Raw genomic sequence first — 563,157 nt, forward strand, 5'->3', positions numbered from 1 at the left:
CCCTCCTGGGAGCTGCTGCTCTGCTGGTTGTCAACCCTTTTTCCCGCAAACCTGCACAACACCCCACTGTGCTCACAAGGGCCTCCTGAGAGTGTGCTGTTGGGGATTTTGAAAAGAGGGGTCACTGTGCAGTGAAAGGGCAACGGCTAAAGGCAGAGGGGACCGGGGGGGGACAGCCTTCCCTCCCCATCTGCCCCCCAGCCTGAATCTCCACACCATGGACTTGATGCAGGGTGGGAACGGTCGAAGGAGCGCAACCATTCACCATCTGCACCAAAATCTCAAGGCCAGGAAGACGGAAGTGGACAGTGGGGTGCACCTGCCGTCCCCGGCTAGCTGAGCTGGGCTCGCCACTCTGATGCACCCAAAAGACCCATTTAAGGTTCATCCCTCCTCCTGAACTGCCAAGGAGCACACGCCCTGGCTTCCCGGCAGCAGGTCAAAGGCTATGCTGTCTTCTCTTTCTGCGCAGTTCACCACCTAACACTGTCCAGTCCTCTATTCTGGGCTCTCAGAGGAGGTCATTTGGGGAAATGGAGGTCATCTTTCCTTTGCACTCATAACTTTTTTCAAGGAGGAATTATATATTGCAAACAAGTTATAATGATGGCTATAGAAGGCTCAACAAAGCAGAAAATGGAATCAGCTATTCAGGGGCATTTTGAACATATTCCAAAATATAATTTTAGGCCATTTTGAAATCTGTGAAACTCATCTAGAGATGCTTCTTGTCCTTACATTCAACTTGCTATAAAACAGATTTCAAGCCTTTTTTTTTTTTTTTTAAGTTTCGATGCTTCTCTGCTTTCGCGTTGTGTAGAAGTATACTAGTTTTTGGAAAACTATCAAACTAACTTATCCCAGTTGCCAACCAAGGTATTTGTGCGGGTTTGAAACCGTGTGTATCCGGAAAGCCATGCTCTTCTGATCCAGTCTTGTGGGTGCAGACTCACGGCGGGGGGAGCATTTGATAGATCTTTTCTATGGGGATGTGACCCGACCCACTCACTGTGAGTCTTACTTAGTTTACTGGGGTCCTTAAACGAGCACATGGAGAGAGCTCAGAGCCGACAGAGAGAGCAGAGGCCTGGACACAGGTGTTTGGGGATGCAAAAGGAGGGCGCCCCAGGGAGTGCTGGAAAGACCCACTGGAGCTGAGAGAGAACAGCAGAGGTTGCCACGTGCCTCCCCACGTGTCAGGGGAATGCCGGACACCACCGGCCTTTCTTGAGTGAAGTTACCCTCTTGTTGGTGCCTTAATGTGGACATTTGCACGGCCTTAGGACTGTAAATCTGCAACCTAATAAGCCTCCTTTGTAAAAGCCAACCCATTTCTGATAGATTGCATTCCACCAATTCTGGCAAACTGAAACGGTATTAAAGGAAAAACCAAAAGAGAGCTAAAGCCTTTTACTTCCTTTATTTGAAAAATACTTCTCCTTGACAAGAGCACTGTGAGTTCATGCTACCCGGGAGTCTCTGTCCTGGGAAGTAAAGGCTCTGAAAGTGCCCACGAGGAGAGAGGGACAGCCAGAAGTGGGCCTGGGATGGGATTCCTGCCTCTGGGAAAGGAGGCTGGAAAAGAAAACACAAGTGCTACAGAAGTTAGCGGGGTCGGGATAGCTCCAGGGTATGACACTCTCAGCAGCCTGGCCCAGCAGGTGCCTCAAGCATGTCAGGAAGCAGGACGGCTGCCTCAGCACCCCAAAGGCTGGACGGAGCATCTGCAAGACCACAGCACAGGGATGAGGGAAAGCATCTTAAGTGCATCATTCCCAATCCCCAAAAGATGGAAACAACCCAGGTGCCCATCAGCCGACGATGGACACACAAGATGCATGTGATAGTGGGCTCAGGTGTCCACGAGGAAGGGGCCCAGTTGTCTGGTTGGGCAGGCAGTGGCCGGCCCGCTGCTGCAGGGTATTTCGAGGCTGGTTAGTAGAACAGAGGGCTGGTGTATTAAACTGTCACTCCGTTGATTACATCTGTGTCTGATTAGAGCTACGCTCCTCTAAGGAAGTGTCTTCGACAATGAGAATCCAATCAGCTGGATTTAATCCTATCAGTTGAAGACTTCTAAGGGAGGAGGGAGAATTTCCATTTCTTCTTCAGCCAGCCAGCCTCTCCCGCGGGCTTCGCCAAGGACCTTCATTGGAGCCGCCAGCCTCGCGGCCTGCCCTACGGAGTTTGGACTTTCGCATCCCCAGCTGTGTGAGACGCTTTTATAAATCTCATATTTACGGGTATCTTCTGCTGGTTCTGTTTCTCCAGGGAACCGTGACTGATGCGATGTGGTATACACATACGATGGAACATTAGTCAGCATTAAAAAGGGATGAAATTCAGGTTCAGGTGACAACATGGATGAAACTTTGAAGACATTATGTCGAGTGAAATTAGCCAAACACAAAAGGACAAATATCATATGATCTCACTGACATGAAATAATTAGAATTACGCAGATTCAGATAGAGTTAGAATCTAGAATATAGGTTACTGGGGGCTGGTAGGAGGCTAGGGAAGGGAAGGTAATGCTTCATTTGTACACAATTTCTGCTCGGGCTGCTGTAAAGTTTTGGTAATGGATGGTGACGGTAGTTCAACATCGTGAGTGTAATCAATGGCAATGAATTATATATGTGAATATGGTTAAAATGGGAAATTTTAGGTCGTATATGTTATTAGAATAAAACTTAAAAGATAAAACATAAGATTGTACAACACTGTGAGCCTCTTGTAAATGATGGTCTAGAGATAATAGTAGTTATTAAAACGTTCTTTCATGAATTGAAACAATGCATCACATTAATGCAAGGTGTCAATAATAGGGTGGCATACTGGAGAGAGAACATGGCGTAATGCAAATGAAGAACTGGAGTCTACGATGGTAAAACTCTTCATCTGTGTAACAAAGGTACCCCACTGAGTGCCAATAATGGGAACATTATAGGGAAATCTGCATTTTTCAGATGATTTTTCTGTAAACCTATGCCTTCTCTAACTTAGAAAATTATAGAAAAAGAAGAAGAGCTCACAAGCCTAAATTCCACAACACGTGATCCTAAGGAGGATAACAAGAGCATCAGCAGGGCAGGAATTCAGCCCAGATGAAGTGAAAACAATAAAGCAGTCTGAAAACTAAAACAATAAAGCAGGCTTTAAAATAAATATATCAATGATTCCCATGGTGGAAAAAGGAAGGAAAAACCTCCAAAGAATTGAAAAAAGGGCTTATAAAACAAAATGCAGAAGAAATGGAATAAGAACAAGTGAAATTAAAAAAAAGAAAATTAGAGGGCGGTGCACTGGTGGCTCAATGGCAGAATTCTCTCCTGCCATGCCGGGGACCTAGGTTCGATTCCAGACCTGGGTTCAATTCCCAGTGCCTGCTCATTCGTAAAAGAAAAAAAAATTAGAAACGAAAAATGAGGTCTTTGACAAAACACCACAGACAAGTTTCCAGTGGCGACATCCCATCCATGCCACTCTTTCCTCACCAGGCATTTCTGCACTTGACCCGGCCTTGCTCGCTGGAACTCTGGAAGGCGGAGGCTGCAGCTGCTTCTCCTACACTGCCTGTCTCTGGCTTTCCTACATGTCTACGGAGAGGCCATCTTCCAGTTCACTCAGTCCGTCCCCAGCGGTCCAACTGGAGACCTGTGAGAAGCCACGCTTCCGGAGTGGAGAGAAGGCAGGCAGGGAGGCCACCAGCAGCTCTGCCCCCCACCCCGCACTGGATGCTCCCACAGCCCCAGGCCACTCCCCAGACCCACATCCTCTCCCCATATGTGACCAGCTCTTTCGTCTGTCTTCACAAGATACATCTTCTAGTAAGTCTCCCTTCTTCCTGACCCTCCCTGGCCTCAGGGGCGGGACTGGGACACCAGGCCCTGCCAGTCGGATGCCCCCATCTTCCAAACCACAATTAGTTTATGGAGGAAGTTGTGAACTAGCTCCACGGGTCCCCCACCGGCTTCACTGGGTCCAACGAGGCTTGAAGGCTGTAAAGCTGGATGTGTTTTGGCCGGCCGCATCTCCACTCAGCCACGCATGCGATGTGGCCGGCCTGACCTACGAAGGCACTCGGCGAAGCTGCTGACACAGGCCCCATCACCCACACAATGCAAATCCGTGACTGTGCTGGCTTGAAATGATGTATGGCCATCACTGCTGACTCACACAATGCCCAGCTCTCAACCGGGCATTTCAATGTGATGCCCCATAGGTCCTCTGACCTAATTGTTCTCTCTCTCTCAGATTAGGCTCTTACTCAGAAACCCCCACAACAGCAAACGGCACCTCCATCCACCCCACAGATGAGGAGATGCCTGGAAGCCAAACAGGATGAGCTCAGATGATCTGCACACACAGAACACAGTCTCACAGCCACCACACGGCTCACGGCAGAGCTCACTACCAGCACTGCAGGCGCCTTCCTTTGCCTACTTGCATCCCCAGCTCCTCCTCCTTCTCCAAACTGGAACACATTCTTGACTTTACCACCTAAGATTTGTTTTTCAAATTGTATAAAACTAACTTTATCATCTTGTGTTTGGCTTCTTTTCTCTGTTATTTTGGTGATATTCAACCATGCTGCTGCAGGTAGCCTCAGTTTATTTTTCATTGCTGTATAATACTACATTTAATGAACATACCACAAATTATCTCTCTCCTCTTTTGCAGGTGGAAATTTGGATTGCTTCCAGCTTGTGCCATTACAAGCAAGCGTCTATGAATATTATTGTCACTGTACAAGTCTCCTGGAGCACTGCATGAGTTTTGAGTATGTACCTAGGAGTGCAATTTCTGGATCGCAGGGTGTGTTAGTTAGATTCAGTTGTCAACTTGGCCAGGTGAGCATACCTAGTCTTGTTGCTGCGGACATACGCCAACGGTACGTGAACCTCATCTGTTGCCAATTACATCTGCAGTCAGCTAGGAGGCATGTCTGCTGCAATGAGTGATGTTTGACTTAATTGGCTGGTGCTTAAATGAGAGATTGCAGCGCAGTACTGCTAAGCAGCTCGGCATTCCTCATCTCAGCACTAGCAGCTCAGCCCCGGCCTTTGGAGATGCAGAAAGAAGTCACCCCGGGGAAAGTTGTTGGAACCCAGGGGCCTGGAGAGAAGACCAGCAGAGACCATCTTGTGCCTTCCACGTAAGAAAGAACCTCAGTGGAAAGTTAGCTGCCTTTCCTCTGAAGAACCAACAAAATAAATCCCCTTTTATTAAAAGCCAATCCGTCTCGTGTGTTGCATTCTGGCAGCTAGCAAACTAGAACACAGGGAATTCACCCCTCAAACTGGAAGATACTGCCCATATCTTTAAGATGAAATATTTCTTAAAAGGTTACACCAGTTCATACCAGTTGTGTTTGAGAATTCCAGTTGCTCAACATCCTCTCCAACATTTGGTATTGTTTGCCTTTAATTATTTGGCATTCTGGTGGGCGTATAGCTGTATCTAATTGAGTTTTAACTATCTGCCATTCTGCTGGTGTGTAGCTATACCACATTAAGTTTTAATTTGCATGATCCTGATGACTCACGAGGTGAAGAGCACTTTCAGATATTTATTGTTCATTTGCAGAACCTCTTTTGTTTTGTGTCTCTTCAAATCTCTTGCACATATTTTTACTGGGTAGTCTGTTTTTTCCTTATTGATTTGTAGGAGTTCTTTACATATTGTAGATAGGAATCCTTTCTCAGATATATGTTTCGCCAATCTTTTTTCCTACTCTAAGCCTTGCTTTATCAGTCTGCAGTAGGCAGACCCTGAGAAGGCCCCATCTCCACGTGTCTGCCTTGTGGGAGTCCCTCCTTCTAGGTGTGAGCTGGACTTACTCACTGGATTCTGATGAGGTGAGAATCACTTTTGGGATCAGGTTACAGAAAGGCTATGGTTTCTCTCCCACGTGCCCGCTCTTGCTTGCTTGTCCTGAGGGAGACCAGCTTCCATGATGTGAGCAGCCTGTCCCATGGAAAGGCCCACATGGCCAGAAACTGACGAGTCCTGCAAACAGCAAGCAAGAAGCTCAGCCTGTCAACAGTCACACAAACGAGCTTGGAATAGAGCCCCTCCCGGCCAAAATGACACAGCCCTTGCCGGTTCCTCGTAAGAGAACAGGGACACACAACGAAACTGAGCTTGGACTCCTGACCAACAGTGTGACTTACAAGTTTATTTTTTAAGGCCGCTGAGTTTTGGGGGCTATGGGGATTGAATCACGCCCCCACAAAGGTCAGGTTCCAGGTCTAGTCCATGTCCTGTGGATGGGAACCCATTTATAAACAGGCCCTTTGAACATGCTGTCGGTCCATGAGCAGCCAAACTGAATCAGAGCAGAACTTAATCCCTATGTACAGTCACTGTACATCTACAATGAATACAGATGTACACACGCACCACCTTTCATGAGAAAGCAAAGATGATTCAGGGAGGAGCCACAGAGAATTAACCAAAGGCCTTGAAATCTAATAAAAAATCTTCCCAGGTTTGCCAGTCTGGATTTCAGCGTTCATGCCTTCGCTTCTCTTCCTTTGACCAGGAAAAGCTTAGTGCCTATACTGTGCCTCCCACCTGTTCATCACTTGGAAGCTGCCCAAGCCTCTCATTTCCTCTTGTCTGCATGGGTCTGCAGAAATTAACTGCCTGTCCTTTTCTTCTGGCTCCAAATCACACACAGCTGCATCTCAGTAGACAACTCCAACTGGCCTGGAACGGTATAGGAAAGTATTCAGGGAAGCAGAGGCCCCAACTTGTCTGCAAAGCAGATGAGATTTTTGGAAGTGCTGGTGGTCTGGGCTGGCCAGAGCCATCCGCGACACAGGTCAGACTGTTCAGTGGCTCCCCTACGTCCATTATACTCTTCTCTGAGTTTTCTCACCTTTGATCTCGGCTTGTTTGTACATATTTTCTTCTGTCCTAGTTTCCAATTCACCAATTCTTTCTTCTGCTCTAAGTAAACTGCTACCAACCAAATCCAATGAATTTTTAATTGCGGTTATGGTGTACTCCAGTTTCAGATTCCCCAGTTTTTATAATTTCTAGAGAGCCTGCTGGCTTAGATCCCAAGTCTGTGGTGTTGTTTTCAGACACTGACCTCCAGGACCTGGAACTGCTTTTAACTCCCAACCCGTGATTAGATGCCCTGAGCACTTTCTAGTGATTTAAGCTCCGCATCAAGCCACTCTGCCTACATGGGCCACCACTCCCGCGCCCAACTCACCTCCTTCATGCCAGGTCACCTTCTCCACCCTAGGCCACCTCCCCCACGCCAGCCACCTCCTCCACTCCTGGTGATGTCCCCCACGCCCGGTCACTTCCTCCACGCCTGGTGACGTCCCCCACGCCAGGTCACCTCCTCCACGCCAGCCACCTCCTCCACGCCTGGTGACGTCCCCCACGCCCAGGTCAACTCCTCCACGCCAGGTCACCTCCTCCACACCTGGTGACGTCCCCCACGCCCAGGTCACCTCCTCCACGCCTGGTCACGTCCCCCACGCCCGGTCATGTCCTCCACGCCCAGGTCACCTCCCCCACGCCGGCCACCTCCTCGACCCGCCGCTGCCGTCCAGCCAGCTGTCCTCATGCGCGCTGGAGACCATTCCTCGCCTCCATTCCGCGCCTTGGGGAGATCGCCCCCAACCACAGCTCCCGCTCCACCCGCCTGGCCCTCGGTCTGCCGCATCGACCACAGGAAGGACCCGGACCCCCAAAGACTTCGGGGTCCGGCTCCGCGCCACGCACTGCCGCCAGGGCGGAGTCCACCGCGCGCAAGCGCTCTAAGACCGCGTCGTCGCCTGCTGCGCGCAAGCGCTCTAAGACCTCTTCGGCGCCCTCTGCGCGCAAGCGCCCCGTCATCTCTTCGCTGCCCGCCGCGCCTTTGGCTGGCTTGGTGCCTGCGGGCCCCCGTACAGCCGGGCGTCTCCATGGCGACCGCTTGGGTCCCGCGGCCTCCATTGTGGGCAGCCGCACCGCTTCCCGCCGCGGCTTGCCGGCGCGCTGGTGGGACGCGAGCGCTGCAGGTGAGGCGGGGGGCGGTGGGACGTGGACACCGCGGCGGGGCGAGCGGACTGGCGGTCCCGAGGCCGCCCCCGCGCCCCGCGCGCGCCAGCAGCGCGCGGCCCGTTTCTAGGCTTGGACGCTAACCCTGGTTTTGAGAGGTTTTCCCCGAGAGCGTTGCCGTTGGCGATCCCCCACCCCCTTCAAGTCCCGTGATTCACGAAGAGGAGCTGTGGAAAGGCGCGCGGTCCCGGCAGCGGGGGCCGAGTCCTGTTCCCCTCCGAGGGGCCCGCCTGCTGCGTGGACGGCCCCGCGCCGGCCTCGGCCGCCCCCCTCCGAGGCGGGAGACGCGCGTGTCACCGGGTTGTGTGTGGGGGCTGTGCACACACGCACGTGACTAGTTAGAGACGCAGCGGGGGGGGTTATCCGAGCAGTTGGGGTTCCTGGATCGGGCCGTGGAAAGGGCGAGCTGATGTAGGGCGAACCGGGAGGCGAGGTGGGAGATGTGGTGATGGACCTGAAGTTTCCATGGTACCGTGGGCGGGGGCGGATGCGCGCCCGTTAGTGTGGGTGCCCGTCTGCTCCGGGGCGGATGTGCGCCCGTTAGTGTGGGTGCCCGTCTGCTCGGAGCCAGGCTGCTTGGCCTCCAGCTCGCCCGCAGTCCTGTAGGGCGGGTCCACTCTCCATTTTCTGGGACAGCCCCTGCAAGTCAGTTGTCCTTGTCTTTCTCGGGAAGGGGTCTCTCCCAGCAGTGCCCAGTGCAGGTTGCCATTTTATTTTACTTAACAATATTAAAAAAAATCATTGGACTGGGGTTTATATTAAATGAAGGAAAGCACATGAAACTCAGTAAGCTTTCAAATGTTGATTATTATGGCTGGGTAAATTGTTTGGAAACCACAAGTGAAAGTGAGGATGTCTCACCGAATGAGGTTTTGGTGGTCAACAATTCTCAAACTTTGTGTTGATTAGAATTATTGTAAAACAACTAAAATTCACAATTGTAGTTTAATACATATTTCTCAAGCATCTCACTGTGTGCCAAACCCAGTGCTGACTAGTGGGACAAAGTGATAGCAAAGCAGCCAAGATTCCTGGCCTCAAGGAATAAAAGCAGGTGACAGAGCCAGGGCAGAAATAAGAAACAGCACAGCCTCGGGGACCCCCGTCCCCAATTTATTTATGAAAGGGTTACAGTTGGGTTACAGACTTTAAAGTGTTCTCATTTATTTTCAACCCTAAATAACAATTCCTGTTTTACATTTTTACATTTTCCAGGAGTTTAACATGAAATCCTGGGAAGCCATAGTACAAAGTGAGGAGCAGAGAATTTTTATCTGAACCTTCTTGTCGTGCAGTTTTTCATAGATTTAAGATGCAAATGCATGATCCTGTTTATTAAAAATAATGACCTGGTAAGCAAGTTAAGTCGTGCTGATCTGAATTCTTTCTGTGTTCTTGTACTAGGAGAACTAACCCCTGTCCCTGTTCTCAGGTGACTGCAGACTCGAGGATGAGTGTTTGCTGCCGGCCTCCTCCCACCTCACGGTCGACAGATGGAAGGAAGCTGCTCACACAAACCTTCGCACGAGGCCGCGGACCCCTTGGAGAGGGGTGCTGGCAGAGCTAGGCGCGTAGCTGCCTCGCCCTCCAAAGACGTGCCCGTGGGTGTGGAGGGCGTCATCTCTTCTGCCTCCCCAGTTTTAGACTTGAGTCAAAGTGGGCTTTATCATTTGGGGAGGATCTTTAGAATTCCCTGTCTCAGAGTAAGTGGGGCTGCTCCTCGCATCTCATGTGCCTCACAGACCTCAAATGAAAGCTTGAGTCCAAGGCTTGTACTTGTAGAGTTCTCTCTAGGAAGGATAAGCTCGGGAATGGCATAGGTGAAGAGTTAACCGGTTTTTTCTGTATTGATCAAGGTAGAGCTAGATTTTGAGTAGGAGCAGCCTGTGGAAGAAGTATGCATATTTGCTCAATGGTCAGATGCTAATAACTGTGTTGTCCTTGGCAAAGCCCTAAACACAAAATACTTTGCTAGAAACCGCTGTGGAAAACACTATGTCATGGATTTAAAACACAAAATTCTTAAAAAAAAAGTCTGCATTAAACAGCGATAAATGGTTTCCTCACCCACGATCTGGCTGGTGTCATGCACTGACTTTAACTTCCCCAGGTCAGTCTCTGTGCTTGGCCTTCGTCACACTGGATGCTATCTGTCCCGCAGTCTTACGGTACAGCTTTCCTCAGAGCATGGCTCTGCTTTGGACAGAGGTTGCCAGTCCCAGCAGTACCTCCCATTGCTTCTAGTCACACCTTTTCTTTAAAGCTCATTTTGCTCTCATCCAGAAATGGGGGTGATGATATTTTCATGGTTATTGTAAAAATTAAATAGTAATGTCACAAAGCACAGTGTCCAGAACATAATCAACACTCGACACACTGTGTCATTAAGATGCTGATTGGCATTTTTGAGTGCTCCTACAACAGCTCTACACTTACATTTAAAATGGCTGCCTGCTTTACTAAACCCTAATACTGTGTATTTACATACCCCTGTTTATAGCCTCCAGGGCTAGCATCAGTCTTTTGGTTTCTTCCCTTCACCCAGCCCTATGGGAGTGAAACACTGAGTCGTGGGACTGTACCTGGGGCCCCTTATTACATGCATGCTGCTTTTACTCTCACAAAGACCCTCAGCTCTTTGAATAAGGGGCCCAACTTTGTGAGGTTCATGTTACCTTTATGCATAAGGGGAGAAGGAGATTCCAAAGCCATTCTTCAGACTTAATAAAAGAATCTCGTTAAGTATTTATTCCTTTCAGGAAACAGAGACATCAGTATAAATTGTATTACCATGGCAACAAATCATGAGCGGGAAGGCTCAGAGTTGTGGACTTCTTTGGGTTACAGGTTGCAGTTTACCATTGTGGCAGCAACCCCCAGAGTCACAAATAGTACTTTCAAAGACACTTAGAGTCGTGGGGTATGGAAAAGAGCCCCCATTTTCAGATGAGTCTCATGAGAGCAATGCAGGGGATGGAACCTTGGAATCAGTTCACCGCTTGGCCCTAGCTGGCTTACTGGCATGAGATAGCGCTGCTTTCCGGAGGTGCTGAGGAAGAATTTCTTCTTACCCAGGTTGAGGGATCTGTGGATTCAAAGCTGGGTGCTAGGATTAGTTTGCAGAAAGAGAAGTAGCAGGCTGAGAAGCTTGAGGCCACCCGGAGAAGGGAAGCAGAGGATCGTGCATCCTCTGCCTGCAGCTGTCACATGGTTTCCCTGGACCACAGCTGTCGCTTTAGACTTGAAGATGTTAGCCTCAGTCTGTTCGTGGAGCATTGCTTTCTAGTCAGGCTTCGCAAATTGGAATCTGGAAGTGAGCTTCTGCCATCACTTGTGCAGGGAAGTGGAAGGTGGCATTGGGAGCAGGACAGTGACAGGAGAGACGCAGCATGGTGGTGCTGTGTTATGCTCATTAGTTTTTAGAATAGAAAAAGCCATTTAATCACAGAGGCTAATACTTCCTGTTCCAAGCCCTGCTCATATAGCCTACAGCGCCCTGTGAGGGAGCTCTGTTATCCCTGTTTTGCATCAGCGGACACTGGAGCACCGAGAAATGTAGTGAGTTGCTGGTAGGATTTGCAGCCTAGGCTTAAGTCCAGGCAGTTGGACTTCAAGGTTGGTGTGCTTAGCCTCTGTACTCTGCCACCTCCGCAGTGGGTAAAGGAATCAGTAAATAGGCGCACACACGTTCCAGTGGGAGAAAAATGATTTGTCATCCTACCGTACTATGATTGTCTGTCATAGGCATGTATACATGTTTTTCAACCTGGTTAAAACCAGTGAATATTCAGCTTACCTCCTACCTTCCCTTACCACTGTGTCTTATGTAGGGTGGTGACTTGAAGTGCCGCAGAGTTGACTTAGCGACCTGTGTGGCGGTTTATCAGGGCAGTGCCTCCGCGGGTCCCCAGGAGCATCTGTCTCCATTGCTCTTTCTGCTCCTTTGCTGAGCAGCGAGGCTGCGCTGCCGAGGGCCAGGGTGGGCTCTGGGGGCATCTGTGAGCACACCCGCGTCCTGGGGGCGGGGTGCAGAGTCTTGGGAACGGTGGAGGTGAACACATGAAAGTTAGGGCCTAGGAGGAGAAAAAGGTTTTTCAAAAGCCTTTGGTATCAAAGGGATATTTGGTGGGGCGAGGATGAGGGGCTAAGTGTAAGCCTTGGAGGGAGGAAAGACTGTGTCTCCTATTTCAGCCTCAAAACCAGCATAAGGGCTTGTGGCTCTTTCCGATTCTCAGGTCCACTGCTGAAGCTCTAGAGATACAGTGTTACATGTTGTATTTTAACTTGACGTGTATACTTGCCATTACTAGAAGTTCTCGTGGGAATGCATTTTGGCTAGGTCATGTTTTGAGTCTACTGTTCCATTTTGGTTAACAGAACGTTCTCTGATTCTCTGTTCTTTTCTCTGGAAGCAATTGTATCTTCAAAGAAATGCCCTCTCCGTGATTCCTAAAGATTTCTTTCAGTTACTGCCAAATCTGATTTGGCTAGATCTCCGGTATAATAGAATTAAAGCTCTTCCTTCTGGGATTGGATCTCACAAGTAAGTGTTCTGTTTCTATTTCCAGATGATTTAGAGGGTACTGAATGCTGTTCTTTTGCTGCTTAGCTTTACCCTTGGTTGAACTTTGGCTTCAGAATAGAAACAGTTCATAGTCATTTTAAAGCCAGCTCGGAGATGTGATGGCTGAATGCACCAAATGCAGAGAAACGTGATCATCACAGGATATTTTGTATACAGAGAATGCAGATGGATGCAGCGCCCTGGTAGGGCAGTCCCTGCAGATTCTGGCAACCAGGTGGCCTCTGCCTCTGTATTAAACTCTTCTCCATGTCTCAGGTGCTGCTGCCCAGAGGCTCAGAAAGTCATCTGATGAACTTAAAACCATGTCCTTTGCGTTCCTTTGCGCTGAGGACCTGAGCATATCTGTAGCATTTCTTGCTGACCCCATTTTGGAAAATCTGAAACCCCCAAAGCAAGCCCAGATTTATGCTGCTCCAACCCCAGTGTTTTCTAGCGCCTGCACCTCCAGAAGCAGTCCCTGACCCTGCCACAGAAATGCCTTTCCTCCCTTCCTCATCCTCCATGGGCCCCTCCGGTAGCTGTGGGGGGCGGCACCCTGTCCTTTCTGAGACCCTCTCCGTGGGGTTGTCCGCTCCCATCTCCCTTCCTTTCAGGCCCATCCCCTTCTCATTCAGCGCTGCTTAAATTTTTGAAACGACTGTGTCCTTACCTCCTTTGCCAAACATTTCGGTCCCTCCTTTAATGTTAGTAAGGTAAATGGAGTGGGTGGGAACAGGTGAGAGCAGTGGGTCAGCTTTGGGCTGTGAGGCTGCACCACCCGGAGCGTGGCCATGGGCTCAGGCCAGCAGCCTCTGGGTGGTGTCTACTGCTGCTGCTCAGCACCGGCGTGTGTGTGTGTGTCACTGCCTGGGGACCAGAGGGCCTGCCATCTCCTGCTGTTCCATCTTGCTGGTGCTCCCATCCCCCAGCTCTGCCCCGGCCTCTACGTGCCTGTGCTGGCGCTGGGCTCCGCAATGCTTGACGTGTTATAGAGGCTCAGAAGATTAGTCACTCGGCTCACGTTTACTGCACCTACTGTGCGTCATTGCTGAACTGGCGCTGGGTCTGTGGAGGGGAAGTTCTTGTGTCCTGGAGCTGATTTGGGTGGGCTGCAGATTGTAATGCAGTGGGCGGCATAGCAGGCGGTGACATGTGTTGGGAGCAACAGCAGGCTGTCAGGACAGAGGGGTTGCGGCCTTAGATTGGGGGTCACGAAAGGCCCCTCTGGGGAGCTGCGTGTGGCCAGGCCCAGCCAGCAGGAGGGGTCTCTGCAGCTTCTGGGGATGGGGGTGGCCGTGAGGCAGGAGGAGGACATCACGCCCAGGCCCTGCGGGGGGAGTGGGCTTGGTAGGTGCGAGGGCCTGCAAGGTGGCCACTGGGGCTGAAGGGGGCACAGAGAGGCCGCACAGGGCTTGCAGCCATGGACGCAGTTTGGGGTTTTATTTTGAAGGATGGGGAGCCACAGAAGGGTTTTAAGCGATGCGTGGTGGAACTTGGCCTGGCTTTAGAGAGTCCCTCCATCAGGAGACGAGGCTGCCTGCGCGAGGGTTGGGGCAGCGGCCCCCCAGGAGAGCAGTGGCCTGTAGAGCTGCTGCTGCGGAGTGGGTGCAGGGCATGTGCGGCAAGCGCCCCAAGGCAGCCCCCAGTGCTTGGGCCAGTCATCATGTCCTCAGAGACCATGGTCATGAGACTGCAGGACGGAAGCTTCTAGAATGCCCTGCACTGTGCTCCTAGTGCTGTTGTGAGAAGCACCGTTAAGAAGTGCGTTGTTGGGGGAGCGAGGGTAGCTCAGTGGTAGAGTTGTCGCTTCCATGCAGGAGACCCAGGTTCAATTCCCGGCTCATGCACTTCCCCAAAATAAGCAAAGAAAGAAAGAAAAAACTAACAAACAAAAAATTCAACGAATGCTGCTGCAATAACAGGATATGCACATGGAAAAAGAATGAAATGTGACCCCTGCCATACAGCATGCAAAAAAAGGTGAATTGTTACCATAAGAGAACATCCCCATGAATCTTGCTCTGCCCCTCTCCAGGTGCTGCAGGGAAGCAGCTTGTTTCTCGTGATCAGCGGGTGTCTGGGAGGGGAGGGGGCAGTGACCAGGCACCCGAAGCAGCCACTTGAGCTCGGGGGACTCTGGACTCTGCGGGGGCCGGCAGAGGGGTCCGCTGTGCATTTGCTGAGTTTGCTCGGCCAGCTGGGGGTGACGAGGCTGAGTGGCTCCGGGCCTGTGTCCACCCCATCACAGTGACCCACAGCCTTACAGCTAGAGCCAGGTGGCCTTGGCCCTTGGGTGCGTGGTTCAGGGCGCTGTGGGAAGGCTTTGTTCTCAGGATCATTTGTATTTAGAATACTTCAGCACTTTTTGTCCATAGATTGTTTTAGCTTCAGCACTCAATTCTGGAGAGTAATTGCTTCTCGAAGGGTAAAAATAAACTACAGCTGATTCCTATAAGTACTGTGCTTTTTTCTAACATAAGCACACAGTTGTCAAATTTTGGAATTCTTTGTGACTTTGTCGGTCAAAGCCAGCTGCTTAATGGTGTTTAAGATATAATTTTGCTTGTAATTTATAACCTATTATATCATTAAAATTAGATCAGCTTGCTTGAAGAGCTGAAACACATTAATTAGAAATTTTAAGTAATTATGGCCTTATTAAAAGCCTTAAACTTTCAAAAAGCATGATTAAAAAGAAGACCGTATTTCGCTGTGTAACCCTCTCCCCCTTCTCGGTGTGTGCACAGCAGAAGGGAGAGTAAAACGTAAAGCAAGCGGGCAAGCAGACCCGCCGCAGCGAGAAATGTACATGTCCAGGGGAAAATCAGTGAAATGTGACAGTAAATTGGGCATTACTGATAAACATTTGGAGCATTGGTGATTGATAAACTTATCGTGAAAGTGTGTGCAAGAATATCATCTGTTATTACATTGGTGGGAAAGCCCTCCCATCCACGGTCAGCTTAATAGGTGGTCATTGCCCCCCCAGAACAGAAAAGAAAAAGCGCTGCAGTGGGTCAGCCATGCTTTGCTGCCCTCTGGTGCCGTCTCTGGAGCCTGGGGACTGTCTTCTGAGAGCAAATGCTGCCTTCCTTGTCTGTTCTGCGTTAAATTAAAGGGGCTGAGCCACAAACAATGGTTTGAAGTAACAAAACTGGAATAATTCACCTTTGTGTACTTTGAGAAAAGTTTGATTCATAAAGTTTATTCCTTAAAAACGTCAAATAATAAGGAAGATGCGAAGAGATAAATGGAAAGAAAATTGCCTGATTAAGTGACTTGATTGACCTTTGGGGTTGCCAACCAAAATGTCCAACTTAATTTAAAGGAACTCCTTACTGAATTCTCAGTTTTATACCTGTGAAATTATAGTTTTTCTACTTTGGAACTTTCGGGAGACTTGTTTTGTCTGTGTTGGATTTTAGTGTTTCCGCATGCCTGGACAGAGCAAGCCTTGACTGATGCCCTCCTCCAGTCAAAGCCTTGAGAGGATTAGGAATTTGTAGTTGGCTCCAGTTGTCTCATGCGTGCTCCGGAGCTCAGGCTTGTATTCTTAGAAACCCTCCTGGGAAAGGAAATCTGAGGACACAGATTGGTTTATGCCCTGGGCCTCTCTGGTGTCCTGGGACTAATAGTGCCTTACTGACCAGTGCTGGTACCACACGGTTCTGCTTACACCGCGGAGGAGGAGAAGGTAGGCTGTCCCCCAGGTCTGTCCACTGGGCCTGTCCTCGGGCCTGTCGTCAGGCCTGTCCTTGGGCCTGTCCTCGGGCCTGTCCTCTGGGCCTGGCCTCGGGCCTGTCCTCGGGCCTCTCCTCTGGGCCTCTCCTCTGGGCCTGTCCACTGGGCCTCTCCTCTGGGCCTGTCCACTGGGCCTCTCCTCTGGGCCTGTCCTCTGGGCCTGTCTTCAGGCCTGTCCGCTGGGGGACCTGAGGCCTGTCTGGGACAGGGACAGTTACAGGTGACCCAAGCCCAGGTCCAGTCCGCAGGCTGGGAAGGCCCAGAATCCCCCAGTGCCCGCATCAGATGCCACCTGGTCACAGCTGAGTGTCCCTGCTGGGCCTTGGCAGAGCAGTCCAAGTGTCTGTGGGAGCCCCGAGGACTGGGTTCCGGCTGCCATGGGATGGAGGCCTGCCCTTCCCGAAGGCCCTGGGCGGAGGACGTGCTGGCCCAGGCCAGGCGCTTGGCTGTCTCTGCGCTGCCTTTCAGCTGCGGATCTCTAAAAGGGACAGGGGAAAGCAGCGTGGTCATTAAGGGCTCATATCTACCCAAGAATGAAGTTAGACAAAAGGAGCATAATGCAGTATATGAGTTTTAATATAAAATAGATTTTCTCCTAGTCATTCAGTTAGTCAAATTTTATTGGATCTTTCCCTTTCTCCTTCCCTCCTTCCCTCCCTTTGTCTCACATTCTTTCTTTCACCTAGTAATCATTTACCCATGACATATTTTGTGCTAAATTTTATTTGGAATAAATTAAAGGATGCAGAAGCCTGATTTTGAGGACCTTACATTCTTCATTGAAGAGTGAGGACATTTTCTTCTGGACACTTGTGACTAGAGGAGACAATTCCCTCCGAGCATCTGTGAACCGTTAAGGTTCTCCGAGCACACGGGGCGAGAGCTGGCACCAGCCAGGCCCCCTGGAGGGTCAGAAGCCCAGGGCGGGTGGTCTCTGGCAGGAGCTGACTCATGCCCAGGAGGCCTGTGGCCGTGTCTGCAGACACTGAGGCGGTCACCCCTGGGGTTCAGTGTGTGCAGGCCAGGGGGGCTGCTCAGCTCTTCCAGGGTCCGCCCCATAGCCCCACAGCAGAGCCTCAGCCTGTCCCCCATGCTGGGGAAAACCTGGCCTAGAGGGTCAGACTCTGATTTGTGTGTCTGACTGTGTGTGTGTGTGTGTGTGTGTGTGGTCTCTATTAAAGTTTCCTCTTTGAGGCAAAATGAAGAAATTTGATGGTGTATTTTAAGCATGGTCATTTAATTTTCTGCTTTTTAAATTATATTTTCTGTTTTGTTTTAAAGGCATTTGAAAGCTTTGCTTTTAGAAAGAAATCCTATCAAAGCGTTACCTGTGGAGCTGGGTAAGTGCTAAAACGGTGAAATGAGAGGAGTTTGAAGTGCTGTCTTTCGAAGGTCTTGGAACCTGTGATGGATATGGAGGGTGCACAGGAGGGAAGGCTGATGCTTTGAAGACCCCTTCTGCTCTGTTCTTCCAGGGTTTTAAGATAGAGCTCCTCAAACACTGTTAATATTTTGTTACATATGATACCCATAAAACATCGGCATAATTGAAGGAGTAATGAAAATGAAACGTTTTGAGGAAAAGGCCCACTCCCCACACGTGTGTAGGACCTGACTGCTTCCTGACTGCTTCTCCCTGCCCACAGTCAGGCCGCTGGAGTCCACCATTCTCTTGCTTTTCTTTAAAGCAACCCTAAACGATGCATTGCTTGAGCTTCCCTCCTTTTGCACTGTTTATAAATTGAATCATACCATATATTCTTGGTGATTTGCTTTTTTTGCTCAATGCTTTTATGGGAATGTATTGATGTTGACATGTAACTGTGAAGTTCATCATCTTTGTCCCTTTTCCCTGCTATGAATAAGGAGGAGAGAGGGAGGGAAAGAGGAAGGTGCTGGATTTCCCCTTTTATACATTTGCTTTGTCCATTGATTTCTGCTCTTATTTTTATTAATTTTGTCTATTTCCTTTAGGTTTGATTTGCTGTTCTTTCTTCTAGCTTATTTAATTAGAAGCTTAGATTATTAATTTTAGTTTTTTAGGTTTTTTTTATATTACTGATTTTAAACCTTTCTCTTCTAATGTATTAATAACTGTAATTTCCCTCTAAGCACTGCTTTGGCTGCAGTCCAGAAAATTTGGCATGTAGTATGTTTTTATTATCATTTATCTCAAAATATTTTCTAATTTCCAGTGACCCCTGGGTGATTTAGAAGTGTACTGTTTAATTTCCAAACAAATGGAGATCTTCTTGAGTTCTACCTCAATACTCCAGGGGGCAAGAGAACATATACAATGGGATTTCAGTTATTCGAAGTTTGTTAAGACTTGCTTTTTGGCCCAGGATATGTTGTTTTGGTAGTTTCCTCTGTGTACTTGAGAAGAATGCAGTATTTGGTGTAAAGTTCTGTGTATTCAATTAGGTCAGATTGTTTAATTACGTTCAAATTATCTACATCGTTACTGGTTTTCTGGTCTGCCTATTCTGTCAGAACTTAAAGACTGTGTGACCATCTTCAACTCTGCTTGTGGATTTGTCTGCCTTTCCTATTAATTTTAGATCTGTCAACCTTTTCTCCCCATATTTTGATATTGTGCTGTCTATTGAATAAAATTTAGGATTCTTGTGCTTTCTTGTTTGATTTACCCTTGTGTTTTAGTTTGCTAAATGCTGCCCAAATGCAATATACCAGAAATTGAATGACTGTTTTTTTTTCTTTTACCTGGGCAGAAATCAAACCTGGGTCTCCGGCATTGCAGGTGAGAACTCTGCCACTGAGCCACCATTGTCCACCTTGGAATGGCTTTTAAAAAGGGGAATTTATTAAGTTACAAGTTTACAGTTCTAAGGCCATAAAAATATTCAAACTAAGGCATCCCGAGAAAGAGACCTTGACTCAAGAAAGGCTGATGTCCGTCACATGGGAAGGCACCTGACTGGCATTTGCTGGTCCTTGTTCCTAGTTGCTTTGCTTCCAGATTCTGATGCCAGTGGTTTCCTCTCTCAGCATCTGTGGGCCTTCACTTGGCTCCGCCAGGACACAGCTCTGGATTCTGGCTGGCCAACATCTCATGGGAAAGCACGTGGCAACGTCTGCTGGACTCTGCCCATATCTAGGCATCTGCTGTCCCTGCCGGTACTCCAGGCTTCTCCAAAGTCTGCATCTCTTTGTCAGCTCGCAAGCAGTATCCGGGGACTTCTGCATTCGCAGTTTCTCCCAAACATTCCCCCTTTAAAAGGGCTCCAGTAAACTCCACCTGGAATGGGCGGAGTCACATCTACATCTAATCAAAAGTTCAGACCCACAATTGAGTGGGTCAGTCTCCATGGAAACAATTCTGATCAGAGTTTCCACCCTACAGTGTTGAATCAGGATTAAAGGGCAAGGCTTTTCTGGGGTACACAACACTTTCAAACTATCACGCCTTGTTATTAGCTAATGCTTTTTCTCATTCATAACACTATCTTTTGGTTAGTGTTTGCACACCAGAGCCTTTCTGTCTTTTTACTTTCAAACTCTATCCCAGAAAGAAACCCCGCACAGAAAAGCAATGGATGTTTGTTTATTGATCTTGTATCTTGCAGCATTGCTGAACTCATTTATTAGTTCTAATAGTTTTTTAGTGGATTCTGAAAGGTTTTCTATTTATAAAAGGTCATGTTATCTGCAAGTAGAGAGAGTTTTACTTCTTCCTTTCCAATCTGGATGCTTTTATTTCTTCTTCCTGCCTAGCAGCCCTGGCCAGAACTCACAGCAGTGCTCAAAAGTGGCAGGAGCATGCGCCCTTGTCATGTTTCTGATTGTGAGGGATAGAAAATTTGGTCTTTCACCACTAAGAATGATGTCAGGCATTTTTTCGTAAATGCCCTTTATCAGGTTGAGGAAGTTCCTCTCTGCCAGTTTGAAAGGATTTATGTACCCTAGAAAAGCCATGTTTTAAGCCTAAATGATCTTTTGGGAGCCATGGTTTCTTCTAATCCCTGTTCAGTCGTGTATGTTGGAAACTTTAATTAGATTATCTTCACAGAGAGGTGACTCACCCAACTGTAGGTATTAGCCTTGGATTAGAGGGAGATGCGACTCCGCTCATTCCACGTGGGTTTTGATTACTTCACTGGAGTCATTTAAAAGAGGAAGCATTTTGGAGAAAGCTTCAAAGCAACATAGCCACGAGAAACAGAGGGTCCACCAGCCAGTGCCCTTTGGAAATGAAGATGGAAAATACCTCCCCGTGATCTTCATGAATAAGAAGCCAGAGGAGAAAGCTAGCAGCCTTCGCCACGTGCCCTTCAGCCAAGAGAGAAACCCTGAACTTCATTGGCCTTTTTGAACCAAAGTATCTTTCCCTGGCTGTCTTAGATTGGACATTTCTGTAAATTTGCTTTAATTGGGACATTTCCATGGCCTAAAACTGTTAACTTGTAACTTGTTAAATTCCCCTTTTGAAAGCCATTCTGTTTCTGGCATATTGCATTCTAGCAGCTAGCAGACCAGAACACTCTATTCTTAGTTTTCTGAGTGTTTTTATCATGAAAGGTTATTAGATTTTGTCAGATTTGGTTTTGTATCAATTGGGATGGTCATTAGTTTTTTTCCCTTCATTTTCTTAATGTGGTCTATTATATTGATTGTATTTTTTATGTTGAGCCACCCTTGCATTCCTGAGGTAAATCCCACTTTGTCACGGTATATAATCTCTTAAACTTGGTGTTAGATTCAGTTTGCTAGCATTTTGTTGAGGGTTTTTTGCATCTATATCCAAAAGGGATATTGGCCTGTAATTTTCTTTTCATGTGATTTTTTATTTTTGTTTTTATTAACACGCTGTTATTGAGATATGACTGCTGCCACCACACACCGTGCAGTCCGTCCAGAGCACCTTGTGATGCTTCACCTTGCTTTGCTGCCAGAGTGACCCTGGCCCCACAGAGAGAGTTAAGATGTACTCCATCCTTTTCATATTTCTGGAAGAGTTTGAGAAAGATTGGTGTTAAGTCTTCTTTAAACGTTTGTTGTGATTAACCATTGAAGCCATCTGGTTGTGGATGTTTGTTGGGAGGTTTTTGATTACTGATTCAAACTCTTTACTTTTAGGTCTGTTGAGATTTTCCATTTCTTTTTCAGTCAGTTCAGGTAACTTGTACATTTCTAGGAATTTTCCCATTTCATAGAAGTTATTTAATTTGTTAACATACAACTGTTCATACTGTTCTCTCATAGTCCTTTTTATTTCTGTGAGGTTAGTAGTAATGTTCTCACTTTATTTCTAACTTTAGTTGTTTGTATCTTTTCTCTTTTTCTTTGTCCGTCTAGTTAAAGGGTTATCGATTTTATCTATCTTTTCAAATAACCAACTTTTGGTTCATTGGCTCTCTCCATTGTTTTACTATTCAGTATCTCATTTATCCCTGCTCTAACGTTTATTTCCTTCTTTCTACTAGCTTTGAGTTTAGTTTTCTCTTCTTTTTCTAGTTCCTTAAGGTGTAAATTTAAGTTATTGATTTGAAATATTTCTTCTTTTTTACTATAGGCATTTACAGTTGTAAGTGCACTGCCTTCTCTGCATCTCAGGTTTTAGTATATTGTGCTTTTGTTTTAATTTATCTCTAAATATTTTCTAATTTCCCTAGTTATTTCTTCTCTGACATATTGGTTGTTCAGGAGTACATGGTATAATTTCCACATAGTTGGGAATTTTCCAGTTTCCTTTTGTTATTCGTTTCCACCTTTATTCTATTGTGGTCAGGGAAGATACTTTGTATGATTTCAAAGTCTTTTAAAATTTATGAAGACTTGTTTTGTGGCCTGACATATGGTCTGCTGATCCCTATGGCCTTGAGGATACTCTGTGTTCTGCACTTGTTGAGCAGAATGCTCTGTGCGTGTCTGTGAGGCTTCGTTGGTTTTACCACATTGTTCAAAGTCCTCTGTTTCCTTCTAGATCTTCTGTCTCCATGTCCTGACCATTAGTGAAAGTATTTTATTGAAGTCTTTATTATCATAAACTGTTTTTCTCCTTTCAGTTCTGTCTGTTTGCCTCATATTTTTTGTTCCTTGTTGTTAAGTGCATATGTATTTATAATTATTATATCTTCTTGATTAATAGACCCTTTTATCAATATATAATGTCCTTATTTGTCTCTTGTGAAAGTTTTTAACTGAAAGTGTGTTTTGTCTGATATTCTATGGCTCCCCTGCTCTCTTCGGCTGCTATTTACATGGGATATTTTTTTCATTCTTCTTTTGGACCTAAAGTGAGTAGTTAGTTAGATCATGGTTTTTTACCCATATTCCAATCTCTGCCTTTTGATTGGAGAGTTTAATTGATTTACATTTAAGATAATTACTGATAATGCAGGAAAACTTATGCCATTTTCTGTTTGTTCTTTATATGTCTTAAACCTTTTTTGTCCCTCATTTCCTCCATTACTACCTTCTTTTGTGTTAGTTGATATTTTATAGTGAACCACTAATTCCCTTCTCATTCCTTTATTTTAGATACTTGTATTTTATAAATTTTTTAAAAATATTTATTTATTTTTTGGTTGCATGGCCCAGGAATTGAACCTGGATCTCCCGCATGAAAGGCAGGCATTCTAACCACTAAAGTACCTGAATATTTGTAACATATATTTTTAAGATGTTTTATTTGTGATTATCATTTGACATCATTAATTTATAGCAATATAGTTTGAATTGATGCCAACTTAATTTCAATTCAGCTTGAGATTGTGTGAGTTGTTTAATTACTAATTCATATTTTAAATTGTTATAGGTCGTTGAGTACGAGCGTAGTTCAGTAGAATTCCCGCCTGCCATGAGGGAGACTCAGCTTCAGTTCCACCCATGCACTTCCCCAAAACAAACAAACAAATGAAAATACAAACAGAAACAAAAATTCAGCAAATGGTGCTGCAAGGAAGGTATACTCCCATGGAAAAAGAATGAAATGTGACCCCCACACTATAGCATACAGAGAAAAAATTACCATAGGTAAAGTCAGGTGTCCGTTTCTGTTACGCCAGTTTGGGGATGTCTTAATTTCACCACAACGTTGAAGGATAGTTTGTTGGTTATAGAATACTCTGTTTATAGGATTTGCTTTTTTTTTTCATCCAGCACCCTGCATATGCCATTCTTCTGTCTCCTGATGTTCTAATCTGCTAGCTGCCACAATGCAATGTACCAGAAACAGAACAGCTTTTAAAAAGGGGAATTTAATAAGTTGCTGGTTTACAGTTCCAAGGCTGAGAAAATGTCCCAATTAAAACAAGTCTCTAGAAATGTCCAATCAAAGGCATCCAGGGAAAGATACCTTGGTTCAAGGAGGCCGATGAAGTTCAGGGTTTCTCTCTCAAGTGAGAAGGCACGTGGCGAACATGGCAGCGCCTGCTGACTTTCTCGTGGCTCTACCAAAATAGAGACTCTCTCCAAAATGTTTCCTCTTTTAAAGGATTCCAGCATGCAACTGCACCTTCAGTGGGTGGAGACACACCTCCACGGAAACCATCTAATCAAAAGTTACCACGCACAATTGGGTGGGTCACATCTTCATGGAAACAATCAAAATGCTCCCACCCAGCAATGTTGAATGAGGATTAAAGGGCGTGGGTTTCCTGGGGTCCACCACAGGTTCAGAAGGGCACCTGACCACCAATGTTTCTAGTGGAAAGGCAGCTGCAAATCGTGTTGATGTATGTGATGAGTTGTTTTTCTCTTGTTGTTTCCAAGATTTTTTCTATCTTTCAGTGGCTTTACTATGATGTGTCTAAGTCTGAATCTCTTTGGTTTGTCCTTCTTGGGATTCATTGAGCTTCTGAGGGGTGGAGATTAAAGTTTATCTTTAATTTGAAGATTTATAGCCGTGATTTCTTGATCTACTTTCTGCCTCTTTCTTTCTCTCCTTTTGGGATCCCATCACACAGTTGCATGCTCAGTGTTGTCCCACAGGTCTCCGAGGGGCGAGTCTCTTCCCACCCCCACCCCTGTGTCCTTCATGTTTCCCTGATCTTCAGTGGCTAGTTTTACTGTCGGTGTTGCAGTCCCTGACTGCTTTTGTTCTGCCACATAACATCTGCTGTCAAGCTCATCTCATGAATTTTCCATTTTAGTAATTGTAGTTTTCAACCCCAAAATTGCAATCTGGTTCTTCTCTGTAGTTTCTATTTCTTCATTGACATTCTGTATTTGCTGAGTCCTTGGTGTCTGTGCTCACCCCAACTTCTGAGCCCTCGCAGAGACAATGTCTCTTGACTGCTTTTTGCCCTGGGTATAGGCCACATTTTTCTTTTTTGTGTGTGTCTTATGTTATTTTGGTGAAAATTTGACATTTTAGATCATTTATTTTAGAAATTTTGTATTGTGATTTCACCTGAGGGTTGTCACTGATTTTGTTCGCTCATTTAATTTAATTTTTTGTAACTGGTGTTAATCTGCTGAATCTATCTCCCTTGTGGCGTTTTTACAAACGAATCTCAGAGGTCTGTCATATCATGTTGACCAGAATGCTTAGGAGGCTCATTTCTTTACGTGTGAAGACAGCGGCTGTCACCTCTCCATTTTCATTCCATGAAGACTGTGCGCAATGCTGGCTTCTCTGTCTTGCAGGGAACCTGAGGACCCTGAAAGCTCTGAGCCTAAGACAGTGCCCCCTGGAATTCCCTCCGCAGCTCATCGTGCGCAAGGGGCTGGCCTCCATCCTCACCTTTCTGCGTATCTGCACAGCCGAGTGCTCCTTTCCCAGGGACTCGGCTCCTCAAGGTTAGTCAGCCAGGCCACATTGAAGCTGAGCTGTGCACATTGTAAAGGGAACCCCAGGGGACCTGTCCTCTCCTGTTCACGTGCCCTGCCGAGCCCACAGAACACTGATCACGGGCAGCCTCGTGCCGCCTCAGTCATCCGCCTTGCTTTTCCTTGACCCTGTTCTTGGGTTTACATTCTCAGCACCCATTATGAAGCCCGTCCAGACTAGATTTTTGATAAAAGTTCTTTGGGATAACGAAAATGAAATAGTCACCGCCACTGCGACAGCTTTGGACACTTCTGTAAGAATTTTCTGGTACTCTGTTAGGTGCTACTTAAAAATAAACACAGTGGGGCTGTGCAACGGTGGCTCAGTGGCAGAATTCCACCTGCCACGCCAGAGACCTGGTTTCGATTCCCGGTACCTGCCCAAGCAAAAAATATATATAAATAATAAAAACACAGTAAAATGTCTCTTATTCATGGCTAGGTATAAATAATTAGTATAAAGATGGCCCTTATAAATATGTTTTGTCTAGTCACTTTTTTGGTGGGTACTCACTAAACAGTGTCATTTTTTCAGCATATTAACCGTCCAGTCAAATATTTTCAAATTCTCATGAAATGCTCACATAGTCACTCTACTTAAATGCAGAAGAAAGAAACTAAAATAAGTGTTCTAGTTTGCTAGATGCCAGAAAGCAGTATACTAGAAACAGAATGGCTTTTAAAAAGGGGAATTTAATGAGTTGTTAGTTTACAGTTCTAAGTTTGTTGTTAGTCTAGAGTTCTAAAATATCCCAAATAAAACAAGTCTATAGAAATGTCCAATCTAAGGCATTCAGGGAAAGATACCTTGATTCAAGAAGACTGAAGAAGTTCAGGGTTTCTCTCTCAAGTGAGAAGGCACATGGTGAACACAGTCAGGGTTTCTCTCTCAGCTGGAAGGGCACACGGTGAACATGGCATCATCTGTTAGCTTTCTCTCCTGGCTTCCCTTCACGAAGCTCCCTGGGAGGTGTTTTCCTTCCTCATTTCCAAAGGTCACTGCCTGATGGACTCTCTGCTTCATGGTGCTGTGTCGTTCTGCTCTGCTATCTCCAAATCTCTCCAAATCTCCCACTTTCTCCAAAATGTTTCCTCTTTTATAAGATTCCGATAAACTAATCAAGACCCATCCAAATGGATGGAGACATGTCTCCACCTAATCGAGCTTAACAACCACTCATGAATAAATCACATCTCCAGGGAGATGATCTGATTACAGTTTCAAACGTACAGTACTGAATTGGGATTAGAAGAAACGGCTGCCTTTAAAAACGGGATTAGGATTAAAACATGGCTTTTCTAGGGGACATACATCCTTCCAAACCACACAATAGGGATGAAAGGGAATCGTAACTCTAACATGAATATTCTGAAATATTAGCTTCAGAATTTCTAAACTTTTGCAATTTAAGACATAGCTTCTATACTTAAGAAAATTAATGGGAATCAAGCTCATCTAGTGAATTCTTCATTTTAGCAATTGTAGTTTTAAACTCCAGAATTGCTATTTGGTTCTTTTTTATAGACTGGAAACAATGTCAGGATGTTATATGTATGATACAGTGAAAATGTGATTCAGTCTCTCTCAATAAGTTACAGCGCTGCACTTGTGACCCAGAGGACCCATATTAGAAATATTTTTAATTATCAAGAGTAAAGAGTTGGCCCCAGTTTCCATTGCTAAAGCTGACGAAATGCAACATACTAGAAATGGCTTGGCTTTTACAATGAGAGTATATTAACTTACAAGCTTAACTTCTGCGGCTGTGAAGATGTCCACCTCAGGCCTCAGCAGAAAGAGCAGAGAGTTTCTCCCCAGCGACCGGTGTCCAGTGATCTGGGCCCTCTCCACGTGGCACGTGACTGTGACTGCTGGTCTCTCCTGAGTTTCATGCTGCTTCCAGGTCTGGCTTTAGTGGCTTCCTCTCCATTTCCACATGTCCTCTCAGCTTCTCTCTGTCCTTTATTCTCTTATAAAGGACTATAGTAAGAGCATTAAGACCTATTCTGAACGAGGGGGGTCACATCTCAAGATCCTACTCACCATGGGTCCACACCCACAGAAATAGATTAGCTTTAGGAGCACAATCCTTTCTGGGTCCATAAGTCTTCAAACCATCACACTGTACCCTCTGGACCCCAAAAAGCCATGTTCTTTCTGTATGCAAAATGCATCCTTTGCATCACAATATCACAAAAGCCTTTAATCATTTCAGTAACAATAAGAAGTGCAAAGTTTCATCAAAATCAGTTACAGATGTGGTCTGTCCTAAGACAGAATACCCTCAAGCTGTGGCCCTGTGTTACCTAGAGAACAAGTTATCTGCTTCCAGTATACAAAGGAGAGGTAGGCATAGGGCAAATCATAGGGAGGAAATGGAAACAAAACAGGGGTCACTGGTCCCAAATAGATCCAAAAACCTGTGGGACAAACTCCATTAGATTTCAGGGACTGAGCCTCATCTATAGAATGACGTTTGTCTTCAGGGATTCCCAGGGTCTCACACATGTGGCCATGTTCTCCCGAAACACACGTTGGGGTGAAGGCTCCAACATCTCTAAAGCATTGGGGTGATGGCCAGGCTCCCAGCTATACCCTTCTCAAGCTTCAGGGTGGCAGCTGGACTCTCCCCAGTCTCTGCCTCTGAGCAGTGGGTGGTGGCCAGACGGTCCCCAATCCCTGGAGGATGTGCTCCACCCTCTCTGAAGCCTAGGGCAGCAGCACTGTTCCAGAACAACCAGGCAGAAGGCTCACCCTCTCCACACCCTGGGGCACACTCATCCTTTCCACACGTGTGGGTGGGTCTGTTCTTTTCACCTGAGAAGATGTCTTTCGTCCAGACCTCTGCTTCCTGGTTCTGTTCTTGAAGCCATTTCCCCTTCAATGCATCCCTTTTAGTCCAGGCTGGCAGTGGTTCTGTTCATACAAATCTCACAAAAGACTTGTTGGTTTCTCATGCAGTGCATAGGGGTCCCAATCCTCAGACAGTAGGACTTTACAGAATTCTTTCTGGATTGCTGCATTTCCAATCCTGACTTATACTGAAATGGTTGGCTGGTTCTGCATTTGGCTAAATCTTCACATGGGGCTCTATTCTCTGGGGACTCACTTTACAGAAGCTCAGAATTTTCCAAACCATCAGTTTACTGGTTTCTTCGTATCCAAGAGTTCAGCTTTCAGCTTATCCCTTTCCTCTCACATTTTATTATAAAATGAAAGGAGAAGCCAGTCTGCATTTTCCACATTTAGTTTGGAAATATCCAAGCTTATCACTTCTGTCTTCCATCCAACATCAGAACTCATTTGCCAAATTATCTGCCAGTTTAATACAAGGGTTGCCTTCCTTCTGGTTTGACAATGACATATTCCTCCCTTCTGTCTAAGGCCTCATCAGAAATACTTTAGCATCCATATTTCCGTGAAGTCTCTTCAAAGCAATCCAGGCCTTTTCTGTCAAGTATCACAGTTCTTCCAGAATCTTCCCCTTATCTAGCTGTTCCAGTCTTTTTACTGTTTACATCCTCAGCACCCAGCTCTCCTGGTACCAGAATTTGTATTAATCAGTATTCTTTAGGGTAGCAGATCCGACTGGCGATATCTGTAAATATCATGAGATCTTATAAAAGTGTCTCACACAACTGGGGGGATACACGAACCCAAATTCTGGAGGGCAGGCTGTAAGCTGTGGACTCCGATGACGGTTTTTGACAAATCCCTCAGGAGAAGCTGCCCATGATACATGCAAAAAAAAAAAAAATTACTCCAAAATGGCAAAGTTCCTGTAGAAAGGTCAGGTCCTTTCAAGCAGTTTTCATTCAGGTTTCAGGCAGCCTTAAATTGTAATTGTTGGCATGTTTATAACAGCGTGGTGTGGCACAGGTGAGAGTTCAGCCTTTTTTCCTACTGCTTTACTTTCCTTTGGCTACTCTAGAAAGTACCTTGCAGTGGGCTGGCTTAAGGAATGGGAATTGATTAGCTCATGGTTTTGACTGGAAAGGTCCAGACCAGGGTGTCATCAGGGTGACACTTTCTTCCCCAAAGACTGGTGTTCTGGGGCTGGTTGCAGTCCTAGGCCGTGGGCAGTGCCCACCGCGGCCTCTCCTCTTCCAGGCCTGTGGGCCGTCAGCTTCTTGCTTCCCATGGCTTTCTCTCTCGGTCTGCATTTCGTTCTGCTTATATAGGACTCCAGTTATGGGGTTAAGACCCATCCTGAATGAGGTGGGCCCACCTTAGCTGAAGGAACCTCATCAAAAGTCCTGCTTACAGTGGGTTCAGCCCGCAGGTGTGGGTTACCTTCTGGGGTGCACACTACTTCAAACCACCATACGGATATCAGCCATTGGTATGAGGATTAACATAAAGTGTGAGCGCTCAGGGCCTGGGGGCAGCCCATCAACCCCTCCCCCCAGGCCTCTCTGTAAATGGAATTGCTGGGCTGCACTTAGGTCTTTCCTCAGAGGAAGGGCATCTGAGTGCAGTATGCCAAAGCCTGCGAGAGCATGCAGTGTACTAAAACAGTATTTTACTCCACTAGAGATTTCACCAGTTAAGATGAACAGAAATGAGCTTCCAAAGCCCGCAGTGGATTCATCCAACGCAGGTGCCTCTAATGAAGAAGGAGTTCATTCTCAGGACCCTAAGGAGACCAAGTTAACAGAACTGGCACCCTTTCTCCCGCCTGTTGAAAAACTGGACTTAAGGGAACTCAGAAAATCCAGCGATCCTCCAGAGGACTGGCCCAGTGAAGAGGAAATAAAGCGCTTTTGGAAGCTGAGGCAGGAAATTGTTGAGAATGAAAAAGCAGAGGTTCTTGAAAATCAGCTCTTACCTGTTGAATTGCCTCCAAATCTCAAGGCAGCATTGGAAAATAAGAAAAGCAGTCCAAAGCCAAGAAATATTTTCAGGTAAAATTTGAAAGCAAAAGTACGTTTTTCATGATTATGAAAAAGCTTTAATGTTGTTTTGCAATCATCTTTTGAAACACTGGGTGAACGTGTGCCATGCCCTCCTCGTTTATGGGGGTGGGTGCCAGCTGTGCATTTAGGGTGACGGTCCCTGCGACAGGTGTGTGTTTAGGGTGACAGTCCCTGCGACAGCTGTGTGTTTAGGCTTCTCATGGGACGTTTGCTTTCTTAGCTTCTCTCAGCTCTCTCCAAAAACGTCTCTCCCTTAAAGGACTCCAATAAGCTGATTAAGACCCACCTTGAGTGGGCAAAGTCACGCCTCCATGGAAACAACCTAATCGCAAGGTCCCATCTAACAATAGTCACTGGATTAAGAGAATGGCTTTTCTGGAGTGTGTAACACCTTCAGACCGGCACAGGGATGAAGTGTCCATTGCCTGCAACATTTTTACATGGTTCAGCTGTGTATAGTGAGTGTGCAAGTGTGTTCGTTTGTGCATGTGTGTTCATGTGCGTGCAAGTGTATGTGAACATGTATATGTGCGTGTGCATGAGTTTACATGTGTGTACATGTGCATGTGTGTGGCATGTACATGTGACTGTGTTGTGAGGGAGTGAGAAGTGAGGGGGAGAGAGAGAATGTGGCAGAATCATTAGTGTGCTCCCAAGGGAGGCGACGCCACACCCAAGGGCGAGACCTGGTTCTTAGATGTCACGGTGATTGGGGCCCTCCAAGGCCCACCTGTACCTGGCGACACAAACACACACACGGTAAATCTGTGGTGTTAATATTTCATGGGTGGTGATTAGGACAAAATGTCTAAACAGGCTCTGGGGGCAGGATATGGAAAACCAGGCTGAGAAGCGCTGATCTGCGCTAAGTGTTTACTACAGTGTTCTTTCAGTCCTTGGGTTTGAAAATGTGCAAAATTAATAAAAGAAAAAAATGAGTGCCATTTAAAAATTATAACCTTAGAAAAAGCATATAATATAGGTTTCTAGCTGTAACGTCACCAGAAGCTCAAAGCCATTGTGATGTCCTGAGTCCACACAGGTATGCGGTGAAAGAACGGAAATATTCTAAGCCCCCCACTTAGGGACCTGCCCCCACATTTGTTCCCTTGATTCAGGCTTTACAGTTTACAGGGGACTTTAGTGCGCGTGAACTTACTCCCCCCACCAACCCAGGGACACAAATGCCGTCCTCCCATGTTACTCATGGGGAAACTGAGGCTCGAGGAGGTCGAGTAACAGGCCCCAAGTCCTGCCTTCATGCCTGTATTCAGATGCCGTTTGCCCTGGCCAGGGCCCGCCTCTCTCCTGCGGTCCACCCTCGCCCTGCCCCAGGGCCCACGTCCCTCCTGTTGTCCCGTCTTCATCCACCCTCGCCCTGCCCCAGAGCCTATGTCCCTCCTGCCATCCACCCTTGCCCTGCCCCAGGGCTGCGTCCCTCCAGCCGCCCACCCTTGCCGTGCCCTGCTTACCAGCCCCTCCCTCACCTATGCACACACAGTGTGTCACCCACACAGAAACCAGAGTGGCCTGAAGTGAATGTGGCCATGTTTCCATGCAGAAGCCTCTTGAATAACTTCCCCCAGACTCAGATGCCTTAGCCCAGCCCACCAGATGCCCCTTGGCCAAGCCACCTACTTCCCGCACTGTCCCCCGGATCCTGCCTGTTCACCTCTTGGAGGGGTCCCCCTGAGTCTGCCTGGGAAGGTTGATGGGGGGCCTTGGGTCCTGAATGGACATGGGCTCCCCTTGGTAGCTGTGTGGGCTTGGGGCCAGTTTCCCAGCCCCTCCCAGCTCAGACCACCACGGGATGGCACTTCACACCTGCAAAACGTCACGACCGTCTCTGGCTCAAGACACAATGTGCGATGGCAGTGCTGTGGCCAGTAAATCCCCGTCCTCTCCTTCCTTACGTTCTGTGGTGTTAGGAACAATATTTATCAAGGAAGGTGTAGTCAGATTTGTAATAGTACTTTTAAATTGTATCCGGTTTTCCTGACTCAGAGACCAGCCCCCTCCTCAGAGGTTTGGGTGAGATGAGGGGTGGGTGCCGAGAGCTGGCGTCCCTAGCGGCTGGGTGGGCCCTGCAGCTGGTGCCTCCTGTAGGGCCCGCACCTGGGCGAGTTTCGGGGCACCTCTCTGCACCTGGGTTTCTTCCTGCTTTGGGGAGTTGTGGGGTGAAGATGCTCTCTGAGGGTGCTGGCACCTGGTCAGAGCCCAGGGAAGATCTGCCCTTCCTGGTAGAGGTGGTGGTGCACCCCTAAAGGGACCTGCCTCTGCATCTGGAGCTGGGGTGGGGTGCAGGGGAAGCCCAGCTCTGGGCCTGAGGGCAGTGGGTGTGGCTGGAAGCCAGGGGGGCACTGGTGTGGTGGGAATTGGGGAGAGGGCAGTGCTGTGGTAGGAATTGGGGGTCAGTGGGTATAGGGTGGGAAGCAAGGCTGGCAGTGGAGTCCCACTCCCCCTGCATGAGGTGGCTTAGGGCAAGCAGCTTCTCCATCTCAGAAGGAAAAGGCTATCTTGTCTGTGACTGGGACCCAGCCAGAGTTACAGGCAGAGGCCCCACTATAGTGGTCAGGCAGTGAGTGCAAGAATGCCTGGAACAAAGCAGGCTAGCCCTGATGCCCCTTTTCTGTGCCCCATGGAATGCCAGACACAACGGAGCAGCATGTAGAGTTTGAAGAGAAAAGGTTGTGGTCCCCAATTCTGAGCCCAGCCTGGTTGCTGTTCATATATGCAGAGGCTGCCGAAAACTGGTCCACAGAGAAGATAGGCTCAGAAAACACCAGAGCAGCAGAGTTTGCGAAAGCTTTCCTGGAAGCCGATCAAAGAAGAGCTCAAGGATGGAGGGAATTATGTTAAGGAAAATGAGATGACACAGCAGTTGGGCCTGAACAGCTGGTCTGAACGTGCTTGGGGCACGAGTATAGAGACACAAATCAATTGCAAGTGCTGTAATAGAAAAATCATGAAGGGAATAAGTCATAATGGTCTGCTGCTAAAATCTCAAATGATCTAGTGAAGTGGAGGGAATTAGGCATTCTAAATTCATCAGCTAGGAAGCTGTGGGTTGGCGAGTCTGTGCCTGAACTTTATATTGCACAGGGGCTGAAGCAGTGTGGTTTTGCAAATGTAGTTCACTAAACCACCAGCTGCCAGCATGCGCTTGTCAGGAGACTGTGTGTCCAGAATGCACGCCTCCCTGCCCACTCTGCAACCCAGATGCTGCCGTTAGGGCAAATGCAGAGGACAGGTGGAGTGGAGGCTGGCAGGTGGCAGAGAGGGTATGCAGGCAGGGCGACGGGGGTGCAGGTGGGGTGACGGGTGCAGGTGGGGCAGCAGGTGTCCAGATGGGGCGACGGGCAGGCAGGTAGGGTGATGGGCAGGCAGGTAGGGTGGGCACCTGGGGGAGCCATGGGGTGGGTCTCTGCCTAGGCGGGGCCTGCCAGGTGTGGGTTGCTCCTTTCTTCTGGGGGAAGATGAGGTTGGTCTGGGGTCCAAGCAGCCAGGCTTCCTCTCTATGGCTGCCAGCCCCCTCCCTGTAGCAGTGGGGGGTAAAGTGACTCCTGCCCTGGCCAGGGCTTCTGTTTGGAGGTCTCAGCAGAGGGAGAGCTGGTGAAGGGAGAAGACGTCATGGAATGCAGGAGGCTCAGCTCAGCTGCCAGTGATTGGTGAGGCCAGGGCATCCCCAGGCCTTCGAGAACCACCAAACCCTGGCAGGTCCTGGAACCCCAGCTTGCAGGGTCCCCCAGGAGCTGAACCAAGTGCAGGTGTTCACAGAAGCCAGGCTTCTTCCCGGGCTTTTGTGTCTCTGCCCCCGCACACCACCGTCTCCTGGCAATGTGGCCTCTGACCTGCGGGCCCTTGCACAGCCTCCAGCCTGAGGGGCTGCTAGCAAGGCTGGCCCTCCGCGTAGGCCCTCCCTGGCCTGGGGCCTTGACCAGGTCAGATGGAAAGCGCAGCCATCAGGTTGGACGGGCTGTCTTGCCCAGCCCAGGTCAGGGCCCACTCACTCCCCATGGAGCCTCGGCTGCGGCCATGCTCCTGAGCAGGGCGGGGGGCTCTGCAGCTCTGTGCTGTGCTGTGAGCCCACCGGGGTGTCCGGGTGGCTGCAGCTGCTCAGGTGGGTGCCGGCCACTGCCGCGGCTTGCACCCCGATGTGCCCACCCCCACACGCCCTTCTTGCAGCATGTGTGTGCGTTTGCACACGCTGACGTCCAGGTGGTAGCAGCCTTTTGCTCAATAGGCCGCTAAGACCAGTGTCTACTTTTAGAAGGGACATAGCCTCCTCCAGGAGCATCCTGCCCGACCTGTCAGCACCGTTTGGAGCCAGTCGAGGCCTAAGAGTTGAAGAGAGTCGCGTGGCAGCGCTCAGAGAGCTCCGGGAGAAGCAGGCGCTGATGGAACAGCGGAGGAGGTGGGCGTCCCGTGCGCGGTGGGCTGAGGAGGCGGACTGGGGGACAGTGGTCCTGAGGGCAGTGCAGCCTCACCCCCTCAGGGCCTGGCAGAGCAGAAGGGGCTGCCTCCCCTGCCTTTCCGGCTCTGCAGCTCCTGCTCCAGGGGCAGGGAGAGGCCGCGGTCAGTCCTGGGCCGGTGCCCACGCTGCCTGCACTGCCCTCGGCCTTCAATATGCCTCATTCTGCCCTTTCCCCCACCCTCCGCCCTGGGTACAGCCCTAGGAGAGGGGCAGGGCGCTGGGAGCCCTTGGGGGTCAGGGACAAGCCCATTTTGGGACCGCTGACCCAGGGCCCTACTAACCACCTGTGAGTGGGTGTGCTGGGTGCCCTGAAACTGCAGAGGGCAAGGGGTGGCCCGCCTGCCTGGCACCGCTGGCTGAGGCACCCCAAGACCCTCGGCCCAAAGCGCCCTTCTGGGCCGTGGCCTCTCCCCTTCCTGCCTCCCGTCCCAACCCTGCTCTGGCTCGCCCTTCCTGAGGCTCGCCACCCTGCGCTGCTCCTGACAGCCCAGCTGCCCGCTCCCTCCCCACCGCCACCTGGCTCCCGTACCAACCCCAGGAGGAGGGTGTGAGGGGGATGGGACCTCTGCTGAACCATGCACTGTGGGGTGGCCAGGGTGCTTGCTCAGGGTCAGGGGTTCCTGGGTGCTGGAGTGCTGCCCAGAGCAGGGTGCACCTTTCCCTGTGGTATACCAGGCTGCCTCACTATGGTGGCAAGACAGTCGTGCCAAGCAGACCTTGCCAGCCTGTCCGCGGTCTTGTTCTCGCATGTTCTTGCCCCTGGAAAAGCAGGTGAAACCTCTTCTTCGTTGTCTGCCTGGGCGCTGAGGCCAGGCCGTTCTGAACCCATACAGCCCATCCAGGGCCTCCCTTCCTCCACACTGGGCTAGCGCAGCTGGCCAAAACGGACGAGATGGCTCTGGACCCCATTCCGCTCATGGCGGGTGGTAGAATGCAGTCCCCATACCATGCAGGAGGGGCTGCAGAGGAGAGGGCATGGCACTCAGAGGCCCGTGAACAGGGCCTCAGGAAAAGACCCCTGAGTGACACTAGCATGAGGTCGAAGGCAGGGAGCCTCGTCCAGGCAGCTCTCGGGAAGCAGCCCCCAGACAGAGGTGGCGGCCTGGGGCAGAGGCAGGTGCACAGCTGTCCCAGAGCTCTGCAGAGTGACATATGGCGAGTGGTGATGGGGCTGCTGTGGCGCAGGAGGCCCAAGACGGACCAGCCCTGGACCTCGACTCCCCTGAGGAGTCTGAGCCTTGCCCCAGGTTCCAGGCCCTTGGGTAGGGTGGCAGCCCAGCAGGGTGGGGGCAGCTCTAGACCCTCCAGCAGCACTGCAGGTGTCAGGGGGCGAGGGGGCTGCTGGGGGAAGCAGGTAGAGGGCTTGGAAGGAAGGCCCTGGGGGCTGTGGCGAGGCCTCTGGAATGGTGTCCGGAGGTTGCCTGTGCTGAGAAGAGGAGGCAAAGAAGGCCAGGTTTGGGGAGCTGTGGTGCCAGCCAGGAGAGTGTTACAGGAGATCCAGGCAGTGGTTCACAGCGGCAGGGCTGGGGCTGGAGTGGTGGCTTCGAGTCCTGAGGGCAGGGGTGCCCTGGGCCCGGGGAAGACTTCTCAGGATCTTCTCCTGTCCCACCACACCAGGGCTCCTTTCCTCCCATTGGATTTAACATCTCCTACGTGACTCCTCTGCTCCAGCCCAGGCTTAGAGGCTGTGCAGTGAGGTGTTTGAGGGGTTTACTGTCTGGTGGGTGAGGTTCGTTCAAACAGGCAGCCTCACCCTTGGGATCAGTGCTGTGTCAGAGGTCAGGGTGCAGGTGGCAGCCACACAGCTGAAAGATTGAGTCATTCGGCCCCAGCACTGGGGAGAAGCAGAAGATGCTAGTAGTTGGAAGTGAAACTCAGGTATCTAAGAGGAAATTGGCTTGCCAAGTACAGCCTTTCAAATCTGCTTCCTTACGCAGACAAATGCTAAAGGCTCAGCATCCCCAAAGCCTCTGGTGGACCCAGACCAGCTCTTCTCTGGAAAGGGGCCAGTGCCTCCATGCTGGGCAGGCTGACCCTGGCAGCGAGGTACCTGGGGCAGGATCTGGCCATTTAGGTGGACAGAGCCAGGAGCTCTTTGCTCCACCCGGGTGCTTGAGGAGAGCTGCCAGGGTGCCCGTAGATCCCACCCAGTGCCTCTGCCACGGAGACAGGCATCTCAGGGCCAGTAGTGACAGCTGTGCATGTGATGCTTTACAAATTCAAAATAGCATCCTGCAAGAACTGTGCTTGGAGCTGCTTTCAACTTGAAACACTGAGAGTACGACGTTTTCTCTTTAGAGACAAGAGAATACTGCAGGAGTGGAGAGAGCAAGCACGGGTGATGAAGGAGGAAAAGGAGAAACTCTGCAGACTCCTGCCACCCAGAAGGAGCCTGGTACGGCAGGTGTGGTGGGGTGGGGGGTGGGGTGTCCGACCAACCCTGGGCCCTGCCTTGCTCAGTTACAGAACGAAAGCAGATGTGGCCGTGACACCACAGGCCTCACCCTCCTGAGGGTGAGCTCTGGGCCTGCACACACACTGCCAGATGAAGAGCCCGAGGCAGGGGTGGGACCAGTGACTCCAGTGAGGAAAATGCGGCAGGCGCGAGTCCTTTGGAAGGGAGCACAGGATAGGAGGGAACAGGGCGTGTCGCAGCACTGGTTCCAGAACGGGGGACAGGCAGCGTTTCAAGGGGGGCAGTGAGGAAACCCAGAGCAGATCAAAGAGGCGCTGTCCATGGGCTCTTGCAGGCCAGGAATGTTCTAGCAGCAGGAACACTTTTTTTTTTTAATGTGTTTTTTTTAAATATTTTCATTGATGAATCTTCACACACATGCATGGTATACAATCCGTGCCTCACAATATCATCAGAAAGTTGTGTATTCATCACCGTGGTCATTTTCAGAACATTTGCATCACTCCAGAAAAAGAAAAAGAAAGAACCCATACACCCCATACCCCTCACCCTTCCCTCACATTGACCACTAGTATTTCCATCTACCCAATTTATTTTACCCCTTACTGCCCCTATTATTTATTTTTTATCCTTACATTTTCACTCCTCTGTCCATACCCTGGGTAAAAGGGACATCAGACACAAGGTTTTCACAATCACATAGTCACATTGTAGAAGCTTTATCATTATACAATCATCTTCAAGAATCAAGGCTACTGGAACACAGGTCAACAATTCCAGGTACTTCCCTCCAGCCACTCCAATACACCATGAACTAAAAAGGGATATTTATATAATGCATAGTTATATATCTGTATAACTTCCCAGATAACCTCTCAACTCTGTTTGGAATCTCTCAGCCACTGACGCTTTATTTTGTCTCATTTCTCTCTTCCCCCTTTTGATCAAGAAGGCTTTCTCAATCCCTTGATGCTGGATCCCAGCAAATCCCAGGAGTTCTGTCCCATGTTGCCAGGAGATTTACACCCCTAAGAGTCATGTCCCACGTAGTGGGGAGGGCAGTGAGTTCACCTGCTGAGTTGGCTGCAAGAGAGAGGCCACATCTGAGCAACAAAAGAGGTTCTCTGGGGGTGACTCTTAGGCATAATTATCAATAGGCTTAGCCTGTCCTTTGTAGGAATAAGTGTCACAGGGGTGAGTCCCGAGATTGAGGGCTCACTCTATTAATTTGGTTGTCCCCAATGCTTGCAAGAATATCAGGAATTCGCCAGATGGGGAAGTTAATATTTTCTCCTTGTTCCTCAGTCCCTCAAGGGGACTTTGCAAATATTTTTTATTCACTGCCCAAATTACTCTGGGATATATTGGGACATCACACTAACCTGGACAAACCAACAAGATCTCACGCCCTATTGAAGATTAACAGAAGCACTTTTAAACATACTTTGGACAATGCTGTAATGTGTAAGTTTTGAGGAATTTGTTGGCTTTCAAAATAAATGTAAATGACTTGTAAATTCTTACAGAACACTTCCACAAAATGAGTGCGTCCCCTCTGCGGGGTTTCCTTGTGCCCTCCCCTCATCACGTCTACCTTGCACTTCCAGGGAAATACTGCACGTTAGCTGGCAGTCACTGCCTCATGGGATGGCTAAGGAAAAAGAGACTTGAAAGTGGAAGTGGGGTGCTGACCTCTGGTGACTGCCTTCCGGGTTCCCAGCTCAGGGCACAGGGGCCCGTGAGAGCATCTGGGGAGGGGAGGAGGGCTGGTGAGGGGCTGGCACTTGACTCACGCATGTGCCCAGAGGGTGGTGTTACCATGTGCACGGTAGCCAAGGTCTTTGTCAGTAAAAGCAGCCCTTAGCCGCTTCTCACGCGTGTGCCATGTACGGTCACTGATTTGAGACCAGTGACTTTATAACGCGGGATTTTAAACCACAAGGGGTTCTCTATCTCCCTCGCTTTGTTTGCCAGGTATGCAGAGTGCTGACGTCCCAGCCTGGATCTTCATGCAGGAGGCCTTGGCCTGCTCTGGGAGGCCTCTCAATCTGCTGTGGGGGCAGGAGTTCCCCCCGCGGGTGACCCCCAGGGTGTCTGCAGTAGCCCTCACAGCTGGCCCGTGACCTCTCCCACCGGGGCCCAGGGATGCCATGGGGAGGGGGCTCTGCAGAGGCCTCCCTCGCAGACCCGAGGGAGCGGGGTTCAGCCAGGCCATGGATAATGCCTGGACGCACTCACCTCTGGACACCCAGTTGATCCTCCTGTACAGAGGCCCAGCCCGGGAGCCCAGAAGACTCGCCTGGTGTTGAAGCAGTGTTTTCCTGGGCTCCTGAAACATCCTGTTGCATTACCCTAGGTTATATCACAGACCCCCTTTGGCACAGATCTGACGGATAACAAGAAAATACCAGTTAATCCATCTGCAAGGACAAGACAGAACAAAGAGAGGCCATGGCGAGCCAGTAAAGAAGTGAGGTTGGTAACTGGTCTCCTTCCCCTGGGGCTCAGTCAGCTCCTCTGACCACGTCCGAGGGTCCAGGCAGGAGACGGGGGAGCCCACAGACATGGTCTGTGGCCACCTGTATTTGTCTCCTGGGGCTGCTGAAAAGGAGCGCTGCCCCCCAGGGTGCTTTCTCTCTCAGTTCTGGAGCCAGAAGGCGAGGGCCTCACTCCCTCTGCAGGTCTGGGGGCCTGTTCCAGCCCTGGGGTGGGCAGCTGTCCTCCGTGTGCTGGGCTGCCAAAGGCTCCTGCCGGGTCAGCCTCTGATTCTCGGGCGTGCCCTCTACATGTCTGTGTCTGTGAGGTCACCAGTCACTAGACTGAGGGCCTGCTGCCACCCCACACAACCTCGTCTCGAGTAATCACATCTGCAAAGACCCTGTTGCAAATCAGGCACGTTATGAGGCACTGTTCAGCCTGGTGCACCAACTATCAGTGAGCTTATCAAAGCATGTTTAGACCTTGCCAGGACCTCCTCCTTGGGGGCCTTTTGGGGACTCCGGGGCTCTAAACACCCCTTCTGGGACCCGGCTTTACCCGCAGACCCAGCACCGGGGCCCTAACTGCTCCTCTGGGCCTCCAGCCCCAGGCAGTGAGTTTTCCACTGGCTGCCACGGGACCTCAGCATGCCCAGCAACTGTCACTGGACTTCTGTGCTGGCCTTTCCCTTACCTCAGGGCTTCCGGGGCAGCCACCGAAGAGAGTGTGGCCCTCACGGTCTTGGTCACTGCTTCCCCTGGCACCTCTGCCCACTCACCTGGGTGGCGTCCACCCCCTTGCACTGCAGCCAGGCCTGGCACCATCTGACCAGCGAGGGACCCGATCTCAGATCCCTCCTGTGTGTCCACATTCCATGGCCACTGTTGGTACTACCTGATCTGGCGTGGGACCCCAACAGCAGTCCCCGACACAAGGCTTGGGAGTCGGCAGTTTATTTGGAAGCCATCCCAAGGAGCACCAGTGCGGACAGCGAATGTGCACGGGGGAGGGCAGCACCCCGGGGGAGGGCAGCACCCCTGGAGAGGGCGTGGGGGTTAGCAGGCACCAGTGTAGGGGCCAGGTCTTGCAGCCCACCAAGGACCCTCGGAAACCAAGTGCCAGATGCATCTTGGCACTGTCCTTTGAGGGGTACGGAACCGGGCCTCCCACCCCCAGAGCCGCTTTCCTGATGGGTGTGGACTGTGGGGTGTGACTCCCCAGCGCTTGGGCTGGCCCCTTCCTGCCCCTTCCTGATGTCTGCTGGCACCCGGGGTCTGGACATAACCCTCTGCCCAGCCACCAGGATGCAGGTGTGCCAGTCTCCCGGCATCAGGGCAGGCTTCCCAGGAGACTCTGGGCAAGGGTGCGGAGAGCAGGGGCCTTCCGGACTTTCCAGGCAGCACAGCTGCCAGCCCAGAGTTGAAAGGGGTCATGGAACATGTGGTGATGCTTCCTGGCTGAGCATGGCCGGGGTGTGGGCAGGTGTGAGCAGGCAGGTCCATGACCCAGGGCCCTGGCGTGATGCTGGGAGTTTGGGCTTCAGCAGGGGAAAGACCGTCCTGGCGGAGGACAAGACCCCTGGGGAGAGGCCGGCTTGGGTTCCAGAGGAAGGTGGTCCAGCTGAAGCAGGCCAGCGGGCGGGGGAGCAGCCAGGACAGGCATGGTGCACAGGCAGTGTCCTTGCAGAACTCGAGGCACGGTGGCTGTGCAGGGCAAGGGCAGTGGCTGGAGTGGCAGGCAGGGTGCCATTCCATGGGGCAGCAGGAAGGACCATGGGCATCCGCTGGGCCATCAGGTTCGCAGGGCTGCAGGGCATCCGAGGAAGGTGGGTGCAGGGCCTGTGGAACTCAGGGGTAAGCGAGAGAGACCAGAGCCTGGGCTGGCTGGGGTCGGGCACCCTGGGGAGAGGCCCTGAGGCTGCAGGGTGTAGACGGAGGGCCTGGCAGAGGCCTTGGGACAGCAGCATGGGGTGTGGGCAGGGACGGGGTCCCCAGAACAGGACAAGAGCCTGGGGGGAACCAGGTGGGTTTCAAGAATGGACCCTGGCGGGGGGGGGGGTCAAGAGAGGGTCCCTGCACAGGTTCCTTGGGAAGAAAGGACACAGCCCAAGGGTGGCAGGCTAAGGGGGGCTTTCAGGCAGGAGAGCCTGAGTTAGCGCCAGTGGTACAGCGCCTGGCACCCAGAGAATGGCACCTGGGAAAGCCCAGGACCAAGGGCGGGTCTGTCCATTCAGTAAAGCTCCAGCCAGAACTCAAAGGACAGGAGGACGGCCAGGGTCGCTGCCCAAAAGTGGAGCCCTGGTGCGGGCCCCAGGTGGAGTCCACATGAGTCTCTACCGACCCGGCCGTTTGAGCAGCGGGTGAACTAAGACACTCTCAGGGGCCGAGCTGCTGCCCCTTGGTCTTGCGGAGAGTGCATGGAGTTTTGTTTTGACCGTGGATTTGACGTTTTGGGTGTCCCTGTGCAGGTTTTTCCCGGCACGCTTTAGGGGTGCTGTCTGGGTTGCTGCAGTCTCTCTGCTCGGCCCTGCTGGGGCCCCTAAAGCTTTCCAGTTTGTTTATCTTCAAAAGTGATGAGGCCCTTCTAGAATCTGGGCGATTTGATCATGTAGCTGTTGTAGCCCTGCCTGGCTGGCCCAGGAGGAGCCCTAGGACACAGGCCTTCCTGGCTGGCCGTGGGTGGTTGGTGTCCACACCCCACAGATGGGAGAGAACTAGCCTACCCTGTGCTAGGTAGGGTGGGGGGCAGGCCCAGACCTGAATGGGGAGAGGCTAGGGGGCAGCAGGAAGTGTGCGTGTCCCTGTCAGGGCTGTGGAAACCTTTCCCCACCTGGCAGGTGCTGCCCTGCAGGTTGGTGTGGAAACGTTTTCAGCCTGGTGCTCAGGGGCCACCTCCAGGGATGGCTGAGGCCCTGCCCCTGCCTCAGCTGGCACAGGACCCCAGCCGCAGGAAGGGCTGGGCTTTGGCCCTCGTACATGCTTGCCCAGGCACATCCCACTCGGGGATTCTTCCTGCACCCCACACACACCTCCCGGCTGTGGGGATGGGCGCTGCGTGGTCTGGGGGTGCCCAGCCCTGTCCGGCTCCCTGCTTGGCCTCCCCAGCTACACTGGGACCTGGTCAGCAGATGCGGTGGGAGCCTGGAGCAGGGCTGTGAATGCACTGGCTCCGCCACGGCCCCCGCCCACTCCCATCCCCTCTGGGCACCTGGCCCTGGAAACCTCGCCTCGCTGCCCAGGGGCCACGGCCCGCGCAGCTCTCACAGCCTGGCCAGTGCGATGGATGGCTTCCAGGAAGGTCATCTTGCTCTGAGGGGTGGGTACAGGGGGGCATGTGCTACTTCTGGAAAATTCGTTCTTCCTGATGCCGAGAACACTTGGGAAAATCTCGCAGGTCGTCAGACTGAGTTAACTTCACAGCCCTGTGGAATGGTCCGCATCGAGTAAGGGCCCACGGCAGAGCCCAGCGCCCACGACATCTGCCCGCACCAGATGCGCATTAACCTAGAACCAGGCGCCCCAGCAGCGCGGAGAGCTGGCGCCTTGCCTTCGTGGGCCACGTCATGTGGGCGAGAGGGGCGGTGACACCGCCTTCAGCCGTGTTGGAAAACACACGAGGCCAGCGTAGGCCCTGGGCTGGGACCCTACACCAGGCGCCTTCACCCATGGCGCAGTCTGTGGGGTGATCAGAAGTCACCTGGGAGCGGCCGTCCACTGGCCTCCGGCCTGCACCTGGCTTGGCACGCACCAGAGCCCCCACCACTCCCACAGCTGCTCCTGGAGGGGCGCACCACACTTGCCCCCTCTCGCTGGCACCTGGCACCATGTTTAAAACCCGAGAATAGGAGGCACGGCTGGTTCACTGGTAGGATGCCCGGTGCGGGAGGCCCAGTTCCATTCCCAGATCATGCACCCAAAAAACAAACAAACGAGCAAAAACACCCGAGAGGATCGATCCCAGGGCCCCGAGCCCGAGGCCAACAGGGCAAATATGTCTGCAGCACTCCATCTGAAATCATTTCTGTTCCTCTGTTTAAGGACTTACTAAAATCATGTGTTTCACATGAAAACAAGACATGCTGTTCTTCATGTGGAACAAAAGTGAAGTCCTGAAGGTGTGAGGTTTCACGTGGATGTATTTTAGATCAGCATGTTTACTTTAGCGCTTCTAAGTCCATGAGGACAAGCCCCGATACCTGTGGTGGGGACGTTGGAGTCTCGGGGAGTCTCGGGGGGTCCCTGGAGGCCCGCAGTCCAGAGAAGAGAGGGGACTTCCCTCTGCACCCTGGAGTACAGCTGTGAGGAGCACAAAGGGGACCCTTTTTCTTGACTGCTCTCTGTTTTCCAGCACCTTCCCAGAGGGGGATTTAGAAGACAGGATAAAGCAGCACATACAGCACATGCACGAGAGAAGGAAAAGGGCTGGTGCTGCGCCGCTGGAGGAGGCTCAGCAGGCCGCGCGGGATCTGGAGGTTGTAAGTCGTGGGCTTGGCTGGTAAGGGTCTGCCTAAACCCAGAGGGCAGGCCCTCGCCTCCTCGGAACACGACCCTAAGGCGGGGGGCCCGCAACCCTGTGCCTCTGAATGACCGAACCCCAATCACAGCCCAGCAGAGGCCCCGCCAGGGCGCAGCACAGGGCCGCAGGCAGCGGCCAGGGGCGTGGCTGGGGTGGATGTGGGCAAGGCTGAGACCGGGTAGGTGTGGCTGTGTCCAGGGGCAGGGCCAGGGCAGGGGTGGGTGTGGCAGATGGGCTGGGCCTGGGCCTGGAAGGTGGATCTTTGGGGCGAATCCAAGATTCTGTGTAGGAAGCCTCTTCTCTGAGAGGTTCACTGACAGCTCACCTGGACTCTCACCTGGAAGACGCGGGTGCTCACTGTCTTCTCACCTGGCCGCTGACCGTCTGCCTCGTGCGCACGCAGCTCTGGGTGCAGCCTGCATGTGCACTCAGTGTCCTGGGCTCCCAGGGGAGTTCAGGGTCAGGGGAGACAGCCTCTCCAAAGGTGCCGTCAGCCCACCTGGCCAGTGCTGCATGAAAGCCTGGTCCTGGGATCCAGCAAGTCTGCCTCCCCCCCACCCCAGGCTCTCCCAGGGCCGAGGCTCCTGTGGACCCCCAAGGCAGGTGGTACCACTGTGGGGCAAGGGGCAGAGGTCCTGTTTGGCGTCCCCCTCTTCCCTGGGGCCCAGGCTGGGCAGCTGGGGAGACCCTCTGCTCTGACACTTCTTAACCTTCACTGAGGAGGGGTCTCCTGCCCCTCTAAGAGCCCACCATGCTTCTCAAGACCTGCAGTTTCTGGGTACAGCCTTGCCCTGGACACCCCAAGCTCCCAGGGCTCCAAGTCATCTGGAAACCCGAGACCCGGAGGTTCCTCTGTGCCCTGAGGGCCCCTCCCAGAGGTGGGGGCTGGGCCGCAAAGGGCAGCCTGGGGACCACCCACCGCGGGAAGCAGGGGCACTCAGCGAGGAGGGTCGGACCTAGGAGGAGGTTTCTCTCGTTGACGTTCCAACAACCTTGTCGGGAAGGTCACAGCTCCTCCATTTCCTGGGGCAGGAAGCCGAGCCTGGAGGAGATGCTGAGACTGGCCCAAGGTCACCGTGCTGGTGGTGGGCCCTGGGCCCAAAGCCTGCGTTTAGACACTGTGCGGCTGTGGGGCCGTGCGTCACTGAGAACTCAGGGTGCTTTCGTCGCTGGCCCTTCTTTCCATGGTTGAAAATGAACACCCACAGCAGATTTCCCGTGGAGGGCTGCTCTCAGCAGCCTCGGGCTCCAGAGCAGCGCTCAGAGAGACCGCCCCGAGGAAGCCGCAGGGCAACCCTGTGCTTTGAGGCCACGACTCAGGGCGAGGGAGCAGCATCCTACGGCCCCTCGCCCAGCCCTGGAGAACCGCAGAGACTCCTGGGACAGCACTTTGTGCACCGAAGGTCTTGCCCTGGAGGAAGAAAGCTCTCCCCTCCTCCCCCTCCTCCTGTTCCTTCTCCTCCCCCTCCCCTCCTCTCTTCCCCCTTCCCTCCTCTCTTCCTCCTCCCCTCCTCTCTTCCTCCTTCCCTCCTCTCTTCCTCCTCTCTGTCTCTCAGGCTCCAGGTACAGCACAACTGGCTCTGACTTCAGATGCAAAGCAAAATCGGCACAAACAACTTCTTCATGTGAACATGGGGCTCCGTTTGACAGCCGCCAAGGCTGTGTTAAGAAGTGTTTCTGCGCAGTACAATCAGAAACACAAGTGCAGGGGCCTAGGACAGAGATGGGCTCAGGAAGGGCTGTGGGGCAGATGTGTGGACAGCCACAACTACGCGCCTGACAACCTTTAAAAGAGAGAGAGATGATCTTAATTGCTTTTCTGAAATTTGACTTCCAAGGCCTTGAGTGTTCTGAGGCCCATTTCAGATAGTGGTCTTTTTTAATGCCCTCCACACAGGACCATTAGCCAAAAAGGGGGCCTGTTTTCCCTACACTCAGTGATTAGTAGATTGTGCATCGTTGGTGAGAGGATAATTTCAAATCTGCCTGCATGTGAGTCCCCGCGCCTCGTGGGGTGATTGAGCAAGGCTGCAGTTTTGAGGTCTTCTGTCTCCACGAGGCGGAGCTGCTTGTCCTGGAAAGGGCTCATGGGGAGATTCCAGGAGCTCCTTGCCTGTAAGGGAAGCACAGTTCATCTGTCACCTGTCATCTGCACACCTGGAGCAGGGAGCAGGCCCCATGCATGCAGAGATGCCCCGGGAGGGGCAGTTGCCCTGCTGCAGCCCGAGGGAGGCCTGTGTCAATGACACAGCTTGTATGTCTGAGGAGCATAGTTTGTTGAGGGAGATGATGGTGCAGGCAAGGGGCGGGGGGCGGGGGTGCAGGCGAGGGGGCGGGGTGCAGGCGAGGGGTGGGCTGCAGGCAAGGGGGCGGGGGTGCAGGTGGGGGGCGGGGTGCAGGCGAGGGAGTGACAGCCCAGGTGAAGGGACGATGGCATGGCTGAGGGGGGTGATACATTCCCATCTTCGCGTTCACCCTTGCCCTCATCACAACTGTGGTGCAGTAAGGGTGGGTGCACAGAGGAGCCCTGGACAGCGCATTATAAGGTGGAAGGGACAGTGAGGGCTTCCTGAGCACAGAGCCCCTGGGCAAGGGAGCTGGCTGTGGAGGAAGGAGGCAAGCAGAAGGCCAGGTCAGGCCAGGCCCTGGGCCTGGAGCACGAGTCAGGCCAGGGGTCGGGGCAGACAGGCAACCTGGACCCTGAATATCGGGAGGGGCTCCTGTGTGGGGACAGCCCAGACGTGTGAAGAAGAACTCGCCTTCCCAGACGAACGAGGTCAGTTTTGCACATATATTAACCTTCACTCTGCTGAAACCCCACCAAGATAACAGGAAAAGAAACAAAATGACAAAACTCCTCAGGCTAGAGACCCCAGGAGCGGCTGCTCACCAGCAAGGCAGTTCCGCCTCTTCCAAAACGGAGCCCTGAGCTTACTGGACACGGCTGCCAGGCCGAGGCCACGTGGTGGCTTGCCACTAGTGAGGGCGTGCAACAGGTGTGGACAGAGGAGGATGAGGTTGCTGAGCTGCGCCCTGGGGCGGAGGGGCAGGCTCTTATTTATTCTCTCTGGGCTGGAATGCCAGCCCCATGGCCAGACCTGGAGCCCAGACCACAGGGCAAGAGCCACATGGCAAGGAAGGCAGAACCGCCATCCCTGGAAGCCCAAGTCGTCAACCCTGGGAGCTGCCCTCTTAGAAACCATCCCACCTGGTTTCAGCTGTCTTCGTCTGGGCTGGTTACAGCAGCTAAGCCTGTGTCCTTGTGCATGCAGAGCCTGCATCCTCACGCACACAGCCTGTGCGCTCGTGCATGCAGAGCCTGTGTCCTCGTGCACACGGGCCCGCGTCCTCACGCACACAGCCTGCATCCTCGGGCACAGAGTCCAGCCTAGTTTGGGAAGATAGAGGTCACCTTGTGGTGAAATATAAGGGCCAGCTGAGAGGGATGCCAACAAGAAGCAAAAAGATTCATCCCACTGAACCCCCAAGCCACAGGAACAAGAAACTAAACGCAGGGAGATTGGCTGCAAGTCTCCATGAGGTCAAGTTAGAGCCTGGCTCCCCTTGCCCACCTGGCGTGGTAGCTGACTCCCTGCACCTCCCAGCAGGGCACTAGAGAAGTGGAACCAGGTGCCCCCCTGGGGGTGTGGTAGAAGGGCCCTGTGGGGTGGGGGGACCAGGGATGAGGGAGAGGCCAGGGCACTCTGGAACGAGGGCCCCTGGCCACCTTCGCCAGAAGAGCCTGCCTGGTGCTGGCAGCCATACCCACCTGGGGCCCAAGGCGCCACCCTCTTGTTCTCACCTTTCGCTAGCCCAGCAGTGAGGTTGGAAGCATGGGATTTTGACAGGAAACCTGCTTTCGGCCTCCATGGAAACCTCTGCTCTCGGTGTCTGTGCCCATGCGCTTGCCCCCTCGGTGCAAGTTTGAGTGCCAGGTGGGAGCGTGCCTGGGCCCATGTTTGGCCAGCAGGCCACCTCGGGGCAGCACCAGCCTGGAGTGCTGCAGCAGCCCTGTCCCTGAGTGTCCACTCACCCAGTCATGTGCCTGGCCTTTATTCAGATTGGGTGTCCCCCAGAGCTGTGGGCAGGGCCGCCAGAGGCTCTGTCCTGCTTGGCCGCAGTGACACGCTCCTGGGGCACCCATGGGCCCATGTATGCCAGGGAGGACGGGCATTCCATGCCCGCGAGCTGGGCTAACTTTTACCCCCTTTCTCTTTCCCCAAAAGGCCAGACGGCTACAGGATGAAGTGATGAAGCTAAAACTGGGGCCCAGCCTGGGCAGAGCTCAGCAGTTCACAGCTCTACCTAGGAGCCTTCCGCTTCACCCACCCACATCTCAGCCTCAGAATATATTTTTTGAAACGAAGTATTAAGAATCTGAACGTGTTTACAAATACTAAGGACAAAGTAGGACTTGTACAGCCTGAAACATCTTCAAACACAAAAACTTAGTGTTTTGTTTTTTTTCTCAGGTGCTATCCCTTACAAGGTGGAGGGGGATTCTGTGCTCTTGTAACGTGTTTCACAGACAGCCTGCTGTTTTACAGGCCATTTGGTGTGACTTTTCTCAAGGCTGTAAAGACTTAAGCTGCATTAAAAGAAAGAACACTGTCAATCAACCACATGTCGTCATTTCTCCCACCTGTGCCTGCCCATCCCGTGGACAGCACCTCTGGGCGCCAGCGCCTGCCCCCTGCTCTGCCCACTCTCAAGACCCTCCCCGCAGACGCAGGCGGCACTTTGTTACTCACGTTCATGGAGGAAGACAAGGCTCGTCCGCTGACTCCTGCTGGCTCAGATGTCCCAGCGATTCCCGCTCTGACCAGGAGGCGAAGGCGGCCAGCAGGGGGCTCTGGGTGAGGACCGGCCCTCTTCTCTGCCCAGCAGTAATGTTCTGCTTTGGCCTTGACCCTTCCAGGTGACCACTCACCCTGCACGTGGGACGGTGACGTCCAGCTCAGCACACCCCTGCCCTGGCAGGTCCCTGCGACAGCCCAGCCCGTTACAGAACGTTCTGTCCCACATCCGGATGCGATGCCGTAGTCAACTGCCCGGAGTGCGGGCTTGGAAGTCACATGAGGGTTGGTCTTAGAAATAGCCTTGATTCGATTCTCTAACAGATGTAGGACTATTTTGATTTTCTGTTTCATTTTGTATCAACTTTTGATGAGTTATATTTTTCAATGAGTGTTTTCATTTCATATAAGTTGTCAAATTTATTAACAAAGTTGTTCATAATATTCTCTTATTTTTCAGTGTCTTTAGAATCTGATAATGCTTTTTCATTCTTGATATTGATACTATGCATTTTCTTTTTCTTGGCTGATCTTATGATTTATCAATTTTGTTAATATTTTCAAAGAACCAATTTTTGGCTTTGTTGAGTTTCTCTGTTTTGGGTATGTTTTCAATTTTGCTAATTTCTGCTCTTTACATTTCCTTCTATTTTATTTGGGTTTGATTTATGCTTAGAGGTAGGTTTATCACTTTTAAATATGTGTTTTAGGAGAAAAATGTGTAAAATCAGTAATGTAAGCTTACAATTCAAGAAGCTAGAAGAATGTATCCGTTTTCTATTGCTACACAACAAATCACCCCAAACTTGGCGGCTTAGGAGAGCAGACGCTCACGGGCACACGCCGCGCACGGGCATGGGGGGCGGGGCGGGGCGCCCCGTGGACCCTGGCCGGGCTCTGCCGGGAGGAGCCGCCACGCCGCGGCCGAGGGCAGCCGCAGGGCCGTCGTGCCCGTGACCAGGAATTGTGCTCTCTGTGGGCCCAGCCTTCTGCGGCTCGCCGAGGCCGTCCTGGCGGCCCGCCGTGGTCCTCGTTTTGGTGGACGTTCCCCGTGCACGTGAGGAGAACGTGTTCCGTGGTGGTTGGATCCGGTGCCCTGGATGTCGGGTCGGGTTGACGAGGGCGTTGCTGGAGCGCCCGGTCCTTGCGGAGCTGTTGACGCTTGTTCTGCGCGTGGCGAGGGCGCGTGCATCAGAACCGCCAGCTGTGGCCATGGCATGGCGAGCGTCTCCTTTCAGTGATGCTGTATTTGCTGTATATGTGTATTTTCATAAATATTTTTATTGACACATCTTCACATACATGCATTCCATGATGTCATAGTTGCTGTATGTATTTTGATATTATTAGTTGCCTACAAATTTAGTTGCCCCAAAATTGGTTGCGTACAAATTTACGACTTTTTTTCTTATTATTGGATTGACTCTTTTATCAGAAAATATTTCTCTGTCTCTTACTTTATATTTCTTGCCTTAAAGTATATTTTATCTGATATTATTATAGCACACTACCTCTATTTGGCTAGTATGTGCATGCTATGTCCTCTTCCTTCTCTCCTTCTGGAACTCCGGTTTTGCATTTATTAGACCATTTAACTGTGTCCTGCATAGTTTCTCTAGCTCTTGTTCTTTTCATTCTTTATTCCTTTCTGTTCTTTATTCTTTTCAGTACTTCCTATACCATGGCTTTGAGTTCACTGATCCTGCCTTTTAAAACCACCCAATGAGGTGTTTCTTAAAACATATAAAAAAATCAGACTTTGTTACAGGAATAAAACATGAATGCAATTTGGGATTTAGATAATTCTACTATAATACTTAGAAGATACAAACATGCACTAGGCACAATTTCCTTTCCTCGACTGCGTCAAGTTTACTGCTGAGTCCATCAAGGATTCTCCATCTGTGATGTGGTTTTTATTTCTAGAATTTCCATTTAAATTTTTTTATAGTTGCCATCTCTGCTGAAATTCTGTTCATGCAAGGTGTCTACCCTTTCCACTAATCTTTTAACATGTTAACCACAATGACATTTTAAGATAAAATTTTATTTCCAGTGAGATTTTACTTTCAGATATAGCACTTTTCTAGGTCTAGAATATCTATTTGGTTATTTTTATAGATGCTGATTCTCTGTTGAAATGCTCCATCTCTTCATCTATTTTGTATCCCTTTTCCTATAACACACTTAATCTCATAAGTGTTTTATTTTATATCAGATATTGTGAATAAAAAAGTCCAAAGCCTGGGACTGAAGATGGGGTTATTTTCCCCTAGGTGGACGGGGTCTTATCTCGGTTCAGCAGATCTGTAGGTAGAAGCTTTACCACTGTAGCCCAGGCAGGACCTGGGCTGCTGGGCCTGGGTTGCAGCTTCTGTTCGGCTCAGCTCACCTGTGCTGCCGGGTCTTGGGGTTTGCCTGTCCCGTGCACTGCACCATGAGATGCGCCAAGATGCACGCTTGCCCTTCTCAAGCACCCGTGTCCTCCAAAGGCACCAGCATTCTCCAGCGAGCCGGGAGGAGCTGCCTATGCCAGGCCCCCAGTCCAGGCCTCCTGTTGGCTCCTGGCCTCGCTGCACTGCTCGCCCATGCTGCCCCCCGAGGGCCCTGCTGTGGGCCAGTCACAGCTGCACCCCAGCTAGGGAAGCGGCTGCAGCACCCACCTGCGGGACCTTCTGGGCCTCAGGGGTGTCCCGTGCTCTCCTAGTTGCCACTTACCCTGTCCAGATGCCAAATCCCATTCATTTCAAACTTAAGAAAAAATACTATACTTGTCTCTCCTACAACAGTGTACAGGCAAAAGGCAAAGATTGCCAGATTGTGTTTAGAAAAACAGCTAACAGAAAAATTCTGTTTATTAGCTTGTCTCGTGGCAGTGGACGCACCTGGCTTTAGCCCTTCCGGCTTACTCGGTATTGACTTGTTTCGCAGGTTGGAACAGGGGGTCACTCTCGCCTCTTCCTCTTCCCCGTTGTTAATCAGAAGATCTCTGTACTTCTCCGTTCTGTTCATAAGCATGCCCAGACAAATCAGACAAATACTGCCCTATTAATTTTTGGAAATTTGAATGTCACTTATTTTCCCCGCTTCTCCACCACCCCAGTACTGTCACATCCTTCCCTTCCTTTTACTGTCCCCCACCCAGCTGAGGCCTTTGGGGTGTTCTCATCGACCACCTCTCTCCGCCCTGTTTTGGTTAGCTGCTGCTGTGTAACAAACCGCTCAGTGACTTCAGTCGGCATCACTTTATTAGCTCTCGTGGTTCTTTGGGTTGGCTGAGATGAGCTGGCAGTCCTCCTGCACCACGTGCCATCTGTTGGGGCTTCGGCCGCCCGAGGGAAAACAGTGCCAACTCAAGACAGTGCACTCATACTGCAGGTGCCCAGCGGGTCTGTGGAAGGTTGGTCCAGCTGGGACGCTGGATGGCTGCGCCTCTCTCTGCACTGCCCCTCATGTAGCTCTCTCACAGGGTACCTGGACTTCTTATATGGCAGCTCCAGGCTCTGATAGGGACACTTGGAAGCTTCCAGGCTCCTGGAAATTGTGATCCCCTGGAGGTGTGATTCCCAGAGGGTGTTATTCCCAGGAGGTGTTATGCCCAGGAGCTGTGATTCCCAGGAGGTGTTATTCCCAGGGGGTGTGATTCCCAGGAGGTGTGATTCCTGGGAGGTGTGATTCCCAGGGGGTGTTATTCCCAGGAGGTGTTATTCCCAGGAGCTGTGATTCCCAGGAGGTGTGATTCCTGGGAGGTGTGATTCCCAGGGGGTGTTATTCCCAGGAGGTGTTATTCCCAGGAGCTGTGATTCCCAGGAGGTGTGATTCCTGGGAGGTGTGATTTCCAGGAGGTGTTATTCCCAGGAGGTATGATTCCCAGGAGGTGTTATTCCCAGGAGGTCTGATTCCTGGGAGGTGTTATTCCCAGGGGGTGTTATTCCCAGGGGGTGTTATTCCCAGGAGGTCTGATTCCTGGGAGGTGTTATTCCCAGGGGGTGTTATTCCCAGGAGCTGTGATTCCCGGGAGGTGTGATTCCTGGGAGGTGTGATTTCCAGGAGGTGTTATTCCCAGGAGGTGTGATTCCCAGGAGGTGTGATTCCCAGGAGGTGTTATTCCCAGGAGGTCTGATTCCTGGGAGGTGTGATTCCCAGGGGGTGTTATTCCCAGGAGGTGTTATTCCCAGGGGGTGTTATTCCCAGGAGGTGTTATTCCCAGGAGGTGTTATTCCCAGGAGGTCTGATTCCTGGGAGGTGTGATTCCCAGGGGGTGTTATTCCTGGGAGGTGTTATTCCCAGGAGGTGTTATTCCTGGGAGGTGTTATTCCCAGGAGATCTGGTTCCCAGGAGGTGTGATTCCCAGGAGGTGTTATTCCCAGGGGGTGTTATTCCCAGGAGATGTGATTCCCAGGAGGTGTGATTTCCAGGGGGTGTGATTCCCAGGAGGTCTGATTCCCAGGAGGTGTTATTCCCAGGGGGTGTGATTCCCAGGGGGTCTGATTCCTGGGAGGTGTGATTCCCAGGAGGTGTTATTCCCAGGGGGTGTGATTCCCAGGAGGTGTGATTCCCAGGAGCTGTGATTCCCAGGGGGTGTTATTCCCAGGAGCTGTGATTCCCAGGGGGTGTTATTCCCAGGAGCTGTGATTCCCAGGGGGTGTTATTCCCAGGAGATGTGATTCCCAGGAGGTGTGATTTCCAGGGGGTGTGATTCCCAGGAGGTGTGATTCCCAGGAGGTGTGATTCCCAGGAGGTGTGATTCCCAGGGGGTGTTATTCCCCGGAGGTGTGATTCCCGGGAGGTGTTATTCCCAGGGGGTGTTATTCCCAGGAGGTGTGATTCCTAGGGGGTGTTATTCCCAGGGGGTGTGATTTCCAGGGGGTGTGATTCCCAGGGGGTGTGATTCCCAGGGGGTGTGATTCCCAGAAGGTGTGATTTCCAGGGGGTGTGATTCCCGGGGGGTGTTATTCCCAGGGGGTGTGATTCCCAGGAGGTGTGATTTCCAGGGGGTGTTATTCCCAGGAGGTGTGATTCCTGGGAGGTGTGATTTCCAGGGGGTGTTATTCCCAGGAGGTGTTATTCCCAGGAGGTGTGATTTCCAGGGGGTGTGATTCCCAGGAGGTGTTATTCCCAGGGGGTGTGATTCCCAGGGATATGATTCCCAAGAGTGTGACCATATCCTGCTCCCAGCCCAAGGCCTGGCCTGGCCAAGCTCTTAGGTGCTCTCAGTTATGTGCTCTTTTCTGATGCTCTCCTCCAGGAAGACCCTCTGGGTTGAGGTGTGCTCGGTGCCCGTCTCCCCCTCCCATGGGCCCGACACCCATTTGAGTGCGCAGACTCCCAGACGCAGCATGCTGCTCACCTCGGCCGTCTGCCTTGGCTCCGCCCATTTCCGATTTATAGGCTGAGTTCTTCCGAGACTCCATCGTGTATTTCCCATTTGTGGTGAGCGGGCAGCGGGTGCCCTGTTGGCCCCAGGCCTGCAAGCCCTTCCTCTGGCCTTGGTGGGCAAGCTCTTTCCGTCCCCCGAGGCCCTCACATGCCCACGTTGGTCTCCCAGGCTCCGGCCCCGAGTCTCTGTCTTTTCACTTCCTCTTGCAGCTCAGCATTTGGAGATGCCTTCTCCGTTCAGCCTTCCGGGCTTCTGATTTCAGTCTCGCACTACCATCCTCTCCTCAGTTCCTTTGCCGAAATTGGGTGAGACATCTTAATTTACTGTCATTGCTTTCCGCTCTGGAAGCCTGTGTGGGTGTGCACCGCCTGGAACCTCGGTTTGTGGGGCTACCACCCCACCCCCACCCCCAGTGCTGTGGCCCCGGCTGTGCCGAGTCCGTCCGTCCCTCGGATGTGTCGGCCCTTCAGCTGCCGACTGCCAGCGATGGATGGTCAGACCCAGGCCTGCCTCTGCCCATGTCCCGTGGTACCAGCCTCAGAGTGGAGCAGGGGCCACCCCCTCCTGCCCGCCTGGGCCTTTTCTGGGGTAGGGACTTCAGCCTGGTCCTCTCACGGAGGCTCGTGAGTCTCTGCGCCCCCAGATCCCGGCACCTGCTGTCACAGGCCCTCCCACAGCCTTCCTTGCAGCTCAGCCAGCCTTTGATTCGGGGTTGGAGGGTGCAGGTGCCTGCTTTCCCTCCCCTCTGCCTTTAGGTTGGCTAGTGGTTGATCTCCTTATTGATAGCTTTTAATAATTTACTGACTCTATCAGTATTCTCAGTTCTGAGTCATTCACTTCTGTTCTCCACCTTAGTCTTTCCTTATCCTCTCTATATTTATTTATTGCTTTTTTTAAGACTTCTTGAATAAATCTCTAAGTTATCTTCCTCATTTCTTGTTTATAATATAAGTATTATAGTCTTTGAGTGTTGCTATGAATTGTGCTTTAGCTGAAATATACTATCTGTATCATGGTTATTTTGTTGATATACTACAATTTAGTTTCTAATTTCCTGTTTGCCTTTTGTGTTCAGAAGTGACAGGTATTCCCCCACACACACCTATTATTGTGAATTTTTGTTGCTTCTGATTGGTGGGTGCCTTTGAGGTTTTTTCCTGCCTCCCCCTATGTGTGTTTCCTGCTCACAGTTTAGGGTCTGATGCAATCCCCTGTGGGTGCATCACCACAGCAATCCAAGCCCTTGTCTACTGCGCTCGTCCACAGTACTGGGAGCCTTGTTCCAGCTGAGGGCCGGCAGCAGGCCTGGAGGTGCGTCTCTGTGCGTTGCCTCCCTCCACCGCGGCCCTCATCCACGCATTTCCCACATGCACTGAAGCAGAGTGGAGCCCATGGCCCACGGCCGCCTTCTCCCCGCCACCCTGCCCTGGCTCTGCCGGGGCCATTTTAGGGAACCAAGAGCCCCTGCAGCCAGGGGTGGCAGTGGGAGAGGACCTCAAAAGAGCTGATGAGCTGGTGGGCAAGGATAGTTCTGGAAGCCTAGCCTCTGACCCAGCCCTGTCCACCTGGTCCTACTGATGCTGTCCCTTGGCTCCTGTCCATTGGCAGATCCTGGGGTCTGGTCGGGGCAGGGGCCCTCTGTCCCTGGCTCCTGATCCTTTACCTCTCCTGGCTCCACCATCTTGCTTTGTCACCTCTCCTCGGTCCTGACTCAGCACTGGATGTGCCTGGCTTCCTCGACCCCTGGACCCCGATCCCCTGGAACCTCTGTCTCTACCACCCATTGCCTGGAGAAGAGGAGAAGGAAGCAAGAGCCTGGAGGAAGGTCTGGGCCCCCCAGAAGGCAGACATCAGTGCAGCAGCCACGGGCCCACCGAGGCTCTGCGGTCAGAGGCTCACCCCCCTGGTGGCCCTGTGCTGTGCCTGACCCCAGCTCCCATGACCTCCACAGGGCAGGATGGGGTACGAAGGCAGCCACAGCCTGTGGAGAGGCAGGACAGGCTTATTCACTCACCTAGTCTGGTAGCTGGCACAGCCCAGGCCCAGGACACCGAGGGGAGAAGCCACTGCCCTGCCCGCCGGGGACTCAGACTCACAGGGTACCCAGGGCCGAGGGCAGCAGATCGGCTCAGGCTGACCAACTGTCAGGAAAACACCCACCCACCTGCCTTGGCAAGGCAGCCTTGCCATGCCTGGGGAGGGAGGTGCCCTCAGATTGTTCCCAGGACCCTCCCATGATGAGCAGCAGCCTCGAGGGCCACCCCATGCCCCCCACCTGCCCTGCAGCCTTAGGGAAGTACACCACCCCCAAGACCGGGTGCTGCGGGTGGCCCAGAGAGTGAGCTCCAGGGGGGGCTAAGGGGATGCCAGCTTTGTGAGGGGCATGCAGGGTGGGATGCAGCTCAAGGGGAGCCCTTGGTCACCAGGGCTCCGTCTAGTCCCTCTGAGGCTGCTCCAGCCCTGGGCACTGGGCTTGGCACAGCCGCATGTTGCCAGCCTGCCTTTTCCCAGGTGCATGGAGGGAGAAGACCTGGAGGGGGTCTGGGGCAGCCTGGGCCTGTGGGGAGCAGAGCCAGCTGGGGAGCCCCTCCTTTGGCGTAAGCCATCAGCCTCCATTTTCCTGCAGAAAGGACGGAGTGGAAGCAACTCCGGTGGCCCCACCCCCTCGAGTTGAGTGGGGGAGGAGTGGGGGAGAGGAGGATTGGGGGGCTGTCATCCCTCAGTTCAGTCTCCCTTCCCCCCACACTGTGAGCAGGCACATACATGCACGTACACATGCGCAAACATGCACACCCCAGCCCTCGGACCCAAGGCAGCTTGGAGGAGGTGGGACCCACAGCGTCCCATGAGGGAGCTCTGGGCTGCTGAAGGGGCGAGCATGGGGTGGGGATAGAAAGTGACCCAGGGACACCCAGCTCACGAGCCTTCTGGCCTCTGCCAGCACAAGGGGAAAGGCTGCCAGGCCTGCGGCTGCCCCCCAAGCTTTGTAGCTCTGAGTGGTCCAAAGGGGAGATGGGAGAGGAAGGTGAGATTTAGGGTGGCGGGGTCCCAAGGAGGAGGTTTAGGGAGAGCCTGAGAGATGGCAATGGGGAACAGGGATTTAAAGGAAGCCCCCCCCCCCCCCAGCACGAGGCTTGGCGGGACTGCAGGTTCAGAGAACCACTTCTAACAAGGTCAGTGAAGCCCCATGGGGGAGAGGACATCCCCAGTGGCCACCTGCGGCCTCAGGCGTTTTTTAAACTCATATGTATTTCTCATGGCTCTGAGTGGTTACTGTTGTCTGGTTGTCCTGTTGTCCCGTTCTCATTGTTGGGAAGATGGGAGGAGTCTGGCTGTTAGAGCCAGCGGGGAGGGCATTTCTAGAAAGGAGACCGCAGCCGGTAAGTTGGGTGGGCCCAGCTTCCAGAATGCTCCCAGGAGGCGCATTAGTAAGCTCAGTCCAGTTGGTTCTTTCTCCTTGAGGCCCACATTCTGTGCTCGGGCTGCACGATGCAGTCAGAGAAGACACGGGCCTCCAGCACTGATTTCACTCATTTAGGAAGGTCCTGGCACCTGCTACGCCCCAAACCCAGGGCCAGCAGGACCTCTAGATGGCGGGGCCCAGTGACCACACTTGTCCACTACTGTCCTCTCCATGGATGGTCCTCCTGTGCAGGGCCAAAGGGGAATGGGCCCCTGCTCCTCCCACCCCCCCAGTGGACAAACAGCTCTCTCGGTGGACTGCCGCTTCTCCGTGCTTCACAGCCTCTAGAGCTGGGTTTCTCAGGCCAGGGTTTGTTCATGATGAACACGGGCTTTAGAACATTCCACTGCAGACCACTCTGCGCCCCACCTCTTCCTGTAGAAACTGCCAGGAGCACGCTCAGCTTTCTCAATCTCTGGCTCTATGAGAAGTTAATTGAGGCCAAGCTGCCTCAATTAACATGAGTGAGATTTCTCCTTTTTCCAATTCCAGGATATTAAGGTTTAACTTGCACCAGGAAAAGCAAGGATCCAGGAGAATTGCGTTTAGAGGGCAGCATTGGAGTAAAACGGGGAGTGCTCTGCCATCCGTTGTCTCCTAGTGACCAGCCGATTTGGGGTGCCTGGCTCTGTTACGGAGAACACACACTTATAAGCCATGCTTATAACACACACTTCTTGTTTAGAACAAGAAGAACTACACAGCAGCTGATATGAAACGAGAGCAATTGTTTTGGGAAGAGATTCCCCACACGTGGTGGGCTGTGAAATGCCCCCTCCCCAAAGATATGAGGTCCTAGGCCCTGGAGTCTATGAATATTTCCTTATATAGCAAAAGGTGTACAACGTGAAGACGCCCCAAGTGCACTTACAAATGTGCTCAGAAGAGGGAGGCAGAGGGAGCTTGAGAGAGGAGGGGAAAGGAATTCAGCCACAGAAGGGGAGGGAAGGGGCCACCAGCCAGGGATGTCGGGAGCCCCCAGAAGCAAGGAAGGTCCTCCCTTAGAGCCTCCAGAGGGGGGTATGGCCTTGCTGATGTCTGAATTTCAGCCCACTGATCCTGATTTTGAACTCACCTCGAGAGCGTGAGAGAATACAATTTCATTTTAAGACACTATGTTTGTGATACTTTGTTAAAGCAGCCACAGCACACTAATACACCCTCCTAAAAAGGTCCCTGCTGAGATGCCTGCAATTGCATGGCCCCTGTGTTAGATCTGGAAAGGATTCACCGCTATTGCTGAGAGCCACCTGCCCATGGGTGCTGCCTCAGCTCCTTGCCAGGGATGCAGTAGGGCACAGGTTATGGGGTGGATGCCCCTCCAGCTTCTGCCACTCACCTGCCCTGGGTGAGTGCCCACCCTCCCTCTACCCCCAACCAGGTCTCTTCAGTGCCTTCACTGGCCTAGGCCATTACTTTTATGGGGGACGTGGGCACAGGGTTGCTTCAGTATAGCTCTGACCTTGCTGGCCCTCAAGACCTTGACACAGAAGGGACCTGAGTTTCCCACTGCTGGCCCAGCTGCAGGAGAGGACCCTGATGGTGATGATGGTAGTGATGGGGATGCTGCTGCGCTGATGAAGGGACTTATGGTGATGCTGCTAGTGGTGATGCTGCTGCCATTGTTGATGATGGTGGCGGTGACTATGAATATGATGATGATGGTGCTGATGGTAATGATGAAAGTAGGTGATGGTGACATGGTGGTGATGGTGATAGTGATGGCGATGATGATGGTCATGATGGTGGTGACGATGGTGGTGATGATGACATGGTGGTGGTGATGATGACATGATGGTGATGATGGTGACGTGGTGATGATGACATGGTGGTGATGATGACATGGTGGTGATGATGATGACATGGTGGTGATGGTGACATGATGGTGATGATGGTGACATGGTGGTGATGATGACATGGTGGTGATGATGACATGGTGGTGATGATGACATGATGGTGATGATGGTGACACGGTGGTGATGATGACATGGTGGTGATGATGACATGATGGTGGTGATGATGACATGGTGGCGATGATGGTGATAGTGATGGCGATGATGATGGTCATGATGGTGGTGATAATGGTGGTGATGGTGATGGTGATCATGTCATGGTCAGGTTCATGTGTCAGCTTGGCCAGGTGGTGGTGCCCGGTTGTCTGGTTGGGCAAGTGCTGGCCTGTCTGTTGCTATGAGGATACTTCATGGACTTAAGTCATGATCACCTTGGCTGCATCCACAGCTGACTGCATTTGTGATCAGATAAGGAGAGTGCCTTCTGCAATGAGTGATGCTTAATCTAATCATTGGAAGTCTTTTAAGGAGGATTCAGAAGAGACACTCTCTCTCCCCTGCTTCAGCCAGCGAGCCTCTCCTGTGGAATTCATCCAGACCCTTCATCAGAGCCACCAGCTTCACAGCCTGCCCTATGGAACTTGAACCCTTCTATCCCCACAGTTGTCCAGTCATCCTCTCCTGAGAGTTCACTGAGGACCTTTGTATTAGCTAACGTTCTCCAGAGAAACAGAATCAGCAAGAAATATCTTTAGATATAAAATTTATAAAAGTATCTCATGTAACCATTCATTCATTGCAGAAGACACTCTCCTTGGCTGATTACAAATGCAATCAGCTGTGGGTGCAGCCAATGTGATGATGATTTAAGTCCATGAAATGTCCTCACAGCAACAGACTGGCCAGCATTTGCCCAACCAGACAAATGGGCACCACTGCCTGGCCAAGTTGACACATGAACCTGACCATGACAACCTTCATCAGAGTTGCCAGCTTGTGGCCTGCCCTACAGACCTTGGACTTTACATTCCATGGTTACATGAGACACTTTTATAAATTTTATACCTATGGATATCTCCTGCTGATTCTCTTTCTCTAGAGACCTTAGCTAATACAGCTTGGTACCAGGACTGGTTCTTAAGAAACAGAATCTTAAAAATGGGTTTTTACTATTGGTTTTCTACTCTGACTGGACTCAAAGGCACTAAGGGCTCTGTTTCCCATAATCAAAATGATACTGCCAATCCATGGGGTGAGTTGGCAAAAGAGATAGTCAAAATTTCACCATTGGAGTCTTCGAATGCTTTGCTTATACAAAGCTAAGCTCTGGGGGATAATGTTTTTGACACCTTTACAGAGATTTCTGGAAACAGGCGGTCTAGAGATGTTGGCTGGTTGTTGTTAGATATGCTGTATACGATGATGAGGGAAACAGTTGAGCTAAAGCCTTCAAATGAGAACCTTACGTACCAAATGACAGGTATAAACATTTCTATGAGTGCCCTGAAGGAAAATCTTATTTCCTGTAACTGCAGACTTGAGATCTCTGAAAATCAGACTCATAAAAATGTAAACTGAAATCTCAGTGGTGCATGGTGTCTGCCATTAAACACCGTGCATTGATTGGAAAGGAGTGGGACCCTGAAAAATGGGGTGGCGACATGGACTGATAATGATGGCAGAGGAGAGGTTGAAATCCTAGGTCATGCTGAGTCTTCTCTAGATAACCCTGCCCTGAGGACATAGCCGTCCCACCTCCAGCCTGCCTTGCAGAGTTGGGCACCCAACCTCCACCTGAAGGGATTAGCCCTAGAACGATTAATCCTGTTTTACCAGATGAAACTGCAAACGAAGGCCCTGAAGCAAATGGTTTGGAAGACACTTCTAATTCCTTTCATGACCCACCCCCACCAGAAATGAGGCCCACCACCCCTCATTTCTTCCAGAACTATAACTAGACTAAAGTCCCAACAGGCTCCTAAAAGTGAGGTACAAAGTGTCACACATGAGGAGGTTCTTTATACTTCAAAAGAATTGTTGAGTTTTCCAATTTATATAGATAGAAATCAGGGGAATATGTGTGGCAATGGATTTTAGGATGTGGGATAATGGTGGGAAGAGTATAAAGCTGGATCAGGCTGAATTTATTGATATGGGCCCACTAAGCAGAGATTCTGCATTGAATGTTATAGCTCGAGTGGCCAGAAAAGGCATGAACAGTTTGTTTGGCTGGTTGGCTGAAACATGGATCAAGGGGTGGCCGACATTGCCTGAGGTTGAAATGCCAGAACTGCCCTGGTATAATGTAGATGAGGGGATCCAGAGGCTTAGAGAGATTGGAATGTTAGAGTGGATTTATCATGGAAAGTCTGTTCATATACCCCGGGAGTGTCTGGAGGCTGCACCTTTTACCAGAACAGTGAGGGATAAATTTGTGAGACTAGTGCCATCATCCCTGAAGAGCTCTGTGGTTGCACTTCTCTGTAGGTCAGATATTACTGTGGGAACTGCTGTCACTGAGCTGGAATCCTTAAATGCAATGGGGATGACAGGATCCCGAGTTGGCAGAAGCCAGGTGGCAGCACTTAATCGCCAAAGACAGGGTGGACGTGGCTATTATAATAGACAGCAAACTCAAAGCAGGCGCCAAAATTATATGACTCACAGAGATTTGTGGCATTGGCTAATAATTCATGGGGTACTAAAAATCAATAGATGGACAGTCTACTAAATATTTTTTTGAACTGTTTAAGCAAAAGAATTCTGGCAGGCAACATATTTTGGTGACAACATATTCCTCAGTTGGATGTGCTACTCTGGCCCATTTATTGAGTGACTAGAAAAGCTGCTAATTTTGAGTGGGGACCCGAACAAGAGGAGGTTCTACAACAGGTCCAGGCTGCTGTACAAGCTGCTCTGCCATTTGGGCCATATGATCCAGCAGATCCAATGGTGCTGGAAGTATCAGTGGCAAATAGAGATGCTGCCTGGAGCCTTTGGCAGACCCCTATAGGAGAATCACAATGCAGACCCTTAGGCTTTTGGAGCAAAGCCTTACCATCTGCTGCAGATAACTACTCTCCTTCTGAGAAACAGCTTTTGGCCTGCTACTGGGCCTTAGTAGAGACTGAACGCTTAACCATGGGCCACCAAGTTACCATGAGACCTGAGTTGCCTATCATGAGTTGGGTGTTGTCTGACCCACCAAGCCATAAAGTTGGACGTGCACAGCAGCACTCTATTGTAAAATGGAAATGGTATATACGAGATAGAGCCAGAGTAGGTCCTGAAGGCACAAGTAAGTTACATGAAGAAGTGGCCCAAATGCCCATGGTCTCCACTCCTGCCACATTACCTTCTCTTTCCCAGACCAGGGCTATGGCCTCTTGGGAAGTTCCTTACAGTGAATTGACTGAGGAAGAGAAAACTCGGGCCTGGTGTACAGATGGTTCAGCACGATATGCAGGTACCACCCGGAAGTGGACGGCTGCAGCACTACAACCCCTTTCTGGGGTGTCCTTGAAGGACAGTGGTGAGGAGAAATCCTCCCAGTGGGCAGAACTTCGAGCAGTACACCTGGTTGTTCATTTTGCTTGGAAGGAGAACTGGCTCGAGTGCATTTATATACTGACTCATGAGCTGTTCCTAATGGTTTGGCTGGATGGTCAGGGACTTGGAAAGACCAGAATTGGAAAATTGGTGACAAAGGGGTCTGGGAAAGAGGTATGTGGACAGACCTTTCTGAGTGGGCTAAAAACCTGAAGGTATGTGTGTCCCATGTGAATGCACACCAACAGGTGACTTCAGCAGAGGAAGGTTTTAATAATCAAGTGGATAAGATGACCCATTCTGTGGATACCAGTCAGCCTCTTTCCCCAGTGTTCTAGTTTGCTAGCTGCCGGAATGCAACACACCAGAGACGGATTGGCTTTTAATAAAAGGGGATTTATTTTGTTGGTTCTTCAGAGGAAAGGCAGCTAACTTTCCACTGAGGTTCTTTCTTACGTGGGAAGGCACAGGGTGATCTCTGCTGACCTTCTCTCCAGGCCCCTGGGTTCCAACAACTTTCCCCGGGGTGATTTCTTCCTCCATCTCCAAGGGCCTGGGCTGAGCTGCAAGTGCTGAGATGAGGAATGCCAAGCTGCTAGGCTGTGCTATGTTGCGATCTCTCATTTAAGCACCAGCCAATCAAGTCAAATGACACTCATTGCAGCAGACACGCCTCCTAGCCGACTGCAGATGTAATTAGCAATAGATGAGATTCACATACCATTGGTTCGTGTTCGCAGCAACAGAAATGGGCATGCTCACCTGGCCAAGTTGACAACTGAGTCTAACTAACACACCCAGCCACTCCTGCCATTGCCCAATGGGCTCATGAACAAAATGGTCATGGTGGTAGGGATGGAGGTTTTGCATAGGCTCAGCAACATGGACTTCCACTCACCAAGGTTGACCTAGCTATGGCCACTGCTGAGTGCCCAATCTGCCAGCAGCAGAGACCCACACTCAGTTCCTGGTATAGCACCATTCCCCAAGTCGACCAGCTGGCTACATGGTGGCAGGTTGATTATATTGGAGCACTTCCTTCATGGAAGGGGCAGAGATTTGTTCTAACTGGAATAGACACATACTCTGGATATGGGTTTGCTTTCCCTGCATGCAATGCTTCTGCCAAAACTACCATCCGTGGGCTTACAGAATGCCTTATCCATCATCATGGTATTCCACATAGCATTGCTTCTGATCAAGGAACACACTTCACAGCAAATGAAGTGTGGGAATGGGCACATGCTCATGGAATTCTCTGGTCTTACCATGTTCCCCATCATCCAGAAGCAGCTAGATCAATAGAACGGTGGAATAGGCTTTTGAAAACTCAATTATGGTGCCAACTAGGTGGCAGTACCTTGCAGGGCTGAGGTGATGTTCTCTAGGAAGCTGTGTATGCTCTGAATCAGTGTCCACTGTATGGTGGTGTTTCTCCCATAGCCAGGATCCATGGATCCAGGAACCAAGGGGTGGAAATGGTAGTGGCACCACTCACTATTATCCCTAGTGATCCACTAGGAAAATTTTTGCTTCCTGTCCCTGTGACCCTGAGTTCTGCTGGTCTACAGGTTTTAGTTCCAAAAGGGGGAGTGCTTCCACCAGGAGAAACAACAATGATTCTGTTGAACTGGAGTCTAAGACTGCCACCTGGTCATTTTGGGATACTCATACACCGGAATCAACAAGCCAAGAAGGGGATTACATTCCTGGCTGGGGTGATTAACCCTGACTATCAGGGAGAACCAGGACTGCAACTACACAACGGAGGTAAAGAAGAGTTTTCCTGGAACGTACGAGTCCCCTAGGGTGTCTTTCAGTACTACCATGCAGTGACTGAAATCAATGGTAGGGTGGTGCACTGGTGGCTCAGTGCAGAATACTAGCCTGCTGTGCCAGAGACCTGGGTTCGTTTCCCAGAGCCTGCCCATGTTAAGGAAAAATCTTAAATTTTAAAAAGTATTTAAAAAATTAAAATCAATGGTAAACTGCAATAATTCAATCAAGGCAGGACTACCAATGGCTCTGAAACTTCAGGAATGAAGGTTTGGGTCACCCCACCAGGCAAAGAACCACAGCCAGCTGATATGCTTGCTAAGGATACAGGGAACATGGAATGGGTAGTGGAAGAGGGTAGTGATAAATATGAACTACGACCACGTGATCAGTTACAGAAATGAAAACTGTAATGCTGTTTTGTTCATGTTATACTATTTAAATTGTTAGGTGTCAAGTATAAGAGTGATTATTACCCAAGGATTTGTAACCTATTCAGGGGAGATTTATTGTGTTTCCAGTTGTACATGGGGCAGTTGAGTATTGTTAGGCAAGGAAAAAATGTGTCTTGTTATTGTTTTCTATTTAGAGATTAAGTAAAGGTAATGTGTATAGCTGCCAAGTTGACAAGGGATAGACTGTCATGGTCAGGTTCATGTGTCATCTCGGTCAGGTGGTGGTGCCTGGTTGTCTGGTTGGGCAAGCGCTGGCCTGTCTGTTGCAATGAGGACATTTCATGGACTTAAATCATGATCACCTTGGCTGCATTCACAGCTGGTTGCATTTGTGATCAGCTAAGGGGAGTGTCTTCTGCAATGAGTGATGCTTAATCTAATCACTGGAAGCCTTTTAAGGAGGATTCAGAAGAGACAGTCACTCTTCCTGCTTCAGCCAGCGAGCCTGTCCTGTGGAGTTTGTCCAGGCCCTTCATTGGAGCTGCCAGCTTCACAGCCTGCCCTATGGATTTTGGACTCTTATATCCCCACGGATGTCCAGCCAGCCTCTCCTGAGAGTTTGGTGAGACCTTTCATCAGAGTTGCCAGCTTGTGACCTTCCCTACAGACATTGTACTTTACATTCCCATGGTTACATGAGACACTTTTATAAATTTTATATCTATGGATACCTTCTGCTGATTCTGTTTCTCTAGAAAACCCTAGCTAATAAAGATGGTGATGGTGGTGACATGATGGTGGTGGTGATGTTGGTGATAGTAAAGATGGTGGCGATAATGGCGATGGTGGTGATGGTGATAATGGTATGACCGCAGTGTTGGAGGTGATGATGATGATGATGATGTGAAGAACAGCTGACTCTTACAGAGTCCTTCCTGGGATGAGCATTATGCCAAGCACCTCACATGTATTAACTCATTTAGTCTTCACTACAATCATGTGTGGGAGGCACTATTATTATTTCCACTTACCACTGAGGAACCTGAGGCACAGGGAGTTAGGCGAATTCCCTGAGGTCTCATGGTTGGCCTCCAGAAGTCTGGCCCCCAAGAGTGCTCTTAAGCAGCTTTCTGCATCGCCTCCAGTGGGTAGCTGGCAGGTCCTGTTTCCAGTCAGGCCTCTGTGATGTTTCATCATGAGATGTGATGAGGTGCCTAGAACCATCCTGATAATCCAACAGGGTAAGAAGAAGCTCCAGACATGACCACATAGGGTGGCTCAGACAGAGCAAAGCCATGCTTTCAGACCCGAACTTCCCCTCCAAGGGCTTCCAGGTTGGCACAGAGCAAAGCAAATGCCTTTGACAGGATCTAGCACCTCAGGGGACGGCCTGGGGTCTGAATTCAGGACACATAATCGGCCATGCAAAGCCTGTATTTGCAAGCCCCTTGCCTCAGAGGACCCTCCAAGGGCTGTGCACCCAGCTCCAACCTCAGGGAAGCCTGGAATGCGGCCACCAGAGGAAGGCCTGGCCTGCACCAGCACGTAGGACGGCCCCAAGAATGTAGCAAACGGATTGGATGTCCCCACGCAGGCCCTCAATCTCTGAGGATGGGCACCAACTCAAGAGCCCCCTCTTTCTCCCCACTTGCAACACCTGCCAGGGGTGCAGGACCTGCCATGGGTGTGGACCTCCCAAGGCCCCAGTCTGGCTCACACTATTAACTTTGGAAGCTGTTCAGGAGAAACTGTAGTCTCTCTGACCATCTCTGGGGGTGCGAGGCCTCCATCTTCACCTGTCACCTCTGGCTCCACTGCAGAAGCACCTGGCCTCGGGGGAGCCAGGCCACACCTGGCTGGTTTCCAGTAAGAGGAGGTGGAAGCAGGTCTGGCTATGGGGAGAGTGGACAGACAGGCTGCCTTACCAGGCCACCTTGGGGCAGGCAGGGTGGAGGTGGTGGCATCATCACAGCCTGTAAGACATAGCAAATGGGTTCCACCCACGGTGTTCAGAGCAACTCGGGAGGACAGTGTAGGTTGGGGCTCGTGCAGTCTCATCGGGGTTGGGGCTCGTGCAGTCTCATCGGGGTTGGGATCAGAAGCAGCAGCATTTGAGCCAGAACCTGGGGGATGACCTACCCTGAGAGACTGGAGGGCAAGGGGCAGGCCCAGGCGTGTGGTGGGAGTGGGGTGGGTGCAGGGAACTGGGGCGTGGAGGTCTGCAGGGGAGGAGTCAAGGTGAGGGGCAGATGCAGTTGGTGCTGGGGCCCTCTGCCCAACACGCCCTGACTAATTAGAACTTCCACATTTTAATAGGGATTCTGGAAACCCCCACAGCCTTCTAGAATAAGAAGGAAGCAGCTAGATAGGGCTGGACTGGGATCAGACCCTCAAACACCACTATTTAAATTGCAAAACAGACTCCCTGCCAAGCGGATTCTCTAAGTTGTATTGTACTGTACAGAGACTGGGTTTGTGATGGTTAACTCATGTCAGTTTGGCCAGGCCGTGATGTTCAGTTGTTTAGGTAACGTTTTCGTTTCCCAGCTGTGATCACAAATACCATGAAATGAGTGGGTTTAGACATGGGGAATTTCTTAATTCACAGTATTGAGGCTAGAAGAAGTCACAGTCAAGGTGGCATCTACGTGATGCTTTCTCCCTAAAGACTGGCATTCTGGGGCTGGCTGCTGGCCACCCTTGGTCCTCGGCTTTCCCGTCACAGGGCCGTGCACATGGCAGTGTCTTCTTCTGGGATCCCTTGACTTTGGCCTTCGGCTCATCCCAGGGCTTCCCCGGGGCCTTCTCAGGCCTCCGGGAACAGGATTAAGACTCATTCTGCCTCAGCTGGCCGCTGCTTCACCAAGGACAGTTGCTCCATGAGGCCCATTACCACTGCTCAGGCCCCCAGAAATGAGGGAAGATAAGGACGTGTTTTCCTGGGGGCACATGCCTAATTTACAGCCTAGACATTGCTATGGAGGTGTCTGTGGATGTGACCCACAGTCAGCGTGCTTTAAGGGGACTGCCTTTGACAGGCAGGTAGGCGTCATCCAAGCACGTGGGGACCTTCTCTGGGTCCCAAGCTGGCCGTGGTCTTGCCCAGCTTTGCCGAAGGGGTGCCCTCTGCTTGGGGCACCTTCCTCCCCGTGGTAAGCACCTGCCTTGCCCAAGCACCATGGCAGTCTTTCTGGACACCACCACCCCATCCACACACAGCCCCCTGCACACACAGACACCCCCACCCCTTTCAGAGGTGCCACCCAGGGCACGGGCCACCAACCTGGCCGTTGATTGGAAACCAGGCTCTGTTCTCTGCTGAGCAGGGGCCAGGTGGAGGGAGAGCAGCACTGGGCCGGCGCCTGTCCACGGTGGTGCTGCTGAGTCCCTTCTGTTCCTGGCCAGGCCCCCATCCAGGCAAGGGGGTGAAGGGCCAAAACCAGCCCTCTGCAGCGTCTCAGGGTGGCACAAAGGCCTCTGGGTTGGGTGCAGCTCTGGGGGAAGGGGCTGGCCCTGGGTACGGGGCATAGGGAGGTAACTGAGACCTGAGGTGAGCCCTCACTGGGAGGGGCTAGCTGGGTGCTTGCAGGACAGGTGCCCTGCCGGGCTCCTCAGGGGCCCAGCCGGGGCCGCAGCTCTCGCTGGCTGGGCCTCATCCCCCACCCCAGTGGAGGAGGGGGCGGTGGGCGCGCGAGGACCCGGGCGCTGGTGACTGCTGGCGGAGGGAAGCCTGTCCCGGCAACCCTGACAGTCCAGGAGGCTCCAGAGGCGGCGGGCGGGGCCTTCAGTCCTGCGCATCCCCCACCCGTCCGGCTTTTCCCGGCTGGTGGAGCGGCGGGTTCCGGGGCCCCGAGCCAGGGCGCAGCGCGCAAGGGCTTTGGGAAGTTGGCGGCCTTGACCGTGCCGAGGCCGCGGGGAGCCAGGTTAGCTGGAGGGCGCCCCCCTCACCCCCTCCCAGGGGCCGCGCTGCACACGCCCGGGGAGCCCCGCTTTCGGAAGCCGGCTCCTTCCGCGGAATTCCACGCCTCTGGCCCCTGGGAGACTCTGCCCGACACTGGAGCCGACAAGCCACCTCCCCACCCCCACCCCGGCGCACAGGGCGGCTCCGAGCCGGACGCGTGGCCCCTGCTCGTCGAGCGCTCAGGGGGTGACCCAGTGCTCCGGGGCCACGCAAAGGGGCGTCCACAGGCGCGCCCTCCACGCCTCGCGCCTCTTCGCCCTGCCCCGCCGGCTTCCTGAGTGCGCCGGGGACTTCCTCCCGCAGGGTCCGGGCCGCTCCGGACTCCAGTGCCCTCGGCCGGCCCCTGGGGGAGGGGATTCTGGGGAAGGGACCTGGACGAGGGCGGGAGAAGTCCCGGCGCCCCCTGGGCGTCCCGCGCCACTCGCGCTCGCCGCCGCCGGAAGACGGCAGCGCCCCCCGCCCCCCGTGGCCGCGGGGTCCGTCCCGCGGGCTCGGCTCGGGCCAGATGACCCCCGCGCCCCCGGGCCCCGCGCCCCGGCCGGCCCGGCAGCTGAACGGCCCCGGGAGCGGAGCTTTGTGACGTCAGCCCGGCCGCCGCCGCGTCACGCGCGGGGCTGACCCGGCGGCGGGGCGGGCGGCGGCGGCGGCGGCGGGGCGGGGACGCGCCGGGAGCATGGAGCCGCGGGCCGGCTGCCGGCTGCCGGTGCTCGTGGAGCGGGTGGTCAACGGCGCGCTGCTGGTCTCCCTGCGCTGCGGCGAGCGCAGCTTCTCCGGGATCCTGCTGGACTGCACGCAGAAGTGAGCCCGCCGCCGCCCGCGCAGGCCCGGGAAGTTGGCGGCCGCCGGGGACCCCGCCGCGCCCTCCGCGGCGCCGGGTTTCGGGGCGCGCCGCCCGGGAGGGGGGCCGGAGTGAGTCGCCAAGTCGGTGCGACTTTTCGGGGAGAGGGAACCGGACCCGCGAGCTCCCGCCCGCTCTGGGCCCGGCAGAGGGGCCGGGGTGCCGGGTCCGGACCGGGGGCGGGGGCGGAGCCGCACGTCCCGGGCGTCGTCGCGCGTCGTCTGCCCTGCCAAGTCCCGCACGTCCTCCGCAATTAACGCACTTTTCTTTGTTCTGAAGCACTGTTGAATCCCGCCGGCCTCACGGTGGGGGAAAGGGCGGGGGCGCGGCGGGCCTGTCTTGCCAGGTACCCGCGAGTGGGGGGTGCGGCGGGAGGCCACCCGCACCCCCCTGATTGCGCACGGGCCGAGCAGTGGACCCGGCGCAGGTTTCAGAAACGGCTTCGGGGTAGGCGCGGGGCGGCGGGGCGAGGCGGACAAGTGGGGGCTGCGGGCGGGGCGCGGCGGGGCTCCTGGCGGCCGGCGGAGGCGAGACTGGCACCGTACCTGTGCCCCGCGCTGCAGCGACTGCGGGCGAGATAAGTCTCCTGGATACAGTCACATGGCCCTGAGCTGTCGCTGCCGGATAAATGATTAGGCATTAATCAGGCGCTAATGTCGCGCGCCCTCCCCGGCCGCCTTTGCGAGCTGCGGGCAGTAAATGGCCGCCCTGCCAAGGGCCCAACTTTTCCCCTCCTCGAAGCCCGAATTCTGCCCTTCGCGGGAACAGGGAGGAGCCAGCTGCTTTGACAACTATCCTCTGGCATTCTGTCTTCATTAGACCTGCCAGAAGCCATTTATGCGGCAGTCATGTGACTTAGCTAACGGCCTCCCACGGGACTGGCCCCTGCTCCAGGTTGGACCCCAGGAAGTTCTTGGGACTGAGTGATCCCCGGGAGCTGCAGCAGTGACCAGGGGCACCGTGCCCCAGGGCTGTGATGGCTGTAGTCCCCCAGCCAATAGCTGCCACTTCCTGCCCGTTCCTGGGGCTGGCCCCACCCTGCCTGCCCCCCACCTCCCTACCAGCTTCCCCTGCCGGGGGCGGGGGTGCTTTCTGGGCTCCCTCTGCAGGGGAGGGGGAGAAGTGGCTGAGGGCAGGGGCAGGCCCTCCCTCCCTGTCCCTCCCTCCTCTCTCTCCACCCCCAGCTGGCCTTCCCTCCTTGAGGAGTGTGCCTGACCTGATTTAGGGGTTCCCACCCACCCCTTCAGGAGGAGGCAGGTCTGGGCCTAGCTGGGACCCCGCTCCCAGCATGGGCACCGGCCACAGCAGGAAGCTTGGGTGTCAGCCCTTCTGTGCCCCCTGCAGCTGTAACCCGAGTGCCCATGGGGCCGCAGGGGAGCAGGGTGGTGGTGGGCACCGTAGAGGCAGAGCTGTGCTCGGGCCTCTCTCCTCACGTTGACCCGCATCCTTGCTGCAGCGGCTCCCGCTTCCCTCCCACCCTCAGCTTCTTCACCTGGACTCACCCCCTCTCCAGCCCCATGGTGTCATGCGGGGCAGCAGGACGTGTGCGGCCCCGTTTGCCAGGCAGGACCTGGAGGTTTCCTCGGCCTGAGGCTGCGGGCGTGCCGGGTCCCCACAGGCCTGCCTCTGTCTCTGGGGCCAGCAGGGAAGAGTAGCTGGGAGCTTGGGGGACGCCCTGGGTCTCATGGACACTGCTGGGTCTGCCAGATGCGGCCCCTGGGCAGCCAGACGCCTGCTAGCAGCAGCTGCTACACAGGCTGGGGCGCCCGGTGCCCTAACTCCTGTGGGCCAGAGCAGCCCCCCATGGGGCTCTCAGTTCCCTTGGCATCTCTCCCCTTGGCTCTGCGTGGGGATGGGTGCCTGGGTAAGAAATCACAGGGCCGGGCAGTCTGCTTGGAGACGGACGTCTCGCCCCCATGTACGGGAGGTGGGCCTCTGCCTCTGCCTCTGGGCGGGGGTCGGGGGTGCTTGCTCGGGGCCTCAGCACCCCCTCTGAGCTGCATTGGAGCCGCCAGGCTGCTGTGTGAGTCTCTGGCTCACGTGGTCCTGTGTCTTTTGAGCGCCTACTGTGTGCCAGGAAGTGGGCATCCACAAGAACTGCGTGCCCAGCGCAGCCGCCCCGCAGCACGTCCCCATGATCAGGCCCTCCCCATGCCCCACAGTTCTGGCTGTCTGGGGCCATGGTGTGGGCCGAGCCTGGCTTCCCAGTGATTTGGGGGTGCCTCTGGTCCACCCATGAGTGGACCTGGCTGAGGACGCCGAGGCTCCCAGCAGGGCTGGTCTGGCCACCAGGGGTGCGGAGGTTGCTGCCCAGCCAGGCCCGGACCTGGACCTTGGCTGGGGCTTCTCGCACGTCCCCACTTGTCGCCCAGGGTGCTGTCAGAATGCAGGTTCCCGGGCTGCTTGGTCAACGGCAGCTCAGGAGGCCTGGGTGTGGCCCCTGTGCCCTGCACCCACCCTGGGGGCAGGGGGCAGCACCAGCAGGAGCCTCTCCCACCCGGAATCCCAGCCCCTGCCGGCCCCCTGACAGACTTTCCACCGTGGCTCTCCCTGCTCCCCCCGGGGCTGCTCCTGAGTCGCTCTCTCAACACACGGAGCCCGAGGACCTGGTCCCACCAGCCCCGAGCCCCCTGCCCGACTCAGGGTGCTGTCGCCTACAGGGGCAGCAGCTGCCGCGGGAGGGGACCCGGCCTTCTGTGAGGAGGGGGCATCTGAGCAAGTCGAGCGGGTGTGGGGGGTGGGGAACCAGGTGGGCAAGGCGACGTGACCTCTGAGGCCAGGACACCTGGTGCCCCAGTGCTGTGGCTGCTCCCCATCTGCTGGGGTGGCCCCGGCTCCAAGAACCAGGCCTGGCCGGCTGGTCCTGCCCCTCCCTTGGGGCTCCAGCCTGCGCTGCCCTTCTGTCTGTGGGGGGCACATGGTGGCTTATGTTCTAATGCAGCCCCGGGGTGTTTGCACCAGGCCTATCCTGGGGCTGCCAGGCTCGGCAAATACAGGGTGCTGCAGTCTTCAGGAAGGGGTTCCAGGGAGAAGCCGCAGGGGGTGGGGGGAGAAGCTGGGGGTCAGTGGGGAGAGGCAGGGGGTGGGGAGAAGCAGCCTGCTGGAGGAGGACAGAGCAGCCGACATGGGCCTGTCCCGCGGGGTGGGCAGGACACTGCGTCAGGGCGGGCGGGACAGGGCAGCGGGTGGAGAGGCTGGTGGCTGCAGTGTCGGAGTCTCCAGTAGGCCTCAGGCGGGCCTCGGCTGCTCCCGGGGGCCTGGGGATGTGGGGTTGGTTTAGCCACAGGCCCCGAGCACTGAAGCTACACCTGCTCCCCCTGGGCCGAGGTGGGCATGTCCCCCTAGGGCTCTCACTTACGCTCCCCTTGGGGTCAGTGCTAATTTTTTGCTTTTGGGTCTGGGTCCTCTTTAGAGCCTTATGGTAAACTCAGGCCTGCCTCAGTTTCCCCAGCCCTTTCTCAAAGCCAAGATTATTGCCCTGTCCCCATAAGGATGCTGGCGGGTGGGGGGTGGGGGTGGAGGTTGCTTCCCGGTCCCCTCAGTTTCTGGCTCCTGCTCTGGAGAGCCCTCCATCCCTGGTCCCCACTCCAGGACCTTCCCCAGCCCTTCCCTACCCAGGCCCTACTTCCCCCTGGAGCCTCCTGAGCGGGAGGTCCTGCCTGGGGGCACTGCTAGTCGGCTCTGGGGCGGGCACGCAGCATGGTGCAGGAGGGAGGGGCGAGCCTCCTGAGTGTGATCCTGAAGGACCCCCGAGAACACCTGCCTCCCTTTCCCATCTGTAATGGAAATGCTGCTGCGGCTGCTGATGCATAGTACGCACCCCACAGGCTTTTAAAGAGCCGCGGGAGCGCCGTGCCAAGGGGGCCCCTGCCCGGCGCCTGCTTTGGGCAAGTCTCCCGTGGGCCTGGGAGGAGCTGCCCCGAGGCTGGTGAGGCGAGGGTGTGGCCGGCAGGGCCACGGAGGGGAGGGGAGCAGGAAGTGGGCGCCCGGCCGGCTGGGTGGCAGCGTGTGGCCAACAGAGTCCTTTCTGCCATCCGATGTCCCCGTGGGCCGCATGCACGGTGGGTGGGGGCCCGCCTGCTTCCCGGCCCCCGCGTGGGCCGATGGGCACTATTCCTCGGGCCAGGCTGTTTCCGAGTTTTATCTACCGGTGCCAGGGGTCACTGTCCCAGGCTCTGGCCCGAGTCTGTGGGCCCTGCGACGTGGGCTCTTGTGCAGGCCGGGGTGGGGCCTCTGGCCAGGGGCCGTGTCTGTGCAGACAGGCTTAAGCCTGCCTGGCCTGAGGGCTCCCGGGCCCCTGCACCCTGGGCAGTGGGCAGGCCCGGAGGAGGCCGCAGGGGTGAGGGCGCCCCATGGGGCCAGGGACCACTCTCTGAGGGTCCCGGAGCCTGTGTTGCAGGCCCTGCCCTGTCTCATCACACCTGGCACCCTGGGCTCCCACAAGGAGCTGGGTGCGGGGTGGTCTGACCAGAACGGCGTCCGGCCCAGCTGTGTGGTGGCCCCTGCGGCTGTGGATTTGGCTCAGACACAAGCTGAGGCTTTCTGCAGAATCCCGGACGCCCAGAGCATGGGGTTGGCGCTGGGGGACAGGGTCCAGGCCCGGGGCAGGAACCCCCTGTGGTTGCCCTGGTTTGAGCACGCTAAGTCTGGTGGCTGTGGGTCTCTCCCGGCTGTCCCAGTGCCTGGGTGGGGAGGGGCCAGGCTCCTTGTCCAGGGAGAGGGCAGAGCCGGCCATGTTAGGGGAGGGCCGGTGGCTGCCCTGCCTTTGCTGACGGTGGAATGCGGCCCCACCCACCCACACCCTGCTGCCCAGGAAGGTGTCAGATTCCGGGAGACCCTTGGGAGTGGACAGTTGTGTGTGACTTCTGGGCCTCTGCCCGTGGTGGAGGAGCAGGTGGCATCCAGGGCCACCTGCGTCCTGGCCCAGGTGCCCGCCATCCTCCCGGCCCTGCCCCTGCCTGCTCGGGTCCCCATGTCCTCTCTTCGATGGGACCTGCCAGGGGCACTCCTGGACGGCCATGGCCCGCTCCCGCCGAGCCTGCCCATTGGAACTTTTGGGGCTGGAGTGACTCATGGGGCCCTGGAGTTGGGGTGACACATCTGAGGCAGTGACGCCACGGCCCTCTGGCCGCCTCGCCTCTCCTGGAGAAGAGTAAACGGGGAAACCATTTGGTAATGAGAGGGCAGAGGAGCTCATTTTTCTTTTCTACTCTGATTAGATCAGAAAAGGAAGATGCAAAATTTTAAATCTTATTTCTCCTGACTTGGCAAAATGTCTATGTTTGTGCTTCAGAAATAACTGTTTTTGGCTAAGACAATCTTAAAAATTAAATGGGAGTTGTTAATGATTACACATGTGAGCTGCTGAAGAGGCCAGTAGGGCACTTGTTTCCCTGTGGGGGACGTGAGACTTTTCTACACATGTTCCTGGCTGCCCCGTGGGAGGGGAGCCTGTCCTCCCCCCAGGGATGCATGCTGGGCGCCTGCTGTTGAAACGAGAACTTGGAGCCCATCCTGGTACAGGGGACCCCCCACCCCTCACCAAATCTCCCAGCTCTCAGGTCTTAAGTGGAGGCTCCCGGGACAGAGCCAAAACCCCAGGCCCCCTGAGAGCCCCAACGCCTCTGGAGAGTGGAAAGGCCTGAGCTGGGGTGGGTGCCCCTGGGGAGGGGGGTGCTGGCGGAGCCTGGTGGCTCAGGGATCCCCAGGGAACCAGGGAAGCCTGGAGGCGGAGGGCCTGATGGAGCCCCAGACGGGAGACGGAAGGCTGGGGAAACCCCAGAAGGGGGGCTGTGGAGTCTGGGGATTTCGGGGGATCTGGGGAAACCCAGGGACTGGGGAGCTGGGGGACTCTGGAAGGGGGTCTAGGGAGCTTGGGGAGTTTGGGTAGCTGGAGAAGCCCAGGGGGCCCCGGGGAAACTTGGGGAGCTGCGTGAGCCCCTGAGGCGGGGCTGAGGGAGTCAGGGTGTCTGGAGGAGGTTGGGTGACTCAGAGGGACTTGGGAAGCCCCAGGAAGACTGGAGAAGCCTGGGAGGGGGTGGGAGCTTGCGGGAGGTCCCAGGAGGGAAGCTGTCTGGTGGCCAAGCTGTCTGGGCTGAGCTGTGGAAGCCCTTCCCCGTGGGGCTCTGGCCTCATGGGTGCAGCCCCTGCTGGAGGGGGGGGGGGCCTGGCTCCACCCCCGTCAGTGCCTGGGGCTGCAGGCTACGGCTAGTGGAGCTTCTGGGGTCTTAGCTTCTGCCCTCAAGGGCCAGGGGGGCCATGCAGAGGGGAGGCCCTTCCAGGCCTGTAGGGGGGACCCTCCCAGGCCCGCCCTGTGCTGTCTGGGGCCCTGAGGACCCTCCCGTAGGCCACATCAGGGTTGGGGGACCTGCCTGACACCACACTGTGGGGTCTTCTCCGAGTCCTGAGCCCCTCTAGGAACACATTCCTCCTCGGGAGGGGGGGGGTACCTGGGAGGCAGGAGTGGCTGGGCTGTCCTGGGCCGATCCTCCTGGATGTGTCTTGCTGGGAGCTGCCACCACCACCCAGGACGCAGGAAGCCACCAGACAAGGGACGGGGCACATGTACCCTGGCTGCCCGTGTGACAGGTTACCTGTTTGTGGGAAGACGTGGGTGTTCGCCTCTGCTCCAAAGTTCTGAAATACCTGGACCCTCTGGGCCCCCGAGCCAGGCAGCCTGTGGGCCATGGGCGCCTGTGGCCATCGGTCTGTCCTAACTGTCCTTTTCTGTTTCCCTGTTGCCAGGTCTGGCCTTTTCGGCCTGCCCCCCCCAGCGCGACCGCCCAAGGCCCAGGCTCCCCCTGCCAGCAGCCGCCCCGGCCCTGTTCCCGAGGAGGATGGAGAGGCTGCGCAGTTGCCGGCGGAAGCCCCACTTTCCCCCGACGCACACGGGGGCCCCGAGCCGCCCCTGCCGCTCCTGTCGCCGCTGCCTGCTGGGAGCCTGCCCCCCAACCCGCCTTACTTCGAGGGGGCCCCCTTCCCCCACCCGCTGTGGCTTAGGAGCACCTACAACCAGTGGGTGCCGCAGCCTCCGCCCCGGGCCATCAAGCCGACGCGCCGGCGCCTGTCCCGCAGCCGCGACCCGGGCCGCCTGACGCCCAGCACCATCCGCCTGCGGCCGCGCCAGGTACTGTGCGCGCGCTGCAAGAGCGCCCCGAGCCCCGAGGAGGCGGGCCCCGGGCCCCCCGCTGCCCCCAGGGCCCGCCGCAGGCTCGGCAGCGGCCCCGACCGCCGGCCCCGGCCGCACGACGGCGCCGAAGGCGACGCACCCGCCTCCGCCGCCTTCCGGAGCAGCAAGCGGCCCAGGCGGGGGCAGGAGCGGCCGCGGGGGTCCCCGGTGCCCCGGTCCCCGGTCATCAAGATTTCCTACAGCACGCCGCAGGGCGAGGGCGAGGTCATGGAGATCCCCTCGCGCGTGCACGGCTCCCTGGAGCCCTTCCGGCCACTGCCCGCCGGCGACCGCGACGCCATCCCCAAGCTGAAGCTGACGCGGCCGCCGCCCCCCGGGCCCGGCGCTCCGCCCCCCAAGATCCGCCTGAAGCCGCACCGCCCCGGCGCCGGCGAGCGCCAGCCGGTCTACACCGCGGAGCTGGTGCAGGAGCTGAACGGAGCCCGCCACACGGCCACCGACCTGTCCTCGGGCAGCTCCGGCGAGGATGACGACTTCCAGCGGCTTCCGCGGGCGCGGCGCGGCCGGGAAGGCCTGGCTTTTCTCGTTAGCTACCCGCAGAGGAAGGCAGACTCGGCCAGCGAGTTGGGGTGTAGCAGCGACAGCCTGGAGGAAGCCAAGTCGTCCGGTTCAGAGGTGGCCTCGCCTGACATGCGTGACCTGCCCTCCGGCCACGAGAGGTCTGTGCCTCCCCCGTCCTCAACCGAACACACATGCCCAACCGTCCCACCCCTGACGGTCCGGCTGCAGTCACAGAGCGTGCCCCCGCGCACCCCTGAAGATGGCAAGGCCGTGGCTGTGGGGGACATAGTGTGGGGTAAGATTCCTGGCTTTCCTTGGTGGCCCGCACGTGTGCTGGACATCAGTCTTGGCCAGAAGGAGCACGGGGAGCCTTCCTGGCAAGAAGCGAAAGTCTCCTGGTTTGGTTCTCCGACTACGTCATTCCTGTCCATTTCAAAACTGTCCCCCTTCTCTGAATTTTTCAAACTGAGATTTAACCGTAAGAAGAAGGGGATGTATCGGAAAGCTATTACCGAGGCTGCACATGCCGCGCGACATGTAGCCCCAGAAATAGGGGAGCTCTTAACCCAACTTGAAACGTAGCTTTGGCTCCCGATAAGGTGAGTGTGTGCCGGGTGCACAGCTGCCGTCCTCAACCCGTCCCCAACCCACCCCCGAGCCCGTGTCTGCACTGAACTCTGCTGGACCGTCTGGCCCAAGGCCCAGTAGGGAGCCCGCTGGGGACTGGGGCAGGGATGCCGCTGACCCCCTCACTCGCCCTCCAGCTCCGGGCTTGCTGCTTCAAGGGTCCCTCTGGAAAACCATCTGTTTCCCTAGTTCAGCGTCACCAGGGCTCTGTGGTGTGGAAAAGAGGTGGCTTCAGAGTAGGCCAGGCAGCAGCTCAGCTTGTTCAAACCAAAAAGCTAGTGTATTTCGTGGCCAAAGGAAGTGTGAAGATTTCTTTACACTTTACCAGCCTCTGGGCAAGGGGTGAGTGCAGGAGGCCATTTGGGGATGTGGGGGTCCCGCCTGTGGGAGCTGGGGCTGCTTGACCTGCCATCCCCAGAGCTGCCCTCCCAGGGGGCTTGACCTGGCAGGAAGGAGGCCCAACATGGCTTCTGACCCCCTTGAGTGAGGGTCCCACAGGCTGCCCATGGCCCCTGGAGCCGGCACAGGCCTGCCATCATCAGCTGGTATGGTGCTTCCGGTCACCTGTGCTAGCCAGGCGCCAGCTCTGGGCAATGGCCCTGGAGCCTGTACCTGGGGCAGTGTCTCACGCTCGGACCCTCACCCAAGGACATCTCTGTTGAGCCTCTGGCCAGATGTTCTAAATGGCCTCTCCCAGGGGTCAGGGCAGGGATCGCCATGTGTGTATCCTTGAGTGTCTCCCGGGCGCTGTGGCTTGTGGGCAGGTAGTAGACGCCTCCTCTCCGGACAGGGGAGCTGGGGCTGCAGTGCCATTCCCTCCGTACCTGGAGGCAGGAGGGCACAGGCTAGTAGGTGTGTTGGGGTCCCCTCCCAGGGCTGCCTGGGCACCTCTGCCTCCTGCTGCGTCTCCTGGCCTGTGGCCAGTGCCCCAGCCTGGCCAAAGTAGAAATTCAGGGGTGGAGGTGGGGGGGCCAGACACGCAGGGCAGGAGTGCACCGCCCACTGCCCAACTGGGCCCCTGCTTTCTTCTTGGTGACCTTCAGTGACCTTGTCTTCCCGGCTACTTGTTCTCCCACCTGTGTGGTCCCGAGACTTCTCAGGGGGCAGCTGCAGTCCCTCCTCACCTGAGGCCATGCAGCGTCCACTCATGTTGATCTAGGGCTCTGGGGTGCCCCGTGTAGTGGGGGCTGTGGGAATGGGGCAGTGGTGAGGACCAGTGCTGGGGCCTGGGGTCCTCATTGAGCCCCAGCCAGGCCATGCCCCCTGCTGCCCTCCTCCCTGCCGCCAGTGCACCCTGTGAGTCACCTGAGTGCAGGCTCAGACCTCCTTTCTCCGCTGCCCAGTGGGGACCTTTGTGCTGGGCAGGGCAGGCACCGGACAGCAGAGGATGGGGGTCTGAGGGGCCTGGGGGTGGGGTGGAGGGGCTGGGAATGGAAGGTGTAGTGTGTTTGGGGTACACATGTGTGCACAGGCCATGTGTGCACAGCCGGCTCCTCGCCCTCCCTCAGGCTCTCGGCAGCTGCTGGAGGGAAAGCCTTGACCCGAGGCCCACATGAGTGGCCAGCAGGTGAGGGGCTTGAGACAGGAGCCACTGCCCTCCTGCTGGCTCCCCGAGTATCTCTGGCTGCAGCCTGGCTGAACTGACCCCCCCCCCCAGGCTGCAGCCACACCTGCTGGCGGGCACTGCCCCCTGCCTTCCCCCCTGCTTGACCCTCTTCCCCTTAGCGGCCTGGCCCAGTGCCTCTGCTCCTGGCTGACCTTTTCCCTTGGCCTGGTCTGGGGTGGCCTGATGGATGTGGCACCAGCACCCCTTTCCTATGTGCGTGGTCCATCTATCTGGGGGGCACACGAGACCCCACAGCTCCAGGTGGGCTCAGGGGAAGCCTTGGCTAGGGCTGGCCAGGGGCCCAGAGCTTTGTTTACCAGGAAGTAGCAGGAAAAATGTCATCCAACAGGTTTGCCTCCCACACAGGCTGCTTTCTGGCTGGGTCAGGACACACCGTGCTGTCCCCCACAGCGAGGCTGCAGAGGTGCCCCGAAACCCAGGGAAGCTTGGCATGGTGGCTCCCTTCAGTGCCAAAGCCCCTCCTGTCGTGGCCTGAGTACTTTAGTTCTGGATTAAAGCCTGAGCGGGCTCTGCAGCCAGGCCCCGAGTCTGCTTGGCACTGGGTGGGCACGGGGCTGGTGCTGGTGGAACCCCTGTTGACAGAGGGCCCCTTGGAGTGTCAGCGATGCTGTTGGTGGTGGGTCGTCCGCCTTATGAGGACTGCTTGGATTGGGGAGGGGTCTGAGCAGCCAGCCGGGGAGGGGCCTCCACCAGTGGGCCTCGCGGTGAGTGGGGCCTGAGGTAAAGTGCTCAGGAAGTTCCAGGGATGGGAGTGGGGTGCCAGTGTGAGAGGGCCCGAAGGCTGGCGGAGCGGGGTCAGGGGACTTCCAGCAGGGATGGCTGGGAGGCTGAAATGTGGCCGGGCAGGAGGATGGTCCCTCCTAGGGTCCGGGGCCGGTCTTGGACATGGGGTCTGAGGGTGTCGCCCCTTCGAGGGCAGTGTGCTGGGCGTCTCGTCCCCTGAAGAGGCCCCCACTGCTTCCGGGCCGGGCCGAGGCCTGCACTGGGGTTGGAGCCGCAGCTTTCAATGGACCGCGAGCCGAGGGCTGGCCAGGGGAAGGGCGGGCAGGAGCAGGCTTGCTGGGCCCCTCCTGGGGATTCCACTGCAGGCTGTGCGCAGAGGAGAGGGTGGTCCTGTCTGTGTGGACAGATCCCCAGCTGCCAGACAGAGGGCGCAGGAGCAAGTATGACAGGCGGCCTGGTCTGCTGGGCCATGCAGTGATGACAGACCCGATGTTCCGAAAGAATCCGTGGCCACGCCCAGGCTACTTCCAACCTTCAGCCTTTGTTTCCTGGGAAATCAAAATGACAACTCAGGACAACCCGCCCTGGAAACCCCCGGGGGGCTTGGCAGGTGGGGGATGGTCAAGAGCGACTGGGCCTGCTGGCCCTGGGGGGGTTCAGCCCAGTCCTGCCCCCGTGGTGCCTTTTCTCATTTATGCTTCCCGTGTAGAAGCGTCTCCAACAGCAAGCCCTGAACTGGCATTTCTCTTTCTTGCCACTTGAAATAAAAACGTACTTCTGCGTCCAAGCAGGGTTTCTCAGCGACTCCCCAAATAGCTGTCGGGGAATGCGAGCCCAGCGTGAAGGCTGTAATTATTTTGTTCCGGAAGGAACTGAGGCCTGTAATTCCGAGCCTGCTGCAGGCTAGCCCCGGCCCTCCTGGCCCCACGGCCTGCCTGTCCTCCCGCCCCCGGCCGCGGTCACCACCGGAAGGCCATCCTTGGGGAGCCGGGCACTGCACAGTGGCCACACGCGAGGCAAGCTCAGCTGCTCTTCTGGGGGTGTCGAGGGGGGCCTGCGATTTGGGGTGCTGCTCCGAGCCTGACAGGAGGGAGCTCCTGGATGCCCGTGCCGTCAAGGCCACGTGCTGCCCGCCTGTGGCCAGTGCCGGGAGGAGCCGGAGGAGCGCTTGGGCAGCCCCTGCCCTCTGTCCCCCACACCCACCGCCGGCTCTAAACTGCCGGGCCTGACCCTGTGGGGTCTCGGGGCCCTGCTGGAGCACAGTGTCCGCGGGCAGGCGGGGTGGAGGGCAGGGGCAGTGGGCGAGGGCAGCGCGGAGCCTTCCTGTGCGGCCACCCCTGGCCCCCGGCCCCCGGCCCAGCGCCCAGGAACTGGTGCTGGAAACGGGCGGAGGTGAGCTTCGGGCCGCACTTTCCACGCACAGGCGGCCCCTCTGCTCTGGGCGCCTGGCTGCCGAGTTCCTAGGCCTCTTCGGTGCTTTTTCTTTTTTTTTTTTCCAGCTTTTTGGTGTTTCCCTTTGTCTTGTTCATTGCTGCATTTGTGGTGGTTTGACATCTAAAAGCCATGGGTTCCTGGCTCTGGGGAAACTGGCATAAAAGCCGTAAAAGCAGACCTCTTCCAGCACAGGGCTCGGGTGTCTGCCGTGTCGGCTGTGGGGGCACCTGCCCCAGCCCGCAGTGGGACCAGGACAGGGTCTTGGCCCTCCTGAAGTCCCAGGGGCAGACCTGGGCCAAGACACTGCAGGGCTCCACAAGGGGCTCAGATGGGGGAAGCAAATGGGGGTCGGGCGGAGGAGAGGGGGAGGGGGAAGCACTGGCCTCTGGAGGGTCCAGACCATTAGGCGCGCGCATCCTGGTGAGGAACTTGGACTTTTTTCCAAAGTTCACTGGAAGCGTGTTGGAGTGTCTTTGGTTTTGGTTTTACTTTTTCTTGGAAAATTTCACACATTAGCACAATAATGGAGTGGCTCCTATAGAACCCCCGTGCCCATCAGCAGACACCTGTCCTCATGGACCTGCTGGTTTCTGCATATCCCTTGCCCAGGGTCCACCACCTCGTCCCCCTCCCTGGCCTCCCACTGCCCCCTGTGGGACCCCCCTGCCATGTCCCCTATTCCCTATATGCCCTGCTGCTTCCCCCACTCCCACAGGACCCCCTACTGTGTCCCCAATCCCCTGGCCCCCCTGCTGTGTCCCTCAATCCCTACCCCCCCACCATGTCCCCCTCGGCCTCCCCCATCGGATCCCCCAGGAAAATGAGTCTTTCTCTAAATGGCTACCAGTAGCAGCCACAGCCTTCTTATTCGGCCTGAGTTGGGTGGGAATGGGCTGGAGGCGGCTGGGGTTGAGCCCTTGCAGGGTGTCCAGGCTGGCCACGGTCAGCCTGGTGACCTGGGTCCACGCAGATGCACCAGCATGCACAAACTTCCACACATGCAGTTTGCCCATGCACACACATGCATCCGTGTGAACCTGCACGCACATATGCAGACCTGCATGTGTGCACATACATCACACCCATGCACATGTGTGTGTAAAACATCCGTACATGTGCACATGTGCACACATTTGCACCATCTAATTTAAACATACCCATGTGCATGTCCACCAACAGGCATGCGGGTGCATGTGTGCACATACTTGCACTCACAGCACACGTGTGCCCACTCACCCAGTGCACACACATTCACACACAGTGTCACATATAGAATTTGCACAGACTTTGGTACCATGGGTGCCTGAGTCCCAGAGCAGCTGCGATCCAGGTCAGCGGGCAGGTGCTTTGGGCTGGCCCCCAGTGGCCTTTTTGTTTCCTGGTCCATACCTCCTGTGAACGTGGCCTGTCAGAAAACGGGGTCTTGGAGATGTCGCCAGGAAGAGAGGTTCAGCTGCATAGGCTGGATGCAAAGCCCAAGGCTGCAGTCCTACGGGAAATCTGAATGCACACACTGCAAATGTGCAGACGGAGGCAGAGGTGGGAGGGCACAACCCCAAGGCGGGGGCACCAGGGACTGCTGGGGAGCCTGGGAACAGGAAGAGACATGGAGGGACCCTCCCCTAGAACTTCCCGGGAGCCCGGCGCTGCCGACCTCGTCGTCTCAGCCCTGCGGCCGGTGAATCTCGCTGCACTGACCCCGTTGTGGACTGTCACACGGCCCCTGGGCCCCGGCTCAGCCCGGGTCTGCCTGACCTTTCAGGTCTTGACCCTCTGGGCCTCAACTTCTCCATCTATGAAAGGGGGCGGTGACGCACCCCTGCTCGCTGTCGCAGCTGGAGGTGCCTGGGCAGCTCGCTGCCCCCCACCCCACCCCCAGCTTCCTCCTGTCCCCGCCCCATGGGACGAGGGCCCCGTGGGTTCCTGGGAGGTCAAGCCCATTGCCCTGCTGGAGGGCCCGGCCCTCCCCACCTGCTGCCTCCAGAACATTCTAGGGAAGCCCGTCTGTCAGCCTGTGTCTCCTGGACAAGCCCCAGTCCCTCCTGCCCAGCCCTGGGAGGCGAGGGCCTGAGTGCCGGGCTCGGAGAGAAGCTGGAGCGCTCCCCAGGGTCCACGGCAGGGCTGGCCAGCAGGGGGAGGCTGGAGTGAGCAGAGGCACCCAGGCTGGCGGCTCCTGTCCCCAGGGCACCCCATGGGGACCCCAGAAGGGAGGCAAGGCGGGCGACTTCCCGCTCTCTGCAGTCTCCCAGTCAGGCCATGCCCTGCGGTGTTAGCATCCGTCCTGCGTGGCGTTGGCGCCGAGCGTGTCAGCCTAATGCGGACACCCCTTGCCATTCCCGGCTGCCCTGTCCCGGTTGGGCTGCCAATGCTGAGTGGCAAACGCGGGCCCGCCGTCCCGGGTGCAGGAAGGTTCCTGCGGGCCTCCGGCCACATGCCACCATGCAGTCACGCAGCCAGGTGCACTGTGCTTTGACCTGAGGCCCTTCACTGCCCTTTGCAGGCAGCGCTGGGCGCCTGGGACAGCCCTGTCTTCCGGGGCCGCAGCCCAGGCCCCCGGGACGCAGGGACACTGCCGAAGGCATGGCACAGAAAGGACATCTGGTTGGATGTCTGTCCGCCATGGTGAGTGCAGAGGCCTGGGGGCCACAGACAAGTGTCAGCGAGTGGGCAGCACCACACAGAATCGAGGACAATGCGCCGCGTTCCCGGGGTTCAGGGGCCCAGGGCCCCACAGCTGCAGTGTTCAGGCAGGTCCTGAGTGGACCTGGGAAGAGGGGTGCTGCCCGGACCAGGGCAGGACACGTGGGGGACAGTGTTTGTGCCAGACCCGACCTTCTCACCTGTTCAGGGGACCGCAGTGCCTTCCTGTGCAGGGGACGTGTCAGGCCCAGCACCGGTGGGCAGGCCTGGCCTGGGCGGGAGGGGCCACTGGCCACCTGTTCCCTGCAGGGTAGGGTCCGGCTACCTCAGTGCTGCAGCTTTGGGTCTTGAGGGCTCCACGCTCCTGCCAGGCTTCTGGCTGGACACAGCGGCCAAGCCCTGGCCCCTGGGGAGAGGCCGTGCAGGCAGCGGGCCGAGCAAGGTGGGCTCCAGCCAGTTCCCTCTGCGCTGAGCTCTCCCCAAGCCATGCCCCCGCCCCGCCTCAGTGTCAGGCTGACTCTGTCCGCAGCTCTCCAGCTCCCCAGCCTGCCTCCCCCTCACCACATCAGGGGGCATGCTGCTCCCTTCTGCTCCCCACCTCCCCTCCAGGCTGCCACCACTCCTGGGATATGATGGGGGGGCCAGGGGCCGGGCCAGATGGCCCTGTCCCTGGGGGCAGCTCCGGGGGTGACAGCATGCAGTGTCCAGAGGTGCCTGTCCCTGCGGCTGGAACTTTGTGGGCCCTGAGAAGCTGCATGCACAGGAGGTGGCCCAAGATCTTGGCTTTTGTTTTATGTGTTTTTTTCTCTTTGCAAAGGGTGGAGTGTGTCCTGGCAACCAGGCCTCTGGCGAGTGGACGCTTGGCTTCTCGGAGCCAGGTGTGTGCCCATACGGTGCCCAGAGCAGCCGGGTGGGCGGCCTTGGCCTGGGCACCTGCCGGGTCTCGTGCCCTGAGCCCTGTGGGTGGGCGGCCCTGCAGGCAGCAGCCCTTCCCTGCCACGCCTGCCCCCGCCTCCAGAGCACCCACCTTTCTCTCCAAGGCCAAGGGAGCAGGTGGGCTCGGCACCCCCAGACCAGTCCCCGCTGCGGCCACAAGGTTGGCTGTTCCCAGAGCCCTGGACAGGCCCAGACTAGGCCAAGCAGCTGTCTGCCAGCCCCACCCTTGGTGACACAGCAGGAGGGACCTCACCCACCCTGCCCCCAGTCTGCTGTCGGGTGTTCCCCCCGGGCTCACGTGTGCCCCCCATCCCTGGGCCAGACTTGCTCGAGCACCTGCTGCTGAGGATTCCACGGGCTGCGGGTGCCCACCTGCCTCCCGGGGTGGGAGAGTGCTGGTGGCCCCATTGTCTGGGGGCCCCCCCTGCCTGGGCCAGCCGGGGTTGGTGCGGGGGCAGCACAGGGGTCCATGCCCGGGCGTCAATACATGGAAAAAAGTTGCAGTTCTTAGGATACTCCTGCGAAATTAAGGAAATGTCTTTTCATTTAATTTTTACTTGCATCAATGTTACTAATGTTCAGTTTTAAAAGCTCTCTGGTGCCATGAAAAGAATCCAACTCCTCCTTCCTAAAGGAGACGCCGGGCCTGTGCTCTTTAGGTTTTCAGTTGTTATCCAGGAACCGTTTTCAATGGAAGATGAAGGTTTCCCCTCCTCCCCCACTGCACACCCGGCCCTGACTTTTGGTTAAATGAAGACGGGGTGTTTACTTTCATGTCTACAGCCTAGACGCCCGTGAATATGCTGTATTTTGCTCCGCTCCTTCTTTTCCGCAGAGTTGCTGTTTGCTCACTTGTTGCTGGCTTTGTCTTCGCACCCCCATGGCCACCCACAGCCACCCTCGGCCACCGTCGGCCACCTTCGGCCACCCTGGCCTCTGCGGGACCCAAACCTCCCTCGCTGCCTTCAGGCCCCCAGGAACCCGTCCATGTCCTTCCGCCTGGCTCCTGCCCTGGCACACACCTTAGCGCAGCGCCCGCCGCATGTTTCTTGCGTCTTGAGTGGACCCTACACCCACCCGCCTCCCCGCTGCCCACGCTGTCAACTCGGTTGCCTCCGGGCAAGCAGCTCAGTCACCCTCCCCTCGGCACCTCGGTGGGGAAGGCGGGGTGCTGGCGGCCCAGGCCTCCTCTCCCCCTTCCCGTCCCTCCCCCTCCCCCTTCTCCCCGCACTCTCCCATGTCCCACCCCGCTCCCTCTCCAGATAGCTGCTTGTGCCTCCTCCGGCTTGGTGGTCTCCGCGTACTTGAATTTCTTCCGTGGCTCTCCAGACTTCCAAGAAGGGAAACTTGGGGGCTTCCGGCTGTCACAGCACTGGGCCGGGACCTGCACGGGGTCCCTTCTGCTGCTTCTGGTTGCGAAGAGTCCCAGACCAGGGGCAGCCTGTACCGTGGTGGGGGGAGCAGCCTGGAACCTGGCCTCTCGTCCCTCCCACCCCCCTGCACCTTCTCCCCGGTGACGCCTTCCTGGCACCCTCTCCCGGCCTGGCCGCCAGCTGGGGCCTGGACCTCACCCTGCCCTCACCCTGGAAATGCCCCCTCCCCTGCTTCCTGCACTCACCACTCCCGCCTTGGTCCCACCCTCGTTTTGGTGCCATGCTCCTCCTCAGGGAGCATCCTGTGCACACAGCCTTATTAGCAGCACTGCCACCCTCCAGCTGTCACCTGCCCCCAGCCCGGTGATTTCCGGCTGGGGAGGAAATGCCGCGTTTACCCCCCCACACCATTGGATTCCGGGCAGCTGCTTTCTATAAGGGAAAGCGTAGCCTGGGGACGTGGGCTAAGGGGCCGCAGGGGCGGCATCCGGAGCCTGTGTGGTTGGGGTCGGGTGGGCTCGGGACACATCCTAGTTGGTGCCTGGAGCAGGATCGGCTCCTCCAGGGTCATTCTCGCCCACCCCTGGGAGGCACCCTCATGCTGGGGGCATGCGTGGGTGGGCAGGGGTCCCGGGCTCTGAACCAGACGCAGGACTGTGGGGTGTGCCCCGGGAGGTGACCCCACACTCCCATGTCAGGGTCCCCTGAACTCACAGCCCTCGACTCCACCAGCCCCAGCCACAAGAGGCTGGAGGGACTCAGAGCTGCAGGACAGCCCTGGGTACCGACCCTGCCTGCTGCCAAGCCCCAGGGGCCCACGGGCCGCCTCTCACAGTGGGGGTCTTGGGGGGGTGCAGAGGGCTCCGGGAGCGCTCCGAACATGGGGAGTCTGGGGGCACCATGGGCAACAGGACTTACGCTGCCGAGGGGGACAACGGCCAGAGGAAGGTTTGGGTACCACAAGCCCAGCCTCCGAGGGAGGGCCAGGCACTGCTTGTCTCCCAGAAGCGACCACAGTAACGTCCACCTGTCTCTGCTTTCTCCAAGGTCCCCGGAGATGAGGGTTCCATGCTCTTTGTCACCCCATGGCAGTGTCCAGCCGCGCCCCTGACCTGTCCAGGGACCAGCAACCCCGGCCCAGCCCGTGGCCTCAGCAAGACCTGGGGAGGAGCAGCTGTGTCTGATGGACTGCTGGTCATCTCGGCTGGAAGCATTTTTCCTGACTGTGATGCCGGCAGCAGCTCGCTGCAGCTCGCTGCTCTGTGCATGGGCCAAGGAGGGGTTCCTTGTGGGAGTGGGTCGGGACCCCTAGCTCTGCTTGGGCTGCCCCGCAGGTTTCAGGAAAACCACATTGCACGTTCAGGGTTCACCCTTCCCAGCTTCACCAGCCTGTGACCCCTGCTCCCTCTCCTCAGAACATGGGTCCCCGTGGTGACCACATGCAGCCTGCACGGCGACTTCATCCCCTGCAGAGCTACTAAGGTCACCCTCCTGGGGTCCAGAGATGTGGGAGGAGAGGTGCCACGCTGGTGTGACCACGTGCACTCCTGTGTCCCCCTTTTGTCACTTTAAAGACCAAAAAGAACCAAGAGAATAGAGAAAGACAAAGAAAATTAATCTGCTCTTTCTTTGAGTGTAAATCAGAATAAAAGTCAAATCGATGCTTTAAGTGACAGAGCATGCAACACCCATCTTCACCTGCCGAGGGCCGCTGGTGGTGCTATGGCCACAGCGCGTGGGAAAATCCTAGCGTGGGAAAACAGGCTCTCGTGGATGCTGATCCTGGGTCCGCGCTGGAACCCAAATGCACCACCTCTTGGCAGTCCAAGCCCCCCAGTGCCTCCCCCAGCCCAGGACAGCTCAGCTGCAGATGGGAATGTTACCCCTCCTCAGGCCCACCAAAGGGATGGGACAAATCACAGTGGGGAGCCCAGGTGCTAACGTGGCCTCTGGACCTCAGGCTCATGCCAAGCACTGCCCTTCCCAAAGGCTTCTGGATAAACTGATGGAGATGGAGTCATGGGGGCTGGTGATGCCCCGCCAAGTTCCAGGGGAACCTTCCCCAGGAGCCTCTGCAGGTCTCTCTGGCCACAACCCCAGCCCGAGCAGCCTGTGAGGGTGCAGCATGCGCCATCCACCTCCATGCACCCCTGCCCCCGTGACGCATCCATGCCCTCGGTGCTCTCCATGTCCCCTGTGTGTCCTCTGTACCCCTTCCGTGCCCTCTGTGCCGTCCATGTCCTCCAGGCACCCTGTGTCCTCCATGTGCTCTGTGTCCCTCTGGCATATTCCCTGCAGCCCCCACAGCATGGCACCATATGCCAGGGCTTCCAGCAACGGGCATCTCTTCCCTCTCCTTCTGGAGGCTGGGACTTGGACGTGGAGGTGTGGGCAGGGCCGTGCTGCCCCGTGGACTCTGGGGCTCCTTCCTGCCTGTCCCCGTCCTGGGGCCTGGTGTTCCCAGGTCGTGGTCGTGTGACTCTGACCTGCCTCTGCCCATCACGTCCTCTGGGTGGGTCTGCGTTACCCACTTCCTGTGAGGAGTCAGGGCCTTAACCCCTGTGCCCTCGCCTTGACATCATTCCATCCAAAAGGTCAGTCACAGGTTCCCAGTGGACATGACTTCGGGGGCACCGTTCAGCTGAGCACATGGCCTCCCTGATACTCAGCCAGTGTGTGTCCCCGGCACACACATGCATACACACATGTGCACTCAACACTCACTTGCACACATGCACTCACACAAGCACACACACATACACACACCCTCACTCTCTCTGCTCCTTGCTGTCTCTGTGGCACCGTTTTCTATGCTTTGCACCGCCTACCCCTTTCTGGAATTTCTGAGTGGCGGGCATCTCCCTGGGCATCTGGCCCTCAGAGGTGTGCCTGCTCCTGGTAGGAGGAAGCTGAGCGTGAGAAATCCCGCTCCAGAATTGGCAACAGGCAGCATGTTGAGGAGGGCGTTGTCTTCCGGCCCTAGCCCCACCCCAAGAGTGTCTTTCTGTAGAAGGTGGTAAGGCCGTCGTGCCTCACACAGTGGTGGCAGCTTCGGGAGAAGCGGGCGCCCAGTGTGTGACCGCCCTGAGCTCTTGCTGGCCTGGCTGCGTTCTCCTTTCATCTCAAATAGTTCCCTTAGAATAAATCCCTAGGAAGAAGGTGATTGAATCAAAGGAATCCAGACCCAAAAGTGTTAACACAGGTCCCTTTCAGAAGCTTCCTCCAGAGGAGGTGCCCAATGCCTGGTGATCCTGCCAAGTGACCGGTGGGCGCCCTCCGCTGTGGCCTGAAGTTTGGGTTCCAGTTATTCAGGAGGCTGGAGCTTTAAACCCGGCGCATTGGCCAGCTGCCTGCCTTTGGGACTACTCTGCTACGCCCGTTGCTTGCTTCAGTGTGTTGGGGTGTTTGCTATTAGGGTTACAGACCTTTTCCTGCTTGGTAAACATGCCTTCTCCAGGTTGGGTCTCCCCGGCCCCCTGGGGTCTCCTAGGGGTCCTGGGTACCTGGCTCTTGGCTGGGGCTGAGTACAGGAAAGATGGCAGTTTTCCAACTTGTCGGGAACAACCAAACCCGTTTCTCATACGAAATCCCAGCAGGAGAAAAACCTGGGGGAGCCAGTGTACTCCAGCCCCTCCTCCAGAGACCCTCCATGGGGCTGAGTGCTCTGTGAGTGTGGGAAAGCCCGCTGCTGGGAGAGACCCGCAAGCATGCAGGAGAGCAGAGAAGGGTTTCGGAGAATGAAGAGACGCTGCCATTCCTGCCCCGACCCCCGTCCCGAGGTCCACGGGCAACCCCACCCTAGCCTCTGCCCTGGCCCCGGCCCCGGCCCACCCTAGCCTCTGCCCCGGCCCCTGCCCACCCTGGCCCCGGCCCCGGCCCACCCTGGGACCCCCACCCAGACCCCTCCCCTTCCCAACGTTCATCTTCCGATTGTAGAATAACCCCTGAGCGTCGTAGAAAATTGGCAAAATAAAAAGAAGCAGCAAGCAAAATGAAAATCCCCCTCCCCTCGCCCCCAGCCCTCCTGTGCTGCTTTTCCCCCTGGCCGCCTTCTCTGGGCATGAGCCAGTTGGTCTGCAGACCTGGCCTCCCACCGCCCGGGAGGCTCCACACCCCCTTGGCTCCAGCCTGGGAGAGGCTCCACCCTGTCCCAGGTCCCCAGACTCTGAGGGTGGTGGTTGGCCTTCTGGACCCCTGAGCGACCCCCTCCCCACCCTGGGCCAGCCCCTCCCCATGCGGCCACAGGCCGTGGACCCAGCGCTGCTCCCCGGGCTCCCAGCCCCCTCCCCGCCGCCGCGCAGGCCCACGCCTGACCTGGGGTGACCAGAGCAGAGGCTCAGGTACTCTGGCCAGCTCCCTAACCGCCCTGGGAGCCGAGGGCCTTCGCCACGTTGTGCTCACCCGGGTGTCTCTGACCACGCGGGACAGGCGGGGCTGGGGGTTCCCCTCTTTCCTGGGTGAGGTGGGGCGGCAGTGCCTGTGCAGGGCCACGCCGGGTCAGTGCACACCTGGGTCAACCTGGGCCTGGCACGGGTCTCTGCCTGGGGTGACACCCTTCTTCCACCTATGAGCACCCCTCCTTTTCCCCACTGTGCCGAGGCTGGCCAGGGGCAAGCCAGATGGGGGACACAGGGACCCCTTCCCTCTTGCTTCCCAGTTGTCTCCCCACAGCCATCCAGGCCCAAGGCTCCCAGAGACCTCTTTACCATGGGGCCTCCTCCCAGGGGCCTTTCCCCACGGGGTCTCCCCCCTCCCCCGGAGCCACGGCCCAATGGGGTCTCCCTTCAGCAGGAGGTCTCCCCCCCACAGGGCCCCCCCCACAGGGCCTCCCCCCACAGGGCCCCCCCACAGGGCCCCCCCACAGGGCCCCCCCCACAGGGCCCCCCCACAGGGTCCTCCCCCCCACAGGGCCTCCCCCCACAGGCCCCCCCCCACCACAGGCCCCCCCCACCACAGGGCCCCCCCCCACAGGGCCCCCCCACAGGGCCCCCCCACAGGGCCCCCCCCACAGGCCCCCCCCACCACAGGGCCCCCCACCACGAGGCCTCCCCCCACAGGGCCCCCCCACAGGGCCCCCCCACAGGGCCCCCCCCACAGGGCCCCCCCACAGGCCCCCCCCACAGGCCCCCCCCACCACAGGGCCCCCACCACGAGGCCTCCCCCCCACAGAACCCCCCCACAGGGGCCCCCCACCTCGAGGCCTCCCCCCCACAGGCTTCTTCCTTCAGATCAGCTGGAAGGACCCGGGAGGTTGTGTGGCCCCATCTGCCTGCTGGTGACAGGAGACACCCGAGCCCGGCCTCCAGGCAGCTCCGTTGACGGCTCGACCCCAGGCGCCTTCCCTGGAGGGTGTCTGCGGTCTGGGGCGGGGTTCGCAGGTTCCTCACAGGGGGTTGGGGACTCAGCTTTCGTCTGAACAGGCACTGGGGAGACCCCCAGCTCGTCTCATGGGCACGACGCGTGCAGGGACCCGGCCTGTGCCATTGGCTGTGCCTGCACCTGTCACCTGGCTGTCATTTAATTACACATCACCACGTGGCTTGGTTTCTGCATCAAGGGGAGCGTGCTGCTGCTTTCTTGTTGCAGCAAAATTGATTTCCATTGATCTGTCTAGTCACATGACACCCAGCAAGGCTCCGGCTAATTGGCAACTTGTCCTACAAACACGTCTCCGTTCTAGGCTTAGTTTTAGTGGAATCCATTTTTCTGGCACACATATTGTGCATTTCCCCCCTAAAATGTTCAGTGTGTGAAGTACCAACACAACACTCTAAAATAGGCTAATCATTTGGCATGCTTGTTATGGTGGATTCAGCTCTGAGATTTTAAAATGGGAAAAAAAACAAAGATAATCCCATTGTCTGTGCGGCCCACAGCCGAGCTGGGCCTTCCAGGGGCGGCCGCTGCCTCCTGGGCCTGCGGTGAGGTTGGCGTCCCCTGGGGCGGGTCACTACTCCCACCCAGAACAGGGTAGGTGTGAATGACAAAGGCAGGTGCCCCAGACTTTGTCCCTGTGCAGAAATGAGCCTTCGGTTTGATCACTCTGAGTGCAATGCTGGGATTCCATCATGCTGGGGATGGAGAGCATGAGGTAAGTCCGTTTCTAAAGAAAAAAATTCAGATCCTCAAAGCTGGGAGCTGAAAATACCCGGCGTGTCTCAGGGTGGAGCTGACATGTGCATGTGTGCGTGCGTGCATGTATTTGCACACGTGTGCTTGTGAGTTGTGTCAACTCTCAATTGCCTTTTTTCTTTGTTAGAGAAGTTGTGGGTCTACAACACAGGCACAGATACAGGGTTCCAGGTCACCACCCCACCAGCACCGTGCGCTCGTGTGGGATGCTTGTTACACTTAATGACGGCACACTTTAATAATTGTACTATTAACTAAAGCACGCGGTTAAACTTAGGGCTCATTTTGGAGTGGAGTTCCATGGATTTTTAAAGATGTTGACTCCGTTACTGCATGTACAATCTTACATCTCCCCTTTTGGCCATGTTCAGATCTGTATTTGGGGGTCATCGGCATTCTCCACGTTGTGCTGCCATCACTGCTCACCATCACCAAAATGTTTCCATCATTCTGAAGAGGAGCCTGTTCATGTCAATCCTTCATCTCCATTCCCCATTCCCACCCCTTCCCCGGTAACCGTAGTCTGGATTCTGACCCTGGGAGCTTGCTTATCCCAATTGTTTGAAAGCAACGAGACCCTACAATATTTGTCCTTTGGTTTCTGGCTTATTTTGCTCAACATGACGCCTTCATGGTTCATCTGTGTTGCTGCAGGCTCAGAACTTCACCCCTTTTTAAGGCTGGATAATATTCCATCGCACACACACACCACATTTTGTTTATCCGTTTGTCTTGTGGTGGGCACTTGGGTTGCTTCCTTCTTTTGGCAGTTGTGAGGAATGCTGCTGTGAACATTGGTGTGCAAATACCTGTTCGAGCCCCTGCTTTCAGTTCTTTAGGATATACACCTAGGAACGGGATTGCCGGGTCACATGGCAGTTCTCTACGTAGCTTTCTGAGGAACCCCGGAGCGTCTTCCTCAGCGGCTACAACTTGTCTCGCTCCCGCCCACAATGAGCGTTCCCGTCTCTCCACATCCTCTCCAACTCTCCACATTTTCCCCTTTTTAAATAGCAGCCATTCTAGTGGGTGTGAAATGGTATCTCACTGAGGTTGTGATTTTGCATTTCCCTGAAGGCAAACCATGTGGAGCCCTTTTTCATAGGTATTCTGGTCATTTGTATATCTTGTTTGGAGAGATGTCTATTCAAGTCTTTTGTCCATTTTTTAATTGGTTTGTCTTTTTAAGTTAAAAATTTTTATATATCCTGGATATTAATCCTTTATCGAATATATGATGCCCAAATATTTTCTCCATAGTGTAGGTTATCATTTTACTTTTATAATAAAATCCTTTGATGCACAAAAGTTTTTCATTTTGATAAAGTCCCATTTAACTATTTTTCTTTTGTTTGCTTATGCTTTGGGATAAAGTTTAAGAAACGATTACCTAATCAAGGTCCTGAAGATGCTTCCCTAGATTTTCTTCTAGAAGTTTGATAGTTTGGGTGCTTATATTTATGTCTTTGGTTCATTTTGAGTTGATTTTGTATATGGTGTGAAGTAAGTGTCTTTTTTTAACGAATGGCTCTCCAGTATTCCCAGAACCATTTGCTGAAGAGACTGTTCTTTCTCAATTGAGTGCTCTTTGCCCCCTTGTTCAAACCTTGGCCATCAATGTAAAGGTTGACTCCTGAGCTCTCAATCTGACTTCACTGGTTTGTGTCTGCCCTCTGCCAGTACCACACCATTTTGATTATTGTAGCTTTATAATAAGTTTTAAGATCAGGAAGTGTGAGTGCTCAAACTTCATTCTTCTTTTTCAAGATAGTTTATCTATTCAGTGCTCTTACCCTTCCATATAAATTTGATGATTGCTTTTTCCATTTTTGCAAAGAAGGTTATTGGCATTTTGCTTGGGATTGCATGGAATCTATAAATTTCTTTGAATAAGACTGACATCTTAACAACATTTAGTCTTTCAATCCATGAACACAGAATATCCTTCCATTTATTTGTCTTCTTTAATTTCTTTTAGCAATGGTTTGTAGCTTTCTGTGTACAAGTCCTTTATTTGTGGTTAGATTTATTCCTAGATATTTGATTCTTTTGGTTGCAATTGTGAATGGACTTTTTTTTTTTTACTGATTTCTTCTTCTGAGTGTTCATTGCTTGTGTATAGAAACACTTTGAATTTGGGTGTTGGTCTTGCACCCAGCACTTTCATTTGTCAGCTCTAGAGCTTTGCTGTGGCCTGAAGTGCACTTTAGACCAGCTCCCTCCTTCCTGCAGGCGGATGCTGCCCCCAGGCTGTAACTGGGTCAGCGTAGGTGACGCCCCCAGCAGGGTCCAGCCCATCGCCCGCTGCTCCCCGCAGACAGATGGAGGTTTACAGAAAAATCGCACAGATAGTTCCGGGAGTTCCCGCCCTGCCGGTCTTCCTCCCCAGGCTCTCCTCTGCAACCTCTCGGGCGTGGGGCCTGCAGTTACAGGGAGGAGCCCTGTGGATACACTGTTGCTGGCTGAAGCCCCCGCTGGGCTCGCTCTGCTGCAGGGCTGTGGGGAGTGGCAGGTGCGTGAGGCCATTTTCCACTATGTCGTGTCACACAGAAGGTTTTCCTGCCCTGAGAACACTGTGGGCTCCACCTACTCATTAATGCCTTAGGTGGGCGAGAAACTCGAAGATTATGGAGGAAACCCTTACACTGAGGTAGTTATCAAAATTCACCAAGCCGGCTGGTGGGAAGCCTGCCGCATGGGTGTCCTGCCCAGCGTGGGGCCGGCCCTGCAGCCCCTGCCACCCCGAGACTGTGCCGCGGGGAGACATCTGAAGCTGTCAAGTGGCACCACGGTTTCGGGGCACAGTCCCGGCTGCTGAGAGGCGCCAGGGGAAGATGACACGTTTTATTGACCAGTTCCCAGACCCCTGTTCTAGAAAAACACTAAAGCTTGTGGATCAGAAAAACGTGGGATCAGGAATGGAAAATCTGTTTCCAGACCAAATATGCTGATTTTGAGATGTCCACCATTACAAGGGCCACGTGGCTTTCCAAATCCTGTTTGCGTAGCTGCTTTAGAGTGAATTCAGTTCTCACTCAGACAGAAACGGCGTGGCGCGGAGAGGCCGGCCCAGCTCTGCGAAGGGGGTGATGGCTGCCCCCCTGTAGCAGGCACTCGGGGTCCCAGGCAGGGGGTCGCGGCCTCCTCCGGGCGTGGCTGGGCCCATCCTCATCCCCATCTTCGTCTTCGTCACCACCGCCTTCACCCTCGTCTCCACACCGCTGCCGCTTTCGTCATCGCCGTCATGGCGTCGCCATCGGGCTCACTGCGGACCCCCCGGGCACCGTGGAAGGGGCTGGGCTGGCGAATGTGCTCCTGGAGCTATGGCCGCGACCCAGAGCCGCGGGGCTGCCCTGCAGGCAAAGGCCTCCGGGCAGACGTGACTGGCCTGGCTCGGGCTGTGCAAGGAGGGGCTGCACATGAGAGGAGGGGGCGTCCTGCTTCTGGAGAGCAGTGGGGAGCTCCTTCCTGCGGGAGGGTCCTCGAAGGACAATGAGGGCTGGGGACCTCAGCGCCAGGCTGGTGACGGGGGACGCCGTGGGTCTGCGCCCACCTCACTCTTCTGCAGGGCAGGTCTGGCCTCAGCCTCTCCCGGCAGGTGTGGAGGGGCCTCCTGCTCTCCCCCCATCCCGGGGCTCTGACTTCCTTCCTCCGAGCCCTCCCCAGGGAGTTCCTGCACAGATGCCCAGTCGCCACCAGTCCCTTTTTGACCCCAGGGCTGGGTCTGGCTGGTGGGCAGGGCTGGGGCTGGGGTCTTCCTGGTGAGAAGTGGGTGCCCTAAGGCCCGAGGAGAGCCTGGGTTGGTCAGGACAGGCCTTGAATGTCACTCTGCACCCCATGGGCTCAGCCACCAAGTATCCTGTCCCCAAAAGGCCAGGGTCCCGGGGTGTGCTGGCTGTGCCCCCCTACCCGCCGTGTGCCTGTACCATCTGACTGGAGTTGTTGTAAGACCAAGAAAATTCAAATGCTGTCATGGAGCAGAAGCACGAAGTCAGGGGACCCCAGGGACGCCGAGCCGGGGAGCGAGAGGGGGTGCCAGGTGCCAGACGCTGCAGACGCCGGGGCAGAGCCGGCCTCAGGCGCACTCCAGCCTCCAAAGCAGTAAAGCCCCGCGTTTACCCAAGGGCATGTGGCGTTTGTCCCGCTGTACCAAGCTGGGGCACTGGGTGCGCGCAGGTCGGCCGTGCCACTGGACGCCCCATTCCCACCCTTCCCCCAGCCGCCCCCACAGGGCAGAGCCCTGGACCCCACTCCCTTCGGGCCCTTTCCTTCTTTCAGCACCTTCTCTCGTCTCCCGGCAAGGTGCCCACGCAGGGCAGGGCTGACTGGGGGCACCTGGGCTGGCACAGCTGGAGTAGAGCCAAGGAGGGGCCATAGGTTTTGGGGCCTGGGGGACGCTGAGTGGGGCGCTGCGCCTCCCCTCCTGCCCCCCAGGTCTGTCCCAGCCCCACTGAGCATCGACTCTGCAGCAGGGCCCTGCACCCAGAGCCTCAAGCTGAGCTGGGGGCTGGCCTGGCACGTGCCAGAGGCCCCTGAGGCCCTGCAAGGACACAGCAGGGACAGCGTTTCCTAGGAGATAGCAGCCAGCTGTCAGCCTGTGCACCTGCTCTAGGGGCCCTGTGGGCGCATCAGGGGCCACCCAGGAAGAGAGTGGCTGCATCTGGGGTGGGTAGACTGCAGCCATGTCTGCAGGCACGTATGTCTGGGAGGGGCTGTGGGGGGGGGCGTCCATGCCTGTGCATTTGTGGGTCTGTGTGTGTCATGGGGTATTGACATGTGGGTTTGTGTATCTGTGTGTGCATCATATGTGCTGTGTATGAGTGTGTCTCCTGTATGTATCTTTAGTGAGGGTGTCTTTGTGTGTCCATTTGTGCACATACGTGTCAGTGTGTATGTGTCTGCCTGTCTATGTGTCTGTGAGTGTGTGTGGTGTGTCTGTATGTGAGTGTGTCTGTCTGAATGTATCTGTGTGTCTGTCTGTCTGAGTGTCTGTCTGTGAATGGGGGATCCACATATGTCTGCGGCAGGGGGTGAGGGGTGTCTGTGGCCTGGGGCTGATGACCCGAGCCTCGGCCCCCCAGCCCTGCTGTCCCTCCAGCGAGGCCAGCACAGTCCCCAGGTGCCCCCAGGAAACTCCTGTTGGCAAAGGGCAGTGGGGCGGCCTGCGGGGTGGGGGGCCAAGCCAGGGCTGGCTGAGACCTCTCAGAGCGCCACCTCCGATGCCGGGCAGGGTGGGTGAGAGGGACCCCGTGCTACCCCTCCATGCAAGGCCCCCGGCGCCCCGGCCCAGGCCCCCCATGCTCCCTCCCCATGGCTGCCTCTTCCCCAGCTCCCGCTGCTCCCCACATTCTGCTGCTCCCCAGGTCAGGAGAGGCCTTGACCCTTGCGTCCGGGGGGCCACGGCCCCAGCCCGCCTGCGGCAGGGGCTCCGAGCCCTTGGCATCGCTGCTGCTGTCCTGAAGGCTCCTTGATCTTTGCTGCCGCCAACAGGGTCTAGGGCGACTCCGGGGTCCCCTGGGCTCGCAGCCTCGGGGGTGCTGGGGGTGCCAGGGGTGCCGAGGGTACCGGGGGTGCCGGGGGTGCTGGGAGTCCTGGGAGTCCCGGGGGTGCCGGGGGTGCCGAGGGTACCGGGGATGCCGGGGATACAGAGGATGCCAGGGGTGCTGAGGGTATTGGGGGTGCCAGGGGTGCCGAGGGTACCAGGGATGCCGGGGATACAGAGGATGCCAGGGGTGCTGAGGGTATTGGGGGTGCCAGGGGTGCCGAGGGTACCGGGGATGCCGGGGATACAGAGGATGCCAGGGGTGCTGAGGGTATTGGGGGTGCCGGGGGTGCTGGGAGTCCCGGGGGTGCCGGGGGTGCCGGAGGTGCCGAGGGTACCGGGGGTGCTGGGGATACAGAGGATGCTGGGGGTGCCAGGGGTTCTGAGGGAGGCAGGGGTGCTGGCAGCTCGGCCGCCTTGCAGCTGCTGGGCCTTGGGTGGGGAGGCCTGGGGGCCCTGGGAAAGGGGTGGGACCGCGATGCGGGCCTGGCTGCTGCTCCTGCTGCGGGGTCTGGGCCGCCCACCGAGGGCCGTGGGTGGGGCTGGAGCACAGCCAGGACCAGAGGTGTCCGGAACAGATTTTCAGCCCCTTCTCCCCGGGCCCGTGCTGCCTGTGTCAGGTGGGGAGCTCGGAGCCCCCGAGTCTGGGCCCAGGAGGGTGGGGTCTGAGCCCTCAGCAAGATATAAATTGGGTCTGACTATGGATTTTTTCTGGGCCAATCTCAGTGTCTGCCTGGGAGGCAAACGAAAGAAGAATGAAGACATGCAGAGTTAACATTTCAACCAGAACATTTTCCCCCTGAAGCTAATCCTGGGCTAAAGACAAACAAGACGTCACCTGGTGGCCGTGTAGCTGTCCTGCCAGCACTGTGCGGAAAAGCAGGGAGGGGACCCCATCCTGGCTGGGGGCTGGGGCTGGGGACTGCCAGAAGGAGGGGCTGGACGGCCCCCTGCGGGACCCCCACATCCACCATCCCCCAAGAGGCTCTGAGCTGCAGGCAGGGGCTGCTCTGGGAGGGGCTGGGGGCAGCAGGACCCCCAGGCCTTCGCTCCTGGGCAGCTCTGGACACCCCTGTTGGTGCCACTCGAGAGGGAGGGGCGGGAAGGGGAGATGGTGCCACAAGAGGCTCACAAGCCCGCTGCAGAGGTGTGCTAGCCAGGCCTCGGCTCAAATTCCAGAGGATTCCAGGCGCCAGGAGCTGGGGGGGCCGCTGGCCTCTGGGGCCCCAGGTGGAGCTGCCCTGTGACGCCGCCCGCACCTTGGGCCATGCACGCCGGGGTGAGGTGCCCCAGAAGGACGTGGTGTGGCAGTGACCTCTGAGTGCGCCCCGTGCACAGGGCAGGTCGGAGGTCGTGAGCCCCCCAAGGAGTGGTCAGAGTCAGGAAGGCCCTGTCAAGGGGCCTACGGGGACAGCCAGGCTGTTCCCCACAGGCCCTGGGGTGAGGAAAGGGGCTCTCCTCTCTCTTCCTTCTCTTCCCCTTTCTCCCCCTCTCTGTCTCTCTCTCTCCACCCTTCACCAGGCAGGGGGTGAGGAGATGGAGGGGAAGAAGGGCTGATGGTCACAGGGCACAGGGCACAGGGCTGGCACCGGCACGCACAGCTGCACCACAGGGCCCCCGTGTGGTCCCCCACCCAGAGCTCCACCCTCCCACCCTTCCTGACCTCTGACCTCACTCCAGCTGCCTGCCCTGGGGGATCCTAAGGAGCCGGGCACCAGGCTGGCATGTCCGGGGGAGCCTGAGGCCTGGCCAGCCCTGGGACCCCAGCAGGTGAGGGAGGCCCCGAGGGCTGGACCCTGAGGCTCCTCCAGCCCACAGCCCTTCCCCCGCCTGCAGGAGCTCAGCTGCGAGGGGGCCCAACTTGGCCGATGCGGAGGTGACATAGCACACCGTGCATGCGATTCACGCTGAAGTTCACGTTTGAACGTGGTCAGAAGGGGATATTTCAGGTTGTGCACACAGGACCAGAATGGAACGTAAAGCCCACAGGGCTGCACAGCTGAGGGTCCATGCAGCCACGGACTCTGGTCACAGGGCTGCGGCCATCTGGGGTCATCCCTTGTCACGGGCGCCACGCTAACACGGAGTGTAAGGGAGGGAGACCTGGGCTGGGGTGCGTGGGCGCGCTGTGCTTCTGCATTTCTGCAGACCCACAACCGCTCTAAGGAAGAAGCAACAACAAAAAACAGAAAAGTGCCTCAGCATTCGGGGTGCAGTGCCCTCCTGAGTCGGGAGGCCGGGCTCCCTTCCCGCTGCTGACCCACTGGGGGGGGGCACAGGGCGAGCCAGGAGCAGGCCGGGGGGGGGGGGCAGGAGGAGGCTGGCAGGAGGCAGATGGCCAGGACTGGGTGACCCTGCCCGCCTCTGCCCGGGGGCTTGAGTCCAGGGTCCTCGCAGCAAGAGCTGCGACCTACAGGAAAGCTGCCGTACCAGAGGGGCCTTGAGGCTGGAGCACGGGACACCAGGACACTGGACACAGGACACCAGGACATGGGGGCACAGGGCACCAGGACACAAGGACACTGGATCCCAGGACACTGGACACTGGGCACCTAGACAGGGGGATATGGGACAGTGGGAGTCCAGGCCACCAAGACATGGAACTCCAAGACACCAGGACAGCAGGACTCTGGGACCACAGACACCAGGACAGCGGGATACTGGGACACCAGGACACCAGACTCTGTGACACTGGACACCAGGACACTGGACACTGGGACACCAGGACACCAGACTCTGTGACACTGGACACTGGTGCTCCAGGACACTGGGTGGATTCCCTCCTTGTAGGAGACGCAGGGACATGGTGCAGCTGAGGCCCGGGAAGCAGTCCCCGGGGCCTGAGAAGGCCATTGCAGCTGGGCTGGGGGCAGCTGCAGGCGGGGGCACCGAGGGGCGCTGAGGGGACAGGCCAGCCCCTCCCTGGTGGTCCACGCCTCCTGACCCAGTGGGGGAGGAGTGGTGGGCAAGCACCTGTGAGAGTGAGGACTATGTGAGCACGTGTGCACGTGTGAGCAGTTGGTGGGTGGGTGTGTATGAGTGTGAGCATGTGAGTGTATGTGGACATATGAGCATGCATGTGTGTATATGAGTGTGAGCTGGAGGTGGCACCGCCTGCGTCTCCGCGGTGGTCCCTGGGTGTGTGCCTGCCGCCGCCCCGCATCTTCTCCTCCCCCTCCTCTGCCCCCCTCAATCTCAGCCTTTCCTCCTTTCCAGGCCAGAGCTGGGCCCATGGGTTCTGCACGGGGCTGGAGGGTCCCTCTGTCCTAAGCCACAGCCATAAGCTCATTTCCTATTTCTCCCCAAGGCCACTGGCCGGCAATACCCTTCCCCCCACCTCCCCCAGCAGTCCCCGCCCCCCCAGGGCACCTGGACAGGGCTGGGCATGGCAGCTAGCAGAGCCGGTTCTGCAGGCTGGGGTGGGACTCAGGGCGGGGCGCCTGCTGCCCAGGGTGGGCCCGCCCCATGGCAGGAGAGGAGAGGTGGGGGCTGGGTTGCTGCTGAGACCCCCGCCCGGGCCTCCTCACCAGCTGCCAGTGGACCTTGGCTGGGGCCTGCAGCCTCCTGGGCAGAGGTGCAGCTTCGCTGCGCCCAGGGCTGGTCTGGGGGTCACAGAGCCGAGTGGAAAGCCCGTCGGCTCTGCAGCCAGGGCCCCTCCCCTAGCGGCGCAGCACCCAGAGTTAAAAGAGGGGTGGAGCTGTGGGCTCTGGGACCAGAGGCTCCGGGTACAAAGCACCCCCTTCTTCACCTTTACCCCTCAGGCTCCCCTCCAGTGGCTGTCTCCACTTCCTGTTGTTGAAATAAATTTCAAATGGATATTAAATAAAGTACTATAAAAGCTGTCTGTTGTAACAATGTGAAAGTATAAAAATGAAGTGTCCATTTTTGGAGGCAATGGAGACGAGGACCCAAGGGATGGAGGAAAAGGGGGGAAGGCCTTGGTGTCCTGCGCCTTTCAGGCCTCAGCGATCTGGGAGGGAGGAGCAGGATCACGGAGGGGTCAAGGGGCCCGGGGGGGGGGGGTGCTGGAGGGGCAGGCAGGGCAGGCCCTGGGGATGTCCCTGGGGGCTCTCAGCCTCTGCCGTGCCCCGGCCCCCAGCCCCTGACCCCCACAGAGAGGGCCGCTGCCTGCTCGGCCCAGATCAGGCGTGACCCCAGCACTGGCGAGGGGATCCAGGCTGTGCCGAAGAGTTTTGGCCCCAGGCCAGTGGCCAGCACCCTCCCCTGCCCTGGGGTCAGGCGGGGCCCCATAGGGGGTCGGGCCTGAGCCCTGGAAACAGCCGGGGTCAGGGAGGGAGGGACGGCCACTTCCAAGCAGCCAGACCCTGGCCAGGAACGGAGCTCTGCACCTCGTCTCCAGGTGTGAACCCGGGTCCCCTCCCTGGGTGGGGAATGGGGCAGGACTCCCAAGGGCGGCCGGGAGCCCCTGGACGGCGCAGAGATGCCACCTACCGGCGCCCATCATCACTGCGCCCGAGGGACCACCGCGCTGGGGCCGGGGGTGGGGGCTCCTGGGTGGGGGTGAGCGCAGACCAGGGCGTTATCAGAGAAGAGGGAACAACCACTTCACTTCTTCCTAAAATAGGGATTTTAAGAAACATAATAGCACTCATTTACCTGCTAGCAAATGCCCAGGCGAAGCCAAAGCAGGTTGTTCTCTCAGGGCTTCAGGGAGACTTTTCTGGGTTTGAGCAGCCAGGGATGGTGGCTCCAGGTGGGGGGCAGATAGGCTGGGGGGCATGGAGAGGCCAGGTGGGGGGCAAGGGCCGAGGGGGTGCCAGGCTGGAGCTGGGGCCGGACTGGGGGCTGCACAGGAGACCCGGCATCCAGGAGGCGGACTGGGGGACAGACAGCGGGACAGATGGAGGACGGACAGGAGACCCAGCACCAGGAGGTGGCCAGCCCTGGGTGGCGCTGCAGGCTGTGTGCCCTCAGCTGTGGACTCAGAAAAGGCTACTCCAACCTGGCTTGTTTTGTTTCTTTTTAACTAGCAATACGCAATTTTTTTACTATGTGAGAGTCACTTTATATAATACAAAGAAAGGTCAAAAGTGAAACAAGAAAAAGTACATAGCATGAAAACGTGGGGCAAAAGAAATTTTGAGTAAAGTTTTAATTTCAGAGAACGTGAACTCCAAAAACATAATATTATTAGTAATAAAGAGGAACAGAGCCAAGTGCTAGAGGACACAACAAGCCTGACTGACAGAGCAGAAAAGAGACAGACAAACTGCAGTTTAGCTGGAGACCTCTGTCCTCCAGTCTGTGAGTCACAGAACAAGCTGGAAGAACACAAGCTCAGACAGAGATGACCTGAGCAGGGGTGCCCACCTGCTGGCACAGTACACAACCTTCCACTGGCCGGGAGAGTCTGGGAGACCTGAGCCATAAGGGAATTTACGAAAGAAGACACAAATAAATAAAAGCCAAGATGAAAGGTGGGGCCACGTTGAGGATCCTGCAGAAACCAAAAGAATTACACAGAAACGCCATGCAACGTGATGCCTCAACTGGACCGTAGAAAAAAATAAGGGCATGAGAGGACAAATGATGAAATTCTAATAATGCCTGAAATTTAGTAAATCAAGATATACCAATGTCAAATTCTTCATAATTACAAATTTGCCATGGTTATGGAAAGTAATAACATTAGGGAAACCTGGGAACAGGGTGTATTAGAAGACTCCGTATTTTCTTTGAAATTGTCTATAAATCTAAAATTATTCTAGAAAAGAGTTTATAAATATAAAAATTCCAGATACTGAATAAATATCATAATAACTGTTGAACAGATGTCCAAAAACTGTAGCATTATATTAATAATTATGTATTTAAAAATCATATTGTCAAGTGACTACTGGAGAAGGTGACAAAACCTACATTTTTGTAAGCAAATATCCCATATTCCTAAGACTGAACTTCACAGTTACAAACGCAGCACGTGCGGTTGTCTTATATGAAGGGTGCGAGGTGATGTTACGATGACCATGCCTTACAGTCTGCGTTTCAGAAGCTCGCTCTCCTGTAAGTTGGAAGCCCGTTCTCTCTCTGTCTTCAGTCTGAACGTCATCAAGGGGTCTTTGGATGTTTGTCGCCAGCAGCAGCTTTGATGCCTCGTTGCACTCTGAACTGCACTTAGCAGAGCTGCTCTCCTTGCAGGCGAGGTTGCGGCGGGTCCTGCCTCCCTAGCCACCTTGTCGCTTGACCACGCGGCTTGTCTTCGGGGACCCACCCCGCACCCGGAAGGTGGATTTTCAGGGGCTCGGCGGCCTGTGTCCAGCACGTGGTCCTCCCGAGGCCGAGGTGTGACTGGGCGGAGCTAGCCATTGTCAACACCCTCCCTCCCCTCACTGGAGTCTGGTTCAGGGGCCCTAGAGCCGCTGATTTGGAGGGGGGCCACGGGGGGCACTGGCACAGGCTCCGCTGGAAATAGGGGCCTGTGCCGCCTGCTGAGGGGAGGCACGGAGGGCGTCCCACGTGCCATGTGGGCCTGCTGTGGTTAGAAGAGTGCAAACGCCTTTGCCACCCAAAGCCTGACTGCCCCCCACCCCCATGAAACAGCTGCCTCCTCTTTCTCAGGTCTGGTCACCCCAGGGGACCCCGTCCACGACCATCTCGGAGAAGTAGGACCCCCCCCCCCAGGGCTCTGGCCTTTGTGGGTGTGCCAGTTTGAAACTATCATGCACCCCAGAAAAGCTATGCTTTAACCCTGATCCAGTGGGGCGGGGGGAAACTTGGCGTGGATTGTCTCCATGGAGATGTGGATTGTCTCCATGGAGATGTGGATTGTCTCCATGGAGATGTGGATTGTCTCCATGGAGATGTGGCACGCCCTGCTGTGGGTATGGCCTTTTGATCAGATGGAGATGTGACTCCACCCATCCCAGGTGGGTCTTAATTAACTTACTGGAGTCCTTTAAAAAGAGAAATTTTTGGAGGAAGCTCAGCCAACACGAAACCCAGACATCTAGAGAGGCAAAAGGAAAACGTCCCCAGGAAGCTGTTTGAAACCAGAAGCCGAAAGACCAGCAGATGCCAGCCACGTGCCCTCCCGGTCCAGAGGCATTGTGAAGCTGTCTTTCCCTGGGTGCCTTAGTTTGGATATTTTTATGGCCTTAGAATGTAAACTTGTAACTTAATAAATCCCCTTTTTATAAGCCATTCCATTTCTGGTTTATTGCATTCCGGCAGCTTTAACAAACAAGAGCAGTGGTTGAGTAGGGGGTGGTTCCAATGCCCAGCCCCTCTGATGTGGGTCCAGGCAGGGGGAGGGGGCCAGGGGTGGGAAAAGGAGAGGGAGTGGCAAAAACACGCCGCTGCTGCCCCCAGTGCCAAGGCTTCCCCAGCAGTGCTGCACCCGCAGATGGGCACTTCCATCCCAAGTGTCCTGGGAGCCAGCAGTTCTGGGCAGGCAGCATGGGCTCAACTGGGAATGGCCAGAGCAGTGTCCTCCGGGTGCTCCCTGGGTCCCAGAGTGGGCAGCACACAGGCCGGGCAGGGCTGCCCCACGGCACCCCCCAGCAGCCCCCTGCCATGGCGCACACCTCCTCTGGTCACTGGGTTCCCACCTCCTCTGTCCCTCCATGAGCCCCAGGCAGGGCCCGTTTCAGGGGTGGGTGACCTGGGCAGGTGCACAGCCCTGGGTTCAGAAGGGCCCCCAAAAAACCCCCTGGAAGGATCCCCAGGGACGCCCCAGAAGGATCCCCCCAATGACCCCCAAGGACCCCCCTGAAGGACCTCCCCAAAGAACCCCCAGAGGACCCCCTGGAAGGACCCCCAAAGGATCCTGGGGGGCCTTGCACTTGGTTTGAGGCTCTGCTGTCACCTCCTTGAGATTCTCTGAGTGAGGGCCACATTGATTTGTGCCGAGCCCCTTAGAATATGTGCCTAGTCCAGCTCCCACATCCTGGGGGCTGTCTTGAGGCCTGGGGGTGGCAGGTGTGGGGTCCAGGCTCGGGGTTGGGGGGTGGCCTTCCCTCAGAGCCTATCCCCCCTCCCGAGCCATGAGCCCAGCTCCCAGCTTGGGCCACTGTTTACTCAGAGCCTGCCAGATGACCCCTGTGGCCCCAGCCCTCTCCGGCCAGTTGGCTGCTTCACCACCTGCATCCCTCAGCAGGGTGGCCTGGCCAGTTCAGGGCAGATGGTGGCCCCAGCTTCCAGGTAGGCGCCTGGAGCCTTGTGTTCAGGCTAGGTGGGTAACCTGGTCTGCCCATGTCCTGGTGGCCTCTCCTGCGGAGCCAAAGCTTTCCTCCCTGGAGCCCCGTGGCTGAGTTGGGACATGCAGGTTGGGAGGAGGCTCGGGCAGGTGCAGCCCCCAGCCCGGGTGGATGGGCCAGGCCTCAGGGCAGGGGACAGGTGACCTCGCTGCACCTCCCCTCGCCTTCTCCAGCATGGGGGGGCGGGTGGGGAGGAGCATTTTCTGCATCTCAGGGGGTGACAGAGGGTGGGGGTGTGTTGCCGCTGGTCCAGGGCACACACTGGACAGCACCTGGTCTTAAAGGGCACAGTAGCTGCGCGCTCTCGGTGTGTGGGTGTGTTGCCGCTGGTCCAGGGCACACACTGGACAGCACCTGGTCTTAAAGGGCACAGTAGCTGCGCGCTCTCGGTGTGTGGGTGTGGACATGGGCAAACACACATACCAAAAAGCAATTAAGCCCTGCTACTCAGGCTTCCCATCTATAAACCAGGGGGGTGGGGTTGGTGCATTCAATGGAGAGGGAAGGGCCACCCGGGCTGGGGAGGAGCACCCCCCCCACCCCCACCACATCCCCGACTCCCAGCTGTAGCCAGCAGCCTTTGTCCATAGGAAGCTCTAGCAAAGCCCACAAGCCAGGCAGCCTAACCCAGTGGCCAGCAGAGGGCAGCCTCCCTGCATGCCCCCCAGCCACCGGGTCCTTGCAGCAGCCAGCTGGACCCACCCCAGAAGCAAACAGCATGAAACAAAGACCCCATAAAAGACCTGCTGGCTGCAAACAAGCACATGTTTAAATTAAAAACAAATGCCCACAACCCGAGACAACTTTCTGGAGAATTCCCTCCCAGCATTTTTAAAATTAAAAGGCAGAGGTTTGGGGTGTTTATCTTACCTAATTTTATTTGTAATTATTTTTGTATGTTTGCTTTTGGTATGCTGCCTCAACGTAATGTAAGTCTCTCTCCACCTCGTCATGTTTCTTACAGTTGGACCAGCACTTAAGGAGGTCCCTGCTTCTGGATGCAGGCTGCTGCTAAGCTGTGTCTCTGCAAAAATGCCTTGATTGACATCTCACAACACTAGACCTGACCACCATTCCCACTGCCCTCGCCACCATCACCATCACCACCATCACCATCACCATCACCATCACCATCACCACCATCACCATCACCATCACCATCAACATCATCACCATCATCACTACCACCATCACCATCACCACCATCACCATCACCACCATCATCATCACCATCACCACCATCATCACGACATCATCATCACCATCACCATCACCACCACCACCATCACCATCAACATCATCACCATCACCATCACCACCATCACCATCACCATCACCATCAACATCATCACCATCATCACTACCATCACCACCACCATCATCACCACCACCATCATCACCACCACCACCATCATCACCATCATCATCATCACCATCACCACCACCACCATCACCATCACCATCATCACCATCACCATCACCACCACCACCATCACCATCACCATCATTATCATCACCATCACCACCACCATCATCACCATCACCACCATCATCACGACATCATCATCACCATCACCATCACCACCACCACCATCACCATCACCATCATCACCACCATCACCACCACCATCATCACCACCATCATCACCACCACCATCACCACCACCACCATCACCATCATCACCATCACCACCATCATCACGACATCATCATCACCATCAACATCATCACCATCACCATCATCATCATCACCACAACTATCACCATCAGAATCACCATCATCGTCACCATCACCATCATCACCACCATCACCACCATCACCATCACCATCATCATCATCACCATCATTACCATCACCACCATCATCACCATCACCATCACCATCACCATCATCACCATCACCATCATCACCTCCATCATCATCACCATCACCACCACCATCATCACCATCACCACTATCACCATCACCACCATCACTATCACCATCATCACCATCACCATCACCATCATCACCATCATCATCGTCCCCATCATAACCATCATTGGTATCACCATCACCATCATCACCGTCACCATCACCATCCTCTTCATCCCTCTGGAAATGAAATGGACGAGAGAAGAGCAGCCCTGTCTAAACCCAGGTGTGACTGCTTCAGAGGGGGCTGCTCCTCTCTGTCCCTAGAAGTGACAGGGCATAAGCTTTCAAGCCAAGAGGGCTGGGCCCCAGGGCAGCTCTGACAGCCCTCACTGGGGCTGGGCAGCAGCAGGTGTGGGGTGGGGTGTCACCTGCTCAGCTCTGCTCCCAGCACAACCCTCCACATGATTGCAGACAAGCTTCTACCTGGGCCCTGAACCCCTCCTGGAAGTTACGACCTGGACCACAGGTCTCTGAGGGCCTCCCCAGCTGACCACCAGCTGGTTCCTGATGGCCTTGGACTGAAGCACATGGCTGGAGTGCGTGCTATGTGGAGGCCCCTGCAGACCACGCATTTCAGCCAGGAGATGCTGGCACACTCGAGTTTGGGAGCTCACCCAGACTCACTGTCTACACCACAGTCACAGGCCTGAGCCCAGAGGTGCAGCCACTGGAGGTGTGCACTGCCCGTGCTCTTCCTGGTTGTGGGTCCTGCCCACCTATTTGCTCCCTGGGTTGGCTGAGCTTCCTGTCGTTGCTCTGACAAATCACAATGCATCCTCTGGTGGTCCTGCAACCCGACACGGTCCCGCAGGCTAAACCCAGGCGTGGGCAGGGCTGCCCCCAACTGGGGCCTCAGGGAGGGTCGCTCCTCACCTTTCCCGTCCCTGGGCTCATGGCCCCTCCACCATCAGGCCCGCAGTGGAGCAGCTGGAGCTGCCTCCAGTGTCACATTGCCTCTGAACTCTCCCCTTCGTGCCCCTCTGCCCATTTGAGCCCCGCTTGTAAAGGCAGCGGGCCACCCCAGTCATGTAAGGTCACCTGTCTTAAGGTCAGCTGACCATCACCCTTATGCCCCTTTTCTTGTGCCTGAGCATACAGGCTCAGGGGTCATCCCAGCAAACCGTGGGGGTCTCCCAGGAGACCTGTGTCTCCAGTGCGCCCAGAACTGCTTTGCCTTTTGACATCACAACACATCCACGGGTACCTGTCCCTCCCGGATCATGTGCCAGAGGCAGTGGGTGCCCCCATCCAGGTCTCAGTTCCCTCAGACAGGGTCAGCACAGGGTTGGGGCTTGGACAAGCAAAACCAGCTGATCAGCCGAGGAATTGTGTCCATTGTTGCAGCTTGATGAGGCCACCCAACAGTGGTGGCCTCACTGACCATGCCGGAGCCCCTGCTCCTCGGCCTGCCTTCCTTCCAAGGGCCTAAGGTTGGCGTTGGGGTGCTCTTGGGGCTCATGCTCGGCTGGGCAGGGTCTTCCCTGGGAGGAGGGCTGCAGTGGGGGGGGGACACTGGGTCCCGGGCTCGGGCATCAACGCGCTACAGGTTGTCCGGGCTCTCCGGACACGGGGGAGCACCAACACGGCTTAGACTTGAGGTGGCCTCGATGGGTGCTTCCTGAGGGCTGGAAGGGAGCAGTGCCGCTTGCTGCGTGGGCAGGAGACCTGGTCACCAGGTGAACCCGTGCCATGCGGCTGGCCCAGGATGTGTTTACCTGCCTGGAGACCTCAGAGGCAGTGGGGGGATCACAGCAGGCCGTGCGGGCAAGGGGTTGCCTGTGGGTCCCCTTGGGCCTGTCCTGGCTTGGCCCACAGCAAGCCTGTTCTCCTCCCCTCCTTCCTTTGCCCTGACTTCCGGCCTGGGGAGCGGTGGCCCACAGGCCTGCAGCCGTTGGCCGGCCATGATGGGCAGCCTGTCTGGTCAGGCTCTGGGGAGCCCAGGTGCCTGCATTTCCAGGTTAGTGGAGGCCGGGACACCTGGCCCTGCAACCCACCTGCGGACCCCTGCCCCCTCCCTGGCCACGCCTGACTGGAGCTGCGGCCATTGGGGTCTGAAAGGGCTGGTCCTGGTGGGTGGTAGGGTGGACACCCCATGGCCTCCAGGCCCGGCAGGAGGAATGTAGCTAGAGCCTGGCTCCCTGTCCTGGCCCGTCCTGCCCCTGCCACACAGGGTCCAGACCCCCTGACGCCCAGAGAGAAGGACGCGACAGCATTCCCAGTGGCCTCCCACTCGTCCTTCCAGGTACCAGGCCTCAGCCTCCCCCTCCTTGCCGTCTGCTCTCAGCTCAGGCCTCCCTTTCTTTCAGGACCCTCTCCCTGCCTACCAGCCACAGTGACCCCTCCTCAGCCTTCCTAAATGTTCCAAGCCTGCCTCTCTTGGCCTGGGCCTCACCACCGGTGCCCATCCTGGACTGTGCGTCCCTAGTGTGAAGCCCTGCCCATGTATGGGGTTTGCGCTCAAAGATACTATGTGTATGGATGTATGGATGGATGATGGATGGACAGAAAGAAGGATGGATCGATGGATAAGGGATAGATGAAAGGACAGATGGATGGATGGATGGATGTTGGGTGGACAGCTGGATGGATGGAGAGGTGGTTGGGTGGCTGGATGGATGATGGGTGGTGACGGATGGATGGACAGACAGTTGGACTGATGGATGGATGGGTGGATGGAGCAAGGTGCAGGCACTGCATGGCTGGAAAGGGCCAGGCTGGCTGCTTGGACCCCCTGACTCTGCATGTGAACACTCCGGGCCCAGAGGGGTGGCCCTGAGGGTGGCAGCAGGTGGGGAAGCACCTGCCATGGCTGACACTGGACTGTGGTCCAGTTGGGGCTGACCTTGGGCTCATGACCCCTTTGAGGTGCTTTCTGTTGCTGTGGAAGGAGCTTGTGTGTGTCCCGCGCTCCGCGGTGGCTGTGGTGGGCTGGTCCTAAGGAGCAAGCCCTGAAGCTGAGCAGTGGTGACCTCAGCTCACACCGTGGACTGCGCAGAGAGCTCAGCCTCCTGGGGCATCCCTGTCCCTGGTGCAGGGCTGCCTCGCCCCGCAGTCCAGCCTGACCACGTCCCCTGCACGGGATGCGTCTGCGGCCGGTGCCGGCTGCCTGGCTGTTGGCTGCTCTCTGACCCCTGCCCCGGATGCTTCGCTTCTTCTTGGCTGGAACCATAACGCTAAAGCCAATGGCTCCTGGGCCCCTGGACCTGTCCTCGCATCGCACCTGCCCCAGCTTCGGGTGAAATCAGGTCACCCTGCGCCTTCCCTTGCGGGCCGGGGAGGCAGCCCCTGGAACGAGGACACGCAGCGGAGCTTCTCCAGGGACGGCTGAGAATTAGCTTCATTAGGTCGTTTCTAAATTAGACCAAGGCTGGTCAGACCACATGGGTCCCAGGCAGCTGGAGTCGCCATTCCTGGAGGAGACAGGGGGGCCTTCCGCCCCTTCTAGAAGGTTCAGCCCTGGGGCTGGGTGACCCCAAATAAGGCAACAATGGGAGCAGGGTTGTGGAGCAGAACTAAGCAGGCAGGCGGGGGGGAAGCGGGGGGGAGGGGGGACACGTCCGGCCCTGCCCGAGCTGGCCCCAGCCCCTGCCTGGGCTGCATGGCTGTGGCACGGCCCACGCCGTCTAGGGCACAAAGGGGTTTCTGGCCCATGAGGGTGGAGAAGGTGGCCGGCACCCACGCAGGTGAGCTGTTTCCAGGCCCCAGGCCTGGGAGGAAGGGCCCGCGGCGAGGGTGGAAGCCGCTCTCAGCCCCCTCCCCTCGGGCTCATGGACCAGAGTCATCCTTTCTTTACAGTGAGAGCTGACCCAGGAGAAGCTGGGGACCCCAGGTTGTGGATGGAATGTACCGGCCCAAGAGGTGGGTCCCAGTGCTCGCGTGACACATTCCAGGGGTCTGCGCCCTGTACGACAAGCTCTGGGTGTCCAGGGCGGCCTCCAGGGGCTCACGCTGGCCAGGACGAATCAGGCAGCAGACAAGAGGCATCTCCTGGGCCTGCTGACCATCTCCTACAGAAATGGGTCTGCCGCTGGTGCTGGGGAGCCGTGCCTGATGGCAACGGGCAGCTCTGGGTTCCGGCTTGGCTGGACGGAGCGCTTGGACATGCCAGGGACAATGATGAGCTCTGCAGCTGAGCTCAGGCCCCAGCTGGCCTCTTCTCGCCAGCAGCCTCGGGGACGATGGGCTGCTTGCAGGGGCTTTGGGGAAGCATGGGCTGAGGTGTGGGGGTGTCAGGTGTATCCAAGGCCACCCCCCACATCCCCATTGGGCCCGAGCAGGTCAGCACCCCCAGCTGGGGGTGAAGGGCCACCGTCCCTGGCCCTGAGCCTGCTCCCGGAACCTCGTTTTAAAGGGGGGGGGGCGGTCCCCAGAAGAGCTTTCACCAGACCCCTGAGCGCTACCAGGCCACAAGTTTCTGCCCCGGGATGCCCGTAGGGTCAGGCTTGGGACCCGGGAACCAGGGGCTCCAACCCTCACAGTGCGCGGTGCTGGGCCTGGGCCCCACAAGCAGCCGTGTGCTCTGCAGCCCCTCACGGCAGAGGCGCCCAAAGGAGCCGACGCCCAGCCAGAACCCGTCACCTCCCACCTGCAGCAGTGCCAGTGTCACCAGAGCCCCGGGGCCACCTGCATAGCGCTACCTGCTCGCCAGCCCGCATGGGTCACCGCCCCCGAGGCAGGTGGGCACGGGCTTCGTGTGGGCCCCACAGGCTGTCCTGCCTCCTGCTGCCCAGCACCCTTCCCTGGCTGCCCCTGGCCTGGCCCACTGGCCTCCAGACCCTGACTTGTCTCCTCTGGGTCCCTCCTCCACTGATGATCCGCCACGTCACATTGTCCCAGGTCCTCCTCAGCCCCAGCCCAGCCCCGACCAGACAGTGGACAGGGGTCAGTGGTCAGCCTGGGGATGGGGCAGCGGGGCAGCAGCCTGGCGAGCGGGGGCAGAGCCCCTCCCCCCGCAGCGACCCCTCTGCTCTGGGCGCGCAGGAGGGGAGACGAGAGGCGGGTGTCCCTTGTGCAGGCCCACTCGGCTGCCGGGACACTCCACCCATTTCACAGGTGGGAGGTGAGGCCAAGGCAGCAGAAGCCATGCCCCAGAGTGCCGGCCGGCAAAGAGCAGTGCGGACCTGGGGGCTGGGCCGGGTCCACCACGACCCCCTGCAGGCTGGAGTGGGCAGCGACCCCCACCCGATGCTCAGAGGGGCCCTGGCCTTTAGACTCAGGGGCTCGAGGGGGCCATGGGCCCCCTTCCCGGGGACAGGCAGCCCTCCGCCATGCAGCGCCCCCATCCCCTGGAGGACCTCAAGGCCGCCATTCCCACCCCTCCGTCCCCCACCCTCCAGCCCGCCCTGTACCACGCTCCCCCCACCTCCACCCCCTCACACGGGGGTCAGCCTCACCTGGGCAGGCAAGGCCCATCCAAACTGCCCAGCGCCAGAGCCAGTGAAGCAGGAGGGCAGGGCTCAGCGGCCACCAGCCTGCCACGTCCCACCCTGGCCATGGGGTCACCATGCTGGAGGAGACCCAGCCCAGCCTGCGCCCCACCCCTGGGCCAGGCCAGCCTGTCCTGGACTCCGCCCTGGACTCTGCCCTGGGTGGGGAGCAGAAGGAAGCTGAGGCCTATCCTGGGGGGCAAGAGGGATGCCCAGGAGTACTGGGCTGTCCCAGCTCTGTCCCCGTCAGCAGGCCACGTGGGCCTCTCTCCCTGGGCCCAGCCACCTATGGGGCTCTGGAGGCCCTGAGGGGAGGGGCTGGGGCCCTGGGACCGGCTTCTGAGGAGTCTGGGGGTGCAGGTTGCTCCCGCTGGCCAGGGGAGGGAGGGGAAGCCGATCTGGGAGGGTGGCTGTTCAAGCCTGGGCTCCCCTGCCCAGAGCTTCACCAAGGAAACCCTGGACGCTGTGCGTCAGGCGAAACTGGGCCTGGAGCCGAGGCCCTGCACTGGGGTCCCTGAGCCCGTGGCCCCCTTCTACGGGCCATGAGCCGCCGAGTGTGTGACTAGCTCTCAGGGACATCTGTGGGGGGGGAAGCCTTGGGGGTTAGTCTTCTGATAAATCTGTGCCTTTGTGGGGGGGTGTCCCAGAGGGGTCAAAGGGTAAATCAGTGACCCGAGGCCCAGAGATGGAGCTCAGAGTTGCTGCAAAAAGCAAAGAAGGGGACCCTGTGGGGCTGTCCGAGGGGATGTGGGCACTCATCTCAGCTGGTATGAACAAATGAATGAGTGAACAAAACACTTATTGAATGGCTGCTCTCTGCCAAGAGTGTGCCGGGTGTTGGGGGTAAACAGGACACCCCATCTAGGGCAACTCTGGATCATGAAAGTGGTTCAAAAGCAAAGGAAGCTGAGCGTGGAGTCAGGAAGGCTTCCTGGGGGAGGCGGCCTGAGCTGGGTGGGATTCAGGGAATGTGGATGAGGAGCGGGTGTCGCCCGGGACCTGCAGGTCAGCCTGCTGGCTGGGTGTGAAGTCTGGTTGGCTCTGCTCAGGAGCGCGTCACGCAGAGCTGGGGTGCCCCGGGTGCCAGCGTCTCTGTGTGTACCCTGGACTGGCATCCTTTTGACAGGTGGCAGCTGGGTCCCGGAGCTCCAGGGGTGGAAAAGATGCCCAGCCCCGGAAGGTCACAACTGGTGCCCAGGATGAGGAGGCCCAGAGGCTGCCAGACAAGGGGGCGGTGACAAGTGCAGGGACACCCGATGTCACTGGTGTGACGCCAGCGCCTGGTTCGTGTCAGTTGGGGGTGTGTGGTCGGCAGCCTCCCCGGGGGAGTGGACCGTGGCTGCAGCTGGTGCCTCTGGGAGGGGCCACGCTCCCCTGCCAGGCTTGCGGCCCCGGGGTCCCCTCCTCTCCAGTGACGCCCTCTGCTCACTGCCGCCTCCCGACACCCTGCTGGCCTGGTTTTGTGTCTCGTGGTCCCAGAAGTCAGACGGCTGCAAGGGAGGGCAGGGGGCCTTGGGGATGTGCCCTGGGCCTCACCTCATCCCCTCAGGCACCGCAGGCCGGTGGCCCCTGAGCTGGGCGCGGCGGGCATGTGAGGTCCAGGAGGCACCTGGAGCACGGTGCAGGGGTCTCCCCTGCCCTGGGTGGGGGCTTGAGACGGGGAGGCCAAGCCCAGGGTGATAAGCTACACAGGACTCCCAGGGTGGAGTCCTGTCGTCCTGTGACCACTCCCTGGGGAGACTGGGCGACCCCGGGCAGGGCGCACCTGCGGGATGTTGAGAAAGTCACGGGGGCGGACCGAGGCCCGGCTGAGAGCCCCGGGGGGCGTCTTCCTCCCCAGTGGGCGCTCGCTGTCGCGGGGGTCGGCCGCGGAGCGCGGGTCCCCGGGGGGGCGGGGCTGCTGGTGGCACTTGTGCGTGAGCGAGGCCTGAGCCCTGGGCTGCATACCGCCCAGGCGGGACACACGGGGGCACTCGCAGAAGGTCCCCAGGCAGCCTCTCGGGCGGCCACCCCATAGGTCAAGCGCCTGAGGCTCCCTGGTGTGGGGGTTCCCGACCTCTCCAGGCTTGTGGTCTTTCTCCTGCCCCCAGCCTGGGCGGCGACAGGGGTCCAGTGCAGCCTCCACCCCAAAGCCCCCACAGCCGGTCAGGACGAAGGACGGGCCTGTGCTGGCTTTTGGGACAAATGGTGAGCCTGGGCCAGTGGCAAAAGTTGGTGCTGGCAAACCCTTCAGGGCGGCATCCGGGGCCTTTGGACGCAGCCCCTCATCTCCCCGGGGCTGCAAACGGCCACCCCCTGGAAGGGCAAAGGGGACACAGGGGCTGGAGTCAGGTGGACCTGAGGTGAAGCAACTGGTAACCCCGGGGCGGATTCCAGGTGGGGACCACGGGGGCACTCGGAGAGGGAGGTGCTTTGCCTCCGGAGCCAGTGGGGGTGGGGTGGGGTGCAGAGGGGACTCGGCGGGGCTGGCGCTGCCTCCCCACTGCGGCCAGGCCGGCCCTGTTCGCCAAGAGCCATAAACACCTCTGGGCTCGGAAGCCCCAGCTGCCCAGGGTCAGGGGCCGCGCCCAGTTCACCCGTGCACCTGCCTGCGCTGTGACGTGGCTGGGGACAGTGCCCTCTGCCCGGCACCTCACCTGGGGGCCAGGACAGCGCCCCTGCCCTCCTCCTCCTTCCCTCTCGCCCTTCTTTCATTTTGGATGTGTTGCGTCTATGGATTTGCTCTAAGGTCCCAGGTACAAGGAAGCCACATGTCTCAACCTGTCTAAACGGAACTGAACATGCCAAGCATGCCCTCTCCAGGGCTGATGCAGCCCATGGCACTGTCCTGGGGGGCTCTGGGCGTGGGCTGCACCCACCCTGGGACTCCCTGCTGCTCTCACTGGGGTTCCAGGCTCCTCCCGTGCGCTGTCCCCGCCTGAGACCCCCACTGCAGCCCCTTCAGCCCGAGCCCCCTCTTGGACAGCCCAGCTCTCTGCCCAACAGAACCCTAGGCATGAGCTGCATGGGCGCCCCTACCTCGTGCTTAATCTTGTTTCACCCCAGCAGCCCCCAGAGCAGGAGCCCCTCCCTCCCTTTGGAGACATGAGGGGGTCCTCCTGCCAGGGTGGGGGGCCCAAGAGCAGCTGAACCCCAGTTTCCGGGCCAGCCCCTCCAGCCAGGGCCGCGTCTTCCTGGGTGTGGCCGGCCGGGGCTGGGAGAGCAGCGGTGATGACGTGTAACAGCCGCCTCGCCCTACGAGCCGCTCTCTGAGCCTCTCGATTTAATTACGAACGTATTTCTAGCAGCAGAATCTGGGGCGTTTGCACAAAAACGTGCCTGGGGGTGTGGGGGCCTGGGCCGCAGAGAAGAGCTGAGCCGAGCCCAAGTGTCCCCCAACTTCAGGGCCTGGCCAGCATCCAGTTCAACTGGACACCACCCCCATGACTGAGCGGTGGTCCCGGCCAGCCCTGGCTTGGAGGCCAGACACCCCTCCCCACAGCCAGGCCCATCCCCGAGGGCCCCCGCTTGCCCGCCCACCTCGCTGCCCTGCGGCCCCCTGCAGCCCTCCTCTCCCCACTCCACTCCCGCCCCCAGCAGCACCCTGGAGGCAGGGGCCAGGTGCTAGGCATGACGGCCACTGCCCTGGGGCTGTGCCCAAGGCCCCAGCGGACATGAGTGCTGGGTGGGAAGGAGTCTACCCAGAGCCTGGCTCTCCTCCAGCCCTGAGTCCTCAGATCTTGGCTTCAGGGACCCTGGGGTGACAGAAGGGCCATCCAGGTGGCACCAGGATTGTCCAGCAGTCCAGACCTGTGTGGGGGCCGGGAATGCACATGCTGGGCTTGTCGCCCCTCCGGGCCACAAGGCAGGCGAGGAACCCCTCTAGGGTGGGCAGATGTGAGATGACAGCGCCTCCTCTTCAGGACCACAGCCCCCTCCGGGACCTCAGGGCGAGGCGAGGGCCCCTCCAGGCCACAGGCTGGCACTCCACAGGGACCTCGTGTCCCTTCTGCTTGCCTGCAGATACCTGTCTGCCTGGAGGAAGACCCTTTCCTGCGGAACCATTTGGGTGGGCTAGGGGCCTACGTGAGAGAGACAGAGTTGGGAGAGGTGGAGAGGGACAGGCTGGGGTGAGGGTGGGGGGCTGAGCCCAGCTGGGAGACACGAGGCAGCCACCTTAGCTTGAGCTCCTCCCCACGGGCCAGCTTCCTGGGGGCTGGACACCTGCCTCTGCGGGGTGCAGAGTGCGAGGGGCTGCTTGCAAGTGCCCTTGCCCGGCCAGTCCTGTCCTTGAGGCGCCAGTGCCTTTTGGGGAAAGAACTTGACATTTGTCATTTCAGAAATCACCACCGTCCCCATCAGAAGGTGGGGTCCTGGGTCTGCAGGTGAGCCCCCGGAGGGGGCTGCTGCCCGGTGGCAGAGAAACTTGGGCCCTGGCCAGGGCCAGGGACAGGCCGAGGCTGGTTGTCTTCACAGCCCTGTGGGATCCGGGTTCCCGGGGTGGGCTGGGCCAGGTGCCCCAGGACTGGCAGGCCTGGTCCTGTGTTGGAGGGGCTGTCGGGTGTCGCCCTGTGTCCCGGGCACAGATGGCGAGGCTCTGAGGGTCACAGGGGCTCCCTGAGGGCAGGGTCTGCGGCTCCCCGGGCTGGGTAGCTCCTGCCTCCTGCCTGGGCGGGCGTGGCTTGTGGGTGTCCTGGGGCCTTCCACTGCCTGACTCAGCTGGAGAAGAAAATCAGGTGGGCTGCCCCGAGAAGGCTGCCCCCCCTTTGCCACTGCTGGGGCCGCGCACCCTCTAGCTGGTTGCCCTCGGGGGCTGCAGCCTGAGTGGGGGACATCCCGTGCCCACAGCCAGGGAGTGGCTCCAGGCCCCAGGCCCCCGATGCTCTGTGGGCTGTCCCGCAGCAAGGCCACATAGAGGCACAGGATGTGCCGGCTGCCGGGGCTGAGTCCGCTCTCCAGGTCCCTGTTCCCCCTGGGAGGCCTGGGATGGGTCCAGGCAGTGAAAGAAGCAGCTGGTCTGCAGTGGCAGGCCACTGGGGGCTTGGGCTGGGCTCAGGCAGACCAGGAAGATGTCCGTCTCTTGTGTAGGTACAGGCCAAGGGCGTACTGCCGTCAGCTGTACCAGGGCAGGCCACAGACTCTCTTAAGAACTGGCACCACAAATGAATTCTGCTTGGAGGAGGGGCCAAAAGCACCTCTCCTCTCCTTAGTCCCTCTGGGCAAGGTGGGGTGGGCCTGGGGGGAGGAGGGGCCTGGAAGGAGGAGGGGCCTGGAGGGAGGAGGGGCCTGGAGGGAGGAGGGGCCTGGAGGGAGGTGGGGCCTGGAGGGAGGAAGGGCCTGGGGGGAGGAGGGGCCTGGAGGGAGGTGAGGCCTGGAGGGAGGTGGGGCCTGGAGGGAGGAGGGGCCTGGGGGGAGGAGGGGCCTGGAGGGAGGAGGAGCCTGGAGGGAGGAGGAGCCTGGAGGGAGGTGAGGCCTGGAGGGAGGAGGGGCCTGGAGGGAAGTGAGGTCTGGAGGGAGGAGGGGCCTGGAAGTAGGAGGGGTCTGGAGGGAAGTGGGGCCTGGAGGGAGGTGGGGCCTGGAGGGAGGTAGGGCCTGGAGGGAGGTGGGGCCTGGAGGGAGGTGGGGCCTGGAGGGAGGTGGGGCCCGGAGGGAGGAGGGGCCTGGAGGGAAGTGGGGCCTGGAGGGAGGAGGGGCCTGGAGGGAGGAGGGGCCTGGAGGGAGGAGGGGCTGGAGGGAGGTGGGGAACTGGAGGGCCAATGGACTTTCCCAGGCCCCAAGGGGCCCTGGCCACTGCAGGCAGCCAGAGGCTCCATGTGGGAGTATCAGGTCTTGGGAGATCCCTGTGCCTGGAGGGCAGACTCCCCTCTCGTGGAGCCTCCGGGGTGCTGGGCCACCGCGTCCACCCTCTCCCCTGCCGGCTCGCCTCCCACCCGGGACAGCTGACCTGTGGGTCACAGGGAGCCAGCCGCGCAGCAGAGGCCAAGGGCCAGGTCCTCAGGGACTAGAGGGAAGGGTCCCATGGGAGCCAGCACAGGGCGGCCTGGGCAGCCCCACCCTGACCAGCGAGACTCTAAGAGAGCGAGAGTGGGGCCGCGGGGCTGGACAGCGCCTCTTCGCCTTTGTGGGGTGTGGGTTCAGGGACACTCTGTGCCACAGGAGCTCGGGAGGCCTTTCCCTGCAGCCCAGCTGGGATGCCTATCGGCCTGGGGGGACCTGAGGGGACCAGGGCATATGCATTTCTACACAGTGTGTGGGTGGATACAGTGTGTTTTAAGATGAGGTTCACTTTACTATTTTATTTACACTCAGTTTTTCCTGAGCCCATTTCCACCTCGAAACGTGTTTTTCTAAGTGGCTCTTAATGGCTGCCTGAGAGTCCATTCAGCGGCTGCACCCCACCCCCAAGACGAGGGTTCCCACCACCCCAAGATGTTCTTGGTCCTTCCCCTGTGTGGACAGACACACTTAGCTTATCCAGGCATCACTTGGCAGACTTTAGCTTGTTTTCATTTTTTGACTGTTGTGAATAAAGCTGCCTACAAATCTTTTGTGGGCATATGTTTCCCTTTTTCTTTAGTATATTCTGAGAAGAGAAATTTCTGGATCATATGACAAATATATGTTTAGCTTGATAAGAAACTGCCGAACTTCCAAAGTGGTTGTGCCATTCTGCATTCCAACCAGCAGGCCATTTACGTCCTGCACACATAATTTTAAATTTTGTTCCTAGTATTTTATTCAGTTATATGGTTATAAATGCAGTTGTTCTTAAATTAATTTTCCGGTTTTTCACTGTTAGAATGTAGAAATAAAATTGATTTTTGTATATTGTGACCTAATGTCCTGCAACCTTGAGAAATTTGCTTATTAGTTCTAGTAGCATTTAATCTCTTAGGGGTTTTTGCATATGGAATCACATCCTTCACAAGTAAAAACCATCTTACTGCTTCCTTTCCAATCTGTATGTCTTTTCTTCCTGCCTCCCCGCCCCTGCTCTCTGTCTCTGTTTATCGGCCTGTCTGTCTATCGTCTCTCTCTTGGGCTTACCGTGCTAGTTAGGACTTCCATGCACTCTGGATTAGAAGGGGTGAGAGCACAACCCTTCCTTGTTCCTGAGTTTTGGTGGCAGACAGTCTCTCACCATTAAGTAAGATGCTACCTATAAGTTTGTAGAGGGTTTCCTTGGTAGATTAAGGATAACCCTTCCATTTCCAGTTTATTGATACTTTTTACTTTTATCTTGAATGGGTGTTCAGGTTTTCCAAATGCTTTTTCTATTTCTGTTGAGATAACCACATGGGTTTTCACATTTATTCTATTAATATAGTCAATTATATGGAATGATTTTCAGATATTAAGCCAACCTCGCATTCCTGGGATAAATCCCACTTGATCATAATGTATTATCCTTTTATATATTATTGGATTGGATTTCTTAAAATTTTGTTAAGAAAATTTGCATCTATGTTCATAAGGGACATTGGTGCAGTTGTTTTCCTTTTTCCTTTTTTTTGTTTCTTTATGTGGTTTTGGGTCATAGTACACTGAGCTCAGAATGAGCTGAGAAATACTCCCTCCTTTACTTTTCAAAAGTTTGGGTAGTATTAGTATTCTTTCTTTTTTAAATGTTTGATATAGTAGAGCAATTTGGGCTTGAGGTCTTCCATACGGATAGATTTTTCATAACAAATTTCCTTTATTGATATGGATCTGTAAATTTGCTATTATTTTTAGGGTTAATTTCCTATTTCCACTGTAAAAACACAAATTCAGTGGATTAAAACCATGCACACTGAATGGTTTGTAGTTCTGGGGGTCACAGGCCCAAATGGCTCTCCCTGGACTGAAGACAGGGTGCTGCTCGGCTGATTCTGTCAGTGGGGGGCACTAGGAGAGGAGGTGCTCCCGGCCCTACCTGCTTGGAGAGGCCACGTGCCCACTGCCCTGGCCTTCTCACCTGCCGAGCCAGCAGTGCAGTGGCTGCAAACCTCCTGGGCCTTGGAGCCAAACCTCTGCCAGCTATGCTGGCAGAGCCCACCTTCACAGTTGGATCTCACCTCCACGGGCCAGGGCCACCTTCACAGGCAGATACCCCCTCCGTGGGCAGCGCCTGGCCGTGCCCGTGAGGCACTGGGAGCGGGAAGCTCCGCCGTAACTGCTGCTGTAGCGTCACACTCACATTTTGATGTGCTATGTTTTCGTTTCCTCTCAGCTCAAAATATTTCCCATTGATTCTTAACTAGTTATTCCTAATATTAGAAATCCAGTGCTTTTTATTAATTGATAATAAAATGGCCACTGTATTGAACAGTTGTTTCCTTCAAGTTTAAAGATAATCATATCATATGCAAATAATGACCAACTTGTCTCCTTTCTTTTCTATTTTTTTCTCTTTCTCCTTTCTGTTAATTTGACTTGAACAGAATTTATAAATCATGTAAGATGATGAGTGAAACTTTAACTCTTGCCTTATTTCTGATAACAAGAATACCAGTTTTTCACAAAAAGGTATGTCAGCTTTTGGTTCAAGCTAGAAATTTTTAAAATCACATTAGTAACTGTGCATTGCTCTTTAGCTCTGATTTTCTTCCCACACCCTGAAAGAACAGGGGAGTTATAAAATAAGGATATGGTGCCTGTTATATGGTTTTTATCTGATCTGTTATTCTGATAAATTTTGTTACTAGATGTTTTAATATTTTGAATCATCACTGTATTTATACAATCAAACCTACATGATTGTGCTGTGTTATTTTTATCTCCTACTGCATTCAGTTTGCTAAACTTTTTGTAGGATTGTTGTAGCTATATTAATGAATGAGAATGGACACCCCACTCGGCTTCTCTGGGGCTCCCCTTTTCTTCCCAGATATGCAGGGAATGCTTATGGAGAATAATGGTACATTCCAACGTAAAGTAAGTCAACAGGTTTCAAAGAATTTGCACATCACAAGTTGTTATGCTTTTTTTTCCTTTGGCAATAACCCAATTCATAGATGTTAAAGAAGAATTTAAAATCCCCACCTATTTGTAAAACAAAATATGTACTTCTAAACACTGCCTGGGTTACAAAAGAAACCATAACGTAAGTTAGAAATACCTTGATCTAGATTATAATCAATATACACATATGACGCTGTGGAATTATGCAGAATGGTTCAGGAAAGCTTAAAAGAAGGAAAGAATGAAAATTAATGAGTCAAACATCCAACTTAAGTCAGCAAAAGAACAAAAAGCTATAACCAATAGAGTGGGGGAAGAGGGATAAAGAGATGAACATAAACTAATAAAATATAGGCTCAATAGGGAGGATAAAAGCCAAAAGTTGGTTGGTAGTAGAGAGACTAACGGAATAGATGTATTTTGGACAAGGTTGATCAAGAAGAGAAAGAGGGGAGAGAGAGAGAGAGAGACCCAAGTTAATATTAGGAATGAAATAGGAAATCACTTCACATAAACAGAAATTTTAAAAGTAAATTACCATGACACAATCTATTTCAAATCTTATTCAAAAATGGACAAATTCCCAGAGAATTATGATTTACCGAAATTGATTCAAGAAAAAAGAGAAGACCTAATAATCCCATAACTATTAAAGACATTTAACCATTACTTAAGATTTTTCCTACAAGAATAATTGGGCAGACCACACTGTGCAAGCATGTTCTACCAAACTTTGAAGGAACAGACTATTCCAGTTTTATATAAACTCTTTCTGATGTTAGATAAAGAGAAAGTTCTCTCCAAATTATTTTGAAGCCAGGATAACCTTTAAAATAAAACCAGAACAAAAAAAGCACAAAAGGAAAAAAAAAAAGCATTTTTAGGTCAAACTCACTCCTGAGTAAGGATACAAAATCCTCAAATAAATCAGCAGCAAGCCAAACCCAGGATAAGCATTTTTGAAACATTGATGAAACATGTTTGCCTGACATGCAGGAGACCCGGGGTTAACTCCTGGCCCATCACCCCAAAAAACAAAAATCAAACAAACAAAACTGATGAAACTCATATCCCAGGAATGCAAAAGTGATTTAAATTTTAAAAATCTATGTTTCATTTACCACACCTACAGATTAAAGGAAAAAACATAGAATCATCTCAATAGATACAGAAAATTATTCGATAAAATCCGAGTTACATTTATGAAAACCAGAAAGGAATTTTTTAACCTGAAAAAGAGAACTCTAACAGAGGCCTACAAGAAGTAAACAATGAGGAAATATTGGAAGTGTCCCCTTATAGATCAGGAAACATGCTGTGTCGTGGATGAAATGCCCCAAGTGCCTGGCTGCCAGCTCCCCTGACATCGCCTTTTGGCTGGCGTGGCAGCCCCCCTCCCGCAGGGCTCTGTGGGCCTGGGGCTCCCTGTGACCATCACAGAGAACAACGGGGAGGGCAGGACAGCAGGGCGGCCCTGGGGGGCGGAGTGGGGATTTTCCCCAGGGACCGCAGCCCTTGGTGCAGCACTGCAGACTGCAGGAGCTTCCGTGTAGACAGATGGACTCGCCTTCAAGCAGAATCGGGCTGGGGTGGAAGAGCTTTAGAGCTCTTGCTTGGAAACACGCCATACTTTTTCTGACCTTGCAGAAGGGAAGGATTTATACGAGGCTTATAAGAGAAAAGATCTGATTGAATGTCATACTCAAATGTAAAGCTTCTGTTCATAAAAGACACCATCATGAGAAATGAGACAAAATAAAGTGTCAGTGGCTGAGAGATTCCGAACAGAGTTGAGAGGTTATCCTGGAGGTTGTTCTTACACATTATATAGAAATCACCTTTTTGGTTAAGGGGTATTGGAGAGGCTGGAGGGAACTGCCTGAAAATGTGGAGTTGCGCTTTTTTCTGAATTGATGCAAATGTTCTAAGAAATGATCATGGTGATGAATATATAACTATGTGATGATATTGTAAGTCATTGATTATATACCAATGGTCATATGGCAGGAATGTTCATGTTTGTATGCGGTTAGGTTTTTAAAAAATTTAAAAATTAAAAAAAAAGGACGCTATCGAGTGAAAATGCAGCCACTCACCGGGAGCAGGCAAGAGCAGCGTGGAGGACGCGCCGCTGCCACCGCACGTGGAAGTGAAAGGAAAGCCAGAGGCCCAGCGACCTACCCAAGGGACGCTCGCCTCGGTCGGTCGGCGGGAAAGTGGGCTCTGCTGCAGGCGTGGGGCCGAGATGAGGCCCAGGGAGACTGTGCTCGGCGTGTCGCGGGAGGGCACGGGGCCGCGCCCCCCGGCCGGCGTGCAGGCGGCCACCCCTCTGCAGTCCCCGTGGGGTAGTGCGGCGGGGGTCCCGATGCCCCCCGCACCCCGTGTGCTTTCTCGCCCTGGCGACCCGCTCTGAGGATGGGTGCGCTGAGTCTCCACTGGTGCATCTGTGCCCAGGCAGGCTGCTGCGTGAGTGAAGGACTGAGTGGGGGAGCGAGCCACATGGGGCAGAGGTCTTGTCTGGTCCATGGGTGCTGGCAGACCCCTCCTCAGCGCTTTGGGGGCCCGGGACAAGGGAACAAGGGGGCCACACACTTAATTCCTAAACCATTCCCCTTAGCTCTGCTCCCCAGGAGGCCACTGACTGGCCCTTGTGCGGACCCTCCACCCCAGGTCCAGGCCCGCGAGTGCCACTGCCCAAGAGGACAGGCCCCCGGGAGGCCACACAGGCCAGAGGTGGGTTAGAGGAGGACACGGGCTCTGGGCAGTGCACCCACTGGCCCTGGACCCCATGGCCGCCCAGGGGTGGTGCTGGAGGAGGGCCAGAGGGTCCTCTCCTGCAGGGGCCCCCGAGGCAGTCACCCTCTGCAGATCCCCTGGTGGCCTTGCTGAAAGCCCCGTCCTGGCTCAGCCGGCTGGGTGGGGTCAGGGACTCCACATTTCCACCAAGGCCCAGGGGACGCCCAGGCTGCTGGGCTCGGATCCTCTTTGTAGATCAGGGGTTTGGGGCCTCGGTCGCAGGGCAGAGACCCTCGCCCGACTCTAAGGGCCATGTTCAACACCCTGCGTCCAGGACCCAGCAGAGGTCAGAGAGGCAGGAGGGCTGCAGGTCCACAGGGGAGACCACCTGGGGACCCCAAGTCTCACCCTCTGGAAGGGCAGACAGGACCAGCCATCCCATTTGGGGGATCCCATGGGGGCCCCAGAGACCTGCCCCCCGCCCTCCCTCTGCCCATGCCCTCCTGACCCTCCACACTGACCCAAATGTTTTCGGAACTGGGGCCTGTTGGGCACACCTCAGAACGCCGTGGCTACCCCCAGCCACAACCTGTCTGGGCAGCCCTTTGCCCAGCGCCCCACCTCCCACCTCTTGCCTGAGCTCTGGGACCCACTTTGGTGCCCAAAGGCTGCCCTGGTTCCCAAGCACACAGGTACCCAAGACAGTGGGCAGTGCCCTTGGGGCCTCACTGTTCCCCCTCTGCTGGGCAAGACACAGCCCAGGGGAGTGGGCAGCTGTCCTCGCGGGCTGCACCCCACGTCCTCTCAGCCCACAGCAGAGCCCCTGCTGTGCGCAGCCCCCCCGGCGGGCAGGACGCCACTCTGCTCGGGCACAGGAGACGCTGAGCTCGCCTCTCCCTGGAAAGCAGCGGGCACAGCTGGCAGCCAAGCGCGGCCTTGGGACACCTTAACTCGCTCAAGGAAAACTAAGTACATTACAGGGCCCGGAGGGGACAGCAGAGGCCACAACAAGCCTGGCGGATGATTCCAGAATCGAATCAAGAGGCCCACTTGGCGCGAGCCAAGCTCAGCTTCGTAGCATGGAGAATTGGATCAGTGGCTGGGAGCCCAGAGCCAACGTGATTAGGCCTGAGGGCAGCACGTGGGGCCCCCGCCGCACCCAGCTCCCCCCGGAGGCACGGCCCCACTGCCCCTGCCTGCCCTGCTGCTTCCTGCGGGGACGGGACATGCCCCAAGGGCCGGGGCCCAGCGCTCCCGGGTCCACCAGTGCCCCAGCCCCAGAGAAGGACCCCAGGCACGGGAGGGGCAGGGGTCCTGGGGAGGCCTGCTTGGGGCTGGGCAGTGGCTAGAAGCCGGAGCTGGGACCCCTTGGTGTCAGGCACCACATGAGGACCACACCACCCCCTGGTTCCCGGGCCCCGGCCACACGCCTGCCCTCCTCCTTTTCACACCCTGGGAGCAGAACGCTGCGGCCTTGAGGGAGCCACCCCTCGCCTTCGTCTCCCTGGAGGAACAGGGCCAGGCCTGCCCGCCACAGCCCAGGGCTGAGGGCGTGTGGACAGGGAGGCTGCAGAGGCGGCCCAGGGGCCCCTCAACGTGCGGCCACCTGCCGGGGATGGGGCCTGGCCCTGGCTCCTGGGACCCACTCCCAGCACTCTCTGGCCTTGGGGACGAGCCCTGCGAGGTGCGGCCAGACCCGCCCTGCCCAGCCCAGTGCTCCGGCTGCACCAATCACTGGTGACCCCTCCAGCTCCCAGGACTTTGTGCCAGGAGCCCCTGGCCCCTCACCCTAAGACTCCCTGCTCAGGGCCGTGCTCCTCAGCCCCCCTGTGCCGCCCCCACACTGGGATTGCCAGAGTACCATGTCCTAGGGGTGGTGGGCAGCGGCCATGCCTGCCCCACTCACCTGTGGGTCCTCGTCAACTGACCCCCAATGGGTGCCCCCCGTTCATACCGACTTTCCAGTGTGTGACCCCTCCAGCCCCCAACTCTGGCCTGGCTGTTGTTCATCTCAGCTGTTCATTTGCTGGAACGTCCTGCACCCCACCCACAAGGGCTCCACCGGGGATGCACGCCCTCGCCCGCACCTCTGTGCACACACAGGTGGCCTCATGCGCCCCGTGGCCCGGCAGACCGTGCACGCGGTCTCCGGCGTTGCCCCACAAGGCCGAGCTGCCCACGAGGAGAGGATCCCCAGGCGCAGGCCGCTTCCCCGCCGTGGCCACACGAGGGCAGCTGGGAGGAAAGGGGCAGGACACGACTTCCTTCCCTGTGCAGCGCTCCCCGTCTGCCTCTCTGTGTCTTTCCATTTTAAGTGGGAATCGTTTCCACTTTGAACATACTGGCAGCTCGAATGCGGGAGGCGTTGCTCAATGGGTGATGGAACATCCCGGCAGCCGGTGCTGATGGCAGGACGCGCTGGGACCGATGCTCGCCCCTGAACCGAGCACGTCAACGGGGTGCAGGTGGGAGGCTCGTGACATACGAATGTTGCCACAATACATTTTAAAATGGAAAGGAAAAATAGTAATATTTACAGCTTTTTATAGAAAGTGTAAAATGTCATAAAATAGAAGGAGGAGACTGTCCCACGGCCCTGTTACCTGCTGAATGCTTTGTGGTGCTTCACCTGTGGGTTTTTTTTTTGGCGAGGAGGGGCATGGACCATGCACCGGGCACTGTGTCCCGTGTGGCAGGTGGGCACCTACCACTGGGCCACCCGTGCACTCCCCCTGCGGCTTTTTACACACTTATAGGTTTAGACCCAGAGACCTGGGGCACATGGCATTGGATTTCCTGCTGTGACATTTCTCCAATCTTGAAGGTGATAGATAATCAGTACAGAAAGCCTAACAAAGTGCAAAGAAGGAAGGAAAATTTGCACAAGTCCTGGAGCCCAGCCCTGGCTGCCCACACCTGGTTGTGTGCCCTCGGGGGCTCTCAGGTGCTCCAGCCTCTTCGGACTCCACAGGTGCCGGGTTTGCAGCCAGATCAGCATAAAGCACCCAACGTGGGGGGAAGAGGGACTGGCCGGCACATCTATCTTCTCTAGAAATGAATGACTTACACTGCTCCACGTGAGTCTTCATGCTGCCAAAAAGCAGTATTTGAGTTTTGGACAAGGAATGCGGACACCACTATTCTACAGGCAGCGGTGCTTTTGAGATGGGAGAGAAGCAGCTCCTTGTTCAGAGATTCCACCACGGCGTCTCGGCCTCGGCGGCGCGGACAGGCGCTCTCAGCACCCAGCTGCATGGCGTCCAAGGCCAGAGACGGCGCCTGCGGTCAGGGGAGGACGCAGCCAGAGAAAGGCGTCCTGGAGTTGGGGAAGAGCGGGGCCCACTAAGCAAGGGGACGCAGGTGAGTGTGGCCTGGGCCGTGGCAGGCCCCGGGAGACCAGGCTGCGGGGTTCTTGTCCCGGGGGCCTGAGAGCAGTGACCTCTCGTTCACTTTTCTGTCTCCAAAGCAGGTCTTCAAGGATGCGTGGGTAGAGTGAGGCTCTGCTAGAATGATGATCATCCTAATGTCAGTTTTAAATATATTACTAAATGATAAGGAGCAATGGAGCAAAATTTACAGACTTTTGAGGCAAAACTATGTCAAGGGTCTTATACCCAGCTATGCCGGCCATTGCCTGCTAGAGTGAGCTCAACAGAAAGCCGTCACTTTAGCCAGAAGTCGGAGGCCTGTCTGGTTTGTGTGGCTGTAAATAGTCTGTTTTCCATACTTGGATGCTATATGGTTTTTCATTACCCTTGCTTTTTGAAATGTTGGCTTCTCCTTTTCATTGCAGTTTAGCCTCTTTTTTTTTTTTTTTGTTACTCAAAATGTCCTTGTTCCCTCTGCCCTTGGTTGTTACTGTCATTTCCCTTATTTTTGATTCACATTTGGAAGCTTGTCACCCTGACCAGACACCAGCCCCTCCCCCACCCCTCCCCCACCTGTCCCGCCTCACCCCCAGCCCTTGCACCCTTTCCTGAGAACAAGCCTCCTGCCCAATTCAGTTGTGGGTCCTTCTCACTTCCTTGTGGATTTTAATCCTGTCATGCTTTTACTCCTTTGCAGCAACTCCTTGTCCTGCCATACCCTCCCTTTGTCACATCCTTCCTCTCTGCAGCTCAGCTGTTGGTCACTGCCCTCCCTGCCCGTGCCACCCACCCCTCGCCGTAAATGCCAAGGAGCTTTCTTCTGCTCCAAAAGATCATCTGCGGAAGTGGCCATGCTTCTAAGAGTTCAGAACAACATTCCTTCTTCCCTGCTTCACACTCTTCTTCCATAATCCCATAAATCCCTCATCTGCTGACTCGCCCTCTGAGTCGTAGGCTGGGCAGAGCAGAGTCACCCACAGAGATGATGTGTCTCCAGTGGGCGGCCCAGCTCACAGGGAAAAGGGGCGCCAGGCACTTGTTCTTTCTCTTCATTGACAGTTTGCAAGATAATGAATTGCTTCCTATCACTTACCAAGAAGGCCTGTTAGGTTGTGTGTGTGCGATGATAAACTCTCACACTCTCACCTGTTGGATGGGTTTTGCAAATGGCAGTTTGGTCCTCAGTGTCAGATCGCACCCTCTTCGGTCAATGGGACTGACTTGACCCTTTGTCCCTCCGGCCAGCTCCCGATGCCCTGGCCAGCCCCCTCCCCCTGCCATGCCCAGGCACCCGGGCTCTCTTGTGCCTGCTGCCTGCACACTTGGGGTCAGCTGCTCCCCCACAAAGCACTCCGCCCTCTTGGCTACCGCGTGGGCCTCACTGTTTCTAGACCCTTCTGATGACAGAGCTACCAGAGGGAGGTTTGGTTTTGTCTTCTGTGTGGGTTTTAACCCCCATAATTCAGCTGTGTTTCCTTTCGTCCACACAGAAAGCCTAAGTTCTTGAGAACACAGTTCTGGGGCAGTTCAAAGAGTGGGGTGGGGGCGGGGAGCCCTCAGCGGTTATCCCAGATCGAGTCCTGTGAACTGCGAAGACCACTTCGCAGCCGCGCTGCCAGGCTGACCTGGCAGGACAGGCCCGCCCCGAGCCGGGAGTGACCAAGGTGGCAAGGACACAGAGCGAGGAGCCCAGATGGGGACAGGGACATTTGGAGAAGTGGGAGGCACCTTTCTGCAGACACCGCCAAGAATCAAACGTGGCGGGTGATGCCCTCACCTCCAAGAGGGCCCGACAGCCTGGCCAGCAGGTGCCCCGGCCTGCGCAGGGTGGGGTGGGGGGCATGTGCCATCGGGCACCGGTATCCCTTTCTGAACAGTAGCTGGGCCATGCCTCCCTGTGGTGCTTGGATGGCCTATTTTCAATCCTTCTCTTTAGAAGCCCTGGAAAGGTTTCACAGGAAAGAACTGGAACACGAGATGAGTTTCAGATATGCAATGAATTCCCACGGGCGCGGCCCGAAGGTAGGTTTCCACCCAGCAGCATGCTGTGGAAAAACAAAGTACCCGACCCCTGGGCCGTGGCCCCCAGATGCAGGAGCCGGTGAGGCTGGGAGGGGGCTGCCTGCGTGCGGGAGCCTTGGCCGCAGCCAGCCTGGCAGGGAGGGGACGTGGGGGCTGCACGCCCAGTGGCCGCCTCCGTTTAAGCGAAGCTTTCTGAGGTCGCTCTCGGGAAGCCCTGGAAGCCCTGGAAGCCAGGGAGGCGCTCTCAGTGGTGGGGCTGCCTCTACCCTGCTGCTGGGTTTGTGGGATTAAGAATGACGTGTGTGCACGCTCTTTCGCTGACGTGTGTTGTCTGGGCTGCCCCCGGCACCAAGGAAGAGGACGTGGGGTGCAGATGCAGCCCTGGCAGGGGTCCTGGGCCCAGCCCCCCACCCGCCCCACCCTGCCCTGAGGCAGCCCCCTCCTTCCCCAGACTCCAGGATTCCGGCCCCTTCTGAACCCACCAGCTCCCCGAGTCTGTTTCCAGGAGGGCACCTGCAGAGAGCTCTGCAGTGTGAAAGGAGGGCAGAGGCTGATGTTTTGAAAATGCCAGAGGCCAGGAAGGCAAGCCTGGGCTGGATTGGGGTCTGGAAGGCCCCTTGGGGTCCCTGCTGTGGCACTTGTCCACTGCAGAGTGGGGTCACCCTGGGGGTCTGGAGCCTGGGAGCCTGCCAGCACGCCCCCACCCCATCCCTGAGCGCCAGGGCAACCGCTGGACATGGACGGACACAGAGGGACGTAAGGGGACGCAGGGAGATGCAGAGGGATGCCATGGGGGGCACCACCCCCCGAAACGGGCTCCATCCCCGCGTTTGCACAGGCCACAGCTGGGCCTTGTTTCTGCAGGACGCAGAGCTGCCCACTGTAGGTGTCGAAGGACACAGCGAGGGCCCTGATCACTGCACGGACAAAACAGGACTAGACGCCAGCACCTCGTGGGAAGAATGAGGTCTGAGTTTGCTCTCCCACCATCCCAGGTTGGGGAACCCCAAAACTAGACTTTCCAGGCCCATTATGGTCCCCCAACTTGCAGAGAGACACAGGGTCTTCTTTCATGGGTTTATTTCCACCCTATTTCTGGAAAGCACACAAAGAATGGCCTGTGTCCTGGCAGGGGCGGAGGGGCTGCCCCCAGCAGGGGTGACCCAAAGAGGCTTTCTCTCTCGGAAGGGCATCTAGGCAAGTGCAGGAGAGGGGCCGCGGTGCAGCTGTGAGAAGGGGTCTTGCACAGGACTTTCCAGAGCACGCTGCTCCTGGTGCCTCCACGCATGCCCCCAGACACCCCCGAGCGTTGCCTCAACACCCCCACCAGCCCTGGGTCCTGCGAGGACAGCCGCTGCCTTGTGCCTCCCCTTCCTTCCCTTGGTTTTCTCGCCTCCTCTCCCAGTGCCGTGGCACCCGCACTGCTGCAAGAAGTCATGGAAATTTCCCACGATATTTAGGCCAAGATGAGTCAATGGCAAAAGAAATCTTTTTTTAGATTTATCTCTTGATGTCTTGGAAAGGTCGATTATTAAGGATTTACCCAGATGATGTTTTTATGAGTCTTTTGATCCCTGGGAGTGCACTGCCCAGTGCCACCCACCTCGCAGCCTGGGACGGGGTGCCGGGGGGGCAGGGGGCTGGGGAAGCGGGGCTGGGGGAAGGGGGGAGTGGGGCCGGGAGTGTGAGGTGGTGGGGGAGTGGGGCTTTAATCCCTACGTGCTCCAAAGAAGGAAGCAGCCACAACCCCAGGCTTCTGTCCTGCCCGGAAGGGCAACCTGTGGCTTGACCCTGAAGCCCGGGAGAAGTCACCAGTAGGCAGCCCTCTAGAGCTAGCGTGTCCTGTGTCAGGACTGCCCCTCTGCAGCTGGTTTCCCTGCGAGATGGCCACACCCTGCGGCCAGGAGAGGGCAGCGGGGTCCACAGCAGGGGCTCCAGGGAGCCTGCAGGGCCGGAGTTTCCCATCAGCCACCAGCCCCTCTTCCCGGCCTCATGTCCGGCCCCTGCCAGCCCTTTGCCCGCCCTCGCCTGGCCGGCCCTATGGGAGCAGTGGCCCCTCAGCAACCAGGCCCAGTGCCTTGTGCCCTCGCATTGGGCAGCTGAGCCCAGTGCAGGGAGCCTTGGGCCAGAGGACACCAGAGCCGGTGGGCGAGGCAGGGTGCAGGCCCCCGGGTCCTGGCCACCCCCTGTCCAGCAGAGCCTCACCAGGCCCTGAGGACGCACCCAGAAGCTTACCTGGGGTGGTCAGCTTAGGGCCCAGAGGTGCCCAGGCCCTTCCCCTGGCCTCTCCACCCCCCACACGGTGCCAATTGGCCCCCTGGGACTGCCCGAGGCCAGGAGAGGGCACAGGCCCTGCTTCGGGTGAGTATTTCCAGCCTCTGACCCCGAGGCAGCTTGTTTTTGATAGAGAGCCTCCAAATCTCAGATAAAAATAACAGCCTGAGTTCCCACAAATGCCAAGTTTACAAGTGCGTTCAGGCTGGTGGGTGCAGGAGGCAGAGCAGAAGGGCCGGGGGGGCCCAGGACGCCGCCCATGGAAGCCCCAGGAGACCCCTGGGCCCTCCCCCTTCGTGAAACCCAGGCTGGCCGCTGGGCCTGTGGGTGCCTGTGAGGGCGCGTGTTTATGGGGAGCAGGGCAGGGGCAGGGGGGAGGGCGTGATGGTAGATGGGGGCCAGGCCCCAGTGTGTCACACAGCGGCCCCAGCCCTGCCCGCACATTGCGTGGGTGGGTGGGGGGCCTCGCCGGGAGCAGGGCCCCGCCCCAAGGGGCTTTCCCAGGATGCAGGCGGCTGGCCCAGGGGGCTTCTGAGGAGACGGACCGAGGAGGCGCCCGGGGGCTGCAGGTGACTTCACCTGGGACAGGCAGGTTCCTGAGCAGCACGCTCACACGCCCAGCAGCCCACCTGCGTGCGTAGCTGCCTGCCCCCCCTCAGCCCCCAGGTAGAGTGGGAAGGTCCCACTGGCCTCCCCAGGGCCCCCTGCAGCCCACCCATCCCTGTCCATGGAGGGCCAGTGCAGCCCCTTCCGGGGGCACACACTGCTCCACGCCGTGGCCACAGCTCGGGTGATGTTTCACAGTGACGAGCACGGGGTGGGGGGGTCCCTCAGTGCAGAAGCCCGAGCCCCGCCCTCGGAGGATGGGGTGAGCTGTGAGGCGCTGGGGAGGGCAAGGGAGGCTCCGCAGGCTGCTGCTGCCCCTGGGCCCCGGGAGCCCGAGAGCCAGCGCGGGCACAGGCAACACTTGGACGTCCTTGTGGCCGCCACTTCCAGCCCCGCTGACAGGGAGTCATGGCAGTTCGGCTCCCAGGGCGCTGGGTGAGGGCTGAGCCAAGGTGCCAGGCCCGGGGTCAGGAGGGACCTGCCGTGGCGCTCGTCCTTACCACACGGGGCACGCGGCTTCAGTCCTCTCTCCTCTCGAGTCCCGTGAAGATGGTGAGGCAGAAATTGTCCTGTGGGCCCAAGGGCAGGACGTCATCCCTCTCAGTGGGTGGCCAGCATCTCAATTTGGCAGGGATATTTAAAGGCCCCAGGAGGCCGTGGGAGCACAGGAGTGCTGGGCGAAGCGCCTCGGAAACCGCAACGGAGGGCACTGGCCGAGACGTGCCACGAGCTGGGCTGACGGACGCTCTTCCCAGCGGAGCCTGGGCTCTGAGAGGGGCAGGGGGCTCCCCTGGAGAGAGCAATTCTGAGCCTGGCAGGGTCGCCTCCTCCCCCAAACACCTGGCTGAAGATGCCCATGGCCCAGCACCCAGGGGTCGGCCCATCCTGACCACAGCCTGGGCCCTGGAACCCTTCCTGGGAGCCCCCATACCTGGAGGCCCTGAGCCTGCCCGTTTGGCACCCTGGCTGGACATGCTGGCCCCCCACCACCCCAGGGTGAGCCTGGAGCCACAGTTGTCCCATGACCCCTTCCACACCCGCCACCCACACCCTGAACAAGACTGGCCTTCCCTGACCGCAGGCACAGGAATAGGCCCCCCCCGCCACCTGGCCCCTGACTCGATTTCCCAGGCTGTGCTCGCCCCCAGCTCTCCCAGCAAGCTGGTTGCTGTGGCCACCCCAGTGAGATCCCCGATGGCGAGAAAGGGGCTTGTCCCCCAGGGGGACGCAGCCTTGGGGGCTCTGCTCTCAGCGCCCCTATCTGTGCTTCTCCCGGCTGGAACCGCCCACCTTCTGCCAACTCTGAGCCCCAAACCTGGTTTGGTTATTTAGGCAGAAGCTCTGCAGGACCCGCCAAGCAGCAAAAACAAACAACACATACCACACACCACAAGAAGGAATGCAGTGGCGAGGCATGCAACTAGGGGAAAGAAGCTTAAGGACTGTTTGTTGAATGAAATGTCAGAAACAAAAAGAGAAACATTATCACGCCCCACTCATGTGGACTAAGTATAATCTACAAGCTCGGTGAACCGAAGTGCATGGGTTGTCAGGCTGGGGCCTACTGTACTGAGGCCCGGATAGTAAACTCTTACAGCATCGCAAACAGTCAGGAGGTGTAACTACTATTCCTAAGTTCTGAGATGCTGAGCTGTTTGTATATAACCTGATCGTTCCCAGAAACCTCGTGTGTTTCTGTGACACCTGAGACTCAGACTTAGAGCTCTGCTAGGAAAGTCAGCACTGCCCCATGCGGAAACTGTTCAAAAAGCTGAAAAGGGTCCGACATCATCTAGAGATACGAATGAAGCTGATAGGACAGGACTGGGATAGATCGGAATACAGGAAAAGGATGACATCATCCATCTAGAGATACGAATGAAGCTGATAGGATGGGACTGGGACAGATCAGAATACAGGTAAAGGATGACATCATCCATCTAGAGATACGAATGAAGCTGATAGGATGGGACTGGGACAGATCGGAATACAGGAAAAGGATGACATCATCCATATTTCAAAACTTCAACTTCTGTGTGAGGCCAAAGGAGAGACATTTATGTGGTAGAAAATTAATATTTTGAGGGGTGCACGGGTGGTTCAGTGGTAGAATGCTCGCCTTTCATGTGGGAGACCCAGGTTTCATTCCCAGATCATGCGCCCCTCCCCCCAAAAAAAGTCCATGGTATCTCGAGTAGCACATTACCTAACTTGTATGGTCAGTTTAGTTGAACACCATAAGTATATGGAATCTTGAACAAGGCGTGAGATCTTGTTGGTTTGTCCAAGTTAGTGTGATACCCCAATATATCCCACCTTAATTTGAGCAGTGAATGAAGAAGTATTTGCAAAGTCCTCTTGAGGAAATGGGGAGAAAAGGGAAAAATTCAACTCCCCCATTTGGAGAATTCCTGATATTTTCTCAAGCAGTGGGGACAACCAAATCAATAGGCCAAGCCCTCAATCTCGGGGTTTATCCCTATGAAACTTAGTCCTGCAAAGCATAACTTTAAAATAAGGCCTAAGAGTCATCCCCTGAGAACCTCTTTTGTTGCTCAGATGTGGCCTCTCTCTCTAAGCTGATGTGGCAAATGAACCCATTAACCTCCCCCGCCATGAATTCCGGGAGTGTAAATCTCCCTGGCAACGTGGAACAGGACTCCTGGGATGAGCTGGGACCTGGCATCAAGGGAATGAGAAAGCCTTCTTGACCAAAAGGGGGAGGAAAGAAATGAGAGAAAATGAAGCTTCAGTGGCTGAGAGATGTCAAACAGAGTAGAGAGGTTATCCTGGAGGTTATTCTTATGCATTATATAGACATCCTTTTCTAGTTCATGGTGTATTGGAGTGGCTGGAGGGAAGTACCTGAAACTGTGGAGCTGTGTTCCAGTAGCCTTGATTCTTGAAGACGATTGTACAATGATATAGACTTTACAATGTGACTGTGTAGTTGTGAAAACTTGTGTCTGATGCTCCTTTTATTCAGGGTATGGCCGGATGAGTAAAAAATATGAATAACAAATAAAAAAATAATAAGGCGGATAAGGGGTAAAACAAATTGGGTAGATGGAAATACTAGTGATCAATGAGAGGTAGGGATAAGAGGTATGGGTTTTTTTTTCTTTTATTTCTTTTTCTGGAGTGATGCAAATGTTCTAAAAATGGTCATGGTGATGAACACACAGTTGTATGATGATAATGTGAGCCACTGATTGTACACCATGTATGGGGTGCTTGTGTGCGAAGATTTCTCAATAAAAATATTAAAAAACAAACTGTGAAATGCTCAAAAATCAGAAAAACCTTCAGGAAGGCAGAAATTCTCATGGAGAATTAGAAGCTGCTTGCCGTGGAGCAGAGCTGCACCCTCACGCCCAGAAGCTCATGCCCTCGCGCCCAGCAGACTGCGCCACGCATCCAGCACCCCGCGCCCTCGCGCCCAGCACCCCGCGCCCTCGCGCCCAGCACCCCGCGCCACGCGCCCAGCACCCCGCGCCCTCGCGCCCAGCACCCTGCGCCACGTGCCCAGCACCCCGCGCCCTCACGCCCAGCACCCCGCGCCACGCGCCCAGCACCCCGCGCCCTCGCGCCCAGCACCCCGCGCCACGCGCCCAGCACCCCGCGCCCTCGCGCCCAGCACCCTGCGCCACGTGCCCAGCACCCCGCGCCCTCACGCCCAGCACCCCGCGCCACGCGCCCAGCACCCCGCGCCCTCGCGCCCAGCACCCCGCGCCACACGCCCAGCACCCCACGCCACGCACCCAGCACCCCGCACCCTCGCGCCCAGCACCCCGCGCCACGCATCCAGCACCCCGCGCCCTCACGCCCAGCACCCCGCGCCACGCATCCAGCACCCCGCGCCCTCACGCCCAGCACCCCGCGCCACGCATCCAGCACCCCGCGCCCTCACGCCCAGCACCCCGCGCCACGCGCCCAGCACCCCGCGCCCTCGCGCCCAGCACCCCGCGCCACACGCCCAGCACCCCGCACCCTCGCGCCCAGCACCCCGTGCCCTCGCGCCCAGCACCCCACGCCACGCGCCCAGCACCCCGCGCCCTCGCGCCCAGCACCCCGCGCCACACGCCCAGCACCCCGCACCCTCGCGCCCAGCACCCCGTGCCCTCGCGCCCAGCACCCCACGCCACGCACCCAGCACCCTGCGCCTGCGCGCCCAGCACCCCGTGCCCTCGCGCCCAGCAGCCCGCGTCCACGTGCCTTCACCTGGCTGATCAGCAGGTGGACTGTGCTGCTGAACTTACCCTAGTCTGAGGCCGACTGCACCCAAGAAGAAGGCTCAGGCACTTCCTGAGCTGGGGACTGCTGGAGGTGGCTGGCGCCCCCCACCGTGGCTCCCCGGGGTCTTGCCTTCCTCCTTGTGATTCAGGATGCAAGCTGTGAAGTGCCAAGCCGGTCTCTGCAAGGGGCGTGCCAGAACCTCCATGCCCAGGCAGCAGCAGCTTATCCCTGAGACTCCTAGGTCCCCTGTGCGGCCGGAGACCCTGTCACCAGCCTGTACAGGGGCACCCACTGGGTCCGCCGGGGACTCTGGGCCCCAAGTGGTCAGCAGAATCAACTCTGCAAATCGACGCTGGAGCCCCTTCACCGGAGGACCCCCTGTGCCTCAGGCCTCCTCAGCTTTTGACTCTCTTCGCCCAGCTCCCACCAGCACTGGGGACCTCCAAGGACCGGCCACGAGTCTCCCCTGCGTGCTGTCCGTGGGCAGCACATCCCTGGAGCGGCTCCCGGGAGCCCAGTGTCCCCTACGCGGGCCTGGGGCCGTCACGCCCACAGCCCAGCCCTGTGCCTCTGGCCTTTGAGGTGAGCACGAGGGCAAGGGTCAGCCGCCCCCAAGTTGGCCTCCGCGGGGCCAGGCCTGGCGCGCTTTTGTGATGCAGGTGGCCGAACCCAGGGGCCCGCGGGTACTGGACGGGGCAGCGGAGGAAAGCTGGTCCCCAGGCAGATGCCACACACGCGACAGGCCGGGCAGGGCGTGCTGTGCTTGTCATGTCCCCAAGCCTGTAGGGGCAAAGGATCCCTCGTGGAAGAGCGAGCTCTGGCCTCTAGAACATTCTTGGGAAATGCTGACACATTCCCCGGAGAGAAGGAAATCTAACAGCTGCTGTTTCTTGCAGAGGGCTCTCCATGGGGGCAGGAGCGCCTTGGGGACCCGACCGAGCACAGGGCGCTGGCACAGCGGATAACCCACGCGCGGTGAGCCTCGGGGCTGGTATCCCCCACGTGCAGCCCATGATCTGCCCAGGCAGCCCCTGATACATGCCCTCCCTTCTCCCAGCTCCCCCGGCATTGTGCCCTTGCTCCACGACCCCGAGCACCGCCGGGCCCGCTGGGTTTCCCCGGGCTGGGGTTCAATGTGGGCGAGGACGGCTGCTCCCGCGGCATGCCCTGTCCCCTTGTGCCTTTTCCTGCTCAGAGCTCGCGAAGAAGGTTGAGGGTGACGTTGGAGCTTTCTCCGACGCCTCCGGCATTCCCCGAGATGTGAGATTTCCCTCCCTTGACCTTCGGCTGTCGTGGGGCTTACGCTCTGAAGCTAAACTGTCCTTGCATTCCGGGGAGAAGGCCTATTTGGACCTCAGAGTTTATGCTTTCCATATCTTGTTGAATTTGATTTGCTAGTTTTCCTTTATGAATTTTGCATCTGGATGGTCTACAATTTCCTTTTTTGGATAATTTCTACTTTCCAGTCAAGGCTATGCTAGCCGCATAAAGTGAATTGGAACTTTTTTTCTTGTTATCAGAAAAGCTTGTATTGCATGAGAACTGGTTATTCCCTAAATGTTTGAAAGGATAAACTATGGAACCCTTATTTAGAGGCAATTCTCAGGTAACACTTTAAAAAAAATCTCTGTAGTTATTGGTCTGTCTAGTCTCGCTAGTTTTTCTTGAGTTGATTTGATAATTTTTTTTTTTTTTTTTTTTTACGTGCGCAGGCACGGGAATTGAACCCAGGTCCTCTGGCATCGCAGGCAAGCATTCCTGCCTGCTGAGCCACTGTGGCCCGCCCTGATTTGATAATTTATACATATTTTAAAATTATTTTATTGGGGTTTTCATATTTTTAACTCCGTGTCTATTGTATTCTACTTTTGTTTAGTTATACTTTCTTTCATTTTCTTGATTCTATTTGCCATGGGTTTCTTTACTTATTACCATTTATTTTCGCAGAAGTCCAGCAGTTGGATTTATTGATCAATTTTGACTTTTTTTGCTTTCAGTATGATCAGCTGATTCCCCAGATGTGTTTTGTATGTCATGCACTTTGACCACAGCTGTAGAGTTAATTCGTGGATTGTCATTCTCATTTAATGATACTATGTACATCCACTAGCCCGCCTCTGGAACAATGCTGGGCGCATCCCAGAAGTTTTATCGTGTATGATGTTCATTTTTGTTATTTCCTGAGCACCCTGTGAGTGCAGCAGCAACAACCTCTTGGGTCCAGTGACCATTTCAGGGGCTCTATTTCAAACGTCTGAGGGCTGAGAGCCTGTCCGTGAGCGGCACGGGCAGGTAACTCAGCAGGGCAGAGGGAGGCCCTGAGAGAGCTTGCCAGCCCTGCCCATCACCTGTCCCGCCCATCACCTGTCCTGCCTGACACCTGCCCAGCCTGACACCCACCCCATCCATCTACCTGTCCTGTCCATCTGCCCATCCTACCCATCACCTGTCCTGGCCATCCACCTGTCCACCCATGGCCTCACCTGGGTCTCGAATGAGCCGCTGAACCTCTCTGGCCTCTGCCTCCTGTCCAAAGGGGTCACTTGCTGTTGTCAGGGTCAGTGCATGCTCAGCGGCCCCCTCAGCATGCCAGGCCCCTGACAGGTGGTGACCACTCTGCCCTAACTCATTTCTAGTTTATCTCATTCATGTAAAAAAAGCGTGTTCGCTATAAGAACAATGTTTTGGAATTATTGAGGCTTTATTAAGACCTAGCACATGAACAATTATGAAGATTTAATATGTGCTTGCAAGAAAGTGTGTTCTATACATGATACGGTATCTTCTAAGTCAGCTCGTTCAAACTTGGTGTTAAACCCGTTCAGAGACTGGAAATTCCCTCACAGCAGTCCAAAAGTTATTTTATTTTGTTTTACTATTTATTTTATTTCATTTCATTTTTCAAAACCTACAGCACCAGACGTTTATCCTTCCTTGTAAACCCAGGCCATTTCCTCCCGTGGCGCAGTGCCCCCTGCCCACGGCAGCCCTCTTCTGTCACAGGTTCATGGCTCCTTATTCTGTTCTGACGTTTCGTGGATTTCTGGATTTCCTTCCGACTGCTTTAGCACATTGGGTCCCAGGTGTTTTCTTCTAGTCTGACCACCGGCACGAGGCTGTGTGTTTTCCTGATGTGGGACCCTCCTCCCAGCCCCGCAGGCACGTGTATGCAGGTGTGTGTGTGTGTGTGTGGTGTTTGCATTGCATGGACGTGTGCAGTGTGTGTTCTGCCATCCACAAACGGGAGACATCCTCGCAGGTGCAGCGGCAGGACATACGGATCGGCGCGCCCCTCCCGGGCAGCGGCCAGGCAGAGCCCAGAGGCCCCATGCGGCTGGGGCCCCCGGCCCTCTCGGCCCCTGCCCCAGCCAGGCGCCTGTGCTGGGTCCTGTGCTCAACCCACAGCACTGCCCCGCCCCCACCCAGCCGCCGTGGCCCAGGCTTGTTATCTGGGAGCTGCGGGCTCCGCAGGGGAGTCGGGGCATGCAGCCCGTGGATGGGGACAGCTGCTTGGCTTGCTGCTGGCCCGAGCTGCCCCCCTCTTTCCAGGCGGCTCCTCGAGGGTGCAGCGTTCCCCACGTTGGACCCGTCTCCGCTCATCTTGCAGCCAACGGAAAGCCCCTCCCGGGTCTTGTGGGAGCTGGGGGGCCCTCGCCTTTATGGGAGGGGGTTGTGCACCTTCTCATGCTTTGGGGCGTCTTTGTGGGAACCTGAGGAGCGCCTGCAGCAGGGGCCGCCAGCCACAGGAGATGCAACCTTTATCTAAGCGACTCTGAAGTTAATGAAAAGCAGGACAACGCTTTCATTCTAGAAAATGGCTTTTTGTAACTCTTTTTATTTCCTCTTACTTCATTAAAGCCAGACTTGGCAGTTAAAAAAAATTTCTTAAAGCAAGATCAACAAGGTATAATTTACTGCTATTATCCATCTTCAGGATGCAATTTTCTTCCTGAAATTTAAAAGCATATTAGCGCTTGAAGAAGAAAACAAACATCAGGCTTTTCAGACGCATGAATCCAGACTAAGGCCAGCAGAGTTGTTTCCTTACCGGCCTCATCCTGGGAGATAGATGGGAACGCAAACCCCACAGCTAGAAGGCAGCTGGGCACCAGGGAAAGGGTAGGGAGAAGTAACTGGAGAGCCGAGAAAACCCTGGACTCTTGTCTTCCCCCAGGCCGTAAAAGGGGGTGCACTAGAGCTGCGTCCCTTGGGGTGTGTGGCCGCCGGACCCCACGATGCTGAGATGCTGAGGCCTGCCCTTGCAGTGGGGCTGAGGGTCTCGGGTGGTCCGCCCCAGCGCCCCGCGTGACCCCAGCTCCAGGCATCGCGGTGGGTTCCAACTCTGCCCACTGCAGAGTCCTCCCCTCCATGCCCCCATGCCCCACCTGTGAGGGCCCCCGAGAGCTGCCCACCATCTCTCCCTGTGACCAGAACCTCATCACACAGGGACAGGGGCACCCAGGAGCCCTGGCTGGGCCGGGAAGGTGGCCGGCAGCGGGAGGGGACACTGGTCCGGGGGTTCCATGTGACCAGCAGGTGCTGAAGGACCCAGTTTTCCCCCCAGGACAGGAAAATGGGGGAGGAGCTTCCCACGCGGCAGGGACTTGGCCAGTCTCCAAAATACTCCACCAACCTTCTGCTCACCTCTGGAGGCCTGGGGTATGTGCACAGACACACGTGCCCATATGCATGCTTGTGTATACACTTGCGTGCACATACACGTGCAGACAGGGGCACATACACATGGGCAGACATATGCACCCACATTTGTGTACACATCTGACCCAAGAATACACACGCGTGCACACACACACCTACACAAGCACCCACACGTACACACCCGCGCACACACGTGTGTACACACACCTGCATACACACACGTGCATGCACACACACGCACACACACACACACCAGGCTCTCTGTTGCCATGGCCCTCCTCTTCTCCTACAGAGCCCTGAGGAGTGCGGGAATCAGGGCCTCCCCCCGACCCTGGGAGGCTCCGGCCCCCTGGCTCTGTGTTCCCCCACCCAAGGAGCCATTCTGGTGACAAAGGAGTCCCTGGGTCACCGCTGGTGGGCCTAGAAGGTCAGGGGGACCCACCCTGGGGAAGGTGTCAGGACACGCCAGGTGCAGACCCCAGGCCCAGGGCGAGACCCCAGAGCCAACCAGGTGGGACAGCAGTGGGGCTCAGGACAGGGCTGGGGGCCCAGGATGCTGGACGAGGCTCTAGGAGGTGCCAGCCCGGGGGCCCCTCGGGCGCAGGGCGGCGCCGCTTCCCGGGAGGTGAAGGCCAGGCCACATTCTTTGCTGTCTGACATCAGATTTTCCATTGCTGCAGGTCGGGGGAGGAGCTGGTTGTCAGAGTGGGGGCGGGGGTGGGGGACCTGTGGCCCAGGCTGCTCAGCCCACCGGCCACCACGGCGGCCTTGCGGGTGTCCCACTGGGCCCCGCCACCCCCTCTCCCACCACCTGCGCCCGGCGCTCCCCGGCCCGGTGCAGCCCCCAGCCCCCAACCCCCAGCGGGCCGGCTGAGTCACGCAGGGCTGGGGAGGGGACTCTATAAATAGCCGCGGCGGCTGCTAGGGCACGGAGCTATTATTAGGCGGAAGGCGGTGCCTCGGGGGCCTCTACACCCAGCCCTGGCCGCTCCCACATTGGGGCTCAGGCCTGGGTCCCCCAGTCTGCAGGGCCCCTCTGACCCCCCGCCCAGCACCCCTCCTCAACGCCCAGGGCACTCCCTGATCTGGGGGCATTTCCAGCTCTTCTGGGCAGCCAGCTGGGACCCGGAGGTCTTGCCAGGAGCGGCCGCCCTCCCCACCCTTCCCCCACCCTGGGGTCCACCCACATCTGTGGGGATTTCTCCTGGGTCAGGACCCCTGGTCACGTGCAGGGACACCCTGAAACATGGGGCCCTTGTTCCTAGAGTGTTCAGGGACCCAGGCAGTGAGGGTGGAGCGTGACGTCGGTGCAGGGCCCTGAGGCTGCTTGGCCGCCTGAGACAAGCGGTCATAGCTGCGGGGCCCCCACGTCAGAGCCCCAGCCTGCACCGCTCCCCGTTCAGGCAGCCCCCAGGCCGGCCCTTGGGGGTCTGAGCCACCCACACACCCTCCGGGCTCAGCGGCATCTGCTGCTCTCGCGACAGCCGTCCCCTGAGTACTGAGAGGGTCTGGGCCAGTGAAGGTTTCTCCACCTTTTCTATGGCACCCATTTCTTACGGACCAGGCGTAACTTCTATAATCAGAAAAATAGGAGACTGTTTTCAGGGTGCAGAGAGGCCAGACGCGAGCTGCACCTCCGTGGTGGTGGCCAGGCCTGCCCTGAGTGGGGGGCCAGGCTTAGACACGGATCAGGCAGGTGTTCAGGAGCCAGGCCAGCCCTGCCTCAGTGACACCAGGCCCCCGGGAGGCGTGCGCCCCTGTCAGACGACTGCGGGTCGGGGATCGCAAGGGCTGAGCCCCTCTGGCTAGTCCCCTGTTAAGGGCAGGAAGTTCAGGGAAGGGGTCCAGGCCAGGGGTCCAGGCCAGTTCCTGACGGGGGCGGGGTGGTGTGGCCAGGGGCGTGGGGGGGTGACACCTGCCCCAGGCGCAGAGCCCCTCCAGGCCATGCCCAGCCCATGGGTGGCCGTACCCGATGGCAGTGGCCCTCTGCAGCCGTGAGCAGACCCACCAGGGGTCTTTGTGGATAAGCCTTTGCCTGCTTTGGGGATTTTTTCAGGATCTATCCCAGAAGATGCTGTGTGGGTTGAAGTGCGCACACGTAAAAGGAACCTCCATCCACAGGGACCGCTGAGCACAGAGCCGGCCCTGGTGGGCACAAGGACCTGGTCCCAGAACGGTGGACCTGACCCTGCCTCTTTCCCCGCCAGCCCCTCAGGGCCTCTCTTTCTTTTCCGTTAAATGGGAATTCTCCTCCCGCGGTCTTTGGACCCCATGATGAGCTGGCCGTGGGGGATCGCATGCTGAACGGGCCACCCCTGACGGCCAGAGTGCTCTGACCGCGTCTGCGGAGGGTCCTGAGGGAGGGCCCAGGGCTCTGTCCTGCTCGTCCCGCACGGTTCGGCCCCGGCCGCCTGGACGCACCACCTCCACATGTTCCTAAGCCAAGCGCACACAGAGGCTGCCCTCGCAGAGGCCTCCTGCGGACTCCCCAGGACGAGGCAGGCGGGGCGCGGGACACCCGGGGCCCCCTACTCTGGCTGCCTCTGACTTTCCTCCTCCAATGCCCTCCTTCAGCCTGGGCTGGGCTGCCTACATGGATTCTGGCTTTGCGTGGGGACAGGCCTGCCCCGTCCTGCCCCAGAGGCCTCCCCACAAGGGATTCCTGCCAGGGCTGAAGATGCGTCCCGGGCAAGGGAGTGAGCCAGCGCTCACAAAGGAGCGCGTCTTCCAGATCCAGGAAGAAAGCCTGCTGGGAGGACCTGGGCAGGGCCATCATCCCAGACAGAAGAAGAGCCTGAGGTCCAGAATCGTCCCAGGCCCATTCCATTTCCCGCCCGTCGGCCCTGCAGGAAGTTCCGAGGGAAACAGGAACTCGCCCCTGAGCCCACTCTGTCCCCGGAATTTCCCTGGGGCTGGGCGAGGCCTGGGAGGGGTTGCTAAGACTTAGGAAACACTAACACGGATATCCCTGAAGTTTGGCTGCCAAACGTGGTTCAGAGCCTGGGTGATAAACAACGACCAGAGAAATGCTTCTCGGGGGAGTGGGAGGCAATGTCTACGTGATCACACTCGTGAAGCTCAGTCCAATAGTCAGGCGCCCTGACGGTGATGGTGATGCTGTCCCACACCAGCCCGAGTCCTCCCGCACCAGCCCCAGTCCTCCCACACCAGCTGAAGTCCTCCCGCACCAGGCCAAGTCCTCCCGCACCAGCCTGAGTCCTCCCATACCAGTCCGAGTCCTCCCATACCAGCATGAGTCCTCCCGCACCAGCCCGAGTCCTCCCGCACCAGCCCCAGTCCTCCCGCACCAGCCCCAGTCCTCCCACACCAGCTGAAGTCCTCCCGCACCAGCCTGAGTCCTCCCATACCAGCCCGAGTCCTCCCGTACCAGGCCGAGTCCTCCCGCACCAGCCTGAGTCCTCCCACACCAGCCTGAGTCCTCCCACACCAGCCGGAGTCCTCCCATACCAGCTTGAGTCCTCCCACACCAGCCCCAGTCCTCCCACACCAGCTGAAGTCTTCCCGCACCAGGCTGAGTCCTCCCGCACCAGCCTGAGTCCTCCCATACCAACTCAAGTCCTCCCGCACCAGGCTGAGTCCTCCCGCACCAGCCTGAGTCCTCCCATACCAGCTCAAGTCCTCCCATACCAGCCTGAGTCCTCCCGCACCAGCCTGAGTCCTCCTGCACCCCTGCCTGGGAGTCCTCTCAGTTACAGAGGAAGGAGCTGAGGCCCTGGAGGTTTGAGTTGCTCATCCTACTGATAACCATGCACAGGGTATCCCGGCCTCCTTTCTGATTTTAGTGTCCCAAGACCTCCGGCCAGGAGGAGGCTTTTCCTTCTGAGAGTGGTGTGGATGGAAAGGGCACTGCTACCTACTCTCCGGGTCTGCCTCGGGGTCAGGCCGGGCTGGGGCTGCTGCGCCGGCTGCCAGGAGCCCCACATCCCAAAGCCCACACACATCACCGCCTCCATCACCGCAAGGACGCTGCGTGCACCTACCAGTCTGCGGACGCTCAGGCTGCCACCCTGCGTGTGGCTGACGGTGCCCCCATGCCTTGCCCTGGCTCCCCACCTTCCTGTGAGAGAGAGGGTCCAGGCAGGCACCGTGACGCAGCAGTCAGGCAGTGGCTAAGGGCAGCAGCAACCAAGCTGGCTCTGCCACCCCTACTGCAAAGGTCCCTGCGACAGCCCCCACTGCCATGCCCCCTGCAACAGCCTCCACTGCAGTGCCCTCCATGGCAGCCCCACCACCCCTCCGCCCAATGTAGCTTCATCTTAACTAATGGCATCTTCAGCGTCCTATTTCCAAAAGTCACTCGTGGGGTAGAGGTTAGGGCTTGAGCACATCTTTTCGGGGGGCACAATGTAGCCCCCAGCACCCCCAGACTAAGAGGTGGGGATGGTGTGTGACCACACAGTGGAGGCTGCATCATGGTGACTTTGGACCCTCACCAGCCTGAGGGACCATGGGAAGTGGGGAGTCTCAGCCCCCAAGCCACATCCACTTGTCCCCTGCGGCCGTAGCAGGCCCAGGCAGGGGGCATTTGGGGGTCTGGCCCCAGCTCTGAGCCTCTCTGCCTTGCCCACAGTCTGGCAGCGGCCACCTTCCTTCTCCTGCTCAGGTAACCTGAGTTCAGGCCCCAGGAGGCCGGGCCAGGCCGGCACCCAGGGAGCGCTCCTTAGCAGAGGGCAGGCCACCCCTCCCCGCTGGCTCCAGAGCTGTGAGGACCTGTGGGAGTGCAGGCATTTTGGAGGGGCCAGTTCAGTCTTCGGGGCGGACCTAGGACAGAACCCCAGTTGGCTTGTGCCTGGGCAGGGGCCTAGGGAGTGGGGGGGCTCTGCCCAGCATGGGTGAGGCTGGGCAGCTTTCTTCCACCCTGGGCAGATCTGGCCAGAGGACACTGGAAGGCAGCTAGGGACGCCCCCAGGAAGAAGGGAGCTGGGCCGGGCACTGGCTGTGCTGTGTGGGTCTTCTGGTTCCTGAGAAGGTCGGAGTGGCCCTCACCCTGGAGGACCAGCTCGGGTGGGGCCCAGAGCAGGGATGGCCTGGGGCCTACCTGCCACTGCCTTTGTCCCCCAGGCCCCTCCCTGGTCCAGTACTGAAACCCGCCTGGACATGGGCCGCCAGCCCCTGCCTGCTGCCAGGACACACTGTGCCAAGGCCGGAGCCTCCCCATGCCAAGCCCACCCGGAAAGCCGCTGCCCCTGGCTGCAGCGCCGCCGCCCCAGCTGCTCCTGGCTTGCTGGCAAGCTTCTGGCTTCCATCCCGCCAGGAAATGGAAATGTTCCCCGAGAGCCCCACTGTCCAGCTGCTTTGACTTTATAAGTCCATGCTCACAACAGCTGGGAGCGGGCCCTCTGGCTTACCTTCTGTGGTTCAGAGCCGCTGAGTGACTGGGGAAGCGTCACACGAGAGGCTGAGCCCAGCGGGGCTCTTGCACCTAACCTTGGAGTTTGAGGCTAATATTCTGGACACTAAGTAGACAGTGCCCCGCCCTGGGGTCGCGGGGGCCACTCCTATTTCACGGACGAGGAAGCCGAGTGGAGCACAGCCGCCTGTCTAGCCTAGCTGCTGCCAGGCTTGGGCCCATGCGGCCACACGTGCGGCTCAAGGGGGGACCCAGCAATGCTCCCTAATGCCCGCGGCTGATGATACTGCTTGGGTCACTGCTGGAGCCTGGGTGAGGCAGGGGGATGCCCCAAGGTCCAGGACCCCATGCCTCCACTGTGAGCCCCCCACAGGCACTGAGTGGGGAGACCCACCTGGAAGCCAGGGGCACCCGAGGGATCCAGGCCTGAAGAAGGGGCTGCTGGTCAGGGCAGGCAAGAAGGGCACGAGGGCTGGCCTGCCCCATACCCTTAGAGCACAGGTCACGGGCCTCTTACTCCTCTGCTGATGCCAACACTGAGCCATTTGACTCCCTGCTCTGCCGGGAGATGCACTGTGACTGTGTCTCAAGGTTTATCCATCAGTTGTCTCCTGAGCACAGAGGGCTGGCTGAGCCTGCAGGGCTGACAGCCAGACTCAGCAGGACAGCGGGTCACCCCCGGGGGCTGGGGGTCAGGAAAGGGCCCTCCCCAGCAGCGATCACCTGCCCCTTCCTTTCAGAGCATCCTGCAGTGGCCAGAGGGCCCTGGCCCACCCTTTTTCCGGTATAGATCTGGGGTGGGGGGTGAGTGGGAATTGTGTCCTCCTCTCCTGTTCTCCCCCCACCCGCCCCGAGGCTGGCTGGCAGCTCAGGGACCCACCCCCACCCTTGTCCCCCTGCTGGGGCCCTGGGGGTTCCCTCAGGCTGTGGTCTGCTGCCTCCAGTGGGGTCAACCCATGGGCCGAGCCAGTACAGGGAAGGGCTGGAGAGAGAGGCCCGTGCATTTCCTCCCTGCCCCGCCCTCTCGGGCCATCGTGCCTGCAGGCAGCTTGGGTCCCCTGGGCCCCGGGCCACTGCCCCTTGCCCTACTGGCTGTCACACACTGGCCCCCGCAGCCCCTGATGCCATCCCCCGGCTGCAGCCCGAGCATGGGCCTGAACTGGGGGCTCTTGAAGGACCTGAGCTCGGCTGTACTGCCCCCCCAGGGGACTCCCCCCATCGCATGCTGTCCCTCCCCTGTGTCTGCCCAAAGGCGGCTTGTCCTGGGCACCAAGTTACCTTCTTCTGAAGCCGTCCTGGTCTTGTGACTCGCAAGCGTCAGGCTCCGAGCCCATCCTTGTCTCTGGCCCTCCTGCGGCGGTGGCGGCCCCTTCCTTCCTGCCCCATCACAGACACCTAAAGTCACAGGCCGGCAGGGAACAGGCTCAGGGCTTCCCCAGCCCCTCATCTGCACTGTGAGCCCAGGGCCCCCTCCTGCGGGACCCCCTCCTAAGAGACCATGTCCTGTGGGTCCCAGGGGTGGGGATGAGGCCGGCCCTCGCGGGCACCTCCCCCAGACCAGGCACCAGGAGGCGGCTTCAGGCAGGGGGGCCTGAGGCTCAGTGAAGCAGCACCCCCGCTCCACCCCCACCCCTCTGCCTCTGTTTTGACAGCGGCGCCAGCTTTCTCTGCTGCCCAAGTGCGCCTGTCTGTCCCTCCATCCTGGCCCTCTCTCTGCAGGCCGCCTCTCCGCCCTTGTGGAGGTCATGAGGGGCCCCTCAGCTCGCCCTGCCAAAGGCCGAACACTCGTCCCTCCCGGGTCACTACAGGCCCTGGGTGTGCACAGCCCTGGGAGAGGTGGGCCAGCCCCGTCCCTCAGGTAGAACAGCGCCTACCAGCGCCTACCAGTGCCCAGGCAAAGGGCATCCTGGCAGGTGGGGAGTCTGAGTCTGGGGGTGCTGGAGAGGACGCCGAGGGGAGATGAGCTGGTGTGCCCCGTGCGGTGTATCTCAGACCCTGCAGCAGAAACCTAAGCAAGGAGGCTGTGTGGCCTTGAGCAACGTGCAGAGCCCTCCAGACTCCCGAGACCCCACCCCCAGCCCCGTTTCCCTGCAAAAGGGGCAGTGACAGCCCTCTGGTCTGAGGGCTCAGAGGTGGCCGTGCAGCACCAAGCCTCGGGCTGAGGTGCAGGGGGCGTTCCTCACCCCCGCGGTGGCCCAGAGGCCCTGGGGTCAGCAGACAAGATGAGGTGCTGGGTTGGGGCCTGCCACCGCTGCCCAGCCGCCTGCCCAGCTCCAGTCCCCCTGAAAGACACGTTCCGGACACCAGCCAGGAGAGTGTGGGGGCCCGCCCGGGCCAGCACCCCAGTGCCATGTCCACTGCCCCCTCCTCCCAGGCGCCCGTCAGGGTGGTGACCACCTTCTCTGCCAAGTGGAGTGACCACAGCATGGGGCATTCTGGCAGAACCGGGGACAGCTGCGCAGAGCGGTGTCGGTGCTGCGTGGCTCAAACGGAAGCTGTGGCCAGAGAGGCCAAAGCCCTGCTGCAGCCAGCCTTGGGCTGAGACGCAGCGAGCGGGGCCTCCGTGCGCGGAGTCACGGGCTCTGGGGGTCCCTGTGGGCGGCGCCTCCGTGCGCGGGGTCACGGGCTCTGGGGGACTCTGTGCGCGGGGTCACGGGCTCTGGGGGGACTCTGTGCGCGGGGTCACGGGCTCTGGGGGTCCCTGTGGGCGGGGCCTCCGTGCGCGGGTCCGGGCCGGGGGTCTAGCGGGCGGGCCGCTGCAGGGCGTGCGGGCTGTGCGCATACCTGCAGAAGGTGCGCAGAGGAAGAGTCCGCGCCCAGCTTTTTGGCCTCGCCCCGCGGTCGCAAGACCTGCCTCGGCCGGAACAGAGGAGGCCGCTGCCCCCCCAAAGCCGAGTCCGAAGCCCAGTGCCGTCGCCCGCGGGCCCCGCGCACGCTTTTGCTGCCACCTTGGCCTGAGAGATGAAGGAAAGAGCAGGGACGGCCGCAGCAGCAGTGCACGCGGTTGACAGAAGCCCGCCATTGAGAACTGGGTTTAGCAGAGAAGCCATGGAGTGCATCTCCATGTATGAGACATACTGAGATTTAAGTCTGAATAGACGGCTGCTCAAAATAATGTAATTATGTAAGAAAAAGGTATCTTCTCGTTAAGACACTGCAACTCAGCGGGCTCCTTCACGCATTTGCTCCTCACCGGTCCCTCCCTCACCCGCGGAGCTCGGGTCTGTCAAGGTGCCAGGGAAATGGCCACTCCAAAGAAGGACGTCCACTGCTTGAGCCCAGAGGAAAGGGAAGAAATGGACGCCACACACGGACACGCCCAGATGCCTGTGGGGTTTTTTTCTTTTTTCTTTTAAAATAACCTCGTGGTTTCTTTGTGGAGAGTGCTGAAGATTCAAACACTGGACAAAAGAGATGACTGTTTATAAAACTGTCTTGTTAAATACCAAGTTTCAAAGTAGAAATTAGGCTGAGCTGGGACTCCTGGGGCACAGCTGCCCACTGTGTGCCGAGGGGCAGCACAGGTGGCGGAGCCGGAGTGGGCACTGGGTCACCAGGCGAAAACGACAGGCTGGCGTCACCCCTAAACGTAACGGGAACAACCTTAGAGCCTTGCCAACGGGAACAACCTTAGAGCCTTGCCAGCGCAGAGCCTGGTCTCCCTGGATCCTTTCCAGGAGTTGGTGACTTCCCTTCCCTTCTGCCGCTGGGCATCCGCCTCTCCCGGGAAGGCGCTGAGCAGCCGGGCGCCTCCGTTCCACACTCGCCTGACTCGACCAGGGCCCAGGTGTCCGCGGCGCTGGTCTGACTGTCAGTAAAATTTGTGCCAAAGGAGAGGCCCGGTGTGCAACTAGGGTACCTGCACGCTGAGGAAGGCGCGGCCGTGAGAAATAAAAAATCACCCTTAAATTTCCATCAAAGTCGAATGGATGCGCCCTTTTAAAATAACCTCCCACCCCAGGGCTGTGGGAAAAACCAGGGGGCACCCAGCCTTGGGCCAGGGGCAGCTGCTCCCAGGAAGGCCTCTGTGATAGAGCAAGCAAACAGACGGGCGAGCCACGGGGGCCGGCCTGCAGACAGTTCAGAGGCTTGGTCGCCGGGCCCGACGCCCCCCACCTGCCTGATCACCTGCTTGAAGATCGCGTTTCACTCGGGAGCCTGGGCAGCCGGCCCACGGTCCCGTGTGCCCGGGATGGTACCAGGCACTGGGGCTCCAGCAGCACAGAGCACGCCCCGTGGCAGCTCACTGCTGACCGCGAGCTCATTCCCCTAACCCCATCCCCAGGGGCTGCTCCTGGCCGGGTGCACCTACTGCTCTGTGGCCTCTGGGAAGGGGTAACAAATGTGTCAGAAAAAGAAGACCCCGCTCCCCAAACTCTGTTCCAGCTGTGTAACGCGACCTGCAGGTACAGGGAGCCTGCTTCCCGAGATGGGGTTCTAAGGAAGGGTCTGCAAACTCCAGCAGCAAGTGGCCAGGTGCCACTTGGACTTCAGGTTCCGTCGGGTTTAGGAACCACGTGTCCCAGCGAGCAGCAGGGCAAAGAGGCTCATCTGCTCTCCTTACGGCAGGCCACACCCCCAGAGGAATTTAAAAGCAACCCTCCCTTTTTAGAGGATTTCGGATTATGGTATTGTGCATAAGGAACTGTAGATGTACATAAACCTTATCAATTAACTTCCTGTTCTCAGATTTTTAAAATAAACTTTTTTGAGGTAGGATTCTCACCTAGTCAAATGCACCTTTGTTAAGCCGCAACAATGTAAATTTTGGCAAACGTATCTGACCACGGAACCACAGCTGCCGTCAAGGCGTGGCATCTCTTGTTCCCCGGTCCCCGACCCCCCCCCCCCGGCACACCTCAGCAGTCAGTCCTGCCCCACGCCAGCCTGGAGCTCCAGCCGCACGTGCCGTCTCCAGAGAGCATGCCAGCCTCGCAGAGGGCGGCCCCTTTGGTCTGCTTTCCTCCGCTCGGCACCCCGATTTTGAGACTTACTCATGCTGTTATAGGGACCTCACTTTACTTGCCAAATAGTGTTCCAGTGTTCCTATGAATCACAGTTTGCCTGTCCACTCTTCTCTTGACAGCCACTGGGTCGTTTCTGTTTTGGAACATAAAGAGGACAATTTATTAAACCGTGTCAAACACTCAAGCATCTTCTAGATCTATTGTCTCCTCTCTGGGACAAACATCTAGGAATGGAATTGTGAGGTCAAATGCAAGAGTATGTTCACCTTAGAAAAATTGCAAACATGCTTTCCAATGTGGTTGCATCATTTGACACTCTCACTGGCATGATGTGAGCATTTTCTTTGTCCCCACCCTCGTCAGCACTTGAGGCTTTGGTCGCTCTTATGGGGGGGGGCAGCTGCTTGTGGGGGTCTCATTTTTATGGCCCTCACCACCAACGATGCCAAGCACCTTCTCAGGTGCCCACTGGTCATCATTACATCTTCTTTCTTAAAGTGCTCCTTTCATTTGCCCATTTTCATAGGGCATACCAAGTAATTTACTCATTTTAGTGCAGAGTTCAATGATTTTCTGCAAATATACACAATCCAGTTTTACAATGCTTCCATCACCCAAGTTTCCTCAGGCCCCTTTCAAGTCAATCCCACCTTCAATCCTGGTCAATCCCAAGAAACCATTGATCTGCTTTCTATTGCTAGAATGTTGCATTTTCTTTTCATATAAATGAAATTATAAAATAAGTAGTCATCTTCTGTGTCTAGCTTTCTTTCATTTAGCTTGATGTTTTTTGAGTTTGATCCACGTGTTTAATGTATTAATAGTTACCAAGTAGGAATGCATGGTGTGAATGTGCCACATTTTGTTTACCCATTCACTAGTTGACGGGTATTTGGGTTGTTTCCAGTTTGGGGCCGTTACAAATAGTGCTTCTATAACATTTGCTCGTAAGTTGTTTTGTGAATATGTTTTCTTTTCTCTTGGGCAAATACCTATTAGTTGGATGGCTGGATTACATGCAAGGTCTATGTTTATCTTTTTAAGAGACTACCCAACTTATTTCCAAAGTGGCTCTAACATTTCCCATTCCCACCAGCCATAAATGAGTGCTCCGGTGCTCCACGTCCTTGCCAAACTTGTGTGTTCCGTCTTTTTAATTGTAGCCGTTTTCCTAAGTGTGTATTAGCATATCATTGTGGTTTCAGTTTGCCTTAACCTAATGACAAATTATCTCAAGTGCTTTTTGGCCCTTCATAGATCTCTTTTCTGGCATTGTATGATTCTTTTGCCCATCTTTAACTGGGCTACTTGTCTTACTATTTGTTTTTAATTTGCTAGCTGCCAGAATGTAACACATCAGAGATGGATTGGCTTTTAATAAAATGGGATTTATTTCATTAGTTCTTCAGAGGAAAGAACTGAGGTTCTTTCTTACGTGGGAAGGCACAGGGCCACCCCTCCTGGCCTTCTCTCCAGGCCTCTGGGTTCCAACAACTTTCCCCAGGGTGCTTCCTTTCTGCATCTCCAAAGGTCTGGGCTGAGCTGTGAGTGCTGAGATGAGGTATGCTGAGCTGCTTGGGCTGTGCTACATTGAGCTCTCTCATTTAAGCACCAGCCATTTAAGTCAAACATCATTCACTGCAGCAGGCATGCTTCCTAGCTGGCTGCAGATGTAATCAGGAACAAATGAGGTTCACGTACCATTGGCTCATGTCCACAGCAACAGAACTAGATGCCTTCACCTGGCCAAGTTGATACCTGAACCTAATTACCACACTATTGAATTGCAGAAGTTCTTTATATATGGTGGCTATAACTCCTGTGTCAGATATATGTTTGGTAAATATTTCCTTCTGATCTGTGGTGTGCCCTTTCACTTTATTAATGGTGTTTTTTTTTCTTTTTTTTAACATGGGCAGGCAGTGGGAATCAAACCCGGGTCTCTGGCATGGCAGGTGAGAACTCTGCCACTGAGCACCGTTACCCATTCTATTAATGGTGTTTTTCAAAGAGTACAAATTTTAGTTTTGATGAAGTGCAATATATCCATTTTCTTCTCTATGTTTAGTGCTTCATGTGTCCTCTGTAAGAAATCCCACCTTCTCCAAGGCCTCAAAATATTCTCATATGCTTTCTTCTAGAAGTTTTTATGGCTTAAGCTCTATGTTTGGGTCTAGGATCCATTTTTAGTTAATTCTGGCATGATGTGAGTTAAGGGTCAGTTTTATTTTGTTCCATGTGGATACCAGTTGTTACATCACAATTCATTGAAGACTATTCTTTTCCCATTGAATTTTTTTTGGCATCTCTGTTGAAATCAGTTGACCATTTAAATGTGGGCCTATTTTTGGCTTCTGCATTCCGTCCCATTGATCTCTGTCTCTCCTTTCCTCTGTGCAACACGATTTTGATCACTATAGCTTTATAATCCATCTTGAAATTAGAAAGAATATTCCAACTTTGTCATTCTTTTAAAAAACTTTTTTTTTGCTCTTCTAGGTTCTCTGGATTTCCATATTCATTTTAGAATCAACACAACCATTTCTGGAAAAAAAGGGCAGGAGGAGGGATTGCATTGCATTTTTAGGGCGAATGATGAGAATTGACATCTTAACAACAGTGAGTTTTCCACTGGACAGTGTATCTCTCCATTTACTTAGGTTTCTTCAATTTCTACCAGCCATGTTTTAAAGCTTTCATTATATAGGTCTTGCACATCTTTTGTTACATTTATTCCTATGTATTTTAATTTTTATGCTACTGTAACTAGAAATGATTTTTTAATTTTTCATTTTCCAAGGTTCATTTCTGATGTATAGAAATATTATTGGTTCTTAAATCTGATTTGTATCCTATAACCTTGTTAAGGAAACTTGTTTAGTAGTATTTTTTTCCATAAATTCCTTAGAATTTTCTATGTAGATGATCATGTTGTCTACAAAAAAAAAAAAAAAGGCAGTTTACTTCCCCCTTTTCAGTCTGTGCGCCTTTTGCTTCTTTTCCTCATTTTATTGCGTGTACTGGGATATTTAGTACAACCGTGACTAGCATGGGTGAGGGTAGATGCTCGTGCCATGTTCCCAGCCGCAGGGGCTGTGTGCTCAGCTTTCCACCATTAAATTCTGTTAGCTTTTCACTTCTCGTGGATACACTTTACCAGATTTAGGAAGCTCCTTTTACTTCTAGTTTGGTTAGAATTTTTATCAAAATGGATGTTGAATTTTGTCAAATGCCTTTTCTGAATCTATTGACACATTGGGGCTCTTTTCCTCCTTTATATATTAATAGGGAGAACCACATTGATTTTTGGATATTAATCCAACCCTGTGCCCCTCAGGTAGACCCACCCTGGCAGAGCTTGGGTAGAACTGGTTTACTCGACCCTTAACTGCTGGGCAGCATTCCTCAGTAAAGTCTTCGGGACCTGGAGTTCTCTCTGTGGAAAGGTTTCAACTTAGGGACACAATCTTTTCCGTCCCTATAGGGCTGTTGGCTTATTTATTCTGGAGTGAACGTTGGTAGTTTGCGTTTGTGAAGGAATTGCTCCATGTTGTCTAAATTGTCAGTTTTATTGACAAAAGGTTGTCCATGGAATCCCCTCGTGGCTCCTGCGGGCCGTGGGACCACAGGGCTCTCTCCTCTCTAGGGCCATAGCCTGCTTGTTCTCCCTCTCTGCCTTCTAGGTTCTGAGTTATTCACTTAATTCATTACTTCAAAGACTACTTTTGGGTTTCCTTGATTTCTGATGTTTGCTTTCTATTTCGTTGACTACTTCTCTTTATTACCTCTTTTCTTATATTGAATTTGGGTTTAATTTGCTTTTATTTTTCTAGCTTATTAATTTAGAACCAGAGATTGACTTTGGGCATTCCTTCTTTTATTAATAAGCATTTAAAGCTATAAATTTTCCTCTAAACACTGCTTTATCTGTATCTCACAAATTCTACTACTTTGTGTTTTCATACCCTTTAACAATTTTTTTTTTTTTTTTTTTTTTTAGTGAGAAAGAGCTTATTATAAAGCAAAAGTACACACTTGGAGAGGTGAGAGTGGGATTTCTCCAAGGGAGGAAAGCACGCCTTGAGTTGGGGGCTTCTCCTCTCTATATGAGAGGACCTCTCCCCCTCCCTCCCTGTACAATATGTTAATTTTTGGAAACTATCCTAAGAAAAGAATCCTAAAAATTGAAAATGCTTTCTGTGCAAAGATGTCCATCACAGCACATTCTCTAACAATAAGGTGTGGCCAGGTGAATCACAGTGTACCCGGGGGGCCACCACACAGGAAAGAAAGACGCCCAGGGACAGTCTCCAGGTGTGTCCGCAAATGCTTGTGTTAGTGCTGGGTTTAAAAAAGTGTGTCTAAACTGTGTGTCCAGCCAGGGAGAGGGCTGTCAAAGGCTAAGCCCCAACCATACTCCACGGACCTGCAACTCAAATGCCAAGGGCTTGCTTTCTTTGGGGTGAGGTTCCCGGTGAGCTTTCTTCCTTCTCATACACTCCGTGCAGTTCTATAGTTTTCAAATGTTCTACGATGGGTGTGTAGTTTTTGTAAGGTTCTGTAAGGTTTTTGTAAGTTAGCTTTCAGTAAGTTAACATAATGCCCCAAATCAAAGAGACACATGCTCCTCTCCTGCCTCTTGTGCTGGAATGCCAGCTTCTGGAGGACAGGTCTTTGTCCTTTACCACCTCCGAGTGCCTGGGCAGTGCACAGCACACAGCACAACCTCAAAACTATTTGCTGAACAAATGAGTTGGTGAGTGAACGTACACAGGAAGCCAGGACAGCGTGTCACTGCTATGGACAGGCCGGCTGTGGAGCAGAGCAGGCAGGGTGGCCCCAGGCTCTTCCTGGCTGCGGGAAGTTGGGTGCTGTCTCCACCTCAAAGCCGCCCCTCTCTTGTGCACAGGGCAGGACACAGACCTCATAAGGTCGTTAAGTGGATTAGAAGCGTGAAGCATTTCCCCCACAGCAGGTGCCTGCACAATGATGGCTATTACAAAGCTGAGATAGGAGCAGAGACTTCCCTTTCCGTGATGAGTTCCAGATAAAATAATAGGTTCCCCTTTCAACTGTAGTTGCAGAAACACTTCTAGGTAAAGGAACCTAGTCCAGCCCTTACAAAGAGGCCTGGGCCTCGGCTTCCTTCCACCAAGAGTCTAGCCATGCACTCTGTCCACCAAAACTTCTCGAGTGGTCACTTAACCTCCGTGTTTTTATATACAATGGAACAAGGCTGGTTCAATACCCAGCAGGGTTATTGGCGGTTGGTTATTAAATGATTGGAATGGACTTTGCAACTCTAAAGCACTAACTATCTGCTGAAGGGTGTCGTTTGGCCATGTTGTGGACGTCCCCAGGAATCCCAGTTGCAAACCACTCGACCGATAGCTCTGAATCTGTAAATAAATTGGTTACTATGTTAAAGTAATGAGGGGTTATGGCCTGGCTTTTGAGAAAGTTTACACCATGCTGTTGTCTAACAAGATGAGGGCCAGATCCCCTCCCGGGCCCCGTGAGTGTGCGGCCAGGTGGTCGGGATGGAAGCGTGCTGGCTCTGTCCGACAAGTGGAAGCTGGGGCAAGACCAGACAACAGAGCAGCTGGGACTTGGGCCTTCCCCTGTGTCCCTGCACACGGAGGGAGCTGGAAACCATGTACTGGTGGGTCCTGTCTCTCCCAAAGCTAAGTACTCATGGCTTTTAAAAATATATTAGTAGGTAATGTTGGGGAAAAAGGTGGCACATAGACACGAGACTACATTGAAAAGACAAAGAGAGCCCAGCCTCTTCAAGAACATCAACCAGTTCCCTCCCCCATCCCATATTATCCACAGCCCTTTCCATCATGAAGAAGTTAGAAAGGGTAGAGCCCAAATACCCCTAAAGATTGGGAGAAGGGTCAAAGTGAAAGGAAGAATTATAACAGAGAAGATAGGGCTTAACAAATGAGCATGACTGCTGAATCACTATATTTGTATTTCTTTTAGTCTCCAGTGTCTTGGAGCAGCTATAAGGAAAAACCTGAAATGGTGAAGCTGCAACCCATAGCAAACTCTAAAATCTGTTCTCTAACTGCTTGTTGCAATGTGCTTTGAAATGTATTGCTTTTTTGTAGATATGCTTTATTTCATAATAAAAACTGTTCTTTGTTTTTTAAAGAGGGCATGTGCCAAGCAGCGGGGCTGGCTCTTTCTGTGGGGTGCTGGTTGGTGCAGGCAATGGAGGCATTTCTGAGGGTCTGAGCCCTGGGCCGGGACGCCAGGAGGGATGAACCGCAGCTCATTCACTTAATCAACGCCACAAAGCGTCCTCTGCCGGGGCCTCCTGCAGCCGCCCTTGGGGCAGGCACGGTCCCAGGAGAGCAGGAGAACAGCCCTTGTTGCAGAGTGAGGAGCCTGGAAGGGCAGGGGGCCTGTGCAGGCGCAGAGGAGCCCAGAGGAGCCAGTGCAGCTGCGCTGGGGCACACAGGTGAGCTCAGTCCCGAGGGGCCAGGCTTTCTGGGTTTCACTTGTGAGGAAAGGGGAGGTTCCAGGAATTCAGTCTTTGCCGCTTTGGGTGTCAGTGGCCACTCCAGTGAGCATGTTGGTAAGATTTACAGTCTGGGTCAACTGAGGCCAGCCAGGAGCAGGTGTCAGCTGAGAAAGCGGCCCAGGCCCCAGTCCTGGGGGCCTGGCATTTCGGGTGGAGCGAGGAGAGGAGCAGAGGTGAGCAGGGGAAGAAAAGGAAGGGGTGGCCGGCCCCAAGAGGGACTCCTGCCACCCCAGAGCCTTAGGGTGTCCAATGCCATTGAAAGGTCTGTGGAGACCAGGGGCGAGAACCGGCCTCAGTGGGATGAGGGGATGGCGCCGCAGGCTGTCAGCTCGTAGGCTCAGACTAGGGTTGAATTTAGGAAAAGTTTTGCAGCAAAGGGAGCAGAGATGGGAGGAAAACAGAAGGGATTTAGAGCCAGAATCCTATAAACCCTGACATGCTGCATCCTGCTGGCGTGTGCGGGCAGAGCCCAGGAGTGGGGGGCTTGGGCAGGGAGGGGCACCTCATCGGGTGTACGCGGTGGGGGCAGACCACCAGCTGCTGGGATGGGGGGGCTGCCTGCTCAGTCCCCTGCGAACCTTCCTCTGGGAAGAATGGGGAAAGGGCCTCGGCTGGGCAGGAAGGGCTTGGCAGCAGTGCACATGCCACCTCACGTGTGCACTGGAGAACTGTGGGTGCCGCTGAGATCTGTGGGTGAGGTCAGCTGGGGCTGGGGGTGTCTTAGAGCAGCTCACCCTCATAGGGGCAGCCTTGGGATGAGTGGGTGGCCGGGGTGTGGGGAGAGCCTGGACAACCTCTATGCCCCAGCTCCTGGCGGCCATGGGGAGCATGAACACATCTCTGGGAGTCTCTTCATTTAGTTTCCACAAAAGGTGTTCTCGGAGTGGGCTGCTTTTGTTGAAAAGAGCAGGGGGCACCTCCTGGGTGAATGAGAAGGTGTCTTGTTCCATTAGAGCTGGAATTTGAAGGGCTTGGGTGAGAGGCTCACTGGTCCCCAGTGCCAACCACCACAGCTCAGAGGTGACGCTTTCCCCACTCACCGCCCCTCATCTTTGCAGGTAGGTCCGTCTTTCCGTTTTAAAATAACCAACCATCTCCATGCCACGAGGCACCCCTCTACTGGGAAGCTGAAGGCTGGCCTGCCTGTAGGCGGGGGCCACAGCACATGGTAGCAGGACCTGCCACCCCTTCTCAAGGACACTGCCTCTCCCTAAGACTCTGCCCCCAGCTCCTGGAGCCACCTTGCGCTACAGGGGTGCCCAGACCCCCTGTGGCTGTGGACAACTGGAAACGCGGCCCTTGTGAACTGAGATGAGCTGACGGTGTCAAACACTGATTTGGAAACCTTAGTGGGAAAAAAAAAATAGTCATTTCCAAATATTGGTTACATGTTGGAACGATAATATTTGGATCTACCGGGTTAAACAAAATGTACTATGAAAGTTAATTTGAGCTGTTGCATTTTACCTTTTTTTTAACGTAACTTCTAGAAAGTTTAACATAAATGCGGTTCTCCGGCTGCGGCGCGTATCGGCTTCTCCCCGCAGCCCTCTGGGCTCCCACCCACCCGCCAGGTCCCGCCGTCGTCGCCCCTCGCAGGCCGCGCTGCACCGGGGCCGGCCGAGGCAATAGTGGAGAGCGGACCCTAGGGGCTCGCGACCGCACCGGCGCGGGCGCAGCGGGTGCGGAGGCTGACCCGCCCGGCGTCGCTTCCACCTCGCCTATTTCTGTACCGATCGCCGGGCCGTGCAGCTGCACGCGCGCTGGGGCGCTGCAAGACCCCACGGGCCCGCTCCGTGGCCCCTTCCCCACCTGTGTCCCGCCGAGAGGGGCTCGCGCCGGGCGGGGGAAGAGGTCCGAGGGCTCACGGGCAGGTACCGGAACCGCAGCAGCGCCAGCGGATCTCAGGTGCCCACCGCACGCGGCCCCTTTAAGGGGAGCTGGAGGAGCCGAGCCGTGACGTCAGGGAGGCGCGGGGGGCGTGGCCTCTGCGGCGTCGCGCCGGGGGGGCGGGGCGCGCGCGGCGGCTCGGCCTGACTGACAGGCGCTCGGCCCAGGACGGCCCCTGCCCGGGATCTGGGCGGCCGGACCCGAGAGCGCCCGCCCCGCGGCCCCGCCCCGGCCGCCCCGCCCCATCCCGGCCGCCGGCTCCGCGGGGCGGGACTTGCCCTCAGCCCGAGGCGGCTGCGGCGGCTGCGGGAACTTTCCCGGCCGGAGCCTAATGGCTGCGCGCGGGCCGCGCTGAGGGCCGGCGGCGGCGAGGAGCGCGCGGGGCGGCGACAGCGCAGCAGGAGCGAGCGAGGCCGCGCTGCCGGCCGGGCCGGGCCTCCGCCCACCAACATGCGCCCTGGGGCCGCCCCCCGGCGCGGCTGAGGCCCCGCGGCCGCCGCTGAGACCGGCCGGGCCGAGCCGAGGAGCCATGGCGGGGCGGGCGGCCGCCCCGGGCGCCGCGGTCCTGCTGGTCACCGCCAACGTGGGCTCGCTGTTCGACGACGTGAGTGCCCGCCGCGCCGGCCGGGGCGGGGGGCGCGGGCTCCGGGACCCCGAGCTCCAGCCCCGAGTCCCGACCCGAGGGCCGCGGGCTCCGGGACCCCGAGCTCCAGCCCCGAGTCCCGACCCGAGGGCCGCGGGCTCCGGGACCCCGAGCTCCAGCCCGGAGTCCCGACCCGAGGGCCGCGGGCTCCGGGACCCCGAGCTCCAGCCCGGAGTCCCGACCCGAGGGCCGCGGGCTCCGGGACCCCGAGCTCCAGCCCCGAGTCCCGACCCGAGGGCCGCGGGCTCCGGGACCCCGAGCTCCAGCCCCGAGTCCCGACCCGAGGGCCGCGGGCTCCGGGACCCCGAGCTCCAGCCCGGAGTCCCGACCCGAGGGCCGCGGACCCCGAGCTCCATCCCGGAGTCCCGACCCGAGGGCCGCGGGCTCCGGGACCCCGAGCTCCAGCCCCGAGTCCCGACCCCCAGGGCCGTGCCCCGCCCCGAAATCTGGTCCCCTGTCTGCCCCGGCCCGGAACCCGTGGCCCCGGATCCCGAAAACCGGTTCTGAATAAGGCCCTGGAGCCGGACCGAACTCGGGTCTGGGCCCCTGAACCCTGGGCTCGAATTTTCAGCCCTGACTCCCCAGTTCCTGCCCCACATCCTGGTCCTGGCCTCAGAACCCCGAATCCGACCCTTGACCACAGTCCCTGATCCCTGAGTCTTGGGTCAGTCTGGGTCTTGAACCCCAAGTCTGGTGCCCTGGAGTCCAAACCCCAGCCCAGGAACTCTAACCCTTGGCTCCCAACGCCAAGTCCTGACCCCTGACCTCTGGCACCTCCCCTGGGCCCCCTGGCTCCTCTTGCCCAGCTGGCTGCCCAGCCTCCCAGACTGAGCAGTGCCCCAGGGGGAGGGCGCCCTCGCTTTGCCTTGTAATTTAGTGTCTCTTTAGTTCTCAGACAAGGCAGACTGTGTCAGCCTGGGTGGACGTCCGATTCCTTCTTCACTCAAGAAGACATGCTGGGGAACTCCTCAGGGCCCCAGAAGGGATGCTAACTTGCCAGGGTCTTTCCCTTCCGGGGTCCACCGGCAGACTGGAGTCCCAGATCCCTCCGGGCTCCTGCCGTGGCTCTTGGGAGCTGAGGCCCAGGGCGCTCGCAGCCCCCCAGAGGCAGGCCTGGGCTGACCCAGTTCAGCACCGCAGCCCTGGTGCCACCCCGCTGCTGGCACCTAACAGCCAACCCAAATAAAGCAGAATGCGGCTCCGAGTGGCCTGCTTGAAAAGGAGGTACTGGCTCATCGCGAGCCCATGCAGCCACGCACTTTTCCTGCCGCTCCCCGCTCTCCCCGTGAGCAACTGGTGCAGCGCCATCTCCACGGTGGGCACAACAGACAGGAGAGTGATTTAGATTTCAGGAGAAGGTTCTTGTTTCTCACCGGGCTTTTCTTTGCGGGCAGCAAGTGCTGGGTGAAGGTTTCCTGAAACTGAGTTTGTGTACAGGCTAGGTGTGATGTTACCGATACAGGTGGGCACCGCCTTTGTGATTTTCTCATTTTGCCCTGCAGCCGCCCAGTGTGAGGCTTCCTGTCCAAGCTGAACTGCTTTCACTCTGACTTTGTCGCGGACCGCTTTGTCTAGTCTTAGGTTGGATCGTTTTCTACAGAAGCGCTGGTATGGGTGTGTGCTATATATTTAGCAGTCTATTCTAGGCTCTCCATAACATGCCACTGTAACATGGTTTTGCTCAGATGATTCAGATCCGTTAGCTGTAGCTTCAAAACCTCAGAAATGTCAGGAAAATTAAGCCTGGTGGGGCATTTTATTCTCAAAGAAAAAGAAATTTGCTGTGCAAACATTCTTTCCAGCAATCTTTGATTCTGAGTTCTGGCATTTTTCTGGTGTTTCAACTGTATACACACATTTCTCTCTGTTGACATTAAAATAGGTAGCTTCATTTACTTTTCTCTAGCAACGTTTTCTCTGAATTTTTATTTTTTGTCAAAAGTGTCATGGAATTTTGCATATGTTTACATTTAAAAAGAACATTTGTTTTCATCAGCAGTATACGAGTTGATTCTGCTAGATCTATTGATTTAAGGCCTAGTGGTCAAGTATCTACCATAACTGACCTGTCTTAATGTGTGGACCTCAGTCCACGTGGGCCCTGGAGGCGCCCCTGGGCAGCTGGGCCCCAGCGGGCTGCGAGCCCATCCCTCGTGTCGGCGTTGTGCTTGTGGGATAGATGCCTGGCAGTGACAACACCTCATTCTTCTTGAGCAAATGACATTTTAATTCTTTGGTTTTTAATAGATTTCCAGAGATCAGTTTGGTCAGTCTCTTTGCCTTTGCACGGAGTGCATCCGTGCTGCTGAGCACATTCTCTGGACTTGTTTGTGGCCTGTGAGGGAACTTTTTCTGACCCAGTTTTATCATCTAGGGACCCAAGCTCTAGTATGGGATCCTTGTGTTACCCTCTTCCCAGAGGGTATCATGCCAGGGAAGAACAGTGTTGGATTTGAAACAAACAAGTGGTACTGGAAGGACAGTTGTCCTTTTTTGCACAAGTCATAACATTTCTGCTTCTGTTGTTTTGCAGGTCTCCCCTGGGCATCCCCACCTCCCCATCCAGGAGGGGCCGCTGTTAAAATGCTTCAGATGTAAAGTTTACTATGGCTTTTGTCACATCCCGGGACCAGACCCCTTTTCTCTGTTTCCCTGTGTTCCACAGAGGGGCAGGGTAACCCTTTGAAATGTGGAATATCTTATTCCTGCAGTGTTTCTCAAACTTTTTGACCGTATTTAAATTCTTAAAAATAATTGAGAACAAAATAAAAACAAAAACAAAAACAAAAAAACAAAAGAAAAATGGAAAAAAGATAACCTTTAAGAGTTCTTGATTGAGTGGGTTGTAATATTGACCATGTTAGAAGTTAAAGCTGAGACCATTTTAAGCCACAAGAATGCATGAGCACACAGCGCATTAGCTGTTGGGATGATGATGTCATTGCATGTCACGTACCCACTGGGAAATTACTGCTCACTTGGGAGAGAAAGAGGTTGGAAAGGGCAGGTAACTTAGTTTTCTGGTCTCTGGGACCCTTGCAGGTCCTCAGCTCAGATGTGAGGATCCCTGTCCCTGCTGGTGACCCTGCCTAAGCATCCCCTGGGCCCAAGGCTTGTATGTGGCTGGTGGCACCTGTGAGGGTTCTGGTTTTGTCATCACTGCCAAGTTCCCTCAGAAAAGCCTTATTAAATGGCCAGGTGGCCACTATTAACTCTGCACGTCAGATACTTGCTTGCACTGTCCATTTGCTTGTAGAGCTATGACCTGGTGTCCATACTTGACTGGTCTGCTTGCTATAGCTGGGGTTTTGTTTTGGCAAGTAAGATTCCTGGCCTTCTATTCTTTACATTTTTATTAAAAATGGATTGAAAAGGTGAATTTTTGGAGGCTGTTTTCAGAATTTGGTGTGGGTGCTCCCACTTTACCTGGTCAGAGTTCACTTTTGGGTATCTGCCTGTGGATTCTTTGTCCTGCTAATTACCCAAAGCTAAAGGACTGTTTTGAACTACTTTCCCTTTTTGCTGAGCCAACCCCTGAGCAGTCGGTGCCTTCTACTGAGACCTGGGAATTGTATAACAGTTCTTAAAATGGGTCTCAGCAAGCAATAGCTGGCAGAGTGGGTCTGCAGGAGTGGGGAGGGGATGAGTGTCTTTGAATCAGCAGGCGATTATGACTTGACTTGGCTGACGCTAGGATAGGCAGAGAGCAAAGCAGAATGGCTCAGGGACCCTCTCGGGAACCTAGCCTGTGGGTAGGACCCTGCTCTGAGACCCTATTTGGGAACCCTGTTCAGGGACCCTGCCTTGCAACCCCACCTGGGAAACCTGCTTGTGGGACCCTGCTGTGGCTCTGCTCACAGGATCCCACTCTGGAACTCAGGTTGTGTGACCCCACTGGGACCTGCCCAGGGAGCTATGGGGGGCTGCCCTAGGTGAGGAGGTGGACGTGGGCCTCATGGCAGCTGCTCCTCTCTCTCCTGCATTGCCAGCTGTGCCTTACTGGATCATTCCCATCAGCGTTGGGGGAGCTTCAGTCTCTCCTACCCTGGATTCCCTCCGTCCCCCTTGTGCCCCTCCGGTTGTGGTTCCATCTTCCAGATCTCTCCTGCAGCAGCATCTTGTGGAAGGTTATATCCCTGCGCTGGCTGTCTTCCTCCTTCTGCCCTCAGCTTCTGCTGAGCCTGTCATTGTCATGGCCGGTCCACTGGTACCTCCCTGCCCACAGACCAGCTGCCAGCTCTAGGCCCTGCCCCTTTGCGCTCTTGCAGCCTCTGCGGCTGTCAGCCCCTCTAGTCAGCTCCTCTACTTCTTTTTTTCTTTAAATGCTGTTTTATTGAGATATATTCATGCACCACACAAATCAACTGAAGTATATAATAACTAGTTCACAATATCATCACATAGTTGAACATAACATCCTGTGATCAATGTTAGAACATTTTCATTACCCAGAACAGAAATAAGAATAAAAAAGAAAACCCAAATTCTCCCATACTCCTTATCCCCCATTATTGACCCCTACTATTGGTGTAGTACATTTGTAACTGTTGACGAATGAGGGAACAACTTTTTGAGATAAAATTCACATGCCCCACATGGCACCCATTTGAAGTTTACAGGTCCATAGCTGCAGAGTTGTGCAGCAAACACCACGATTCTGGAAGATTTTTAAAGAAACCTTAGATCCTTAGTTATCAGCGGCCATCCCCGCTCCCCACAGGCCCTGGCAGCCGCAGCCCCGCTCTCCAGCGCTGTGGATTTGCCTGTAGTGGACGTTGCGTATAAATGGAACCATGCAGCCCATGGCCCTCTGTATCCGGCTCGTGTCCCTTGGCTTGGTGTCCTTGGGCTCGTCTGTGTGGGTGCGTGGGCCGCAGCACTTCAGGCCGTTCGTTGGTGCACGGTGCTCTGTTGTGCACAGGGAGAGAGTACGGCTTGTTTTTGCATGTTTGAGTTGTCTCCTTTTCTATCTGTTATGAATGCTGTTGCTGTGAGCATTGGTGTAGAAGTTTTTGCATGGATGTACGTTTTCATTTCTCTTCATCTGTGCCCAGGAGTGGAGTTGCTGGGTCGTTTGATAACTCAATGTTTAACCTTCCAAAGGAACCGTGCAGCATTTCCTCAGCTGCCACCCTGGTTTCCATCCCCACCAGTGATGCGTAGAGCTTCCAGGTCCTCCGCATCATCGCCAGCTCTTCCTCGCACCTCGGCAGCATTCACTGTTGTGTGTTTGTTGCAAAGACTTTCTGGCTTGGCTTCCTGGAGCCGGCCTTCTGGTCCTCCTCCTGCTCACCCTCCAGCCATATGCCCTGCAGGGCCTCGCCTAGACCCACCACTTCAATACCATCTCTACACAGATGCCCGAGTTCCTGGGGAAGAGTGGGTCCAAGACCCCCAGCTCTACAGCGTGGACCCTTCTTCGTAGCCTCGAGAAGGCTTAGCGCAGTGCCCCAGCTGCTTTGATGAGGTGGGGGCTTCCTGACCTGGGCTGTAGCACCTCTCCTGTCCTGCAGCTGCTGAAGCCCTGGTGTGGCTGCATGGGGGCTTGTTTTGGGCATCTCCCGGCCCGTGTTCCATGGGGCCTGCCCACAGCCCATGTCTCGCCATTTGTGCCTTTGTGCTCATTCAGACTGGGTTCTCGTCCTTCACCGTGAGAATCAGGCTCTGTTTGTCCAGGCCCTGTTAGTTTGGGTCAGGAACGTTTGTCCAGTGGGGGATGGCCCCGTGTCTCCCCTGGCCTACCTGGCCTAGGGTCTCTGCACAGGCTCTGCTCATGCCTGCCTAGAGCTGGCTCTCTGGCTGCTTCCTCCCTGCCAAGATGTGCTTTCTGAGCCTGCAGGCCTCCTTGCTTTCGACAAACATCAGTTCATGCCTTCTTTTGAAGCTTTTTGGAATTTCAAAATAAATGTGACAATTACCTGTTTCCAAGCTATGCATGCCTCCCTTTTCCCTCCTGCCTTGATGTTCTAGAACTCAACAGGCTGTGCTTTCTTCATTGCTGTCAGTTCAGCATTTGGGAACTTTGGTGTTCTCTCTGCTCACAAACTGCCGTCTTCTGTGCATTTCCTGTTTTTATCGTGCTCTGTAATTGCTGAGAAGAATTTGGATTACCTGGGGGGAGGAGTTACTTGCTTGACTTAAATGCTTTGCTTGTTTTGAATACAGTTGAGTAGGACCCAAAGGTGGATCTGTTGGGCATTTTGCATATTTCAGTCTGTTGCCACTCCACCTTGGTCGGTGGTGCTGAGAGTTAGTGTTTAGGGAGAAGTCCTGAGAAACTTCCTTCCACATGGGGTTGGGGCTTGCTGACACCTTGCAGCCATCTGCCCAGGGACAGTGGTATTGGAGCGAGAACCACGGGGAGGAGGAGGCTGTGCTGCCCCCTTGGAAACTGTCTCCGGTTGGTTGTGGCTTCAGGGAAAAGGGGTATGGACATGCTTTTGGGCCCAGGGCTCAGAACCAGGCTTTCTTCCACCCCCCTGCCCTGGGGCTCTCTCTGCTAAGGGTGGGGTGGGAGGCAGGAAGACCCGGATGGATGAAGGAAAGGGAAGGTGTGGATACTTCAGGGGAGGATCCAGGGTCCTTGGATGTGACCAGCATCCCGTCTGTCCCAGTGGGCAGGCTCCTCCCACAGGAGGGTCAGGGATAGGGACCAGGTGGGTGAGAAGGGTCGAATAAGGCCTGGCAGACTGATAGCCACCTCTGTTGACCACTCAGGTCTGCATACCTCTCAAAAAGTAGAACATGCAGGCATTCTGGCATGGTCTCTGGGGGGAGGGAGCCCTCTGACTGAAGGAGCTAACTGTGAGGCTGGGGAGCCAGCTGGCCGAGAGTGTATGGTGGCATCCCAGGGCCAGCGTGGGGTCATACTTCTGGACTCCATATGCACAGGCATATGGACTTGTATGGAAGCTGGTGTTGACTCTGTCTCTCAGGACAGTTGTGGCCCTGGATGCTGGGTCTCACCTTGAGCGTGATCACACACCGGTCAGGTAAATGTAACCTCCCACAGTGGCTCTGGGAGATGGAGGAGAAGCAGGTATGAACATGCCTGAGGGCCACCACCACTGGGCAGGTGTGGGCAGCACTGTGCCCTGCCTCTGAGGGCCCTGTCTCTTTGTCCCCCCATGACGCTCCTCTCTACCTCACCGTGAGCTTTGCTATCCCTTTTCTGCCCTGTGTCCTTTCTCTGTCTCGTGTCCCCTAGCTGTGAGCCTTGTCATCCCCTACCTGTCCCCTCATTGCCTCATCCCCTCCCTGTTCTGTGTCCCCCCCCCCCCCAGGTTGATATCCCATCCCTGCCCCCTCCCTTTCCCTTGTGAGGACCAGGAAAGGGCTGGGGTGGTGTGCTTGTGAGGACCGGTTGGCTGGTGGTCCATCCAGCGTGTGCTCCTGTGTCTGTATCTAAGGGTGGCACTGCCTTGCCATGCCTGCCTGATGTTGCCCAGAGAGGAACCACGTCTTTCTGACTTCTGTGCGTCATGTTGCTGCTCTGGGGCTCCCTGCTGGGCATCTTGTACCCCAGCTGACCTCATCCCTACTTCTCCTGTCCCAGCACCTGTAGCCCAGGAAGATTTTCTGTGGCCTGTATAGGATGTGATTTCTCATGTTTTCATGCTTCTGCCTGAGTTGTCCTTTTTCTAAGGAATTCCTTCTAGCCACTTTGCTCAGCTATGCAGAATTTCACTCATCCTTCAAGGCTCAGCTTCACCTTCGCTAGCTTTGTGAAGCATCTTCTGGTCCCTCCTTCAGGGCTCTCCAGGGAAATGACCAACAGGATTGTATAGTTATATATATCTATATCTATATGGATGTAAATAATGTGAGATTTATTATAGGAACTGGTTCACGTGACTTTGGGAATTGGCAAGTTCAAATTCTTTAGGGTAGGCTGTAAGTTGGGAGCTCCACTGTATGAATTCAGTGAATTTCCCAGGAGAAGCTGGCTGGCTGGAATAGAGGTGAAAATTCTCTGTGACTGCTTAAATCCACAGTTCCACCTTCAAGGCCTTCAGCTGATTGGATGAGATTCTCTCATTGCTGAAGGCAGTCTCTTTTGTTGATTGTAGATGCAATCAGCCATAGATGCAGTCAACTGATGATCTAAATCCAATAAATATCCTCACAGTCACCATCAGGCCATAGCTTACTTGACCAAATAGTTGGACACCATGAGCGGCCAGGTTGGCATATGAGATTAACCATCACAGTCTACCCCTTGTCAACGTGGCAGCCAAACACATCTCCTTAAACCATATTCTCTTGCTAAATAAAAACAATTTAAAGTCATACTTTCACATAACATGATTCAACTATTCTGTGTACAACTGGAAATCTACTATCCCTTTCCCCAGACGAGTGTTCAAGTCCTTGGGTAATATTCACTCTTTAACTTGATACCCTGTAACTTAAATACTATGACATAAAATTAATAAAACTAATGTTGTATGGTGAGGGAACAAGATAGGGAAGAAAATATATTAGCTTTATGTATATATACAAACATACTCATAAAACAAGGAAGACACACTCATAACTGTTACAGTCCTCATTTCTACAACTGGTCATGTGGTTGTAGCTTGTATTTATCACTCCCTCCTTCTACTACCCATTCCAAGCACCAAAGCTGGCTGTGGTTCTTTGCCTGGTGGGGTGACCCACCCCTTCAATCCTGAAGTTTCTGGGTTATTAGTAGCCTTACTAATAACTACTGGTTGGATTGCAGTTTTCCATTGACTTTAATGCAGGACTTGGTGGTAGTAATAGATGGGGATCTCCTGTATTCCAATCAAACTCTTATTTACCTCTGTTGTGTAGTTGCGCTCCTATTTCCCCTTGATAGCCAGGATCAGTCACCCCAGGAAATACACACTGTTGACTCAGAGACATGAGGAGCCCAAAGTGCCCAGGTGTGGTGCTATGTCTCCTGATGGAAGCACTCCTCCTTTTGAAACTAAAACCTGTAGACCAGTAGAGCTTAAGGTCGTGAGGACAAGAAGCAAAATTTTTTCCAGTGGAGCATAGGAAGGGGTGCCACTCCCATTTCCACCCCTTGATTCCTGGACTCATGAATCCTGCCTATGGGAGAAACCGCACCATAGCGTAGATGCTGATTCAGAGCATACATAGCCTTGTGGAGAACACTGCTGCAGCTCTGCAAGGTATTGCCACAGTTGGTGCCATAACTGAGGTTTTTTGTTTGTTTGGTTTTTTGTATGCTGTATGGTGGGGGTCATATTTCATTCTTTTACCTTGTGACTGTCCTGTTATTACAGCACCGTTTGATCAAAAAAAAATTTTTTTGTGGGGGGTGGGGTGAGTGCACAGCTGGGAATTGAACCCTGTTCTCCTGCATGGCAGGCGAGAATTCTACCACTGAATTACCCTTGCACCCCCGTATTTTTTTTTTTTTTTTAGTTTTTATTGATATAACAACGTGCAAACATATACATTCTTAACATAAAACCATTCCATAGATGGTATACAGCGAATGGCTCACAATGTCATCACATAGTAATATATTCATTACCACGATCATGTTTTAGAACATTTGCTTCACTCCAGAAAAACAAATAAAAACAAAAATCTCATACATACCATACCCCTTACTCCTCCCTCTCATTGACCACTAGTATTTCCCTCTGCCCAATTTATTTTAAAATTTGTTCCCCCTATTATTTATTTACTTTTAATCCATATGTTTTGTTCATATGTCCATACTGCAGATAAATGGAGCATCAGACACATGGTATTCACAATCACACAGTCACATTGAGAAAGCTTTATCATTATAGCTTTCTTCATCATCTTCAAGAAACTTGGCTACTGGAACACGGCTGTATAGCTTCAGGCACTTCCCTCTAGACTAATACACCTTAATCTAAAAAGGGAATAACTATATAATACGTAAGAATAACCTGCAGGATAACCTCTTGACTCTGTTTGAAATCTCTCACTTTATTTTTTCTCATTTCTCTCTTCTTCCTTTCAGTCGAGAAGGTTTTCTCAATCCCTTGATGCTGAGTCCCAGCTCATTCTAGGATATCTTTCCCACATTGCCAGGGAGGTTTATAGCCGTGGGAGTCATGTCCCACACAGAGAAGGGGAAGACAGTAAAGTGAGTTTGCTTGCTGTGTTGGCTGAGAGAGAGAGGCCACATCTGAGCAACAAAAGAGGTTCTCTGGGGGTGACTCTTAGGTCTAATTTTTTTTTTAACCTTGCTATAATGTTTTTTAAAAATATGTATTTTTTAAACTTTTTTTATTGCATAGTATAACATATATAGAAGGCAAAGAAAAAAGCAATAGTTTTCAAGGCACTCTTCAACAAGTGGTTTCAGGACAGATCTCAGAGTTTGTCATGGGCTACCATATGATCCTCTCACGTTTTTCCTTCTAGCTGCTCCAGAATATAGAAGCCTAGAGGGCTTAAATATTTTTTTGTCATCATAATCAACTTTTTTCCTTCTTTTTTGTGAAAAATAACATGTATTTAAAAAACTATGAATTTGAAAGCACAGCACTGCAATTAGTTGTAGAACATATTTCAAAGTTAGGCATGGGTTATAATTTTACAATTTTAGGGTTTTACTTCTAGCTGCTCTAACATACTGGAGACTAAAAGAGATATCAATTTAATGATTCAGCATTCATATTCATTTGTTAAATCCTATATTCTATGTATAACTCCACCATCACCTTTGCTCTTTCCACCCTCTCTCTAGGGTTGTTTGCACTGTGGCAATTCTAAATTTTTGTTATTGGAAGGGTCTGTCACTAATACGGGGTAGGGAGATGGAACTATCTGATGTTCTGGAGAGGCTGGGCTAGGTTTCTGGACTTACCTGTTCCAGGGACCCATCTGGAGTTTGTAGGTTTCTGGAAAGTTACTCTAGTGCATGGAACCCTTGTGGAGTCTTACATATTGCCCTAGGTGTTCTTTAGGATTGGCTGGAATGGTCCTGGTTGGAGGTTGGCAGGTTATGGTAGGTAACAAGGTCTAACGGAAGCTTGTGTAAGAGTAACCTCCAGAGTAGCCTCTTGACTCCATTTGAACTGTCTCTGCCACTGAAACTTTATTAATTACACTTCTTTTTCCCTTTTTGGTCAGAATGGAATTGTTGCTTCCATGATGCCAGGTCTGGATTCATCCCTGGAAGTCATCTCCCACATTGCCAGGGAGACTTTCACCCTTGAATGTCAGTCATGTCTTACGTAGGAGGGCGGGCAATGATTTCATTTGCAGAGTTGGGCTTAGAGAGACTGAGGTCTTAGGCCTAATTTTAAGTAGGCTTATCCTTTGTGGGGATAAGTTTCATATGAACAACCCCCAAGATTGAGGGCTCAGCCTATTGATTAGGTTGTCCCCACTGCTTGCAAGAATATCAGGAGTTCTCCACATGGGCAAGTTAAATTTTCTCCTCTTTTCACCTGTAATTGAGTTTTTAAAAGGCCATTCCACCATTGTATCAATCTAGCTACTTAAGGATGATGGGGAATATGGTACAACCAGAGAATTCCATGAGCATGTGCCCTTTCCTGCACTTCTTTAGCCATAAGTGGATTCCTTGATCAGAAGCAATGCTGTGTGGAATGCCATGATAGTGGATAAGGCATTATGTAAGTCCACGGATGGTAGTCTTGGCAGAAGCATTGCTTGCAGGAAAGGCAAACCCACATCTGGAGTATGCATCTGTTTCAGTTAGAACAAATTGCTGCCCCTTCCATGATGGAAATGGTCCAGTGTAATCAAACTACCACAAAGTAGCTGACTGATTACCTTGGGGAGTGGTGCCATAGCGGGAACCAAGTGTGGATCTGTGCTGCTAGCAGATTGGGCACTCAGGAGTGGCCTGGCTGGGTCAGCCTTGCAGTGGAAGTCCATTTTGCTGAGCTCATGCATAACCTTCAGCCCATTCATGAGCCCTTTGCGCAGTGGCAGGAATGGCTGGGGAAGGAGGCGGGCTGGTAGCCACAGGGACAGGTCGTCTTATCCACTTGATTATTAAAACCTTTCTCTGCTGAAGTCACCCTCTGGTAAGCTTTCACATGGGATATAGTGCTTTTCACATGGGATATTGTGCTTTTCACCCACTCAGAAAGGTCTATCCATATCCCCCTCCTCCAGACCTCTTTGTCACCAATTTTCTAATCATATTCTTTCCAAGTCCCTGACCATCCAGCAACATGGCAATGGCCCATGAGTCAGTATGCAGATGTACCTCCAGCCAGTTCTCCTTCCAAGCAAAATGAACAACCCAATGCATGCTTGAAGTTCTGCCCACTCGGTGGCTTTCCCCTCACCACTGTCCTTTAAGGACATCCTTGAAAGGGGCTATAATGCCGCAACTGTCCACTTTTGGATGGTATCTGCAATATCATACAGAACCATCTGTAGACCAAGGCTGAGTTTTCTCTTCCTCAGTCAACTGACTGTAGGGAACTCCCCTGAGACCATAGCTGCAGGCTGTGAAAGAGAAGGTCATGTGGTAGGAGTGGGGGCCACGGGCATGTCTAATACTTCCTTGTGTAACTTACTTGTACCTTCATGGCCTGCTTGAGCTGTATCTCATTTAAGCCACTTCCACTTTATGATGGAGTGCTACTGTGCATGCCCAACTTTTTGGCTTGTGGGTCAGACAACACCCATTTCATGATAGGCAACTCAGGTCCCATGGTTAAGCATTTGGTCTCTACCAAGGCCCAGTAGCAGGCCAAAAGATGTTTCTCAAAAGAAGTGTAGTTATCTGCAGAGAAAGGCAAGATTTTACTCCAAAATCCTAAGGGTCTGCATTGTGAGTCCCCTATAGGGGCCTGCTGAGGGCTCCAACAGCATCCCTGTTTGCCACTGCCACTTCCAGCACCGTTGGATCTGCTGGGTCATACGGCTCAGGTGGCAGCGCAGCTTGCGCAGCAGACTGAACTTGTTACAGGGCCTCCTCTTGTTCCAGTCCCCACTCAAAGCTAGCAGCTTTTCTTGTGTCTAGGTAAATGGGCCAGAGTAGTACACCCAAATGAGGATGGCCCCACAAATCCAAAGAAGCCACCTAGGTGTTGTGCCTCTGTTTCGGTTGCAGTCCTCGATGGTGGCATTAATGCATGGAATGTAGTATTGCTTTCAGTTTACTAGTTTGCTAAGTAGGTAGGGGCATGTCTAGGGGCTTCCACTGGCTTTCCCACCATAACAGCCCTCACTCCACAAGTCAGGGAACCAATTTGGGTATTCTGCCAGTTGCTGAGTATGTCTATTCCAGTTATGCATTCCGGAACTAGGAAGGTACCCACAGAATAGTTCTGGGGACCCACTGTGAGACAGACCTGACTAAAACACCATTGATCACCTGAGTTCATAATCCCCTGCTCTGACAGTGACATTTTGGTCTCCTGGAATTAATGTCACTTCTGAGCCAGTGTCTGATAATCTCCCAAATACCTGATCATTTCCTTTTCCTTAGTGCACACTCACTGTGGTGAAAGGCTGTCGGTCTCTTTGGGGAAGGTGGGAGGTGGGTTGATCGTGTAAATCTTTGGCGGTGTAACAGGGCCCTTCCCCAGGAGAACCTGCCTGCCCTTCACCACGGGCTCTGGGTCTTTGAACTGTCTGAAGTCTGGGAATTGATTGAGGGGCCGTGACTCTCTGTTTTTGTAATTTGAGTTAGACTTTTGTTCACTTGACCTAAAGCTCTTTTACTTATACAAATCAAGTAAGAATTTAGTAGACTGCCCATCTGCTTCACTTCTAGGTGTCCCATGATCAGCTGGCCACCACCATAGGTCTCTGCAGATTAGACTGTTCTGATTACTGCTTTGGTTTGGCTGTCCATTAAGGTAGCCACATCTGTCTTGTCATTAAGTGCTGACACTTATCTCCTGCCAGCAGGGATCGGATCATCCCCACTGTGTTTAAGGATTCCAGCTCAGTGATGGCAGTTCCCACAGTAATATGTGACCCACAGAGGAGATTAACCAGAGCTCTTCAGGGATGATGGAACTAGTCTCACAAATTTATTTCTCACAGTCCTGGTGAAAGCCCTGTCCACTGGACCTTCCTGGGGTGGGTAAGCCAGTCTTACATGCTGAACCCATCCCAACATTTCAGCCTCTCTAAACCTTTGGATCTCCTCTTTTACATTATACTAGGACAGTTCTGACATTTTAACCGCAGGCAATGTTGGCCACCTCTTGTTCCATCTAGCCATCGAAACAAATTGTTAGAGCCCTTTCTAACCCCTCAAGCTTCAATGTTGAATCCAGAATCTCTGTTTAGTAGGCCCATATCAATAAATTCTGCCTAATCCACTTTATGTTCCTTTCACCATTATCCCACACCCTTAATATCCATTCCCACACCTGTTTCCTTGGTCTCTGTCTATATAAATTAGAAAAAATGTGTAGTTCTTTTGGAATGTAGCACACCTCCTCATGGGTCATACTTTGTATCCCACCTCTTGGGCCCTCTAGTCTAAATTTAGTCTGGTTATGGCTCTGGAAGAAAAGAGGGGTAGTGGGGGTGGGTCATGAGAGGAGCTAGAAGTGTCTTGCAAGTCACCTGTATCAGGGCATTCCATCTGGTGAACAGGGTTAATCTCAGCAAGAGATTGAAGGGTATTTCCTCATGAAACATAGTTACAGGTTTATCAGACACAGCAGCGTTCATACTTCAGGTGGAGGGGAATGGCCGTGTCCTCAGGGCAGACCATCACAGGTTTATCTGATAAGGAAGATCCAGCAGAATCTCAGGTTTCAGTGTCCCCACTGTCATTACCGTCAGTCTCTATGCCCCCCTTCCAACTAGCATTCCATTCTTTTCCGATCAAACCCCCACTTTAACTACAGACACCCTGCAAGGTTGGAAATTCAGATTACATTGTAATTCAGCCACCCACACTGAGAATCTGGGTCTACTTTTCAGAACTCTCAAGTCTGCAGCCACAGGAAATAAGCGTTTAATTGAGAGCATGTATGGACACTTTCATGTCCTTCATCTGGTGCTTGAGCTGAATAGGAAGCCTTGTGCTCTTCCTTTTCTTTAAGAACTGTACCCAGCATGTTTAGGAACAACCAGCTAATGTCCTTACTTATAATCCACAAATTTCTGTTAAGATACAAAATACTTTGTCACCCAGAGCCTTGCCTCTTATAAGCATTTGAGTAGTGGTATCCAGTGATGATATTTTGCTTATCTCTATTGCCAGTTCACTGAATGAAATATGTGCATCCTCTTGGTCATTGGAATAGAGTCATTAGTGGTTTTGAATCTAATTAGATTAGAGAATCGGTTCCCAGAACCAACTCAGAAATGTCATCGTTAAGATTCTCTTTCTCAAGAACTGCTTCTGGTACCAAAATCTGTAGTAGGGTTCTCCAGGGAAATGGAGTTGTCAAGGTATATATACCATGTGTGTTTTAAGATTTTTAAAATAAGATTTATTATAGGAATTGACTCAAGTGACCATGGGGATGGGCAAATCCAAATTCCATAGGGCAGACTGCAATTGGGAACTCTGGTGAAAGTTTTGATGAATTCCCCAGGAGCAGCTGGCTGGCTGGAGTAGAGATGGAAATTCTTCTTTCTGACTGCTGAAATCTGCAGTACTCCCTTCCAGGTCCTCATCTAATTGGGTGAACTCCTCTCACTGAAGGCTGTCTCCTGTGTTGATTGTAGATGCAGTCAGCCATAGATGCAGTCACCTGGTCATCCAAATCCATGAAATGCCCTCCTAGTCCCCTGAGCTTGCTGGACCTGGCAGCCGAACACCATAAGCCACGGAGTTGAGAAATGAATTTAATCATCACACCCACCATGAACTAATTATATGCTTTTTGCATTTGTCTTACTTTGTTTGTTTGTTAGCCTTTGTTCTACTATGTTCAGGTGTGCTGGCATCTTGCCATTAGCTTCTGGTGCAGGAGGTATATTGTCTTATTTGGGGTTCTGCTTGAATTGGGGTGGGGATAGGAGCGGCAGTAGCTGAAAGGTCACCTGAGGACCCACCTGAGGCTGGTGGCTTCCTGGACCTGGACTGTTTATGGGACAAGCAGGGCCCCAGACTATCTCTGTCAGGTGCAGGGTAAGGCCTGAGAGCCACCCTGCTCAGCCAGATGTGTCATCCTGTCCTAGGCGTGACGGTGCTGACTGCACTTGTACCTGGCAGGTGCAGGCTGAGAGGCATGGCCTTGGGGACCAGAGGCACCAGGGACACTTCAAATGGCTGGTGGAGAGACATGTTGGCCTCCCAGCCTCGACTTGTTTTCTTTTCACCTCTAACTACTTTATTGAGGAGTGATTTGCATATCACACAGCTTACCTGATGTAGGTGTACAGTTCAGTGATTTTTAGAAAATATTATCAGCTGTGCAGCCATTCCCACTTATATCCCCATGTAAACTTCCCTCCTGCCCATGGCCATTGCCCTAGCCCAGCCCACTCTGATCTGCTTCCAGCTGCTCTGTGGTTTGGCAGTTGCCAAGGATTTTATGTCATGGAGTCATACATCACGTGGTCTCTTGTGTTCTGAGTCTGTCACTGAGCATGGTGCTTGGGCTCCTCCGTGTTGTTGCATGTGCCAGCCACTGTCCTCTTTGTGGCTGCATGGTGCTCCCCGTGCGGACGCCTCACTGCTGGTTGTCCATGCCCCAGCTGGACATTTGGGTTGTGTCTGTGGCTTGGCAGTTGGGGGCACTGCTGCTGTGCACACGTGTTCCCTTGGAGAACTTCTGTGCAGGGGAGTGGCCGGGCCTTTTGCCAAGGGCCTATGGAGTTCTCCAGGAGCTTCCCCCGGCTTTGAGGATGGCTGGGCCTGAGGCAGCAGGGCACTGGCCCCTCCATGTGGCACCTGCACTTGCTGCTGACCCTCTTTTTGACTCTACTGTTCTGGTGGATGTAGCGGTTTCTCCTTATGGTTTATTATATTTAATTAATTAATTAATTTTTCATGGGTAGGCACCAGGAATTGAACCCAGGTCTCCAGCATGACAGGCGAGAACACTGCCACTGCACCACCATTGCCTGCCCTTCTCCTTCATGGTTTTAACCTTGCATTTTCTGGTCTCTAAGTAATAGGCATCCCACAAATATGTTTGCTTGCCTGCATTACAGCGCAGCCAACTGCTGGCCTGTGTTGACGGGGCGGCTCCCTGGGAGCAGAGGGTGTGCTTCAGCTGGCTGTTGCACTCCTGCTCCCCTCCCCCAGTGGCTCCACTTTGTCCAGCTCACCTTGTCTCTGTGCTCCCTTGAGCTGAAGGTGGACAGGCAGGTGAGCATGATGGCCCTCACCTGTGCAGCCTGGTTGTCCTGTGCAAAGTGGAAGTGAGGGCAGGTGTATCCCACAGCACGAGGCCGGAGGATGGGGTGTTGGGGTCACTGACTGGCTTGGCTGCTCTGCCCAGCCTCCCCTGCCCATCAGAGCTGGGGGTCGCGTGTATGGGTCATATGGAATGGGGATGCACATGAAGGGCAGGGGTCAGCCCTTATATTGACAAGGGAGTGGGGAGCACTCAGGAGGAGCTCAGGAAATCCCAGCCTTCTCTTCCTACTGCCCCAGGGCTCAGAGAAACGAGGCCACTGCCCAGGGTAGAGCTGTGTCTGCAGGTTAACTCTCCTACCCTCTTCGAGGACAGGGAGGAGTTGGGTCTGTTCCCAGGACTATCCCTGGCAGGTGGGCAGATGGGCCTGTGCTCACGTGTCCCCAGCCAGTGCCCCTCTGGCTCTGGGAGGCTTTTAGTCCCAGTCCCCCGAGGCCTCTTTGATGGTCCTGCTGATGTCTCATTGTGTTACGTGCAGCCTGATGCCTTTGCTGTACATCGCACCTGTGGTGATGTGCCCTGGGGAGGGAGCTGGAGTGGCTGGCTGGGTGTCCCTGAATAGGCAGCTCTGTCTCTCAACGCTGGAAGGGTCACAGCAATTGGGCTGGAGCTTGCAACTGTAGTCACCTTCTTAGCTAGGCCCTGACTGTGAAGGATACCACTTTAGGACAGGGAGGGTGGGGTGGGCTGGTCAGTGGTGCTGCCTGTAATCCTGTCCTCATTAGCACAGTAAGTGGGAGCCCTCCCATGGTCCTGCTTTCCTTTTAGGGGAAGTGTTCTGCTCTGAGGTGAAACATGGCCAGGTGAGGCTGGGTTTGGGACCTCCAGGCTGAGAGGCATGTCTGCCTTTCTCCCCTCCCGTCCTGTCATCACTGTCAAATGCTCGGTTATCACAGGGACTGTTTTTGCAGTTCAGGCCTGGTCACTGTCTCCTCGCTTGCCTGCTAGCCTTGAGGGGCTTGAGCTTACCCAGGCCCAGCCTTCCTCAGGGTAGGAGAGGCCTCTGGGCAGGGCCCTGCAGCCATGCTGCTCCCCTGGGACCACTGGCAGTGCAGTGCTGTACCTGGGGCCCTGATGGCACATCTGCTGGTGCAGTTGAATGTTGGGATGGACGTTCCTTTGTCTGCTGAGCCATGGGGTGGGGACCCTCCTCCTGCTGCATTCTGCCCACTTGGCTAAGCCAGTGTGTACGAAGCTGAGGTCTAGGGTGAGGTTTCCTTCCAAACAGTCCTTGGGGATCGTGCTCCTGGGAGATGGAAAGGGGATGCTCAGCCCTGGATGGGCTTGGTCCAGCCTTTCTGGCTCCTGGACTTTTTGCACTGCTGCCTTGGGTGTGGGGGAGCATGGGCTGCGTCCCTCCCAGGTGGGGCTGAGTGCCTGATGGGCAGAACGCAGCTGTGTTGGCTCTGGTAAGTAGTGGTGATTTGGAATGTATTTTTGGGTGATTCCATTCCGTTAAGAATGACATCTGTCAAAGCAGTAAACAAACGTGTGGGGACATATGTTTTGCTTTTATTTTCTCCTTCATCACTGTTACAGTTTTTCAGATCCGTTGCAACTTCCTGTTTCTGCCCTCTTGCAGGCAGCCAGTGCGGCTGGGCCCATTGGGGGGTAGGTGGAGGTCTAGGGCCAGGCTGGCCATGCAGGACTAGTGGGTTCATGGTGAGCTGTGCTTGGCAGCGGGCTGAGAGAACCGTTGGGGACCATCCCTGGGCAGGCAGGGCCCTCCCAGGCACTGACCTCCCAGGACTTTGCCCTTAAACGCGCAGCCCCCCAGGGCCCGTTTGGCTGCTCTTGGACCAAGTCCTTGGCAGGACCCCTCCCATTTGGGTCTGCATCTCCTATTCTGGCTTCTAGGTGGGGACATGTGCAGCCTTCCCTGGTGATTGAGCTGCATTGTCCCCATTCAGTCCCCTATCCTGCTCTGCCCTCAGTGGCTCCTTCAGCTCTGGGGTACGGCATGCGGGACTAGGCCTGGGTGATTACAAACACTGTGAGCTGCTTCTCCCACTGTGGCCGGTGCTTTCCATCTACTTGCTGGGCAGTTTGTGAGCCCCTGCACCCAGGCAGGGAACAGACCCATCGGGCACTTCTGGGTCCATTCACCCTCCTGGGACTGACCCCCAAGCTCCCACCTGGATCATGTCCACCATGGGGCCCCTAGCCTCCCCGCCCCACCCCCCTTGTCAGGCTTGAGCCGGTTCTAAGGGCATAGGGATTGTTAAGCCTAGCGCTCAGGGAGCCGAGGCTGGGACGGCCTCAGCAGCTGGGGAGCAGATGAGACTCCCGAGGGCTGGGATGAACAGGAAGGGCAGCAGGTGGGACTGGGCCTGGAGGGCTCGGAGGACAGGAGCAGACAGGGAGATGTGGAGGCCTTTGGGGCCACGGCAGCTACAGGAGCAGGAGGGACCTGGGCTCTGGGGCTGGGTGTTGGTGTGGGCCCAGCCCTTGTGCCTTCCCCACGCTGGCACGAGGCTGGTATCCCTGGTGTGGACCGAGTACAGTTGGCCAGCTTGGTCCTGCAGGCCTGGAGGCCATTGAGCTGCTGGGGGCACATTGGGCGTTCTCACGCATGACTGTTCTGGACTGGCATCAGTGCCGTGGAGGGTGTGGTTCGGTGGCTCATGGAGTTCCCACAGTGTGATGGTGCTGTCACAGGTGAGCCCACAAAGCCAGGTGGTAACAAGAGGGCATGTCCCCCAAGACTGTGGGGATACCCGGGGGAGAACCAGCACTGGTTTCCATTCTTAGTTTCTATATAATACAGTTCCACTCTGGGAGAAAATCCAAGTTCATCATAGTTTTTAGGAGAAAATTTGTGTCTGTGAGCTTTGATAAACAATTAAACAATAAACACAAACTGTAGATGAAACAAAAGGGGCATGGCCCGGGATCCGGTTCTCACCTGCCTGCACTGGAGCTGCTCTGTACACACTCGGCCCATTGACGGACTGCTGAGCAATTGTGGTGCTGGTGGCAAGCTGTATTACGGAAAACAGTTTAAAACATTTGTAAGAGAATAAACACCTCCTGCCAGAGGGAACCCAACTGCAGCAGCCTGATGCTTTCATGGGGCAACTTCAGTTCCTTGATGCAGTAGAGTGCACCTTGCCTCATGTCTAATGCCTTGGTGTCTAGTATGGTCCCATGTCACTTGGTGTCCATCTCTTAGGCCTTTTGGCATCCATCCATCATGTCCCTCAGTGTCCAGCACAGCCCTGTCATGTCCCTTGGCATCTGGTCTGACAGTGTTGTGTCCCTTGGTGTCCGGCATGGTCGCATTGTGTCCCTTGGCGTCCGGCATGGTCCCATTGTGTCCCTTGGCATCCAGTACAGCCCCGTCATGTCCCTTTGGTGTCTGGTACAGCCCTGTGTCCCTTGGCGTCCATCCCTTGTGTCCCATTGGCATCTGGTATGACCCTGTTGTGTCTCTATGATGTCCAGTATGGCGCTGTCCTGTCCCTCAGTGTATAGCACAGCCCTGTCAGGTCTTTTGGTGTCTGGCATGGCCCCATTGTATCGCCTTGGTATACAGCACGGCCCTGTCACATCCCTTTGGTGTCCAGCACAGCTCCATTGTGTCCTCTCAGTGTCCATTCTTCAGGTCTCTTGACATCTGAAATGGCCCCCTCATGCCCCTTTGTGTCTAGCGTGGCCCCGTTGCATCCCTCAGCATTTGGCACAGCCCCACTGTGTCCCTTTGGCATCTGACCTGGCCCTGACATGTCCTTTTGCTGTCTGGCACGGCCCCGTCATGTCCCTTTGGTGTTCAGCACTACACCGTCGTCTTCCCTGGTATCCAGCACAGCCCCATTTTATCCCCTCGGTGTCCAGCATGGCCCCTTGGCATCCAGTACAGCCCCATTGCGTCCCTGTGCATGCAGCTTCCTGTCTGGGAGTCTTGTCTTCTTTCTCACTTCTCAGTTAGAACCAGCAAAAGTGTTGTTTCCTCAGCACCGCCGCGAGCTCTGCTCTTGTCACCACTGAAAGGAAGCAGAGTCTCCCCAGTGCTGAGTCAAGGCTTAAACAAATGTGGCGCCAACCTGGTGGCTTATGCGAGATGCTGTGGCTGAGAGGCGGGGCTGTGTTGGACGAGTTTCTGCAGCAGACAGGAGGCTGTGCTGGTGTCCTGGGGAAGAGGTCTTCGAGATCCCTCCCTTCACTGTCCTTGCAGCCCGGTGATGGCTGTGGGGCCAGAGGCCTCCGCAGAGCTGGTGCGTGCCCTGTATGGCCCCTGGGGGTGTTCTAGGGCCCTTGGACACCCTGTGACATTGCCCCCGTTGTTGCCCCTGTTGCCGTCCCATGAAACTGATTGAGGGTCTCAGTCCCCAGTCATGTACCCTGTCTGTCACCCCTGGTGGTCTCCAGGGTCCCTGAGACCTAACTCTTGATTCATGAGCCCCCAAATGCTCCTGGCACAGGAGCTGGTGTTCTGCCTGGACTCTCTGTGGGAAGGGGACATGTGTGGGGACCCTTTCCCTTTGCTGTCGAGCTCCTGGCTCTGGCGTCAGCTCCTCAGCAGTGGACAGCATGGCGGCCGCCCAGCACGGGGAAGGTGGCAAAAGGACATGAGAAAGGACTGCAGCAGAGGAAGGATGAAGTGGGTGAGTTCATTCTCAGGGAATCTGTGTGCCGCTGTCCCCAAAGCTTCCTGGCCTCCTCTGCCTGGGCTGCTTCGTCAGGATGGGACTGAAACATACAGAGGCGGCCTTGATTTCCCCCGTGAATGGGCTCACGTTGCTCCCAGGACTTTTGGGCCTCTGCTGGGCACAGCTGGGCTCCTGGCTCTTTTCCAGCTCCTCCTCAGTCTCCCTCTGCCCACTCTGCACCACCCTGCCCGACCCCAGAGCCACCTAAGCATTTGGCCCTCGTGCCTCCTAGCAAGTCCCCTTCCTCCCCCTGAGCTGTGAGCTGCCATGGGGCCCATGTCCTTGAGCCCCCCACTCTGTCTCGTGCATGCTGTGGGGATGGCATGATGCATGGGGCCTCCTGAGGAGGGCTCTGAGTACGCATCTGGGCGCAGGCACCCCTGTTGTGGGCGTTGTGTGGCCTTTCACCTGTGTCTTCCCACAGGCCCTGCTTCCTCCAGCTGGCCTGTGCCCAGCTGGCACGTGTGCTGCAGTCCACTGGGTGTCAGCCATTTCACTTGGGAGCGTTTGCATTGGTTGCATTTATCATAAACTGCCATTGCTAGTTTAATTGGGACAGAGTTTGGAAGCCGTGGCATTCACCCATTGCACTGTACAGTTCACTGGTTTTCAGGATGGTCACAAGATCTAGTTTTGGTTCCAGATGTTTTCAGCACCCCAGACCCAATAGCAGTGACTGCCCCTCTCCCCACCTGCCCCAGCCCGAGCCCCAGCCCCCGGCACCCACTCACATGCCTTCTGTCTCCGTGGACATCCAGTAAGTGGTCTTTGTGCTGGTTCCTTTCACACAGCCTAACAGTTTCAGGGTCTATCCAGGCTGCAGCGTGCCTCAGAGTGTCATTCCTTCTTTGGGCTGAGTAATATTCCACCACACAGAGACATGCAGTTTGTTTATCTGTTTGTCTGTCGGAGGACATTTGGCTGTCTGAGTAATGCTGCTACAAAGCTGCGAACGCTTTGTGTGGATGTAGGTTTTCAGCAGGACTGGGAGTACCGGGTCCTGTTGTAGCTCTGTTAGCTGTTTGAAGAACGGCCACGCTGGCCTCCAGTGGCTGCGTGGGTTTACACTCCCCCAGCAGTGCCTGGGGGCCCCGGCTTCCCCACACCCTCTCCACCGTGTGCTCCTGCCCTTCTTTTCCATCCTCGCCATCCCAGTGGGTGTGAGGTGGCGTCTCCTTGTGGGTTTGGCTCGCGTTCCCTCGATGACCATGGTGCACCCATCTTTTCATGGGCGTCTCGGGTGTTTGTCTTCTTTAGAGAAATGTCTGTTCAAGTCCTTTGCCCATTTTGTTATACATTTTTATCACATGGGCAGGTACCAGGAATCGAACCCGGGTCTCCAGCATGGCAGGAGGGAACTCTGCTAGTGAGCCACCGTCGTCCGCCCCCTTTGCCCGTGTTGTAGTTGGTTATTTGTGTTTTGTGGTTGAGTTCCATATATATTCTTGATACTAGAACTTTATCTGATATAGCATTTACAAATATAGTCTTCCATTCTCTCTTTCATTTTCTTTATTGTATCCTTTGGAGCACAAAAGTTTTTAATTTTGATGAAACCCCATTATCTACTTTTTCTTTGCTTGCGTGTGCTTTAGGTATCAGATCAAAGAAACCACTGCTTAATGCAGGGTCATAAAGGTTTCCCCTGTGTTTCTTCTAAGAGCTTTGTACTTGCAGTGCTTATGTTTAGGTGTTTGATCAACTCTGAGCTAATTTTTATATCAATGGGGGGAGGTTGGGGTTTCCCATCATGCTTTGGCATGTGGAACTCCCGTTCCCCAGCCACCCTTGTCCCAGCTAGCTGTTCCTCTCGTGTTGAATGGGATGTGCACCCTTATTGAAATCCTGTGGATAGTAAATGTGTGGGTGTGTTCCCGGACTCCACATTCTGTCCTACTGATCTGTACATCTGTCCCTGTGTGCTGGGACCACCCTATCTTGACTCCTGAAGCTTTGTCGTGAGCTTTGAAATCGGGAAGTGTGAGTCCTCCATCTTTGCCCCTCTTTTCAAGAGTGCTTTGTCTGTTCCTGGTCCCTTGTCTGTCCGCATGAGTTTTGGGATGAGTTTGTCAGTTTCTACCAGAAGGCCTGCTCGGAATATGACCAGGATGGAGCTGGATCTGTGTTCAGCGTGGGGAGTGCTGTCCTTGCAGTGTCATGTCTTCTATTCCGTGAGCACACGTGCCTGCCCTCTCGGTCTTCTTTGCATTTCTTTTACAGCATTTTGTAGTTTCAGAAAGTGTACAAGTATTGTGCTTTTTTTGTTAAAAATTTTCCTAGGTATTTAATTCTTTTTGATGTTATTGTAAATGAAATTGCTTTCTTAATTTCATTTTTGGACTGTATATTGCCAGTGTATAGAAATGCAGTCGATGTTTGTATATTGCTCTCGTAGTCTGCAGCCTTGCTGAATCCATTTATGGGCTTTAGTCACAGCTCTGTGTGTGTGTGTATGTGTGCGTGCACGTGCATTCTTTAGTGTTTTCTCTCGATAAGATCGTGTCATTTGTGGAAAGAGATAGGTCTGCTTCTCCTGTTCTGGTCTGGACGCCTGCTAGTTCACGTTCTTCTCGATTGCCCCGCTGACCCTCTAATGTGATGCTGAACGGAAGGGCTGAGAGTGGCTATCCTTGTCTTTTTCCTGATTTTAGGAGGAATGCCGTCAGTCTTTCCTTATTAAGTCTGCTGTTAATTTTATGAGAGCTTTTTGTAGATTCCCTTTGTCTCATTGAGAAAGTTCCTCTCTCTTCCTAGTTTGTTGTGTGTTTTTATCACAGAAGGGTATTGGATTTTGTCATGTGCTTTTCCTGCATCTATTGAGATGACCATGTTTTTTCCTTTTATTCTATTAATGTGGGGCATTACATTGATTTTTGTATATTGATCCACATTTCACATTCCTAGGATAAATCTCTCTTGATCATGGCATATAATCCTTTTAATATGCTGCTAGATTTGTTTTGCTAGTGTTTGGGTGTCTATTTCATAAGGGATATAAGCCTGTATTTTCGTTGTGATGTCTTTGTCTAGTTTGGGTATCTGAGTAGTACTTGCCTCTGAATAAGTTGGGAAGTGTTCCTCCCTCTTCTGTTTTTTTGAAAGAGCTTATGAAGAATTGGTGTTAATTTGTTATGTTGGTAAAATTCACCAGTGTAGCCACTGGGTTCTGGAGTTCTCTTTGTGGAAAGTTTTTTATTACTAATTCAGTCTTTTAATAGATCTATTCATATTTTCTGTTTCTTTTTGAGTCAGTTTTGGTAGTTTGTATCTTTCTAGGAATGTTTCCATTTCATGTAGTTTATCTCATTTATTGGTGTACAATTGTTCATTTGTTTCCCCATGATCTTTTTTATTTTTGTAAGTTTGGTCACTGTCTTCTCTTTCATTCCTGATTTTAGTAATTTGAGTCTTTTTGTTCTTTTTTTTGTTCAGATTGGTTAATGCCTTGCCAATTTTATTGATCTTTTCAAAGATCATTTTGTTTCATTGATCTCTCCCTTTTTCTCTTCTCTGTATTGGCTACATTTAGATTAAATTACCGAGCCTGTTTTAAAAACCTGTGCATCTCTTTAACTCTGTGGCAGGGGTGTTTTTTCACCCTTGCCTTCTGCCTTGACTTTCCAGAGGGTCGAGCTGCTTGTCCCAGTTTGGACTCCACATCTCATACTGCGGCCAGGTGGCCTGACTGCGCCACATGCCTGCAGGTGACCATGTTCCCTGGGAGGGCTGTCTCTGCACCTCCCCTGCTGCATTGCGGGTGTGGGGCCTCCTCTGTAAATCCTGGCCCTGGGGAGGACCGCCTGCCTGAGACCCAGGATGTGGTTCATTGTCTGCATAAATGCAAACAGGCACTGTTGGTGTCAAAATAATTCTCTTAAGGTGCATCTTCTGTGCCGGCCCTGCTGCAGCACCTGCCGGCCAGTGTGAGAATGTGAAAGGGTGCAGGCACCTTCAGAGGCCCATGCCTGGGGTACTGGCAGTGAGCGCATGCCCTCGTAGTACCCAACTCCCTGCTAACACTCGTTAGCCACTTTAGGATGGGGACATTACTTGAATTCTCCACCTTGAAGCTGCACGGTGTCCCTCGCAATGTTCCCTCACGACCGCCCAGCCCGCTCAGTGTCCCTCACGACTGCCCAGCCCACCCGGTGTTCCCTTACGACCTTCCAGCCTGCCTAGTGTCCCTGACGTCTGTGCCCCTGTGGCAGGGCGGTGGGCTTCTGGTTGCCAGCTGGAAGCCTGTACATTTCCTTCCGGAGGGAGGGCCCCTGGCCTGCTCCTAGGGCAGCCTTGGCTATAGCTAGCTGGTGCCTCAGGCTGGAGCTTTGGCTCTGGGCTGGGTTGCAGTGTGGACCGCAGGGACGTGGAGGGAGTGCATCTGGGCTCCTGGACACTGCTGCCTGGACGTCCATGTTGGACAGTTGGACAGCATTGCTGAGTGCTACTTGGGATTTGGGGTCCACTGGGGCAGGAAGGGGCAGCCCAGCCAGTCTGGGGCCCTTGGTGTTATCCTGTCTGGGCAGCTTCCCATAGGGGACACCTGTGTTATGGGTCAGCCTGTCATTTCTGATGGTAGGAGCAGGGGTGGCCCTCCAGCTTCTGTCTGGCTGCTCCTACCCCACTGAATTTTTTAGAGAAAACACTGAAGATTTTAATGTCTTGGGAGTCAGCATCTAGTCCAGATCTCTGGTCTTAGTAACACTCCCAGATCTGCTTCCAACCTGCGCCCACCTGGAAGGTTCTGGTTTGTACTGAAGGTGCTATCATTTCAGTCAGAGCCAGGCCGAAGTCCCTCAGGTCAGTGTGGATCCGTTTGCCCTTTTGGCTTTTGGTGTCCCCATCGGGTTGGTGCGGGTTGATTCCCCTAGTGCTGTTAACCCTTAGTGCCCTCATGGCCCATGGCGACGGCTTTGCCCACACGCTCAGGCCAGAGGCTCTGGAGCCATTGTTGGGTCCGTTCTCTCATGCCCTCATTCCAGATGTTATGAAGTTTGTCAGCCCTGCTTTCATAGCATGCATCTCATGCAGACTTCCTCAGCCCCTCTGTCCAGTGAGGAAGGGGTGTGGCCTTACACTCTGAAGCTGATCTGAGGACTGACCCCCAGGTTTCCAGGGCAAGCAGGATATAGCAGCTCCCTGAGGGGGCTGTGTCCCCATCTGCAGCTGTAGCCATTCTCCCATCTGGATGTGCCAAGAGCCTTCCTGTCTGCAGCTCTGGCTGCTGGCGCCCTGTGCCCTGTGGCTGTGGTTGGTGCCACAGGTGGTGAGGTCTCTGAGGGCAGGGGCTTGTTGCACTTGGGATGTGGTTGAGCTCCCTGGAACTTGAGGCAGAGGCATCAGGAGTCTCCGAAGCCTAGATCCCAGGCCTGGGATTGGAAGTCATTAGGAATGACCTTGTGAAGTGGAAAGGTTCTGGATGTGCGCCGTGGCCCCCCTGCCTGTCTTTTCTTGCGGAGACCTGTCACCTGCTGGCCATCTCCTCCCACGGGCAGGTGGGTGCAGGTCATTTGGCACCCAGGACTTCTCTTGCCCACTCATGCCCTGCATGGCCAGAGGTTCTGAAACCCCTGTCGGGGCAGTGAGCAGCCTCGATTCCTCCCTCAGCAGGGGTGAAGTTATCCTGCATCTGTAAAGTGCTCTACCTGGACCTTCCATAAAGGGGTAAATGTTTCAAAACAGGGACACCAGCAGTGTCTTTAGGGGGGGGAATTGAACACGGGTGTGCTCATGTTCCCAAGCTTCATGGAGGCTGTTGTCCTTGGTGTCCTGCTGCATGAGGGCAGGTTTGCGTGTGCAGTAGGGCTTGGGGCCGTGTCCTGCTGCGTGAGGGCAGGTGTGTGCGTGCAGTAGGGCTTGGGGCCGTGTCCTGCTGCATGAGGGCAGGTGTGTGCGTGCAGTAGGGCTCGGGGCCGTGTCCTGCTGCATGAGGGCAGGTGTGTGCGTGCAGGAGGGCTCGGGGCCGTGTCCTGCTGCATGAGGGCAGGTGTGTGCGTGCAGGAGGGCTCGGGGCCGTGTCCTGCTGCATGAGGGCAGGTGTGTGCATGCAGGAGGGTTTGGGGCCGTGTCCTGCTGCATGAGGGCAGGTGTGTGTGGGCAGGTGCATGCGGGCAGGTGTGTGCCGGCAGGAGGGCCTGGGGCGGTGTCCTGCTGCATGTGAGCAGGTGTGTGCATGCAGGTGCTTGTGGGCAGGAGGCCCGGGGCGGCATCCTGCTACGTGTGGGCAGGTGTGTACGGGCAGGAGGGCCTGGGGTGGCGTCCTGCTGCATGTGGGCAGGTGTATGTGAGCAGGTGTATGTGAGCAGGTGCTTGTGAGCAGGAGGGCCCGGGGCGGCATCCTGCTATGTGCGGGCAGGTGTGTGCAGGCAGGAGAGCCCGGGGAAGTGTCCTGCTGCGTGCGGGCAGGTGTGTGTGGGCAGGGGGGCCTGAGGCGGCATCCTGCTGCTTATGGGCAGGTGTGTGTGGGCAGGGGTTCCTGGGGCATTGTCCTGCTGCGTATGGGCAGCTGCGTGCAGACGGGGGGCCCAGGGTGGCGTTCTGCTGCATGTGGACAGGGGGGCCTGGGACAGCGTCCTGCCGAGTGCGGGCAGGCGCATGCAGGCAGGGGGCTTGGGGTGGCATCCTGTGTGCGGGTAGGCATGTGTGGGCAGGGGCCCGAGGCAGTGTCCTGCTGCGTGCGGACAGCTGTGTGCGGGCAGGGGGGCCCAGGGTGGCCCAGGGTGGCCCAGAGTGGCGTCAGGCATGTGTACAGTCCAGACTTGCCTCAGCACTGCTCAACAACTTCAGCATCAGAAGGGATCATTTGAGAAATGAAATGTAAGTGGGTGTTCCACAGAGAAATTAAACCAGGTAGAAAGAAGGCAAACAGCCCTAAACTAACCCCAATGCATATGGTTTCTTTCATTGGTTCTCTCTGGGGCACTGGCCGCTGCTCCTTCGAGAGACTTGAGCTCTGTACTTGTGGCCAGTTGTTAAGAAGGTGTATCACCTTCGAATGTTGTGTTCTCCTTCTGCTTGCACTGGACACTCTCAATTCACCTCGGAGGTCAGAGGTTGGGAGTAGGCCATAGGAAACTCACCTTTGTTCAGAGTTGGATCAGGAATCCTGAGACCAAGACTCTTCTATGAACAGCGTGGACAACAGGTGCAGCCCCTGCCTCTAGAACATGAGACTGGGACTGGGACTGGCCATCCCTGCCTCGGTTTCTCAGCCGCTGGGATGGAGTCTGCATGTTGCTTGGCCTCACAGTGGGAGCTTAGTGGCTTATTAAATACCCCTTTTTAAAAAGCCATTCCAGTTCTGTCATGTAGCATTCTGGCAGCTTGCAAACTAACACATCTAGCATATATAAAAATTTTTTAGTGGAATGACAAAAAGACAACCCAATTTAAAGATGAGCAAACGACTTGAATATGCATTTCTCCAAAGAAGATACACAAATGGCAATAAGCCTATAAAACATGCTCGACATCATTAACCATCAAGAAAATACAAATCAAAACCATAGTTAGATATCACTTCACACTCACAAGGATGGCTATTATTAAAAAAAAAGTGGAAAATAAGTATTGGTGAGGATGCAGAGCAATTGGGGCTTTAGTGCATTGTCTTTGGGAATTGAAACTGGTGTAGCCACTGTAGAAAGCAATATGGTGATTCCTCAGATGATTAAAATAGGTTTATCATTTGACTCAGCAATCCCACTTCTAGTATATAGTTAATGTGCTGGTTTGAACTGATGTATGTACCTTAGAAAAGACATGTTTTAATCAAAATTCCATTTTGTAAAGGCAGAATAATCCCTATTCAATACTGTATGTAATTAGATCATCTCCCAGGAGATGTAACCCAATCAAGAGTGGTTGCTTAGCTGGATTAGGAGAGATACGTCTTCGCCCAGTGGGGTGGGTCTTGATTAGTTTCTGAAGTCCTATAAAAGAGGAAACATTTTGGAGAATGAAAGAGATGCAGAGGGGGCAGAGAAGAACGACATAGCCACGAGAAGCAGAGAGCCCACAGCGACCTTTGGAGATGAAGAGGAAAACGCCTCCCGGGGAGCTTCATGAAACAGGAAGCGAGGAGAGAAAGCTAGCAGATGACGCCATGCTTGCCATGTGCCCTTCCAGCTGAAAGAGGAACCCTGACCGTGTTCACAGTGTGCCCTTCCAGCTGAGAGAGAAGCTCTGACTGAGTCTGCCATGTGCCTTCCACTTGAGAAAGAAACCCCGAACTTCATCGGCCTTCTTGAACCAAGGTATCTTTCCCTGGATGCCTTAGATTGGACATTTCTATAGACTTGCTTTAATTGGGACATTTTCTTGGCCTTAGAACTGTAAGCTAGCAATTTATTAAATTCTCCTTTTTAAATGCCATTCTGTTTCCGGTATATTGCATTCCAGCACCTAGCAAACTAGAACAGCCAAAGAGAGTGAAAAAAGGTCTCAAACAGAAGCTTGCACACTAATGTGTATAGCAACATTTTTCACAGTAGTCAAAAGCTGGAAACAACCCACAGGTACATCAGCAGATGAACGGACAAACAAGACGTGGTGCATCTACACAAGGAAATATTATTTGGCCTTGAGAAAAAATGAAGTCCTAAGATGCCTGCAGTATAGAAGATCCTTGGAAACATTGTGCTAAGTGAAGGAAGCAAGACACGTAAAATAAGAGAAAACTAAAAATAGCACATTCACAAAGATAGGGAGAGAGGAAGGGGGATTTTTGGAAAAACACAAACAAAACCAAAGAAAACAAAGAATCTTTGCTGGGGGAAAAAAGAAACAAAAACCAAAGAACCAGTTATTCTTAATAAAATTGAAATAGGCAGATATATCCTTAATGTGACTTAAAAAATAGATTGTGCATTTCCATTAGCATTGGGGACAAGACGAAGATACTCAGTGTAACCACAGTGGTTGAATATAATTCTGGAAGCTCTAACTAGTACCAGTAACTATTGAAGAAGAGAAAGAAATGAGTATAAATATTGGAATATTGGAATGGAGAGGCAAAAGTATTATTTGCAAATATGATTATGCATCTGGAAAACTCAAGAGAAGCTACTGAAAACCTACAATATACAGTAAAAGGATTTGATACCTAATTTTATGAATAAAAGGAAGAGCATTCGTCGATATCCAAATGAGAAACAGAAGAAATCTCGTTCATGTACTACAATAGCTAGGCATGTGAGACAGTGGAAGAGGAGGTGGGAGAGAACAGGACCATGGAAAGCGCACACCTGGTTATGGGCAGGAAGACTCGGACAGCCAGTGATGCTTGTTAATGTCTGAGGTGCACACACCATGTCGGTTAGGAAGCTTCTGGTTGCAAGTGGCAGCATCTGACACCCCAGTTCCTGACAATGTAATCGTTACACCACAGGAACTTGGGTGTCATCCAGGCCCCCAGCTCTTCCCTCTTTCCATTCTGCATTCCTCACTGCTAGTGACACTGCCCCTCCTGGGTAAGGCTGCATATGCCATCAGTTTGTCACACCATGTTCTGCAAAAGCAGGAAGCACATACATGGGGATAGTGCAAAAAGAAACAACCCCCAAACCGAAACCACACACAGCTTTTCCTTGTGTGGCTTTTATTTATTTATTTTTAACTTTTTATTTCAAAATAATTTTAGATTTACTGAAAAGTTGCAAAGATAGTGCAAAGAGTTCTGTGTTTGCCTGGTGGTTCGTGTCCCATGACCATGGTCCATTTGTCAAAACTGGGAAGGGCGTGCTGGCCCAGTACTGCTGAGTGGACTTCAGACTCGGGGTTTCACCCTCTTCCCCACTGTTGTCCTTTTCCATCTCCGGGCCCAGTCCAGGGTCCCATGTGGCATTTCATCATCATGTGTCCTTCTCTGATCTTTGATGGTTCCTCAGCCTTGGTGTCCATGTCCTTGACACCTTTGAGGAGGACCTGCCAGGGCTCTGTGGGACGCCCCTCAGTTTGGGTGTGTCTGGTATTTCCTGTGATGGGTTGAGGCTGAGGGGCTGGAGTCCAAGTACCACGGAGGACAGTGCCCTTTACCTCCTGAAGCACGGGTATGGGGTGTTAGCGTGGCGTTAGCCCTGATCAGCTCCTGGGGCAGACTGTCCAGTGAAGCCAGGTGCTCAGCTGACGGCGTCCGGAGCTCTTTTGAATGGGAGCTGTGCCCGTGTCCCTATGTGCTCTCACATGCGGCCTTCTATTTTATTTTATTCTTTGGAAGAGGGCCCAGGGACTTCCTGCTCACTCTGGGCTTGGGCTACCCAGCGGGGGCATGGGCGCTCTTGCAGGCTGGCCCCCTGCCCAACTCCTTTCAGGAACGCAGAACCTCCACACTTGTACCAGCCCTAGAGCAGCTGTTGCTCCAGAGAGCCGGTCCTTTTCCTGGAGAAAAGGCTTCTAAGCTGAACTCTAGGAGGACCCCCAGCTGCTAGGGGGGCCTGTGCAGCTGTCAGGAGGAGAGCTTTCCCCAGAAGGTGTTGCAGGCTCCGCTCTGTGCCCTGTCTAACACCATGTCGTGTCCACCCCTGGGTCAGCTGTGGGCAGAGGAAAGTGGGTGTACGTGAATGTCTCCATGAACTATCACACATCCCAGCATGGGGCACGCATGCTCTTGGCATCCCTGGGCTCTGTCCTTTCAGATCTTGGCCGGGCTGGTTTGGAAGGAAAAATCTGACTCTCGAGGCTCGTTTGGGCAAAGGAGCCTATAGGCAGCAGCCTTGGGAAGTTCTGAGAGAGTCATGAGCAGGGACTGGCCCGGCTGCCTAGGTGCATCATGAAGCTGTGGGAGTCAAGGGTTGAACCCAATGCACAAGAAGAGAGGCTATGGGATGCTTCACAGCCAGAGGGGCCAAGAGCCTGGCTGTGTCAGGGTGGCGTGTTCAGTCAGAGGAGCAGACTGTTCTGGAAGTATTTGTGGAACCATGGGGCAGCTCTAGTAAGGAAATAAAGCTGAGTCCCTTCTCAGGGATTCTAAATGGGTCAGGGATGTTTTGAATTTCAACAAATCTACTAGACTATCGATTGTAAGAAACATCATTATTTTATGTACTTCTCAGAAAGGAAGAAAAAAGCAACACTGCCAAATTGTAATTAAGATGCCATATTTGGTAAGGCTTATCTTGATTTCAGAAGTGTGAAAAATTTGCATCTGAAAATAGATGAAATATAGTAAATGTTTAACAAATGAGAAAAGAAACAGAAAAAGTATCAAAAGAATGAAATCTTGGCATGGAGAAGACCTCTTTTGGCAGGATGTGTATAAGCACATGCACACGTGCCCAGCACCTGCATGAATATGTATGTATATGTGCACACTTACACACATACACCCAGCACCTGTGTGCAGATGTATGTCTGTGCATATGCACCCATCGCCTGTGCATTTTAATGTTCACACACGTGTGTATATGCGCACACACATGCCTATGCACACACATGTGTATATGCACACACACACACCCAGCACCTGCACGCACATGTATGTATATGCACACACACACGGAACAAAAGCCACAGTAGGAAGGACTGTCAGTTCTGCACGTCCTCACTTGGTGCTGTGGTCTGTGCAACTTCTGAGTCCTGGGAGATGCTGGGGAACAGGAGAAGGGCAGATTATGTGCCAGTGGGGGTGGAACATGTGGGTAAGTAGGTGCGTGTGTGCACGCACGGTGCAGACGTATGTGTGCCCAGGGCAGAGGCTGGCTGAGGCAGGGTTGTGTTGGTGACAGCGAAGGCCTCCCTGGGAGTGGTACCAAGTGCAGCCCGAGAGGGGGGATGTTCCCTAAGCAGAGGGAAGCTGAACTCAGGGCCTTCTTTCTCACGGGAAGCCAAGCTGCAATGTGCATTCACACCTGTCCACTCTTAGGACTGCTCACCTGCCCTGTTTGGACCATGGGCTTTTGGAGCTTGGCTGGCATTCTGATAGTGACAGCCCAGCACTCCCAAGGATGCAGGTCTGAGCGCATTGTGTCTTCCCTGCCACACCAGCCGGAGCAGGCACTCCTTCTGGATGCTGTCCTCTGGCTCGGGGCAGCATTGAGAGCCTGGGTGCTGCTCAGGTGAGTGTGGGGTCCAGTTCCAGGCTGGCTCCTCATGCCCCAGCCTGGTGTGGACACTGATGCACAGGCGTGCATTTGTATGTGCAGGAATGCTTCACTGCTCACTTGTCCTCCATTGTCTCTTCATTTTTATTTTTGCTTTTAATGTTTTATTATGAATGAGTGTATTTCTAAGTCTTCACATGCTTATTTTTCTAAGAATTCCAGTTCATACCAATAAAATCAAGGGAAAATCAGTAGCTTCTGTGTAATTGGGGCACCGAGGCACTGGTGATTCTTCTAGAATGTAGCAGGGTGACCTGCCAATGCCAGGTGCCTCTAAGGTGCCAGGCAGAGGGGTCTGGACATGCTGCCTTTGAGCTGGACTTTCAGAGTTTATACCTAGTGTAAATCAGGGAAGCCCTTCCTCCTTTGGGACCACCAACCCTGGTGTGAGGTGTATCTACAGCTAGCTGCCTGCATGGCTGTCCTGGTGGGCTGGAACTGGGAGAGGGCGAGACAGACCTCCTGCCACCCAGTCCCGGTGTGAAATTTGGACCAGCCTCTGGCTCCTCTGGCTGCCTGGTAGACCCTGGTCAGGCCTGCGGCCACCTGGGCTCACACCATGGGCAGGTGCCTTCTGCCTGATAAAGGGCACAGGAGAGGGAGAGGCTGAGATCTCTGACCCATAGGCAAAGAGGCTGCGAGCTCCTGCTGAAAACCCTGGTAGAGCAGGGTGTGTCGGGGTCAAGGGTCAGCATGCTCACCCCTTGTCACACCCATGGACCTGCCCATCCTCTCTTCCGGGCCCTCTGGACTTGGTCCACATGGGCCTGCCCTGGGTCTTGCTCTGCCCCCAGCTCGGGGAGAGTCTTCTCTCAGCCCTCTGAGGCCCTCCCCTGGGTGATGGGTGGCCCTACCCCCCACCTCCTGCCACTGTGCGGGTCTGCTTAGCAGGATCCTCAGGGTCACTGAAGATGGTGTTTCATGTGTATTGTCAGAGCTCTGCGGATGTCACAGCCTTTCATCCTCTTGGCTTCCTCGGGGCACATGCCATACTTGTGCAGAAGGACCAGGGTCCAAAGAGGGTGGGTGACCATGTGAGTGTGGCCAGCAAAGAACAGGGGAGCCGGGATCTGAACCCAGGCTCTGGGGCTGCAGGGTCCTTGCTGACCAGGCCAAGGGGCATCCCTGATGGAGGCTAGCCCTTCCCCCTCATTGCCCTATGCTTTTACAGGGCTCCATGGAGCAGGCTTGGCAAGTACACACCAGGCCCCCACTGGACTGGCAGGGACTACCCGGTTGTGGATTAGCTTTCTACCTCTTCCCTCCTAGAAGGGGCTGAAGCTGGTAGGGGGCAATGCTCACTACAACTGTAAAGCCATCTGTGTAGACACGTGAGGGTTCGATCTACTTCATCCAGCCCCAGAGTTATCCATGGAAAGAATAGCCTGACTGGTCCATGAAACAGGGATGGAAAGCCCCAGGCTTGCTGCTCACTGCCATCTACATGGAGGGTATGTCCATGCTGCAGGGGGAGCAGAGGGGCAGTTCTGACGAAAGCCTTCCTTAGTGCCCAGGAAGACACCTGTGGCCCTGTGCTCAATTCATTGGAAGCTGAACACCTAAATGGTCTCCCTTTCCCAACTGGTGAGATGCCCAGGGGGTGAGGGGCTCCAGGGAAACTTGGGAGGGTCTGCTCATTTTTAAAAAGATACTTTTTATTGTTAATTGTAGTAACATAGGCACAACATAAAAATCATGTTAATCATTTTAAGTGGACAGTTCTTTAGTGTTACATTGACAGTACTGTATAAGTTCCACCACCAAAACTCACTCATTTAGCAGGAACTCCCCATTCCTCCATCTGACCACTGGTAATCACTGTTCTGCTTTCTGTCTTTGAACTGGCTTTTGTAATATTTCATATAAGATAAACCATCCAATATTTGTCCTTTTGGTGTCTGGCTTATTTCACTCAATATGTCTTTGGGTTGCATCCATGTTGTCACAAGTACCAGCATTTCACTTCTTTTTCTTGAATTATGTTCTACATGTTTGTGTTATAAGCTGAAACTTGGCCAAATTTATTTATTAGCTCTAGTAGCTTGGTTGTGAATTTTTCTGGATTTTTAATATATAGGATTGTGTCATCTGCAAATAGGAATAATTTGACTTCTTCCTTTTCAATTTGGATGCTTTTTACTTCTTTCTCCTGCCTGGTTACTCTGGCTAGAACTTCCAGAGACAATGTTGAATAACAGTGGTCACAGTGAACATCTTTGTTCCTTGTCTCAGGGGGTGTCCCAGTTTGCCAAAGCTGCTGGACTGCAATATACCAGAAATGCGTTCGCTTTTACAATGGGGATTTATTAGCTTACAAATTTGTAGTTCTAAGGCTGTGAAAAATGTCTAATTCAAGGCATCAGCAGGATGATACCTTCTCTGAAGAGAGGCTGCCAGTATCTGGAACTCCTCCATTGCAAGAAAGGCCCATGTCTGGTGTCTGCTGGTCCTTCTCTCCCAGGTTTCCTTACTTCCAGCTTCTGGCTTCAGTGGCTGCCTCTCTGAGCATCTGTGTGTGTTCTTGTCTCAACTTCTCTGGGGAAGCTCTCTAAGTTCTCTGGGCATATTCTATCTTTTATCCTGTCAGAAAGGATACCAGAAAGGGGATTAAGACCCACCTTAAATGGGATGGGTCACATCTCAATTGAAATAACCTAGTCAAAAGGTCCCACCTGCAATAGGTCTGTACCCATAGGAATGGATTATGGCTCTTCTGGGGCACATATAACTCCAAACTACCACAGGGGTGAAAGCTTTCAGTCTTTCACCATTGAGTATGATATTTGCTGTGGGTTTTTCATAATTGCCCTTTATGATATGAGAAAGTTACCTTCTATTCCTACTTTTCTGAGTGTTTTTATCATGAAAGAATGTTGGGTTTTGTCAAATGCCTTTTCTGCATCATTTGAGATCATCATGGTTTTTTTTTTTTCCCTTCATTCTATTAATGTGGTATATTGCATTGATTGAGTTCTTAGGTTAAACCATCCTTGCATTCCTGGAATAAATCCTACTTGGTTATAGTATATAATCCTTTTAATATACTATTGGATTCAGTTTGCCAGTATTTTGTTGAGAATTTTTGCTTCTATATTCCTAAGGAATGTTGGTCTGTAATTTTCTTTTGTGCAGTATTTGGCACTGGTTTCAGGATAATTTTGGGCTTAGAATGAGTAAATAATCCCTCCTCTTCTATTTTTGGGAAGACTTTGAGAAGGATTAGTGTTAAGTCTTCTTTAAAGGTTTGGTTAAATTCATCAGTGTAATGATATGGTCATGGACATGTCTTTGTTGGGAGGTGTCATGATCAGGTTCATGTGTCAACTTGGCCAAGTGGTGGTACCTGTTTGTCTGCTTGGCCTGTCTGTTGCAATGAGGACATTTCATAGAATTAAATCATGATCATGTCAGCTGCATCCACAGCTGATTCCATTTGTAATCAACCAGGAGGAGTGTCTTCTGCAATGAGTGATGCTTAATTTAAGCACTTGAAGCCTTTTAAGGAGGATTCAGAAGAGACAGGCTTTCTTCTTGCTTCAGCCGGTGAGCCTGTCCTGTGGAGTTCATCCAGACCGTCTATCGGAATCGTCAACTTCACAGACTGCCTTGTGGATTTTGGACTTTGCATTCCCGTGGTTACGTGAGATGCTTTTATAAATTTTATGTTTGTGAGTGTTCTCTGTTGATTCTGTTTCTCTACAGAACCCTAACTAATATACCCTATAATAGTCTGCCCTGAGGACATAGCTGCCCCACCTCTAGCCTGCCTTGAGGAGTTGGCCACCCTACCTCCTCCTGAAGGGATTAGCCCTAGAGTGATTAATCCTGTTTCACCAGATGAAACTGCAAATGAATGCCCTGAAGCAAATGGCTTGGAAGATTTTTCTAATTCTTTTTATGACCCACCCCCACCATGCCTCATTTCTTCCAGACCTATAACTAGACTACAGTCCCAACAGACCCCTAAAGATGAGGTACAAAGTATCACACATGAGGAGGTACATTATACTCCAAAAGAACTGCTTGAGTTTTCCAGTTTATACAGACAGAAATCAGGGGAATATGTGTGGCAATGGATTTTAAGGATGTGGGATAATGGTGGGAGGAATATAAGGCTGGGTCAGGCTGAATTTATTGATATGGGACCACTAAGCAGAAATTCTTCATTCACTGTTATAGCTTGAGGGGTTAGAGAAGGAATTAGCAGTTTGTATGGATGGTTGGTTGAAACATGGATCAAAAGGTAGCCAACATTACGTGAGGTTGAAATGCCAAAACTGCCCTGGTATAATGTAGATGGGGGGATCCAGAAGCTTAGAGAGATTGGAATGATAGAGCGGATTTCTCATTCAAAGCCTGCTCTTACACCCCAGGAATGTCTGGAGGATGCACCTTTTACCAGAACAGTGAGAAATAAATTTGTGAGACTAACACCATCATCCCTGAAGAGCTCTGTGGTTGCACTTCTCTGTAGGTTAGATATTACTGTGGAAACTGCTGTCCCTGAGCTGGAATCCTTAAACGCGATGGGGATGACTGGATCCCGAATTGGCAGAAGCCAGGTGGCAGCATTTAATCGCCAAAGAAAGGGTAGACGTTACTGTTAAAATAGACAGCAAACTCAAAGCAGGAGTCAGAATTATGACTCGCAGAGATTTGTGGCATCAGCTAGTAAATTATGGGGTACCTAGAAATACAATAGAGGGGCAGTCTACTAAATTCTTGTTTGAGCTGTATAACCAAAAGAGTTCTAGGTCAAGTGAACTGAAGGTTAGCCAGAATTACAGAAGCACAGAGTCACAGCCCCTTAATCAATTTCCAGACTTGAGACAGTTTACAGATTCCTTGAATGAAGGGGAGGCCAGGTCCCTTTGGGGAGAACCCTGTTACATTACCACAAATATATACTGTTAATCTTTCTCCAAGTCTTCCCCAAGGAGGGTGACGGCCTTTTACCAGGGTAACTGTGCATTGGGGAAAAGGAAATGATCAGACATTTCGGGGATTATTAGACTCTGGTTCAGAAGTGACATTAATTCCAGGGGACCCAAAACGTCACTCTGGTCCACCAGTCAGCGTGGCGGCTTATGGAGGCCAGGTGATCAATGGAGTTTTAGCTCAGGTCTGTCTCACAGTGGGTCCAATGGGCCTGTGAACCTATTCTGTAGTTATTTCCCCAGTTCCAGAATGTATAATTGAAATTGACATACTGAACAACTGGCAGAATCCTCACACTGGCTCTCTGACTCATGCAGTGAGGGCTATTGAGGTTGGAAAGGCCAAGTGGAAGCCACTAGAACTGCCCCTACCTAGCAAAATAGTAAATCAGAAGCAATACCGAATTTCTGAAGGGAGTGCAGAGATTACTGCCACTCTTAAGGACTTCAAAGATACAGGGGTGGTGATTCCCACCACATCCCCATTCAACTCTCATATTTGGCCTGTGCAGAAAACAGATGGGTCTTGGAGGATGACAGTGGATTATCATAAGGTCAACCAGGTGGTAACTCCAATTGCAGCTGCTGTTCCAAATGTGGTATTGCTTGAGCAAATCAGTACATCCCCAGGTACCTGGTAGGCAGGTATTGGTCTGGAAAATGCTTTTTTCTCAATAGCTGTTAGTAAGGACCACCAGAAACAGTTTACTTTCAGCTGGCAAGGTCAGCAATATACTTTCACTGTCCTACCTCAGGGGTATGTCAACTGTCCAGCCCTATGTCATAATCTTGTCTGCAGGAAACTTGATTGTTCTTCCCTCCCGCAAGACATCACATTGGTCCATTATATTGATGATATCATGTTGATTGGACCTAGTGAGCATGAAGTAGCAAGCACTCTAGACTTACTGGTAAGGCATTTGTGTGTCAGAAGGTGGGAGATAAATCCAACAAAAATACAGGGGCCTTCCACCTCAGTGAAATTTCTAGGTGTCCAGTGGTGTGAGGCATGTCGAGATATCCCTTCTAAGGTGAAGCATAAGTTGCTGCATCTGGCCCCTCCTAGGACCAAAAAAGAGGCACAATGCCTAGTTGGTCTCTTTAGATTTTGGCGACAACATATTCCTTATTTGAATGTGCTATCCTGGCCCATTTATCAAGTGACCAGATAAGCTGCTAATTTTGATTGGGCACCTGAAGAAGAGGAGGCTCTGCGACAGGTCCATGCTGCTGTACAAGCTGCTCTACCACTTGGTCCATATGACCCAGCAGATCCAATGGTGCTGAAAGTGTCAGTGGCAAATAGAGATGCTGTCTGGAGCCTTTGGCAGACCCCTGTAGGAGAATCACAGTGCAGACCCTTAGACTTTTGGAGCAAAACCTTACCATCTGCTGCAGATAACTGCTCTCCTTTTGAGAAATAGCTTTTGGCCTGCTACTGGGCCTTAGTAGAGATGGAACACTTAACCATGGGCCACCAAGTTACCATGAGACCTGAGTTGCCTATCATGAGTTGGGTGTTGTCAGACCCACCAAGCCATAAAGTTGGGTGTGCACAGCAGCACTCTGTTGTAAAATGGAAATGGTATATATGAGATAGGACCAGAGCAGGTCCTGAAGGCACAAGTAAGTTACATGAGGAAGGGGCCCAAATGGCCATGGTCTCCGCTCCTGCCTCATTACCTTCTCTTTCCCAGAACAGAACTGTGGCCTCTTGGGGAATTCCTTACAGTGAATTGACTGAGGAAGAGAAAACTCGGGCCTGGTGTACAGATGGTTCAGCACGATATGCAGGTACCACCCGGAAGTGGACGGCTGCAGCACTACAACCCCTTTCTGGGGTTGTCCTTGAAGGACAGTGGTGAGGAGAAATCCTCCCAGTGGGCAGAACTTCGAGCAGTGCACCTGTTTGTTCACTTTGCTTGGAAGGAGAACTGGCCAGGGGTGTGTTTGTATACTGACTCATGGGCTGTTGCTAATGGTTGGCTGGATAGTCAGGGACTTGGAAAGACTGTAATTGGAAAATTGGTGACAGAGGTCTGAGGAAGAAGTATGTGAATAGATCTTTCTGAGTGGGCTAAAAACATGAACGTATTTGTGTCCCATGTGAATACATACCAGAGGGTGACTTCAGCAGAGGAAGGTTTTAATAATCAAGTGGATAAGATGACCTGTTCTGTGGATACCAGTCAGCCCATTTCCCCAGCAACTCCTGTCATTGCCCAGTGGGTTCATGAACAAAGTGGTCATGGTGATAGGAATGGAGGTTATGCATGGGCTCAGCAACATGGACTTCCACTCACCAAGGTTGACCTAGCTATGGCCACTGCTGAGTGCCCAATCTGCCAGCAGCAGAGACCCACACTCAGTTCCTGGTATGGCACCATTCCCCGAGGTGACCAGCTGGCTACATGGTGGCAGGTTGATTACATTGGACCACTCCCTTTATGGAAGGGGCAGTGATTTGTTCTAACTGGAATAGACACATATTCTGGATATGGGTTTGCTTTCCCTGCATGCAGGGCTTCTGCCAAAACTACCATCCATCGGCTTACAGAATGTCTTATCCATCATCATAGTGTTCCACCCAGCATTGCTTCTGATTAAGGAACACATTTCACAGCAAATGAAATGCAGAAATGGGCACATGCTCATGGAATTCTCTGGTCTTACCATGTTCCCCATCATCCAGAAGCAGCTGGGTTGATAGAACGGTGGAATGGCCTTTTGAAAACTCACGGTGCCAACTGGGTGGCAGTACCTTGAAGGGCTGGTGTAGTGTTCTCCAGGAAGCTGTGTATGCTCTGAAACAGTGTCCGCTGTATGGTGTTGGTTCTCCCAAAGCCAGAATCCATGGGTCCAGGAACCAAGGAGTGAAAATGGAAGTGGTACTACTCACTATTACCCCTAGTGATCCACTAGGAAAATTTTGCTTCCCGTCCCTGCAACTCTGAGCTCTCCTGGTCTACAGGTTTTAGTTCCAAAAGGGAGAGTGCTTCCACCAGGAGAAGCAACAATTCCATTGAACTGGAATTTAAGACTGCCACCTGGTCACTTTGGGCTACTCATGCCTCTGGATCAGCAAGCCAAGAAGGGGATTACATTATTGTCTGGGGTGATTGACCCTGACTATCAGGGGAAGATAGAATTGCAACTATACAATGGAGGTAAAGAAGAGTTTTCTTGGAATATAGGAGATCCCCTAGGGCATCTTTTAGTACTACCACACCCTGTGATTAAAATCAATGGAAAACTGCAACAAGCCAATCCAGGCAGGACTAATAATGGCTCTGAAACTTCAGGAATGAAGGTTTGTGTCACCCCACCAGGCAAAGAACCATGGCCAGCTGAAGTGCTTGCTGAGGGTAAAGGGAACATGGAATGGGTAGTGGAAGAGGGTAGTGATAAATATGAACTACGTCCACATGATCAGTTACAGAAACGAGGACTGTAATGCTGTTTTGTTCCTGTTATACTATTTAAGTTGTAAGATATTAAGTTTAAGAATAAATATTTACCAAGGACTTGTACCGTATTCTGGAGAGATTTAATGTGTTTCCAGTTATATGTAGGACAGTTGAGTATTGTTAGGTGAAAGAAAAAATGAGCGTTTTATTGTTTTTTATTTAGAAATTATGTTTGGTTTAAGGTGATATTTATAGCTGCCAAGTTGACAAGGGGTGGACTGGCATGGTCAGGTTCATGTGTCAACTGGCCAAATGGTGGTACCTGTTTGTCTGGTTGGACAAGTGCTGGCTTGTCTGTTGCGATGAGGACATTTCACAGAATTAAATCGTGATCATGTCAGCTGCATCCACAGGTGATTCCATTTGTAATCAGCCAAGTGGTGTGTCTTCTGCAGTGAGTGATACTTAATCTAATCACTAAGCCTTTTAAGGAGGATTCAGAAGAGACAGGCTCTCTTCTTGCTTTGGCCAGTGAGCCTGTCCTGTGGAGTTCATCCAGACCCTCTATAGGAATCGTTGCCTTCACAGCCTGCCTTGCGGATTTTGGACTTTGCATTCCCATGGCAAAGTGAGATGCTTTTATAAATTTTATATTTGCGAGTATTTCCTGTTGATTCTGTTTCTCTGGAGAACCCTAACTAATATAGGAGGTTTTAAATTGCTGACTCGGTATCTTCACTTTTTATGTAGGTCTATTGAGATTTTCTCTTCTAGAGTCTGTGCAGGTAGTTTGTAGGTTTCTAGGAATTTGTTTCATACACAGTCATTCTAATTGTTGGCATGTAATTGTTCATAGTATACACTTATAATATTTTTTATTGCTGTAAGGTTGGTAGTAATGTCCCAACATTCCAGTTTTAGTTCTGTCCTCTTTCTCTTTTTCTTCATCAATCTCAGGAAAGGTTTGTACATTTTATTGATCATTTCAAAAAACCAACTTTGGTTTTGTTTATTCTCTCTATTGTTTTTATGTTCTCTGTTTCATTTGTCTCTGCTAGTCTTTCCTTCCTTCTGCTAACTTGAGTTTAGTTTCCTCATCTTGTTCTAGTTTCTTTAGATGGGGATTTAGGTTATTTGTGCTCTCAGTTTTTTTTCTTTTGTGATCTTTCTTTTTTAATGAGGATGTTTATAGCTAAAATTTATAGCATACCTAGAATTTATATTAGATATGTTGTCTTTTCATTTGTCTCAAAATATTTCCTAATTTCCCTTGTGATTTCTTCTTTCACCCATTAGTTTAATAAGTATGTTGTTTAATTTTCACATATTTGTAAAATTTCCAGTTTTTCTTCTGTTGTTGACCACTAACTTTATTCCATTGTAGTCCAAGAAAATATTTTGCATGATTTCAGTATTTCTAGATTTATTAAGATTTTTTTGTGGCCTAATAAATGGTCTGTCCTGGAAAATGTTCCATGTTCTTTTGAGAAGATTATGTAGTTTGCTGTTGTTGGGTGGAATGTTCTATATATATCCATTAGGTTTAATTGGTTTATGTAAGTGTTGTTCAAGTCCTGTATATCCTTACTGAACTTCTCTTTAGTTTGCTAAAGTCTCCAACTATTATTGTAGAACTCTTTCTCCTTTCGGTTCTGTCGGTTGTTGCTTCATATACTTTATGGCTATGTTTTGTATGGTTGTAATCATTATTTCAGCTTGCTGGATTGAAACTTTTATCAAAATATAATATCCTTCTTTATGTATTATAATCTTTTTTGACTTAAAGTCTATTTTGTCTGACAGTGATGTAGCCACTACAACTTTCTTTTGATTGCGGTCTGCATGGAATACTTTTTCCACTCTTTTGCTTTCAACTTATTTGTGTTTTTGTACCTAAAGTGGGTCTCTTGTGGACAGCATCTAGTTGGATCATGCTTTTTCATCCAATCTATCATTCTCTCCCTTTTAATAGAGGAGTTTAATCCATTGACATTTAAGGTAATAACTGAGAAGGAAGGATTTGCTTCTGCCATTTAGCTCTTTGTTTTTCTTATGCATTTTTTTGTTTCTCAGTTACTCCATGTTCTAGCTTGCTAGCTGCTGGAATGGAATATACCAGAAACAGAATGGCTTTTAAAAAAGGGGAATTTAATAAGTTGCTATTTACAGTTCGAAGGCTGAAAAAATGTCCCAATTAAAACAAGTCTATAGAAATGTTCAATGAAAGGCATCCATCCAGGGAAAGATACCTTGGTTCAAGAAGGCTGATGAAGTTCAGGGTTTCTCTCTCAAGTGAGAAGGCACATGGTGAACACAGCGTCATCTGCTAGCTTTCTCTCCTGGCTTCCTGTTTCATGAAGCTCCCCAGGAGGTGTTTCCCTTCTTCATCTCCAAAGGTTGCTGGCTAGTGTGCTCTCTGCTTCTTGTGGCTATGTCGTTCTTCTCTGGCTCTCTCTGAATCTCTCTGAATCTCCAAAATGTTTCCTCTTTTATAGGACTCCAGAAACTTATCAAGACCCACCCAAATGGGTGGAGACATGTCACCTAATCCAGTTTAACAACCACTCTTGATTGAATCACATCTCCAGAGAGATGATCTGATTACAGTTACAAACAAACAGTATTGAATAGGGATTATTCTGCCTTTACGAAATGGGATTTTGATTAAAACATGGTTTTTCTAGGGTCCATACATCCTTTCAAACCAGCACACTCCATTACTGACATTTTTTTGTATTTGGTTGCATTTTGTAGTGTGCTGTTTTGATTCCATTCTTTCTTTTTCTGTATTTTTTAGTTACTTTCTTAGTGGTTACCTTTGTAATTACAGTTAACATCTTAAACTAATAACAACCTAGTTTGGCTAGTACCAACTTACTTTCAGTCGTATACAAACTCTCTATTCCTATATATCAGTGTCCCTCATCCCTCCCCTTAATGCTGTTATTGGCTCAGATTATATTGTTATAGGTTGCCTGCCCTTTGATAAAGATTTTAAATGTTATTTTACACGTGTTAAGTCATATGGGATAGAGCAGTTACAGACCAAAGTGTGGTAATACAAAATTGTTCATTTACCAGTGTCGTGACCCTCATGTTTTCGTCTTGTCTTCTCATGGTTGCTGTGGTGGTTGTTCTGGTTTGCTAGCTACCAGAATGTAATATACAGAAATGAAATGGCTTTTAAAAAGGGGAATTTAATAAGTTGCAAGTTTACAGTTTTAAGGCCGAAAAATGTCCTAATTAAAACAAGTCTATGGAAATGTCCAATCTAAGGCATCCAGGGAGAGATACCTTGGTTCAAGAAGACCAATGAAGTTCAGGGTTTCTCTCTCAGCTGGAAGGGCACGTAGCAAACACGGCGTCATCTGCTAGCTTTCTATCCCGGTTTCCTGTTTCTTGAAGTTCTCCAGGGGACATTTTCCTTCTTCATCCCCAAAGGTCTCTGGCTGGTGGACTCTCTGCTTCTTGTGGCTATGTCATTCTCTGCTCTCTCAGAGTCTCTCTTTTATAGAAGTCCAGTAAAGTAATCAAGACCCACCTAGAATGGGTGGAGACATGTCTCCACCTAATCCAGCTTAATGACCCCTCTTGGTTGAGTCACACCTCCAGGGAGATGATCTTATTAAAGTTTCAAACATACAGTACTGAATAGGGGCTAGAAGAAATGGCTGCCTTTACAAAATGGGATTATGATTAAAACATGGCTTTTCAAGGGTTCATACATCCTTTCAGACTGGCACAGCTGTCCTTTTATTTCTGCCTGAAGGACTTCCTTTAGCATATCTTATAAAGCAGGACTTCTAGAAATGAACTTTCTCAGCTTTTATTTATTTGTAAATGTCTTACTTTCTCCTTCAGTTTCGAAAGATAGTTTTGCTAGATAGAGAATCATTGGTTGGCAGTTTTTTCTTTAAGGACTTTAAACATGGCATCCCACTGACTTCTGGCCTCCTGGGTTTCTGATGAGAAATCCTCATGAATCTTACTGGGGATCCCTGGTTTGTGTCAAGTTGCTTCTCTCTTACAGCTTTCAAAGTGCCCTGGCTTTGGATTTTGACGATTCTGTTCCAATGGGTCTTTCTGTAGGTCTCTTACAGTCAGTCTGTCCTTCTTGAAGTTTGTTGAGGTTCCTGGATGTGTATATTCCTGACTTTCATCAGATTTGGAAAGTGTTTGGCCATTATTTTTTCAAATACTTTTCCTGCCCCTTTCTCTCTCTCTTATCTTTCTGGGACCCCAGTGATGCGTCCTTGGGGTGCTTGGTGGTGTCCGCGGGTCCCTCAGGCTCTGTTCACATTTCCTTCCTGCTACTCCTGCTGGATTGTTTCAGTGGTCTTGTCTTCAGTTCTCTAACCCTCTCTTTTGTGGATCTCCAATGAGTTTTCCGTTTTGATTACTATACTTTGCAGCTCCAAAATTTCTTTTTGGTTCCTTTTTTAGAATATATTATGTGCTATATGATGGGTGTCACATTTCATTCTTTTTCCATGTGAGTATCCCATCACTGCAGCACCATTTGTTGATTTTTTTTTTTTTTTTTTTTTGGAGTGGGGAGTGCACGGGCCAGGAATCAAACCTAGGTTTCCTGAATGGCAGGCGAGGATACTACCACTGAACTATCCTTATACCCCCATTGGTTCCTTTTTGAATTTCTATTTTTTAATTTTAAGACATCTTTCTAATTTCCTTCAGTTATTTGTATATGGATTCTTTTAGCTCATTGAACATATTTAACAGTTGATTTAAAATCTTTGTGTAATAATTCCAGTGTATGAGCTTCCTTAGGTATGGTTTCTGGCTAATTACTTTTTTTTACTTTCTGGTGAATGGGTGATACTCTGCTGTTTCTTTGTGTATTTTATCACTTTTTGTGAGAACTGGATGCTCTGAACATTATGTTGTTATAGCTCTACGAATCTGGTTCTATCCCTACTCTGGAATTGACAGCGTTTGTTATTCTTGTTGAAGGCTAGAGCTGTCAGTTTTTCACGTTGCTAAACTTTATTTGCTCCCAAATGGTGAACAAGGAAAGGAAAAGAGAAAAACAATCAGTTCTGCCAGTTAAACGTCCTCTGCTGCTTCTGCCTATGGCTGTTGAAACAGTGGCCGTCCCCATACCCATCCCTTACCCAGCTTCTGGAGCAACTGATCCAAAGCAGTGGTCAGACCGCACCCAGCCCCTAGGAGTGTGAAGGCCTAGGACCTCATGGTCTTCCTGCACTGAGATCCTGGTATCCAGTCCCCCTGCTGCCTGCCCTGCGTCTGGGGGAGGCGCCAGCAGCCACGCGGGGGCGTGGGACCCGTTGGCGTTCACTGCAGTTGACCAGCCTCTTCCTCCTGCCCCTCCCTGCATCCTGCAGTGTCCCCCAGAGTCCAGGGCTCCAAAGTAATTGTTTCAGGCAGTTCTTGGCAGTGCAGTAGATGCTTCTGTGGAGGGACTGGTTCTTGGAGCTCCTGCTCCACCATCTTCCCACCAGCCACCTTCTCTTCCTTTCCGAAGCCAGATGGCTTCCACAGGGCTCTCTGCCCAGGGCAGCATTGGAGCTGAGGCTTTTCCACTGGCGAGCCCCAGAATCCCGGGGTGCATGCTGCAGCTCGGGTCTGCAGGGCGTGGTGGTCAGTGCTGTGCTGTGTGGTTGTATCCAGCATGGAGATGCCCTTTGGGTGGGGCCGGGGGTCAGCGCCTGGGGATGGCTTGTGCACGCCCATGAGGACCGTGGACCGGGGAGGTTGGAGGGGCCCAAGGGGGCTGGCATGGCTGCGTTTCATCAGCTGTCGGAACTGTCTGCTTCTCAGAAGGAATTACAGTGCCGGCTTGTCCCTTGTGAGTGAAGGCTTCAGTGCTGCTTCCAGCCCTCTCTGTAGCCTGTCTCCTGGAGGGGGTGCAGGCTCAGTGGCACCTGGGGTGTCACCCGCTTCAGCACCCCTACGTGCTCCACCATCAAGCTGCTACCTGCTTCCCGGCACAGCCTCCGCAGGAGCACAGATGGCTTCCCTCGCCCCCCGATGACCACAGTGTTGAGACTACGTTGTTTGCATAATCAGAATGAAAACTCATTTCATGTATGGGTTCTTTCTGGGCGTGTGAGTTGACATGCTGAAGGCGTGCCATGCGGCCGGGTCTTTGTTTCGATTTTCTGGTGTTTCTCAGGCCTGGAGCAGCATCTGGCATGGCGTGGGGTGATGGGAGCCTCCCAAAGGCTGGGTACTTGCTCTGTGGCAAGAGTGGTCAGCAGAACTGAGCACGCAGGGGACGGCCCCACACCTGTCTGCGGCTTCCCTGGTGAGAGTGATCCTGAGCCATCATATGACACGGTATATATCTCCTGAGCTTGTACCTGGTCGCGTTTGTCCTCCACATTTTGGACCAAAAGTTGGTGATTGAAAATATTGGGAGGACTGGGTCCCCAAGCTCACAGTGCTGCTCTTGGATTCTTGTACTATGGAGGCCCTGCTTTCTCTGCCAGCAGGCCTTGCACTGCAGGATCCCTGGGCCCTGCTTGGACCAGGCTGTAAGTGCCAGCTCTGTTCTGCTGAGAGCACTGGCACTTCTGGCATTTTCCCCCTGACATGTGGGCCTCTACCTGGGGAGCCTGGGGTGGGAGTCTGCTCCATCACCCCTTTTTCCCCATATTGGATGGTCTGCCAGCTGCTCGGGGAGACCTTCTGGATGGCCTGCTGGCTGCCTGTGGGCTCAGCCACTGCTGACCCCACCTCTGTGCCAGCTCTTCTGGGCGGGTGTGAGCAGGCAGCTGCTGTCAGCCTCCACGTACACCTAGGTCGGCGCAGGAGCAGGCAGAGGCAGCACCTGTGGAGAGCCCTCTCCTCTTCCAGGGAGAACTGCCTTTAGGGCACCACGGCTCCAACCCAGGGAGAATCACAGAGTTAGTGCCCAGAGCCGTCTGCCCAAACTCAGTCATTTGGAAACAATTGGAAAAGGAGAAGAACACCCATTACTCCCACTTTCCTAACCAATCGTGAGCATCTGAGTGCTTAGTTCTAGGCTTTTTCCTGCAGAAGTCTGTTTATTTGATATTCTGCCTGGGAATCTGGCAGGAGGGGTCCCCATGGACTCACACGAAAAGCTGGGGGTGCCCCATTGGGGGCTCTCCATCAAGGACTCTGGCAGCTTTTTGCCAAGCTCTGTGTCTCGTTGGCGGGTTCAGACTCCTGGGCAGCTGCGCAACAGTGGGAGTCCCCCACGTCGGGGTGCTCAGCACCCCGCATCGTGGGCTTTTCCTTTCTTGTGAGAATATTGTCTGCTTCTCAAACTTGCTGCCAAATGCCTTGCTTGATTCATTAAGTGTGCCTGCTCGCAGTTCCTGCCCTCGAGTTCCTCTGGGCGTTGACTATACCCCCTGCCTACTCCCAGTGCCCTGCTTCTTGCCATGGCCTCTGGGCAGCACGGTGTGGACCCATCTCTGGCCATGGAGGGGGAGGTGGGCTGTGTGCTCAGCCTGCCTTTGGGAAAGATGTCCCCATGGCCTCCTTTGAGCTTGGAGTTGGCCCTGGCTTCTGAGGACTGGTGCCTCTCTGTCCATCTGTCTGCCTGTGCTGGGCATTGCCCTAGCCCAAGGGTCACAGTGGGGCTGTGCTTTGGGAGGTTTTGGTTTTATTTGCAGGTCCCCAGGTGTTGCCTCCGGGGGCCAGCAGCCCTGCTGAGGGAGCCTTGTCCCCCACGGCGTCTGTCACCTGGGGCCAGTGGTTGAGACCCTTCTCAGAGCTCTTGGTCAGAAACATCAGTTGCTTGGGTCCCTGCAGGATGCTTGTGGGTATATATGGTGGTGTTGGGGTTTGGGGCTCCTGTTGGGGCTGACGGGCGTGGGGTTGTCCAGTCCCCCAGGGGCCCCTGTTCCCTGGGGAGCTATTGTGGGTTGCGGCATGTGGCGATGCATGCTGTTGGCACTGATGGTTCCCGCTTTGCTTCTCCTCACTTGACAAAGGTGCAGGCAACTCGGGCACCTGGATTTGCCAGGCTCTGGGGACTGGTTCTGGAGCCCAGGGGCCCGTTACCTGCCTGCGCTTCTTCTCAGATGTCGTGGACTTGGTCGCTCAAAGAGGGGCAGGCAGTGTGATTGTGACAGAACAAAGTGTTTTTACCCACTCATTCTACAGCCATTTTTTTGAGCTCCACTTTGTACCCGCAAGGTGCTGGCACCGCACTTGGTGTCAGGTATGCAGCTGGTTCCACCACATGGGCCCCCTTCTGCCCTCTCTCCCTCCCCGGGCACAGCCGGCCCCAGGATGGAAGCTGAGCAGTGAGTCTGTTCTGTTTGAGGCCCTGCTCTTGTGACTTTTGGCTGTTTCTATCCCCAGCGGTCCCTGGACTCTGGGCTTGATTGCTACCCAGAGAAGCACCCTGGAAGGGCAGAGAAGCAGCTGCTTGTCCAGCATGTGTCTGCTGATGTGAGGTGGCACCCCGTTGGCAGTGGAGCTGGACACCAGGCTGGGCACGGTGACGCTTTCCTGCCTTGGACACTTCCCGGTTCAGTGGGTGGCATCTAGTTAGGGTGCCTAGCCCTTCTGACTGGCATGCCTCAGGCCAGGATCCCTGGGGAGCCCTGAGCTGACCCGCGAAAGTGGCCCTGGAACAGGGATGAAGCAAGAGGGGCTTGCGGGGTGCTGGCAGAGGGCACTTGCCTGGGTGGCTGTGCGTGAGCTGCTGCGTGGGCCATGTGCACAGCCTTCTGCACAGCTCGGTCACCATGGCTGGTGGGGGTGGGGGCTGCCTTGGCCCATCAGCCCCACCTGCCATGGGCCAGGGTCGCCTCCTGGGTGTTGAGCCCCCAGCTCGTGGGTCATTCTGGTGAGTGTGGCGGAGAGGACAGGGAGGCGGCAGGGCCCGGCCATTGGGGTGCAGCAGGTAGGAGCTGGGAGGGTCAGGGGATGAGGCACAGAAGTGCCCCAATGACACCCACCTGGTGCCTACCTGGTGCTCAAAGAGCCGAAGCCTCCTGGTCCAAGGAGAGGAGCGGAGGGCCAGTGCCTACGCCTGGGGTCTGCCTGTAGGTGTGGCCTGGCCTTTTTCAGGGTCAGTGCTGCCTCCCGAGACCAGGTTTGTGAGTCCATCGTCCCCTGGCCGCCCTGGTTGTGGTCATAGGCCAGGGTCAGCAGAAGTGAGAAGTTAGCATTTGCTGGGGCCAGGCTGGGCTTGGCGGAGCAGATGCTGCTGCTTTGGGCTGTCTGTGAGACTGCACACAGGACCACTGGGAAGGGGATGGGAAACTCCACCCAGACCCCTCCAGGCCAACGGTGCCCTCCCTGGGCCTTGGCCTATTCACACATGTCAATAGAAATGTCTCGGCTCATTTCTTATAGTGTGTACTTTCTAAGATTTATGATTTTATGCTTTAATTCAAGAGTGTTAGATTCTAGATGCATATATTTACATGTAATTAGTACACCTCCTTTGGCCTGCTGGTGGCTATCAGGAGGTATGCATCTCTGTGGAAGCCTGTGCTCCTGCGTGGAGAAGGCCGTGTCCAGCCTGTGGGCTGGGGGTCCGTGGGGCATGTGCCCTGTGCCTTTCTGCTGGAGGGTAGGGACAAGTGCCCGCTGCAAAGAAGGGGAAATTCTGGGCTCCTTGGGTGGAGTCAGGCCCAAAGCTGCTTCTGGTGGTGTCAGAGGCTGTTCTAGTTTGCTGGCTACTGGAATACAATATACCAGAAACAGAATGGCTTTTAAAAAGGGGAATGTAATAAGTTGCTACTTTACAGTTCAAAGGCTGAGGAAATGTCCCAATTAAAACAAGTCTAAAGAAATGTCCAATCAAAGGCATCCATCCAGGAAAGATACTTTGGTTCAAGAAGGCCGATGAAATTCATGTTTCTCTCTCAGCTGAAAGGGCACATGGCGAACATGGCAGCATCTGCCGGCTTTCTCATGGCGCTACAAAAGGGACTCTCTCCACAATGTTTCCTCTGTTAAAGTATTCTATATAAAGTATTCTATAGTAAACTCTACCTTCAATGAGTGGAGATACACCTCCATGGAAATAATCTAATCAAAAGTTACCACCCACAATTGGGTGGGTCACATCTCATGGGAATAATCAAAATGTTCCACCCAGCAATATTGAATGAGGATTAAAAGGCATAGCTTTTCTGGGGTCCACCACAGATTCAAACAGGCACAGAGGCCTTGGAGGCTGGAACTGACTCAGGCAGCCCGAGACCTGGGACCCCAGCTTCTGGACAGGCCCTCCAGCCCCTCGGAATGTCAGAAGGTCTGTATGTCTTTCCTCTGGAAAACAATTTATCCTTACATCAAAGCAGACTGTGTCTCAGTGGTGTGGTTCTAAGTGTAAAGGAAGGTCTGGAGCATTTCTGTGCTTTCAGGAAAGTCCAGAAGGTGGTGCCTCACCTGGTTGAGGTGTGAGCCCTGCTGGCATGTAGGGAGGCCAAGTTGCCAAGGAGGATCGGCCACCTGGAGCATTTTCCGAAGGGGGCTAGTCTTTCTAGGAAGCAATTCCGCTTTCTAGGAAGCAGTGGGCAGCATGTGGGTAGTACTGATGGGGAAGGGTCCTCCACATACATACACGTGGTACCCACCCACCCTCATGTATACACGTGTGCACTTACAGGCACACATGTGCATATGGGCACTCTCACGAGCAATAGGCACACACACGCATACTTATATGCATGGACACATGCACGCACACACGGGCACTCTCATGAACACATGGTCACACGTGCTCCCATGGGTACACTCAAATATGGGCACTTGCACATGGGCAGCTTCATACACACACGGCACACTTGTACACATACACTCGTGCACATGGGCACACTCATGCAAGCATACACATGCGCACACATGTATGCTCATGTGAACATGGGAACATGTGGACAGGAGGGAGCTGGTGCAGGGCCCTCAGGCTGGTTGTGCTTTTCCCACCCATGTGCTGACCAGGTTGTCCTAGAGGCTGTGTGCACAGTCCTGCCCAGGGAGGCTGGTCTTCCCTGGCACGCAACACTCAGGCCTCCTCTGACGGATGGCGGGGGCCCCAGTGAAGCCCGGGTCACAGGACGCTGCCCTTCCTGGAGTCCCACTAGGCTGCACTGTTCACCCCCTACACTTGCCTTTGACCTGGCACCTGCTTGAGCCATGCAGCCTGCTGAGCTGACTCTGGGATCCAAACCCATACTCAGGAGCACCCCAAGGCGCAGACATGGTCTCCCCTCTGATTCCCACGTGTACAAGTACCTGTGGCATCACATCCTCAGGGATCGCTGTGGTTCTCGCCACGCCCCGGTGTGTGTGTGGGCCGTCTGTGCATGTGATGCTGGGCCCAGGGGTACCGAGGACAGGCACCTCTCCTATGCTTGGAGGCCTCTTCCTACCCCACACCTCACGGGGCCCCTCTTTCTCTGTGTGGCACATCCTGGTTACTGGGCACAGCCCGCCTGCCTGGGGAAGCTTCTTGCCAGAGCCACTGCCCAGGCTCTGGTCCTAGCACCAGGGCTGACTCTCCTGAAAGGCGCAGAGGCCCTCAGAGAGCCCAGGAACCCGGCCTTTCCCTGTTGCCCCCATCTGCAGCTCCTGTTTGTGGCCTCCTTGGCACACAGGCCTTGAGAGCTGTTCTCCCCCACTGTGAGTTGAATGGGGTCCTTGCTAACCCCAGCCACCTCGGCCCTGTGCCTCTCTGGGTCACTTGTGGCCTGGAGACCTGACTCTGATGAGATCCTCTGCCCCTGCAGCCAAGGGAGTACTGGAGAAAGTAGAAGGACTGAGCCCTGCTGGGGCAGTGGGGAAGGGGTTACCTAGGCTGGATGACAGCAAGGACTGCAGCCCGTGATGGGGGGCCTGAAGCCTGCGCCTACAGTCCAGCCTCTTGTGCTGACCGAGTGCCCGGGCGCTGGTGGGGAGTGCACTATGTCCCACTGAGGAGGCTCCTGCACTGCAGCCCAGAGAGGTGAACCAGCTGTGGAGGGGCCTGAAGCCAAGGCCCTGCCTGACCCCCAAGACGGAGCATCAGCCAGGCCATGGGGAGCCCAGCTTTGCTCAGAGGCAGCCTTGTCAGGGTGAAGGAGGGGTGGGCTGGAAAGACTGAGCAAGTGTTTATTTCACAAGGCTCCTATTTTTAGACTTAAGCTATTTTGGACTTGAAGTTAAAGACTTTTTTTTTTTAAGTCTTCTGAGACTTGGAGCGAACATGTTTGATTCTTGAAAAAGGACTTTTGGAGCTTCTATCTCTTGGTGGCATTGGAACAGCTATCCCTGGCCTTTGGGGCCTGACACCTCCTGCGCCTCCCTGTGGGTTTCCTCGGCCCTTCCTGGGTGGGGCCCTGTCTCCGGCGTGTCTGCCCAGGCCCCTGCCGCCTGTGGAGCGCACCCCGTGCTTCTCTGTGGGTTCAGGCAGGTGGGCAATAGGGCAGTCGAACTTGGACCCTCCTTTTCTGGGAACAACTCGCAACCCTTTAAATAGCTCCTGTGTCTCCGCCCTCTGCTCCGGTCCCAGGGCCTGGGACGTCCCTGGAAATGGTCCCCTGGACAGTGGCTGCTGGGGCAGCCGTGGGGTACATTACTCACTGCCATCTAGTCAGTGACACTCCCAGGGGGGAGGGGCCGAAGGATGCTGCCCGATGCCTGCCTGCACCTCTCCTCCCCCCTGTTTACTCAGTGATTAGTGATAAATGGCAGAAATGACAGGAGAATAAGTTCATCACACAGTGAAACCTGTAGGTCACAAAATGCTAAGCACACATGTTAAGGCCTCAGAGCACTGGGATTATGGATGATTTTTATTTTCTTCTTCACACTTCCCCCTTGCTGAGTTTTCCGAAGTTTCTGAAATAAGTACTGAGTGAAGACACAGTAGCCCCATGTGTTGAGGAAGCCACCGGCCCTGACATTAGGCGAGAGGCAGCTGGCTACACCCACTCTTGGTCTTGCTTCCCAAGGCGACCTGGCTCAGCTTTTCTGATGTTTTCTCCTCGGGTCCTCCTGCACTTTTAGGCAGCTTGCATTTCAGGTTCTCAGCCGAGCTTCCGCGTTGTCTTACCTGGAGGCATGCACCATCCTTGGGGCCCACTCGGCCTTTCCCTGCACTGCAGAATGGGATTCGACTCCTTTGGACTCCCTTACGCTGTTTGCAGCAGGGCCCTGTAGCATTCCAAGACTGTATTCGTTTCAGTCTTTTATTTGGGGGGATAGCATAAACCCTTTGGAAAAACAAAACAGAGCAACGAGAACTGGTACAAGGATGTTTGCTCGTGAGCCCTGCCTGCTGAATCGGGGGGTGGGAAGCAGATGGATGGGGCAGCTTGGACCTTGCGCTCTCTGCTGGTTAAACTGCCCTGGCCAGGATGGTGGCAGTGGGTGGTGAGGGCACCCTGCTGCAGAGGATGTTCCTGCAAAGGAGTGTGGTGCTTGTATAGGGAGGTCCTTCCTTCTGGGCGAGAGTGTACCCTGGACTGCAGCTGTGCACTGACCCTTGGGGTGCCGAGAGCCCGGGATTGGGTATGCTGTCCCTGCCAAGACCAGGGTCCCAGATCTTTGCGTCCCATCCTGTTCTAATTTGCAAGCTGCCAGCATGTGATATATGAGAACTGGAATGAATTTTAAAGAGGGGAATTTAATAAGTTGCAAGTTTACTGTTCTAAGGCTGTAAAAATGTACAAATTAAGGCACCAACAAGAGCTTACCTTTGCTCAAAAAAGGCTGATGGGTCAGTAACACCTTTGTAGCTGGGAAAGCACACGGCTGGCATCTGCTTGTCCCTTGCTCCGGGGCTCCATTGCTTTCAGCCTCAGTTCCTGTGGGGTTCCTCATTGTGCTTCTCCTGGGCTGGGTTTCATCTCTTGGGGTCCCTTGGGCCTCTCCAGGTCTGAATTGCTTAACTGTCATTGTGACTTCTGCTGATCTCCAAGCATCTTCAAACATCTGTGTCTCTGTTCCCCACATATCGGCATCTATGTCAGCTCTGCTGTGAAGTTTCTGTCGGCTCTCTCTTCCAGCTCTGTTGTTTCTGGCTTGCTCCCAAATGTTTCCTCTTTTGAAGGATTCCAGTAAACTAATCAAGATCCACCTGGAATGGGTGGAGTCATGTCTCTCTCCACCCAGGTCACATCCACTAATTGGGTGTGGCATATCTCTGTAGAGATAAGCTAATCAAAAGTTCCAGCCTATGGTATTGAATCAGGATTGAAAGAAATAGCTGCCCCCACAAGATTGGGTTAGGCTAAAAAATGACTTTTCTGAGGTACGTAATACTTTTAAACTGGTACAGTGGGGCCCCCGGGCTGCCTCCACCGCACTGGAAAGGGCCCAGTTTCCTTTTTTATGTGCTGTTACTTCAAAGGTAAACTTGCTTGCTTTCTTAGAGTTTGATCCTCTCTGGCAGTAAGTTGTCATTTCTCATATGTCATGTTCTAGGCCACACTCGAAAGGAAAAATGTTTATTTTGTTGAGGCATCCTCTGAGCCCCTCTCCACGGCACTTGGGCTCTTGGAGCATGCGTGTCTTAGAGAGCTCAGGGTACAGAGCAGCGCCCAAGCTGGTTCCCTCACGTGGTGCTGAGGAGGCCTCCCGGATGCCCTTCACGGAGCGGTCCCTTCCTCTCGTCCCGTCTTCCCTCCTCTCCACTTGCTCTGCAGCCCTGGCTAAAGCAGTGGCTCCTGCGCTTGCGGAAGAGCTCCTTGCTCCAGGCAGCCAGTGGCAGGTTGCAGAGCGGCTCCTCCTCGGCGGGCCCTGCGTGGTCCGGTGACACGCTGCACTGGTCGTTTTGTTCAAGTCCTGATTGCTACTTCCTTCTGAGTGACTATTTTTAGTCTGAGTGTATTTATTACTGCACGGACAAGATTACCTTCTCACGAAAGGAAGCGGTTTTCCGCAGGGAGAAGCATGGGGCGCGGGCAGGATTTCCTGGGGCTCTGGCAGCACATGGCTGGGCCCTGCTGCCCCCCACCATCGGCAAGGCCCCCGGCGGCCAGGCCACGCCAGCCGGGGGCGGCTCAGGAACCCACAAGCTGGTTTATTTTTAATTGACTAATATTTGAGAGTTTTAAGAAAGTATTTGAGCAAAAATAAGTTGATGTTCTAGTTTGTGTTGTCTTTAGCTATTACTGTTTTCTTGAAAATTGGGCAATCTCAGCCCTACCGCTGTCGCCTTCCTCCCGAGCTGGGATGCACCTTCAGGCTCCGTGGCCCTGTGTGCCGAGCCAGGCTTCCCAGCCACGGGGCGCTACCTCCCCGCGCAGGGGAGGTGTTTTGCACGGGCCCCTGGCTCTGCACGCCCAGCATGGGAGTGGACTGCATACTCGGCCATGGGGCCCTCCCTGTCCCTTCGGGTGCTGTAGGTACTGGAAGCCAAGGGGAAGGGGCGGCTGCAGGTGGGGGGCTGTGGGGTCAGAGCATGGGCTTCTGGTTCCCCAGGGCCTGACACCATGGAGCACTGTGGGGGTGGCCTGCTGTCCGTCACCCCTTCTGCCCAGCTGCCGTGGGGGTTCCCCCTGCACCCCTCCTCAGGCCACTTCTGGGCTTTGCCAGCACTGACTGCTGTGAGAGACTTGGACAGTGGATGATGGTCCTGCAGCTGAGGAGGAGGCTTCCTCCCTCTCGCCCCTCCTCAGGTGGCACAGGTGTATGCATGGGGGTGGGGGCTCCCTTTTGTGCTACCACCCGCTGCTTCCAGCACTTTCTTTCCATTGGAATGGGCTCTCACAACCCTGGGGACAGCTGTTCCCTTCTCAAAAAAGCACTCAGCCTTGGAGAGGTGCCTGATAGGTTTTATCTACACATCTGGTTGTCACGTGCCCGTGTGCCTGCTGTGTGTCCTGCCGGCACCAGCCCAGGCCACGGAGGGTGAGGGAGGGTCAGACCCATTTGTTTCCTTCTTAGCTGCAGAGGCTCTGGCCTGCGCGGGACAGAGCAGAGATGAGGGTCTCCTTGCTCTAAGCCCCTGCCTTCCTGTGCCACCAGGTGCTTCTGTGGTGGCTGGCCTGGGACGGGAAGAGTGAGGTCCCCACGGGAAGCCGAGTGCACTCAGAGGGGCACGAGGAGGGCCCTAGGAGCTTTGCAGCTGGGGGCAGTGTCAGGACAGGCAGTAGGGCCTATGCTGCCCCCAGCTGGCCTCTGTCACTCTGGGCCTGGGGGCAGTTGGGGGTGTGATTTTGTGCATGGGCACGCCACTTGCTGAGAGTCTGAGTCTTTCTGGGGGCCAGTGGCCACCCTCCAGGAAGGGAGCCCCAGGACACACCATGACCTTGGCGTCTTCCTGCTCTGCCCACCCCCTGGCCCAGGCCTCAGGGCTGGGTGCTGTGAGTGTGAGTGTTTGTTTGTGTCGGTGTGCAGGTCCATGCCTGGGGGCAGAACAGGGGCAACCAGGGGGCATGGAATGTGGGCACAGAGTGGAGGGTAGGGGCGGAGGTTTAAGGGTTGGGGTGGTGAGCAGGGGTGGCAGAGGGCCCTGCAAAGTTTGCCCTGCTCAGGGTGGTCCAGCTGGGTGGAGCCTGTGTGCAGAGGGTCCGGGCAGGGCCTGGTGTGAGGTGGGGGTCTGGGGGCCAGTCTGGACTGTCCCATTGGGGGCATATGGCCCTGAGGTCCTGGCCCTCCCTAGACTTGTCCCCCACGGCAGAGGCAGACAGGAGAAGCATGGGCTGGCAAAGGAGCTCCAGAGCCCTTCGGGACTTGGATGGCTGATCCGGTTTCTCTAGAAAGATTGTCCTTGGAGACGCAGGGTCGGCAGGAAAGGGGTACCGCACCTGGGCGTGGGTCCTTGGTGACGCTTGTGGAGAGTGTGGGTGGCCCAGCAAGAACCCTCCCTTGTCACTGACAGTTGAAGCCGAGATGTTGCTGGCCGATTGTAACCTGAGAAGGGGGCACATGCCCGGCCCCGGCCCTGTGCGCCCTCCAGCCCTCTGCGCTGCTCTGCCTGGCGCCTGCAGCCCTGCATGGTCCTCAGCGTGCCCTCTCCAGCCTCTGGCCTTGGAAGGTGCTGTGGCACATGAAGGCGGTGGCAATGGCGGGCTGGGTCATAGGCAGTTGGTCCGTTTGGTGGGGGCACTTTGGGGTCCGTGCCGAGGGGCTTCAAGTGCAACTTGCAGGACTCCTGCCCCCTGCCCTGCAGGCACTACCATGTGCCTGCTGCTCAGGGGCGCAGAACAGAGGTGGGGACGCCGTGATAGCATCTTGTGGCCCAGGCCTGGCCCCTCAGCATTGGATGTGTGTCTGCATGTGCCTTATAAAGGAATGGGGTCTGTGGTCATCTGGGTGGGCCACGATGGGAGCCTGGACTATTCCGCAATAGGCAAACTTCTAGAAAGTTCGCTGAGCGGCCCCACAGCTTTCTACCATGAACGACTGGACACCCCCGGGTCGTGGGGCCCCTGAGCTCTCTACGCAGGCACTGCCCCCCGAGGAAGCGCCGAGGTGGAGGGCTGAGCTGCAGGGAGGTCTCTGTATTCCTTTGGTGGATCGTGTATTCTGTCAGATGGTTTTCAAAAGACACTCGTGCACAAGTCCCCAGCATGGGTGTGCCAGCACCATCAGCAAATGTGGACAGGTGGTGATTTGAAGGCTGCGTGTGCACATGCGCATGAGTGCATATGTGATCATGTAAGTGTGCATGTATGTGAACATTTGTCTGCATGTGTGTAAACATAAATCTGTGGGTAATGCACATATGTGAGTGTGCATGCACTCATGTATGTTTATCATACATAGGGTTGAACATTTTCTCATGTGCTTGTCCCAGTAATCACACCTGCTCTGTTGTCACCTCCTGGCCCTGTCCTTTGTCCATAGAAGTACTGGCTGCTCTGGTTAAGAACAATGGACTCATGAGGGCCCTTTGGCATTCTCAGGTCGTCCCTGTGTCCCTCCCAGGTGGCAGGTGTTTCAGGTCTGTCTCTGCACTTGGAGGTGCACCATGCAGCATCTTCTCTGTCAGCCTCTTGCTTCTAAAGGCTCCCTCCGCCCCTTAGTGCTGCTCAAGTAGCCACCTCTGGAGAGTTTCTGCCCACTCAGGTTTTGTCTTGAAGTAGCATCAGTGGCATGGATGTGATTTCCTTTTGCCCCAGTAGCTGCATCTGCTGCTGGTCAGCACGTCCCCCACCCCCGTGGACATCCCTGCCAGTGCTTTCAGTCATATTTCCAAACGAAGTGTTGAACTTTCCCTCCTGTGTTGTTTTTCTGCTTTTTTTCCCAATAATATTTGGATTTATAGTTATCCTTTCTATATTCCTGTGGTTTATGGTGTGTTTCTGGATTCTAGCTTTTTTCAGTGAAATGCTTTTTTGTGTATTTTTATTGCTTTTTATGTTTAACAATAACTTTGAAGGGTAAAATTTGTTCTTTAAGCACTACTTTGGTCATGCAACTGTATAAAAGCCCTACAATTATAATGATCAATATATTGAAACCAAATAAAATAAAATATTTGAAATCTAAGCATTGATTTAAGAAAATACCCCTGGACAGGTTTTTTTCCACTTTCGCTTTTAAAACATTTCAATCTTAAGGAAAAGTACGAAAACATCGCTGCCACGTTGCTCTTTGTTCACCAGGCTCCCCGCCATCGCCCCCGGGCCCTGGCTTCCACCTCTCTTTCTCAGTTGCCCTTGCTGACTGCCTGTGTCTGTGTGTCTCTCCACACACACACATGTGTGCACACATGCACACACAGGCACTTTCCTCCTGAAGCCGTTTGGGAGTGACTCACTGGCAGGCCCCAGTGAGTGCCTCACGCCTGGGCCTGCGCCTTTGTCTGACCACTTGTCCTGCACTGGGAGGTGGCTCGTCTGGCAGGTGGCCTGGGCATGCCATCTGCAGGCACCTGGTCCCACGCTCCCAGACGCCCTCGCTTGTCCTTGCCACCGGGCTGCCAGGACCCTACACCCCTTCAGCCTTTTAGCTTGCACCCCGCCCACCAGCAGTTTTGGCCTTTCTGGCGTAGACGTTTTAAAGAGTGTCAAGTGTCGTACATTGTGAATTTGTCCGTGTGCTTCTCTGTGATTCCTGCCAGGTTGGATAAACGTGTGCCTGCCTTGGTTGGCTGAGTGCACCTGGCTGCTCTCCCAGGAGGAGGGTGCCACTTTCACCTGGTCCCTGGTGGCTGGCGCCAGGTTTCCCCAGGTGTGTGTCTTCCTTTTCTTCTTTGGCTTTTGGTAGCTCTTCATATACTCCTGATCTGTGGTACATATTGCAAATGCCTTCAAGCAGTTTGGCATTTTGCCTTTTGATTTTAATTTTGTTGTTGTTACACAAACATGGATATATTTTTTGTTGTAGTCAAATATTATTCTTTTAAAAAGTTGTATTGGATTTTGAGTCACTGTTTATTGTATCATAGAACTTTAGATTCAACCTGCTTAGTGTGAGCCGTGAGGGCGGGTGACGGTGGGTGCTCTGCTTGGCATGAGGGCAGGTGATGGTGGGTGCTCTGTTGGGCGTGAGGGTGACGGAAGGTGTTCTGCTGGGCGTGAGGGTGACGGAGGGTGCTCTGCTGGGCGTGAGGGTGACGGAGGGTGCTCTGCTGGGTGTGAGGGTGATGATGGTGGGTGCTGGGGTAGGGCTGGCCCATCCTGATCACTGAGCCCAGGTCATTGTCGTAGCTGGGCTGTGGAGGAGGTGGCATGTCTACCAGGAAGGTTTTAAATCCTTTATAGTTTTTTTTTTTTTTAATTATTCTTAACTGTTTTATCTTTTTTATGTTGGTATTGCAAAAGGGGTTTTCTTTTCTGTTGTATCTTTTAACTGGGTAGGTTTGTGTTTGATGCTATTGATTTTCACGTGTAAATTCTATATCCTGCTGTCTAGCTGAGTTATTTTATTGTTTGCTTTCTCTGATTTTCCAGTGATACTGTTGTAGGGTTTTAAGATATTGGTTAATTCTTCCAGTTGTTCTGTATCTAATTATTTTCCCCTTTTGACCTCATTCCCTAATACCATCAAAATAAGGTCAAGGAGCCTTGGGAGTAACAGGCCCCCTCGCCTGTTCTTCTCAGTGGGGTGCCTCTTGGGTTTCCCGCTGGGGGAGGCCTTGCTTGAGGACTGAGATGTGTGTGCGCGTGCAGATGTGTGTGTGCGCAGATGTGTGCACGCATGCATATGTGTGTGCGCGCACGCAGGTGTGTGTGTAGATATGTGTGCGTGTGCAGATGTGTGTGTGCATGCACAGATGTGTGGGTGCACACAGATGTGTGTGTACGCACAGGTGTGTGTGCACAGATATGTGCGCACACACGAAAATGTGTGTGCACAGATGTGTGTGTGCGTGTAGAGGTATGTGTGTGTCCGCAGATGTGTGTGTGCGTGTGCAGGTGTGTGCATGCGCAGGTGTGTGTGTACAGATGTGTGTGCATGTGTAGAGGTATGTGTGTGTGCAGATGTGTGTGCGTGTGCAGATGTGTGCATGCGCAGGTGTCTGTGTGTGCGCAGGTGTGTGTGTTTAGATGTGTGTGCTTGCGCAGATTTGTGTGCATGAGTAGATGTGTGTGCTGGGGGAGGTGGGCCACATGGCCAGAAAACTGGGGGTAGCAGGCACACCCTCTCTTGGCTGTGGCAATAGCTTTGCAGGTACACGCACCTGCCGAGACTTTTCACATTGCGCCTGAGATGTGCGCTGCTCACTGCCTGCCAATAAACTGCTTAACAATTGGCAGAAAGCACAAATGACTGAAAACAGTGCAACTGAAAATTCAGTTTCCTCCTTGCATTAGCCATACGAGAGGGGCTCAGCAGCCTGGTGTGGTGAGGGGCCACAGCACTGGGTGGGTCACAGAAAATCCTGTCCCTGTAGGAAGAGCTGCGACTTAACCAGCACTGCCCAAAGAAAGTTTCTACAGTGATGGGAAGATTATATGTCTGTAGATGTGTGTGCACGTGCAGATGTGTGTGTGTGCACGTTCAGATGTGTGTCTGCGCACAGATGTGTGTGCACGCAGATGTGTGTGCGCAGATGTGTGCACACGCAGATGTGTGTAGATGTGTGCGCATGCACAGATGTGTGCGCGTGCAGATGTGTGTGTGCGCAGGCGTGTGTGCGTTCAGATGTGTGTCTGTGTGCAGATATGTGTGCACATGCAGATGTGTGTGCGCACGCAGATGTGTGTGTGTGTATGTGCGCTGTGAAGGAATCAGTCCATGCTAGCCTCCGATGCTGGGAAACCACCTCGTACTCAGTGGCTGAAAAGCAGCCCCCATGCACTGTCTCGTTCTCACAGCTAAGACAGGTGACTCAGCGTGGGGGCCTCGGTTCCCAGGCTGTGCTCCTTGGGGCCACCAGGGAAGGGTCTCATTGTAAGTCCCTCAAGGTTTTTGCCTGAAATCATTTCCTTGCGGCCATTGAATTCATGGCACCCTACTTCCTCCGAGGTAGTAAGAGGGGAGAGAAGGAGGGATGGAGGGGGGAGAGAGAGGAAGGAAGAGGAAAGTAGGGAGGAGAGGGAGAGGGAGAGAGAGGAGGGGAGAAGGCGAGGGCTAGGGGAGGGAGGGAAAGAGGGAGCGGAGGGAAAGAGGGAGGGACACTGCTGCTTTCCAGCCCCTGACCTCTAGACTTTGTCAAAGGGCTCACCTGATAAAAGCAGACCCTCCCAGAGAATCTAACTTTTGATTAACGTAAGTCAGCTGATAAGGGGTTTTAATTGCAACTGCTGTGTCCTCCTCCCTCACCCCCACCCGCACTCTCCCCGCCTCGTTACCACCTAATGCAGGGGCTGTTTCTGCTCCTAAGAGGAGCCTGGAAGTTTTTTTTCCTTCTTTGTGGTCTGAAACTGTGCTGTCCAGCAGAGTAGCCCATAAGCACACTTGATTCTTTAGGTTTATTTTTAAGTTTAAATTTCAGTTCAAGTGCATATTTGGGTAGTGCAGATATAGAATCTTCCCATCGCTGCAGAAACTTTCTTTGGGCAGTGCTGGTTAAGTCGCAGCTCTTCCTACAGGGACAGGATTTTCTGTGACCCACTCAGTGCCGTGGCCCCTCACCACACCGGGCTGCTGAGCCCCTCTCGTATGGCTAATGCAAGGAGGAAACTGAATTTTCAGTTGCACTGTTTTCAGTCATTTGTGCTTTCTGCCAATTGTTAAGCAGTTTATTGGCAGGCAGTGAGCAGCGCACATCTCAGGCGCAATGTGAAAAGTCTCGGCAGGTGCGTGTACCTGCAAAGCTATTGCCACAGCCAAGAGAGGGTGTGCCTGCTACCCCCAGTTTTCTGGCCATGTGGCCCAGTACCCCTGTCCTGCTGCCTGCCGTGTAGAAGGCCCCTGCGTCATCTGTGTTGTTCACAGTGGGACCTTACTGGGTCCTGCTGTTCACTGCGTGGACGATTTTGAGGGTCGGGTGGCTGTGCATGTGGGCAGCTCATTCCTTTCCCTCGCTGGGTGGCATCCCTTCTTGGAATGTCCCACAGCGGGTGCCTTGTCCCTTGTGGATGAACTGCTAGGGGTTTCCTGCTTGGGGCTGTTAAAAAGGAAGCTGCTGTGCACATCCACGGACAGGTCTTGTGTAGACACGTGCTTCTTCCCTTCTTGGGTGAAGACCTCAGAGCAAGTGGCTGGACCCTATGCGGGTCCATTTTACTTCTTATGAAATCCCCAGGCTCTTTCCAAGTGACCATGCGGCCAGCCGGTGTGAAAGCACCCCTCCTTCAGGCTCACGCCCCTCTTCCTCCTCACTCTTGCCCCTCCTCCTCCTCATTCCCATTCCTCCTCCAGGCTCCCACCCCTTCTTCCCTGCTTCAGTCCCCTTGTTTGGGTTGGTGGTGCTGCCACTCTGTTTTCATTTGCATTTCCCAGTGGCGCCGGCCTCTCTCTACGTGCTGCCCTCAGTATAGCCTCTGCAGCGAGGGTCTGCTCACATTTCTGTTCCTGTTTTATTTTATTTTATTGAATTTCTCATCGTGCTGACCCATCATTTCTTACTTTGTGCCCTTGGGCCTTGGCTTCTCTGGTGTTTTGTGCTCTTTGCTCTGTCTTGTGTTCTTTGCCATCTTCTTCATGGGCATTTGTGGGTTTAAGCTGTGTTTATTGGCAGAAGGTTTGGTTTTCTCGAATCGTCTTAGGGGCCACTGCGAGCCCAGAGCCCCTGACGCATGCGCCTTCCTCCGTTTCCCACCAATGGGGCAGCTCTTGGGCCCAGCGTGCGGGCCACCATGCTCTCCATCCTCCCGCAAGTCTGTGCTCCGCTTCTGCGCACCAGGCCGTGGCTCGTGGGGTCTCCGCTCTTCGCGTGCTCCCCTCGGACTGCCTGTGTGGGGAGGGCCTCGTGAGATGGTCAGAAAGGAGAGGCAGAGTGGCTACAGTGGCCCGGCCCCACCCGCCTGGTTCAAGCTTTGCCACCAGCCTCAGCCTCCATGTCCGGCCTTGCTTGGGTTCTGGCTTCGCGGGGGCGTCCTGGCGCAGCCTCCCGACCAGGTAACGCACTGGGAAGACAGTCCTGCCCTCGCTTGTCAGACGTGCTCAGCCGTTCCGTATCCAGAGAGGAGATGAGACTGCGACGCCTCCAAGAAGCAGCCATGGGCGTCCCCTGCCTCCCCTTATCTTCCCGCCTGTCTCCGCCTCCTTGGGGTGTTCTCTGCCAGGCGCCCTCGGTCGGTCGCTCTCCCCGGGGACGGCTTTCGGCCGAGGCCCTCTGAGGCAGCCCCATGAGGCGTGCTCTCTGATGAGCGTGTCCAGCGCGGCTTTTCTGGGGCTGGAAAGTGTGAAGTAAGCTTGTGATGTCCCAGACGCTCTCGAGGACACGCCTCTATGCGTCTCCTCCTGGTCTTCCTTTCCTCCATGTCATTGCCCCGTGGTGGCGTGGGCCAGCCCTGGCATCACCCCTGCCCCCCTGCCCGTGCCCCGGCCCCGTCCACCCCGACGTCTGCTCGGCTGGTGAGTGAGGCTATGCGGCCCCTGACACGTCGTCTCACCCGGAGGGTGCTCCCATGGGCTCTGGCGGCTACAGCGTGTGGGCCCCTCACGTGGGCACGCGCCTGTCATGCACGTTGGGAGGTTTGGCACAGGCAGAGTGTTACTGGACCTTTTTATTTTCACCTGTCTGCTAGCTAGAGGATGGATTTAGTCTGATTTCTCTCACAAGTGAGGTTGAGTGCCTTTTTACCTGTTTGCCAAGCGTTTCTTTTCCCTTTTCTGGTCAGAGAGGCCAGGTTGGTGGGCACAGATCTGGTGCTGCCTGTCGCCCCAGGTGTCCTGGTGCTCCTACCTGTTGCCCGTGGGGTCCTGGCTGGGCCCCCTTCCTCCCTGGACCCCAGGGTCCTTCCTGACCCTCATGGCGGCCTCCTGGATGGCAGTCCCTCGCATGGTTGGAGGGGGATGAGGCCACATGTCCTGCTGGAGTCCTCACAGCACAGAGCCGGTCCGATTGACGGCCTTCATGTTGTTAATGTCCTTTGCCCAGTGCACATGCACATGTGAGGTGTGAGTGTGTGTACGTACATGAGTGCAGGTGTGATTGCGAGTGTGCATGCACATGTGAGTGTGTGCATGTGTGCACCACATGTAACTGCAGTTGTGATTATGTGCACACATGAGTGCAGGTGTGTGAATGCATGTGTGCACACATGAGTGCCGGTTTGCATGCTTAGCCTGTTGGTTTTTTTCCTGCTTATTTGAAGCAGCGCTTCATGTGGTAAAGAGAATCACCTGACCACCTTCCCAAAAACTACAGGTGCGTTTTCTCACTTTGTCATTTGCCTTTGCTTGCTGCTTAGAGTGACTTGCAGTTATTTAAAATGTTGGCTAAAGGGATCAGCGTTCTTTGTTTTTCTATTCTCAGTCTTTCAAAATTAAGAATTAAAATTATGAAACTAATCCATAGTCGTTATCAGGATGCTGCAAATGAAGAAAATAAAAGGAAGAGAACTTGCCTCCTGGGTCCTGGGAGGCCCAGGCCGCCCTGGCAAGGTCTGACCTGCCCACCTGGGTTGCATGTGGGACGCGGCTTCTGAGCGGGCCCTGCCTGTCCGTGGTAGCCGCTGGTCTGGCTGCTGCCAAGGGGTCGGGGCATGTGTGTGGCACCCTGGCCGGTTCTTGAGGGGAGACGCTTCTGCCTTGTCGACATGTCCTTCAGTGGATGTGCTGCCTGGTGTTCTCTGCCGACACGCCTTCTGGCACCCCCGCGTGGAGCCCTCTAACTGTAATTCTCTTCCCTGGGACATTGTTTGACTTCTGAGCATTTTTGACTATTTAGTTCCTTGCTTTAGGATTGACTCCCAGAAACAGAATTCCACATTTGAAAGGAATGAGGATTGTTAGCCTTTTCTCCAGCCACCTTTTGATGGTTTCCTACCATTCTGCAGGACTGAGAGGGCACTGCAGGTGTCTGGGAGAGAGAAGCAGCAGCCGCCAGCCGGTGTCCCCCACAGTGCACGTCACAGCAAGGCGTGCATGTGCCAGGGCTGGGTGCCTGGGATTGGCTGAAAGGAGAGCGTTTCCTTCAGTCTGATTGGCGAGTGTATATCGTGGTCTTACTTCCTGGCCTAAAGATAGTTCTGCCTCAGGCAGAGCCGCTGGGACCCAGGGAAGGCTGTCTCCAGGAGCAGAGCTGTCCCCTTTCCAGCAGACCTACCCGTGGTGTGGTCCTGGAGCTTGTTTTGTTTTTGGCCCTCAAGCAGCAGGGCATAAGTACTGCTGCCTGGAAACTAAGTGTACAACAAGCCAGTTTTGGTAGGATTTGAAGTTCCAGAAAGAAATGGCCCCCATTTAAAGGACTCTGCTGCAGTTTAGGGCTAAGTTTATCGAAGCACATGGGCTGTGCATAAACAGTCATTCTGATGTTAGTCTTGGCAGAAGAGTGTAAGAATATGTGTGTGCAACATGTGTGCAAGCCTGTGTGCCTGTGCACTGATGTGAGTCTTTGTGCCTGTGCGTGTGTGCGAGGCTGTATACCTGTGCACGTGTGCAAACCTGTGTGCTTATGCATGAGTGTGTGAGCCTGTGTGCATGTGTGAACCTGTAAGCACATGTGTGAGCCTGTGCATGTGTGTGCAAGCTTGTGTGCACATGTGTGAGCCTGTGTGCGCATGTGTGTGCCTATGCTTGTGAGTACATGTGTGCTTGTGTGAGCCTGTCTGCTTATGTGAAACTGTGTGCCTGTGCCAGTGTGTGTGAGCCTGTGTGAGCATATGTGAGCCTGTGTGTATGTGTGAACCTGTGTGCCTGTGTATGTGTGCCTGTGTGTGCATATGTGAACCTATGCAAACCTGTGAGCCTGTGTGTATGTGCAAACCTGTGAACATGTGTGTAAACCTGTGTGCCTGTGCATGTGTGTGAGCCTGTGCTTATGTGTGAACTTGTGAGCCTGTGTGTGTTTGCCTGTGAGCATGTGTGTGAGCCTGTATGCCTGTGCAAGCCTGTGTACACATGTGTGAGCCTATGTGCCTGTGCATGCACATGAGCCTGTGTGCCTGTGTGAGCCTGTGTGCCTGGGAACCGTGAGTGAAAACTTTTAGTGCCCCTCGGCTTCTGCTGCTTCCTTTCCCTCTTCCTCACAGTAAGACTCAGGACACGTGTCCATGTGTGCTCGTGCTCAGTTCTTTCCAGACAGGGGCCTGCGGGTGTCGGCTGCCTTGTCCTGGAGGGTTTTTTAAATTAGATTCCTTATGTTCAGTGAGGTCAGATGTGAGGCAGGTGTTAGGCGGTTGCACTGGAATTTCAGGTCTGAGGTTCAGGAAACCATGTTTTCCCACATTTTTAACGATAGGGTTCTGTGTTGGGCGGGGGTGTTTTTTTTTTTTTTTTTAACTTTTTTTATTGTATAGTGTAATATATATACAAAGCAAAGGAATTAAAAGGCAATAGTTTTCAAAGCATTCTTCAACAAATAGTTACAGGTCAGATCCTAGAGTTTGCCATGGGCTACCATATGATCCTCTCATATTTTTCCTTCTAGCTGCCCCAGAATATAGCAAGCTAGAGAGGTTAAATATTTTCTTATCATCACAATCGATGTTTTCTCTTTCTTTTTTTTTGTGAAAAATAACTTACATACAAAAAAGCTATAAATTTCAAAGCACAGCACCACAATTAGCTGTAGAACATATTTCAAACTTTGACATGGGTTACAATTTCACAATTTTAGGTTTTTACTTCTGGCTGTTCTAAAATATTGGAGACTAAAAGAGATATCAATTTAATGATTCAGCATTCATATTCATTTGTTAATCCTGTCTTCTCTGTATAACTCCACCATTATCTTCGATCTTTCCGTCCCTCTCTTTGGGGGTGTCTGGGCTATGGCCATTCTAGATTTTTGATATTGGAAGGGTCTGTCAGTAATATGGGGTAGAGAGATGAAACTAGTTGATGTTCTGGAGAGGCTGGGCTAGAATTGAGGACTTATCTGGACCAGGGACCCATCTGGAGGTTGTCGGTTTCTGGTGCATGGAACCCTTGTGGAATCTTACATATTGCCCCAGGTGTTCTTTAGGATTGGCTGGTAATGGTCCTGGTTGGGGGTTGGCAGGTTATGATAGGTAGCAAGGTCTACCTGAAGCTTATGTCAGAGCAACCTCCAGAGTAGCCTCTGGACTCTATTTGAACTCTCGCTGCCTCTGATACTTTATTAATTACACTTCTTTTCCTCCTTTTGGTCAGGATGGAATTGTTTATCCCATGGTGTCAGGTCTGGATTCATCCTTGGGAGTCCTCTCCCATGTCACCAGGGAGATTTTCACCTCTGGATGTCATGTCCCACGTGGGAGGGGAGGGCAATGATCTCACTTGCAGAGTTGGGCTTAGAGAGAGAGAGGCCACATCTGAGCAACAACAGAGGTCCTCCAGGGGTAACTCTTAGGCATACCTATAGGTAGGCTAAACTTCTCAGCTACCTGCATAAACTTCACAAGAATAAACCTCATGATCGAGAGCTTAGCCTATTGATTTGGGTGTCCCTGAAGTTTGACACAGTATCAGGGGATCCCTCATGGTAAGGTTTTGTAGTTCCATAGTTTTTCTCCCCTAAGGAAGGGGTGTTTTTCTGTTCAGTGTGAACTCAGATGGAGTCATCCCTGAGGGTGCTTCTTTCGTCAGACTCTTGTCACTTGTACTTTGCTGCTGGTGTACTTCCTGTTTGGCCTCTGGGCCACTGTCCTGCAGTTGTACTCGAGGGATTGGGTCTGCAACCTCCCATTACCTGCTTCTGGACTTGAAACCTGAGTTTCTTTTTCCGTTTCTTAGTTTCTGTAAAATAGGAGCAAATTGCAGTAACATCTCGAGCATGCCCAGTACTGGTGGGGCGGCTGGGGCATCGCGGGTCCCGCTGCGGGGCTGCTTTGTGGATGTTTCCTGCTGTCATCCACAGCAGTGCATCAAACAGCTCTGTAAAAAATAGTCTTTGTGCTTATCCTGGCATTAAAAAGAATGCATTTCCTGAAATAGAACCACTGGGTAAAGCAGCGTGCGTGTGTTTTTTAATATGCTTTGTTAGGATTTCATGTTACCCCCGGAAGAGCTGAGAAAGTGATGCCCTGGCTGTAGGTGTTTGGCTCCGTAGAATCCTTTTAACAAGTTGGTGCTTACCTATGATTTATTGTTTACCTGCGTGTTTTGATGTGGCTGGGAGTTAGGCACCCGGAAAAACACGTCCCTATCTTCCTCCATTCCTGTGGGCGTGGGCTGTGGGCCTTGGGGAGTGGCTGTCCTCATGAGGCTGCAGCTGGCTGGACGCTGTGGGCCTGCTCCCACTCCTGGAGGCCGGGCCAGCAGAAGCCACAGTCGGGAGCCAGAGAGGGAGGAGAAGGTCCTGCCGTGGGCACGGCCAAGTCCGCAGGCAGATTTTCTTTAGTGCCTTTCTCAGCGTTCATTTCTAGAAAGACTTTTTCCTGCCATGAGAGCAGTTATTTACTTATATTTGCTTTGAATTATTTTGTGGCTTTGAGTGTTTATCTCCTGAACTCATCTGGAGTTTATTTAGTGGAATAAAGATAAACCTTCACACATCAAGCTTTAAGATCGGCTTCTGACCACTGTCCTTGAACTAAACCATTGAGTTTAATTTTACCTGAGTTGTCAGAAGAAAACTATATTCAGTTAGAAGTAAAGGAACTTTTGGACTTAATAAAAATATTTTGTCAGTGTTAAGATGTGTATTATTTTTAAAATCTTTTAAGGGTAAGAGAAATATTTTTTGGAAACTTTAAGAATTTATAGTTAAAAAAACGTTTGTTAGCTGATGTTTGTGAACCCCCTGCTTTGAAAGGTCAGGCCTCTCCCCCCCTCTTTCCCTCCGCACCTCTCTACACCCCTCACCTCCATACTTCTTGCCCCACCTCGCCCCAACCCCCCTCGTCCCCTGTACTTCCCCGCCCCTTGCCCTCCCACGCTTCTTGAGCCCATGCCTCCCTGCCCTCTCACCTCTCTGCACCCCCTGCCTCCGTGCCTCATGCCCCCCCACGCCCCTTGCTTCTGTGCCCGTGTGCTGGCCTCTAGGCCCGTGGTGTGTCTGTCACTCTGTCTGGCTGGCCTTGGCCCTGGGCCCAGTGCCTCTGGGTCTGGGCTCTGCCTCTGGCTGCTGCTCTCGGCGGCTGGGCTCAGTGCTCAGGGCCTGGCCGCCTGAGTGGCTCTCCCCTCTCCAGGCGTGTGGACCATCCCGTGGCCGCTCAGTCCAGGTCCAGGTTTCCAGGAAACAGGGCCCTTTCCAAGCTTGGCCTGTCTTCCTTCCCTTTCGGGGAATGTTTCCCTCTCGATGTGGCTGTGGCTAGTCTTTTTCCAGGTGGCTTTCCTGCCGTGCCTTCCGGCCCCTTCCTCAGGGCCCTTGGGTTCTGCGTGTCCTGGCCTCCTTGTGATGGCCTCTCTCTCCCCTCCCAGGGAAGCATCTTCTTTTTCTTCCTGGGCTGCCATTTGTCCTGAGGCTGGACCTGTCTTGGTTTTGTTGCTGCTGGGGAAACCCCAACTTTTTTCTCCCCGCCTTGGTTGTTTGTGTATTGCTCCTTGGAGTTGCCCCGTATGCAGTGTGTCCACTGCTCTGTGGGCCTGGGAAGTGAAGTGTCCTGTTCCTATGATGGGGCCATAGGGGAATGTGTGGAATAGAGTGTGATGCGACTTAACTGCTCAGGCTGGGAATGGCCTGGGCACAGGCTTAGCAGGGCCTGAGAGTGAGAGGCAGTGGGGCCTGGGGAGGACCGGGCAGAGCAAGTGCCAGGAGGACAGAAGGGCAGTTCCCTACAGACCCTAGACAGAATTTGGCTTTGACTGCAGGGGAGCAGGGGTGTTGTGGAGGGGGTGTCTCTGCTGCTGTGGAAGGAGCAAAGGGAAGGGGGGACAGGAGCAGGGAGCTCTATTGGAGGCGGAGAATAAGGGGCCCAGGGAGAGCCGACAGGGGCAGGGTGTGGGGCCATGTTCGCAGAGCAGCTGGACCTGGATGCAGGGGAGGCAACAGGATGGGAGGAAGTTACCATTTTAGGAGATAAGGAGTGAGAGAGAGAGATGGAAGGAGAGAGGGAGAGAGGTGGGGGGAGAGGAGGGGGGAGAGGAGGGGGGAGAGGAGGGGGGAGAGGAGGGGGGAGAGGCGGAGGGGGAAAGGAGAGAGGGGGAGGAAGGGAGAGGGGGAGGAGGAGGGAAAGGGGGGAAAGGGAGAGGGAGACAAAGGGAGAGAGTGGGAGAGGGAAAGAAAAAGAGAGGGAGAGGGAGGGAAGAAGGGGGGGACAGAGGGAGAGAGGGGGAGGGAGTGGAGGGAAGGAGAGGTGGAAGGAGAGAGGGGGAGGGGGAGAGGGAGAAGGAGATGGAGGGAGAGAGGGAAATTCCTCCCCTCCCCTCTCGTCTGCTCCCATCTGCTCTCTTCTTTATTCTTTCTTTTTTAACCTATTTTATTTAAATCCTATACAAATTTATATTTCAATTCCTTTTATAATTAGTTTTAATTGAGATGTAATTTACATACCACAAAAGCGCCCATTTAAAGTCTACTGCTCAGTGGTATTTAGTATCTTTACAAACTCCTGCCTCCATTAACATAATCTACCGTAGAATGCTTTGTTGCTCCAGTCACCCCGTGTCACCCCCAGGCCTGGCGACCACAGTCTGCCCCTGTCTCTGGGGTGTCCCTCTTCTGGGAGCTTCAGTATGTGGAGCTGACGGCGTCCCTCCTGGGTCTGCTTCTTCCCCTCGGTGTGTCTTCAGGGCTCATCGTCCTGCCGTGTCTCAGGCCTTTGCTCCTTTCATGGTGCCACAGCGCCTTGTCCTAGGGCTGGACCCCTTTGTGTGCCCGTTGTCCGTGGTGGACGTCTGCGTGGCCCTTGTGGAGGACTTGCTCTGCTCACCCACGTGCAGGTCTTTGCGGATGTGGCTTTTCAGCTTGCATGGTGCGCACACTGGGAGTGGAGTGCTGACGCCGGCAAGGCTGTTGACTGCTTTCAGGAACTGCCGGACAGGTCTCCGCAGTGGCCGCTTGCGGCTCGCGTTCTCCCATCTTTGCCAACGCTTGTCATTGCTTTTTCGTTGTTGTTGTCGTTGTGAAATATAACATACAAAAAAACAACAAATTTCAAGGCACAACAATTAGTTGTAGAACAGATTTCAGAGTTTGACATCGGTTACAATTCCACAATTTTAGGTTTTTATTTCTAGCTGCTCTAAGATACTAGAGACTAAAAGAGATATCAGTTTAATTATTCAGCAGTCATACTCCTTTGTTAAACCCTGTCTTCTCTGATTAACTCCACCATCATCTTTGGTCTTTCCCCCCAATTTAGGGGTATTTGGGCTATGCCCTTTTCAACTTCTGCATGTTGAAAGGGGCTGTCGATAATATGGGATAGAGGGATGGAACTAGTTGATGTTCTGGAGAGGCTGGCCCCTCTGCATTTCAGGACTTATCTGGACCAGGGACCCATCTGGAGGTTGTAGGTTTCTGGAAAGTTGCCCTAGTGCATGGAACCCTTGTAGAATCTTACATATTGCCCTACGTGTTCTTTAGGACTGGCAGGGATGGTTTTGGTTGGGGGTTGGGAGGTTATGATAGGCAGCAAGGTCTACTTGAAGCTTGCATAAGAGCAACCTCCAGAGTAGCCTCTCGGCTCTATTTGAACTCTCTGCCAGTGACATTTTATTAATTACACTTCTTTTCTCCCTTGTGGTCAGGATGAAATTGGTGATCCCACAGTGCCAAGGCTGGACTCATCCCTGGGAGTCCTCTCCCACGCCTCCAGGGAGACTTTCACCTCTGGATATCATGTTCCATGTAGGGGGGGAGGGCAATGATTTCACTTGCAGAGTTGGGCTTAGAGAGAGAGAGGCCACATCTGAGCAACACCAGAGGTCCTCCAGGGGTGACTCTCAGGCATACCTATAGGTAGGCTAAGCTTCTCCACTGCCTACACAAGTTTCATGAGAGTCAGCCTCATGATCGAGGGATTGGCTTGGGTGTCCCTCATGTTGACACAGTGTCAGGGTTTCCCTGGTGTTGTAACTTTTTTGAAAGGTTAGCTCCTGATGATGGTTACTGGCATCCAAGTGGTATGAGGTGGTCTCTCATGGTCTGGGTCGTGTTTCCCTAGTGACTGGTGAGCTGAGCGTCCTTTCGTGGGCTTCTGGATGTATTCATATCCGGTGCCCCTTTTCAGTTGTGTAGTTTGTCTTTTCCTGTTGCCGGTTGGTTCTGGCTGTGCACGAGGAGGAAGGAGGGGCTGGTGCTGGTGTTGGGTGGGCCACACTGAGTTTGGCACTCTTCTGGCTTCCCAGGTGTGTGGTTGGTCACTTCCTGGCCTTGAGCCTGGTCTTGGTGCCTGGTGTGACACCTGCTGGCTGGGTCCTGGCTGTGTGTCTGTCCTGAGGGGGCCTCCAGGACCCACCCACATCTCAGGTACTTGGAGCCTGTCCCATCTGGGGCTGGTGCTCAAGTGGGCTTTAGTGCTGAGGTCCCATCCTGAGGCCCCCTCACTCACATCCCAGAGGCTTCCTCCCGGCATCTTGGCCTGGGCAGGGCCAGCAGTCCATGGTGGGCACTGGCGGGAGGCCCTGCAGCCCAGGGTGGAGCGACAGGGACCATATGAGGATGAGCCGGCCTGGCCGCAGGGCGATCCTCCCTTGTGCAGGGTGTGGCACACTATCACTGCCTGGACTGTCCTGACCAGACGCCCCTGACCCACATCCCTCAAGTGGGGCTGGCGCTTCTCTGACCCCAAAGCAGACATTTACTGCTGACCCCGTGAAGTCCACCCCCCTCCCCAACATTCCTCTTTGTGTTGTGGGTGAAGTTTCTGCTTTAGAAACACAGAGCCGTGTATTCCAGCTTCCCAGGGGTCGCAGACCAGTACAGGTCCGTGAGAAAAAAGTACATCCTTGTCTCCCCCTGGGGCCTCCAGACACTCATACAGGCGCCCACTGCCCAGCACTGCTTCCCCCATGTCCTTACAGCCGCCCTCCCAGGTTGCCCCACCATGCCAGTGGGCAGGTGAGGACAATAACTCCCTTCTCCATTGGTCGCAGCCTCCTTGCTAGGAGCCCAGGTCCCTGTGGTGTCCACTCCCAGTACCCCACGGTGTCCACCCCAGGTTCCTGCAGCATCCACCTTCCACAGTTCCCACGGCATCCACCCTCCATGGTTCCCAAGGTGTCCACCCTCCATGGTCCCTGTGGCATCCACCCTGCACAGTCCCCATGGTGTCCACCCCCCAGTCCCCACATCCTCCACCCTCCATGGTCCCCACAGTATCCACCTCCATGGTCCCCATGTGTTCAGCCCCAGTGTCTCTGTGGTATCTGTACCCCCAGGGTTCCCGCCATATGTCTGCCCAGGCCTGCAGTGACACCCCTCCCCGGGCACCCACTGCATTCTCCCCCAGGGTCCTTGCCATGATTCCCCCCCCCCCCCAGGGGTCTCCATGGTGAACTCCGAGTGTCCGTGCTGCCTCTTAACCAATCCCAGGTGCTCTGCCACATCGTCCCCTCCAGGGTCCCGCGGCATGCCCCTGAGGCAAGGCACCTGAGCTGTGTCTGGGAGGTAGGGGAGAATGGGCCGGGGTGCAGAGTCCAGGGACTGCCCATTGCCAGGTTGGGGTACCCTCTTGAGCACGCCGTTTGCACAGGTCCATCTGTGCGCAGCTGTGGGGCATTTTCTGTGTCTAATTATCTTTTACTTTCTTCTTTACAGCCAGAAAACCTGCAGAAGAACTGGCTGCGGGAGTTTTATCAGGTGAGCTGCTTCTCAGGCTGCTGCGTGCTTGTGCCTCCTGCTCCTCTGGGCAGCACCGCCAGTCCCCAGTGGCTGGTCCTGAGCAGCCTCTCCTGGTGGTGTCACTTCAAGGCTGTGAGGCTTGCAGAACGCCAGTGTAGACACAACCTGGAAGCACCGGTGGGGACGCCACACAGAGAGGCCAGTGTAGATGTGGGGTTTTATCTCCCAGCTGCCAGCATGTGTGCTTGGGAGTGTCCATGCTTGGGGGTGCTCTCCGGGGGAGAAAGCTTCAGGTAGCAGTGACCCCAGGTGGAGACCCCCGCCCCTGTCCAGCCGAGTGCAGCTGCATGCAGTCCAACTCTCTGTACACTTGTGGGCTCAGGGGTTGAGGTTTGAGGGGGAGGCAGGCCAGGCTTCCTGTGGGTCCTTGAGGGCCCGGGGGCAGACCTGGGACGTTGTACTGGCGTTTCCCGGCCTCATGGGCCCCGTGCCCCGTGCTGTTCCCGAGCAGACCTCTTCCACGATGAGGCGAGGTCCCTGCTCCTGGGCAGCAGGTGGAGGGGCTCCCTGGGGACCTGTTTCTTCTCCCCTCCTTGCACACGCCCCAGACCCCCAGAGGCCGCCGTGGGTGTGGGCCTCGCCTTGGCATGGGGTGGAGGCACCATTGGAAGCTCAGGGCATGGGCGTCAGGTGAAGACGACGCAGGTGGAGGGGCAGGTGGTGTGAGGGCACGGCTGGGGCCACCATGGCTCTCGGCAGAACCGGGGTGACTGGCTGGGGGTGGGGAGGGACCCCCATCCAGAGGTGCAGGGTGGAGTGGTCAGGGCCCGGGGCTGGGTGTGGAGCATCCGGCCAGCCCTCCTAGGCCGTATGTCCTGGGGCCAAGGCAGGTGTGGCTTGGGGGAAGCTGTGCAGGTGGGACGACAGCAAGGCTGCGGATGAGTGCGGGGCACACCTGCGGCAGCCGGGGCCACGGCTGAGGCAGGCACCCACGGGAGCATGGCGGGACCCTCTGGCTGGCCTTGCCAGGCGTCTCAGAGGGTTGAGGGCAGAGGCTAAGTTGGGCACAGCCAGCGACCTCCCCTGGGGGAGTGTCAGAGAAGACTCTGGAACCCTTGCCTTGCTGCCCCCACCCAGTTCTAGTCCAGCGTGGCGCTCTCTTCAACAGGATGGGAGCAGGCAGCGAGTCCGCACCCGACAGGCCCCAGGCGGAAGATGCTGCGTTTCTGAAGCCCTTTCACTTTCACCGCACTCCTTTTTGCTTCTCAAGTCCTTTCCCTGATGACTCAGCGCTGCTGGTGGGGGTTGTGGTCGCGGAGTTAGGCGTCCTGGGAAATGCTGTCAGAGCCAGGCGCTTCTGCTTTCTGTGAACTTAACCCTGAAAGCCACAAACCACGGCGCCCCATCCTGAAGGGCCCTCCTACTGGCACAGCTGGCTGGGCGTGGGTGAGCCTGGGTGCAGGCCGTGGCGTTTCTGGGCCTCGGATGCCCTTTCTGGAGGATAAGCCTGTCTGGAGATGGAGGAGTGATGTGAGTGATGTGCCAGTGAGATGTGGCAGGAGCTCACCGGGAAGTGTGATGGCAGCGCTCCATCCCCTCTCTGATGCTCCTTCATCTGGCTTAGCATTTAAGGGTTCAGGAGGCAGGTGGAGAAGGGATGGGCCCTGGGGCTTTCCAGCAGAGGGGAGCCAACCCTCAGGAGACCCCGCGCTGCCCTGCAGCCCTGGCAGGAGGGGCCCTGTGCCGGGCAGCTTCAGGACGCATGGACTCCGGGACATTCTTCAGTCCAGAGTCTCCAGAGTCTCCATCCTATGGTGGTTTCACTGTTCTGTTGTTCAGAGCAGCCTTCAGCAAGCTGCTTCTCTAAGCAGACCTGAGCGTGACCCCCTCTAGCATTTTAGAACCCTTTGCTTTTCTGTAAAACTTGGTCACTGGGAAAAAAGCTGGACAAGGGAGAAAAAAGTATTTATGTTTTCTGTCATCGTTTCGAATGAGCCCCCAGGATCTGGGAAGGCTCCACGTTTGGGTCTCTGACCTCAGCTCCGTGCTGGGGCAGGTGGGCAGCATGAGGCCGAGACACTGGCCACGAGACAGTGTGTTCTAGTCTGCTAGCTGCTGGAATGCAATATACCAGAATCAGAATGGCTTTTAAAAAGGGGAATTTAATAAGTTGCTAGTTGATAGTTCTAAGGCCGGGAAAATATCCCAATTAAAACAAGTCTATAGAAATGTCCAATTTAAGGCATCCAGGTAAAGATAAGAAGGCTGATGAAGGTCACGGTTTCTCTCTCAAGTGGAAGGACACATGGCGAACAGAATCGGACTTTCTCTCTCATCTGGAAAGGCTCATGGGAACACAGAGTTTCTCTCCCGTATGGAAAGGCACATGGTAAACACGGTCAGGGTTCCTCTCTCATCTGGAAGGGCACATGGTGAACATAGCATTATCTGCTAGCTTTCTCTCCTGGCTTCCTGTTTCATGAAGCCTCCTGGGAGGCATTTTCCTTCTTCATCTCTAAAGGTCACTGGCTCATGGACTCTCTGCTTCATGCTCTCTCCAAATCTCCTTCATGCTACAAAATGTTTCCTCTTTTATAGGACTCTAGAAACTTACCAAGACCCTCCCAAATAGGTGGAGACATGGCGTCACCTAATCCAGCTCAACAACCACTCTTGATTAAATCACACCTCCAGGGAGATCATCTACTTACTGTTTCAAACATGCAGTATTGAATAGGGATTATTCTGCCTTTATAAAATGGGATATAGATTAAAACATGACTTTTCTAGGGAACGTACATCCTTTCAAACCAGCACAGTGTCCCCGCCCCGCCTCTGCACGTCCTCCCTTTGTGCCTCCCGAATGGGAGGTCATCTTCACGTGCCACCAGCTCTGCCTGGGCTCTGGGACTGCCTGTGGCCACCCTGTGGCTGTTGCTGTGTCCTTAGCTTGTCGCTGGAACCCAGTTGCCACCGTCCTTCAGCCTCCACCATCTCACCCTTGGAGTCCAGCCTCGTGTCCTGCAACCTTCCTCCCTTGTCTGTTAGGACCAACGGCTCCTCCCATCCCCACTGGGCCAGCAGCCACTTCCTAGCCCCTGCTTTTTTCCTGCTTGGTCCTCGAGTGCTGGTCACTCGACCCTGTCCCACAGCCTTGGCTCTGCCTTGTCCTCCAGGCCTTCCTGTGGCCCTCCCTTCCCGTGTGCACCCTTGCCCAGTGCCCCTTCATGGTGAAGGCCTGGGAAGGTTTGCCATGTGAGTGAGTGATGATCACCAACACGGGGGGAGACAGGGAGTTGGCAAGTTCAGGAGGAGGCCCAGGGCAAGGTCAGAACCCCAGGATGAGGCAGTAACTCCCAGAACAAGGCTGACACCCCCAGGAGGAGGCTGTTATCCCCAGGATGGGATTAGAACCCCAGAATGAGGCTGTTACCCGAGGATGAGGCCAGAAACCCCAGGATGAGGTCAGAACACCAGGATGAGGCCATTACCCCCAGGGTGAGGCTGTCACCCTCAGGACAAGGTTTTTACCCCAGGACTGGGCCATCACCCCAGGACAAGGCTTTCACCCCCAGGATGAGACTGTCACCCCTGGGAAAGTCCATCAACCCCCAGGCCGAGGTCAGAACCCCAGGATGTGCAGGGCAGAAGGAAGGCGCTCAGTTGCCAGAGGAGATGAGAGGGAGGAGGCAAACCTCTCTGGAGACGGGGAGGGGGGCGGGGGGACTGGAGGAGATGGTGACAGAAGGGTTACTTGGGGGGATGGCGACAGGGGGACTTGGGGGCAGTAGGGGCTGCTGTTAGTGCAGTGGAACAGCCCCACCCATGGAAGGGGGTTGTCTGGGAGCCACCATTTGTGCTGACCTCTGGGCCTTCTCACCTGGGTCAGGTACCAGGGTACCCCTACCTGACCTGAGAAATAGAATCTGTGGTGACAGATGGGGGATTCTTCCCCCCACACTGCAGTGCTGGCTTGTCCCCAGGCTGCTGTGGTCTGGAGCCTGGCCCCCTTCCCCTGAGCTCTCATTGGGGGAGCCTTTATGGGGGGTGTCCCCAGGTGTCGTTTCTGTTTCACATCTCGCTGACTCTGAGAGGGGTCATACCTGGTCTCCAGGTGGGAAGGTGGAAGCCTGAGGAGATGGAAGGACAGATGGGAGGCCATGCATAGAGCCACCCACTCAGACAGGGCTGACCATGGACTGGGGGCTACTCGAGGCCTAGCCCCTGGACTCTGGCCTTCCACTCCCACAGAGGGCTGCCTGCCAGGGCCTTGGTGTCAGCGTGGTTAGGAAGCAATCCCTCCTCTTCTCCTTTTAGAAGAATTTGAGAAGGGATGGTGGTAAATCTTTAAATGTTTGGTGGAATTCAGCAGTGAAACCATCTGGTCCAGATTTTTTTATGTTGAGAGGTTATTTTTTCTTATGTCATTTTTTGGTTGATGGATTCTTTGGTTGTGGCTCACATGCAGCTATAAAGCAGACAGCTGTTGAAGATTTTATTTCACCTCATTAGTGAGAAAACTCAGGTGAGTTAGACCCAGTTCAAAGGGGAAGCCAAAGGACAGCCAGTGGGAAGCTTATCGGGAGTGCCGAAGTGAACTGGCTCGGCTGAGGCGCAGAACTGGCCAGGACCCACGGGAGAAAGATCAGTTGCATCCCACACACTGAGTTTCCTGGTTGGAGTCATTGTGTTGCCATCAGCTGGAAGGAAGGGCAGGGCTGACCCAGGCGGTGAACTGACAGAGCGCCCCTATTCTTTCTCACCCATTTTAAAGACTTGCACTTCTTTTTTCCTCTCAGTAATTTAAAAAATAATTGAATGGGCAGTATCTGCTTCCATCTAACATCGAGGTACTGGTCTCTTGATTTAAACAGACTAAAACCAAAGGAAAAAAAAGGGAAAACAGAGTCCCCACAGAGACAGATGCCAAGCCTTCCAGCCCTGCTTCTGCCCTCTTCCCCAGACCCCTCTGCTCCTCCTGCCCCAGGACCTTGGCTTGGCTTGTTGCTCTGACCCACCTCTCTCCCGCCATGTCCCTGTGGCCTGCTTCTCATCAGTCAAGGCTGTGAACACCTGTAGCCATTCCTCCACACCGTGCTGTGCCCCCCTTGACAGACCAAATAACTGACCACCCTGTTCCACAAAGGCTGTGCTGCACCCCAGTTTCTAGGTCACAGCCCGGCCTAGAGCAAGGGACAGTGGACAGACATCTGTGTCTTAGTTTAAGTTCTCCCAGAAACACACCCCGAGAGGAAATTCCAGTAAAAGTCCTTCATCTAGCAGGTGCAGGAAAGACCCACGGGGGAGTGGGTAAGGGGAACAGGAGGGAGGGCTTGGGGACCCTTAGGCAAAAGCTCTGAGCCTGAGAGCAAGGTATGGGCAGGGCCTCTGCTGCTGAAAGGACCGGACCTCCTCCTGGGTCAGGTCTGCTCCTCTCTGTTCTTTTCTCTGGCTGAGCTCCGGCCCTGGGAGCTTTACAGTGATTGTGCAGAAAGCAGGGCCCAGCTGTGAGAACCTAGCATGGCCAGACTCACACCTGAAGTTGTTTTGCATTGAGATGTAATTTGTATAGAAAGAGGCAGTGGCCAGTCTTTTTGGCTTTGACAAAGGCCAACGCCTTTGAGCACCCCCCCACCCCTGTCTGCCCAGAAAGTTCTTTCCTGCACTCTTGTTCAGCCTCTCTCCCCTTCAGTCACCTCAGTTCTGATTGGCTTTGCCTATTCTAGAATTTGATAAAATGGGAATCCACAGAAAATAATCTTACATTTGGTTTCTTTCATTGTGCAGAATGTTTCTGAGATTATTCCATGTCGTTTGCCTTACCAGTACTTCATTAATTTCTACAGCTGAGCACAGCATGGGAATCCTGCAGCCTATCCATTTTCCTGCTGATGGACATAAATGGTGGTGTCCAGTTTTGCCTGTCATGAGCAATACTGCTGTGACCATTCTTGTGCAAAACTCTCCGTGGACATGGCTTTCATTTTCCTTGGATAAATTCCCAGGAATGGGATTGTCAGGTTATAGGGTTGATAAATGTTACGTATTTAAGAAACTGCCTAAGTGGCGACACCCTTGCACACTCTTGCAGCCCACGTGCAGCTCTGCTGCCCCTGTCCTCTCCGGCCTGGTGTTGTCAGCCTCCTGGAGGATTCCGGAGGCTTGGTAGCTGTGGAAAATGGAGGCTGGCAGCATAGAAATGGTTTGGTGCATGACAATTGCTTCTTTCTCTTTGTTCTAAACTTTTATTTATGTTGTTAGTGTTGATGGAGCCAAACGGAGCTGCCCTCCATGGAGGCTCGTGAAGTGGTGAGGCTGGTGCTGGTGTTTATTTGCCAGTGCTTGAGAGTTTTACAGACCAATATTCAGAGCTTTGGGTTGCAGGCATTTCTGGCCCCTGCCCTGCCCAGAGATCATGCTCAGCCAAGAAGGCCTGTCAGCCACGCTCAGCCGAGAAGACCAGCTGGCCGCACTCAGCTGTCCCTTGGAGGTTCACACACTCACCAGAGCCTGCATGTCTGCACTATGCTGTGGCAGGCATCAGCCAGGCCCGGGGGCCAGAGGGATGAGGCGGATGGGCTGCCTTCAGCTGAGAGCTCCCAGGAGCCCAAGGGGGTTGCAAGGCTGAGGCCTCGCTGCCTCCATGGCTGTCCTGAAAGGTGAGCTTGTGCTCGGGCCCCCGTGTTTGAGGTCAGACCAGCTGGTGTGTGGCATTGCCCTGGGAGGCCGGGAACTTGTGTCCCTGCTGGTGACCTTGCCCTTGTCTTCTGTCTGTCTTGTGAGCAGCTTCTTCGCGGGTTCAAGTTCACCTCAGATCCCTTGTTGCCAGCATGGGGCCTGACAAATTAGCTGGTCCTTGTTAATTAATTATAAAATGAATGAATGCATGAAAGCTGGAAGAAGAATGTTTTCCAGGATTAATAATGATGACGTGATTAGAAGTCTGCCTGCTTGAGGGGTGCGCATAGCTAGGTTGTAGCAGGAGACAAGGCTGAAGACAACAGCAGGACAGTCCTGGCAGGCCTTGGGTGCCATGAGCGCTCTAGATGTTTCTCTCAGGGTAGTGGGGTGCTGCTGTGTGTCTATGGGGGCATGCCCCCATCATTTTGTGTAGACCTTTGGGTGTGATGTGGAAAGGGGTTAGTGAGAGGCCAGTGCTGAGGGGGACACCCTTGGGTATGGAGAGAAATGGGAGAGGACAGGTGTACTTGTTCATGATTTTATTTACTCCTCTCTTTATTGTTGACAAGTGTATGTCAGGTCCACTGTTCTGATTAATCTTAAATTCCCTCTCTCTGAAAGAGGGTAATAGCCCAAGTGTGGGTAAGTAATTTCCTAGAAATTAATCTTAGGTCGATCTCCTGCCGTTGTGTTTTGTTTTCCATGAAAGTGTGTAATCCTCATTTTTGTGAGGACACTTTGGTTGTTTTTTAACAGAGCCTTCCTGCCTTGCAGCCTAGCAAGGAGCAGGGCTCAGGTCCCAGCCCCCCTCCCTCTGTGTGACTCTGGGCTAGTTACTTAATGCCTCTGGCTTTTGCCTACTGATGCCAAGGTGTCTCTGCCGGAAGGTTATTATAAGGAACTACGGGGCTTTTAAAAATAAAGTACTATAGAACCCTGCCTGGCACACGGTGCTGTACGCTCTGGGACGCTAGCTGCCCTCTGGAGCATTCCCTGCCCTGCGACCCCTACCCACCACCCTGCGCTGGTGCTTAGGGGAACAGAAAGCAGGAGCAGCAGCTGGTGCTTTCCTTTCTGGGTGGGAAGGCTTTTCTAAGCTTCAACTAGTTGAAGGGATCATAGAGAAAAAGATTGATTTGATGAAGTCAAACTGGTTTTTTAAGTTTTTTACATTTAAATGTTGTTATACAATGAACTGGGAATACATGAAACAGATGACAACAGGCTAGTTCAGAACAACGCGGAGAGAGTCACTGGTGACCCTGGAGAGACTGCAGTGGTCCGCCCACTTTGACAGCAGAGCAGAGGAGACAGTGGAGAAGAGCAGCTGTGGGGGGAGCTGGGCCCATGTCCTCAGGAAAGCAGGGGCCTGGGCAAACTGGGGCTCTGAAGACAGCAGGAGAGCACTTGGATCAGCCCAGGAAAGAACCGTCACCCCCCGATCCAGGTAGGGTCTCATGGTCACGAGGCTGGGGTTTGCAGGGTTCCCAGCAGTGCTTTGATAACTCTAGGTAACTTTTAGGAGCCAGGAGGGAAACAAGTGTTTGCTGGAGCCTGGTGTGGTTTGTGTGGACAGGGACTCCAGAGGATGCTAATTGGGGTTCAGGGTGGGCCCTTTGGAACGGAGGGGAGCCCCCAAATTTGGAGGGAGTGGAAGCTGGCATGATGGGGAAGATAGAACCCTCATGAGGGTGGGGCCCTTGAGGGACACTGTGGAGAGCGGTGGTGGAGAGTGCCGGGTGGGCCCCCTGAGGCTGGCTGAGACCCTCCCTTGAGGCATGGCGGCACTGCCCTGCCAGTGGCATCAGGGCCTCGACCATGTGGCCACAACAGCTGCTTTGCTGCCCTGGATGGGGCATGATGCTGGCTGTCGATGCCTCATTTGATCCTGCGACCTCTTCCTTGGGGGACACAGTTGACTTCAGAGTAAAATCTACTAACTCAAATAGAACTAGGATATCCCAGAAGCAAAAATGTGTTAAAATTGCAATCAAGTCCATTCCCCTGGGTCTTTCCCTTGGCTGTGTGTGTGCGTGTACGTGCTGCGCGTCCTATGGCCTGGGGCACATTTCGTTCTTTTTCCATGTGAGTATCTTCTTATTGTAGCACCACTTGTTGAATTTGTTTGTTTGTTTGGGAAGTGCATGGGCCGGGAATCGAACCTGGGTCTCCCGCATGGCAGGCAGGAATTCTACCTCTGAACTACCCTTGTACCCCTTGTACCCCTTGGCTTTTTAAAAGTAGTAAATTTTTGTCTAGCTCTTGGAGTTTGTTTTGATGTAATGACTGACCTCGTGTAGATGGAAAAACCTTTAATTTTTGTGTCAGACAAGCATGGTTCATGGGTGTCATGGAGCCAGCCATATCTCCAGAATTGCAGACTGTGTTTGGTGGGTGCTGCTGGGGCCTGCTCCCTGTGACAGGGCAGCCATAGGGTAGTCCCTGGCAGGGAAGGAAAGGCCACTGGCTTCCAAAGGTTGGCTATGCTGCCAGCAAGCTCCTAGAAATGCAGTGGGCTGCAAAGACCGTGCTGACACCCACACCGAGGGCCAGTTCTGCAGCTCAGCCCTATCACAGAGCATCTCCAACCTGGCTCTGCCATCGGGCATCTTCAGCCCGGTTCTACCATGGGGCATCTCCAACCTGGCTCCACCACAGGACTCTGTCATTGGGCATCTTCAACCTGGCTCCACCATGGGGCATCTCCAGCCTGGCTCCACGATGGGACTTCATCATGGGTCATCTCCAACCCAGCTCCATGATGGGACTTCGTCACGGGGCATCTCCAACCCAGCTCCATGATGGGACTTCGTCACGGGGCATCTCCAACCCAGCTCCATGATGGGACTTCGTCACGGGGCATCTCCAACCCAGCTCCACGATGGGACTTCGTCACGGGGCATCTCCAACCCAGCTCCACGATGGGACTTCGTCACGGGGCATCTCCAACCCAGCTCCATGATGGGACTTCGTCACGGGGCATCTCCAACCTGGCTCCGCCACAGGGCTCCCTACATCATGGTGTGGAATTGGGGCACGTGTGGCTGCCTTCTGCAAGGGGCTGTGGCTCAAAGGGGATGAATGGACAGGGCAGTATGGGCATCAAGAGCGAAGTGGGACTGTTGCCAGACACCTCTTTCCCGGGCCACCCCTTCATAGAGGATTTTCCTGAGCAGGTATTTCCAAAGTCCTAGTTGGCACAGAGCAGGTGGTCTTTCCCTGTAAGGCTGCCCTTTCTGCCCGCTCCCTCTGATCTGGTCTCCACAGTGGGTTCTGACGTAGGTCACCCAGACCCTGGTGGCTGGGGAATGGCCTGCCTGGCTGGGGGGACGGAGTGCTAGGTGGCCCTGCTGGCTCCTCTGCCCTAAACCAGAGGCCTGTGTTCTGCCTTAGGCCCTGCCCCTTGGAATTGTGGAGTTACAAAGAAGGGGACGTGCCTTTGGTTGGTTTGGTGTTATTTAGGTTTTGCCTTTAATTCCCTATGCTGTCTCTTGCCAGCATTTCTAATTTGCTCTTTTCTGGAATATTTTTCTTGAATCTTCCTATGAGGAATATATTTGAAGGAAGTATAATAAAAGAACAATTTCTTTTGTCTTCCTGTTCTTATTATTTTTGAGTTAGAAATTGATCTTTTTGTTGCCTGTGAGGTTCTGGAGGAACAGATTTGTAGTTTCTGGGCAGGGGTGTCCTCGGGTCCACAGGCTTGGGGGCAGGAGGGGACTCAGCACCGTGGGTGGAGGCATGGGGGGCAGGGGGTGCTGGGGGCCTTGCCCTCCGCCCAGGACTCTTGCTCTGTGGATGCCACGCCTCCCGGTGCCATGTGCACGTGCGTCCTGGGCTCTGAGCACCTGACCCTTTTGCTCCTTGAGAGCGCTGGACCCGGGACAGTGCTCCCCCGCACCCCCCAGCCTCAGGGTGGTGACAGGGTGCAGACGGGGCCATCCTGCTGCCTGAGAGCTGCTGGGGTCCACTCCCTGTCCCTAGTACCAGGGCAGATGGAGGGTGATGCCCAGCCTTCCCAGCTGTGCCCCCTTCTGCCGGTGGGGTGGCAGTGCCAGAGGCAGTGCATTGACTTTACACTCCAGCATAACTTGCTGAGAAATTTTATATCCTATTAGCAAAAAGTTTCCCATGGCAGGTCACTGTAAGTGATCATCTTCTTCTTTTTTTTTTTTCCACATGGGCAGGCACCGGAAATCAAACCCAGGTCCTCTGGCATCGCAGGCAAGCATTCCTGCCTGCTGAGCCACCGTGGCCCGCCCAAGTGATCATCTTCTAATAAGCCATTTTGAATTTCTCATCTGCAGTGGTGAAGCCTCTTTGAAGTGAAATCTCTAACTCATGTGTGATTGTCTGCCTTTGAGAAACATGCAGACCCGAGACATGGCTCCCCTTGCCCTACCCATGCGGCGTCTGGCCTCCCCGAGCTGCGCACCAAAGCGGACGGTCATGGGAAACAGCCGCCTCCGTTCCCCCTTGCCTTGCTGTGAGGACATGGGGAATGTTGGAGACCACAGGTGTTCTCCTCGTAGGGCTCCAGGCGGTGGGCCCAGCACCAGTAACACTCCCACCAGGTTCAACGTGGGGGTCTGCAGCAAGTGTCTTCTTGGGGTGGATTTCAGACATATGTGTGATAGTAGAGAGGACGGTTCAGGAGCCCCCAGGGCCATCCCGTCTTACCATCCCCAGCTCCCGGTGGCTCTCTCTGCCTCTTCCTCCCCCACCCTCGTCATTGTGAAGCAGAAATGGGCAGTGTTGCATTTTGTGCCCACTTTGGTTGCTCCAGAGAATAAATGCACAGGCATGGTGGCATGAGCACACCCCAGAGGACCAAGGGCAGGTCCTTAGTGCAGCCAGCAGCGTCATGCTTTGTCCTTACAGCCTCTGTGCTGGAACGGATTGGGCTTCTGGTAGAAATTACACATCTGATAATATTTTTGAGGTGTGATGACATCCAGGAAATGTCCCCTGTTACAGCTGCGCTGGCTGCCGCCCTTTTCCCTGTGCTCAGACACTGCGTGGAGGCCTTGTGGGCACTTCCAGTGCCATGTGCATGGCACTGTCCTTCCCTGGCTTCCTTCGCGCTGCCTAGCAGCGGCTCCCCATGGGCAGAGAACAGCAGCGTGTGGTTTTGACCCATGGTGCAGAGTAAGGCCCGCCCTGTGCATGGGGAAAGAGCCTCTGCAGCGGGGGCCTGTTCCTCGGCCAGTGGGCCAGGTGCTGGCGGAGTGGGCCTGTGTCCCGGCTCAGCAGTGTTTGGTCAGATCTGTCAGTTCTTAAGAGGAGAGCGGTGACATTGCCTGTTCCTCTCGTTCCGTCAGTTTTGCTTCCTGCATTTTGAGGTTCTGCCAGCCACACACACATATCTGTTGTGGGTCTCTCTGTGAGCCGTGTGTCCATCGCTGCTCCCTCCTCTCCCGTGACTCCATCCGTGAGCTGTGTGTCCATCACTGTGCTCTCCTTTCTCATGGCTCCACTGCTCCAGCCTGCAGTTCACACACGTTGAGGGTCTTTTCATTTGCTTCCACGCGGCATCTTTATTCGGAAGTGTCTCTTGTAGGAGGCGTGCACTTCTGTCTTGCTTTTTTGTGTTTCCTTTTGCGTTCTGCCTTTTAATTGGCAGTTCTTGCCCCGCACTAGCTAGCAGGAATTTCTGTGCTGGTAGAAGTTTTCTGTTTCTGGCCTGTCCATCTTTGTGGCTATTAACCCCTTGAAATGTGACCAGTGTGACAAGGGAACTGAACTTCTTAACTTTTTTTTTTAACCGTAATGACCTTAAATGGAAATGGCCACATACAACTCAGGGCTGCCACTGTGGGCAGTGGCGGGCTAACCCTTTTGCCTTTAATGTAACTGTGGGTGTTCCTGAGCGTGGGGCTGTTGTTTTAGTGTTTGTTTTGTGTCTGCGCCTTTGCTCGTTTTGCCCTCTTGCTCCTGCATTCCCACTTTCCATTGGATTATTTGAGGGTTTTTTTTCCGTTCCATTTTAATTTATGAACTGACTTTTTGGCCTTCTTTCCTGGTGGTGACTCTAAGTTTATGATGTATAGGCCTACGTGTTTTATCATCTACCTAAGTTAGCGTTGCCTCCCTTGTATAAAATGTAGAAAGCTTAGAATCCCCTGCAGGCCGCTGTCCGTGGAGAGCCCAGCAGGTGGCCCTGCTCGCTGACCCTGCTCGCTGACCAGGAGCAGGTGGCCTGGCTGCCCTCGTCGCCCGCCCCGGGGCTCCGCGCCCTCTGGGTCAACACGGGCTGTGCCCAACTGTGCCCCCCGCAGAACCTGAGCTGCTTGCTACTACCTGGCCCTTTCCAGGGGAGTTTGCCCAGCCCTGCTGTGGCGGGTCCCTCAGAAAGGGCTGCTGCGTGGGATTCCTGAAACGTTTGAACTGTTTTCACATACCCTTGCTGCTCCCTGGATGGGCAGTCCGTGGTTTATACTTTACCTCGTTGAGTTTTCAGAAAAGGCTGCGCCATCGTTGCCTTGTTTTGCATGCAGGCCTTGAAAAGTCCAGTACAGTGTCATTGTTTCAGTTTTATTATTATTTTATGTTTTTAGTTGGTGACCTTGAGGAGTTTACCTTTTTCTTTAAAATCTAATAGTTTTATTAGGATGTGTTTCAGAGTTGGTTGTTTTCACTTACTTTCCTCAGGCACTCAGTCAGTTCTTCCAGCGTGTAAGTTCTGCTCTGTTTTTGGAAGGTTTCTTGGATCGTAATTTTAAATGCTGGTCCTGCTCCATTGTTTTCCCTTTCTTCTTCGGGGACTCTGGGGGTGCGAATGTGCCTCCTTCTCTGCTGGCTTCCGTCTTCATGTTTCTTCCCTTCCTCTTTTTTGTCATTTCATTTTCACTCCCCTGGTGGCTTTACTGCCTTCAGTGTTCCTTATTGGGAATCATTTAAATCTGTTTTCCTTGTAATTCATTTTTCCTTTCTGTAATGATTTTCCCTTTTTCTTCCGTTCCTTTCATGAGGTCACTCAGCACTATTTGCATTTCAGTCTTTTTTTGGTTCATTTCCACTTGGTTTTGCACTCCTGGTTCAGAGTGGGTTTTTTTTCTTCTTAAATGCTTGTTTGCAATGTGGACTGATAGTTTAATTCTGCCTCCTGGTTGTTTTCCCGGGTTGGGGCATTTTCCTGTCCTGGCCTGAGAGCTTGCCTCCTTAGCCTTTGGCAGTCGCGTTTGGGAAGCGTCCTTAGGGAGGGCATTGGTCTGTGGGCTTCCCGGCTCCCTGCCGCCCCCTCCTGGCAGCCGAGCGAAGTCCAGGCGCTGCAGCGGTGGTGGAGGCCCAGAGTTGTGAGTTCTCTCATTTCAGAGTTGTCTTTTGTTTTGCAAGTCCCTTTCCCTCATTCTCTTCTTTTCCCTTTAATATCCCCTTGCCCCCTCTCTTTCTTCCTGCCTTTTTCTTCTTCAGAAGCCATGTCTTTTGTACGGTGCTGTCTTTCTAAGCTCTGCTGCCCCATCAGTTCAGTTGTGTGCCCCTCCTCATTGGACTCTGAAATGCCTGGAGCTCCCAGGATGTTCAGGCTTGCAGCTTTCTGACTGCAGCTTTGGCAGCTTCAGGCCGTTCTCCAGATCTTCCTGACCCACCTTGGTTCACCCGCAGGGGATGTAAGAGAAAGTGAGAAGCCACAGTTCGAGCTTTGGTGTGATTTCCCCTTTTTGATGACAGTTATCTTGTTGTTCCCACAATCTCTTCAGTTATGCAGTGGGTGTGTGGTAAATGTCGAATGCACTTTTCCTTTTCTTTTGTCTCTTACCCTTTGGGGAGGAAATTTGGTGTGGGGGGAAGTTCAGTACACAGCTGTCTATGTCTTGTGGGCCTTAAGTTTCCTGCTGCTTCTTCTGCCAGGAGACGCATTTCACACTGTGCCTCCTGCTTTCAGATCCATGACCAGTGCTGGGTGGAGAGCAGGTCCTGGGTGGACAGCAGGATCCTGGGTGGACAGCAGGGTCCTGGGTGGAGAGCAGGGCTGGGTGGATGGCAGGGTCCTGGGTGGATAGCAGGGTCCTGGGTGGAGAGCAGGTCCTGGGTGGAGAGCAGGGTCCTGGGTGGACAGCAGGATCCTGGGTGGAGAGCAGGGCTGGGTGGACAGCAGGTCCTGGGTGGACAGAAGGATCCTGGGTGGAGAGCAGGGTCCTGGGTGGAGAGCAGGTCCTGGGTGGACAGCAGGGTCCTGGGTGGACAGCAGGGCTGGGTGGACAGCAGGTCCCAGGTGGACAACAGGGTCCTGGGTGGAGAGCAGGGCTGGGTGGACAGCAGGTCCCGGGTGGACAACAGGGTCCTAGGTGGAAAGCAGGGCTGGATGGACAGCAGGGTCCTGGGTGGACAGCAGGGTCCTGGGTGGAGAGCAGGGCTGGGTGGAGAGCAGGTCCTGGGTGGACAGAAGGATCCTGGGTGGAGAGCAGGGCTGGGTGGACAGTAGGTCCTGGGTGGACAGAAGGATCCTGGGTGGAGAGCAAGGTCCTGGGTGGAGAGCAGGTCCTGGGTGGACAGCAGGGTCTTGGGTGGAGAGCAGGGCTGGGTGGAGAGCAGGGTCCTGGGTGGACAGCAGGATCCTGGGTGGAGAGCAGGGCTGGGTGGACAGCAGGTCCTGGGTGGACAGAAGGATCCTGGGTGGAGAGCAGGGTCCTGGGTGGACAGCAGGGTCCTGGGTGGAGAGCAGGGTCCTGGGTGGACAGCAGGGTCCTGGGTGGAGAGCAGGTCCTGGGTGGACAGCAGGGTCCTGGGTGGAGAGCAGGGCTGGGTGGACAGCAGGTCCCAAGTGGACAACAGGGTCCCGGGTGGAGAGCAAGGCTGGATGGACAGCAGGGTCCTGGGTGGACAGCAGGGTCCTGGGTGGAGAGCAGGGCTGGGTGGAGAGCAGGTCCTGGGTGGACAGCAGGTCCTGGGTGGACAGAAGAATCCTGGGTGGACAGCAGGGTCCTGGGTGGAGAGCAGGTCCTGGGTGGACAACAGGGTCCTGGGTGGAGAGCAGAGCTGGGTGGACAGCAGGTCCCAGGTGGACAGCAGGGTCCCGGGTGGAGAGCAGGGCTGGGTGGAGAGCAGGTCCTGGGTGGACAGCAGGATCCTGGGTGGAGAGCAGGGCTGGGTGGACAGCAGGTCCTGGGTGGACAGAAGGATCCTGGGTGGAGAGCAGGGTCCTGGGTGGAGAGCAGGTCCTGGGTGGACAGCAGGATCCTGGGTGGAGAGCAGGGCTGGGTGGACAGCAGGTCCCGGGTGGACAACAGGGTCCTAGGTGGAAAGCAGGGCTGGGTGGACAGCAGAGTCCTGGGTGGACAGCAGGGTCCTGGGTGGAGAGCAGGGCTGGGTGGAGAGCAGGTCCTGGGTGGACAGCAGGGTCCTGGGTGGACAGCAGGGTCCTTGGTGGAGAGCAGGGCTGGGTGGACAGCAGGTCCCAGGTGGACAACAGGGTCCCGGGTGGAGAGCAGGGCTGGATGGACAGCAGGGTCCTGGGTGGACAGCAGGGTCCTGGGTGGAGAGCAGGGCTGGGTGGAGAGCAGGTCCTGGGTGGACAGCAGGTCCTGGGTGGACAGAAGGATCCTGGGTGGACAGCAGGGTCCTGGGTGGAGAGCAGGTCCTGGGTGGACAGCAGGGTCCTGGGTGGAGAGCAGGGCTGGGTGGACAGTAGGTCCTGGGTGGACAGAAGGATCCTGGGTGGAGAGCAGGTCCTAGGTGGACAGCAGGGTCCTGGTTGGAGAGCAGGGCTGGGTGGACAGCAGGGTCCTGGGTGGACAGCAGGGTCCTGGGTGGAGAGCAGGTCCTGGGTGGACAGCAGGGTCCTGGGTGGACAGCAGGGTCCTGGGTGGAGAGCAGGTCCTGGGTGGACAGCAGGGTCCTGGGTGGAGAGCAGAGCTGGGTGGACAGCAGGTCCCAGGTGGACAACAGGGTCCCGGGTGGAGAGCAGGGCTGGATGGACAGCAGGGTCCTGGGTGGACAGCAGGGTCCTGGGTGGAGAGCAGGGCTGGGTGGAGAGCAGGTCCTGGGTGGACAGCAGGTCCTGGGTGGACAGAAGGATCCTGGGTGGACAGCAGGGTCCTGGGTGGAGAGCAGGTCCTGGGTGGACAGCAGGGTCCTGGGTGGAGAGCAGGGCTGTGTGGACAGCAGGTCCCGGGTGGACAACAGGGTCCTAGGTGGAAAGCAGGGCTGGGTGGACAGCAGGGTCCTGGGTGGAGAACAGGGCTGGGTGGAGAGCAGGGCTGGGTGGACAGCAGGTCCTGGGTGGACAGAAGGATCCTGGGTGGAGAGCAGGGTCCTGGGTGGAGAGCAGAGTCCTGGGTGGACAGCAGGGAGCAGGACTGGGTGGAGCGCAGGGTCCTGGGTGGAGAGTAAGTCCTGGGTGGACGGTGGGGTCTTGGGTGAACAGCGGGTCCTGGGTGGACAGCAGATTCTGGGTGGAGAGCAGATCCTGGGTGGAGAGCGTTCGTGCTGCTGAGAGGTGCCCGTCCCCTCCTTTCGTATGAGTGCTACTCTTCTGCCTTCCTGAAGGCTGGCTCCACTGGATGTTGAATTCAGGGCTGGCCCTTCTTTCTTCTGCACTTTGATAAGTTGCCCTGCTGTCTTCTGGCCTCTGTCTTCTGGCAGCAAGTTGTGGTCGTTTGAACTGCGCTCCTGTATGTATTGGGTTATTTCTTTCTCTCTGCTTCAAGATCTTTCCTCTTTATTTTTAATTTTCTTTAGTTTATGATGTACCTAGGTATAATTTTCTTTGAATTTATCTTTAGCATTCCCTGAGGTTCTAGAATCTGTAAATTTATGTCTTTCACCAAATTTGGGACTTTTGTAGGGGGGGGCATTTTTGATCACTGTTTTTTCACAACCTTTTCCTCGTTTCCTATGCTTCTCCAGTTTTGCCTGTGTTGAACCTTCCGATATTGCCCCACAGGTCCCTATAGCTCTGTTCATATATTCTAGATATTTTGCTTTCTTTGGTGGCTTCAGTGGTTTCTGTTGATCCAGCCCCAATTCAGTGTCTTTTCTCTCTGTCATCTCCATTCTGCTGATGAGCCCTTCCAATAATTTATTTTCAGATATTGTATTTTTTTAATTTCAAACTTTCCTTTTGTTTTTTGTTTTATAGTGCAGTTTCTCTTTTGAGATTTCCCTTTTCGTCCACGCAGGCTGGTGCACTTTCCTTGACAGGGCACAGCCACAGCAGGTCTTCACAGTCACTGTCTGATGCTTGGGGTGCGTCAGCATTGGGGTGGGCACCGTTCTGCAGATGCTGTGTGTTCTGCTCTTTTTAAAAGGGAGCGGCATGCAGGAGCCTGGATTGCGTGCTCCATCCTGCCTTCCACGGGTCCCCATGTGCACAGTGAGCCCGAGTGGGCTCAGGATTCGGGCTTCCTTTCCCAGCCCCCCTTTCCTCTTTGACCTTTGAGGCTCCTGTGACCAGAGGAGATGGTGGCATTTCTCCTGCAGTTTCTGTGCCGACAGCCGTGACCCACCTGGGCGAAGCATCAGAGGAGAAGAGAGCATCCCCTGCACCTGCTCCAGAGCCCGCAGGCTGCTTTTGCTTTTTGTTTCTGCTTCCAGGGTGTGCTTGCCATCGTGGAGCCACCACTCGGGCAGTGTCTTAAAGTCTCTCCGAGGTGGCGCTGTCCCTGAACTCTTCCTCTCTCCCAGCCCCTTCCAGCTTGTTTGGTCTCTTTTCTTACAGTGTGTCTACTGAAGAAATCCAGGCTTTTTTCTGAAGCCTTGCTGCTGGTCACATCCCTGTGTTGGTGTGTAAACGGGTGTTAGATCTCAATGGTGCACAGGTTCAGATTTTCTTTAAGAACCTGTGTTCTAGTTTGCTCGCTGCCGGAATGCAATATACCAGAAACAGAATGACTTTTAAAAAGGGGAATTTAATAAGTTGCTAATTTACAGTTCTAAGGCCGAGAAAATGTCCCAATTAAAACAAGTCTATAGAAATGTCCAATTTTAAGGCATCCGGGAAAAGATACCTTGGTTCAAGAAGGCTGACAACATTCAGCGTTTTTCTCAGCTGGAAGGGCACATGGCGAACATGGTGGTGTCTGCTGGCTTTCTCGTGGCTCTACCAAAAAAGAACTCTTTCCAAAATGTTTCTTCTTTTAAAGAATTCCAGTAAGCAACTCCCCTTTTAGTGGGTGGAGACACACCTCCATGGAAACCATCTAATCAAAAGTTACCACCCACAGTTGGGTGGGTCACATCTTCATGGAAACAATCAAAATGCTCCCACCCAGCAATATTAAATGAGGATTAAAGGGCATGGCTTTTCTGGGGTCCACCACAGATTGAAACCGGCACAACCTGTTACTGCTGGCACCTCATCAGGCCAGTCCTGGATGCTATGCGGGCAGGAATGGTCTGTGGCTGAAAGCACATTTCGCCAGGACCCTAGCAGGGCATGTCCTCACTTCGCCCTTCCCGCTTCCAGCCTTAGCTGCAGTGTCTCCATGGGGACAGCTCACCCTCCTGCTTTCTTTTCTGGGAATGCAGGTTGTATTCTAAACAATGTCCTGATTCAGGAATGATGCCTTAGCACCATATTAAACTCATGGATGGAAACTATAAACTTATTTTAGGTTCAGCCCATTTAGACCCTTATGGCTTATCCTGGGTGGTGTGGGTGGCCATAGTTGAAGCTGGAGCTGTGGCAGCAGGCCTGGGCAGAGAGTGGTTCAGGTCGATAGAGTCAGGACTTCTGTTTCGCCTCCTTGCATCCTTAGAAGACCATTCTCTTGTGGTTTGGCAGTGCGCCTGCCTGGCAGTGAGGACAGAGCAGGTTCCCTGATGCTCCGGTGACCAGCCGCGGCTCCCTACACTGGCTGTGCAGCCACCTCTGCTCCATGTAAGGATGGCAGGAAAGCCTCCCAAAGCCATGTGAAGTGTTTGCCCAGAGAGTGCTTGATTTGTGGGCTTAAGGAAATGGAACATCCATTTCTGTCCTTCATACCGTGCTAATTTCCATAATAACTCATTGCTTTTCTTCTTAAATTTTTCAAGATAAAGATTTTGCCATTTTAATAACTTAGTTTTCAAATGAAAAGTGACACTTTTTGTCTGTTTAGCTTACAGTTCTGCTTAACCTCTTAAATGCAGAAAGGTCACAACCTTTCTTTTGTGCCTCCTGTTGTATGTCTCTGCAGCTTGTGCTGGAAGGGGCACCTTGGAGCAGGACCGGCCCCTGGGGTCAGGTGTGCCTGGGGTGCCACAGGCAGTGGCCAAGTCACAGACTGTGGGGTGCATGTAGGTCCAGTTTTGGGGCTAGGCCCTTTGGGCCTTGTGCTCCTAGTTGGGGTCCAAGGCTGTCAGTGGCAGCCAGGCTAAAAAAACCGTGTGGGCATCTGGCTGGGAGCTTGGGGGCTCCTGGAGGAGAGTGTGGGCCCAGCGGAACAGGGCTGGGGTGGGGGGAGCAGGGGGGAGCAGGATGGGGTTTGCCTCAGTGCAGCTTGCTGGCTGCACATCGTGCCAGGGCCCTACTTCTCTCTGTGGTTTGGTTTTCTCCGTGCCATTGATTGCGACCACTTTAGTGTACAGTGTGTGTCCAGGTTAGTTCCCCTGCGATTTCTTCCCTGTTTTATTCACCCTCATGCGGGGCCGGAAGGCTCGGTTACTGATGGGGCCATTGGAGCCCAGATTTGTTTGCAGAGCTGTGTTGTGCCCCATGTCCCTGAGGGGGAGGGAGGGTTCCTTTCCATCGGCCAGGTGCGGTGAAGCTTCGTCCATGTGACAGGTACCAGCTTCCCAGGGAACCCACACTGCTCTCCTCTGTCAGCAAGGGCTCCTGCCAGCGTCCAAATGAGGCTGGTGGTTTAGGTCCCCTGTAGCCCACAGGAGAGACAGACATCCCGTACTGTGCTGCCTGCCGAGGTTGGGGGATGCTCGGCTGCTGCCCTGACCACGTTCCATGGCACACTGCTGGCATCTCGCTGCCCGGGTGGCCTGGAGCCAGCTTGCCTGCCACTGTGTGGTCGGCCCACCTCTGGGCCACCCAGAAAGAGTAGGGTCGCTGTGCAGAGTGCGCCGCTCAGACGGGGGTTGTGGTGATGAGCTCGTGGGCGTCGGTTCTGAGAGCCCATGGCTCTGAGGACTCTGGCAGTGGCAGTCACGTGAGGCACCCTCAGGGCCTGGGGTGCCCAGTGGGAAAGTAGCACCCAAAGGTGATGAGGACCCCGTGCCCCAGAGCGGGCAGCTTGGCGTCTGGGTCTCAGACTAGTGCACGGCTAGGGGGTTGATAGGGAAGGGAGTTGCAGAGCACCCTGGTGGGCGGCCTGGTAGCCAGTTAGGGGTGCTGGCTGGGCACCCCAGCTCAGTGAGGGAGGCCCCCACCTGCCTGTGCCCAGTGCCCTCCCAGATTGGTGTTGCTGTCACCATCTGCTCAGCTCAAAGGAAGCGCCTCAACCCGCGCCCATAAAGCCCCAGTGTTAGAAGAACTGCAGATTTCTGAGTAAAGGGAAGCCTAAAGGGGGATGTATTAGGTTTCCCATGGAAACAGAACCCATAGCGTATTATATGAAAGTATGAGGAGATTTATTATAGCAATTTGTTCTTGAGATTGTGGGGATTGGCAAGTCTGACTTCCATGGGGCAGGCTGCAGGCCTGGAACCTGATAGATTTCCAGGAATCTCCCAAGAGAAGCCGGCTGGGGAGAAGGGAGTCAGGGGAACACAGGCCCTTTGGTGGGTCATGGGGGACCTGGTGGATGGTCAGAGCTCCTGGTGGGGAGATGGGGCCCAGGAAGTTGAGGTTTGCTGTGTTTGGTGGGGAGCAGATCTGGCTGATGGGGGTCTGTTTCAGGGGGCAGGTGGGGGAGGGCCGACACTGAGAGGGACGGCGGGAGGCCCCTGCAGGCCGCAGCCATGCTGCTGGGGTGGGATTCACCCACCGCCCCCCTGCAGGTCACCCCAGCCCGCAGCGTTGAGCACAGCCCTCCTGTGTTCTGTGTGAGGGTGGGGTTCCCTGTGGTGGTTCTGTCTTGAGGGCGCTGCCTACTTCCCGCCCAGATCTGGAGTTTGTGAAGTGGAAGGACAGCATCTGGGCAGCGCCCAGGGCAGCTGTGCGCAAGGGCCCGCAGGGTGGGAGATGAGCCTGTGGCCCTGTGGGAACCTTGCATCCCCCCCAGCTTCTCTCTCCACTTTCGGGGCCCGGACGTGGCTGCCAGCTAATGCTCCCCACTCATGTGCATGCTGGCCCCGGAACTCTGAAGAGGTTTTCTAAGTAAGATCAAGTAAACCTCTAGAAGAAGAGGTGTCTGTTTTTTCTTTTTCATTTAACTTTCGGTCCTTTCTGCTTCTTCCTCCCTGAAATGTAGATGTGAGGCCTGGAGGCCCAGCAGGTGTGGTACAGACCCAAGGTCCTAAGCCTCTTCTAGAAGATACTCCAGGGGGTGAACCTGGTGTTTCTGTTCCTGGAAGGGAAGGAGACAGGGCAGGGCAGAGGCCAGGGCTAGAGACGAACGTCCTGGGGAAGGGTGGCCGAGGGCTCAGGAGAGCTGGCTGCCGCTCCTTCCATGCGCCCTGATCCTGCGTGGCCCCTCTGTGTCCCTTCCGGGTCTGGGCCCTGCTCGTGGGCTCTGTTCTCTGGAGCTCCAGGACATGGCTGGGGGCTCAGGGAGGCATTGGACAGACCACACCCCTGGCCTGGGCTGTCATGGTGACGGTCAAGGCGGTGCATCCTGGGCCATGAGAGAGCCCGGCTACCTAATGACCTAGGGATGGCACAGGCTGCTTTGGCACCCATGCAGGGCCCGGCCTGAGAGCCTTCACGGAGGCCAAGGCTGAGTGGGGGCAAGCACTGACGTTCAGGCTGGTAGACTTGGGGACAGAAATCCATGACAAATTACACTTGAACTGAGCAGAAATCACAGAAAAAAGTCCTGGGGTCAGAGCAAGTGGTATATTCACTTCCACCTGGTGATTGCAGGGCATGGGCACGGGCCGTGGTGAGGTTCCCCATGCCTCGGCCTCAGGCAGCCTCCCAGCAGCCCCGTTAGTCCCCTCTGTGCAGGGGGAAACCGAGGCAGCAGGTAGCTTTTGCCCCCCACCCCAGGCCTGCAGCTATTGGTGTCACCTGGAAACCAGCCCCAGGCCAGAAAATGCTTTTGCAGTATTTTCTGGTTGATAAATGTTATTTGCTGCCAATTTTTGAGATTACTGATGCTGAGATTCTGGAAATGAGTACTGTGGTGACTTCCGCCTCTCTACGAATGTCTGTCACCTGTGCAGGCCACAGGCTGCAGCAGGGGTGGCGGTGGGCGGCTGGGGGTGTCACTGCTCGGTCTCTTTCTGACCTGAGCACTCGCCTCTGGGGCGGGGGGCTTCTGTGTCCTTGACTGGCCTCTCATGGCGACCCCAACCATGCCCATGCCCTTGCTCGTGTCCTTCCCAGGCTCTCCTGGCCTCGTGAGCTCGTACTCAGGATGGGAAGTGTTTGAGCTTGTGTAGGATGGAAAGTGGAAATCTCCTGAACTAATGCTAGACCCTTTTCCAGAGGAAGTGGAGGAGCAAGCCAGGAAAGTCTGCAGCAAACTTAACTAGCTGGCCTCCAGTGGGAACGTTTGAACCCCATGGCCCAAGGAAGGTCTTGCTAGAACTTTCCCCCTCAGAACGTAGCAGGGGTCTGTGACTGGGTTTCCATGTCAGCCTCAAGGCAGCGTGGGCCTGAGCACAGGTGTCCAGTGAGCCTGGTGCTGGCCGTGGGATCATGTGCCCTGGCCTGAGTCGGGGCTGCCGCTGGCCTCAGCATCCCCCTCTGTTATGGAATGGGGGCTGGGGACAGAGGGGCCACCACCAGGCTTGGTCACTTCCGGGGAGCTCCCTTTATTGTTTCTAAAGAGGGAGCGAGTTGTGTGTGTGCATGGCCGCACACAGAACACCACACACACACACACACACACTCACAGAAACACTTCTTGCTCCCTTTTAGAGGGACACTTGGAAGGCCAACACTGGCTGTATTTATTTATGAGATTATAACTGATTTAAAGATTTACATGTACTTTTTTTTTTATTTTATTTTTGGATTCATGGTCTGGGAATCAAACATGGGTTTCCCGCATGGAAGGCAAGCATTCTACCACGGAACCTCCCATGCACCCTATAATGTACTTTTTATAATTAGAAAAATATGCCCCTAAATTATTAAAGACGGTACAAAGAAATTCTGCATCCTTTCTCATGAATTTATAGAAATGGGAAATGGATGATGACCAGGAAAAAACAGCCAGAGACGTGAGGGTGGGGTAATGCTAGAGTCCTGGGTGCAGGCCTTTCTTGGCATCCCTGACTGCGCGTGCCTCCCCCTCTGCTGTCCATGTGGACAAGCGACCCTGAGTGCGCATGCCTCTCCCCACTGTCCACGCGCACGAGTGACCCTGACTGCACGTGCCTCTCCCCACTGTCCACGCGCACGAGCGACCCTGAGTGTGCGTGCTTCTCTCTGACTGTCCACGCATGTGAGCGACCGAGTGTGTGTGCCTCTCCCCGACTGTCCACGCACATGAGCAACCCTGACCACGCATGCCTCTCCCCAACTGTCCACGTGCGCAAGCGACCGAGTGTGTGTGCCTCTCCCCGACTGTCCACGCGCACGAGCGACCCTGAGTGTGCGTGCTTCTCTCTGACTGTCCACGCATGTGAGCGACCATGAGTGTGTGTGCCTCTCCCCGACTGTCCACGCACATGAGCAACCCTGACCACGCATGCCTCTCCCCAACTGTCCACGTGCGCGAGTGACCGAGTGTGTGTGCCTCTCCCCGACTGTCCACGCGCACGAGCGACCCTGAGTGTGCGTGCTTCTCTCTGACTGTCCACGCATGTGAGCGACCATGAGTGTGTGTGCCTCTCCCCGACTGTCCACGCACATGAGCAACCCTGACCACGCATGCCTCTCCCCAACTGTCCACGTGCGCGAGCGACCGAGTGTGTGTGCCTCTCCCCGACTGTCCACACGCACGAGTGACCCTGACTGCACGTGCCTCTCCCCAACTGTCCACGCGCGCGAGCGACCGAGTGTGTGTGCCTCTCCCCGACTGTCCACGCGCGCGAGCGACCCTGACCATGTGTGCCTCTCCCTGACTGTCCACGAGCATGAGCGACCGAGTGTGTGTGCCTCTCCCCGACTGTCCACGCGCACGAGCGACCCTGACCATGTGTGCCTCTCCCTGACTGTCCACGAGCATGAGCGACCGAGTGTGTGTGCCTCTCCCTGACTGTCCACGAGCATGAGCGACCGAGTGTGTGTGCCTCTCCCCGACTGTCCACGCACGTGAGCAACCCTGACCACGCATGCCTCTCCCCGACTGTCCACGCACGCGAGCGACCCTGACCATGTGTGCCTCTCCCCAACTGTCCATGTGCGCGAGCGACCGAGTGTGTGTGCCTCTCCCTGACTGTCCACGAGCATGAGCAACCCTGACCACGCATGCCTCTCCCCAACTGTCCACGTGCGCGAGCGACCGAGTGTGTGTGCCTCTCCCCGACTGTCCACGCACGCGAGTGACCCTGACCATGTGTGCCTCTCCCCGACTGTCCACGCACGTGAGCAACCCTGACCACGCATGCCTCTCCCCGACTGTCCACGCGCGCGAGCGACCCTGACCACGTGTGCCTCTCCCTGACTGTCCACGTGCGCGAGCGACCGAGTGTGTGTGCCTCTCCCCGACTGTCCACGCACGCGAGCGACCCTGACCATGCGTGCCTCTCCCCGACTGTCCACGCGCGCGAGCGACCCTGACCACGTGTGCCTCTCCCTGACTGTCCACGTGCGCGAGCGACCGAGTGTGTGTGCCTCTCCCCGACTGTCCACGCACGTGAGCGACCCTGACCATGTGTGCCTCTCCCCGACTGTCCACGCGCGCGAGCGACCCTGACCCGTGTGCCTCTCCCCGACTGTCCACGAGCATGAGCAAGCCTGACCGTGTGTGCTTCTCCCCAGGTCGTTCACACGCACAAGCCGCACTTCCTGGCCTTGCACTGTCAGGAGTTCGGGGGGAAGAACTATGAAGCCTCCATGTCGCACGTGGACAAGTTCGTCAAGTAAGTGACTGTGGGCCTCCTAGGGGCTGGGGAGGGCGTTTTCCTTGCAACATTGTCCACAGATTTACCGTTTGGGCACGTCCTCACAATTTGCCAACAGGAGAAGATGTGCCAAATGCCTGCCTCTTCCCTTAGGGGGGCACAAAAAGCCAGCTTCAGTCGCCTGACCCTGAAATGGGCTGGTGACTGTGTCCCTTGGGCTTGGATGAGAGTCCCGGACAGCGTTTGTGGGGAGGACACCTCTGTGTGCCCTCTGGATGCCCCACAGTGTCCGCAGGCTGCCCACCCCGCCCCATGACAGCGGGATGGGAGGAGGGTTTCAGTGGTCTCGGCGACTCCAGGTCCTTGGTGAGTTTTGTAATTACAGACAGAAAGCACTACAGGCCTCATGCCCCTGGTGATGTGCACCCCTAGCGCCTCTGGGGGACTGGCTCCCCTTCCTATCCTGCGTGGGTCTCACGTCCTCAGGCCCCATGATCTGGGGAGGTCCCAGTGGTGGCAGCAAGGAGGCTCAGCTCTCAAGTCCCCGTTCGTGAACAAGAATTCCCATCTGTGATTGGTGGGTAGTGGCTGCGGGAGGCTTCCCTCCAGGGCCCCTGCCCCAGTTTCCATCGGTGGCCATGTGTGGGGCTCAGAAGAGGCCTGTCCTTTGCTCTGGGGGTCATCGAGGCCTGGGGTCTTTCTGTTCCCCAGATTTTCCTCCTAAGAGCTTCCTGGTTACGAGGGTGTCTGGTTTGCTAAAGCTGCCAGAAATGCATCGGCTTTTACAAAGGGGATTTATTAAGTTACAAGGTTTTAGTACTGCAGACTTGAAAATGTTCCACATTAAGGTGCCAACAAGAGGATACCTTCTCGGAGAAAAGGCCGCCGGCATCTGGAACACTGTCAGCTGGGAGGACCCATGACTGGGTCTGCTGGTCCTTGCTCCTGGTTTGCTGCTTTCAGCTTCTGATTCCAGGTCTCTCAGCACTTGTGGGACCTCACTTCGCTTCTCCGGGATGAACTTTGCGTGGGTTTCATCTCTTAAGTGTCTCCCAGAGGCATTTTCTGTCTGCATCTCCAAATGACGCATCTGGTTTCGTCTCTCTGCATCAGCTCTGAACTCTCTGTGTGAGCTCTTTTAAGGACTCTGGTGAACTAAGGACCACCTTAAATGGAGCGGTCACATCCTCGTGGAAATAATCTAATCAGAAGATCCTGCCCACAATATGTTTAATCACCCACAAGAGTGGATTAAAAGAGCCTGGCTTTTTTCTTCCCTCACATTGACGTGACTTGCCCTGGCCTGTGGTGGCTGCACCCCTTCCCACCTTGGTCCACAGCCCCGTACGAGTTCAGGGGGGCAGAGAGTGGCCTCTCCAGCTGCTGGCTCACAACAGCGGGTCTGTGGAGGGAGCCTGGGCCACCCACAGGCCCCGTGTCTCTTTCCCACAGTGACAAGGACGACAGGGGCAAGTTCAGCTGTCCATACGAAGGGTTGGGAGCACTTCACAAGTGTCCCCTCAAGAAAGAGACCTGCCACAGCCACCTGTGCAGGTGTGGGCCCCTGTCCCTACTCCCCCAGCCCTGCACACTCCCAGCCTCCCAGGAAGCCCTAGTTGGCATAGCTGGGAGCTGTGGAGGGCAGTGCCCAGGGACCACGGGAAGCCCCCGGCCCACAGGGTGCTGCATCCTGGGCTTCTGTCTGGCATGCAAGGGCTGTGACTCTGCCCACGGCACCCTTAGAGGTGGGTCTCACCCTCGGCACAGCATAGCCCCAGGGTAAGGGCTGCCTGAGTAGTGGTCCTACAGCGGTGCCATCTGCTGCGAGCTCTCTGGGCAGCGGGTCTGTGCCAGGGTTCCAGGGATGCTTGCCCCCACTGGAGTCTGGGCCAGTAGGCCAGGCTCATCTGTAGATGGAGAGTTGGGGAATTCTGTCCAGGCTGCCTTCCTGCAGATGTGAATGCTCCATGCTCTCGTGGGAGCCCCGTCTGAGTCTGCTCTGTTCTCAGGTTTCCCAGGGCACACAGTAGGACCCCTGCCACAAGGCGCCATCGAGTGCTCCAGGGTGAGTGGGCCAGTGGCCCACCTGGGACTGGTGTCTTAGGCAAAGAGCAGCTGCCCAGGAGTGGTCTCTGGGCGGGGCTGAGCTGCTGCTGCTGCTTCCCGCCATCTCCCAGGACCCCTCCTCGGTGCTGTCACATGTAGCCCTCCACTCTACAGGGAACCACAGCTGCCTTTTAGTAAACGTTGCAGGGCACTGGGTGTTGCTGAGAACAGAGACGTGTGTGTCTGCAGACAAGTCCACCCTGACTGTGAGACTTTTCTGCTGGTTTATTTTATTTTTGGATTTATGCTTACTACTAACTTGGCTGTGGTTAAAAGCAGTAAATAAATGTGTGTATGTATTTAAAGCCACAATCTGCCACACACATTACCAAGGGGAAAAAGTAGTATTTAAACACATCAGGAATTCCTGAAGTCTGAAAAAGACAGCAAAACCAGTTGGAAAAACTAATCACTTTAGGCCTTTAACATGGAAGAGAAAGTGCAGATGAAGAAGTAAAAAAGAGGTAGGAGATGACCATTTGCCTCGGCAGGCAGGGAGACACGTCTTTCACTTGGAATGAAGTTGTGCTGCTTCGCGTCCCAATGAAGAGACTTAGAGCATCACCATTTCCAGCGTGTATACATAAGTACATTTCTACCTGTGTCCCACATACATACATGGTCTTTATTTTTGCTGTAAATAGTTATCTTTTAAGGAGATTAAAAAGTCAGAAAAATGTCATTTATGTTTAACAATCTATCATTTTCAGTGCTGTTCATTCTTCGTGTAGATTCGGGTTGCTAAGTGGGATCATTTTCCTTCAGCCTGAAGGGCTTCCTTTAACGTGTCTTGTAGCTCAGCTCTGCTGCTCTTCATTTTCTCAGCTTTTGTGTGTCTGAAAAAAGTCTTTATTTTGTCTTCCTTTTTTGCAAGATATTTTTGTTGCAAAAAGAACTCTGGCTTGTTCATTTTTTTTCCCTGGAGGACTTTAAGGATATTGTCCCACTGTGTTCTGGATTGCATTGTTTCTGATGAGAACTGAGCCATTATCCTCGTATTAATTTTCATGTCTCTAGTATTTCTTTTTTTTTCCTGTCTACTAAATTGGTCTTCGTAGCCAGTTTTCAGCAATTTGATTATGTTGTGCTTCTGCCTGATTTTCTTTGAGTTTATCCTCCTTGAGGTGCTCTGAGCTGTTTTGATTTGTGGGTTTACAGTTTTAATTCTATTTGAAAATTTGTGTCCATTATTTTTTTAAGTGTCCCCCTCCCCCTTCCTTTCCTTCTCCTCTTTTGTTCTGAGACTCTGATTTGAGTTTGTCAGGTTGCTTCATTCTGCCCCACAGATAACTGAAGCTCTTTTAAGGTTTGTCAATTCATTTCTCCTCCTTGCTTCATTTTGCAAGTTTTAATCTGCTTTTCAGTTCATCCACAGGATTTTTTTTCTTGATTAAGATATTGCATTTGTCAGCTCTAGAAGCTTCCCTTCTGGTCTTCATATCTGTATGTTTTCCTCCTACGCGTGATTTTCTTCACAGTGTTGCCGTCTCCAAGTTCCTTTCAGCTAATCCCATCATTTCTGCCCTTTTGGTCAGTGTCTATAAACTGATTTTTCATGGGATTATGGGTCCTCTTTTCTTGATTCTTCAACACATCAGACAATTCTTGATATGACCCAGGGAGGGTCCTATTGTTCAGCGTGCAGACCTTGTTCTCCTTTGAAGTGTGCTGAAGTTTGCTTTTGCAGCTTCTTTTGATGTTGCCGTGCAGCTGTTAAGGTCGGGTCTCGGGTCTCTCTCAGCCTTTGCCCTGCACTGACTTGGCCACATGCTCAGCAGCTCCCCAGCCTCCTGTGAGCTGCACCTTGTGGCCACTGTGCTTTGCCCGCTGGTGGAGGGTCCCCAGGACCGGGGAGATCTGCCTGGGCCCTGGGCCTGTATGCAGATTGCTGGGGCTCTGTGTTGGGCAGCACACGGTCCCGGGTCTTCGGCGTGCATATCCCAGCCCCTCAGCCTCCCTGGGCTCTGGCTGCCTCGTCCTTACAGGGCTGGAGGTTTCTGCAGGGGCTCCTCTGCATGGCAGGTGGGGCACTGGTGGGTGCCCTGCACCTCTCCCCTCATGAGTGCAGCTCCACCTGGCCTGTTGGCTCAGGGTCTGCAAGTGGTTGTTTTCTAGGCTTTTTTTCTTTTCTTTAACCTGAGGCCGAGTCCCAGGCTTGCTGACTGTGGGTGTGTGTTCCGTATCAATTATAAGAGTAAGTGCAGGGCGCTGGGCGATGCTCGTGGATACGTGCCTGTGCGTCGACAGGTGGCATTCGCTAAACGCAGCCCAGCAGTGCCTCCTGCTGCACTCGCTACCCCCGCACAGTGGCTCTGATGCCACCATCATGGGCAGGGACTGCACTGCCTTGTCCCAGAACATGCAGTGGCCTCGGAAGCGGGAGGTGCCAGGCAGAGACAGAGCATGACAGTGGCTTTGGGATGATGGTCTCGAGGAGTGAGTAACGAAGAGCAGATGGGTGCTGGGGAGTGGGAGCGCAGGCGCCTTGAGAGGGTCCCAGAGGACCTGAAGGATGGCCAGATCAGGGTCTTTGGAAGCTGCAGTGGCCACAAGTTCAGGGTTGCCTGTGGTTGTGAAACCAATGACCTGCTTTTCTGGAGTTTTTCAGACAGAAGATCAAGTCCACCAGCTCCTCCTTGTTGTCTGGGCAAAATGTGGGAGGAGGCAGCCGGGCCATGGACAAGCTGCTTAATACAAAGGCTGCGGCTCCCTGGAATTCAAAGGAATCCAGGTCCTCCTGGCTGCAGGAGGGCACCTGGGTTTCCTGGGCCAGGCCTCCTGCAGCCCCCAGCGGGCCTCCAGGGGGATCTCAGCCTCCTTAAGTTCCAGGATGCCCCCCCCCCCCCCAGCAGTGTGGTGGAGCCCCAAGTGCAGGGGCTTACCTGCCAGCCCCCAGAGCTCAGGCTGAGAGGGGCAGCGGGGTCACCAGTGTCCCGTGGGAAGGGTGCTGAGGAAGCTCCCAGCTGCAAATGGGCCCAGAGGGGCTGGGGCAGAGAGCAGCTCCAACTAGGAGGCCAGAGCCGCCTGGGCCCTGCCTGCAGCAGGAGACTCACACAGCACCCTGTGCCTGCACCCACAGCGTCAGGCCCTGGACTGGTGGCAGGGCCCAAGCAGCCTCACTGCCCCTGATGTGGAGGGCTGCGGAAGCCCCGCCCACCTTGCCAGGGACTCCGGCCCTTGTCCCTCAGAGGCCCTTTTCTCCCGTGGACCTTGAAGGGCTGAGAGGAAACACTGAGATCCCAGGCTGGGGACAAAAGGCACTGTAGCTCTCTCCCGGTTCTCTTGGACGCAGCCACCACGCAGAAGCCCACGCTGCAGGCAGGAGGGACAAGGCGTCCCCGCCCTGGACGAGGCAGCCCACACTGCGGAGCCAGCCGTGCCAGGGCCGCCCTGGGTGCCGCCTGTAGGGCACTGCCCCATTCTGCCTTGCCCTGCCGCCCTCCACTCCTCGGTCTCGAAGCCGAGACCGGCATCCCTACTGCACCCATGTGAACCAGATTCCTGAGCAGCACAAATAGTATTTTTAAGGTGTGACGTTTTGGTGTACTTTGCAGTTCATCCCAGCTGCCTGACCGAGCTAGCAGATGCATGCAGGGTGCATACTGGAAAGCAGACTCTGCATCAAGGTTTTTTTTGGGGGGAGTGGGTCCGAGCGGATGTATACACAGGGGCGTCCCTGGCTGCTGAGTCGTCTACACAAAAGCAAATCCCTTCTAATGGGAGGAGTCATTCAAGGTGGGTCTTGGGAACATGGGGTCCGTCTTATGACTGTGTGTACCTTTCTACATGCCGGAAACTATTAAAAAATTTCAGGTGAGGGGGAAGCCCTTCAGGCTGAGTGTTGGGTCGTGAAGCTGTCCCGTCCTCATGATTCCCAGGGGTCGTGGGTCTGAGGCCCTGTGGCCTCCAGGCTATTAGGAGAGTCTTCACGGGGCTCAGCTTTGTGGAGAACACAGTAGGGGAGTTATGCAAAACAGAAACGCTGCTCCTCCTGGTTTCCCAGGATGCCATGTACAGGTGAATCAAGATAAAGTACAGTAGAGGTCGATTTTGAGAATCTTAAGTAATTTATAGACACCTCTATCAGGAGCCAGAAGTGACAAATAAAGTGTCTTTTAAAAACAGAAATATTGCCGTAGTCACTTTTCCTTTTCCGTTTTCTCTCCTAATCTATTCATTCTTAGTTCTGAACTGTGCCAAGTCTCAAGGCTGTGAAACCGGGCCCCTTTCTCTGCTGACGGGGCAGCCCTGGTACCTCCGTCCTCCGCCCCCTTCTGTGTCACCATCTTCTCTGGGGGCCCAAGCACATGCGCACGGGGGGCTCAGGCCTCGGGGCAGCACAGGGTGTGACTGATACGCTGCATGCTGGGGAGACCATGTCGCCCACGCTGTGCATCCTGAGGGCCCCTTGCCCCCTTGCCTTCCTCGCTGCCCTCCCTCACGGGCCCAGGACTGTCATTGTGAAAGTGAGTGTGAGTGTGAGTGCTGCTATTGGGGCTTGGGTGTTCCTCTGGAGCCCGGACATGCATCATGAAGAGATGCCCCGGCTGCACCCCTGGCAGGGTCCCCTGTCTCGGGGGACTGTGGGGTGACCCGGGGGGGCTCTGCCCCCAGTGCCCAAGTACACAGGCATGTCGGCTCCTGCCCCGGCTGTCAGTGCTCTTCACTCATCCCTTCCTCTGCCTCCTGGATGTCAGGGTGTGAAAGTGTTGGAAGCAGCACCCTTGTGCCCGCAGAACAGTGAGGTGCCTGGGTGGGTTTGCATTAAAGACATCAACTTTTCCCTTCCAGAGAGCTCCTGTCCAGTGACGCAATGAAGGAGTTCAGCAGGGCTCGCGTCTACCTGGATGAGAACTACCAGTCCCAGGAGCACTTCACGGTAAGCCCTTGTCCGCCTGGGGCACCAGCGTGAGGCTGCCAGGGGGCTGGAAGTGCGTGCTTTCCCTGGCGAAGTCCATGCCTTGGTCTGAATGCTCTCTGTCCCTCGCAGAATGCAATGGCGCCTGAGGTGAAGACACACCCGCATCACTGCAGCCCTTAAATGGAGGGGTGGAGCCTGCAGTGGGAGGAGCCTGCTGCATGGGTGGAGCCTGTTGTATGGGGCGGAGCCTGCTGTAGGGGTGGAGCCTGCTGTGTGGGTGGAGCCTGCTGTGGGAGAAGCCTGTCATATGGGGTGGAGCCTGCTGTGTGGGTAGAGCCTGCCATGTGGGAGGAGCCTGTCATATGGGGTGGAGCCTGCTGCATGGGTGGAGCCTGTTGTATGGGGCGGAGCCTGCTGTAGGGGTGGAGCCTGCTGTGGGAGAAGCCTGTCATATGGGGTGGAGCCTGCTGTGTGGGTAGAGCCTGCCATGTGGGAGGAGCCTGTCATATGGGGTGGAGCCTGCTGTGGGAGGAGCCTGTCATATGGGGTGAAGCCTGCTGTGTGGGTGGAGCCTATCATATGGGGTGGAGCCTGCTGTGTGGGTGGAGCCTGCTATATAGGGCAGAACCTGCCATGTGGGTTGGAAGTTGGGAAGCCCAGAGGGATAGAGCGGTGCAGGCAGGTGGCTCTGGGACTCCAGAGGGGAGTGGCACCTTCTGCAAGGCCATGTGTGGCCAGTTGCAAGTGGGCAGAGCCTGGTGGGGGCCAGCTATGAACAGGCCAGGCCCTCTGCTTGGGATGGGTGGAGGCACTTGTGAGCAGGAGCTGCTCAAACAGGGTTTTGGAAGCTGGTTGCTGGGTGGGAGCATCATTGTCTCAACAACCCACCTGTAGGAAAGCCCCAGCTTCCCTTGCAGTGGGCGGTTTCTCACCTCTCCTCCCTGGGCTCCCCACCCTCGCCGTGTGTGCAGCACCCGTGTGGTATCTGTCTTCCCCACGAGGCCTAGTCTGGATCATCAGCTCATCCTCTAGCCCAGCAGAGGGTTTGACACTGGCAGGAGCGTGGCCCCACCTGGGGCTGGATGCAGTGATAGGTGTGAGTGCTGAGGCCAGGGTAGGGAGAAGTGTGCCCATTGGAGGGAGTTCAGGGACAGCGGTGCCACCTTGGGTGCCCTGGGGCAGCGGGAAGTGGGCCAGGGTTTCCAGTGTTGTTAAATTGGGACACCTGTGCTGGCGACAGCAATTTGCTGGCCTCACCCTTCCTGGCCCCCGATCCCAGCCTCACTCGGCCTCTCCCCCTCATCCAGCCTCACCCCCTCGTAGGGCCTCATCCCTTCCTGGTGCTCAGGCACACCCACAGCACCGTGGCCTCCAGTAGAGTGCAGCCGGCGCATGGGGGTCGTGTGCATGGCCAGGGACAGTGCCCAGTGGTGCTCCACCTCTTCGTCTGGAGCTTGCCCGAGAGTTCGTGCCTCCTGCCTGCTCCCTGCTGGGGTGACAGTGCCTGGCCAGCCTGCTGGCTCCCTGCTCTGCTGCGCAGCCCTCTCTCGCCAGCCCATTGTTATCTCCCTCGTGCTGGATGAGGTGAAGTGGATCCTGCACTCCAGGGCATCCAAGAGGGCTGGGCAGCACTGGCCTTAGTGGTCACCCTCCCCACCCTAGCCCACTGGCCTCTGGCTGTCAGATGAGGAAATTTAATTTTTATGAGATTATGGTGTTAGAGCAGTATTTTTTAGCTGAGTCTGGTTCAAATAATAGGTCATTAATTGAGAGGAAATTGAGATGAATTTGTCTTGTACATAAATGCAGTCACAAATATGAATAGGGGTCAGAGTCTTGGCCTGTTCCCAGAATGAAGTTGACCCTTCAGAGGCAGGAGGTGGGGTGGGGCCCTCACCTGGGGGTTCTATCCCTCACCTGAGACCCCCAAGGCCCGGCCCTGCACGCTGTTGGCCCCCACTTTGCCAGGAGGTGGCACCAAAGCTGTGCTCTGGCCCCGAGTCCTGGTCATCGCATCGTAAGTGATGGGGCGGGTCTTGTTTCGCAGGCACCTGCCCAGGACCCCCCACTCGCCGCCCAGGTCCGGGAGCTCGCCAGGCCCCTGTCATCTGCATGTCCTTGGAAAGCTGGGCACTTTGGGGGATGGGGGGCTTCTGCAGCCTTCCGGACAGTGCACCAAGGCCTCGTTGAGACCATGTGGTCAGACATGGGCCAAGGATGCCCTGGCTAGGGGGTGCTGACCAGGAGGGGAGTGGGCCTATCAGCCCTGGCCCCTGAGAGCACCCACAGCCACCCTGTGGTGGGGAACAAGGCGGCGCTCAGGGGCTGGTGTGGAGGGAGCTTTCCCCTGCAGAACTCCGTGCTGGATGGCCAGCTCGGCCTCAGGAAGATGAGGCTGGGAGGCCCAATTTGGGAAAAAGGAAGATCTTTTGAGGGTATCAAGGGGGGGAAGGGCCCCACCAGGTTGGGAGGTGGGGTGAGGCAGGACGTCCTGCATGGCTGGGTCTGCAGAACAGAGTGGGTCCTGCTGGGGCTGCCGTCCCCTCTGAACTGGGTCTTGGGCCCTGCCCAGCCTCCATGTACTCTCCCGAATGTTCCCTTGGGTGGCTTCTCATCAGATAGTGGAGGGTGGCCAGAGGGGCGCTCATCTAGGCCTTGGGGTGGGACCCTGAGCTCAGCACTGTGACTGCGCTTTGTCAGTCACAGTTTGGGTGGGCTTAAGTGAGACCGTGCGTGTCGTGTGCCTTCCTGGGACATTGCTGGGTATGGACAGCACCGGGTATGGACAGCACTAGATGTGGACAGCGTCGGGTGTGGACAGCACCATGTGTTCAATGCTAGATGTGGACAATGTCGGGTGTGGACATTGCTGAGTGTAGACAACACTGGCTATGGACAGCACTAGATGTGGACAGGGCTGGGTGTGGGCAGCGCCATGTGTGGACAGTGCTAGATGTGGACAGCATCAGGTATAGACAGTGCCGGGTGTGGACAGCGCTGGATTTAGACGATGCCAGGTGTGGACAGCGCCAGGTGTAGACAGCGCCAGGTGAGGACAGTGCTAGATGTGGACAGTGTCAGGCATAGACAGTGTCGGGTGTAGACAGTGCTGGGCGTAGACAGCACCGGGTGTGGACAGTGCTGGGTGTGGACGGTGCTGGGTGTGGACAGTGTCGGGTGTAGACAGCGTCAGGTATAGACAGCGCCAGGCATAGACAGCACCAGGTGTGGACAGCGCCAGATGTGGACAGTGTCGGGTGTGGACAGTGCTGGGTGTGGACAGTGCTAGATGTGGACAGTGTCAGATGTGAACAGTGCTGGATGTAGACAGCGCCGGATGTGGACAGTGCTAGATGTGGACAATGTTGGGTATGGACAGTGCTGGGTGTGGATAGCGCTAGATGTGGACAGCGTCGGGTGTGGACAGTGCTGGGTATAGACAGCGCCAGGTGTGGACAGTGTCAGGTGTGGACAGCTTCAGGTGTGGACAGTGCTAGATGTGGACAGCACTGGATGCTCAGGACAGTGCTGGGTACTCAGGACAGCGGTGGGTGTGGACAGCGCTGGGTGCTCAGGACAGTGCCGGGTGTGGACAGCACTGCATGTGGACTGTACTTGCGTGTGGACAGCACCTAAACGTTAGCTGCTGCTGCTGTCTCCCCTCTCCTCCAGGAGGCCTGGGTTTACTCACCCTAGGCCTGTGCAGCCCAAGTCAGTCAGTCCATCCAGCTCTCGTCTGTTACAAGGAGCCTGGAGAGAGATCTTTTGTCACTTCACTTCCTTTCAGCCAATGCATCCAGTGGGCTTCACTGCTGGCCTGCGGGGAGGACGATGGTGAAGGTGAGGAGTGGTGGTCAGTGGGGTCTGTGTCTGAGGTAGAGCTGCAGGGGTCAGCCGAGGCTTAGGGGCATTTGGAGCAGGGGCCCTGACATCCATGTAGTCTGGGTGGCTGGGTCACTGAGATGGCACTGCACATGGCCTTTGGCCTCCATGCTGGCCCGCTTGGCCTCCACCTGGCAGCAGTGAGCTCTAACCTGCCCTCTGCTCCCCTGCGCAGAGCCTCTTGTGGCTCTCATTTCCATGAGAAACGCCCACAGCATAATGCCTTCAGAGTTCTCCCAGCCTGGACCCGCTCCCCCAGAGCATCTCTGGTCCCACCTTGATCCCTGGTCCCAGCCACACTGCTGGCTCCTGTGCGGTTCTTGGAATAACCTGCATGTTCCTATCCCAGGGCCTTTGCTTGTGCCGTTCCTGGGACACTTCCTCACTGGAAGTGCATGGATCCCCTGCCCACCTCTGCATGGCCTCTGCCACGGTGTCCTGTGGTCAGGGAGCCTGCTGGGCAAAGGATCTGGAGCAGCCCTTGCAACCCCTGCACCCTCCTGGGTTGTTGTGCTCAGCGAATGGGTTTGGGTTGATGGCTGAGTCCCCAGGGACCGAGCGGTGCTGGGGGTGGGAGGGCCTGCGAAGTCTGTCTGTGGATTAAATGACAGTGCCTGTTACCCCCAGCAGGGGGGCAGTGGTCCACCTGTGTGGAGCTCAGGGGTGAGTCAGGTCGAGGAGCCAGATTGGGGCCCTGGGGATGTAGCTGTCTCAAGTCACAGGCTGGCGAGTTTTCCAGGTGCGGAGATCGGGACTGGCCTTTCATGGGAGGGAGGCGTCCTGGAAGGCTCATGGAGCCAAGGAGGACTTGCAGGAGGAGGGCAGGCTGCATGGCCCAGGTGGGGACTGCTCTCTCCCCGGCGGCCCCGCCTCCCAAGTGGGTGGGCTCAGGGCCAGGGCTGCACCGTTTGGTTTCTGTGTTGCAACGTTAAACGTGTTGGGTCTTCTGCAAACTTTGGTGAATCAGCACCCCAAAACGTTTCTGTATGGATTCCGTTATAATCATCAGTGACTTTTTAAGAGTCTCTGGTTCATCCTCTGACCATGGGAAATAGAACATTAACTTTGTTTCCAGAAGAGAGTCGAGGACACTGAGAACATGCCACACGCACACCAAGCCCAACGAACCTCATGGAACATTCGGGGACTCGGAAAGTAAAACCTGGGCACTGGTATCTGCTGTCCTGCTGCCCCAGGGAGACTGTGTCCCTGCTGCTGTGACACCGACCAGGTGCACGGGCCCCCAGGACCTGGAGGACAGGGACTGCCGTCTCCCCCAGGCCCTTGGGACTTGCTGGCACAGCCACTCTGTCCTGCCCACCTGCCCCAGCCTCTGCACGCAGGGTTGCCCCTGCCTCCTCCCACTGCTGTTCTCTCTTGCTTGCAGGGCCTCCTGCTTCCTACTTTTGCATCATGCCTGCTGCTTAGTGCCCGCCCCCTGTGCCCGCTGCAACCCTCCTTGAGGGCGAGTCCTGCCCTGCTCACAGTGTGCCTGTGGTGTCAGCAGTGATGGTGGTGTGAGAGCCTGTGCGTGTCAGGCCCCATGTCTGCATCCGTGCACGAGCAGTGATGGTGACGTGGCCTCAGCATGGGGCTGAGTGTGTCGAGATCCATCCATAGGAAAGCAAGATCCTAAACCCTTCTGGTTGCCAGGGTGGATCCCTATTAGTTGAGGTGCCTCTGCCGGCTGGCCCTCAGGACATAGTTGCGCTCTTGCGTGCCCCTGGGAGCTGTGGGCCGGGCTGAGGCTGGGGATCCCCACATTCAGGGAGGAGTGCTCCCCAAAGACACCCATCTCAAAACCTCTGTCTATGTCTGCCACAGAGACGGGCACCCGGCTGGCCTGGAGTACTGGGTCTGGCTTCGGTGCAGCTTGGGCAAGGCCTCCAAGGGTTCAGCACACCTCTGGGCTCAGCCTGCGCCTCCCCTGGAGGGCCTTTCCTGCTGTGGCCCTTGGGATAGGCGTGCCTCGGTGGGCATGATTCGGTTGAGACTTTCCCCGGCCTCTGGCGCTGAGCGAGTGCTTTGCGAGGTTTGCGGCCTTCCAAGGGGATTGCTCGGCCCCCTCCCGGACACAAGACCACGTGACCCACGGAGGAGCATAAAAACCTCCTCCCTCCTCGCCGAAGCTGGGACATCGATAGAAGGACGCCACGGCAGTGACTTCCCTCGACCCTGGCTTCCAAGTGGCTGAATGAGGTAGAAATGACAAGTTTATTTTCATATGATCTAGTCACCTTGTCTGGGTGCAGCAGCATGGCATCACCCCAGAAAGTGTCATAAGTGCTCTCTTCTGACTGTCTGACCTAGGAAGCTTGAGCGATGGGGAGAAGGGGGCTGTGGGACCATTGCCAGCATCGGGTGTTGGTAGGGAGCCTGCAGGAACATGTGCCGTAGGCCGCTGTCCTCCCACCTCCGCCTTGGGTCTCCTGTTGACTCCGTAACCAAAGCCCTGGGGTCTGTGGGGACAGCCCACGAAGGGAGCTCAGGCTGGAGCAGGGGCAGAGGGTGACCCGGAGGGTCGGATAGGTTCCGGAACTCAGGATGGGGTGGATGGGTGGGGAAGGCCGTGGGCTGAGCCTGCCGGTCCTTCGGGTCCTACAGCCCAGACGAGGGCAGCTCTGGCTCCTCTCCCTCCTTGAGGTCCTGAGAGGCCGGGGGTGGGAACCTCGCTGTGGGGCAGGCTCAGGCAGCCAGGATGTGTTGCTGTCAGAGCTGCACCTGAGGCTGCAGGGCGTGACAGGGCAGCATCTCCACGAACAGCCTGAACCTGCCTTCTGGGCAGTCGGGTCCCTGGAACGAGGGGCCTATGCACCTGGTGTGTGCCGTAATCAGAGAAGCAGGTGTCAGGCCAGAAACCCAGGGTCATGAGACTGGGAAGGGGCATGGTTTCCCTTTAAGGCCCTACCTCCCAGAGTGGTCAGCAATGACCAGTCATGACCCTGAAGCCAGGCAGTCCGAGGGGCCTCCTTCAGGCCTTACTCCAGGCAGGACCCAACAGCTGCACAGAGGCCCTCAGATCCCGTAGCTGGATGTGGGGGCCCTAGGCCTCTGAGCACTGCCATTGGTTTTAGGACCCTGGTGCCCGGCGGGGTTTGTGCTGAACTGAGGCAGGCTCGAACCTGCAGGGTGGCGGCTCCTTCCCCTGTCCAGGCTGTGCAGTCCCTGCGGTGGCTTCCTCCGGCCAGGGGTGTTGCTGGCGGCTGGGCCTGAAACGGTCAGTGCCCCTGGCCCTGCTGACCAGTGGGCGGACACATCCCTTCCTGCTGCCTTTGGCACTGCCTAGAGTGCTCCTTTCCTGGAGGGCCTGACGTCTTTTGAGGATGGGCTGAGCCCAGAAGACTCTCTCATTACCCCCAGGTGGGACCCCCTAGTTTTCTGGGGCGGGGTCAGGGCCTCTTTGCTGAGTGTTGAAGCAGGGGATCTACCTAGAGGGCTCCTCCCCCCAGTCTGCAGCCCCTGGGACGCATGAGGAGTGGCCCAGGACCGTCCTGTGGACCATCCTGTGGAGTCCTTCCCGCTTCCTGCCCTCTGCCGCTGGCCCCCCTTCTCTGCGCTCCTGGGGAGATTTGGGGGGAGACATAAGGGACAGGGAAGGGGAGGGAAGCGAGCATGCTTTTGATGCGGGAAACTCATCTGCTTTTGCAACTCCTCCCTGCCTCCGCCTCGCCTGGCCTAGGGCCGAGACAGGCCTGATAAAGTGAGAGAAGCAAGATTGGTTTTCTAAGGGCACCGGGCCCTCGCGCCCTGCTAAATCACGGCTGTCTGCTCTGCAGCGGGTAATGGCTGCTCCCCGGCCACGGTGCCTGCCCCCCGCGGGACACCGTGATGTGCGGCTGGGCCGGCAGGGCCAGCACCGAAGGTGAAACTGTCATATCGATCTTTTTAGCACTAAAATATGAGCCACTTTACTCTGCTCCCCGCTGCTGTGATGTGAAAAATAATAACTCGGATCCAAATTAAAAATATTGATCTCGGGAAGGTGTTGAAAGTAAATAAACACCTCCCGAAGTTTTCAGGTCAGCCGAGAAATGGCTCTCAGCAATAAATGTGTCGGCACGCCACGTCCCCGGGTTCTCGATCTGTTTTTTCTTTGAATTGATTTTTCATTATTTACTTCCTAAAAGTGTTGGAATCTGGTGCTCTGCCGTTAAATCCCAGTGTTTGGGCAAATCATTTCTTTGGGGCTCGTGAGGTGTGCCTAATCCACTCACCCATTGATTGATTGATTTTTGACTCAATCAGCGCAGCCCCTGCTTTATTTAGAACTTCCATCATAATTTTTTACACATTTAAGCTTGACTTTTTTATTTCCCCTAACAGATGAGCTGACATGGGTCTATCAAATGGGTGGGAAAACAATTGCTGCCAGGTTAATTTTATGCCGGGCTCCGTGCATTTTAAGGAGATGCTGGTGCTTCCCGGCTGCAGGTGGCTGGGAAGGAGCTGAGGACCCTGCTACTCCTGTGCAGGAGCCTCCTGGGCAGTCCAGTGGGCCCGAGTTGTGGGTGCTTGAGGTTCTTCAGGACCCTGTTGGAGGGTGAGGGGATGCCAGTCTTGTTTTTCCTGAGACACTTTTCCTTACTAAGGTGCCTTGAGCTTGGGGCTGAGCCCCCAGTGCACCATGCAGCTCCAAGCAGCCTGATGGGGAGAGTGCAGGTACTGAGGGCAGAGGGAAGGAGGCAGGGTGCAGGTGCCAGGACAGAAGGGATGGTGTTTGGCCCTGGGGGGCCCATGGCTTATAAAATGGCTTGTGGTGTGTCTTGCTGTTGCAGAGGGTCAGGGCTCTCCTGGGTGTTTCCATTTCACTGAAGTTCGAGATGGGCGGCTGCCAGGCCTGCAGGCTCCCTGAACCAGGCCAAAGGGATGAGCAGAGTCTAAAGGGGGGGGCCGGGACAGGCGCAGCCCCAGTGGTTCTCAGAGGATGCCCAGCCCTAGCCACCCCTTGGCTTTCGCCTGACCCCGTGTGCTGGCTGAGTGATCGCTTCCTGTTGGGGTGCTCATTCCTTTGTTCAGCTACCGCGACTAGACCCCACCACATGTGCACGCTGCTCTGCACTGCAGCTGACGCAGCAGAAGCCAAAGGAGGGCCCAGACTTGTTGGAAGAGAAGATGCCAGTGCTCAGGTGCCAGGCTGGAACTGTGGCCGGGAGTGGGCACGCAGTGCCAGGGTGCTCAGTGGTTCTGCCAGGTGCAGCTGATAGCCCCGCCTAGGCCCGGGCCCAGGGATCTGATGCCCTCCTGGCTGTGCATGGCCACCTCCAACCCCCACCATGTCCCTGGGAACACCTTGACCCGGTGTATCCAGGACTCTGTGCAGGGACAGGCCTTGTGGGGCCAGGCTGCACGTGGCTCCAGCAGCTGTGAGACTTCCTTCCTGGGCCACGTGCTCTGGGACAGTGGTGGGCAAGTCCTCTATACAGTAAGAGGGTCCCGGCTGGTGCCGAGCCCTGCAGGATGGCCCACACATGGCCTGTCCAACCCCCTGTGGCTCCCCAGCCTATCGGCTCTGTAAGGACAGCTCTGGAGAATAGGGGGCTGGGTGTGGGTGGCTGTGCAAAAGGGCGGGGACAATCCTGCCTGGGCAGTGAGGTCTCCTGCACAGCAGCCTCAGCGCATAGGGAGGGGTCCGCAGCTCGGCCACAGGCTCCCTCCATCCCCTGCAGGTCAGCCTCAGGGCCAGGCGGCTGCTCCCTCCCCCGCTGTTCCAGCTTCTTCAGGCTCGCGAGATGTCCCAGAGCCGTGCATGCCGTGCCCTGAGCGATCAGACCGTGTCCCCGCCCCATTGTGCCCCAGGTCTGCTGGGAGCTTTGGGTTTCGTGGGATGGCTGTATCTTGGCTTTCCACTCCTGTCTGGAGGCCCCCTCCATGTGGGATGGGGCAGGTGGGGGGCTGTGGGATGCCCAGCCAGAGCCTTGGCATTCACCTGCCTTGGGTGCCCAGCCTGGCCCCGGACCAGGCCCCGAGCCCTTGCTGGTTACCTGCTCGCTGCCTGCATGGGGCATCCCTCATGGGTGCTGTGCTGGGGGCTGGGCTGAGGGCCTTTGTGGGGGCCCATCCATCAGGCGTGGACAGCCGTGAGCGAGGGCTGTCACCGCAGTCCCCGGAAACAAACAAGCCGCCTGGAATGGATTGGTGAGCAAACGGGCAAGTCGTGAAGCTCTTAAGGACCTTCATGCTCGTTAGCATTTTTTGACAGAAAATCACTGAAGCAGTGAGCATAAAAAAAACCAGTAGTGGTTGATTCGCAGTTTAGCTTTGCTGTTCTATCCGTTTGGCCTCAAGTGACGTTTTCCTTTCCTGTGGGCCTCCTAGAGCTGCTCCGCGCTGGCCCCTCCCGCTGGGGCTTTCCTGGCCCCTTAGGCTCTGCCTTCCCCAGGCTGTGGGCTTCCTGGAGACTGATTTAATGCTCCTATACGTTAGCAGATATTTTCTTAAAACCCTAGCCAGGCTGGACTTGAGACGCAGCATGCCAGGTGGAGCTGGAATGAGCAGTCTGTGCTGGGTCTTCATGTTTCTAGAGTTGAGCTCACAGAGTGACCTGCACCTGCAGAGCTGGGGTGCTGGGGACACCCACGGGCCACCCGGGCTCGGGAGCAGCGCGTTCTGCTCTGTGTGGTCCCAGCGTGCTCCGGCGTGTGCTCGTTTTCTGGGAGGAGGGACGGTCGTGGGGAGGCTGTGCCTCTGCCCTGTCGCTGAGCCCTCTGCATCCAGGGAGCCAGAGGCCTGTGGGATTTGCACAGGACAGCCTCATAATTTCGCTTGACAGCAGTTAGAACCCCTGCTGCGCCTTCTTTGGAAATCGCCCTTGTTTCCTCCTCGGCTGCCCGGGTGAAGGGGCCTGGCAGCACGGCCTTTCAGGAGGTGCTGTCCTGGCCCTGTCCTCTGAGTGCCGACATCGTTGGACACTTGCCCGATGGGTGGTGGCCGGTGACTGTGGTGCTGGTTGGTCTCGGGTTCGCTTTCCCAGCTGGCGCCAAGGCCCACGTGTGCCTGCAGATGGCCCCATGCAGCGAGGCGTCCTCCACTGTGGGACTGTCGGAAGGGGAGGCCTGTCTCTGCCAGCCTCATGGGGACCCTGGGGCTCCACCCAGCGCCTCCCACCTGTGCTCTCAGGTGCCAAGGGGACACAAAGCTCCGCCTTGGTATTTGGGCTTCTTCTTCTTCTTTTTTTTTTTTTTATTTCTGCCATTAGGTTTTTCTACTTCAGATCATGCTGTTTCCTATTTTGCTGTTTTAAACAAAGTTCCGTTGCATGATGAAGAGAAAGCACCGACTTAGAAGTTCCTGTGCATTGGCTGCTCTGGTCACAGCCTTTTTTCTCCCATCTCTGTCCCAGTCAAGGTTCTCTGCCCGCCCGTGGGGGGGCTCCCCCTCTGCAGCAGCCATGCCCAATGGGCAGGGACCACCCCTCTGAGTCCAGGAACTTTCCCTAGTGGTGGTGGGGGCTGGGTTTATGCTCCAGCTTGTGCAGCCACGGAATGAATTCCCCAGAAAAGAAACTGGTTGCTCCTGCCTAGGCCTTTTCTGCATGAGTCCCATCCAGACAGTCAGCCTTTTGATGGTGTATTTGCATACGGTGGCATTTTACCTTTAGGATATACTAGATTTGCACACATGCTACTTTACCCCTAGGATACACTGTCATTTACATGCAGTGCTACTTTACCTTTAGGATACACTAGCATTTTTCAAAACAGGCTGATGATGTACAACCAGTTCACTTTCACCTGGAACCTTTTTCAAATGCCCCACAACACCTCAAAGCTATGCCACTGGCAACATGACCTTTAGAATACAGGAAAATTGCCATTTAAAATGAATTAAAATGCCACTTTAAAAGTTAAATTTATTCCACATTTTGCCCCTCAATTTTATCATCTATTGCCTTTCTGAATAAATCCTGGTTTTTTATTATTATGAAGAAAGGTGGTTTTAAGATGTGGATGTTTCCCTCATTGTGTATTTTTTTTTTCCTGGTTAAAAGAGAAAAATGTCAGTACTGTAGTATTTTCTTAACACGCTTGCTTTACCATCCGATACTGTGTTCTTGGTTTTAGTGGTGTTTTCTTTCACATCATAGTTTTTAACGTGTCATTGCTTCTTACTCCGGTTTCTCCTGATAACTTGGGAAATTTTTCATCAGGAATATTTATATTTAGAATACAGAAAGAAAGACTTTTATGCAAACATTCTGCATTGATGCAGAAAAATGTAATTTTTGTGGGCAGAAAGCACTTGACGGGCATGTAATTATTGAACACAATAAAGAGGTGACATAACAAGCTTTCTTCCTCCTAGCCATGTGGAGAAACACCAGTTATAAATCTCCTTCCTCTACAGAAAATTTGAAATGCTTACAACCAACGCATACATCTTTATGCTTGGAAACAACCCCATGTTACCAAGGCCCCTGGCCCAGGGGGGTCGGTGGGGCCCTATCAGTAGCTGCCATCATCAGGGCTCCTCAGCTTTTGGAAACAGAGCAGTGCTGCCTGCAATCCCTGTGGCAGCTGTCTGGGAAAGCGCTGGGAGATTCGCCATACCGCGCTCAAACATCCTTCAGACGGAAATTGTTACACTTCACTTCATCTGGAAATTAATGTTTGCTTGTCAATTTTTATGGCTGATCTGATGGATGCAGTTCAGCAATTGCGGCCGTGCTCTCAGAGCAATTCCGTGTGTCCTGGGCAGGCCAGCACAGGCATGACCCCCCCCCCCCGCCCCCCGCCCCCCGCCAAAGCGGGCTCTGTGGAAACGGATGTTTTCGCATATAACTTTTCAGAGACAATTTGACTCGTACTGTACATGCCATGTTCTGGCTGTCTTGGAAGGCAGGGTATTTTTTCTTTAATTTTCTTTTTATTAAACGCCCTCTGGAGAACAATGACTGGAGGTCGCTTTGTGAGCTGGGGCTGGAGCAGCCGGCATGCCAACCGGCTGAAGTCTCCTCGGAGGCCAGCTCAGTTTTAGAGATCTATTTATGAGATCCAATAATATAATAATGTGATTGAGCTTGTCTAATAAATGCTGCTGGACAAGCAAAGGACAGCCAGCATTTCATTGTGACTCAAATGGTTTAAGCTGCTGCCCGTTTTGGATTAGAGCTCAGGCTATTTAATAAGCGTTGGCTGTTCTTCCAACCATCATAATTATTTAAAGGGTTTTCAAAAGAGAGAGAGCAAATCAAATCAAACCATTACTGTTGTATCTCATTCTGGAGTTAAGTGTATTTTTAAAAATGTGGGCCTCGTTTAGAGTCTCCTCCCAGTTTTCATCTATTATCACAATAATTGAGTTTGTAGCTGGAATTAAATTTATCAAATTGTGTTATCCTCTTTAGAAATTGGATAGGCATCCTGGCCCTGCCAGGCAGCAGTTAATCTGCTTTACTCAAGCCCCCAGCGGCTCCACGCAACAGGGTCCTGCCGCCTCAAACAGCCCCTGTCACCCTGGACATGGCGTAATTTCTCCTCAATCCCTTGTGCAAATAATGACATTTGAATCGAGCATTAACAGGCTTAATTACTTTAAAATTGTCATTTTAATTTACACTGATATAGTATTGATCATACAAGCAGAGATTAAGCTGTTCAGTAGAGCAGATGATGGGGAATTAAACATTAAAGGGCCCTCGAGGGGCCGCGCCGCTGCCCAGCCGGTGCCGGAAGAGAGATGAGGCTTCTCGGTAATGAACTGGCGGCATGCGGGGACATGAATCTTTGGGCTCCTGGAAAAAGGGAAATAATGGGGTTTGGGCAGCATTTGCAGGTTATTCATTCGCTGCCATGCCCCAATTCTCCAGTGATTCGTACGCCTCACCAACATTTATTTATCTAGCAAATTCCGGAGCTTTGACCTTTTTTGCTAAGTGCTTTGAGCATAAGTTGGAGTGAAAATTTTTTAGGTGTAACTTTTTAAAGGATTTGTTGTGTTTTCTCATTTCGGGATAACACTAAATAACACAGTTCAACTTCTTGAGTGTCTCTTCCACAACCTTCATGCCATGAGTCTTACTCAGACAGCATGGAGGCTGCCAGGGGCTGGGCAGCATGCCTGGGGGACTGAGGCCCTGGCCAGGATGGGGGGGGGGGGGGCACTGGGGCTTTGCCCCAGGCTCCATCCCAGAGCTTCAGGTATCACCCAAACCTGAGCTGCTGTAGACACATCTTGCATTTTATTTTTGAAAAATTCCAAAGACAAACCCTAGGTTTAAGAGTCATGGATCCCTTTTATAGACAAATAAATTGTGTCATCTTTTTGCCATGGGGATGATGGCTTCTTGCCTCTTTTCCTGGTGTATTAAGTTTTCCTGGGATCGTTATGCACAGATAAGCGCCAAAACTGTGTGGATGTTGCCATATGGAAAAATGTGGGGACGAAGGACAGCGTTTCCTTTTCGGAAGCAGGCTGCCCTGGTGGGCTTCTTTTGGTGAAGTCGGAGCACATCAGATCCTTTCCTCTCAAACTGCATAACGAAAGTAAGTGAGTGAATGAAGAAACTCTTGTCGTTGTCCATAAAGGTTTTATTCTAAACGGTGAACTAGAGATTACTCAGGGCGTGACCAGAGAAATGAGAAAATGCTGATGTTTCTTTGCAAGTGAAACACGAATGTGTACAGAGAGAATTGGGAGAGCTTATTTTTTCTCCTGCTTTTTCTTCTCTTCGCTGCAGTTTAACAGCTTGCTTCCTGTTTTGCTTATTCTTTCTTTCTTTTTGGCATGAGCAGGCACTGGGAATCGAACCCAGGTCTCTGGCATGGCAGGTGAGAATTCTGCCACTGAGTCACTGTTGCACCGCCCTTGGTTATTTTTTAAACAGCTCAGTGGTCTTCACTATCAATGGAAACACTTACGGTTTAATTACCTTCCGTGGCCTTCAGCATTAAACACCTAAGTTTGGGCACATTACCACCCCCATTGCTAGCTTTCGTTGAACATTCTTTGTTTATTATCCCCCTCCCCCCATTTTTGAATAGGTAGACTGAGGGCGTGAAGGCTCAGGAAGCTACTGAGGAGACTAGCTGGTCAGTAAGTTGTGGGCAGGTATTACCCCACATGACCCTCTGGCCCCATGCAGTCCTGATCCCTCTGTGGCCCCTGGTATAGCCCCCTGTGCCCCCTCGGCCCCAGGGACCCTCGCACCCCCTCCATGGCCTCATGCCCTTTGTCCTCTGGGAAGCCCAGGACCCCAGTTAGGCTCTATCCCCTGGTCTCTCCGCACAGATGCCCCCCACAGTCCCTCCATCCTTGCCCCGAGCCTCTGGGACTTGATCAGTGAAATCCCTGGAGCACAGACCTCTTGCATTCTTACCTGAACGGAGGCCTGGCTCCCCGCAGGGCCTGGCTCCCCATTCCCCCAGAAGCTTTTGTTTGCCCAGTACCTGAACTGCTGGCTGGAGGGGTTCCCAGATGCCCTTGAGTGTTCCTTACTATTCTTAGGCCGCCTCCCACCCTCCTCCTCCTCCTCCCTCCTCCCTCCTCCACACCTGACATGTGCCATCATCCACCCCCCCAGGATCCCTTCTCAGCCAGATATCTAGTTCCTGGCCACCATGGCTGATGGTCACCCTCCTGCACCCATGACCCATAGCAGGAAGGTGTCTTGTACCAAGGAAAGGGACACAACTAGCAAAGCAGGCCCCGCACATGTGCTCTGTGCTGCCCTGCCCATCTTGACCTGTGACCCCTCGGACCTCAGCTGACACTGCCTTGTGCTGCTCCCTTTTCCATAGGAAACCAGGGAGCTGTGTCCTGTTCTCTGGGACACACCCTGTCAGGCCCCCTGACCCCCAGGGTCTCTCTCAGGCAGCCGCAGTGCCCTCTACTTGCCTGCGCTGGCCTGAGCTGCCGGTGGCCCCTGCTTCCCAGAGCGCATCCCCTTCTGGCCCTCTCCCTGCTCTCCCTGGCAGCCCAAAGGCCCCCTGCTGGGCCCCCAGGACTGGGTGGGGTTCTCCCCCCACATGCTTGTTCTCTTGGCCTTGCACCCTGTACCTCCCGACTCTCAGCCTCCATGTGGATGGCCACCCCCTTCTTTGTCTCCAGCCCTTGCCTTGGCCCCACAGTCCTGCCTCCCAAGAGCATCTGCCCTCCTGCCTGCCCCCTGTGAGTGGCAGCCCCACCGCCTTTCAGGTTGTTCCCACCCGCCCTGCTTCTAGGCCCTCCCTTGAACATGATCCCAGCCTGTCCCTGCTGGAGAAGCCATGAGGTCAGTTCCCGCTGGCCACCTGTGAACCTTCACCCAGCCAGCTCAGAGCCCCAACCTCGACTAGGGTCGATGCCCATGCAGTTGGCTTCCCAGCGCCCTTCTGTGCGGCAGTTAGAGATGCCCCTTGGCCAGCCCCACCCAGCGGTGAGTTGGCCTCTGGTGTGCTTCTGCCCTGGAGAGGTTCTCCCTGTCGGCCAGCGGGGAACAGAGACTGCAGAGCTGCACAGCAGGACTTAGTTCTTCCCATGTCCCCAGACCTTGGCTTTCACTGTGCATCTCACAGCTGTCTTAGTTTGGGTGCAGTTTCACCCGCTGGGGGTTTCTGTTCCCTCACTGCAGATCGTACATGAGCATGAGACTGACCAGCAGACAGTGACTGCACATTCAGCCTTGTGCTTTGGAAGGTGCTTGTCTGCAGTTGGGGCCACATGCCCAAGCTGGAGCCCCTAGCCGTAAGCAGGGGCAGAGCTTCATTTGCTCTTCCTGCCCTTGCTGGTGCCCACCCAGAGGTGCTGCCTGCCCAGAGGTATGGCCTAGAGTTGCTTGCCCAGTGGTACCCACCCAGTGGCACCTCTCTAGTACTGCCTTCCCGTTGATGCCCACCCAGAGGTGCTTGCCTATGTTGCCTGCCCAGAGGTACCTGTCCAGTAGTACTCACTGACCCTGGGGCTGGCCTGCTTGGGGCTGGATTGGCCCAGGGCTGGCTTGTACCCCCAGTATACAGTGTGGACGCTGTGAACGTGGCTGCCCGGGATGGACAGGAGGCCGGGCTCCTCGCTGGAGGTCGCTGGTGTGATGCAGTCATTGCACGGTGAGTGGAAGGGTTTCAGGGTTGGAACAGGTGATGTGAGCAAAACCCAGATATACTTTAGATTTAAAATGGCTCTGTACAGAGGCTCTTGGGTGGCTGTTGAAACTATTGCCTACTATCAAATGGCGCTTATCTTTAGATTCCCAGAGGTTGGGACAGGGCAGCTGTCTGTCCACAGAGATAAACATCACAGTCCCTGCATACTTGGAGATGACTGGCTGTTCTTCCTCAGTTCTGATTTGCTTAAAGCAAACCCATGTCCCTGTCCTCACAGGGATGTTGTCTTCTAGCCTTTCAGTGTTCCACCAGGATTGCTGTGTGTGACCTCAGGATTCCTTCTCAGTTAGTGCCTAGGAGACAGATGCCTGTGTTTCCTTTGAGTGGATGAGTGACAGCAGAAGTACATTCCCATTTTTCTCTGTCATTGACCAGGGAGTTGGGGGGCCCCGTGTTGGTGCCATGGACCCTCACGGCAGCCCAGCCCCTTGCCTGCCTGCGCCCACCCACTTGCACAGGGCCCGGCCAGCCTAGAGCTCCAAGTGAGGATGCACTGCTGTGACCATCCTGCAGCCCGTGATCAGGGTCTCCACCCCTGCCCTTCCCTCAAGTCTACGGAACAGCGCTAGGGCAGCCGTTGGTGGCGAGGGGCTCCTCCATGGTGTAGAAAGCAAGGTCCGTGTGGCAGCATGTCATGGCACCAGTCATGGCCTCAGGACACCCACCCCAGCCCTCCTCCTCACTGGCTACTGCCCCTCTGGCCACACACCCACTGGCCACTGCCCCACTGGATGTTGCCCAACTGGCCTGCTATGGTTTGTCATGTGCAGCCCCTCCTCCTGTCTCAGGACTCCCCGCCCTTCTCAAGCCTGGCATGGACCATTTGGGAAAAGCTGGAGTGAAAGCCCATGCATGGGAGGCTTGTTGTGCTGGACTCACTCTTTGATCAGTGTGTTTCGGCCGCATCTACACAGGACACATTGTCAGGGGCTGGGGTGGGAGGGTCCTGTGGGGAGCCCCTCATCTTTTAAAGGTGCTACCAGCCCTGGGCACCTCGCCAACATGAGAGGATACCTCGAGAGCACCGCAGGGAAGCACAGAATTCTGATAGCAGGGTGGTTTGGGTTTCTAGGGCCAAAAATTGGGAATAACTGAATCCATGGGGAAGGAGTTGCTGAGGTGTTTGCAGGAGCCCACAGACTGTGGGGCCAGGTATGTGTGACTTCAGATTTTCTAGATGTTAGAAGGGTGCTGCAGGAGGTTGGTTGCACCTTACCCCTCGAGGGCCTGGGGCCATCCCACAATAGAGCATATTAGAGCAGATCAGTTCTGCAGCAAAACGCGCAGCAGTTGATATTGAGTAAGATAAGGATTATGTCACCCTACATTAATTCAGGTGAGATTTTGCTGCCAAGTGCCGTAAGCTAAAGCCCTTTTCATTTTGAGGACTGTGTGTTTTCAAACTTTGGGTAATGGGTCATGCACCGGAGTTGTTGTGCCACCTCTAAAAGCGCTCCCCTTCCTGGGGTTTGGCCTTCGCAGTCCTGTTGCATAGTCCAGAGGCATGTCTCAGTCTCGTCAGGGGATTCCAGGTATAGAAGAGCCACCTAGAAGGGCTGGTCTCAGTCCAGGGTGCATCTGGCTCCAGCAGCCTCCTCATACCTGGGCAGTCACGTCCTGCAGGGGGACACTCAGCCAGGGGGGGAGGGAGGTATGGCTCCTAGGGCAGATGGCACCAGGGGCCCTCGCTCTGGGATGGCCACTGCTGTCTGGGTTCCTGCCCACTTGCTTTGTTTCTGCCATGTGGGTGATGCCAGAAGTTTTCATAGTAATTGAACCAGTACCTTTATTATGGTCTATCTCATCCCATTAAATCAGTTTGCTTCACTATAGCAGCTAGAAATTTATTAAGTGAAGAAAATTAAAAACAGTATATTCCCATTTGTGTAAAAACAGAACAAAATGGTCACCTACCCATGTGTTCTTTTTTAATAGTAAAAATGAAATGTGGTTCTGGAATTGAATTTTATAACTGTGTGACTGGAGTCACACATAGGGATTTTGGTTTTGTGTTTTTGGTGTCATTTAGTAGTTCTAGTTAAACATCTTGCTTTTGGTTGTGAGAATATATTTGCAATCCTGTCTCCACTTTCTGGAGACATTTTACCCTCATGTATAGCCAACTTAGCACGAAATGACATGCCTACTCCCACCCCCGAGGGCCGAGCCCTTTGCGGGGGGTCCACACAGGTTCTCGGCCTTGCTCTGAAACTGCTTCTGCCCCACGTGCTTTCTCATGGATCCTGTCTCTTCCTGTCACCTTCTCCAGCTGTTCTGTAGCCCTCACCCCCACCTATGCGATTCTCTGCTACTTCTTGGTCTTCTGGAAGCACTGATTTCTTGGCAGCGAATTTTTTACAGGGAAATGATAGATAGTCATTTTGTGAGCAGTGCCTGGGTGGGGACTGGGCAGACAAAGGGGATGGCTGGATGGGTGTCACTTCTCCCTGGCCTTTGTCAGTAAGGTCTAATTTATAACAAGGCCGTTAATGGGAGATGGCTTTCTTTGGAAATCTTTTCCCGTAAGGGCGATTCGTGATTTGGCCTCAGAAGAGAGGTAGGGAAGAAAAGGTCTTTCTTTCAAATGATGAGAGGCCTGAAGTAGCTGGCTGCCCCCGAGACAGGAGGTACAGGAGGTATCTCTGTGACGGCCCTTTTCTTTCTGTTGGGACTGAAGGGCCCTGGCCCTGACTCTGAGGGGCTCTGGAGACCCACCTGGGGGTGACTTCAGGGCAGCTTCTGCCTCCATGAAACTTTGGAAGTAGAAAACCATTCTTGGCTCGTGGCACACCCCTCCCAGCCGTGCCTGTTCCAGTTTTAGCATCAGCCAAGAACACACTTGGAACCATGTTCTGTTCTGTATCCAGCATGGTAAGGGTCCCAGCTCTGAGAGGGAATAATTCATAGCATCATCTAATTGAAATATTCATTACGTGACTCTTATAGTACTGTCCTACCTGCATCCCATTTAGAGCTCAAAAACAGTCTGGTGAAGTAGATGGTATTGTTGTCTTCCCAGTTTTACAGATGGCAAAACTGAGATGTACAGAGGTTACGTTACTTGGCTGAGGTCTGTGCTGGTTTTAAAATTGTTATGTACCCCCAAAAAGCCATGTTCTCTTAAAGATTGATCCAGTAATGTGGGGACAGCCATGCTCTTTAATCCTGATTCAGTATTGTAGGGTGGGATCTTTTGATTAGGTTGTTTCGATGGAGATGTGACACACCCAATTGTGGGTGTGGTCTTTTGATTCTTTGGAGATATGACCCTACCCATTCAGGGTGGGTCTTGACTAGTTTACCTGGAATCCTTTGAAAGGAGAAACATTTTGTAGAAACCAGATGCAGGTATTTGGAGAGCCAACACAGACACAGACATTTGGAGATGCAGAGCCCAGCAGACGTCACCATGTGCCTTCCCTTGAGATGCTGAGCAGGCCAGAAGCCAGAAGGATCCACAGGGGCTGAGAGAGCCATTTGAAACCAGAAGCCAAGAGAGGATGCAGCCTTTTTGAGTCAAAGTATATTCCTCTAAATGCCTTAGTTTGGACATTTTTATGGCCTTAGAACTGTAAACTCGTAACTTAATAAATCCCATTTATAAAAGCCAACCCATTTCTGCTCTACTGCATTCTGGCAGCATTGGCAAACAGAAACAAAGTCTTCTAGCCAGCAGGAGGCAGGTGAGGGACTTGAACTTGATGCTTTCAGACCAGAACCTGCTGTTCTAGTTTGCTAGCTGCCGGAATGCAATATACCAGAAACAGAATGGCTTTTAAAAAGGGGAATTTAATAAGTTGCTAGTTTACAGTTCTGAGGCCAAGAAAATGTCCTAATTAAAAGAAGTCTGTAGAAATGTCCAGTCAAAGGCATCCAGGGTAAGATACCTAGGTTCAAGAAGGCTGATGAAGTTTAGGGTTTCTCTCTTGGCTGGAAGGGCACATGGGCAACATGGGAAACATGGCATTATCTACTAGTTTTCTCTCCTGGCTTCCTGTTTCATGAAGCTTCCCAGGAGAAGCTTCATGAAACTCCAAAACTCCAAAACTCTCTGGCTGGTGGACTCTGCTTCGTGATGCTGTGGCGTTCTCTGCTGTCTCTGAATCTCCTGGCTTTCTCTCTTGTTGCTCTCTTGTATAGGATTCCAGTAAACTAGTCAAGACCCGCCCAAGTGGGTGGAGACACGTCTCCACCTAATCCAGTTTAACAACCACTCTTGACTGAGTCACATCTCCAGGGAGATGATCAATTACAATTTCAAACATACAATACTGAATAGGAATTAGAAGAAACAGCTGCCTTTACAAAATAGATTAGGATTAAAACATGGCTTTCCTGGGGTATGTACATCATTTCAAACCAGCACGTCTGCCTTCATCACCACTCTGCCCTGACCACACTGAGAAAGGGACCAGTGGAAGACAGTAGGTGTGAGCCAGGGTGGAAGTAATGGAGGGAATGACTTCACAAGCAACGGCTTCCATGTTTCACATTTTTAACATTGACCATTCATAGTAAAGATTTTATTTATTTAAAAAATTGAAAAAAAATAAAAATCCAGGCCTAGATATATAGTAAAGCTTCAGAAAACCTTAGACAGAGGAAATCTGAAATGCTTCCAGGGAAAGAAGAGTACTGCAAAATGAACAGTTATACTGACAGCTCACCCTTCAGCAGAAAACAGCAGAAGCCAAAGGACAGTGGACTCTTCATTATCCAAACAGGAAGCAGTCAATGTAGAATTTAATATCCAACAAAAGAATCCTCTAAGAATGAAGGTGATAATTTTTTTATTTAAGAAAACAAACAATACACTTATTGTTTTGTTGAATGAGTAACCACTTTTCTGAAGAGCAAATACATACGGCTAAAAGCACAAGAGCTACTCATCTTCATTGGCTATAAGGGAGATGCAAATTAAGATGACAATGAGATATCACCTCACATCTATAAGAATGGTTGCTAATAAACAAACAGGAAACTATAAATGTTGGAGAAGATGTGGAAAAACTGGAACACTGGCTCACTACTGGTGGGAATGTATAATGGTTCAGCTGCTATGGAAATCAGTTTGGCAATTCCTCAGAAAACTAAGTATGAGTTGCCCTATGACCTGGCAATACCAATACTCAGTATATACTCAAAAGAGTTGAAGGCAGTAACACAGACAGATATTTTCACACTGAAGTTCACAGTAGCACTATTCATAATTGCCAAGAGATGGGAACAATCCAGGTGCCCATCAACAGATGAGTGGATAAACAAAATGTGGTGAATATATATGTTATATTAACATATATCCAACAAAAGAATCCTCTAAGAATGAAGGTGATAATTTTTTTATTTGAGAAAACAAACAATACACTTATTGTTTTGTTGAATGAATAACCACTTTTCATTCAACCACTTTTGTTGGATATTCTTTTGTTGGATAATTTTTTTATTTAAGAAAACAAACAATACACTTAGAACCACCAAAAATGAGTATCTTAGTTAGCTTGACCATAGGCATATTTAAATAAAGTATCCAAATAATCATTGTAAAACCTGTGTTTGCACAGTAAGTTTCATGAATCAATTTAAAATTAAAACAAGGAAGGAAAAAATCTATAGATACAGATATCAGAGTTTCTAAGATTCTAAATGTTATATATGATCTTAAATACCATTTGATCTTAATTTTTTATCTAAGATAAAAGATCTATTAAGATCTTTATATGATCTTAAATACTAGCAATAAAAACCGTGTACATTCTCGAAATGTCAAGTAGAAAGTTATTACAGATATGAACTTTGCTATAGTAGTGACCTTTGTTACTAAAACATTTTCAAATTTTTGATTTCAGGAATTTATTTTATCTCATATTACTATAGCTGCCTATAGTTATTTTTTACCTTTTTTGTTGTAAAATATAACATGTGTATACAAAGCAAAGAAACACAAAAGCAATAATTTCAAAGCACACTTCAACAAGCAGCTACAGAACAGGTCCCAGAGTTTTTCATGGGCTACCATGCCCTCAGCTCAGATTTTTCCTTCTAGCTGCTCCAAAACACTGGTGGCTTTATCATAGCCATAATGACAAAATCATACGGTATCTGTCCTTTTGGTTCTGACTTATTTCACTCAGCATTATGTCCTCAACTTTCATGGACGTTGTCATGTTTGTTTGTTTTTTGTTTTGTTTTTTTTCTTTTTGTATGGGCAGGCACCAGGAATCAAACCTGGGTCTCTGGCATGGCAGGTGAGAATTCTACCACTGAACCACTATCACACCGTCATCAATTCCTAACTTGTGAAGGGTGTTTTTTTTTTTTTTTTTTTTTTTTTTATCACGGAAGGATGCTGGATTTTGTAGACTGCTTTTTCAGCATCAGTTGATATGATCATGTTATTTTTTCCCCCTTTCGATTTGAAATGTGTTATATTATGTTGACTGAGTTTCTTATGTTGAACCATCCTTGCATTCCTGTTATGAATCCCACTTGGTCATGATGTGCAGTTCTTTTAATGTGGCACTAGATTAAATTTGCTAGTATTTTGTAAAAGGTTTTTGTGTCTTTGTTCATTAGGGAGATTGGTCTATAGTTTTCTTGTATCATCTTTATCCAATTTTGGTATTAGAGTGATGTAAGCTTCATAAAATGAGTTAGGTAGTGTTCCTTTTTCCTCAATTTTTTGGAAGAGTTTGAACATGATAGGTGTTAATTCTTTTTGAAATGTTTGATAAAATTCTCCTGTGACCTCGCCTGGCCCTGGGCTTTTCTTTGTGGGAAGATTTTTAATGACTGATTGAATCTCTTTACTTGTAATTTGTTTGTTGAGATCTATTTCTTCTTGAGTCAGTATAGGTAATTCATGTGTTTCTAGGAATTTTTCCATTTCATTTAAGTTATCTAATTTGTTGGCATATAGTTGTCCATAATAGTCTCATACACTTTTTGTTAATGTCTTCATGATCTGTGGTAACAGTCCTCTCATTTCTGATTTTGTTTATTTGTGTCTTTTTTTTCTTCATTATTCTAGCTAGGGAGTCGTCAATTTTATTGATTTTCTCAAAGAATGAATTTTTAGTTTTGTTGATTCTTTCTGTTGTTTTATTCTCCAGTTTGTTTATTTCTGCTTTAATCTGTATTGTTTTTCTTTTTTATTTGTCTTGCAGTTAGTTTACTATTCTTTCTCTAAATTCTCCAGGTGAGCTGTTAAATCTTCAAGTTTTGCTTGTCCTTGTTTTTCAATATAGGCATTTAGGGCAATAGATACCCCTCTTAGCACTGCCTTTGCTGTATCTCATAAGTTTTGATATGTTGTATTCTGATTATCATTCATCTCCAGATATTTACTGACTTCTCTAGCAATTTTTTCCTTGACCCATTGATTATTTAAGAGGGTGTTGTTTAATCTACATACATTTATGAAAACTCTGGTTCTTTGGTGATTATTAATTTCCAACTTTATTCTGTTGTGATCAGAGATAAGAGAAAGTGCTTTGGATAATTTCAATCTTATTAAATCTATGAAGACTCAGTTTGTGTCCCACCATATGATCTACCTTGGAGAACATTCCATGTGTGCTAGAGAAGAATGTATATCCTGGTGTTTTGGGGTGTGTTCTAGTTTGCTAGCTGCAGGAATGCAACACACCAGAGATGGGTTGGCTTTTAATAAAAGAGGATTTATTTCATTAGTTCTTCAGAGGAAAGGCAGCTAGCTTTCAACTGAGGTTCTTTCATATGTGGGAAGGCACAGGGTGCCTTCTCTTCAGGCCTCTGGGTTCCAACAACTTTCCCCCGGGTGATTTGTTTCTGCATCTCCAAAGTCCTGGGCTGAGTTGCGAGTGCCGAGATGAGGTATGCTGAGCTGCTTGGGCTGTGCTACGTTGCATTCTCTCATTTAAGCACCAGCCAGTTAAGTCAAATGTCATTCATTGCAGCAGGCATTCTCCTAGCTGACTGCAGATGTTAATCAGCAACAGATGAGGTTCATGTACCATTGGCTCATGTTGACAGCAACAGAACTAGGTGCCTTCACCTGACCAAGTTGACAACTGAATCTAATTACCACATGTCCACCCCTTGTCAACTTGGCTACCACTTGCATCACCTTAAACAATATTAAGGTGCGAAAAATTCTCTTCTGGCTACAGACCTGTGAATCTCAAAACAAGTCTGGTGCCAATATGCAAAGGAGGGACAGTCACAGGATACAGGTTTTCATTTCTATAGGGAGAAATTGGAAGAAACACAGATGTAAAACCTGCAGGGCAAGCGCCGTGGGATTTCAGAGTCTGAAAGTCATTTATCCTTTGGCTTTAGAAAGTGGCAGTCCCACCTTTTCCAAGGGCCTATGCAGTGGCCCGCCTCTTTCCAAGTCAACCTCGGGGAACATTGAGGAGACCACCTTTTTCTCGGCTCCACTCTCTCCAGGCATCAGGGCCACCCCTGGGCTCTCTGCCATTTCCAGGGCACACGCTCAACCCCTCCATGTGGTGGCAGCCTGGCTTTCCCCAGTCCCCCAAGGAGCGTGCTCTGCCTTCTCCAAGGCCTGAGGCTGCACAACTCTTCCACTGCAACAAGGTGGGAGACTCATCCTCACCCTTCAGGGTAAACTCACTCTCTTCCATGTATATGGGTGGGTCCACTCTCCTGGCCAAGGGTTCTTGGCTTCAGACCTGAGCTTCCATGGTTCTCAATCTACAAACTCCAATTTGTCCCTTTATAACCCCCTTTGTCCAGATTGGCAGTGGTTCCGTTTACACCAATAGTCTCTTCAAGCACTCCAGGATTTCTCCATCATTCTCTTCACAGTTTCTCCAAAATCCTGCCCTTAGCCATCCAAAAAACCATTCCAGCATATCTGGTATTTGCAAATCGCAGCAGCACCCCACTCTCTGGTACCAAATCTGTTCTAGTTTGCTAGCTGCCAGAATGCAACACACCAGAGACGGATTGGCTTTTAATAAAAGGGGATTTATTTTGTTAGTTCTTCAAAGGAAAGGCAGCTAACTTTCAACTGAGGTTCTTTCATATGTGGGAGGGCACAGGGTGATCTCTGCTGGCCTTCTCTCCAGGCCTCTGGGTTCCAACAACTTTCCCCGGGGTGATTTTTTAAGCTGTGTCTCTTGTAAACAGCATATAGATGGATTATGTTTTTTAATCCATTCTACCATCTGCATCTTTTAATTGGTAGTTTAGTCCATTAACATTCAACGTAATGACCGTAAAAGCAGTTTTTGTCTGTACCATCTTCTCCTTTAATTTTTATTTGTCAGAAATATATATTATTTACCTTCTCTCTCTTTTTTCCTAAAACATCATTACTCATATTTTTCAATTCTGTGCCCTCCTCCAAACCTCCCTCTCCTGTCTTTTTTTTTTTTCCCAGCTGACAGGACTCCCTTTAGTATTTCTTGTAGGACTTGCATCATGTTGACTAGTGCTCTCAACCTTTCCTTGTCTTCAAAGATTTTAACCTCTCCCTCAATTTGGAAGGATAACTTAGCTGGATAAAAAAATTCTTGGTGAGGAGCCTTTATCATTCAATATCTTAAAAATAACATGCCACTTTTCTTGCTTCTATGGTGCCTGTTGGGTGCTCTAAAGTAAATCTTATGTTTTCCCTTGTATAGTAGATTGCTTTTCTTGTGCTGCTTTCCGAACTTTCTGATTGTCTTCATCACCGACAGTTTGATTAGTATATGTCTTGGAGTAGACCCATTCCGATTTATTCTTTTTGGAGTTCATTGGGCCTCTTCGATTTGTATGTTTATATCTTTTATAAGGGTTGGGAAGTTTTCCCTGATTATGTCTTCATCTAACTTTCCCAACCCTTCACTCTTCTCTTCACCTTCTGGGACACCAATGATTCTTAGATTTGTGCACCTCTTACTGTCCATCATTTCCCTAAGATCCAGTTGCATTTTCTCCATCTTTCTTGCCATTTGTTCTTCTGTGTGCTCTAGTTCAATTGTTCTTTCTTCTAGCTCACTTATTCTTCTTTCTGCTTCTTTGAATCTGCTCTCTTGTGTCTCTAGTATAGTTCTAATTTGGTCTACTGTATCTTTCATTTCTGTGAGATCTGCCATTTTTCTATTTAGCCTTCTGAATTCTTCTTTACACTCTTCTAATGTCTTCCTGATATCCTTTATTTCTTTATAAATATCCTTGAGTAGTTGTTCCATATTCTTTGTCCCTTCAGGAATTTTGATTTGGGTGTTTTCCTGGGCCATTTCTGCTTGAATCTTCGTGTGCTTTGTGATTTTCTGTTGTGTTCTGAGCATTTGATTATCTTGATATGGTTATTTTGCAAGTTGGTTTCTTTCACTCTTTTAAAGTTTTGTATTTACCTGGTTTTTGCTGAAGGGTTCCTTTTTTTTGCATGGGCAGGCACTGGGAATCAAACCCAGGTGTCTGGCATGGCAGATGAGAACTCTGCCTGCTTAGCCACCGTGGCCTGCCCTGAAGGTTTCCTTTGCATTTGGTTTGTCAGTTATTCTCCACCAACCAAGGTCGAGATCTCATGTAGGGGACACAGTTCAGCTGCAGGGTCTGTTAGAAGCTAGGCTGTGAGGCACATGTATTTCAGTGGCAGAAGTAACTCTTGTCACATAGGAGACACAAGCTCTATTCCCAGCCCATGCACCAAAAAAAAAAAAGAAAGAGAAAAATGATAATGAAGTAAAATAAGAATATAATAAAAATATGAAATACAAAACACACCTTAGAGTAGTAGGTCCCAGAATCAAAAGGAGGTACCCCAAGATATACTACAAGTGAAGTCAGACTGGTGTCCACCAGAGGAAGAGAAACTTTAAGAGAAAAAAAAGTAATAATAAGTGAAATGGGGTAATAAAGAGTAATATGTGAAATTAGAAATAGAAAATATATAAACTATAAAAATAAAAATAAATAATGAAAAAACAATTATACTACTAATAAAAATGCATAGAAAGAATGTATTTTTAAAAGGGGGTAAAGAAAAAATATTAAGAGAAAAAGTAAAATAAAAAATAAAAATCTAGGCCGATAGGCAGTTAGCCTGCCTGAACTTACCCCTTCCTCCAACGAGTGACCACTCTGAGGCTCCTCCTCCCTCAGCCCCTCCTGGCCACAGCAGCTCGAGAACTGTGTGCTTGGCAAAGGGCTGTTCCAGTCTGCAGTCACCCTAGTCCATCTCTGCCAGTGGGGCTTGGGAGTTGACCATCGTCCAGGGCATCAGCTGACCTACAGGACTGGTGGGTCTGCCAGACACCGCAACTGCTAGGCCAGCAGTTCCCTCACCCGGCCAAGTGATTATTCCCCTGGCCCTGAGGCCTGGCTCCCCGTGCTGGATAATCCAGTCACCTCCAGGGTCCCTGCTGTTGCTGTCTACTATGATTGCGTGGGGAGGTCTTCCCAGCCAGCTCCTTGGCAGGCTGGAGTGGAGGACGTCAGCTCCCTCCTGTCGCAGCCCCCTCTCCTGCAAGCCCGCTCTGGTGGGGGTCTCGGTCACCTGACCTACCTACCCACTCTCCATGTCCCAATCCCCCACCGCTCTCCTCCCCAAGACTGCCTGAAGACCCTCTTTGTTTACTCACACCCTGGAGCACAGTCACAGTTTCTCCCTGTCCCTTGTCTCATTTCATGGAGCAGGAGTGAACACACTGCGTTCCCCTATGCCTTCTTCCCAGAAGTCCCAATATAGACATTTTCATTCAAATGAAACTGAAAAGGATTTGTCACCCACAGACTCACACAAAAGGCAATACTGAAGAATGGTCTTCAGGCAGACGGAAGACAATCCTAGATGAAAAATCAGAGATGCAGGAAAGAATGAAGAGCAGTAAAAATGGTAATTTTGGGGTAAATATAGGTGCAAACTGATTGTGTAGAACAAAATAAATATCTTCTGTGCTTTAAAATATTTAGAGAATCAAAACTCAGTAATATCAGCCTCATATAAGTTGATAGGTATAAATGGAATTCATGTTTTAAAGGCCTGGCAAATTTGAGAAGAAAAAAAGTAACAATTACTGTGTTAGGTTTGGATAAGCTGGTGATGCATAAGTGTAATCTTAGTTAACTACTAAAAAGAATAGTGAACATATGTGATTTCCAAACTAATGGAAACAGGGAGAAAGATGAGATGGAATAATAACAAATAATCTAAGAGAAATAGGAAACAAACAGTAATTTTACAGATTTAAACAGATATATACTAGCAAGTACATCAACTGTGAATGAATTAATTCAATCTGAAGGTAGGGATTGTCAGAGTGGATTAAATAAAAGGACCTGCTCCTACCATTTGAACTGAATGACTGCTTACTGTTTAAAGTAAAAAACAAAAATCATCTCCTTTTCAAAGGCAAAGCGTTCCCAAATGATACTTAAAATGTCCTGCAGGTCTTTTAGGCAATTCTAAAAATATTAATTCTAGACTTCCTTGATGTAGTGACAGTTGGTTGGAGCTAGTGCTGTTTGGAAGGGTGTAGCCTCCTGTTGTGTGGGGGGTCCTGGTGGGTGCTGAGAGACCCCTCCAGCTGTAATCAGCACAGGTAGAGGCACTGAGGGCCCCAAGATAGGGGCATGGTTCTCGGCTCACCAGCGTACGTGACGTGCGTGCCAGCAAGTAGTCACCTCTCGGACCTTGATTTTCCTCATTGGCAAAATGAATTAATAGACATTTTGTTCAGCCTCCACGTGTGCCAGGATCCTGCCTGGTGGAGAGGCAGTGGAGAGTACTGCTGGCACGCCTGCCCAACACTGCTGAAAGGCTTCATCAGCCTGAACCTTGGCATGTTGGCTCCTGTTCACAGAAACGATCTCAAGTGCTTCCCTGTTTCTCTTCAGCTGTTTCTTTTTAAAATCAACACAAAATGAGATTCTCTGGAACCCCGTTGAGTTAAAGCACTTATGGGAAACTATAGCTCCTGGTTTACTGTGTAAACCTGGCTTTACCCCGGCGCGGGGAGGAGTGGAGGACCAAGCTAGGGGTTGGTATCCTTCCCAGAAGTGCCTTTTTCACTTATTTTATTATGAATCGGGATCCTTGTCAGGCTTTAGAGGAAAGGTAAGTCCTTGGAAGAATACTGCTGTTGTAGCATTTCTAAGTAATAGAAGCCAAGTTAAATTATGTGAAAAAGAAATGCATGGTGATTGCCTGATATGATTGAAATTTAAAAATCAATTAAAGCTTTTTAGTAACATTTTAAATGCCCTGAGCTTTCCTCATGGTAGAGGGAATTTTGTAGACAACTTGTGTTCATTCTTGGCCATCTATTAAAGTACATTTTACTTTAATTACCCTATATCCATAAGGCACATGGCCTGTTTCTCCAGAGCATTACTAAGAATGATACTGTAATTGAAAAGCTAATGATTTTTAGAAGACAGAAAATATAAGAGCCATTTTAATTATGATGCAAATTCTCTACGTAATTTAATTGACATAAAAGTTTATTGATTTACTTTTGTAATCATTTAGACCTGGAAAAATCTAACAGTGAATTTCATAATTTAAAAGTTGTTTCAAATATTGATGTTTTCTTTTCTCATTGTCAAAACTTTCAATTTGCAAAATATTTATTATAAAATATATAGTGTCTATGTTGCAAATGAATCTCATTTTGAGAGGAAGATACATAGATTATGCAACTTAAGAAATAGTTTCAGGCTGTTCAGATAGATTCTGAGTTCCTTCCACTAATTAGTTTTTGATTATGCAGAAAGCCCCTCCGCAGTCTTGGCTGCTGCTATTGCTCCACGCACGTCCTCTGCCCACCCTCTGGCCTCCCCAGGGACAGGCTCATGGCGAAGTCTGCAGCTACTTCCACCTTCTGGCTACACCCATTCATGCAATGTGGAATCAGCCACATCCTCTAGGGGATGTCCTTTTGAAAAGTAAGGCACGTGGTAGGACGAGGAACAGAAACCAGTGCCTGTGCGTTATGGGAAAGGAGCCTACAAGGGCCTTTAGGACTGATGATGTCCTAAAGTTATATTTTCATACTCTGCTCCTCCAAAGAAGCCCATCTCTGTAGTGTCGGAAAGTGCTGGAAGTTACGCCCCCCGGGGGGCGGATCCCTCACCCAGAAAAGCAGGAAGTGGAGTGGACTTTTAGCCCTTCTTGCCCTCTGATTTTCATTTTTTTCTTGGCTTCTTGTCCAGCTGGACTCTGGCGCTTTCTGTGCTGGCTGCTACAGATGTGGCGCTTTCCAAGTTGTAGGGTAGAAACTTCTCTCTGTCCATAACTAACTGGAAATAGTTTTGAATTTCAAATTTCTTTTGACTTGATCGTTTGGATGTGCTGCTCGGCTTCCCACACCCTCCATGCTGTGAAGTCCAGGGTCCTTCTCCATCCCCTCCCTCCTGTGCCCTGGCCCCACATCGGACGCCTCCTGGCCTTTGGCTGTGGCCCCTGCCCCCATGAGCTCGGTGCTCCATCTGCTGCCTGAGCGCTCCTGAACTGCAGACCGTATGTCCAGCTGCCCCTCGCTAGCCCCCAGTGGTGCCTCACAGCCATTTCAAACCTAGCTGACTGCCGGCGTCTTCTCCAGAGCCCTCCCTTTGGGGCACTGGCCATGCTCCAGCTGCCCGGGCAGGACCCCGGGGGCAGGGGGGACCTTGCCACCCCTCCTCCACAACTGTGCACATCCGGTAGAAAGTCCCATGGGCATTGTGTCCCAAATCTGCCGCTTGGTACCCAGCCTCGGTCACTGCCATCCCCCGAGCCAATGTCTCTCTTGGGGCCTAGCAAGACCCCTGGCCGCATTGCTTCCTGCTGGTCCCAAATGCCGAAGACAGGGTCCAGTAAAGACCTGGTGAAAGAAAGAAGGAACGAAAGGATGAATGAAGGTGTGCTCTCTGTTGGAGAAAACACAGAAAGGGCAAGTTTGATTACTTTGCCTGCAGGTGAAGGCCAAATGTGTGTCTCCTTGCACGTGGCCTGGTCGTTGGCCCCACGTGCGCAGACCCTTCCCGTGGTCCGCCTCCTGGCCCTGCACACGCACTGTCCCGCCACGTTTCTGTTGTGAGATGGAAACAGGCTCCTGAGTCTGCCCCACCTGATCTACTGGCTGCCCTCGCCCCACATGCCTCCCTCGCTGTCAGGGCACATGTGCTCCGTGTGCACAGTGCCTGCTGTGCCTGCCCTGCCTGCCTGGGGAGCTCAGCCCAGAGCTGAGGCAGGGCCAGCACCCAACGTGCTGTGGCCAGTGTCCCTGCTGCATGCCTTATAAAGCGCTCTTTAATCCAGAAACAGAGTAGCATTAACTTCTTAAGTGCATGAATACAACAGACAGCCACTTTAATTAACTTCCAACCTTGGCTGCTGGACGGGAGACAAAATGGAATCCTGTGTGCAGTTCTCTTGCAGGCAGGCAGCCTCGTGGGGGCTTGGTGGTGACAGGCCAGATGAGGGGACACCTCCGGGCCCTTATTTCATGCTTAGCCCTAGAGTCTGGAACTGGAAATCCAGTGCTTTGCAGACACGTCATTGTTCATGTGAGACCATGCCTGGACTCTTGAGAAGCGGTCAGCCCTTGCACAGGGCCAGGCCAACAGCCTGTCCTATCTGCTCCCTCATGGACACTGCACTGTAGCCCCAAGTGCAATGGAACTAGCTGTCCCTGAGTTTATGATACGGGAAAAGATCAATGAAGTTCTACATTGATTTAAACAGAAGCTCTGCTTCATTTATTATTGCTTGTAATCTAATGAGTTTAATAACAACTTTGATTTATTATTCAACCTATTAAGTTGTTTTCAAGTAAGGACTCTTAGGGCCTACCTTTGTGAAAGGGCTGTCCTTATTGGTCAGAAATGTGCTATTTTTGTGGAATTATGTCCAACCCTTGTGAAGAACCATGAGAGCTGCATTAGGCATACCCAAGAACCCGAGCAAGCAGCTTGCGCTTTGAGTAGGAACTGCTCAGCTCATTGTTTCTTGAGGCGCCACCCAGCCACCTCTTTCATTTAGCAGGAGTTGTTCCCATCACATCCCCTGCCCCCAGCCTTATGCCGAGGGGCTCCCATGAGCCAGACACAGCTCTGCCCTCCTAGAGCTGCCACTCCGCAACCGAAAACGGGCAGTGAAAAGGCCCCAGCAAGCAGCACTGCATGCAAGGCTGTGTGGGAGCCTCTGCTGGGAGCCATCAGGGAGGGCTGCTTGGGGGAGGAAGTTTCTGTAGAGAGCCGATGTGGGGGAAAGGACTGTTTTAGAAGGAAGTGAAGAGGAAGCTGACCAAGGAGAGAACCGCGTGGGTCATCGCTGGCGAGGGGAAGAGCCCAGCCTTCCCAGGGGCCTGGAGTGGCCAGAGCTCTGCAGCAGGAGGATGTGCCGCAGCCGGCTGGAAAGGGTGACTGTGTGGGGCTGGGTGTGGGGAAGGCTGTGGGCTGAGGAGTGAGTGACGTGGTCATAGTTCATGTATTAAGGGGTTTCGGACAATGGTGGCTGCCCTAGCATGACGGCCGTGGGAACACAAGAGTGGAAAGTGAGTGATAGTTGTGGCTCCATAGTCGATACAGTTGGCTGATGGAGTAGGTGTTCGGGGAGGGACACGGTGGGGGAAAGGAGCTGGCGGAATCTGGTGAGGTCCCTGGTTTCCAGCGGGAGCGAGAGGAGGGCGGGCCAGGAGAGCAACGTGCTGGCTGGGGCGTGGCTTCTGTGCGTGGGGCATGTAGATACGTGGCAAGGGAAGTGGGCTCTTCGGGCCTGGCAGCCAGGAATGTCATGTGCGTCTGGTCTTGAGCAGGGCTTGTACCAGGCTCTGGGCTGGGCCTGGGTGGGCTTTTCCTCCTGGGGGTGGAGTTGCTGGCAGGCAGCTACATACCCAGCTCTTGCCCACCAAGCCTGATGCAGCCATGCAGCCCTCCCTGCTGCCCTCAGGCGGTCCTGCTGGCCATGGGGTGGGGGCTGGGGTTCAGAGCCCCCAGAGGAGAGAACCTAAGGCACCATCCAGGCGTGGGGAGGGGTGGGCTTTATTTTTATTACTTCTCAATCACCAAGAGCCCCAGATAAATCACTCCCCAGGTGTGATTACACCCTACAGGTGTGATCAGAAGGTGCAGGACAGTGGCCTGTGCCGCCCAAGGGAACCCCTCCCATCTGAATCCTGTCTCCCCCCCAGCGCTGTCGCCCTGGCCCTCCCTGGCTGTGGTGGCCACACCCCTGGTCCCTGGTCCTGGCCACCAGTCCTGTCGATCCTGAGAGTCTGAGCATCTGTTATGGGGCAGGGTGGGTAGGAAGGTGGCCCAGCTCACTCCCAGACAGGTGTCTGCTGTTGGCCCTGTGGTACACACGGACTAACTGGGACTCCTGAGTCTTTTCTTTGCAGTGCACACGCAGCCTTGGAGCCCCCGCAAGCCATTTCTCTCCCCACCACATGCTCTGTCCTGTCCCCGCAGTGGCAACTTTTCCTTGCCACACTGCAGCTGTTGGGTCCACACAGGGCCCTCTGCTCCCACACTCCCACATTCCCACTGCTGAAGTGCAGGATCCCTCGGAAAGGACCACAGTTGGGCCTGTGCTTCTTTCTGGTCTTGTGAATTGAAGGAGGGCTGCGTCCTTGTGGAACAGTCTACCCTGCACTTGGAGGTCAGACCCCACCCAGTGGTGGTGTGGGTCAGCCAGTCTTTTCCCAGGGCCGGTGGACAGGGGCACAGTACATATCCCCGCTTTGCTGTCACACGTGAGCAGCTCGTGGGCCTTCCTCTTTCGCAGCCTCTGGAATAGAGGTGGATTCCTCTGTGCCCTTGCTCTAATCTGAGTTGGGTTTTAGGAATTCTCTGTGCTCACGGGAAAGCAAGGCCGGATGCAGGAGGCCACCAGGTTAATGATATGTACTTTGGCTGCTGAACCTAATTGTGGAAATGATGAATTACTGGCGTCTGATTTGTTTGCAAATAAAAAGTGATGGAGGCGTTTCCAAGGAGTAGCTCTGAGCTCCTTCTCAATCAGCCTCGGCCTGATTTGGCCGGGCACAGCCGCGATGCAAATATGTGCTTTGTGATTACCGTGTTTGCAGGGACAGTGTCGTTTCTGTCCCAGGGTGCTGGACATGGCTGTTCCCTTGATTGTTTGAAGTCTGCTGTGTTTGCGAAGTGGGATTGCTGCTGTCAGGTGCAACTCTCCCCGAATCGGCTCGGTGGCATGGCCGGGCCATTTATCACAGGGCCGAGAGCTGTTGCTGTCTCCAGGTGGCCCTGGTACAGCTCCCGGACAGCCCGTGATAAGCAGGTTTTTTCCCACCTGTCCACGCGGGTGCTGCTTCCTGCTGCCCAGGAGGGTGTGGCCAGCTGTGCTCAGGCCTTGCCGTCTCTCGCACTCTGCCAGTTTCCATATTAAAATCGCAAGGTATGAGTCTCCTGGGCAGGGCGTGCAGCTCTGGTTCCGGTTTGTTCTCAGCTACTCTCAGTGCCCTGGGAGTGGTTCCGTGGGTGGACTTTGCTGGGTCTGCCCTGGCTGCTCACTCAGGCTGGCTCCCGAGGCGGGCTCTTCTCCCGGGCTCCAGAAACTACCCGCGTATGCTCACTCGTTTTGCTCATAGAGAATTAGCAAGCCCTTGGACAGGCAGGTTTACAGATATGAAAACATACTTTTAATTATTTTAGCAAAACAGGCAAGTTGTCAATATTCTCAGACCTGCCAGCCCGGCTGCATCTTGTCCTGTGGTCAGGGGCCTCCCACCCACAGGAGTTGGCCCGGGCTGCCCTTCGAGCAAGTGGGCTTCAACGCTGACTGCAAATGCACTTCAGGGGTGATTACAGAGTTTCTGACTCAAGAGTACAGTGCCAAAGCTTGCGTTGGCAACTTGTTTGCAACTTATTTATTGTAAACTTCATATCTTATTGGCTTTTTCACGTTTAGTGAGTTAGCATTTTTAATGTTTGCAGTGACATTTATCTACTTAAACTGTTTGAGTACTTTCTTTATCTGAAACAAATAAGAATATATCCTTAATTTTAAAGGACTCACGTCGTGGGAGTGGCTGCTGGATGCATCCCTGAGTTGTGGTCTGAGGCTGGGGGCTGGGGGACTGCCTTCCCCTGTCAGACAGAGCCCTCAGCCTAGACACATGAGAACTTAAAACATGCTGAGCCAGGCGTCCCACTGTGGAGCCCATGTGGTGTTTTCTGAGACAGAAGTTAGCTCCTCCGAGTCCTTCATAGTTTAATCAGTAATCCCTAAAATAGGCTCACTTTCCATCTCACTTTCACATGGCCGTCGTTCCGCCTGCTTGTGCCATCACATCTCTGTGTTCATATGCGGGGCTGATGAATGAATGACCACAGGTGAGTGGTGTACTGAACCAGGCTGGTGCCGACACCTAAGAAATGGCTCAGCGAAACAGTACTCCTTCTGGAAAAGAACTTTGGTGGCGCTGCTTGCCCGGTCCCGTCGGTACCCTGTGAGGGCGTGCGAGGGCCACGAACTCGTGGGTGGATCACAGCCCTGGGGAACACTGAGTGAGACCCCACCCTGGTCGGCTTCCCTGCTCCTCAGGATAGGTTGTGGGATTTGAAGAGCGTTTTCTCTAGTTATGTTGCCAGACTGTGTTTTCAGTAAAAATATTTAAGGACACAAAAGCGTGGGAGCTGAAACTAGCATTTCCAGGAAGCAGAGATGTGCCTTCTCTGCCACGTGGTCATTTGCCAACCCTTCTGGTCAGGGTCCTGCAGGTGCTGTGACCAGGGCTGGGCCTCAGTTATCAAGGACAGTGGACATGCCTTGCTTCCTGGGGGCTGCATCTTGGGGGGAGACTGGCACTAGGCAGGTGCTACAGCCTGTTATGACTGGGTCACCTGGGAGAAAACGAGGGGCAGGAGGGGCTGGGACCTAGCAGGCCAGACTCACCCCACGTGTCCACAGGCCCAGGAGATGCCCCCCTCCTCTGCTACCCCAGGCGTCCATGTGCCCACCGCAGCCTCCTGCCCTGCCTGTTCAGCCCTCACCTCATAGCCCCCAGGGGCCTTTTGAGAACCTTGGCCTGTTTGTTTCCCCCAAACTCCAGGGGCTGAGCAGGGGCTACAGAAAGCACTGGGGTCGCTCAAGACATTGGCTTAGACGTGGACAGAGGCCCCTGGCTTCCTGGCCCCATCTCGGGTGGCAGTGTGGGAGTCGGTGCCAGTGCCCAGGAGGCACAGCAGGTCTCACGAGTCTGGGGGTGGCGTGGCGCAGTGCCAGCAGCCCTCTTTCAGACGGCTCTGTCCAAACCGAGAGCCCTTCCAGGGCAACCTCCGCCTCCGTGCCTCATGCTGCCAGCCAGCCTTCTCCCTCCCTCGGCACCGGGCACCGCACCGATGCCAGGACAGCAGGACTCACATCCTTGTCTGTAGCGTCATGTTCACCTGGTGCAGGTCACAGACACGAAGACTCACCTGATTCTGACAAGCATAGCTGGTTTTGTAACCACACAATCGAGTTATAGGAAAAGCTTCCCCATGCCCCTCCATCAGGGCCACCAGCTCCAGCAAGTGGTAGCACAAGGCCCCGTGAGCCCTCACTGCACATGGACACCGTGCTGGTCTTCGGGGAACCCTGCCCTGCCGCCGCCCTCATGTGCTGAGCCCCCGTGGGGTTTGCTCCCTAGTGTCCCGGGCTGTGCCCGGCACCCAGCAGACAGGTGAAGAGCTGGTTTGCAGAAATGCAGGGTTTCTTACCACTGATGCATCGCCATTGAGCCCGGTGTGGCTCCCGTGGGGAGTGGAGTCTCCTCTCAGGCAGCACAATCAGGCCAGGGCCAGAGGCGGGCAAGGGCTGAGGAGGTGGGACCAGCCAGGGCACCCCAGCTCCCTCCTGACAACTACCTGTGGACTTGGCAGCCCGCCACTGCTGACGGCCTGCGAGGAGCTGCAGGGCGGGGCTGGGGGCAGCACCTGTGGCCGGGCCCAGGACCTGCACCTAGCCCTCGGCCTGCAACTGCCTGCACTTGGCCCACAGCCCGACCTACCCCATGCAGCATCCAGAGCCACCCTGGCCGTTCTGAATCCAGCTTCTCACTGCTTTCTCCTTTGCTCCACAGGCACTAGGAAGCTTTTATTTTCTTCACGAATCCTTAAAAAACATCTACCAGTTTGACTTTAAAGGTAAGAGTCCATGCTGCCCTCCGCCTTCTGGGGCTTCCTATGTCACCGTGTCCCCCCACCGTCTCCTTGCCACCCTGGCCTCTGGAGGGCTGATGCCAACTGGCCCTGCTACTGCCCGGTGGGGCCCCGTGGATGCTCACAGCCTGGAGTCTCGTGCTGGCCTGGCCTCTGGCTTGTCTTGGGCAGGAGCTGCCGACAAGCACTGGCCACCCTGACCGCCTGCCCCTGCCCTCCAGCTCCCGGGGCCAGGCTCAGGCAGGTGCCTCTGGCCTCCTGCACAGCAGAATTGAGAGGAGTGTGTTCGCCCTCTGTGCTGCTGTCAGATGTGAGGAAATGAAAAGCAGAATGGAACATTCTCACGTCATAAAAAACAATATACGAGAGCACATCTGTGGCAGGGAAGTGTTCTCCCCACGTGATGGGCAGGCAGTTCAGCAACTGGAGCTGGTGGTGCCCGCTTCTCCCTCCATGCCTGCTGGCTGCCGGTCACCTACAAGGCCCCCGCGCCTCTCTGTGACATGCCCACGCACATGGCAGTGTCTATTTTCTCCCCTGGGTGCCGTTGACTGCTTCATGGCTTCTCCTTCCTTGAACAGCTCCCTTGACTTTTAGGACCACAAGCATCCTGGGTTCAGGACCCCCCTCAGTCTGGGCCCAGTGTAGCTGATAGCGTCTTCCCAGGTCCTGTTTACAAGTGGGAGCAGGCGCTGGGACCTGAGAGGTTGGGGCCTATGTGGGGGCGTGTCCCAGTCCCGACAGGCTGCCCCGCCCTGAGAAGCTGGGTGCTCCTGGGGCCACGACACCCCTCACGCCCATCTCAGGGACGCAGATTTCACCTCGCCAGCTTGGCAGGAGCCTGGCATGCAGGTGTGCTGCAGAGTCGCTGCGCCCTTCCGCTCTGCACTCCCTGTTTGTGCTGTGGGGCTCTTCACTCCACTTAGGCCACTCAGCCAAAGCACATTAATTTGAAATGTCGTTAAAGTTGTAATAACTGTGGAGAGCAACTAATTATGTCAATTTGTCCAGATTCATTAGTTTTGTTCACTCGGGAGACAGATTGCCTCTTAAGGAATTGAGAAGCAGGGTCTTCCCTAAATTGCTGGAGCAGCAGTTCCGTCAGCATTGGGTGAGGAGTCTGGCAGCGGGACTGTTTCTCCCATGTCTGCCGTCTAGGGCGCCTCAGCTGTATTAACACGCGGCCCTGGCCCCCCCTGCAGCTACCTGGTGGGGCCTGGAGGCAAGAGGCTGTGCCTCCTGTTGTCCCCCCTCCCCGCCGACTCCCCAGTGCGCCCTTGGCAATGGGGGCCAGGGAGACTCAGACCCCGTCCTCTCCAAATAGATAGACCTGGCAGCACGGGAGGTTTTGGTTCCCAGGCGGTGTCCTCAGAGGTCCAGGGGGGCGCGGGGCATGTGTCCTCAGAGCTCCAGGGTGGGGGCATGTGGCCTCAGAGCTCCTGGGGAATGGGGTGCATCCTCGGCGCTCCTTGAGTAGGTGTGTTCTGTGTCCTCATTGCTGGGGGAAGGAAATGTGCCCTCTGAGCTTCTGGGCGGGAGCGTGTCCTGTGTCCTCATTGCTCCTAGGGGAGGTGGCAGGAATATGTCTACAGAGCTCCTTGAAGGGCTGGCTTCAGCTGTGGGGACTGTCACGTAGCATGCGGTGCTGCAGCCTGGCCGCGCACGGGCTGGCATGCGGGGCATGAGGGTGTGCACCCCCAGGATGAGCGCCCCGTACCCGCACCTTCCGGGTACAAAAGGGTGTCATCCAGCAGCATCGGGGCTGTCGAGGCCTGCCCTGGTGCCCCCGACCCCCAGCGGGCCCATCCCCATTCAAGTGTGAAGGGCCTCTCAGGACCAGCATCCAAGTTACACATCCCTGAATCGTCTCGGGTCCCCTCCGTGCTGGAGGGGCAGGCCCCGGGGAGCCCCAGGCCTGGTGGCCACAGCCCTGCCTCGCCGGACCTCTGCATGTCACATCTCGCCATGAGCCCTGTCCCGGCCAGGGTGGCCCAGAGGCCCAGGGCCACAGGCTATCCCTGCTCAGATGGCATCAGTGTGTGTGCCTGGCTCCCTTGGCCCAGGGTGGTGTGCAGGGACCAGCACAGCTCAGGCCCTCATGGTGCTGCTCCCCTGCCTACAAGCTGCAGGCACACACTTGGGCCAGGCTGCCCTGTGGCAGCCCCACCTTGTCCTCTCCTGCAGAGCTGCTCCCAAGGGTCTCCTTTGCAGCCCAGACTTAGTCCACTGGCTCTGGGCCCAGGGCCTGGTGGAGGATCAGGGCAGGGGCCCCTCGGTGTGGCCCCACTTACCACACTTTCTCCCAGCAGGCCTGTGTGCTGCCCCGGCCACCAGTGCCACATTGCCTGGGGAGGCCCGCGACCGGCAGGCTGTCCAGGGCTCAGCAGTAGCTGGAGGGACAGGTGGAGAGTGGATTCAGGTGTCTGCTTATTGCACACCAGCTGTGGGCATGGGGTGCCCTCCCATAATCAGGAACACCCCGGCTCTGGGTCGTAGCCCCTGCCCACAGGGAGTGTTTGCCCAGGAGGGAGGTGGGGGCAACTGGAGAACCAGGCTTGAGCACTCCCTGTACCCGTGTCTTCTCTCCACCGCACATAAAAATCCTCTTCCCTGGAACATGAGTGATGTTGGCGGGACGTGAAGAAGAATCGATGTTGTTAAATAAATTCATATTAAGATATGAGTGAATGGTAATTCCACAAGCCTCCTAAATATACCCGTGGTTTTAGAAAGGAAGCCAATTAACCCCTGTAAATCTCCAGGCCGGACGGTCCTGGAGGTAATGAAGTGGAGTGTCAAATTCCAGGGCATCGGGATGGGAATTTATGGGCCACGACACATCCAGCACGAGCAGCTGACCTGCTGGGGTCTGCCTGGCGCCTCGGCTCCCTGCACGTTCCTGCGTGGGGGTTGGCTGGGCCCCTGCTGGACGAGCCATCGGTGGGGCAGAGGCTCCAGGGCGGCCCCAGCTGCCAGGTGAGGCAGGGTTATGAAGCAATTCACATCACTCCCCCATCTTTTCCCAGCCAAGAAGTATAAAAAAGTCACCGGCAAAGAAATCTACTCAGACACATTGGAGAGCACACCCATGCTGGAAAAGGAGAAGTTTCCGCAGGACTATTTCCCTGAGGTACGTGCTGAGCTGGCCGTTGGCTTTCTCACTCACACATTTCGGTTTTCACAGGGACCAAGTCAGAACAGGGATTTAGGGTCTGTGGCTTTCACATTTCCCTGCTAAATGCTCAAACCCTGACCAGCTTCATCTGATTTTGTCTTTCCTGGTGGTTCTAGGAATTCTGCAGGTTGAGATGGATTTTACGGGGAAGGGCAGAGAATCTGTGACATTTAGCGTTGCATCAGTCAATCTCTTTTCCAAGCAAAGGAACTTTCCCTGAAAGATGTAGAAAAATACTGCCGGGTCAGGGTGTGCCTGGCTCTCCTTGCAGATGTGCTGGCAAGGGGCAGTTTGGGCATGTGGCCATGCTGTGACGGGTCTGTCTTTCCCAGGGCATGCTGGGCAGGTGAAGCGGGCTCAGGTCCGTGGGGGCTGCGTGTGCCCAGGGCCGGCGGCTTGCCCCACAGCGCCTGGCCTGCTCGTGGCACAGAAATTCAAGGGAGGGGCAGTTACTCGCATCCTGGTCTTCAGAGAATTGCTCTTGAAATGCAGATGCATTTATTTTGTTTTCTTAATGTGAGTGTTTATCATGTGAGTGTGTGTGTTATTTTTACACAATTCTGCACTTTGTGCCTGATGTGTACTTGTAGTTTTCATTTGCATTTTGGGGGCTCCTAACCCTGGATGTTTAATGTGTTTATCTGGAATTTATTGCTGACCCTTGGATCATCTCTTAAATCCTCTTAGGACTTGAAAGCTGTGACTGAAAGCATTGTGAGGTGCTGAAATTAGAGAAGTGAAGGCCTGTGGCCTATAGGTTGTATTTACACGTCCAACGCATCACACCCTTCCCGTGGCCAGGGTTGATACCCGCTTGGCCCCAAGAAGGATGGCCTGTCCCAGTTCTCCTTCCGGGGCCGCTCCTCGCAGGCCTCCAGCCTGCCTGTCCCAGGAGTGATGGCCACAAGGCCACAGCTTCATTCACGTCGTGGCCTTGAGTGAGGCCCTGTGGCAGCCTGTGAAGGATGGGGCACACTTGTCGTCTGGGGCTGAACCTCCTTGTCCATTGTCCCTCGGAGCCAAGGACAAGGGATCAGCAGCTGCCTCCTGCTCCAGCTGGGCCGGGCCCGCTCCCCCTCCTTGGTGCCCATGCTGCCTCCTCTGCACAAAAGCGCCCAAGAGGGAGGAGACAGGCAGCACAGCTCATTTGGCCTCGCCACCTTGCCTGTCCTTGAAGGTGAGCCTGGCTTGCTGCCCCATGCTGCTTGCCAGAGAAGCGGTCAGATCCGGCTTGGCGGTAGCCGGTGGTGGGCCCAAGCCTAAGGAGACAGAAGAAAGCCCACAAGCCTCAAGTGCAGAGGGCACACACTCAAGGGCGTGGGCTCAGTGAGGTGACCCAGCGGGCACTGGGGTGCCACAGGTGGGGGGTCTTCTCCCAGAGTGTGGCATCAAAACCGCAAGGTGAGCCAATTTAAAACGAGGCCCCCTTGGGCAGTTTGGGGTCCAAAGCCCTAAACTGGTCCAAGGGAAGAGGCGCTGATGTTCGGAAATCTTCTCAAATGGGGTTTTACAGTGCCCCAAGCTGCCTCTCAGCCCCCACCCTCCTCACTCAACACACCCCCCGGCCCTCCCGGCCTCCCGCCCCCGAGCTCCAGGAATTGGGGTGTTGCCCTCAATGGCCTGGGAAGGTAGGGTTCTCTCCCTGCACCCTGGCAGCTGGCACTCTGGACACACCCCAGCCCCCCGGCACAGCACACCTGTGGTGGCCCTGTTGCTGGATGGTGGTGATGCCCTCCCTAGGGGCCGCCGTCCTCTGCACAGCCTGAGAGCTGAGGCCACCCTATCCCAGCGCCTCCCCTGGGGCTGCGGGCACCTCCTTCACTGCCTCTCGGCCCTGGCACCTGGACCTGGGCCTCTGCTGCCTCCACGGCATCATGCACCCTCTGGATGCTGAGAGTTGCGAGGAGCTTATGACATGAGATTGTGACATCAGTGGGGTAGCTTTCTAACTTTCTCCTGACCTTGCTGTATACAGCTGAAAATTAGTCAAACGCCCTGACGTCCTTTTCTTCCCTCAGTTGAAGTTCTAGGAAAGCTTGCGTGAGAGTAGGTGGATCAGGGGCCCAGCCCCTCTGCCCTCCCTGCCTGGGGACTCGCCTGGGCCTACCAGGCTGCGTCCCCTGGAAAGCGCTCCCATGAGGCCCTAGAGGGGAGGCAGATCTGCGGGTGGGGGTGGTCAGCACATGCAGAAGCCCGTTGGCCAAGGGTGAGCAAGCGACATTCACTCCAAAACCCATGCTCTCACCCCAGGCCCTATGGTCCCCACAAGGACCATCAGCTTCCTCTGAGGTGCTGCAGGCTAACAGGTGAGTGAGAAATGTGCAACCAGGTGTGGGTGCTGCTTGGCAGGTAGCCAGGTATAGATGGATGACCAGGACAAGTGACCAGGGTGGATGACAGGGTGGGTGGGTGACCAGGACAGGTGATGGGAGGGTGGGTGTCTAGGGTAGGCGAGTAACCAGGGAAGGCAGGTGACAAGGGTGGGTGACCAGAAAGGGTAGGTGTCCAGAGTGGGCAAGTGACAGGAGGGTGGGTATCCAGGTTGAATGGGTGAGCAGGCAGATGACCAGGGCGAGTGGCCTGTGTCATTGTGTCCGCAGATGGTAGAGAGAAGGGAGAGCTGCCCATTGCTCCTGCAAGAAGAAAGAGGTCCAGGGTACTGTGGGCCACACCTGGCCGTGTCCTGGGAGGTGGTGCGGCTCTCCCTGCCGGGTCACTGGCCTGCCAGGCAATAGCTGGTGCCTGGTGTGAGGTGCTCTTGTCCCTTTCTGCGGCCATCACTGTGACCTTGCTGGACGTGGGTGCTGCCACGTGGCATGCTTCGCCTCCGGCTGTCGTCCTGGACCCTGCACTCTCAGGACCTGCAGGCACGCAGACCGATGTACATGGCGTCATCTGGCTTTCTTTATATCCTAGTGAAGCAATGGAAGGCAGACCTTTAAGAAAATGCCTAGCATTTTGTCAATAATGGTGTCATTTTTGAACGCACAGAACTTCACAATTCATAACCCCTAATGTGCTTTGCTGAGGGATGGGATTCTATTTAGTGGGGGTGCCTCTGGGTGCCTGCTCGTGCCCCGGGGTGGGGCGGCTGCTGGCAGCCTCTGGTGCTGCACCCTCTCCACCTTCCTGCCTCGATGCTGAGCCCTCCGCTGTAGTTGAAGATACTTGGTGGAAGGAGTTGGTTGAAGACTGCTTTCTTTCCTTTATTGCCGTTACTTAAGAATAATCTTAAATGTGATTACAATGATGGAGACATAATGCAACCCCAAATAATCACAGCCACCGCGTGCAAAACTCACAAATAATCACAGCCATCGCGTGCAAAACTCACAAATAATCACAGCCATTGCGTGCAAAACTCACAAATGATCACAGCCCCCACGTGCAAAACTCACAAATAATCACAGCCACCGTGTGCAAAACTCAATCACAGCTACCGCGTGCAAAACTCACAAGCCTCCCCTGTGGATTCGTGGGCGCTTTGGACTCCATGTGCACTTCGGATGCTGCCTCTGGGAGAGGCATTCCTGGTGGTGCGAGGCCGTTTGTAAAAGGCAGATTTGTGTGGCGACCAGGGCCAAGCCCGCTCTCCTCTTGCCCGTGGTGAGAAATTGGTGTTTGTCATAGATCACGGGCGCTGCTCCTCTCCTGTGAAAGATGAATTAATTCCACTAATGCGCCAGAGCGGCCCTTTCATGGGAAGGCTGTGTGCTGATAACCTTCCCGCAGCCCCTCTTTTCTCAATGCTGATTTATGTTGTCCTTTAGTAGATGAAACTGCCTGTATTTGCAATCCATCTGCTGGCTAAAGGAATCTATTAACAGGGGTCCGTGAGAGACTTAATATTGCGAGGTGAAGGATGTGTGTCCTCTCCCGAGCTGTGACGTCATTTTTACCTTGTGGTGGTGACCTTTCTAGTTGGGGGCCCCGTCCCCAAGCAGTGTAGCTGGAGGCCTCTGCCAGGTCACTGTCCATGAGCGCCCAGAGGCCTGGATGGAGGGCTCAGGGCGTTCTTGGTAGCAGCATCGTTTCAGAGTATATGCTGGAGGGCACAGGCCAGCCAAGCATTTGAGGAGCCTGGGGCTCACCCACACGCCCACTCCGCTCCCCCCACCACTCCAGAGCAGCAGCTGTGGCTTTTGACCTGCGTCTAGAACCTCTGTGGGTCCTTCTGTAGGTACCAAGCCCAGTGGAGGCTCCAGTAACTCCTGCTGCATATGCTTCCCTGTCGTGTACACAGAGGGAGAGCATTGTGTGTGCATGCTCATGTGTGTGACGTATATGTGTGCTGGTGTGCATGTGCATGTGTGCAAGTGCACGTGAGTGCATGCGTGTGCATCTGTGTGCTGTATGGTGTGTGCACACATTTACTGTATGGCGTGTGTGTGAGTGTACATGTGTATTGGAAGGAGGGTTTATGGGGTGAGCTGCACCAGAGGGTAGCCTCGGGAAGAGAGAGGCCATCTCTGCCAGTGACTTTCGGGTGCCCATTCTCCCTCCACTGCCCTGCATCGGCCCAGGCTCCGTTCTCCAAGTGCTCAGGGCCTGGCCGGCAGGGAAGCTCAGGGGTCCAAGAAAGGGAACTCAAAGCTAGGAGTTCAGAAAATGGGTTCATTATGTTTCTTTCTCCAAGGAGCCAGTGGTCTCGGGCAGATTCGGGTCTTTGGGCCTTGGTTACCTCCCAGTTCCTCCATCAGGGGAGGGGTGGGTACAGGGCATGCCTTTAGCACCTGCTCCAGAAGGAAGGACCTGAGGTGCAGCTCTGCCTGACCAGAGCCATGGGGGCAGAATACAGTTCTTTCCCTCTTCTGTAGAAGTAAATACAGCCACAGTCTACAAAAGTATCAGAATTTCATGGGTTATGGCATCTGTCTGTCACACTTTCAAGTTATGTGGAAATGCAGTCAAATATAAACTCATAATTACAACCATGAGCTCATCTCTAAAGGAATGCATTTTCTCCTTGGGATGGACAGCACCTTCCTGACCAAGAGGGAGAAAAGAAGAGTAACAAAGTTACAACGGGCATCAGAGGCCTAGAGAGACCAAGCGGAGCCAAGAGGCTATTCTGGAGGCTGCTCTGAGTCAGAGCTGATTGCCAAGGCTTGTTCTGATCCCCAAGGACAGCGCTCCTGTTGACTCCTAAGGACACCCAGGGCTCCAGCTGAGACTCTAAAGGTCTCATGCACTCTTTCTGCTTTCCTGGAACCTAAAACTCCCAGAGGGTTCCTAGGCCAGATGAATCCTGAAACCTGGAGGGACCAGCCTCTCCAGAATTATCAACTAATTTCATCCCCATCCTTTAGTGTGGACACCCCTTCTCCACATGAAAAGTCAAAATGAGCATTGCCTAAAGATCCCTATGGATTGGGAGAAGGATCAAAGGAGGAGAAGCTATAAGAGAAAATCGGATTTAACAAATGGGTATGGCTGCTGAATCACTTTAATTGTATTTCTTCCGGCCTCCAGTGTTGTGGAGCAGCTAGAAGGAAAAGGCTGAGATGGTGGAATGGTAGCCCATGACAAACTCTGGAGTCTGTTCTGTAGCTGCTTGTTGAAGTATACTTTGAAGATTATTGCTTTTTCTTTCTTTTCTTTGTATGTATATTTCACAATAAAAAAATTTTAAGAAAAAACAAAACGAAAAGGTATATTTTTTACAGATATTTAATCAAAACTTTTGGTTATGATGTTACACTGTTAAATTTTCTGAGATTCATTTGCAATTTTGTTAAAAAGTCTCACACTAGTTAGACTTCTAGAATTGCAGTTAGTATAATTTTTATATTACACAAAAATAGCATTGTGTCCTATTTTATTTGTTCATTCTATTAATAAATATTGAAAATAACCCATCATCATTAGGAAAATTTAATTAAAAAAACAAGATATACGTGCAGGTACAAGTATTCAAGACCTATATGCACACATATTTGCATGCCCATGCCTGTGCATGTACACATATTATTAGTACCAGGTAGTTGATGAAAACTGAAAGGAAGGAATAAATTTTTTGATATAAAAATTTCTTCCAATTTCAATAGAAGTAAAACAATTGCACTGACCACTGTGTTAATTGCTGGGTAGGAAGTCCAAGTGACTTCCACCTGAGGCATCAGCTGTGCACGTCGCAACTTGGGGCTCTGGTTCTGGGAGGGTGAGTGTGTCCCTACATCCATCGTGGGCTCCACTGCTGCTCTGGAGAGACCCCTGTAGAAGTGTGGGGAGGCGCGAGTGTGGTACTTGGCTGTGTGGGAGACACGTGATACAGGGCAGCATAGGGCCCACATATACTGGACAGCGTGGGGCATGTGTGTGATAGAGGACAGTGTGGGAGATGTGTGTGATACAGGGCAGCATGGGGCACGTGTGTGATACAGGGTAGTGTGGGAGACGTGTGATACAGAGTGATGTGGGGCACATGTGTGATACAGGGCAGCATGGGAGATGTGATACAGGGCGGCGTGGGGCACACATGTGATATAGGGTGGTGTGGGACCCATGTGTGATGCAGGGCAGTGTGCAGCACACATGTGATATAGGGTGGCATGGGGCACATGTTTGATACAGGGCAAAATGGGGCCCATGTATGATACAGGGCGGTGTGGGGCCCATGTGTGATACAGGGCGGTGTGGGGCCCACATGTGATACAGGGCAGCATGGGCCACACGTGATATAGGGTGGCGTGGGGCACATGTGTGATACAGGGCAGAGTGGGGCACATGTGTGATACAGGGCAGTGTGGGGCCCATGTGTGATACAGGGCGGTGTGGGGCCCACATGTGATACAGGGCAGTGTGGAGCACGTGTGTGATACAGGGCGGTGTGGAGCATGTGTGTGATACAGGGCGGTGTGGGGCACATGTGTGATACAGGGCGGTGTGGGGCACATGTGTGATACAGGGCGGTGTGGGGCCCACATGTGATACAGGGCAGCATGGGCCACACGTGATATAGGGTGGCGTGGGGCACATGTGTGATACAGGGCAGAGTGGGGCACATGTGTGATACAGGGCAGTGTGGGGCACATGTGTGATACAGGGCAGTGTGGGGCACATGTGTGATACAGGGCAGTGTGGGGCCCATGTGTGATACAGGGCAGTGTGGGGTCCATGTGTGATACAGGGCGGTGTGGGGCCCATGTGTGATACAGGGCGGTGTGGGGCACGTGTGTGATACAGGGCAGTGTGGGGCACATGTGTGATACAGGGCGGTGTGGGGCACGTGTGTGATACAGGGCAGAGTGGGGCACGTGTGTGATACAGGGCGGTGTGGGGCACGTGTGTGATACAGGGCAGTGTGGGGCACATGTGTGATACAGGGCGGTGTGGGGCACATGTGTGATACAGGGCGGTGTGGGGCACGTGTGTGATACAGGGCGGTGTGGGGCCCATGTGTGATACAGGGCAGTGTGGGGCACATGTGTGATACAGGGCAGAGTGGGGCACGTGTGTGATACAGGGCGGTGTGGGGCACGTGTGTGATACAGGGCGGTGTGGAGCACGTGTGTGATACAGGGCGGTGTGGGGCACGTGTGTGATACAGGGCAGTGTGGAGCACGTGTGTGATACAGGGCGGTGTGGGGCACGTGTGTGATACAGGGCAGTGTGGGGCACATGTGTGATACAGGGCGGTGTGGGGCACGTGTGTGATACAGGGCAGAGTGGGGCACGTGTGTGATACAGGGCGGTGTGGGGCACGTGTGTGATACAGGGCAGTGTGGGGCACATGTGTGATACAGGGCGGTGTGGGGCACATGTGTGATACAGGGCGGTGTGGGGCACATGTGTGATACAGGGCAGTGTGGGGCCCATGTGTGATACAGGGCAGTGTGGGGCACATGTGTGATACAGGGCAGAGTGGGGCACGTGTGTGATACAGGGCGGTGTGGGGCACGTGTGTGATACAGGGCGGTGTGGAGCACGTGTGTGATACAGGGCGGTGTGGGGCACGTGTGTGATACAGGGCGGTGTGGAGCACATGTGTGATACAGGGCGGTGTGGGGCACATGTGTGATACAGGGCGGTGTGGGGCACATGTGTGATACAGGGCAGTGTGGGGCACATGTGTGATACAGGGCGGTGTGGGGCACATGTGTGATACAGGGCAGAGTGGGGCACGTGTGTGATACAGGGCGGTGTGGGGCACGTGTGTGATACAGGGCGGTGTGGAGCACGTGTGTGATACAGGGCGGTGTGGGGCACATGTGTGATACAGGGCGGTGTGGAGCACGTGTGTGATACAGGGCGGTGTGGGGCACATGTGTGATACAGGGCGGTGTGGAGCACGTGTGTGATACAGGGCAGTGTGGAGCACGTGTGTGATACAGGGCGGTGTGGGGCACATGTGTGATACAGGGCGGTGTGGAGCACATGTGTGATACAGGGCGGTGTGGGGCACATGTGTGATACAGGGCAGTGTGGGGCACATGTGTGATACAGGGCAGTGTGGGGCCCGTGTGTGATACAGGGCAGTGTGGGGCACATGTGTGATACAGGGCGGTGTGGAGCACGTGTGTGATACAGGGCGGTGTGGGGCACGTGTGTGATACAGGGCGGTGTGGAGCACGTGTGTGATACAGGGCGGTGTGGGGCACATGTGTGATACAGGGCGGTGTGGAGCACGTGTGTGATACAGGGCGGTGTGGGGCACATGTGTGATACAGGGCGGTGTGGAGCACATGTGTGATACAGGGCAGTGTGGGGCACATGTGTGATACAGGGCGGTGTGGAGCACGTGTGTGATACAGGGCGGTGTGGGGCACATGTGTGATACAGGGCGGTGTGGAGCACGTGTGTGATACAGGGCGGTGTGGGGCACATGTGTGATACAGGGCGGTGTGGAGCACGTGTGTGATACAGGGCAGTGTGGGGCACATGTGTGATACAGGGCGGTGTGGAGCACGTGTGTGATACAGGGCGGTGTGGGGCACATGTGTGATACAGGGCAGAGTGGGGCACATGTGTGATACAGGGCGGTGTGGGGCCCATGTGTGATACAGGGCAGTGTGGGGCCCATGTGTGATACAGGGCAACATGGGGTATGCCTATGATACAGGGTGATGTGGGAGACACGTGATGTGGATCAGTGTGAGACACGTGTAATACAGAGAGGTATAGGGTATGCTTGTGATATAGGGCAGCATGGGAGACATGATGTGGGGCAGTGTGAGAGACGTGATTTGGGGTGATGCATGCATGTGATGGGACGGTGTGAAGCACGTGTGTGATACCAGGTGGCATGGAGCATGCGTGTGATACAGGGCAGCATCTATGTGTGTGATCCTTGCTGCTTCCAAAGTGTTCTAGAATATCTTTATTTACTCCAACAAACATAAATCCAGGCAGACAAAGACCCACACCACACAACTTACATCTTCGAGGGGCAGGTGAGACCAGGGTTTCCAGGGCTCCCTGTGCACTCTGATGAGCAGATGGTGAGGAGCAGGGGGAGCTGTGGCTGTAATCTGGTGGGGGTGGGGGAAGGTCAGCCACTGGTCATTGAGAAAGCCATGCAGGTAGAGTGAACATGCGGGCATGAGAGCATTGGAAGGCAAGGGTTGGGCACGCTGCAGGTGAAGAGAATTTGGGCAGGAAGGTCAGGTCTTCATTTGGGGCCTGGTAACACTGAGTCTCTGCCAGCTCTGGGAGAGACGTCTGGGCTACAGACATGGATTTGGGGACAGCAGCAAGATGTTGTTTCAAGTCCATTGGTTGGGCTCTCTCAGAGGCAGGTGTGGACAGAGAAGACATGGGAACTAGAGGCCAGGAAAGAAACTGTTTCTGAGATTGGAGAGAAGTACTTCCTCCCAGGATGTGGCTTACCATCAGAAGGGGTGCTGGGTGAAGAGTGCCTTACAGGGCTAGGGTTCAGGGCTGACCTTCACACGCACAGTGCTTCAGGCAGGTGTGCCTGAGATGGGCTTAGGCAGTGGTGTTCCAGGGGCCTTGTCCTATAGGGTGCTGGGGTCCTAAGTCACAGTCCAACCAGGACAAGGACAAAGGAAGAGGAGGCTTAGTTTGGGGGCCCCTTGGTCACTCCACCCAGCACGCAGTGCCTCCTGCAGATGACATTTCTCCTAGAGAAGCTCCATCCATACCTCCCAGACCACACTGACCCTACAAAACTGTGTCCTTTGCCCTCACTCCCTGTTTTGTGCAGCTGAGTGTGCCCTCACTCTGCACTGAGACTGAGTCTGCCTTGAGTACAAAGCGGGATAGGTGAAATAAGTCCACACCTAGGCTGTAGTGAAGCTACAGAACACTGATGATGAAGAGGACCAGAAGCCACCAGAGGAAGGAGACACACATATGCATTCTGAGGATGCAGTTGCATCTGACTGAATACTCCTTGTTGGTAATGTTGAGTCCCAGATGGCAGTGGGGTTGTGTGGAGTGTGGCGGTGGAGGGGAGTTTGGCTAACTGGATATTTGGAGGCAGCAGCAAATTTGTTCCCATCCTTGGGAATGGATGAGATTGGAGGGAGGCAGGAGAAGACACCTGCCTGGAGAACCCTAACACCTGCTGTTGGACAGAGGCAGGTGACCACAAAGAAGACAAGAAGGGCTGATAGGTGAGGTAGGAAGGATCCAGTGAGAGGATGTTCTGAAGCCAGATAAAGTGTGTCTCAGAGACAGACAATTGCTGACTTCGTCGGGGGCTGCTGGGAGGTTGTGTGAGATGGAAGCGAGAGTCCTGGGTTTGGTGTATGGAGGCTGTGGTGGTCTTCCAGGGGGCACCTCGGGTGGAGTGGGCACACACAGGGCTGGTGTAGCAGGGTCCAAAGTGGAGCCACACGTTGGGTATCTCGGTGGAGTGGGATTATTAGGGAGAGAAGAAAAGTGGGGCAGTAGCTGAAGTGGGAGTGTGGTCAAGGGGGAACTGATGTTATTTGTATTGGAGAAGTAACGTACCAGCCACCAAACTGCCTGGAGTTTCTCTAGGTCTGAGCATTTCACTTTGAATGCCTATGTGTTTACTGTCCCCAGATGGCTTCATTCCTTTGTTTAGATCCATATTCCACATAGTATTTTTCTTCTGCCTCATGGGCTTCCATTAATATTTCTACTGTGTGGGTCTGCTGCTGAGCCTCTGAGTTTGTGGATGTCTGAAAAGGACTATTTTGCCCTTGTTTTTTAAAAGCCATTTTTGCTGGGTATAGAATTCTAGGTTGTCAGGTCTTTTGTTTTTCTTTCAGTACTTTGAAGCTGTTGCCTCATTGTCTTCTGCCTTACATTGTTTCCTATTTCCTGTCACCCTTTGCTCCTCTGCATAAATTTTCTCTGTATCACTGGTTTTGAGCAGTTTGGTTATGATGCCCTTGATGTGGTTTTATTTTGTGTTTCATTTGTTGGGGATTTATTGAGGTTTTTAGACCTGCAGATTTACAGTGTTCAGCAAATCTGGGAATGCTTCACCATCATTTTTCAAACATGTTTTCTGTCACCCTGCTGCCCGTTCCTTCAGGGACTAGCTACCTGTGCCTGAGCCCACTTGGAGCTGTGCCCAGCTCACTGACATGCTGCTATGTTTTCTCTTTTCTGTCTGTGTTTCATGTGGGGGCAGTTTCTATTTTGTCTTCAAGCTTGCTAATCTTTTCTTTTGGATTGTCTAATCTGCTTCTAATCCTATCTGTGTATTTTTCGTCTCATACAATGTTCTTTTCCTCTCTAGAAGTTATATTTGTGTCTATTTTGAATCTTCCATGTTTCTGCTTAACTGCTTGGCAAGCAGTTATCATAACTTTCAGTGTCCTTATTTTGGCTTATTCTAACATTTGTGTCAATTCTGCATTGGTTTTTGTTCTAGTTTGCTAGCTGCTGGAATGCAATATACCAGAAACTCAATGGCTTTTTAAAAAGGAAAATTTTGTAACTTGCAAGTTAGCTGTTTTTAGGCTGTGGAAATGTCCCAATTAAAGCAAGTCTATGAAAATGTCCAATCTAAGGCATCTGGGCACAGATACCTTAATTCAAGAAGGCTGTCGAAGGTTAGGGATTCTCTCTCAGCTGGAAGAGTACATGGTGAACACAGCCTCATCTGCTAGCTTCCTCTCCAGTTCCCTGGGAGGTGTTTTCCTTCTTCATCTCCAGAAGTTGCTGGCCAGTGGACTCCGTACTTCATGGTTCTGTGGCATTCTGTCATCTTTCTCTGCTCTCTCTGAATCTACTACTTTCTCAAAAACTTCCTCTTTTATAGGATTCCAGTACAATTATCACAACCCACCTAGAATGGGTGGAAACACGCCTCCACCTAAACCTATTTAACAACCACTCTTGATTGAGTCACACCTCCAGGGAGATGACCTAATTAAAGTTTCAAACATACAGTGCTGAATAGGGATTAGAAGAATTGGCTGCCTTTACAAAATGGGATTCGGGTTAAAACATGGCTTTTCTAGGGTACATACATCCTTTCAGACCAGCACATTCCACCCTCTGGATCCTAAAAAAGACATGTTTATCCCATATACAAAATGCATTAATTCTATCACAATATCAGAAATCCTTAAACCATTTCAGTAGCAATACAAATGAAATACAAAGTTATAAACAGTACAAACTCTTGTCAAAGTTATAGGCATGGTCTGTTCTAAGGCAAAATTATTCTCTGGCTCTGGACCTATAAAAATTTAAGACAAGTTATTTGCTGCCAACATACAAAGGAGAAACATTCATGGGATACATGTACCCATTTCCATAGGGAAGAAGGAACACAGGGGTCACAGGACCCAAGCAGTTTAGAAAACCCGCAAAGCAAAGTCCATTAGATTTCAAAGTCTGAGTGTCATTTATCTTCAAGACTTTTGAAAGCAGCAGTCCCACCCTTTCCAAGGGTCTACACAGAGGCCTGCCTCTCTCTAAGTGCAACCTTGGGGGACATTGGGGAGACCACATTTTCTCAACTCCACTCTCTCCAAGCATTGGGGCCACACCCAGGGGCTCTCTGCCATCTCCGGGGTACACACTCAGCCCCTCCATATGTGTTGGCAGCCAGGCTCTCCTTAAACCCCAAGGAATGTGCTCTGCCCTCTCTAAAGCCTGAGGCGGCATGACTCTTCCACTGCAACAAGGCCCATCTGCTTTGGGCCTTGCTTTGGGGGCAAACTCACCCTTTCCATGGGCTTGAGTGGGTCTGCTCTCCTGGCCCGAGGCTTCTTGACTTCAGACCTCAGCCTCCATGGCTTTGCCTCTGAAGTTATTTTTCCTCCAGTGTGTCCCTTTTCTAACCCACCCCACCCCCCGTCCAGACTGGCAGCAGCTCTGTTTATACAGGTCCCCCAGCACTCTCATTGGCTTTCTATGCGGTAGCCTCGGATCATGCCCAATCAGACATAAGGAATTTCCACAAATCCTTCCTGGAAGGATTGAACTCCAAGTCCAATCCTGGCTTTCTCTGAAATGGGTGACTGGTTCCATATTTTGCCAAATCCTTACGTCGGGCACTATTCTATGTGGTCTCCCTTCCTGGAAGCCCAGAATTTTCTAGAACATAAATTTCTAGTTTCTTTGTACCCAAGAGTTCAGTTCTCAGCTTCTCTCTCTCCTGTCGCATTTCACTATAAGCTGCGAGGAGAAACCAGGCTGCACCTTCCACATTTAATTTGGAAATCTCTTCTGCTAAATATCCAAGTTCATGGATTTTAAAATCTGCCTTCCAGCCAAAGCCACTAGTCAATTTTGCCAGATTATCTGCTATTTTAAAACAAGGATCGTCTTCCTTCCAGTGTGCAATAACACGTCTCATTTGTCTAAGGTCTTATCAACAATGTGTTCAGAGTCCACATTTCTACCAACAGTCTCTTCAAAGCATTTTAGGCTTTCTCTATCAGCTGCTCACAGCTCGTCCAAAATCTTCCCCTTATCCATTTTAAAAAAACGTTCCACCATGTTTGGTATTTGCAAACCACAGCAGCACCCCACTCTCAGTACCAAAATCTGTTCTAGTTTGCTAGCTGCCAGAATGCAATATACGAGAAACTCAACAGCTTTTAAAAAGGAGAATTTATTAAGTTGCAAGCTAACTGTTTTTAGGCCCTCAAAATGTCCCAATTAAAGCAAGTGTATAGAAATGTCCATTCTAAGGCATCTAGGGGAAGATCCCTTGATTCAAGAAGGCCAATGAAGTTCAGGGTTTCTCTCTCAAGTGGAAGGGCACATGGCAAACACGGTCAGATTCTCTCTCATCTAGAAAGGCACGTTGCCAATACAATGTCATCTGCTAGCTTTCTCTCCTGGCTTCCTGTTTCATGAAGCTCCCTGGGAGACATTTTCCTTCTTCATCTCCAAAGGTCACTGGCTGGTGGACTCTGCTTCTGTGGCTACGTTCTGCTCTCTCAGAATCTCCTGCTTTCTCCAAAATATTTCATCTTTTATAGGATTCTAGTAAAGTATCAAGACCCACGTAGGTTGTTAACCTGTTTAACAACCACTCCTGATTGAGTCACATCTCCGGGCAGATAATCTAGTTAAAGTTTCAATCATAGAGTACTGAATAGGGATTAGGAGAAACATAGGATTAGGATTAAAACATGGCTTTTCTAGGGTACATACATCCTTTCAAACTGGCACAGTTTTGATTGATTAATTTTTTCTCCTTGCTAGGGTTTGTGTCTTCCTGTTTCTTTCTTTCTTTTTTGTATGCTGTATGGTGGGGTCACATTTCATTCTTTTTCCCATATAATATCCTGTTATTGCACCACTATTTTGTTGAAAATCTGCTTGTTTGGTTTTTGTTTGCTTGCTTGTGTTTTTGTTTTTGGGGGAAGGTCCATGGGCCAGGAATCAAACCCAGGTCTCACATGGCAGGCAAGAATTCTACCACTGAGCTACCCTTGCACGCCCCCCTTCTAGTTTCTCTAAATGCCAGACACTGAATTTAACTTTGCTGTTTGTTGGGTATTTTTATAGTCCTATACATATTCTTGAGCTTGTTTTGGGATGCCACTTTTTGGAAGCCCCTGGGCTTGTTTTCAGAACTTGCTCAGTTGGGCCTGAAGCACTGGGTGCTCTGGGTCTGACTGTCGCCCACTTCTGAGGTGAGAGCTGCCCACACTATTCCATGACCATGAGTCATGAGCTTGTGAGCTCAGGCCCCACAGCAGCCTCTCTCCTCGGACAGGTCTACCCCAGCCTGGGGCTGTTTCCTTGGCTACATGCGATGCCCAGTCCTTTGCTGAGTGGTCATCTTGCCACTGCTTCCTAGGGCTCCCCTCGGCCCTGCCCTTCCCAGCTCTCTGGTGAATGCTCGTCACTTTGGATCACTGGGCTGGGGTCACGCTCGTCCCTGGGGTCGCAGTCAACACCATCTCCTCATGCAGGGCATCTGTCTCCTCTGCTCTTCCGCCTGTGACCCTAGGTTGTGAGCCGGTCATCGTGGATCCCCTCCTGGTCTTCCCATCTCACCTAACACCCAGCGTTCTGTCCTCCGTTTAGCCCGTTCCAGGTGGGAGAGTGAGTCTGGCCGTAGGAAGAAGGATACTAGTTCCTTCAGATTAGGGATATCAGGGCGTCTGTGTGCACCAGTAGGAGAGGCCTGAGGCTTGGCAGTGACAGTCGCTCCTGGGAAGACCTGGCGGGAGGACAGGAGATGGAGTGGCCCAGGAGCTCTGGCCTGGGGGGCTCAGGACCTTCCCTGCAGGTGACAGGGAGAGCCAGTAAGGGGGCTGTCATGTTGGGGTGGTTGAGATGGGGAGAGGTCTCATGGGGTCTCTTTCTTCCCTGATGCCTGATGGGAGGCCTTAGGCTACAAGTGAAGGGAGGAGATGGGTGAGCGTTTGAGGAAAGAGAATGAGGGAGCTGTCCATAGGAAGTGCCACAAGGAGGGCCTCGGTGCCTATGCTTGTTGCGGTTGTAGGTTGTAGGTTCAGTCCTTGCAGCCACCCTGTGGCTTGCCACACACTTTGTTTCTGCACCTGACCGTCAGGCACACACCCAGCCATCCAGGATGCCTTCATGGAAGTGACCGCTGCATGCTCTCCTTGTGGTTTTGCCAGAGCCTTCTTGTTTACTTCTGGAAGCACATGCCAAGCTACAGTGGCCTGGCAAAGCACTTTCCTAGCAGGCCCTCAAGCAAGGCCGGTGAGGGCCTCAGCAGACAGTGCTTGCAAGTTTCTTTGTGCCTTTTCCTCCCTCCCAGCGAAGCCTATGCAACAAGTATGAGGAGAGCTTAAATGCCAGAAGATAAGAATCATTTTTGTGTGTTTAAAGAAGCCTGCGTTCCCCTGATTGTGTTAGTTTTACCTGTCTCACTCTTGTCTCCCTTCTCAGGTGACTTACCTATGTCACCCATTTCTTTTTCAGTGCAAATGGTCAAGAAAAGGCTTCATTCGGACAAGATGGTGCATTGCTGACTGGTATGTTATGTTGCGTGGGGCCAGTGGTCTCTGCTCCATTATCTCCAGAATACATTTTACCTTTTTGTTATTGCAAATGTTGTTGCAAACACTTCATCAAGGCTTTGCTGATTTTAAATAGAGAGCCTCACCACCTAGCCCTTCCCAATGGTGCCGTAATGCTGGTGGCTTCTCCCCTCCCTCTGCTCTAGATGCTCAGGCCCCACATTCGTGCCCAGGCCCCCCCACACCATGCCCAGGCCCCCCCACACCATGCCCAGGCCCCGCACGCCATGCCCAGGCCCCGCACGCCGTGCCCAGGCCCCCCCACACCATGCCCAGGCCCCGCACGCCGTGCCATGGACCCTACACACTGAAGGCCTCTGATGCCCTTTCTGTGCATGCATTGTTACGGGAAACCATTCCTATGGATGTGAGCCATGGTAAGTAGGACCATATGGAGATATTTCTAGTTAAGGTGTGGCTAGCTGAGTCAGGATGAGTTTTAATCCTGTTCCCAGAAAGCCCCAGGAGGAGCAGAAGCTGAAAGTGAAGGGAACCCAGAAGAGGAAGAAGTTGCCACCATGTGCATCTTCCCATAGGACATGAAGATTGCTGGCCGTCCCCCCAGAATGCTCGTCTCTGGGCAAAAAGCATCACTTTGATGATGCCTTGATTTTGAGCTTCTCCTGGCCTTAAAACCATGAACCAATAAATTCCAATTGTTTAAGCCAACCTATTGCATGGTTTTCATTTTAGCAGCTGAGAAACAAACATTTTTGTTTTAGTTGGGTACTGCTCTTGCAAATACTAGAAAACATGGAAAAAGCTTTGGCTTTAGGTATAGGAAGAGACTGGAAGAATTATGAGAGCTCAAAAATGAGTGAGAGCTGTAGAGAAAGTGTGTGTCACCCCAGCGTGTCACTCATCGTGAACAGAATGCTGGTAGACACGTGAATGTTACAGGTGCCTCTGGTGAGGCCTTAGATGGAAGTGTGTCATCGGAAACTGGAGGAAAGTTGATCCTTGTTTGAAAGCGCCAGAGGACTTTGCAAAATTGAGTTCTAGTGTCAGATGGAAGGCAGAACTTGAGAGCGATGAATTTAGATTTCTAGCTGAAGAGACATTCAAGCTATGAGTGGAAGGTACAGCCTGTCTTCTCCTTGCAGCTTCTAGTGAAATGAGGAAGGAAAGGGATAAAACTGAGGATTGAACTATTAAGCACATGGAACCAACAGCTGATGATTTGAAAAACTGTCAGCAGACACAGGCTGCATGCTTTCAGACTCCGGCGAAAAATGGCTCTATTGGGGAGCTCCCTGAGCCTCTGGAAAGCGAGTCCCCGAAGGACAGGGCACCCATGAGGGCTTCGCACTGCCTTTGCTGAGGAGGGTGTGGCTGAGCATGGACCTAGTCGGCCATTTCGGGGGAATCAGGATGAGACATGCAGTTAGCAAGGATGAGTCTGTGAAAATTTTATTGTCTGATGGTTTGGACCTGCTTAATTCATGCAACGTCAACAAAGCTTTTGCAAAACTTGTATGAATGGAACCACTTTCGGTTAGTGTGACTGAAAGACACAGGAAAGGGACAAATTTAAGGAAGAATGACTTCAGTGGTAGAACCAAGTAAGCGAGGTCTGGACTGAAGACTTATTCTTGGGCCAAGAAGGGGGTCCACCCACATGTTTGAAAAAGATAGGTCTGTCCCAGCCATTGGAGAGGGTGAGCCTTCCACCCCATTTTCAGGGAGAGAGCTGCCACCCCAGTGTGCTCAGAATGTGGTGTGGCCCAGAACTGGACGAGGTGGGGCCCCTGCTCCACCCAGCCTGAAGGCCAAACCCCTGATCCTTAGAGACTCCTGGAGATCAAATGGAGTTTGCTGGGCTGCCTTCAGACTCGTTTGGGACCCATGTCCCCTGTTTTCTTTCCACTCTCCCCCTTCTGGAATGGCATGTTTAGGCTGTGCCTGGCCCACCATTGTACACTGGAAGCAGATAACTTGTTTTCAGTTTCATAGATCCACAGATGGAAATGCAATTTTCCCTTAGGATAGAGTTTTCCTGTAACTGATTTTGATGAGGTTTTGGACATTGTGTTATTCTAAAATAGCTTAAAGCTTCTGGGATCTTGTGATGGAATGAGTGTGTTTTACATGTGGGAAGAACATGTCTTTTTGGAGTCCAGAGGGTGGATTTCAGTGACTTGGAGTTATGTATCCCAGAAAACATGATCTTAAATGTAATCCATGCTTGTGGGTGTGAATTCTTGGAAACAGACCTTTTGTTGCCATGACTTCACCTTAAGGTGTGGCCCAAATGAATCAGGGTGGGTCTTAGTGCTACTGCTGAAGGCTTTATAGGGAAGGTCAGTGAGGGAAAGAAAGTGAGAGTGCGAGCAAGCAAGTCAGCAGCCAGAAGCTGACGGTCAACAGAACCCCGAAGAGAAAGGAGACCAGGTGCCATGTGTCTGGCCATGTGATGGAAAAGCCAAAGTCCAAGGTCGCCAGCAGCCAGCCCCAGAACACCACGGTCTTCGGGAGAGTGTCGCCTGGCTGATCCCTCAGTATTAGACTTCCTCAAGCCTCAAAGTGTGTCCCAATAAATTCCCATTGGTTAAGCTGACTCGTTGAGTGGTATTTCTAGGGAAGCTTAAATAACATGGCTCCCCCCACACACACACCTCCCCCCCTCCCCCACACAGCGGGTGCTGCCTCTGCTGTGGTGAGCTGCTTGTGGGCGGTCTTAACATTCAGCAGGTCTGCATCTGGCACTTGGTCTGCGAGAGGCACATGTATGTGGCAAAGCCTGCTCTCTGGCAAAACTGTTGGGGGGGCACCACACCAAGTCCCCCCAGGCAGGGATGAGTTTTGTGATGAGGATGCAGTAAGCAGGTACTCAGATGCCAGGGGCGGGGCCTACTTGGGTGAGTGGCTCCTCAGTGGGGCCATTATCCTGGGGTCAGGCTGACCAGGCTCCACGGTCACAGTGATGGACTCCAGGACATACTAGCTCGGTGATGGGGAGAAAGGGCAGGAGAAGGCCTCGGTGCTCCGCTCTCTGCCATAGCCTGGCTGCAGGGGCCTGTGGGACGTGGGGATCCTCAGAGCCATGCAGGAGCCAGGCCGTGGTCTTCTTAGGACCTACCCAGAAGGTGGACTGCCTAGGAGAGCAGAGGCCTGGGGGCCCGACTGTGGCCTGAGACATGGGGTGGGCTGGGAAGCGGTGTGATAGGATGTGGACAGGTACATTATGGTCTTCAGAACTGTGTCCCAGGAACTGCTGTGTGGACAAGGCCGTTGGCTGACCACAGGGCAGGCTGGCAGCATCTGGGAGCCCAGGAGACCAGTGTGGGAGAGCCAGTGACCAAGCCTGGGTTCCCAGCTCTTGAGCAGACGGCAGGCCTCCAAAGGGTAAGGCCTGTCCCCGGCCTGGCATGAGGTAGCGTCTGGGTCGTGGATGGTCACTGGGCTTCCTCTCCTATCTGTGATACAGGCACCCCATGGGATCTAAGATGCGTGGCGGCTGGGTGTGGAAGTTGCTGAGAGAGGAGGCTTAAAGTAGACAGTGAAACAGCTGACCAGCTGGGCATCCCCGCCAGAGGGCGAATGAAGGAGCCCCCCAGGCTCGGGTGTCCGCTAGCTCTGCAGCATGCCTCTGCCCCTCAGAAGCCCTCCAGGACCACTTGGCAGTGCCCACAGGACCTTTCGGTTTGATTTTCCTCTGCAGTCACGGCTGCTGTGGGAGGTGTGCTCTGGGGAGAACAGGACATAAGGCCCCAGACCCCCTGGGGGGTGTCTGCTCTGTCCCACCCTTGTAAAGGCCCTCAATGAAAAGTAGGCCCTTCTGGCAGATCGTCGCCTGAGCCTGGGGTTGGAGATAGCACAGTCTTGCTTCCGGCTCCCAGGGCCAGGCCTCCCTTTCCCCCTGCACCCCTCAAATGAAGCTGATTCCAGGGGAATGGGCTACAGCCTCCTTTCCTCACCACTGCTTGGCAGATCTCTTCTAGGTGTATGGACAGAAACGTGGAGATGACCAAGAGGAGAACACAATTTCATGTTAGAGCTCAGCTTCTGTTTCCTCACTCCAATTTTGCAAAGCTTCAGAGCCATGCGCTTCCTGTCCACAGCTGTGCAACAAGTCGCCTTGCACATGGCGGCCTCTGCAGAGAGAGGCGTCTCCCCACAGCACCTGGGTGTCCCAATAAGGCATGGCTGAGTAGGCTCCCCACCCGGGCCCTCCCAGGGCTGTGTCCTCTGAGGCTTGCCCAGCTCTCTGGCATCCACATGGCCTCACCATGGACCACTCGTGACGTTGCTTTCCCAGAGCAGGGGTCCTGGGTAGGAGGGCCAAGGGTGAGCCCTGGGCGGGTCTCCGACCTGCATAGCTCACTCGAAGGGGCTGTCATTGTGCCAGGCCCGCAATCACCTGGACCAGCCTTGGAACAAGGCAGGAGGGTCCCTGCCAGGGTGAGGATACTGGGGACAGGAAGCCGTTGGGCCTCGTGGGGTGGTCGCAGTCCTCCCCCAGGTTGAGAGGTGGGCAGTGGCCTGCAGGGTGGCACAGGAGTATTGAAGGTCAGCTCAGGTCAGCAGAGCCCCCAGAGCAGAAGTTGCAGCAGTTCCAGTTGTAAAATGGGGGTTGAACCTGTGCAGAACCCACGGCGGGCAGCTGGCCTGGTGGCGTGGGCATGTTAGGGGCTTCCCCTCCTATCCTCTCGGGAGCTGAGCTAGAGGCTTCTTTTTGGAAGTGAATGAGTTGGTTCCCTTACCGGTCTCAGTGCCCCCATAGCTGGGGCCACACTGACAGTTCCTGTCACGAGCTGGTCTGGTCTGCCAGGCTCAGGCCTGGGCACAGTCTGTGACTACGGGTCTAGCTGCCCTTAAGGAAAAGCAGCTCCCCTTTGGCTTGGCTTCATGAACGTCCTTTAGGCTCCCTGTAGGTCTCATCCTCCTGTGACCTGGTGGGAGCAGGGGCTCCGGGTCTGTGGCAGCGGCCGAGCCATGGAGGTCCTGCCACCCTCGAGGGCTTGTTGGGGACTCTGGGGCTGGGCTGGCCCTGCTGAGTGTCGGGGTGTCAGGGGCCATCCCTGCATTTGCCGAGCCTGCGGTAAGCGTGAGGAGGGAGAGGTGCTCAGCAGGGGTCTCCGCCTTTTCTCACTGTTCCCCTTTCTCTTTCTGCCGCAGCGCCTTTGACCTGGTGAACATCCATCTTTTCCACGACGCCTCCAATCTCGTCGCGTGGGAAAGCAGCCCTTCCGTGTACTCGGGTGTCCGCCACAGGGCCCTGGACTACGTGCTGCACAGGTGTGTGCCACCGCGCGTCACCCCACCCCATGAAGGGAAGGTGGGAGCACGGTCCCGTCCCCTTTGGTGTGTCCAGGGCACCCAAGGGCGGCAGAGTATCAGTTCCTGTGGAAAGGTCTGGAGCCCAGACCCCACGTTCCTGCAGGGGTGCGGCACAGGCTCTCCGCCGAGTCTGTGCTGGTGAAGGGGCTTGGAAGTAGTTGGGCCAGGGCTGCGGGGCCTGCTCAGCAGGCCTGTGCCGTGCCATCTGTGCCACTCAGTGTGGGCTGGGGGCACTACCCCCCACTCCTCCAGGGGCAGGGTGTGGCTGGGCGGGCTTTGCAGGAGAGGAGGGCTGCTGCAGCTCTTCAACAGCTGCTCATGGCTAGGACTCCTCTATACCTTCCGCCCACCCCCTCATCTGTTGCCCTTCCCTCCATCCTCCCCTCCACCCCCCTCCACCTCCCCTTTGCCCCCACTCCTCCCTTCCCCCCCTTCTGTCCTCCCTTCGCCCCTCTCCATTCTTTCCTCCCCCCCATTCCTCTTTCCCTCCCCTCCACCCTCCCTTTGTCCCATCCACTGCCCTCCCCTCCAAGGTGGGAGGACAGAGCTTTTGGAATGCCACGATGGGGTCAGGTGGTGTTCTCTTGTAGCCTGGGGGCTTCGTGCTGTTTGGGTGGGTTGTTCAGCAAAGGATGAGCAGCCACGAGAAGCTGCTTGTGGCATCTGCCCTGTGGCAGCGCCATGACGGTGCCAGTTTTTCTCAGACCTTGGAGGGAAGGGTGGGGAGGGCTGAGGATGGGACATTTCTACGCTGGGAAGACCTTGGTTCCCTGAGGGGCTTCTGCAGTCCTGGGGTCTCGCAGGAGAATGGCTGCAGGGGTGCCCTCCCTGTGCAAGATGGGGGTCCTACTGCCCCTCCCTGGGGAATGGGGCCTGCTGGCTGCCCCCCCCCACCCTCCTGGCAGGACTAGATTTGCTGTGTTGGGATCAAGCCCACCTGTGAGCTGCGGTACCTGCTGCAGCCTCGTCTTAACTCTTGAGGTGAAAAAGCAGCAGACATGTTTCTGATTCCCTGGGCCCCTGTACGTGGAGTATGCAGAGATGTTGTTACTTGAACTGAATCCCACAGGGCCCTGGAGGCTGGGTGCCCTCGGGCTGTCCTACTGGAACTGACAGCTGCTGGTCGGAGTTGATACTGGGGCCACCCACCTCGTGGGGGACTCCTCAGAGTGGGGGTTGGGCGGGTGGGACCACCCCCAGATCCCCTTCCCCGCTTCCACTCGGATGCACAGGGATGGTGGTTTCCAGGCCCCTCCGCGTGCCCAGGGGGGCGGGGATAGCGCCTGCACCTGCAGCCACACCTGCTCGCAGGCGCACCTGAGCCGCATGGGTGATGTTGTACACCTGAACGGCAGGGTCTGTCCTGACCTGTCTGTCCAGCTCCAAGGCTGTGGGCAGAGCCTGCTTTCCGGGCTCTGCCTCCCTCACTGCTATGAGGCCATGCCCCACACCCACCAAACCCCCAAACCTGCAGCCTTGTCTGTGAGGTGATGGCGCCTTCCACACCCAAGACGGAAAGTGTGTGCACTTGGCCCGCTCTCTCCTTTCTCACTCTACACCTCCATCAGGACACTGCGGGCTCTGCACATGGGCTGCACAGCTGCCACACCTCGTTGTGGGTTCATCCTCCTCCTTCCTCTTGGGGCTTGGTGTAGGGTCTCAAGGTGGGGTCTCGAGTAGATCTGCCCTCCCACCCACTGTGTGGACCGAGGCCATCCGTGCGGCCCTGGGCCCTGCGCCTCCACCCCCATCAGCCGCTCCTAGGTCTAGGGGTCTGCCTCAGCAGGTCAGGACAGCGTGAGCGTGAACCAGGGCTGGGCACACAGCCATGGGCACATCACATGCCCACAGGAGCCTTCTGGGCTAGGGAGGGGCCAAGCCTGGAGCCGAGGCCCTGCCACCCTGCACAGCTGAGATACAGGCAACCAGCATGCCCCTGGCCAGCACCTCCCTGTGGCCACCCACCTCGGTCATTTCTCTTATCCCCATCACTCATCCCACTTCCTACTGCCCTGGCACTTCCCACTGCCCTGTCCCTGCCTACTGGCTTCCAGCAGCACCAAGCAAGGCCCCCCCATGCTGGTGGCACCAGCCCGCCAGCACCTTGGAGAAGAGTGGGTCTAAACTCAGGAGGAGCGGGGACGGCGCAGCATGCCAATCCCCAGATTATGTGTGACATTAAAATGTGTCATCGCCCAAAACCGCCACTCCTCGGCTGCCCCAGGAGGGCGGCCGCGGCTTGCTGGGTCACCATGTGCTCATGTTCCCAGGGCTGCATCTGTGGCGAGAGCAGCCGGCCGCAGATCTGGACCTCCGCAGCGTGACCATGGCGGCCGGCACAAAGGGGGGTCCTGTCGCAGCCATGAATAATGGGCCCCCCTTTCATCAGGCCCGCTAGCCCCTCCGCAGCCCTCAGCAGGCTCCTTTCTGCTGCGCTGATGGGGAGACAATGCCTGCCGCCCCTTTGAATGGACCCTGCCACCAACGGCGTCCCATTCACAGTGTTGGGAACCAGCTCTCTGCATTGTCCGTGGGTGTCCCTCCAGGACACAGGAGAGGGGCAACGGGCCCAGCAGGGTAGGGTTCCACTGGCGCTCAGCTCCCTTTGGAGCTCACTGGCCTCATGACTTTCCGAGCCATGAGGTCTGTACTGTCAGTCTGGGAGCAGGGGCCAGCGGCAGAGGGTAAGCTCTTCTCTGCACACCTTTGCCATGAAGCCGAGCCAATTCCAGCATAAACAGGTTACTGAGGAGACGGGAGGGACAGGCTCTCTGTTTGAAACTCTGTAAGCACCTCAAGCATTTCACCACCCAGGGCGCCAGCTGGGGGCAGGCCCAGAAGGGCTGGAGCCACAGTGCCCACCAGACAGGGTCCTGGCACTGAGGACCCACGCAGCAGGGAGGCGCAGTACCCATGGACACCCACATGGTGGGGCAGTGGCACCCATGTGACAGGAGGCAACAGCCATGGGCACTCACATGGTGAGGAGGCACCCACAGGCACCCATGTAGCGGGGAGGCAGCACCCACGTGGTGGGCAGAAGCACCCATGGGCACCCATGCGGCAGGGAAGTGGCACCCACATGGTGGGGAGGCAGCATCCATGGGTACCCACATGGTGGGTAAGCAGCACCCATGCAGTGAGGAGGTGGCACCCACGGATACCCACATGGCAGGAAAGTGGCACCCAAGTGGCAGGGAGGTGGCACCCCGTGGCAGGGAGGCACTTCAACCTGACCCCTGGAATCCATGGTGTGGACCTGCTGTGGGTGCCTGTGCCTTGAGCCACTTGGTTATAGGGCGTCGTAAAGGGCAGCTGGCAAGTGGGTGGACACATCCCCTGGAAGGCAGGCGGTCGCTTCTGTACTTGGTCGTGAGGCCAGAACAGCAGCAGCTGCTGGGGCCAGAGGCCCGTGGTGGCTCCGGCTGGGGAGAGGTTAGAGGCATCCTTGCCGGGCCTCCCAGGGTCCCTTCACACTGCCCCGCTGGCCCCGTCTCCTTGCGCGTGGCCTGGGGTCGGGGTGCAGCCTGCACCTGTGCACTCAGCGGCCGCCCCCCATGACACTTCTAAAGCGTTTCCAGGGAAATGAGTCTGAAGCCGAACGTGAGACCTAGGCTCTGCCTCTGGGGTGCAGCAATCCCTGAGACATCCAAGGGGGCCCCAAGTTCAGGACGAGAAGTGGGGTTTCCTTCCACAAGTGGCAGTGCTTCTGTCTCCCTTTTGAAAGGTGGCCTGGCCTCGCTCAACAGAGACGTTTTTACATCACAACTGTGAAATCTTGGCTCAAAGCCCCGCTTTGTCCCCACCATTGTTCTCTCACAGATATAGTCCTTGGTCCACTCTGAAGTTAATTTGATCAACATTGGGACATTTAACTTTTATGTCCAGTCAAAGGAGTTGTTTCATGCTCATTTTGGGCATTCAGGAGAAATGATCGCCAGAGAAATGATGTCACTTGGGACAATTGGGAGCAATTAGTTTCCCAGGGCGAGGCGGTGCGGGGCAGACGCAGCCGGCCCCTCTTTGTCCTCTGGCCAGGGCCATCGGTCAGCTGTCACTCGCTCAAAGGCCGGCCCCTCACAGGGCGTCCCCACAGCCCTTTCCCAGCTCGCCCGGTGCCGCCTTAGCAGAAGAAAGGCCGCGCTCCCAGACGCAGGGGCTTGTCCTGAAGGCGCGGGTCTGCCGCCACCCCCTGGGCCTTGGCCCCGCAGCGCCCTCAAGGACAGGCCACGCGGATCCGCGTTAAGTGCCAGCATATCTGCGATCGGGCCGTCGTCACGGCCGGAGCCCGGGTGGCCTTGTCCCCATCTCCTTGTGCCCGCCGCTCAGCGTGGACGGAGCCCGGGCCCCGCCGACTGCGCCCTCACCCTGGGTCGCGGCCATGGGTGGACTGTGCGCTGCCTCTTACTTGGCCTTACGAAACCCGACTCCTCACGGGAAAGTGAAAGCTGTTGTCTGAGAACTGCCCCCTGTGCTCCGAGTGACGTTGGCACCTTGCGGCATTGGTCTCAGCTGTCTCTTTGTGAACGAAAACATCTCGCCCCTCCAGGGCTCGGTTGCCCTCCCCCAGGCCTCTTCCCGCACCCCTCCCTCCACCCGCCCAAGTGCTGCCCACGTGTCCACATTGTTCAGAAGTGACACGCGTGTGCCCTTCCGCTTCTCCACATGTGCACACCTTCCACCACGAAGAGAAGTGTCCCATGCATGCCACGAGCGGCACCCCGCCTGGGCTCCTCCGCAGGGGCTGGCCGTCCCCGAGCACGCCACCGCCACCTCTCGTCCAGGCCCATGGAGGACCCGCCTCAGGACCCTGAGGGCTGCTGCTCTGTTGGGTCCTGCTGGCACGCGGCTTCCGGACCTGGCGCTCGGCTCAGGGAGCGGGTGCCCCCGGCCTTGCCCTGGCCCTCGGGCAGGAGGGAGGCAGCACGGTGGGCCTGTGTGTCACCTCGGGGGCTCAGCACCTCCCCTCCCGAGAGTCCAGCTCCTGTGTTTCTGCAGCTCCTCAAGGGCTCCAGCAGTACGGGGACTGCTTGGCCTAAACTGGGTCCGGCTGGGCCTCAGCGTGGGAAAAAACATTCGTGTGAAAACGTGGAGTTTAAAAAACAGATGGGAACTGCCTGCCAGAAGCAGTGGGGTCTAGTGCACAGGTAGGCTCAGTGTGGACTGCCCCAGAGGTTTTGGAACGGTGGTGGGGTGTTTTTCAGAAGGGAGCCAGGGTTCTGGAAGACAGAAGACAGTGGCTTAGTGATGCAGAGCTCAGAGGCACCAGCCAGCCGCTGCGGGGCCCCAGCACCAGGCTCAGACGCGACTGCATGGCCGGGGACCCTCTTGTACACAGCTGCGGACCGAGGCCCATGGTGGGCCATATCCCAAGGTCAGGGCCAGGAGAAACCCACCCCAGGCTGGGCGTGCTGGCCCCCGTTCTGACCGCTGCTCTGAGTCCTGGCAACAGGCTCCTCGGACGAGCAGAGGCCATCAGGCAAAGGAGCGCAGTTCTCCTGGGGCAGAGCATGGGAAAGAGGGTTCTCACCCACTCGACCCTCCCTCAGCCCCAGGGTCTCCGTGTCCCACTCCCAGAGATCTCCCCCACCCCAGGCCGGCCCTGCGGTCTCGGCCTGCCTCCCCTCACCCGTGCTTCTGCATCCATGGCCGAGCCCAGGAGGGTAGAGGGCAAGGGGGCGGGGTGGGGGGCTGGCCTCGCTGGCACCTGAAGGGTGGGTGGGGGCAGTGGTCCTCAAGGCCCTCTGGGGCTGCTTGGCTGGGGTCTGGGCAGGAGACCCATAGGTGCTGCAGATGCCAGATTCAAGGCATGGGAGGCGGCACCAGTCTGGGTGGCCGGGTCGGCTGTGAGGCCCCTCTTCAGGGAAACAGGGCATTGCCAGGCCTGCTTGTGTCCTGGGGTCATGGCGGGTGACATCCGCCTGGGGCCACGGCTCCCCGAGAGCAAGGATCGGGCAGTGGAGCGGTGGACACGCAGGAGAGCCCTTGAAGGGAAGGAGAGAGGGTGCTGCTCAGATCCCTACCGCAGGGTCCACTGAGGGGCTTGAGGTGTGAGCGCTAAAGAGCTGTGCAGGGTTCAGAGTCACTTCGGTCATGTTCCCTTGTCCCTTGAGCCAGTGCTTACAGTTTAGTGTCAAGGTGCCATGGTGTAAAGAAAGGAAACAGAGAGCTTCCTAGCTGTTAGCATCGAGCAGGTGAGCCAGAGTCACCGCAGCTCCTTGGGGTGTGACCCTGCCCAGCTGGGCCGTGGCTTTTATGGCAGCCCTCCTGCCTGGGCCCCCTCCCCAGGGCTGTCTTTGGGGCCGGTGCATCTCTCCAGCAAAGTCCCTAAGCCACGGTGTTGTTGTAATGCAGCTGAACGCTGGATGTGCATGGATGGCCCTGCTGAAACAGGCGGTGACCGCAGGGTGTCCACGGGGTGATGGAAACGCTGTCAGAACAGAGGTGCCACTTTCAAGGCCTAAAAAATGGATTTTACGGCTCTTCTTGGAATCCTTGTTTTGAATTAAGCGCTGGATATTGATGTAGGCCTCCTTTTTAATCATAATAGCCACTGACAAGCCAATTAATTGTAGAGCGACTCTTCCTTCTGATCCAGGTGGCACTCTGCTGGAATTAAAAGCGGGCGCCCGGTGGGGGCTGCGGCGGGAGCGGCAGTACTCAGGGGATTGCCTTGGTGGCAGCCCCCACCCACAGTGCCTGGACGACCTTGCGGCCACCCGCCGTCAGTCACTGCCCAGGCCTGTTAGATGTTCACCTAGGGAGTGGATAGCGGCCATCTGGCCAGGTGCCGACAGCCTGTGGCCACTTTGCCAGCCACCATAGGCACACTCACACGTGCCGGGCAGCTGCTGTCCAGGAGGACCCTGAAGAGACCGCTTCCCTGTCCCCCTAAGCACCCTGAAGCTGTTCACTTCATCCAGCCAAGTACTAAGTCTGGTGAGCTGATTAACAAAAACGATAGAGGTTTTCCTCAGAACGGCCTCTGCTCAGTGAGCCCCCTGCTTCCTGAGTCTGCACCCAGGCTGCCTTCTGCCAGCCTTTCTAGGTGTTCTAGGTTGTCTCTCCCTCTGTCAGCTGTGCATACGCTCGGTTACACTGGGTGCTTGATGCTGGTGAAGGATGCAAGCACCTGCCTTCACCTGTGCCGCGACAGTGCATGCGGTCAAGTGCCTCAAGGAAACGCACCTCTTTCTGGTTGCTTACGCTTGAACCACAGGTCTCGGTGCAGCACCCCCAGCTCTCGGCAGACGAGACAGCCGCTGGTCTCCTCGCACCTCGGGACTTGCGGCAGCTCCCTGCGGCCCCCGACTGCCTGCCCAGCTCCTGGGCACAAGGAACTGCGGCTTCAGCGGCTTTACACACCTCCAAGGTTCACCAGGTGCTGGAAATGGCGCACGTTCCTATGCTAGCTCAAAACTGATATGCCCCAGAAAAACCGTGTCATTTAATTCTAATCCAACTTTTGATTAGGCTGTTTCCTTAGAGATGTGACATACCCAATTGTGGGTGTGACCTTTTGATTAGTTGGAGATGAGACCCTGCCCATTCAAGGTGGGTTTTGATTAATTTATTTGAGTCCTTAAAAGAGCTCACATAGGCATGGATGCTTGGAGATGCAGAGGAAAATGCCAGAAAGGCCCAAGGATCTGCAAGAGCCATTTGAAACCAGAAGCCGGGAGAGCCGCTGAGTAGGCGTCACTGTGGGCCTTCCCGTGGGATGCTCAGGAAGCCGGACCCAGAATTTCACTCTGGAGAAGCCAAGGGAGGGCCCACAGGTGGTTAGAGAGGACACCCCGGAATCAGCAGAAGCAGTAAACCAGGAGCAGGAATCTCAGACGCCAACCGTGTGCCTTCCCAGCCGATGGGGAGAACTTAGACGCCATCCAGCCTTTCTTTGCAGTCAAGGTATCATTCTCTGGATGCCTTAGTCTAGACAATTGTAAGCCTTAGAACTGTAAACTTGTAACTTAAATCCCCTTTATAAAAGCCAATCCATTGCTGGTATATTGCATTCCAGCAGCGTTAGCAAACCAAGAGTTCCCTTTTCCAGCTGCAGAGCCGAGAGTTGTTTTCATCATATTCACCCTAGAATACATTGAACTCTTTGAAGCCAAGATTTGATGCACAGGTATTGGGCTAAAAATGTGTTCAGAATTCACAAGTACTTTTTCGTTCTCTTCCGTGCTATACACGTAGGTCCTTGTGCTCTCTCTGCTGCTGTGCGCGCCCATATGCACACTCATGTGTGCAACCATACATGCATTCATATGTACACGTGCGCCCGTCCGCACATGCCCTTACATACACTAGACTGGTGTATACAGACGCAACATTGCTTGTGAGATTTGTCCTTACTTCTGCACCTGAATACTCAGGGCTCAGACTGACGTAGTTCAGCAATACAAGTGGGACATGAGTGTAAAAGGGAAGCACCGAGCTGAATTCTAGTCTGTTCATCCAAAAGATTTTTGTCATTTTCTATGTTGGTGTCTTTTTTCCTAAGGACTATGAGAACTCTCAGCGTTTTTTGTTGTTGTTGTTGTTTTTGTTGTTTTCTTTATGGTCATTCCATTCTACATATATAATCAGTAATTCATAATATCACCGCATAGTTGCATATTCATCATCATGATCATTTCTTAGAACATCTGCATCAATTCAGAAAAAGCAATAAAAAGAAAACAAAAATCATACGTACCATACCCCTTACCCCTCCCGTTCACTGATCACCAGCATTTCTACTAAATCTACTAAATCTATTTTAACATTTGTTCTCTGTTATTTATTTTTAATCCATATATTTTACTTGTCTGTTGATAAAGTAGACAAAAGGAGCATCAGACACAAGGCTCTCACAATCACACTATCATCGTACAATTATCTTCAAGAAACATGACCACTGGAGCACAGCTCCACATTTTCAGGCAGTTCCCCCCAGCCTCTCCGTTTAGTTAACACCTTAGCTAAACAGCTGATATCTATTCAAAGTGTAAGAATAACCTCCAGGATAACATCTCCACTCTGTTTGGAATCTCTCAGCCATTGTCACCTTATTTTGTCTCATTTTACTCTTCCCCCTTTTGGTCGAGAAGATTTTCTCAGTCCCTTGATTCTGAGTTCCAGCTCATTCTGGGATTTCCCACGTTGCCAGGAAGGTCCACACCCCTGGGAGTCAGGTCCCACGTCCTCTGCGCTTTTTAACAAACAAAAATTGGCAAGTAAAATGTGTAAATATTTTTGACATTGAAATTACTTCTTCCCAGAAAACGAGACAGCTCTCCTTCTTTCCTCTCCCATTCTCTGTTCTGCCAGTGCAGTCAGCCTGGAGGTTGGGTGGATTTTTCTTAACAGAGAGAGGTAAGTGGGGAGGGGCGGGGAGGGGCCATCTCCAGCAGAGTCAGGCCGGCAGGGGGTGCTGCCTGTGTGCACAGGGCATGGGGCCCCGTCTGGGTATGGGTGCCGGGCCTGGGGTGTGCCCCACCTCCCGCCCGCGGTACAGGGTGCCCGCTCTGCTGTCCCGCCTCTGCTCCCCACCACGGCACAGCCTTCCCTCTGTAACAGAGGCATCTTGTAGGGAGCCGTGGCGTGCGAGTGCTGACCCACTGCGGGCCCGCTCTGCCCCAGCGCCCTGCTTCCCGCGTTGGAGAAACTTACCTGTCAGGTTTGTTGCCCTGAAAAGTTGTCAACATTGTGCTGCTTGGGGAACAGCATATGAAGAAGCAGTGTAGACAAAACAAGCTGTGGTTGGGGACTAGAGGGGACAGAGGAAGTGGTGGGAGAGGCCCCAGAGCTGGACAGAAGGAAGGGAGGAGGGGAGCCTTGGCCCTCGCTGTTCCCCATCTTGCTACCGAGTGGGGAAAGCCTAACAGCCCCTCTGCATGGAGTGTGAGCTGCCCCTGAGCTCCCGTCCACTCGGCCCACCCGCCGTTGGCCCCGAGTCCAGAGGGCAGGCAGGGCGGCCACAGCAAGATGCGGAGCCCTTCCACAGGGGCATTTGGGGGGCCCCCAACCTGGTGGCTGCCATCCACAGGGGCATTTGGGGGCCCTCAGAGCAGGAGAATCAGGTGTGTTAGGGTGCAGGTCGGGATTGCAGCAGGCAGAGGAAGCCTGGGCTGGAGCCGAGGGGGCCAGCGGCCAGTTTGCCATTTCTTCAGCAAGCAGAATTGTGTTTCCAGTGAAGGTGTTCCTTCTCTCACCACCTTGGGGTGTTGAGCTGCCTTGGGCTGCCCCTATGGAAGGCCAGGCCCTATGGCTGGCCACGAGCTTCCTTGTGTGGCCTCTGCTGGGGCAAAGCCCCATCCACGGAAGTGGACACACTTTCGTGAAGCAGCCCCAAACCCACCAGTCAGCGAACTGTGGGTGACACTCCCCTTTTGGAAGAGCAGGGTGACTGCCTTCCAGGACGGCCTCCATGGGTCCTGGATATGGTGCCGAGAAGGCTGGGGTTGGGGCTGCTGGGCGGTGTGTTACCTACTGGGCCTGTGCTCCCTGTAGCCGCCCATCCCCGCCTGCTCACTTCACGTTGGGCGCTGCTGCCCACCCCTGACCCCGTGACCCCTGCACTGTGGGACAGCTGTGTGGGGGAAGCAGTCTGCTCAGCACAGGCCACCTGTCCCTGCAGCCCTGGCTCAGCCTTCCTGACCAGCCATTTCCTCTGTAGAAAGATTCGTTTTATTCTTTTTTAACATTCTTTATTGTGAAATATGACATATATACAATATAACTAATAAATACAATATATACACAAAAAAGCAGTAAGTTTCAAGGTACATTGTAACACGTAGTTACAAATTTCGGAGTTTGGTAGGAGTTACAGTTCCGTAATTTCAGGGTTTTCCTTCTAACTGCCCCAGAGCAGTGGAGACTGAAAGAAGTATCAGTGTAATGATTCAGCAGTCATACTCATTTCTTAAATCCTGTCTTCTCTGTTATATTCCTTCTTCTCCTTTGACCCTTCCAATCTTTAGGGGTACTTGGGCCATGCCCACTCTAACTTCTTTAGGTTGAAAAGGGTAATCAATAATAGGAGATAGGTAGGGGGATGAAACTGGTTGATGTTCTGGACAGACTGGGCCCTCTGGGTTTCAGGACTGAACTGGCCTAGGAACCCATCTGAAAGTAATCTTAGTACATGAAACTTTAGTAGAATCTCAGATAGAGCCCCAGTTGTTCTTTAGACTTAACAGGAAGGTGTTGGTTGGGGTTTGGTGGCAATTAGCAATATCTAGCTGAAGCTTGCCTAAGAATAGCTTTCAGAATAGTCTCTGGACTCCAGTTGAATTCTTTTTACCTCTGATGCCTCATTTTGTTGCATTTCTTCCCTTCTTTCGGTCAGGGAGACGTTGTTGCTCCTGCAGTGCCAGGACCAAGCTCACCCGTGGGCGTCTTGTCCCCATAGCAAGGAGGGCACTGATTTTCCTTGTAAAGTTAGGCTTAGAGAGAGAGACACCACATCTGAGCAACTACAGAGGTCCTCTGGAAGTAGCTCTTAAGCATAACTATAGATCGACTAACCTTCTCCACTACAGAAATAAGTTTCAGAAGAGCAAGCCTCGAAATCAGGGGCTTGCAGAATGATTTGAACAGGAAATAAAGAAGTATTTACAAAATCCCCTCGGGGGAATGGGGAGAAATTCAACTTCCCCTTTTGAAGAATTCCTGATATTTTTGCAAGCAAGAAGGCAACCAAATCAATAGGCCAAACCTTCAGTCTTGGGGTTTACCCCTATGAAATTTATCCCTGCAAAGGATAGTCCAAGCCTACTTAAAATTAGGCCTAAGAGTCACCCCCAGAGAACCTCGTTTGTTGCTCAGATGTAGCCTCTCTCTCTCTCTAAGCCAACACAGCAAGTGAAGTCACTGCCCTCCCCTCTGTATGTGGGACATGACTCCCAGGGGTTTAAACCTCCCTGGCAACATGGGACAGAAACCCTGGGATGAGCCAGGACCTGGCGTCAAGGGATTGAGAAAACCTTCTCAACCAAAAGGGAAAGAGAGAAATGAGACAAAATAAAGTGTCAGTAGCTGAGAGATTTCAAACAGAGTGAAGAGGTTATCCTGGAGTTTATTCTTACGCATTATATAGATATCCCATTTTTACTTTATGGTGTATCAGAGAGGCTAGAGGGAAATACCTGAAACTGAGGAGCTGTGCTCCAGTAGTTGTGTTTCTTGAAAATGATTGTGTAATGATACAGCTTTCACAATGTGACTGTGTGATTATGAAAACCTTGTGTCTGATACTCCCTTTATCTAGGATATGGACAGATGAGTAAAAAATGTGAGTAAAAAATAAACAAATAATAGGGGCAATAAAGGTTAAAATAAATTGAGTAGATTTAAACACTAGTGGTCAGTGAGAAGGGGAGGGGTAAGGGGTATGGCATTTATGAGTTTTTTCTTTTTTATTCCTTTTGCTGGAGAGATGTAAATGTTCAAAAAGCTGATCATGATGATGAATACACAACTATGTGATAATATTATAAGTCATTGATTGTACACCATGTATAAAATGTTTGTATGTCAAGAATGTTTGCATGTGTGTTACGGTTTATAATAAAAGTATTTTTAAAACAAGATCAAGAGCTTAGCCTGTTGACTTGGGACTCCCTGATGTTTGAGGGGTTTCCCTGGTGGGAAAGTTTAATAGTTCCATATTTTTTCTCTAGTCCTTTAAGGGACTTTGCCAATACTTTAAAATTATCTGTCTGTCCTACCCTGGGATATATCCAGGTAGTACCTTAAGCTATACAAATTACAAGCCCTCGTTCCCATTCTGAGCTCCATGTGTTTGGTTTGTTTAAATGAACTGTCCAGACAAATTGAGTTAGATTACATGGTTTACCTTAGTCCCGACCAGATCTTTCATATCTCTAGTTAAAGTCTGATCTCTTTTTCGTTGTCTTTTAACAGTTGTTGTATGTAGCAATGCTGAGTGTCTGAGCTGCAGAACTCGGACTCTTGAGTCTTGGGTATCACACAGGTACCCAAAGTTTCAGAGAAATACCAGGTTATACATATATAGCACATATCTCAGAATGTAAAAATAACATTTAAAGCTCCAGACTAGCTGTGACTGCTGTAAGAGCTTACAATCTAGGCCCCAATTTTCTTATAACTATTATCTCAGTGAGACCATAAAATATCTGTTTTCTGTTGCTGGCTTATTTTTGCACCACCTAATGTCCCCAAGATTCATTGACCTCACTGCATGCCTCACAACATCGCTCCTTTTTGAGGCCGTATGGTATTCCATCACATGCCCACGCCGCAGTTCACCGCTGTGCTTCCCAGTGGCTTTATCTTCAGCCGCCTCCATCCATGGTCATCATGGAAAATGTCCACAGCCAATAATCCGAGTCTCACGTCATCCTCACTTAGTTGTACGATCATCAACACTCTCAATTTCAGACAATTGGCATTTCTCCAAAGAGAAAAATAGCATATAAACACAACCTCACCAAATAGAAAATCCAAACCTCCCCTTAACTCTTGTCCACCCCCCATTATTTACCCTGGCATTGCTGTGGTTCTCGTGCTGTCTTCCTGTTAGATATAGCCCATGGCATGCACTAGATTTCATTTCCCCCACACCCCTCTATTATTGGCTCTTTGTACAGACTCATACCTTTGCAGTAGTTCATGCAAGAACTTACTTACATTTGTCATGTTAATCAGTAGGATACATGGCTCTATACAACCTCTTTCAATCCTCTTCACCTTCAGTGTGGCAGTATTACTTATAATCCACTGCTGACCCGCATTCAGTACTGTCCATTCCCTTACGTTTAAATTTAACCTCATCAGCTAACTGTTCACCTCTCTCTGACTTCTGTGTATTTCTAGATCCCCTATAGTCTACATTATAAGCTTCTGAGTTACCTTAACCAGCGTCATAATAGTGAAATAAATACACTATCCTTTTGTGTCTGGCTTATTTCACTCAGCATCATGTCCTCAAGTTTCATCCATGCTGTCATGAGCTTCAGGACCTCATTTTGTCTCACTGCTGCGTAGTGTTCCATCGTACGTATATATCACGTTTTGTTTATCCACTCGTCTGTTGATGGGCACTCGATTGTTTCCATCTTTTGGCAGTTGTGAATAATGCTGCTGTAAATATTGGTGTGCAAATGTCTGTGTCACTCTTCTCAGCTCTTCTGGGTATATGCTGAGTAGTGGTATTGCTGGATCATACGGCAAATCGATTCTTGGTTTTCTGAAGAACCACCAAACTGTCTTCCGCAGTGGCTATACCATTATACATTTCACCAGCAGTGAATAATGTTCCAGTTTCTCCATATCCTCTCCAACATTTGTAGTTTCCTGTTTGCTTAATAGTAGCCATTCTTACAGATGTGAGGTGATATCTCATTGTCATCTTGATTTGCATTTCCTTACAGCTAATGGAGATGAGCATCTCTTGCGCTTTTTAGCCGTTTGTATTCGCTCTTCAGAAAGCTGTTAATATCTTCAGCCCATTTAATGATTGGATTGCTTGTTCTTTTATTGTTGAGTTGTATTTCTTTATATATGCCAGATATCAAACCTTTAACTGAACTGTGGTTTCCAAATATTTTCTCCCATTGAGTTGGTTGTCTCTCTATCTTTTTGACAAGTCCTTTAAGACACAGAAGCATTTGGTTTTGAGGTGTTCCCCTTTTATCTGTTTTTTTCTTTCATTGCTTGTGTTTTGGGTATAAAGTTTAGGACGCTACCTCCTATTAGTAAGTTTTGAAGATGTTTCCCTACATTTTCTTCTAGGAATTTTATGGTATTGGCTTTTATATTTAGTTCTTTAATACACTTTGAGTTAATTTTTGTATAGAGTGTAAAGTAAGGTCCTCTTTCATTCTTTTGGCTATTGATATCCAGTTCTCCCATTCCCGTTTATTGAAAAGGCCATTCTGTTCTAGTTCAGTGGATTTGGGGGCCTGTCGAAGATCAGCTGACCATAGATTTAGTGGTCTGTCCTTTGAACTCTCAATTTGATTCCATTTGTCAGTCTTTCTGTCTGTTCCATGACCATGCTGCTTTGACCACTGTGGCTTTATAATAAGCTTTAAAATCAGGGTGTTAGTCCTCCCATTTCATTCTTCTTTTTTAGGGTGTTTTTAGCTATTCAGGATCTCTTTCCCTTCCAAATAAATTTGAAAATTAACCTTTCCAAGTTTGCAAAGTAGGTTGCTGGAATTTTGGTTGGTATTGGTATTTGGTTGGAAAATTGATTTCAATGCTGGCTATGGGTTTTTCATATATGCTTTTTATGATATTGAAGAAGTTTCCTTCAGTTCCTGTCTTTTAATGTATTTTTATCAAAAAAGAATGCTGAATTTTGTCATGTTTTTTCACCACCAATTGAGATGATCATGTGATTTTTTTCCCTTCGAATTTGTTAATGCTCTCTGTATTACATTAATTGATTTTCTTGTGTTGAACTACGTTTACATTCCTGACTTAAGCCCCACTTGGCTGTGGTATATAATTCTTTTAATGTGTCATTGGATTAGATTCACTAATATTTTGTTGAGCGTTTTTGCATCTATATTCATTGCAGAGGTTAGCCTATAGTTTTCCTTTCTTATAGCATCTTTATCTGGTTTTAGTGTTGGAGTGATGTTGGTTTTATGAAATAAGTTAAGTAGTGTTCCTATTTCCTCAGTTTTTTGGAAGGGTGTGAGCAGGACTGGTGTTAGTTCTTTTGGGGATGTTTGGTAAAATTCCCCTGTGAAGCTATCTGGTCCTAGATTTTTCGTTGTAGGAATATTTTTGACGATTGATTGAATCTGTTTACTTGCGATTGGTTTGCCGAGATCTTCTGTTTCTTCTGAAGTGTAGGTTGTTCATGTGTTTCTAGGAATTTGTCCATTGATCTAAGTTGTCTAGTTTGTTGGCATATAGTTGTTCATAGTATCCTCTTATGGTAGATTTTATTCTTTAGGGTCCATGGTTAATGACCCCCATCTCATTTCTGATTTTGTTTATTTGTATCTTCTCTCTTTTCCTTTGTCAACCTAGGTAGGGGTCCGTCAATATTATTATTTTCTCAAAGCACAACTTTTGGTTTTATTGATTCTATTGTGTTTTGTGTGTGTGTGTGTGTGTGTGTGTGTGTGTGTGTGTATGTTCTCCAGTTCATTTATTTCTGCTTTAATAATCTTTGTTATGTCACTTTTTCTCTTTGCTTTGGAGTTAGTTTGCTGTTCTTTCTCTCGTTCCTCTTGGTGAGCAGTTGAGTCCTTGCTTTTTGCTCATTCTTGTTTTGTTTTATTTTTTCCTTTTGTATTTGACATGAACAGACTCCAGGAATCGAACTTGGGTCTCCTGCTTGTCAGACAAGAATTCTACCACAGAGCTACCCTTACCCTGGCCTCATTCTTGTTTTTTAAAGATAGGTATATAGGAAAATGAATTTCCCTCTCAGCACTGCCTTTGCTACATCCATTAAGTTCTGATATGCTGTATTTTCATTTTCATTCTCATTTGTCTCCAGATGCTTACCAATTTCTCTAGTAATTTCTTCATTGACAAATATGAGAACATATTTGTGTATGTTCTGGTTCTTTGATGGTTATTAATTTCCAGTTTCATTCTCTTGTGGTCAGAGAAAGTGCTTTGAATAATTTCAATCTTTTTAAATTTAGAAAGACCAGTTTTGTGCCCCAACTTATGCTCTATCCTGGGGAATATTCCAGGAGCACTAGAGAAGAATGCGTATCCTGTTGTTTTGGGGTGTAATGATCTATATATGTTGTTTACATTGTTTAGGTTCTGTGTTTCCTTGTTGATCCTCTGTCTGGTTGTTCTGTCTATAGAGGAGAGTGGTGTATTGAAGTCTTCCACTATTATCGTGGAAACGTCTATTGTTCCATTCACTTTTGCCAGCATTTGAAGCTCTTTGATTAGGAGCATAAACATTTACGATTGTTATCTCCTCTTGGTGAATTACCCCTCTTATTAATATGTAGTGCCTTTCCCTGTCTCTTATGATGTTTTTACATTTAAAGTCTACTTTGTCTGATTAATATAGCTACTCCTGATTTCTTTTGGTTACAGCTTACATGAAACATCTTTTTCCATCCTTTCACTTTCAATCTCTTTGTACCCTTTGGTCTAAGATAAGTCTCTTATAAGCAGCATGTAGATGGATCATATTTCTTAATCCATTCTGCCAGTCTGTATGTTTTAATTGGTGAGTTTAGTCTGTTAACGTTCAAAATTATTACTGAAAAGACATTTTTTTAATCTACCATCTTATCCTTTGTTTTGGGGATTTGTTTTTTTGTTGTTGTTGTTTTGTTTTTGCATTGGCAGGCTCCGAGAATTGAACCTGGGTATCTGGCATGGCAGGTGAGAATTCTGCCACTGAGCCACCATTGCCCTGCCCTATCCTTTGGTTTTTGTCAGATTTATATATTCTTTTCCCCCTCTCTGGTTTTATCTCTTAAATTACCCTTACTGATGCTCTTCAATTCTGTGTCATCTCCTCCAGACCTCCCTCCCTCTCCTGTCTTTTTTTTTTTTAACCTAGCAGAATTCCTCTTAGGATTTCTTATAGGGCAGTGTTCTGTTGACAAATTCGCGCAGGCTTTGTTGTCTGAAAATTTTAATCTCTCCCTCACTTTTGAAGTACACCTTAGCTGGATGAAGAATTCTTGGCTGAAAGTCTTTCTCTTTCAGGATCTTAAATATATTATACCATTGCCTTCTCGCCTCCATGGTGCTGGTTGAGTAGTCTGAACTCAGTCTTACGTGGTTCCTCTTGTATGTGATAAGTCACTTTTCTCTTGCTGCTTTCAGGATTTTCTGCTTCTCTTTAGCATCTGACATTCTGAGTAGTATGTGTCTTGGAGTAGGCTTATTTGGATTTATCCTATTTGTGGTTCGTTGGACTTCTTTTATTTGCGTATTTATGTCTTTTATAAGGATTGGGGTATTCCCCCCATTATCTCCTCAACTAATCTTCCTAGCCCTTTACTCTGCTCTTCTCCTTCTGGGACACCAGTTATTCTTATATTTATGTGCTTTGTGTTGTCCATCATTTCCTTGAAATCCAGTTCCAATGTTTCCATCTTTTTTGCCATTTGTTCTTTTGTGCATTCGAGTCCAGTAGTCCTTTTTTCTAGCTTGCATTCCTCTGCCTCTTCAAAGCTGCTGTTGTGTGTCTCTAGGATATTTTTAATTTAGTCTACAGTATCTTTCATCTCTGTGAGATCTGTTGTTTTTCTGTTTTTTCTTTCAAACTCTACTTTATGTTCTTTTAGCATCTTCTTGCTCTCCTTTATGTCATTAACAGAGCGGGGCCTGGCACTGGGTGGGGTGTGACATGGCTCAGCGTGGCTCGCTGTCCCGTCCCCGCCTCCCCATCTGGGCACTCCTAGGCCCACGGGCCTCTGTAGGCAGAGGGGCAGGGTAGGCTCTGGGCACTAGCTCAGGGGTCTCTGTGTGCAGAGAGAACAAGTTGACTGGCTTCTGGGTTCCCCATGGGAGCTTCTGGCTGCAGAGTCTCCCAAGCAAACTGTGGGGGCAGGCAAGAGTGCAGGGGTGCACCACTGCTTCCAGACGCACATCTTCCCGGGTGCCGCCTCCTAGCCCCAGTGGAGTCCCGATGGAGTCCACTCATCCCCTTCTCTGTGTCCAGATTCCTTGGCCTTTCCATCCAGGGCCCCTGAATTATATGGATGACCTTTCTGGTTACTCGCACCCTAGAACTGCTGTCCTGGTCATTTTTCTGTCACTTCTCTAGTTCCGTGGAGCAGGGTGCCTGCCTATTCTATTCCTCCATCTTCCAGAAAGATTCCATTTTAAACCAAGTAAGGAAATGACCAGTCACCTGTACTATTTGTAAAGTATGCCATTTTCTCTCAAGTTGATGCATAAATTAAAGTGATTACAATTATAATGCAATTATTTTATGGATTTGGGCAAGGTGATGCAGAACTTACTGTGCAAGAGGAAGGTGAAAATAGCTGAGACAATTTTTTAAGGAATTGTAAAAAAGAAGAATTCTGTATAAAAGGGAATATGACCTGAAAGTGTGGTGCAGGAGTAGATAAGAGGGTCTGCAGAGAGCCATGGGGATGCGATCTCATTTCAGGTTGCCCCCCTGGAGGGCAGGTGGGTCCTGTGTGGGTGGCCTGACCCATGCCCAAGCCCCTGCCCTGGGACTCAGGGTGCGTCCCACCACCTGATGGACAGTGTGGAGGAGGCCCTGGCCCTGCCCTGGGACTCAGAGAGGACACGAGGAAATGAGACTTCCTCTGTGTCAGAACGGAAAGACTGTAAGAGACCTGGATGAGTGTTTTCCACGTCTGCAGGAGACAGAGCATTTACATCTAGAATTTACAAAGAAATTCTAGAAAATGAAAAAGAAAAAGCAAGGAGCCAGATAGAAAACAGGCCATGAAAAATAAAAGCAAAGGAAAATGCAAATCCCAGTAAATAGATCAAAAGATAGCCTGACTGCATGGGGTGTGCAAATTAAAACAAAAATGACATTCTGGGCGGTGCAGTGGTGGCTCAGTGGCAGAACTCTTTCCTGCCATGCCAGAGACCCGGATTTGATTTCCCGTGCCTGCCCATGTTAAAAAAAAAAAAAAAAATGAAGTTCTGTGTCCCCAGAAAGGCAGAGATTCAGCCAACGGTTGATTAGTTCCAACACCCGACGCTCCTGACCATGCAAACCCGCGGAGCCACTGTCCATTGACGGTTGTTATGTGCTGAGACACGCACGTCCAGAGCTGTCACCTGCTCTGCCAGAGAAGCCACCCCCTTGCAGCGGCCGGAAGATCCAAAGGGATGGGGCAGTGGGCCTGGGCAACCCAGCAGCTCCAGTCCGAAGGCCGCAGGTGGGCTGGCACCGCGCCTCAGAGGCAGACCCTGTGCAGGGCGGCCTCCAGGTGACCCCTTTCTCGGAAGACCTCATTTTCAGTGAGTCACTAGAAAAGGCTGCGTAGCTTTCTATGTGAGCTGAGTGCTCTGTCACCCCCAGAGGCCTGCCGTCCTCCACGAGGGACCCCCATTTCTGTTCCCAAGGGGCCTGCGGCCACATCCCTGACCCCAGCCCTGAGGTCTGACCAGGCCCCCAGCCCCCAGTGGCCGCTGCAGGGACGCTGCAGGAAGATGGCGTCTGCCCAGGTCTTACCTGCCTGCAGCACGGGCCAGGGTCTTGGCACCTGCTTGGAAGCTGAGTTTGCGTGGGGAAGGACCTCCCCTGCCTTGGGCTTGGTGGCAGCATCCAGCAGCAGAGCCCTCTGTACATGCAGCCTGTGTGCCTAGGCCCTCAGCTCCCCACACCCTTGGGTCCCACCCAGGGCCAAGCTGGCATCGACATTGAGACTTTCCTCCTTCCCTACAAATGCTACTCTTGGGTGTGACTGACCTGTTCGTGAATATGGAGTTGTAAATGGTTGTCTTTGCCTCTAAATGTTTTCAAAGGGGTCTCTGAACCAGGAGGAGCATGGCACCCTGCTCCCAGAACAGGGCCTGTGTGCCAGCTGCCGGGGAGGCGGATCTGGGGCTGCCTGTGCAGGCAGCTAACACCTTACTCTTATAGGGGAGGGGTCTGAGGGACACTGCGCTCCGATGTCTGCCACACCTAAGGGTTTCAGTGCACACCTCTGTAAGAGATGGATTTTCACTAATTTAAAACATATGGAAAAACTTTTTCAAGCAAAGTAGTGTGCGGCTAAAAAAAAATCAGTGTGTAGCTGTTACTTGACAGCTTTGGGGCCCACAGGGGTGGACGTGCCCCTGCCGTGGGTGGCCATCCTAACGAGCAGGAAGCCGGGCCCTCTGGGCTGTCCCCCAGCCCCGCAGCACTCACTGTCCTCTCGGCTGGAACAGCCCCTTCCCATCCCACCCGAGTCTTACTTGTCCTTATCCCTTTCCTTTTGGGTTGGGCTGTGGCTTTTCCTCCAAAACACTGAGATGCAGCCTGGCCAGGACCTGAGCCCGCTACAAGGCTGAGCTCTGCCTACCCACTGTGGGCAGCTTGCATGTCCGCTTGGGGACAGCCGCCCTCCACAGTGCCCTCGCTGGCAGCTGGGGCTGCCAGGCACGGACTCGGTGGCCCTCCTCGGGCGCGGGGCAGGGGGGCAGGAGGGGTGGGGGCAGACGTCTGTGGGTGCCTTGCTCACCCTGTCTCCTTCTCCCCACCCAGAATTGTCGATCAGCGATTCGAGAAGGTTTCCTACTTTGTATTCGGTGACTTCAACTTCCGGCTGGACTCCAAGTCTGTCGTGGAGGTGAGCTCTGTTCCCACCCCAGCCTGGGCAGACCTCTGAGTTTGACTTCCTTATGGAAAAATGCCAGGAGGAAGGCCAGCCTTCAAAGCCAACTCCAGCCTTGGCGTTTGCACTGGTTGTGTTTCTTAAGGCAGAAAGTCCTAATAAAGGAACATTTTCACTGCCACAAAGGGGTGATTGTTGGAACTGGAGGGGAATCGGAGCCCCCGGAATCATCTGTCAGGCAGTGCCCCCCGCTAGCCAGCAGCGCTCAGTGTCCAGCAGCACAGGGTTGGTCATGGCTAAAAAGCGGCAGCTAGAAAATGACGAGCACAGGGAACGCGCCCAAGAGCAGCTCGCCTGGCCCCGCGGCTGCTCTGCACCCACTGGATGTCAACTGTTTTTCCTCACCAGAAATGTAGCAGTTATGAAAGCCCATTTTTAAGGTTGTATTTCTGTATCTGCAAACTGGTTACCTTGTTTCTGTTAGTAAACTGTTGATGGTTCTAGATCTTTGGGCTCCAGCCCTGGCTCACCTGCTGCCATGACCAGCACTGGGGTGGCCCACCACATGCCAGCCAGTGGCCTGAGCTTCCCTGAATGGCGTCCAGGTCTGGGAGGTGGGGACGTGGTGGGCCCTGTGTTGGGTGTGGATTGGTTGCAGTGGCCTCGGCACAGGCGTTTGACTTTCTCATGACGTGGGCTGGAGCAGGTCGGCACAGCCGGGTGGGACGCTATCCAGGGCAGGTGGGTACAGACAAGTAGATACAGCCCTAGGCAGGTAGGCTCAGGCAGCTGGGTGTAGACATTGGTCCTGCCGCTCTGGGCAGCGGGGCGGACCATCCCCGCCCTCGTCCTGTAACTTACACACCGATGCCAGCTTTCCTGGCAGGGAGGAAGTGCAGAAACACTGGACACAGCTCTCTGCTCACACCAGGCAGGACACAGACCCCTGCCCACACCAGGCAGGGAGGCTCCTGCCCGGGTTGTGCCGAGAAGAGGCAGGCAGGTGGGCGCCAGCTCAGCTCTCCCAGCAGACAGGCAGATGGCCTGAGGGTGCTGGGCACGTGCTCACAAGTTGGTGTGGGTGCGTGTGCCAGAAGCCAGTGCGAGGGTCGGCTGCCGAGGGCGGGCTAAGGGCAAATGCTGTCCCACCTTGATCTTCCATCCTCGGCAGAAAATCATCTTTAAAGGCAGGCCCGAGTGAGCTCTGGGCCATCCCGCACAGAAACGGGCCACATTCTCCTGAAGTCCTTTTTTCCTTCTTCTCTGAGCCGACAGCGTCCCACAGGGCATGGCCTCGGCCCACACGGGCAGAATATCTGGGCCGAGCACAAGCCCTTCTGCGGGTGCAGGGGCTCCTAGAGGGCGGCCTGGCCACACGGGCTGCAGATCTTTTAACTGGACAAATTAATTCCATTGGGGCACAAAACCGTTTACTTCCATCTGTGCGTTTCCTTCCTCGTTTTGAGGTGGCAGAGCTGGTAGCCAAGGGCTGGGGTCTAGTCAAAGTCCCCCAGGCTAGGTGTGTCCCCCAGGGGCCATGGGTGCTGCCTGCCTCGCCCTGGGTCAGCCCCTCCAGTATCCAGGAGCCCCAGATTCCAGAGAGACACATTTCCCCAAGACATCCTCTCTTAGCTCTGGGCGTGGGGCATCCAAGGACCCTGCTATGCCCGCTGCTGCCGCGAGGGCCCGGCTCACGTCAGGGGGCCACGTCAGAGTGACCAAGCGACTGCCAAAGACCATGCCTCAGGAAAAGTCCAGAAAGCATCAAAAAGGGCCTCTTCCCTCTTGGTAGAACAAACATCCCCAAAAAGGGCAGCCGCTCTGCACACAGGCCAAGCCGTCGCTGGCCTCGCTTCCTGAGTTTGCCCCTCGGAGAGAGTGGGCAGCTCAGCAGTTTAGTGTTGAATGGTGACATGTTGAAATGGGGTGGTTTGGGTGCAGGGGGGTGTCCCCTCCCAGGTGGACCTGCCTATGTCCCCCCCAGTGCACCCCAGTGACGCTGGCAGGTGGGGTGCATGCCCAGGAGGGCACCCCGGGGCCTGTTTCCCTTTGCTTTTCAGATCTCGAGCCTGCGCCCACTTCCCACAGAGCAGGAGGCTCAAGGCATCTTGCCCCAAGCCCTGTCCCGTCCCCCTGGGGTCAGACTGGTGGTTAAGGTCTGGGTACAAGGGGCAGAGGCAGGGGCAGAGCCCAGGGTGGGGATGCCCAGGCCAGCCCCCCCATGCCCCTGACTGTGGTGGGGGGAGAGGTGGCACCTGAGACCACATTTAACTGTCTGAGCAATAGGATAGTGTGTTCTTTTTCCAAAACTACCTTCACACAGAACTTTTGAAATCAAACTACAAAGGAGTAAATGGGTTCTCAGAGCTTGTGCCTTGGAGTTAGTTGTTTGGGGGAAGTTGTCAGTGGATTCTCCCAAGAACTGCTGCGGGTCTTAAGAGTCACTTCATGCTACTGACCCTTGGGAAGTTTCCGGGGGCGTACGTGTCACTGCGAGGTGGGCTGCAGAAGCTTTGCCGTGCTGCCCAGCATTCTCTTCTTCCTGCTGCAGTGAAATAAATGCTGTCTTCATTCTCTATTACTTTCCTATCAAAGCTAGTGATATGGGATTACTTGAAACGCAGGTTTGGTTTGCAGTTTCCTCCAAAGAACTACCCTGTGCGGTCTTCACCCCTGCCCCAGCTTCTCTGCCTTCTGGACCCCTGGGCGGCTGGCTCTTCCTGCTCCTGCCCGTCCAGCCCTCCCTGCCCTCTATCTCGCTCCCATAGGTTTCCCTGTCCCACCCACCCAGGGCCCTACAAGGTGGCAGAGGGGCTGGGCTGCCCGGAGCAGGCACAGTGTGTGCTGGCTGGGGAGGGCCCGTGGGGGCACACGTTGTGTTTCTAAACCACAGTGCGAGGAGCAGGCCAGCCAGCAGCCAACAACCAGCATGCGCATCTTCTCTCACATTAAACTGGATGGCTGAGCAGTGGTTTTAATTGTTAATAAAGTCAGGTTATGCATTTATGTGGTCCCTTCTCCCTGAGGTCGACTAAGTGGTTATAAACTATTGATGTCCCATACATTCAGCATTTTTATATGCATTTTCCTATATACATTTTTTCCTTTCCCCTTCTAGGAAGCTGCACTGAGGTGGCTTGGGGAAGCCCAGGGCTCTGCTGGACACTGGGGGCTGGGGAGGATGCTCCAGGGCCAGCGTGAGGTCCTCCAGGGCAGGTGTGGGGTCCCTCCACAGCAGGCGTGGGGTCCCACCAGGTCAGGTGTGGGGTCCTACTGGGGCAAGTGTGGGGGTCCCTCCACGGCAGGCATGGGGTCCCTCCAGGACAGGTGTGGGGGTCCCTCCAGGACAGGCATGGGGTCCCTCCAGGACAGGTGTGAGGGTCCCACCAGGACAGGCGTGGGGTCCCTCCAGGACAGGTGTGAGGGTCCCACCAGGACAGGCGTGGGGTCCCTCCAGGACAGGTGTGAGGGTCCCACCAGGACAGGCGTGGGGTCCCTCCAGGACAGGTGTGGGGGTCCCTCCAGGACAGGCATGGGGTCCCTCCAGGACAGGTGTGAGGGTCCCACCAGGACAGGCATGGGGTCCCTCCAGGACAGGTGTGGGGGTCCCTCCAGGACAGGCGTGGGGTCCCTCCAGGACAGGTGTGAGGGTCCCACCAGAACAGGCGTGGGGTCCCTCCAGGACAGGTGTGAGGGTCCCACCAGGACAGGCGTGGGGTCCCTCCAGGACAGGCATGGGGTCCCTCCAGGACAGGTGTGAGGGTCCCACCAGGACAGGCGTGGGGTCCCTCCAGGACAGGTGTGAGGGTCCCACCAGGACAGGTGTGAGGGTCCCACCAGGACAGGCGTGGGGTCCCTCCAGGACAGGTGTGAGGGTCCCACCAGGACAGGCGTGGGGTCCCTCCAGGACAGGCGTGGGGTCCCTCCAGGACAGGTGTGAGGGTCCCACCAGGACAGGCGTGGGGTCCCTCCAGGACAGGTGTGAGGGTCCCACCAGGACAGGCGTGGGGTCCCTCCAGGACAGGTGTGAGGGTCCCACCAGGACAGGCGTGGGGTCCCTCCAGGACAGGTGTGAGGGTCCCACCAGGACAGGCGTGGGGTCCCACCAGGACAGGCGTGAGGGTCCCACCGGGGTAGGCGTGAGGTCCCTCCAGGACAGGCATGGGGTCCCTCCAGGACAGGCGTGAGGGTCCCACCGGGGTAGGCTTGGGGTCCATCCAGGGCAGGCGTGGCTTCCATCCAGGGGCTGCATGGGGGTTCAGCATGTGAGTAAGAGGCAGTTTGTGGCCAGGGGTGCTGCGAAAAGGCCCCGTGGGGCCTTTGGGGACCTCCTTGGGGATGTCCACCTGCCCTGCCCCATGGTCTCTAAGGTTATTGGGGTAGTTTTGTTCGGGGGGCACGGTAAACCTGAAGGTTTACCTCGGAGTTCTGGTTGTGGCCCCTCCCACTTGAGAAACCCAGAGCTTTAGTAGTTTTTAATTGAATTATTTGCTCAGTAAGTAAATATATGGGTCTTAGATCCATGGATTAACTTTTGGTGGGTTTTCATGCCTGCATGCCTCTTTTAAACCTATGGACATACAGCTGTCAGGTGACCAAGTGTTTCATTTTCTTCCAGTATTTTCCAAATTAAGGTGGAAGATGTAATGGGAGCGTAGAGTGCAGCTGCTTTTCCCTTCTTGACCCCGTGGGGGGCAGGTCCTCGGGGTGGGTCCTTGGGAGTGGGTCCTCGGGGGGGGTGGTTGCCCAGACCGGCAGCACTTGGGAGCTTGCTGGCCTGTGGATTCCCGTGCCCCACCCAGACCTGTGGACTCAGACCCTAGGTTAGGCCCTCCAGGGACTCCAATGGCATTTCAGCCTGAGCTCTGTCCCCCCAACTGCCTCCACCCCATGGGCAGGTGGGGCCGTGGCCTCTGGGGGTCCCTCCTGGCAGCCGCTGTGGGGTCAGTCCTCCCAGGCCGCCTTTGTCCCTTCAGTCAGATTAAGAGCAGTTAATGACACTTGTGGGTTCCTTCTGTTTAGTACATTTTGTATTTCAGCCTCTTTTTTTGTGGTTAAGGATTGTTCCGAACTAGAGTGTGTTTAGGAAAATCTTGACATGTAGAGCAGGTCAGTGCCCACAGGTTGCTCGTGCCAGCCCGGCGGACGTGAGCCAGGGGCATCTCTCTTTCCAAGGAGGCCTGCAGAGGCTTTGCTGTTCCAGCTCTGGTGACACCATCAAAACTTGCTGTTCCTAAGTTCTGATGTTTATTCATCATTTGTCTAGCAGATCTTTCCTGCCACCTTGCTGTGGGGACACTGGCCTTACCCATCATCACCCGGGAATGGGGCTCCCGTGGTGTGCTCGGGGAGCCGTGGTCCTGGGGGCCATGCCTAGCGGGGCGCTGAGGTTCGGGTCTTCATGGCGCCCTGTGTCCCGGGTGCTCTCTCCATGCCCAGGCGCCCACAGGATCCTGGAGGTCGCAGACCAGCACCACCCTGGAGCCCAGGGGGCCCGGGAAGCCTTAGGAGCAGGGTTGTGGCCAGCGGAGGGTGCCCTGTGCCCACCAGGAGGCCCTTCCCTGCGGAATCGGCACGGCTTACCCTGCAGGCGCACACGGACAGGAATGCCTGCCTTCTGGGCAGGGCTGGGATGACAGGACACGGGTCAGATTTGGCACCTTGTGGGCAGATTAAAATGTACGCAAATTAAACATGATGCTCCTGCTCTGCCTGAGAGGACGCAGTGCCCCTGGATGGGTGGCTACACGGGCTCTGGGCGCCGCCTGCTGCTGCACTCCGGTGGATGTGCTTTATGCCTTGAGTGCTGGCAACTGGCAGCTGGGGTGCTCAGCTGGGCTCGGGTAACAGGGAGTGACGGTGGTGCCAGGCACGCCATCTCCCTCTGGCCCAGCCTCCGCACACCTGCTGCCTGGTCCTGCCTGACAGTGCCCGTGATGGATGTGATTTGGGGAGCTGGTGGCTGCTTTTTAAAACCAGTTGCCCGTTGCTGACAGGTACATACTGAGTGCTGGCCAGGCCTGTTGGGAGTCAGGCCCCAAAAGTCAGGGCTGGATCCTAGGGAGAAGTGGGCAGCAGGGATGGGGCAGGGAGGGTGGCGCCCTGGGGGAGGAGATCAGCAGGGACAGGGGAGGGTGGTGTTTCAGGGGAGGGTACAGCAGGGTCAGGGGAGGGAGGGAGGTGCCCCAGGGGAGGGGGGCAGCAGGGACAGGGGAGGGTGGTGCCCCAGGGGATGGAGGGCAGCAGGGACAGGGGAGAAATGTGCCCCAGGGGAGGGGGCAGCAGGGGCAGGGGAGGGTGGTGCCCTAGGGGATGGGTCAGCAGGGACAGGGGGTGGTGGTGCACCAGGGGAGGGTGTCAGGGACAGGGGAGGGTGGTGTGCCGGGAGAGGGGTCAGCAGGAATAGGGGAGGGAGAGAGATGCCCCAGCGGAGAGGACCAACAGGCAGAGAGGAGGGGCAGCAGGGAGGGAGGGAGATTGCCCGGGTCCTGAGGGTTTCATTTTAAATTGGGGCCTGGTAGATGGCCTCCTGTCCAGACCTCAGCCAGGCCACACTGGCTGGGGCAGCCTCCTCCCCAATTACAGCCTCTTCACAGTAGGCGGGGCCACCTTCCCCTAGGGGCAGGGCACCCTCTGCTGTGGGAGGGGTCACCTCCCCTGCTGGGCTCCTGCCCCAGACCATTTTGTCCTGGAGGCTGCAGGTCAGCGGTGCTGGAGGGCCAGTCCTTGGGACGCATTTGCCACACAGTAGCCTAAGATTGTTCAGTTGGTTTTTAAGAATCTTGGGTTACAAAACAACAGAGTTATTGTTTGTCTTTTATTTTTTAATTACCAGTTTTGTTAACACGCTGCTCTAATTGGTTTATTTCTCTGTAGGCCTGTGACACTGACCACAAATAAATTATAGTATTATATATTTAATTATAAGGATAATTTTGAGTTGTAGATTTAAGGAATTTTTCTTCCAGGCAGTTCAGGTCACTTTATGAACATTAGCCAGTGTTTCCAACTGCGGGCTTTATGTAAAAATAATGATTCCATTTTCTCGAAAAAGACAACTGAAAGTTCCTGGGTTTTTCCCTCATCTGTCTCAGGGCTGTGTTCCAAGAACTGGAGGTTTTGATCCACTCCTCATTGAGCACCTGCTTGATGTTCACTCAACTTAATGCCTTTTTCTGTATCTTTTAGCCGTTCATCCTTGATTTTGAATTGCTCCCTCTGTGCCTTAGGGTCTCCTAAGCCTGTGGGTGGTGGCTGTGGAGCGGGGGCCTGGGCTGTGCTGAGCAGCCGTCCCGAGGGCACCGGCCTTTGCCTGCGCTGAGCTGTCAGAACCTGGGACTGCGCCTTGTAAGATGCGCGTGCTGGGAGGGCCTGTCCCTCCCGCCCGCCCGGGGCTGGGCACGCTGGCCAGTGGGGCCTGGGCGGTGTCCTGGTGAGGGCCTCCGAGAGAGCTAGGCTGAAGGAGAGGCCCAGATGGCACAGGATGCAGCGAGACGCCGGGACACCGTAGTCTGAGAAAGAGCCAGGGCTCTCTTTTGCAAGACTCCATTGAGTCCTCCCTGGTGTGACAGGCCAGGCTGGCCCTCAGAGCTCCACTAGCGCCACGTCCATCTTTGCGGGGGGCTGGGGCACAGAGCAGGCTCGGCGAGAGATGAAAGAACCTTTATTGCCTGTTGTTGTTCTAGATGAACAGTTGACAATATGAACCAAGGAGGGGCAGGCCGCCTGGGCGCTGACATAACCAGCCCCTCATAACAGTGCTTTTCATGGACTGCGCGTCCTCGCCCCTCAGGCTCGGGGACAGCTGGCCTTTGTCCCCCTGGCCTGCTCGTGCTGACGCAGGCCGTTTCAGACCCAGAGTCGGGGCCCTTCTCGGCAGCCACCAATAGCTTTCCCTCCTCCAGGGCCTGGGGTGCGCCAGGAAGGGCTGTGAGGGAGAGCAGGTCCGAGTCCAGGAGAGGAGCCGCAGGTGGACGGCTAGACTGAGAACAGGTCATGCCAGCCTCCCTTCTGCAAGCCTGGGGTGATTTCCAGTAGAAACCCAGAAAGGGCCCCATCCCATCTCTTGGTTCTTTTGGTTAGCGTCTGTTCGTGACCCTCCTTTCCTGTGTCTGTGTGTCCTCCCTGCCCTGAAACCCACAGAAATCCTCGCAGTGGTTTTGCTTCTTTGAGAGGATCCTGGTTGTCCAAAGGTCTTGGATCTGGCTCTGCTTTGGTGCGTGTGTGTGCAGCCGGGGCCAGGCTCATTGTGCCCCTTTGGGAAGTCCCTGTGGGGCCTCTGCCCTCGCCCCCGGCCCTAGTGAGGCACCTTCCCTTGAGTTGGTGCTGCAGAGGGTGTGCTGGCTGTGGGGTCTGGGAGTCACCGGCCATGTCGGACCTTCATCTCACCAGCTGGGTGCCAGTGGCAGCCTCAGCTTCGCAGAGCTGTAAGGACACATTGCCAGGGCGTGACCCGAGCTGGCCTGTGAGAACCAACCTCCACCTTGGCCTTCCTCTGGCCAGTGCTGCACCCCCATCTCCCGGACCCCCCAACTTGCTCCAGCTGGGGGCGGCCTGGGGCCTGAGAGCGAACTTGCCTGATGCAGCGCCTGGGCGTGCACTGGTGTGTGATGGGGAAGGACGCTGCAGTCCAGGCCACAGGAGCCCAGGGACCCTGGCCATTCCACGCCACCATGCCGGTCCTATCCTAAATAGCATGGTGGATAGCAGGGCTGGACCGCACTGGCCGTTCTCCGCTCCAGCATCTTTGCAGCCATCACCTCGGGTGTCCAGGTCTCGTCCCACACCTGTGGGAGCTCACGGACCATGGCGCCAGGGGACCACCACTGCCACACACATCTCATGGAGAGCACGACCACTGGGTGCCCATCCCTGCACTGGGGCTGATGGAGGGTCCGCTGGGGTGCTGTCCGCCGGGAACTGTCCCACACACCCACCACCGGGCACCTGTTTTGGAGCCACCAGGACGGGGGCCTGCTGTTGGCACCTTCAGTCTGCTGCATGGATGTGTCTGCAGGGACGTCTGTGGATGGTGGTTACCAGGGACAATTGCCACTCGGGGCCTGTGCTCCCAGAAGTCACATCAAGTCCAAGGGCTGGAGGTCCGTGGGGCAGAGTTTGCTGTTGGGGTTCTTCGTGCTCCACAGTGGCAGCGTCACAGCCCAGTGCTACCTTTTCTGATGGGTCAGGGGCTCCGGCGGTCCTGGGGCCTGCTTCTTAGTTCCTGGAGGCAGTTCTGGGCAGCACACTTGTGAGTCCAGCACAATAGAACAAATCCAGGACAGTAACTGCCGTTTCAGCTAATACCCCTTCCACAGCAAGATCGTTATGTAGATTTGATAGTGTTCGATAGATCGAACGCGGATTTATATTGATGGTCAGCATTACTGGAGAAGTATTTGTAGCACACAAGATTATGCTTGTTCTCTAGAGTCAATTCTATTTTCTAGAGTCATTTGAAAAAATTTAATTTAAAGGGTAATGATTTTCCAATAACTTGTTTTAAGGAAAACTTGTGTAAAGGACTCAAGCCTTTCTTTGTAAAGCATCTTTTCGAAATCCTTTCCAATCATTTCTTTAATCCCTGCTGCATGAGAAATGTTATGTTAAACTTGCACTTGTAGGCCTTTTTATTTTTAGACACTTTTATGGCTAGAGTTTAACCAAAAATTATAGGACACTAAGAAGATCAGCAGAGGTCACTTTCTGCCCGGCGGGTCTGTGGTCAGTTTTTCAGGAAAGCCATCTCGCATTTTCTGAAGCTCAAGTCCCAGCATTTACTGCATGAACATTGGGTTCCTTTGATATCGCGGCAGTGTCCTGGGGAGGAGGGCGGAGCAAGGAAACCTCAGGATTTCAGGTATAAGTCAGGGATGCAGCACCGTCCACCTCTGCGCAGCTCCTGTTGGGTGGATGTGGCGCCGTCCACACAGTCCCTGTTGGGCCAACACAGTGCCGTCCCCCTCCACGCGGTCCCTGTCCCAGCACAGGGCCAGGACTCCACATGCACTTCCAGAGGCACTGCACCCAGAATGAGCGTTGGTGACTGGGTGCTCGGGTGCTTGTTTTAACCCAGTAGCTGATGTGATTAAACTACAGCCTGTTAGCCCCGTCAGCAGCCCCAGTTTCCAGACTGGGCGACAGTGAGAGGGTGTGAAGTCCGCCCGCACGGCCTGAGCAGTACTGGGTGAGAGCTGGCCAGGCTAGGAGAAGAGGGGTGCGAGGCCTGGGGCTGTGGCTGTAGGGAGACGACTCCTGAACCCTGCGCTGCTGCTCATTTGTGTGCAGAGACCGGGCAGCTTTCAAAAGGGTGGGAGACGGCTGAGGTGGGCCTCCCAGTCACCCACCCTGCTCTGCAAGCAGCCAGGAACTGCCTGGAAGCTGGGGGTACAGAAAGGGTGCAGGGGCCCATCCTGTGTGCTTGCACTGGGGGCCTTGGACAGCCTTCGTCCTGGCAGCTCTAGCTGTCAGAGGCCCATGCCTGTTGCCCTCTGGGGAGCCCCTGGGTGGATCCTCTCCTTCCAGTCCAGCACGTGCATGGTAAGGGGACCCCGTGCCCCTGGCAGGCTGCCGGGCAGTTTCCAGGGCATGGATTTGCCCTGGTTTTATTCCCTACTTTCAGGAGCCCTTGCGGATAGTGGCACAGGTTCCTATGAGTGAGCAAAGCCAGCAGCCGCGCTGACTCATGCGGATGAGCAGAGCCCTTTTGTAAGCAGCTGCGAGGTCCTCAGCTTCTGAGTCGGGTTCGAGCCACGTGCTGGGGCGTGTGGACAGGAGAGCGCTGGGACTTCCCGGTGCCACACGGACTCTGCTCAGATTTATTCCCAACGGGCCTGCCGCCTCCTGGGCACTTTCATTCTGAACCAGTGAGGGCGGCAATTTTAAGGCCCATCTCTTTTACAGCTTTTCCTTTGAGTTCAGGAATTGGGTCCTACGCACATCTGCTCTAGGCCCCTGTGTGGCGCGGCCAGGCCTGGACCTGCTGCCCTCCACCCGTCCCCTCGGCCTTTGTCTGTGATTTCACGCCATTGGGGGCCTACTTGTTCTCCAGCGTGGAGTTGTCAGGGGGTGAAAGCTCAGAGCAGGGTCACATTTGGAGGGACGGGCATGAAAAATTGGTGAATGCGCCTGCAGAGCCACCCACCAGCCCTGGATCCCCGGGGTCAGGTCTGCACAAGGCAGTGAGGCTCATGCCTCAGCCGGGACTTGCACCACACTGCAGAACGTCCTGCCTACTCTTCAGTCACCTTCACTTGCCCCTTTGGTGCGTCAATTGGATACGTCAAGACCCAGGTAGAGAGTTTGCTTAAGAACCAAGCACTTTCCTTACAACAGCACATAGTCCTGTTTCTCAGTCTGAGAGGAAACTTCTGCATGTTTAAACTCGGTTGTTTAATTCGTGTCATGTCTGTCGCTGCTGCAGAGGTGACGGCTCTGCCTCGAGCTCCGGTCACCAGGCCCCTCCTGGGTTGGACATGGGGATGCATGGCCGCCTTTCCCCCAGGCTGGGTCATGGGCTCTGGCTGCACTCAAGTCCTGGGAATGTCCAGGCCAAGCCACAACCACTGGCCTCACATCAGAGCTGCCAGCTCTGCATTTTCTAGCACGTGAATGACCTAAAATAGACACTTCTGAATTGTGAGTGGGAGCCCAGGCAGCCATCCCAGCCACGTGGTGCCTTGGAGCAGCAGCTGCTGGGGCCGGGTCCTGGGCACAGCTGCCTACGGCTCCCGGCACAGTGAAGAGCTCAGCACCCTCCTGCCCTCGCGGTCGGTTCAGGGGCTCCATGCAGTGGCGCTGACCTAGGACTGTCGCGGCTCTCGGGGCTCTTCCTGACCCCAAGGCCAGGTGCTACTTGCATTTCTTTATTTAAAGATTCTTTGGCTTTCAACATATGAGAGCCAGTGGGCACAGCCCTCTGCTGTTTGGCGCAGAGGCCGCACGCTCTGCAGGGAGGGGCGCCTGGCGGGGAACGTGTGTCCTGTGCCCTGAGACCCCATGGCACCTGCTGCCCATGGGCTCTGTGTGCTGGGCCACCCAACCTGCCCTCAGGCAGAGAGCCTATATCAAGGCAGACGTGGGCTACACAGGGTCAGTTGCTTTTAAAACTTCTTGATTTGAAAAAAAGGAGTCTCTTCTCTTGGTAGTTCCGTAAGAAGGCGCTGGCGTGTTTTCCTTGACAGCTGTTCACACTGTGTGTACATGTAGGGGCCACCTGGGTTTTGTCTTTCATTTTGATTTTGTTTAACGATTAAAACTTGCACTTTTGCTCCCCAAATTGGAGGGAGGCGGGTGACAAGAAGACCCTGCTCTTGAGGAGATAAAGCCGCCCTCAGCCCCAGGTTGCTTGTCTGGAAAGCTCTCTGTATGCAGCCTGCGCCGTTGGGTTACTGTTCTGACCTGCTCACCCAAAAGTCCGCATGAGTTCCTCTTCCCCTTTGTGGGGCCCCAGAACAGCGGGCTCCCTGCTCCCAAACCCACCGTTGCTCCACAGGTGATGAGGTGTCTGGGGGGGCCATACTGAGGTCTCAGAGCGCTTGGACCCTGGTCCCCGCAGCCAGGATGCACACTTCTTTGTTGGCTCTGCTCCTGGAGATGGGTGTGCGGAGGCAGGGCCAGAGCTGGGCCTGTTCCCAGAAGGCTGGGCCAGCGCAGGGGCCATGGGCAAGTAGCACCCCTGGACCTGGGGGCTCTCGTACCCTGTCCCCCGGTGTCTATGGCTGACCCCTTTACCTCCCCGCTGGCCCTCCTGGACCCCTGCTGGTCCACAACCCCAGACAAGCCTGGGTGGGCCTTCCCATCGCAGCCACGGCATCAGCTCCACCCTGCCCATGGCCCCACAATGTGCCGCGGTGCGCAGGGTGTAGGCATGGCCGCCCGCAGCCCCTGCAGGAGTACCCTTTGCCCTGCTTCGGGGGTGCTGTGTTCAGCCGGCTCCAGGAGGGCAGGGCTGGCAGCTGCTTGGCTGGGGTACCTCCGGAGGTGAGCAGGTGCGTAGCTTTCAAAGCTGCCGGTCGCTGTGGACCGAGAGGCTGTGTTTTCAGTGAAATGCATGCAGAGAAGAGTGCATCAGACAGAGCTTTCAGTTACCGTGTAGATCTTAAGCAGCTGAAAGGAGAAAGCTTTGCAGAGGCAGGTGCCCTTTCCTGTGCTGCAGGCTGCCTTCCTGCTTTCATCACTGTTAGAAGTAAATCGTCTGTCTCTGTGCCTTTCCCCCAATGTGTCTCTCACCACACAAGGCACACATTACCCACAGAGCTGCGTCGTGTCTGAGCCCCAGAACCCCGTCCCCAGGCAGGGAGGAGAAGCTTACTCAGGCCCTTTGTTGACTATCTGATGCTCCCAGAAGCCAAGCACCCCAGGTGCTGCTTCTAGAAGCTAAAGAGAGACAGTTCTAGGAGGCAGAAGGAGTCTGCTTCTCTGTGATGGGCCATGCAGTAAATGCCACACACTCCTCAGCCTGCCAGACGAGGTGGGCACAGCCAGAGACACAAACGATAGGCCCAGCCGAACAGTGGCTGCAGGGAACCGACCCACCATCCCTGTGCCCCTGACTGCCGAGGGTCCTGCCCCCTGCCCAGGTGCATGCTGGGTGGCATGCCTGCCCTCTGGTCAGTGAGGAAGGGCAGCATGGTGGAAAGGATGTCAGAGGGCACAGGCCTGGGGCCCGAAAGTCTCAGCCCACTTCTCACACCCTGCTGTCTGGTTGGAACGTCTGTTTGTCCAGCCAAGCAGGTCTGCTCACTGGTCGGTGTCCCCGGCCTGGGCTCATGTGACCTCTTTGTCCTTCGCACTCAGGGTCTGCCATGAGTGCTCCTGTGTCCTTGTTTAGGCCTAAAACAGAATCGAAAGTGGTCTCGAGAAAGATCACTCAAAACTCCATGCACAAGAGAGCGGCCACTTACCGCCTGCCGCCTTCTCTAGTATCTGGTCAAGTGGGGCATCCCTACCACCCCCCATGGCCCCCCAGAAGTTTAAAATGGACAGGGCCAATCTGTGTGAGATGAGGATGCCAGTGCAGGCAGGGCCTCCTTCCTGGCGATGCAGGGGCATGCCCAGATGTGCCACCCAGGACCCAATGTGTCCTCGGATGCTTGGCAGTCCCCTTGCTCCTCACCGCCCAGGCAGCAAGACATTGGGGGCTGTGATGCAGGAAGCCAAGTCTCCAGGGGTTGAGCAGGTGCCCTCTGGGGTTCCTGGACAAGTGAAGGGCCCCCTTCGGAACTGCACAGTGCCAGCCAGCTCTGGACGGGGGGCCTAAGTCTTTCCAGAAAGCTGAAGAAGTGCCACCATACTTCTTACAAGAGCCGCTTCTGCTTCAGAGCTGCCTTGATGGGGAAAGACGCTCCTGGTGCTCGCCTGGAAACTAGGTGCTCTGTCCCCATCGTGCTGCGGGGCCATTTTGGGAAGGTGGAGCCTGTCAGCACTGCCGCAGCCGGGCTGGAGGAAGCCCAAGCGCGGCCACCCCTGCGGTGGGCTCAGTGCCGTCTGAGCACAGCGCCTGGTGCTTCGTCCACTCTCAGGAGCTGCCCAGGGGCTGTTCCCGCGTTCTCCACGGCGGTGGAGAGTCGTGTGTGCCATGTCTCCTGTCTCAGTGAGGACAGAGGCCAGCTCGTGCCTCTGCAGGGACAAGCAGCCCAAGAGGGTTTGCATGCTGGGATGGTGTGTGCCAAGTCAGCAGGGCGACTGGGAGCCTGGCAAACGCTCAGGCTGCAGAACCGAGCCCATCGCAAAGACCGCACCTCCCCTACGGGACTGTGCGAAGTGCTGAACCACCCAAATAAAGAAGGCGTTGTCTCGGGTCCTCACAGGTGTGATGAAACTGGGGTACAGGGGAGATGAGCCCAAACCCCCAGGGCAGTATCCAGTGGGGCCGCCGGGGCTGGGAGGCTGGGGCCATGTCCTCCCCTGAGAAAGGCGAGCCCTGTGGGGGCCTGTGGGCAGGCAGGTGTGTCGGGGGAACCCAGGCACCTTCCAGTTCCCCCTGGGCCCACTGAGGAGTAACGAGCCTTAGAGGGCTTTTTAACGATAGCGTGTGGGTATTTTTCTCTCCCTTCACAAGAGAGAGATCCCTTAGTGAGGAGGCCAGCAGGCAGGCGGGGGCCTCACGTGGGCGGCCTGGCCGCATCAGGGGCTTGACCCCTCTGTTAAGCCTGTGTGAATGGGGGATGCCGGGGGGCACTGGGCCTCCCTCCTGGGCCCTGCAGTCAGTCCCGTGTTTAGCCTTAGGTCACTTTTGGGAGCCAAAGCAGTGCAGAAGCAGCTGCCCACGGGCGCCTCAGGGACCTGGGACCATAAAGCTCCTGAGGCGTGTGCTGGTGTGGGGCCCCGCGAGGCGGCAGGCTGACTGCTCACTCTGGGCCCAAAAGCACTTTGGGGGGCTTGACCAGATTAGCTCCTCTGTGCTCTGCCTGTCGGGCCCCGGGCAGCACGGCACCAGGGAACGGAGGCCCCTTCCCTGTGTCCGTCCCCACACTGTGACCCTTCCCATGTCCCCACATTGCCCATGTCCCCACGCTGCCCTCCTTGTTGTGCCCAGACCCCTGTGTCCCCATGCTGCCCCCCATATCCACACATTGCCCCTATGTCCCCACACAGTCCCCTGTATCCATACATTGCCCCCCTGTGTCCCTATGCTGCCGCCCATGTCCCCATACCAGTCCGCCATGTCCCCCCACTTCCCCCCTCATATTCCCATCTGCCCCGTGTCCCTGCACTGTCCCATGTCTGCATGCTGACCCCTGTGTGTCCACCCTGTCCCATGTCCACAGACTGCCCCCCTGTCTCCACGCTGCCCCCCCATGACAACCACACTATCTCCTGTATCCCTGCACTCTGCGAAACTCAGTTCTCTGCCCTGACCCCAGGGCCAGCTCTGCCTTCTCTGGGGGTGCTTCCCTCGCACACCTCTCCAGGGCCTGGCCCTGTACTCATGGGCTCTTTCAGGGGGGATTTTTTTTAAGCCAAAATCAGTTGGCAACTTAAAGGCCCATATATTGTGGCATCTTTTTTTTTAATAAAAATTATTTCTTGTTTTTTAAAAAACCACTTTAATGAGATATGATTTATGCACAAACCTAGCCCAATCTCAGCTGTCCTGTCACCTCAAGTGGCACTGTCAGCTGTCTGCAGTCAGTCCCTGACCCCAGCTCCCAGGCATGGCCAGCTGCCTCCTGCCTCTGGAAGGTCCTATTCCAGGCAGTCCCCATGGGTGGCCATCCAGTCTGCACTTCTGTGCAGGAGCACAGCGGCATGCTTCGGTTCCCACCAGACCTGGGCCCCAATTCCCGGTATCCTCATGCCTTCTTGTTATGGGCAGCACAGATGCCTCCCATTTAGACCTTCAACTTCTTGGCAACATCTGTTGCCTTCAGGTACAAGCCTTGCACTTCATTTCCTAGCTATGTGCTTTCATGGTTTCTCCCAGGCTTATGGAACCCACCCCTTGGCTGCCCCATGTGGCAGGGGTTAGCACTGGGGGGCCGCCCCTACCTGGGGGTATCACTTGGTCCCTGCCTCTGGGCGAGCACCCCGTTTACTCCAAGCATCCTGCGTTGAGAGCGGCTAGTTGCTGCATGCAATTTGGCCAGAAGGCCCTGTGCTGTCTGTTTGGCTGTAACGTTCCTTGCTGGCAGGAGCAGGGGCAACATGGCTTGGACGGCCTGGCCCCAGTGTGGACTGGCAGTCACTCAGCTGACCCCTCTTAGCCCGCCCTGCCAGTCAAACGCAGGCCACATGCCGACTGCAGGGCCCTTCGCTCGATGCGCCCAGCGACCCTACCTGCAGGCCTGGCCAGCCTCGCGTCCTTTGCGCCCACCTCGGCCTTCCTGGACCCTCCCCACGGGGCTGGTTCCCATGGCCCTGCACTGCCCATGGACCCAGGGTGGGGTGGGCCATTCACCCCAACCCTTCACCTCTGCTTTGGCCAGGATGAGCCTGCTCAGTTGTTAAACAAGGCCTCTCGTGGAGTGCTGCCATCGTAAGAGCAGAAAGCTCCTGCGAACCGCCTTGTCTTGGGGGATGGCCTTGGTCCCCCTCAACACCTTCCTATCAGCCCCTTTTCCAGGACAGGGCTAGGGTTCTGTGCGTCATGACATATGGTAGCTTTTGTCTGGGAGCAGCCGTAGGGTCTGCCCCGTTTCCTATGGTGCTTCTTTAAGAGAACAGTGAGGATGTCGCCGAGTGCTTTCCAGCACCTTCCTGAGAGCCGCCGGTACACGGCTGCACAATCCGCAAGCCTGGAGGGGGGCACAGGCGTCAGCGCGGCCTCCCCCATGGGCGCTGCTGCCCGGGCTGCAGCCGAGCATTTGGTCTGAGCCTCTGTCTCCCCACAGACACTCTGCACGAAAGCCACCATGCAGACCATCCGGGCTGCAGACACCAACGAAGTCGTGAAGCTGGTCTTCCGCGAGTGTGACAACGACCGCAAGGTGAGTGCGTGTGTCACCGTGGGGGCCCCGTAGGCCAGGGCCCTGGCAAGCAGTTCATGCCACTGGTGGACCTCTGACCCCAGAGGGCCATGTGACAGAGGTGGGGGAGGAGTTCAGAGGGGCCGTGTTCCCGAGAGTGCATCGGCCCCGTGACCAGCATGTGCGGATTCAACACTCTGATTTTGCAGGTTATGCTCCAGTTAGAAAAGAAACTCTTTGACTACTTCAACCAGGAAGTTTTCCGAGACAACAACGGCACCGCGGTGAGCCCATTGCCTGGGAGACCCTGCTGACAGCTCTGGGCCCTGGTCCCTCCCTGCCCCTCGTACCTGAGACTGCCCCTGCATGCCCCTGCCCCTGCCCTAGGGGGGGGCTTTGGAACCTGTCTGGAGGTCTGGCCCGACTGGGGGACAGGTGCACGTGACGTCTGTGCATTTGCCTCGTGACGCTCTGTACTTGGCCCTGAAAGGCTGGTGGGACACACCCCTGCTGCTTGTGGCTGGATACTTGGTCTTGAGACCCGCACGTGTGGGGCACGTGCCAAGGCTGGGTCCTTGGGGTACACAGTCTCCCCAGGCTCGGGGCAGCCAGCAGGGTTCCGGGCTTCGTCTAGAGTGGGGGAGCTACACGCGCACATGGGCAGTACATGCATACAGATGCATCACACCCTGGGCTGTGGGCCTATTGCGTCTGTGCGTGACCGTGTGCGTGCATCTGAGCGCGTGTGTCCCTGTGTGGTCTGAGCACAAGCAGGGGCACACTTGCAGGTTGAGTCCCTTGTGGAGCCCTGTGGAGCAGCCTGGGCCACACATGGCTGCAGTGCAGAGCCTCGGGTGCCCTGCAAGGGCCATACAGGCGTGCAGAGACGAGTATCAGAGAGATCTGCACGCCTTCTAATGTTTAGTTTTTGTTCAGTACTACCTGGGGCCCTTCTTAGTGCATCGATTCACCAAGTATTTGCCGGGCACCCAGTGGCACGCGGCCGGGCCTGACTCCTGCTGCTCGCTGGTATCCATGGCGTGCCAGACTGACTCTTGCCAGCAGGTCTGAGCCGGAGTTCCTGCACTTGGAACCTCTCTGGTCTGGCAGGGGCAGTGAGGCACGATGGCGAGCTGGCACTTGGCATCTCCGCGTACACACCTGCACATGCCCACCTCCACGTACACACCTGTGCATGCCTGTGCATGCCTACTTGCACATGCCCACCTGCATGCCTCCTCCTGCCTTTCTCCAGGGAGAGAGAGGCGTTTGCATCCTTCTCTGTCCTGAGCTCAAGGGGCCATCCATATCAGGTCCCCATTTCCATCCCCGAGCACCCCCACTGGCATGTGCCCTCCTCATCCCGTCCCAAGGACATCTCTGAAACAAAGATCTCTGAAACAAAAATCTCTGAAACTCACCTGTGTCCAGCGCCCACCCTCAGCAGCATCTTCCTGTGTACCACATCCTGCCTCCCCAGCACACTGTCCCCTGGGCACACTTGGGATGTTCTCCATCTTTGCACACACTTGTGTCCCTTGTCAGCTTCTCGGCCCTGGTACGTGCCCCCTCCCAGGTGGCTCTGGTCTACACCCCTGTCCCTTCCCATTTGGTCTCTGCCTCAGCCACGTCCTGCTCCCCAGGCATGGGGCTCCCACCTTGTGCCGGCTGGGTAATCTTTGGCAGTCACCTCGCAGGCTGTGCCTTGGTTTCCCCTCCCATGGGTGTGTGTGGGGCTCCTCAGAGCCTTGGAGGTGCATGGGCAGGCCCAAAGTGCTAGTAGAGGGGGTTGACGTCAACCAACGTGGATCCCCCCAACACCCAGCACCTCATCTCAAAGCCAGCCCTGGTGTCTTGGCAGTTGGCCTCAAATCCATCCTGTTTCGGGGACCGTCTTGCCACTTGTTCACCCCAGAGACCCCAGGGCTTCCTTGTCCCCCTACCTCCTGGGTCCAGCCAGTCACTAGACAGGAGCCCCTGCCCACCTCCTTCCAAGCCTCTCTGCCCTCAGGCTGCCCACCACACGCCCCTGGGCTTCCAGAACACTCCTGGACTAGATAAGGCCCCCTCTCAGGGTCCTGCGTGCTTCCTGCTAGCCTCACTTTTACTTTGTCAGATGTCCTGGACTTTCTCCCCATGATTCCCTCCAGTCCGGCCCTGGAGGGGCCCCTCTGCCCTCCTTGCTGGCAGCTGCTGTTGCTGCAGTTCTGGGCAAACCTCGCCTTGGCGGCGGGGCTGGGCCGGCTCAGTCGGTCTCCTCGCCGTGTCCTCGCCATGTCCTCACCCTCTGCTCCTGTCCCAGCAGGGGCTTGGTGCGAGTCTTTTCTGGGAGGGACCATCTGGGGGAAAGAAGTGCTTCTGGGTGGGAGGGAGTCCAGAGAATTGAGCCTTCGGGAGGGCCAGGCCTCAAGCTTGCAGAAGGCGGGAGGGCAGGACTCGTGGGTCCCCGAGGCTGGGGGAGGCCCTGGGGCCTTGTGCAGGGCAGGGAGGGCGGGTGGGCCCTTGGGGCAGGTGGCACGTGGGCTGAGGGCAGAGCACTCCTGGGGCTCCGTGGGTCTGAGCCAGGGCCAGCATGTTCTGGGAGCACAGGAACACAGCTGATTTGGGCACCGAAGTCATGTTTTTCTTCTCTTAGGATTTAGACAGACTTTCTGTTCTCAGCCCTGGACGTGAGGGGCTCATAACTGCTGGAAGCAATGGTCTTTCTTTGTGTGCTGTCCAAGTGGAGATGTTTCATACCCTGTTTTTTTAAGATGGACAGAAATTAGCTTGAATATTCATGAGAGCTCTGGGATTTCTTTCTAAGCGGAAAAGCAGGCGGTGGGGTTGAAGTGGAGCAGTGGCGTGCCCGTGAGTGGGGGACGCTCCCCCCAGCACCCTGGCTGTTGTTGGCGCCGGCCACTGCCCACCACCCCCCCTCCCCGAGGACACCACCACGCCCAGGGTTTGGGGACACGGCACTCTGCTCCCTGAGCAGAAGACGAGCGACCTCACGGCCCCTGGACACCCGCTCGTCCTCACAGCCGAGGCCACACGTGGCCCCAGGTGGCCCCACCAGGACGAATGCACCCGCGCCCACCTCAGCCCCAAAATCCATTGCATCCTTCATCAAGCACCGGTCTTGTACCCGGCTGACAGGAATTTAATTCAGGCTGGCTCCTGAAAATAATTATTGTATTTTAAGAGTAGTAATCATTGGTCGGGACATGATTGAGTGTGTCGGTGCCTATTGACTTTTTCTATGATTTATGGCTTCGCTCAGTCAATATTCCCCTCGAAATTGTATAATTAATTATAAGTGTGGCTGTCAGGGCTGCAGGATGGAGTGCTGGGCGAGGGTTTGGAGAGATTAAATTTCCCTCAGCTGTCCCAGGGCAGGGCTGGCGCTCCCTCCGCCTGCAGCCGGGAGAGAGATGTCTCTGTGTTGAGCAGCCGCGCTGGCCCAGGACGCATCGATTTTCTGGGCTCTTCCTTCTTTGTCAGTCCAGTGTCCACAACAACGGTGGGGCCCGCGCAGGGACAGCTCCTGACAGCTACATGCGAGCGGGCAGCTGCTTCACCAGTGTCCGCACCCCGGCCCTGCCGGTGCCCCTCTGCAGTCAGGAAGAAGGTTGAAGATTCATGGGAAATTGGTTATCATGTTTGTGAAAACTCTCAAAGAGATACAAGTGATCAGTGTGACAGAAATGCACTGTGGCTCCCCGTCAGAGCCCCAGCCGGCGGCCCTCGCAGCAGCAGCCATGGCTTTTCACCCAGGTCGCTTCCCTTTGGCTCTGCCAATGTGGGGGCCCCATGCTGCCCGGGGCAGGTCTGTGGAGGGGCAGTAGGATGGGCAGGGCCATCTGGGACCCGCACCCTCACACCCCCCAGCAGCTGCTGGGCCGGGACCTGGTGCAGGTGGGGTTAAGACAAAGCATAGGTCCTGTGTTTGCCGGCCCTCCCTGAGCTTCACCCTCTGCACTTGATGGAGGGTCCTGGAGGGCAGAGGCCCACCTGGCGTGGCCTGTTGTCCAGTTGTCCAGTTGGGGCATCTGTGCTGAGAGCCCAGCAAGTTGTCAGCAGCAGGCGACTGGGGCAGCGGTGCCTGAAAGCGGCCGTTTCCACCCTGGGGCCTTGGGGGACCTGGGGTGGGTGCATGGGAGAGAGAGAGTATGGGAGGGCAGGAGTGCATTGCTGACAGACCCTGTGGTCTTAAACCCTCTCCTGTGTCTCTGCACCCCGTTGCCCCCAGGCAGCAAGGCAGAGGGCAGTTCCATTCCTGAAGCCCCCTGTGGACCCAGGCGGGGGCCGGATGTGCTGTGCGTGGCGGAGGCCTCCTTCCCTGGACATAGGGTCTGCGTGGCATCCGGAGCTCCAGGGCTTTCTCTCTAAGTGTAAGGAAAAGAAGAAAGAGAATTGAGCAGCTCTCCCAACACCTGTAACTTATAAAATGGAGCACTGAACATTGGTATTTTAACAGCTGGGCTCCTGGTCCATGATTTCCTTCTCTGGATTGTCATCTCCCGGAGGGTGGGACCCATGGTCACTGCCGCCGCGGCTGCACGGATTCCCGCGGTGAAGACCCACTAAGGACAAGTCTCAGCTGGCAAAACACGTAAGGAAACAGGCCACTGATAGCAGGAGGCCACTGGACACTAAATAAATGACTCATCTGATGAAATTATAAAATAGGACCATTTAAAATTATTAAAACATGAAATAAACAGAAACATAAATATCACACTATGAGAAAGAAAGAAGGGTAGGTTTAAAGATAGAATTTCTAGAAATACAGTCCTTGAAATACAGTTCTCACTGGATGAACTAAGTGGCAGATTAGACAGTTGAAGAGATTTCTTAGCTGGACAGCACATGTGAAGAGCAGCGCAGAACCCAGAAGGCGCAGCTGAAGTGCAGGGAAGAGCCCCCAGCAGTGAGGCCACGTGAGAAGCACCGCATCCAGCACAGTCACGAAGAGGCACTGTTTGCAGACTGAGCAGCTGCGCGGTTTCCACTCTGTTGAAAGATACAAATCCCCAGGAAGCAGAGCTGAAGACCGAACATAAAGAACAGACTTTAAAGGGAACCTGAGAAAAGTTTCAGATTACCTTACAAGAGTAAAATTGGCAACCAGCTTCTAGAAGCAATAAATGAAGCCAGAAGATAATGAATTTGTTCAAAGAGCTAAGAAAAAACATGGGCAACTCACATTTCTGCACCAGCCAAATCACTGGTCCAGACCGCCTGCCGGGATGGGGTGATTCTGCTGTTTGGCCCCGCCAGTGGGGCAGGCTTGGGGTGCGGGCAGGTTCCTGCATGTCAGGAGGAGGCGCTGGGGGAGGGGAGGAGGAGGCAGGGAAGGAGGAGGGAGGAGAGCCTTGGGTGAAGCTTGGCAGCACATGCAGCAGTGTGGGGCCTTCTTTCTGGGCATGTGCACATGCGGGCATGACCTAAAACACGTTGGATCGGAAAACTTGAGCCCAGGGTCTGTGATCTGGGGAAGGAGGCGGCTGAGCAGGACTGGGGATGGGCGGAGGAAAGCCCCTGAATCTGTGATGTCTGGTTCTTCTTAACATGTCAGATTTAGCGAGTCCAGGTGGGAGGAACCCAGCCCTCTCTGCCTGCCTCTCCTTTCCTGAAGGTCCACATGGGGTCATGACTGAGGGAAGGTCCTCCAGTGCAGGGCTGGACTGTCAGGCTGGCCGCAGCCCCTTTCTGTCTGTCCGAGTTCTCCTTTGTGGATTCTGTTGACCATCCCTTTCAGGAAAGGCCTCCTGGGCCTGCGAGCTCCCAGGCAGGCCAGCGGCCCCGGAGCAGGCAACTGCCTTGCTCCTCCTCCTGGTGACCGAGGGCTCAGGCCAGAGCCAGCGGCGCCACCAGGCCCTCACCCAGGCCCAACAAGCATCTACTTCAACACACACCCCAGTGCACACCTGTACATTCACACACACAGGTGCAGATAATGAAACTGCAAGGTACCGAACTCATGGGGTGCGGCAAAGTGGAAACTTATCACCCTAAATGCCTACATTAGAAAAGAAGAATGAGCAAAAATAGAGGACCTAACTGCTCACCTGGAGGAACTAGAGAAAGAACAGTAAACTAACCTCAAAGCAAATAGAAAAAGATAAATAAAGATTAAGGCATAAGTAACTAAACAGGAGAATAAGAAAACAATAGAATCAAACAAAACTAAAAGTTGGTTCTTTGAGAAAAATCATAACATTGATGGACCCCCTAGCTGGAGTGGCTAAGAAAAAAAAGGGTGCAAATAAATAAAATTAGAAATAAGAAGGGAGTTGTTACTGTGGATCCTGAAGAAATTTTTTAAATCGTGAGATGATACTATGAACTGTATGCCAACAAACTAGACAGCTTAGAAGAAGTGGACAGATTTCTAGAAACATCTGAATTACCAACATTGTCTCGAGAAGAAATTGAAGATCTTAACAAGCCAATTTCAAGTAAAGAGATTCAATTAGTTTTTAAAAACCTTTGTACAAAGAGAATTCCAGGGCCAGACAGCTTCTCAGGGAATTTCATCAAACATTCCAAAAATAACTAACACCATTCCCTACTAAAGATTTTTTTAAAAACTGAGGAAAGAGGAACATTACCTAACTCATTTTATGAAGCTAGTACCCAAATTTAATACCCAAATCAGATAGGGATGTTACAAGAAAGGAAAATTACAGGCCAATTTCCCTAATGAACATGGACGCAAAAATTCTCAATAAAATTCTGGCAAATTGAATCCAATGATCTGTTAAAATAATTATACATTTTGACCAAGTGGGATTTATGCCAGGAATGCAAAGGTGGTTCAACATAAGAAAATTGGTTAATGTAATAGAGGATAGTAATAAATTCATTGGGAAAAATCATGATCATACTGATTAGTGCTGAAAAAGCAACAAAATTCAGCATCCTTTTCAAAAACACTACGAAGAGCAGAAATCGTAGGAAACTTCCTGAACATCATAAACGGCATATATGACAAACTCATAGCCTTTGTCATTCTCAACAGTGAGAGCCTGAAAGCATGCCCCTAAGATCGGGAACGAGATGAGGATGCCCGTTGTCATCACTATTATGCAACATTGACATAGAAGTCCTAGCTATAGTTAGTAGAAAAAAATCAAAGGCATCCAGGCAAGTAAGGAAGAAGTAAAACTTTCATTATTTGCAGACACCATGATCCTTTACCTGGAAAATCCTGAAAAATCCACGACAAAGCTATTTGAGTTAATAAACAAATTTAGAATAGTGGCAGGATACGAGATAAATGTACACAAATCAGAAATATCTCTATATACAAGTAATGACTTAAGTATGGAAGCAATTAAGGAAAAAGAATCCATTCAAAATAGCCAATAAAATAATCAAGTATTATTAGTATTTAGGAATAAACTTAACCAGGGAAATAAATGACCTCTATACAGAAAACTACAAAATATTGTTTAAAGAAATTAAAGGTCTAGACAGTGGAAAGATATTTTATGCTCATGGATAGGAAGGTTGAATGTTGTTAAGATGTTAGTCCTACCTAAATCAATCTATAGATTCAATTCAATACCAATCAAAATTCCAACAACATGTTTTGAAGACTTGGAAAAGCTAGTTATCAAACTCATTTGGAAGGGAAAGAAACCTTGAATAGCTGAAGATGTTCTAAAAAAGAAGAGCAAAGTGGAAGGATTAACACTTCCCAACTTTAAAACTTACTAGAAAACCACAATGGTCAAAACAGCATAGTAATGGCACAAAGATAGAATTGATCAGTGGAACCAAATCAAGAGTATGGAAATTGACCACTAAATTTACAGCCTTTCTCAAGGCTCTCAGACCCACTGAATTGGAACGTAATAGTCTTTTCAATAAGTGGGCTTGGGAGAACTCGATATCAATAGCCAACAGAATGAAAGAGGACCCATATCTTATACCATATACAAAAATTAACTCAAAATGGATTAAAGATCTGAATGTAAGAGCCAGTACTATAAAACTGGAAGAAAACATAGGGAAACATCTTCAAGACCTAATAGTAGGAGGTAGTTTCCTGAACTTTACACACAAAGCACAAGCAACAAAAGAAAAAATAGATCAATGGGAGCTCCTCAGAATCAAAAGCTTTTGTACCTCAAAGGATTTTGTTCAAAAAGGTAAAGAGGCAGCCAACTCTAGGGAGAAAAATGTTGGAAAATCATACATCAGATAAAGATTTGCTATCCCATGTAATGAAGAAATTAATACAATTTAACAACAAAATAGTAAACAACCCAGTTACAAAAAGGGCAAAAGACATTTTTCTGAAGAGCAAATACAGATGGCTAAAACGCACATGAAGAGCTGCTCATCTTCTCTAGCTATAAGGAAATGCAAATTAAAACTACTGAGATACCACCTCACACCTGTAAGAAACAGCTGCTGTTAAACAAATAGGGAACTACAAACGTTGAAGAGAATGTAGAGAAATTGGAACACTTATTCACTGCTGGTGGGACAGTATAATGGTGCAGCCTCTGTGGAAGACAGTTTGGTAATTTAGAGAACCAAATATCACGTTGTCCTGTGACCCGGCAATACCAATACTTGGTATATACCCAGAAGAGCTGAAAGCAGTGACACAGCAGACATTTGCACACCGATGTTCACAGCAGCATTATTCACAATTGCCAAGAGATGGAAACAATCCAACTGCCCGTCAACAGAGGAGTGGGTAAACAAAATGTGGTTTGTGATACGATGGAACATTATGCAGCTGTGAGATGAAATGAGGTCCTGGAGCTCATGACAGCGGATGACCTTGAGGACATGACGCTGAGTAAAGCCAGCCAGACACAGAAGGACAGGTTCTGTGTCATCTCCGTATTATGACCCTGGTAAAGTTAAGAATGTCGAGGCTCAGGTGAGCCACACGAGTTGCTCTGGATTATAGGGCAAGAAGTGATCAGCTCGGACAGAAGGTCGCTGCAGCGTCCTCTGATATTTTGTGCAGTGTGATCTGGGTGAAGCCCATGGGGACAGCTGGGGAGTGTGGCGCTCTCCTGCCCGCATTGCCCTCCCACGTCCCTTCTTCTCTCCCTCCTCTCTTCCTTCTCCTTTCCTCTCTTCTCTAATTATCTCTCTTTCTCTTTTATTTTCTTCTCTCTTCCCTTCTCTAACAGTAAAAATAAATTAAATAAATAAAGAAAAGAAAAAGATGGGTTCAGGCCCCACGTGTGCATGTCAGCTTTGAGGACGGGTTTTCTCTCCCTGGGCCGCTCTTCACCCCAAAACCCTGAGGAGCTGAACCAGGATCCTTCAGGAAGCTCTTTGGCCCTGTATCTCCCCTTGAAATGGAAGTAGGGATTTTCCTAGGTGCAGTTTGGGGTCCTGAAAGCCAAGCAGGTGAGCCCCTGGCTCTGTGCCTTCCAGGGAATGACAGAGACAGCACTGAGTGGGCCACGACTCACATGGATGTTTCCCGTGGCACTCTCCCCAGCAGGTGGACACCAGGAGGCCCCAGCCTTGGCATCCGCGTGTCCACGGGCCAGACTGCAGGCTTCCTGTGACCTGCCCCTCCCAGTGTCCAGGGTCAGCAGAGACATAAGCCTCGGACTGCATGCAGGGGACGTTGGGGAGCCGTGTCCCAGCAGCTCCCATCCTCCTAGGCTTGCCCAGGCCGCTCACCACAAGCACCAGGCAGCACATTCGGTAGACTTGCAGCGTTGTTTTCCTTTAACCTAAAGGTAGCTGTGTAGGTGGTCCACACACTGCTTTGCAGGGGAGCAGTGGGGTGGGGGGTGGGGCTGCCAGCCTGTGTCGGGGAGGGGCTGTGGGCCCAGCTGGTGGGGATCCGGGGCCCGGCACGTGCAGGGGCCTTGCAATAAGGAGGTGAGAGTCTGGCAGCAGCAGAGGGCTGGCTCGCAGCCCCTGGAGGCAGCTGAGGCAGGACAGGCCCCTTGGTGCCCGGGTTCAGGTGGCAGCCTGGCACCGGGTAATGGATGTGCACAAGGCTGCTCATTGCACGTTTCCAGGATGATGAATGAGGCAGCAGGAGCCGCAGCCACGCCCGCCGGGTGGGGAGCCTGCAACACCACAGCCAGGGCCCAGCTGCGCTGGCCTGTGATAAATGAGCAGCAGGGCAGCCAGAGCGTGTGCGTCTCTCTGGGGCTCGGTGGCGGGCAGGGACGCCCTTGGAACCTGGGGGTGGCCGAGCCCTCCCAGCTCCACCCGGCCTGCTGACAGGCCCTCTCCGTGGCTGCCTAGGGCCAGCTATGGGGTCTCCCTGTGGAGCGTCCAGTGATGTCACCTCCTCCGGGACCCCTTACAAGTGGGGCGGAGCCAGGAGCTGGTGGGGGCCAGAAGTGGCCGGTGTCGCTGCATGGGGCCCCTGGGCCTGGTTTTGCGGCCTCTCCGGGCATCTCATGGCAAGAGCTGTCAGTGATGGGTGGGTTCCAGGATCCACATAGCTATGGTGGCTAAAAAGCAGCTGCCCTCAGGGGCCTCGGGAGGGTTGGTGGACTCACCTAGGCCTTTCCAGTGACAGGACACAGGTCTCTGCAGAGTGGCGTGCTCGATGTGCGTGCGTCCACGCAGCAGCAGTGCCCTCCCACAGTGACCCCCTCAGGGGCTCCATGCCCAGCGAGGGGAAGCCCTTGACCAGCTTCTCCTTCTTTTTTTTAGCTCTTAGAATTCGATAAAGAGCTGTCTGTCTTCAAGGACAGGTTGTACGAACTGGACATCTCGTTCCCTCCCAGGTAAGGAAGGCCCTGCTTGCCAGACAGTCCAGGTAATGTTTCTATTTTCCTTTTCTCCCTGTGTGTGCTTGCTTCTCCCGTGCGTGTGACCACGCGTGGGGTGGGGGGCAGACTGCATACCTTCTCTACCCGTGCATGTGCCCATGTGTGTGCATGTGCAGGGTATATTCCTTCTCTCCCTGTGTGTGTATGTGCATGTGTAAACTGCACTCCTCTCTCTGCCTATGCAGACTGCACCCTGTCCCCATGCGTGCACACAAATGTGTGCAGACTGCACATCCCCATTCTTTCTATGGTTAGGAAAAGGCAACCAGTTGAGAGTAATAAACAATTGTGTTTTTTTTCTTTCAAAAAATGTTTTCCCATTATGTAAAATGTGACATTGCCAGATTTGCATATCAGCCCCCCACCCCTCAGGCATCTGTGTGATACGGAATCTTTGTAGGAAAACTGGAACCTGCCACATTGTACCGCCTGGGGTTGGGGCTTTCAGTTTGTCTGTTTCTGTCTATTCGCAGGCATGTAAGCCTTCTCTGTATTTCACTCTGACTTTTGTAGAATCTTGAAATCTGCACCAATAACGACGCGCCAGCCTAGGGGTTATGACTTTTAGACACACCTCAGAATGTCTAGACTGTATGCCACCCGAGGCTGGACTGATGTTCCCAAGGGGACGGCTATGGCACCCGGCCAGGGCACAGCAAAGGAACTGCCTGCATGGCCCATCCAGGGGCCCAGGCCTTGAGGGCCCGCTCTGCCCCCCAGCAACCCTCATCGCCTCCTTTACCAGATCCCAAATAGAAATCCTGGTCACTCTGACCAGAAATGCACTCTGGGCATGTTTAGGGAATTTTCTCAGTTCAGCTTGGGAATCACAGCTGCTGGTACAACATGTGCTGCCCACCTGTGTCCTTTCTGGCCTGGCGGCAGCACCCCAACCTAACTAAGCAAGTGCTTGTGCCCCTAAAATGTCTGAGGACCACCTCTCTTAAGTCCTCTTCCAGTTTCCAAAGCCACGTTTCTGGGCTCTACATAGAGGCCACAGCCCCTCGATGGCCACATGCAGTTTCAGAAGCTGTTCTAAACATGAACGTGGCATAAGCAGAAGTGTGAGCTGGGAAACAGCAGGGTGAGGGGCAGAAGTTGGCAGTGGTAAAGTTTGGTTCTTATCCGGATATTTTCTTTGACTTTGCCATAAAATAGAAGCTGTCAGGCATGTTCAGGAATGTGTGCATATTGTGAGGTTTTCTGTGCCTGTGTGTATGCAAGGTGTGAATGCAGGGGTTTTGAACTCACATGCCTGGCTGTGTGTTAGGTATGGTCGTGTGGGCGAGGATAGGTGTGCAAGGGGGTATTAACCTGTGTGCACTTGGCATGGGGGTGTACATGTGCCAATTGCATGGGTTCATTGGGCACATGTGTGAAGGGATGTGTGTGCACATACATTGGTGAGTGCCAGAATATGGGTTTGTGTAGGCAGGATGTGCGTGAACAGGTGTATAAACTCAGACACATACATGTGTATGTGCATATGTGTGTAGTACATGGATTGTTACGTATGCAGAATATACATCTGTCCATTGTATGGGTGTGGTGTGCACGTGCATTTGGGTGTGCAGGTTGTGTGCCGACATAGGTGTATGTATGTTTATATGGTGTATGCACACGTTGTGGATGTGTATGCAACTGTATCTGTATGTAGATTTGTTTATGCATGTGTGTATCTGTACTGCATGTGCATTGGTGTGTGTGCATGTGTGTGTAGGGTATGCATTGAAGGGGCACTTATGTAAGTATGTATTGCATCAGTGTGTACATGCATATATAGTTGTCTTGCATGTTTGTGTGCACGGTTGTGCAGTTTGGGTGTGTATAGCATAAGTTTATGCTTATACATGTGTGTGCACGTGTGGATGTGCATATATATTTGTGGTGTATGTGTGTGCACACGTGTGGGTATGTCAGCATATGTGCATTGCATGAGTATGCATGTGTGGACATGAATGTGTAGGGTGTGTGTTGCGCGGGCACGTGCACATGTGTGTGTGCATACTTGTGCCTAGCACGCTTTCTCACCGCACTGGCGCCATGTCCTGAGGCAGCTGGATTCTCAGATTTGCACATGTGGCACTCACTACACAGCCACATGGAGGCGGACGTGTGTCAGAGGCTCCATCCTGGCAGGGCTCTTGGCCCCCTCTGGTCCTGCTCCCACAAGCCTTGTGGGCAGAAGGGGAAGCACCATCAGCTGGCTGCCCACACAGGCCGCCAGGGGCTTGGGGTGGACACTAACAGCCCAAAGTCTTTGCCTCCCTGCTTGGACTTCACTCACGACACCTTGCAACTTCTTCCTCTGAAGGGTAGGGTCTTACTTCCACCCTGGCTCTGCTGCCTGGTGGTCCTGTGCCCATGGCAAGTCATTGAGACCTGGAGCCCTCATCTGCAGAGCAGGCGAACAACTCCCACCTCCCCATGTTGCCCTGGAGGCCAGACAGCACATGTTAAAAGCACAGAGGCTGTAACCCATTCACCTGCAGACCCTGTGTGTGCTGGGCAGGAGCCCTGAGGAAGAGCATACCAACTCAGGGGCTTCCAGAATGACCTGGGTGAAGCAGGGCCTGGACCTCTGGATGCCCAGGATACAAGGCTGTGAGGAGGAGCCCATGCTGGCCCAAGCCAGACCACCTTCTTTCCACAGCCCTATGAACCCAGTTAATCCTACAGTCTTTCATTTCACAAAAATGCCTTTTCATTTACAAGCCGTTCCCATTGCAGCAGGTGGTCTGGACGAAGCTCTCTCTTGGGGTTCAGATGTTGTTCCAACTTTTCTAATTCTGGGTTTTGCTGAAGCTCCCACCTATCAGAGCCTGAGTTGTGTCTCCCTTCCTCCCCTCCCAGCCCACTCCTGGCACATCCGATGCCAGGTGGCCTGGGGGCAGCAGGGCACTTGCTCTTCTGTGTGCAAGGGCAGAGGCAGCCAGAGCAGTGTCCAGCTCGTGAACAAAAGCTTTAGCTCTTTGGAAATGAGTTTGTGTTTGCATCAGGCAGAGCTCTGTAAGCAGAGTGGAGAGAAGTTCTGAGCATCTGCCCTTTTGGCTACTTCTCCCTCTTTTCAGGCTTGCGCGCGTTTTCAGCAGTGAGCACGTGCAGGCAGACCACACAGAGAGGTCAGCGCGTGTCTGAGGGTGTCTGGCACCGTGTCCTCTCCACAGACCCAGGGCATCTCGGCAGCATGGCAGAGCAGAGCACTGTCCCTCTGGAGTGGTCTCTGCCAGCGGCTGGGGAGGGGCCCTGGGCAGGCTGGGGCCCAGCAAGGGCATTACGTCCCCTGGCAGCAAGCCGCATGGACATTCCTCCCCACGCTTCTCCAACCCGGGGCCTGGTGCAGCACACCCCAGCGGCTCTCTCCAGGCACATTCTGGTCTCTTGATGACAGTGGCCAGGCCGCCTCCCCTCCACAGAGGCATGGATCACTGTCACTATTTTCCATGGGCTGCACTCGTTCCTCACACGGAGTCAGCTGGTGGCTGCCTGTATTTGCTAAAAAAGGCTTCAGGCATTTATCAAGCCTCCAGTTCTTGTTCTCAGCTAAGACAGGGTCACTCTTGGTGGACCTTCACCAGGGATGACGACCACAGGAGCCGTAGGCAGGTGGCAGGCCGGACACGGTGCCAGCACTCAGGTAGAGTGGAGGCGCAGCACCAGGGGCACTTCTCTGGCCTGTGACGTAACAGCCCTCCAGCTGCATGCTCAAAACTGATGGCCAGGGGCGCAGCGCCAGACCTGGACATGCTGTGTGGGGCCTCTGATGATGGTGCTGGCACACTTCACACAGCTGCCTTGGTTCGCTGGGAGCCAGCAGGTTTATTGCCTCTACTTTTGTACATCAGTGCACATACCCACACAGCAAAGATGGCACTGCTTTGGAGACAGCGCTTATCTGGCAGATGCCCTGACAGGGCCTCAGGGGTGCCAAGGAGCTACTCATCAACTTCCTGGGACCTGCCTGAAACTGGAACCAACCCATGCTCCCTGAGGTGGGATGCCACCACATGGAGGGAAGGGGCTGCCTTTCCACACAGCTCTGGAAGGTCTAAAGACACAGTCCCAGAGGATGGAGCCAGACACAGAAAAAATGCCAAGGGCTCATTCATTTTTTTGCAGTTTGCAATAAAACTGCTTGCTGGGGCTGGACACCCACCCACGTTGCACGTTGCCTTTGGGGCTGGGAGCTTTGGAGCTGCACTTGGGGCTGCCACTTGGTCTGTGTGGGGCCCCACAGGGGTCAGCAGTGAACATTGCTGGGTGGGCACCTCATCTCGTGCCTCATACTCCCCGGGAAGGTCACGTAGGTGATTTAACTTACTCAAAACCAAACGCATCTCAAAGACAGGTGTAACTCTCAGCAGAGGAAAAGTGCTTTTTTCACTGAGTGAATTGATTACAAAACAAGATGAGTTTTAGCTTTTGAAGAAGGCAAAAATATATGTAATAAAGAGACAAACTGCATTAAACAAATCCAGCTAAAGGAGGCCATTCCTCATTGATAAGCCTATTTTAAATTTAAGGATTAGGAGGTTCTTTTCAACCTCTTTTGTAGGCTATAAAACCCCACCATAGATTCATTGCTGCAATAACCTTCTATATATGATATCTATAATAACCTCTACTTATAAATGTATACAAGTGGGCGGGCCACCGTGGCTCAGCAGGCAGGGTTCTCGCCTGCCATGCCGGAGACCCAGGTTCATTCCTGGTGCCTGCCCATGCAAAAAAAAAAAAGTGTATATGACTGTAAAACTAATACAATAAGGATGAGTCCTGTATTACTGTTTGCTGAATGTGGAGGTTTGGGCAGGGAGAGAAAAGTGCAGTCTGCCAGCTGGGCCCCTGCACCCGGTTGGGCTCCCGTGCCCTGGCTGGGCCCTTGTGCTCTGGTTGGGCTCCTCCACCCAGGTTGGGCTTCTGCACCCTCGCTGGGCTTTTGCGCCCTGGTTAGTACCCTGCACCCCAGTTGGGCTTCTGGCCCGGTTGGGCTCCCAGTTAGCCTGGCCAGCGGGGCGCAGATGACCCGACTATGGACAAATGGCTCACAGCAAGGCTGCCAGGAGCCAGGGGAGGAGTCCGAGGACAGAAGAGGAAGGGGGCACATGGCGGCGGGCACAGGCAAGCAGCTGTCATTTTGTTGCTTTTGCCATCAGTAATGACAGCTGCCCCTGGACCTGCCCCCGAGGCCCATGCCTACTGCCCCTTTGTTCTCGGGTAAGCACATTCTCACGGGTGCCTGTGTGAGCCCTCCCCTGTCGGCTACTCCTGTTGGTTGGCGTGTTGGCCACAGCCCCCCAGTTCCTGTCCCTGTGGAAGCACCATCCATTCCCTTCCTTCCTAGGGAGCAGACCTCACCCACCTGGTCCTTCCCCAGACCCCTTTGGGTTCAGCTCTTTGCCTGGGCCTGTGGGTGGCCGGCCCGTCTGTGGAATTCGGGATTACTATGGAGCAACTTTCCAGGCTCTGGAGGCCAGGCCCTCACCCCAGCCGGGACAGCCCTCATCAGCAGGCTTCTTGCTTCTGTTGAGTCACCTGTTGATACCCCATCATAGCTGGATTCTGTTGAAGGGACCCCCCTGAGCTCTCCAGAGGGTGGTCCCCAGAGTCCTAAGGTAGATGTGAGTGCAGGACCCCCTTGGGGACCAGGCTCAGATTGAGGACACTTCCATTGCCCTGACCACCCCTGGGTCCTCTCTCTTCCTCATGAGCAAAACAGAGTCTGCCCAAGCCAAGTGAGGCAGCCATCAGGTCCAGTCCAGCCGAGCACACTCACCTGATCCTGAAGGCAGAAGGGTATACAGAGTGCCCTCCCCCCGAGCTCTGCCCCTTGCCCACCCAGTTTTGACCTCTGGAGACGTCGCTGTCAGCCGATGCTCACCTCTTCCTCCAGGTGCACTTTGTGTGTACATAAGTAATCTGAACACGATCTTTTTGTTTAAATCATGGCAATTTCCAAACAAAGGAAAAGGGCACAGAGGGTGTACTGACAACCCAAACACCCGTCCCCGGCTGTTCAGTAGGGTAAGGGCTCTACCCTGAGCAGCACTTCAGAAGGAGGAGTCAGTGGTTAACGGGGGGATGGACAGGTGGGTGGATAGGTGGGCGGGTGGAAAGAAAGGTGGGTGAGTGGGGCGGTAGGGGGGTGGGGGGTTGGAAGGATGGATGATGGAAGGTAGATGAATAGTGATCAATGGATTCACCGAGCAAGTATCTCCTGAGTGTCCTGGGAGCCCTGCCCACCCTTAACCCTGACCTCTGCTCCCAGCAGTGGTGTGGGCTCCATCAGGAGAAGCTGCCCCACACCCTGTGGCTCTGGGACTCGGGGAGCTCGCACCAGTGCCCGGACCTGGGCAGAGCCGTGCTGTGGGCTGTGCGGCCCATGGGTCCTGCCATGTGGAGCTGCCCTCGGCTGTCCTGGGTCAGCAGGTGGCAGCGCAGCTCCTAGTGGGGGTTGAAGTCCATCCTTTAGCACGGGTGGGTGAACTCGGAGACGCGGCATTGCCAGCCTGTGGGGCTGGAACAAGTGTCAGCTTGGCACAGTTCTTTCCCGAAAAGGAGCTGAGAAGATACTTAATCATCGGGTCTCTTTAAGAGCATGGTGTGGGTGGAAGTAGGAAAGCCTACAGTTCTCATTTTTAACCATTTCTGTGAGAGACGATCAAGAAGTTGGCAGTTACACACTGGGAGTTGCCCGTTTTTTAAACGATGGAGGCAGCAGAAGTGACCTTAGGCTGTGGTGTGTTCCAGAGGGTGGTGAGGGGGGAGGCACTGGGAGCCCCCGCCAAACAAACCATGAACAAGGCCAAGGGGCGCACCCCAGGCCCAGGCACCGACAGCTGACCACACTGTGCGGACCCCGCAGTGCCGGGACGGGGCAGCGTCAGGAGGTGCCCCTCTTCCGGCAAAGACCGCCAGGAGGGTCTTATGGGGAGGAGCTGCTTTCCGCAGCAGGCTGTGCCTGGCATTTGGGGATCAACCTAAAACTGCACATTGGAGCTTTACAAGGAAAATGCTTGGACTCCATCAAATGCCACAGAGAACGGTGGGTAAGCAGAGAGGCGCCTCTCACCGGAGAGACGACGGAGCTCAGCCCGAACGATTCGTCTGATTGGGTCGGGAGTCATAGACTCGCTGCAACCAGCGGGGTGCCAGCTGCGGTGGGGGGGGGGGAGCTTGCTGCTTCAGGGAGGACAATCTGGGCAGCCCCTGGGGAGGGGCATCAACAGAGTGCGTCAGAGTGGGGCGCTGGCCTGCAGGGCTGGAAGGAAGTGTCCTGGGCCATGGGGCAGCCTGTGCAGACCCTAGAGGTAGGACTGTGTGGAAAGCTGCAGACACAGGAGTTGGGGCTGCTGGGCAGGGCTTTCTCAGGCCCTGAGAGCATGAGCTGTCGCCTTGGAAACACACCACAGCCTCAGCCCGCAGCCCAAGGCAGCACCGCAAAGAATCACTGAAAACAGTGCCCTGGCGGCCTGCCACTGGCCTCCCTAAGGCCCTTAGGGGACGTGCTGGGAACCCCGCACACCGCCCCCCCCCCCCAGCCACTGTCCTTCCATACACATGGGGTCTCACGGCAGCGGATGTTCCGAGGAGGGCCAGGGCAGGGGAGGGAGGATGGCTGAGGGAGGGAGGCCGGGGCACAGCGTCCACCCACCAGGGCTCAGCCTCCAGCAGCTGTTGTGTAGCATCTTGTGACACTCGGGGTGAGGCGGCCTCTGGGGTGTGGGAGGCCCCCCTAAAAGCACTTCAAGTCTTCAATTTCCTTGAAAAAGTGGGTAGCCAGTGAATGCTGGTAAAGGGGTCTGTCCTTTTAATGTTAACAAAGGGGCCAGAAAACTCCATCCAGGGAGTGGGGATTTGGGAAGAGGCACGGGGTCAGGGTGAGGAGCATGGGTCCCTCCCACCCGCTGCTTCTCTCTGAAGTGATTTTAAGCCGCCTTCAAAGCAGGTGGGGAGGTTCGTGTCCAGGGCCTCCATCCCAGGTGACCCGCCTGCGAGGCCACGCCGGGTCCCTGCATCCCAAGCAGCGGCCACCAGCTCCCCCAGCAGGCAGTGCCCTCCACTGCTCCAGCCCCCGTGCCATCTTCTCCCCACGCAGGTGTCCCTGGACTCTGGACTCTAGTGAAGCCAAAGAAAAAGCCTCAGGGGCGACTCCTTTCCTTCCGAGGCGTGACACATCTGGGCGTCGTAAGCCCTCTGCGCGTGCACTGCAGCCGTTGGCACTGCATGGTGAGTGGCTGACCCCGCGCCCGTGTCTCCACAGCTACCCGTACAGTGAGGACTCGAGCCAGGGCCAGCAGTACATGAAGACCCGGTGCCCGGCCTGGTGCGACCGCATCCTCATGTCGCCGTCCGCCAAGGAGCTGGTGCTGAGGGTGAGTGTGGTCCCTGGGACCAGGTCTGAGCACCGAGGGGCTGTCAGGGCGGCCCCCCAGCCCGCCCCCCGCATGAACCGCAGCCTGTGGGCACTGAAGCCAAGGCCAGGACTGTCCCTCAACAGCGCCGCTCAGACTCGAGGGCACCAGGGCCACGGGCTGTGCACAGACCCTGCATTCCGGGGCCCTCTGTGCACCCAGTGTTGCTCCAAGTCTGAAGGAGGCAGAAATCATCATCTGTTGAGTGTTTTAAAAATCATTATGGTTTACTGTATCCTTGGGAATTGCACAAGCTCTCGTCCATGAAGGAGCTTGTAAACTAGGGAGCATGACAGAAATGTCGGCAGTTATTTTTTTTAAGTTGTAAGCCAGCATCATATTCCTATTTGGGGTTGGTAAATTAACAAATGAGTGGGCATCATTTCCAGAAAATTACATAATGCATTGAATGTTGGGAGGTTTTCAGATTTCATGGAGTCTCTGTTTGCCAGGATTTTTCAGTTCTCACATTTGAACATAAAAGGAGTGTTTGCAAAAGAATCAGTAACTAAATTGGCTTTATCAACTCTGTCATTGTAAAAATATAATGAAATACATTGATTCACCAGGAGAAGCAATTTTATGCTCAAGTGTGCAGAGAGCAAGCGGGCTTCTGAGCGTGGGTGGGCAGCAGTTTGGAGACAGCAGAGACACTACACTGCTGGGCACACACCACCAGCCTGGGCCTCTACCTGCCACCACTGACCCCCCCCCCCCAGCTGAGAGCCCACAGAGGGTGCCAGGAACCCTTCTGACCTGCCCTCCACCCATCCTTGTCCTCTGCCCCAAGCACGCCCCTCTCTGCCTGGGTGGCCCCTGTCTCCCTGTGCCAGATGGCAGTTGGCCCTGAACTTTCCAAGTGACAGGAAAGGGGATGGGTCAGAGAGGTTAGGAGCACACACAGCCCCAGCCAGGAGAGCCCACCCCTGAGGAATGTGATGAGTCCATGGGTACTTGCACCCCATGACCCCAAGCCCTGCAGATGGGGTGCCCCATGGGAAAAGGCAGCCTTATAAGGGACTTGGCATGAAGAAAGAAAGACAAAGGCTGTTTGCTGGAGGAAAAAAATCTAAGGTCCAGAAAACTGCAGTTGTCAGTGAGCTCGCTGAGGAGGTGGGGTGCTGGCCAGGCTGTGGCTCCCCTTTCCAGTGGCCCCTGGTGAGCCACCAGCTCTTCCCAGTCCTTCATGCTTTCTCCGGTTATTGGGAGCCAGGACACAGTGCTTGGAAACCACGGGAAACAGGCTCTCCTGTTTCTTTAAGCCGAGGGTGGCACATTTTGGCTGCCAGGTCTCTCCACGAGGGCCCATTCAGATGCGAGCTCCCTGCCTTACTGGCTGAAAAGAGTTTGGGGTCAGAGAGCCCAGGGAGGCCCTTGCAGATGCTGGGCCATACAGATGTACAGCCACGCCATGAGGACCCCCAGGCCCCATCCATCACGCCACGGCCCGCTGCTGCCATCATGTTCCGTTCCGCTTCCCAGGCCCCAGACGCCAGAGGGCGCGGCGCGGGTGCCATGGTGGTGAATGCTCAGCCAGGCGTGCCCAGCTCTGCCCGCGCCGCTGTCATTTGTTTATCTGTCCAAAGATTACGCAGCTGAAAATCCACAATTTTATGCTGCCTTTGTAAATTACCACGTTGCTTTTGATGAATGTTTCCCACTTCCGCGGGGGAGGCGTTGCCATCCTGAAAGATGGGAAAAGTGCTCATGCATACAGCTGGCTTTTTACTGGCCAGGACTGTGCTGGAAAGTAAATCTTGACCTCACAGTTCTGACTGCATTAAAGATAATTCAGGTTTAACTTTATAGTCTGAGGTGCTTTGGCTGCGGATATAAAATCCTGGCCCTCACCAGTAGCAGATGCTTCCCGGGCGCAGGGCGCGCAGGCACACGGCCGAGTGCGGCACACACGCAGCCTGCTTTGTGCAGCAGGGTGCCATTCAAAGTGTCGTCTCTTCTTGTTTGAGCAGCGCGTTCTGGGTTAATAGAACGGGCTGTCAAAACAGACGTCCATGGGGGAAATGGGAAATAGATGAGCTGCTTCAATTAGAGCGGCCACGTTTTTAAAGGAAGTTGAAAGTTGTGCTAATTGCAGAGGGCAGGGAGGCCCCCGGGCCCGCCACAATCCTGCTCCCTGGGGCACACGCAGGACAGGAGGGGGCATCCCACAGCCCCAGATCGCCACCATCCTTCCGGGTGGAGGAGCCCTGGGACCACCAGGACTGAGGCCGGGACGGGGCTGCAGGAAGTGGCAGGGTGGGCACAGCCCCCACCCCCACCGCCTGCAGCGCCCGTCTCTCTGCTTGTGTTCCCAGTCGGAAAGCGAGGAGAAGGTCGTCACCTATGACCACATTGGACCTAACGTCTGCATGGGGGACCACAAGGTGAGGTGGTCTCTGCTGTAGCTGGGGGTGCATCCAAGGGGCTCCAGGGACTGTTTGCTTCATCTCCTGCTTTTCTAAGTCCCCTTAGTCTAGTTTTACAAAGGCCAACTGGTCAATTTGTATTAATTGTAATAAAATTATGAAAGAGAGGAGAGGAAGAGGGAGGGGAGAGGGAGGGGCAGCGGAAATGAGCAGTCAAGTTAGAGTAAAGAACATAATTGTACTATTTGTAAAAGAAAAAAGACCCGTGTCTGCAGCTGGGCATTCTGCAGGCCACTCTGGCCACTTCTGCGGTGGTCCTGTGGTCGTGTGGGTCCAGCACCTGGGGTCTCCCATCCTGTATGCGGGACCCCTCGGGGAAGGTGCAGGCCACGTCTCACCTATAGCCAGACCCGGTGGACCTGCTTTTCCCTCTGGCCCCACGTGGGGTGCAGGAAGCCGACCGTCTGGCCCCTCCTGACCGTGCTGGGCGTCCACTGTGGCTAGAGGGGGCGCGCTCCCCAGCACAGCGGGCGCTGACCGGCAGCTTCTGTGGAGTGGGGAGTGCGGCGGAGGCTGGGCGGGGCGGGCGGGGGGCGGCTCCCCACAGCGCCTGACACCCCCTTTTCTCCCGCCGCAGCCCGTGTTCCTGGCCTTTCGAGTCGCGCCTGGGGCAGGTAAACCTCACGCCCATGTGCACAAGTGTTGTGTCGTGCAGTGACGTGGTGGTAAATATAAGTCCTTCCCTTCAGTTCACCTTTTCTGCAGCTTTTCCTGGTGTGTTTGTGCCTTTAAAAAAATGACTCCTCCCCCGGCAGGGGCGCGCCGCCCACGGAAGGAGAAGCCCCCCGGCGAGGCCGCCCCACAGCGCGAGGGGCCCGGGGCCGCGGCCCGCTGAGAGCCCCGCAGCAGCCGCCAGCCCGCCCGGGCGCGCACTTCGCTTCAGCCTCCGGCCGTCCCGGAAAGCCTCACATACCTCACCGTCTCGCCTGTCCGTGTGGCATCAAGTAGAGATACTGGGTGACGTTCGCCACGGTCCTGTTGCCAAAACTCTAATAGACAGCAAAGAGAGTCTGTACCTTAGATTTCAGTTTTCAATATTTAATAATCGTCTGCGTGGAAGCGCCTCCAGCAGCGCAGCCCCACGGCGCCCATGCGCCCCGCGGCCGGTGTCGCTGCCCAAGGGAGCGCACAGGGGCCTCGGGGCTGCCCGGGCCGTGTGGCCGGCGCGAGGACGGCCAGGGCTCGCCTGCACCCCTCGGCGGGCGCCGCCTTCCGTGCTGGGCGCTCCGCTGCCACGTTGCATGGTTGAGCACACTGCAGCTGCTTTCCATTTTTATAGATATAAATATATATATAAATATATACTTTTTAAACATAATTTATAAATCTTACCAAAACGTATGCTAAATACACTTTCCAGTATGCGCGCTCCAGAGCGTCCCGGGAGCCGGCGGTGTCACCCGTCCGCCGCGGCCCCTTCGCATCGGGACGCGCGCCGTAGCTAGCCTGGGTGTACCTCTTAAGAATTTTGTAAACTGTTTTGTCTGTCTTTTGTTACCGTTTCATGGTGCCAAGTATTCTACATTAAAACAATAATATCATGGGAGGGAGAGAGATAGCCTAGTCTTGCTTCTGATAGAAATTGCTTTAACATGGGCTGTACATAAAAATATTAAGAGAAACAAAAGTGTCAATGTCCTCGGCTGCCCAGCTACGAACACCCACGTAATAGCCTTGTTGCCAATACGTTTCTCCTAGCACGAAGTACAACATTAAAAGGTGATTAGCAAGTCTGCTGAAGAAACTCGAATGTGTTTTACTGATTTAACTTAGAACACTACAGAGCTCCCGGGCGGCGCGAGGCGGAGCCTGTCGGGAGGAACGGCTCCGGGAGAGGCGTGGCGGCGTCCCGCAGCTGCTTCCGGGCTGGACGGTCGGGGCTCGGGGCTCCTGGTCCGAGGCTGCAGGAAGTGCTGCTCCACTGCCTAAGCAATAAAAGTGACCATGAGAAATAGTGCTGCGTTTTCCTTTTCATTTATCCCTCACCTTCGAAGCGCTAAATAAAGAAGGCGCCTTTTCCTTCTGTTTAAGATGAAGCTTTTTAAAAATCCTGGGATATCATGGTATGAGATACTGTTATAGATAAATAAGCCACTAGCCAGGAGCAGAGAAATGATCTTTTGGATCTCCTACTGCATTGGTAACTCTCTGGGATATAACCCTCAGCGTTTGTAATGGGATTATGCAAATTAATTGCTTTCTTTAAAACTTGAGAATGCTTTGCTCTTAACTTGAACTGAGAATCATTCAATCAGGAAAGCGCATGGCTACCTTTAAAAGAGCCAGCCAGCAGCACCAAAGAAAAGTATGATTTTTAAAAAACAGGCGGGGCAGCCACGTGGCAGGAAAATACTCCGACTTTTTCACTTCCCGTTAACATTTTCAAAAAACGCCGCTCGGAAGAAATCTTGTAATTTTAGCAATATCCCCCATGGAGGTTTGAAATTCAAGCTCAGGAGTTCTGCCCCAGGCGAGGGAACGCCATGGACAACCAGCCTGACAAAATCTGGGAGCCGAATCACAGCCCGTTGGAGCCGGTGAGCTGGGCCCCTGGAAGGGGGACAAGACGAAAGGCGGCCCCTCGGGCCAGGCCTGCGCTGCAGCCGCCCCTGCAGATGGGAACCCGGCGGCGGCTGCGCTTCCCCTCCCGCCACGCCAGCCCCTGCGCAGCCCTCACCCACGGGGTCACCCGTCACCCCCAAGACAGGGACCCCCGCTCCCACCCCTACCTCCCAACACGTGGGTCCCCGAGCGTCCTTTCCCCCAAGGAAACCAGTATCCAAGGGAACTCCAGACACTTCAGATACAGAAAAAGTCCCAGCGACCTTGTGGGGAGACTTGCGGGCTGCCCGCGGGGTTTCTGTTCCTCTCCGCAGCCCCTGGAATCCCGCAGCGCCTCTGCCACTGGCAGGCGGTTAAAATCGGAGCGGGAGGGCCAGGTAGGCTTCGGATCAGTTCATTCACTGATGTACACTGAGTAGAAACATTTAGCTTCTGCGGCTGAAGGATTTTTCCCGTAATCGAAATCAGTCAGGGTGGGGATTCCCAGACCCCCCCACCCTCCCGCGTTGGAAAACTGGACGAAAAGAGCATCGGGGCTGGGGGGCGGTTTGCCTTCCTTGCGGGGTACCCCAAGGCTGTTTAAGGCTGCCCCAAACCTCACCCATGTGCCCAACTCAGGACCTACATCGCGGGGATCCCGCGGCCCCGGGGCGGGCAGGGGCGCCCGGGCTCGGCGACACCGTACCTGCCGCGCGGGAAGCCCGAGCTCTGGCCGGAGGACGGCAGCTAGTGCCCCGCGGCCCGGCTCCATCCCCGCGGCCCGCTCCGCGCTCCCTGCGTCGTCCGACTCCTCGGCTCCCGCGGCGGCTCCTTGATGCGCGCTCGCGGCCAGGGCTGCGCTCGCTCCTGCGTGCCGGCCGGGGCGCCGCGGGGACCCGGCTCGCGACCTCCCCGCGGCCGAGCCCAGGCGCGCGGGACCCAGGGGCCCTCGGGCTCGGTCCGGAAGAAACACGCGGAGCAGCCCCGGAGCCGCGGCTCCGACCCGGACGTGTTAAATAATTTATTGATTATACAAAGTGATTCCGCCGGGCCGCCGGCTCCAAGCCCCGCGCCCCGCGCCCACCCGAGGGGCGCCGCCGGGCCGGGGACCCCGCCAGCCGAGCCCCAGCCGCGGCCGCCCTATAACTTATTCTGTAAAAATATATCTACACCTCGGCGCCCGCGGCTCCCGCCGGCCGCACCCTGCTTGCTCGGCCTCGCGCCCTCAGAGGGCGTCCCCCGCGCCGCCGCCGCACGGGCTGACCAGCGCCAGGCTCGAGGGTTTGTGCTTCTTGAGCAGCCGCGTGATCTTCTCGTCGTCCGAGTTGGGGTCCAGGGGCCGGTTGTACTCGTCGTCGTCGGCGTCAGAGCCGCCCGCCTTCAGCTTCTCGGCATCGGAGTCCTGCTTCTTCTTGGCCGACGCCATCTCCGCCGCGTGCCGCTTGCGCCACTTGGTGCGGCGGTTCTGGAACCAAACCTGCGGGTGACGGGACGGGGAGGGCGCCGCCGAGGCCCCGGCCCCGCACGGGTCAGCCCGCGACCAGCAGGCCCGTCTCCACCCCCAACGCCCGCGCCGCCCCGGCGCCTCCGCGAGGCCCCGCCCGGCCAGTTCGCAGGACGCGGGGCCCAGCCTGGCTCCCCCTTGACCCGAGCCCCGGGCCGACGGCGCTCACCTTGACCTGGCTCTCGGTCATGCCCAGGGAGTAGGCGAGCCGCGCGCGCTCCGGGCCCGCCAGGTACTTGGTCTGCTCGAAGGTCTTCTCCAGCGCGAAGATCTGCTGGCCCGAGAAGGTCGGCCGCGAATGCTTCTTCTTGCCGTCCTTGTCCAGGAGCCCGCCGGCCTGGGCTGCAAAGGAGGGCCTGTGAGCGCCGCCCGCACCCCGCCCGGCACCCGCGCACCCGCGCACCCGCGGGCCACTTACCGGGACCGGCCAGGCGCGGGTCCCTCCAGGGCGAGCCCTGCACCACGCCGGGCCAGAAGATGGGCGGGCGCCCGGGCAGCTCGGCCAGCGGCTTAGGGTAGCCGCGCGCCACGGCCGCTGCGGGCCCGAAGTAGACGCCGGCCGACGAGGCGAGCCCATTGAGGCGGGGCAGGCCGCCCAGGAGGCCGCCGCCCGCCGCGCCCACCGGCCGCCCCAGGATGTCGCTGATGCCGTGCGGGGTGCCGAGCGGCAGCTGCGCGCCCAGGCCGCCGAGCGCGGGCGCCTTGAAGCCGGCGGGGCTCTGCAGGGCGTAGGGGAACAGCGACGTCTTCATCTCGGCCATATTGTGCAGCGCGGCGAGCGGGGCGCTGCTCAGGACGAACGCGCCCGGGCGGTTAGCGTCCATGGGCGCCGCCGCCGCCGGCCCGGGTGCCCATCCGGGCCCCGCCGCCGCCGCCCCGCGCCGCCAGCCGACCGGGAAGTTTGCGCGCGGCCCGGGGCGGCGCCGGCGAGCGCGCGGGGCGCGGGCAGGCTCCGACGGCCGGGGCGGGAGGGCGGCCGGCGGGGCAGGACGGCGGGCCGGGCGGCGGGGGGTCGCGGGCGGGCGGGCGGCGACGGAGGCGGCGGCTCCCGGGCGGCTCGGAGCGGCCCGCGCGGGCAGGGCGCGCTGATAACCGCGGGGCCCGGGCGCGGCGCGCGCGCTGATTGGTCGCCGGCACCCGCGGCCTGGCCATTGGTCAGGCCCCGTCTGCGCGCCCGCGGCCGCCGCACTCCATGAAGCGCCCATTAGCGCGGCAGGGGCTTCCCGGCTGTAAATTTGCCCCCTGATTTATCTCCCCAGGGATGGAATAAATCCCTCTGGATGGGAGTTTGGTTAGGCAAAGATTTTAATGGGAAATCAGGAAAATATACGAGAACATATGTTATCGCCCGAAAGAATGCAGATTCGAGGCCCCACTGGACGCGCTGCTGTCCTGGTGGCTCCCTGCGGGGACGGAGCCGCGTGCCATCGGGGTCCAGGACTGCACCCTGCAGCGCGGCCACCCCTCCGGCCGGCGCCCTCTGGAAGGACAGGAGCTAGAGTTGCGGCCCGAGGCGGAAGGAGGGAGCGGGCTTCGGGGTCCCCTGGCTATTGACCAGACTTGTCCCCGAGAGAATCCTTCTCCTGTTTCGCCAACAAAGGCTGGGGCCGGGCCTGAGCAGTGGCGGGGCCTGTCCCGGGGCCACACGCACAAGCGACACACGTCACACAGGGCCCTGGAGGCCCGGCCACCGGCTCGCGCGCGCTGCCTAGCGGCCTCCCGACCCCTCCCGCCCGCGGGGCTCCGGCGGAACCGTCCCCACCTGCTGCTGCCGGGACGCGGAGGCAGCCCAGCCTCCCCTTCGGGATCCTGCAGCCGTGTAGTCGCCCCTCGGCTCCCGGGAGCCCACAAGCTCTGAGTGCCGAGGCCCAGACCCCGCGACCTCGCCCACCGCCGCTCTCCGGAGAGGCGCAGGCAAACCCGCCGGGAACAAGGGGGCCCCAGCTGGCCGAGGACCCGGAAGCGCCGCCTGCAGATCGGCTTTGGGGCCCCAGGTGGTCCTGTAACTCAGGGTGCAAAGAGCTTCCCCCCCGGCGCCTGGAGAATTCTGCATCAAAGGAGAGCCGAGCTGTCTCCCTCTCTTGTGGGGGCGTCACACGCATCTACCTCATTTTGCCATCAGTATTAAGAATTTACGGCTGTTACTCCCAGCCGGCCGGGGCCGCGTGGTGGCCCGGGGGACCGTGCGCGCAAGGTGGCCTCTCTTGGGCCTGGGGAGGTTGGTTAGCAACGACTATCCCGTTTCGCCCCGGCCGCCAGGGTCTCGGTGCCGCGAGTGAAGGCGACCCGCGGGGCTCTGTGCGGGGCCTCAGCGTCCGCTCGCGCCGCGCCCCTCGAGCGCCCTTTTTCGTTTTGTTGGTGGCAAGGGCGCGGCGCGCGGCATGGGGTCTCTGGCCCGTGGCGGGGCGGTGCCGTGGCGCGCAGGGTTTGCGCCCGGGGGCTGAGCCTGCGCATGGAAGTGACGCCCTCCCGGTCTCCCGGCCAGGGCCACACTCCGGGGACCCCGCGCCGCTGCCCTGCAGGCCAGCGGCCGAAGCCGGGAAGCCCAAAACAGCCAGCGCGCTGCCCCCGGCCGGCTGGGAGTAACAGCCGTAAATTCGGGTTTAGGACTCACCCTAAACCCGAGTCCCTCCCCTGGCCGCGCTCGCGCACACCCCCTTCTCGGAGCTGCTTTCCGGGACGGCCCGCCGGCACGGGGAGGGGTCGCTAGAGGCCGGATGGGACTCGGAACCCGAGGCGCGGGCGGTTCGAGGCGCCCGTGGCCCCATCGCGGAGGCAGGAGGACGCCGGTGGGCTTTTCCCGAAGCTCGGGCCGAGCCTCCCGATGCGCTTCTTCCGGCCGAGAACACGGAGACCCGGAGTCCCGCCCCGCGCCCCAGAGACCTGGGACACATGAGGTCGCAAGCGGGGCTGCTGTCTCCGACCGCTGCAGCCTTCGGGGCCTCGTGGGGGGGCGGGGCTGCGGGGCCGGGTGGACCGCGGCCCGAAGCCCGTGGGAAAGGAGACCGCCCGGCTCTGCGCGTTAACTTCCCCTCCGCCCCCACCGCAGGCAGCAACCCGCCGCTGCCCCCTCGACACTCAAATCGCCAGGCGAATCACCCCGGAAAGGAGAAGTCAGCCAAGCCGTCCACACCCACCCACACCCACCCCTGCCTGCGAAGACCCAGGTGGAGAGGGCGGTGCGTTTGGCTCCGCCGGGACTGGGGGAAATGGCGAGAAGGCGCCACTGCGCAGAGACCTTCATTTGTTCCACAGGCAGCCATGGGCAAGTGCAGGCCTGGCCGCCCCGGGGATTGGGGACCCCTCCCTAGCTCAGCCTGAAACCAGGAGGAGAACTGAGAGGGCGCCTGAGGAAGAGAAGGGGCGACTGGGTAGGAAGGGCTGGGGGGTGGGCACGGGCCCTGAACGCCTCTCTGGGGAGGGGGCAGCAGGTGCCCAGGCCCGGCCTGGACGGGGACAGGGGTGGCTGTCACAGGCCCAGGAGAGGAAAGGAATTTGGACTTTGCAAGGAGGCCGCTGTGGTATTCAGAGGCCCTTATCAGTGACGCGGGGATTGTCCTCGTGGGGGGTCTCTGGGCAGCTGTGACCCGACCACGCCCCGGGGCGCCAACGGTGGGGGGGCAGGCCCGCCCTCTGCAGACCATCAAGCATCCTGGAGCAAGTTCTCAGCCTCTCCGGGGCTCGGCAGGAAACTGGCCAGGGCTGTGGACAGACGGACCTGACCCTGGGGTTCCACAGGGGCTGCTGGGCCAAGCCACTATGGGGGGCCATGCAGCAGCCTTGGGGACAAAAGGTAAGACCCTGGAGCTCGAGGCTGTGCAGGAGGCGCTCTGCAGGGACCCCTGAGGCCAGGAGGGCACTGGAGCGGCTGAGGAGCCAGGGCTGGGGCATCCTGTCCGCTGGGCCACCCGCAGCCTGGACCCCTGCCCTGGGGAGCAGTGCCGCCCCCACCTCCCAGCCTGGCCCCGGGCCGGAAGCGCGCTGAAGTGTGCTCCTGTGAACTGGCCTGGGGGGAGGGGTGGATGAGCGTGGCCTGGACCCACCCCTCCCCCACCCAGTACTGTGCCCCGCCCCCCGCCTCTCTCACCCACCTGTTGGCCCAGGACCGCTCCTGGCACCGTAACTTTTGCCCTGGACAGTCCTCCACAGTGGGCTCAGGGCCCTCCATCCCCCCACACCAGGCCACTTGACCTGTTCCGAGCCTCCCTCCCCCACTGGTCTCCTGTTGCCAACCCCCCCCCGCCCACTCTTCCCCCACCCCTTGGCCCAGCTCAGCCCAGAGGCACCCTCCTGTCTGCCCTGCCTGGAGCCCCAGCCCCACTCAGGGCGCCTCAGGGACAGAGGGCGCCCCCCACCCCAGCACGCTGCTGCAAGGTCCCCCCAGCACCCCGGCTTCCCCTGCCACCTGCCAGGCTCCACAGACACACCCTGGATGAGCCAGTGAAGATGTGCCAGTCTCAGGGCTCAGAGGGGTTTCCAGGTGGGGCCGGGGGTGGGGAGAGACCTGCCAGCCCACTCCCTCCCAGGGGCCCCGTCCGGCCCATGCCCGCTAGGAGGTGAGCCCCGGGACGCCCAGGAGGCTGCTGCTGGGAGTCCCTTGCTCGCTGCACCTCATTGAATCGCGCCTCGGCCAGTCCCCTCCTGCCTGCAGAGCCGAGGCTCCAGCTCTGGCTAGGGTGTCCCCTCCTGCCTCTCAGCCCACATGGCCAGTGGCCCGCTCCACATTGCCAGCGCCGGTCACCTCAGGGCGGCTCATGGTGGCCGCAAGGCACCAGACCGGCCCGCCCTCCCCAGAAAGATTCTGGCAAGGCTCTAGAAAGGGGCTGGGGCAGATGGGGGGCCCTGAAGTGGCTGGGAAGAGGTGAGGGGCGCCAAGACAGCCCCTGCTGCCCACCTCGGGGCCCTAGGGAGACCCAGATGGCAGGGACGGGGAGGCCCCTGCCATCTTCTGGGGTTCACCCCCTTTTCCATCCTCTGCAGACCCTCCGGTTTCCCTGGACCTAAAAGCCACTCCCATCCTACAGAATCCTGCCATGCACCCCCAGCTCTTACTTTCTCTTTTATTTCTTTAAAAGTGATTTATTTTTCTGGAGTGATGCAAATATTCTAAAATTGACCATGGTGAAGGGCACAACTGTGTGACACCCCTGTGAGCCGCGGAGTGCACACTGGACGGATGGGTGCATGTGTATGTTTCTCAATAAGAATATATTTTTTAAAGTGATTTATTTCTATAAATGTTACCGTCACAGAACAGCACAGAGAATGACATAGCAAGAACCTGTCCTCCAACCCCAAGCGTTTCTGATGGTGGAGCCACCTGCCCCACCGTCCCTGATCGAGGCGCCGGGAGTCCACCCCCCACCCTTCCTCCTGCGCTGACGCGGGGCTGGGGGGCAGGAAGGGCAGGGCGGGGGTACACTGGGACTAAGCCACGGGCCCTGGGTGGGCAGGAAGTGTGCGACCCCCCCCATAGGTGGAAGAGAGCTTCCAGGGTGTGGGGGCTCAGGTGACCAGGCCTTCCTGGGCTCCACAGGGGCCCTGGGTTGGGGTGACCCGCAGAGGCCAGCTGATGGCGCCAGGGAGGTCACCAGGCCCGGCCAGCGACATGACAGGGGTCACAGCCACCTCAGAGGTTCACAGTGCCAGGCCGGGGCTGGGCCGGGTCAGAGCCTGGAGACCCTCCCGTGGGCACCGCGCTGGGCCAGCTCACCACCTGCCTCCCCACGTAAGACTCTAAAAGGACCGGCCTTGGGCCTGCCCCAGCCTTGCTGCCCTGCTGAACAGGGAGTGGGCCACCTGGTCACAGGGAGCCCCCCGACCTGGGGACAGCTCGCTTGAACTCAGCATCCCTGCAACCCCTCCTCCCAGGGATCCCCAGGTCCCCCTGCCCCCTCCCAGCCCATGCCCAGGGACCCCTGCCCCCTCGGCTTCAGGGACCTTGTGTCTTGGCTGTGGTTTGTGTCCCATTCCTGGCTGTCCAGTCCCCCAGAACCACATGCCCCAAGCTGGGCAAGGCAAGGGTTCTAGCACCTTCTACAAGGCCCAGCAAGTGGGCACCCTTCCCCACCTCGGAGGACGAGGCTATGGCCTGCAACCCCAGTGAGGGCATGGGGTAGCCCCCACCGTCTGCGGGGCCTCACGGAACCCCCGGGTAAGTGACCAGGAGAGGCTGCAGTGGCTGGGATGCTCTGCGGCCAGCAGTGCGTGTCCTTCAGGAGAGGACGAGGAGAAGCGGCTGTAAATCACCCCGGGCCTCGCCGGGCCTCGGGTAATGAGCTCAGGCACTTGCAGCGAACGGAGTGCCTGGGGGGAGTCTGTGGGGGGGGGGGTGAGAAGGGGCTTATGGCGCCCAGCGCTGCCCGGGGTTTTCCCTGGGCTGCAGGATGGGGTGGGTGGGGAGCGCGGGAGTGGGGGGCCTGCATCCCAGCAAGATGGCTTCTCGGAGGCCCTGGCCTCCCCCCACCCCCACCCCCACCCCAGCCCCGGCTCTCATGGCTCCGCGGCACCTGGGCAGCCCGGGCAGCTGCGCCGACCAGGGTCCCACGACCGGTCGGCCGGGTGCACAGTGCAGGCCCTGGGACCCCCCAGCCGCAGCAAAGCTGTCTGGTCCTGGAGTCCGAGGCAGGGGCCCGGGGCTTTGGGGTCTCCAGCACGTCGGCACCCCACCCCCAGAGGTGCTTTAAGGGGCGCATCTACTCTGCCAACTGGGACCAATGAACCCCCTTCGTAGCGGGAAGCGCCTCCTGGGGGGGGTGGGGGCGGTGCCTTGCCCGGGCTCCCAGTGCAGCACCTGTAGGGGCCCCGCGCGTCCCCGAGGGCCCCTCCCGGAGGACCCTGCCCGCCGCGAGTGCAGCGCGGGCACGAGTAGGGGGCGCCCCCTGCCCTGTGGCCCTGCCCGCCCCCCCACCTGGAGGCCGCGCCCGCCAACCGCCTGCGGGGCTGGTGCCGCCAGGGCGGTGGTCGTGCGCATGCACGCACACAGGAGCCCTTGGCGGGGCTGGGGGCTGTGGCGGCCCCGCCCCGGGAGGCCGGGCCCACCAGGAGGGGCGCCCTCAACGCTGGGGGAGCGGCCCCGCCCCTCAGGGGCATCCTTGCTGGCCTCGGGCCAAGGCAGCACCCCTCACCTTTGGGGGAATGGAGGTGATCAGAAGAACTTCGGGTGCAAAGCAATTACTTTTCAAACATAATGTCTTTCTGGGGGATTATGAAAGTGACATTGAACAAATTGAAGAAAGTTCAGGTGTCCCCATGTCAGAGCCCTCTGAGGCGTCCTTTGATGACCCTGTGGGTGGACGTCCCTCCGGGACCGTTTTCCGGTTGTTCCTGAGTGCAGTCAAGACTGCCTGCTTTCCTGGAGGCCCTGCCTGGAGACAGGCAGAAACAGAACACAGAAGAGCTGCTGCGCGCCGGCAATCACCTCCTACTATCAGACCCCCTCTCCCACCTGCCACAGGCACAGCCCTGGCCAGTCTGCTCCCCTCCCTGAGCACCGTGGTGTGGCATCTTCAGCAAAGACACAGATTCCTGTAACTGTGCGTGGCGATGGGCAATTCTCCTATAATATATACAACCAGCACAGGTTTTTTCCTCCAAGTTTTCACTTTTAGAAACCTTACTATCACAAGTAAAGTAACTGCTACGAGCCTTTGATCCACCCACAGACTTCTTTCTTTTAACGTGTGTGAATTATTTTGACATGGGTGTGCATCTGGTGGTTTTGGTCTTCTATCACCTCGTTTTGTTTGTTTTGTTTTCCTTCTCTCCTGTTTTCCCCCATGTGTGCCTGGGATGGGGTGAGGGCCCTGGGGAGATGCAGGCCTCCCCCTCAGCAAGGTCCGGGCAGTCAGCATGTTCCTTCCGAACCCATGTGGTTTGTCCACATCCACCACATCGGAAGTGAGGCAGCTGCTGGTTCTCCCTGGACGTCTGAAGCTAACAGGAGCTGAGTACTCATTGCATCCTGGCCATTTTGCTAAGAAAAAGGTCCCAGCAAATGTAAATACACTAAACTTACCTATTAAAAGAGAAAAGTTATCACACCAGATAAAATAAAGGTCAGCTATGTGCTGCCTTGTGAGATACTAATAGAACCAATCTGCCCAGAAAAATAAGAAAATAAAAAGATGGAAAAGTAAGTGAATGAAAGAAAACTGACGTGGTGGTGTTGGGATCAACCAGGATGACATGTAAAGCTAACACCGTGAATGGCAGTAGCAAAAGCAGGACATTAGATAATAATGAAAGGTGGGTTTGCTCAGAAAATATAACAGTGTGCCACTTCCATGCAGCTAGCGTGGTCCTAGTATGAAATGAGAAAAGAAAACTTGGAGAATTACAAGAAAAATTCAATGCACTTCTCTCGATAATTGGTAGATACCTTGTATCCATAGGTATGTACTCATTCCTAATACTGGTTATTTTATATTTTCGTCACCAATTTCTCTATTCTCTTCTGAAATTTGAATGCAACAACAACAAAAGACTCTTCATATTTGGACTCTCTCATGGTGGGGGGTCAACCAGCCAAAAGTAAAACAGACAACAGCAGACGGCGGGTGAGAGACAGGGTGGGAGGGCCATGCAGGGGGTTGAGCCCGGGAGGGATGGGGCTGAGAGGGGGGTGAGGAGGGGCATCTGGAGTTTCAGCCTGGGGGGGTCATCAGGAGTTGGCATTTGGTGGTGGAAGATGGGAGGTGACCCCGTGGAGATGCTGAGGACACGGGTGCCAATGCCGGGCCGAACTGGGGTGTCAGCCACATGAGGGCTGTTTCCGCGACCAAGGGGCCGGGTGGGTTAAAGAAGAGGAGGCAAAAGACCAGGGGGCAGGGGCAGGGCAGGGGGTGCGGGGGAGACGGCCCAGGGCTGCGGGGCACAAGCAGGCCCAGTCTCGGGGGACTGCAAGCGGTGGGGTGGCCAGGCTGCCGGAGGGCGAGGGAGAAGCGCAGCGAGACGCGGCCTCTGCATGTGGCTTCCAGGAGGTCACTGGAGACCTGAAAAGAGCAGCCCCAGTGAAGGGGCCGATTTCTCGGTGAATATTTGAAGACAGAGAAAGGCAATCTGGGGGGGATAGATGTGAGGTGAAGACAGGCCGTGAAGAGTCCACCAGGGCTGCGCTGAGCAGTCAGGGGACGGCATGGCCCCGAGAAGGGGGTACAGGGTGGCACAGGGCCACGGGGACGGAGAAAGACGTGGTCAGCATGGAACGCACTTGGGGTGCCTTTGGGGGTGCCCTCGGCGGCGACAGCACGTCGGCACACGGGGGTCGCAGAGTGTGTGGGACCAGGGCTCAGCCTTGAACAGACAGCGTTTGGGGTCGCACGTGTGGGGCGTCACCTAGGCCCTTTTGGGGGCCCCGGCAGGACGGGAGGGCAGAGCCAGGGCGTGGGGCTGGGGTCGGCCGGGAGCAGTGGTGTGGGGCCACCAAGAGACTGAGAAAAGGATGAGGATGGATGGTCCTTGGCGCCCACAACGCGGACGCCTCGGACGCCTGGATCTGCCACCCCTGCAGGCCGGGAGGCCGGGACCGGACACAGGAGCCAGAAAGCTTCTAAAAGGAGCAGAGAAACGGAAGTCGCGGCATCCAGAGATTTGGGGGGGAGGGGTATGGGTGAAATTACCACATTTCTGTCGGCCGATGCAAATTGTCCAGCAACAAGGGAGAAATCAATGATTTAGGAAAGAGTGAGGATCTTCAGAGGGGGGAAGAAAAACCTCTTAACAGTCTAAAATTAAAAAAAAAATAAAAATAAATCCAATGTGTGATTCCAAAAACTAGAGAAAATGATGATCCTCGCTCCCCACCTCCCAATGTGGCACCTGACTCCCAGGGGTAAGCCTGGGATTGACGACGCCTTCCCGACCAAAAGGGAAAAGTGTAACTAATGAGGTATCAGTGGCTGAGAGAGTTCAAATAGAGTCGAGAGGCTGCTCTGGAGGCTCCTCCTATGCAAGCTTCAGCTAGATAATGCTAATTACCAGGGTTTGCCAAACTCCAACCAAAACCATTCCTGTCAGTCCTGAAGAACACCCAGGGCTCTACCTGAGAGTCTACAAAAGTTCTAGGCACTAAGATTACTTTCCAGAAACCCACAACCTCCAGGTGATTCCTGGGCCAGATAAGTCCTGACACCCAGAGGGCCCAGCCTCTCCTGAACATCAGCTAGTTCCGTCCCCACCCCATATTAATGACACCCTTTTCCAACATGAAAAAGTTAGAGTGGGCATGGCCCAAATGCCCCTAAAACGTGAGAGAAGGATCAAAGGAGAAGGGGGAGTTGTAACGGAGAAGATGGGGCTCCACAAATGAGTATGTCTGCTGCGTAGTGAACATTGATATTTCTTCCAGGCCCCAGGGCCTTGGAGCAGCTAGAAAACAAAACCTAAAATTGTGGAACTGTCACCTACACCAAACTCTGAAATCTGTTCTATGACTACATGTTACAATGTACTCTGAGTTAAAAAAAAAAAAAAAGAGAAAAATGACGAGATAAAGAGGGAGCTGAGAAATGACGTGGAAGGGCTAAGAGAGGACGTGAGTGGACACGTCTTTACAGAAGCGACACCACACGGCAGGGAGAGCCGAGGCCGCCAGCGGGCAGTGGGGGTGCGTGTGGCAAGCGAGCCTCGAGGGCCCTGAGCCCCAGGGTCAGAGGCAGCGAAGGCAGGTGCTGATGGAAAACCCCAGCCAGCGGTCGCTTCTCTGAAGCACCCTTCAGGCCAAGGGCAGCTCTTTGCATTGGTTGGAGGCACAAACTGGGCCCCAGCTGCTGAGAGTTGAAGATTCAAACACAAGCGCCACTGTGCTCCCGAGCCCTGATGTGGCATCTCCTCCCAGCAGGCGGGTCTGTGCAAGGGCCGTGGCGCAGCCACGCAAGCTGACCACAAAGAGGCGTCAGCAGTTGCACTCAGGTAGACGCACTGCTGCTTGTTTTCTGTGTCTGCAAAAACGGGGGCCCATGCATGACAGGGACGATGCCCACGAGAACACATAATGTGGGTGAAAGCGGGCATGAGGACACGCTGAGTGTAACACCATTTTTAAATACACACGTTAGATATTTGAGCATTTCTGCACAGGAGAAGCCTGGAAGCTCCTGGAAGCTCCTGGAAGCCTCAAACCCTTGTGGGTGGGGCAGCCCCTGGGAGGGGTGGAGGGAAGGTCAAGCTGCGTTTTCCTCTCCATGCTCCAGCGGGCCCTTTCCCCACGATAGGCACACACTGCTATTATTAATAGCAACAACAAGGCGTGCCTTCTCGGAGATGGCGCCGGAGCGGCTTGCCCACCAGGCTGGCTCGGCAGAGTCCTGGAAACGCTGCAGCTGCAGAAGCCCCGAGACCTGTCGGCCTGAGGCCCGGCAAGTCCAGAGCTACTTGTGCACTCGCTGTGAGCTTTGGTCTTACTGTCCTAGGTGTGTGTGTGTGTGTGTGTGTGTGTGTGAGCATGTGTGCATGTGTGTAGCATCTGTGGGTGTGGATGTGGGTGAATGTGGGTCAGTGTGAGTGAGCTTGTGAACATGAGTACGTGTATGTGTGTGCACATGTGTACAGTGGTGTGTGAGTGTGAACGTGCCTGAATGTGTGTGGGTATGTGTGAGTACATGTGTGTATGTGTGTATGGATGTGTGGGTAGTGAGTGTGCTTATGTACATGTGTATGAGTGAGCATGTGTGCATGGATGTATGGGGTAAGAGTGCATACGCATGTGTGTATGCGTGTCAGTGTATGTGTGTGCATACATGGGGATGAGTGTGTATGAGTGTGTGTATGGATGTGTGTGGGTGTACATACGCACGTGTGTATGTGTGAGCGTATGTGTGTGCGTGTGTGTGGGGGTGTGCATGTGTGTCTGAGTGTGTACACGTGTGCGTGTGTGCATGTGTGTATGAGTGTGTACACGTGTGTGTGTGTGTGTGCATGGAGGGTGGGCAGGATGGAGACAGAGTGAATGGGTGGCCCTGGGTCTGTGGTGTCCCCTCTGCAGGGCACTGGAGTAAGGGCCGGCGACACCCACTGACCGCAGGGGCTGCGGGGGGTTGGGCAGCGCTAACCCATGGTGAACGCGCGGCACTGGGGTGCAGGTGGACGATGCTTTCCAAGCCAGTGTCCTGGGGTGGAGGCGCTAAGGCTGAGAGTCGCCACCTCTCCACGCCCGCGAGGCTGCTGCAGGGGCAGCTTTTGGGGGGGGGCTCACTCCCGGTGGGCCCATGGCGGGGGCTGCTCGAGAAGTCCCAGCAGAGGCCCATGGTGGGAGATGGCCGCCCCTCGGGCCAGGGTAACCCTGGGTGGTGTCCTGCAGCTCCCTGGACCCTCCCCTCCCACACTGACTCTGGGCCGGGCACACACTTGGACGCGGCCAGCGGGAGAAGGGCGCGGGTGCCGGGCAGAGGCCTGGAAAGGGCGTGGGCTCTGAGGGTGCTGCTTTTGGGACCCAGCACTGGAGGGGGGCTGGGAGGGGACGGGTGCGTGGCCCAGCTGAGCTCCCCGGCGACCTCGGAAGGGACTGCCCGAGACCAGCTGCCCCGCGGGCCCCAGCTGCAGACCCAGGAGCTGTGAGCGTAGGGTTGTGTGCAGGGGGGAAGGCAGAGGTGGGCCCACGGGGTGGAGGAGGGGCTGGGTGGGAAAATGGACGGTAGGGAAGCCCCTGGCCCCCGCAGGGAGCAAGTCCCATCTGGGCTGCACCAAATCTGCCTGATTTGGACTTTGTGTTGGGACAAAATGGTTTATTTTCATTTTCATTTCTAATTGTCAAACAAAACCAGCGCCGAGCCCACAGTGCCTGCCACTGACTCCGAGGCCCTGGAATGACTGCCCCCATGCCCTGGGCGAGCACAGCCACGGGGGGAGGCCTGACCTGAGAGTGGGGAGGAAACCCTGGCTGACTCCCGTAGGCTGCGACACCCTGGCAGACCGGGCACCTGGGCCCCGGCAGGTCTCCCCACGGTCCACTCCAACAGCGGGACAGCCATTCACACAGCTTCCAGGGAAGTAGGACTTCAGCACGGGCCCATCTGGAAAAAGAGGGAGGTGTCCCAGTGGCCCACAAGCAGTGAGTGGGCGAGGGCTGATGGTGTGGCTGGGACTCTGTAGAGGCTGCACAGACAGCCTAGGGGTCCTCTCAGGGCCACAGAAGGGCCTAGCAGGGTGCGGCCCCTGGGGAAAGGGGAAAAGGGCGCAGGGATGCCATCCTCCTTTTTGGGTGAACCCCGAGAGTCTTGGCTGCTTGGAGCTGCTGGCACGAGCCCCAGGAGTGGAGAGAGGACGTGGGGACAGGACGCGGGGATGTGGGGATGGAGTGGTCAGGAAGCTCCTCAGGGGGTGCAGACCCTGAACCCAGGGTGGTGGACCCTAACCAGACAGGGGGGCGGCACCCACAGCTGTCACCAACCCCCAGCCACCTAGAGGCAGCTCTGGGATTCAAGCCAAGTGGGTCCCTAAGGAGAGGCCTGGGGTGCACAGGACCCAGGGAGAGCTGGAAGACTCGTGGGGGAGGGGGAGGCCTGAGCACATGGCCTGGACGTAGGCCCAGGTCACCTCACCTGTGCCTGTGTCACCTCGCCTGGGCCTGTGTCACCTCGCCTGGGCCTGTGTCACCTCGCCTGGGCCTGTGTCACCCTCCTGCGCCTGTGTCACCTCACCTGGGCCCAGGTCACCTCACCTGAGCCTGGGTCACCTCACCTGAGCCTGGGTCACCTCACTTGGGCCTGTGTCAACTCACCTGGGCCTGGGTCACCCTCCTGCGCCTGTGTCACCCTCCTGGGCCCAGGTCACCTCACCTGAGCCTGGGTCACCTCACCTGGGCCTGTGTCACCTCACCTGGGCCTGTGTCACCCCTCCTGGGCCTGGGTCACCTCACCTGGTCACCTCACCTGAGCCTGGGTCACCTCACCTGGGCCCAGGTCACCTCACCTGTGCCTGGGTCACCTCACCTGGGCCTGTGTCAACTCACCTGGGCCTGTGTCACCCCTCCTGGGCCTGGGTCACCTCACCTGGGCCTGTGTCACCTCACCTGGGCCCAGGTCACCTCACCTGAGCCCGTGTCACCTCACCTGGGCCCGGGTCACCTCATCTAGGCCTGTGTCACCCCTCCTGGGCCCGGGTCACCTCACCTGGGCCTGTGTCACCTCACCTGAGCCAGGGACAGTCCCCCTGAGTGCAGACCACTGCCTCCCCTCGCCCAGGCTGCACTGGCCTCAGGGATGCTGTGCTGGGGGCAGCGTTAATGAGCTGAGCCTGTGAGCACGAGGTGCAGAGAGACAGCTCGGACTCTCGGGGCCACTGTGGGGCAGGTGGGGAGTGGAGAAGGAGGGGCCTTCCTTCCCTGCCCTCATCCCAGCCTGCCTGGTGTGGGGGTGGCGTGAGGGCTTCTGGGCCCCCCAGCCCTGTCCCAGTAGCCCCTCAGGGGGGCTGGGGACGCAGGCCCAGCATCCACAGACCCACCCTTTGGTGTGGCAGCCTCTGCGGACCCCAGCTGTGGGCACATTCCAGGCAGTGACCGCTGCCTGCCCTGGCCTCGGGGGGCCCAGGCCTGAGCCCCAGAGTGACCTTAGGGGATGACCTTCCCCAGGGGTGGGGGTGGGGGCGAGGGGTCCTGGGTCTGCAGTGTCATAGCCCAGAGGCCCCTGCAGGCTGAGGGGGGTCAGGGCCCAGGGCAAGGGAGGCGCTGTGCCCAAGTTGGGGCTCAGGACAGGCAGGAAACAACCCAAGAAACACCCCCGGGCCCCGACATCCTCTCCCCCTCACCTGTCTGTGTCTCGCCATGGCGGGTGGGAGCCAGGGAGGCAGGTGCCTGCGGCTCAGAGCCTGGCAGAGCCCTGGGGTCCCGTGAGAGGACGGGAAGGGGGCCTGGGCTTGCAGCCCGAGGTCGGGGTCCTGCAGAAAGGGGGACGCCCAGTACAGATGAGCACCCAGCCACCAACTAAGAGCCCCCTCCTGGGCCAGGGCTGGGGCAGGTGTCCAGGTCCCAGGGACCACCTCCTCATCTGCTGCCCCTAGGGCAGGCTGGTGGGGGGGTGCTGACCCCAGGTCCTGGCCTCAGGGCACAAGCAGGGGACTGTCCACTGCGGCCAGCACCCTGTCTCTTCACATGGCCCTGGAAGCACCTCGTCCCCTGCAGCCCCTGGCTTTGGCCCTTTAGGACCAACAATGCAGGTGAACAATGACAGGTCTGCACACCTGTGGCTGCCTGGTCACCCGAGGCCAGCTCCCCCCCACCAGCCTGCTTTGGGGGGCTGCTCCTTGGGCTGCCTTGGAAGGGTTGCTGCCTCGGGGGGAGACTTGCTTTGGCAGGGACACCTCTCGGTCCCTCAGCCCAGGGGACTAGTGCCCGCCTGCCCTGCAGCCTGGGCCCTCCCCCAGGCCCCCTCTTGCCTCCCCCAGCCCTCACCACGCTGTGGCCACCCCATTTCTGGAGCCTGTGAGCCTCCCCTAGGCACCTGGGCCCATGCAGAGCCGCCCCAGGCCCCCCCTGGGACATGTGCACAGAGCTGACCCTTTGCAGCCCACCCCCCCACCCCCTCCCCCTGACGCAGTGCATGGAAAGGAATCCTGCAGGGTTTTGAGATTTAAGTGTAAAAGATAAAGGAGAAAATCCTTAGGAGAGGATTTGAATAACTTTGAGGGTGACCGTGGGAGACCCCTAAGCCTGTTGGGGACTCCAGGGTTGGCTGGGAAGGCCCCCCTGCCCCTGCCCCCGCCCCCGCCCCCCACGCTGGCCCTTCAGCATCAGCTGAGGTGTCTGACCCCCAGGCCCCTCCCAGCACCGGGGCGCAGGCTCTGCTGTGGCCCATTCACAGATGGGCTGTGGACTCACCGAAGACCCCCCGAGTGGGCGCCTGCTCTGGTGACAGGAGAATCGCAGCCTATGACCAGAAGCTCTGTGAGATGTGAGTAAGGTAAATTTCATCGTGGATAAACTCAGACAATAAATGGAAACCGGGGTGGGGGTGAGAGATTGTAATGCCCATGATGAAAAAAAACACATCCGTATTATACGAAGAACTAGAAACTGATGAAAAAGGACAAGTAACCAACCCAAGAGAAGAAATACAAGAAAGAAATCACAGAATAGGAAATCCAAATAGCTGCTAAATACCTGAGAAGATGCCCAACTTCACTAGTTAAGGAAATAACACACGAGGTGCTGTTTGATTCCCATCATGTTGTCAAAATTTTCGCAGCTGCAGCGTCGGCGCCGAGGGCCAAGGGGCCCAGCCCGTCGCGGGGGAGTGGAAGCCGCTGCGCCCTGCGGATGCCCACACTATAACAGCACCCCAGATTCTGACCCAGCTTTAGGGATCCAGCTTACAAAGACAAAACCACCACTTTGTAAGGGTGTAAGTTAATATCACAACTTAATATTTTGAAAAGGAATTACGAGTTTCCAGTCATGAGAGGGAGCAAGGTAAGGAGGGGAGCCCCGTCCCGGCCCTGGGTAAGACATGCCCCTGCCATTGAGCAGGACCACGGGCCAGGACGGTGGACAGCAAGCCTGGGTCCCATGCCTTGGGGGCACAGCCCTCAAAGACGCAGGAAGGAAAAGAGGAGACTCCCCACCCCTGCAGCCTTAGTGAGGTCAGGGCCACTGGTGGGTGACTGAGCTAGGGGAATGCTGTTACCCTCTCCCAAACAGAGCCCAGGGGTATGCCGCAGGGGCGGGATTGGTGGTCCCCAGCTTCCAGGCGCCTCCTCCCTGGGGCTCCGCTGTCCTCAGCAGGAGGCTCCCACCTCATGGTCCAAGGTGGCTGCCCACCTCCAGCCATCAAATTTCATTCCAACCAGCAAGAAGGAAGAAGAGCTCAGTCCTTTTAAAGATACTCCGTTGACTGGAGCTTAGTTATATGGCCATACCACTGACAAAGGAGGCTGGAAAGTGTCATTTTTACACAGAGCAGACATCTACCCACCCCAAAATTGGAAGCTCTATTAGGCGAAACTGTTGGCCTCTTCCTAATTCTTTTTCATTCCCCTTCAGTTCCTTTGATCAGCAAGGGCCAGACCCAGGAGGGGCGTGGCGAGTCTGCACCGTGCCAGGCTCTGTCCTGCCTCTGCCACAGAGTTTGGGGCACAGGGATGGGAGGGGGAGGCGTCCCACAGCCCAGAGAGCCCAGCAGATCCCAGCGGGCAACCCAGGGGTGTGTGGGTCATGCTGCCTCGGGCCAGGGGTTGGGGGAGCTTCCAGGTGAGCAGGGCTGGCTGCAGGTCTCTAAGGTTCGCGGTGGTGAGGCCCACGGGGCTGGGGCTCCCTAGAACAATCCTCCCAAGGCTGGGCTGAAGGGCTGGTCCACACCGACCGCGTCTGTGCCAGTGGGAACGTGTGGTGGACCCCAGAAAAGCCACGTTCCTTAACCCTCATTCAGTATTGTCGGATGGGATCTTTTTTATTGTTCCCATGGAGATGTGACCCACCCAACTGTGGGTGGGACCTTTTGACGAGATGGTTTCCATGGCGACGCGTCTCCACCCATCCAAGGTCGGTTGCCCTTTAAGTGGGAACCATTTTAGGAAAAGGTCAGGAGCCACGAGAGCCCAGACAGCCAGACACCTTCAGGGATGAGGAAGGAAGACGCCCAGGGGAGCCTCATGGAATGAGGAGAGAAGCTAACATCTGCCGCGTGCTCTCTCAGCTGCTACAGTTGTCCTGGGCCCATCGAGGCCTTAGTTTGCACATTTTCTCGGCCTTAGAACTGTAAACTTGCACTTAATAAACTCCCCTTTTAAAAGCCGTTCCGTTTCTGGTATATCGCGTTCCAGCAGCTTCAGCGAACTAGGACCCAGCTGTAAGAGTCTGGGCTCCCTGCGGCTGCTTCACTTCGGGGCCCCGCTGCAGCTCTTGTGGGGGACGGGCCTGTGCCCACGGTGGACCGTGTTCCAGAAAAAAGCTTCCGGGGGGGAGGAGGGTCCTGAGACTCAGGCAGAATTGCCCCATGCCCCCCCCCCCCAGGCAAATGGCCCTCAGTCCCTCACATGCCCCCGTGCCCTCCCCAAGATGCAGGACATGGTGGGGACAGGGGGGGTGCCAGACCCGGGGCACTGGGCGAGGACGGCGGCTGCCCCTTATTATCTTAGAGCCACCTCTTGTCACAAATAATTACAATCCATAATAGGAAAATTTAAGAGTGCCCCTGCAACTTGGCCCACCAGCTCCATCCCGCCATTAGCTGCAGCGTGGGGCATCAATCTCGCCGCCTCTCTCCGGCCTCAGCTAGCTGTGATAAAAACGTCAGACAGTGAGATTGCCCCGGCCGCGCTGTGATTGAGTGCCCCGCGCCCCTCGAATCCCCTGACAAAGGAGCACGGCCAGGCTGTGGCCGTCCACTCCAGGACACCTTCCGGAACTTTACTGTAGTCAGTTCCCAAGGGGCGGGCTCAGGGGGCTGTGGGGTCCGCATGGGGCCCCGGGAGTGAGCCGGGGGCCAGGAGGCTGGGCCGGTGCTGGCGGTGCTGGGGAGAGGAGCTGGGGGCCATAGTCCCCCCAGGACCTGCTGAGCCCAAAGGGAGGCTCCGGGGCACCCACTGCAGGAGGCTGCGGCCTGCCGGGAGGTGCCTGAGGGCCGGGTCAAGTTAGCCAGGGGCCCTCTGGGGGTGGCCCTTTGGGAGGCACGTTGTGGGGGGCAGGAGCCCAGAGCCCCCCTGCTGCCAGCGCCACCCGGCCTGCCCTTCCCAGGGAAACGGGCCTTCTTTTTTTTATTATTGTAAGGTGAAGACATATTGAAAATTGATTTCCCTGTTGGAAATGGGGTAATTAAACAGGTTGTTTCTATCTTCATCATCGTCATCATAAAACGGGAGGACACTGGGCCGCGCGTGGCGTGAGGTGATTCTGTCTGCCCCAACGCCAGGCAGCGCTAATTGAATACAAATGGCCTTGCTCGAAGTTGCTGAGTTATATTGCAGAGATATGGGCTAATGATGCCATTTAATCATTTTTACAAGATATAAAATTACTGGCTCCTCCAGGAAGATCATTAACGAAAACAATTGTTCACCGCAACTGAAAATAGAGTTTTAATTATTTAATACAAAAATTAAACTATTACAGACCAGTATTGGATGAAGCAACTTAATAGAAATTGATATACAAGAGGCTGTGAGCATTTTAGTTTTATTAACCTGCCTAATTTCTTAATCCAAATCAATCTGAAAGGCCTGTTGGAGCTGCCCTCGGGAATCACCTGCAGGAGCAGCGCGGGGGAGGGGGAGGGCGGGTGGGGGTCCCAGGAGGGTGGGCAGCCGTGGGCAGCCCTGGCCCGCCACGGAAGCCTGGAGCGTGCCCAGGCAGTGAGCGCCCACGCCCGGGCGGGGGGACCAGGCACCCACCCTCCTCCGCGCCGTGCAGTTGACGTTCAGAGTGGCCGGCCTGGGGAGAGGAGCAGAGACGAGCCCACCAGGCCCTGAACAGGCTCCAGGGGGCTGGTCCGTGAGGGTTCCACGAGGACAGGCAGGCCCCGGGCCCTCAGAGGTGGGCACGGCTCTGACCATCTCACAGGTGATGTGTCCTGAGGCAGTGGGCAGGCGGGAGCAGAGGACCTGACCCAAGCTTCCTGGACCAAGGGGAGGGGTCACTTGGCTGCAGACCCAGGCCCACCTACCCTGCTGCATCTCCACTCACCCCGTCACCACTTTCCCAGCCCAGGAGGTGGAGACACAGCCCCGGGCCACGGCCCACAACCCCTGCCCCCCGCCCCCGCACCCCCAGTCCCCAGCCCCCGACCCCCGGCCCCCCACAGCCCCTGGCCCCTGACCCCTGGCCCCCCGCAGCCCCTGGTGCTCCGGCGCCCCCCGGCGCCCAGCCCCCCACGGACCCTGGCCCCCAGCCCATGACCCCTGGCCCCCTGCAGCCCCCAGCTCCCCACAGCCCCCGGACCCCGGCGCCCCGCAGGCCCCAGACCCCAGCCCCCAACCACCCTGGCCCCCTGCGGGCCCCAGCCCCTGGCACCCCGCAGCACCCGGCCCCTGGTGCCCTGCGACCCCCGGCCCCCAGCCCCCTGCAGCCCGTGGCCCCCGGCCCCCAGCCCCCAGTCCCCAGCCTAACCTGGCACCCGCAGGACCAGCCCCCCGGGGCTCATGTTGAGATTCCCCGGGGCTGAGGCGCTTCTCCCCTGGGGAATCCCACACGCTTTATACGGCCTCTTGCATCTGCAGGCAGCTTATTTTGAGGGTAAAGGGTGCTACTAGCAAAGACTCTGATTTGAAAATCTTACAACACAAAATCTTGTAGCACAGGAAGTGGCTGACCCAGCGCGAGTTCCCCGCGTGAGACGGGCTCCTTTCCTTCTTTTTTGTATTTTCCAAACTTCCTACAACAAAATGTACTGTCACTAAAATGTTAAAGTCACGATTTCCAGGACATAAATGAAGAACTTGACATTTTAAAAGGTGACTGACGGTGGGCGCGGGCAGCCTCGAGGGCCTGGAGCCCCCCCTGCCCCCCCCCACGGGGGCGGACGGCGCACGGGGAGAGGCCAGGGACGACCCCCAACCCCCACACAGCCCCGCGCTCCCTGCTCCAGCCCCAGGCCCAGAGCCCTCGACTCTGGACCCTCGGTGCCCCTTGGTGTCCCTCGGTGCTGCTCGCACGCCGGCTGGAGCGCCCATCCCGCCGCCGCTGCCATCCAGGCTCCCTTCTGCCTCCTGTTTCCACCAATAAATTCCGAGTGATCTTTCTTCTCTGTAGAGTTTTTAGGGTTACATAAATTTAACCTCGGCAATTCTTCCCCGCTTGAATATATTACAGAATGCCACCACCGTATTAGAAGCTAATTGATAATGTGATTTGTTATGTTGCCGGCACATAATTCAGAAAGTTATTTTAGCGCCTTTGATGCATGAGCAGCGCTCACTGCCGGGTATTTCTCACGCGGCAGACGTGGCCTCAGGTAAAAAATGGGAGGCCGCAGAGATGAAATATTTCCAGAAGCTTTTATTCTTGTTGTTTGGATGCGTGCCAACATCTTTCTAGAAGAAAGCTCATATTTCCGATGCTGCTCCCATTCGAATTTATTCCTTGGTCATTAGTCAGCTTTTTTTTTTTTTAAACTGGACAAGTATATGTATGTATTTGAGAAAAGGAAAAACCTTCCAACAAAAAAGAGAAGCGCCGGCTCTCAATATGATCAAAGACGTGCGTCTTTATTCATTTTTTCCTTTCATGCTGAGATAATCACGGAAGTTCCGAGACACTCGCCCGGCGCCCTCTGCCCCTCCTCCAGCAGTGACACCCGGCGCTGTCCCTCGGGGCAGAAGCGGATCCGGACGCTGATGCAGGCCCCTGCGCGTGGGCAGCCCTCCACAGCGCTGTGGGAGAGGCTGGGTGCCCACTGCCCGAGCCCTCAGGGTCTGCTCCTCAGCCTCCCGGGCAGGCCCCCACAGAGAGTGGGGCTGGGGCTGCCGTTGCCTGCTGGACTCATTGGGGTTGCTATTCTGAATGAAGCTGGTGGAAACATTCGTGAACAGCTTTCCGAGTGGGCAGAGGTCTCCAACTCTCAGGGACAGGTGCCAGAGCAGCTCCTGGGTTCTGCGGCTGCACGAGGTGCTCCGTGAGGTACCACGCGCTGCCTTCCCAGGCCGTGGCAGTAAAGCGTGGGCGCACGCTCTCGGCAGCACTTGGGTCTCGCTGTCCTCATTTTGGCTGTTTGGATCCAGGTTGCGATGATGCCCTGAAGTCTCGTCGCGTCTCCATCTGTGCCTTTTCCATGCGTCTGTGCACACGGTCCTGCATCCCAGCCCAGCAGGCCGCACCAGGTCCCTGCGAATTAAGATGGAGGCTGCAACCACACGGCCTGGCCCTCCAGTCTCCAGCTGAGGTCGGGCAGAGAAGGTTCCCACCCGCGTCCTAACGCCCGAGGTCCTCACATGTCCTTGAGGTGACCTCACAGCCCAGGTGGGCAGGGCTGAGCCTCGTGTGGTCTGGAAGTCTGCAGACCGGGGCTGGGGCCGGGCACCAAGGGCTTGGTGGCTGGAGACGCCAGGCCCCTGCACCCTCGGGTCTGAGGCGCCGGCTCTGGTCTTGGGGCGACGTGGCCCAAGAGGTGCGTGGAGGCTCAGAACTCCGCAGGCCCTCGCTGGGGGTACCGACTTCTCGCGGCCTCCTCGTCTGCACTCAGAGCCCGTGGGGTGGTGCTGGCAGGCCAGGAGAGCCCAGACGCTCCTAGGTGCCCCCAGAGCTGGTGTCCCTGCACCTTGCGGGGTTCTGGGGACCAGCCCTCCCCCAAGGTCCAGGGGCTGCTCACTGACTCCAGTCCCCCCAGGCCAGCAGGACGTCTGCTCCAGCCCCAGCCCCAGACCCGGGTCTCTAACTCAGAATGAGCTCCACGCCAGGGGAGGCCCTGCTCTGTCCTGCCCCCACCCCGGCTGAGGCTTCTCCTGGGGCTTGTCCCATCTGCAGTGACCGAGACGGAGTTCCACACGCCCAGCTTTGGTGACCGCGATGCCCACCCACCCCTGGGGGGCCCCTTCAGGGCACTCTCGGGCTCTTCCTGAGCCCTGTAGTTCCTCTGCTTTCCCTGCAGCCCTCAGGGCCTCGAGGCTCCCTCCCTGGCTTCAGTCAGGTTTGGCCAAGGGCATATTGTCATTCATTCATTCATTCATTCATTCAGGATCACTGAGCCCCCAGGCCCAGGGCTGGTGGTGCCTGGCTGGAAGGACAGGGCTTGGGGGTGGCCACAGGCACCTTCCCAGGCCTCGTCTCTTTGGCCACCCCCAGGCCCCGGTGAAACCTAGGGGTGGCAGGGCAGCCAGTCCTCTCCATTGCGTCCTGCTGGACATGTGGGACCAGGGCCCAGGCGGGCGGCCCTCAACGGGCTGCAGGGTGCTGGGTAGCGGGCACTGGGGCTGGGTGTGGGGGGCGCTGGGAGCCGTAGGGCCTGCAAGCAGGGGGGCCCTCGGCAGCCCAAGGCGGCCCTCAGCCTGACGCCTCCTCGGTCTCTGCGTCCCCCACCTCACGTGGTCGAGGAAAATCATTGACCCAAGGCAGCAGAGCTGGCTGCGAGGTAGAGGGTGCAGAGTGCATGTGGCACCTGTCCACCCCCATGCCGCACGCATCCTGGGCTCTGCCTGCCGTTCCCCTCGGCTGGGACCATCTGTGGCAGAGGGACAGGAGAGGATTCCGGGGCCAGGGGATCCCAGAGACGCTGCTGCACCCCCCCACCCCGAGCCCAGATGCCGCGGCCCCGACCTGCCAGAAGCACAGGACAGAGACACACTGCCCCAGGCGCTGGCCCCAGCCCCTCCCCTGCCCCCAGAGAGGGAAGCCGGCTGCCTGGTGGCTTCAACTGCTGTCTGCCCACCCCCTCGGGTTTGGGCGGCTGTCGGGGGGCCGGGGCCCTCGGAGGTCTCTATGGGGCAATGGAGCGCGGCCACTCACACTGGATCCCAGGCTCAGGAGCTCTGACGCCACTGTGCACAGAGACCCTCGACCAGACCCTGGCGTGTGGCGGGAACAGGTTTATTTGTGTGAGAGGCAGAACAGGGCCGGGCGGTGGGGGGCGCGGGTGTGGCTGGGGTGTGGCTGGGGACGCGGACGGGGCGCAGCCAGGCAGGGGCCTGCGGGGAAACTGGGCAACAAGCGGGGAGGGGCTTGGTGGGGGGCTCTTGGGAGGGGCCGAGCCTGGGGCGGCAGGGTTGGGGAAGCGGCGGGCACTAGCCAATGGCGAGGTGCGGCAGCCCGTACAGGACCAGGCCCAGGGTGGCCGGGAGCCGCTCAGACCCACGGAACGACCGCTGTGGAGCCGGAGCTCGGGGTGCCAGCTGGTCCCTGGAGGTGCACGGAGACAGCGCTGAGGAGAGAGGCAGGGGCCCAGTCAGACGGCTGTGCAGAAGGGGTCACGGGGCCCACGGGGCCTCACCCCCCCATCAGGGAGACCTCGACCCCCCTTCAGGGCCTCATCACTGCCCCGCCACGAGGGTGGCCTTGCCCCCCCGCCCCAGGATGCCTACTGCCCAGCCAAAGACCCAAGGTGGGCAAGCAGGGAGGCCAAGGTGCTCTGGCCCCAGCCTGGCAACCCAAAGTGTGTGCACGGCCTTTGGGGTCCACCCCCTCCCGAAAGGTGGGTGCAGGCCCTGAGCTTGAGGGCAGGCGGCCCAAGCCGAGCCCCTGCATGGAGTCCAGGTCAGGCCAGGCCCCCGTGCCTCCCGTTGGTGCTGCCCATGTTACCATCTGCCCACGAGCAGGCGCAGGCCAGGAAGGCCCAGACCCACGGCGGGGAGGGAGAACTCCACTCGCGATGTGGACAGACCCCAGACGCTCCAGTATTCAGCGTTGCGCCTTCCGGTCCCGGTGGGATCCGCCTCGGCCTGGCCAGCGGCGCCCCCGGTATTCCTGGCAGTGCCCGTGGCTGGCCCTCACTGGTTGGCACTAGTGGCCCCAGGTGGCGCTGGCCTTTGCACCTGCTTCCGGAGCGGGCCCCTGGGCTTCGAGCAGACCAGTGGCCCGGGCCGCGCAGACGCCCACCTGCTGGAGGCCCCTGTCCACGGCCGGGCCGGGGGTGTGGAGAAAGCGGGCATTCGCGGGCCCAAGGGCAGCACAATAATAGCCGAGAGAGGGTCCCCGTTACCTCGGATAGCCACGTCCTCACTCCCCATCTTCTGAAGCAGCCGGACGGCTCTCCCGGTCGGCTTCCCCGCGGCCAGCAGGTCTGGGGAGGACACGTCCCTCAGACGGGTCCAGCCTGGGGTGGCTGCAGCCCGAGCCCCCGCTCCCCTTCCCGCTCACTTTCCCACAGGACGCCGGCCCGCGTGGCGTTGTCCTGCAGGGACGTGGGCCACTGGGTCGCCAGGACGCTGCGGACGCCCACCAGGCTCAGGAGCATGGCCGCTGGCAGGGGCGCCTCCAAAGACAGCTGCAGGGCACTGCGGGGACCGGCCGTGAGCGGCGCCAGGGGCCCGCCACGCTGTAGCCCGCCTGTTCCCCGGGGCCTCCGGGAACTGCCCTTGGAAACGCCGGCAGATAGGAGAGGCCCCGGAGCGGGAGCCCCCACGGGCTGGGAGGACCCTACCAGCCACCCCCAGCAGGTCCCCTTCCATCACCACCCTGCCCCGCCCCTGGGAGACCCAGTACCTCTTGGTCTCGGCCAGCTCCAGGTGACGCCGCATGCTGCTCCGGGAGCACATGAGGTCCAGAAGGACCACCAGCTGGCACTCTGCAGGAAGCAGAGGACACAAAGGCGGGGCTCAGGCTGTGGAGGGTGGGGTTTGGGCTGTGGTGGGTGGGGCTCGGGCTGCAGTGGGCGGGGCTCAGGCTGTGGAGGGTGGGGTTCGGGCTGCAGTGGGCAGGGCTAAGGCTGTGGAGGGTGGGGTTTGGGCTGCAGTGGGCGGGGCTCAGACTGTGGAGGGTGGGGTTTGGGCTGCAGTGGGCGGGGCTCAGGCTGTGGAGGGTGGGGTTGGGCTGAGGTGGGCGGGGCTCAGGTCGGGTAGGCAGGGCTCCAAGGAACCAGCCCAGGGTCAGCGTCCACCAGCCCTCTCTGGGACCTGCTTCTGCCCATGTCCACACCATTCTGGTGGTCTCTGGAGACCCCTTCAGGGGCCAGTGCTGGACAGTAGGAGATGACAGGAAGCCTGCGCTGGGAGTCCTAAAGCGCCCCACCAGGGAGAGATGTGGGGGCAGCCCCCACCACCAGGAGAGGATGCGCTGGTTACCCTCGCCTGGTCCCAGCATGGGAGGAGCCTGCTGGCCCAGGGTTGCTGCTCTCTGGGGGTCGGGAACGCCCAGGCCCAGGCTGTTGGGGGTGAGGCCTGGGTCTGCACCCCAGGACAGGAGCCGGCTTTTGGTGCCTCTGGCTGGGGTGGGGTGCTCCTTGGCCCTCTGACCCCCATCTGCTCTGGGGGACCCCGAGCCGGCTGGGGGTGGGGGGTAGGAGCCTCGTATTGGGCCTCCACTGCTGGCCCTTGGGAATGGCCCGAGGCCCCAGGAGACATGCACAGAGGTCCTCCTGCCTCTGCCTGCACCAGCCAGGGCCTGACCAGCTGGCACTCCCTCTGGGGGCAGGCACATATCTCCGTGGCGCTCAGAGGGTTGCAGACACCTGCAACTCTGCCCAGCCCCACAAGGAGGAGGCTGCCACATCTGCTCTGTCCGGGCCTGTGGCCTCAGCCACCCCTGGACTGCAGAGCCCCTGGCATGTGGCTCCTTGGCCTGCATGAGTGCGGTAGCGCACCTGGGAGTCTGCATGCCACCGTCACCCTTGCAGCCTCCTCCAAGTCTGCCCACAGCACCTCGCCCGTTCCAGCCAGGACTGCCCGCCCTGCCCACCTCCTGTGGCACCATCTCTGTCCCTGAGACCTGGGCTGAGCACAGCTGTCGTGGTCACCAGGGATCACCAGGGTCACATCAGGCCAGAGCACCCCCCAATTCAGACTGGAAGACCCTGGGAGAGGCTGTGACTGTGTCTTCCCAGAGACTCTTGGGGCGGAGCCTGGCAGGTGTCCCTTCCTGAGCCCTGCCCTGCCTGGCTGCTGGCCCTTGCTCTGGTCTCTGAGCAGCAAAGGGGGTGTGCTGGGCGAGACCCGGGAAGGCTTGGGCCTGCCGTGCCTGCCCCAGGGACCCCGACCCTTCCGTCCATCCCTTTGCTGCAGGTGGCTGGGTGGCCTTGCCTGGCGTGAGCATCTGTGCCCACAGTCCCGGTAGGGTGTGGGGCCCCCGCACCTTGCAGGTTCATAGCGACGAGCCTCTCCACTAGGATGTGCGACAGGAAGCTCTCCATCCCGTAGAAGAAGAAGCCGTGGCAGCTGCCCAGAAGCTGCTCCCACTCGGCCTGGCTGCAGGGAGGGGCGCCCAGCTAAGAGGTCGGCGCAGGGCAGGCAACAGGCGCGTGGCCCAACGTGGGGCAGGGTGCCACACAGAGGAGCAAAGGAGGCAGCCACGGATGGCCATGGGGGCCATGGACAGCCAGAGGCCAAGGACAGCCAGGGACGGCCCCTCATGTGAACCTGTCCTTGAGTGCTCGGCTTTGCATGGGAGGAGAGTGGGCGAGCCATGGGGGAACGCCCTTAGAGCAAAGCCCTCTGGGGGGTGAGCGCCCTCCCCCCACCCTGGGGCCAGCGGGCTCCTGTTCTCCTTTCTCATGTGGGCAGGTGCCTGGGGGCCATGCTGGCTGAGCTGTGGACATGCTGGGTACCGCAAGTCAGGAGTCCCCAGCCTGGCTGGCAGCACCTGCCCACCTTCAGCAGGCAGGACGGGTCACGTGGCCCCAGCCTCTGTGCCGGCAGCCTCTCCCTCCCATTCTGGGTCCCCAGGCAGAAGGGGTGCCCATGTCAGGGGCGGGGTGCAGCGGGCATGGGGCAGGAGAGAGCCGGAGTGTGCTGGGGAGGCACGGGGAGCAGGGCTGGGCGGTAATGAGCAGGGGCTGCTGCAGGGCAGGGGCAGTGCCAGGGCACGTAACGTGCCCAGTGGGGGCGCGAGATGGTCCTGCTACCAGTGAAGGACTTCTCATGCTGCTGTGCCCAACAGGACCCGACAGCGGTGACCCGGCCCGTGGCCTGGGCAGAGGAATGTGTCTTGGTCAGCAGGGCACAGTTGGGGAGGAGGAGCGGTCTGAGGGGGGCTGTGGAACCAGGGTTCTGGAAGGAGCGGCCATGGGCAGTGGGGAGAGGATCCGCCCAGCCCGGCTGCGGGGCACGTGGGGCACGGAGAGAGGGGGGCTACAGAGGGCCTCCAGGTGTGTCTGGAACGTGGGGTGCGCAGAGCCCAGAAACCCCAAGAGGAGGCTGCCTGGTGTGCTGTGACTGCGGGCAAAGGTGAGCCCTGTGCCCCAAATTCCTCACGTGCAGAGGGGCTCACGCTGACCAAGGGGCTGGCGCCAGAGGAGAAGTGAGGCTGGAGCCGATGTGTGGGGTTCACAGAAAATAATCCGGGGACCCTGACCTGAGGGGAGGGGCCAAGCGGCCGATTGGCGGAGGGGACTGGGGACCTGGGGCTGGGGGCGCGGCCTCGACGCAGATGCCCCTGTCAGCTCAGTGAAGCCACCAACCCTGGCGGTGGCCTCGGGACACAAATCCACACCTTGGAAAATGCTTGTTTCCCAGATGTCCAACCCATCGGGACGTGAACGTGTCTCGGAATCTTTCTAAAATGTCCCGGGTCACAGAGACGGGAGTGAGAATTTCTGCAACAAGAATTGAACGGGGAGAAAACATGGACCCCTCGTGACACGTGACAGGCAGGTCTGTGGTGAGCTGGCGTGACCTCATGTGACCTCCATTCAAGCTCAGTGGAGCTCAGGATGACCTTGGAGTGACCTTAGTAGACCTCTGTGACCTCCCTGGGCCCAGTGGACCTCAGCGTGACCACATGTCCTGGCTGGCCTCCCGTCCGCTGCCCGCTGCCTCCCGGGCGTCCAGTGCGGGTGGACATGCCTCTTTCCTGCCCTGCGGCCGAGCATCTCACAAAACCGACCACTTTAGCGGGAGTAGAAAGGCCAGAGCTGGTCCCACCCGGGGCCGGAGGGAGGGCGCTGGGCCGCACGCAGCTGTGCAGGGCCCCCGCTCCCCGCCCCCACGTGGTCAGCACGTGCCCAGGACGGGGCTGGAAAGCTTACCTGGGCCCTCAGCCTCCTCGTAGGGGTCCACGACAACTGGGGGCCCAGTTAAGGAGAATGGGGGGCTTGGGCCGCCCCAGACACCCAGGGACCCGGCCGCCAAAGGATACACTTGAAGTTGTCGGCGTCGATGACGATGCAGTCCGGGGGGATGACGCGGGGCAAGCTGCTCTGGAACGGCAGGGCGGGGGCTGTGCTGGGGCACCCGTGACGCAGCACCCCCGCCCCGCCCCGCCCTGGCCAGCGGGGCTACCTTGCGGCCCCTCTTTGCGGGACTTCTCCTTTTGGGGTCCTTGCCCCTGCTCTCCTTCTTCATGCCCCCTTCTGCTAAGGACAAGGAGAGGAAGTGGGGGATGCAGGCTCTGTTTGCTGTCAGGTTGCGTGGACCATCTCCCGCGTGGACAGGCTGCCATCAGGCCAGAGTCCAGGGCCAGGAGACCTTGGGAAGGAAGAGCCCCCGGGGCTCCCAGGCCAGCTGGCACCCACACACACCACACTGGGCACCCACCAGTTGGCCTGCGGCAGCCGCCCAACCCCAGTGCCAGGCTCCCCGCTGGTCCCTGCTGCTGAGAGGCTGTCAGTGCCCTTCGTGGGGGTGACGATGTCCCGCCCCCCCCATGGGTGTGATGCTGCTAGACGTTCCACTGCACAGGCAGCTCGCCGAGGGTAATGGGGGCTCTTCTTCCTTTCCACTCTCCGAAACGGCACCGGGCGAGGCCCCCATCTGCACCCACCTTCAGGCACACCCCCCCGCCAGGGCCCTTTACAAGGTGGGCTGGTCCCGTCCTGTCCCGCTGACCGCGGGGCTTCCCCACCATGTGCAGAGGGTCAGGTAAGCTGGGAGGACGGCTGCTGGCCCCTTCCAGAGCTGTCCCCGTGAGCCTGGGGGGCCAGCGCCCTGCTCTGGTCAGGGACACTGTGGAAGAAGACATGACCTTTCTGGAAGGTTTGCTGGAATCCAGTGGAAAAACTAGCATATCCTTTGTGCTGGTTTGAAAGGATGCATGTCCCCTAGAAAAGCCATGTTTTAATATAAATCCCATTTCGTAAAGGCAGAATAATCCCTATTCAACACTGTACGTTTGAAACTGTAATCAGACCATCTCCGTGGAGATGTGATTCAATCAAGAGTGGTTGTTACACTGGATTAGGTGACGACACGTCTCCACCCATTTGGGTGGGTCTTGAGAAGTTTCTGGAGTCCTATAAAAGAGGAAACATTTTGGAGAATAAGCAGTTCAGAGAGGGCAAAGCAGAACGACGTAGCCACGAGAAGCAGAGTCCACCAGCCAGCGACCTTTGGAGACGAAGAAGGAAAATGCCTTCCGGGGAGCTTCAGGAAACAGGAAGCCAGGAGAAGCTAGCAGATGATACCATGTTCGCCACGTGTCCTTGCACTTGAGAGAGAAATTCTGAACATCGGCCTTCTTGAACCAAGGTATCTTTCCCCGGATGGATGCCTTTGATTGGACATTTTCTCGGCCTTAGAACTGTAAACTAGCAACTTATTAAACTCCCCTTTTTAAAAGTCATTCCGTTTCTGGTATATTGCATTCCGGCAGCTGGCAAACTAGAACATCCTTTGTGCGAGGGCTTGCATCTACTGATTTCCTTTCTTTATTGCTTGTAAGACTGTTTATGCTTTCTTTCCTTGAGTCTCCGAGTGGGACTATTCTAGGACTTTGTCTATTTTGCTAATTTTTGACTGTTTTGGCACAAAGTTGTTCACAACAGTCATTGCCCTTTACATCTAGGATGCATCTGTAGTTCGTCTCTTTTTATTCTACAGCGTTCACTTGTGCCTTCTCTTTTTCTTCCGTGATCATTCTCAAGGAAATGTATCTGTTTTCCCCAAACCACTGACTTTTGTCTTTGTAGGCCTTTTCCATTATGGCTTTGTTTTTACTTTACTGTATTTTGCTCATATGTTATCGTGTCCTCCCCTCTCTCTCTTCGGCACTACTCTACTGTTCCCCCCTTAATCTGCTAAATTGCGTGCTGCCGTGGGTTGAATTCTGGGCCCCAGAAGACGCCCCACGCCCTAAGCAGGCACCCGCGGAGGTGGCCTTGCAGACACCACCTCTGCAGGTGAGACTGTTGGGATGATGTCAGGCGGGAGGGGTCCCCGCAATCACTACCACGTGTCCTGGTAAGAAGAGGGGAACCTGGGCATGGAGACAGAGGCGTGGCAGACGGCCACGGCCGCCGGAGCTGGGGAAAACCCCTTGGGCCCCCAGAGGTAGCACCAGCTGACACCTTGGGGTCGCCAGCTGCCCCCTGAGCTAGGGGAAGCAGGTGCTCTGTCAGCCTTAGGAAACGAACAGAGCCCTACCACTATCAAAAAACACACAGCAGGGAGCTTGCCCCTGTGCCTGGGAAGGGGCGCAGGTGGGATGGAGCCTGGAGAGTCTCTGCAAACACCCCCTCATCCCCCACGGCCACTGCCTACCAACAGGCCCACCCCTGGGTGCTCCAAGGGCTGCAGGGTGGCCACCGCTGCAGGGGCCGGGCACGAGCGCAAAGTGGCCTCGTCCGCAGGATGCGGGTTTGCCCTGGGGAAGACCTTAAACTACGATGCCTCTTCCTTCAGGAGCGCGCGACTGTCAGGATTTTCTGTTCCTTTTCTGGGTGAGCTAGGAACATGCATCTTTCAGGGAATTTGTCCATTTCATCTAAGTCATCCAATGTATCGGCATAAAATCATTCATGACATTTGCCTATTATGTTTTATTTTCTTTGAAATGCATGGTGATGTCATCTGTATCTGCTTTGGTGATCTGTCTCTTCGTTTTACTGGTCAGCCTGGGTGGAGGTTTATCAATTTTATTGTTCTCAAAGAATCTGCTTTTGGTTCATTGATTTTCTCTACAATTTTCTGTTTTGTATTTCATAGATCCTTGTTCTTATTTTATCATATCTTTCCTTCTGTTTATTTTGGTCTAATTTGTTCTTCTTTTTCTCATTTCTGAAGGTGGAAGTAGAGGCCTTTCTTCTTTTCTATTACAGGCCTTTTGTTACATAAATTCCCTCTAACCACAGATAAACTTTGATATGTTGTGTTTTCATTTTCATTCAGTTCAGGATATTTTCAAATGTCACTTTTAATTTATTCTTTCACCCATACATTTTTTGGAAGTATATTTAGCTTCCAAGTATTTGGAGATCTTATAGAAATCTCTGCTATTTATTTCTAATTTAACTCCATTGTGATCAATCACCAAAGAACAATTAGAAAATCAGTAGAATATAGAAAACAAAACCAACGTTATCAAATCGCCATTTCTGGGGCTCTCGCCCAGGATCGGCAGAAGGCACGCGACATGGAAGAAGGGAGACCCTGAGCCGAGCCACAAAACAAGCAAAATGAAAAGGATTCAGGTGATTCACAGGTTCAAACTTCTGACGCTGTGTGTATGCGCGTGTGCGCACACGCGTGTGCCTGCACGTCTGTGTGTGTGCGTGTGTGTGTGTGTATGTGTGGTTGTTTTAAGCTTTTTAATACACGCGTTCCTTTATCTTTAGTTTGACTTTCAGCCGGTGCTGAACCCCCGTGCGCAGTGCAGGCGCCCTGGGGCGGGCAGGCCACGTCCCTCACAGGGGAGAGGCCGCTGGGTTACACGTGGACTTTTACAAATGCATCAACCCACAGCACAGTTCTCTTTTTGCTTTAAACAGTCACCATTCTTTTGAAGAGATTTTAAAAATAAGAAAGTTTAAAATATCCACCTATTTACCATCTCTCATGCTAGTTCTTTGTGCTTTTGTAGATTTCCATAATATCTTCCTGCTGAAGGCGTTCCTTTAACATTTCTTGCAGCGCCGGTCTACTGGTGATTAATTCTTTCACTTCTTCTGTATATGAAAATGTCTTTATTTCGCTTTTGTTTTTGAAAGTTATTTTCAAAAATATCTAAGCCGACAAGTTTTTTTCATCCAACTATGCACAGACGTCACTCCATCCGGAAGTCTGCTGACACTCTGAGTTTGTTCCTTGAACCATAATGTGCCATTTTTCTTGAGCTGTTTCAAATAATTCTCATTGTCACTCACTGGCTTGAAGGCACGTGTCTCTGGCAGGCCTCGTTTTCGTGTCCTTGCAGGGGGTGCCAAGCTTTTCCAACGTGTGGGGTTATAGTTTCATCAAATTTGGAAAATCTGATGAACACTATGACTTCAAATATTTTTCTGCCCCTCTTTTAGGGGATTCCAATGACAAGTATATTAGGCTGTCTGAAGTTGACCCCCAGCTCAGAAAGGCTCTGTTAACTTTGTCAGTCTTTTCGTAGTAACTGTTTCATTTTGGACAGTTTCTGCTGCATTCCTTTCTTCCACATCATCTCATCTGCTGCTAATGTCGTGCCATGCATTTCTCGTCCCAGGAGCGGGTGGGGTCTCCTTTGTCCCTCTCACACCTCCATTTAACAGCCCCACCCTCCTCACCCTGGCAGCGTGCGTGCCGTGGCTGTGAGAACTGTCACGGCCTGTCCACTGACCGATCATCTGTGCCACCTCTGCGTGCTTCTGTCGACTGACTCTCCTCCTCCTGGACCGTGGCTTCTGCTTCTCTGCGACTTGGCAGCTCCTGAGTGGATGCCATACCCTGGGGGTTATCCCGTGAATATTCCCGAGCTTTGCTCTGGGATATGGTTGGGTGACTTGGAGACCACGTGAGCCCTTAAGGCTCAGTTCTAAGTCCTGCCTGGGGCCTGGAGCCTTCACACCCTAGGCAGCACCTTGCTCGGGCGGCTCAAGACCGTGAGCCACGAGGCCTCCACTCCGGCCGACGGGAACGCAAGCTGCTGGCAGCCTTGAACGGGCGCTCCTCCTTCTAGATGTTTCTTTAGCTGGCCTTGGGTCGCCTCCTCCCAAATGTGCACTGACCAGCTCCCCCCACAGGCTTTGGGGTGCCCTGCATGGAGCCCTCTCTGGGGGGCTCTCTCCTCTGATTTCTCAGTGCCCTTGCTCACGGGGTGGCCACAGGCCTGGCTGCCCCTCCCCCCGCACTGTGCTGAGCCCCCCAGGCAGCAGATGGGGCCCTTGCTCGTCTCTCCTCTGGTGGCCAATGCCTGGAAACTGGGATTTCACCCATCTTGTCTGGTCAGTGCAGGGGTTTCTGCAGGAGGGTAAATGCAGTCCCTGCTCCTCTCTCAGACAGGAGAAGTGTGGTCTATTCCTCGATCACATCCCCTTCCGGAAGCTCCGCACAACGCAGAAAAGCGCATCTCCCACAGCTGCGTAGCTGGACACGCTCACAGGTTGCACACGGCAGTGTCACCAGCCCCAGCCCCGAGCCCCCAATGGCCCCTACCTGCCCCCACCCAGGTCTGCGTCCCCTTCCAGATTCTCCCCTGTTGCTTCTCATGAAAATGAGTGACTATCGTGTGATGGGCTGTTTACCACCTGACCATCCTTTGGAGTAAAAGTTCCACGACAGCAAGAACAGCGATGGGTTTGCTCTCACTGCATGCTCAGCACTGACAGGTACCTCGCACGCCTGAGAGCACCTGGGTGGAGGAGCACCTGAGGGGAGGAGCACCTGGGGGGAGAAGCACCTGAGGGGAGGAGCACCTGGGGGGAGGAGCACCTGGCAGGAGGAACATCTGGGGGAGGAGCACCTGGGTGGAGGAGCAGCTGAGGGGAGGAGTACCTGGGGGGAGGAGCACCTGAGGGTAGGAGTACCTGGGTGGAGGAGCACCTGAGGGGAGGAGTACCTGGGGGGAGGAGCAACTGGGAAAATACTGCTACCTTTGACAACTGAGTTTGACAGGAAGGGGCTTCTTATCATGAAAGAAAGTCAAGCATTTCTATTTTAACGTGCTGGGACAGCTCCTACCTGGTTCCTCCCTGTGGAGTCGATTCCACAGCATCTGCAGTGAAAAGTCGCGTGACACGGAGGAAACTGTCCCTTCGTCAAACACTGAGAGGCCTTCCAACGGCAGCTCCAGAAGGTGGCTGTCTGCGATGAGGATGACGTCCCCCAGGGGCTCGGACTGGCCTGCGGAAGGGGTGGCTGGGAGCAGAGCGCCTGAAACCCCTGCACACCTGCTCCTGGGGAGGCCTGGCCTCAGGGGTCCGGGGTGGGCCTGCCACCGGGAGCTGCGGTGGTCTGGCCCGGCGGCCACCCTGGCGTGGGGAGGTGGGAGAGGCCAGACCCCAGCCTGGGTTGCAGAGAGGCTGCCCTAGGCCCAAGATGCGCCCTGCAGGGAGCCACGGGGGTGGGCGTGGGTCCTTGTTTAGTCTAATTTAATGTATGTAAAAATAAAACTTTAGCTTAAAACTGAGCGGGACTGTTCTGTCCCAGGTGGGTTGGCTTGACTGCCTTATCAAAGATTAATTGTCCATAGATGAGAGGGTCTATATCTGAACACTCTATTCAATTTCACTGAACAGTCTCTTCAATAAATGATGCCTGGAGAACTGGATATCCACATGCAAAAGAATGAAAGAGGATCCATATCTCACACCCTATACAAAAATTAATTCAAAATGGATCAAAGACCTAAACATTAGATCTAAGACCATAAAACTTTTAGAAGAAAATGTAGGGAAATATCTTATAAATCTTATAATAGGAGGCAGTTTCCTAGACCTTACACCCAAAGCACAAGCACTGAAGAAATAAATAAATAAATGAGAACTCCTCAAAATTAAACACTTTTGTGCATCAAAGATCTTTGTCAAGAAAGTAAAAAGGCAGCCTACACAATGGGAGATAATATTTGGAAACAATATATCAGATAAAGGTCTAGTATCCAGAATTTATAAAGAGATTGTTCAACTTAACAACAAAAAGACAAACAACCCAATTACACAACTGGCAAAAGATTTGAACAGACACTTCTCAAAAGAGGAAATACAAATGGCCAAAAGGCACATGAAAAGATGCTCAACTTCCCTGGCTATTAGGGAAATGCAAATCAAAACCACAATGAGTGGGCGGGCCGCGGTGGCTCAGTGGGCAAGAGTGCTTGCCTGCCGTGCCGGAGGACCCCGGTTCGATTCCCGGCCCCAGCCCATGTAAAAAACAAACAAACAAACAAAATATAATAAAACAAGAAAATGTTTAAAAATGTTTCCCTTTCTTCCTCCCTTCCTTCCTTCCATCCTTCCTTCCTTCTCTGTCTTTCCTTCCCTTCCTCCCTCTCTCTTTAAAAAAAAAAAAAACCACAATGAGATATCATCTCACACCCACCAGAATGGCCATTATCAACAAAACAGAAAATGACAGGTGCTGGAGAGGATGCGGAGAAAGAGGCACACTTATCCACTGTTGGTGGGAATGTCAAATGGTACAACCTCTGTGGAAGGCAGTTTGGCAGTTCCTCAGGAAGCCAAGTATAGAATTGCCATATGACCTGGCAATACCGGGTATTTATTCAGTAGGTATTTATTTAGAGGACATGAGGGCAAGGACACAAACGAACATTTGCACACCAGTGTTTATAGCAGCATTATTTACAATTGCCAAGAGATGGAAACAGCCAAAATGTTCATCAAAAGACAAGTGGCTAAACAAGCTGTGGTATATCCATACGACAGAATATTACACAGCTGTTAAGACAGAATAAAGTCATGAAGCATTAACAACATGGATGGACCTTGAGGACATTATGCTGAGTGAGATTAGCTAGAAACAAAAGGGCAAAAACTGCATGGGTCTCACTGATATGAACTGACATTAGCAAATGAACTTGGAGAATTTCAGTTAAGAACAGAGTCCATCAGGAGATAGATATTGGGTAATTGGAGCTGAAGGGATACAGATTGTACAACAGGACTGATTGTAAAAACTCAGAAATGGACATCACAATACTACCTAACTGTAATGGAATAATGTTAGAACACTGAATGAAGCTGAATGTGAGAATGATAGAGGAAGGAGGGCTGGGGCACAAATAAAATCAGAAGGAAAGACTATAAACACTGAGACGGTTTAATCTAGGAATGCCTAGCGTGTACAATGATAGTGACTAAAGGTGCAAATTTAAAAATGTTTCTGTATGAGGAAGAAGAAAGGAATGTCAATAATGCAGGGTGTTGAAAATAGATGGCAATTCATATTTTAAAACCTTAACATACGTGTGAGACAAGCAAAAAGTATTTATTTGGCACAGAATTTATATTTTGACTGATGCATTTCCTAATATAACTTATGTGGACAGCTTAATCGAACCCATAGTACTTGGAACCTTGTGTAGAGCATGAGATTTTGTAGGTTTGTCCAAAAAAAAAAAGCACTGAGCGGGACCTTTCCGTCTGCATCAAGGGGATTCTAGGCTTGCCTCAGGAAGGCAGCAGTGCCCGGAGGGGGAGGCTGACTCGGTTGGATTCCTGCAGCCTCCAGCCGGTTTCGGCTGAGTGGCGCGGGCAGGTGCTCGGAGCACAGAGCTGGAGCCAGTGCCAGGAGGAAGCAGCCAGCACTTCCGGAAGCCAACAAAACCAAAACCCAAAACTGAGGTGTGGAAACCCCTATTTTCTCTGCTCAAAAGTTCCTTGTTGGAGATAAAGTAGACAACTGACAATTTAGTGAGTGAATGAGTCCTTTTAACCACAAGGACTCATCAAATCCCAGGTACCAGGGGATGGAAATGAACCCTTCGGGGATGCTGAGTGCAACTCCCATAGCAGGCGGCAAGAACAGGGTGCCCAGGCACCCAGAAGCCACCAGCGCAGCGGGCAGGGGCACCATGCACCATCTGTCCGGGGGACCCCCAGCGCAGGTTGCCCATGGGAGGGCTGCTGGGTGGGGGCCCCCAGGTGCTGGTCTGTGCTGGCAGGGGGGCCACACCTGCCTCGGGAGTGGGGGGGGCTGCTGGGTGCGGGGCCCTTGGTGGCTGTGCCGAGAACCTGCTTCTCCCCCATGGCTCGCCATCGGGCAGGTGGCCCAGGCCGGGTCCTCGTGGGCAGCAGGCTGCGGGCAGCTGAGGGGTTGGAGGGGTCGGGGGATTCCCCGGCTTCCTGCACTCACCTTGCAACAGAGATGCTTTCCTGTCCTTGTCCCTGCCCTTCGGTCTCCCCGAATCCGTCACACATGGGGAAGCCTGTACCCTGCAGTTCCAAGGAGGTTGGGAAGGCTCTGGAAACCCCTGCCTGGGGCCGGCCCCAGAACTGCAGCTAGAAGATGTCAAGCTGTCCCCGCCCCCCAGCGGCCCTGAGAAAGAGATGCTGGGTGGGTGATGGGGTGTCCTGGGGTGCATGTGAGTGCAGGCAGCACGCTCCTCTGTGACGCAGCCAAGCCCCACATGGGCAAAGAGGCCTCAGCCTCCTCCGGGGCTCCTGGACACACCTGCGTGTCTGGCCCACAGGCCCATGGCTCTGAGTGTGGACAGACAACAGTGGCCCTGTCCTGTCCCCTCTGCCCCCACATGCTGACTATGGGGGTCTTGACTCCCAGCGGCCCCTGCAGAGCCTCCTTGTATTGGGGGTCCGGGAGTGTGGCCCCCGCTCGCCGGTCAGGGCAGAACGCCAACTCAGTGCGGCCCTGAGGGCGCAACCACCCTGGAGCAGCCTCTTCCACCTGCCCAGATGCCTCTCCAGACCAGACCCAAGACCAGCCAGGGGCAGGGCCAGGGCCAGGGGCAGGGGTGGGGCCAGGGGCGGGGGTGGGTGGGGCCGGGGCAGGGGCGGGGCCAGGGCCAGGGGCGGAGCAGGGGCGAGGGCCAGGGGCGGGGCAGGGGCAGGAGCAGGGGCAGGGGCAGGGGCGGGACCAGGACCTGGGGCAGGGCTAGGGGAAGGGGCCTCCCGGCCCAGGCGTCTCCGCAATCAGGGTCCGCGGGCGCACCTGGTTTCAGGGGGGCGGAGCACCGGGAACACCGGCCGCAGGAACTCCTCCAGGCGCCGAAGCACGGTGCAGAACCTACACGGCAAGCTCTCCTCCGCCTCACTGCTCAGCTCCTGCGCGAGCCCAGCCAAGCCCCAAGTCAGAAGGCCCCCAGGCAGCAGACCCCTGGAAAAGGGCCCAGCTCCCCACTTACCCGTGAGCAGCCTGGTGGCCAGTGGGGCCACTGAGAGCACGGAAGGGCCCCGCCCCATGCAGGCCCCTGCACCCACCCTGCTGCACCTTTCCACACACCTCCCCACACACCCACCCTCCACTGTACCCCCCATTCACCTCCCTCCACTGCACCCCACATGCACCTCCTCATGCACCTGCCCCTGCACTGCCCCACTGCGCCCTGTCCCCACTGCACCCTGTCCCCACTGTGCCCTGTCCCCCCTGCGCCCTCCAGGCACCTGCCCCTGCACATGTCCCCACAGCACCCACCCTCCCCTGCACCCATCTGTACCTGCTCTTCCACCCAATGCACCCATCCATCTACCTTTGGGTGCAGGAACTCCCCGAAGCCTAAGCCCCCGAGCTCCCAGTACCCTCTGCCTGCCCCAACTGACAGGTTTTCCCGACACCCCAGCCCTCGGGCGTCTGTCTGTGCACCCACATCAGACTCTGAGGGTTCACAGAGGGCCAGCCCCACCCCTCAGGCTGTCAAGTGCCCACATAGGCCCGGGGTGGCAGCTGCATCCTGGGGCCTTGTAGGGCCTGGGGCTCACCAGGCCAGGGTTCAGGGCTGGGTCCTCACAGTACATGTCCCGTGTCTGTTCCCGGAGCTGCTGGGCGCTGGCCGACAGCTGGGAGAGGGCGCCGGGGTCCACAGCCACCCGCGCCACCTTGCAAAAGCCTGCGGGTCACAAGCGGTTGCCATCTGCACCCAGGCCGGCCCTCGGACCCAAGACAGCCTCAGCATGTGGCGGGGGCACCCCTGTGCACTCCCCCCTCAATCCCAGAGAGCAGGCTGTGTGGGTGAGGTCTGAGGAAGCAAAAATACCACTCAGACCTGCAGGGGCCCATGGAGAGGAGGCCAAAGCTGGGTGGGCCGTGCATGTGGCCCGGGAGGTCTGGGGGGGGGGTGGTTGGTCTAGCCGGGCCTGCAGGAGTTTGCCTCTCCCCCTGCGCCTCCCCCCCTCCCCCGCACTCATCAGGATGGAGACTCACCGCCCAACTGCAGCTGCTTCCCTTTGGGTCCAAGGACAGATCTGGGCTTCTCATAGGCGCCCCCGTAGAGAACAGACCTGGAGGCAACACGGCGAGCTCTTCGTGCCCAGCAGCATGATTCCCAGGGGACCCTGGGGGTGCCACAGCGGGGACGCGGGACCCTGGCCTCACCCGCTCCAGCAGGCACGAAGGAGTGGGCATGCCACGGGCACTGGGAGCCGAGCAGGCGCTGCGCCGTCCCACTGTCCCTCCGACTGAATGGGCAGCCCAGGTCTAAGTGCCCCCTTTCCACGCAGGGGTCTGGAGGAGCAGGTCAGGGGGCTCCTGTGCCCTTGCCCACCCACATTCGTGCTGTGCACACTGTGGGGGAAGTGGGTGGGTGGTCTACCGGGGCTTCTGCCCCATGACGTGCCCTCCAAGGGGGACGGCCGTGTCGCTGCACCTCACCTGTCCCGCGAGAGGTGCAGGAAGAGCAGCCGGAAGGGCGGGAGCTCCTGCAGGAGGCTGAAATGTTGCTCCGTCACGCAGAGGTTCTGCCAGGCCTGCGTGGGGAGGGGAGCCATGGGGGTGGCGCCTCGTTGCAGGGTGCCCAGGGTCTCCCCGTCAGGGGCTGGGGGGTGGCTCTTGGGGAGCCGGGCCTGGTCCCTGCAGCACCCGTAGACGCCACAAGGGGGCAGCAGGCACGCGGGAACCAGGCTCTTCTCGCAGCAACCACCTGCCCAGCCGCCAGCGTGGGAAACGTGACGCACGGCAGAGCGCAGGCCTCTAACAAGGCAGAAAACAGCCAGGCTTTAGCGCCCCAGCAGCGCACAGTGTCTCCCTCGGTCCTGCTCCTCGGCCCTCTCCACACCACACACCAGCACACACAGCCACACACACGTGCTGCATGTGCACATGGATGCACATGCACACGCAGTCGCACACACATGTATGCACACACAGAACATACATACATGTGCATATACAGTCATGGCACACATACACTGAGCCTCACATACAGCTACACATGCACACACACAGCCATGTGGACACACTCAGCTGCACGTGCACACACAGCTGCACAAACACAGCCACACACGCACACTCGCACATGCACGCAGCTGCACACGCATGCTGATCACACCTACATCTTCCCCCTCCACCTGGGGCCACAGCAGAGCCTGCGCCGCGGCACCTCCCACCCATCACTCCTCTGAGTCCTCTCTACTCATCTGGCCTGGCTGGTGCCCACATCGTGTGCGCAGGTGAGGCCCCTGCACTCGGCAGGCCCAGCTCATGCCCGTTCGCCCCCTGCTCGGCAGCCGCCACACGTGCTGCATCTGTTCAGAAGCTCAGCTTCCCACTGTCTGGATGAAATGTTCACTGCTTTTTGTTGAAGTATAAAATCCGGAGAGAAAGCAGAGCCCATGTCATGCATGGTGGCTTTTCACAAACGGGCACACTCGTGTGTCTCCTAGGCGCCACCTGGCTTGTCCACCCCGCGGGGCAGTGGGGTGCTGCCCCCTCCTTGCTGGGGCCCCACTCGCCCTGCTGGGGGCGGGTGCCTGGTGGCTTCCTCTTGGGCGCCTGGCATGCTGCACGGTGACCACTCAGGAGGCCCCTGGTGACCCCCAAGAGGCGTTTCTATCGGGCACAGACCGGGCCGGCGTCCCCCAGCCTTAGGAGATTCAGCGAAACTCTCCCCAGGGCTGCCTGCCCCCCCCATTGCCATTCCCCCCTTCACTCTAATCTTTCCCAGGCTGCCCAGTGGTGTCTTCATGTGGCTTTTATCTGCATTTCCCTGATGACCGATGAAACTGAGCTCCTCTTTAACTGCTTCTTAGCCATGCCGACCACAGAATCAGAGGCTCAGTTCCTCCCAAAAAGGATTTAGGAATTGGAATCTCCTCTGCTCCTGCTCCTCGGCCCTCTCCACACCACACACCAGCACACACAGCCACACACATGTGCTGCATGTGCACATGGATGCACATGCACACGCAGTCGCACACACATGTATGCACACACAGAACATACATACATGTGCATATACAGTCATGGCACAAGAAAGATTTCTTTCCTCTGGCCAAGAAACCACCACCTGCATTTAAAATTTTTCCCTTTCTTTGGGTGCATGGGCCAGGAATGGAGGCCGGGCCTGACACCCAGCAGGCGTGCGTCCTTCCACTGAGCCCCCTGTGCATCCAGGACAGCCTGCTTTCAGCACAGCTATGGCCACGGAGGGTCCGAGGCTCCAAGAGGACCCCACATCAGTCTGGCCTCTCGGGGTTACAAGGCAGGCTGGAGAAAGCTGGGTGGAGAGCACCCAAAGCAGCAGAGGGCACGGGGGAGAAGGCGAGGTCCCGCCCGGCAGCACCCAGTGGGGCAGAGGGGGTGCAGGGAGCCCCTGCACCACAGTGCAGGCCCACTCAGCAGTGGGTGGGATGCAGCCCGAGTCCTCCACCAGCCACCCCCTTTCACAGAGGCCTTAAGAGTGGTTTCCCCCCAAGAGCCCGCCAGCCGGACGAGGTGCTTGGCATCAGAGCCTCTCTGAACCCTCGGGCACCGCCGACCCAGACACAGGGAGCCACCCCCCCACCCCGGGCCCCGGGACCATGGTTGCACAGGGCGGCTTCAGCGCGGCCTCCAGGTGGTCAGCACACACAGGAAGGCAGGTGCCCACTCCAAAGGTTTCCTTTTTCCAGAGTCAAAAATGTTCTTCCTCATTCTTTCCAGTAAGCCACGTCCATCATCTCTTCTTCCTTTGCGGTGTCTGCTTGTCCTGCAGAAGCTCCAGACACAGCCCCCGGGGACCACCGCCCCCTGCTCAGAGGCTCCCGCCAGCTGCCCGAGGCCGGCCGCGGCTGTCCCTCCCGGTGGAGCTGCCATGGAGCTGGGGGCTTCTCTCTGCATCCAGCCTGTGTGGGCCTGGCTGAAATCCCTGAACCTGCAAACTCCATTGTTCTAGGAAAATTCTCCACCTACGACCTCCTTTACTACCGCTTCTGCGCCCTCTCTCCCTTCTCCCCTCCCAGACTCCAGGGAGGTGTGTGGGGGCCCTGGGGGGGCTCCTCATTGACTCTGGCCCTTGGCTTTCCTCTCTCCATCCTCGTCTCACGCCAGCTGGGGTCTCTTCTGTCAGTCTGGTCCCCGCTGGCACCCCGCTTCGGGCTGTGTTCAGCCTTCTCTCCGGCCGTGCCCGGACTCTCGGTTCCAGAGCGAGCACGCAGAGGGCAGCAAGCCCACAGCTGCCGCCTCCTCCACCCCCGTCCTGCCTGGGGCCCCTGGAGGTGTGGCCCCTTCCCCGCCGCTTCCCTGCTCTCAGGCGATCTCCCCCACGGCCCAGGACTCAGAGGCGCCCACGTCCCCAGTGGCCCTGTGGGCAGAGCTGCTCCAGCCTCCCGCGTCCCGCCCCACTCGGCTGCCCAAAGCTGTGTCGCTTCTCCCCGCACCCGGCCCAGGCGTGCGGGACCACGGCACAGCTGTCCGCCCCCTTTGGAGGGGATCTAACTTGACTCATCCTCATCACCTCCTCAGCCAATGTTTTAAAAAGCATGAGTTTGGACAATTCTGGCGTTTTCTGGCTACCGCAGTTGGCCCACTGCAGCCTGGGCCCTCTGTCCACACCCAGATGTGCAGGTGGACGAAGGACCAGTAGCTGGTCTGTGCTGCCTGGCTGCAAGTCAACGCGAGTCCCCCCAAGGATTTCTGCAGACAGGACAGTGGCAGGGCCAGCCAATGCGCGTCCAGCCCCTGGTAGGGTCCAGGCCGTTTGAGTCCTTCCTGATGTCACTTCGTCCCTCACCCTCCTTGTGGCGAGCACAACACTCCCCCAGTTCAGACAAGGACATGGAGGCAAGGAGAAGGGGCGGGGAGAGTGGCCAAGCCCCCAGCCCCCTTGCTGCCCACTAGGCCCCTGGTGACACAACTGAGGCCGCTGCAGCCTGTCTCACACCTGGGACCCCAGCCACCACTGTGGGGGATGAACACGCTGCCCACATCCTCCTGCAGGTCCAGGCACCCTGGCCCTCAGGTTCATCCTTGCTCACTGCCCTCTGAGCATCAGCAGGGGCCGCGATCCTCAGCCAGGGGCAGCTGTCCCCGTGGCCCCCAGGGGCCACTGCCTTTGGCTGTGATGACCTGGGGGATGTCCTGGCATCTAATGGGCCCAGGCTTGGGACGCTGCCCAGCACCCCATGGCACACAGGACACCAGCTGCAAACGGTCATCCCGCCCCAAGTGTCAACTGAGCTGAGGTCGAGGCTCCCTGGGCTAAAGGGTCAGACGTCAGACCTGCGCCAGCAGGAGGAGGCAGCCGAGGAGGGAGGGGCAGGAAGCCCCCACTGAGTGCCAGAGCCCCTCCGTTTGTTTACGTGACTCGCTAAAGCTGAGTGAACTGTTTTCTTTAAATACCCCAGTTCAAACCTGCCTGTCCCAATGAAAGAAAAGGTGCTACTAGCATTAAGCGCAAGTGCTTCTTAAAAGCACTCTATGATTTGACTGGAGATGAAGATGTAAAAGTTTGCTCAAACAGTCATGATTAAAAGAAGCATGCTGCTCTTCAGAAGAACCTCAGCGTGTTGCCATCACTCAGCTTCATGCTAAGGCTTCCAGAACACTCCAGAACGTTCCCTCGCTGGGTCTGGTGGCTCAGGGCCTCCTGGGGCACGCCTGGGCCAGGCGGCTACCACTGCTAGCTCGTATCCTGCAGCCACCAATAAGGGCCTTACCCCGTCCGGCACACTCATGGGGGAGCAGAGGCCCAGAGGGGCTGAGACTCTCCCCCAAGGCGCACAGCAGGAGCCGCAGCCCTGGGAGGCCACTCAAGAGGCCGAGCTCCCAAGGACCTGGAGCTAGGAAGAGGGCCAGGAGAGCAGGCAGTCCCGGGCGCGGGTACCTTGGAGGTGGCGGCCAGCCTCTGCTCCACGCTGGTGAAAAGGCTGGTGGCCGCCCTGTCCTGGGTCTTCAGCTGGTGATGCAGCTGCAGCAGGGCGGCCATCTGTGAGCTGCTGGTGTTGCTCGTGGCGGTCAGCAGCACATCCCGCATCATGTCTGAGGCCGAGCAGCTCTGGAAGAGACCGGGTGGGGGGCTCTGGGCTCTGACTCGCCCAGGATGGGAAGGGGGTGCCACGCCCTGAGGGCAGTGCCAGAGGTGGGGTCGCGGCTGGAGCTGGGCCCAGGCCCAGGGACACTTGGCAGAGTTACAAGTCCACGCCGAAGGGGCGGTGCCCCTGGTAACTGCAGCTCCCTCCTCCCATTCCCGAGCCCCCCGCCCTGAAGGCAGAGTCGCACCTGGGCCAGCGCCAGGAACTGGCAGGTGACCGCGGGGTCCAGCGTGCCCGTGCACTCCACCATCTCCAGGCCAGCGGCCGCAGCCACATCCAGGAAACCGCCGCCCAGGGCCGCCTGCAGGCATTGCAGCAGGACCTCGGACGCCTGCGCCAGGTACCGCTGGGCCAGCGCCCACCTCCTCTGCGGGGCGGAGCGCAGTCAGGGCGGGCTCCGAGGAGGAGGAGGAGGCGGCACGCGGGGCGGGGCGGCGGGGCCGTACCTTCAAGTCCGCGCCTTTCCCGCTGTGCCCCTCGGGGGCTCCTCTGACGGGCGGCGCGGCCTCGGCAGGCTCCTTGCCAGCCTCGCCCTCCTCCTCCATCTCGGGAGACCTCGGGGCACTCGTTTTAGCGCCGACCTACAAGGCAAGCGCCCCGAGGAGGCGGCCAGCCTTCCCGCCCGCCCCCGGCCTCGCTCCCTCCTGAAGCGGGACCGTCAAGTGCTGTTTTCTAACTCACTGTTAAGGTCAGGGAGCCCCATCCATGTGCTCCCGGAAGGAAGCGCTGGTTCCCTGGAGGACACTTGCCTGCACCCCCTGGGCTTCCCGGGGTGAAGGTGGGGGTGTCTCAGACGCCAGGGATGGGGGTGGGGGGCGGGGCGCGGGCCGCACCTGCACGCTGTCCTCCCAGTAGGTCGCGGGCCGCACGGGGTCGGCGTGGACGGCCAGCAGGCGCAGGAGCTTGCCGGCGAGGCCCAGGAGGCGGGCGCGGGGCTGCGGGCAGCCGGGGAGGAGGGGCTGCAGGCCCTCCAGCTGCGCCAGCGCCGCATGCGCCAGGGTCCGCTTCAGCGTGAACCACTTCTTCGGGGACACAAAGCACGTCACCACGGGTGGGTACAGACACCCACCCCCCCGGCGCCATCCAGGGGCTGTGGCACCAAGCATGCCTCTGGGGAGGGGCTTGCGGACGGGGGTCTCCAGGAGCGAGGGGCTGGGGAGCGGCTGGTAACAAGCTTCCATAACCTTAACCTGGTTCCTCCCAAATACAGGCCTCCCTGGACCAATTTCAGGACTCTCTGAATTTGAGTCACACTTCATGAAATATAAGAAAATGTCTAAACTGAAAAATACATGTCTCCTGCAAGACAAATGCTATTTTGCAGATTCAATTTTTTTGAACAAAATGTGATTCACCTTTGTCGAGTCATCCAACATGCTAATGTCTTTAGGTCAAACAGTCGTGTGACTTGGGAGGGGGCCACAAAGCCGCGCAGGAAGCGGCTCCCGTAAGACCTCTGTTTTATTAGCCAGTTAAGTGCCCTGGAGCATCAGCTAGAGGAGGAGTCAGCTGGAAATTCTCAGGGTCCACCTGCCAGCGGCAGGGAGGGCACCGGGGGCTGGGGAGACGGCTCCATGGAACTCCCACCGCCCAGTCTTTCCCTGCCGGGGCAGTGACGGGGCCCCATTCCAGCTGCGAGGGGCTCAGGCCCAGCCGGCCTCCCTCCGCCGGGAGCACCCCCAAATCACCAGGCCTACGGAGCTGTAGTCGCCCGCGTCCTGCAGGTAGTCGGCCAGCAGCTTGTCCAGCGAGCCCTGCTCCGACCACTGCTGCAGGGTCTCACCCAGGACCAGCTCCAGCATGTCCAGGCACAGCTCCACCAGGTCCAGCCTGAGGCCGGCCAGCCGCCGCAGCAGGGGGCTGCTGACGCTCTGCACCTGCGGGAGGAGAGCGGGGCACCCACGCTCACCCCGGCACCGCGCCTCTGCGGCACAACCGTGCGCTTTGATAAACCAGGCGGGCGCAGGAAACCCTGAATTTCCACACGTGCCTCTGTGACCCCCGCCTCTTTCCGCGCCACCTCCCGTCCAGGCAGCCGCCACAGCGCTTCCGGGCACGCCGAGGGGTCTGCACCTTCTAGAACTGTCTGAGAATGGAGTCGGCAGCCTGGTGTCTTACTCAGCGTGACACGGAAGATGCGCCCACGTGCTGTGTGCACACCCACGCCGCAGTCCTGCTTGGGGTCGTTAGTCCGCCGCACGCGTGCCTCCATCTGTGTCTTCACATGCCGCTCCCAGCCCTTCGCTGCTACACATGGAGCTGCCACAGGCACTCCCGCGCCAGCGTTCGTTGCACGCCTGCTTTCATTTATCTTGGGGATATTCCCAGAAGTGGGACAGCTGGACCGTCATCACCGAAACCCACAGTGCCTGACTGCCTCGCGGTCCCCCCGTGGGGAATGGAGCCCTGCTGCCCCGTGGAACAGCGGTCCTTGCGACGGGAAGCGTCTTAGTAGGAGCCTGCCAGGCTGGCCATGCGGCTGGATTTTGCCTTTCCCTGGTGACTGCTGGTGCCCTCACCTGGTCACTGCCGATTTACCACCCACAGGTGTCTGTCCAGTTTTTTGTCCTTTTTAAAATTGGGTTGGTTTCCTTAATAAGTTTGGAGGTTTTATATTTGTATTTTCCGGATCCAAGATCTTCATGAGATAGACGACTTACAAATATTTCTTCCTCGTCTTTTCATTCTCTTAACAAGTGTCCTTTGAAGACCCAAGGTTCAATGTATTGTCCTTCTTTTGTGGATCACACTTTGGGTGTCGTAGCTAAGAAATCTTTGCCAAACCTGAGGTCACAAAGGCATTTTCCTGTGTTCTCATTTAGAAGTTCTATAGTTGTAGCTCATACTTAGGCCTACGATTTTCACATGTGGTGCAAGACACGTGAAGGATTGGAGTTCACTCTTTGCACATGACGTCCAGCTTCCCCAGCACGGTCTGTTTGGAAGTCCAGCCTTTCTCCACGTTGGCTGGACGCGGCTGTGGACCTCTTTCTGGATTCTCTGTTCTGCCCCTTCCATGCGATCGTCTCTTTTCACAAGCACCACCCGCGGTCTCGGCCCCTGTGACGGGATGAGTCTCACAGGCAGGTGGTGTCACACGTACAACTTTGTTCTTTTCTGAACTTGTGTTCGCTATTCTAGCTCCTTTGCATTTCCCTATGAATTTTTAAATCATTTTGTTAATTTCTAAAACAGTCTGCTGTGATCTCGATCAGGATTGAACTGAATCCACAGATACTTTAGGGAAAACCGACACTTTCATAATAACGAGTCTTCTGACCCATGAACGTGGTATGTCTCCATTTGTTTAGGTCTTTCTAATTTCTCTGGGCAAAACTTTGTAGTGCTAAGTACTGGTTTTCACATCTTTTGTCAAATTTCATGTTTTTATGCTGCTGCGAATGGTACTGGTTTTAGCTCTCAGTATCTGGTCGACTGCTCTAGTGTGTGGAGGTCACGTGGTGTCTGGAGTCTGTGCTGGCATCCTGCGGCCTCTGTAAATTCACTTATTAGGCATTCGCTCCCCCTCCCTCTCTCCCGCCCCCTTCCATCCTTCCCTTTCTGTGGTCACTTCCATGGGGTTTTCTGTACGGGCCATCATGTGGTTTGTGAACAAAGACAGCTTTACTTCCTCATTTCCCATCTGGATGCTTTCAATGTCTTTTCCTTGCCTGCTGCCTCTAGCACGCTGCTGAACAGAGGTGGTGAGTGCACCCCACCCTCTCCTGCATGTATCTCGGGGGGGAGAACCAGACTTTCATCGTGAAATAGGATGTGTTCTGGGTTTCACCTAGAAGGAGGTTTCCTGCCATTGACAGTTTGCTAAGAGTTTATCAGGAGTGCATATCGGATTTTGTCAAATGCTTTTCCTGCATCTATTGAGATGAATGGATGTTTTAATTTGTTTAGTCTTTCAAAAGTTTGGCAAGTAAACTGATTGACGTCTGAATGTTGAACTTTTCCTGGGATGAACCCGACCTAGCTGCAATGTGGTATCCTTTGTACATGCTGTTGAATTCAATTTGCTGAAATTTTTGTTTGGAATTTTTGCATCTGTGTTCACGGGGAATACCGGCCTGTAGTTTTTGGTGTTTTCTCTTTCTTTGTAATGTGCTTATCTAGTTTTGGTATCAGGATAATACCGGCTCCACAGAGGGGGTGGGCATACCCTCCCTATGGGCTCGTGTAGAACTGGTGTTATTTTCTCCTTAAGTGCTGAGTGGAATTCACCAGTAGAGTAAGCTGGGCCTGGAATTTTGTTATTTCTTCTGTGGGAAGATTTTTACAAATTCAAACAAATTCAATTTCTTTAATGATATAAGGCCATCCAGGTTATATTTCCTTTTGAGTGAGCTTTGGTAATTTGTCTTCCAAGGCATTTGTTCATTTCACCTAAGTTGTCAAATGTATTAGCAAAAGTTGTTCCAATAATCCCTCACCGTCCTTCTAATCCCCAAGAGCCGTGGTGATGTCACATCTGTCATTTCTGAGGTTGGTTATATATGTCCCCTCTCTCTTTAGCTTCCTCATCAGTCTGTCTATAAGTTCATGACTTCATCGAGCTGCTTTTGGTTTCACTGACATTCTCTCTCTAGGACATCTGTCTTTCCATTTCTTTGATTTCCACTCTGATATTCAATTTCCCTTCTTCTGTTTATGAAGGGTTCGATTTGCTCTCTCCACTTTTTTAAGGTGGAGGTGAGGTCAGTGATTCAGGATGGCTTTTCTTTTCTAATACACGTGTTTAGTGTGACAAATTCCCCTTAAGTACAATGTTAGTGAGGTCTAAACTTTTTGTTACTTTCTGATTTCACTTTTGATTTCATCTCTGACCAACAGTTGTTTGAATATGTGCTACTTCCTTTCCAAATATCTTGGGATTCTCCCATATCTTCTTCTTCTTGTTTTTAATTGGGGTAAAATTCATATACCACAAAATCGACCTTTTACAGCGTACAGTTCGGTGGCATTTAGCACATTGCAATGATGTGCAGCCATCACCTCCGTCTAGCTCCAAAACACTTTCCTGCCTCAGAAGCAAGCCTCGTGCTCCCGTCCCTCCAGCCCTGGGACCACTCACCTGCTTCCTGTCTCGTGGCTTAGACTCTGCCTTCCTGGATTTGAGCTCAGTTTCTCCGTCGTGCGGTCCTAGTGCTGACCCGGTGGGACCAGCCCTCTAACCCCACTGGCTCTGTGGTCCTGGAGGTGGCCCATCTTGGAGAACATTCTGCCAGTCTTGAGAGGATGTGATCTGCTGCTGTGCGCACAGCTTCCTAACAGCTGTTGGGAAACACAGCTCCACGGTGTTGTTCCAACACCTTCCTCGCCATGTCTCCCTGTTCTAGTAGCTTTGAAGGAAGGCTGCTGAAACCTTTGGCCATGATTGTGGATTTGTCAGTTTTTCAGTTGCAATTCTATCAGGCTTTTTGCTTAATTTTTTTGAAACTCTGTTACTAGGTACATAAGTATTTATAATCACTTTGTCTTCTTGATAAGTTGACCCCTTTAAATTATGACATTTGCTTTGAGTGATGTTAGTGCAGCCACTGCAGCCTTTTTTCCATTACTGTTAGAATGATGTATCTTTTCCATCCCTTTATTTTTAACCCATTTATATCTTTATATTTAAAGTGCTTTTCTTATAAGCCAACATTTAGTTGAGTTTCTATTTTTTATATAACCAGACAATTTCTTTTCATCGAGGTGCTCAGAACATTAAATTTGAGTGATTATTAAAATGGCTGGGCTTAAGGTTGTCATCTGTTTTTCCTTTGTCCTCCCTGTTCCTTATTCTCTTTTTCCTTTCTTTTTTTTTTATGTTTTCTTATGGAACAAGTGAAAATTTTATGATTTCATTTTATCTCCTTTTTTGGCTTATTAGGACATCTCTTTGTTCTGTTATTTTGTGGTTACTTAGGGTTTCTAGTGTCTATCTTTAACTTATTACTATCTCCTCACACATGGTACACCACTTTACACAGAGCATGTAAACCTTAAACTTGTGTGTTTCCTTCTCTATCTGACCTTACGCCATTGTCATCACACATTTTATTTTTACTTACGTTATAAACTATATACTACATTGCTATTACTCTTGTTTAGTCAGTTATCTTGTTTAGGCGGGGCTTAACTGTTTTAAGCCCTGTCTTCCAATGTAAATTGTAGGAAAAAATCTTACACATTTTCCATGCAGTGCAAATCTCCGAAGCACTTCGTCCTTTCACATCAGTCTATAGTCCATGTGGTGTCGCTTCCCCCCGTCTCGAGGACGGGCTCTGGGCACCTCAGATCTGCACGTCTGCGGACGTGGAATTACTTTAGCTCTTGTAGGTTTGAAAATCTTTATTTCTCCTTCATTTCTGAAAGGTACTGTTGCTGGCATGGAGTGCTAAGTGGCGCGGTTTCCTCTCGGTGTTCTGCGGATGCTGCTTCTCTGCCTTCCCAGCTGTTCCTGGCGGGAAGCCTACGGCCTTTACCTTGAGACTTTACCCTGAGGTGCGGATTTTTCACTCCAGCTGATCTGAGGATGCCCTTTGTGTCCGGTTTTAAAGAGTGTGGCTGTGGGGCGCCTTGGTGAAGTTTCGTTCATATCCTTATTTCTTGTGCTCACGACTCAGTGAGCTTCTTGGGTAAGTTTATATTTATTTTTATCAAATTTGGGAAAATTCCAGACATTTCTTCAAGTATATTTTCTGTCTCCTTTTGTCTTTCCTGTCCTTACAGGATTCCAATTACAAATAAATTCAGCTATTTGAATTTGTTCCTCAATTCACTGATACTCTATTTTTTCTTTTTGTTCTCTTTCCTCCCTCCATTGCCTTTTCTAATAGTTTCTGTTGCTGTTTTTAAGTTCTCTCATCTTTTCTTCTGAAATATCTAATCTGACATCCGTCCCTTCCAGTGTATTCCTTATTTCACATTTTCATCTCTAAAAGTTGCTTTTTAGTAACGTACTCCTTCTTAACTTTTGTGAGCGCGCAGAATATAGAGACATAGGGGTAATCACTGTTTTAAGCCCTGTCTTCCAATTCTGATGTCTGCCAGTTTGGGGTTGGCTTTGAGTGATCTTTTTGAGCTTTGATTTTGCTTCTCTGACTCATTTTGATCGGCTGCCACGCGTTGTGCCTTGGCCTTTTGGATGATAGGCATTTCTGGATTCCTGCCAACATTCCTGAGCTCTGTTCTGGGGTGCTGAGTTACTTGGAGACCACGCAATCGTTTCTGCGCTGCCTCTAAGACTGTCGGATGGGCCTGGAGCTCCCCTGGGGCTGGTCTGTGCTCCCCACCCCTCTCTGGTGCCCCAGCCTGGTGGGGAGATGCCCTGGTTCCTGTGACACTGCTGCGGGTGCCCCCAGCCTCACATGGGGTCCTCTGGGGGCACAGACCATTCTCTGCGCTTTCTGGCACCTTCTCTCCGTGGGGCACTGTCCTTCCTGCCACTCGGCTGCCCGCCCCCTGGACTCTGCGCCGTTTCTTCCCCAAGGCCCTCCCTCCCACGGCTGCCAGGGGCTCAGACACTGGTCAGTTCACTGCTTGCCCCTGCCTGGTGTCCAGTGTTCTGAGAACCTCTGTTCCATGCGGGGGTCTCATCCGTCCCCCCACCCCAGAAGTGGAGCAGCCTGGGTTCTCTGGAGTAGCTGGCGGGAGCACACACTTACGTCCTGAAGGGAAAGCAGGTCCTGGACGCCGTGGAACGCCTCCTCCGCGTCGGCCACGGCACTCTGGGCCAAGCCATAGGCCTCCAGGTAACAGGCCGCCTTCCGCTCGTCGTCGTCCTCGATCTGGGCGCACAGCCTTCCCGAGACGGAAGACGTTTTAGAACAGAAACGAAGCGCTGTGCCCCCACACCGAGCAGCCAGGTACGGGCTGCATCACCCCAGCCCGTGTTCTGTTAGCACCCCCAATCCCACGGTCAGACGTCTGACACGTAATGGACTCTCCACTCTCCCAGCTTTCCTGCTTGCTTTTCTTCACTTTCTAGGCTTTCTATGAGCCCATGTGCTGTCTTACAGCAAGGGACACGGCTGAAGGAGGGCTCCACAGGAGTGCAGGCCCCAGACCCCTGCCCTGCGCCAGCAGAGTCTCGCCCCAGCTGTGCACTCACACGCGGGGCCGCCGGGAAGGGTCGGGGAGGTGAGGCGAGGCAGACTTAGGCCAAGCCCACCCTCTCTGAGCCAGCAGATGCTGGGACACTGAGGCCTGGGGACTGAGGTGGCCCTGTCCTGCCTGGGAGCTGCAGAGGCCGAGGGAGGGCGTCTAGGCCTCCAGGTACAGGTGGGGGCTACGAGGCAGGTGTGAGCGTGTGCGTGTGTTCAACCACAGTGAATGTGTGAGACCTGTGAGGTGCATATGGGATGAGATGTGTGCTAGTGGGGTGTGCATGCAGTGACCTGAGAACACGTGTGCATTTGAAGTGGGTTTGTGGGACATGAGGCGTGTACCCGGGAATGTCTGTGTGTGTGTGTGACACGTCTGCCTCATGCCTGTGTGTGCAGGTATGACGTGTGCCTGATGCGTCCCCGTAGGTGAATGTGACATGTCCCTGGCATGTTCTTATGCATGTGTTTGACACATGTTCCTGGGGTGTCCCCATGGGCAGGTGTGACACGTCCGTGTGGGTGGGTGTGATGTGTGCCTGACATGTCCCATGTACAGGCTTAATGCGTGTCCCTGGTATGTCCCTGTGGGTGGGTGTGATGTGTGCCTGGTGTGTCCCCATGTGTGGGTGTGACGTGTCCCTGGCTTGTCCCCTGGGTGGGTGTGACGTGTGCCTGCAGGAAGATGTTGTGTGGCAGCGGCTGAGTTCCTGACCTTGACTCTGGGGACAGGTCAGGTATTTGGGGTCAGGTGGGTGGGCCATCAAGGAGCCATAGAGGAGGCAGTGGGAAACGAGGGTGGCTGAGGAAACCCTGGTGAGCTGTGCTTGGGGGTGCAGATGTGGCTGTAGGCCTTAGGGGGTCCCTGAGGGTCCCCAGGCTGGACCCAGGAGGCGTGCGGGTGTGAGGGTCAGCACGGTGGTGCCTCGGCCACCAAAGCAGGTTCTGAGGACGCCATGGGCCTGAGCCTGGGGTGGGTTGGGGGCAGGGGGAAGGCAGCCACCCGAGGAGGGGCTGGGGAGCGGGTGCCGGAGGGGGCTCGGGTGCAGGGGCCCCTCGCTGCACAGGCAGAGCTGCGGGCAGTGCTCGCTCACCTCTTTATCTTGGCTCGCTCCAGTTTTATATCGATGCAGCTCTCTCTATGACCACAGTTGATAAACTTCTTCTCTATCTCCAGCAAGCTGCCGTCCAGTCTGCTGAGCAGGGTCCGGGTGCCTGAGGGCTCGCTGTCGGCCGGCGTCTGGACGGCTCTGGCGCAGAGGGCTGCACACCTGCCGGAGCCGCTGCGTGTTTGCCCCGGTGCGGGGGTGGGGGAGTGGGGTGGGGCGCGGCAGCCCCCATTCTAGGAGGGCAGCTTCCAGCAGGGCAGTTCCCGTGGGCGGCCGCTGTGGTCCCTGTGCTCAGCCGGGGACTCGCACAGGCCACGCTCCCTGCCCGCCATGCCCGGAAGCTGGACAGTCACCCCCCCGCCCCGTCCCGGGCCGCCTGGAAGCTCCTCTGGAGCTGGGGGTGGAAAGGAGCGCCCGCGCTGCGGGGTCAGGGCCGTGGCCACCCGTGTCCCTCCAGGAGTGGCACCCGCCGCCTCTGACAGCCCTCTCCCCAAAACGAGGGAACTTCATAAAGATGTAGTGGGAGATAAGGAAACAAAGACAGAATCCCAGTTGCTTTGATCAAGAAACCAAATCCTGGGTCTTTGAAAAGACCAGATCAGAATCTCAATTCTGACTTAGAAGAGGCGAGTGGAACAAAGGACATATCCCAGAGGAAGGGGTTTAAGAGCTCAAGAGTAGAAGCTATGAAAATGTATACTAACACATCTCCAAACCTAGGGGAAATGGTTTTCCACAGAAATATAAAAGGCCAGAAAGACGGCTCAAAAACAAGGTAAAAACCTGAAAAGACTGAGCATCATAGGAAAAATGTTCCCTGAACAGGCGCCCGCCACAGAGCCTGTTCCCTCATGGCATGGGTGGAGAGCGCCAGCGGGGTCTCGGAGCAGAGGCAGCAGCGGCCCAGGGGACCCAAGAGGCTCCAGAAAGGCAGCGGGGCGAGAGCGGAGGGGGGTGCAGGACAGATGCTGCCCGCCGGCAAGAGTGAGAGAGCTGGGAGCAGGGGCTCGGGTTGAGCCCACCCCCGGCGAGCTGCCCCGGCTGCGCGTGAAGCGCTGCCGTCCCGGGCGTGTGGCCTCCGGGAGAGGCTGACGGCGAGCATTGGGCCTACCTGGCTTCCAGGTCAGTGGCCAGGAACTGCAGCGTGGGCGCCCTGCTGGGCCTCTCCGCCTGGAGGCCTCGGAAGGTGTCCGCAAGCTTCTGGAACATGCCGCAGACCTGTGGGGGCCCCGGTGTTGGCGCCGCCCAGCCCCCAGCCTGGCCTGCCCCCCGGGGCGCCCCTCACCAGAGCTTGGTTCCCTTGGCTCTCCGCAGATAGCAGCGCCTCTGCCAGCGCCAGAGTGGAGTGGTACCAGAACCCCTCATCCCCACCCAGGCCCTGCGCCTTCTCCAGCATCCTCTGAGCTCTTCCATACTGCTTTTCCCGGTTCGCCAGCTGGGCCAGCAGGCACAGGCATTTGGCGACTGCACAGGGATCATCGAGCTCCTGGAAGATAAAATAAATAGAGGAACCCCACCATGGGCCACTCTGTCGCCACTGTGCATCACGCCTGCTCCTGCGAGCAGGCATTTCCAGCCATGCACACGAGGAGAGGACCGTGTAGTGACCGCTGGACCTCCCAGCTTTGGCCGCCACCCACAGAGGTCCTGCATTGGGCCCTCAGGGTGGAGCTCAAAGCTGACCCTGGGCGGGCAGACAGCTGACCTCCCTGGGCTGCGGTTTACGGCCCCGCTGTCGTTTGGGTGGCGCCTTGTGGTCGGGTCCAACACAGCCTGACCCCACCCTGTCCGCTGGCACACGTGGGGCGCTGCCTGCCGAAGTGGATCCCTCACCCCTGTGTGTGCAGTCTGCAGACCCCTCCTCTGCTCAGGGGCGCCCCACTGGGCTTGTGGGTTCTCTCAGAGGGTGAAGAACAGGGACCCCTCAGCGGCTGGGGGTTTAAAACCTCCCGAAGGCTTGGGGGTGTGCTGTCAAGCCCTGGAGAACCAACAATGGTCACACCCTGCCCCTCCACCTTGGCTCAAACGCCTGCAAGGGGCGGCGCTGGCCCTGGGGTGGGAGGCAGGGAGAGCCCCGTGGGTGGCCGGTGAGCCCACCCTGAGCTGCCCTGTGCTCGATAGCCCTGGGATCAGAAGCCACATTCTCGTGTGCCGACAGCACCTCCAGAGGCCTGGTCAGCGCCAGCTCTGTTGGGTACAAATACACCAGTTTTCCCTGACTCTCATCACTTGAGAAGACTCGGTCAGCAGCAAGGACCCCAGGGCCCAGCACGCCAAGGGGGAGGGGTAGACTTGAGGATTTGCTGTCACCCCTGGACAGCGGGCGCCGCGGTGGGCAGGCCAGCCCCCACTGCCTCCTGGGGTTTCTAGGACCCGCTTTCTGGGAGACTCCGGCCCAGGCATGAAGGGCCAGAGTGTGTATAGCCACATCTGCTGGCGGCCTCTCTTCAGCTGCCCCCACCCAGAGGCCCGTGGCAGGCTGCACAACCAACCCCTGGGTAATGTGTGTCCGCAGGAGTGGCAGCAGCGTTGAGGAGGATGGACTGCCGGCTCTTAGGAGCTTCCTGGCAGCAAAGGCAAAAATGTCAACACATTCTGCTTCCAGATTCACTCTGTGGCCCCGACGGCAGCCTGTGTGTCAGGAGAGAGGAGGCGAGCAGGACCCTCGGGGGCAGACAGCTTGGTTCCCGGGCACCCTGGCCCCCAAGATGCAGCACGAGGGCCTGGTGAGCTCACTGGGAGGCCCGTGCGATGCCACAGGAGGGACGAGGGAGGCGCGGTGGACATGCTCAGCATCTGTCTCCCTCGAGACCAGTCCTAGCGGGCAAGGGCCATGTCCCCTGACCACTCGCCAACGTGTATTTACCTGAGAGGGCGGTCCTGAGCTGTCCACCGAGAGGAAGGTGCCCAGCGGACTCTGCCCCGCCCCCCCGGCCAGCAGAGGCACCACCTGAAACCCTGCCCAGGACAGCAGGGCCACCACAGTGGCCATCAGGATGTGTGCAGGGCCACGGCGGGAAGGCAGAAGTCCAGGGAGGCTGAGCCCAGAGAGCAAGCAGAGGGTGGTAGGAGGAGGCAGGTCTGGTAACAGGACAGGCAGTTGGTGATGGGGGTCCTGGGGGGCTGGGGACCTCTTATCCCAAAAGCATGTCCAGCAGAGGGGCAGTGGGGGGAGGGGGCTGAGGAGGGGAAGATGAGGGGGAGGGGTGAAGGATGAAGAGCAGGAAGAGTGGGGGAAGGTAGAAGGAGGAGACGAGAAGAGGGGAGAAAGGCAGGGGAAGGGGCAGGGGGAGGGAGAAGAGGGGAGGGGAAGGGGCAGGGGGAGGGAGAAGAGGGGAGGGGGAGGGGAAGGGGAAGGGAGAAGAGGGGAGGGGGAGAGGGAGGGGAAGGGAGAGGAGGGGACGGGGCTGGCCGCAGATCTCAGTGTGGACCCTGCTGTGGAGGACGGGAGCCTCCCGAGACCACGAAGGTGCTGGGCACGGGTACCCCAGGCTACTAGGTCCTGCCGAGGTGCCCGAGACTTTACGAAGAGGGTGGGGTAGGCGGGACCCCAGCACCCGGGCCACCAGGACTGGGCAAGAGGGGGTGACAGGGGCCAGGTGGTGCCAGGAGGGCTGGGGGCTGCCGAGGCTGCGAGGACCACACAGTGGGCAGGGCCGCATGCGGGGGCGAGGGGCGGGTGCTGGGCTAAGTGGGCGAACGCGAGCAGAACCCCCCGCGACACACACTCTGAATCCGATTGTACAGGCCACGACACCACGGCCCCCGGGAGGGGCCAGGGAGGGGACTCCAGGCCTGGAGGGGCATGGGGCCACCCTGAGGGAGGGGCCTGGCAGAGCCCACGCCCCCCAGGCACCCTTGCTTCACCCCTTGGTTTTCTCCCAGCGCCCCCAGAGGCTCCCGGCCTCCCGGCCCCTCAGCCTCCATGGAGGTGCCATGGCCACTGTATCCCCAGAAGCACCTCCGTCACCCCTGCTTCTCAGGACTCAGCTGGCCCACACCTCACCATGTCCCTTCCCTGCACCAGGCGCCTGCTAGCCTCTGGCTTTCTCACGCCGGCCACACTGCCTGGAACCTGTGCCTGCCCGTGTCTGCAAAGCCCCAGCAGCTGCCCTGTGGGCGCACCTGTGGGACTGGGTCAGTGCAGGGTGGCAGGATGTGCACCCGCATTTGCTGCCCATTTGCTCCGTCCCAGCGGCAGTGTCGGGGTCCTGTGCACAGGCTTGCCTTCCCTAGCCCCCCCATGCCTGCTCCAAACCCCACCACTGCAGGCCTGACTCTCAGACAGCCCTGGGCGGCGACACCTGATGCACGGGCCCTTGCCTTGCCCTCTCCCTTTCTCCCAGCCTCGGTCAACAGCCCCCTCCTCCCTGGTGCCCCCCACTGCTGTGTCCGAAACCAGCTCAGCAGCTCCCTAGCTTGCAGCTTGGGCTGCACCCACACACGGAGCGTTGCAGGGCCATGGCCCACACTGGGGGTATCCACCTCCTGCCCCAGCTGCCACAGTGCGGCTAACCCGTGCCTCCCGCTCCCTGCACGGCCGCCCTTCCCCCCGGCTCAGGCCTTGCTCCCCTAGGAGCTGCCTGTCCCCGCTGGCCCAAGCCCAGGCAGCTGCCCTGTGCACACACGGCCTCCCCCAGGCACCTGCTTCTCCAGGAGAGCGTGGCCTGCGGAGTGCCGAGCTTCGTACTGTCCCGGGCACTCGTGTCCCCTCTGCGCCTCCCCTGGAGAGCAGCAGTGGGGGCTGTGGAGCCTCAGCCTGCGGGAGGAGGGCGGCCCCGAGGCATGGCACACCCTGCCTGGGGAGCTCAGCCCAGCGGACAACAAGGCTGGCAGACCTGGGGTAGAGGCGGGAGCTCAGGGCTCCCGGTGCAGGCCTTGTGTTGGTGTGAGAGGATTACGCAACCCTAAAAAGCCACGTTTAATCGTGATCCATCCTGTGGGGCAGTGTTTCTCCTAATCCCTATTCGGTACTGTATGTTGTTTGGTTAGGTTATCTCCATGGAGATGTGACTCACCCAATTGTGGGTGCTGACCTTGGATTAGAGGGAGATGTGAGTCCACTCATTCCAGGTGGGCCTTGATTAGTTTACTGAGACCCTTTAAAAGAGGGAGCGTTTTGGAAGAAGCTACAGAGCCATGAGAACCGAGTGAGCCCACAGAACCAGAGACCTTTGGAGACAAAGAAGGAAAACACCTCCGGGGCAGTTTCATGAAACAAGAAGCCTGGAGGGGAAGCCAGCTGACATCGTCGTGTTCGCCATCTGCCCTTCCAGCTGGGAGGAACCCTGACCGTCTCAGGCTTCTTGAACCAAGGTATCTGTCCCTGGATGCCTTAGACTGGACATTTCTATAGTCGTGCTTTACTTTGGACATTTTTACAGCCTTAGAACTATAAACTTGCAACCCAATACATTCACCTTTTAAAAGCCACTCTGTTTCTGGTATTTTGCATTCTGGCAGCTTACAAACTAGAACAGGGCTGGCTGGGGAAGTCCTAGGAGCTGGGGCAGAGCCACGGCCCTAACCCTGGCACAGACTCCTTGGGGTGCTCATCTGCCTCTCAGGGCTCAGGGGTGTAGCAGTGTGCCCAGGATGCCGCGGAAAGCAGTGGCTGGGTGCTCTGAGGGAGCTGGGCATGGAGGCTGGGACCCAGGCATCGCTGAGGTTCCTCGCTGGACACCAGAGCCTTCCAGCCCTCTGGGAGAAAGGGCCGGAGCCAGGCCTCCGCCGTGTCCAGGGCCACCTTGTCTGTCCCTAGCTGGGGCGCCCCAAGTCTTTGCCCACTGCGCCGATGCCCAAAGGCTGCACCCGAAGAACTATGTGGGCAACAGGACTGAACCCCAGGGTCCAGGAGGTAAAGGGAGCTGGGAGCGGAGGCCCAGATGTTACCAGAAAGAACCCCAGAACCCATGAGTCCGTATAAGAGCAGGAGCCCGACGGCCTGGCAGGCTCACGCAGATGCCGCCTCCCCAGGCAGCCATTGTCACAGCGGCACAGGCAAGGGTGCTACTTCTGATGCCGAAAAGGAGCCCCCGGCAGGGCCCCAGCGCATTGGGGTGCCAGTGCCATACCTGGAAAGCCAGGTGTGCTTCGGAGAGGAGCAGCCGCGCGGGCTGGTGCAGGTCCATCTCGAGGAGAACTTCCGCCTTGAGGGTCCACAGGAGGGGAAAGGAGGCTCCATCCAGGCCTCGCCCTGCCTCCCTGCTGACCTGTAAAATCTGTAAAGCCCCCAGAGTGAGCCGTGGGCCGCACCGGGCAGCACCAAGGGGTGGGGTGCCCAGGCCCCCTAGAGTGCTGGGCCCTGATTTTCCACCTGAGAAACGGCCGTTCGTGCTGGGAATGTCCTCACTGCTCCTTGGCACCCCCCAGCAGCTCAGAGCCCGCAGACCCCCTACCTCTCCCCGGCCCCTGCGCTGGGTGGGGGTGGGGGGCGACTGGCCCACCCCAGCTCCTGCTGGCTGAGCAGCCCGCCCGGCTGTCTCCTACATGAGCCAATCAGAGGACACGGGGGCAGGCTCCCTCCAATGCCTGGCATTCTACTGTGTTCCGCCACACAGTCAGGAGGTCTCAAGACCCTCTTCTGAGTAGGATGGCACCATGGACAGAGGTCCTTTCATGTGAAGTAACTTGGCTCTTAGTTAGGAGAGTAGATGCTGGGGGGTTTCTCTCCCCCTGGCCAGCCCAAGTCGGGGAACCTGCCCACGGGGCTCCTCCATACAATCCACAGCCCTGCTATTGGGGTGCTGCTGAGGCCCCTGGCAGGTGCTGCCCTGTGGAAAAAGGCACAGGTCTCGCCTTCCTGGCAGGTTCCCAGGGGCTCAGATCCTTCTCTGGGCTTCCCAGGTCACGATCCTGGATGTGCCAGGCAGTTAATCCCTAAAGCTCCAGCTTATAGGCTAGAAATGCAACCCCGTACCATACCTGGCGGCTTACACAACACCTGGCTGCCACCTCACCTGACTGCCCTGTCACCTGGCGGCCACCTCACCTGGCTGCTACTGCCCATGGGCTCAGGAACCCAGCACCCTCTCCCTGCCCAGGGCTCTACCTTGTCCTTGGCCATCAGTGGCTTTATCTTTGTGCGTGGGGCAGGGGCTATGGGCTCGTTGAGGGTGTGCAGGCTCTCTTCTAATACCGGCTCCTTATTTCTCTCTTTCCTCAATGCAATTTCTTTCCTGCAGCTAATAGAAGTAAAACGGGTGATACACAAGAGTAAAAATACAATTGCCAGTAAACACATGAAAATGTTCTACTTCATTAGAAGTTAAAGAAATACAAATTAAAACAGCCACAAGTGGCCACTGTTCACCAAAATGTTTAAAAGATTAAAAAAAAAAAAAAAGTCCCAAGTCAGCACATGGCTTCCAGGTTCCGCTCCAGCCCCTTTTCTCCCCCAAACTCCAGACTCACAGGCCGGTTGCCTTTGGTGTCCTCCCCTCGAGGTCACCACGCCCCCGAACTGCACACCCAGAATGGACAGCTCCTGGCAGGTCCCGGCAGGCGTCCCTGCCCAGAACCTCCTCGACCAGGGGGCGCAGCCACCACCTTCGAGCTCGTGGTTTTGCCCACGCCCTCCGCGCCTCCCCTGCCACCACTGCTGCCCACCTCACCCGAGGCCTCACCCACTCTACCTGGGCACCCGATCAGGCCCTGACACGCCCCTCCTGCCCCCTAGACCCCCAGGTCACCCGTGCACCTGCACCAGGCTCGGACACTCCCTTCCTGCCCCCCCCAGGCCCCCGTTCACCTGTGCACCTGCACCAGGCTCAGACACTCCCCTCATGCCCCCCCCAGGCCCCCCATTTACCTGTGCACCTGCACCAGGCTCAGACACTCCCCTCCTGCCCCCCCCCAGGCGCCCCGTTCACCTGTGTACCTGCACCAGGTTCGGACACTTCCCTCCTGTCCCCCCCCAGGCCCCCGTTCACCTGTGCACCTGCACCAGGCTCGGACACTTCCCTCCTGCCCCCCCAGGTCCCCCGTTCACCTGTGCACCTGTAAAAGGCTCGGACACTCCCCTCCTGCCCCCCCCAGGTCCCCCGTTCACCTGTGCACCTGTAAAAGGCTCGGACACTCCCCTCCTGCCCCCCCCAGGCCCCTTGTTCACCCGTGCACCTGCACCAGGCTCGGACACTCCTCTCCTGCCCCCCCCCAGGCACCCTGCTCACCTATGTACCTGCACCAGGCTCGGACACTCCTCTCCTGCCCCCCCAGGCACCCTGCTCACCTATGTACCTGCATCAGGCTCGGACACTCCCCTCCTGCTTACCGGCCCCCAAGGTTCACTCCCCACCCAGCATCCAGGCTGGTCCTTCAGGACACATGCCAGAAGCGGCCCCTCCAGCCTCTCTGCGGGCCACCACCCTCATGTCCCCCAGGGAGCTCCCTCCCATTCGGGGCCTTTGGTAATAGGGACCAGTCTGCTGACACTTTGAGGTGCCAGGGGCTCCTGCCCTCGTCCAGGCCTAGCTTGACCGCATCCCCAAGGCCCCTGCTGCCCTCATTCACCCGCTCGGGCCTCAGGCACCCCCAGGAGCGTGGCTGCCCTGGACTGGGCCCCACCCACGGCCTCACGGTGCCAAGGGCCAGCAGCGGCTGGACGTCATCCCGTGGCCACCTGCAGGGAACAGTGCGGCAGCAGACATAAAACCCACAGCGCGCCAGGCTGCTGGGTGAGGACGCCGTGCGGTGGGCCCGCTGGTGCAAGCAGCGCAGTTACACGGGGTGGCAGGCACGGGGGATGCATGGTGGAATGCGATGCTCGCTGCTACCGCCTGCGGGCACAGCGCCAACCTCAGAGTCTGTCCTTCCTTTATCCATGCTTTCTACTTCTCCACAGCGGCATATGAGGTGTGGTAAGAGAATGGAAGCGCGCGGCAGAATTAGCAGGAAAGGTGCATACACAATGGCCCCCGGAGCGAGTCTGAGCAATGGCTGCCACCACCCAGTGTGACCCCCTCAGCCCGTGCCCTGGGGGCCGAGCCACGGGTCAGCAACCCTCACTTCCCACCCCCTGTTTAAACCCCCTGCATGCCTGCCTGGGTGTTGCCGGGAGCAGGACCCCTCCCCAAGGGGCTTTCCCAGGACGCAGGCAGCTGGCCCAGGGGGCTTCCAAGGAGATGGACCGAGGAGGCGCCTGGTGGCCGCAGGTGACTTCACCTGGGACAGGCAGGTTCCTGAGCAGCGCGCTCACACGCCCAGCAGCCCACCTGCGTGCGTACCTGCCCGCCCCCCCCCCCAGCCCCCAGGTAGAATGGGAAGGTCCCACTGGCCTCCCCAGGGTCTTCTGCAGCCCGCCCATCCCTGTCCATGGAGGGCCAGTGCAGCCCCTTCCGGGGAGCACACACTGCTCTGCGCCGTGTCCACAGCTCGGCCGAAGTCCCTGTTCCATTTTAACACCTGCTCTACCCCACCTTGGTCAAAAGCTCCTATAAGAAGATAAAATAAAAATGCAGGAAGCAGAGGACAGGGCCTGCCCTTCACAGAGTGCCCTGGCCAAGGCCCCCATGTCCAGCGCTGAGGGGCCCAAACCCCACTGTTCTGTGCGGTGACGGTGAGGAGTCGCAGACTTCGCAGTGACAAAGCAAGACCTGGCCCGAGGCACAAGGGCCCCGGTGCCGCAGAGGGGGCGGGGATGCTGCCCTGGGCGGGGCCAGAGTCCGGACCTCACCGCTCCAGCGCAGGTGGCCTGGGGAGCTGGAGGGGAGTGTGCGGGGGGTGGTGCGGGGGGTCCGGGGGAGGGGTGACACGGGGTGTCTGGGGGAGTGGGTGAAACGGGGTGTCTGGGGGAGTGGGTGAAACGGGGTGTCTGGGGGAGTGGGTGAAACGGGGTGTCTGGGGGAGTGGGTGACACGGGGGGTCTGGGGGAGTGGGTGACACGGGGGGTCTGGGGGAGGGGGTGAAACGGGGTGTCTGGGGGAGTGGGTGAAACGGGGTGTCTGGGAGAGTGGGTGACACGGGGGGTCTGGGGGAGGGGGTGAAACGGGGTGTCTGGGGGAGTGGGTGACACGGGGCGTCTCGGGGAGGGGGTGAAACGGGGAGTCTGGGGGAGTGGGTGACACGGGGCGTCTCGGGGAGGGGGTGAAACGGGGAGTCTGGGGGAGCGGGTGACGCCAGGGGTCTGGGGGGATGGGTGGTGAGAGTGGTCCTTGGCTAGCGAGCCGCGAGGAGACCCGCAGCCCAACTCCTGGGTCACACGGAGACCCCAGCTGGCCCACCATCCTAGGGCACTCACGCCCAAAGGCCCCGCTGCCCTCCCACCCTAGGGGCCGCTGCCCAGTTGCGCCCCACGGCCCCTCTCCGCCTACCTGGCCTGCTCCATCTCACTGATGTACTTCTGCCCAACCAGCTCCTCGTGGCGCACAGCGGCGACCCGCAGCCTGAGGTCGGAGCTCACCAGGGCGAGCCTGCAGAGGGGAGGGGAGAGGGGCACAGTGGGGCGCTGCTAGACGGGCGGCTGCGCCCAGGTGAGGCTGCAGGTAATAAAAACGGCGCTTGCCAAGATCGCACCATGTGATTCGCCCGCATTTTAAAGCCACATGAAACAGCCGGGAGAAGAGCTGACTTGCTTGGGCTAGAGCCTTGTCACGGTCCCTTCCAGCTCTTCTGGGCAGGGGTCACCCCCAGAGGCGGGCGCCCCACTACTTTGCTTCTTGGTAAAAACCATCGCACATTGCCATGGTCTCAACCTCCCAGAAAAGCTGCCGAAACGTGGCAGAGAGGCCTGAGCCTTCCCCGGGCCTCCACGGCCGCCCAACCCCGACGCGGCACCTCAGGGGGCCGTGGTGAACTGCTTGGGGGTGGGGTGCAGGTCGCATGCCCCTTTATTCCTGAGTACCTCCATGCATTTTTCCTTAAAACGAAGAAATTCTCCTAATAATCAAGTATAGTTAGTGAAATCAGATTGGGTAGAAATTCTTAAATTAAAACACCACCTTCGAATTCAATCATTTTGATTTGCTTGGCTTTACAAATTCTAGGAGTTTTCTTACACAAGCGCAGAGTTGACATTTGTAAACGCCTGGCGGTGCTGCGTGGCGTGGGGCATGTGGGCACTCACCGCAGGCGGTAGAGGTCGGCCAGACTCGGGCTGTCCACCACAGCCTCGGCAATGACGGTGCCCAGCTGCAGCACCGGAGCCACCAGCTCGTACAGGGACAGTGTCCGCAGGGCCTGGGTCAGGTGGTCCAGGAAGTACAGGGTGAGCGTCTGCACAACACGACAGGCGCGGCGGTCAGCGGGGGCGGCCTGCGGCGCCCGGCACTCAGCAGGGCGACAGATGTTTGTTGAGTGACTAAGGGACGTGCCCTCTCCCCCCTCGCCTGCATTAGCAGCTTTCATTTCTGTTCTGGACAATCACCTGCACCTCTGAAAGTGCAGCCCCACAAGGAACCCGTCATCCATACACTGGCTCAGTTAGGTTTTTGCTTCAAGCTTTTCCTGAAATGACTCTTACCAGCCACCTATCCTTTAAAGGCAGAATTGTTTCGTGTACATGTAAAGTGTTTTCAAATTTAATGTAAAGAACCTCTGCTTCTTTTAATGTTAGACCAGGTTTGTTTAAATTACTCATCAGCAGAAAATTTTAAAAGCTGGCCAGCCATATTAAAAATGTGCTTATAAACACTGGAGAGGGAACAGCTTTGGGGAGGGGCTGGGCCAGGGGCGGCGAGGAGGGCGGGGCAGCTGAGGTGTGCACAGCCCTGGGAGTGCTGCACAGGGGGAAGGCTGGACACGGGGACCCAGGTGGGCCTCTTGAGGCTGTGCCCAGGTCTAAGGCCTGCCTGGACAAAGCAGCCCCCCAGGGCTTGGGGGTGCTCAGTGGCACGTGGGCAGCAGACAAGCGAAGACCCTCTCGGCAGAAGGAGTGACCTTGGCGACGTCCCCGTGAGTGTATACGGCGCACAGCTGGGGCGCAGTGAGCACGCGGGGCCAGTGCAGGCCGGGGGTGGGGGTGGGCAGGTGCAGCTGCAAAAGCAGTCCCCGAGCCCCAGGCACGACAGAGAGGTGCAAAGGGGCTGTGGTGGCCATGAGCATGCCCCTCACAGCCTGGCCTCCCAGGACTGAAGCCGAGCTGAGCATGGTAGGGCAAGAGGGCAAGATGTAGGGGCAGGGCAGGAGGGCAGGGGGCGGGGACGGGAGGGCAGGTGGGGGGGGCGCGAGGACAAGCCCGTCTGGGAGACATGGTACCAGTGTCCCCACGGCCAGCTCAGGCAGCGTGCTTGGCTCTCCTTAGGCGCTGAGCAGTTAGGGGCTGTGCCCCCCCGACCCAGTCACCCTGGGCCCTGTTGGGCCGGTGGGGGGGCCTCTTGGCCTCTGACACACCCTCCCTATCCCATCACCGACGGCAGCTCTTGCATAAAAGCTGTGCACCCAGAACCCCACCCGGCACCAGCCTCTCAGACCCCCATGGAAACGAGAGAAACGCCAGTACCAAGGTCAGTCCAGCGGGCGGGTTTAGCAGTGGGTCAGACCGTGCTGAAGGCACCATTAGCAAGTTGGGAGACAGTGAGAACAGGACACCTCGGCCAGAGTGTGGCGATAAAAGGGCGGAAACACTGATGAGGTAAGAGGTGCCAAGGAGAGGGTCTGACATGAAAGCTGGAGCCTGGGGAGGAGGGGAGGCAGAGGGTGGAGCAGAGGGGGCACCTGACAAGAGCGTGACTGGGAATTTCTGAGGCAGGTGAGAGAGCTGCACCGCTAACAATGTCCTGGCCCTCAGCCCCAAATTCACTCTTCTCGTCTGCTCTACGGAAACAGAGCTAGGACCTGAAAAACCCCTTCCGTGGGCCAGTGGCAGGATGTAGGCTTGGTGAGAAGAGGCCACTGGAGCCATGGGAGGGCCTGCTAGGCTCAGTGCGGCCGGCAGGCGCGGACGGACCTCTTCCAGCACCAGCCCCCCCCAGCCATGAAGACAGCAGGCCCGGCACCTGCGCCTCTCCCCTTGCCTCCCGGGCACTTTTCTCGCATGGTACAGCCAGGGAGACATCTCTGGGGAATACCCTTCCCTTGCATCCTAAAGGGCAGAGTTCTAGAGAGTTCTGGAGGGTGGATTTCCAGAGGGAACGTTTCCTGCCAGTTCTTTGCTGGGCAGCAACCCGGCACCCCCCTTCCATTCAGTGAGCCACGGTCATGCCCTGTCCAAAAAGGCCAGGATCTGGGTCCTGGGGAGCTGACTTTTTTTTGCATGGGCAGACACTGGGAATTGAACCCAGTCTCCAGCATGGCAGGCGAGAATGCTGCCTGCTGAGCCACCGCGGCCCACCCCAGGTAGCTGACCTTTGAATCAGCCAGGATCTCCCCCATTTAACCCACAGGGAGATACAGCTGCGCGCCCTCCCAGATGGCCAGGGTGGAGGCCCCCCAAGGCGAGGTGGGCAAGGCCGTGGCGCAGTGGGACCTCTCGCCCACTGAGGGAGGGAGTAGACTTGGCAAGACGCACAGTCCTTGACCTGGAACTCTGGGTGCTGCACCCAGGGGAGTTCCTTCCCTCCCCGGCAGGGCTGTGGGCGCCGCGGCAGCTGCCTGCGAATGCCTGCGGCCTGTAACAGCCGAGAATGCTCACAGCCCAGTGCCATCCATGGGCGTGGGACAAGTAAGCCGTTCTGTCTATGCCACGGGGCATCCCACAGAGGTGGAAATGATCCATCGTTAGTGCCTCGAGCAAAGCACGGTGAGCCCACAGGCTCTTGCTGAGTGAGAGATGCCACGCGCAGAAGCTCATCTATCGAGGGATTCCGTCTTGGCAAAGCTCTAAAGGCAGGAGGTGACAGGTTGGGCAGTGCCCGTGAGTTGCTTTAGATGGCAGAAAAGGACTGTGCAGGTGCAGCTGAGGCAGGGACGCCGAGGTGGGAGCTGCACCCTTACAGGGGGGTCCCAGCAGAGGAGGTCTGTGACCACATGGGCAGAGGTGGGAGGGTGTGGCCGCGGGGCGCTGGGCGGGCGTGGGATGGGTGGTGCAGCCGATGCCTCACTTCTGGCTCCATGACGCCACATCTGGGCTTCTGGCCTGCAGCCAGTGAGGGAAGGAACCCCCTGGTGTGGCCCCCGCACATGGTGACAGCCACAGGGGAGGTCATATGGACTAACTCGCCACGCTCAGGGACGTGTACCTGCCATTCCTTTAGGAAAAGCAAATGTTTCCCGCAGACCCTGGCAGGGTGCGTGTTGCTGCGGGAGAGGAAGGAGGGCTTGCAGCGGGTGTGGCAGGCAGGGCCCCTTTCGTAGGATGCAGGAAGCTAAGTGCTCTTTTGCAGCCTTTTCTCTGGGTTGTATGTTAAAACACGGATGCATCTACAAGCTGGAGGGCAGGCCGGCCAGCCCGACACGGTCCCTGACGACTCCCACCAACTCACAGGCTTCAGGATACTCGAGGGGTTCACCGTGAAGTCGCTTCTGTCTTGTTTAAACACAGACATGACCTCCTCGGGGCAGGAGTAGGCGGCCCATTCCTCCACGCTGCCTGGCAGATCCTCCGGCGCTTTCCCGGGGACAGGGGTGTGCGACTGTGAAGGCAAGGGTTCAGGACTCACTTCAGCAGTGGAGTGTAAAGGCGGATGCTGCGTGGCACGACCACCCAGGACCCTGGCGACGTGACCGGCAGGGACTGCCTGGGCCTGGCTGCTGCAGGGATTGACCCTCTCCCTGGAGCCCAGGTGGCAGCCTCTCCCATCGGCCAGTGGAAGCGAGGGTCCTTCTAGAGCCAGCTGGACCACACTTTCACAACACGGCTCCTGAAATAATTTCCAAGAGGCGCAGACCGGACTCTGTGCCCTCTGCACAACTCGGAGCTGCCCGCCGGCACCTGCTACAGCCGCATGCTCAGCCCACGTGTGCCCAAAGGCTGGAGCCCAAGGTGGGTGCTGGTTCTGGAAGGCTCTGCAGGCAGCTGGTTTCTGAGCCGGCCGCAGCCCAGCTCAGACGTGGAGAAGCTGATGTCTTCAGGCTGACGAGGCTCCGCAGGGCAGGAAAGGGCCCCCGCCCCCCAGAACATGCCTGTGCTGTCACCAGAGGCCAGGGGCCAGCTGGGGGCATCAGCGGCTCTGTCCAGTGCCCTCCTCCAGGCCGAGCTCCAGCAATGGCAGTGACAGGCCGAGGGTGTGTGCCAAACCCACAGCTCATGGGTGCTGGCACCCCCACCCACCTGGCAGGAGAGGATGCCAAGGCACAGGGAGCAAGGGGCACTGCCCACAGCCTAGAGCACCACAGGGGCCACTGTGCCCCCCAGGACCCCGCTCTACCCCCAGGACCCTGCTGTTCCCCCAGGACCCCGCTGTGCCCCCCAGGACCCTGCTCTACCCCCAAGGACCCCCTCCCCTGCCTCTCCGGCCCCACCTGACCCCCCCATCCTCCCCTGACCCCTCTAGCACCCCCAGTCCTGCCCCTGCCCCCCCGGTGCGCCCTGGCCTCCCCTGACCCCTACCACCTCAGGCCACAGTCACTTGTGTGACTACGCGGACGCACGTCCCAGATGAAGGCTGCACGCTACCTGCTTGCTGTCTCTGCCCTTGTCCTTCTCCTTCTCTTTGGTCTTTTCCTTCTCTCTGCCTTTCTCCTTCTCCTTTTTAAGTATTGACAAAGGAGAACTAGTTGCTGCTAGATTTTTATTTTCTGAAAGTGAACTTCCCGCTGTTAACAAGGAAACCTGGAAGAGAACGCGACCCTAATTTGCAGCATCCAAACCAGCCCCCGACTGCACCCCTCCCCGTGCTGTGAGCTTCCAACACCCAGCCCAGCAACCTCTGACCTGGTGCCCTTCCACGCCATCGTCCCTAAGGGAGCCAGGCCATGTGGGCAGCACAGCCGGATGGTCACCAAAGGGCCATTGCAGGTACCTGTGCCTGCCGGAGCCTCTGCCCTTCCTGGGTCAGGTGGGACTGAGGCCTGTTGCCCCCTCCCACCCGTAATGGCCAGAGGTACCCCAACACCCCAGGCAGCGCTGCAGAGGCCGCACTGCCAGGGACACAGAGGTCAGACAGGACAGGCCCCAGGAACCAGGCCAGCCAGTCCCTCCAAGGGCAACTCCAGGCCCAGGCTGTGGCGGGCGGGATGGAGCTGTGCACTGGCCATCGGCTCCACCTGGCGGGCTTGGAGTGGGCCACGCCAAGGCTGTTGGGGGTGTTCCTGAGAGGAGGGTCCCCTTGGGAGGAGCAGCAGAGACTCCTATTTGGAGCTCTGAGGACACAGGTGGCTGAGTGGCTCTGCACCTCTGGGCAGAGTTCAGATTGGGCTGGCCGCGCAGCTGCAACACAGGCTGCTCCTGCCATAGAGAAGTGCAGGAGCTAGGAAGGCTCTGCACTAGGAAGGCTGCACTAGGAAGGCTCGGCACTAGGAATTCGCACTAGGGAGGCTGCACTAGGAAGGCTGCACGAGAAGGCTCTGTGCTAGGAAGGCTCTGCACTAGGAAATCGCACTAGGAAGGCTGCGCTAGGAAGGCTCTGCACTAGGGAGGCTGCACTAGGGAGGCTGCACTAGGGAGGCTGCAGTAGGAAGGCTCTGCAGTAGGAAGGCTGCACTAGGAAGGCTCTGCACTAGGAAGGCTGCAGTAGGGAGGCTGCACTAGGAAGGCTGCAGTAGGAAGGCTGCACTAGGAAGGCTCTGCACTAGGAAGGCTCTGCACTAGGGAGGCTGCAGTAGGGAGGCTGCACTAGGAAGGCTCTGCGCTAGGAAGGCTCTGCACTAGGAAGGCTGCACTAGGAAGGCTCTGCACTAGGAAGGCTCTGCACTAGGGAGGCTGCACTAGGAAGGCTCTGCGCTAGGAAGGCTCTGCACTAGGAAGGCTGCAGTAGGGAGGCTGCACTAGGAAGGCTCTGCACTAGGAAGGCTGCACTAGGAAGGCTGCACTAGGAAGGCTCTGCACTAGGAAGGCTCTGCACTAGGAAGGCTGCACTAGGAAGGCTCTGCACTAGGAAGGCTCTGCACTAGGAAGGCTCTGCACTAGGAAGGCTGCACTAGGAAGGCTCTGCACTAGGAAGGCTGCAGTAGGGAGGCTGCACTAGGAAGGCTGCAGTAGGGAGGCTGCACTAGGAAGGCTCTGCACTAGGAAGGCTGCACTAGGAAGGCTGCACTAGGAAGGCTGCACTAGGAAGGCTCTGCACTAGGAAGGCTCTGCACTAGGAAGGCTGCACTAGGAAGGCTCTGCACTAGGAAGGCTCTGCACTAGGGAGGCTGCACTAGGAAGGCTCTGCACTAGGAAGGCTCTGCACTAGGAAGGCTGCACTAGGAAGGCTCTGCACTAGGAAGGCTCTGCACTAGGAAGGCTCTGCACTAGGAAGGCTGCACTAGGAAGGCTGCACTAGGAAGGCTGCACTAGGAAGGCTCTGCACTAGGAAGGCTCTGCACTAGGAAGGCTGCACTAGGAAGGCTCTGCACTAGGAAGGCTCTGCACTAGGGAGGCTGCACTAGGAAGGCTCTGCGCTAGGAAGGCTCTGCACTAGGAAGGCTGCAGTAGGGAGGCTGCACTAGGAAGGCTCTGCACTAGGAAGGCTGCACTAGGAAGGCTGCACTAGGAAGGCTCTGCACTAGGAAGGCTCTGCACTAGGAAGGCTGCACTAGGAAGGCTCTGCACTAGGAAGGCTCTGCACTAGGAAGGCTCTGCACTAGGAAGGCTGCACTAGGAAGGCTCTGCACTAGGAAGGCTGCAGTAGGGAGGCTGCACTAGGAAGGCTCTGCACTAGGAAGGCTGCACTAGGAAGGCTCTGCACTAGGAAGGCTGTGCACTAGGAGGCTGTGCTAGGAGGGCTGCGCTAGGAAGGCTCTGGCCTGCACACACAAGAGCACTTCCTAGCGGAGACAGCAAGGCAACCCATCAAAGCGTTCTGGAAGGCTCGGTCCAGGGGATTGAGGGTGGAGGCGGCTTGGAGGGGGCTAGGGAGGAATGAGGGTTAGGGTGGAGGGGGTTAGGGTAGGGGGTGTTAGGATGGGGGATGGTTAGGGTGGAGAAGGCTAGGACGGAGGGGAGGTTAGAGTGGGAGAATAAAGGGGAGGGTTAGGGTGGAGGAGGGTTGGGTTGTCGGGGTGGAGAGGACTCGGCTGGGGACCCGGCCACTACCCAGCAGAGCAAAGGTGCTCCTGACCCCTGCCCTCCTACCTGCCAGATGCGCTGGACCAGCGCCACGGCCATCAGGCAGCTGTCCTGGTGATCGGGGCTGCCAGGCGAGGCCACCACAACCAGCTGGGTGTACACGCGGACCAGTGTGTCCAGCTGCCTCACACTCCTCAGGCTGCCCACGGAGGTGGTGGCCAGTGGCTCACCCACGGGCTCTTCAGCCAGCAGGGCGCGTGGAGCTGCACAGGCATCTACTCGGGGGGTGGCCACGTCTCCTCTCCTGATTCCCGCCTGCTCCTTGGTCCGGGGGCTGGTGCAGGCGAGACGGGTGTGCACCTCTAGGGGACACGGTGGGGGCCTGGTGTCCTCACGCTGGCCCCATGACCACCCTGCGTGCTGCCCCTGCCCTCGTCCAGCTGGGGAGCCGCGTCATGTAGGCTGAGCCCTGGGCCACCCGGTCCTGCTTTTGAGCTGCCTCATGCTTCTGCTCCCCTGCAGGGGTCCTGCTTTCACCCTGGCCTCGGCCCCTGGGCTGCTACTCTGCAGGAAGAGGTGACCACTTCCTCCTCGAGAGCGGGGGATGCCAGCACGTGCTCTGATCCCACTGCTAGCTGCACCCGGACCCCAAGCTCTGGCACCCAGCTCGGGGCATTTGCTGGGGATGACGCAGGGCTGGACAGCATGAGGGGTTCCACCTGCCCCCTGGGCTTGGGCCTGCCCTGCCCTTGGGCCTTTCACTTTGGCCACCAGGCTCGGCTCAGCCCTCCCTGGGCACGGGATTCTGCAGTGACGAGGTTGACTTGCCCTTGCAGGGCCTCGGCGCCCACAGTGAGACCTCTCTCCGCCTGCCACGCTGCGCCCACTCACCCTCACCTGCCGGCTCGGCACTGCCTGGGGCCCCCACCCCCAGCAGGATGTCGATGGCCCACTTGAGGTGAAAGGTCACGTCCTCGAGAGGGAACTGCTTGTGGTAGAGCCACTCGCTGAGCTCTACGATGTAGTCCGCCTTCTGCCATGCGCTGTCTGGCTTCTTGAAGATTGAAAAGAAAGGTGCCGTTGACCCAGCTGTACCTAGCATGAGCCCTGCGGAGACTCTGCTGGACAGCAGGCCCGTTCCCAGAGCAGAGGCTTCCCACCACCCGGCATCCACTGCAGACAGGCCACCCCGAGGACAACGGGGCTGCCTCCCAGCCGTCTTGAGCCCGGCGCTGCCCACCCCTCACGTGCGCCCACCTGCAGTGCCTGGATAGCGTTACGGTAGCAGGTCAGCTCGCCTTGGATGTCCTTTGAGTTCTGCGCCAGCCGGTGCCACATGTGAGCCAGGTAGGCCTCGCTCTCGTCCCTGAACTTCTGCATCTCCATGGTGAAGTTCTGGCCCAGCCTGGCCTTCACCATGACCATGTGCTTGAAGAGCAGCCTGGGGTGGGGGCGAGGCTTGGCGTGAGCTCGGCGCCAGGCAGCTCCAATGCGGCCAAGTGCAGTGACAGCATCGATCCGCCCCCCACTTCCAGAGGTGAAACCAGACGGCAGCCGAGTGAGTCAGGGTTTCTGCGTTGGGCTGGTTTAGTTCCCCCCTTTCCCTCACTGGATTCTTACCAGGGAAGAAAGTCGTTCAGTAGAGACGGGAATGTGAGTGAATTTATTTTAAAGTACCACACATATTCGTGATGTGAGTGTGCATGTGTGTGAGCATGTGTGAATGTGAGTATGCACGTGCAAACATGCATGTGTGTGTGTGAGAACATGAGCCTGCACGCACGGCCGTGGGGGCACTAAGTGACCAGCTTCTGCATGGGAAGGTCACGGTGGCGCCTGGCATGGGGTACCCGTGACACGGCCCCTCCCCACACACTAACCAGAGGTGGCCTTGAATGGCTGATGGCTAGATGGAAATGGACACGTGTGCCCGCAAGCACTGACCCCCAAGCATTGCCCCCAAGGCAGCTGGCACTGAGGGGTCAGGAGCAGGTGGGCAGCACAGGGGGCACAGGTGGAAGGAGGTGGGGGGTGCAGCGGCACTCACAGGCGGTGAGTGGTCCGCGGCAGCACGTGCACAGCCTCGTCCAGCACCTTGAGGCCGCCCTCCCAGTCGCCCTGGTCGGCATGGCTGTGGAACAGCAGGCCATAGAGGGCCACACGCACGGCCAGGTCTTCCTCGGCCCCTTGGACAAGGGAGGAAGGGGGATTTCAGATGGGGGGGGTCTCAGAGAGGGCAGGGCGTGGGTGTGGACTGCTCCTCGCTGTCCAGTGTCCTCTAACCTTTCAGGGACGAGCTCCACGTCCCCGACTACCTGACCCGCAGCTGCCCGGGAGACCTGACGGCGAGGCCCCTGCTGGGCCCTGCAGCCTTGCCGCTGGCCTCCACACCCCCACCTGGCAGCAGGAACCTGGCCCCGGCCGCCCTGCAGTGCTGGCTCCGCTCACAGGGCTGTCCGGAGACAGTAACACACTCACTCCAAAATCGACGTGCAGGCTTGTTTCAAAGAGCATTGGGTGAGTGTTTTACTAGGACCTGGGGCCAGCACCCCACGCAGCGCGTGCCCGCTGGGCTCAGGGTGCCCCCAGGAAGTTCCGCACATGCCAAGGCTCCTGAGAGTCCCTGAACACCGAGGCGGGGCCCAGCCAGGGCACCCAGTGCACCTAGTGCCGCCCAGTTTGAAACAGGGTGCCATCGGGGTGCCATGGGGGCACCTGTGCAGGGCACACACCCACGGAGACCCGGCAGTCAGTAACAGAAACTGCTGCAAAAAGCCCCTGCACAGTCGGGAAAACGCTTCACAACCAAACTCTGGGCATGCCTGCCCCCGGCCCCTGGCCTCCCACCATCCAGTTCCGCCCTGTGCCCCTCCGGCCACCCTCGCTGGCCGCCCGGCCTCCATCCACATCAGGCCACCCCCGCAAACCCCCCCCAGCCCATGGCCCACAGCCCCTTCTCTTCCAGCAAAGCCTGCTGCTTTCCAGGGGGCTGAATAACGTGCATGCCAGAAAAGGAAAGGGGGGGCGAAGGTGCATCCCCCGATGGGCCCTGTGTCGCGAGCGTGAGCGGGTGTGGTGACTTCCAGGCAGGGCTCCTGTGCGGACAGTCAAAGACGGCTTAGCAGAGGTCGCAGGTGCTGGCCTCACAGGGCAGCAGCTCCTTGGGGACAAACCAGGCGCCGGGAAAAGGGAGGGCGACTGCGGGAGGTGGGCGGGCAGTGTGGCTGCGGCCCTGACACCACCCCCTGCCCGCCCTCTCTCTAGCTTGGGGTGCCTCCCCTGCGGAGGGCGAGGGGTCACTGCCCAGGGCCTCCTTTGCCCCGACCGACCCATCAGGGTTCCTTCTTGACCCCTTTTGGACCCGGTGCTTTTCCCTGCGGGGCCCCCAGGCTGCAGCGGCCGTGTCCTGGGCATCAGGGCCGGGCAGTCGGGCTAAGCCAGGAGAGTTTCCTCTCCTCAGAGCCCCTCCCGGCTGCTGCCAGGCACCTGCCCCCGGCCCAGCACTCAGCGCCTATGAAACAACCGTTTCTCACAGATTCGGGCGACTATTTCCCCAGTCCGTTTACTTCGTAAACTTTCTGCATTTTGTATATTTGAAGGTATGGCGTTTTTTATCACTTTAAAGTGTAGAGAGCTATCTTTCCACAAAACATCTGCTATGCTCAGTTCAACTTCCTGAAACGTTTTTTCTAGAATGTGAATTTTAAAACTACTTAACTACTCAGCCTGTCTGAGGGTCATTTTGGTGAGTGGAGTAAGCGTGGGCTTGAGTTCGTGGCTTCGCAGCTGTGCTACTCGCAATCAGACTGGGTTCTCCATGTGTCCAGCTGCACTCCCCTCCCGGGGCTTTTGCAGAAGGTATTTACTTATGCATGACTGTGTTTTTGTTTGTTCCTTTAATCCAATTTTCTCTCTTGAAAGAGCCTGCCAGGCAGTCAGAGATAGGGACCCCGGCATTTAAACTCCCCAAATATGTAGGATTCCTGATTCCTATGGCACTAAAGGAGTGATTCTTGTTGAGCAGAAAATCATCATTTTTCTGCAAACATGGACAGAGACTCTAAATTATGGTTTTAGCGTTCCAGGGTGAGTCTGTTGTTTCGTCTTTTGCATCTGCATTTTTTTTATGAAAGCAGGAAGTACAACTGAGCTGTCAGAACAGCCAAGGCTCCAGGAGCTCCCAGCAGCTGTCCCGGCTGCACCTGGGGGGGCCAGGCCACAACACCCGAGGGGCAAGGCCACCGGGAGAGGCTCTCAGAGCCCCGTGCATGAAATGCCATGTGCGTGAAATGCCACGTGCATGAAATGCCACATGTGTGAAATGCCACGCAGACCTCCCTGCTGCCCCGTGCCGGCCAATGTGGCTTTGTGCACAGGCGTGGGAAGCACCAGTTTATGGCTACAGTCAGCGCCCCTTCCTCAACTGTACCACGAAGCCCTCGAGTTTCATTTAGAACCCACAAACCTGGGAGAAAATGGCCCTCAGTCATCCCACTGCTTTGGAGGTCCATCGTGGGCCACTGGTGCAAGGGCAGGACCTTCCCTTTCTCCTGGGATAAAACGGACAGAGGGTCGCACGTCAGCAAGCTGCAGCCCAGCCTCCACCATCTGCTTTTCCCCCAGGCCCAGCATCTGTCTGACCTGGCATGGGCCTCCCTGGGGCAGGAGCTCCCTTGGCACACCACCCAGAGGGCATAGCCCAGCCTTCAGGCACACCCCCCACCACAGGGGGCCAGGGGAGGAGGGGAGGGGGCAGGATGGCCAGAGGTCAGGATACCTAGAGACCCCCAGAGACCCCCAGACACCCTTGGTCACCGCCAGAAGCCTCCAGATGCCCCTGGATGCCCCCCAAATGCACCCAGACAGCTACCAGGTGTCCCGAGCACCCACCAGACAGCCCCGATGCCACAGGCTGTTGCTGGGCCATGTGTCTGTGGATCTTGTGCACAGGCCCCGCTCCTCCCCACCCCAAGACCCCACTCCCGGCAGCTCATTCCCTTGTCTCTGCCCCTCGGGCACAGGCTGGTACCCTCAGTGCACATTCCTGGGAGGAAGGGCTGGAGAGAGGGGAGGGTAAAGGGGGAGGGATGGAGGGAAGAGGGAAAGGGAGGGCGGGAGAGGGGCAAGGGGAGTGGGGAGGGAGGGGAGGCTGGAGGGGAGGCGGGGCGGCAGGGAAGGAGACATGGGGAGGGTGGGCGAAGGAAAGGGCAGGCCAAAGCTGCCGGCCAGTCTGGGTTTCGGGGTGCCACCGTGCCCCTTGTCCTCTTTTCACACCTCTAGGCTTCCGTCCTTCCTGGCAGCACCCTCAACCCTGAAGAGGCTAAGAGACTGGAGGCGCTACCTGCGTCTTGGTCTCCACCTTGTTGATGATTCCGATGAGCTTCTGGACGGCACCCCTCATCTTCTTCCTGCTGGCCGCGTGCGCGAACAGCGGGAGGCAGGCGTTCCAGAAGTGCCGGGCTGCCAGCATCACCAGCCCACTGCTGCCCGCGACGCCCCCAAACCTGCCGGAGGGGCGCGTGAGGGCCGCGTCTCGCCCATGGTGGCTCCTGGACTCAGGGGGCTCGCGGCTGGGGTACCCAGGGGGCCCTCCCCTCCCCGCCTCTCCGGGGACCACTGGCTGTGGCTGCAGACCCTCCGTGGGTCCTCCCTCCAGCCCATGGCCCCCCGGGTCCCCGCTGCCCAGCAGAAACGAGGGTACGGGGACCCTGGTGCGGGCAGCATGGCTGGGCGGGAGTGACAAGGCCCGCGGAGCCCCGCACCCCAGGACAGCTGCAGGAGCAGCTGCCCGAGCCAGACGGTGCCACGCCCCAGGCAGTGCACCTGGCACTCTCCACGAAGGCCTTGGCTGCCGCCAGCCGCAGCTGCTTCCGCCCCTGCAGGTTCTCCATGAGGCTCCTGCCCTGCGTGCTGGCCGCAGCGCTCAGCATCTCCGCCACCAGCCTGGCCTCGGCCCTGGGGAGAGAGTGGACAGAGCAGCGCTGGCCCAGGCGCCTGTCCCTTGCACGGGGGCTGCCCCTCCCCTCCATCTCGCTGACCTTCATGTGCAGCTGAAGGGATGTGGGGCCACCTGGGGCCCCTTCGACCCGAGGGCCTACCTGCGGCCAGGGCGTCTCGAATCCTCACGCAGGGGCACTTGCTCAGGGTCTCAGTGCTGCTGGGCCCCGGCTAGGAGGTGAGGCCTGGGCAGGGCTCCAGCCAGCAGAGCAAGTGCCCGCTGTGCAGTGGAGACCATCGAGACGCCCTGCCACGTCAATGACCGTTGCGACGCCCAGCCACGAGAGGGACCGTCAGGACGCCCAGCCACGAGAGGGACCGTCAGGACGCCCAGCCACGAGAGGGACCGTCAGGACGCCCAGCACCCACCCACGTGAGGGACCGTCAGGACATCCAGCCACGAGAGGGACCGTCAGGACGCCCAGCACCCACCCACGAGAGGGACCGTCAGGACGCCCAGCACCCACCCACGTGAGGGACCGTCAGGACGCCCAGCACCCACCCACGAGAGGGACCGTCAGGACGTCCAGCCACGAGAGGGACCGTCAGGACGCCCACCCACGTGAGGGACCGTCAGGACGCCCAGCCACGAGAGGGACCGTCAGGACGCCCAGCACCCACCCACGAGAGGGACCGTCAGGACGCCCAGCCACGAGAGGGACCGTCAGGACGCCCAGCACCCACCCACGAGAGGGACCGTCAGGACGCCCAGCACCCACCCACGAGAGGGACCGTCAGGACGTCCAGCCACGAGAGGGACCATCAGGACGCCCAGCCACGAGAGGGACCGTCAGGACGCCCAGCACCCACCCACGTGAGGGACCGTCAGGACGCCCAGCACCCACCCACGAGAGGGACCGTCAGGACGCCCAGCACCCACCCACGAGAGGGACCGTCAGGACGCCCAGCACCCACCCACGTGAGGGACCGTCAGGACGCCCAGCACCCACCCACGTGAGGGACCGTCAGGACGCCCAGCACCCACCCACGAGAGGGACCGTCAGGACGCCCAGCCAGTGCACCGTCTGTGACCCTGGCCCAGGCAGACTGTGACTGCAGCTCCTGAGAGACCAGAGCCGTAGGCCATGGACCCTGCGAGAACTCCCCCAATTGTTTCCAAAGGCTCCCCTAATTGTTACGCAGGAATAGACCCTGAAGGCAAGGCCTCTTTGGGGTCCCTCCACCTCACAGGAGCGGCTGGTTCTGTCCCTTGGCCCAGCAGTAAGTCCTGTCTCCGGCATCCATGCACTCCTGCTACGTGGCGGCACGTGGCCGGGCGCAGGCACACACGAAAGCATAGTGCCTGTGCCCACCGCGGCGGGGCCCTCACCACGCCCTGTGCAGAGCGGCTCCAAACCTACCGCAGGCAGCATCTTGCTCCGGGCAGAGGCCAGGCCTGCCCACCGCCAGGGCCAGAGGTCACAGCCTTTGGTGAGAGGCAGAGCTCTCTGTGGTGGCCACACAAGTGGACCTGGCCGAGCAGTCCTGAAGAGCACGCTGGGTGGCACCTCAGCAGGACACAAAGGACAGCTGGACCCACGCCTAGGAACATTCTATGAACTCTGTGAACGCCAACCGATTAGCTCTGCTGAACCGCGCTCCCTGCATCTTCTGTACACTCACTGCTTTTTAAATGTTTCTGCCCAGCTTTGCTGTCAGTCATTCGGAGAGGAGTGCTGGAATCTACAGCTGCAATGTGCCTGTGGCTAGTTTCGGTTTTTTTTTTTTTTTTTTTTTGCTTCCTGTATTTTAAAGCTCTGCCGTTAAGTGAACACAGATTTAGGATTGCCATGTCATTGTTTTTTGATGATTTAACTCTTTTATCATTATGAGATGTCTCTTGTTATCTCTGATAATAAGCCTTGCTTTCCTTGGATTAGTGTTTGCATAGTGTCCTAGTTTGCTAGTTGCCAGAATGCGGTACTCCAGAAATGGAATAGCTTTTAAAAAGGGGAAGTTATTAAGTTGCTAGTTCACACTTCTAAAGCCATGAAAATGTCCAATTTAAAGCAAGGCTATAGAAATATCCAATCTAAGGCATCCAGGGAAAGATACCTTGGTTCAAGAAGGCTGATGAAGTTCAGGGTTTCTCTCTCAATTGGAAAGGCACGTGGTGAACATGGTGATATCTGCTAGCTTTCTCTCCAGGCCTCTTGTTTCATGAAGCTCCCCCAGGGGTGTTTTTCTTCTCCATCTCCAGAGGTCTCTGGCTACATGGGCTCCGTTTGCTCTGAAGTCTTTTCCAAAATGGTTCCCTCTTAAAGGGCTCCAGTGAGCAACCCCACCTTGAGTGGGTGGAGCTGCATCTCCATGGAAACCATCCAATCAAAAGTTACCACCCACAATTGGGTGGGTCACATCTTCATGGAAACAATAAAAAAGTTCCCACCCAGCAATAGTGAATGAGGATTAAAGGACATGGCTTTTCTGGGGTCCACCACAGATTCAAACCAGCACACACAGTATACCTTTTTCTGTCCTTTGACTTTTGATCTGTGTTTTTATGTTTGAAGTGTCTCTCGTAAATAGCTTATACTTGGGTCTTGCCTTTTCATTCAGTGGAATAAGCTCTGGACGGTACATCTGCAGGGACGGGTCAGCTTGTTTCTGAGCACCCACCTCCTGCTGGGGCCAGAGCTCACAAAGGGTGTTGGTCCATTTACATTTAGTGGAATTATTGCTATAGAGAAGGTTAAGTCAATCACCGTGCTGTTTGTTTCCTATTTGTTCCATAGGCTCTTTGTTCCTTTCCTGCCCTCCTTTGGTTTAAATGAATATTTTTTAGTAGTCCATTTTACCTCCCACTTTGGACTTTCAGTTATCTCTGTTTTGTTTTTTAGTGCCTGCACTAGAGTTTGCAACAGGCATCATCAAGTGGTCACAGTCTATCAATATTACATCAATATTACATCATTTTATAGATAAAAACCCTAAACAATATACTTCTCTTTTTAAGGAGCTTCATGAAAGAAGAGGCCTGGAGAGAAAGCTAGCAGATGTCGCCATATTTGCCATGAGCCTTTGCAGTTGAAAGAGGAACCCTGAACTTCATCAGCCTTCTTGAACCAAGGTATCTTTCCCTGAATGCCTTAGATTGGACATTTCTATAGCCTCGCTTTAATTTGGATATTTTCACGGCTTTAGAAGTGTAAACCAGCAACTTAATAACTTCCCCTTTTTAATGTTTTGCTTTTCCATCTTTCTCTCTGTGTTCAGTTCGGATAGTTTGTTGATCTGTATTCTAAATTTCTTTTCATTTCTTCTTCAGTGTTCAATTTGATGTTAATGGGATTAGTTTTCATTTCAGCTGTGGTACTTTTCAATTCTAGAATTTCCATCCGTTTGCTGAAATTCCCATCTGGACCTTCATTATGTTTATTAAAATCCTTACCTGTATCTATAATAGTTAAATTCCTTCTCCACTGATTTCGACGTCTGTGCCATGCCCAGGTCTCAGGATGGCTTTTTCTACTCTATTGGCTGGTTTTCATTCTGGCTGTGGGTCCCATTTTCTCCCCCCCCCGGCCAGGTCAGCAGTGTTTTCATTCTGTCGGGCCCCGCAGCAGCGGAACCAGCGGAGTGTGGGTGGTGCAGGCTGAGGTCCGGCCGCATTCGCAGGTCACGGCCTCCCAGCCTCTTCCGACTGACGCGTGTTCAGGCTTCGTGAGGACGTGTGGAGCCCGGCCCTGTCGCGAAGGCACGATCTGCCTGAAGGGCTGTGAGGTCCAGCGCGGTGCCCCCACTCTAGCTGGTCAGCATGCCATTCCGTGGAGCCACAGCGGTGAGAGCAGCCTCCAGCTCAGCCAGACCACAGCACCTCTGCCCGGACAGGCAGCGTGTCTCCACGCAGCTGCCTCCTGCCTGGGCCACAGCTCAGCAACCCGGCTGCCCCCGCAGCCCCCAGCATGCCCTCCAGGGCACCTCAGCAGTGTCTGTCCGGGTGCTACTCCCCAGAGCCATGGGCAATTCTGGCCATTGCAGGGTAATGGATATCATCCTTGTGCCGTAGGAAACCATAAACCTGATAAGGTACGTGAAACAGTCACGCTTAGGCCCCAGTCAGCAGATGGCACGGGGGTGGGGGCACCTGTGGTGGCTCACACCACGACAGCGTCCCAGCTCGCAGCGCTGGGTGTTCACTTCTGATGCTCCTTCTGAACCCCACTGGTCCGCCCCAGATGTGGCTGCTCTATCCGTCCTGCCTGTGGGGTGCACGTGGAGTCTCGGAACCCTTCTGGACAGGGCTCCACGCCACACTGCTGGCCACCTGCCACCCATGGCCGCAGAGCAGATGCTGCAGGGGGGAGGCCGGCACGGACCCTTCAGCATCCCCTCCCTGCACCACAGCACCCAGGGCCCTGGGGGAATAGGCTACTTACGGTGCCCGTGTCTTCAGGTGCCTGATGCCCAGCTGGACGGCCCTCTGGGAGCAGGCCATGGCAGTGTCCTGGTCATGGGCCGCGTGGGCAAAGTGGCCGAGCCGCGTGAGGGTCTGCAGCTCCAGCAGGGGGTCCGTCCACGTGCACTCCGAGGCCATTTTCACCAGCTTCCGGGCAGAAGTGGGTGACAGGGGGTCTGAGACTGTGGCCTGGCCACACCCGCCTGGAGGCAGCCCTGGGCACGGTCCTCTGAGCAGAACTACGGGCCGGTAGGGCCTGCAAAGCGCCACCCAGGCCACCGCTTCTCTCAGCGCCAGGGGCACGGAGAAAGCAGGGTCTCCTCAGCCCAGAGAAAGGGCACTCCCGATGCCGAGGGGGCTTTAACTGCCCCATGGAGACAATCCAGGCCACCCACCTGTGCCAGGGGTGGGACGGTGAACTCCATGAGGCCCAGCCCGTTGCACGAGTACATTTCCAGGGCAACGAGAACTTTGGTCACGGCACTGATGTCCTCGTTCGGGCTCTGGGGGAAGGAGCAGGGAGCGGGGCTCATGCCGGGCGGGGCACAAAGTGCGGTCCAAGGTAGCCCTCGGGCCAGGGCTGGAGCGTCCATGGGCCCGGCTACTTCCATGAAGGTCCACCTGGCTTTACCTGTTCACATGGCGGGGCAGCGGCCCCCCTGGGTGCCCCATGCCGCCTCACCGCTCCCCCTCGCCTCTGACCCTCACTCGGTCTCCCACCTTCTCCCTCAAGACCACCCCTCCCCGCAGCTGACCTCCCTTGACCTCTGGGCCAAGCAGCAGTCCACCGGCTCCCTGGGTACCTGCGCCCCTCTGCCTGCCCGGAACTGCACTGACGGCCCCTTCTCCACCTCCACAGCCTAGAGACCCAGGCACTGGCACCTCATCTGGGCTTTCCTGAACACTGGCCTTCAGCAACTATTCATGCAGTACCCACATGGGGCAGGTGGAGCCCTCAGGCTGCAGAACCCTAGGGGCACAGGTGGAGCCCTAAGGGCATAAGTGGAACACTGAGGTAGCAGGTGGAGTCCTCAGTAGCAGATGGAGCCCTCAGGTAGTAGGTGGAGCCCTTGGGGCGCAGGTGGAGCCCTCGGGCACAGGTGGAGCCCTCGGGGTGCAGGTGGAGCCCTCGGGGTGCAGGTGGAGCCCTCGGGCACAGGTGGAGCCCTCGGGGTACAGGTGGAACCCTCGGGGTGCAGGGGAACAGGTGAGGGTGGGAGTGGGGGGCACACCTGTTCGTCCATTCCTAGCCGGCTTCCGATCTGCTGCTGCATCAGCTGCTTGGCCTTCACCCAGGTGGCGATGAGCTGCTGCCGGACCACGGTGGGGACGGCCTCCTCGGGCACACCGCCTCCCGTCAGGCTCAGGGCGTACTCGCAGACCTGGAGCGGACAAGTCCGTGTTCACAGGCCGAGCTTCAAACACGGTAACTGAGCCAGACCCAGGCCCGCAAAGAAACGAGCATGGCTCTTCCTTCCTTTAAACAGGGCTAAATGGGGTTTTAAAAACGTTTTATCCCCAGGCCTCCTAAGAACCAAACCCATCACATGCCCTGGAGTGCTTGGGTTAGAAGCCCTAGGGGTGCCCACGGGAGACTTACCCTGATCCTACTCCTCACCCCCAGTCACCCTAACACCTCTCCAGGCTCAGGGCTCCCCCAACACAAGTCCACAAGGCTCCACTGTTAACCACAGTGTACAGAGGGGAAACTGAGGCACGGGGAGGGCAGGAAATGCACCCAAAACCTCAGTGAGTGAGGACAGAGTCGCCCTCCAGTGCTGCGCCCCGAAGCCACTCTGGACCCCAGCCCCTGGCTTGCCCGTGACATGACGAGAGCAGTTTCCTGTCTCCTGGACCTCGGCCCCCTTGGGAAGGCCCCTGGGCTTCGTGGGGATGGCCTGGGCATGTGAGTTCTCATCCACGGCACGAGCATGGCAGTGGACAGAGTGTGGGACAGCGGAGAGACCGCCGGGTGGCCCCGCCCTGCTCCCAAGTGTGACCTGCGCCAGCGCCTCGCAGAACTTTCAGGAACCCAGAAACCTGCCGAGCACGCCCCCAGCTCCTTCCCTTCTAGAGAAACTCAGAGGCTCCTGCGAGCTCCACCAGGGCCCATGCAGGGCGTGGCTCGGGCTGACCGGGGAGGTGACCTGTCTCCCACTGCCTGCGCGGACACGGCCTCCCGCGGCTTCCGTGATCCGGCCTAAAGCTGGTCCTGCGAACTCCTTCCCCCACACTCAGGGGCACCGCTCATCGCCCCAGAGTTGGCCTTTTAAGCTTGCACTTGACTGAACATTCTTTTTGCTGCTTTTTTTAACTATTAAAAAATTTTAATTTAGTAACATATATACCACATAAATATTACCATGGTAATAATTTTTTAAGTTTATAAACAGTGGCACTAAGTACATTCAAAAGGTGTCCCATCACTAAGACATATTTCGAGAAAGCCATCACCCCAAGGGAAACCGTCCCTTCCTCCTGCCGGGCCTGGGACTGCTGGCCTCAGGCTTTCTGTCTCCACAGCTCACCTGCGTGGGCTCTCACAGCACGTGTCCTTCGGCCCAGCCTCCTTCACTCAGCGCCACGTTTCTGTGGTCCGCCCGCACTGCGCGTGCGTCAGCACGTCGTTCCTTGCCATGGCTGAGCAGTGCTCCGCGTTACGCGTGGGCCACATCTTGTTCGCTCCTGCATCTGTGGATGGGCTCTTGGGTTGTTTCCACTTTCGGCTGTTGTGGAAAATGATGCTATGACTATCGAAATACAAACATCTCTCTGGGACCCTGTTTTCAATTTGGGGGCATCCACACCAAGGAGTGAGCTGCTGGGTCACGTGGTGACTCCACCTGCAATTTGTGAGGCGTCCACTGAGGCCTTCCACGGCAGCACCATTTTATTTCCACAAGAAACGCACGAGGGCTCCAATTTCTCTACATCGTCACCGACGCTGGTGGTTTAGTGGGTGTGAAATGGCATCCCATGCGGTTTTTCGTAATGGCTAGTCATGCTGGGCAGCTTTCACGGGGGTACTGGCCATGTGCATATCTTCTCTGCAGAAGTGCGTATTCAACTCCGTCGCCCATCTTTAAATGTGGTGTTTATTGTTGCTGAGCTGTGGGAACTCTTTACCTCTTCTGGGTATTAAACCTTTATCACATTATGTGATTTGCAAATGTTTTCTCCCATTCCAGGTCTTTTCCTCATTTGACAGTGCCCTTTGATGCCCCAAAATTCATAATTTTGAAGTCAAACTTTTTATGTGTTGCCTGTGCTTCCAGTGTCATATTTAAGACACCACTGCCGAATCCAAGGACGTGAGGCTATGCCCTAGGATTTTTCCTAAGAGTTTTATGGTTTTAGCTCTTAGGTTTAGGTCTTTGATCCATGTACTTTGGGTTCATTTTTGTGGCAATGCAGGGTGGAGGTCAGCCAGTTTTCCCGGCTCCAGACCTTGAGAAGCCTTTCCTGTCCCCACTGAATGCTCCTGGCAGCCTTGTGGGCGATCATTTCACCATCTAACTAAGTGCTTCTTTCTTGGTTCTATTCTGTTCTGCTGGATGCATGTCTGTCCTGGTTCCAGTACCCCATGATTTTGATTAGTGTAGCTTTATAGTGTTTTGAAATCAGTAAGTGTGAGTCCTCCAACTTTTCTTTTTCAAAAATACTTTGGCTATTTGGGGTGCCTTGTAATTCCATGAGAATTTTATGATGGGTTTTTCTATTTTGGTAAAAAATGTCTTGGGCAGTTTCATAGGGATTGTATTGAATCTGCAGGTCACTTTGGGTTAGTGTTTTCGTCTTAAAGTTAAGCCTCTTCCAATCCATGCACATGGCTGGCTTCCACTTACCCAGGCGTCAATCCCTTCTAGCAGTGCTTTCTAGTTTTCAGTGCACAGGACTTGGGTCTGCTTAGTTACGCTTTTCCTAAGCATTTCACTCCTTTTTGATGCTACTGCAAATAGAACTGTTTCCTTTCTTTCCTTTTCAGATTATGCATTGATGGTAGTTAAACACACAACTGATTTTTGCATGATGATCTTGTATCCTACAACTTTACTGAATTCATTTCCTGGCTCTACAGGGCTGTGTACATGTGTGCACGCGCGTGTGGATTCTTTAGAGTTTTCTACACGTAAGACCACATCATCTGCAAACAGTGACATTTTCATTAAACTTGACCGCTGAGTATGATGGCTGTCGTGGGCTTTTCAACTATAGCCTTTACTATCTCGGGGAAGTTCCCTTTTATCCCTAATTTACTGAGTGTTTCTGTCATGACAGGGGTAATGGATTTTGTCAAAATGCCTTTTCTGTCTCAACTGAAATGAACATGTGGTTGTTTCCCTTCATTCCACTATCGCGGCATATTTCACTGATTTTCGTACACAGAATCACCCCGGCATCCCATGGATAAAAGCAAGCTGGTCACAGAGTATGATTTTTTTTTTTTTTTTTTTTTCTAAGAGAGAGGGAGGAAAGGAAGGAAAGACAGAGAAGGAAGGAAGGATGGAAGGAAGGAAGGGAGGAAGAAAGGGAAACATTTTTAAACATTTTCTTGTTTTATTATATTTTGTTTGTTTGTTTGTTTTTTACATGGGCTGGGGCCGGGAATCGAACCGGGGTCCTCCGGCACGGCAGGCAAGCACTCTTGCCCGCTGAGCCACCGCGGCCCGCCCCAGAGTATGATTTTTTAAGATGCTGCTGATTTCAATTTGCTTGTATTTTGTTGAGAATTTTTGTATGTATATTCACAAGGAATATTGGTTTGTAATTTTCTTTTTTGTGATATTTCCATCTGGCTTTGGTATCAGGGCTTCAAAGAATGTCAGGAAATGTGCCTATTTCAAATATTTGGAAGAGTTTGAGAAGGATTGACGTTAATTCTTCCTTAAATGTTTAGTAGACTTCACCAGAGAAGCCATCTGGTCCTGGGTTTTTCTTTGTTGAGACGTTTTTGATTACTGATTCAATTCCTTCATTGTTATAGGTATATTTAGACTTTCTGTTTCTTCTTCAGTCAGTTCTGGTGATTTGTGTGTTTCCATGAATTTTTCCATTCCATCTAAGTTATCCAATTTGTTGGCATACAGGTGCTCACAGTTTTATCTCACAACCCTTTCCATTTCTGTAAAGTCGGTAGGAATGTCCCTACTTTCATTTCTGATTTTAACTATATGTGTTCTCTCTCTCCTTTTTTTTTGATTACTCTGGCTAAAGATCTGTCAATATTGTTATTTTTTCAAGAAACCAAATTTTGGTTTTGTTGACTCTCCTCATTGTTTTTCTAACCTCTATTTCTTTTATCTCTGCTCTACTCTATTTCTTTTCCTTCACTTTTTAACTCCAGGTTAGCTTGCTCTTCTTTTTCTTGTTCCTCAAAGTGTGAAGTTAGGTTTCTGGTTTGTGACTTTAGCCCTCTGTTAGGGTGGGCACTTGTAGCTATCGAGTCCCTCTCAACGCTGTTTGCCCCATGGTCCTGCACCTTGCATGGCCACAGGTCTCCCCCAGGACTCTGGCCCGTGTCCCCAGGTGCTGTGTGGGTGCCCCGTGCCCTTCTGCTCTGCCCTCATGGCCCACTGAGGTCTGCGGCGGCCTCCACAGCATGGCACCAGGTGCAGCAGCTGCTCCGGCTCCCGCCTGCCCCTTGGGTGTTCTGAGTGGGTGGTGGGTGGGAGGCGACTCCCCCTTCCTTCCTCTCGGCTGCCTGTGTCGGCAGGGTGCCTCCGAGCTCTGTTTCACGGCAGCGGCGTCCCTTCCCGACCCACGGGCCCCCAGAGGTCCCCCACTCACATGTTCCTCCCTGTGCTGTGAACGAGGCACCCCAACTGGGGCTCGAAACAAAAGCACTGCATCGCGTAGCCCCAGAGGCCGTGGGGCCGTGCTTCCCTGGGGTGCAGGGAGCCTCCGCCTCGGGGTGCCAGCGGCCTGCCCTCGGATCTGCCTCTGCCCCCCACGCCGTCTCCTGGCGCCCCAGGCCTGTGGCCCGCAGCGCACAGGGTCTCGTCTCCGCTACACCCTATTTCCACGCAAGGTCGCCTGCAAGGGGTCTGAGGGCACAGGGCCTGGGGGCAACACGACTCACTAAAGAACTTGCCTTTTCCTCAGATTTGCTAAGATTTTTTTGAATTAGAAGTAGGTGATAGACTGTCAGACACTTTTCAACACCCACTGACGAGGCCACTGTTTTCCTCCTTTAATACACTACTGTGGGTGACCCCAATAGACTTCACAGGACACACACCTGCCCGGCCACCAAGCAAACGTCCCACGTACTGGGGGGCTAACACCTCACTTGGAGTCGTCGCGCTGCTGTCCACACATGGCGCGGGCTCCGTTTCTCATGGTTTCGGTGCTCTCCTTCTCCAGTTTCTCATTCCTATTTCCCCTATTCTGTGACACCTTCACTAGCAGAGGCGTGACGCCCGCTGTGGAGGCAGCGCCTCCCCCCCCAAGGCCCCCGGCAGGCGGGAGGCGGCCTGCAGGGCGACCCCCAACCCCGCCCCTGCTCCCACCTTCCGCGCTGGCCTGGGGCTCCCCGTCGTGCCCTCAGCCCTCAGAAGCCTTGACTCTGCCCACAGGGTGGACCCGCCCCCCGAGCCTTGGCTGCAGGGTCCCAGGCAGGTGGGACCTCCACGGCCATCCTGATCTCCGAGGAAGCCCCCGAGTCCGGCGGGCTGTGCAGCGGGTTCGGCCGCGGCAGCCTCTTCCCTCTCTCCAGGGCCTGCGCTGGGATCCAGCTGAGAATGAGGCCTCGGGCCAGCGCGTTGCACAGCATCCCGAGGGTGACCAGGTCTCTGCAAGACAAACACCGCAGCGTCACGCCGCAGTCCCCGTGCCTGGCAGGAGGCCTGCTGGGGAGCAGGGGAGGCGTGCAGGGGGAGGTCCAGCGCGTCCCAGTTGCCAGCCCCTGAGCCCATGCACCCCATCTCTCCCACACGCGGCTTAAGCAGGGACAGCTGCTAACTGTGGGTGGGTCCTCCAGGGAAGACAAAATGGACTGGACAAAGGCACAGCAGGGCCGTCTCCATGTCCCCTGACCCCAGAAGTGCTGCGAGGGGGCTAAGCCTTTGCATCCAAGGTCAAGTCAAATGGGGCTACAGCAGAGCCCCTTATTTCTCACCAAACTACTACAGAGCTGAAATGGTGAAATGGGTACAGCTTCTCTGCGCAAGGCCACAGGCCTCTGACATTGAATTTTCTCTGCAGCAGAGGCCTGAGGGCAGGAGTCAGTCTGATTCTGAAACCACCACCTGCACCTTCGGCCGCTGCGTGGCCCACATACCCCACAGCCCATCTTCCTCACTGCTCATGGTTTAAACAGCACTTCACGGACATGCTCCTGCCCTCGGCTCATTCCAGCACTGCTACTTAGTATTTGATTTAAGAAAATTAAAACTGCAGGGTTCAGACAAAAAACACAACCAAATTAGCAAACAAAAAACCCACAGAGTTTTAAAACTTCATCGAAGTTGAGGGGGCGAGGGTGGTTCAGTGGTAGAACTCTCGCCTGCCATGTGGGAGACCCGGGTTTGATTCCCAGTCCATGCACGTCCCAGAAACACAAACAAGAAAAACAAACAAACAAAAAATTCAAGAAATGGTCCTGCAATAACAGGTCACTCACATGGAAAAAAAATCATGAAATGTGAGCCCACCTTATACATACAAAACAAAAACTTCATCGGAGTTAAATGGCACTTGGGCCTAACTTGATGTGTCCGAACGCCCAATTTTAGCTGAAAACATATAGACATACTTTTCAATACCTTCCCCCCAAAAAGAGTCAGACTCCCTAGGCTGCCCTTCCCCCCGTTGTCCTGAAGATCTGGTTTCAGCGGACGGCAGGGCAGGACTCTGTCCCAGGACCAGCGGCCTGCAGGCCACCCAGAGAGGGCGTGTGTGCGGCCCTAGGCGCACAGCGAGCAGCCAGCAGCCGAGACAACCTAAGCGACCCCTGTCACCGGCCCGGCTGCCCTACCCACTGTGCCCGATGGTCCTGACAATGCCCAGGAGGTGGTCCAGGGCGCCCAGCAGCTCCCTCTGCCGCCCGGCCGCCAGGAGGTGGTGGTTGTGGTTGAGCACGCAGACCACAGCGTTCTGCACAACCTGTGGCTCCCGCAGCTGCTCCCCAATCTCGGCCGAGCGCAGCCAGCTGCTCATGGCGTGCTGGGACAGGCTCTCGATCCACGTGCTGTGAGGCGGGGGGGGGAGGGGGGGGTCAAGAGCCAGCACAGGTTCCCAGCCCCGACCCCAGCCCCCAACCCCATGCCCCGACCCCGGTCCCAGCCCCCCGTCCCAGCCCCCCATCCCAGCCCCCCACCCCGGTCCCTGCCTCTGCCTGGCCTCCCTGCCCAGCTCGCAGACTGCAGTGGGGTGCAGCTTTCCCCACATGCTCAAGGGGCGAGCACAGAGAGCACCTCTGAAAACTGTTAGAACAAATAAAAAAAGATCACGCTTGGCTCGGCTCCCTGGCGGCAGGACTGCTTTCGAATGTGCAGCCTCATCTGGTGGCTGATTCAGGGCGTGCTGGGCAACAGGTCTCCCCAGGACACACGGGGCACTCCTGATGCCCCTGTGCCTGTGCTAAGAGCAGACAGCGGGCTGCACTGCTTCCTGTTTCCATCCTAATACCTCATTTTTGTTAATGAGAAACACCAATAAGAACAGACAAAAATCCGAACTAAAAAAATACTTCAAAAACTAGTCCTGTTTCTCTCCATCCTTAGAGCCCCTGACCAGCACACAGCCTCGCCACAGAGTGCCAGGGGGTGCCAGCCACACCCAGAGAGCTGGGCTTTCATCCTCATTCCAGGGCCTGGTCACCAGGTTGGGGGGGCTCTACGCTGAGAGCCAGGCTCCTTAGGATGAGCCACGATGCTCCTGCCCACGCTGTCCCCGAAGCTGGGAGAAGGGCTCGCGGGCACTGCCCACCTGTATGTGACCCACTCGGCCGTCTCCTCGGGGGGTGCGGCCACGTAGCCGGCCGGGTGCTGGCTCAAGTCCTCAGGGAATACGGGGCGGTCATTCAGCTCGATGCCTTGTGTCCACAGGAAGTGGACCGTGGCCTGGGAGGAAGAGCACAGCAGACATGCCATGTGGGCAGAGCCCAGGCCCCAGGGCCAGGCTGGACCATGTCCACCCCAGGGACATCAGCTCAGGACAGGACACGGGACCCAAGGCCAGGCTGGGCCATGGCCACCCCCGGGGACATCAGCTCAGGACAGGATACGGGACCCCAGGGCCAGGCTGGGCCGTGGCCACCCCGGCTGCGGCTTTTCCTTTGAGGTTTGGTTCTGAAAACGCCCAGTCAGTGGAGGCAGACACGTGTGTGTGAAGAGTCCTGGGAAGTGCTGCCAGCCATCAGCGCGGCACCATCCTCTCCGGCAGCTGCTCCCCAGCACCAGAGGCCCCGAGCACAGCCCCACCCGTCTTCTCACCCACAGGGACCCACGTCTCTGAACGCTAAAGGCTCTTTCCAAGCACCACCCGATGGCACAGTCACGCCTCAAAGGGGAAGAGCTGCTCCTCCATCCCCGCCCTTCATCTTCGAGGGCCCCAAGTGCCCCATGAGCGCAAGGGGCTGCCGGGACTCTCAGGCTCAGGCCACCAGCTGCCCCCCGAGCCGGGACCACCACAGCCCTGGGGAATAGCCTTGCTGTCCACCTTCCCTGCTCAGCCCTGCCCTGCCATGGGGCTGTCAGCTTCTGGGCACAGGACTCCTGGCATGGCCCAGCCTCCCCACTGACCATCACATGCTCTCTGCACTTACTGAGCACAGCAGGCCATGGCAGGTCAGGGATCAGGTCACCCTGCTGACCCCAAGGGGAACTGGACCTAGAAGGCTCAGAGCCACGCGTGCCATGCGTGTGAGAGCCCCAGATGGCCCCGCGTGGTTGGTGGAGGGAAAGCTCAGACCTGGGCCATAGGCCGGCCTGGCTCTGGCTTTGTCTCCTGGAGGACCCCCAAGAACCCTGGAATTTCCCTCACCCGGCGCATAGGGGCCACGCGGCATGCAGTCGGCAGGGGACGCACCTTGGCGCTGATGAAGCCCACCTCCGCGAACCTGCGCAGCAGCTCAGGGCACACCTGCCTCTGCAGGGCCAGCTCCGAGTGGCCCGCACTGCCCTGTGCCGCACTGCCCCCCTTCTTCTTCTTGCCTGCAGGCAAGGGCAGTGGGCGTTGGAACGGGGAAGGGCCGGGCGACCTGCCAGCCACAGGCTGAGGCCCGTCACCTCCCCAGGGTGGCCCCAAGCCCCAGCCCCTCTCCAGGCCCTGGCTTGTCCCGCAGCAGAGGGCAGGGGCCGCATCGTGCTTTTCCACCCCCCACCTGCGAGGCACCGCAGGGCGTGTGTGGAAAGCACCACGAGCCCTTGGCCTGGGGCCGGCTCTGGACAAGCACCTTTCTTCATCTTGTGTGGCTTCCTGGCCTCCACGCTGTCGTACAGCAGACAGAACCGGCTCGCCGCTCGACAAACGTCCCACACTCCCTGCTTGCGGGCCACTTTGGCTAACTCTGCCCAGATGTGTATTCTGCTCACCAAAGATCCAAACAAAGGGGAAATGCAAATACAGACACAGGTGACAGAAATCAGAAGCTCCCAGAACTGCTGCTTTTAACAAAAAGCCACTCTCCACAAAAACAGGTAGGAAAGTGTAGCCCTGAGAAGAACAGAAGTTCGGGGTATGGGAGCAGATGGGGGCCTCCTGGGGTGTGTGGGCCGTCCCAAAGGGTGGAGTGAAGCCCCAGCTGTGGGGGCTCCCCTGCAGGCTCCCATCCACTCAGTAGGCAGCCCCGTCCCTCACTAGGACAACTGAAACCTGCCCCGCACCTGCCTCCGCGCCTGCCCTGCACCTGACACCACACCTGCCCCCGCACCTGCCCAGCGCCTGCCCCTGCACCTGCCCCGCACCTGACCCCGCACCTGTCCCCGCACCTGCCCCCGCACCTGCCCAGCGCCTGCCCCTGCACCTGCCCCGCACCTGACCCCGCACCTGTCCCGCACCTGCCGCTGCGCCTGACCCTGCACCTGACCCGCACCTGACCCTGCACCTGTCCCGCACCTGCTGCTGCGCCTGCCCCTGCACCTGCCCCGCACCTGACCCCGCACCTGTCCCGCACCTGCCGCTGCGCCTGACCCTGCACCTGACCCGCACCTGACCCCACACCTGACCCCACACCTGCCCCACACGTGCCCTGCACCTGCACCTGGGGCTGAGGGGCAGGCGTCCCATGGAGAACCCTGCTTCAGTGCTGCGTCCTAATGGCTATCACATGCTTGAGCTTGGGGGAATGTCCTTAGCATTTTGGGGCCCCTCAGTGAGTGAGTAGGAGATGTGGGAGACCTGCAGAGGGTGGTGACTGTGCTGAGCCAGGACGGCCCGTCTCTCAGCACTTTGCTTTGAGTTTTACTTTCTTCCCTAGGAAAACACACCCTCCTCGCTTACCTTTCTTTGTCATTTTCATTTCCCAGACGCCTTAAATGACCACCAGCCTTGTCCACGCTGATAATGTAATGGCGAGCTTTTGCAAAGAGGTAGGTGAACCGGCCCCTATTTTTCCCAGTGGAAACTGAGGACACAAAGTGAAGGACAGACAAAGCAGCACGTCAGAGGACCACAGGGCTGCAGCTGGCAGCTCTGTCCAGGGGACCACGTGCCCGGGCCACGCTGTCCTCTGGGCAGCACCCCCCACCCCTGTGCTACCTGCACCTTTTTAGCTTCGAGGCTGAGCTGGCATCTCAGAGCATCTGACGTCCTCCGAGCCCCGCAGAAGCCATGCTCCCCCATCCAGGTAGGCCTCATTCCTGCCTCCTTAGTGCAGGCTCCCCGGCTCTCCCCAGCCCCAACCTCTGGCAGCACCTGGGCCGGACGCAGCTCTCCTCTTCCCAGCAAGCGAGGCTGGAACTGAGATGCCACCCAGGACGGCTGCACTGGGGGACGCAGTGGGCACAGGCCCAGAGGGGGGCTCCTCCTTGTGCTGGGAGCGCACAGGGCAGGGGCTGCACACTGGGCCTCTCTGGGCTGGCCCCTTTCCCACAGGATCTCTGCTTATTTGCCAGAGGTCTCCTTCTCCCTGAAGCCTTGGCCAGGGGCATCGGCCAGTCCCAATTCATGCAGGGAGGCTGCCTCTGCGGGACACTCCCTCCTGAACTTGGGTTTGCTGACTCCCAGGGGCGACACAGAACCTGGGGGGCGGGTTCAGTACCTGGGGGGAGGGGTTCAGTACCTGGGGGTCGGGTTCAGCACCTGGGGGGGGTTCAGTGCCTGGGGGGGGGTTCAGTGCCTGGGGGTTGGGTTCAGCACCTGGGGGTCGGGTTCAGCAGCTGGGGGGTGGGCTTTGCACGGGGGGTGGAGGGGGGGTGGCTTCAGCACCTGGGCTGCAGGTACAGCCTGTGTGGGAGCCATTCCAGGAGCCTGCCTTAGGTCCTTCGAGGCAGGACATGCACTGGCTCTGCTCACCTTTGGCCTCGTTCTCACTGTCCAGCACAATCTGGAAGGCGTCAGGAGCCAGGGCAAGGCCGGCGTTCACCAGGAGTGCCCGCTTCTTCCTGACGCTGTCCTTCGGCATGGCTTTTTTTGCCTGCATAGGACAACAGGGGAATCTTTTCCCGAGAACTCAGCTAAGGGGTGGGCTGGGCGGTCCTCGGGGCCCCGGAGCAGGGGCGCCTCCCTGGGCTCCTCACGCCATCTTGGACCTCCCTGCTGTGGGAGACGCCCCAGGTCCGGCTCCCTCTCAGGTTCGGGATCCTTTCCAGGAGACCTGCCTCTGCTCCAAACCGCAGTCCCAGTCCGCCCTGCCCCGGGCCTCCTCAGTCCCGCCCCTGGCCTCTCCTAGCCCCGCCCCTGGGTTCTCCTAGCCCCGCCCCCACCACGTTGTCATGCTCCGCCCACAGCTCCGCCCCATGCCTCCCGCCCAGGGCTCCGCGGTCCCGCAAACACTGGGGTCTGAGTTCTGGCCGCGGGCAGCATGGGCACCTGTTCGATGGCCAGGATGGCCTTGTCCTCGGCCCGCTCGGGGGACTGGTAGAGCATGGTGCACAGGCGCAGCCGGTTGGAGGCCATCTTGAGCCGGTCCTCGTAGAGGCCCAGGCTGTCGAGGCGCATGGCCTTCTGCAGGTGCTCCAGGGCCAGCTCCAACCGGTCCTCATCCTCCTCGATTTGGGCCATCTCCATGTGCACTTGGCATCGGAGCAGCTCCATCAGACTGCGGGATGGCGGGCATGAGCGACTGCAGCCGGAAGGTTCCAGGAGGAGAGGCAGGGGCGCTCAAGGAAAGCCCCCTGCCCCAACCTCCTCCTGGGGTGAGGGCAGAGCTCGTCTGGGAGGGGGCGGGGCCTGTCTGAGAGGGGGCGGGGCCTGGCTGGGCAGGGAGTGGTGCTCCGTCAGCAGCTGCTGCCTTGAGGGCTCCCTGAGTTGGGAGGGCACAGCCAACTGGGCAGAAGCAGCGCACAGCTGGTGGTAAGCTGGGGAGACCTGAGGTGTACGGAGACCTGAGGCTGCACAGATAAGGAAAGGCCCCAGCAGGTCCAGGGGCCACCTGCCCCTTCCCTACCTGCCCTGACGGCTCCAGTGTCACCAAGGATGGGGACCTAGGGCAGCTCGGTAGCACCTGCTGTCCACTGACATCCAAGCTCCCCTGCTCCCTTACTTTTCACTTTGGTCTTACCTAGAGGACCTTCCCAGGTACAGGCCCCCTGCTCAGAGCCACCTGCCAGGACCCCCTGCCAAGCCTGCCTGGGAATCATGGGGCACCAGGCAGGCCTGGGAGCCCCGTGTCTTCTCCTGGGTCTGAGCACATAAAGAAATCCCAAAGCATTTCCTATCAACAGCCCCAGAGGCCCCCAGACCACAACCCCTGCCCTGGGACACAGATATCAGCACCCAAGCTCTGCTCCCAGCCCAGCAAAGCACTAAAACCCACGGGTCCGGGGGCCTAGGGGGAGGGGCGTGCTGGAGCTCAGCGCAGGGAGCTTCTCATTCTCACAACGATCCTGGAAGTTTGGAAGTACTTCAAAATAACAAGCTAGAGCAGATTCTTCAGAACCCACATGAGAACGGGGCTGGGGGTAGGCACAGCAGAGCCCATGCTGCAGCTGAATGGGCAGTTCCTCAGGCCCAGGGTGGGAGGAGCGAAAGCCACAGCATGTTTGATGTAAAAGTGTGGATTAAACAAGAAGTCAAACCATCCAGATGTTTCAAAATGCGTGAAGTAGAAACAGAAACAAGAATAAAGGAGAAAGATGAACTCACGCTCATATTGGACATGCTAGCACCCCTCTCTGGGTGACCCCTGGACCAAGAAGCTGGGGGGCTCGGCAGAACCACCTTCCAGAAGGAAGGACTGATTCCCTCACCTGCCTGCAGAAACCCCTTAGCTCCTGAGCCCTACAGGGAACATGTCTGCACTAAATCTTTCCCACCAAACAGAACCAAGCAAACAGGGCCCCCAGGCCCAGTGGCCTCACTGCTGAATTCTGACAAACTTTAAGGAAAAAGTGAAACGAACATCACACAAAGTCCCTCAGAAAACAAAGGAGGTGGGACACTCCAACTCATAACATCAGCATGAACATGGGATCAGAACCTGGCAAGGTACTGCAGGACAGGAAACTGCCAAATTAGCAAAATTAATAAGTGAATTTACAACTATATTAATATGCAATGTCACAAAATACAACTTTTTGCTCTTTGAAATGCAGACACTGTTAAGAAAATGAAATACAAACTACAGATGCAGAGAAAATATTCATAAAAATGTATCCAACAAAGGAATTTTTATCCAGTTCTTTCAGTTTCCTGGGCTGCTCAATAAATACCTTTAAATGGGTGTGGTTAAACAGTGGGAATTTATTTCCTTCCATGTGAGGCTAAAAGACAATCCAAAGCAAGGTGTCATTACGGCAGTGCTCTCTCTTGAGCCCTACGCCTGGCACACCCTTCTCTCCAGGTCTCCTTGATTTCGGCTTCTTGCCTCGATGGCTTTCTCTCTTCTCTCTCTCTGACTTTTCTCCCACTTAAAAGGACTCCGATAATAGGACACGGTGCCAGTTTAAAAGGAGGATGTACCCTAGAAAAGCCATGTTTAATCCTGATCCATCCTGGGGCAGCAGCCTGTCTTTTAATCCCTATTCAGGACTGTAGGTTGGAAATTTGACTAGGTTATCTCCACAGACATGTGACGCACCCAATTGTCCGTATTAACCTTTGATTAGATGGAAATGTGACTCCACCCATTCCAGGTGGGTCTTGATTAGTTAACTGGAATCTTTCAAAAGAAGGAAAATTTTGGAAAACATGACAGAACCACAAGTGCCCACGAAGCCAGAGACCTTTGGAGACAGAGATGGAGAATGCCCTTGGGAGAGCTTCATGAAACAAGAAGCCTGGAGAGGAAGCCAGCAGACATCGCTGTGTGTGCCACATGCCTTTCCAGTTGAGAGAGAGACCTGAACTTTATCAGCCTTCTTGAACGAAGGTATCTGTGCTGGTTTGAAATGATGTATGTACCCTAGAAAAGCCATGTTTTCATCCTAATCCCATTTTGCAAAGGCTGCTGCTGCTTCTAATCCCTAGTCAGCATTGTGTGTTTGAAACTGTAATTAGATCATCTCCCTGGAGATGTGATTCAATCAAGAGTGGTTGTTAAACTGGATTAGGTGACATGTCTCCACCCATTTGGGTGGGTCTTGATTAGTTTCTGGAGTCCTATAAATTAGGAAACATTTTGGAGAATGAGAGATTCAGAGAGAGCAGAGCAGAACGACATAGCCACAAGAAGCAGAGAGTCTACCCGCCAGCAACCTTTGGAGATGAAGAAGGAAAACGCCTCCCGGGGAGCCTCATGAAACAGGAAGCCAGGAGAGAAAGTTAGCAGATGACGCCATGCTCCCCATGTGTCCTTCCAGATGAAAGAGAAACCCTGACCATGTTCGCCTTGTGCCTTCTCACTAGAGACAGAAGCCCTGAACTTCATCGGCCTTCTTGAACCAAGGTTATCTTTCCCTGGATGCCTTTGACTGGACATTTCTATAGACTTGTTTTAATTGGGACATTTTCCCAGCCTTAGAATTGTAAACTAGCAATTTATTAAATTCTCCTTTTTAAAAGCCATTTTATTTCTGGTATATTGCATTCTGGCAGCTAGTAAACTAGAACAGTATCTTTCCCTGGATGCCTTAAATTGGACATTTCTACAGCCTTGCTTTAATCTGGATGTTTTTCAAAGCATTAGAACTATAAACTTGCAACTTATTACATTCCCCTATTTAAAAGCCATTCCGCTTCTTGTATATGGCATTCTGGCAGCGAGCAAACTAGAACAAATGACCCATCCTGATCTGGGCTGGGCAACACCTTAACACATGTAGCCTCACCAGAACTTATGATGAGTCTGCACCCCCAAGAAGGTATTAGATTTAAGAATGTATTTTCCTGGGGTACCCACAGCTTCAAACCACCACACTCTACTCTCTAAACCCCCCAAAACACATGTTCTTTCCATCCCAAAGTCCGCAAAGTCTAAGTCTTTCAGAAATAATGCCAAGTACAAAGTCTCATCAGGGCAGCCACGGGGGCATCTGTCCTGGGGCCCAGCTCCCTCTGCGAACCTGTGAGACCCGGACAACACGTCTTCTGCTCTGATGTTCAGAGGAGGGTCGGGCAGAGGGTGTGCAGGCCCTTTCCCACAGGGAGGGACAGAAGCAAAGCAGGGTCACAGGTCACAACAACACCCCATCGGCTCTCAAGGTCTGGGGGTCATCTATGGGGTGGTGCTTTCTCTTCTGGGCTGAGGGGTGGCAGCACCCCCCTGCCAAGGGCTTGCCCAGTGGCCAGGCTCCCCTGAATGTGGGTGGGGGCTTCAGCCTCTCAGAGCGCTGGGGTGATGGCCAGGCTCCCCGCACTCCCTGGGGAACAGGCCCCACCCCCGAGCACGGGGGCGGCAGCACTCTTCCTGGAAAATGGGGTAGAGGCCCCTCTCTGAGCATGGGGTAGACTCGCCCTTCAGACATGCATGGGTGGGCCCACTCTCGTGGCCTGAGAAGATGTCTTAGGTCCAGAACTCGGTGTCCATGGTTCTGCCCTTGAAGTCGTTTTCTTCAATGTGTCCCTTGTAGTCCAGCCTGGCAGTGGTCCCGCCCATACACATCTCGCAGAAAGCATGTTAGTTCCTCATGCAGGGGTCCCCACCACCAGACAACAGACTCTCTAAAACCCTTCCTGGACAGCTCCACCTCCAGTCCCGACTAGTCCTGAGAAGGCTGGAGTGCTCCATGCTCAGCTCAGCCCTCACGTGAAGTGCTGTCCTCTGGGGAATCGCTTTCCAGAGGCTCAGAATGTTCCACCCCATTAATTTCTGTTTTTCCTATTTTTATTTATTGTGCTCCAGGGTTGGGTTCTCATTTTTATGCATTTCATTTCCTCTTGCATTTCACTAGAAGCTGCAAGGAGAAGCCAGGCTGCACCTTCCACACTTAGCTTGGAAATCTCCTCCGCTAAATATCCAAACTCATCACTTTCAAATTCTGCCTTCCATCTGCTCCTTTAAGCCAGGGTTGCCTCTCCTCCCATTCCCAGCACCACGTTCACGTCTGTCCAAGGCCTCCTCAGCAGAGCCGCCAGCGTCCACGTTTCCACTGACAGTCTCTGCAGAGCAGCCCACAGCTCTCCCAGCCTCGGCCCATCGCCACAGTTCTGGTGTTGGCGATGGCAGCAGCCCACTCCTGGCACTAAGCCTGTTTTAGTTTCCTGGGCTGCTCAACGGATACCATGAAACGGTCAGGGTAAACAGCGGGAACTTAAGAGCTGATGGTTTTGAGGGTAAACAAAGTCCAAATCAAGACATCATCAAGGTGATGCCTCCTTCCAAAGACCAGCTGCGGATGGCCGTCGGCGGCTCTGCCACACGGCCCAGCACCTGGCGGCACCCGCCGGCCTCTCCCTTCTCTCCCAGGTTCTGCCAACTTCATCTTCTTGCTCCCGAGGCTTTCTCTCCACCACCCCCCCCCCACCTCGTCTGTATTCACTCCATCTATGAAGGACTCAGTAACCCGATCAGGACCCATCCTGCAGGGGCCTCGTCACAGCAGGTCCACACCCGGGAACGGAGTCGATCTAAGAACATGGTTTTCCGGGTGCTCAGCTCCAAACCACCACACCCGCTCACACAAAGTGCTCCTGCAGCTCCAGAACAAGAGATAAACTACCCAATTCTGGGGCGTCCCTTCATAGAGACACTTCCCAAAAGGAGACAGGGGAATAGCCAGTAAGCACGTGGCCGTCAGGGAGAAGGCGTGAATCTACTGAGACCCCCACCCTCCACATCCCCTCCACGCCCCCACACCCCCATCCACACCCCTCCATGCCCCCTCCATGCCCCCTTACCCCCACCACACACTCCCCCACCCCCTCCTCGCCCCCTCCCCACATTCCCTCATCCTCTCCATGCCCCCCACGCCCCCTCTGAGTCTAGCCCTCCCTGAGCCCGGGCCCCCGTGCCCTCTGTCCTCCACGTCCTGCTTCCCTCCCTAAGCCAGGTCCCTGCGCCCTCCACATTCTGAGCCCTCCTCCTCACACCCCTACTGTGCTCCCTCTCTTCTCCTGACCCTTAATGGGGTGTCCCCCTCGTGACGCCCCACGCCCGCATGCCTGGCATCTGCCCTAGCCCAGGACCTCTGCAGCCCCTGTCCACACCAGGAGGCCCCAGCCCCCATGGCTGGCATGCACTCCCCCAGCTCTGCGCCCTCCTGCTGGCCCTCCTCACTCTGCAGATGGACCCCTCTTCCCGGGGTGCAGCACGCGGCACCCACTGCTTCCCCGGGACCCCCGCAGATCCTCCTGCCGGGCTTCCCACTCGCCTCTGGCCAGTCTAGCCCAGAGCAGCTGGACTTCCGCTCAACAGGGGACACACAAGGTGCTTCTCCCTCGTCAGTGCCCCCAGCAGCCCCCACCTCTGCCTCTGGCAGCACTCTCACCTCCCAGTATGCCCCTCCCAGGGCTCTTCTCCCAGGACCCCATATCCCTGGGACCCCAACGCCCTCACTGCTATCTGGGTCCTGTGCCCCTTACCACAGTGGCTGATTAGGTGTGGGTGTACCTGTCGGTGCAGGTGCAGGTGTGGCGCAGGTGCAGGTGTGGCATGGTATAGGTGTTCCAGACACGCCCTCACTGCATATAGATGTAGGCTAGGTGGAGGCGTAGCTATAGGTGCTGGTGAAGATGTGGGTGCAGGCGTAGGTGCAGGTACAGGTGTGGGTGCAGGTGTAGGTGGAGTACAGGTGTAGATACAGTACAGGTGTAGGTGCAGGTACAGGTGTAGGAGCAGTACAGGTGGAGGTACAGGTGGAGGTAGAGTACAGGTGGAGGTACAGAACAGGTGTAAGTACAGGTGTAGGGGGAGTACAGGTGTAGGGGGAGTGTATATGCAGATGCAGATGTCGGTGTAGTTGCAGGTGCAAGTGTAGACACAGGCGTAAGTGTCTGGGCCGAGCCCCTTCCTTGGCGGACTCTGGTGCCGGGCAGGTGTGGGCCGCGGCTGGAGTTCAGTGAGCCCGCAGCGTGAATGCGCAGCCCCTGTTGTGGCATCAGGATGGGGAACCCCAACTCGCTAGGGCTGCCTGGGAGGAGCAGTGCACCCCGCCCTGTGGCTAAGGTGCCCGGCCTGGCCACTGCCGCCTGCTGTGCTGAGGCCATACCCGGGGCTCTGCAGCTCGGCTGGGACCCCTGTGGGCCCTGTTTACACACGGGGTGTTGCTCACTTGCATCATTGTCTCAGAAAACGGTTTAACTCTGTATTTATCCATCCTATTGAGGAATTCTGCCTTAACCCTCTCCTGCCCACGTTTCAGAGCCTCATCAGCCCGTTCCCAGTGATCACGCCACTGACCTGTCCACCTTCTCCAGGACCTCCGCGATGTTGGTCAGTGGCTTGCGCAGGTGATGGCGCAGGTTGTGCTGCAGCAGGGGCAGGCAGGTGTTCCACTGCGTGGCGCACACCACGTGGATGACGCGGGGCTCGGCCAGGCGAGCTGCACGCTGCAGCGCCTCGTCCAGGCGCCTGACCAGGCTCAGCTGGCTCTGCGCAGAGCCACAGCGGGTCCGTCAGGGCCGTGAAGGAGCCCGGGGAGCAGCCACCGCCAGCCCAGACCCCACCAGCGAGCCTGCCCCGGGTGGGCCCGAAGCCGTGGGGCGGGAGGCGGCAGGGGACAGAGGCGCGCCCACGGCCCCACGGCCTCACGGCCCGGACGGCGCCTCCCGCTCCCCAACACCCGCGGGCCCTGCTCTGCTCCACAGGTGCTGACGGCCAGGGGCACCTGCGGCTTCCTGCACCTGGGCTGCCCTGCAGCCGCGGCGGGCGGGGCGGGTGGGGCGGAGCCTGGTGTGCGCCGAGGGGCCGCCCGGCGAGGACTGGAGGGGCAGTTCCGTGGCCCGCGCGGCTCCCACAGCTGGCCTCGCCGCCCACGGATGAGATGCAGCAGCCCAGGTTCTCCCTCGCACTCCTAAGCCACACCCACCAGTGCCCGTCAGGCCTCAGTTCACCTGAGGTCTCCAAGGTGGCACAGCGGGGGCCACTGGCCCACCCCGGGGTGGGGGGTGCCACACTCACAGGTCCCGCCGGTGAAGTGGGGGCACACACAGGACCTGAAGACAGGCTGGTGGGGGGTCCCCGAGCTAATCCTGGGCCCTGCCTGCCGCAGCCCCAAAGAAATGCCATCTTCATTGTTTTGTTTCTATAATTTTTTAAAAACAATTAGTTTTTAATTGTGCTAAAAAAATACACAGCACTGAAATAATTTTAGCATTAAAATTAAGTACACTGACAATACTGGGTGGCTTCACCACTGTTTATTTCCAGGCTATTTCCATCATCCCAATCTCAAACTCAGACTCTGTCAGCAGTAACCCCCTCCACCCTCCCGCCCCTGGTAACTACTGTTCTGCCTTCTGGGCCATGAGTTTGCTTATTCTGAGTCTTTCATATAAGAGAACTCAAGCAGTGTTTGTCCTTGTGCACCGGGTTTATTTCACTCCCCACGATGTCTTAGAGGGTCACCGTTTGCGGCTGCACGGGCACTGCAGCTCCCTTCCTGCCGGACGCTGGGTCCCCACCTCTGCCGGGGCAGGACCACCAGGAGCAGGGCATGGACCTGCAGGCCATGTGGCCGTTCTGTGCTTGGCCCCGTCGCCGTCCAGCCACATCCTCGCCAACACCTGCGCTCAGTTCTTCAGGAGTAAGCCATTCCAGTGGGCAAGCTGTATCCCGTGGGTCCAACGTACCTTTCTCCAGATGACTGACGATGCTGAACGTCTCTCCATAAGTTATTAGCCATCTGAACGTCTTTGGAGAAACGTCTACTTTCTCTGTTTTTTTTGCATAGCCCACTTTTTTTCGCCTGGGCAGGCACCGGGAATCGAACCCAGGCCTCCAGCATGGCAGGCGAGAATTTTGCCACTGGCCACCATGGCCTGCCCTGGCCCACGTTTTAAATTGGATTGTGACTTTCTGTGGCTGTAGGAGTCCCTCACACACTGTGGGTATTAACCTCATCAGATGTGTGGCTTCCAAATATTCTCTCCCGTTCTGTAGGGGTCTTTTCACTTTCTTGATAATACCCTTTGATACACAAAAGTTTTTAATTTTGATGAAGTCCATTTTATCTCCTTTTTTCTCTGTTGCTTGTGCTTTTGGTGAAAAACCTAAAAATCCATCACCCACTAGAAAGCCCTGAAGAGATTTCTCTCTGTTTTCTTTTTTTAAAAAAATATCTTTTATTGACAAATCTTCACACATATGCACTCCATACATGGTGTACAATCAGTGGCTCACAATATCATTACATAGTTGTCTTCATTACCGTTATCATTTTTTGGAAGGTTTGCATCACTCCAGAAAAAGAAATAAAAAAGAAAAACCTCATACACCATACCCCTTACCCTTCCCTCTCACCGACCACTAGTATTTCCATCTACCCAACTTGTTTCACCCCTTATTGCCCCATTATTTATTTATTTGCCATATTTTTTTACTCATATGTCCATATCCTGGATAAATGGAACATCAGACACAAAGTTTTCACAATCACACAGTTACACTGTAAAAGTTGTATCTTTATACAATCATCAAGAATCAAGGCTGCTGGAACACAGCTCAATAGTTTCAGGTACTTCCCTCCAGCCTCTCCAATATAGCATAAATTAAAAAGGGGTATCTATATCATGCATAGTTATATATCTGTATAACTTCCAGGATAACCTCTTGACTCTGAAACCTCTCAGCCACTGAAGGTTTATTTTCTCCCATTTCTCTCTTACCCCTTTTGGTCAAGAAGACTTCCTCAATCCCATAATGCCTGACCCCAGCTCATCCAGGGAGTTCTGTCTCACACTGCCAGGGAGATTTACACCCCTTAGAGTCATGTCCCAAGTAAGGAGGGTAGTGAGCTCATTGCTGAGTTGGCTTCAAGAGAGAGAGGCCACATCTGAGCAAAAAAAGGGGTTCTCTGAGGGTACAATTGTAACTAGGCTTAATTATAAGTAGGCTTAGCCTATCCTTTGCAGGAATAAACCCCAGGATCAAGGGCTCAGCCTATTGATTTGGTTGTCCCCACTGCTTGCAAGAATACCTAGGTTTCCTTGCAAGAATTCTATTGTATTAATTCTTATATTTAGGCCATTGATCCATTTTGTATTAATTTTGCTTATGGTGAGAGATAGGAGTCCACATTCATTCTTTGGCATATGAATTTCCAGTTGTTTCCGCACCATTTGTTGAAGAGACTATTATTTCCCCCATTGAATGGACTTGGCCCCTTCTCAAAAATCAAAGCCAAAGCCTACTTAAAATTATGCCTAAGAGTCACCCCAGGAGAACTCTTCTGTTGCTCAGATGTGACCTCTCTAAGCCATCTTGGCAGGTGAATTCACTGCCCTCCCCCCTGCCCATGTGGGACATGACTCCCAGGGGTGTAAATCTTCCTGGCAACATGAGACAGACTTCTGGGATGTGCCGGGACCCAGCATCATCGGATTGAGAAAGGCTTCTTGACAAAAAGGGGAAAGATGAATGAGACAAAATAAAGTTTCAGTGGCTGAGAGATTTCAAACAGGAGAGGTTATCCTGGAGGTTTGTTCTAGTTTGCTGGCTGCCGGAATGCAACACACCAGAGACAGATTGGCTTTTAATAAAAGGGGACTTATTTTGTTAGTTCTTCAGAGGAAAGGCAGCTAACTTTCCACTGAGGTTCTTTCTTACGTGGGAAGGCAGAGGATGGTCCCTGCTGGCCTTCTCTCCAGGCCTCTGGGTTCCAACAACTTTCCCCAGGGTGATTTCTTTCTGCATCTCCAAAGGCCTGGGCTGAGCTGCGAGTGCTGAGATGAGGAATGCCGAGCTGCTTGGGCTGTGCTACATTGCGATCTCTCATTTAAGCACCAGCCAATTAAATCAAACGTCATTCACTGCAGCAGGCACTCCTCCTAGCCGACTGAAGATGTAATCAACAACAGATGAGGTTCACATGCCATCAGCTCATGTCCACAGCAACAGAACTAGGTGCCTTCACCTGGCCAAGCTGACAACTGAATCGAGCTACCGCAAGGTTATTCTCATGTATCATGTAGATATTCCTTTTTAGCTGATGGTGTATTGGAGCAGTTGGAAGGAAGTGCCTCAAACTGCTGAGCTGTGTTTCAATAGCCTTGAATCTTGAAGAAGACTGTATAAAGATAGAACTTTTGCAAGGGAACTGTGTGACTATGAAATCCTTGTCTGATGCTCCTTTTGTCCATGGTATGGATAGAGGGAAAAAAATAAGGAAGAATAAATAAATAATAGGGAGGGATAAGCAGTAAAAAAAATTGGGTACACTGAAATGCTGGTGATTAATGAGAGGGGGGTGGGGGGTGTGGAATGTATGAGCTTTTTTCTTTTTGTTTTTTTTCTGGAGTGATGCAAATGTTCTAGAAGTGGGCATGGTGATGAACACACAACTGTGTGATGATATTGTGAGCCACTGACTGCACACCACATATGGACTGTATGTGTGTGAAGATTTATAAATAAAAATATTTTGTAAAAAAACTACAATGAGATACTACTTCATACCTACTAAGATGGCTAGAACTGAAAAGTCAGTAACACGTACCGGTGAGGATGTGGAGAAACTGGAATACTTGTACACTGTCAGGAACGTAAAATGAGACTATCACTTTGGAAAACAGTCTGGGACCTCCTCAAAAAGTTATGCATAGAGTTCCCATTTGACCCCGCAATTCTACTCCTAATTATATACCCAAGAGAAATGAAAACACTTGTTCACACTCAAACTTTTGCATGTGTGTTTATGGCAGCATTATTCATAATAGCCAAAAGGTGTAAACAAGGCAAATGTCCAACAACTGATGAATAGATTAAAAATCTGGTGTAATAAAAAAAATCAACTAGCCATAGATAAATGGATTTACTCTGGACTCTCAATTCTATTCTATGGATCTCTATATCTATACTTATGCCAGTACCACACTGCTTTAATTACTGTAGCTTTGTAGTAACTTCTTAAATCAGGAAGTGTGAGTCTTCCAAATTTGTTCTTTTTCAAGATTGTTTTGGATATTTGAGCCCCTTGAAATCCCATATAAAGTTGATAACTAGCTTTTCCTTTTTTTTGCAAAAAATGCTAGTGGAATTTTGATAGGCATTGACTTTATAGATTGCTTCTGACAGTATTGACAGCTTAACAAATTAATTCTTCCAATCTATGAACATGGAATATCTTCCCCTCTGTTTGGGTCGTCTTCACTTTCTTTCACCAGTGTTTTATAGTTTTCAGTGTATAAGTGACAAACTTGGTTAAATTTACTCAAATTCATTCCTAGGTATTTTATTCTGTTGGATGCTATCGTGAATGGATTTTTTTCTTGATTTCCTTTTCACATTGTTAATTACTGGTGTATAAAAACTCAAATGACTTCTGTGTTTATCTTGAACCCTGAAACTTTGCTGAATTCATTTATTAGTTCTAGTAGCTTTCTTGTGGCTTCTTTAGGAATTTCTATATATTGGATCATGTCATCTCTGATTCTTCCTTTCCACTTAGATGCCTTTTCTTTCTTTTTCTCGTCTAACTGCTCTGGCTGGAGCTTCCAGTACACGGCAGAGCAGCAGTGGCGACAGCGGGCATCCTCGTCCGGCTCCGGACCTTTGGGGAAGGGCTTCCAGTCTCTCACTGCTGAGTGTGGTGCGTGCTGTGGGTTTCTACATAAATTCTCTTCGTTATGTTAAGAATGTTCCCTTCTATTCCTAGTCTTTTAAGTGTTTTTATCATGACAGGATGCTGGATTTTGTCAAATGTCTTTTCTGCATCTGTCGGGATGCTCGTGTGGTTTTTTCTTCATTACTAATGTGGTGTTATTACAGTGATGGATTTTCCTATGTTGAGCCACCTCCCATCCCTGGGGCAGAGTCCGTGTGGTCACGGCACATGACCCTTTCAAGGTGCTGCTGGGTTCCCTGCCCGTGTGTTGGGGATTTTCGCATTCACATACACAAGGGATAATGGTCTGTAATTTTCTTTCCTGCCACCATCTGGCCCCCCTGCACTGCCCCCACTTCTGTGCTGCCCTCCCAGGGCTGTGCCCCCTCCATGCTGAGCTCTGCCTCCATGCAGACCCCTGCCCCCGTGTTGTGCCCCCTCTGATGCCCCCTTCCATGGCACTCCTGGCCAAATCCGAGGCTCCTCTCCTGCTCGACTTTTGCTCGTAGAGCAGAAGCTTTGGGAAGGCCTGTGTGCTGGACACCTCAGCCGTGGTGGCCCCCAGACCATGCTGGCCCATGACAGGGACACCCTAGGTGAGCCCCCAGCACAAATGCCCCCTGGTTCCAGGACCGTGTCGTCTGTGCAACAAGGGAGGCAGCCCACGCCCAGGCGGGGTGACCTCTGCAGCCCTGTGGGCTGACACGTGCTGGGATACAGAAGCCTTTACCTGCACGACTGGCACAGGCATGTGCTGCCCACGTGTGCGGCCCATTTCCACAGGGTGGCAGGGGTCAGGGCCCGCCCAGGGTGCGGCTGGTCTCCAAGGGGCCAGGCTGCAGCGCGAGCCCCGACGGTGGCTCGGGGCATGTGCAGGGGCCGGCGCTCCAGGCCCCAACCCTGCACCCTGGAGCCAGGGTGAAGCTGCACGCCCCGCGGTGGGAGGACTGAGGCAAGGCCACACCTGGCGCTTACCTCCACGGCCGCTCGCGTGTAGATTTTGATTTTATTCTTAAATTCTAAAGCCTCAAATTCACACTCCAGGCATTCGATTTCAGTCAGCATCCCGGGGTCCTGTAGGATACAAAGTTTCAATGCACAGAGACTTTTAATGAAAACAATCATGTACATTCATTAACTTCAGTGACTGGGTCTGAAATATAATTCACATACTAGGTAGAAGAAATTCAACAAATAAAAATCATAAGATCAGAGATAGATAAGAAAACCTTTAAATATTCCAAAAGATGCAAAGATTTAGGTGAGAAAGCTAACTTTTTAAAACTCTTACAGGAAAAACTAGAAAGTTTCAGTGTACACTGAATTTTTAACAGTTAAAGCAAATCCAGATGGGCGCTGTCTCATGAAACTTTGGTAAATGCGTTCCACCTGGGCCCTGCTTGGGTTTGGGGTGCGAGAGCCCCCAGCTCAGCAGAGCCGTGGCAGCCAGCGGGAGCCCAGGAAGTGCCTGCCGGGCGGGCGCCTGCCCTTGGTGGTGCCGGTTCCAGCCTCACCAGGCAGAGCATCCCCGAGACTGAAGCCCCAGCCTCCCCCAGAGGAAAGGCACCCGCTGACGCTGTGCCGCCCCAGGCCAGGGCTCTGTCCCGCCACCTTCGTGCCACCTGCTGCCTGGCCTTGAGGGAGACCTGCCCGAAGGCCTCCTGGTGCCCTTCCCAGTCTCTGAGGAAGCGGCCTGGTCTCCCCTCTGTGCTCCTGCTTTCCCAAATCCTAATTCTTTAACTGCCGGCCCAGGTGCATTTTCACCCTCCTCTCAGGCACCTTTGAGATAAGACGGCACCAGGCTGCTCCTTAACACCGCATCGAGGCTGGAAAGTCAAAAGTCGTCTACTCCCAGCTCCGCCGAGCTTTTAACTCAAAGTGAACCTTTGAGTCTGAGTGTCCACAGCCAGAGGCACGGGGCAATGTAGCCCCGCAGGGGGACGCTGCCAGGCTTCACAGCGCGCCAGGCGGCTGTGGCTTCGCTGCACACACCATCTGTGAGGGTGTGAAAGCAGCCACGGGCAGGCTCCCTGCAGCGTGGCTCGGTACGCAGGGCAGACTGTGCGTTATCACACCAAAACACCCACGTGAGCATCACCACAGAAATCTCCTTTTGTCCTTAAAGTTTTCCTAGTTTTTCTAAGCTAGAAACAAGAGTACATTTGTTGCATTGCCTCTTTTAGAGAATACTTGTAAGAAAGACTGTAGGAATACTTAGTAGATTGCAAGCTCATACAGCAGTCCCACTTACTCCTGAGCTCTAAGTACTATTTCTAGGTTCTGAGTTGCTGTGCTGTATGTGTACAACCTGGCATTTCCTGGGAGCTCTGGGTGCCTGTGAGACACCCAGACTCAGAGCTAGGGCTCTGCAGCTCAGTCAGCATTGCCACATACAGCAGCTGTGAAAGAAGCTGAAAAAGAAACCAGACTTCAATTGGAGATAAGAACAAAGCCGACTGGGTCGGTTCTAAGGTAAATCGGAATACAGGGGTAAGGAGGACATCGTATTTTAGAACTTCATCTATTGTATGAGTCCAAAGGAAGAGAGATTTATTTTGTCCAAAATCTAAATTTTCTATAGCACATAACATAACCCAACCAGTCTGATGGCTCATCTAAACAAACCAAACACATGGAGCCCAGAATGGGAAAGAGGGTTTATAATTCTGTATAGCAATGTAATGCCTGAATATATCCTAGAATATATTAAGCAGATAATCAAAATATATTGGCAAAGTCCCTTGAGGAACAGGAGAAAAAATATGGAACTATTAATCCCAGCAGGGAAACCCCTGATGTTCTCTCAAGCATTAGGGACCCCCAAGTCAACAGGCCGAGCCCTTGATCTTGAGACTTCCTTTTATGAAACTTATTTCTGTAGCAGAGAAGCTCAGCCTACCTATAGTTACGCCTAAGAGTTACTTCCAGAGGACCTCTGTTGTTGCTCGGATGTGGCCTCTCTCTGAGTCTAGCTCTGCAAGTGAAATCATTGCCCTCCCCGCTACGTGGGACATGACATCCAGGGGTGAAAGTCTCCCTGGCAACAAGGGACCTGACTCCCAGGGATGAGCCTGGCCCTGGCATCGTGGGATCAACAACATCTCCCTGACCAAAAGGGGGAAAAGAAGTGCAATAAAATAAGGCATCACTGGCTGAGAGAGTTCAAATAGAGTCGAGAGGCTGCTCTGGAGGCCCCTCTTATGCAAGCTTCAGCTAGATAATGCTAATTAGCACAGTTTGCCAAACCCCAACAAGAAACATTCCTGTCAGCCCTGAAGAACACCCAGGGCTCTACCTGAGAGTCTATAAAAGTTTCACACACTAAGATTACTTTCCAGAAACCCACAACCTCCAGATGGTTCCTGGGCCAGATAAGTCCTGACACCCAGAGGGCCCAGCCTCTCCTGAACATCAGCTGGTTCCGTCCCCACCCCATATTAATGGCACCCTTTTCCAACATGAAAAAGTTAGAATGGGCATGGCCCAAATACCCCTAAAGAGTGGGAGAAGGATCAAAGGAGAAGGAGGAGTTTAATGGAGACAGGATTTAACAAATGAGTAGGACTGCTGAATCATTTTATTGATATGTCTTTTGGTCCCCAGTGTCTTGGAGCAGCTAGAAGGAATACCCTAAAATTCTGGAACTGTACCCTATATCAAAGTCTGAAATCTGTTCTATAACTACTTGTTACAATGTATTTTGAAATGCATTGCTTTTTTTGTAACTATATTCCAGAATAAAAAATGTTAAAAAAATAGTTTTCCTACTTTTACTAGTTCAAATAGGTGCCATTTTTATCATCTGAGACCAATAGTCCTGAGGCTATGTGATGAGAAGAGGGAACGGCGTGGTTGGTGAAAAATCATTTCCATGTCTTGACTGGAAATTTTAATTCACTGATAGTTTCGTGAGTGTGATTCTCTCTCTGTTCCCAGCTGTACTGAAGAAGTAAAATTGACGCACAACTGCAAGCCGTTGGGTGCCTGCTGTGGTGGCTCCTGGACCCACTGCCACGCCACGGCATCCCACCCCCTCCAGCTTTCTGAACCACAGCTTCGTTTGCAGATTCCAGACTTGTACAGGAATGGGCTCCCTGTGTTCTAGTCTTTTCCTTATGGTCAGCATAACCTGAGGGTCCACCCACGTTGTGTGGCCTGTCACTGGTTCATCCCTTCCCACTGGTCGGCAGGATTCCGCTGAGAGGATGACCTGTGCTGTGTCCACCTCCTGCTGGTGCACACTGGGGTTGTGCCCAGTTTCTGCCATCATGGATGACACTGCTGTGGCCATTTGGGAGCAGAGCACATGTGAACCCGGCTGCCCTCTGTGTCCGTTAAACGCCAAGGACGTGGGGTACCTGGGTCTTATGGCAGGTAGACTTTTAACTTTCTGCACAACTGACAAACTTTTCCAAAGTCATTTACCTTTCCACCTGCAGTGTCAGGTGTCCCAGCTCCCCCCCACCCCCGCCCAGCATCTCCCGGTCACTCATCATGGTGGGCGTAGCGCCGCTCACTGTGGTTTGCTTTGGCGCTGTGAAGCCTCTCCTGCAGCTTCCCTGCGAATGTGTCTGCTGAGATGTTCTGTGCATCTGCATTAGGTTGCTCATTTTGTCGCTGAGTTTTGAGAGCTCCTAATACATTCTGGATATAGGGTCTTTTATCAGATATGCAAACTGCAAACATTTTCTCTGTCTCTGCTCGTATTTGCGCACCCTTAGCAGTGTCTTTCAAAGAGCAGAGGTTCTTAATTTTTATAAAGTTTAGTTTGTTAATTTCTTCTCCTATGGATTGTGCTTTCAGTATCCGATCCAAGAATTCTTTGCCTACCTTGAGGTCACAAAGCTTTATCTTTTGTTTTTTTCCCTATAAGTTTTATAGTCTTAACTCTTACATAGGTATGGTGATGCATTTTGTGTCTATTTCTGTTTATGGGGTGAAGTGTGGTTCCGAGTTCATTCTTCTTATATGTGGTTATTTAGTTGTTATCCCGAGTGCCTCTGCACCGTGACCGAAAGTCCCTGACCGTGGGTTGAGGGTCCATTTCTGGACCCAGTTCTGCTCCACTGGCCTCTGTGGCCACCTTCATGCAACACGCCACCCTTAATCACTGGGCGTGAGACTAGGGCGTCAAAGGTGGAGAGGGCGAGTTCCCGCTGTCCTGCTCTTTTTACAGCTTGTTTTCATACTTCTTTCTTAGCTCCTATAGGCCTTTGAATGACCATATAGATTTAATAGTCGGCTTGTCAATATCTCAAAATCTCCTGCCAGAATTTTGATTGGGATTGCAATGAACCTATTGTTCTATCTGGGAAAAAGTGACATCGTAACAAGATTGAGCCTTTGGATTCAGGAACATGGCACAAGTCTCCACTTGTTTAAATTTCCTGATTTTGTTCAGCAACAATTTCAGTTTTCAGTGTACAGGTCTTCCACACCTTTTGAAGCATTTATCCTGAAGTAGTTCATGTTTTTATACTATTTTAAAGCATATTGTTTTTATCAATTTCCATTTTCAAAATTTTCTGCCAATATATAAGAATACAATTGATTTTTTACATATTGATTTAATAACCCACAACCTTCTTAAACTCCCTTGTTGGTTTTAGTGGCATTTTATTCTAGATTCCATCAGATTGCCTAATAGACTATCATGTCATCTATGAAATGAAGACAGTTTTTCCTTGTTCCCTTCCAATCTGGCCGATCTTTTAGTTCTTTCCTTAGCTGGTGGCACCAGACAGACTCTCCGCCATAATGCTGACTACAGCGGTAGACCACACATCCTTTCTGCCCCGATGGAAGGAGAGACACACTCCAACTTCCCCCAGGTATCACGCTGGCGGTAGGTTTTTCACGGATTCCTACCATCAGGTTGAGGAAGACCCTCTACTAATAGTTTACTGAGAATTTTATTAGAAATGGATGTTGGAATTTGTCAAATGATTTTTTTGCATCTTTTGAGATCATTAGATAGCTTTACATTTTTAGTCTGTGAGCATATGCTGAATTGCATAGGTTGATTCTTTAATATTAAAACAACCTTGCACTTCTGGAATAAATCTCACCTGATTATGATATATTGTCATTTTGTATATTGTTGGCTCTAATATGTTGAAATTCTGTCAACAATTTTTGCATTTATGTTCACAAGGGACATTGGTTTATAGTCTTCTTGCAACGTCTTTGTCTAGTTTTGGTATTAAGGAAATATCAAATCACAGAAAGATTTAGGTCAGATTCCTTCTTCCATCATTTTCTGGAAGAGTTTGTGTAAATGGAAAGTTTGGCAGAATTCAAAGGTGAAGTCATCTTGTCATGGAGTTTCTTATCAGGAAGGCTTTTATCCACCAATTCAATTTATTCAATAGATATAGGGTTATTCAAATATCTGCTTCTTCTTGAATAATTTTTTGGTAGTTAATGCCTTTCAAGAAAAATATCCATTTCTCCTAAGCTGTTGAATTTGCATAGAGTTGTTCATAATATTTATCATTTTAATATCTCTAGAATATGACTGCTTGTGTTAGTCAGGGTTCTCTAGAGAAACAGAACCACAGAAGAGATCTGTAAATAAAAGATTTATGAAAGTATCTCACGCACCATGGGATGGAAGAGTCCAAACCATAGGGCAGGCTGTGAAGCTGGAGGCTCCAATGAAGGGTCTGGACGAACTCCACAGGACAGGCTCGCTGGCTGAAGAAGCAGTGAAAGAGTCTTTCTCCTTAAAAGCCTTCAACTGATTGGATTATCTCACTGTGGGAGTCACACCTCAGTTGATCATAGATGTAATCAGCCACAGATGCAATCAATTGACTGATGACAATACACCAGCCTTCTGGTTTCTCAACCAACCACAAAATATCCTGCAGCAGCAGTCAGGCCAGTGCTTGCCTTACCTGAAAACTGCACATCATCACCTGTCCAAGTTGACACCAGAACCCAACCATCATAGTGCTGTTACTTCTTTCAGTACTAATAATTTGTGTTCTTTTTATTAGTGTTAGAATGATATGTCTTTGTCTCTTTATTTTTAATCTGCTTGTGTTTTATATTTAAAGTGGGTGTCTTCCTGGCAGCATATAGTTGGGAGCAGCTTATTTTCCAGTCTGACAATCTCTGTCTTCTAATTGGGATGTCTGGACCCTTTACATTTAATGTGATTACTGATATGACTGAGTTCAAAACTACCATCACAGCATTTATTTTCTATTTGTCCATTTTCCTCTTTTTCTATCTGTTCTTGAATCAAGTCAGTACTTTTTGTGATTCCATTCCATTTCTTTTGTTTGCTTATTACCTACATACCTTTTTCAGTGTTTTTTTAGTGGTTGCTTTAGGGCATATAGTATATGTCATTTATTTATCAGAGTATGCCTTCAAGTGATATGATACCACTTATAGAACACCCCTTATAAATAAGATACAATAACTTTACAGCAGTATATTTTCATTTCTCCCCCTACCCTTTGTGCTACTATCATCATGCATTTTACTTCTACATATATCATAAATCCCATAATAGATTATTTTTGCTTTAAACACTCAATTATATTCTTGAAGAGATTTAATTTTGTTTAAATGCCCTTTGTAAAGGTTACCCTTTATTGTGCTATTCACTATTTTGTGTAGATCCAGATTTCCATCTTGTATCAACTTACTTCTACCTGAAGGACTTCTCTTAAGTATTTCTTATAGTGCAGGTCAAACTTTTTCAGTTTTTCTATGTTTTGACAAATCCCTATTTTGCCCTCAATTTTGAAAGATCTTTTCTCTGGATACACATTTTTGGGTTAATAGTTTTTATTTTGGTATTTTAATAATGATGAGTTTATATCTTTTGGCTTATATTTTTCCACTAAGAAATCTATTTCATTCTTATTTTTGTTGCTCTCTATGTGCCTTTTTTTTTCACTCTGAAGATAATCAATTTTGGAAATTCTGGGCCATTATTTAATAAAATATATTTTTTTGTTCTCCCTTTTTATCTTCTCCTTCAGAAACTACAATTACATATATATATACACAACTTCTGAAAAGTCCCACATTTCATTGATACTCTATTTTCTTTTCCCTATTTCTCCTCTCCGTGTTTCATTTTGGGTCATTTCCACCACTGTATCTTCAAGTTTGCTTATATTTCTTCCAAAATGTCAAATGTGCTTTAAATCCCATACAGTGTATTTTTTCATCTACAACACTGTAATTTTCATCACTAGAAGTTCAGTTTGAGTGTTTGTCATGGTCAGGTTCGTGTGCCAATTTGGCCAAGTGGTGGTACCTGTTTGTCTGGTTGGGCAAGTGCTGGCCTGTCTGTTGCTATGAGGAGATTTCATGGAATTAAATCATGATCATGTCAGCTGCATCCATAGCTGATTCCATTTGTAATCAGCCAAAGGGGAGTGTCTTCTTCAATGAGTGATGCTTAATCTGATCACCAGAAGCCTTTTAAGGGGGATTCAGAGAAGACAGGTTCCATTCCTGCTTCAGCTGGCGAGCCTCTCCTGTGGAGGTCATATAGACTCTTCATCGGAATCGTCAGCTTCACAGCCAGCCCTGCAGATTTTGGACTGTGCGTTCCCACAGTTACATGAGACATTTTTATAAATTTTATATTTGCGAGTGTTCCCTGTTGATTCAGTTTCTCTAGAGAACCCTAACTAATATAGTATTTTATATAACTTCCATAATGTTATTTAATATAAATGTCCAATCTGTTTTCTACCTTCTTGAACACAAGAGTATAGTTATAATAACTCTTTTAATGCCCATGGCAACTAACATTATAATCTGTGCTGTTTCTTGGTTTTGATTACTTGATCTTTCTCTTCATGATAGGTCATATTTTCCTGCCTCTTTGTACATCTGGTAATTTTTTACTGGATGCCAGACGTGTATTTTACACAATGTTGGATACTGTATACTTTGGTATGCTTACATTCTCATGACTTTTTCTTGTATTCAACCATGTTACTCAGAAAAGTTTGTTTCTTTCAGACTTTCTTCTAAGCTTTGTTATACAGAGCTGGAGCAGGGTTCAGCCCAGGGATAACTTCTCCAAAGCTGAGCTGAATCCCTTCTGAGTATCTAATCCATGTCCATGAGGTTAAAAGTCTCCTACCCTGGCTAGGGGGAATACGAACCATTTCCAGCCCTTTGTGAGCTCTGAAGATTGTTCTTTCTTGCTCTCCGTTGAGGTGGTGTCTGCCTCGCTTAAGTAGTTTCCTCACGTGCATGCACCGGTCAGTTCTCAGTGGAAGACTAGCGGGGGTCTGTGCAGTCCCCAGAGCTGTCACGTTTTGCAGCCCGCTCCTCCACAGGGCCCTCCCCTGCCTGCTCATCTCCTCAACTCCAGGAGCCCCCAGGCCCCACCCAGGCTCCCTTCTCAGGTGGTAAGCTGGGAAATCCTTGGATTCAACCCACTTGGTTTCTCACCACTCCAGTCTTACTTGCCCTCATTATCTCTTCTCCCGTGTCTTGAAAGCCATTGCTTCATATCTTTCCTTTTTTTTCACACTCACATAGCCACATTGAGTAAGCTGTAACATTACAAAATCATCTTCAAAAAACACGGCTACTGGAACACAGCTCTACAGTTTCAGGCACTTCCCTCCAGCCTAATACATCTTAAACTAAAAAGCGGATATCTATAAAATGAGTAAGAATTACCTCCAGGATAACCTCTAGACTCTGTTTGAAATCTCGCAGCCACTGACATTTTATTTTGTCTCATTTCTCTCTTCCCCTTTTCTGTCGAGAAGGTTTCCTCAATCCCTTGATGCTGAGTCCCAGCTCATTCTAGGATTTCTGTCCCACATTGCCAGGGAAGTTTACACCCCTGGGAGTCACGTCCCATGTAAGACAGGGAGGGCAATGAGTTTGCTTGCCGTGTTGGCAGAGAGAGAGATAGGCCATATCTGAGCAACAAAAGAGGTTCTGGGGCGGGGGTGACTCTTAGGTCTAATTTAAGTAGGCTTAGTCTATTGCTTGCAGGAATAAGTTTCATATGAACAAACTCTAAGAATGATTGCTCAGCCTACTGATTTGGTTGTCCCCACTGCTTGTGAGAATATCAGGAATTTTTCAAATGGGGAAGTTGAATTTTCTACATTTCTTGCTATTCCTCCAAGGGGACTTTGCAAATACTTTTCTGTTCATTGTTCAAATCAATCATCTGTCTTTCCTTCTGGTTTCATTTGTGCCCCCAGTCCTCTTCCCTCTATCATTCTCACATTCAGCTTCATTGAATGTATTAACAATATTGTGCTACAAACAGGTAGTATGTGCTATCCATTTCTGAATTTTTACAATCAGTCCTGCTGCACAATATGTATCCCTGCAGCTCCAATTACCCAAAATCTACCCGATTTCTATCTCCCAATGGGCTCTGTTCTTACTGAAATTCTCCAAGTTCATTCATTAATGTTAGTTCATATCAGTGAGACCATACAGGATTTTTCCTTTTGTTTCTGGCTAATTTCACTCAGCATAATGTCCTCAAGGTCCATCCAAGTTGTTACATACTTCATAACTTTATTCTTTCTAATAGCTGTTATTATTCTGTCTAATAACTTTATTCTGTCTAATTATTATGATTTTCATAATATTCCATCATATGTATATATCATAGCTTGTTTAGCCACTCACCTGTTGATGGACATTTGGGCTGTTTCCATCTCTTGGCAATTGTTAATAATGCTGTTATAAACATTGATGTGCAAATGTCCATTTGTGTCCTGGCCCTCATGTCCTCTGAGTAGATACCTGTTAATGGTATTGCTGGATCATATGGCAATTCTATACTTAGCTTCCTGAGGAACCACCAAACTGCCTTCCACAGAGGTTGTACTATTTTACGTTCCCACCAACAGTGGATAAGTGTGCCTCTTTCCCCACATCCTCTCCAGCACTTGTCGTTTTCTGTTTTATTGATCATGGCCATTCTGGTGGGTGTGAGATGATATCTCATTGTGGTTTTGATTTGCAATTCCCTAATAGCCAGGGAAGTTGAGCATCTTTTCATGTGCCTTTTAGCCATTTGTATTTCCTCTTCTGAGAAGTGCCTGTTCATGTCTTTTGCCCATTTTGTAACTGGTTGTTTGTCTTTTCATAGTTGAGTTGAACAATCTCTTTATATATTCTGGATACTAAACCCTGATATGCCTTCATTTTTCCTTCTTAGGATATTTTTAGCTATTTAGGGTACCCTGCCCTTCCAGATAAATTTGTTATTGATTTTTCCATTTCTGAAAAGTAAGTTTTTGGGATTTTAATTGGTATTGCATTGAACTTATAAATTTAAATTTAGGTACAATTGACATCTTAACTATATTAGTCTTCCAATCCATGAACACGGTATGCCCTTCCATTTATTTAGGTCTTCTGTGATTTCTTTTAGCAATTTCTTGTAGTGTATTTTGTACAGGTCTTTGTATCCTTAGTTAAATTTATTCCTAAGTATTTTATCCTTTTGGTTGTAATTGTAAATGGAATATTTTTCTTGATTTCCCACTCAGATTGCTCATTACTAAAATATAGAAACACTACAGATTTGAGTGTTGATCTTGTAACCTGCCACATTGCTGTACTCATTTATTAGCTCTAATAGTTTTGCTGTAGATTTTTCAGAGTTTTTGACATACAGTATCATAGCATCAGCAAACAGTGCGAGTTTTACTTCTTCCTTTCCAATTTTGATAACTTCTATTTCTTTTTCTTGTCTAATTCCTCTGGCTAGAACTTCCAACACAATGTTGAATAACAAGGGTGATAGTGACATCCTTGTATTGTCCCTGATCTTAGAGGGAAAATTTTCAGTTTTTCCCCATTGAGAATGATGCTAGCTGTGGATTTTTCATATATTCCCTTTATCATGTTGAGGAAGTTCCCTTCTATTCCTATCCTTGGAAGTGTTTTCAGCAAGAAAGGATGTTGAATTTTGTCAAATGCCTTTTTCTGCATCAATCGAGATGATCACTTTTCTACTTTGATTTGTTGATATGAAAATCAATATCATAATTGATTTTCTTATGTTGAAGCATCCTTGCATACCTGGGATGAATCCTACTTGCTCATGGTGTATAATTCTTTTAATGTGCTGCTGGATTTGATTTGCAAGAATTTTGTCGAGGATTTTTGCATCTATATTCATTAGAGAGATTGGTCTGTAATTTTCTTTTCTTGTAATATCTTTGTCTGGCTTTAGTATGAGGGTGATGTTGGCTTCATAGACTAAGTTAGATGGTTTTCCCTCCTCTTCAATTTTTTTTGAAGAGTTTGAGCAGGATGGTACTAATTCCTTCATGAATGTTTGGTAGAATTCACATGTGAAGACATCTGGTCCTGGACTTTTCTGTTTTGGGAGCTTCTTAATGACTAATTCAATTTATTTACTTGTGATTGGTTGGTTGAAGTCATCTATTTCTTCTCGAGTCAATGTTGGTTGTTCATGCCTTTCTAGGAAGTTGTCCATTTCATCTATGTTGTCTAGTTTATTAGCATAAAGTTGTTCATAGTATCCTGTCATTACCTCCTTTATTTCTGCGAGGTCAGAGGTTATGTCTCCTCTTCCATTTCTGATTTTATTTATTTGCATCCTCTCTCTTCTTTTTTTTTTGTCAACCTTGCTAAGGGTCCATCAATCTTATTGATTTTCTCATAAAGCCACCTTCTGATTTTGTTGATTTTCTCAATTGTTTTCATGTTCTCAATTTCATTTATTTCTACTCTAATCTTCCTTATTTCTTTCCTTTAGCTTGCTTTGGGGTTAGTTTGCTGTTCTTTCTCTAGTTCTCCCAAGTAAACAATTAATTCCTCAATTCTTGCTCTTTCTTCTTTTTTGATATAGGCATTAAGGGCAATACATTTCCCTCTTAGCACTGCCTTTGCTGCATCCCATAAATTTAAATATGTCGTGTTTTCATTTTCATTTGCCTCAAGATATTTAGTAATTTCTCTTGTAATTTCTTCTTTGACCCACTGGTTGTTTAAGAGTGTGTTGTTGAGCTCCATATATTTGTGAATTTTCTAGCCCTCGGCTTTTATTATCAACTTCAGTCCTTTATGATCTGAGAAAATTTTTTGCATGATTTCAGCCTTTTTAAATTTATTGAGACTTGCTTTGTGACCCAGCATATGGTCTATCCTTGAGAATGATCCATTAGAACTTGAAGAAAAGGTGTATCCTGCTGTTGTGGGGTGTAATGGTCTATAAATGTCTGTTAAGTCTAGTTTGTTTATTGTATTATTTAAATTCTCTGTTTCTTTATTGATCCTCTGTCTAGATGTTCTGTCCATTGATGAGAGCAGGGAATTGAATTCTCTAACTATTATAGTAGATGTGTCTATTTCTCTTTCCAGTGTTTTCAGTGTTTGCCTCATGTATTTTGGAGCACTCTGGCTCGGTGCATAAATATTTAAGATTGTTATGTCTTCTTGTTGAATTGTTCTTTTTATTAATACATAGTGTCCTTCTTTGTCTCTTTTAATTCTTTTACATTTGAAGTCTAATTTGTTGGATATTAGTATAGCTACTCCTGCTCTTTTCTGATTATTGTGAAACATCTTTGCCCAACCTTTCACTTTCAACCTATGTTTATCCTTGGGTCTAAAATGCATCTCCTATAGACAGCATATAGATAGGTCCTGTTTTTTAACCCATTCTGCCAGTCTATATCTTTTGGTTGGGGAGTTTAATCCATTAATATTTAGTGTTTTTACTGTAAGGGCAGTACTTTCTTCTACAATTTTGCCTTTTGGATTTTATATGTCATGTCTAATTTTTCTTCTTTCTACCTTTACTGATAGTCTTCATTTCTACACTCTTCTCCACACTTCTCTCTCCTGTCTTTTACGTATCAGTCTCTAGTGCTTCCTTTACTGTTTCTTTTAGAGCCAGTATCTTGGTCACAAATTCTCTCAGTGTTTTTTTTTTGTCTGAAAAGATTTTTAATTTCCCTCTCATTTCTGAAGGACAATTGTGCTGGATACAGAATTCTCGGTTGGCAGTTTTTCTCTTTTAGTATCTTAAATATATCATCCTACTGTCTTCTCACTTCCATGGTTTCTACCGAGAAATCTATGCAAAGTCTTATTGGGCTTCCCTTATATGTGATGGATTGCTTTTCTCTTGCTGCTTTCAAAATATTCTCTTTCTCTTTGACATCTGACATTTTGATTAGTAAGTGTCTTAGAGTACGTCCATTTGAATCTATTTTGTTCAGGGTACACTGCACTTCTTGGATCTGTAAATTTAAGCCTTTCATAAGAGTAGGGAAATTATCAGTGATAATTTCCTACATTAGTTTTTCTCCTCCTTTTCCTTTCTCTTCTCCTTCTGGGACACCCACAACATGTATATTCGTGCGCTTCATATTGTCATTCCATTCCCTGAGTCCCTGCTCATATTTTTCCATTCTTTTCCTTATATTTTCTTTTGCTTGTCAGATTTCAGATGTCCCATCCTCCAGTTCACTAATCCTATCTTCTGCCTCTTGAAATCTGACATTGTAGGTTTCCATTGTTTTTGCATCTCTTCTACTGGACTTTTCATTCCCATAAGTTCTGTGATTTTTTTCAGACTTTTGATTTCTTCTTTTTGTTCATTCTTTGCCTTCTTTATATCCTCCCTTAATTCACTGATCTGATTTTTGATGAAGTTTTCCATGTCTGTTCTAACACCCTGAATTAATTGTTTCAACTCCTGTATCTCATTTGAATTGTTGGTTTGTATCTATTACTGGGCCATATCTTCAATTTTCCTAGTATTATTTGTTATTTTTTGCTGGTGTCTAGACATTTAACTTCCTTAATTAATTTATTCTAGAGATGGCTTTCACTGTTTTACCTAGGATTTTCTTGCTGAATGACTTTGCTGGCATCTGTTCTTTGACATTCAGTGCAGCTTATTCTAGCCCTCTAGCTTAGGTTTTGTTTAACAGATCAAAATTTTTCAGTTCTTGTTTTCTTGTTTCTTGCCCTGCCTGTATGGTGCCTTTTTCCCCCCTTAGGAGGGTCTACTTATCTATCTTAGACCCCAGTCAGATTTTCCCAGATCAAAACTGGCCTCCTCTCAGGAGGAAAGAGTCACCTGTGTAAGTTTTCCCTGAGGATGAGACCCAGCAGGTTGACAAACTTTCCTGTGAAGTCTCTGGACTCTGTTTTTCTTATCCTGCCCAGTATGTGGTGCTTGTCTGCCTGTGGGTCCCACCAGCATAAGGTGATGTGGTGCCTTTACCTTCAGCAGACTCCCCCTGCTGGGACGTGGTGGAGACAGAGGAGAGGTTGTAGGCTGGTTTTAATTGCTTCACTTCTCCAGACCCTGGGGTCTGAATTCCCTGAGGGAGGGATTCCACCTGAGCAGGGTTCCACCCCTCCCCTGGGGAAGGCACAGCCTCCAGGGAATTACTTACTTTCACCTGACTAGCCTCTTTGCCTACGAGACAAGTTTAATTATGCCTTTGCCTGGTACAGTTGGAGCCTAAGAAGCCCTGCAGCTGTATCCAAAGAGCAGTCAAGCTGTAGAAACACAGCCACAAAAAAGAAAAAAATTCCTTTTCAGAGCAGGACCTCATTCCTCGGGTTTGTCAATCAAGAGCTTAGTTGATGCATTGTTCTGTGTATCTCCAGGTCCTACGTGGCCCTCCTTTCCTTCAGGGCCCAGACCCTTTCAAGTATTTTGTGCTGTCTGATCAAAAAAACCTGTTTTTTTTTTTTCTTCCTTTTTCTGAAAGCCTGGCCCCCTCCTCACCGGGGCAAAAACCAGCAACCTCAGCTTTTACTTGAGGTTTAGCTGAGCTGGGGGCCTATTTTTAGTAGTCTCAATTTGTTAACTAATTCTACAATGGAGCTTGGTAGAGCCCAGCCCCTTGCTGCTAGTAAAGTCTCTTTCCTTTCCCCACTAGCCTAGGGGGGAGGGGTGCCAGCCGCTGTGGCTTGGCGGATTCACAGCTCTGGGTGAGCTCACAATCAGTCCAGCTGGTCCAGACTGGGGTACGCTGTGTGTCCGGTCACTGACATGGCCCCAGCAGTTGTTCTGTACTGTTTCTGGCTATTTACTAGCTGCTCTGGAGGACGAACTAAATCCCACACCTTACTGAGCCGCCATCTTGGACCTTCCCTTTGTTTCATATCTTTTGTTTGTTTGTTTGTTTGTTTGTTCAATTGTTTCCGGCTTTGAGGTAAATAGCCCTTTTACTCTGTCTTGAACAGGAGTGCTATGCTACCCACTTATATCATCTCCCAGTTTGAAGAAAGGTTTATTTCTGAATAATCATATAGAATTACATGCTTATTTTTGTTTTTCATTTCTCCTAGGATATTAAAATGTCAGCCATTACAGTTCAGTATCAGCAACCTAATCCTGCTTCACAGTCATTTCTACCTTCTTTCTTGATGACCTCTCTTTCTGCGGAGGCAACGCCCCCACCCTCCTCCCTGGGAGCTCCCACCACGTGGCTGAGTCCTGCACGGAAAGCCCACCTCAGTGGGGCTAGACAGTATTACATGTCCGCTCACATGCATGACAAATATTTGCTAAGCATCTATTAAATGCAGGCATATACTGGGAAATGGGAGTCGGGGTGTAGGAGTGAACCCACCAGAAATGGGAGTCAGGGTGTAGGAGTGAACCATTCATAAATGCCTCTGTCCTCAAAGAGATTCACTCCAGGAGGGAAGACGGGCAATAGGCAAGTTAACCCATAAACTACTTTATTAGGCATAAAGAGGCCAACATGTGACAAAATATAACCAACAATTTCCCAGGAAGATGTAATATTTCACCAGGAAAGTATAATAATTCTGTGCCTATATGCAACAAGGAAAACAGTATTAAGAAAATAAGGAAACGAAAATGACAGATGTACAATGTAAAGCTGACACATACACATTCACAGGTGGAGATTTAAGACACTTTTCACAAACATCCACAGAACAAACACATAAAAATTAGCAAGGATGTGGAGGTTTGACAGCCAATCAACACTAAAGTGCTACTTAATGGACACATACTGAACCTAAAAAATAGAGAACACGTCTTTTCCAAGCATGCCTGGAATAGTTACAAATTTAGCAATGATATATATTGACCTCGTTGGCATGGGGGCCTTGACCGCACCAGTGATGAACCGAGAGCAGTCATTAACCGCTGCACTTGAGAGGAAAAGTTAAAAAAAAAAAAAAAGAGAGAGCCCTGATACCAGCCTTTTCAACCAACACCAGCTGTGAAAAGATAGGACGTCACTCAGCACACAGCACGCCAGACCACAGAGGCCAGAGCCGCGAGGGGGAGAGGGCAGAGGAGGGGCCGACCCCCGCGGCCTGGGCGTGGGCGGGGCTGCGGAGGCCTGCTCCACTGGGTTGGGGGCTCTTGGGGGGATGCCGGGGGCCGCGGCAGCGTGCAGCATCTTTTCAATCTGACAAGAGCCCGGCGGGGTCACTATTGAGGCCATTTGGCAAAGACAAAATTAGAGGCTCTGGGAGTTCCAGGGAGGCCACCCAGGTCCTGGGCAGGACCCTGGGCAGTATTGGCCACGTGTCAGGAGACCCAGGGGTACCACCAAAGCCAAGGAGCCCGCAGAGGCTGGAGCAGCCCGCCCCTCCACAGCCCCTCCTGGCCCACCCTGCCTGACCCTCCCCCAGCTGTGGGAGAAGCCAAGGTCCAAGAAACATCGTGTTTCTCTCGTGCAATCATTTCCAGTTTCCTGCTTCCGCGCCACACAATGGGCACTTGACTCCTGATGGTCAGCTGATGTGTATCTTGCGGGGGGTGTGGGGTAAACGCGGGCTCGGGAGGGGAGCGTCCTAACCGTGACCGTCTAGTGCTGCCAGCCCTAAGCCGTCCCTCCTGGCTGCGGCCACACCCAGCGTGCTAACTCTTAGGGGGCCCAGGTCACCTGCCAGAAACCAGCACAGAAGCCTCCACGCAGGGAGATGCCTCTCAGTCTCCAAACTAAAAGACAAAAAAACCGAAACATGCACTTACCTAGGCCTTTAGCGGAGCGTAAACATTTTCTGGAAGGCAATATCTTAATATATACTAAAAAAATCTTGAAAGCGATAATTCCCTGGTAATTTCACATCAATGAACTTACCTTAGAGAAAAATTACAAATGCAGAAAAAGTTTAGACATAAACTATTCATTGCAGCATTTTATGTAATTAGCAGAAAATTCTGTATGACTCAGATGCCCCTGGGCGGGGAGGAAGCTAGGACAGGCTGTGCACTCAGAGTGGACTTCACATGGCAGTCGCAGGCGGGCAGCAGCCCACAGCACCAGGCCAAAAGAAAAGGGCCCCACCCAAATAACCCCGACCGTGTACACCGACCTCAGGAAGACTGAGGGACGCGGAGCGTGCAGGCACCCCCAGGCCTCGGGCAGCTCGGCCCCTGGGCCCCGCCCCCACCCTCCCCCCAGCCCCCGCCATCTCCCGGGGCTGCTGACCGAGCTCTCAATCCTCTTGAGGTCCGAGATGCAGCTGGAGCAGATGTCCACACACTCCAAGACCAGCGAAAGACGAGCCAATTCAAACAGCAGGAGGATTCTGCAAACAAACGAGCAAGCAGGCTGGTAATGGATCAATAGCAGAGTGGCAAGGAAGAGACACCTGTGAGGTGGAAAAACGCCCAGTCATTGTTCAGCCAGAGGCAGGAAACATAAAAGTTTGAGGAGGAGAGAATCACCTAGTCACAAGAGTGATAAAGCATGGAAATTTGAAATAATAGGAAAACGGAGAAGTTGATTGAGCAACGCTTTCCTACTTCGCGAACGGCGTGGTGAAGGCTCAGTCCCGGGGGATGCTCGTGGGGAGTGCACACCGGGTGGGCCAGGCTCACCGCGAGGACCTCCTGGGACGCCCCCTGCCCAGCCTCCGAGCCCCTCCGGCGCCGCCCTGTGAGTCTTCGGGTCCCAGGCGAGCATGAGTATAGGCTGGGACCCGGGACCTGGGTTCCTAGGTGAGGTGGCGCGGGTGGACTGCCTTTTCCGCCTCGAGCGCCGCGGATGCCCATTTGGGGGAGTGTCCGCAACAGGCACAGCCGCTCGTCCCACCAAACAGCCTCTGACCTGTGCAGCAATCACGCATTTTATCCACAGAATCTGTGCACATGCCATTCGTGATTGCACCAGTGATGCCTGCGGGAAATCCTGACACAGACTGAATGGGCCCAAAAGGAGAGAAACTGGGGAACCGAAGATGCTGAGACTGTAAACCAGTCACAGCAGAGGCAGAGAAAGGCATTTTAAAATAATGTGGGCGGGCCACGGTGGCTCAGAAGGCAAGAATGCTTGCCTTCCATGCCAGAGGACCCGGGTTCAATTCCCGGTGCCTGCCCATGTAAAAAAATAAAAAAATTTAAAAAAATAAATAATAATAATAACGCGAACCAACAGTTAATAAAAGGCATGATTAAATACAATTTTATCTTAAAAACACAAAAAAGGAAGACTTCAGCTTTCAAACATGATGGAGCGACAGAAAACAGATTTAACCTTCAGCCTTCGAGAACTGCAGACAGGAAATGGGTGCTCTGGACAGTGGCCGGCAGGTGGTGCAGGGCAGCAGCTTGGCCCATGGGAGCAGGCCCTGCGGTTGCCCGGCTCGCTGCAGGGAAAGCATCTCCACCGCCGGCTGCAGCAGGGGACAGAGTTGAGAATCGGGCAAAGATGGACCACTAGAGAGAAGGGGGCCGCCCCGAGGGGCTCCCCGAGACTCAGCTAAGCCTGGTCAGTGCCCGTGTGCGAGGAAAGCACCCACGCCAGGGAGCAGGAAGCTGGACATCCCAGGCTCCATTCCAAATACAGGACAGATGGGAAAATACGCAGAAGGGATCGCTTCAGCAGTGGGACAAAATCAGCCCTTGATAAAGGCTGCTTGGATCACACCTGACAACCCTTAAAGGAAAGCTTTGCATACATCTCAGAACAAAGCTCAGGAATACAGAAGTGTCATGAGAACATGCAGGACCCAACACAGCAAAACTCACAAGGTGTGGCATCCATTCAAAAACCACCAGGCATGCAAAGAACCAGGACATTACAATCCCCCGTGAAGGGAACTATCAGTCTGTTAGTAACAGACCCAGAAACAAAACAGGTGACAGATTTAGTAGACAAGGACATTTTACTTGTCATATGATAGTCCATATATTCCAGGTAGAGGAGAGAGTGCATGTGGATAAGCAGAGAGGTGGAAAATATATACAAGACGCGATTGAGCTTCTAGAGATGACAACTACAATGCATGAGGTGAAAAATACACCGCATAGGATTAATGGGACATTAGATAAAAAATGAAGGATACAGAAGTGGTAACTACATGTGTGATTATAAAGCACATTTTCCTTAGGTCTTTTTTTGCTTTATTACTTACATCTTTTAAAATTAATTGTTTAAAGAAAAAACCAGTAATAATAGTCTGCAAGGTCTTAGCACAGAGGTGGGGAGGGGCAGGGGCACTGGTTGGAACATTCTACTGCATGTGAGGTGGTTTAGTATGCCTCCAAAGGAGACTGTGATAGCAGCAAAACATGTATTACAAATGCTGATGCAAACACGAGAATTGAAAACTCAGGCATACTTAATAACCTAATAACTGAGATTAAATAGAATCATAAGAAATAATCAACTAATCCAAAAAACAACAATGAAAAGGTAATAATAAAGAACATATGGGATAAGTAGAAGACAAAATAGCAAGATGGTAGATATAAACTAAGTATAGTGATAATCACATTAAATGTAAATGGTTAAAGCATCCCAATTAACACCTCTAATTAACAGGCAGGGATTGTCAGCTTAGGTACAAAAAGCTGACCTCCAGGTGAGCCCTCAGCCCTGGTCAGTGCCATGACTGCAGCCACGCCCCCCAGAGACAGTGAGATAAGAAGGGTCTGAGTTGGTGGTAATTTGTTATGTAGAGTAGATAACTAATACATTCCCAAACAACCAATGAATCTCAAACTAGATCAAAATCTAGCACTATTTGTGCTGGCTTGAAACCTTTGTGTATCCCAGAAAAGCCATGTTCTTTGATCCTCATTCAGTATTGCTGGGTGGGATATCTTTGATTAAGTTGTTTCTATGGAGATGAGACTCACCCAATTGTGGGTGGGATCTTTTGATTAGATGGTTTCCATGGAGAAGTGTCTCCACCCACTCAAGGTGGGTCCCTTACTGAAGCCCTTTAAGAGGGAAGCATTTTGGAAAAAGCTTCAGAGCCCAAGTGCCGGCAGAGTCCACACAGCTAAAGGCCTTTGGAGGTAAAGAAGGAAATTGCCCCCTGGGAAGCTGTTTGAAACAGGAAGTCAAAGGCCCCAGCAGATGCCAGCCATGTGCCTTCCCAGCTGATAGAGGGTTTCAGACCCATTGGCCTTTCTTGAGTCAAGGTATCTCTTCCTGGATGCCTTAGTTTGGACATTTTTATGGCCTTAGAGCTGTAAACTTGTAACTTATTACATTTCCTTTTTAAAAGCCATTCCATTTCTGGTATTTTGCATTAGGGCAATTTACCAAACTAATACACTATTATTATGGGCAAAGGGTCAAAATACATATATTGTGCGAGTGTATTGATGAGAAAGTCGCCAAGACCTCAAAAGACAATTTCTCAGAAGGGGCAGCTCGAAGGGCACCCACACAAGGCTGAACAGTAAGTCTCAGCCATAAGCAGAGACATGCAAACCACAAAGACAGTAAGATGCTTTCATCGTACCCCAGTTCACAAAGGTTTTGTTTCCTCCTCTTTTTCATAAATACGAGTGCTAATAGGACATGACGAAACAGCAGCTGGGGTGGGGAGCAAATCCTGCCCCGTTCGTGGGAGCACGTGGGGAGACCCTTCCACTCCCTGCAGGGAGCTGTGGCCACAGGCTCAGCCTGGGCTTTAGGCGTCCGGAGGGCTGACCCCGAGACCCAGCGCCCACCCCAGAGCTGCCCAGCACAGACCGTTTTTGAAAACAACTGAAACTAACTAGCCAGGGAAATGCTTAAGGAGCGCGTTCACTCTTCTACGTAATGAAATGTTATCCAACTAATTAGAAATGTGTGGGAGGTGTAATAAGTTTTAAAATTCTTCACTTATATACTAAATTTGATTTTTAGAAGTATAATACAAAGATACATATCCCAAGTGGTCAGTACAAAATGTACAAAATGCTAGATAAAAACAACTTGCAAGAAATACACTGAAAACTGCAGAATGGTTGATTCTTGGTAGGAAAGTTATGGCTGCTTTTTAAAAAAATTATTTACATTTTCCTCTCCTTAACCAAATTTTATTCAATGATTATGTAGACGTGAAGACTGGAAAAACACATAACACTTACATTTCTTCTCTGACAGAAGTGAAGTTCTGGTAGCTGTAAGAACTCAAAGCTTTATAAGCTTTCTTCAGAACTGCAGTGGCGTCTTCTGGTAATTCCCTTTTATCCAGTTTTCTAGAATCGATTCAGGCATTAAAATAGTCAAAAAATCTTATCAGCTTTAGTGAATTTACTCAAAAAGGGACTCTGTTCCGTGTCAGCTCTCACTGAACAGAGAGTGGGGGGCCTACAGTGGCCCCCACCTAGGCCCCTGGGGCTCCTGGGGGCACCCCCCCAACCCCTGCCCCTCTAACCACCCCAGACCACTCTGTCCCACTGCACTCGGCCTCCCACTCGGTCCCCTGCTTTCGCTGCCAGCAGCCGGGGCCAGTCACCACCCCTCTGCTCACCAGGCCCCGGCAGGCCTTCAGATGACAGATGGGGGGGACAGGCCCGGGGTGCCGCCCTCATCTCCCCAAGACCCCGTCCCACCTCCCCTGCCTGTGGCCGCCTGCGGGAGGGCTGCCCCTCTAGGAGCACTCACGCCTTCAGCGTGTTGATGTGGAAGCAGACGGACAGGCCGCGGGACACCTTCGCCTCGCCCCTCAGCCGCGCCTCGTCCATCAGTCCGTGCCGCACCTGCACAGGACACGGCGGAACGGGGAAGGTGGGTGTAAACCCAACACCTGGAGGGAGACCCAGGTTCTGTATCTAGCTGCTCTGCAAATACCCGCCTATGAAATTGATTTCTGCAACTAATGGGTACCTTCTAAGAATTATGCTGTACGTTTCGTTTCTTGGATTCCCTTATACATAAAAAAACAAAAGGTGATGAATGTTTTTCAAATGCATTCTTGTAGTGTCAGTTGATTATGAATTTTCTGTGAACTTCTTTTTCTTTAGGCAATGCTGTTACAAAGTAATTGTTCAAAGGGTAACAGTGAACGAAAGTAATTTTGTTTTCAAAAAGTCATGTACATGTATATGCACTCACACGGAGTGAAGGGTATTTCTTTTTGTTCATATTCATGTGTCTGTCTATCTGTCCGTGTGTCCTCCTCCCCCTTAACTCAAGGACCCGCGTGCGGCTCCTATATGGAAGTTTCTGACCTGTGGCTTTGAGGAAAACTCCTTCTTCCACCTGCAGTTTCTCCTGTGTCACTTACCATAACAGAAAAGATCTGCCAGTATCTCTGCGGCACGTTAGCTTTTATGAACGGTGCTGCCACGGAACAAAACTTGGCAGCCTCCTCATCTTTTCCAGCGTCCAGGTAGCACTCGACAAGCTCCCTGGACGAAATAAAAACAGCAGAAGTCAAACGGCATGGAGATGTCCTTCTGCTACTGCCAGTGTCTAGTGGCCACTTCACAGGCTTACGGTGTTCTTACGGGTCACCAACTCAGACAGGTGAGCCAGGAGAGCAGCCCCAGCACCCGAAGCCCCTCCTGCAGGCCGGCCAGTCTGCACTGACAAGCGAGGGTGGTCATTTGCATTTTAATTGCCTGGGACATTGAGAATGGCATTTGAAAGAATGTCCAATTTATGCCCGCTTTCTTTTAAAGGCTCCCAAAATTGCCATAAAGAAAGCGAGGGACTCTGCAGGACTCAGACGCCATCCTGAGTCTAGAATCTCTGGTTCTTTCATTTATGCATGTCCACTGGGGTCCTGGACTTCCCACTGGATGTGTCCACTGGGGTCCTGGACTTCCCACGTGTTTCCACCGGGGTTGTGGACTTCCCACTGGATGTGTCCACCGGAATTGTGGACTTCCCCGTGTGCCCACCGGGGTCCTGGACTTCCCCCTGTGTGTGTCCACCAGGGACCTGGACTTCCCCTGTTGTGTCCACTCTTGCACTGGCCTGCACGTGGTGCTGCCCCAGATACCGGAGGAGTAGAGGGCCGCTCTAGGCCGCCATGCAGTGGCCGTGGTCACCTGCCCCTTGTGGTTCCTCAGGCCTGATGGGGCAAAGGCCAGCAGCCTTGTCTGCCCTCTGCCTCCTGGGGTGCCCACCATGCTCTCCCCTAAACTGCCTGCTCACTTGGGCCTTCTCTGTTTTGCTAGAGTCTACTGCAACACAATTCCCTGCGCTGACCTTCAGCCCCGTGTGGGGCCCCGGCCCTTGTAACAGCCGCAGACCTGGGATAGGTCAGTGAGCAGCAGTCCTCACGCCCCAGCAACACCCTGCAGACGTCACACAAACCTGGCATCTAACTCTACAGCAGAAGCTGCGTGAAGGCCCTGCCCACAGAGACAGCTGGGGGACGTCTCATCCTCCTGCACCCCTCAATATCAAGTCGTCCTGGAGCAGCGCCAGAGAAACCCAACGGGAAAGGAAAGTCTTTCCCACCAGCTGTGCCCAGACAGCCGCATGGCGTGGGGGGGCAGGACCCTCGACCTTGGCCACAGCTCCGTGTAAGAGCTGAAATTATAAAGTGTCCCAATGCAAATAAAGAAAAACCGTCCCAATCTTAGAGCAGACAAAGATTTCCTAGGTAGGGAACGAAAAAAGGAATAACTATAAAGGAAAAAAGTGAACAAAATGGACTTTATCAAACTTAAAAATTGCTGTTCTTCAAAAGACAGGTTACGACAGGGAGCAGGCGCGTGTCCGAGTAGGAGACGATGTCTGCTGTGCAGGCACCAGCCAACGGACCTGCGTCAGGACTGCAGAGGGGCATCTGCGTCTCAGTAACCACAAAACACGGGACACGTCAGGCACGCTCCCCACAGAGGGCACAGCGACGGGCAGATGCTCCCGCAGAGGCGCCCACAGGGAAAATGGGAATTAGAGCCGCAGAGGGCACCGCTGCCCACCCACCAGAGTGACCACCCAGGGCGCGCGGCTGGCGGGTGCAGAGCGGGCGGCCTTCAGGCAGCCGTCGCTGGCTCGTAAGCATGCAGGCACACACTACTGCAGGGCCCCACCGTCCAGGGGAAACACACGACACGCGGTCACACAGAACCCTCAGTGTGGGTGCTCTCAGCAGGTTCACGCACACCCGCCCCAAAGAGGCCGCCAGCACACGGCCTTGTGGGCAGTGGGCAGTACCCGCAGCTGCGCCCCGGGCCTCAGTGGCCGAGGGGACGGGCCCAACACCCCCCATGAACACACCCTGAAGAACTCCACAGCGATGGCCGGGGCCACGTGGCCTGCGGGGAGGTCAGGAAGGGCAAGGGCAGGAGGGCAATGGCGCAGGGCACCCAGGAAGAAGGAGGGGCTGGGGGCGTTTGCAAGCCGAGCGGTCCATTTTGTGCTGTACCCTGACTTTTCTCAGTGGCAGGGACATCGTGGCCTTCTCCCCCAGCGCCCCGGGCTACGGGGATCGGCCGGCCCTGCCCCCCATCCTCGAGGCCGACTCACAGCGCCAGCTCGGCCTGCCACTCGGGGTCCTTGTCACCAGGCTGACTGAGGACGGCCACGATCTGGGCGAGGCTGGACACCAGGTGGCGGCGGAAGCCGGGCTTCAGGAAGGGTCTCACCATCTGCCAGTAGAGGACCGATGCGTTGTAAACCAGAAAGTAATACCTAAGACACAAGTGAGAGGCAGCGGGAAACGTCAGCACCCCACCTTGCCAGGCTGCAAAGTCAAAGGGCCCCCATTTCAGAGCCCCTTCCAGGAGGACGTCTCGGTGTCCCCAAACAGCCTCTCTTGGGGCAGACACCAGCAGCCCTGCCTGGGGACAGTACTGGTGGCCCCACTTGTGCCCTGGCTGTGGTAACCTGGCCACAGGCTCCTAATGGACTGCAGTTCCCTTCTTGCTCATTCATCCACAGCTGGACAGGCAGCACCCAGGCTGGTGGGCCCACGGTTTGGTGGAGGATGGACAAGGATATGCAAGCAGGGGGATCAAGGAAGGCTTCCTGGAGGAGATGACCTGACCAGGGCCCAGCCAGGAGAGGAAGAGGGGCAGGGGAAGACAGGAGGGGGTAGGCGGGAGACATTCGGGGAAAAAGCCCTTCCCTGTGCCTGAGCCTCAGCGCTGGGGTACAGGCCCAGGCGTGGCTTTCTCCTGAGGTGTAGCACATATGGGGGCTCCCAGGGAATGGGGGTCAAGAGCTGGCTGGCTCTGCCTACTCTGGTGGTCCTTAGGTAGATGAGTGCCACATACCACCAGAGAGGACACAGGCAGCAGGGGCCCAGGCTGGCTTCCCCAGGAGCTGTGGGGTGACCGCAGGACAGGCAGCCACTACGTGACCATGGGCTCGTCCTCTAGCACTGCCATGGAAGGAGGGAAGGGCAGTGTGCCAGGTCCCCATTCCCATGGCCTGGAGGGATGCCCAAGTCGGACAGGCAGTGCCTGGGGCTCGAGGCAGCCTCCTGCCCCCACCCCAGAAGTCTCCAAGGCCTCTTCTCTCCCATCTCCTTGTCCTAAGCCCCTCTGGGTGGGTGGGACACGGGCTCCCACGCCCCTCAAATGGGACCCCTCCTCTCTCTTCTCTAGTCCCCCAACCCCTGCTCTCCACACGGCCCCCAGGCCCCTCCAGGGTCACCCTTCCAGGGCCACGCTTTCCCCAGGTCTCCAGCTCAGGCCTCCCTCTGAAAACAGCCTTTGTCCTGAGAGCCTCCGCATCCCCACTGGGTATCTCCAGCGCCCAGAGCTGGGTGGGCAGAGGCAGCACTGGACCCAGGCCTGTCAATGGTGGGAGAACGGGGAATGGACTAGGATTGCATCTGTTGCCTCTAAGCAGTGCATCCTATTCAAATACATTGTATTAATACCGGCTTATACACAAGCTGAGCAAGTTCCAGGACCGCATTTCTTTTGAGGAAGGGAGCATTCATTCAGCAGAAACTGCTCGCGTTCCATCAGCTGTCCATGGGCCCCAGGGGCAGGCTGGACAGGAGGGGTGGTGTACCCCAGGGCAGTGACCAGTCTGGCCCACCTGAGCCTGGACACTGGCCCAGCCGGACACTGAAAAGGCTGGGGATGGTGGGACAATGGGCTCTCTGAAGCTTCCTACAAACCACAGCACCAGCAATAAACCCCACTGAGCCCAGGACTCAGGGAGGGTTTTACCTGACCTGGGCCAGTTCTGCCGGGCAGCACCTCACCAGAGAGAGGCCCTCCACCCCCACCCAAATAAAGAGAACTGCTGCTAAATTCTGATCTAAAACGCTCAGGTAATTCGTTGGAAACAGCCATTCCATTTGGCCCACCTCGGTTCTCCTTTGGCGAAGTTGATTGCCTTCATATACTGGGTCACACAATTTTCAAATTCCTCCTGTAACAAAAAGGATTCGGGTAAACTGAGTCTGACACTGAAGCATCAGGCGCTGCACTGTCCCTTCCATGAGCAGCACCCTCACTGCAGCGGCTGTGCCCCCAGGCCCAGGGGCCCCACGCTGCCAAGTCCCCTTGCTTGGCAGTGGCTCACTGGGCAGCGGCCATTGAAAGACCATGCTGGAGGCCGCTGGGTGTCCCATTCCGGGAAACCTGAGTGCTGGGTGGGCTGGAGGCCCAACAGCCCAGAAGACCCCACCAGTCCACGGACCCCGTGGCTGTGGTCCTGGGGTGGGAGGGACCCTGAAGCAGGTCACTGCACGCGAGGCTGCCCCAGGGGCCTCATCCCCACCTGGGGCCTTTGCAGGACGATGAGACTCAGAAGCAGAGACAAACACACAGACGCAGAGAGAAAGAAAGTCACAGGCAGGGCAAACTGGGGCTGAAGGCAAATGCCCCCAGGACAGGAGGGAGAGCCATGGATGCCACTGGGGGCCTGGTGTGGGACGCATGAGCCCAGGTCACCTGCGGCCAGTCTTGAGCAGAAAGCGCCACCTGCAGATGCCAGGATCTGGACTTTTCCACGGCCTCAGAACTGTAAGCTTGTAAGTTAACAAATCCCCATTGTAAACGCCAACCCAGTTCTGGTACGTTGCATTTCGGCAGCTTGAGCCAACTAAAACAACTATGAAAGTGAATTCAGGCATTGAACCCTATTTTGCTAAACAGCCTGACAGGTCTGCAGGTGTGGTGGAAATCTAAGTGTGTTCTTAGAAGCCATGGAATTCTGAAGAGAATCGAGTCCTTCTCAGGAAAAAAAGGGAGTGGGGTGTGTTCATTTTAGAATGGTGAACGAGCAAAGCTTGTACATTATTTCACTAAAAACGATATATGTTATTCTCATAAAGCTTTTATCATCCCAACCACCAAACAAGAAAGTAAAATCGAGAGGGGAGGAGGGAAAGAAGGGAAGAGAGGAGGAGGGGAGGAAGGGAGGAGGGGAAGAGCAGGGGAGGAGGGGAAGAGAAGGGAAAAGAGGAAGGGTGGAGGAGGGAAAGAAGGAAAGAGGGGAGGGGAAGGAGGGGAAGAGAGGAGTAGGGGCGGGGGGGGGTGTTGGGGCGGCCTCACCAGGTTCTCGGCAGACCTCGGGGCGCACAGCTGGGCCCTGCACAGGTGCGCGCGCCCCAGAAACTGCGTGACGGGCGCCTTCCCCTTGAAGTACATCTGGATGCAGTCCTCGCTCATGTCGGGCTGTCCCATCTGCAGGGGAGCACGGAGCGGCAGGGCCAGGGGGTGGGTCTGGAGGGCGGGTGCGCAGCCGCCCCCAACCGACGCGCCCCCCGCGGGGTCGTGGCCGCCCCGGCCGGGCTACCTCGAGCGCCTGCTCCGCGCACAGCACGAAGAGGTCGGGGCTGAAGCTTTCCGAGGGGTCGAACTCGGACTTGCCCAGGCTGGCGGACTTGACCAGCGCGTAGGCCCGCTGCAGGGCGGCGGCGTCTGCCGGGAGGCGGGGCGCGGTTGGCGGCGCGGGGCACAGGGCAGCGCCCCTCGGCAGCCCCCCGCGGGCCCCGGGGAGCCGGGTACCGGGCCCTCCCCCGCGGACGCCAGTCCATTCCGCGGCCGAGCCGGGCCCGCCCCTACGAGAGTGGGGCGCGCCGCCCGGACGAGGGGACCCTGGGCGCGGTGGGGCGCCTCTGCCTAAGCGCCGGGGCGGGGGTCGCGGCGGGGCCCGGGTCCACCTTGCTGGCTCTTGGCGCGGGCCAGCTGCTCGGTGATGGCCACGTCCATGGCGTAGGGTCGGCGGCTACAGCGCCCGGGCGTCCTCTCCCGAGGGTCCGGCGGGGCCGCGGGCGGTTGCCTGGCGACCAAGAGGGACGCGGCCTACGGGTGGGCGGCGGGGCCAGGCGGGCCGGGGGTGGGGCCAGGCGGGCCGGGACGTGGCCAGGAGGAGAGGGGGCGGGGCCAGGGCGGGAGCGGGACGGGCTGCGAGCCGAGGGGAGGTGGAGGGAAGCTGGACAGCAGGAATGGGACAGACTGAAGGATGAAATGGGGGAGCCGGGAAGGTGAGGGGGAAGAGCGAGGAGAGCGGGTCGGGGGGGGGCAGGGAAGAGGAGGGGAGCGCCGGGCCTGCTGCCCCGCGGCGCGCGTGCCGCTGGCCGGTGTGGTGGCCAGGGGTCCCGGCCCGGCCTGCGCGGCCTTGCGGGAGAGGCGCGCTCGGGGAGCCGCCGGCCGCGGGACTCGGACCCGCAGCGGCCCGCGCCTCCCCACGGCTCCGGCCCCGTCTCCCGCTGCAGCTGTCCCTCGCGGCGCGGGCCAGGCCGGCAGGGCCGGGAGGGCAGAGCGAACAGAAAAGCAGCAGGGACGCCTTTCGGGGCTGAGCGCAGCGGGGAGTGGGGGGTGGCACCCCGAGGCGCGGGAGCAGGGGCTGCCTGTCCCGGGCTCGGATCCGTGGGGTGGGGGCTGAGGAGACGGTCCCCAAGCCCAGACAGCGGCGCTGAGCGCTGGAGGCTGGGAGGTGGCAGGGAAAGGGAGAGAGGAGAAGACTGCGGGAGGAGCATCTGCCCCAAGGGGGAGCACCCCAAATACGCAACAATAAACAAGCACCGGGCACAGGGCATCTCTGTCCAGGCACAGATCTCTGTCGCATCTAAGGCAGTGCGAGCTGGTAGCCAGGGCAGGGGGGTTCTGACTGGGCGGACCCAGGAGAACTCTAGAACTCTCTGGGGTGATGAGAAAGGTCAAGGTCCCTGTGGGGTGGGCTGGGGGGTTCCAGGTCTTTGAACATTTGTCAGAACTCATCGAAATTGCTTAAAATGGGTGCATCTCACAGTTCATCACAGCTCTGGATAAAACCCGACCAAACCCTACCAGCCCTGGGGACCCCCAATGTGGGCATGGGGGGCTTTGCCCTGGGGAATAGGGGTGGGGTCTCTGCCAAGCACTCCCGCTCGCAAGGTTGTGCACCAAGAGGTAATTTGCTGAGGACAGGGCGAGGGAAGTTCATTGAGGACAGGGTGTGGTGTCTGCAGGGGTGGAGGCGGAGCCAAGTTCCTGTCCAGTGTGGGGGCTGGGACCCCCGAGGGGCACCCCTGCTGAGGGTCCTCGCAGGGGTCCTTTGGGTGGGGGGCTTAGTGAGGCTGGAAGAACAGTGGAAGATTCTGGACACAGAGGCACAGCTGGCAGGTGGTGAGAAAGCAGGGTGTTGGGATGCTGGGGCAGCCCCCCTGGATGAAGCAGGGAGCTCAGAGGCAGTGGGAGGGCAGGGATGTGGAGGGAGCAAGGGGCTAGGTGGGTGGTGGCTGCGGCAGGGGCTCTGAGGTGCAGCTGTGAGATCCTGCATCCCAGGCCAGTGGGGGCTGGGACTGGAGGAGCCCTGTAGGAGGAGGGGTGGAGGCAGGGAAAGGGTCACAGAGGACTTCAAAGTCCTTGTGCAAAGCGGGCAGGAGTAGCTCCTCACCCTGCCTCCAGGGCTGCGGGGGAATCTGATGCTCCCTGTAGCAGGTGGCTTATTTTCTCGTAATGTCTTTCCTTCCCTTCTTCCTCAGGAACAGGGCAGGAGCTACCCTGAGTCCTGCCTCCCTTGCAGCCGCTGTGGCACATGCCCAAGTGCTGGCCAGAAAGATGGAGGCAATTATAGGGGTGTGTTTAAAGGCAAGACCATGGTCTTCCTTGGTCCTTCCTTTTCTCTGCTGACTGAAACATATGAGGGCTGGAGCTGCAGCAACCATGTTGTACTGTGAGGTGGATGCTCGCCCCCATGCTGAGCAATGCTTAGGGGGAACAAAGCACAGGTGAGCCTGGGTCCCACTCTCTGTGGGGCCCTGATCAGTCCTAAGTGGCTTTATGTGAGAAAGAAATCAATTTCCCTTATGTGAAATCTACGGCCAGCTTCTGTTTTCTGTGCCAGTCCCACCTGCTATCCTCCCAGGGGCTTCCATGGGAGTGGATTTTTGACAAATATTGTATCTGCAATTTCGTAGATGAATTTAAAAATCCAACGCATGATGTAATACACCCACATGCATACACACGCATACATGCATGTAGGTGATAAGATAAATTCTGCTTTTAAAATCTAAATTCTGTTTTTCTCAGGGTCCTAGAGTAATATACCATCTTGGAGGCAGAGAGCTCCAATCCTGGAAATTAACTGTCTATTAGTTTTCAAAGATGGTTCTCAAATGTTTCTTTGTTTATTCATAAAGGAACTCAGCACCACGCATACAGCAGTTATAAAATATTTATTTCTGTCTAGTAAGTATCTCCTAAACATTATGCAGTAAGAGATTTTCCGAATCCTAGGGCATTAAATATTAAAACTCATTTCTCTAGTTTTATTTAAGTGCCCTTAAATATCAGCATGGGGCCTACAGTTGCTGTTTCTCTGGTTCATGCTTCATTTTGTAGAGGCCGTGCCGGTGGGGGCGCTTCTGTCCCGACCCCCAGGAATCTGAGTGGCGTGTGCTGGGGGGGCAGTCCTTTCCTCTGACAATCTCCTCCTCACCGCCCCCCGCCCCGGCTTGGCCTGCGGGCACCTGGCACCCCCGGGCAGGAAGCCCCAACGCCTCTGCCTTTCCTTCAGGGGGCCACCCTGGGGGTCCCACCTGTCCATACAGACACAGGGTTCCGGACTTGGGTTCCCTGGTTAGACCCCAAGTCTACTTGAGCAAGAAGTCTGAACATTTATAATTCCATCAAGTAAAACCCAAGGAGACAGTCAGACTTTTCTTTAAGACATCACAAAACATATTGGACAAAGGTTAAAAATACAGCTGCCCCGCCCTCATGAAAAACCCCAGCGAGGACCTGTGCTGGAGCGGGCCCCAGACCCTGGCTCCAGGCGGGCAAGGGGCAGGCAGGCAGGGAGGGTGCAGGAGAGCAGGCAGGGAGGGTGCAGGGGGGCAGATGGGGAGGGTGCGGGGGGGCAGATGGGGAGGGTGCAGGGGGGCAGACGGGCAGGGTGCAGGGGGGCAGACAGGGAGGGTGCAGGGGGGCAGGCTGGGAGGGTGCAGGGGGGCAGGCGGGGAGGGTGCGGGGGGGCAGACGGGAGGGTGTGGGGGGAGCAGGCGGGAGGGTGTGGGGGGAGCAGGCGGGAGGGTGCGGGGGGGGCAGATGGGGAGGGTGCAGGGGGACAGGCGGGGAGGGTGCAGGGGGGCAGGCGGGAGGGTGTGGGGGGAGCAGGCGGGAGGGTGCGGGGGCGGGCAGATGGGGAGGGTGCAGGGGGGCAGGCGGGAGGGCGCTGGGGGGGCAGATGGGGAGGGTGCAGGGGGGCAGGCGGGAGGGTGCTGGGGGGCAGACAGGAGAGGGTGTGGGGGGAGCAGGCGGGAGGGTGCAGGGGGGCAGGCGGGGAGGAGCAGTCAGCGGCTGGCAGGCCAGGTGGGGAGGAGCAGTCAGCGGCTGGCAGGCCAGGCAGGCCATCTCTTCCCGCGGGAGAAAAGGCAATTCCGGCGTATGTGGGGTTCGCCTCTGGCTTGCGGATTTCAGGCGGCCTCGGGTCTCAAGCAGTTAGTAACCGGCTGAGCCCTCAAGGAAGGGGGTTTCCCATGGGGGTCCCGGGAGCCCCTCTCTGACGCCTGGAAGGCGCGGTGGGTGCAGAGCCCGGCCCCTGCACCTGGCCTCTGGCTCAGCTCCTGGGCCCTGGGAGTGAGATTCAAAGGTAGGATCCAGGAACCGGGCCGGGGGGCCAAGCACTGCCCTTGGGGCCGGCCTGAGCTGGCCGTGGCGGACCCTGTGAGGGCGCGGGGCTCCCCCGGACCCTCTCCCCACGGAGGGTCGGGCTTGGACGCAGTTCCCGCGACGACCACGCGAGGGCGCTGGCCCCGCACGTGGCTGCACCTGGACAGCCCCAGAGTCCCCGCGGCCCGGGCCGGGAAGGACCTCTGCAGGGGGCTCTGCCTCCCGGCCTGTCTCCATCTGTCCTGCCTGGGGCACGTTGACCCTCTGACACCTCAACTTGTTGATGGGCCCGGGGGCAGAGGCACAACTCTCAGCGGGGCCCCCACGGCACCCCGCCCCCAAGACTCCCGCTGGGCAACAGACTCGGGGCGCAAGGGGCCGCCCAGGGTCGGTGTGTGGGCTGGGGCGGCGTGATAGCTGCCCACCTGAAGTCCACGTCGGGCAGCCCCAGCCAGGCCTCTGCCCCTGACACCCCAGACGTGTCACTCGAGGTGCCGCCCCTTGTTCGTGCTGGCTGTCACCTTCAGCTTAAAAACGCTGGCGGGGGCCCCCACATGGCCAAGCCACCTTTGACCCTGAGCTCCTCTGCCTGCACTCAGCCAACACTCAGGCGGATGATTCCCTGCTAGAGTGGGCACCCACCCTGGGCACCCACCCTGGCCTCTTCCCACCACCAACCCCAGCGACACAGCAGAAATGTCTCCAGAGGTCACCAAGTGACCCTGGGTCAGGGGCTGGTGGAGAGCCACGGTGGAGCTGTGCTCTGCTGCCCTGCGTCCTCCCACCTGCTCCCCTGCACCCTCCTGCCTGCTCTCCATCTGCGTAAATGTGTCTGCTGTCTGTTTGTCTGTCTCCACTGTGGGGCGCTCACCGCAGGCTTTGGGCACCACCAGTTTTATAAATGTGCTGAGCTCCCCTCTGCAGAGCAGCTAGCTGCTTATAATCCCACCACAACCAGCTAGGGAGGTCGTCTGTTCAGGCTGCCTCCCACCTCCCCGAATATTGCAAGGTAATCAGAAAAATAGCTTCTCGTTGCAGCTTTAACTTGCATTTGTCTTGCGATGTGTTCCTTAAGCGTCTCTGGGCACCACAACTTTGTTTCCTTTGTTGTCAGCTGGTCGTTGTGTCTTTTACCAACTGTTTTCTATTGGGCTGTTGATAATTTCAGATAGAATTGTGGGGACACTTTATACATTAAGAAAATTTCCGCTTTGTCATATGAAGTTCAAACGTTTTCCCCATTTCACTGTTAGTTTCTTGACTTTGTTTATTTTGTTTTCTGTTGGGCAGAAACTGTTTACTGGTTGTTTTCAGGTAGCTGAGCTTAGCTGGCTGTGTGTCTCCTCGGAAGGACTTCGTGACTCCAGGACGATACACAGTTCCGATGCTTTATCCCCTTGTATTAATTTTTAATGCTGCCAGAAATACAATATACCAGGAAGGGAATTTTATAAAGGGAGTTTATTAAGTTTATAAAAATCTCTAGACTAAGGCATCCAGGTAAAGACACCTCGACTCAAGAAAGGCTGATGACGTCTACTCTGTCAGCTGGGAAGACACATGGCCTCGTCTACTGGCTTCCTCTCCTGGCCTCTCCTTTCAGGCAGCTTCCCTGGGGCGTTTTCTTTCTGCATCTGTAAACACCTCTGGCTGGGCGGGCTCTGGGGGCTCTGAAGCCTTTTCCAAAATGGATCCCTCTTTAAGGGCTCCCGAGAGCGGCCCCACCTTGAGTGGGTGGAGACACTTCTCCATTGAAACCGCCTAATCAAAAGGTCCCACCCACAATTGGGTGGGTCACATCTCCATGGAAACAACTCAATCAAAGACATCCCACCCAGCAATGCTGAACGAGGGTGAAAGAACATGGCTTTCCTGGGTAAGTGCAGTTCTAAGCCGGCACACCCATAGTTCCCGTGTGGTTGCCTTTTCTAGTGTTTAGGTCTTCGCCGAGTCAGGAGTTGATTTAGGGGTGTTCAGTCTGTGCTTCTGCCCCGTGTCTGTCTGTCCTGCTGCTTCTGTTGCCCTAACATCCCCTTATACTGCCTCCCTTCTGGATGCTTGTTTCTTTAGGTAAGTCGTCTGCTCTAGTTCAAATAAGAGCTGCTGGATCTTCGCGGGGGGTGGGGGGCGTTTTGTATTCAAGGTGAAGGTCAACTCAGAGAGAACCGACAGCTGAGGGCGAGAGTCTTCCTGTGGGGAAGAGGGGCCTGTACACCTGTGCACCCTGAGCGTGCTGCCCGCGTCCATTCACCTGGCGCGCGTGGGACGCGGGCCCCGCAGGCAGGGGTAGGGCCGGCGACCGTTTCTTTCCAAACAGAATTTGGAAGTGTCTCCTTTTTCCTATGCTCTTGATCTGAACTCATAACGTTGGGAATTATCTGTTCCCTAAAGGGTTAGAACGTGTGACAACGGGCATTTTCTTTCTTGTTTTGTACAGGTGTCGGCACATGCATGTGTGCCTGTGTGTGTGTATATATGCATGTGCACACATCTGCGTGTGTGTACAGGTGTGAGTGTCCACATCTGCGTGTCTGCAGTTGTAACTCTGACAACAGTCTCTCCTCTGTGAAAATTGGCTCCTCCTGAGTAAATCTGGTAATTCGTATTTTCTTAGAAAAGCATTCATTTCATGCAGAATTTACTGGACATGGAGGTGGACAAAGTGTTGTTTTATGGTTGTTGTGGTTTATTTTTTTTTCGCAGTTGAGTAGTTTTAATTGGACAACCCCCGAAGTGGTGGAAAAACTTGGATAAAATAGTCAGAACCACCGTGTGCAGGCATTGGAGGGTGGCCAGGGCGGCCAGGACCTGGGGCTGCGCCCTGAGAACAGGGTGCCCGACAAGGCTCGTGGCCTGGCTCTTCTGCTGGGTTCCCGCGGTGCCCGGCTAGGACCATCGGGTCCTGGGGGCCAGGCCGCCCTTCCGAGCTGACAGCAGACTGGCCGGCATCTCTGTCGGCCACACCCGAGGACTGATGGATCCGGTGGGCGGAGGTGGTGAAGGCCGGGTCACAGCTAAGTGACCGGTGACGCGCCCAAAGTGTCAGCAAGCACCAAGGCCTGCAGGACAGTCACCTCGTCCAGCTTGCCGCCGGCCCCTCGTGCCGTGGGACATTTTCTCCAAAGACCCACGGACACCGCGGGACCAGTGGCGGCTGGTCACTGGGGGAGACTCGTCCCCAAGTTTGGGGTGCCCTCGGATTCAGCCCACACCCCTCTGCTCTCGCCTTGATGCCCCGGCTCCAGCAGCCTCACTGTCCCCTGCCCGGCCGCGCCCTCCCTCGGGCCGGACAGCACTGGGCGCCCAGGGGCAGGCAGAGCAGAGGGCAGGGCTGCCGGTGGAAGGCGCTCTTGCCTGCCCCCAAGCTCGGGGGCGTCCTCTCGAGAAGAAGCCCCCTCTGAGGGCGCCGTGCAGCAACCGCGCCTCACTGTCCCTCCCCACTGGTCCCGAGGACCTGGCATCTCCTGGGATGTGTCGGGCTCAGCACCCCCATGCCTGCACCTCTCTCCTCTCTTTTCCCATTGGGTGCTTCTCTCCTCGTTTTTGGTCTTGATCGGGTTAACTCATAGTTTCTCTTTTTTATTGTTTTGCTTTATTTAAGATTCAGCTGTTAGATTTATTTATTGATCTTACCATTTTGTTTCATAATCCATTAATTTATTCTTTAACAGTAACTCTAAGTCCCTCTGATCAACTTTCCTGTTTTGTAGTTCTTGAGTCAGATGCTTAAATTAATTATTTTCAACTTGCCTTATTAATTAATTTTGTAAGATGGTGAATTTTCCTCTGAGCATTCTCTGAGCCGAATGCCATGGTTTCCGACCGCACCGTAAAAGCACAATTCTCAAGTAGCTCAATCCTTGCTTGTACACGAAGGACCGGGAGTGTGCATCAGGGTTTCTTTCAACCCATCAGGGAACCGACAGAACGACAGTCGGCCTAGTTCAAAGAAGGTCTGAAGAGCTGAGGTTACGTGATTTGAGGAAGGGACGGGGCTAACTTAGGTCCCAGACTGGCCCGGGACTGACGGGGGAATGGAAGTACAGACTCGGGGCTCTTTTCTGCGCCTTGTCGCCTTCTCCGAGGCGGCCCCACCTTCTTGGGGTCCACTGGCCGTGGATGGTCACTCAGCAGGGCCACGGCGTCCGAGCAGATGGGCAGAAAGCTCCAGCATGATGTCGGACACTGCAGCTCTGTCTGTTGGCCTTACTTCCTCATTTTGGTTATATTTTCCTGAACCGTGGGGATTTACCTTGTCCCTGTTCTCTAGATATTCTGTAATGAGAATTCGATTTTTTCCTTTGGCTTGCTAGTTGAAGAGAGGAAAAAATGTTCAGACAGTGTTTTAGTCTGCCAAAGCTGCCAGAATGCAACACACCAGAGATGGTTTGGCTTTTAATAAATAGGAGATTTATTTAGTTAAAAACGTGTAGTTCTTCAGAGGAAAGGCAGCTAAATTTCATCTGAGGTTCTCTTACATGGGAAGGCACAGGGCGATCCCTGCTGGCCTTCTCTACAGGCCTCTGGGTTCCAACAGCTTTCCCCAGGGTGATTATTTTCTGCATCTCCAAAGGCCTGGGCTGAGCTGCGAGTGCTGAGATGAGGTATGCTGAGCTGCTTGGGCTGTGCTACGTTGAGCTCTCTCATTTAAGCTTCCCATGAGTTGAATTAAGCATCACTGCAGAAGGCGCTCCCCTTAGAGATTGCAGATGTCATCAGCCATAGATGAGCCTCACAAGTTAATAATTCAAATCCACAGCAGCAGAACTGGGCACCGTCACCTGGCCAGGTTGACACCTGAAACCAACTACCACAGACAGTACGTTTCCCAGGTTGTGACTTTAATTTCGACCTGTAGTCCAGGTGGCGGGAATATCGCCTGGGGGCTTACACCCTTTGGAGTTTGTTGAGGTTTTCTTCCAACCTGGACAGGCCACCAGTTTCCCACACGCCGTGGGAAAGCGTTGGGTCAGCTCAGCCTGCGGCCCCGCCTTGGGTGCGTTCGCGGGGACCCTGGCTCCCCTGTTTCGTCCATGCACATGTCTGTCCAGCGCTTGCAGGCCACAGGCCTGGTTTCTGGCGCGGCGGAGTCTGTCTTCACGTGGATGCAGACCTGTAGGAGGGTAAGAGGGCTGCGGGTCACCCCTTCCCGGGCCTGTTGCATGCTTTCTGCCTAGAATTTCTGCCAGGCTTTGGCTGGTTGGAATCCCAGCTCCTCTTTCTCTTCGTTGCCCTCTACTAGTGTTTTTACCGTGGTGCATTTTGAGGCAGCGAAATGCACAGGCGTGAGTGCTGCATCGTGAAACGTTGACAAGCGCCCCTGCACTCTCACCTCCTCTCCCAGCCAAGGCCCCTCTCTCTCAGCCACCTCCCCAGGGCAGCCTCCATCTGGTTTCTGCCACCTAAGCTGGCTCTGTCTGCCTCAGAGCTTCCTGGGCAGTGAACCTGCCAAGTCCCAGGCAGCACCACGCCCGTGGGATTTGTCCAGCCCTTGCCGGTCAGCCCTGGGGAGTCAGCCTTGGGGGTTCAGCCTTGGAGGGGTCAGCCCTTGGGGGTCAGCCCTGGAGGGGCCAGCCCGGGGGGGTCAGCCTTAGGGGTTCAGCCCTGGGGGATCAGCCCTGGGGGATCAGCTCTCCTGGGTCAGCCCTGGGGGTCCCACTGCCCACACACAGCCCGATGGGCCGCTCCTACTGAGGGGCTTCGGGTTGTAGTGATTCGGGAAGAACAAACACCAAAGGAGAACCGAGGCTGCTTTGCTGCAGAAGGGGTCTACCTGTGGTGGACACTCAGCGGGACGGAGGGCTGGGGAAGTCACGGTGGGGAAAGGGGGCTGGGGAGGGGTTGTTGTGACTGGGGCAGGACACGTCCTTGCCATCTCGGGCTGACCTGCATGGGAGGTCCGGCAGAGTTGGGGGAGCGGCCGTGCTGGCCAGCGCGCCAGGCCATGGGCACAGGAAATGGGCTGCAGCTTCCGGGGCTGGTGACACAGGTCATGGGACCCTCCTGTGGCCGTCCGTCTGTCTGTAGCATCTCTCAGGGTGCTTCCAGTTTGGGCGATGACAGATGAAGCTGCCGTGGACTCTGTTAGAAGAGGTATTTGCAGGTGCCTGCCTTCGCTTCCGCGGGGTAGTAGCAGTGGCGGGCTGCTGAGCGCTTCATCTGCAAGAACTCACAAACCTTTTCACAGAAGGATCATGCTGTTTTACAGTCCCCACCCTCCCACCCCGCCCCAGGGTTCAGGCGCTCCCGGGAGGTCTTCACGCAGCGCCGACCCTTTGTGCCTTGTGAAGCCAGAAGGTGTCACTTTGTCCGCTCCTGGTCAGCCTGGGAAATTGCCTCGTCGGGCAAGGACGGCTGGAGGCAAGCTGAATCCCTGGGTTTGTTATCACTGCAGAGAGAATGGCAGGTTTAGGAAGTTTCATTTGGAGCTTGTGGCCCCCAAGACATGGGCTGGGGGGTGACCCACCTGGGTGAGCCCCAGAGCTGAGCCAACTCTTGAAAACAGTGCCGGGTCTCAGAGCAGCCCCATGCCCCAGCCCCCGGCTTCCCGGGGCCCATTGCTCAGACCGAGTCCCAAGTGTACACCTTGCCTGCCTGGCTGCTTTCCCTCCTGCCATTGCACCTTTGCAGGAAAGTCTGGTCACCTTCAGTGCCACTGAAGCGTGTGCCTCAACAGTGCTTTCTAGGCCCGGTGCCCTTGATAAGGGAGCAGCGTAGCTTTGCTTACGCAAAAGGAAAAAGTCTCTAAGTGTGGAAGGCAGACACCATCCAGAGGGAGGCCGGATATTTTATTTGGAATGGAATGTGCCTTGGCACATGTCCTGAAATCCCATAAGTAGGCGCAGCTTTGTCCCCTCCCCACTCCCAGGGTCCGCCTGGCAGGTGGGGTGCAGACAGTGGGGGTAGCCCGGGCTCAGGCTCCCACAGACGGACTCAGAACTGGGGCAGGGCACGGGGCACCTGAACATGGGGGAGCATTGCCCAGGGTGGCCCTGACTTCCCTGGGGGTCATGCCAAGGGACATGCTCCGGAGGGCAGCAGGGCCCTGTGGGCGGATGCGGATGCGCCCCAGCGGGCAAGTAGGACCCTGCTCATCCCTCTCCCGATGGCCCGAGGCTTCTCCCTTCACCACAGTGGGCCCCACCCGCAGCCTGTTTTCCGGACCTCGTTTTCCTCCCACACTGCCTATGGCCACTCAGCATCCACACTGTTAGCATAGAATTGTGCAAAATATTTCCTTAAGGGGCTTTTCGTTTGCTTTGTGTCTGGGGTGAGTCTCCTCTTCCTGGGCCTGATTTGATACACTGACATTTTCTTTGATTTTTGTCCTTGATTCAGTTATCAGGGGTTTCATGATTTCATTGTTATTACCGTTTTTCCTTAGAAAAGTCAGAGCTCTGACGAGGTAGGGGGACGACCCCACCAGACCCCACCCAAGGAGACTTCGGGGGCCTGGGGGATTGAAGCCTGGTGGGGGCACCTAATGTGGGGGTGCCCCCCCAGCCGCGAGGGCAGGTACTCCAGCATGGTGGTTCAGGAGGCACAGGTGCCCCCTTTCTCGGGGAGAAAGCCCTCTTCGGGGCTCAGCACACAGGGGTGAGTGTGGGCGAGGCAGCTGCAGCCACTTCAGGGGTGCTAGAGGGGCCCCGTCTGCCTGGGCCTGCAGCTCTGCCAGTCGAGGCCTCACCCATAGACCACGCCCGTTGCCGAGCCCATGCAGGTGCCCTTGCTGGCTGGGGCTCTGCAGAGACCCCAGGTGGGTATCCTGAGTGGGGAGAGGCTTGGCGCGTATGCCAGAGCAGGGCGGCCTCTGGGTGCTGCAGGGGCTCCCACCACCCTCCCAGAGCCTCCGGGGGCCCAGCTTGTCCGCCCATATCCTTCAGGGTGGGTGAGAACACCTCTGAGCTATTGGCGCCGGGGCTCGGGAGGCCCCAAAGCACACTTACCGCTCACTCCTCATGTCTGAGCCAGGGACCCTGAAACGTGCCCTGGGGGATCCCCACGTGTGTGGCGTGTTCCCGACCGACAGGCGCCAGCCCCCGTGGCCCTCCTGCTCGGACCCCGGAGCCCGGTCCGGGCAGAGGCTCACCCACCCAGGATGCATGTGTGGAGCATGGCTGCCACGCACCCGCCTGCAGAGGTGGACCTGTTTCAGCACCAGCCTCGCCACCTGAGGACCTGGCACTGCCCACCGCCACCGCCATGGAGCTCAGGAACCCCTGGAAGCTGACCTGCCCGGCCGGCATTGCGGGTGGGCACATGGAGGCAGCCTCCCACGTGCCCCTCTTGGGCCACCGCAGACCTCGGGCTGACGGAGTTTATTTGAGGGTGAAGGATGGAGGTGCCCAGAGGTGCTGGGGTCCGGCCGGGCTAGTCTCACCCGACCACTGCCCCCTCCACTGCGCCCTGCTGGCCTGGGCGAGGGCATCAAGGTGCAGGGGTGCTGTGCCCACACTCCATGCCCTGTCTGACCAAGGCCGCGGTGCATGGAAGGGGCAGACAAGGAAGCACCACCCGTGTGCCCAAGGTGACACGGCCACCGCAGAGACCCCAGGGGCCTGGGTCTCTGCCCGGCTTTTACCTTGACTGAGGACTTTTCGTTTCAAGTTTACAAAAGGTAGAAAAGAGGATGGCACAGGCAGAGCTTTCAGCAGATGTCTTGGGAAATGTGGAAATGTTTTGACTGAGGTTGGCTTCAATTCTGTTTCTAAAGCCTTAAGCAAAAATGCGGGGCTGAGGCTGCATGTAGACATCCAGAAATGCCAAAATGTCGGCGTGAAGCAAAGCCGCCTGCCTCACACGCTTCCCGGGGTGCTGAGACCCCAAAACTGCAGCCACCGCCCTTTCCTCTGGAGGACGCTGGACAGTAAGTGCGTGTGTGTGTGACTGTGTGTGACTGAGTGTGACTGTGTGGCTGTGTGTGACTGTGTGTGACTGAGTGTGACTGTGACTGACTGAGTGTGACTATGCATGTGTGTCTGACTGTGTGTGGCTGTGTAGCTGTGTGTTAATGTGACTGTGTGTGGCTGAGTGTGACTGTGTGTTAGTGTGATTGGTGTGACTGTGTTTGACTGAGTGTGACTGTGGCTGTGTATGAGTGTGTGTGTTAATGTGATTGTGTGTGACTGTGTGTGACTGTGAGTGTGACTGTGTGTGGCTGTGTGTGACTGGGTGTGACTGTGTGGCTGTGTGTGAGTGTGACTGTGTGTGACTGAGTGTGACTATGCATGTGTGTCTGACTGTGTGTGGCTGTGTGTTAATGTGATTGTGTGTGGCTGTGTTTGACTGAGTGTGACTGTGTGGCTGTGTATGAGTGTGTGTGTTAATGTGATTGTGTGTGACTGTGTGTGGCTGTGTGTGACTGAGTGTGACTGTGTGGGTGTGACTGTGTCTGAGCGTGAGTGTGTGTGTCACCTGTGTCCACGCCGTCTCGGTGCCCAGCTGGCCTCCCCCGAGCACGGGCGCCTCCCCCTGGACATGCACAGTGGCTGGGCAGCCAATGGCCGGGAGACACCACTCCGGCCCACACGTGGCCTGCGTGGGTGGTGGCTGGTGGACTCAGGGCGAATCGACGCGTGTGCCTGGGGAGGAACGGGGCCGCTCCGGGACGCCTCGCACAGGTAACCCCAGAGCAAACACCTCTCCTTACGAGCCGGACGAGAAGCGGCTCCTGCACTGATCGCGAGCACACCAGGAGGGCCTGGGAGGAGGTGGCCCATCCGAGGGGCCTCTATTATTTGCTGAAATATTCATGTAATATGAAAATTAAGCATCGGTAGTTTGCCTTGTGTTCCGTTGTTTATTAAGCTAGCAGCTCATTTTTCACTTGGCTGGGAGCTTCCTGTATTTTCCAAGGGAAAAGAACGTGGGCAGAATAAACAGTCCTCGTACTTTGAGTTCCTGAAATTAAAATTTAAATGACCTCCAAGTCCAGTGAAAATGGAATAAAGATGTTTATAAATGCAGATTGAGTGAAAACGAAAAATGCCAGAGCTTTTGTGCCCGTTCAGGGATGGAAAGTATGTTCCGATAACTCCCCGAGTCGACCCCGTGGGCCTGACTTGCTTCTCAGACCACCACTGAGTCTCCTGCACCCCCGGGGGCCCCAAGCTTGTTGAATCCGTCATTCCTTTATTGTCCATCTGTCTGTCCGTCGGCGTTTATGGGCACCACTGTGTGTCCAGTGGCTGCAGGGGAGATGAGACTCGGGTCCCCTCCAGCCACAAGGACGCAAGGGGAGTGGGGCGTGCGGGGGCAGGGACATGGGGGCACAGGGGTACTGGGGAGCGGGCCGTGGGGGCGTGGGGGAGCAGGGGAGTGGAGGAGTGGGGAGGGGGAGCGGGGGGTGGGGGAGCAGGGGAGTGGAGGAGCGGGGTGGGGGAACAGGGGGGTGGGGGAGCAGGGTAATGGAGGAGCAGGGCTGTGGGGGCATGGGAAAGTGGGGGTGCAGGGGCGCTGGGGAGCAGTGGAGCAGAGCTGCGAGGGCATGGGGGAGCGGGAGTGCAGAGGCAGTGCGGAGCACGGTGTAGGGGTGGGGCCAGCTTGGCAGCCACTTGCAGGGCAGGGGAGAGGCCTCTGGGGGCCGCAGCCAGAGGACCCCTGCCATCCAAGCTCATGCGCCTGCAGAGCCAGGCAGTGCCTGAGCTGTCCCCTGACTCTGGGGGCCCTGGGCGCCCGGGCTGGCTGGCAGGGCTCTGGGGTCCGACGCTGTGGGCACCCGGGGAAGCCAGCTGTGACGATGAGGTGCGCACACCAGCCGTGCACCCAGAATGGGCTCCCACGAGCCCCCACCAGGCTGCTTCTCGGACTTTGTCGCCCACAGCCCTTTAGCACGAGCGCCTCACCAGCGGAGCCAAGGAGACGGCGGCAGCGGCTGAGCGCGGAGGCGCCGGTCATGGAGAACCACTGGGCGCTCACAGTCCTGATGGAAACGGGCGACGCTCCACAGCAGGGGGCCAAGAACACGCGCCCTTAGATGGAATTGGGGGCCCCCAGGCACCCGGCCAGCAGGGCTGTGTGTTGGTCCCCCAAACCTGCAGACAGAGGTGGCCAGAACAGCTCTGCCCGCCCCTCCCGGGTGGAGCAGACCTGCTTGGGGGAGCACCCAGGAGGTTGCGGGCTCCCAGGGCTAGGGAGGGGCTCCCAGGGCTGGCCTGACCAGAGGGCAGGAGGGGAGAGCCGCTGGCCCCAGGGGCCGCAGTGAGAAGTGGCCCCCACCCTAGGAGCTGGCAGAGGGTCTTGGGTCCCCACGGCCCAGCAGGCCCCTGGCACTTGGGCAGCCAGGGTCCCCAGGACAAAGACAACGAAAGCGGCTCTAGAAAAGCAATCACCAGTGGCTGGACAACGGGTTCTGTCTCCCTTGGATGCGGGAGGCTGGACCGGCCGTTCTCAGCCGTCTCCTCGGCTGTCACAAAGTCTGGGGCGCTGGGTCACCGGGGCAGAGCTGCAGGGGAGACGCCAGGCCCCAGAGTGGGAGCAGAGCACGCTCTCCGGGCGCAGCTGGGCAGGCTGCCCTGCACTGAGCTCCCGGACGCTCCCACAGGACGCTTCTCGCCCTGCACACACGGGTAGATGACAGTGTGGCATCACGAACGCCCTGCAGCCGTGCATCAGTGACCCCTCCTCAAAGGACACAAGCCCGACGTTCCTGAGGACCCACTAAGAAAGCACCATGCGGACCCTACCGAGAGCTGCGGTCAGTCCCTGGAGCTCACTGCTGCGGCTGGACAATGGGAGGCGCTGGAGACAGCACAGGACCGGACACTTGCGCTGCCCCTCCCTGGGCCCCCGCCGCATCGCTGACCTCACAGGAAGGCCTCGCATGGACGGTGCCTGGTTTTGACCTCCCCCCACCCTGACCACCTGCCCCTGAGCTGGCCTGGGGTGGCCCCTCCAGTCCTGGCTGTGCACCTGCAGGAACCCCCTGCACGCGGAGATGTGTCCCCACCTCGTGGCGCCAGCCGGGCCGCCATGGAGAGAGCCGGTGGCGGTGTCAGATGTAGGTGACAGGAGCTGGGCCCACCTGCCAACACCCGCCAGGAGGCCCCCGGGGACCCGCGGGAGGCGGGCAGACTCTGGACTCAGTTTCGGAACCCACGTGTGACTTCTCAGGTTCCCTGCTGCTTCCAGAGGGAGCTCGGAGAGCTTCGTCCTTGAGGGGTTTGTGCACTTCCCCCAGGCTGGCAGGTGGGTGCCCCGGAGCTGCTGAGTGTTTTTAATGCTGCAGGTCTGTCCTCGGTTTCTAGTATTAGCCATTTGTGTCTTCTTGCCTTTTTCTTGGTTGATCTAGACAGAAGTTGATGAATTCTCCTACATTTTCAGGGAACCACTTTGCTTTCTTCAGTCTTTCTCTGTCTTTTGCCCATTTTCCACTTACCTTATTTCTTTTGCGTTACAGTTTCCTTTCCTCTAGGGACCTTGTGCATCACTCTTCCTTTCCTGGTGGAGGCGCCCTTCACTCTAGACCTTTCCCTCTTAGTCACACAAGCATTTGAGCCTGGACGTTTCCCTCCACAGTGCTGCATCTGCTCACCACACAGTCCAGTTTCTTTTTCATTCAGTTCAAAATCAAGTGCCCTTCTGATTTCCACTTTGATGTATGGGTTATTTAGAAGTGTGCTGTTGATTTGAAATGGATGAGGATTCCCCTGATACTATCTCAGACTTTAGGGACACCCAAATCAATAGGCCATGCCCTCAATTGTAAGACTTACTCTTGTGAAGTTTAGGTAGGTAGTGGAGAAGTTTAGCCTACCTATAGGTATGCCTAAGAGTCATCCCTGGAGGATCTCTGGTGTTACTCAGATGTGGCCTCAGTCTCTCCAAGCCCAACTCTGCAAGTGAAATCACTGCCCTCCCCCCTACATGGAACATGATATCCAGAGGTGAAAGTCCCCCTGGAGGCGTGGGAGAGGACTCCCAGGGATGTATCCAAGACCTGGCACCATGGAATTAACAATTCCATCCTGACCAAAAGGAGGAAAAGAAGTGTAATTAATAAAGCATCAGTGGCAGAGAGAGTTCAAATAGAGTTGAGAGGCTACTCTGGAGGTTGCTCTTATGCAAGCTTCAGGTAGAAAGACCTTGCTACCTGTCATAACCTGACAACCCCCAACCAGGACCATTCCAGCCAATCCTAAAGAACACCTAGGGCAGTATATAGGATTCCACAAAGGTAGAAAGTTACTAGAGTAACTTTCCAGAAATTGACAACCTCCAGATGTGTCCCTGGTCCAGATGCGTCCTGAAACCTAGAGGGCCCAGCCTCTCCAGAACATCAGATAGTTCCATCTCCCTACCCCATATTAGTGACAGACCCTTCCAAAATAAAAACTTTAGAATGGGCCATAGCCCATTAGCCATAGCCATAGCCCATAGCCATAGCCCAAACACCCCAAAGAGAGGGATAGAAAAATCAAAGGTGATGGTGGAGTTATACAGAGAGGATAGGATTTAACAAAATGCTATACAGAGGATAGGATTTAACAAATGAATATGAATGCTGAATCATTAAATTGACATCTCTTTTAGTTTGCAGTATTTTAGAGCAGCTAGAAGTAAAAACCTAAAATTGTGAAATTGTAACCCATGTCAAACTCTGAGATATATTCTACAACTCATTGTGGTGCTGTGCTTTGAAATTTATAGCTTTTTTGTATATATGTTATTTTTCACAAAAAAAAAAAAAAAGGAAAAAAGTCGATTGTGATAATAAAAAAATATTTAAGCCCTCTAGCCTCCCATGTTCTGGAGCAGCTGGAAGGAGAAATCTGAGAGGATGGTACGGTAGCCCATGACAAACTCTGGGACCTGTCCTGTAACCACTTGTTGAAGAGTGCTTTGAGAACTATCGCTTTTTTATTTCTATGCTTTGTATGTATATTATACTCTACAATAAAAAAGTTAAAAATAAAAAAATCTGCATTTTAAAAGGGAGTCATACCTTTTTTGTTGTTCTTTCTTATTTTCATGTGCTTTTAATTCAAAAGCAAGATCATGAATAAACACCACTTCAATAAAGAAAAAATTTCCAAGCAGAGATTTTCCAGATAGACCTCTTTTATTTATGGTTTAACTCTGCTGCTGTCAGGGGGCGGCCCCTACGTTTTCAACACTTTCAAACCCTCGGCGACCTCTCCAGCGGCTGGGCGCGCACTCCTGTGCCCTGCAGCTGTGTCCTGCACGGTCAGTCAGCGGTGTGGGAGGCGACCTGTTGAGGGTGGGCCCCTTGGCCCCCTCACCTGGGCTGCCTGCCTCCCCAGTAAGGCCTCGGCTCCCAGGTGGGCACAGCCCGCGGTGAGTGTGGCCGGTGCGTGTCCTCTGCACGGCGCCTGGGGTGGGCCGGCCCTCTGCCTGTGGCCCAGGTGACAACACCCCTGTTCTGAGCCGGGGCCCTGGGGCCCGAGGGACCGTGGTGCCCACACGGGACGCAACCAAGAGAAGGAGGCGAGGGAGGCTCGCAGGAAAGAGCTGGGGTGCAGGCGTCTGTAGGAGCAGGGACCACAGCCCCGGAGGCGTGTGGGGGCCAAGGGGGGCTGTGAGTGACTCTGGGGGGCTGTGGGGGGTCATGGGGGGCCGTGAGGCCTTCCCCCTGGAGAGCTCGCCCTGCACATGTGCCAGCCTCTGAGGACATGCCTCGGTCGGGTCCCTTCCCTCACGCTCCTTTCCAGGTGTGAACTCCCGAGAGCTGCTTCTGTGGCCTCCAGGCCGGCCGAGCACTGATTCTCCGGGGCGGGGGGTGGGGGTGGGGGCGCAGGGATGTATTTCAGGGAAATATAGGCCATTTGTGACAGAACCATATTTTTGAAAATTCAAAGCAAATCTCAAGACCAAAGTGACATTTGTCTTGGAAACTGGAACATTCATGGAAAGTCTTTTGCTAGAGACTGTGATTTCGTAGGGCAGGATGAGAAATGTCTCCTGACTTGGGACTGAGCCTTGTCACGTAGCAAAGAGAGATGATGACAGCCTGTGCACGACAGGGCGCCTTCCTGGGCTGCCCTTGAAATCCTTCTGCAGATAAACCTGGAGGTTGGTTCAGGAGCGCCCAGGCCAGCAGTCTGCGTGTGAAGACATGAGCAGGGGCTCGGGGACGCGGGGGCCTCAGCGAGGACACAGGGACTCGGGGACGCAGGGGGTTCGGGGGGCCCAGGGACATGGGGGCTTGGGGATGCTCAGCTCAAGGCTCAGCGCACTTGTCAGAAAACTTGGGAGCCCCCCGGCCCCTCCTCAGCCCTGATGCCGGGCGGCCTGTGCTCAGCAGCGCCGGCCCCCCACGGGCTCAGCCTGGTGGGCAGTGGGTCCCGGAAGGGCAGGCAGGTGTGGCGGGAAGCTCGGCCTAGGGCTGCAGGGAGGACCCACAGGGCTTCACAGATGCCCCACCTGAGGCCCCTGCAGTGCCCCGACCTTCCCTAAGGGGCTGCGAGCTCACGCGGCCAGAGGGACGGACCCGCCACAGCCTCAGGGTGCTTGTCGGGGTCCCGTCCATCGGCCTCAGAGAAGCTCCCAGCACTTCGGCCGCCACCCAACCAGCACCACCCCACCCCCACCACACACCCCTACCCCACCCCCACCCACCCCACCCACCACCCCCCACACACCTCCCACCCCAACCCCAGCCCTGCTGCCCAGGGTGCTCGGGCGCAGGGGAGAGGCCGGTGGAAACGCCCCCCTGAGGCCGCACCCTGTGGGGCCTGGGGCCGCCTGCGCTGCGTTCCCGTGGGTTGAATCTGGGGGACCTGCGTGTCCGGGGCCTCTGGGGCTCAGCCGTGCCCCCAGCGCGGCCCACGCACCGCCAGCCTCAGCCCCTGACCCCAGTCTCCCCCAGCCTGACCCTGCACCCCAGCCTCCTTCGGGGCCCCCTTCGTGGGATGAGGACAGAAGGGGGGCCCCCGGTGGGCCTCAGCCTGCTGTTTAGGGGTCTGCCTGAGAGCAGTGACGCTGAGGGACCCCGCTCCCCGAGCAAGGTCCCCACAGACACCACAGGGGCCACATGGTCCAGCCCCGCCCACGCCCCGCAGGGGCCTCTGACTCGGGGTCACCATCCAGGTCAGGCAGGGCTTCTCTCAGGTCACGCAGCCCGGGTGGCCCAGGCCTGTGGCGCCGGAATAAAATGAAAACTGCGCCGCTTCTCCTGGGAGCCCGCGGGCGGGAGCCGTCACGGCGTGGCACAAGGCCGAGGCCGCAGGCTCCATGAGAGGGCCTGCACCAGGGCCCCGACCTCCACGCCCACCATCCCTCCCAGACGCACAGGGCGAGGGAAACTGAGGCAGAGGGCCAAGGGGCAGCCCAGGAGCTGCTCCAGAGTCCCTCAGAGACCGGGGGTGCCGCCTCAGCCCTCCCTCGGGGAGCCTCGGAGCACCTGGCTGCCACCCGCACCCAGCCCGCAGCAGTCGGCGTTGGGACGGGGGACAGGGCCCGGCGGGGTCCGAGCGAGGGGCGAGGACACAGTCCTGAGCACACGGGGCCCGGAGCGAGTCCCCAGCGTACAGAGATGCGGGAACGGGCCACCCAGAGGCGTGCTGCAGAGATAATGCAGCAGCCAGGGCCCGCGCCCCTTCCCTCAGGCTGCTGACGTGCTCTGAGCTGGGCTGGGCTGGGGGAGGGGCTCGCCTCGGCCAGGACAGCAGCCTCCAGCTCAGCCCCTCCCTGCGGCCTTGCAGCTCCCCCAGCATCTCTGCCCTCCAAGTTCCCACCTCAACTCTGCACCTGTAAGTTGGGCAACACCCAGCCCCCGCCCCACACGTCTCACCTCCCTCCGCTCCCCTGCAACGGACAGAGCTGATGTCTGGACGCTCTCACACCCCTGGGTGCACCCACAGTCTACCCCTCACCAACCCCAGCTGCCCCCACACATTGTCCACTCCCCGTCCCTGCTGGGAGGAGCCCCGGCTGCCAGGACCCAGGCTACACTGCCAGGTCTGCACCCTCAGAGTGACCCCCCTCCCTGCAGTGACGGGCTCAGGGGTGAGGTGGGGTCCCATCCCGCCAGCTAGCTCTCCTTCAGTGGGGACGGGAGGCACAGCCAGCCCCTCTCTTCCCCTTGTACCTGCAGACCTGCAGAGGCGTCCGGGCCACGGCCTTCTCCCAGTTCTGAGGGCAGCCTGGGGACGAGGGGCGGCCGAGGACAGCTCCGTGGCAGATGGCGGGGTCAGGGGCAGTTGGGAGCAGAGCACCGGCTGCTGCGCCATCCGAGTCAGATCAGGCCCCGTCCCTCACAGGCTGGCGGCGGCTCCGGGTAAACCTTCAGTCATTTTCTCAAGACTCAGTCCAAAAGCTGAAATATCAAGTCAACAAAAACAGATCTGTCGTTCTGACCTTCTGCAGGGCCAGGCAGGAGCTAAGAAAATGCCCTTCATCCATGTCTTCCAGCGTCGCCGCACCCCAGAGCCCAGAGAATGCCCCATTCCGGGCCTATTGGGACTTGCTTTAAGGCCTGTTTTGATGCTCTTTTGCGACTGTGTTTCTGATTTACCTTCTCGGGTCCTGCCTTTGGTGCCTGCATCACGTCCCTGAGTTTGTCCGAGTTCTCCATCACGTCTCTTGGGCTCACCCCTCCTTTTCCCAAACAGGCCCCAACAACCCCCTCCCGTGCTCTGCCCCAGGCCTGGCTAAGCCCCCACTGGGCCGCCCCTGGATTAGAGCCACTATCTCCCAGATCTCATGTCTTCCTCTTTCATGGTTTGCACCCTTCTTTTGCTGGAGAACAGTTTTCAAACAACTTTCTCAGAAGCAGTATAAACTTGCTAAGGCCTCAGATGCCTGGAAGAACCTTCTGCTCTACACTAGTTGATGATCTGAGTGAAATAAATTCAAGTGTAAATCATTGTCCCCCAGAACATGGGAGCCATTGCCCCATGAACTTCCAGCACCCCATGTTGCCGAGGAGAAGTCTGACGTCAGTCCAATCTCTGTTCCTTTGTAACCGACCTCTCTAGGGTCGACCTCTCTAGGGTCGACCTCTCTGGGGTCTGCTTGTCAGGTGGATCCCCTCCTGCTATGGTCCTCATAACAATCCATTCAGTCTGGAGCCCCCTGCTTCTTTAAACTGCACCTTTCTATCTCCATCTCCCAGAAATCTTTTACCCACGGATGACAGTTCTGTTTTCTTCATTGTGGTTGGCCCATCCCTTTTTGTTCCTTCATTATCATGTAATGGGGCTCAAGAGAAGAAGAAATATATAAAGTGTCCACAGTTAAGTTTTCTTTTCTGGATTTCAACAGGTGTTGTGTTGTCTTGGGGATGGTGGGACTCAGGACCAAGGAGGCTGTCGGTGACGGCCAGGAGACGTCAGCCATGTGCTGCCTCAGGAACCAGAGCTGGGAGCAACTCAGGGTCACTGGGGGAGGAGGCCAAGGGGCAGGCGGGAGTGGGCCAGCAGTGGCCAAGAGTACTGCCTACCACATGCCCTGAGGCCATGTTAAGTAAATCATCTGTTTATTTTCATTAAGGTCTAAAACTCTTCGGACAAAAGCAATAAAACTCTTACGTCCCGCCCGGCGCCTCACCTCTCCCGCCCAGCGCCCCACCCTCTCCATCCCACCCCTCCCCGTCCTTGCTCTGCCCATGCCATCCCTCCCCACCCCACCCTACCCGCCCCACCCGACCGCCATCATCTACCCACTGTCCACCGCTGTCCGCGCCCCTGAGCGCTGGTTCTGCCAGCGTCCCGAAATGGACCAATTTTGACAAGATGTAGTGCTGCAACGTGCCTAATGGGATATGTTCAGTCACGGCATCTGAACTTTGCAAGACAATTTCTGTGGCAAGGCTGAAAAAGCACAAGAATTTGTTCTTAAATTACAGGAATCTGCACCATTTCCCACTGGAGTTACTGAAAGATGAGGGACTGCAGTACTTGGAGAGACTCTATATGAAAAGGAACTCCCTTACAACCCTGCCAGAAAACCTTGCACAGAAGCTTCCAACCCCTGCGGAATTGTACCTTCATTCAAATGATATAGTTGTAGTTCCTGAAGCCACTGGATCCCTTGCAAAACTCCAATGTCTGGATCTTAGTGATAATGCCTTAGAAATTGTTTGCCCAGAAATTGGTCGTCTGAGAGCTTTATGTCTTTGATTAGCTAATAACCAACTACAGTTCCTACCTCCAGTACCTGACTGTGGCCCAAAACCATCTGTGGCATGTACCGCATCATCTCTGCCAGTTTCCCAGCCTCAGTGAGCTCTCCATGGCTGGAAACCATCTCGCAATCCTGCCACTTGATTTAGGTCGATCCCGAGAGCTTCAGTATGTGTGTGTGGATAACGATGTCCACCTGAAAGGCTTGCCACCCTAGCTATGCAATAAAGTCATCAGGTGCAGTGGCTGCAGTGCTCCACTCAGGTTTCAGAAGCAAAGCTGCTTTCCTTTTCATCAGGGCAGCTAGCCATTTTCCTCCCGGTGGAGGTGAAGTTCATAGCACAGAGGATGACCATGTCCTGCCTCTGCCAGAGCTAGCCATGTGGCGCCTGTATCATACCCACAACAGGCTGCAGAAAGATCTGAACTTTCTGTCTCCGGTCTTGCTACCCAGAAGTCTCCCGGGGCACTGTCATGGCTGCAGCGAGCCCATGTTTACAACTGTCTGCCCCAAGCTCTTTCCCTTGAGAGAGACGCCGATGGCAGGGCTACACCAGGGAAAGAGAGAGAAAGCCATGGAAGTAGGAAGCTGAAAGCAACAAAACCCAGAAGAGAAGGGAGAGACCAGCAGATGCTGTCCTGTGCCTTGCCATCTCACAGATGAGCCAAGGATCCCTGGCAGCCAATCTTGCGGAAAAAAGTACTGTCTTGAAGATACCTTGATTTGGAAATTTTCTCATCCTCAAAACCATGAGCGAGTATACTCCAGTTGTTTAACCTGATCCATTACATGGTATATGCTTGAGCTGCCTAGGAAACTGAAACAGTTGGAGAGGACATCACATAAACAACCACGGTAATGAGTAAGGCAGTCTGTGTGTCCACTAATGGTGGTAGAGTACAGCTGCAGCAGAGAGAGGAGACAATTACATACTTGGAATAAGTATCTTTTGGGAATTGAATCATGTCCCCCACAAAAGGTACGTTCAGCTTCCAAGCCCTGGTCCTATGGGTGTGAACCCATTTGTAAATAGGCCCTTTGAAGATGTTATTAGTTAAGATGTGGGGCCTTAATCCAATATGGCTGAAGTCCTCAAAAGCAAAGGAAATTGGATACAGAAAGAAAAGCCACAGGGGGCAACCAGAAGCTGGAAGTCAACTGAACCTGGAAGAGAAAGGAGAAGATGCCACTATGTGCATAGCTGTGTGACAGAAAAGCCAAGGAACCCCAAAGATTGCTGGCCAGCCCGAAGATACCAGCTCTAAGAGGAATCAAGCCTTCCAGCCTCTGAAACCATAATTCAACAAATCCCTGTTGGTAGACCAAAAAAAAACTCTTCTGTGATTCATTTTTCAAGCATCCAGGGTAATAGTCATCAGGGAAAACGGAATGCATGTGCAGCCTGACATTTGTATGACTCGTCCCAGTGGGGGCCTCTGGGGAGTCTGTCCACCCTCGCCCAGCATCCCCCACTCGGGCCTGGAACCCGCAGAAGCTGCTGCGACCTGCAGATGCGACAGTGCGGCCCCCAGGCTCTGCCTTCTTGTCCATCTGTCTGGGGTGGTCTCTGGGTCTGCAGGAATTTCCCAGTGACACATGGCGTCCAACTGGGACTGTCTGGCCCCCCAGGTCCCGAGGTCGCTGGCCTTTGGGTGGTCTCTCTCTCTGCCAATTGTGCAGGTCAGAGGAGAGGCATGCCCGAAGGCCTGGAGGGAGCTGGGCTGTGGGAGACTTTCGTGGTTGCAACCCGGGAAACTGGGGTGTGAGTGGAGCCGCGCCTGCACCCCCACCAGCTGCGCAGAGGCGCCCTCTTCCCGTTCTTCGGCCGCGACAAGAGGAGCAGGGGGGCCTTGAGCCCACCCTGTGGAGACCCACGGTCACGCGCTCACTCCATGCATCCAGCTGTATCAATGGCAGCATTTGGTTCCATTGAAGTGTCTTCATTTTTCTGCCAAAGATCTTTCAGGTCCCCGCAATGACGCATGCATGCTTCAGCATAAAACCCAGTGCCAGAGGGAGCTGGGTTTTCACACGTTTCCATGGTAACCAAAGAAGCATTCATTATGGCTAGCAAGCACTGCCAGGAAGTGCCTCAGACGGTTGGTCATTCGTCCCCAACTCCACACCCCTAGAGTGCCGGCACCCCAACCCCAGGTTCCTCAGGTGCTGACACCCCAATTCCATGCCTCTTTGGTGCTGACACCCCAACTTGGTGCTCAACTCCTGTGCCAGCTGCTGTGGGCTCCTGTTCCCATCTACCTCTGGCCCCTCCCAACCCCCTGTGCTGCAGCCGCGTCTGTCCTCACACGATGGTGGCAGCCGAGCTAGGGGCCCCGCTGCCGTCCTCACGCTCTCTGGGACTGCGCTGCCTGTGAAGCACGTGATGTACCCGACAGAGGCCTCCGTAAGGACTGGAGACACCTGCGCGAGCTTTTCCTCACCTTGGGGCTGGCAGTGTGTTCCTGACAGCAGAGGCGCCCAGGTCTGCCCAAGAGCTGGGAGAACCCAGAGCAGCCTCAGCAGCCGCCCAGGGCCCAAATGACAGCGAGGTGGCTCAGCCACCGTGTGCCCGCCCTCCCACGCCCACCCTCCCATGCCCGCCCTCCCGCGCCCACCCTCCGGTGCTTCCTTTCCCTCCACTGCCCGAAAGCTATGCTGTGGCTGACGCGGGAGGGCAGGGCCTCGTCTCCTTCGCCAGGGCTGGGTTTCCACTCCCCTTGGCTTACCAGCCCCTTCACTCGAGTCACCTAGGTTCTGCCGGTTTCCACATGATATTCTGACATTTAGTCTGGGGGCAGGTTGGAGGGGTTTTCTCCCGTGCCTGATAGCGGGGCATTCTGGAGACACCTTCACAACGAGGCCCCAAAGAGTGACAGCACAGCAGCTCCTCAGCTGACTCAGTTTTAAATGAACAGACTATTGCGCCAAGGGCCCTGCTGCAGAGTGGAGGGTGGGGGGTGGCGAGTCACGGGCCCCACTCACGCCCGTCCCATGAGGGGCAGGGAAAGACTTAACTTCTGAATGGATTCCACTTTCCATGGGGAGAGCAGAGGTCAGAGCTGGAGCTGCCCTGGGTGCAGCCACTTTTGAAGATGGAATCCAAGCTGCATGTGGTGTGGGGTCCACTCTGGCCTCCAGGTCTTCCTCTGTCTTCTGCCTGGTGGCTGGAAGTCTGGGGTCTCTGCTGCCAATGTGGCTGGCAGAACGGCCCCTGCTGGGTCTAGCACAGCATCTTTCCCCTCAGCCACATCAAGAGGCAAGGCTGGCTTCTCCTGCAAGCAGGAGTCTGGGGGACCCTAAAATAGTGGTGCTCCCTCTGAGCACAGGAACCCCAAGTTGGAGTCCCATGCCAGACTCCGTACGAGTGAAGCTCTGCTTCCTTCTAGCAGCCAAGCTCCTCTCCGTGCACCTCTGGCTAGGAAACTGTGCCTGCCTGAGCCCAGACCTCACTGCCTGAGCCCCAATCTCACCGCGGCCCCCACATTGCAGCCTCCTCCTGGCAGAGAAGGAATTGTCTCAGGTCTTAGGGCTCGTTTCGGGAAAAACACCTTGGGAGGCAGACAAGGGGGCACTGGCCTCTCCGGAGTGCGCTCTCTGTGCAAGGAGACTCCTGCCCTGTGCTGGCCAAGTGGGACAACGCCCTGCCCTGGACAGTGCATCCGCGACAGGCCAGGCTGGCCCGGGGCCCTTGGCTGCATCCTGGTAGGGGTGGGGGCAGCACTGACCAGGCGGATGTCACTCCCCATCACTCTCCCCGAGCCTGCAGTGCCCCTCACATGCCTACACCCCTACAGCCCTGGGGCTGAGTACCCCCCGTACCCCGTCTATGAACTTCCTTCTTCTCTGGGGAAGAAGCAACAGTGGAAATGGACCCTCGAGGCTGCTGGGGGCGGGGGGTGCGGGCGGCCCAGGGGTGGAGACCAGACTGCCTCCGGGCTGATCACCCCAGGACCCCCTGCTGCACAGCACCCCCCCCAGCTGCTGCTCTGCCAGTGGCCCCTGCGGCCCCTGCACCCCTGCCTGCCCCAGGCTCTGCCCTCCTCTGGATAAGGGGGTCCGCCAGCTTGGGCAGAGAACGGAAGAAGAGGGTCTGGGGCTCGGGGGCTCATAAGCTTGAGCTTTCGCACTGCACCCCACCAGCATGGAACAGGCAGGGGTTTCCCTCACCCAGCCTCCCCCCGCTTTTCTGACATACCTTGGGGGTACGGAGATGCTGCAAGCCCACTCATGGATTTCAGCGTGCAGCCGACCTGCAGGGACAGTGCTCCGTGAGAGGCCCTGGGGACACAGCAGCCACCACCCAGCCAGGGCGGTGCCCTGAGAAGCGTTTCGGAAGGCCTGCCTCAGCCCGGCGAGTGCCAGGGAAGCAGGCGGCTCCCTACAGCCCGATGTGACTGCCTCAGGGCTCCCCTCCACCTGGGCGTGGGGGCCCCTGCCAAGGCAGTGGGCGGCCCAGGAAAAAAAACACCGCGTTCCTTAGAGACATACGCAGAACCCAGGGCTCCACAGCGCAGAAGCCGCAGCATCGAGGATTCCGTCCAAAGTGCTCCATCATCCAAGGCCCCAGAGAGCGAGAGGAGACGGGACGCGGCTGCCCGTGCCCAGAAGCTGGAGCTTTCCGACGAGGAGTCGCCAGGAACAGTCGTAAGAATGCTGACTCCGCCAACGAAAAGGTGCTCACTGCGACAGGCAAATTCAGCA

The 563,157-nt window shown here is 54.9% G+C and overlaps 5 protein-coding genes, 3 long non-coding RNA genes and 1 pseudogene across 15 annotated transcripts; 4 read left to right on the top strand and 5 right to left on the bottom strand.

Moving 5' to 3' along the window:
* Positions 1–8,298: 8,298 nt before the first annotated feature.
* LRRC27 (leucine rich repeat containing 27) lies at positions 8,299–48,580 on the top strand. Its single transcript, XM_077126431.1, has 12 exons — positions 8,299–8,500; positions 9,283–9,419; positions 9,500–9,770; positions 12,480–12,610; positions 17,654–17,712; positions 24,983–25,135; positions 29,701–30,070; positions 34,353–34,496; positions 36,855–36,951; positions 39,329–39,447; positions 43,798–43,924; positions 48,192–48,580. Exons 3-12 carry the CDS (start codon positions 9,561–9,563, stop codon positions 48,336–48,338), a joined length of 1,557 nt encoding a protein of 518 aa, XP_076982546.1. The 5' UTR covers positions 8,299–8,500; positions 9,283–9,419; positions 9,500–9,560; the 3' UTR covers positions 48,339–48,580.
* A 14,377-nt stretch (positions 48,581–62,957) lies between these two features.
* LOC143654462 (uncharacterized) lies at positions 62,958–69,505 on the bottom strand. Of its 3 annotated transcripts, XR_013161814.1 has the most exons (4): positions 68,401–69,505; positions 66,835–68,012; positions 66,149–66,342; positions 62,958–63,630 (listed from the first exon to the last, which is right to left on the bottom strand). It is a non-coding gene; the product is annotated as an uncharacterized LOC143654462 (long non-coding RNA). The 3 variants fall into 3 exon arrangements; XR_013161815.1 differs by lacking the exon at positions 66,835–68,012; XR_013161813.1 differs by having other exon boundaries at positions 66,835–69,505.
* Positions 69,506–69,735: 230 nt separating this feature from the next.
* PWWP2B (PWWP domain containing 2B) lies at positions 69,736–89,966 on the top strand. The gene is made up of 3 exons (XM_077126432.1): positions 69,736–69,876; positions 76,661–78,205; positions 88,014–89,966. The coding sequence occupies exons 1-2, from the start codon at positions 69,752–69,754 to the stop codon at positions 78,186–78,188; spliced, it is 1,653 nt and encodes a 550-aa protein (XP_076982547.1). The 5' UTR covers positions 69,736–69,751; the 3' UTR covers positions 78,189–78,205; positions 88,014–89,966.
* Positions 89,967–151,339: 61,373 nt separating this feature from the next.
* On the bottom strand, positions 151,340–161,868 carry LOC143654465 (uncharacterized). The gene is made up of 3 exons (XR_013161816.1): positions 161,706–161,868; positions 153,421–153,494; positions 151,340–152,260 (listed from the first exon to the last, which is right to left on the bottom strand). It is a non-coding gene; the product is annotated as an uncharacterized LOC143654465 (long non-coding RNA).
* A 429-nt stretch (positions 161,869–162,297) lies between these two features.
* On the top strand, positions 162,298–395,769 carry INPP5A (inositol polyphosphate-5-phosphatase A). 2 transcript variants are annotated; one of them, XM_077126433.1, is made up of 16 exons: positions 162,298–162,387; positions 238,851–238,892; positions 264,463–264,563; positions 271,443–271,530; positions 309,473–309,536; positions 312,578–312,681; positions 329,032–329,084; positions 334,248–334,367; positions 355,573–355,657; positions 372,976–373,071; positions 373,260–373,334; positions 383,698–383,771; positions 392,080–392,191; positions 394,546–394,614; positions 395,234–395,321; positions 395,412–395,764. In XM_077126433.1, exons 1-15 carry the CDS (start codon positions 162,313–162,315, stop codon positions 395,312–395,314), a joined length of 1,239 nt encoding a protein of 412 aa, XP_076982548.1. In that variant the 5' UTR covers positions 162,298–162,312; the 3' UTR covers positions 395,315–395,321; positions 395,412–395,764. The 2 variants fall into 2 exon arrangements, with proteins under 2 accessions (XP_076982548.1, XP_076982549.1); XM_077126434.1 differs by lacking the exons at positions 264,463–264,563; positions 271,443–271,530 and having other exon boundaries at positions 395,412–395,769.
* On the bottom strand, positions 313,455–314,619 carry LOC143654466 (uncharacterized). Its single transcript, XR_013161817.1, has 2 exons — positions 314,424–314,619; positions 313,455–313,985 (listed from the first exon to the last, which is right to left on the bottom strand). It is a non-coding gene; the product is annotated as an uncharacterized LOC143654466 (long non-coding RNA).
* A 2,632-nt stretch (positions 395,770–398,401) lies between the features above and the next one.
* NKX6-2 (NK6 homeobox 2) lies at positions 398,402–399,525 on the bottom strand. The gene is made up of 3 exons (XM_077124442.1): positions 399,120–399,525; positions 398,871–399,043; positions 398,402–398,674 (listed from the first exon to the last, which is right to left on the bottom strand). Exons 1-3 carry the CDS (start codon positions 399,523–399,525, stop codon positions 398,423–398,425), a joined length of 831 nt encoding a protein of 276 aa, XP_076980557.1. The 3' UTR covers positions 398,402–398,422.
* Positions 399,526–421,929: 22,404 nt separating this feature from the next.
* Positions 421,930–535,550, bottom strand: CFAP46 (cilia and flagella associated protein 46). Of its 5 annotated transcripts, none has more exons than XM_077126439.1 (59): positions 535,437–535,550; positions 535,070–535,194; positions 534,826–534,957; positions 533,634–533,698; positions 531,836–532,000; positions 529,638–529,761; positions 529,016–529,110; positions 528,496–528,606; positions 524,615–524,714; positions 507,147–507,245; positions 500,810–501,000; positions 493,903–494,131; positions 493,387–493,507; positions 492,373–492,496; positions 491,327–491,457; positions 490,960–491,084; positions 489,859–489,992; positions 488,906–489,118; positions 487,556–487,721; positions 482,163–482,312; positions 481,326–481,433; positions 480,911–481,077; positions 476,358–476,489; positions 475,876–476,038; positions 475,000–475,084; positions 472,582–472,720; positions 471,792–471,975; positions 471,426–471,588; positions 470,601–470,896; positions 468,000–468,155; positions 466,867–467,016; positions 463,572–463,720; positions 462,820–462,918; positions 459,561–459,693; positions 458,584–458,730; positions 453,795–453,995; positions 453,621–453,727; positions 452,495–452,671; positions 450,963–451,098; positions 444,993–445,181; positions 444,138–444,326; positions 443,751–443,885; positions 443,492–443,671; positions 443,097–443,267; positions 438,668–438,762; positions 438,221–438,297; positions 437,779–437,906; positions 437,012–437,124; positions 436,199–436,278; positions 433,064–433,225; positions 427,484–427,554; positions 427,341–427,401; positions 427,231–427,266; positions 426,696–426,798; positions 425,340–425,452; positions 423,756–423,837; positions 423,411–423,547; positions 423,253–423,333; positions 421,930–422,475 (listed from the first exon to the last, which is right to left on the bottom strand). In XM_077126439.1, exons 1-59 carry the CDS (start codon positions 535,483–535,485, stop codon positions 422,339–422,341), a joined length of 7,881 nt encoding a protein of 2,626 aa, XP_076982554.1. In that variant the 5' UTR covers positions 535,486–535,550; the 3' UTR covers positions 421,930–422,338. The 5 variants fall into 5 exon arrangements, with proteins under 5 accessions (XP_076982554.1, XP_076982552.1, XP_076982551.1 ...); XM_077126437.1 differs by having other exon boundaries at positions 427,484–427,557; XM_077126436.1 differs by having other exon boundaries at positions 422,380–423,333.
* A 22,608-nt stretch (positions 535,551–558,158) lies between these two features.
* On the top strand, positions 558,159–559,048 carry LOC143653443 (leucine-rich repeat-containing protein 28 pseudogene; annotated as a pseudogene).
* The last annotated feature ends 4,109 nt before the right edge of the window (positions 559,049–563,157 follow it).

This window comes from Tamandua tetradactyla, chromosome 13 (genome assembly GCF_023851605.1).
Source record: "Tamandua tetradactyla isolate mTamTet1 chromosome 13, mTamTet1.pri, whole genome shotgun sequence".
In the NCBI taxonomy this organism is placed as follows: domain Eukaryota; kingdom Metazoa; phylum Chordata; class Mammalia; order Pilosa; family Myrmecophagidae; genus Tamandua; species Tamandua tetradactyla.

Excerpts from the sequence above, each read along its gene's own strand:
- LRRC27 (XM_077126431.1), top strand. The coding sequence starts at position 9,561 with ATGGAAGGAAGCTGCTCACACAAACCTTCGCACGAGGCCGCGGACCCC. Across the intron at positions 17,713-24,982 it reads AGCGTTACCTGTGGAGCTGG|GGAACCTGAGGACCCTGAAA; the intron begins GTAAGTGCTAAA and ends TCTGTCTTGCAG. Across the intron at positions 30,071-34,352 it reads AAGCCAAGAAATATTTTCAG|AAGGGACATAGCCTCCTCCA; the intron begins GTAAAATTTGAA and ends GTCTACTTTTAG.
- PWWP2B (XM_077126432.1), top strand. The coding sequence starts at position 69,752 with ATGGAGCCGCGGGCCGGCTGCCGGCTGCCGGTGCTCGTGGAGCGGGTG. Across the intron at positions 69,877-76,660 it reads CTGCTGGACTGCACGCAGAA|GTCTGGCCTTTTCGGCCTGC; the intron begins GTGAGCCCGCCG and ends CCCTGTTGCCAG.
- NKX6-2 (XM_077124442.1), bottom strand. The coding sequence starts at position 399,525 with ATGGACGCTAACCGCCCGGGCGCGTTCGTCCTGAGCAGCGCCCCGCTC. Across the intron at positions 399,044-399,119 it reads CCCGCGCCTGGCCGGTCCCG|CCCAGGCCGGCGGGCTCCTG; the intron begins GTAAGTGGCCCG and ends CCTCCTTTGCAG. Across the intron at positions 398,675-398,870 it reads TGACCGAGAGCCAGGTCAAG|GTTTGGTTCCAGAACCGCCG; the intron begins GTGAGCGCCGTC and ends CGTCACCCGCAG.
- INPP5A (XM_077126433.1), top strand. The coding sequence starts at position 162,313 with ATGGCGGGGCGGGCGGCCGCCCCGGGCGCCGCGGTCCTGCTGGTCACC. Across the intron at positions 238,893-264,462 it reads GGCTGCGGGAGTTTTATCAG|GTCGTTCACACGCACAAGCC; the intron begins GTGAGCTGCTTC and ends GCTTCTCCCCAG. Across the intron at positions 355,658-372,975 it reads ACTCCAAGTCTGTCGTGGAG|ACACTCTGCACGAAAGCCAC; the intron begins GTGAGCTCTGTT and ends GTCTCCCCACAG.
- CFAP46 (XM_077126435.1), bottom strand. The coding sequence starts at position 535,485 with ATGGACGTGGCCATCACCGAGCAGCTGGCCCGCGCCAAGAGCCAGCAA. Across the intron at positions 482,313-487,555 it reads AGATCAGGATGGCCGTGGAG|GTCTGCGAGTACGCCCTGAG; the intron begins GTCCCACCTGCC and ends TGTCCGCTCCAG. Across the intron at positions 453,996-458,583 it reads AAGCACACCTGGCTTTCCAG|GAGCTCGATGATCCCTGTGC; the intron begins GTATGGCACTGG and ends TTTATCTTCCAG.